Here is a 571,031-nt window from a genome sequence, read left to right as displayed (position 1 = left end):
ATAGGATTGAGGTCAGGGCTTTGATGGCCACTCCAATACCTTGACTTTGTTGTCCTTAAGCTATTTTGCCACAACTTTGAAAGCATGTTTGGGGTCATTGTCCATTTGGAAGACCCATTTGCGACCAAGCTTTAACTTCCTGACTGATGTATTGAGATGTTGCTACAATATATCCACATAATTTTCCCACCTCATGATGGCATCTATTTTGTGATGTGCACCAGTCCCTCCTGCAGCAAAGTACCCCCACAACATGATGCTGCCACCCCCGTGCTTCACGGTTGGGATGGTGTTCTTCGGCTTGCAAGCCTCCCCCTTTTTCCTCCAAACATACCGATGGTCATTATGGCCAAACAGTTCTATTTTTGTTTCATCAGACCAGAGGACATTTCTCCAAAAAGTACGATCTTTGTCCCCATGTGCAGTTGCAAACCATAGTCTGGCTTTTTTAAAGGTGGGTTTGGAGCAGTGGCTTCTCCCTTGCTGAGCGGTCTTTCAGTTTATGCCGATTATTGGACTCATTTTACTGTAGATACTTTTGTACCTGTTTCCTCCAGTATCTTCACAAGGTCATTTTCTGTTCTGAGATTGATTTGCACTTTTCGCACCAAAGTGCGTTCATCTCTAGGAGACAGAACGTGTCTCCTTGTAACAGTCCTGACCTATTTATGTTAGTTTTTATGTGTTTATGGTCAGGGCGTTAGTTTTGGGTGGGCAGTCTATGTTATCTGTTTCTATGTTGGTTTTGTTTGCCTGGTATGGCTCTTGATTAGAGGCAGGTGGTTTGCGTTTGCCTCTAATTAAGAGTCATATTTAGGTAGGGCATTCTCACTGTTTGTTTGTGGGTGATTGTCTCCTGTGATGTCTTTCGTCGTTGTCGATGTGTTTTTTCACTTACGGGACTGTTTGGCTGTTCGTGTGTTTCGATGTAACGTTCCTGTCCGTGAGTTTACGTTTGTGATGTGAGTTTATGTTCAGGTTCCGTTCTACGTCGTTTTGTTATTTTGTAGTTTTGAAAGTGTTTTGTTTTGTTTCGTGGCTGTCAAATATATAATAAAGATGGCATATTTCCCTGAACCCGCATTTTGGTCAGAAGATCCTTCTCTCCTCACCTCATCCGAGGATGAGGAAAGCGACAGCCGTAACAGAATCACCCACCTACAAACAGAGACCAAGCGGTATGGGAATGCTCGACGGAGCAACAAGAACTTCTGGACTTGGGAGGAGATCTTGGACGGTAGAGGACCTTGGGCTCAACCAGGGGAATATCGCCGTCCAAAGGAGGAATTGGAAGCAGCGAAGGCTGAGCGGCGCTGGTATGAGGAGGCAGCGCGACGACGCGGTTGGGAGCCCGTGAGTCAGACCAAGAAATTTCTTGGGGGGGGGCACACGAGGAGTGTGGCAAAGCCGGGTAAGATACCCGAGCAAACTCCCCGTGCTTACCGTGGAGGTAGAAGGCGTCGTACTGGTAAGACACCGTGTTATGCGGTAAAGCGCACGGTGTCCCCAGTACGCGTGCTTAGCCCAGTGCGGGCTATTCCACCTTGCCGCACTGGGAGGGCTAGGTTGGGCATCGAGCCGGGTGCCATGAAGCCGGCCCAACGTAGCTGGTCTCCAGTACGTCTCCTCGGGCCGGTGTACATGGCACCAGCCTTACAGGTGGTGTCCCCGGTTCGCCTGCATAGCCCAGTGCGGGCTATTCCACCTCGCCGCACTGGCAGGGCTACGGGGTTCATTCAACCTGGTAGGGTTGGGGAGGCTCGGTGCTCAAGAGCACGTGTCCTCCTTCACGGTCCGGTAGACCCGGTGCCACCTCCATGTACCAGTCCTCCGGTGGCAGCCCCCCGTACCAGGCTGTCTCTCCGGGTTCTCTCTCCTGCTGTTTCCTCCTCTCCAGCGCAGCCGGTGCCTAGACCACGCACCAGGCTGTCTCTCCTTCTCCTCCCTACAGAGCTATCTGTCTCCCCAGCGCCATCTGAGCCATCCGTCTCCCCAGCGCCATCTGAGCCATCCGTCTCCCCAGCGCCATCTGAGCCATCCGTCTCCCCAGCGCCATCTGAGCCATCCGTCTCTCCAGCGCCATCTGAGTCATCCGTCTCCCCAGCGCCGTCTGAGCCATCCGTCTGCCATGAGCCTGCAAAGCCGCCCGTCTGCCATGAGCCTGCAAAGCCGCCCGTCTGCCATGAGCCTACAGAGCCATCCGCCAGACAGGAGCCGCTAGAGCCGTCAGCCAGACAGGAGCCGCTAGAGCCGTCAGCCAGACAGGATCTGCCAGAGCCGCCAACCAGACAGGATCTGCCAGAGCCGCCAGCGAGCCATGAGCAGCCAGAGCCGTCAGAGAGCCATGAGCAGCCAGAGCCGTCAGAGAGCCATGAGCAGCCAGAGCCGTCAGAGAGCCATGAGCGTCGAGAGCCGTCAGCCTGCCATGAGCGTCGAGAGCCGTCAGCCTGCCATGAGCGTCGAGAGCCGTCAGCCTGCCATGAGCGTCGAGAGCCGTCAGTCTGCCATGAGCGTCGAGAGCCGTCAGCCTGCCATGAGCGTAGAGAGCCGTCAGCCTGCCATGAGCGTCGAGAGCCGTCAGCCTGCATGGACCTGCCAGAGCCGTCCAGCCAGGACCTGCCAGAGCCGTCCAAACAGGACCTGCCAGAGTCCTTCAGCCGGGATCTGCCCCTTGTCCCGGTGTTGCCCCTTGTCCCGGTGCTGCCCCTTGTCCCGGTGCTGCCCCTTGTCCCGGTGCTGCCCCTTGTCCCGGTGCTGCCCCTTGTCCCGGTGCTGCCCCTTGTCCCGGTGCTGCCCCTTGTCCCGGTGCTGCCCCTTGTCCCGGTGCTGCCCCTTATTCCGGTGCTGCCCCTTATTCCGGTGCTGGTCCTTATCCTGGTGCTGCCCCTTGTTCCGGTGCTGCCCCTTGTCCCGGTGCTACCCCTTGTCCCGGTGCTGCCCCTTGTCCCGGTGCTGGCTGTTTATTTTGGGGAAAGTAGTTTTAGGGTGGTCAGTGGAGGGGGTAGACAGAAGAGGGGAGTGACTATGGTGGTGTGGGGACAGCGTCCTGAGCCGGAACCACCACCGTGGTCAACTGCCCACCCGGACCCTCCCCTGGACTTTGTGCTGGTGCGCCCGGCGTTCGCACCTTGAGGGGGGGGTACTGTAACAGTCCTGACCTATTTATGTTAGTTTTTATGTGTTTATGGTCAGGGCGTTAGTTTTGGGTGGGCAGTCTATGTTATCTGTTTCTATGTTGGTTTTGTTTGCCTGGTATGGCTCTTGATTAGAGGCAGGTGGTTTGCGTTTGCCTCTAATTAAGAGTCATATTTAGGTAGGGCATTCTCACTGTTTGTTTGTGGGTGATTGTCTCCTGTGATGTCTTTCGTCGTTGTCGATGTGTTTTTTCACTTACGGGACTGTTTGGCTGTTCGTGTGTTTCGATGTAACGTTCCTGTCCGTGAGTTTACGTTTGTGATGTGAGTTTATGTTCAGGTTCCGTTCTACGTCGTTTTGTTATTTTGTAGTTTTGAAAGTGTTTTGTTTTGTTTCGTGGCTGTCAAATATATAATAAAGATGGCATATTTCCCTGAACCCGCATTTTGGTCAGAAGATCCTTCTCTCCTCACCTCATCCGAGGATGAGGAAAGCGACAGCCGTAACACTCCTTCCTGAGTGGTATGACGGCTGCGTGGTCCCATGGCTTTTTCTTTGTAACTCTGTCTAGAAGGCCAGCATCCCAGAGTTGCCTCTTCACCATATTTATACACACACGTATGTATGTGCATATCTCGGACTGGCCAATAAAAGGAAAAGATTAAGTTGGGCTAAAGAACACAGACACTGGACAGAGGAACTCCCTAAAATGCCAGCATCCCGGAGTCGCCTCTTCATTGTTGACGTTGAGACTGATGTTTTGTGGGTACTATTAAATGAAGCTGCCAGTTCAGGAATTGTGAGGCATCTGTTTCTCAAACTAGACGCTAATGTACTTGTCCTCTTGCTCAGTTGTGCACCGGGACCTCTCACTCCTCTTTCTATTCTGATTAGAGCAAGTTTGCACTGTTCTGTGAAGGGAGTAGTACACAGCGTTGTATGAGATCTTCAGTTTCTTGGCAATTTCTCCCATGGAGTAGCCTTCTTTTCTCAAAACAAGAATAGACTGACGAGTTTCAGAAGAAAGTTATTTGTTTCTGACCATATATATGTGTGTGTATATATGTGTGTGTATATATATATATATACGTATATCTATGTGTGTGTTCGGAAAGTATTCAGACACTTTGCTATGAGACTCGAAATTGGGCTCAGGTGCATCCTGTTTTCATTGATCATCCTTGATGTTACTACAACTTGACTGAAGTCCACATGTGGTAAATTCAATTGATTGGATATGATTTGGAAAGGCACACACCTGTCTACATGAGGTCACACAGTTGACAGTGCATGTCAGAGAAAAAACCAAGCCATGAAGTCGAAGGAATTGTCCGTAGAGCTCCGAGACAGTATTGTGTCGAGGCACAGATCTGGGGAAGGGTACCAAAGCATTTCTGAAGCATTGAAGGTCCCCAAGAACACAGTGGCCTCCATCATTCTTAAATGGAAGAAGTTTGGCACCACCAATACTCTTCCTAGAGCTGGCTGCCCAGCCAAACTGAGCAATTGGGGGAGAAGGGGGGGCTCAGGGAGTTGAACAAGAGTCCGATGGTCACTCTGACAGAGCTCTAGAGTTCCTCTGGGCAGATGGGAGAACCTTCCAGAAGGACAAACATCTCTGCAGCACTCCACCAATCAGACCTTTATGGTGGAGTGGCCAGACAGAAGCCACTCTTCAGTCAAAAGGCACCTAAAGAACTCTCAGACCATGAGAAACAAGTTTTTCTGGTCTGATGAAACCAAGATTTACTCTTTGGCCTGATTGCCAAGTGTCATGTCTGGAGGAAATCTGGCACCATCCCTATGGTGCAGCATGGTGTTGGCAGCATCATGCTGTGTGGGTGTTTTTCAGCGGGAAGAACTGGGAGACTAGTCAGGATCAAGGGAAAGATAAACGGTGCAAAGTACAGAGAGATCCTTGATGAAAACCTGCTCTAGAGCGCTCAGGACCTCAGACTGGGGAGAAGGTTCACCTTCCATCAGGACAACGAACCTAAGCACACAGCCAAGACAACGCAGGAGTGGCTTCGGGACAAGTCTCTGAATGTTCTTGGGTGGCCCAGCCAGAGCCCGGACTTGAACCCCGATCAAACATCTCTGGAGAGACCTGAAAATAGCTGTGCAGCGACTCTCCCCATCCAACCATACAGAGCTTGAGAGGATCTGCAGTGAGGAATGGGAGAAACTCTCCAAATACAGGTGAGCCAAGCTTGTAGCATCATACCCAAGAAGACTTGAGGCTGTAAACGCTGCCAAAGGTTCTTCAACAAAGTACTGAGTAAAGGGTCTGAATAGTTCTGTAAATGTGATCAGTTTTTTATTTTTAATACGTTGGTAAAAAATATTTGCTTTGTCATTATGGGGTATTGTGTATAGATTGATTAGGAAAAAACAAATGTACTCCTCTTTAGAATAAGGCTGCAATGTAAAAGAAATTGGAACATTTTCCCGAGATGATGTATGTGTTTGTATATATACACACACATCTCTACATGACCAAAAGTATGTGGACACCTGCTCGTCACATCTCATTCCAAAATAGTGGGCATTAATATGGAGTTGGTCCCCCTTTTGCTGCTATAACAGCCTCCACTCTTCTAGGAAGGCTTTCCACTAGATGTTGAAACATTGTTGCGGGGACTTGCTTCCATTCAGCCACTGGAACATTAGTTAGGTCGGCCACTGATGTTGGCCGATTAGGCCTGGCTCACAGTTGGAGTTCCAATTCATCCCAAAGGTGTTTGATGGGGTTGAGGTCAGGGCTCTCTGCAGGCCACTCAAGTTCTTCCTCACTGATCTCGACAAACCATTTCTGTATGGGCCTCGCATTGGGGCATTGTCATGCTAAAACCGGAAAGGGCCTTCCCCAAAATGTCGCCACAAATTTGGAAGCATGGAATCATCATTGTATGCTGTAGGGTTAAGATTTTGCTTTACTAGAACTAAGCTCGAACCATGAAAACCAGCCCCAGACCATTATTCCTCATCCACCAAACTTTACAGTTGGCACTATGCATTGGACAGGTAGTGTTCTCCTGGTATCTGCCAAACCCAGATTTGTCTGCCAGATGATGAAGTGTGATTCATCACTCCAGAGAACGTGTTTCCACTGCTCCAGAGTCCAATGGAGGCAAGCTTTAAACCACTCCAGCCGACGCTTGGTATTGCGCATGGTGATCTTATGCTTGTGTGTGGCTGCTCGGCCATGGAAACCCATTTCATGAAGCTCCTGACGAACAGTTATTATGCTTCGAGAGGCAGTTTGGAACTCGGTACACAATATGGGCTTCAGCACCCAGCGGTCCCATTCTGTGAGCTTGTGTGGCCTACCACTTCTCGGCTGAGCAATTTTTGCTCCTAGACGCTTCCACTTCACAATAACAGCACTTATAGTTGACTGGGGCAGCTCCAGCAGGGTAGAAATTTTACACACTGACATGTTGGAAAGGTGGCATCCTATGACGGTTCCACGTTGAAAATCACTGAGTTCTTCAGTAAGACCATTCTACTGTCAATGTTTGTCTATGGAGATTGCATGGCTATGTGCTCAATTTTATACATCTGTCAACAACGGGTGTGGCTGAAATAGCCTAATCCACTAATTTGGATGGGTGTCCACATCCATCTACCTGACAGGTGTGGCATATCAAGAATCTGATTAAACAGCATGATCCTTACACAGGTGTCCCTTGTGCTGGGGACAATAAAAGGCCTCTCTAAAATGTGCAGTTTTATCACACAACACAATGCCATAGATGTCTCAAGTTTTGTGGGAGTGTTCAATTGGCATGCTGACTGCAGGAATGTCCATCAGAGCTGTAGCCAGAGAATGTAATGTTCATTTCTCTACCATAAGCCGCATCCAATGTTGTTTTAGAGATTTTGGCAGTATGTCCAATCAGCATCACAACCGCCGACCATGTGTAACCACACCAGCCCAGGACCTCCACATCCAGCTAATTCACCTGCGGAATCGTCTGAGACCAGCCACCCGGACAGCTGATGAAACTGACAAGTATTTCTGTAGGTAATAAATCAGTTTTGTGGCGAAAAACTCAACGCCTATGCCCTCCCAGGGCCACCCATGGCTGTGCCCCTGCCCAGTCTTGTGAAATATATAGATCAGAGCCTAATTTATTTATTTAAATTGAGTGATTTCCTCAAGTAAAATCATTGAAATTGTTGCATTTTGCGTTTATATTTTTTTACATAAATACTGTAAAATCAACAGGAATTCACCTCAAAAGAATTTTTATTCAGGAAATCTATTCAAGTATTTCCACTCATAGAGAGATGTAATCATTTACCAATGTAATCAATATTTGAAATTATCATGTTTTTGTCCAATGCAATATCTATTTGGGCTTCTTCTGTCAATTTGCAGAGTACAAATTATTTATAATTATGTTCAGGTGGCCGGAACATAATTATGAAAAAATGTGTTCCACCGCTGAATCTAGTTGATGACCCCTGTACTACGGGTACATAGAATATGCTACAGTGACTAGCCTATGTTGAGAGACCCATTACATTGGTGAGTAGAGATGACATCCTGTGAATGCCACCTCCACTCTACACCTCTGGCAGAGTGTTCTGCACCTCTGTGCTGTAGACTCGCACTTTCCATGCCGTTAAACAACTCACTCACTCGATCTCTGGAGTGGAATGGTATATATGACAGCAGGGCTGTGTGGAGTTTCAACCTTTGTACTGCACTTACCATTTTTTTTTATACACACAATAGTCATTGAATAGATGTTACTTTACACAGTAGCTTACCGTCAGTGTTAAGATCTCATATTGTTGTCAAAGCATCATCATGTTATGGTCTGGTGAAGAACCTCTTACACACTGCACAGATCTATTTCCAGTCTGTGGTTTTCCTGCACAGATCTTCTTGCTGTGGTGCATAGGTCTGGAAGGTCACTGTATTACATTTGATGTGAGGGGATGCAAAAGGATGCAGAAGGTTTGAGTGCAAGGCTGCAACTTGGTTTCATAAACTTTGTTGCTCTGTGGGGCACCATAATGCCTCCTTACAAAGTGCATGACCTTTGATATGTCTGTGGTGATGTCTCATGCTCTTGATCAGCCTATTTGGGGGTGTTCTTGAGCCAAACAACCAACCATTGGTTTGATCATTACACTTAGCAACCCACAAAACTGCAGGGAGATGAGGGGGCTTGTGAGGTTTCACAGGCTGCATCAGTTCCAACCACCAAGCGCTGAGACGATACTGTATGTGATAAACCAAGTGGAAACTTAGCACAGAGATACTTACTGTATGTGATAAACCAAGTGGAAACTTAGCACAGAGATATACGATTATATTTCATTAAATAATCAAGAACGTTTTCAATAAAAAATAATTTATTATCTATACAGACACCATACGTCACAATAAATACAGTCATTGCCATATTCCTAGTAATTAATATTAATATCTAACATCGTAGGGCTGGGATACTAAGTTATCCAATCAACAGAAATATGTTCCAGTTCCAGGGAATTGTGGGTTTCACCGTGGGCTTGGTAAAAAGGTTCTAAGTTTTAAATTGATCTAGTCCAGATATTCCCAAACTGGGGGGTACGCCAAATAAAAATGTGATTCACTTTTTTTTTTTTTTTTTTTAATATAAAAAAATCTTCCCATTTTCAAACAGTCCATTTATATTTTCCAATGGGGCTATACATTTGGGTGCGTTTTTTCTCTCTCGCCTGAGTAGCCTCATTTCACTGCCAAAAATTAAATTAAACCATCTAGTGTTCAGCGAAATAACAACACAATGTCAAATACAGGTAGCCTAGTCAAATAATTAACATCCAATCGGGAACTCTTACGGGAATTCCACTAACGGTCCGTATGTAGCCAAACGTAGCTGCTGTTCATGTTGGTATCTGTACTGTTGGCGCAAAAGCCATGACACGGAGACATAGTGGAGTGGCAGTTGCCCCCGACACCGCTTGGGTACACTGCAGCATCCACCGAGAGGCACTTGCTACCAAGGGAATGCCTGACAGCTTGAAAGATGTTTTGGACACTACAGTGAAAATGGTTAACTTTGTTAAAGCAAGGCCCCTGAACTCTTGTGTATTTTCTGCACTATGCAGTGATATGGGCAGCGACCAAGTAACGCTTTTACAACATACATAAGTGTGTTGGTTATCAAGGGGTAAAGTATTGATGCGTTTTCTTGAATTGAGAGACGAGCTTAAAGTTTTCTTTACTGACCATAATTTTCACTTGTTTGACCGCTTGCATGATGACGAGATTCTCATACGACTGGCCTATCTGGGTAATGTTTTTTCCTCACCTGAATGATCTGAATCTAGGATTACAGGGACTCTGCAACTATATTCAATGTGCGAGACAAAGTTGAGGCTATGATTAAGAAGTTGGAGCTCTTCTCGGTCTGCATTAACAAGGACAGCACACAGGTCTTTCCATCATTGTATGATTTTTTTGTGTGCAAATAAACTCAAGCTTCTGGACAATGTCAAATGTGATTATAGCTGAGTGAGTGCGCAATTACGCAGGTACTTTCCCGAAACGGATGACACAAACAACTAGATTCGTTATTCCTTTCATGCCCTGCCTCCAGTCCACTTACCGATATCTGAACAAGAGAGCCTCATCGAAATTGCAACAAGCGGTTCTGTGAAAATGTAATTTAATCAGAAGCCACTGCCAGATTTCTGGATTGGGCTGCGCTCAAAGTATCCTGCCTTGGCAAGTCGCGCTGTTAAGACACTGACGCCCTTTGCAACCACGCACCTATGTGAGAGTGGATTCTCGGCCCTCACTAGCATGAAAACTAAATACAGGCACATACTGTGTGTGGAAAATGATTTAAGACTGAGGCTCTCTCCAATACAACCCAACATTGCAAAGTTATGTGCATCCTTTCAAGCACACCCTTCTCATTAACTTCTTATGGCTGCAGGGACAGTATTGAGTAGCTTGGATGAAAGGTGCCCAGAGTAAACGGCCTGTTACTCAGTCCCAGTTGCTAATATATGCATATTATTATTTGTATTGGATGGAAAACACTCTGAAGTTTCTAAAACTGTTTGAATGATGTCTGTGAGTATAACAGAACTCATATGGAAGGCAAAAACCTGAGAAGAAATCCAAACAGGAAGTGGGAAATCTGAGGTTGGTCGATTTTCAACTCATCGCCTATCGAATACACAGTGGGATATGGATCAGTTTGCACTTCCTACGGCTTCCGCTAGATGTCAACAGTCTGTAGAACCTTGTCTGATGCCTCTACTGTGAAGTGGGGCCGAAGGAGACAGGAATGAGTCAGGTCTGCCATGAGCTGACCATGCTCTGACCATGTGCGTTCACATGAGAGGGAGCTCTGTTCCATCGCACATCTGAAGTCAATGGAATTCTCCGGTTGGAACGCTATTGAAGATTTATGTTAAAACATCCTAAAGATTGATTCAATACATCGTTTGACATGTTTCTACTGACTGTTACAGAACTTTTTGACATTTCGTCTGCTTTTAGTAAATGCGCTTCCTGACTTTGGATTTGTTTACCAAACACGCTAACAAAAATAGCTATTTGGACATAAATGATGGACAATACCGAACAAAACAAACATTTCTTCTGGGAGTGCATTCCAACGAAGATCAGCAAAGTAAAGTGAATATTTATAATGCTATTTATGAGTTTTGTTGACTGCACAATTTGGTGGGGAACTGTATGGCTTCCTTTTGTGGCTGAACGCTGTTCTCAGATTATTGAATATTGTGCTTTTGCCGTAAAGATTTTTGAAATCTGACACAGCGGTTGCATTACCCTTTTCTCAATAGGGGGTGCTGTTTGCACTTTGTAATAATTTCGTTCCCAAATTAAACTGCCTCGTACTCAATTCTTGCTCGTACAATATGCATATTATTATTACTATTGGATAGAAAACACTCTCTAGTTTCTAAAACCGTTTGATTTATATCTGTGAGTAAAACAGAACTCGAGTTGGAGCAATTTTCCTATGAGGAAGTGAGAAATCTGAAATCTGCAGGCTGTTCTGAGGTCGGTTTATTAATTTGCATGTATTCTATTGGTTGAGATGCACTGCATACGCCTTCCCCTGGATGTCAGTGAATAGTGAGAATTGAAATGGAGTTGCTAGGCAGATCTGAGGCCTTATAAATGGGCTGGCAATGTGGTGTACTCTCTTTTTTCCCTTCGCCATGGCGCAAGACAGACCTCAGGATGTCGTTCTAGAAAGCTCCCGTTATAGCCCTTAGATATATCCGGCTCTGATTTTATTCGATATAGGTGTTAAAGACATCATAATGTTGTTATTTTAAACCGAGTTATATCAGTTTATATCAGTATATTGCGATTTTCGGGTATTTATTTGTGCTGCGTTCTAGGGAGTTGGACACGTCTGGCCCACATGGCTAATGTTTACTGCTAATTCCAATGTTGAAGGCGACAATCTACAACCGAACAACGATTCTTTTGGAAAAAGGACAACTTGCCCAATATTCTGATGGGAGCTCATCAAAAAGTAAGAACTATTTATGATGTTAATTCGTTGTTCTGTTGAAAAATGTAAAACTCATATTCCGCCATTAATTTCGGTGCGGTCTCGCTTTAACGCACGCTGTATGTCGTAGTAACGTTAATTTTTAACATCTAACACAGCGATTGCATTAAAAACGAATGTATCTTTCATTTGCTGTCCAACCTGTATTTTTTAGTCAAGTTTAGGATTAGTTACTGATTAGATTAGGTGCTTCTCCCAAGATTTCTCCCGACATATTGTTCGCAGCTTGGCTACTTTTCTCATTGTATAACCACGATTTGTGCTGCTAAATATGCACATTTTCGAACAAACTCGATATGTATTGTGTAATATGATGTTATAGGACTGTCATCTGAAGAAGTTTGAGAAGGTTAGTGAAAAAATGTATATCTTTTGCTGGTTTATTCGTTATCGCTATTGTTGGCCTGAATCAATGCTATTGTGTGGTTGGCTATTGTAGTAAGCTAATATAATGCTATATTGTGTTTTCGCTGTAAAACACTTAAAAAATCTGAAATATTGGCTGGATTCACAAGATCTTTGTCTTTCATTTGCTGTACACTGTGTATTTGTCAGAAATCTTTTATGATGAGTATTTAGTTAATTCACGTTGGTCTCTGTAGTTATTCTAGTTGCTTTGGTGAGAGTTGTGATGGTGGCTGCAATGGTAAACTATGATTTATACCTGAAATATGCACATTTTTCTAACAAAACATATGCGATACAATAAATATGTTATCAGACTGTCATCTGATGAAGTTGTTTCTTGGTTAGTGGCTATTTATATCTTTATTTGGTCGAAATTGTGATAGCTACCTATGCAAGAAAACAATTGTGGAAAAAAAAAGTTGTGTCTTTTGCTATCGTGGTTAGCTAATAGATTTACATATTGTGTCTTCCCTGTAAAACATTTTAAAAATCAGAAATGATGGCTGGATTCAGAAGATGTGTATCTTTCATCTGGTGTCTTGGACTTGTGATTTAATGATATTTAGATGCTAGTATTTACTTGTGACGCTATGCTAGGCTATGCTAGTCAGCTTTTTTACTGATGGGGGTGCTCCCGGATCCGGGATTGTGTGCAAGTAGTTGCATTAAGAACAAGTGTATCTTTAATTCTATGTAAAACATGTATCTTTCATCAAAGTGTATGATGAGTATTTATGTTATTTGACGTGGCTCTGCAATTTCTCAGGATATTTTGGAGGCATTTCTGAACATGGCGCCAATGTAAACTAAGGTTTTTGGATATAAATATGAACTTTATCGAACAAAACATATATGTATTGTGTAACATGAAGTCCTATGAGTGTCATCTGATGAAGATCATCAAAGGTTAGTGATTCATTTTATCTCTTTCTGCTTTTTGTGAAAAATGGCGGTGTTTTTCTGTGATTTTGCGGTGACCTAAAATAATAGTTTGTGGCGCTTTCGTGTAAAGCCTATTTGAAATCGGACATTTTGGTGGGATTAACAACAAGATTACCTTTAAAATGCTATAAAATACATGTATGCTTGAGGAATTTTAATTATGAGATTTCTGTTGTTTGAATTTGGCGCCCTGCACTTTCACTGGCTGTTGTCATATCGATCGTTAACGGGATTGCAGCCATAAGAATTAACCTGTGGTGAGTTATTCACAATTTCCGATTAACAAATACGGTTTTATATGTAAGATGGTTAAATAAAGAGCAAAATGATTGATTGTTATTATTTATGCTCTGGTCCTATCAGAGCTTTTTGTTACTTCCCATGAGCTGGGTTGTGACACAAACTCACACTCATTCTTATGTTTAATAAATGTATCGTATACTGTGTGTGGCAGGCTTACAATGATGGCAAAAAACAACATTTGAGAGTGTGCTGACCCTGGTGCTAGAGGGGGGTATGCAGCTGGAGGTTGAATGTTTGAAGGGGTATGGGACTATAAAAAAAATTGGGAACCACTGGTCTAGTCCATGTTTAGATCCATTTAGCAGATTTGTTTTCAGTTCTGTCCCACTCCAACCACTTACATGGCCTTGATTCCATTCATCGCTCCAAAAACAGGCATAATCCAAAGTAACGCAGTCCATCATCTCCATACTGTAGGCAATGTCCATTGTGATGACCAGCCTACAGCTTGTACAATCCAAAAGTGGTAGTCCCCTCCTCATAGTTGACTAGGCTGGGGTCCGTCACCCACACACTAAGCTGATCGTCTGGCTCCAGACTGAACACTCCTCCCTGGAAAGCTGTACACACGTCTGTATGATCCTGGTCCCCCAGGCTGCAGTAGGCTGTCATCAGGTCTTTCTCCTCTCCCGTCTCCCCCTTCCTTAGCTTCACCCGGCTGGCCAGAGGGGTTTTGGGGTGCCATTTGGAGAAGGCCACCTGGGAGTAGATGTTGTAGTCTCCAGGCTGCAGCACCTTCAGCCAGCTGGACATGTAGTACTGGACGTTCCTCCGCACTGAGTGGCCTATGTTCCACTCCAGATACTTTGCTGTTCAAGCAGACAATTTACATGTTTAAGTGCATTTTAAAACCTTATACTGAAACTCTTATATCTTGTAGGAACACAGCTACAAAACAAACCTAGAATTATAGGGGTATGTAACATCTCTTACTTGGAGGCGCACCAGAAACAGGTTGCTTGACGATCATGCGTGCCATGGCTCCATACGAGGGCCCACCCCCAGTGAGTTTAGCAGCTGAAACAGAACAGACAAACAGTTAGTCTTCACCCTCTCCCAAGAGAAGGTTCTCTGCTGACAGAAGGTGAGCTTGGTAGAGTAGCAAGTAAAAAAATATATATATACATACGTAGATGCTATAAAAGATTTGAACATACCTCTTCCTTCCTTTTGTGAGACCTTGAGAGGAGAGACAGGAGAGCACAGCATTGCTTAATCATATGTTAATACTGCATGTTTATTCTTCTACAAAATGTACTCACGAAACCTCAGATATCTTCATTTGAGTCTCGGCAACCTCGGCCTACCTTTGCCAGGATGCTTTTGTATTTCTCCACAAGCGTCTTACAGTCCAACACTGACTGGATGTCTTTCTCACACTCTTCCAGTCTCTTCAGGACGATCATATCATCCAGGTACTTGCGCTCAAGGTCCTCGTGATACTGAGCCCCAACAAAGCAGGAATAAACGTTAACTCTATTCTAGCCAAATGCTTCTTAATAGCAGCACTGCTTAAGGATGATCATATTTCAGTCTTTCAAGTTCACATCAGGACAAACTCATGAAACGTTAGGACTAGGTGGTTGTTGTGCACGTGCTGTTTCTAAATGTATCTGTTGGAAGTTTTATTGGGATCCTGGGAAGTTTCCTGATAGACCCCCTGTGCTTGAAGAATAGGCCTAGGTTGTCACTGACGTTTTTTTTTTATGTTGAAAAGATGCTCTTCATTAAACCTCATCGCTCTTTGAAGAGTGATCCAAGAGGTCGTTCTCACGTGTAGTCAAACTATATCCCACTCTGTAAGACACCCCAGGATAGATTTTCGCTATAACACTGTTATTATACAGAACTAAATTAATAAATTTATATCATTCCCACTTACACGCACATTCTTGAGAATATTTTCTTAAATGAAACTTTAGGAAAATAGGCCTACTGTCTTTATAATTGATTATTTTTTAAGTAACTACAGTGAAACATGTTATTCTCAAATAGGCTGCATAACAAAAATAGACTTGTATCCAAGATCTATGATAGTTCTGAATTTGGCACTAAGAAACTTTGCCCAACACCAATGAACCTGAAAGTCAGACCCACTCTTAGACATATAACTGTGTCTATATATTTAAAGAAAGGTGAGTTCTTACCTTGTTGTCCGTGTGGTACAGGTAGGCGAATCCCCCCAGTAGCAGAACCATTTGAAGCACTATCATACCAATGAGGAACCTGAGGAGAGGTTTGCTGTGGCCTGGTCCTGGTGCCGACATGACAGAGCCTAGCCGTGGGGGAATAGGTGGTGGAGGCATGCTGGTCTGGTAAGTGTTGATCATGGTGGTGCAGAGGGAGAGGAGAGATCTGACTGCCTTCACACACCATACACATCTGAACAGCTACTGTCAGTTGTCACTAGCTAGTGTATTTCTCTGAGTTCACTTCCTGGAATCTCTGAACTTTATGATGGGTGTGTGTGTGTGTGTGAATGAATTAATGTGTGTGTCTGTACAGTGTATATGACTTGAAGGCGTCAACCCCTCCAAAAAAATCGACTTTTATTCTTCACATGCTTCGTAAACAACAGGTGTAGACAAACAGTGAAATGCTTACTTACCAACAATGCAGAGAGAGAGAAAAACAACCCCAGACAACCCCCTTTTACATTTAGTGTTCATTCCTTGACCTTTCACCTGTTGGTTTCTCAAGTCCAGGTTTCCCCAAGGATTAATTCCAAACAGTTCATTTCTTGAAGTAGTTGGTGTGTGATATGATAACAGCATATCAGAAATGCCCATGAAAATCTCCCGAAAAATTGTTTGAATGTTGCGCAATCAATGAATTTGCTGAGCAAGGTATTGCGAAATTTGTCCATGTAACCGAAGAAAAATGCAACCAGGGCAACAGCACCTAAAGACACATCTACCCAGCAAACAGGGTAGATGTTTCCCTGAGGAATAGACGTTTCCCTGAACAATTTCCCTGAGGAAATTCGGCGACGTCCTAAAAACGTCCTAGGGACAAACTGGGAACTAGACAAAACCTCCAGGGAACCATGAGACAACGTCCTGAAGACTTTAGGCGACCATCATGATTCACAGTGGACAACATAACAAGCTGAAACTTTACACCACTGAATCAGTTGATCGGATGCAATCCAAAATAATAGACAAAAGCAGTGTCTATGCACATTTTAACTGTGTCATCAAATTGGTGTTAAGTGGAAATCAGCCCCTCTTTCAGGTGCTCCAAAACCCACACTGTTTGCCCTGGTTACAGAAAGCGGTTTCATAATTGAAACGTCAACGTACACTCATTTAATAGTCTACTTATTTGATGCATAGCTTTCTTTCTACCTACCTTAGCTCTATCTGTCCATGAGATTTCCACTGAGGTTGCAGAATTAGTCAGTATCAACCACACCAATGCTTGTGTGGCCAATGTTGGCACACCCCAAAAAAAGCTGGATGGTTGGTTTTCTTCAGAATGATGAATGTTGCTTTAAGAGCCACCCCCAGCCTCTCTTTTCACAGTTAAGTATTTATTTGGACTAGCGAGAATGGAAAGACTGCTAGCTTGAAGACAACGTGTTATTATACATAGGGTTTTACGGGTGTCACTGAAAATGCAACAGTGGTCTGCATTCCCATGCAAGATTTCAAAGAGGGGCTGTGTGCACAAAGTCATCCCCTGTGGCCTGCCTTGAAACAGACCTCAAAGAGGTGACAACAACCTTTTAGATCCTGATGGCTTGATGGCCTGCAGTTGTTGTGAAGCTTTCTTTTTACATGACAGATGTTTGTTCTTCACCCATATAATTAAACATATTTAAATTATGCAAATACAAAGACACTTTCTTTCTCTCATATCTCTATTCGCACACACACACACACACACACACACACACACACACACACACACACACACACACACACACACACACACACACACACACACACACACACACACACACACACACACACCCTAACCTTAGACCCTAAACCTAACCCCTGACCCTAATTCTAACCCTAACCCTTGAACCTAAAATAAACGTTATCCTTGTGGGGTCAGACAAAATGTATAGTCCTTGTTTTACTATTCTTGTGAGGACTTCTGGTCCCCACAAGGACGGTAAAACCAAAAACACAAACACAGACGCTCTCGCTCTCTCTCTATCTTCTTACTTTATGAATCTTGTACTGTATGTCTATGCAGCACCTGTGTCATCATTGGCAGGATAAGCCAATTAGAGACTAATTTAATGAATCTACCTGTTAAAATGTATTTTACACCAGCGCTCGGAATGAGCATCTTTTTACATTTGCGCTAATTCAAACCTTAATTATGTCATTCAATTTGGGGAAAACATTTAGCTGCCTTTTGCTAAATATTTAGCAGCCATTTGTTTGGCCCAGCTGCAGTAGTTAAATCAGGAGAGAAAATGACTGTGCTTGTATTACAGGCACCTTAATGAGAGGTAGGCTACTTGAAACACACTCAAGTCTTCATTTCCTTCTCTAAAAGCCAATACAAGCAGGATGCTAACAGCTGGATCAGGATCTGACATCCCCCATGGAACCAAGGTTATAGAGAAATAATTTACATTTTCTACTTGGTTCTCCCAGAAATTGTACCCCTGGGTGCAAATGACACTTCTCTCCATCAGCGTGAGGGGGCAGGACTTCTAAAGTGCATCAGCAGGTATCATGACTCATACATCACATTTTTTAAATGTAACCTTTATTTAACTAGGCAAATCAGTTAAGAACAAATTCTTATTTACAATGACGGCCTACCGGGTTAACTGCCTTGTTCAGAGGCAGAACGACAGATTTTTACCATGTCAGCTAGGGGATTCGATCCAGCAACCTTTCAGTTATTGGCCCAACACTCTAACCACTAGACTACCTGCCACCCCAGGCTGGCATACATGACTATTTCTCTCTCACTCCCTTTCTCACTTACAGACACACGAGGTGCAAGCGTGCACACACAGACACATACACACACGTGCACACTCCTACACACTCTTACAGGGTACAGAAATCACGATGTGGAACTTCGAGAAGGGGAAGACTATGGTCAAGTTGGGAGTTTCTCAGACAAGAATCTTTCCATTTACTAATTCTATTGAGTCAAGCAGTTTCCATAGAATGTCAACACATGTCATCTGCCGGCTCATTTGGAGTGTTAGTCTGCGTCCTAAATGGCAACCTATTCCCTTTTATAGTGCACTCGCGTTGACTAGTGCCTTTGTCAAAAGTAGAGCACTATGAAAAGAATAGGGTGCCATTTGAGAGGCAGACATAGAGAATGTCTTGGGTTGACATTCACTCTGCACTATCAGTAACAGAGGACTTTAGACAAACTAGAAATAAACTCAACTTTTATTTTCATAATGCACATTGCTAAGCAGAGAAATGACACACCATTTGGAGTGTCCCATTACTGAATGCAGCATTGGCAACAGGTTACAAAAGAACTGTCTTGGCGTCAGCTTGGTTATGTGAAAACTTTAATTAAAATAATATCTGAACAATGCCATGTACTTCAACAATACTGAGACTAATATTAAAGCATATTTACAAGCAGACTGGCAAGCTGTCCTGCAATACACAACTGCCCAAGCAATACATTCTACAGTATAGGCATCCGACCGTTAGTTACTTCAGAAGGTAGTGCGTACGGTCCAGTACATCACTGGGGCCAAGCTTCCTGCCATCCAGGACCTATATACTAGGCGGTTTCAAATGGCCACCGGGACTATTTACATTGACCCCCCCCTGTTGTTTGTACACTGCTGCTACTCACTGTTAATTATCTATGCATAGTCACTTTACCCCTACCTACGTGTACAAATTACGTCAACTAACCTGTAACCCCACACATTGACTCGGTACCACCTTTATATAGCCTCATTATTGTTATTTTATTGTGTTACTTTTTATTAATTTTTTTTTTTAATTTAGTAAATATTTTCTTAACTTTATTTCTTGAACTGCATTGTTGTTAAGGGCTTGTAAGTAAGCATTTCACGGTAAGCTCTACACCTGTTGTATTCGGTGCATGTAACAAATACATTTGGATTTGATTTGATTTTGAGAGTTATAAAAAAACAAAAAAACACTTAAATGTTATGTGGCTATCAGTAATATGACGTAGGGCTTCCCCTAGTGGTGTAAGTATTCATCTCTCTGGTGGCATGCCACTCTTAAGTGAGGGCCGCATTCTAACTTGAAATCCATGTGCTTACCTTAGGCTGGCATTAAAAGCAAAAGATGCGAGTCTGACATAAGGCTAGGTTGAGGATGAAGATACAAGGCTAGAGCTACATTTAAGGTTAAAGTTCAAGTTAGGTTGAAATTAAGGTAAGAGCTAGAGCTACAGTGGATGTAAGATTGGAAATGTTTGAATAGAAAAATCCTCACTACTGGCAAAGCCTCACAGTTTAATTAACCCAGAGTGTCATGTAATTCCAACGTGATTCCGGGTAGAACAGTCCCAGTGCTGCCTTCAGTTCAAGTGAACATGAGCCTGTATACTGTACAGTATTCACACCCCTTGACTTTTTCCACATTTTGTTGTGTTAAAACGGATTTGTCATTTTTTGTCAACCACCTACACAAAATACTCTGTCAAAGTGAAAGAACACTTCAACATTTGAAAAAAAAAAGAACAAAAAAACACTATCTTGATTAGAGAAGTATTCAAACCCCTGAGTCAATACATGTTTGAATCACCTTTGGTAGCAATTACGGCTGTGAGCCTTTCTGGGTAATTCAAAGAGCTTTGCACACCTGGATTTTACAATATATGCACACTTTTTACAATTCTTCAAGCTCTGTCATATCTGTTATTGATCATTGCTAGACAACCATTTTCAGGTCTTGCCATAGATCTTCAAGCAGATTTAAGTCAAAACTGTATCTCGGCCAATCAGGAACATTCACTGTCTTCTTGGTAACAACTCCAGTGTAGATTTGGCCTTGTGTTTTAGGTTACTGTCCTGCAGACTCATCTCTGCAGGACAATCTCCCAGTGTCTGGTGGAAAGCAGACTGAACCAGGTTTTCCTCTACGATATTGCCTGTGCTTAGCTTCATTCCGTTTATTTTTTATCCTGAAAAACTCCCCAGTCCTTAACAATTACAAGCATAACTGTAACGTTCGTCTTGTGGTGAATGAACGGACCAAGGCGCAGCAGGTGAGGAATATATACTAATTTATTGAATGGAAGACGAAAACACTGACAAAACACTAGAACAAACTACAAAACAATAAACGAAGGCAACAGACCTGAAACAAACGAACTTACATATAGACGAAGAACGCACGAACAGGAACAGACTACCTAAAACGAACGAACAAACGAAACAGTCCAATGTGGTATACACTGACACAGGAACAATCACCCACAAACAAACAGTGAGAACAACCTACCTTAATATGGCTCTCAATCAGAGGAAACGACACACACCTGCCTCTAATTGAGAACCATACCAGGCAAACCATTAACCCAACATAGAAAACACATAACATAGACTACCCACCCCAACTTACGCCCTGACCAATTAAACACATACAAAACAACAGAAAAGAGGTCAGGAACGTGACAATAACACAATGCAGCCACCACTATGCTTGAAAATATGAGTGGTACTCAGTAATGTGTTATATTGGATTTGACCCAAACATAACACTTTGTATTCAGAACAAAAAGTTAATTGCTTTACCACCTTTTTTTGCAGTATTACTTTCATCCTGTTTGCAACAAGGCACTAATGTTTTGGAATATTTTTATTCTGTACAGGCTTCCTTCTTTTCATTCAGTCAATTAGGTTAGTATTGTGGTGTAACTACAATGTTTTGATCCAGCCTCAGTTTTCTCCTATCCCAGCCATTAAACTCTGTAAATGTTTTAAAGTCACCATTGGCCTCATGATAAAATCCCTGAGCGGTTTCCTTTCTCTCCAGCAACCAAGTTAGGAAGGACGCCTGTGCTTTTGTAGTCACTGGTTGTATTGATACACCATCCAAAGTGTCATTAATAACTTCACCATGCTCAAAGCGATATTCAATGTCTTTTTTGTATTTTTACCAATCTACCAATATGTGCCCTTTGCGAGGCATTGGAAAACGGGTCTTTGTGGTTGAATCTGTGTTGTAAATTCACTGCTTGACTGTGGGACCTTACAATTATCTGTATGTGTGGGGTACAAATTGAACCTTTATTTAACTAGGCAAGCCAGTTAAGAACAAATTCTTACTTACAATGATGGCCTAACTGCCTTGTTCAGGGGCAGAGCGAAAGATTTTTACCTTGTAAGCTTGGGGATTCGATCCAGCAACCTTTCTACCTCAAAGATGAGGTAGTCATTCAAAAATCATGTTGAACACTTATTGCAGAGTGTATCCATGCAACTTATGTGACTTGTTAAGCACATTTTAGTCCTGAACATATTTAGTCTTGCCGTAACAAAGGGGTTGAATACTTGTTGACTCAAGACATTTCAGCATTTAATTTTTTAATAATTTGTACCATTTCGAAAAACATAATTCCACTTTTACATTATGGGGTTTCGTGTGTAGATCAGTGACAAAAACTCTCAATTTAATCCATTTTAAATTCAGGCTGTAACACAACAACATGTGAATAAAGTCAAGAGGTGTGAATACTTTCTGAAGGTACTGTAGCTACATAACACCAGGCTCATCAATCTGACTGAATTAGAATATAGGTAAGACACTGCACTGGTGTTGAGATATCAAAAGAGAGGAGGAAACATCATGGCACTGACAGAACATTCAGGTAGCCTAAGGCGTCTAGCTGAACGAGTGTGCTCGTATTCTCCTTTAAAAGACCTTCGCTTGAAATAAGAGAAAAAAGCGGCAATGGTATACGCTTCCTCAAAATAGTCTGAATGAATCTAAAATAACTCAAGAAATCTGTCAACTTTTTATGTTTTTGCCGAGGAGATCTTAGTTGCGCAATTTTACATCTAACTAAGATGCTTGGTGCAGTATTTCTCAATGAAAACATCTGCATGAAAACGAGTCGTCTATCGTTGAATGACAGACTCTATTGAAGAATTCCTTCTGTTGACCAATCACCGACGATGGGGCGTAGACTTCGGCTCCGAACTTCGGCTTGCCTCTAGAAAGAAATGTGTGCTCAAACAGCCGGAAAAACTCGAAGTCCAAAACATCACAAAATGTCATCATAATATATGTACAAACTCTTCCGAACTATTTCGCCTGGGTAGCATGTGGACGCCTTAAGAGATAATTTAAATGCTACAGGTCAGGGTGGGCTGAGTCTGACATTAAAGTGTTAATGTTGTTGGATTTTGCACAATGAGAACGGTAAAGGCAGGAGCTGGAGCTGGAGATTGAGGACCCAGTTGGTATACATCTTGTAGAATCCAAGGCAGAGTTTCCTAGATGGCTGGGGAACAACTGATGGGTCGCGACCAGTTCCTTTTGGTTAAGGGCTTAAGACTGGGTTGACTTTGCTCATCTAGTGGATCACAAAGAAATTCAGAAGGTTCCACAGGAGAATGCAGGTGGCTATCTTTTCTCTGAGCCTCTCCCACCTCAAGAGTGTGGTTCCCCCAGCCCAGTAGAGGAGGTTCTCAGGGGGTGTAGTGGACCACCAGAGACATGGTGCGCCATTCCCGCCGCAGGCCACACAGGGGGGCATTGCTGGGGCTCCTGTAGCTCTTGGTGTGTGGGGAGCAAAGAGAGGGCTGTTTTTGGGCCAGGGAGGGGCGTGAAAGCGGTTTCCCGGGTGTAGCGTTCTCCTCTCTGCTGCTCTGCTGGGTGTTAAAGCCGTACACAGACTGGGGCTCCCCTCTGCATCTCACAAAGGCAACGAAGCATCTGTAAAACTGACACACACACACACGTCACTCTGAGTATCAATCTCCCTCACACACACTGAGGCGATAGCATTTGACACATCAACAGTTAGATGGCACCGACAGATATGGCAGCTCTGCTTCTAGCTCCTAAGCAACTGTGTTATTTCTTACATTATTATCCCAGAATTTTTGGGGGTGTTTTTACATACATCCGGAAATAACTTTTGGATATCAGAGCGGCGGTAACTCAGCATTACGACCAAGAATACGACTTTCCCGAATTGGATCCTTTTTTTGTACCCCCAGGGCAATTTAACTTATTCCAGAGGCTACTTCAAAACACCGCCAGCGGAGAAGAGGTATTCGGATTGGACTTCTAGTCAGACTCCGGAGGCGTGCACACCATCCACCTCTTCAGAGTATATTACTAATATTCAGTCTCTGGATAATAAAAGTAGACAAGCTCAGGATGAGGATCTCCTTCCAGAGAGACATCAGGGATTGTAACATACGCTGCTTCACAGAAACATGGCTCTCTCGGGATATACTGTCCCTGTCCATTCAGCCATCTGGGTTCTTAGTACATCGCGCAGAAAGGAATAAAAACAAAAACTCTCCCGGAAGAAGAAAGGCAGGGGTGTATGTTTCATTATTAACCCTCCCTTCTGCAAATCTGATCACGACTCCATTTTGCTCCTCCCTTCCTATAGGCAGAAACTCAAACTGGAAGTACCCATGCTAAGGTCTATCCAAAGCTGGTTCGACCAATCGCAATCCATGCTTCAAGATTGTTTTGATCACACGGGCTGGGATATGTTCCTGGTAGACTGAGAATAACATTGACGAATACACAGATACGGTGACTGAGTTCATCAGGAAGTGCATAGGAGATGTTGTACCCACTGTGACTATTAAAACCTACCCAAACCAGAAACTGTGGATAGATGGCAGCATTCGCGCAAAACTGAAAGCGCGAACCACCGTATTTAACCATGGCAAGATGACTGGGAATATGGCTGAATACTAACAGTGTAAGTATTCCCTCTGTAAGGCAATCAAACAGGCAAAACGTCAGTACAGAGACAGTGGAGTCGCAATTCAACGGCTCAGAAACGAGACATATGTGGCATGGTCTACAGACAATCACGGACTACAAAGGGTACACCAGCCACGTTGCCGACACCGACGTCTTGCTTCCGGACTAGCTAAACACCTTCGCCCGCTTTGAGGATAACACAGTGCCACCGATGTGGCCCACTCCCAAGGACTGTGGGTTCTCCTTCTCCGTGGCTCAAGTGAGTAAGACATTTAAGCGTGTTAACCTTCGGAAGGCTGCCAGCCCATACGGCATCCCTAGCCGCGTCCTCAGAGCATGAGCAGACCAGCTGGCTGGAGTGCTTACGGACATATTCAATTTCTCCCTATCCCAGTCTGCTGTCCCCACTTGCTTCAAGATGTCCACCATTGTTCCTGTACCTAAGAAAGCAAAGGTAACTGAACTAAAGGACTATCGCCCCGAGGCACTCACTTCTGTCATCATGAAGTGCTTTGAGAGGCTAGTTAAGGTTTATATCACCTCTACCTTACCTGACTCCCTAGACCCACTTCAATTTGCTTATTGCACAATAGATCCACAGACAATGCAATCGTCATTGCACTGCACACTGCCCTATCCCATCTGGACTAGAGGACTACCTATGTAAGAATGCTGTTCATTGAGTATAGCTCAGCATTCAAAACCATAGTACCCTCCAAGCTCATCATTAAGCTCGGAGCCCTGGGTCTGAACCCCACCCTGTGCAACTGGGTCCTGGACTTCTAGACGGCCCGCCCCCCTGGGTGGTGAAGGTAGGAAACAACACCTCCACTTTGCTGATCCTCGACACAGGGGGCCCCATAAGGGTGCGTGCTCAGCCCCCTCCTATACTCCCTGTTCTCCCATGACTGCGTGGCCAATAATCAAGTTTGCTGACGACACAACAGTAGTAGACCTGAGAGACAGCCTACAGGGACGAGACAGCCTACAGAGGGCCCTGGGTGAGGGCCCTGGGAGAGAGGTGCCAGGAAAATAACCTCTCACTCAACGTCAACAAAACAGAAGGAGCTGATCGTGGACTTCAGGGAAATAGCAGAGGGAGCACGCCCCTATCCACATAGACGGAACCACAGTGGAGAAGGTGGAAAGCTTCAAGTTCCTTGGCGTACACATCACTGACAATCTGAAATGGTCCACTCACACAGACAGTGTGGTGAAGAAGGCGCAACAGCGTGGCCCCCAAAAACCCTCAAACTTTTACAGATGTACAATTGAGAGCATTCTGTCGGGCTGTATCACAGCCTGTTAGAGCAACTGCACCGCTCGCAACTGCAGAGTGGTGCAATCTGCCAAACGCATCCCCGGGGGCAAACTACCTGCCCTCCAAGACACCTACAGTACCCGATGTCACAGGAAGGCCAAAAAAATCATCAAGGACATCAACCACCCAAGCCATGGCCTGTTCACCCCACTATCATCCAGAAGGTGAGGTCAGTACAGTTGCATCAAAGATGGGACCGAGAGACTGAAAAACAGCTTCTATCTTAAGGTCATTAAATAGCTATCACTAGAGCTTCCACCCGGTTCCGCAAACCTGCACCTTAGAGGCTGCTGCCCTATATACATAGACTTGGAATCACTGGCCACTTTAATAATGGAACACTAGTCACTAATAATGTTTAAATAATATTTACATACTGCTTTACTCATCTCATATGTATATATACTGTATTCTATTCTACTGTATTTTAGTCAATGCCACTCCAACATTGCTCAATCTAATGTTTATACATTTCTTAATTCCATTCTTTTACTTTTAGATGTGTGTATTGTTGTGAATTATTTTTTAGATACTACTGCACTGTTAGATACTACTGCGCTGTTGGAGCTAGAAACACAAGCATTTCGCTACACCCGCAATAACTGCTAAATAGGTGTATTTGGCCAATAAAATTTGATTTGATCAAACTCATCCAAAGAAAGCTACCTGGTCTCAGAGCATTTCATATTATTCTGTACGTAAATCAGAGACACACCATTTAGCATGATAGGTTTCATGTGTTCATTTGTGGATGTCCATCATCCATTTCGTATTATATGTTAAGAATTTGCTAAATGTGCAATATGTTACGAATTGGAAAAACATGACGAATTCCAATTTGTTGTGGATAACATTAGCTAGGTGGCTAACGTTAGCTAGACTAGGGGTTTGGGTTAGGAGTTGGGTAAAGGTTAGAGTTAGGGTTAGCTAACATGCTAAGTACTTGCAAAGGAGCTAAAACGTAGTAAGTAGTAAAAGTCGCTAATTAGCTAAAATGATCAAGTTTTCCATGATGAGATTCGAACAGTAACCTTCTGTCTTATGTCACCATACCAAACATAGCATCATACTAATTTGAGTGTTCCAGATTTACATGTTATGTCTAGTCTATGAGACCAGGCTGCATAAAGAGAGCACAGAGTGACCTAGTTTGCTAGTATGTGTTCTCTATTAAAATGTTCAAAATAAGTCTTTGTAGTAGTGGAGGCTGCTGAGGGGAGAACGGCTCATTATAATGCCTGGAACGGAGCAAATGGAATGGCATCGTATTTGATACCATTCCACTAACTCCGGTCCAACCACTATCACAAGTTCGTCCTCCCCAATTAAGGTGCCACCAAGGTCCTGTGGTGTGTTGATACTTGACACTTCTTCTTGGTTCAAGTGCCCCGAGCGAGGACAGACGGGATGTAAGGTAGCTGCCAAACTAAGTATGTCAGCTGGTCTGTTCTTACTGTAAGTATCATAGGTAGTATCTATGAGGCAGAGGGCAATGAGAGGTACAAAGTAATTACTGGGAGTCTGTGTCCTCACAATACTGTGTCCCCACAATGACAGGAGTTAGGGTGTCACTGTCAGTAGTCCTTGTGGGGATGTTAGCAGTGTCCCTCCATCCAGTCCCTCTCTGCTCCTCACTGACAGGTGGGCTGTCACAAGCACATGAACCCCCATTTATTAATTTTATCAACTGAGCTCTCATAACAAGAGACATGATTCGCCTGTCAAGCTAAAGTAATCATGTCCATGTCCATGAACATGAAATAGAGTATTTAGCAAAAACATCATGTCAACATGTTAGGACATACCTCAATCATATCCATAGTATGGACTCTGGAGGCTGTGTGTGATTTGTCTTTCTGGCCTCACGTGCCAGGCTTGAAAAAATAAAGGAGAGCCGCACACTCTAGGAACTCAGATGCAATAATTTAATAACCTAATTACCAACGTTGACAGACAAGCTGTCAGGGTATAATGACAAACACTGCGGGGTGACTAGTTTATATAGTGTCAAAGGACACACACAGGTGTCTGTAATCATGGCCAGGTGTGGCCTGGTATCATTGGTTCATTCTCAGATATAGAAATAACATACCAAAAACGTGAATGGATAGCATACGATCATAGATACAATATGGCTACATAGGCCTACAAACATTTACAATAACAAAATCACAAGAATGGCTTCAGATCAAAGTCTACGTTAAGACCGAAGGGAGCAAGGGTCTTTAAAATAAAGATCCAGGCAGCCTCTCGTTTTAACAATAAATTGTCGAGATCACCCCCTCTCCTAGGGAGGGTGACATGTTCGATGCCGATATAACATCCATTTAAGTGTCACGACTTCCACCGAAGGTGGTTCCTCTCCTTGTTCGGGCGGTGGTCGGCGTCGCGTAGCCATCACCGATCCATTTTTATTTTTTCCGTTTGTTTTGTCTTTGGTTCATTCACACCTGGTTTTTATAGGCTTTAATTTCTGTATGTATATTTACCCCTGTTTCCCCGCTTAGGTTTGTGCAGGATTATTTTCATGTTGCTCGTTGAAAGTTTCCTCAGTTTATTCTCGTGTGTTAAGTATAGTAAGAAGCGTTGTTTTTCTCCTTCCGTGAGTAACTGTGTGTTGTATTGTCTTTGGGCGTTTATGGACATTGTACCTGTACCGTTTTTGGGACTTGCCTATTAAAGACGCTACATTGACATCTCTGCTTTCCTGCGCTTGACTCCTTAACTACCTTCAGTACGAGATCGCAACATTAAGGAATAGATTTGCTCCCCTAATAGTGATATTTCTACTGAACATGTAGGTTTCTCACCTGCATATACTTTGACTCCTTTTAGAAGTAAGAGTTATTTTGTACCTCCATCCAATCGCAATCACTCTATTGAGACGTATTGCAGACTCGTTGAAAAATGTCTCCTTAAGAACAAACAGGAGTACATATCTTTCCATAATTTACCTAAGGATGAAAAACAAGCTTTGCTTGATTTACCATTCGACACGTCAGTACTTACCCGCCCTGCTGATAAGGGTGGGTTGGTTGTACTCATGGATAGGACAGTTTATGTAAATGAGTGTAATAGACAACTGCTTGACACTTTTTACAACAAACTCAGAAGTGACCCCACTGCCCAATTTCAGAACAATATCTTTACTGTCCTACATGGGTATTTAAGTTCTGGTCAGATAACCAAAAAATAACACGACTTTTTGGCTATTCAACACCCTAAAATTGCTACTTTTTATACTTTGCCGAAATTACACAAGAACGTTACAAAACCTTCTGGCCGCCCTATTGTAGCGGCCATTGATGCAGTAACGGCCCCTCTATCGACTTTTGTTGACTTTTTTTCTAGACCACTCGCAGAACAGCTCCCCTCCTTTGTAAAGGACACCAGCAGTGTGATCTCTATTACTGAATCTCTTGATTCTCTCCCTGATAATAGTTTGTTAGTTACTTTTGATGTCGAGTCGTTATACACGAATATTCCACACGAGGGCAGTATTGCAGCTATGTTACATTTTCTTCTGCAACGTGACCCTAATGAACCATCTTCCAGTGCAGGCATTATAACATTGGCTGAAGTAGTACTCTCACACACAATTACTTCATGATACTAAATTATTTCTTTATTCAGACGAAGGGTATTGCTATGGGATCCCCCATGGCTCCTAACTATGCTAATTTGTATGTGGGTTACATGGAGAAACAGTCCTTTTTCAATCCTCTCAACAAAAAAAATCTTGCCTGACATCATTATTTGGAAACGGTATATTGATACAATTTCCGTTCTATGGAGGGGTGATGCTCCAGGCGTTTCATGCTTTTCTTAACTCTTGTTCTGAGCATCTGAGATTTACTATGCAATCTGACACACGTCAAATCAGTTTCCTTGATCTTCTGATCTTGTGTGAGGATAATGTTCTATACACTGATCTTTACAGGAAACCTACTGATCGTAACAGTTTGTAGAGGGCTGAAAGTTGTCACCCGCATCGCTTGAAAAACAGTTTGCCCTACAGCCAATTCAGTCGAATCAAAAGACTTTGCAAAAAACAAAATCAGACTTCGACAGAAATATGGCTGAGACACAAAGAAAATGCAAGGTGAGGGGGTACAAAAATGGTCCCATTAATATTGCTATTGAGAAAATTCAAAACAAAACAAACAAACAAACCTCTGATTTACCACCCCAGGATATCCCTGCACAACGTCTATTTGTGCCCCTACTGGGTGGAAACTACAAGTGTAATGGCTGTGCTACATGCAATGGCACTTATAAATGTAGATCCTTCAAACACCCCCAAACAGGGAAACAGATCCCAATCAAAGGTGTTACCACCTGCTCCACTAAGGCAGTTATTTATCTTATAACTTGTCCTTGTGGTAAAAATGATGTGGGTAAAACAAAGCGCGAATTAAAAGTAGGAATCTCAGAACATGATAGCACCATTAGGTGCAAAAACTCGACTTACCCAGTTGCGGCCCACTTGGAAGTAAACCACTCGATTCTGTCCCTACGTTATATCGGCATTGAACATGTCACCCTCCCTAGGAGAGAGGGTGACCGACAATTGTTAAACGAGAGGCTGCCTGGATATTTAATTTAAAGACCCTTGCTCCCTCGGTCTTAACGTAGACTTTGATCTGAAGCCATTCTTGTGATTATTGTGATTTTGCTATTGTAAATGTTTGTAGGCCTATGTAGCCAAATTGTATCTATGATCGTATGCTATCCATTCTAGTTTTTGGTATGTTATTTTTACATCTGACAATTAACCAATGATATCAGGCCACACAGACACCTGTGTGTGTCCTTTGACACTATATAACTAGTGACCCGCAGTGTTTGTCATTATACCCTGATGAAGACAGCTTGTCTGTCGAAACGTTGGTTATTAGGTTATTAAATTATTGCATCTGAGAGTGTGCGGCTCTCCATTAATTTGTCAAGTGTTCTACTCCGCTAGCCAGCACCTCGCCTAAATAGGTGTGCGTTTCCTTCGCCTCTATATTACTCACATGCCAGGCTGTCATAAGGCTGTCTAAGCTGCATATAAGTTTCTCCCCGCCGCTGTAAAGGCTACACGACAGGTGAACAACACCATTGTCCCTCTGGTCCGTCCTTTAGTGCCCCCTCTCACCTGGTTGTTGAACAGCACATAGATGACAGGGTTGATTACGGTGCTGCTCTTGGCCAGGACGGCGGGCACCACGCTGGCCACGGGGGTGACCAGGCCTGACCGGCCGAAGGTAGCCGCCAGGGCCATGACGCCGTAGGGCATCCAGCACAGCAGGTAGCAGGACACCATGGACAGCACCATGAGCAGGATGTGCTGCTCTCGCCTCTGGGCCGACAGCAGGTAGCAGGACACCATGGACAGCACCATGAGCAGGATGTGCTGCTCTCGCCTCTGGGCCGACAGCAGGTAGCAGGACACCATGGACAGCACCACGAGCAGGATGTGCTGCTCTCGCCTCTGGGCTGACAGCAGGTAGCAGGACACCATGGACAGCACCATGAGCAGGATGTGCTGCTCTCGCCTCTGGGCCGACAGCAGGTAGCAGGACACCATGGACAGCACCATGAGCAGGATGTGCTGCTCTCGCTTCTGGGCCGACAGCAGGTAGCAGGACACCATGGACAGCATCATGAGCAGGATGTGCTGCTCTCGCCTCTGGGCCGACAGCAGGTAGCAGGACACCATGGAGAGCACCATGAGCAGGATGTGCTGCTCTCGCCTCTGGGCCGACAGCAGGTAGCAGGACGCCATGGACAGCACCATGAGCAGGATGTGCTGTTCTCGCCTCTGGGCCGACAGCAGGTAGCAGGACACCATGGACAGCACCATGAGCAGGATGTGCTGCTCTCGCCTCTGGGCCGACAGCAGGACACCATGGACAGCACCATGAGCAGGATGTGCTGCTCTCGCCTCTGGGCTGACAGCAGGTTGGTTTTAGCCACCTGGGAACAGGAGGGGGAGTTTTGCGTTGATTATACTGTTGTATTCTTTTTGCTATTACCAATGTAATGTGTAGCACCCCACTCGTAATGCTGTAGTGCTGGTCATGTATGTTAAGGGTTCAAAGACAATGGATTTTATGTCATGTAAGACAGATCCAAATGATCAGCTGTGTTGCAGTCTATTTTTTACTTTATCTGAGAATAAAGTTTTTCTGTGTCATGTCTTTGTGTCAAAAGTAGCTCGTTTCTGGCATGAGAACCAACAGTATCTTTGCGTAAGCCAGAGAGGCGTGTTTTCCACCTCCCCAGAGTTGATTTCATGCTCCCTCAGGTGCGTCGTTCTGTAATGTCCACTCTGACGCCTGTCGCAGCACCCCGACCAATGAGCATGGCCGACTGAGGATATCAGCCAATCAGGAGGAATAACAGGATGTCAGCTCCTGTGTCTCTGTCAGCGCCACAAACCTTTTACATGCTCAACAGTGGAGGCTCCTTGGAGGAGGAAGGGGAGGACCATTGCCATCAGTAAATTATGATTTTTTAAATTTAAATAGTGAAAAAAAACTATACTAAATATATTCACATCACCAAATAATTTATTAAAACACACTGTGTTGCAATGAAGGTCTACAGTAGGGTTGACTATTTTACCAGTATTTTACAAGTGTTCCCTCCTAAGAATAAATCCCTTTTCTCCAAGGTAACCCGGTATTTTCCACGAAAACCGGAAGTGTCATTCAAAAGCATTATAAAGCATATAAATAGGCCCAGGGGCGAAAATCTGAGATCAACCTTGGAGGGGACAATTACATTAAATTTTCTCAAGAGCAATTCCTGAGGGGGACACCAAAAGTAGTGCTGTAACACATAGCATACGTTGTTAAATGTATATTGAGGAACCATAATTCCTACAACTGGATAATTGATAGGTACAGTAGTTAACTGAAGGGTTTTCCCAACTTGTTCAAATGTTTAAATCATTATAATTCTACTACTAATAATAGTTATAGCAGTGCTCCTTACCAGTCCAGTATGTATGCAGGTATTCGTACTTACAACCAGCAATATCAAGAAAGGTCAGTAGGTGACAATGGTACTGTACACTGTATGGGTGTAGTTTTCATAAATACAATGAACATGGTGTGATCACATCTAAAAGAATCTCCATTGAGAACCATCACAAAGTTGGTCTCCGTATTGAATTGACCTTTTAATTTGACTTTTTCTGATACATTTATATAGTCATTAAATATGTGCACCTGGCCTGAGTCTACAATATCTTTGCAAGAACAAAAAGCTTAAAATAAGTACAGTTCTAAAAGCAAAATAACTACTTCAATGAAAAACCCAAATAAATCAAACAAAATATCCTTCAGTGTCTCAACTCTTCAAACAGCAGCTATGGACAAGTATGTCGCACAAAGTATGCCATTTTAAATAAAATAACATGAAATAAATCATTTGTAAGTGTACTGAAAACTACTAAACAAAAGAACAACTATCAATTACACCATGGGTTCTCAAACAGGGATCCATGGACTAATTGCAAGGGGTCCGTGAAATAAAAAAGTGTAATGAATGTAGTCAGTACCACAAGGTTTCCAGTAAGTTTACATATAATATAGAGGGGGTGGAGGTCCCTGAGGACCGCTCAAAACCTTTCCTGCCTTGCCTCAAAATATGCAGGGGTTCCAGTACCCCAAAAAGGTTGAGAACCACTGCTATACACACTACTGAACAAAAGAACCGAGCATATGTTTGCGGGTTTCCTCAACAACACATCAGTTGGCACTTTCGCAATGCCCTCGCCTGTTGTCTCCGACACCCTGTATAGCCCAATAAACTCCTTGTGAGGGACAAGGTCATGGTCAACATAACGCAGACAGACATTCTCCTGTTCAGCACCAGAGACATCTTGAGTACCATCAACAATTAATGAAAATTGTACAATCGGAAGAGACCTAATCTCAGCTGCAATGCCTCGAATGACTATTGGCCATGATGTTCAGAATTTCATTCTGTGCTTTTGGGCCTGTGTACATTGTGGTACGCTCTGTTAACCACTTCAGTAAAATGGGATCATCCTCTTCTGCCCTAAGTTTCAAAATCTGGTATAAATTCCCACTGTCATCCGTGTGGCCTCTAAAGGCTTGTCCCTGTCTTACTACATGCCGCACCGAACTAACAATTTTCATCAAGCAATGCCTTGCGTCATCCTGCTGTTTACCCCACGCGCTGGACATAACTGGACACTGATTGGATTTAGCTGGTGTGCTGTTACAATTACAAAGTGGCGGTGGGTTTGGCAATTTTGATGTGCTGTGAATTTTTCAATGCCTTTTCTCCAGTTCCTAAATCCTGCACTAATGAAGGCAGCATCAGCTCTTTGGCCAAAAGATGGCTGGCTTGAAAACCCTTGGCTACAGTGAAAACACAACACTCCTTTTATTGATGGATTATAATGTAGCCAGGGGAAATCGCGAAACCATCTCTCTTGAAACGTCAACACTCTGTTGGCAAGAGTTTGCGGTTCTATAAATTGTGGGTGTGGCTGATATGGTTTTGTGCCATCACTGTGGTAACTGGACAATGCTGTGCCACTGTCCCCTATACTGGTGCTGCTGGCAACAAGGGTGACACTTGGTCCTGCCGTGGCTGTGACACTGTCCTCTGAAGTCTCTCTCCCTGGCTCTTTCCCTTTCACCACCCTAACTGACTCAGTCTGTCTCCTAGAAAATAAATAAGGTGTTTGCCGTACTCCTAACTACCGGTACCCAAAACTACACAATTAATCACAACAGCAATACCATTGCCGTAAACAAATCTTAGTTTAGTCACCAGTTTAAGTTGAGAGTGGGGGTATCCATGGCATTTTCCAATTATGTCCCTATTTTACAAGTCAAAAAAATTGAGAACCTTTCATAATGTTGCCAAACAAAGACTCAACAAACTTACCTGAGACTCCCTGTCTGCCAATCTGTCCCTGCATATCTGTCCCCAACTCTGCTGTCTGTGTGCCATCTGTTGCCTGCTCTGCCTAATGACATCATTGTGAAACATTTCCATTAGCATTTCACTTCTTTCTTATGAACATTTTATCAACTAGTCTTTGAGATATTAGGATACTAGAGTTCTTACTATGCGTTTTGGTGTACTGACAAATACTCTGATGTCCGTCTTCTTACTTTTTTCTGCCATTTTTCTACCTGGCTGGCTGGCTGGCCTAGCTGCACACACACACATTTACACAACACATGCTGCAACCTTTTGTAATTTAAATAGTTTGTTTCATATTGGCTGGCTTCCAACAATAGCTGAATTTGTAAAGCTAGCGAGCACCAATTCCGTTTCTGTGTGTTTGCTATAATCTTTGCTACCTGGTTAAATAAAGGTGAAATAAAATAAAATAAAAAAAGTTCACTAGCGACAATTTATCTTTTGCAACGAGACCATTATATATATTTAAGACAATGGTAGAAGAGAGTGTAGTTCTGTTCTGTTCAGTTTGGACTTCAGTTTATTGCTAACCTTATCACAGGGACGTCGAAGCACTACAGCTGCATGCTGATCTTGGAATAAACTGACGATAGCAAAGATTCCATCTTTGACGACGCCACATAAATGGAATAGGTACTAGCTAGCTTGATAGTTAATGTTTGCTTTAGTTTGCGCGCTAGCTCTGCAAATTCCCCTAGTGTGTGAACCCTGCCAACATAAAAATAAATAAATAACATTGCTATGGACCTGCTATGGATTGACTGGATTAACCTCACGTCAGTTACGTACATGTCCCTTTCGGACAGTAGATACGAACTCTCTATTACCTTGCCAGCTTAAGAACTGGCAGTGGATCAAACCATTGTGCGGCAAAGGGCGGGGGGGGTCGCAATCTTTTGAAATTTAAATGCGCTATTAAGTGTCTATAATCAGCACAAGTGCTTTCATTGCGTATTATTAATATTATTGAAATTACATAGTTATGTTTACAGTGATATATTGGGGGGGACAAATCATATTTTTCCCAAGATGGGGGGGTCGTGTCCCCCCCGTCCCCCCTGGGATTTCCGCCTATGAATAGGCCTATCTCTGGATTTGATTAGAGCTTTGATCGAAAATTGACGCCTGATGCTACCTGAGTCTGATGAGTCATACATTAATGGGGCGGCAGGTAGCCTAGTTGTTAGAGGGTTGGGCCAGTATCCGAAAGGGGTAGGCTGTCATTGTAAATAAGAATTTGTTCTTAACTGACTTGCCTAGTTAAATAAAGTAAATACCTTTAATGAGCCCAAAAACTCCCAAATGACTGTGCTGTTATCCAATACATATACAGTACCAGTCAAAAGTTTGGACACACATACTCATTCAAGGGTTTTTCTTTATTTGACTATTTTCTACATCAAAACTATGAAATAACACATATTGAATCATGTAGTAACCCAAAAAAAAGTGTTAAATCAAAATATATTTTAGATTTTAGATTCTTCAAAGTAGCCACCCTTTGCCTTCATGACAGATTTGCATACCCTTGGCATTCTCTCAACCAGCTTCACCTGGAATGCTTTTCCAACAATCTTGAAGGAGTTCCCATATGATGATCACTTGTTGGCTGCTTTTCCTTCACTCTGCGGTCCAACTCATCCCAAACCATCTCATTTGGGTTGAGGTCGGGTGATATCGGAAGCCAGGTCATCTGATGCAGCACCATCACTCTCCTTGGTCAAATAGCCCTTACACAGCCTGGAGGTGTGTTTTGGGTCATTGTCCTGTTGAAAACCAGATGATAGTCCCACTAAGCGCAAACCAGATCGGATGGCGTATCACTGCAGAATGCTGTGGTTGCCATGCTGGTTTTAAGGTGTGCCTTGAATTCTAAATAAATCCCTGACAGTGTCACCAGCAAAGCACCCCCAAACCATCACACCTCCTCCATGCTTCACGGTGGGAACCACACATGCGGAGATTATCCGTTCACCTACTCTGCGTCTCACAAAAACACGGCGGTGAAAAAAATAAATATCTAATTTGAACTCATCAGACCAAAGGACAGGTTTCCACCGGTCTAGTGTCCGTTGCTCGTGTTTCTTGGCCCAAGCAAGTCTCCTCTTCTTATTGCTGTCCTTTAGTAGTTTTTTTGTTGCAGAAATTCTACCATGTATGCCTGATTCACTCATTCTCCTCTGAACAGTTGATGTTGAGATGTGTCTGTTACTTGAACTCTGTGAACCATTTATTTTTGGCTGCAATTTCTGAGGTTGGTAACTCTGCAGCTGAGGTAACTCTGGGTCTTCCTTTCCTGTGGTGGTCCTCATGAGAGCCAGTTTCATCATAGCGCTTGATGGTTTTTGGGACTGCACTTGAAGAAACGTTCAAAGTTCTTGAAATTTTCCACATTGACTGACAGTCATGTCTTAAAGTAATGATGGACTGTCGTATCTCTTTGCTTATTTGAGCTGTTCTTGCCATAATATGGACTTGGTCTTTTACCAAATAGGGCTTCTTCTGTATACGCCCCCCTCCTACCTTGTCACAGCACAACTGATTGGCTCCTCTGCATTAAGGAAAGAAATTCCACAAATGAACTTTTAACAAGGCACACCTGTTAATTGAAATGCATTCCAGGAGACAACCCCATGAAGCTGGTTGAGAGAATGCCAAGAGTGTGCAAAGCTGTCATCAAGGCGTGGCTACTTTGAAGAATCTCAAATATATAAAATAGATTTTGATTTGTTTAACACTTTTTTTGTTACTACATGATTCCGTATGTGTTATTTCATAGTTGACATCTTCACTATTATTCTACAATGTAGAAAATAGTAAAAATAAAGAAAAACCCTTGAATAAGTCGGTGTGTCAACTTTTGACTGTGTCGTAACGTGAATGTTGTTAAATGTGAAGACTTTTATCAAATCAATTCTGTGTAATTATTACATAATTATTGGTTACTAACACAATGCATTGATAAGTCCCTAGTGGGCTAAACCGGTATGACGGCTTGGTAGACAATGGAAAGGGGTGGGGATAGATAAAAAGCGGGAAAGACAAAATGGATTCACTACAAACAGTTGATAATTATATTAATTGAAATGCTAATCCTTTGCACATGAACAACCGCTCATTCGAAAATAATTGCAATGTATATATTTACGCCCATATGTCGTTGTTGTCTTCTCTTTTGGAATCGCCGGTCCGTCTGCTGGAAAGTCAGTTCATCAGAAAGTCTCTGGTTAACTTCCCCAGATGTCACAATGTCTTTCGTAGTTGTCGCTTTCTCAGCGGCTCTGGATAGTTTCTGTTGTAATGGATACGTCAGGTGTACAGATGGTCGTTGCATAGAATAGATATTTCCGCGGTTGTCGGTATTCTCGTACTAGACTTACATAATTTCAAGCTGCAGACTAGTAATTCTACGTCTTGGATTTGCTCTTATTCTGTAGTGATCGATATTCTCAGAGTTTAACCATTTCCATCCGTGGGTGAATGGCATATGACTGACAGTCATCTAATATGCTGTAATAGAAATAAGGCCATGTTCATAAGAAAAGTAATCATCCTCCCTCATCTTAAAAGGCACCGACCACCACTGATGCTCAATTAGACACAGCCTTGTTGCCGGCCGAGTAGGCCATAACCTCTGTCACATACGCAATTTTCTTAAACATGTCATAGGAATTCTACTGCTGCCAAGCCATCACAAAGGGTATTTCCGGTGTATTGCCTGGATTTCTCGATTCCAGACCCACAAAGGAAGCAGGCACTTCTATCTTGGAGGCTCAGGCTGTTCTTTTCAGGAAATGGATAAAAAAGGTACATTTGTGACACCTGGAGATTTGGCCATGCATTGGAGTAACACATTAGGATGCAGTCGTATCGATATGTATTCTGAGGCACAGTTATGGCATGATAAATCTCACAGTGTGCCTGGAATTAAGATGTGCAGTGAGGCCCAACCATAAAATCCCACCCTTGATACATACTGATTCTCTTCCTATGAATGTCATTTCTCTGTGTGATGTGTCACTGCATGGTGAATTGTAATTCACCTTTCAGATGACGGTACTGCTCCACAAGCTGGCGCTTGGTTTCTAAGAAAAGCCTGAGGGGGGGCGGCTTCAGAAGGAAGGTGACTGGTGGATCAGCGAAGCGGGAATTCACAAGTAATCAGGCCTGCAGCGCTGGTCCCCTCAGCTGAACAGGGTTAAACAAACCCAGGGAAAATGAGCATGAGGGCTGCCGATTCCACAGCCCAAAAATAGCTCCTAGATGATTCATTCATGGAGTAGCGCTGGCGGGTAGCATAAGGCGAGGGCACTCTGAGCAGGGCAGGCAGCCACAGCAACCAATTGGAACCCTTTAATTACAAATTGGTTGTGTGAGCCAGATGCCCAGGGTTTATAAAAGCCCCTCAAAGGCAAGGATGATTCACAAAAACCTGAGGAGGGTTGAACACAACCAGGTCCAATACTCCCCAGAGAGCCTGCGTCCAATACTCCCCAGAGAGCCTGCGTCCATTACTCCCCAGAGAGCCTGCCTCCATTACTCCCCAGAGAGCCTGCCTCCATGACTCCCCAGAGAGCCTGCCTCCATGACTCCCCAGAGAGCCTGCCTCCATGACTCCCCAGAGAGCCTGCCTCCATGACTCCCCAGAGAGCCTGCCTCCATGACTCCCCAGAGAGCCTGCCTCCATGACTCCCCAGAGAGCCTGCCTCCATGACTCCCCAGAGAGCCTGCCTCCATTACTTAAATAGCCATGAAAACACTGGGCTACATGTTAATTGGACACTGCCCATGAGCCAATGTCTAGCTGCTTCTCCTAATAGACATGAACTATTTTCTTCCATGCTACGTGTTACCATAGATCTTTATAGCATGGTCACAGCAGTGGTAAAAAATACATTGAGGAAATGATCTAGATTGTGTCTCCGTATGTGTTTTTGAAACATCTTGTTTGTACTGTGTAGTGCTATCTGGTTTTGGCCTCCAGTCATTAAATGAGGGAAATACTTCCGTATAAATGTAATAATATCTCCCAATCATCCAGCCAGACAGATATATACCCAGATGCCCTGTTTGTCAAAGGGATAATGGGTCCAGAAGCACAAAGGCTGAGTAGGGCCCATAATTGTGTATAACGGTGAATCATGGTCTGGCTTGAACCATTATGCCGGCAGCCACAGAGCCTGCCGGCATAATGCCTGCAGACATTTTGATTTCTGTCAACATCAAAAACAAAGCTATTTTGGTATGCATTCTACAATTACCCGTATGAACTACCAATATCATTGGTATAAAATGTTTTGCAGTTACCCAACAGTAGCTCGATGTGCTGTTGATGATTTTGACCAGGATACACTACATGACCTGCTTGTCGAACATATCATTCCAAAATCATGGCCATTAATATGGAGTTGGTCCACCATTTGCTACTATAACAGCCTCCACTCTTCTGGGAAGGCTTTCCAATAGATGTTGGAACATTGCTGCGAGGACTTGCTTCTATTCAGCCACAAGATCAAGAGTAAGATTGGGCACTGATGTTGGGCGATTAGGCCTGGCTCGCAGTCAGCATTCCAATTCATCCCAAGGATTTTCGTTGGGATTGAGGTCAGGGCTCTGTGCAGGCCAGTCAAGTTCTTCCACACAGATCTCGACAAACCATTAGTATGGACCTCGCTTTGTGCATGGGGGCAAACAGTTGCCACAAAGTTGGAAGCACAGAATCGTCTAGAATGTCATTGTATGCTGTAGCGTTAAGATTTCCCTTCATTGGCGCTAAGGGGCCTAGCCCAATCCATGAAAAATAGTCCAATGGCAGCGAGCTTTACACTACTCCAGCCAACGCTTGGCATTGCGCATGGTGATCATAGGCTTGTGTGTGGCTGCTCGGCCATGGAAACCCATGACGTTGCTTCCAAAGGCAGTTTGGAACTCGGTAGTGAGTGTTGCAACCGAGGACAATTTTTCCACACCGCACGCTTCAGCACTCGGCGGCCCCGTTTTGTGAGCTTGTGTGTCCTACCACTTCGCGGCTGAGCCGTTGTTGCTCCTAGACGTTTCCACTCCACTATCACATGACTTACAGTTGACCGGGATAGCTCTAGCGGGGCAGAAATTTGACGAACTGACCTGTTGGAAAGGTAGCATCCTATGACGGTGCCACGTTGAAGGTCACTGAGCACTTCAGTAAAGCCATTCTATTGCCAATGTAAGTCTTTAGAAATTGCATGGCTCTCTGCTCAATTTTATACATCCGTCACCAACCGATGTGGTTGAAATAGCCAAATCGACTCATTTGAAGGGGTGTCCGCATACTTTTGTATATATAGTGTATATTTCAATGCAGACTCTCTGTCTTGGCATGTCAAAATCTTTCATGTCATGTAAAGCACAGATCTGACAGGTAGAGTTACTATGTCACCAGCTGCAGAGTACACACTTCATTAGCACCGGAGTGCACACTTCATCACAATCTCATGATCTTCATCACGAGTCTCAATAAGGCACCAGACACCATGTAGCCAACCACCAATGAGAGACAGCACCACTCTAGGGTTGGAGTCCATTTAGGAAGAAGAACAAGAGCATTTGAAATTCAGTTCATGAATGAATGGAAATGGGAACATTTTCAATTCATACAATTCAATTCACTTCCGGTATTGACTGCTTTCAAAAAGTACCTTCCCCCACCTGAGTCCCACTCACTAGAGGTCGACCGATTATGATTTTTCAAAGCCGATACCGATTATTGGAGGACCAAAAAAGCCGATACCGATTAAATCGGCCAATTTTTATATATTTGTAATAATGACAATTACAGCAATACTTCTATTTTAGTTAATATAATACATAAATAAAATCTATTTAGTCTCAAATAAATAATGAAACATGTTCAATTTGGTTTAAATAATGCAAAAACACAGTGTTGGAGAAGAAAGTAAAAGTGCAATATGTGTCACGTAAAAAAGCTAAAGTTTATGTTCCTTGCTCAGAACATGAGAACAAATGAAAGCTGGGGGTTCCTTTTAACATGAGTCTTCAATATTCCCAGTTAATAAGTTTTAGGTTGTAGTTATTATAGGACTATTTCTCTCTATACCATTTGTATTTCATATACCTTTGACTATTGGATGTTCTTATAGGCACTATAGTATTGCCAACCTAATCTCGGGAGTTGAGATTCATAAAGTCATAAACAGCGCTGTTCTTCAAGCATTGCAAAGAGCTGCTGGCAAACGCAGGAAAGTGCTGTTTGAATGAATGCTTACGAGCCTGCTGCTGCCTACCACCGCTCAGTCAGACTGCCCTATCAAATTTCAAATCATAGACTTAATTATAATATAATAAACACACATAAATAAGAGCCTTAGGCCATTAATATGGTCAAATCTGGAAACTATAATTTCGAAAACAAAACGTTTATTCTTTCAGTGAAATACGGAACCGTTCCGTATTTTATCGAACGGGTGGCAACCCTAAGTCTAAATATTGATGTTACATTGCACAACCTTCAATGTTTTGTCATAATTATGTAAAAATCTGGCAAATGAATTACGATCTTTGTTAGGAAAAATGGTCTTCACACAGTTCGCAACGAGCCAGGCGGCCTAAACGGCTGCATATACCCTGACTCTGCTTGCACTGAACGCAAGAGAAGTGACAATTTCCCTAGTTAATATTGCCTGCTAACATTAATTTCTTTTAACTAAATATGCAGGTTTAAAAAAATATACTTGTGTATTGATTTTAAGAAAGGCATTGATGTTTATGGTTAGGTACATTGGTGCAACGATTGTGCTTTTTTCGCGAATGCGCTTTTGTTAAATCATCACCCGTTTGGCGAAGTTGAAGTAGCCTGTGATTCGATGATAAATTAACAGACACCGCATCGATTATATGCAACGCAGGACAAGCTAGTTAAACTAGTAATATCATCAACCATGTGTAGTTAACTAGTGATTATGTTAAGATTGATTGTTTTTTATAAGATAGGTTTAATGCTAGCTAGCAACTTACCTTGGCCCCTTGCTGCACTCGCGTAACAGGTGGTCAGCCTGCCACGCAGTCTCCTCGTGGATGTAAATGTAATCGGCCATAATCGGCGTCCAAAAATGCCGATTAGCGATTCTTATGAAAACTTGAAATCGTCCCTAATTAAAATCGGCCATGCCGATTTAAAACGGTCGACCTCTACCACTCACCCCCCCGATGGCAACCAGTATCCCGCCGTAGGAGTAGACCATGATCATGAGGGGCAGCAGCAGGCAGAAGATGAACAGGCAGACCACGTAGGAGACACTGGCCGGAGAGCGCTGGGTCCACTGGACAGAGCAGGAGGTCCCGGCCCCCTCCGGGCCGTAGCTGCTCCAGCCCATGAAGGGGGGCAGGGTCCATAGCAGGGAATAGAGCCAGGAGCCCCACACACACAGCCAGGCCTTTCTGAAGTCAGACACGTCAGCCTTGGTGGAGCGCTGCACTGTGGCGTAGCGCTCATAGGACAGAATGGACAGAGACACCAGGGACACGATCCCTAGGAGGGACAGAGAGAGGGAGGGAGAGCGAGGAAAAGAGAGAGAGAGAGAGAGATGAGGGGGAGGTTATCAGGGTGTCATGGGGCGCCTGGTGTTGTTATAACAGATGCCAGTTATCACCGTTGTTTTTCACCAGTTTGAGAATTCAGATGCTAAGGAGAATGGGAGAAGGTTAGATAACAATCATTAGCTCTGTTTTGCCCTATTTTGGTAACATTTAGCTAAATGTTAAAAGTAATATTTAGTAAACCCAAGAGAGAGCTGGCATGCCATGCCACACAGGACAGTAAGAAAATGTATGGTGCAGTATTATATTCCTACATGAAGTCAGACCACTGCAAGTTGGCTTTTAGTGCTGTTGTTTCCAAAGAGAACTGGGTGATTTAAGAGACTTGTCTTTTATTATTTTCAGCAGAGGTTGAGGATAAGAACTTTTCATCAGATAAGCACTAAGTGGAGTGAGATAAAACATGAGGCACTTGAAGGACGTGCTGTACAAATCTATACTGTGTGTGTGCACGTGCATGTTTGCCTGTCTTTCTGCCTGTCTGTAAGTGTGTGATTGGGACGTGTGTGTGTATGTGTGTGTTTGTCTATAGCTGAGGGAAAAATAGGTTTATGTCTTTATTATGCTAGTCTGTCTCAGAGTACTAGCCTGACATTCTAGGAAGTGTGACTTGTTATTGAATTGACAGTGTGTCCTCTCAGGAGGTGAGAACTTGCTAAAAGTTTTCGTCCTGTGCAACAACTGAAAGGCAATGAATGAAACAGTTTGCCCAACTTAATTTAGTCGACCTAAGTGCTCAGAGTACTTTGAGACTTTGTTAGTTGTGAAAGGATGTTATCCTTAATTAGTGGTTGCTGGCTGTTATGAAGAATGACAGCAAATAGAGCCTTCAGGAAGCAGACAGAGTAAAATATGGCATTGATTAGAGAAATTGTTCAGGGCGGGCGTGATGTGCCCACTCCTCCCCTCCAGGAGTGTTTACAGGTTTGGTTGAGCTTTCTGTGGAGTGGGGGTTTGCATGTGTGTGCGCTTATGCGGTTGTGAGTCATGCATGCGTGTGTGTCACTGCCCTCCTGTGTGGTTTCAAAGGGAAGGGGAACAGGGGAGTCCAGTCTGCCCTATCGCTCCCATCGGGATAATTACTGAGCTTTAAAGATATCCAACAGCCAAATGTCACAGCATTGGACCAATAAACTGCTTTGACAATTTATTTATTTGCCAAGCTCATTAAAAACGATAGCCATTTTTGTACACTTTAATCAGAAACATGAATGACGCCAACATTTTTTTATCTAACCTTTATTTAACATAATGAACTGCATTTGTCAAACACCCACAGATTATAATTCTATCAATTTTGGTTATCCAATTTTGGATCCAGAGACATGCAAGGAGAGATGACAGATGAGAAGTGTACATGTATAAGATCAGCTACAGTTTGTATGAGTGGCTGATCTAAAAGGGTGCTGTAGGCTTGGTTCTACTCTGTGTTGAATGGGCGGTCTCATTATGGGGTTATACATTAGAATAGTCGACATGCTTTATATTTTCAAGGTCCTATGCAAAGTCCCTAAATTTACTGTCAAGCTTCCCAGTCAAGTGCACATTGAAACTTATTCACACACAGAAACGAATCCATTTTGGCATAAAGGTTGAATGCAAATGTCTCTTGCTCTTGCTAAAGCTTTATGCAACCGTTTTTCATTAATGTTCCACTGTTTCCATATTCAAATGTAGGTTAATGAAAATGTTACAAGCACAGGGAGGAATAAAATACCATTCATTTATTAATTAGATTGGAGATACTGTCATAAATTGATGATGAATTGTGCTCTGAGACTTTTCATAATGAGCCTGGAGGACTTTTTTAAAGAATTGATCGAGCAGTAATGATGTGATGGATTTGCATGCCCTTTTGCCAGTAAAGTTGCTTAGGCTAAGAAACTTCTATATGCAAAATATTTGTTTTACTTGTCACATGGGGGTTAGCCTAAAGTGTAGGCTACATGGCTTTCGCTGCCTGTTGAAATATTTAAAAAACTCACCGAAAAGCGAATTGGCGAAGCCGTACCACTTGCAACCATTGTGTCCAATGAGCCATCTCCCCTGTAGACTTGCCGCAAAACTGAATGGAGTTCCACAAATACACACGAGGATATCGCTCACGCTGATGTTCAGAAGGATGAGGTTGATGGGCATCCAAAGCGACCGAAACTTTGCGAAGATAAGCAGGACAAGAAGGTTGTTGAAGAATCCCAGGACCAAAATGAGCCCAAGGCATACTGCCACCACCGTGTGGCCTTGCCTGCTCAGGTCGAGGGGGTCCTGGGGAACCAAGGTGTCCCGAACACTGACATTGGTGCTTAGGTTGGGAGCAGAGCTTTCGTTGCTGCTGAAATTCAGAGCTCGTATGTGGACAACCATCAGCACCCTCAGCGCACGCGGGGGTGACTTACAACAGAGGAGTGAACGCTCTCTCACTCATTCAAACTCGCTCACAGCGCAGAACACATGCTCAACAGTCTCGGTGACAAAGAAAGACATACAGAACCCCTATTTATTATATCACCTTTACAACCCAGCTAGCACATAACGTTCTGACAACCATATTGGTATGAAACAGACAGGGACCAGGTCTCGAACCCTCGACCTTCTAGCCCAAAGTCCAGCGCGCTATCGACTATGCCCCAAAAGCAGGCAGTCGATATCTGCCCTTATAAACACAGGGTCGTTACACTACTCCCTCCTTTCAAAGAGTGCGTCCTCGCGCTAGCTTGAGACTCATCGTCTGATAGAAACGCGCTCAACGGCCAATGTAATGAAACGGCAGGGAGCAGGCCTCGAACCCTCGACCTTCTAGCCCGAAGTCAAGCGCGCAATCGACTGTGCCCCAAAAGCACGCTCAAGCGGCACAGTCGATATCCGAGCTTATAAACCCAGGGTCTTTACAATATGTTTCTTAGTTTGGTGAGAGCGTGGTGGTCCTATGATTATTTTGCATACAACCTTCCAACAACTTCCTGGGAATGGTGCAGGATAGTTACTTGACTTTGTAACATTCTCAGCACATTTAAGAATCTTAACAAAAAAAACTACGTTATTTCTTGGCATTTCATTACTTTAACAGAACGATTCCTACAAGTTAAAACATGGTTACATTTCATTTACATTTTGGTAATGTTCTAGGAACGTTCTCCAACTGGTTTGACATTGGGAATGTCCTCAAACGGTTCAGAGAACGTTAAGAAACAACGTTATTTTGTGGGAATTTCAGTACTTCAGCATGGTTCTATTCAAATTCATATTCTCAAATTGTTCTGAGCATGTTAAGACTTTCCACAAAAAACACATGAAAAATTTAGTAACATTTAGAATACATTCTAAAATGTTTATTTAAAAACACATTCCTTTCTCAGATTTTTTATTTTTTTTAAATTAACCTTCTAAGAATGTTATTTAAAAGGCCTGTGGTTGCGAATACAGAGTTTTTGTCTCTGCCCCGCCCCCTCCGGAAACCTATTTCTCAAAGCTAAGAATATGGATCACGTTCTGCGCTGTGTTAATTTACGCACACAACTTAGTTACTGCTCATGCTCCCCCTCCTTTAATGTTTATCTCTTTACTCACCTTCTTCTGAACCATGATGATGTAGCCTATGTCTGCTTCATATTTCTGAATAAAAAACTCTGCAGCGATTTGAACAAACAAAATATATATTGAAAGCTAGCCTTCTCTGTCTGTTGTAACGCATATTGCAGTTACACAAGAGGTACAGAGACCCTGTATTATGTGTATGTGAATAACTCACGTCAGAGAGTTTTGTAAAATGCAAGCATAATCCTTTACTCAGGTATCACATGTTACAGGTCATGACATCCCACTCAGACATTCATAATGACCCAGTTTATATATCCTAGATAGGTGCCCGACTAGCGCCATCTCTGAGTTGGCATTATGCCCACTATCTTCCTTTTCATATATAATTAGCTCGAGCACTTCATACCATTTCAATATCACAGTGAAAATACCTATTTACATTATCAACACCTTTAAAAAAAAAAGTTTGAATATAAAACAATTCATTGTCCATCTCTTAAGGGACATAGTCTCCCGTACCGCATGGGCGGTCTTATTTTAGCCCTTGTGCTAGTGTGTCACACTGATAGCATATTGAGCAGCTCTGGGACGTTGGGCACATCTGGGAGCCTCAGGGCCTCTCCTTCCTCTTCCACAGCCTCCTGAAATTGTGGAGGTACGGTCGGCAGAGATAACTGCTCTGGTGGGGTCTTCCCAGTCTCCTCTATGTGTACTGCCCACACCATCCAGAGGATATTCACAGTCTTCCCATGTGTCTTCCTCCTGTGCCATATGCTCTCCTGAACTGGGGGTATGTCCTTCCGGTTCCTTCGATACTTTCAGCCCTTTACTTCCACTTCATATGACCTTGCGCTAATGTGCCGTATGTATGTGCCAAGATGTATGTGGCATCCCTGGCGTGAGGTGACAGGAGCACTCTGACAGCTTGGCCTTGTTTTATTACAGGTAGATTTTTTGCATACTGGTCAATGTAATGTTTTGACTTATCCTGACGTGCACGCTTGTGTGCCTGAACATCCCTAATGACCTTTAGTGCGAGGAGCTTGGGAGTTGTTGGCAACAGAGAGCGAGTGCATCTAGACAATAGGCGCTGTACAGAACTGCAGTCGAAGCCGTCTGTGGGAGTTTTTCTTCACACAAAAATGGCTTGCCACACATCTGTGCCTTTCTGTATAGCATTTGTGATGAATCTTTGCTATTTTCACTGCTGACTCTGCGTTACCAGTACTCTGGCTGTGATAGGGTGGGGAGGTCACATGATGGAACTCCCAGTCTAATGCAAACAAAGCAAAGTCTTGGCTCGTGAACTGGGACCCATCATCCGTAACTACACCACTGTGAGGTATGCCATATCTGGTAAACTGCTGCTTACAACAGTCGATAATGCAAGCGGCTGTTGTGTCAATCACTTTCTCCACTTCCCAAAAATCGAAATAGTGGTCCTCTATAATCAGAAAAGGAACGTTCTTGACTGTGAACAGATCCATTCCCACTTTAGACCAAGGATGTGCTGGTACGTCATGTGGGTGCAACGTTTTCTTTTGTTGCTTCGGTAGTTAGCATTACGTATGCTTCACACAGCCACAAAGTTTATTCAGTCATGTTAGGCCAGTCTGGCTTTCCTGAGACTGGCTTCGACCCCTGAGTGCCCTGCATCGATATGAGAGAGAATCATCAGGCGTAGAGTTTCTGGCACTACTACCCTGTCGCCTTTGTAGATGACCTCTTCCTGCATTGTGCGTTTGTCTCTGTATGTCCAGTAGTCCCTCAACAGGATGGGCGTACTCTTTGAGTCCGGCCAGCCTCTTAGGATAAAAGACTGAAGCATTCGAGAAGTCTTGTCCTCTGCTGAATGAGCTTTGATAGTATCCCGTGTCTGCAGGCAGATGTTTTGACCTGTAGCATGGTTCACATCTTCAACCTCAGCCTGTAGAGCAAAAACAGTCTCATTTGTCCGATATTGCGGGTGACTAGTTGTTGGTAGTGCTGCCCTAGACAATAAATCTGCAATGTGAAGCTCTACTCCTTCTTGTATACTACCTGTAGTTGATAACGCTGAAGCTTTAGCATCATTCTTTGAAGTCGCCTCGGGGCAGACAAAATAGGTTTTTGAAGATAACCTCAAGCGGCTTGTGATCAGTGTGCACCGTGATAAAGTCCCTACCATCAGGGTATTGATCAAAACGTTCACAGGCAAATGGACACTTGCTCCGTGGGTGTCAATGTCCTTGAAGCAAATGCAATGGGCTGCACCTTCTGCAGGAGCACTGCCCCTGGGGCTTTGTCACTTGCATCACATCGTAGGGTCACTTCCCCAGAGAGGTCATAGTACCTCAGTATTGGTTGGTTGCTTATCAATTTCTTGATTTGCTCCAATGCAGCATCATGTTGAGGAAGCCATGCCCACAGCACATTTTTATTAGTCAGCCGACGCAATGGCTCACATACGTCAGAATTTGGCTAAGTCATTTACAAAACCAACCAGTCGCTGCACTGCTTTTGCGTCTGTAGGTGGCGGCATTTGCTGTACTGCCTCCACCTTCTTGGGGCCTGGCTTCAGGCCTTCAGCTGTCAAAATATGTCCCATGTATGGAATACTTGTGAGCCTGAGCTTAACTTTGTCTTTATTCGGCTTTAGATCCATCTCCCTTGCTATTTGTAAGAGCGGAGTCAGGTTGTGGCCATGGCCCTGCACTGCTTCTTCCATTGTAGCACCACAGACTTATGCCAGGATGTCATCAGCTATGACGCTTATTCCTTGAGGTCCCTGAAGTGCATCATGTTGCCTTCGCTGTCATTCCTCTGCAGCTGGTGTCACTCCAAAAGGTAACCTTGTCCACCGATATCTACCTTTGGGGGTCCAAAATGTGGTGAGGTAACTACTCTCTTCATCCAACCTTTCCTGCCACTACCCATTTTTTGCATCCATAACCAAAAAGATTTTCGCTTATCCCAGGCTTGGCAGTACTTCTTCAATAGTAGGTATTTGGTAATGTGCCCTACGTAAGGCCTTGTCCAGGGCATTTGGATCGAGGCAGACTCTTATTTTGCCAGGCTTTTCCACCACAACCATGTTGCTTATACACTTAGTAGGTTTGGTGACCTTTGTAATGACACCCTGTTCCTCCATTGAATCAACGGCCGTTAGTGTCTTTTCCTTCAGTGGAACGGGGATTCGGTGGGGAATCTGTTGAACTGGTCTAACAGACTCCTCCACCACTAGGTGGAGCTCCCTGGCAGAGCCCCCATCCCTTCAAAAACATCATCAAACTGTTTCAGTATTGCCTCTGAGGTGTTGAAGTCTGATGGGACATTTTGTTTTTCTTGAGTGCTGAATGTGATGAATGACATGTTGGTGGTTGAGCTGTAGCAACTTAAGCGTTTCACACATTTCTGCTGAAAGGAGAGACTTTTGCAAGGTTTTCACCACTTGGAACTTTAGAAAATATGTTTCCCCATCATGATTGGCTTGTAGTTCACACTCCTCTTTTGGTGCCATGCACATTGCATTGGAGCAAAAACGGTCAGCGTTTGTGTGTTGATGTAGGTTGGCTAATCTTTATAGTTGCTGAGATGTCGTAGCCACTAGCCAGAGCTCCTGAAAAAAAGCACACTACTACCTTGACTGCCTGTCTGCCTCCTGCTTAGCCAATGTTTGGAATTATGATGGAAAAATAACAGTAAATCGCTAATAACACTGCATGTCTGTGTCTTGCTAGCAGTTCCACCTCTGGGCAGCCTGAATTTTATAGGCAGCCGAGCATCTGTATCCTGACTGGTAACCAGAGTCTGACAATAGGCGAGTTTGTTTTGTGTGTTCATAATAATGCTGCCATATTGTAGCAAGAGATGCTGAAAAAAGAACTAGCCAATTTTTGTAATGAAAATTATCTATATTTTGACTGCCTGTCTGTGTCTTGCTTGTGTTTGATATGCTTGCCTAAATAGCTGCATGTAACTCATCAGCTAATAACATGAGATATACTGCCTTTGTGTCATGTTCATGCACAACAAAGTTTGTACGAACACGTCGATCAAGGCCTTTTGTATACAACATGATAGCTGCATGTAGCCTAACATCCCTCCTGAAAAAAGTACATGACATCGCGCTTGAGGAATGGAATGAATATTTAGAACATGTCAACCGTATATTTAGTGTACAACATTAAATTTCCCCTTCCATCCCCTTGGGTCGTCACTAGTTACCACAGCCAAAAAGTCCCAACAGAAGGGCGGCGGAAAAGTGGGAGCACTGAGTGAAGCTACGTAGGCAGCCGAGTGGGCAGCAGCTACAAAATTTTTTTAATGATGCACAGAAATCTCTATCAATAGCCACTGCAAGTCGTGTTCCAGAAAATCCGTAACTGCAGCCACTCCGTATTTAAAAACATACAGTACAAAATCTGTTCTCAACATCAACAAAACTCGATCCTCTATCTTGTTAAGTGTGTTCAGGTGTGTTGGCTGCACCCACTACTTGGCCACACCTGATCTTAATGAGTGCTTGTTTCCTTTGAAATGAGGTCCATTTAAATAGACGAAGATGAACAGCTTTGTATGCGTAAACAAACAGGGCATACTAGCTCCATCCTGGTGGTGCAGTGGACTTATTTCATGGATAGAGAGAAGTTTATAGGTTTGAATCTCACTTATACTGTGTCACAATAAATAAATAAATGTATTTGCATGATTAACGCCTAAGGAAATTCCTTTCCATGTGTCCTATCTGTGCTTGGAGTTAACCCAAAAATACGCTAGCAGTGTAATTGATCCGTTTCTGTGTGTGAATATGTTTCAAGTTTTAAGGAAGTTATTCAAAAACCTCCAAATAACTTATAATTTCCGTTCTCAGAGCATTATTAAAACCTCCCAGGAAAACTTTTAAGGAACTAGAATAAAACGTTCTCACAACCTCCCTGCAACCTAAACATTTATTTTCATTTCCGTTCTCAGAAAACTTTATTCCACTCATTCATTAAATTCTTGATAGATGACTGTGCCATTCCAACTGTTAATTAAGCAGCAGAAACATGGCAACAATGCACCCCTGTAAAATTCCTATAGAGAATGGCAGGTACTGTAAGTGTGTCAGCAGCAGAGAAAAGGTTACACTCTTCCCAGCCTCGTCCATCCATCAGACACTACCTCCTGCAATGCAACCCATCCTCAATGTGTTTTATTAACGACCACCCCATATACAATGTAGGCAGCAGCCTCTCTGAGTTAGTGAATGCTATTTAGCAGTCTGATGGCCTTGAGATTGAAGCTGTTTTTAAATCTTTCGGTCCCAGCTTTGTACTGTACTGACCTCGCCTTCTGGATGATAGCGGTGTGAACAGGCAGTGGCTCGGGTGGTTATTGTCCTTGATGATCTTTTTGGCCTTCCTGTGACATCGTATGCTGTAGGTGTCATGGAGAGCAGGTAGTTTACCCCCGGTGATGCATTGTCCAGACCGCACCACCCTCTGGAGAGCCTTGCGGCTGAGGGTGGTGCAGTTGCCGTACCAGACTGTGATACAGTCCGACAGGATGCTCTCAATTGTGCATCTGTAAAAGTTTGTCAGGGTTTTGGGTGACAAGCCTCCTGTTGCGCCTTCTTCACCACACTGTCTGTGTGGGTGGACCATTTCAGTTTGTCTGTGATGTGTACGGCCAGGAACTTAAAACTTTCCACCTTCTCCACTGCTGTCCCTTCAATGTGGATATGGGGGTGCTCCCTCTGCTGTTTCCTGAAGTCCACGATCATCTCCTTTGTTTTGTTGACGTTGAGTGAGAGGTTATTTTCCTGACACTACACTCCGAGTGCCCTCACCTCCTCCCTGTAGGCTGTCTCATCGTTGTTGGTGCTCAGTCCCACTACTGCTGTGTCGTCTGCAAACTTGATGATTGAGTTGGAGGCGTGCATGGCTACGCAGTCGTGGGTGAACAGGGAGTACAGGAGAGGGCTGAGCACACACTCTTGTGGGGCCCCAGTGTTGAGGGTCAGCAAAGTGGAGATGTTGTTTCCTACCTTCACCACTTTTGGGCGGCCGTCAGAAAGTCCAGGACCCAGTTGCACAGGGCGGGGTTGAGACCCTGGGCCTCCAGCTTGATGATGAGCTTGGAGGGTACTATGGTACATTGTTATCATCAGGGGAGATCCCTGTAAATCTCAGAGGCTTTCTGGTCAATAGTGTCACTGTGCGATTGATTCTCTGCCTCTCGCTGCAGGTATGACTCTTCTTCCTCCATCCCTTTTCAATCAGCTTCATTGGCGTCACTGACTTCCTCAGAATCTAAAAGCCTATGAGTCAGTGGTCTTTCTGCCTTAGAATACACGCTGAAAACACACTTAAGTTCTATCAAACTAATTGTTTGCATAATTTCTAATCCCCATATTGTTATATATTTTTTCAATCATACCACTACTCCTCTGATTGGAGTAAAGAAATGGACAACAATATGTCATCTAGTGCTACTTACAGCTATTTTTGCTCACATAAACAATACACTCAAATTTTGTCCACAGACTAACGCATCTTTCCCAGTACACTACCGTTTTACTATTTCCTTTTGCAATACATCCTTCTATTTTGAGCCTCTCTATTTTTACAATTTCTTCTGAGATTGCCCTAAAAATAAATACTTTACCGAAGAGTATAATCTTATTTACCAATGATTGATAATGTTTTTTCAGAACCCATCTGAACACCGGAAATGTGACTTTTTGTACAACGGGTGGGTCTAATCCTGAATGCCGATAGATTAAAATCGTATTCCAGCCAGTGTCTATTCCACAAGTTACTACCAGCTAAATTGATGATGTTAAAATGCCTATTTACTCTGTTCCATCTGACTGCGCAATCCACTGTCTTATCAGCCCAGCCAGGCAATTTATAAACTTGATCTCCACTATAAAAACCATCTAGACATTATCTACCATTTCTTTTAGACTAAAATGTAGTTTTCAACAGCAGAGATTTGTATTAACCTTGCTGTCTGTCTCTCTGACATTTGCAACATTGTTTCATTATTCAAATTTGATCTCCAGCTGTCCCGTAGTAATGAATGTGTCGGGAGTCGGGATGAGACAGACAGGCAGGCAGCGTTTCTCAGCCAGTCGAAGTCATGTATCAGCTGGCATCATATTTTTTGATATATATAAAGAAATGTAAATTGAAAAAAGCTAGTTTGCAGCCTTTCCAGCTTCAGTTTGAAGTGATTGTGTTAGCTGTGTTGTTGGCTAGCTCCTCTGAACAACAATGTCGTGACGAGTGAGCACATTTTCTATGCCAGGCGAAATCGCGCCTCATTAGCTCATTGTTATGGGTGTATCCAAATAAATGTCACTAGAAAACAGCGTAAACAAATGCAAATGCACCTACTTTGCTGTTATTCTTGCTACACTTTTTCACATGACTGTAAGTTAGCTGTAGTTGGCTATCTAGCAAGCAAAGGATAAGAACATTGCCAGTGAGTATGGCAATGGAACATTTAAAACAAATGACTGCGTCGTGCCCATAGATACAGAACAAAAGACTGAATGACTGGGTCCCGTCTCTGGCAACCGAACCGATAGAACAAATGACCAGCCGGCTTGGGTAGCAACTCTAGATTTGTGTCGGGACTATATCTTGTGAAAGGATAAAATATTATGAATAAATTCATCAAAATAACATTTTTTATGAAAATATGTAAATCATTATTTGAATATGTTGGTAACCCGTTGTATAAATGTGATAATGCCCTCGAAGCCGGTGTTTGGAGGATATATTGGCACGATTTACCGGCCCTCGTCTTTGTTTCTGGCCTAACAACACCCGTACCAATATATCCTCCAAACACCGGCTTCTCTGGCTTTATCACTTAAACAACCACTCCTGGACATGACTCCAAAAGCAAGCCACTGAAGGACAGTACCAAAGGAAGTAATCTATTGATTCTGTTTCCATGTGGCAGTCTTCACAGGGATGACTGTTCAATGCCCCATATATTGAGCATTCTTTTTGTGGCGAGTATTTTACATAATAGTTTAAATTAAAAGAATGGATTGATGCACTTTAAGATTTATACTAGCCATTTTACAGGGGCAATTCTTTTTGGATTTGCTTCATCCATTTTCGGACTCATGAAGTAATATGTTCCTATTGATTCTTTAAGAATTTTACTTAGAAATGCCGAATGAGCTGACTCCAAATGCCGTACGCCATCAGAACCCAAATCACTGCTCCAATGTTCGTAAACAAAGTAAAAGTAAATAGCCTCAAAACATGGTTAAACCTATAATGTTGATATCATGGATGGTCAGTCCTTGCATCCATACTGTCTGTGAATTTGAGTGTGGTTACATTTATCCAGCCCCATCCCTCGGCTTTGTTATTGTTTCAACTGCCGATTGTCACTTTAAGAAATAAACAGGTTATCATTTGGAGGCAGACAAACCAATGAATTCCTTTCTCTTTGGAGTAATTGCCTCTTCCATTTTCGGACATATATCAGGGATTTCACCATGAGGTGAATGGTCACTTTAAAACAGTTACTGAGTTAATGGCTGTGATAACAGAAAACTGAGGATGGATCGACAGCATTGTATTTATTCCACAATACTAATCTGATTGACAGAGTGAAAAGAAAGAAGCATGTACAGAATAAGCATATTCCAAAACATGCATCATGTTTGCAATAAGGCACTGAAGTTAAGCAAAGCAATTTCCTTTTTGTCCTGAATACAAAGTGTTATGTTGGGGGCAAATCCAATACAACACATTGCTGAGTACCACGCTCCATATTTTCAAGCATAGTGGTGGCTGCATCATGTTACAGGTATGCTTGCAATAGTTAAGGACTGGGGAGTTTTTCAGGATCAAAATAAACGTAATGGAGCTAAGCACAGGAAAAGTCCTAGAGAAAAACCTGGTTCAGTCTGCTATCCACGAGACACTGGGAGATGAATTCACCTTTCAGCAGGACAATAACCCAATACACAAGGCCATATCTACACTGGAGTTGCTTACCAAGAAGACAGTGAATGTTCCTTAGTGGGCGAGTTACAGTTTTGACTTAAATCAGCTTGAAGATCTTTGGCAAGACCTGAAAATGATTGTCTAGCAAGGATTAACAACCAATTTGACAGAGCTGGAAGAATTTTGAAAATAATAATAAGCAAATGTTTCACAATCCAGGTGTGGAAAATTCTTACAAACATACCCAGATAGACTCACCGCTCTAATCACTGCCAAAGGTGATTATAATGTATTAACTCAGGGGGTTGAATACTTATCTAATCAAGATATATTAGTGTTTTATTTTTATTCCACTTTAGAATTTGACAGAGTATTTTGTGTAGATCGTTGACAGCAAAATGACAATTAAATCCATTTGAATCCCACTTTGTAGCACAACAAAATGTGGAAACGAAATAGTGGCGGCAGGTAGCTTAGCGGTTAAGAGCGTTGGGCTAGTAACCACGAGGTGAAAAATCTGTCGATATACCCTTCAGCAAGGCACTAAACCCTAATCGCTCCTTTAAGTCATTCTGAATAAGAGCGTCTGCTGAATTACTTAAATAGAGAAGTTAAGGGGTGTGAATACTTTCTGAAGGCACTGTAAATATGCCTGTTTAACCTTATCTGCTTTGCCATTCCAAATAGAATGTCATATTTGTTTATCTCACATGACTTGACAAAGTATTCTCCTTGGGTCGATAGAGCCATGAATAAATATGTAAGCTGCGATATCACTAGAGAATTAATCAGTGTAACTTTCCATTTAATCAGGAGACCACATGGCAATTTCAAGTTTGTATCTTTTAGGGACCCAATCCGTAACATAGTACACTTGGGTTTTAAGGGTGGCAGGTAGTCTAGTGGTTTAAGGGCCAATAACCTAAAGGTCGCTGGTTTGAATCTCCAAGCCTGGAAATTAAAAAAAAAGCTGCTATTCTGTCCTTGAACAAGGCAGTTAACCCCCAATAACAACTGTTCCCTGGGTGCTGATGATGTGGATGTCGATTTAAAGCACCTCTCTGATTCAGAGGGGTTGAATGCATTCAGTTGTGCAACTGACTAGGTATCCCCTTTCCAGAGAAATGATCCAAGTCCTCAATAAGGCCTTTGAAGATTGAGGACTCAAGAGAAACCTTTAATCATCAGCGTACATTATTACTTTTGTCTCTAATCCTTGCATTTTTTTGCCCCTTAATTAGATAATTTGATTTTTAGAGCTAACAGTTCAATGGCCATAATAAATAAGTATGGTGACAGAGAGAAACCTTTTTACGCCTCTTGACAATTCAAAGTTCTCAGAGAAGTAACCATTATTTATTATTTTATATAAAGAATTGTTGTACATTATTTAATAGTTATTTAAAAAATCCAGGCACTTATAAACTGATTCTAGACACGCTGGTTCGAAGGCTTTCTCAAATACTGCTATAAAGATTAGAACTGGTTTCCCTGCTTTCTCATAGTTTTCAATTATTTCTAGTAGTCTAATGTTTTCTCCAATATATCTTCCTTTGAGGAATGTCCGGTATTGGAAATGAGAAATTACGCAAGTAATGTTATTTGATAGTCTAAAAAACAACAAAGTAGTGCCTTTTTAATTCTATGAGAAAAACATTCTGCCAATATTTTTGTGTGTAAGGGTTATGGGCCTCCAATTTTTCCTTTGTATTGCCCCCTGGCTCCTGCTTCAGTAGGAGAGAGATCAGTCCCTATTTTTGTGTGTCTTTTTGTGCGTATTTACCAGTAATTAAAACATAGTAGTAATGGATCTTTCAGTAGTTCCTAAATTGGAATGCCATCAAGGCCCGGGGTTTCTCCCGTCTGAAAGGAAACAATTTTCAACCATAGTTTGTCCTGTGTAATTAGGCCTCGCAGCTAGTTTAACATTATTTTTGGGGGAGAAGGATGTCACAAAACTCTGATTCATCCAGATGGCTGATTCATCCAGATCAACGCTTGCAGCGTTTTCATCTCATTAAACTAGATTGTGAGGCCACAAAAATTATTCCACCCAACGGGCAAACCAGAATACATTTTTCCTCTTCAATCTGAGCCAGAATGACAGCACTCTGACCCAGTGAGAATGGGGGGAACCAAAGGTGGCCAACCATACATCAGTGGTGGCTAGTGCTCCCCCCCACCCCCTCGTACCGCCGCTGCTTCCTAAGGCCGTCATGACCAATATTGCTCCTCCAAACTATTCCCTTTATTGGCACTGACTAATGCAACTGATTACGTGTTTTGACAATGGATTGGAAATGGATTGGTAATTCAATGTGGATATAGTGGTGCTGGCTGAAACTGAGTTAAAGGTTAGAGACTGATAGAGATTAAGACAGAGACAAGAAAGAGCAGACAGTGGAATCCATTATTTTGGCCAAATGCCACCTGAAAAGTCACAGGTCAGTTTATAGTTAGATGGAGTGGAAAAAAAGGCATCGTCAACATGGTTTGAAGTGAATTTGGAAGTGTGTGTGTGTGTGTGTGTGTGTGTGTGGGGGGGGGGGGGGGGGGGGGGGGGTCCTTCCACACACTGTTTTGCACTCAACAATGCTAACTGGCCAATAAAACAAACCCTTGGGATACTAACACACTCGTCCATTAACTTTTAAGGTATCAATACGAGGTCAATCTGTAACTTGGACAAACTATTAGGTTCTAAATGTGTTTGTGAAACTGAAATAACACATTACCATGGGAAAAATCTAGATTATAATGTCACCTGTAAGTTTCTTATTGTTACACATTGACATCCCTGTTTCTCTGTAACTAATTAGCTAATTAGTCATGTGTAGCGCTGCACTGCTACTGTGGTGGCACACCTGGCTTCTACTCTCGCCAGGCAGTTGACATTTTCAGACGGGAGAGGATTTAAGTCTACAAAAAGTAGAAAACTCAAAGTTTAAGTAAAAGTAAAGGCTTTAAGTAGCCTACATCAAAAAACCAGAGTTCAAATTTGATTGAGGATGTTTTTTCTTGGTCTAGTTTTTTGGAAAACAGAACAAAGCCAACATTTAATCTTCATTTTATAACATCCTCAAAGTCAGTGGCCAAATCCCAGAGCCAACCAGCAGAAATATCTGTCGCTGTGCCCTTGAGCAAGGCACTTAACCCCAATTGCTCCAGAGGCCAGGTGACCCTAGCCATAACCCCACTCCCTGTTAGTGTCTCTGCTAGAGTTTTTAATCACCTCATGCTTCCTGCTTTTCTTCTTTGCTTTTTCTTCTGATTTTCAGACTCTTTTCAGTCCAGTTATTCAACATAAGTTGCAAAGGAGTGTTATAATGTAGGACGGGGCTGAGAAGAAAGGAACAGCCATTAGGCATGGTACAGTATGCCGTCAAATGGTACCTCTGAGAAAGGACGTATGAGCTCAGCGGAAAGCTGAAATGGGCAACTCACAGAATAAGTGACACGCTAGAGTAGCTAGAGTAGCTTTTAACGGCCACCCCCTATTAGCCTTCTCCCATATCTGTTTGCACTCTACCTATGCTACTGCAGAAACACAATGCAAACACAATGCAAACTCAACAACTTAAAGTTTTCATTGCTCTCTTTTTAGTGGCACTGAATAAGGAATATGGCAGTGAGGTTTGAGACCTCTTAGCAGAGTGCTTGTAATTGTATTTTGTCATGTACAGGACGGTCATTGTCACTTATAACCAAACATTTTACATAAATCATCAGTCCCAAATTCTAAAACAAAAAATTGTATTATTGAAGATAATCCACTATACACTCATGTGGAATTCCCCGGGTCACTGGCAGCATTTGGAACAGTCGATCTGTGGTCAAGAACGCAGAGTTCATCTCAGCCTATGCTGCCTTTCAGTCCCTTTACTTTCTGGCCCTGACGGAGACATGGATCACCCCAGAGAACACTGGTACTCCAGCTGCTCTCTCTTCATCTGACTACGTTTTCTCTCATAGTCCAAGATCATCTGGTTATCGCGGTGGTGGCACAGGGCTACTAATTTCTCCTAACTGGAGATTTTCTCTTTTCTCCCTCGCTCATCTCCTCATTTGAATTCCATTATGTCACTGTCACTTGTACACTCAAGCTTAGCGTTGTTGTCATCTATCGCCCACCAGGTGCCCTTGGGACAATGAGCTTGACACCTTGATAAGCTCATTTCCTGACTACGTCTCACCGCTCTTCATACTTGGCGACTTCAACCTCCCTTCTATTATTTTTTTAAACTCTCTCTTTCCCCTCCTTGCTTTTTTTGGCCTCACCCTTTCCCAATCCCCAACTAACAAGACAGGCAATACGATGTACATCAACTTTACCAGAAGCTGTTAGCCTTCTCATTTCACTGCAACCCCCCTCCACGTTTCTGATACACCACTTTGTTTCCTTTTCTGTCTCCCTTTCCTCCAACCCTAGCCACTCAGCCCCTACCCGGTCTTGCGCCGTTGCAATCTTTGCTCTTTCTCTCTCCCACTACTCTCTCCTCTTCTATCCTATCATCTCTCCCTTCTGCTTAATTCTTCTCCCTCCTGTCTCCTGATTTTGCCTCTTCGACTCTAGTCTCCTCCCTTTCTGCATCCTATGACTCGCACTGTCCCCTTTCCTCCCGGGTGGCTTGGCCCTCCCCTCCTGCTCCGTGCCTGAGTGACTCATTGCGAGCTCCCCACTGCCTTCTCTTCCTCAGTATCTGCGGCGAAATCCACCTTCTATCACTATACATTTGAAGCTTCTGCCTCTAACCCTAGGAAACTCTTTCCCACCTTTTCCCTGCTCCTTAATCCTCCTCCCCCCCACTCCTCCCTCTCTGAAGCTTTGTCAACCACTTTGAAAAGAAGGTTGACGACATCCGCTCCTCATTCACTCAGCCTATTTAGTCCACTGGTCCCACTCACACAGAACTACCCCATGCCTTGACCTCTGTCTCTCCTCTCTTTCCAGAAGAAATCATGCGACTAGTGAGGTCTGGTCGCCTGACAACCTGCCCGCTCGACCCCATCCTCTACTCCCTTCTCCAGACCATCTCTGGAGATCTTCTCCCAATCCACATTTCCCCGATCAACTCATCCCTGACCACTGGCTGCGTCCCCTCTTGACTTTAAAATGGCCCGAGTCACTCCCCTTCTCAAAAAACTAACACTCAACTAATCTGACATCAAAGACTATAAACCTGTATCCCTTCTTTCTTTTCTTTCCAAAACACTTGAGTGTGCTGTCTCTGATCAACTCTCTCGTTATCTCAGAATGAACTTCTTGACCCCAACCAGTCAGGCTTCAAGACGTATCACTCAGCCGAGATTTCTCTTCTCTGTGTCACGGAGGCTCTCTGCACTGTCAAAGCTGACTCTCTCTCATCCTCCTAGATCTATCCGCTGCCTTTGACACTGTGAACCATCAGATCCTCCTCTCCACCCTTCAGGGCTGGGTGTCTCAGGCTCTGCACACTCTTGGATTGCATCATACCTGGCAAGCCGCCCCTACCAGGTGACGTGGAGAGGATCTGTGTCTGCACCACGTACCCAAGCTCTTCTCTGTCCTGGCACCCCAATGGTGGAACCAGCTTCCCCCTGAAGCTAGGAAAGCAGAGTCCCTGCCCATCTTCCAAAAGTACCTGAAAGAGGTAGGGACCTCTTCAAAGAGTATCTTGAATAATCCTCCTCCTCACCTCAACCCCCCCCCCCCTTTCTAGCTCTGACTTTGCTGCTGTTAGCTACTTTATTGAGGAAAAGTGTACTTACTATGCCTGTGATATGTGGTTGTCCCACCCAGCTATCTTAAGATGAATGCATTAACTGTATGTTGTTCTGGATAAGAGCATCTGCTAAATTACTGAAATTTAAATGTAAATACACATAATGAACATGAAAAAATGAATGCAAAAACATATTTAGTAGTCTAGTATTTATTTCTTAACATTTTCAATTTGAAAATAAAATACATTTGGCACCTTTTCCCTCTTCTTATTTTCAGCCACGGGATGGCAGTATTGTCACACTTGTTCTAAATGGCTTGAGGTCTGTTCCTGTGAAAGTAATGTACACTATGTGAACTTGCCAGGCGAGAGATATCTCATCTGATCCAGTTCATCATGTATTTCCACTTCATTGAAGGTAGACTCAGCGATATGACGTAGATGCACAAAGTAAACAGCAAGGCTCAACTTCTCCCGTTTTGGTCCTGTGGCTACCACCCTCTAACAGCGTGAAGTGAACCCATGCACAGATACTGTGTGTGACTGTGTGGGAGCAAAGTCTTGCATCTTGCTCATCTCAATATCTGTGATGCTGCTCGTGGCAATGTCATTTCCCTGAGTCTACTTTTAAGATGGAGCAGATTATTTTTTAAATGTTTAATCACGAATCACAACTCAATTATTACAGTAAAAGAGGTTTGTGTCAATTCCTACAATGCAATGCAGATTGTCTACTTGGTATTCTCAGCAGACATCTCTGAATAACAAAAAGCTCTTCATAAACATCTTTCATTTTCATGGTTACTTGGGCAATCATTTATTAGGATATCAACTGCATTTCATTAATTTGTTATGTGCAGAAAAATTAAAAAACAGTTTCTGTTTCCATATCACAATTGAAAATCACATCAAAACCCCCTCCTTTAGAAGTCCACACATCAGAGGAAACAGATATTCCTAAACACCAACATTTCAATAAAATACTCTTAAAAAACATTGTAAAGTTCCTCCACAGTCGATACAGGCTAATTTTGACATAACACTGTTTTTCTTACACATGCAAAACAACCCCCTTCTCCCTCTCCCTCCCCCTCTCTCTGTCCTTCTGTATAAATGCTTAAAGTTATTGAGTTGTAGGCAGCATACTGGCAGTGGTTGTTACCTTGGTCTTTGATGTGAATTATGATCCGGTTTGCAAACTGGTTAGTCAGTAAGTGATTTGTTTCTGAGGAAGCAGTTCCAGCTGTTGCATTGCAAGGAACTGAAGTCATCCTTTGAAGAGGAACAGAGGGGAGAGTTACCGGCGCTTCCTTCTTCTAGTGGCTGTGGAGGAGGCCTGTCTGATAACCAGAGGAGTGAACACAGCATGCACATGTTGCAGACTCCTCTCTTCCCTGCGCGGTCATGCTTCATTTAATACCAATAGAGTTCCTTTTTCTGCAGACCTGTTCCCAAAAGAGGGTAGAATAGGTGTTGAATAACTCAAAAGAGACCCTTGGAAAACCAAGCAAACCACCAAATTAAATTAAGTTAAAAAAAATACACTGTGGCACAGATACTGTAAAACCTCCCTAATCTTTACAAAATCCAATGGATTTGGAATTATAGATTTATTTGTCAGTTCACTATCTAATCTATGTGAAAGAAAGAAGTCTCCCTACACATGCATAGTGATAAGGTATCTGGGTAGAGGCAGCCATACCTGAATCAGGATTCATGGGGTCTCTGAAGCCAGGTTGACCCGTCCAGCTAGGGAGGAGCTCTGGTTTGGAGCCCGAGGCCACGCCTGCAGCCCCCTCTGACCGGTCACTGTGGAGGAGATTGAGCAGGGAGTTGGTGTAAGGCTGTCCAGTGACCCCCAGGCCCTCATGGGACATGGAGTGGGGATAGGCCATGGCAGGCAGGCCCAGACCACCATGTTGCCTAGGAGTGAAGGCTAAGGGGTTGGTGCTCTCATCTGGGGAGCTGAGAGCCTGACGGTGGCTGGAGAGAGACTCATTGGTGCTGCTCAGATGAAGGCGACCAGACACAGGGGGAAAATGGTCTTCAGACCAAGATGGGGTTGGAACAACCCACTGGCAAGATGTTGAGTCAGACTCTGAAACAGATGTGGATTGAGAAAAATACATCCACAAAGTAAGTGTCTCGAAATGTGTTAATTTTGTACATTTCACATCAGTGAGCACACGTTTACTTGTTTGGTGCACACAGCATCATGATGATAGCATACAAAGTTCATTGCAAAATAATGTAATGCCTTTTTTTATATTTATTTTTTTAGGGGATAGACAAGCTATGAAATTAGCAGATAAAATGTAAGTCCATAAAAGAACATTCCCTACATCATTTCAACAAGAAAAATCTCATATATATACTGTATATACATACATATTTATGTACATACATACAGTTGAAGTCGGAAGTTTACATACACCTTAGCCAAATACATTTAAACGCAGTTTTTAACAATTCCTGACATTTAATCCTAGTAAAAATTCCCTGTCTTAGGTCAGTTAGGATCACCACTTTGTTTTCAGAATGTGAAATGTCAGAATAATAGTAGAGAGCATGATTTATTTCAGCTTTTATTTCTTTCATCACATTCCCAATGGGTCAGAAGTTTACATACCCTCAGTTAGTATTTGGTAGCATTTCCTTTAAACTGTTTAACTTGGGTCAAACGTTTCGGGTAGCCTTCCACAAGCTTCCCACAATTAGTTGGGAGGAATTTTTGCCCATTCCTCCTGACAGAGCTGGTGTAACTGAGTCAGGTTTGTAGGCCTCCTTGCTCGCACACGCTTTTTCAGTTCTGCCCACCAATTTTCTATGGGATTGAGGTCAGGGCTTTGTGATGGCCACTCCAATACCTTGACTTTGTTGTCCTTTAGCCATTTTGCAACAACTTTGGAAGTATGCTTTGGGTCATTGTCTATTTGGAAGACCCATTTGCGACCAAGCTTTAACTTCCTGACTGATGTCTTGAGAATTTGCTTCAATATATCCACATAATTTTCCATCCTCATGATGCCATCTATTTTGTGAAGTGCACCAGTCCCTCCTGCAGCAAAGCACCCCCACAACATGATGCTGCCAACCCCGTGCTTCACGGTTGGGATGGTGTTCTTCGGCTTGCAAGTCTCCCCCTTTGTCCACCAGACATAATGATGGTCATTATGATCAAACAGTTCTATTTTTGTTTCATCAGACCAGAGGACATTTCTCCAAAAAGAACGATCTTTGTCCCCATGTGCAGTTGCAAACCGTAGTCTGGCTTTTTTATAGCGGCTTTGGAGCAGTGGCTTCTTCCTTGCTGAGCGGCCTTTCAGGTTATGTCGATATAGGACTCATTTTAATGTGGCTAGAGATACTTTTGTACCTGTTTCCTCCAGCATCTTCACAATGTCCTTTGCTGTTTTTCCGGGATTGATTTGCACTTTTCGCACCAAAGTACGTTCATCTCTAGGAGACAGAATGTGTCTCCTTCCTGAGCGGTACGACGGCTGCGTGGTCCCATGGTGTTTATACTTGCATACTATTGTTTGTACAGATGAACGTGGCACCTTCCGACGTTTGGAAATTGCTCCCAAGGATGAACCAAACTTGTGGAGGTCTACCATTTTTTTCTGAGGTCTTGACTGATTTATTTTGATTTTCCCATGATGTCAAGCAGAGGCACTGATTTTGAAGGTAGGCCTTAAAATACATCCACATGTACACCTCCAATTGACTCGAATGATGTCAATTAGCCTATCAGAAGGTTTTAAAGCATGACATAATTTTCTGGAATTTTCCAAGCTGTTTGAAGGCACAGTTAACTTAGTCTATGTAAACTTCTGACCCACTGGAATTGTGATACAGGGAATTATCAGTGAAATAATGTGTCTGTAAACAATTGTTTGAAAAATTACTTGCGTCAGGCACAAAGTAGATGTCCTAACCGACTTGCCAAAACTATAGTTTGTTTACAATACATTTTTTGAGTGGTCGAAAAACGAGTTTTAATGACTCCAACATAAGTGTATGTAAACGTCCACCTTTAACTGTATACAGTGGATTATTGTCACGACTTCCGCCGAAGTTGGTCCCTCTCCTTGTTCGGGCGGCGTTCGGCGGTCGACATCACCGTATTCATTGTACACACCTGGTTTCCATTCCATAATCATGTTCCTTATTTAACCCTCTGGCCTCCCCTTTTGTTTTGTGCGTTATTGTGTTTTGTCAAGTGGTTCCGTGTACGTGTTCTGGATTGTTTATGTTTATCCTTGTTAGATTATTGTTGATATTGAGTAAAGATCGTGGCTTTACTCATACCTGTGTTCTTCGCCTGACTCCGCTTCATTCCATTCACCTGGAACACTGACAGAATCACGCACCTAAAGAATGGAGTCAGCAGGTGCACCCAGCCATCCTCTACCAGTGGAGGAGCGCATCCAGCAGCACGTGACTATGTTACAGAGTCTCGGTACTGTCATGGATCGCGTGCTGCAAACTATGGAGAGATGGGAGAGAGGGGTTTTTCCGGCAACCCCATCATCATCACCCCCGCTCCCACAACAACCTCCCTCGACTCCACCCCTTCTTCACCAGCACCCAGTGGAATTCAGCTATCGCTCCCGGGGGTATATGACGGAACGGCTGCCGGGTGCCAGGGGTTTCTTCTCCAGCTCTCCAGCTCTACCTGGCAACAGTTCGGCCGGCTCCTTCCGGACGCGAGAGTGTGAACGCCCTCATCTCCTGTCTGACGGGTAAAGCACTGGAATGGGCCAACGCCATCTGGGGAAGAGAAGGACCGGCGTTGGACGATTACGAAGATTTCACCCGCCGCTTCCGGGCGGTTTTTGATCATCAACCTGAAGGGAGAGCGGCGGGGGAAAGACTATATCATCTCAGACAGGGGATGAGGAGCGCACAAGAGTTAGCGCTGGACTTTCGCACTCTGGCCGCCGGCGCGGGATGGAATGAGCAGCCCTGATCGACCACTACAGGTGTAGTTTACGCGAGGATGTTCGCAGGGAGCTAGTCTGCAGGGACACCACCCTTAAACTTGACCAGCTGGTGGACCCTATCCATCCGGCTGGATAACTTGTTGGTCTCTCGCGGACGTCCGGATCGGGGTCCGTCAGTTCCATCCCCCAGGACTTCCGATCCAACACCGATGGAGCTGGGAGGTGCTGCTATGAGGGGGACCGGAGGGGGTTCCATTCCCTGCACCACCTGTGGCCGCAGAGGGCACACTGCTGGTCGGTGCTGGGGAGGTTCCCCAGGGAGTCGAGTTAGCAGGCGGAGCGCTGGTGGATCATCCCAGGTGAGTAGGCACCCGACTCACTCAGAGCTCCCTGTTGCGCACATGTGGTTGTTTATAGAATTTCCTGAGTTTTCCCCACATTCCCAGCATAAGGCGCTTAGTCGATTCAGGCGCGGCTGGGAACTTTATTGACCGTTCCTTTGCACGTAGATTAGGGATCCCTATTGTTCCCGTTGATGTTCCCTTCCCTGTACATGCCTAGTGAGGTCTGTGAGATAGTCGTCCTTTGGGGTCGGGGCTAAGTAGGGAGGTCACAGCTCCACTCTGTATGATAACGCAGGAGGGTCATGAGGAGAGAATTAGACTCTTTCTGATCAACTCTCCTGCGTTTCCTGTTGTGTTGGGCCTTCCCTGGTTGGCCTCACATGACCCCACTATTTCATGGCAACAGAGGGCTGTCAAGGGATGGTACCGTCAGTGCTCAGGGAGGTGTGTAGATGTTTCCTTAGGTACAACTACGGTGGAGAGTCCAAACCAGATCTCCACCATGCACATTCTCCCCGAATATGCCGATTTGGCACTCGCCTTCTGTAAAAAGAAGGTGACTCAATTACCACCCCATCGACGGGGGGATTGCGAATTAAATCTCTTGGTAGACGCAGCACCTCCCAGGAGTCACGTGTATCCTCTGTCACAGGAGGAGACGGCGGCTATGGAAACATATGTCACTGAATCTCTGGGACAGGGATACATTCGGCCTTCCATTTCACCTGCCTCCTCAAGTTTATTTTTTGTGAAGAAGAAGGATGGAGGGTACGCCCGTGTATTGACTATCGAGATCACGGTAAAGTACAGTTACCCGTTACCTCTCATAGCCAGTGTGACAGAGTCATTGCACGGGGCGCGCTTCTTCACAAAATTGGATCTCAGGAGGCTTACAACCTGGAACGTATCCGGGCGGGGGATGAGTGGAAGACGGCATTTAGTACCACTTCTGGGCATTATAAGTACCTCGTCATGCCGTACGGGTTGATGAATGCTCCATCAGTCTTCCAATCCTTTGTAGATGAGATTTTCAGGGACCTGCACGGGCAGGGTGTGGTGGTGTATATAGATGACATTCTAATATACTCCGCCACACGCGCCGAGCATGTGTCCCTGGTACGCAGGGTGCTTGCTCGATTGTTGGAGGATGACCTGTACGTCAAGGCGGAGAAATGTCTGTTCTTCCAACAGTCCGTCTCCTTCCTAGGGTACCGCCTTTCCCCGTCAGGGGTGGAGATGGAGAATGACCGCATTTCAGCCGTGCGTAATTGGCCGACTCCAACCACGGTAAAGGAGGTGCAGCGGTTCTTAGGGTTTGCCAACTACTACCGGAGATTTATCCGGGGGTTTGGTCAGGTAGCGGCTCCCATTACCTCCTTGCTGAAGGAGGGACCGGTGCGACTGCAGTGGTCAACTCGGGCGGACAGGGCTTTTAGTCACCTGAAGGCTCTGTTTACCTCGGCTCCCGTGCTGGCTCATCCTGATCCCTCCTTGGCATTCATAGTAGACGTGGACGCATCCGAGGCTGGGATAGGAGCTGTGCTGTCTCAGCGCTCGGTTACGCCACGAAACTATGATGTGGGGGACCGGGAGCTGTTGGCTGTTGTCAGGGCTCTGAAGGCGTGGAGACATTGGCTTGAGGGGGCTAGACACCCTTTCCTCATTTGGACTGACCACCGCAATCTGGAGTACATCCGGGTGGCGAGGAGACTGGACCCTCGCCAGGCGAGGTGGGCCATGTTTTTCACCCGCTTTGTTTTCACCCTATCATACAGACCAGGTTCCCAGAACGTGAAGGCAGACGCGCTGTCCCGGACGATTTAATCCATTTAAGAATAAGTAACGTAACAAAATGTGGAAAAAGTCAAGGGGTCTCAATACTTTCCGAATGCACTGTATACTGGCTCTGGCAGCCAAAACAGCCAATTACTCCATCTAAACGTGAATCGATTCTCAATTGCGATACGGTTCTAGAAACATGAAGCCCTTTTCCTTCATATCACATCAAAATCATTGTCAGACTGATAGTACCTGCATTCATAATTCAACCCTGATTTAGATCAATGTACACTATATGGCCAAGAGTATGTGGACACTTGCTTGTCAAACCTCTCATTCCAAAATGATAGGCATTAATTAATGGAGTTGGTTCCCCCTTTGCTGCTTTAACAGCCTCCACTCTTCTGGGAAGGCTTTTTCCACTAGACGCTGGAACATTGCTGCGGGGAATTGCTTCCCTTCAGCCACAATAATATATATATTATTATAAAAATATATATATAAAGTTTATTTCCTAATCGCACTGGACTCCAAGTGTATCGGCCAATCACTCAATCAATCACTCGAGTCTTAATTCCAACCTTCATTGCATAGTTAGGTATCAGTCTGCTCACCAGATTTGACAGTCTTTCGGCTCTTTTTGCCCTTCCCGCTGGTGGCCTTGGTCTTACTGGCCTTGCTGAGGGCACGGTTGAAGTGTTGGTCCACCATGCTACCGATGTCACCCTGGAAGTAGGTGAAGATGAGTCTATTGGACTGCTCCTCTGTCTTTACAACTACCTGGGGGCTACCTGAACGTCCTGCCATCGCTGACTCAACTTAGATCCTGGGGGAACATAATAGAGTACAATGGTTGGTAGGTAGAGAACCGTAATATATTGCCTAACAAGTCCATGCATCATCTGTAGGCTAGGCTACCCATTCAGTATGTGCTTGCTGAGTCACTTGAGTTATGGCTTTTGTACGTCCATAATTAAGGGATATGGATATAACATTATAATGCACAGTTCAGATGCTGAACTTATGGTGAGTCAAACTGAATAGAAATGAAAAGTGGGCTGGCACGGACGGTTAAGAGCTTTGCTTGGCATACCAATTGTTTTCATTCAACCGCTCTCAACACTGCAGCAGACTTCCTTGTTGGTTTTGGGTTGAATTCAGGCATAACAGTAGCCGACTAAACTCAACTCCATGACATTGTTCTTTGTAAATGCGGCCTATTCTTTGGGTGTGGAAATCCATCGTTTTTGATTTAAAAAAAAGGTTATTTTATGTGACGTCGGAACTCCAGTCCGCCCACACTTGTCACCTCTCAACTCCATCATGAATGTGGAGTTGAGTTTAGTGGAGTTGAGTTTAGTCGGCTGGCATAACAGTGACCTCTCACAGAAGTCCACCTGAGAATCCGAGACCATGATTGTGCTTCCGCGGTGGGTGTGGCCAAGCAACCTTTATTTGCATACAATGAACATATTTTAACATACATTACCATTTCTCCCGACAGTGGAAGAACTGCTCTGGCGCGCTGCCTGAAACAGAGGCCTGTTTCACTTGCATAGCACCGAAACAGCGGAAGAGGCTGCCGAACTATTGTCAGAAGTTTGACGAGGCGTATTGCATGGTTTCAGAAGGCACTCTATCCCCACTCTTCCAAAGACAAAGATACGTGTTCTTTAGTTTGGTACGGCGATAGAGAGGTTACTGAACTAGGGCTTACTCTCTCCATTTTTGTTTTATTTACTGACCTGGGTGGCTATTGTAGCATCCAGAGGAATTCACAGATCATCTCACCATGAAGTAGTAAAAGGGTTATAACCTAACATTCATTTGTGATTTTGTTTTCCACTCCGCCGGGATAATAATTCAATAATGAAAGGTATCCAGGTGATCTTATTTGATTCATCGAACACATGTTGAGAAATCGCCTTCATCTGTGCATGTATCAACATAAAATAATGGGCAGATTAAGCTATTCAAAACCTGACTGAAATGTCATCTTTTATTGGTCTTTATCTGTTATTTGCAAACAATGTCTACTTGTCATTACACAAATTGAAGGTTCAAAGTAAATCAATGCTTATTCATGTCAGCACATTACAGGCTGTTCACTACATCCTTTTTATGCAGTTTGCATTTATTGAGATGACTCATGTACTGGAGGCAGCTCTGCAGAGTGGTCAATACGCTCTAAAAATGAGGGTTCCTCAAGGGTTCTTTGGGAAGGGTAATGGTTCTGTGGGGAACCATAATGGCTCAAAAAACCCTTTGAACTCTTCAATGGTTCTTTACAGTTCACAAAAGGGTTCTTTGCTCTTTTAGTGATAATTAAAAGGATGGGGACCGGCTCATTAGAATATTTTGGGCCGTGGTTTGCTCACAGCTCTTTTTGTCAATTAAAAATGGTTGACTAAATCAGTCAGTGGTTCTCAATTCTCTCCTCAGGGACCCCCCAGCTGTTCCAGAGGTAGCTCACTTGATTCAACTTGTCAATTAACTCAATAATAACACCTATAGCATTTTAACAGTATAATATGGCTCACCAGAATAAAGAACCCTGTATGGTTCTTCAAAAGGATCTACAAAGAAACTTTCAGATTGAAAAAGGTTCTTTATAGAACCGTTCTCCATAAAGTATCTAGAAAGAAACATAAAAAAGGGTTCTATATAGCCCCAATTAGGGTTGTAACCACAGCTGAACCCTTTTTCCCAGTGCTATATAGATCCTTTTTTAACGGTTCTTTATAGAACCATTCTCCATAAAGGTTCTATAAAGAACCATTAAAAGGGGTCCTATATAAAAGGTGACCAAATAGGGTTGTAACTACAGCACCAAAAAGGGTTCCGTTATGGTTACAAGCCAAATAACCCTTATCTGGGTCTATTTAGAACCATTATATTTTCGTGTGTAGCTGGAGCAGCCACAAAGTCATAAAATCTGATTTTAAACCTAACCTTAAACTTAACCACAGTACTAACCCTAATGCCTAACCCTAACCTTAATTTAAGACCAAAAAAGTGAATGTTTTTACAATATAGACAATGTTGACTTTGCAGCTGGCCAATCTAGAGGAAACGCTCAGTTTTGCCTCCAGGGCAAGATTCATAACAATAAAGGTTATGCCTGCCTTTTGCATCACAACTTTTATCTCTGTATATAAATCGGCCTACCTTTTTTCAGTTAAATTACGTCAACAACCATGTAATATTGAATAAAAAAGTTCCCAAGTGAAATAAGTACACCATAAATTGGGGAATTATAATAATCAGACACGTATCTGCAAATATTGATAAAACCATACATTATGTATGCAGTCTTGTAAGATTATATTACAAAGAAATGCATGCCATGTACTCTCTCTTACCTGAGCAGGTGAGCTCCTCTGATCAAGGACCAAGTCCCAGGTTTGATTGAAGTAACCCTTGATGCTGCCTGTTTTCAATTGCCCACAATTACTCAAAAAGAACGTTATTTTGACAACAGCACTGGCATGCCTCGAATGCTGCTAAATAAAACACAACCTGTTAAGTCTATTGTCCTCTCAAATGTCCAGATTGATGGAGAAAACATCGAACTCTTCGTTTATTGGAGTTTGTTCGTCAGAAACCCGCATTCATTCAACACATCCTGCGCTCGAGCTGCCTGCTGTGTGGAGATATCGCGATGGAGGGTGTGATGCGCTATGACGGTATGAAGAGAATGTAACTTAACAACTTCCTCCACACACCTGCAGCACCTTATCAAAACATTCCTTAGTGAACTACACTGTCAAAAAATCGCGTTCACGTTTAGAAATGTTTTTTGAGAACACATGCTATATGGAAAGAGTTGGTCAATTATAAAGTGTGGAAATATCTACTGTGTGATACTGAAAGGATTAAAATGAATATCATCGTTATAGAATGGCTGTTACGCCGAGAACACCATTATCATACTTTTTGTGCACTGTGCAAATAATAATTCTAATGTTAAACTAAGACAAGCTTTGTATGCTTGGTATAGATGTTTTCCTATAGGCAGAATGCAGACAGCTGAGCATTTCACACAGTAATGTCAGACAATAATGTAATAAAATGTTTTATATTTCATTTTTTAAGGGTGTAATAAAATGTTAATATTATATTTGAAATTCTTATTATAAATAGCTCTCTTACAAAAACGAGAGCCGTATTCGTGATTGATATTATGACAAATGATGATAGATTTCAGAAAGTACACTGACAATACAAAAGATACCACTGAGGTTTTCCTGTTACACATGCAGAGAACCACAATGATAGTTACAGCCACCAATGGTGATGTGGTGTGACATCTGTTCACTAGTCAATATAAGACACATTGAGAAATGTGAAGTTATGCTATCATGTACTTGACCAATAGCCTTATTGTCAGATGTGTTGAGAACGGACATTTTGAATGGACTACACTGTTGAACATGCTCACAATGTGTCCTCCAAAAACTATGTATACTGTCTGGAAGACACATGAGCCAAACAAATGATGTGTATTTTCCAAAATAAGACTCAGCTTTGACTTGGTTTATTCAATGTCATTTGAAAGAGAATAAATACTCCCATCATACAACAAAGTGAGCAAAGTGATAACGTACCAGAACAGGCCCAAAAATTGGAGTACACTGTATACCAGGGCAGGGCCTGTATTCATGAAACATAGTAGTGCTGATCTAGGATCCGTTTAGCCTTTTCATAATAATTAATATGGTTACATGGACAGATGGTACCTGGTCTTAGAACAGCACTCCTATGAGACACTTTAGGAAATGGGACCCATAACTGTAAAGAAGTGCATTAGTCCACATTTCAGCTCTAGGCCTCACCCTGCGGTAATCCTACAAAACCAGGAGATGTATTAGACCCCAGAGGTCTGTCACATACAGTACACGAAGCTCTTCTTACAGACAAGATATTGGAAGCACCCCAACTTGTTCGTTTTTTACCCTGTAGTGTAGAACATATACTTTATGTGTTTTGCTGCAGGGGCTGCTGTGGATATTGTTTGATGACTCTCACTGTCGTTGGATCGTCATTATCTATGATGCACTGTACTGAAGTTGTTTACATTTGTCTTCAATTAGAGCTTTTTGGCCACACATACCAGTGGTGGGTTTGGCTTCGAAATGAGAATGCATAAGCAGTAAAGAAGCCTATATCTACTGTAAAATGTGTTGGTGGATCTTTGATATTATCGGACTCTTTTGCTTCCATTGGTCCTGGGGCCCTTGTTAAGGTCAACGGCATCTTTAACTTCACCCAGTACGAGGACATTTTAGCCAGAATACCTGGTTGCCTCTGTCAGGAGGCTGAAACTTAGTCACAAGTGGATCTTCCAGCAAGATCTTCCACATGGAAATGGTTAATCGGCCACAAAATCAACGTTTTGCAAAGGCCATCTCAGTCTCTGGACTTGAAACCCATTGAAATCTTGTAGTTTGAATTGAAGAGGGCAGTCCATAAGCGCAGACAAAGGATATCAAGGATATGGACATTTTAGAAAAAGGCTCAGTGCCGTTATCCTTGCAAGGTGAAGTATTGAAAGGTATTGAAAACAGGGTTGTCAATCATTTTGACCATACCTTTAAAAACAATAAGTATTGTGTTAAACAAAAGTATAGTGTTAAACAAAATCTCTCCCACTGGGCACAGACGTCAATTAAATGTCTAGTTTTGATTTACATTTGGTTGAGTTGTCAACTCACGTGAATTCAATGTGAAATCAACCAACAATGTCACCCTGTCATTGGATTTAGGTTATAAGTTGGGTGAAACAAACTTTCCCTTACATGTAGGACTTTTTGCAAATCCAATTCGTTTTCCAAGTTGATTCAACATCATCACATAGATATATATTTTTTAATGACGTGGAAACAGCATTGACTTCACCGGTTTTTGCCATGGGCTTTCTCTGAGCAATTGTATTAGAATAAAATAGTATAATTTCCCAATTTGTTTGAGCATACAATATAGCTCAGTATTTTTATTATTTATTTTATACATTCATTTTTGCTCATCTTTATCAAGGCTGTCAATAATTTCAGACCCCACTGTATATACAGAAGGTTATTGTTACTTAGTAGCCCTATCTTTGTGTCAAAAGGCGAGCGTGGGAAGAGCGCCATTCATACAGTAAGCTGCATTTGAGATGGAGAAATGGAGAAAAGACTGAACATAAAATATCTCTATTGCATTATCCCCTATGCTAAACAATCCACATTCATCAACCTTCAAGTCTTTTAGAGATGGCGGTGAACATAACGTGTGTCATGAATTGTCCTGGATTTTTTTCTCAGTTAAAATGGTGACAGATCCACGGATCAAGGGTAGGCCTACAGTACATTGCATTACAGCAAGGAGGCTTTGTACATTTGTTTGAAAAGATCTGTTCTTTCTATGAAGTCAAGAAAAGTCATTAAGTGTCCTTGACTCTTTAAACTTCACTATGTGTATGTTTTATTTATTTAACATCGTGAAAAGAACAGAAACACATTTTGAGGAAGAGAAATGTCATTTAACAAAGAGAATGCATAAAGTACCAAAATATTGATCATACTCTACAACAATAGTCTGACATTAAGTCAACTTTTTTTTGTTGTCATTTGGCAGATGCTCTTATCCAGAGCGACTTACAGTAGCAATTAGGGTTACGTGCTTTGCTCAAAGGTACATAAAACAGATTTTCCACCTAGTTTTGGGTATTGGGGATTCGAACCAGCGACCTTTCGGTTACTGGCCCAAAAAGCTTAACCACTAGGCTACTTGCCTCCCTGTCCTATAATACACATTATTCATAGAGCTTATGTCCTTTTTAAAGCACAGAACAGGCTAACACTTGCACATAGAGTATGAATGTATATCTCCCGAGGAGATATACATTAGTGGGAAGGATACTGGTCATTTAGATATGATCAGTAGAGTATCTGGACTTTTCACAGTGTAATTCAGAATGGACTGAACTTAGGTGTCTGCTATGGTGTCATGAGCTCAAGTGTTTCTCATTGTTCCAGGTGAGGGGTATTATGGCACTATGTTGTGAGCCTGGCTAAGCCCCCTGGTGGAGCCAAGTTAATACCCTTTGTGGAACTAGACTAGGCCCCCTGGTGGAGCGACAGTAGACTATGCCCCCTGGTGGAGCTACAGTCGACTAGGCCCACTGGTGGTAGGGTGGGGCAGAGCTACAGCTAGCTGTAGTGGAGTCATCAGAGATCTTCCTAGAGGACGTGTTGACAGACTTGACAGACGGAAAGCGGTGCACCAGATGGTTTTGCTTGGTCTTGCCACCCATCATCACAGAGCGGCTCCAATCTAAACAGGGTCAAAGGTAAAAATGAAGCAACCTCAGGAACACTCTCTATGAACCACCTGGGGCTTATGCAATATCAGACTGCTTGGAGGTCCCTCGACTGTACCTGAGAAGTCATTGCGCCTGAATCGGCCACAGCACAGGTGGATCCTCCACTGCTTCCTTACATTCTCTTTCATCAGGCAGTGAAACACAAAGATAAAGAACCCTGAAACACAGCCGGAGAAAAGATAATGGGTTCTCTCTCTCTCTCTCTCTCTCTCTCTCTCTCTCTCTCTCTCTCTCTCTCTCTCTCTCTCTCTCTCTCTCTCTCTCTATTGTACAGTAGACAACGTATATTGGTCCCTTTACCTTGCAGACTGTTGAGGACTGAGAAGAGGTGGAGCATAGGTACCCTGGCCGGTCCCCAGGTAAAAAAGGCTATTGGCCAGGTAAGACCCAATAGGAAGGTGAGACTGGCCACAGCCCTCAGATCATGCATGACACTGCGCTTGTTTACTGTAGCTGCAGGATTATTGGTCTGCGTGTGTCGGATCTGGATCAGAACCATGATGAACACGACCATGTTAAAGACCAGGACCAGTAGCACGAATGCCACGATAGTGATGTAGAAGAAAACGTTACTCTGCATCCAACAGCTGAGAACAGGAGGAAGAGGAGGGAGAGAGAGTGTGAAAGAGAAATGTGATTAATCACATGTATCAGTAACAGTGGTCAACTGGCCATGCTGCATACTCACAATGGCTCATAGCCCTGTAGAGAGTCAAGGGAGTCTTCAGATAGAACATTGCCATAGGCATCCTTCTCAATGGCCAGGACCAGGCTGACAATCACCAGAGGAATGCCTGTGTGGAGACAGAGAACTTTACTTCTTCATTCTTTTCCCTTGGTCAAACAGGATCAGTGTGAAGGATTCAATCGCTGACTACAATATAAAAACACTCAAAAGGAAATTAAATAACTTAATTTATCTTGATTTGATTGATAGACTGATGTTCAGTTTTTGCAGATTTCTATTAATTCATTACAATATGATTGACAATATGGGTTGCACCATTCGATTTGTCTAGTTCTTCTACATCCATTAATACCAACCATTAATCTGTGTGATTAACGGGGGCTGAGCTAGAGTGGTGTTTGTAAGAGCTGATCCCGAAATGGGCTGGGGCCAGGTCTTTTTACAAAAACATCTGTAGAGTCCGAATCATTTGAGATACAAACTATTAAAAGATATCTATGAAAAGCTGAGACTCTCATGAACATGCCCAAATTCTGTGACGCTCACAAGCTACACAAGAGTCGTAAGAAGGTAAGGTACATAGAAGATCATACTAAATCTCAGGACATAGTGTCTATAACACTGCAATAAGCTCACATAGTTGCTGTCACAAACTCCAAACTCCACACAGTTGTCACTGACAAGTTGATTATTCATTTCCCAATGAGCAAACCATTTCTATACTTAAAGCATTCATATAAATTCATTTTTATCAGGTATTTTCTTTGGCCAACCTATTTCCTTTTCCATGTGGAATCATGTTTTAACCAAAAAAGTGTTAAAAATAAATAAATATATATATATATATATATATGTAAACATATACAGCATATCAACAATGAAGACACAGAGAGGCAGTCAGTAGCGATTTAATGTGCAAACATTGCTATTGGGAGGCAGAGTTCTTTTTTCAGCAACTCTGGCTATATGGCAGCATAACTATAACGATTGCATCATCACACAAAACTCTGATAGTTTTGCCCCAATGCAATGTGTAGATTGCGTCTTGCTTGTGCTACGGCAATATCCGTAACAACAGACAGATAGCCTTTAGAAGTAATTCATAACCCTTGACTTATTACAATTTTTTGTTGTTACAGCCTGAATTCAAAATGGCAAAACAAACAAAACAATCTCACCCATCTACACACAATACCCCATAATGACAAAGTGAAAACCTGTTTTTAGAAATGTTTGCAAACTTATTGACAATGAAATACTGAAATATCTTATTTACATAAGTATTCACAACCCTGAGTCAACATATGTTAGAATCACTTTTGTCAGGAATTACAGCTGCGAATCTTTCTGGGTAAGTCTCTAAGAGCTTTGCACACCAGCATTGTACAATATTTGCACATTATTCTTTTTTTAATTCTTCAAGCTCTGTCAAGTTGGTTGTTGATCATTGCTAGACAGCCATTTTCCAGTCTTGCCATAGATTTTCAAGCCGATTTATGTCAAAACTGTAACTCGGCCACTCAGGAACATTCAATGTTGTCTTTGTAAGCAACTTCAGAATATATTTGTGTTTTAGGTTATTGTACTTCTGATATGTGAATTTGTATCCCAGTGTCTGTTGGAAAGCAGACTGAACCAGGTTTTCCTCTAGGATTTCGCCTTTGCTTAGCTCTATTCCGTTTATTTTTATCCCAAAGAACTCCATTGTTCTTGCTGATGACAAGCATACCCCTAACACGATGAAGCCACCACCATGCTTGAAAATATAAAGAGTGGTACTCAGTGATGTGTTGTGTTGGATTGGCCCCAAACATAACGCGTTGTATTCAGGACATAAAGTTAATTTCTTTGTCAAATGTTTCGCAGTTTAACTTTAGCCTTATTGCAAACAGGACGCATGTTTTGGAATATTTTTATTCTGTAAAGGCTTCCTACTTTTCACTCTGTCATTTAGGTTAGTATTGTGGAGTAACTACAATGTTGTTCATCCATCCTCAGTTTTCTCCTATCACAGCCATTAAACTCTGTAATTGTTTTAAAGTCACCATTGGCCTCATGGTAAAATCCCTGAGCAGTTTCCTTCCTCTCCGGCAACTGAGTTAGGTATGACGCTTGTATCTTTGTAGTGAATGGGTGTATTGATACACCATCCAAAGCGTAATTAATACCTTCACCATGCTCAAAGGGATATTCAATGTCTGCTTTTTTATTTTTACCCATCTACCAATAGATACCCTTATTTACAAGGTATTGGAAAACCTTCCTGGTCTTTATGGTTGAATCTGTGTTTGAAATCACTGCTTGACTGAGGGATCTTATAGATAATTGTATGTGTGGGGTACAGAGATGAGGAAGTCATAAAACATCCTGTTAAACACTATTATTGCACACAAGAGTCCATGAACTTATGTTAGTTGTTAAGCAAATTGTTTCTCCTAAACTTATTTTGGCTTGCCATAACAAAGGGATTGAATACTTATTGACTGAAGACATTTCAGCTTTTCATTTTTTATTCATTTGTACCATTTCTAAAGACATAATTCCACTTTGACATTATGGGGTATTGAGTGACAAAAGAAAATCTAAATGTAATCAATTTTAAATTCAAGCTGTAACACAACAGAATGTGAAAAAAGTCAAGGGGTATGAATACTTTCTGAAGATAATGTATATATTTTTGGAACGTTCGTTCAAATCATCACCAAGTTTTTATTTCAGCTGTTCAGAAATATGAGGCTTCATTATCATCTCGCTCAAATTGGTTGACGGTTCAGAAGAGGCTGAGTAAAGCATAGTGTAAATAGAGAAACTTGAATGTGTGTGTAAAATCACACATGCGCAGAACGTTATTCGGATCCTTAGTTTTGAGAAAGACATTTCCAGAGGGGCGGGGGCGAAAACTCTGTGTTCGTAGCCTCAACCATAAAAATATGAATGTCAAGTTAACAGCTGATTGGCCAGCTCAGCCAATGAGCCAATGAGACGTCTCAGCCAAAAACATGGCGTCATCCTCTATGAGGAAATAGAAAGCATTTTTTAAACGGTTTGAGTTGGGGTTTTTAAGAGTTTTTTCTCTAATTTATGACTTGGCCACAAATACAAGTATTGGACGAGTCAACAACATTATTTGGGTATGAGTTAATAGCTTTTAAAATATTTTCATTGGACAGTTACTTTAAAGATGTTTTTACAAGTATCCTTATTTTGCCTCAGACTGCCTTGGCTTACCCCAGCCGAGGGTGCAGAACTTGAGGATGTAGGAGGGGATGTAAACGTTGAAGACCTTGACCAGAGCGAAGTACATGTGGACAGCCTCCAGGCCCATCCAGGTGAATGAGGCTAACAGGAAGTAGTGCAGCGTGGCTGCCGTGGTGATGCAGAGGCTGTAGAAGCCGAAGGAGGACAGCCAAGAGTCCATCAGGAAAACCAGGTTGAGGCCCAGCAGAGCCACAGAGAGGTTGATGAGGATCTTAGACGGATAGTCTCGACGCAGCTTCCTGTGACAGAGTGGAAAGGAGTGTGTGAGAGATAGAGAGAGAGGCACAGGGTGAGAAATTGGGAGATGAGTGGAAAGAGATTGAGAAGGAGAGGAATAGTGAGAGTGGCAGATGAAGTACAGGAGGAGATTAGATAATACAGAGAGAAAAGTGGGAGAGATGCCACAGAAAAATAGAGAACAATATTCTATCTGTCTATCTGTCTGGTTGCTGACTTACTCAAAGACCATGTAGGTGAGCAGGCTGATGCTCAGGAAGATGGAGGACACACCACAGCCCAAGTAGGAGATGACCATCAGTATCTCCTGGTCAGCCTCACTGATAGGAGCCCTGGACACATCCTGTAGGACACCAGAGGTCAAAGGTCAATAGGAACATAATATATCAGTCCAGATGCACTGCACTAATGCAGTTGTGTGATTTGAACCAAGGTGACTCACCAGGAGCACGGCAAAATGGGTCAGGTGGTAACAGTGGCAGGTGGTCTGATAAGCGGAGGTGGTTGGAAGTGTCTCACAGCCGTTGCTGTCCCACCCACCACTCCCATTGTTCTTCTGGAAGTCCCAATACACGCACTCCACCTTGTCGTTTTTCTGTTGGGGAAGAAAGGATGTAGCTAGTCAGGCTCTGAAGCAGAAACATCGCTATGCTCAGTGGTAAGATAAAGCTATTTTTTCATTCCTCACCTCTTTGGGCTTGAGGTGAGTAAGTGTCACCACCACGGGTTTCCCGAGGTTGCTGACATTGCTGTTGTTGACACTGGCAGACACCACGTAACTATTCAGCGTCCAGTTGGTCTCTGGATCCTGTGAATGATCATACAACTTTAACACTGAATTACTGTACATTTGCTGCAAGCTTTCATTTGAAATAAGAAAACCATGAAACACCCGAGTATCCTTCCTCATTAATGAACAATTAACCCTGAATAATTAGACTTTGTTGATGGCATCACCTTGAAGAGCTCCTGTGTGCCATAGAAGTGGAACTGAACTCTCTTTTTTTTGTTTCCCTCGGGGAAGAAGTTCTGAATGGCACGGGGTAGAGAGATGGACGCCACTGTGCCGTCGCAGGGCTGACTCAGGAATGTCTGGTTGACAAAGATCTACAACAGAAAGAGGTGTACATATACTTACCAGGTGATGCACACTCACACACACAAGCTACCACACACACCTCATACTCACAAACACATGCACATGCACAAACACACGCTCACATATACACCGACAGACTCACACACACACACACAGCCAACGCTGCTGTCTCATGCTACAGAGACATTGAACCACTGGTCACTTCCCATTTCACACTGTGTACTTAAATACTGTCTCCCCGACGTAGCTCATTGTAATATTTCTACTACTGTACATTGTATTTTAGTTACACTGTTTATCCACACCACATATTTATATATACACTGGATTCTTGACATAACATACTCTAATATATCTACTTCTGTACATATCTTACTAAGCTGATCTTGTGTAAATTCTCCCGGTGTATATACAGTATGTATAGATTGCATTTGGCTACTGCTACACCGTTATTTGGATTTTTAATCAGATTTATCCCACCATTCTTGATTTCTTGTCTTTTTTTCCCCCTTACATTTGAATTGTTTGACATTCTACTGCATTGTTAAGCGGTAGTAACATAAGCATTTCACTGCACCCACTATAACACCTGCTAAACTGTCAACTTTGATTTGATTTGAAGTGATCAAAACATGTGTTTTATTCAAGTCGTCATATATAACTCCATTCCATCATGGAATTAAATGTAATAGGTCATTACACCACAGTGACAACACTGGACAAGTGTTGGAATAAACCTTGTTATTGTAAGGCAATGTTCTTGTTCCTTTAAATCGTTGTAGTTTCATTACCATTCAGTGTTTCGGCACAGTTTAAATCGTGTGCTGTTTTTCCACATTGAAGGTTAACTAGAAATGAATGCTAGAGGCTAGAGTCAGTTCCGAGAAACCTTTAACTGTTTCACAATAACCTCTGCATGCGTCCTACATTTTCTCTGTTCATTCAAGGGCATGCCCTCATTTGAATGGAGTAAAAACAGTCTAGTGTTTCATGCCATTGACTTTATAATGACAGGACAGGTATTTGACTGCTGGAGCATAGACAGTGTATCTCTGTCAGCTGTGATAGCCACTGCTTGTCAAATCCAGTACGTGTCTGACCAGAAAATAGAGTGTTATTACTGTCTTACCTCTGGAGCAAGGCCAGTTGAAAAGGAGGACACGCCAAACGTGAGGCCCTGGAACTGCTCTGGATCTACGTTGATCATGGAGAGAGCCAGGGAGGGGACGGTCACATCTTGTGACTCCTCAGGGAAATCCATCTGGTCCCCAACGCTGCCTGTAATACCCAGTATGCTGTTGGGAACATGATGGGAAATGTGCGTGACAGATTTGCCATAAAGGACAGCAGTGAAGAAAAAAATGAGACAAGGCTGGAGTCAAATGTACTCTTGTAATGCAACCATATTCCCTCTCCCCGTTGTCCCTTTCCCTTACTCGTTGGCGACCGCTGATAGGTTAGAACTGGACCCCAGGATGTCAGCGATTATGCTGACAATGTCCTCGCCGAGTGCAGGGGTCACTGTGCTGACCCCCAGAACCTCATCCAGCTTCTGGACCACGGTGGCCAGCTGGGAGTCACTCAGGTCCCCCTCGACACCCAGGAGGTCCTCAATCATGTCCACCACATCAGCTGAGTTGTCTGGGAGGAAAAGACACAAAGTCCAATGTTATGTAATACATCATTGTAATATTTGAATTTACTACTACAGACAAACAAAGGGAAAGAGATAGGCTAGGGAAGCACATGCACGCCATTGGTACAGTATAATACATGACAAATTACTTTTATTTCACTAGAACCTGGTATTTAGACTGCACAAGGGACTTACTTGCTGTGACGGTGACATTGTCCAGATCAGAGATGGTGATCATTGGCTTGCATGCCTTCAGGTTTGGCTCAGCCCATTTGGCCTTCTCAGTCACTCCATCCAACTCACTAATGTGAAGAAGGGAACCAAGAGAAAAGGAGATTAAGGTGAAATGAGCAGAAGACGAGAGGACCAGTCTTGTCTTGTTCTGACCTGTAGTCATTAAGCAATATGTTGCTATTTTGCATAATTGCACATCTATTTTTACAATGATAAAAAACAATTATTTCAAGGATGGTGGGCTAAGAAGTCATCATGGAGAACATAAGTAAAATACAAATGTTGTGTTCGGCGAATATGACAAATACAATTTGATTTGATGTCATGTTCCTGAATGGCTGAGTTACAGTTTTAACTTAAATCTACTTGAAAATCGATGGCAAGAGCTGAAAATTGTTGTCTAGCAATGATCAACAAACAATTTGACTGAGCTTGAAGAATTTTCAAAAGAATAATGGGAAAATGTTGCACAATCCAGGTGTGGAAAGCTCTTAGAGACTTACCCAGAAAGACACGCAGCTGTAATCGCTGCCATAGGTGCTTCTACAAAGTATTGCCAGGGGTGTGAATACTTGTTTAAATGAGATATTTCTGTATTTAATTTTCAATACATTTGCAAACATTTCTAAAGATGTGTTTTCACTTTGTCATTATGGGGTGTTGTATGTAGATTGGTGAGAAAATTCAGACTGTAACACAACAAAATGTAGAGTTTGTCAAGGCGTATGAATACTTTCTGAAGGCACTGGAGCTACGTTGTTGGTTGCATGGGATTGGCTGTGGTCTTGGGGGTGCCATACAGCCTGGGAGACAGGCTGCCTGTCAGGCATGTTCAGGTCTTAAATGCCCCATGAGGGCTGAGATGCCCCAAGAGGTCGTAGCTGAAGGTAAGGACATTTAGCTTGGTAACATTCTAACTTATAAACTGAAAATGAGCTCCAAACACAAACGAAGGCATGATATTAGCATGAAATGTACCATCCCTTAGTGTAGTAATAAAAAAAAACATATGTGTTGATACAACGTGGGCTCTGCTGCCCCAGCCATACTGTCAATCTATGCGTCGACTCCTATTTATAGAGTTTATCTTGTGATCTCAACAATACAACTTCTGTTATGGCATAATCATGAGGAAATTATATTGTGATCCTGACTAAACAACTTTTGTTATGTCGTGATAATGAGATAAATAAGTTGTGATCTCGTTTTTGATTTATTCATAATGATGTACCCTCTGGACTTCCATAAATTAGAGAGAGATCTCTAATGCACAGGTACTGGAGCAGGAGTCAACCTGTGCTCAGCATATGCCCCTTTGGACTCTCACTTGCCAAGTACCCTTTTGGGTGGTGGTATATATATATATATATATATATATATATATATATATATACACTGCTCAAAAAAATAAAGGGAACACTTAAAAAACACAATGTAACTCCAAGTCAATCACACTTCTGTGAAATCAAACTGTCCACTTAGGAAGCAACACTGATTGACAATAAATGTCACATGCTGTTGTGCAAATGGAATAGACTAAAGGTGGAAATTATAGGCACATGCACATTTGTGGCCTGCTGGAGGTCATTTTGCAGGGCGCTGGCAGTGCACCTCCTTGCACAAAGGCGGAGGTAGCGGTCCTGCTGCTGGGTTGTTGCCCTCCTACGGCCTCCTCCACGTCTCCTGATGTACTGGCCTGTCTCCTGGTAGCGCCTGCATGCTCTGGACACTACGCTGACAGACACAGCAAACCTTTTTGCCACAGTTCGCATTGATGTGCCATCCTGGATGAACTGCACTACCTGAGCCACTTGTGTGGGTTGTAGACTCCGTCTCATGCTACCACTAGAGTGAGAGCACCGCCAGCATTCAAAAGTGACCAAAACATCAGCCAGGAAGCATAGGAACTGAGAAGTGGTCTGTGGTCACCACCTGCAGAATCACTCCTGTTTTGGGGGGTGTCTTGCTAATTGCCTATAATTTCCACCTTTTGTCTATTCCATTTGCACAACAGCATGTGAAATTTATTGTCAATCAGTGTTGCTTCCTAAGTGGACAGTTTGATTTCACAGAAGTGTGATTGACTTGGAGTTACATTGTGTTGTTTAAGTGTTCCCTTTATTTTTTTGAGCAGTGTATATATATATATATATATATACCACCATATATTTACATTTACATATATATACCACCATATATTTACATTTATATATATATATATATATAAATGTAAATACATTTTTGTCGTTGTTGTTCTGAACCCATTGCCTTTAGGTCGTTGTGACGTCGTCAAGTTCGCCGCCCCCACCCCCCACCCAACGTGCCAGGGTTCAGGTCTAAGAACAGCTGTTTCGACTAGTTATACGGTCTTGCTTCGGGTACTACAGTTTAACTGACACCTGGCCCAGAAAGACAATTTCCAAAAACGTCCACATACAAAAGTCAGATTAGAAAATTCCTAATAAGACACTTTAGACATCAACTTTGTGCACAAAACATCCATTGAATTATTCAAATAATTGTTGCTGATTTTATTTTCCATCACTCACAGGAGTGAAGTTGAGGGAGGTGCATCTGCCACACGTGATAGTCAAACTCTAATGTGGTTTTCCAACAGCATGGCACATATCAACATGGCAGTGTTGTCACTCTTTATAAAACATATATATATATATAATGTCGAAATAAACACGCACTGCTTCTTGTGTGCACTGAGGGCTAGTGTACATGTGATGTTGGTCCATGTAAACCGGATGCAACCCAGATATAGATGGGCCATGAATTGGTGTATAGGAACATAAGTAAATTACCTTGAACACAATGTTCCGACATCTTGAACGCAGTCTCCAGGGGACTCATTTATAAACCGTGTGTGCATACAAAATATACCCCGAAATGTGAATGCGCCAGTTTTCACGCAAAAGTTGACATTTATAAAAAAAAATGTACAATATGCTCACCTCCTGGCAAACTTTAGACCATGTGTATGCACATCTGTTAGTGGTGGAAATATTGTATTGCAAGCTGGCAAGTAGGCCTAAGTATTTTGTGCAAATGGAGGATATGATGAAAAGCATATTTATTAAGAAAACAACTGGACAACATATTAACAAGAATGTAGCCATTTGCCTTGAGAAAAAAAATCTGTTTTATATGATTACTTTATCATCTAAAATAATTAGACATAAAACTTGATCGTTTTTATTTTATTTTCATAACCAATGCAGAACAAATTCCTTACCTTTTCTAGCCGTAATGGGTTTATATTCCCGAAGGAGCCATACGACAAATTACCATGTGCATCTCTCATTTAATTGGACCAATAGCCTAATTAATAAATAGGCTATGTATTTCAATAGGCAGCACTGTTTATAATACCGGTATACAGTCGAATTTAGCGGCTGAACAGTTTACCTTTTACATTGAACTGGCCTATTTATGCTACTGTAAGTACTGTGATAGTAGCCTATTAGTGTAAATAGTAGCCTGCCCGAGACAATGTTTCAGAATTTGGAGGCAGGCCATCAATGAGGTTGGGGGAAGTAACTAATTCAACTCAACACAATTTCCGATGTATTTGAGCTTCGACTAGTGTGGGCGGACTGGAGCTCCGACAACATTGTTCGGTGTAATTGGTGACTATTCTTAGGGTGCTGAAATCAGTAGTTGTTTTATAAAAACGTTGTCAATCGTTGAGTTAAGTTTAGCCAGCTAGGGGAAATGCAAAACGTTGTGGAATTCAAACGTTCTGCTGACAGGTCCAGAACAATTTGCCATTAAAACATTCTGCCAACACAGTACACAGACTGGTAGCTTATGTAAAATATTTGACAGTAAGGGTAACGTTAGGCTACAGTATTGTTGTGTAATAGGAGCACAACATCACTGCCTATTTAATCTCAGAGCCTATACCATGGCAGGACATAGTTAAGTGATCATGCCCTCAAAGCCGGTGTTTGGAGGATATATTGGCACGCACTGCTACAGCTTGACCTATACCTGGGCACCGTTTACCCGGCTCCCTAGGGAAGGGAGAGGGTGTCCACCCTCGTCTCATGCCTCTCAGGGAGAGCTTTGGAGTGGGCTAACGCCGTGTGGGGAGAAGGAGATGCGGCGTTGGATGATTTCACGGAGTTCACCTGCTGCTTCCGGGCGGTCCTCGACCACCCGCCCGAGGGTCGAGCGGCGAGTGAACGTCTTTTCCACCTGAGGCAGGGGACAAGGAGCGCCCAGGAGTTCGCCCTGGAATTTCGGACCCTGGCCGCAGGACCGGGATGTAACGACAGGGCCCTTATCGACCACTACCGTTGCAGCCTGCGCGAGGATGTCCATCGGGAGTTGGCCTGCAGGGATACCACCCTCACCTCCGACCAGCTGGTGGACCTGTCCATTCGGTTGGATAACCTGCTGGTCACCCGCGGACGTCCAGAGAGGGCTCTGTCGAATCCCTCTCCCAGCACCACCGCTCTGGTGCCTATGGAGCTGGGAGGTGCTGCGCTCAGGGAGGCCGGAGGAGGGGCTTTCACTTATACCATCTGTGGCCGCAGAGGTCACACTGCTGGTCGATGCCGGGTTGGTTCCTCTAGGGGTCGAGGCAGCAGGCAGGGCACTCTGGCGTCGTCCCAGGTGAGCATGCACCACTCTCATCCAGAGCCCTCTGTTGTACTTGATTCAGGCTCGGCTGGGAATTTTATCGACAGAGCATTCGCCCATAGGTTAGGGATCCCTACTGTTGGTTAGGCTTTTCCCAGTTCACGCTCTGGACAGTCGACCATTAGGGTCCGGGGTAATTAGGGAAGCTACCATCCCCCTGGGCATGGTGACGCAGGGGGGTCACGAGGAGAGAATCAGTCTCTTCCTCATTGACTCTCCTGCGTTTCCCGTAGTACTAGGCCTTCCCTGGTTAGCTCGTCATGACCCCACCATTTCATGGCAACAGAGGGCTCTCACGGGGAGGTCGCGAGAGTGCTCAGGGAGGTGTTTAGGGGTTTCCGTTGGTGCTACTATGATGGAAAGTCCAGACCAGGTCTCCACCGTGCACATTCCCCCCGAATATGCCAATTTGGCTCTCGCCTTCTCCAAAAAGAAGGCAACTCAATTACCACCCCATCGACGGGGGGATTGTGCGATAAATCTCTGGTAGATGCTGCACTTCCCAGGAGTCACGTGTATCCCCTGTCACCGGCGGAGACGGCGGCTATGGAAACATATGCCTCTGAATCCCTGCATCAGGGGTGCATTCGGTCCTCCACCTGAACCGCCTCCTCGAGTTTCTTTTTTGTGAAGGAGGGAGGTCTGCACCCGTGTATCGACTACCAAGGCCTAAATCAGATGACGTTGAGATACAGTTACCCGCTACCTCTTTTCGCCACGGCGATTGAGTCAATGCACGGGGCACGCTTCTTCACATTTACATTTAAGTCATTTAGCAGACGCTCTTATCCAGAGCGACTTACAAATTGGAAAGTTCATACATATTCATCCTGGTCCCCCCGTGGGGAATGAACCCACAACCCTGGCGTTGCAAGCGCCATGCTCTACCAACTGAGCCACACGGAACCACGGGACTTCACCAAACTAGATCCCAGGAGCGCTTACAACCTGGTGCGTATCCGGGAGGGAGACGAGTGGAAGATGGCGTTCAGTATGACCTCAGGGCATTATGAGTACCTCGTCATGCCGTACGGGTTGATGAATGCTCCATCAGTCTTCCAAGCCTTTGTAGACAAGATTTTCAGGGACCTGCACGGGCAGGGTGTAGTGGTGTATATTGATGACATTCTGATATACTTCGCTACACGCGCCGAGCATGTGTCCCTGGTGCGCAGGGTGCTTGGTCGACTGTTGGAGCATGACCTGTACGTCAAGGCTGAGAAATGCCTGTTCTTCAAACAGCCTGTCTCCTTCCTAGGGTACCGCCTTTCCACTTCAGGGGTGGAGATGGAGAGTGACCGCATTTCAGCCGTGCGTAATTGGCCGACTCCCACCACGGTAAATGAGGTGCAGCAGTTTCTAGGGTTTGCCAATTACTACCGGAGGTTTATCCGGGGCTTTGGTCAGGTAGCGGTTCCCATTACCTCACTGCTGAAGGGGGGACCGGTACGTTTGCAGTGGTCGGCTGAGGCGGACAGGGCTTTTGGTCACCTGAGGGCTCTGTTTACCTCGGCTCCCGTGTTGGCTCATCCGGATCCCTCTTTGGCGTTCATAGTGGAGGTGGAGCCGTGCTCTGAGGAGCGCTGAGGCGCCGTGCTCTCTCAGCGCTCGGGTACGCCACCGAAGCGCCGCCCCTGTGCCTTCTTCTCGAGGAAGCTCAGCCCGGCGGAGCGAAACTATGACGTGGGGGACCGGGAGCTGTTGGCTGTTTTCAAGGCTCTGAAGGCGTGGAGAAATTCGCTTGAGGGGGCTAAACACCCTTTTCTCATCTGGACTGACCACCGCAATTTGGAGTACATCCGGGCAGCGAGGAGACTGAACCCTTGCCAGGCAAGGTGGGCCATGTTTTTCACCCGTTCTGTTTTCTCACTTTCTTACAGACCAGGTTCCCAGAACGTGAAGGCAGATGCACTGTTCCGGCTGTATGACACAGAGGAGCGGCCCATGGATCCCACCCCCATACTCCCGACCTCCTGCCTGGTGGCACCGGTAGTATGGGAGCTGGACGTGGACATTGAGCATGCGTTACATGCAGAGCCCGCTCCCCTCCAGTGTCCCGCTGGGTGTCTGTACGTTCCGTCTGCTGTCCGTGATCGGCTGATCTATTGGGCCCACACGTCACCTTCCTCTGGTCATCCAGGCATCGGTCGGACGGTGCGCTGTCTGAGTGGGAAGTACTGGTGGCCCACTTTGGCCAAAGACATGAGGGTTTATGTTTCCTCTTGCTCGGTGTGTGCTCAGTGTAAGGCTCCTAGGCACCTGCCTAGAGGTAAGCTACAACCCTTACCCGACCACAACGGCCATGGTTGCACCTGTCAATCAATTTCCTGACCGATCTCCCCCATCATAGGGAAACACCACGATCCTGGTTGTTGTGGATCGTTTCTCTAAGTCCTGCCGTCTCCTTCCTCTGCCCGGTCTCCCTAAGGCCCTAGAGACTGCGGAGGCCTTGTTAACGCATGTCTTCCGGCACTACGGGGTGCCTGAGAGTATAGTGTCTGATCGGGGTTCCCAGTTCACTTCGAGGGTCTGGGGGTCTCGATCAGCCTTACCTCGGGTTTTCACCCCGAGAGTAACGGGCAGGTGGAGAGAGTTAACCAGGATGTGGGTAGGTTTCTGAGGTCTTATTGCCAGGACAGGCCGGGGGAGAGGGCGGCGTTTGTGCCCTGGGCAGAGATGGCCCAGAAATCGCTCCGCCACTCCTCCACTAACCTCTCCCCCTTCCAGTGCGTACTGGGGTATCAGCCAGTTCTGGCTCCTTGGCATCAGAGTCAGACCGAGGCTCCTGCGGTGGACGACTGGTTCCGGCACGCGGAGGAGACATGGGACACCGCTCATGTTCACCTTCAGCGCAACGTGCTGCACCAGAAAGCCAGCGCAGACCATCACCGCAGTGAGGCCGGTCTGGCTCTCGACGTGAAACCTGCCCCTCCGCCTGCCCTGCCGGAAGCTGGGTCCGCGGTTTGTGGGGCCATTTAAAGTCCTGGGGAGACTGAACGAGGTGAGTTACAGGTTAAAGCTTCCCCCGATTACCGTATTAACCCCTCGTTCCATGTGTCTCTCCTCAGGCCGGTGGTGGCTGGCCCGCTCCAGGAGTCTGAGGTGCGGGAGGTTCCTCCGCCACCTCTGGACATCGAGGGGGCCCCGGCGTACTCCGTTCGACCCATACTCGAGTCAAGGCACCGGGCGAGGGGCCTTCAGTACCTCGTGGACTGGGAGGGGTACGGTCCGGAGGAGAGATGCTGGGTTCCGGTGGAGGACGTGTTGGACCCTTCAATGCTGCGGGAGTTCCACCGTCTCCGTACGGATCGCCCTGCACCTCGCCCTCAGGGTCGTCCTCGAGGCCAGTGTCGGCACGCTGCTGGAGACCCGCGTCAAGGGGGGGGGGGGTTATTGCCACGACTTCCACCGAAGTCGGTTCCTCTCCATGTTCGGGCGGCGTTCGTCGGTCGGCGTCACCGGTCTTCTAGCCATCATCGATCAACTTTTCATTTTCCATTTGTTTTGTCTTGGTTTCCTACACACCTGGTTCTCATTTCCCTCATTAAGTGTTGTGTATTTAACCTTCTGTCCCCCCCCCCCCCCCCCCCATGTCTTTGTGTGGAATTGTTTGTTGTTTGTGCTTGGGCACATGTTTACTGGTGCGCGTCAGATTTTGTACCCATGTTGGTTAATTATTTTTGCCGTTGGTTTTGAAATTAAACTGCTCCGGCTATTACCTAGTTCTGTTCTCCTGCGTCTGACTTCACTGCCACCAGTTACGCATCCCATTACGTCGGTTTTGTTGCTAAACATCTAACCCAAACCAACCCGTCTATTGTATAACTCTGATAAGACAAGACATGAAAAAATGTATTTGCTCCTGCCCCCTAAAAGGTCTGTGTACGGCCTGCCCTTCAATGTTTATTACCTAGAGTAAACCTTCCTGTAGGAGCCTTAACCACTGGGCACAGACGTCAGTTTTGATTTATATTTGTTTGAGTTGTCAACTACTGTGTATTTAACGTGAAATCAAGAAAACATTTCACTGTGTCCTTGGATTTAAGTTAAAAGTTGGGTGAAAAAAACACGAAGTGTCCTTATGTTGACTTTTTGCAAATCCAATCAGTTTTCCACGTTGATTCAATGTCATCACATAGTTTATTATATTGTTTTAATGGCGTGGAAACAACGTGGGACAATGTTTCACTGCTTGCATAAGAAACATTAGGACAATGTTTCACTGTTTGCATAATAAACATTAGGACAATGTTTTACTGCTTGCATAATAAACATGAGGACAATGTTTCACTCTGACAGCAGAGGCGTTCCATTCACGGCCCCATAAAACTGATTATCCTCATCATTCAGTTATTGGACTTGTCTGGTTATCTTCACGGAGTATTAATATCTGTGTTGTCAGACATCGGTAGCCTAATAATTCAGTTGAAGGAAATTGATTCTTGCTTGATTGCTAGCAGTCAGAGATCCACAAGTGTCATATCTGTGAGTAGGTGATTGTGTGCACATATGGAAGAGCGCATAGAACAGGTTTGTATTGTGTGTTGAAGTTAATTGAAGGATAACCTCACTGAGCCGTCGCTATGGCAACATGTGTTTTTTCCTCTGACCGTTTTCACAGCTCTGGCATTGAACAGGTTAAAAGCTGAATATTGTCATAATAGTAAGAGTACACATTCTCAGAAACACAAATTCTCAGAAAGACTTAAAGGGCTAAGAGGACTCGGCCACTGTTTGTTTTGAATAAAGCTTTTTTTATCTTTTTTTTTGCCTGGCTTAACAAGGTCTACTGTACTGTCGGATATAATACACATAGTTTTACTTTACAGTATCATACATGGTGCTCTCACCATAATCCATACAGCCTTGAGAATTTCTGACCACGTGGCCTGACCATACAATGCATTCGGAAAGTATTCAGACCCCTTGACTTTTTCCACATTTTGTTACGTTACAGCCTTATTCTAAAATTGATTCAATTGTTTTAATTCCCCCCATCAGTCTACACACAATACCCCATAATGACGAAGCAAAAACAAGTTTTTACACATATTTATTTATTTAAAAATCACGTTTACATAAGTATTCAGACCCTTTACTCAGTACTTTGTTGAAGTCCCTTTGGCAGTGATTACACCCTCAATTCTTCTTGGGTATGATGCTACAAGCTTGGCACACCTTTATTTGGGGAGTTTCTCCCATTCTTCTCTGCAGATCCTCTCAAGCTCTGTCAGGTTGGATGGTGAGCGTCGCTGCACAGCTATTTTCAGGTCTCTCCAGATATGTTCGATCAGGTTCAAGTCCGGGCTCTGAGTGGGACACTCAAGGACATCCATAGATTTGTCCCCAAGCCACTCCTGCGTTGTCTTTGATGTGTGCTCTGGGTTGTTGTCCTGTTGGAAGGTGAACCTTCGCTCCAGTCTGAGGTCCTGAGCGCTCTGGAGCAGGTTTTCATCATGGATCTCTCTGTACTTTTCTCCGTTCATCTTTCCCTCGATACTGACCAGTCCCTGCCGCTGAAAAACATCCACACAGCATGATGCTGCCACCAACATGCTTCACCGTAGGGATGGTGTCATGTTTCCTCCAGATGTGACGTCGGCATTCAGGTCAAAGAGTTCAATCTTGGTTTCATCAGACCAGAGAATCTTGTTTCTTATGGTCTGAGAGTCTTTTAGGTGCCTTTTGGCAAACTCTAAGCAGGCTGTCATGTTCCTTTCACTGGAGTGGTTTCTGTATGGCCACTCTACCATAAAGGCCTGATTGGTGGAGTGCTGCAGAGATGGTTGTCCTTCTGGAAGGTTCTCCCATCTCCACAGAAGAACTCTGGAGCTCTGTCAGAGTTACCATCAGTTCCTTGGTCACCTCCCTGAGCAAGGCCCTTCTCCCTGATTGCTCAGTTTGTCCAGGCGGCCAGCTCTAGGAAGAGTCTTGGTGGTTCCAAACTTCTTCCATTTAAGAATGATGGAGGCCACTGTGTTCTTTGGGACCTTCGATGCTACAGAAATGTTTTGGTACCCTTCCCCAGATCTGTGCCTCGACACAATCCTGTCTCAGAGCTCTATGGACAATTCCTTTGACCTCATGGCTTGGTTTTCACCCTGACATGCACTGTCAACTGTGGGACCTTATGTAGACAGGTGTGTGCCTTTCCAAATCATGTCCAATCAATTGAATTTACCACAGGTGGACTCCAATCAAGTTGTTGAAACATCTCAAGGATGATGAATGGAGCTCAATTTCAATTTTCATAGCAAAAGATCTGAATACTTATGTAAATGTGATATTTCTGTTTTAAATGTTTTTGTAAAAATTGATAAAACCTGTTTTTGCTTTGTCGTTTTGGGGTATTATGTGTAGATTGATGTGGAAAACAATGAATTGTATTATTTTATAATAAGGCTGCAATGTAACAAGATGTGGAAAAGGGAAGGGGTCTGAATACTTTCCAAATGCACTGATGGCACATATGTTTACCAATCAACAAGCATTTTGTTGCAAACGTAATGTTAGCTGGGCCCCTCACCATTTCCTGGAAGCCCTCGCACCACTGTTCTTCTCACAGATCATAGTTTCTGTCTCCTGGGCGTCTTTGATTGGCCATATATACACACCCCTGATACTCTCATGGGTGTTCTCAGGACAGCTCCCTGGATCTGTAGAGGGGGAAAGAAGTCAGGCACCGTCCTTCTTTCCTGAAGTAATCACAGATCTGAGAAAGTATGATTGGTGACAGCAGTGGGCACCATTCATTCACTTATCAAGTCTAATATGGACTGAGTGCACAAAACATTAGGAACAACTGCTCTTTCCATGACATAGACTGACCAGGTTCATCTAGAGGAAAGCTATGATCCCTTATTGATGTCACTTCAATCAGTGTAGATGAAGGTGAAGAGAATGGTTAAACAAAGATTTTTAAGCCTTGAGACAATTGAGACATGGATTGTGTGTGTACCATTGAGAGGTTGAATTGGTAAGACAAAATATTTAAGTGCCTTTGAACGGGGTATGGTAGTAGGTGCCAGGCACACCGGTTTGAGTGTGTCAAGAACTGCAATGCTGCTGGGTTTTTCACGCTGAACAGTTGTGTATCAAGAATGATCCACCACCCAAAGGACATCCAGCCAACTTGACACAACTATGGGGAGCTTTAGAGTCAACATGGGCCAGCATCCCTGTGGAACGCTTTCGACACCTTGTAAAAATGCCCCGATGAGTTGAGGCTGTTCTGTGGGCAAAAGGGGGGGTGCAATTCAATATTAGGAAGGTGTTCATAATGTTTTGTACACTCAGTGTAGATCAGCAAATCTAATACAGATCGAGGAAAGCCGTACTGTACCTATATGTGAGACGTGAACGTCTCTGCTGTCTACCTGGATCTCTCCACCAAAATGGATCCTGGACAGAAGGTCATTGATGAGTCTCTGAGTGGTCATGACGTTCCGTGCATCAGCATCCTGAACATGGAAGGTACATCTAAACCTATACAGACAACATGGGATGAGTACCCGAAACCATAGGCAGCTGCTAATAGACCAGGGTCCATACGTATCAAGCGTCTCAGAGTAGGACTGCTGATCTAGGATCAGGTCTTCCGTATCCATGTTATCTTTTTCCTTGTGATCTAAAAGGCAAAACTGATCCTAAATTAACATTGTGAGATGCATGATACATACCTCCCATGATTATCATGATACATACCTCCCATGATTCAGTAAAATATCAAATAATAGTTACTGTAATTTCAACTGCATACTAAATCAAGATGTAGTTTTCAATATCTATCAAGGCGTCTCTGAATTGTCAGACATGGTTTGTTTCATCATCACTTACCTTTTCTGATTTCTCAGCTCAGTAGTCTAACAGAGAAGACACCATAAGGAAGTATTTACTGTTCGCTGTTCATCAAACACACACACAATTCATTGCTACTGGGAAACCATTTGTTTACTCATATTGAACGTTATTTGAAGACAAGGCCATAGACTTACAGTGTGGTAATAAAGATCATGGTTATTAATTGTTGCAGTAGTATAACTGGTTCCTTATTGCTGCGATGATGCTTTGTTTACCCAAATTACATTTTACATTTAATTATACCCTAATCAATTTGCATGTTTGATAAAAGCCAAAATGTTTAAAGCATACTCACCATCTCCACTCTTTGAGTCTCTTTTTTATCATTGTCCCTACAAAAAACACATGGACAGTGGTGTAAAAGTAACAAATTACAACTACTCTAGTTACTGTAATTGAGTAGCTTTTCCGAGAACCTGTTTTTTTAGTATTTTTCAGTCAGTAATTTTACTTCTACTTGAGTAAAATGTAATGTAAGTAACTGTACTTCGACTTCAGTAGGATATTTCAGAAGCCTACTCTTTCCACCCCTGATTTTAGTTGCTTTGAATGTTACATTTATTTTGAATATGTTCATAGTATAATAGTATTTTTACATACAGATGTTGCAAGCATAAAATAAATTAACTTAGTTCCTGTTTATTTCCATTTCCATGTATTTCCTCTCTTGCTTTTTCAATTGAACGCATGGAAAAGATCACGTGTAACAACGTTCAGGTAACCTTAGCAAAGTTAGCTAATTATTATCAAGGTCAATGTTTTTATTTTAAAAGTAACTCAATTACTTTTACTCTGAGTACTTTTTAAATTATCTACTTTTTACTTTTACCTGAGTAGCTTTTTTTTACACCAGTAATTTTACTTCTACTTGAGTACAATGTCATTGAAGTAACTGTACTTCAACTTGGGTAGGATATTTCAGTACTCTTTCCACCCCTGCACATCGAATGCAGTCTTGCTTTTCTTATGCTATTTTACATGTAGCCATATACATTCATGTAGGTAGGTGATGCCATTTGTGAATGATGAGGACTTACTTATAAGTCGATTGAAATATTTGGAAATGTAATGTGTTCATCCTGACTTCCCCAAGCTTTCTCTGAACCTGTAGCCAATACATAAAGACGCTGTATAAAAAGTTATATCAAAGAGAATGTTATTGTATGTTTATCATCTTCCAGTTTCAGTGCTGTCATTGTTGTGTTTCTTACCCACTTCTGAATGGTCTCCCCTGGGTCGCTGCCAGTTACAGTCGTTGTCATGTTCATCTTCATTTGAACTCTGTAGAAGGTGGATGCAATGCCTAATAACAGCATAACAGTGGAAATCATTGTACATTTGAACAGTCTTCATCTCTAACCTTGAATATTGCACCCATGGAGACGGAAAGAACTTCAGAGCCACTGATATTTTTCTATGAAAATTAAGCATATTTTTTGCGATAGCAGACTCTAATCAAATGTGTCTTACTGGCTGACCTGTTCCTGTTGAGTTGAGGTCTGAAGGTTCTTTGGTTGTAGACAGGCCAGTGGGACTTACAGGCAATCCAAGGGATGGTTGCTGTGTCTCTGTAGGGGTTACAGGGTCTACAGACAAGAAATTAACCAGTTTCTTTTGAATAGATTTATGAAAATGTAATGGAAGCCAATTTCAGGTCCTCCTTAGTGCATAGCAGTCAGCATTTTTATTTTATGAAATAACTTTGTCACCTGATGTATTAGTGCTGGCTGGTGAACCAGGAGTGGTGTTGGTGACAGTGGGAGGAGAGGCTGTCACATTGGGGAAAGCCCCTGTGAAGAAGAGAGATATTACAAATAGGTATGCATAGCAGCGTGAAAAATGTGAATGTGCATTACATTTGCATCCATGTGTATGCTTTGTGCATGCTATTTGTATGTGTTTGAATATGTACAGTTGAAGTCTAAAGTTTACATACACCTTAGCCAAATACACTTAAACTCAGTTTTTCCACAATTCCTGACATTTAATCCAAGGAAAAATTCCCTGTCTTAGGTCAGTTAGGATCCCCACTTTATTTTAAGAATGTGAAATGGCTGAATAATAGTAGAGAGAGTTATTTATTTCAGCTCTTATATCTTTCATCACATTCCTAGTGGGTCAGAAGTTTACGTACACTCAATTAGTAATTGGTAGCATTTCCTTTAAATTGTTTAACTTGGGTCAAACATTTTGGGTAGCCTTCCACAAGCTTCCCACAATAAGTTGGGTGAATTTTGGCCCATTCCTCCTGACAGCGCTGGTGTAACTGAGTCAGGTCTCGCACACGCTTTCTCAGTTTCTATAGGATGAGGTCAGGGCTTTGTGATGGCCACTCCAATACCTTGACTTTGTTGTACTTAAGCCATTTTCCACAACTTCGGAAGTATCCTTGGGGTCATTGTCCATTTGGAAGACCCATTTGCGGCCAAGCTTTAACTTCCTGACTGATGTCTGAGATGTTGCTTCAATATATCCACATACATTTCCATCCTCATGATGCCATCTATTTTGTGAAGTGCACCAGTCCCTCCTGCAGCTAAGCACCCCCACCTAATGATGCTGCCACCCCCATGCTTCACGGTTGGGATGGTGTTCTTCGGCTTGCAAACGTCCCCCTTTTTCCTCCAAACATAACGATGGTCATTATGGCCAAACAGTTCTATTTTTGTTTCATCAGACCAGAGGAAATTTCTCCAAAAAGTACAATCTTTGTCCCTATGTGCAGTTGCAAACCATAGTCTGTCTTTTTTATGGCGGTTTTGGAGCAGTGGCTTCTTCCTTGCTGAGCGGCCTTTCAGGTTAATTGGACATAGGTCTCGTTTTACTGTGGATATAGATACTTTTCTACCTGTTTCCTCCAGCATCTTCACAAGGTCCTTTGTTGTTGTTCTGGGATTGATTTTCACTTTTCGCACCAAGGTACGCTAATCTCTAGGGGACAGAACGCATATCCTTCCTGATCGGTATGACGGCGGGTGGTCCCATGGTGTTAATACGTGCGTACCATTGTTTATATAGATGAACGTGGTACCTTCAGGCATTTGGAAATTGCTCCCAAGGATGAACCTTGTGGAGGTCTACACTTGGCTGATTTCCTTTGATTTTCCCATGATGTCAAGCAAAGAGGCACTGAGTTTGAAGGTAGGCCTTGAAATACATTCACAGATACACCTCCAATTGACTCAAATTATGTTAATTAGCCTCTCAGAAGCTTCTAAAGCCATGACATCGTTTTCTGGAATTCTCCAAGCTGCTTAAAGGTACAGTCAATTTAGTGTATGTAAACTTCTGACCCACTGGAATTGTGATACAGTGAATTTCTTGTGTCATGCACAAAGTAGATATCCTAACAGACTTGCCAAAACTATAGTTTGTTAACAAGAAATTTGTGGAGTGGTTGAAAAAAGACTTTTAATGACTCCAACCTAAGTGTATGTAAACTTCAGACTTCATCTGTACATTGTGTACAAAACATTAAGATCACTTGTTTTTCCATTACAGACTGACCAGGTGAATCCAGGGGAAAGCTATGATCCCTTATTGATGTCACTTGTTAAATCCACTTCAATCAGTGTAGATGAAGGGGAGAAGAAAAATCTGCCGATGTGCCCTTGAGCAAGGCACTTAACCCTAATTTCTCTTGTAATAATGCTCCTTTAATAATGCCAATTCAATAATGTTTACACATCTTGCATTACTCATCTCATATGTATATACTGTATTTTATACCATCTATTGCATCTTGCCTATACCGCTGAGTCATTGCTCATCCATATATTTATATGTATATATTATTCCATTCCTTTACTTAGATTTGTGTGTATTAGGTAGTTGTGGAATTATTAGATTGCTTGTTAGATATTGCTGCTCTGTCGGATTTGGAAGCACAAGCATTTCGCTATACTCGCAATAACATCTGCTAACCATGTGTATGTGACCAATAATATTTGATTGGATTTGATTTTAAGTCACTCTGAATAAGAGTGTCTGTAAATGACAAAAATTTAAATGTATAACTTTTGCCCTTTATTGTACATTCGTTCAATGGGGCCCTTTTAATAGGACTCAAAAATCACCCACAATAGAATACAGTAGAACACAATAAGTATGGAAACTAACCACACTGGATGTTAGTGTCATCTTCAGGTAGGCAAATCTGGTAATCCCAGTCGTTGTTGTCCCATCTCACCACGTTCCCATCAATACAGCTATGGGCCCTCAGCTCCTCAGCTGTCTGCTCATGCCCCCACATCCTGAACAGGCTGATGGCCCCCAGGAAATTCTTCCCATTCTCAAACTCCATCACCCCACCCACTATGTTATGGGACACCCCCAAGGTCAGGGTGCCATTGTGGGCCAGTCGCCGGGGCAGGGTGGCGTTAACATGAGCGTCCAGGCGACTGCTCCCATTGATGTAGAGCCGGAGCCTCTCGGAGTGGCTGGACCAGGTGAGGCAGACATTGTGCCAGCATTTCAGGGGCAGATCCTCTGGTACGGACCACTGATGCCCAAACAGCCATGCCACCAGGAACCCTCCTCGGCCTGCTAGCCCCAGCTCTACCTGTCTCTCGCCAGGCGCCTTGTATACGAAGCCTGTCCACTCAGATGTTGCGATCTTTCGGTGCAGGTGCACACACACACTGAGCTCTTCCAGGGGGGGCACTACGCACCCCTTATCCAGCTGCCACACACATTGACGACCCATGAACACCACTTTCTTACCCCACAGGCTGGGGCCTGGGGAGCCTGGTACAGACACAGAACCAATATCACACATTATTGGAAAATTTCCCAAAACTCCTCCAGTCTTCAGTCAAAGCCATAATGCATTTTATTGATACTATTGTAACACTAATGCTTCATAATTACATTATTATACAGTATATTTATGACCATACCGGAGCATGGAAGACAAGTGGCTGCCAGTACTGATAAACACACAGTTATAAAACACGGTCTCCTGGCAGAATCCATCACGAGTCTAAAGACAAAAGAGAAACAATATCTCTCATGTCAGAAAAGGGGAACAATGACTATCTGCAAATAGAACCGTTATCAGTACAGTGCCCTCCATAATTATTAGGACAGGGCAGCATTTTCTCTTCTTTTGGCTCTATTCTCCAAAAGTTTGGATTTGAAATATAGCAATGACTATGAGGTTAAAGTGCAGTATGTCAGCTTAAATTTGAGGGTATTTTCATCCATATCAGTTGAACCGTTTAGAAATTTGTACATTGTCCCCCCACTTTAGGGGAGTAAAACTATTGGGAAAAACTCACTTATGTGTATTAAAGTAGACAGAAGGCACTGTACATGCAAACAAAACTATGACTTACCTGTGTCATTCCCCAGTCCAAACAGCACTCTCCTTTGCCAGAAAACACAAGCAAATGAGAGTTTAATTAATAAACTGTCTCTTATTTGTCTATAATATTTAATGGAAGGTAAAGAGAACCTCCTGGGACAATAGTCTTTGTTGAAGGAGGGAGACTTTAGTGTATTTATCTTTAAGAAGACCTCCACGCCCTCTCCTTTAGTACCCTAGGTTACTTATTAATTAGCAATAAACGTAACTAACACAACAGAGGGCAGCTGGACAATGCTATCTAAAACTTGAGTTCTTCAAATATGGAAATAAATACAAATTCTACCCAACTTAGATGTACTGTATGTGCCCTATCTACAGTTGAAGTCGGAAGTTTACATACACTTAGGTTGGAGTCATTAAAACTTGTTTTTCAACCACTCCACACATTTATTGTTAACAAACTATAGTTTTGGCAAGTCTGTTAGGACATCTACTTTGTGCATGACACAAGTAATTTTTCCAACAATTGTTTACTTACAGATTGTTTCACAGATTGTTCCTACAGATTGTTTCACAGATTGTTTCACTTCACAATGTATCACAATTCCAGTGGGTCAGAAGTTTGCATACACTAAGTTGACTGTGCCTTTAAACAGCTTGGAAAATTCCAGAAAATGATGTCATGGCTTTAGAAGCTTCGGATAGGCTAATTGACATCATTTGAGTCAATTGGAGGTGTACCTGTGGATGTATTTCAAGACCTACCTTCAAACTCAGTGCCTCTTTGCTTGACATCATGGGAAAATCAAAAGAAATCAGCCAAGACCTCAGAAAAATAATTGTAGACCTCCACAATTCTGGTTCATCCTTGGGAGCAATTTCCAAACGTCTGAAGGTACCACGTTTATCTGTACAAACAATAGTACTCAAGTATAAACACCATGGGACCACGCAGCTGTCGTACCGCTCAGGAAGGAGACGCGTTTTGTCTCCTAGAGATGAACGTACCTTGGTGCAAAAAGTGCAAATCAATCCCAGAACAACAACAAAGGACCTTGTGAAGATGCTAGAGGAAACAGGTACAAAAGTATCTATATCCACAGTAAAAACAAGTCCTATATCGGCATAACCTGAAAGGTCACTCAGCAAGGAAGAAGTCACTGCTCCAAAACCGCCATAAAAAAGCCAGACTACAGTTTGCAACTGCACATGGGGACAAAGATTGTACTTTTTGGAGAAATGTCCTCTGGTCTGATGAAACAAAAATAGAACTGTTTGGCCATAATGACCATCGTTATGTTTGGAGGAAAAAGGGGGAGGCTTGTAAGCTGAAGAACACCATCCCAACCGTGAAGCATGGGGTTGGCAGCATCATGTTGTGGGGGTGCTTTGCTGCAGGAGGGTCTGGTGCACTTCACAAAATAGATGGCATCATGAGGATGGAAATGTACATGGATATATTGAAGCAACATCTCAGACATCAGTCAGGAAGTTAAAGCTTGGTCGCAAATGGGTCTTCCAAATGGACAATGACTCCAAGCATACTTCCAAAGTTGTGGCAAAATGGCTTAAGGACAACAAAGTCAAGGTATTGGAGTGGCCATCACAAAGCCCTGACCTCAATCCCATAGAATATTTGTGGGCAGAAATGAAAAAGTGTGTGCGAGCAAGGAGGCCTACAAATCTGACCCAGTTACACTAGCTCTGTCAGGAGGAATGGGCCAAAATTCACCCAACTTATTGTGCGAAGCTTGTGGAAGGCTACCCAAAACGTTTGACCCAAGTTAAACAATTTAAAGGAAATGCTACCAAATACTAATTGAGTGTATGTAAACTTCTGACCCACTGGGAATGTGATGAAAGAAATAAGAGCTGAAATAAATCATTCTCTCTACTATTATTCTAACATTTCACATTCTTAAAACAAAGTGGTGATCCTACTTGACCTAAAACAGGGAACTTTTTACTTGGATTAAATGTCAGGAATTGTGAAAAACTGATTTTAAATGTATTTGCTTAAGGTGTATTTAAACTTCCGACTTCAACTGTATGTTAAAGGCCTTGATTTGAGTCTTTTCACTATTTGGTGTGCAGCTAACAGACAGACATGTCTAGAGAATGAGTCAGGGGTGATGGGAAACCACCTGGTGTCTATACATCATAAGCTATGCCCTCATTAGCACAGTTAAATAAAGGTTCAATTTAAAAAAATAACAATAATAAAAAAATTAATGCAAAGATATGCACACAGATGCCATGCAGCAATGCATAGCGAAAACACGCAGTTATACTCAGAAAATACTGTAACATTTAGATTCGCATTAATATTTAGGCTAATCCTTCTGGTAATAGTGACTTAATTTGAATGCAAATGTAAGATATACTTGCTGACATGGCATATGAACTGAAATTGGAGACGGTTTACTATAATTGAGGAGAATAACAGTTGAATCAATCCTGTTGTACGGTAGTACAGCATGTGCTTAGTCTGAGAACAAGAGAGGCAATGTAAAATAAATATATAGGCTATAGAGTGTGTGTGTTTGTGCATATGTGTGCCCACATGTAGTATGTGTGAGCGTAGCCCAAGATGTACACTTAAGGAGTCTACTGTTACTCCTTAAGATCGAAGGCCCTTACAGAATATGTTAATTTCAGAAGTACAGTGCATGCGGAAGGTATTTGGACCCTTTGACTTTTTCCACATTATGTTATGTTACAGCCTTATTATAAAATTGATTAAATAAATATCAAATCTCATCAATCTACACTCAATACCCCATAATGACAAAGCTAAAACAGGTTCTTAGAAATGTTTGGAAATGTATTAAAAATAAAAATAAAGAAATACCTTATTTAAATAAGTATTCATACCCTTTGCTATGAGACTTGAAATTGAGCTCAGGAGCATCCTATTTCCATTGATCATCCTTGAGATGTTTCTACAACTTGATTGGAGTCCACCTGTGGTAAATTCAATTGATTGGTCATGATTTGGAAAGGCACACACCTGTCTACATAAGGTACCACAGTTGACAGTGCATGTCAGAGCAAAAACTAAACCATGAGGACGAAGGAATTGTCCTTAGAGCTCTGAGACAGGATTGTGTCGAGGCACAGATCTGCGGAAGGGTACCAAAAAAATGTCTGCACCATTAAAAGTCCCCAAGAACACAGTGGCCCCCATCATTCTTAAATGTAAGAAGTTTGGCACCACCAAGACTCTTCCTAGAGCTGTCCGCCTTGCCAAACTGAGCAACCAGGGGAGAAGGGCCTATGTCAGACAGAAGCCACTCCTCAGTAAAATGCACATGATAGGCTGCTTGGAGTTTGCCAAAAGGCACCTAAAGGACTCTCAGACCATGAGAAATAAGATTCTCTGGTCTGATGAAACCAAGATTGAACTTTTTGGCCTGAATGCCAAGCGTCATGTCTTGAGGAAACTTGGCACCATCCCTACGGTGAAGCATAGTGATGGCAGCATCATACTGTGTGGATGTTTTTCAGCGGCTGGTACTGGGAGACTGGTCAGGATCGAGGGAAAGGACGGAGGAAAGTACAGAGAGATCCTTGATGAAAACCAATCCATAGCGCTCAGGACCTCAGACTGGGGCGAAGGTATACCTCCCAACAGGTCAATGACCCTAAGCATACAGCCAAGACAATGCAAGAGTGTTTTCCGGACAAGTCTCTGAATGTCCTTGAGTGGCCCAGCCAGAGCTCGGACTTGAATCCGATCAAACATGTCTGGAGAAACCTGAAAATAGCTGTGCAGTGACACTCCCCATCCAACCTGACAGAGCTTGAGAGGATATGCAGAGAAGAATGGGAGAAACTCCCCAAATACAGGTGTGTCAAGCTTGTAGCGTCATACCCAAGAAGACACAAGACTCTAATTGCTTCCAAAGTTGATTCAACAAAGTACTGAGTAAAGGGTCTGAAAACTTATGTAAATATGATATTTCAGTTTTAGATTTGTTTTATGAAGTTGCAAACATTTCTAAAAGCCTGTTTTTGCTTTGTCATTACGGGGTATTGTGTGTAGATTGATGAGCGAAAAAAAAACATTTTTAATACGTTTTAGAAAAAGGCTGTAATGTAACAAAATGTGGAAAAAATCAAGTGGTCTGAATACTTTCCGAATGCTCTGACAGCCAAAACAGCCAAATACTCCCTCTAAACGTGAATCGATTCTCAATTGCGATACGGTTCTAGAAACATAAAGCCCTTTGCCTTCATATCACATCAAAATTATTTCACAAATGCAAGATATACACTTACTGTACACAGTTTTAACCGGCTTTATCACAGTTGCAGCCGACAGTCTTTTTCAGTGACAACACGTTTCCTGCGGCCTTTTTCCATTACACACTGGTGTTCAGCACTTGCTAGATTAGCTAACTAACACTGGTGGTCCCTCTGTCTTCTGTAAACACCCGCTGTAACATGGAGATATGGCAGTGTGGGAACCCTAACCCTATAAGGGTGTGTATCAATTTAACCTTTAGGTTTTTTGAAAAATATTTATTGCTGATATGAAAGATAAGGTCCTTAAACTTCCAAAACCGTACCGCAAGCGATGCGTGTTAATGTTCAGGCCAAGAGTCGTGGCGCTTGACAAACAGAATACACTTTGTCCAATGACTCTTATGTGTAGTGTCATGTAATTGATGTAGTTCTGTCCTTGAGCTGCTCTTGTCTGCTAATGTTCTGTATTATGTTGTGTTTCATGTTTTCTGTGGACCCCAGGAAGAGTTGCTGCTGCTTTCGCAACATCTAATGGCAATCTATAATAAAATACCAATACCGAACTGTAATGTTGTGCAAATAGCGGCGGCAACGTTCACCTTTAGGTTTTCAGTTCAGATAACAAATGTAATAGTTTTCCTGAGAGTCTGCTGTTTTGATTTAAGGTCATTACTTTATTCTCCTGAGCCTGCCACCTATTGGGCATTTAGTGTGCTGTAACCTTCAAGGTGCATCACTATTCAGTAGTTGAGTCTTTTTCTTTATATAACTGGCATTTCTGTATACAGTTTATAATCTGCAATACACTACATGAGGAGTAAGGCCCATGGAGGCACACACACAGCCTACATACACAAGGTTATTCCTTTGTATGAAACAGAGGACTGTATTCATCCACTTTCAAGGCTCACCTGCTCCCCCCTCCCTTCCTTGACCTTATAGAACAGAGCCCAGCCCCTGGAAAGGGCTTCCCAGCCAGGACCAGACCAGGGGGAACCTGAGAAGGCCAGCCGTTACGTAGGCTCCAGGTGGGCATCAGCATCCCCAGTGTTCCCTTGCCTTCTATTGGCCTGGGAGGGAATCTCTCCTGTGTCACAGAGCAGGAATGCTGGGTGGTGAGAGGGGGATTCCCATGAAGCTTTCCCACCACTGTGAGCCACCCTGTGGAGAGAGAGGGAGGGGCCTGAAGGTTAAAGGAGGTAAGCACCCTCTCCTTCTCTTCTGCTGTGCTGAGTGAGGGTCTGCCATGTAGAATAGCAGGCAGTTCCGAATACATGTTGGATGAGTTCCCCAGACCCTGGACACCCATAAAGTTTACCCATAAAGTTTGAGTGAGAACACACTGGGAAGAAGCATTACAGGTATGGTAATTAAGGACTATGTCTATGTAATATAGCATGATTGTTGCTGTTTTTCTCAATATTGGCTCTTCTTCTTTGGTGTTTTATGGCAGTGTGCAATGTTAAGGTGCATTACTGCTACCTACTGGGCATATGGACATATTCAAAATTCTGAAATGTATTCAATATTGGCAACAATTTAGAATTTTTCTGAAATCAGCTATCATTGACAGAATGTTTGTCGCATTTTGTAAAAATATGACTTGGAACCCCTAGAGGGCAGTCTACTCTTTTTGCAAAATGATGGAGAAATGAATGATTTCCTGACTTCAGTTGATTACTATAATTTGAATGTCTCCCACATTGAGCAGCCCAGACTACAGGACCATGGAGGGTCTTTCTATGGAGGCCAGTGTTTCTGCAGCTCTGCTGATGGTAGGTCCTTCTACATTCTGTGTTATGTTGTGGGGGAGTTTCACCATAGAGTTATGCCAATAAGTGTTTATTTGTGGCTTGTGCTTCTCCACAGGCATCCTGTCTGCTGGCACTGTCTCAGCCCAGCTGTGATCAGACCCAGTTTCTGCACTCTAATGGCAGTTGTGTTGACTGTCCTGTCTGTGGACCTGGGGAGCAGCTAACAGACGTAACACATAGAGTTACTGTGTGTGTGTGTGCGTGCGTGCGTGCGTGTGCGTCCGTCCGTCCGTCCGTCCGTTAGTTCGTCCATCCATATGCCTGTGTGTGTGTGTGTGTGTGTGTGTGTGTGTGTGTGTGTGTGCGTGCGTGCGTGCGTGCGTGCGTGCGTGCGTGCGCGTCTGTCTGTCTGTCTGTGTGTGTGTGTGTGTGTGTGTGTGTGTGTGTGTGTGTGTGTGTGTGTGTGTGTGTGTGTGTGTGTGTGTGGGGGGCTGTGTGTCTATGTGTCTGTTTGTCTGGGTGTATCTGTTTAACTGCCTCTGGCTCTACACCTGTCTGATTCCTGTCCCAGGACTGTGGTTATGGGGATGGGGGAGAGGGCGGCCGCTGTGTGGCGTGTGCAGAGGGGCAGTTCAGTACTGAGACTGGGTTGGCCCCCTGCTGGCAGTGCACTCGTTGTATTCTGCTAAACCGCCAGGAGAGAGCAGTGTGCTCACCCACCAACAACGCCCAGTGTGGCAACTGCCTCCCAGGGTAAGTCCTATATCTATGGGGTGAGTAAAGTGCAGTGCAGACAAAAGGAAACACGTAACATTTCACTTCAGGGGGTCACTGAAGGGGGTCATACTGATTACAATTCCATTGTATTGTATTCCAATAACGCTCAAGAGAGGCCAAAAAACATTGTAGTCTTAGAGAGCATGAAGGAAACTTAGGATCAGTCACCATCCCCATGGGCCATGCTGCGTATGTCTTTATGTCTGGTGTTTATGTCTGGTGTTTATGTCTGTACTCAGGTATTATAAGCTCAGAAGTAGGAGTGGGGAGGTGGACCTGTCGTGCATGCCCTGTTACAGCCCCACAGGCAAGATCCGGAAAGAGTGTTTACCTTTGCAGTGGAAACACACCTCCACAGCAGGTAAGGTAAACATGAATCTAACAGCCAGCAAATAAGTGAATGTTGTTAGCAAACAATTATAGCATCACTGTAAGCCTTCCACTGGTAGCGCCCATTGATTTTCAAATGATCTTCCTCAGAGTGAGAATTTCATTGGCAATCACTATTTCCAGGAGAAGTTTCAAAGGAGTTACAGAGAACAGTGAGTAATAGTACATTGACTCTTAAAACTAGTTGTGTAGATGATGGTTATGTGTGTATTGTTCATCTAGTGACGCTGGATACGGTCCAAGTCTCCATGGCTCTTATTGGTTCAGTGACTTCCGCCTCAATCTTCCTACTGCTTCTGTTGCTTTGGGCCTTACTACTGATCATTGAGAGATTCAGTGAGTTTTGTGTTCACGTTCAAACCATGGCTAAAAACTGTACTCGATCTCCCATTTGTTTTCTATATTCACACAAGGTGGGAATGGAATGTGGATTATATGTGTTTTTTTTTGTGGGGTGTTCAGAACAGGTTCCAAAGTATTGTCCTGAAGGTCTACATTCTGAAGTAGACACAGCCTTCCCACGGAATACACTCCTCTCTAACACCACAGAGACTGGAGAGAAACCACCAGTTACCCCATCAGAGAGTCCTGGACCAACACAGAACGCCCAACACAGGTACCTATCCTCCTGGCCAGAGGTTCTGCTTTGGGGATTAACTGTAATCGGGGCAATTGAACAATCTTCTCTGCATTTCTCCGTCTACCGGTCATGTTGGCTTGTGGATGAATAGATGTCAAACAATAGATCCTCTTTCTTTCCACCAATAAGATGCCTAAGCTCACTGAGCCATGAGGGTGAAGTGCATCCCACCTCCATTGTCATCAATGTCACCACCAACATTAAGCCATCCCTTCAACATGGAGGTGAAGACGGCCCCTGGGAGGGTCAGAGAGGACACTGTCACACACCAGAGGAGGTATTGCATGTGCTTTGTGTTTTCATTTTCATTTTCTAATGAATTATGATCTATTATAAATTATGAGACACTAGGAAATTCTTATAACTAGTCTAACTCACTCCACTTTTCATTTGTAGATGGAACAAAAACTGTTGGAAATCTGCACAGTTTCTCAAGGTACGGTAGGCTCTCCCATGTTGATCAAGTGATGTTGAGGGTGAGATTGATCAATTCAATCAATTCATGCTCTTGTATTTTCATATGAATATACAACCAAATGTTTTCAGAAACTGATATCAGGTTGACTTTTTGTGTTTCCACGGTTTGGGTGTTGACTGACAAGTCTCTATTACAGTGCTTACACCAATATTTATGTCATTGACTGACACTGAACTCCTAGTCTTCTTGTGCTGGTCCAGGTCAGAGTCTGGAGGAGCTAAACTATGACACAGTCCAGGACCTGTCTCTGCTGCTGGACTCAGGGGGCTGTGGCCGGGGCAGTGGGGTGAGAAGGCTGGGCTATTCCCTGGGTGTCACCCCGGAGGTCCTTTCTAACCTCCATGGCTTCCAGGATCTCTTCCAGTACCTGCGCACCTCCACCTACATCCTACTGCCCCAACTGGCCCAGGCCGCCGCCCTCCTGCCCCGCCCTGACGTTGTTGCTAGGATACACCGTGGTCTGGTGACCAATCACACAGAGACATCCAGGCCCTAGGGACATGTTGCCAATCCCACCTTGGCCTGTGTGACATACAGTGCATTTGGAAAGTATTCAGACCCCTTGACTTTTTCCACATTTTGTTACGTTACAGCCTTATTCTAAAATGGATTCAATTGTTTTCTCCCCTCATCAATCTAAACACAATACCCCATAATGACAAAGCAAAAACAGGCATTTCGATTTTTTCCCCAAAAAACATAAAATAATAATAACTGAAATAGCACATTTACATAAGTTCAGACCCTTTACTCAGTACTTTGTTGAAGCAGCTTTGGCAGCAATTACAGCCTCAAGTCTTCTTGGGTTTGACGCTACAAGCTTGGTACACCTGTATTTGGGGAGTTTCTTCCATTCTTCTCTACAGATCCTCTCAAGCTCTGTCAAGTTGGATTGGGAGTGTCGCTGCACAGCTATTTTCAGGTCTCTCCAGATATGTTCAATCGGGTTCAAGACCGGGCTCTGGCTGGGCCATTCAAGGATATTCAGAGACTTGTCCCCAAGCCACTCCTGGGTTGTCTTGGCTGTGTGCTTTTGGTCATTGTCCTGTTGGAAGGTGAACCTTTGCCCCAGGTCCTGAGGTCGTGGGGCAAAGGTCATGAGCGCTGACGTCCTGAACGTTTTGGAGCAGGTTTTCATCAAGGATCTCTCTGCACTTTGCTCCGTTCATCTTTCCCTCGATCCTGATTAGTCTCCCAGTCCCTGCCGCTGAGAAACATCCCCACAGCGTGATGCTGTGGAGCTCTGTCAGAGTGACCATCACCTCACTGACCAAGGCCCTTCTCCCCAGATTGATCAGTTTGACCATGCAGCCAGCTCTAGAAAGAGTCTTGGTGAATCCAAACTTCTTACATTTAAGAATGATGTCCACTGTGTTCTTGGGGACCTTCAATGCTGCATAAATGTTTTGGTACCCTTCCCCAGATCTGTGCCTCGACACAATCTTGTCTCGCTCTACGGACAATTCCTTCGACCTCGTGGCTTGGTTTTTTCACCTGTGGGACCTTGTATAGACAGGTATGTGCCTTTCTAAATCACGTCCATTCAATTGAATTTACCACAGGTGGACTCCAATCAAGTTGTAGAAACATCTCACTGATGATCAATGGAAACAGGATGCACCTGAGCTCAATTTCGAGTCTCATAGCAAAGGGTCTGAAAACGTATTTATTTTATGAATTTTCAAACATTTCTAAAAACCTGTTTTTGCTTTGTCATTATGTCAATGTTGGTTTAATCAAGCGAAACAGAGCAGAACTTGACAGTTTGAAACGTGATTTCTTTTGGGCTATAAACTGCCATTGCTTGTACACATTTGGTTAAATTAACCCATTGAATGTATAGCCATTACATATGTAATACCGTTGAACTCCTTTCTGTTGCATAAGACAGTCTGGAATCATTTGTTTGCATATGGTGTGAATAGTCAGCATTGTAATGTGACCTAGATAGATGACTTGTCATCCGAATCACAGGAGGCAAAGCACAGAGACGTCATCATTAACCATCAAATAGTATGTAAACGGCAGGCTGTGAACCCATGACAAATATACCATTGTGGGGTTTATAGTATCTCATAGGTATACTGGCCCAACATCTCACTACCACTTCCATTATTTGTGATGGTGGTTAGAGTGTTAAATAACATGGGGCTCTTCTGTATCATTCAGGGCAGTGTAACTGAACCCACAGTGTCATGTTTCTCCCTGTTTTCCATTCAAATTAATGAGGGCCCGCTGGCTAAGGCATGTGAGATGGGGTAGGACAGAAGCATTAGTGTTGGATGGAAATAGGGAGAACATGTTGTTTTCTTTATGGGAGGGGTTGGTTCACCATTGCAGCAAAGCAGTTTCTCCTGAAACTATCTCCTCAGACTCTCCAGCTTTCTCCATAAGGTAAGTCCTCAAGGAGACTTTGTATTTATGCTATGACAGCAATACATATAATGTTTATACAAAACAATAAATGTAACCTTTATTTAACTAGACAAGTCAGTTAAGAACCAATTCTTATTTACAATGACGGCCTACTCCAGCCAAATCCGGACGACGCCGGGTGAATTGTGCACTGCCCTATGGAACTCCCAATCACGGCCAGATGTGATACAGCCTGGATTCAAACCAGGGACTGTAGTGACGTATCCTGCACTGCGATGCAGTGCCTTAGACCGTGGCGCCACTCGGGAGGCCTAATATTACTTGTGTTCTAATTAAACTTCCATTGTAATAAAACATACATACATTATCATTCCATAATCTGTGTTTTGAAAGGATTTCACCATCAACACGTCAAAATACATGATAAGCAACAGTTGCCTACTGTCATCCATAAATTCTCACGCTAGGTGACGCTATTGCCTATTATTGGCTCGTTCCCTTGTTTTACTTGGATGTCCACGTACCCGCGGATTATGCGCGTCTCTGGGTAATGTGCCATAAAAAATAGAGAAGGAAAACTTCATAGAAATGGCGGAGGGTGCAACGTCTCTGAAAGAGTTGCGAGCTCAAATGGGTAAGAAATACACATAGCGTAACTAAATATTGATGTGCCAAATGTATTTTATTAAGTCGAAGTTGCTCTTGGTTGTTTGCTAAGTAACCCTGCTACCGGTAACCTAGCTACACATTTTGAACATGTTTTGTGGCTAGTAAGCCGTAGCTATCCGTTGACAATGTGCTGGGGTTGGTAGTCTGATCCCCCCGGTGCTACTTTGATAGCTAACGTTATCTGTCAAAGCTACTACTAGCTAGCGAAATGGCTACATCAAAATGATAGTTTACCGGGTCATTTATTTTGCACTGTAATGTAACTTGGCTAGCTATCATAACCACGCCATTATATTTGGTACAACGTTCGGCATGTTTCAATTAAAGTTAGTTTATTTATTGTGAACTGCAATTAAACACCTAAACTAACAGAGTTACTGTAGTAGCAGAACGACAACCAATCGTTGGATCCGAAATTGATTTCATGACCGTTTGACACATCTGCGCGCTGATGTCTGGCGCCATACATACATTGTTAACTTTTTAAAAAAAATATTTGGCTAACTAGTTAGCTTTTACCTAACTAACTCATTTGGCCATTTAACATAGTTGGCTCGTTTGTGTATACACTTAGCTAGCCAGCCTCACAAGTGTTTACTTTCTGACTAACGTCATGCCCATCTTTGACTCGTAGTCCTACCGTTAACTAATAAGCCAACTTTAGGTACCTAGCCATTTTGTATGAAAAGTAGTAAACGGTGGTTTCTGGCTGGCTAACTAACTAGTTTACTAGCCAACGTTAGGTAGATATCTTGGCTAATAAGATTGATTTTGGGAAGGCCAGCAAGTGATACTTTTTAAAATTAAATTAGCAGGGTAGCTGAGCAAAGAGCTTTACGTTAGTTAGCTAACCATATTTATTTGTCTATGCAGCAGTTTTCCTACTTGGCTGTATGTAACTGTTAGCTAATTTTAGCTAGCTAACGTTAAAACATCAATTGTCTTGGCCTGTTAGCTAGCTAGCATTCAAGCGGGATTCAAGCAGTGAACATTATCTCAAAGTAAAAAATATTTCAGTCTACTGTACTAACCTTGTTTACATGTCACAGGTTCCAAGGTGTTCACCCATAAAATTAAAATGTAATTCAAGTTTTATAAAGATATGTCCATTCAATAGAGAATTGCAATAATCCAAACCCTATGTTAGATGAGTGACTGAAAGTTTAGCATGATTAGAGTGACTAGAATAGTGTAATCATGTCCGTGGTCAAAAATTGTCTTGACAATGTAGCTAGCTAGCTACATAACTTCTAACGTGGTTTTGCACTGAGTTCCACACAGGCACTGAACAACAAGCCCACATAGCTGCTGATGGAGTATAAGACTGTCCAGTTACAGCTAGTTTTCATGGATGCAGTCAGTGATAAAGGGTTGTTTCTTGAGTGGTTGAAAATTGCTGTATAAACCAACACTTTTTCTGTCTTTTACTCCTCCTATAACGGCAGTAATTTTATTTACACACTTCCTTTCAATGTCCCTCGTTCATTCCTTTTATCTCTTCTGCGGGCCACTTCCTGAGTGGCAGCCAAGTGCTCACTGGGTCTACGTCAGAAGGTCTGAATGCCCAGTTTGTTTTGACTCAAACTGTAAGATTTGGCTGAAATGCTAGTGTTACCCCCCCCCCCCCCCAACATAACACGGCTTGGGTGTGCATTTGTCCTTGTGGAGAAGGGGTTTCTGAAAGTAGACCATAAATTTTCTTCATCCAGTTTCCCATTCACTATTTTCACTCTGATGTGGCTTTGTGGAAGTTTTTTTCCAGTGAAATGCAATCTAGCCTAGAGGGTGATGAGGGGATGTTTGAAAATCCCAACTGCACTGACTTTGTAGAGGTTCCCTCAACATTTGGACATAGGAAGGCTAACAAAATAATGGCTGGAATCTAGTCCAGCCTTAAAATCTCCACAAGAATGTGAGCTTGTGTATCAAACTGGGCATTCAGACCTTGAGTGCAGATCAGATGCCTGGGACTCAAATCCAGGCAAGGCTATCTGAATCCTGGCTCTGCCTGGGCTGTAGAATCAAAAGCTTGATCAATATTTCTGAATCGCTGTGACTGAATCAAAGGAGGAAATTGACAGGCCTTATTTGGTGCAGTCGCTTGTAGCAGTGAAACGGCTAGGAGGAGATCCTGTCATCTCTGCATTCTGCAGGAGGTTAACCCTGAGTTGAGGTCATGACCCGCTAGTCAGTGAGATGGCAGAGCCCCAGTCAAGAACACAGTTTGGTTCCTCACCAGGCATTAAAACACAGAGAAACGTGCCCCCAGGCAGGTCAACTCTTTTTTTATAAGGTGAATAAGAACTGATTGTGTTGCAGTTAACGATCATGGATGTGCTTACTCATGCAAAAGGCCCTCTCCTTTCGGCACAGTGGAAAGATTTGAGAAGCAAATGTAGACTACATTATTTGAATAAGAGGCCAGTCCATCGCCCTCTCATTTTGACGGTATGGAGTAGTAAATGACATACTAAAAAGGAAAGATGGGCCTAGTTCATAGATTTTGCTTTGAATCAGTGGACTGTATAAGCATTGAGCCTACTAGCCTATCCACTCAATTGCACTTGTTAGCCTACCATGAGTGATGTGTGGACATACATCACATCAACCTGGGACAGTCCTTGTGTGCACCCTAAGGAGCCAAGCTCTGGTCAGGGCATTCTCTCATTAGCCAGTGAGAATGGCGTACGACCTGCTGTCGCTGACGTATCATCCCGGTGGCTCTGGAAATAGCCCAGGCTTAGCTCTTGAGTGAATGTGTCCCCAGTTCTCATGGACAAGATCTGCTGTCTGTGTGTGTGCGCACCCTCATCACAGTTGTGCCCGGTGAAGGCAGTCATTGTTAGACCGTGCGGACACATTACACTCCAGGCATCTGCAGTACTGCACTTCCTGCCAACCAAGTAACACCCAGCCTGTTACTGCTGCAGCCGGGGTCCTGGAGAGAGAGAGAGAGAGAGAGGGAGCGCGAGTGTTGGAACAACTTCACTGACCCACTGAACTTACTCGTCGTCTGACTGGTATGTGTGTGTGTGGTGGGTGACGCTTTGAACAGGAGGCACCAGTGCAACGGTCAGTCAGCATGGGTCTTCTTTAGCAGTGAACCAATGTTCTCAGTTTATTGTGAAGAATAAGGGGTTATGAAGTCGGGTGGATATCTGAGTACCCTTATGCCTCATACTGTTATACAAGCTCATTGGTGTGCATTACCCATAGTGCCTTGAAGTTAGACATTTGCTGGTTGGATACTGGTGGTTTTGGCCGTCTGTGAACATAACTGCAGCTGCATGTTAGTGCAGGCTGGCCTGCTTCCTGTTTATGACCATTGACTGGCCTCTTCCAAGACAGGAGCCCCGTGGAGAGTGGTCTCTTACTGCCTCCCCTAACAGCTCTGCCTGGGGCTGTTCCCTAGCCTAGCTAGCCTAAACCAATATAGATGGGTTAGCTGACAACGTCAAATTATGTGCACGCTTCAATGGGGAAGAAGTCTGTATTGCTGTGATTCTGGATGGACAGATAGCAACAATGACAAGAAACTGCCATGTGGGGAATTGTAAGTGACTTGTTTAATCTTGTTCTTGATACCATGTCTTGTTTTGAGGTATTTTGACAGATTTCATGTCAATGCTATTATGGCAAAAAAAAATGCTTGCTAGCTAACCAACAACTGTCACCTACAATGTTTTTTAAAGACAAGTGATCATTGTGCAAATGTGTTTGTCTCCAATGTTTATTGAAAATAGATTGTTGACATGTAACCCATTATAAGCCAACCTTGTATGATTTTGCCCAATAGTTATCGGTTTTGTTGCTAAACAACCAACCCGTCTATAGCCAGTCTATTTACTATGTTGCGTGTGATTTATAGAGAGCTCTGTTCAAAGCTGTTCCTGTACTATATCCTAACTGCCTAATAGGATAAGTTCAGGTACTTCAGACTAATCGGTTAAGGAGTTTCCCCCTATCGCAGCAATGTGGTGCCTCCGCAGCTAGCAAGCAAATGCTATATAAAATGGAATGTCCTCTATGGTCTGATGCAGGAAAAAGTAGGTTGTTTTCAAAGGATAGTGTTTTAGTTGTGGACATAGGCTAGGCAGGCAAATCTGTTGTGTATCCTAATGGTTTTCCATAATACAGTCACCATTGACTTCTGGTTTAAAAAACACTACCCACGTTCTGGCCCGGCTTTGTGCTGCGTCAGTCTGTCTGATTTTCTGCAGCCAGCCCATTCAGGTCTAATGTATGCTTATCGACGCAAATCTCCATAGTGATGGAGAGATGGATGCAGGTGCCTTCTTCCTCCCCTCGTCAGCTCTTCTCTGTGTTCACAAGGACACAGGGCTCTATGTTGACCTTTTTACAAGGATGATGTGTGCACACAAAGAAATGTAGAATCCTTAATTTTTCTAGCCGCACTGGTGCTCCTACATTTTAAAATGGTCGCACTGTAGAGCCCTGGGACACCTGGCTCTTTCAGTTCTACATTACGTTGACATGTATGGAGAGAAAGACCTGGATCAATACATAGTTTGACAATTTTTTTCAAATTGGCTTTGAAAAATGTATGGTATCAACATTCTCATGGGGTAGTAGTAGGGTTAATGGGTATGGACTGAAGCATAGTTGGGTGTAACCAGGGACTCAGTCATTAATGTTGATATGGTGGACTGTAATTTGCATCCATCGTAATGGAGCGTGCCCACTATTTGCCCACTGCCCTCCTTTTTTGAGTGGATAGAAGGATGGTGACTCTGACTCGGTCTCCTTTTTCACATTCTGTGATGATATCCTCAGCCTGCTCTTTACTGTGTCTGCTAGGGCAGACTACACCAAGGCCTAATCACGCTATCACACACAGGTGATCATTAAGGATGGTTCACTAATACATTACTGAGATATTGCTGCAGCTTTGTTTGCCGTGTTAGGTTTGTCCTCTTGACTAGCTCCTATTGAGATACTCTGTAAAGAACAATGGCTAAAGATGCACATCTATTCCAGTAATATTGGGAGTGGAGGAGCATTATTTGGGTAAAATAAAAAATGTCCCCATGATTTAACTTCTAAGTGGTCCGTCAGGAAATAATGTAGGAACGTGTCATAGCTATAAAATTCTTGTCTCTGGTGATTGTGTACCACACACTCACATTTTATAACACTTTTAAAACAGTTACCTGAATTCCAGATCGTCAAATCAGCCAATAGCTGGTATGGGCATAGTTGTCGAGAACACATCCATCCATTTTATATCGTCATGACAAAGTGTATATTTTGCTTAGATGTGCTTAAAGATAAACTTGTTGTTAATCCCACCACAGTGTTCGATTTCAAAAATACTTTGCGACGAAGCACACCAAACGATTGTTAGGTCAGCACCTAGTCACAGCCAAAGAGAGGAGTCACAAAAAGCAGAAATAGATAAATGTATCACTAACCTTTGATGATCTGCATCAGATGACACTCATAGGACTTCATGTTACACAATACATGTATGTTTTGTTCGATAAAGTTCATATTTATATCCAAAAATCTTAGTTTACATTGGCGTGTTATGTTCAGTAATGTTTTGCCTCCAAAACATCTGGTGATTTTGCAGAGCCACATCAATTTACAGAAATACTCATAATAAACATTGATAAAAGATACAAGTATTATACATGGAACTTTAGATAAACTTCTCCTTAATGCAACCGCTGTCAGATTTAAAAAAAAAAATATATATATATATATATATATATATATGGAAAAAGCACACCATGCTATAATCTGAGTACAGCGCTCCGAGCCCAAATAAGCCATACAGATATCCGCCATGTTTGAGTCAACAGAAGTCAGAAATAGCATTATAAATATTCATTTACCTTTGATCTTCATCAGAATGCACTCCCAGGAATCCCAGTTCCACCATAAATGTTTGTTTTGTTCGATATAGTCCATCATTTATGTCCAAATACCTCCATTTTGTTTGCGCTTTCAGTCCAGTAATCCAAATTCATGACGAGCAGGTCAGACAATTTCATTACAGTTCGTAGAAACATGTCAGATGACGTATAGAATCAATCTTTAGGATGTTTTTAACAAATCTTCAATGTTTCAACCGGAGAATTCCTTTGTCTTCAGAAATGCAATGGAAAGCAGGTCGCTCTCACGCGAGCGCGCATGTTCAGCTTATGCCAGACACCTGACTCAAAGCGCTCTCCTTCCCTCATTCTTCACAGTAGAAGCATCAAACAAGGTTCTAAAGACTGTTGACATCTAGTGGAAGCCTTAGGAAGTGCAATATGGCCAATATCCCACTGTATATTGGATAGACAAACCTCAGATTTCCCACTTCCTGGTTGGATTTCTTTCTCAGGTTTTTGCCTGCCATATGAGTTCTGTTATACTCACAGACATCATTCAAACAGTTTTAGAAACTTCAGAGTATTTTCTATCCAAATCTACTAATAATATGCATGTCTTAGCCTCTGAGCTTGGGTAGCAAGCAGTTTACTCTGGGCACCTTATTCATCCAAGCTACTCAATACTGCCACCCAGCCATAAATTAACCTAAACAGTGTACCAAATTATTGAACTACGTTTCTCTAAGTACTATGTCGCAATGCGCTGTGTCTGTGGGAAATGAAGATGTAACAGAAAGGAGATGGGTATCCCATTGGGCAATATAAGGAAAATCGCCCCACCAAAACTGACTGTCAACTCATCACATTCACCTAATGCGGTTGCTAAGCTAATTGTCACGCAATCGCTTCTGAAAGTCAGGATATGAGTCTATTTTGCAATGTTGTACTTGTTCATGAAATGCATGCCAATGTTTGTTTTTTGAGCTAGCACCAAATTGATTCCCATTCACTCATTGGAGGGCTCTCCTTGTCCCAGAATGCACTGCGCATCCCATTGACGATGCATGGGCAACGTACACAATGGGTGTTAATACAATACTAATGGAGTTTCCCATCTCTTCAAAAGTTACTCTGTGGGAAAGAAATGTGCTCTGAGCAGAGATGAAATGCAAGTTGAACTCGGTGAGAGACTTCTAAATTAATAGTGCAGATTTTTACAGTAGGTAGCTACTTCCCATGCTTTGACTTTGGTATTATTGTGTGTAGCTATGTTGTCTAGCTAGCCAGCCCAGAGAGAGCATTGCATTGTGGGTTTTGTAGTAGACTTGAGCTGCAACAGATTTCCAAAAACGATTTTCACATGTTTCTACCAATCATGCTATAATGCCAAAATGGATCATTTGTTAACAAAAATAGTTTTCAATGTAACACTAACACTGTTAATCATAGGAATTAGTGGTTCGTGGTGGATTATCCCTTAATATTTTTTCAGTTCTCTTTGGCACTGCGCTTGGAATTAGTGTGAATTTTGAGGCTTTGGTCCACAGTGAGCCAGATATAAACCCTTGTCTGGTCTCTCAAGCTGTACTCTGCCTCGCTCAGCAACAGTTGCCATGCGACAGAGCTGCCTAAGCCTTGGCAGGGCGAGGAGGACACCAGATGAATAGTGTTGTAAGAGTCACTTTAAGCCGATGTGAGGGTAACTTCATTTTGTGGATGATTCATAAATATCTGCACAGACTTGGATTATATCTTTTCTCCCCTATTTGGTACATCCAAGAGCTGTGTATTTGCGAAAGTTAATCTAATTTCCCTCCACCTGTGTTTCTCTCCCCTGTCTATTCCCCTGATGGAAAGGTGGATGTTTATATTGTCGGCAGCTCATGAGACACTACTTAATTGTTAACCCTAAATGTGTATTCGAATACTGAGCATGAATTAAACTACCCCTCAGTTTCTAGAGGCAGTGGGTTGGCTAACTAGTGCATAAGCTTATGAATGCTATCGTCATTCATTAACTCCTTTTCATCTACTTTTTTAATCACTTAACCTGGGATTCCCACCCAGTGACGTGTTACCTTGTACCCCTGGACATCGACTTGGTATTGGTACCCCTGCTATATACCTAATTTATCGTTACTCATTGTATATCTATTATGACTTTTATTACGTGTTTTTACTTCATATTTGTCTTTTCTCTCTGCATTGTTGGGATGGGCCCATAAGTAAGCATTTCAGTATTAGTCCAGACCTGTTGTTTACGAAACATGTGGCGGGGGGGAAAACATTTATTAGAGGAAAAGTAAACTGCCCTCCATTTCCTGTGGGATTAGCAGGAGACATTCATTCATTCATCCATGATGACCTGCATGAAAAATATTGATACTGTTTCAGGGCTCAACATTAATGCTTGTTCTCTTGTCAGTGTCAAGTAAAAAATAAAATGTCGGACAAGAAGAATTTAGATATAAAGGCATACTTTATCTACTTCTGAGTCAGATGAACTTGTGGATACCATCTTTATACCTCTGTGTCCAGTATGAAGGAAGTTGGAGGTAGTTTCACGAGCCAATGCTAACTAGAGTTAGCGCAATGTATTGGTATCTGCTAGCAAATGGTATCCACAAGTTCATCAGACTCTGGGGAAGTAGATAAAGGGCCCCATTGCCAAAATCCCGAAGTATCCCTTTAAGTTGTCCAAATGGACAAGTTTTAATAAATAACACAAATCGCCATATCAAACGATTAATCTGTTCAGAATTGGATCAGAGGCCAACATTGAAATAATATTTAAATGAATAAAGAAGCCTACATGTCAGTGTATGTGATATGCATATTGACTACAGCCTCATGTACAAACTGATGCTCACTTGAGGGATGGGCCAGAAAATGTTGCCAAACTATGAGACTTTAAATTACAGAAATATAGGCTAAATGTCAGTCATGTTTGACAAGTATAATGAATGATAACTAACATTAACGTCTATGGGTTTGATTCTGTCGCCATACTCGGCACAGTTCATTCAGATCAAATTGTCACAAGATCAGAGAGTGAAGAACAGTGCCTGTTGCACATCGCCCACCTTGAATCTGATTGGAGGTGGTCAGCATTTTGAAACTATTTAACCATTAACCTGTCTGGCACCGGCGTTCCGCTAGCGGAACTCCTCCCACATTCCACTGAAAAGGCAGAGCGCGAAATTCAAAAGATATTTATTGGAATATTTAACTTTCACACATTAACAAGTCCAATACGGCAATGAAAGATACACATCTTGTGAATCCAGTCAACATGTCCGATTTTTAAAATGTTTTACAGCAAAAACACCACATTTATGTTAGCTCACCACCGAATACAAAAAAGGACAGACATTTTTCACAGCACAGGTAGCATGCACAAAGCCAACCTAACTAACCAAGAACCAACCAAACTAACCAAGAAACAACTTCATCAGATGACAGTCTTATAACATGTTATACAATAAATCTATGTTTTGTTCGAAAAATGTCCATATTTGAGGTATACATCAGTTTTACATTGCAGCTACCATCACAGCTACCGTCAGAAATAGAACCGAAGCAGCCAGAGTAATTACAGACACCAACATCAAATACCTAAATACTCATCAAAACATTTCTGAAAAATCGATGGTGTACAGCAAATTAAAGACACACATCTTGTGATTCCAGACAATTTTTCTGATTTAAAAAAAAAAAAAAAAGTGTTTTACAGAAAACACAATATAGCATTATATTAGCTTACTACAATAGCCTACCACACTGCCGCATTCATTCATCAAGGCACGTTAGCGATAGCAATAGGCACGTTAGCGATAGGGAATAAACCAGCAAAAGATATTAATTTTCACTAACCTTCATAAACCTTCATCAGATGACAGTCCAATAACATCAGGTTATACATACACTTTTGTTTTGTTCGAAAATGTGCATATTTAGAGCTGAAATCAGTGGTTATACATTGTGCTAACGTAGCATCTTTTTCCCAGAATGTGCGGATATTTTTACAACACTCAACTATTCTGACCAAATAACTATTCATAAACATTACTAGAAAATACATGTTGTATAGGAAATGATAGATACACTAGTTCTTAACCTGTTGAGGACAGAGGGCGCTGTTTTCACTTGGGGAAAATCGTGCCCAATTTAAACGGCCTCGTACAATATGCATATTATTATTGGATAGAAAACACTCTAGTTTCTAAAACCGTTTGAATTATATCTGTGTGTAAAACAGAACTCAAGTTGGAGCAAACTTCATGACAGGAAGTGGAAAATCTGAAATCGATGCTCTGTTCTAGGGCCTGCCTATAAATGGGCTTCATATATATCAGTATACATGCACTTCATACGTCTTCCACTAGATGTCGACAGGCAGTGAGAGAAGAAATGGAGTGTATAACTTGATCTGGGGTCGAATAAAAGCTCTCGGCATGACGTGTCACCAGTTTCCTGTTTTCTGGAGAGCGCGTGAAGGGACCTGGTTTTGCCTTCTGAAAAGCGGCCGTTATAGACGACTAATATCTCCGGCTTTGATTTTATTTGATACATGTGACAATATCATCGTAAAGTATGTTTTTACAATATAGTTTTATTAGATTGAAATTTATTCGGGACGTTAGGCGTGTTGCGTTGTGTGCCTTTGTTCAGGAAGGAGAGCTTCGCGCTACTTTGCTAGCTTTCCGTGCTAATTGACTGGAGAAGAGGACATTCTAAATCCAAACAACGATTGTTCTGGACAAAGGACCCCTTGCACAACATTCTGATGAAAGATCAAAAGTTGGACCCATTTTATGATGCTATTTCATATATCTGTCGAACATGTGAAATAGTCGTTTGCGCCCAGATTTTGGGTACTCTCTCGCTATAACTAAGCTGTATGTCGTAATGAAGTTATTTTTAGAATTCTAACACGGCGATTGCATTAACTTAATTGTTTAAAACCTTGATGTTTTTGTCATTTTATGAACCATGTCTTGTTTCAAAGTAGACTAGCCAGAAAACGACCATGGAAATGTTGAGGGAATGCGTTTAGAAACACTTCATGCCTTTGAAACTAGCATTTCTCTCATGTTCTATGTTTCAAATCAACATTATTTTATTGTCCAGCAGCCAAAGGCACAATCCTACTCATATTAGTAACCCATGCTAGTTGCTGCATCTTTAGAGCTCCCCTTTTTTCTTAATTTCTAACTTGTATTTTCAGCTCTGTCACATGAAACTGCTCGCTCGTGCGGTGTGATTTTGACAAGTGTTTTTGGCTAATTGCAGTTTGGAACCTTCACGTGTAGCCTACAGCCATGTACACATTTCTGAGCTTATAATATGAAGAAATACAACTTCATCAACATTTTAAGCTAAACTGTCTGATCTGTTGCATCAGCCTCATTGCTTTTGAAAATGTTTTGTTGTGCAGTGGTTGTATGAATTTTGGATCTGTTGTCCCTGTACCTAGCATCGAATATGGTGGCGACACAGTACAGAGGCTCAGAGAGAATTCCACCGAATCACTTTTTTTACAGCCTCTTGTAGAGTACTTTTGAAAGTTAACCCCACGGTATGTCGACAGTTTTGACAGAGGGTATCACATCTGCTGCAGACGCAGTTGAGCTTATTTCTCGAGTCGGTTGTTTGAATGGAGCTAGGAGTGTTCATGTTTCCAAAAAAATTCTCCAATGGCAGCAGCGGTATGAGAACCAGCACATTCTTGAACATGCGGTACGGCTTTCCTTAGTACTAAATCCTCGTCGACTCACTGTGCAGTCAGACTCAGCATGCTCATGGGGCTGACATCGCTGGTCCAAATGTCAGTTGTGAAGCTAATAGCAGTGACACCCATAACAAGTAGCTCATAGATGTGCGTTACAACAATACTATGTAACTCCGGTAGGGCAAAATCTGAAAAATGGCGCATACTTGGTAGTGTGTACCGGTGCTCGACAAGTCGGTGCAAGCCAACATCATCCACGAGAGCGAGCGGTTGATTTTCAAGGGCAGTGAATTCCATTATCTTGGTGTTAATGGATTTCGCCTTTGAGTTGTCTCGCTTAAATTTTCTTACCCTTTCAAATGAATGCTCGACTTGAACTTGTTTAGTTATTGGAAGTGTACGCTTAGTATTTTTCAGCTTTTTTTCTGTGTAGCGCTGTATTTTTCATGGTGCCACTACGTCATCTACCTACGTTATATAGGTATGCACGTCAGCTTTGACATCGGTTTTGCACATTGGCGTTAAACTATACATCGGGCCGATGTTGGCTTTTTTTAGCTAATATCGTCCGATTCCGATGGGCTTACCGATATATCGTGCATCCCTAGGATTTGGGCCCATCTGGGAGCAACATTATAGCCTTAGCGTCCGTCTCATTAAAGAAAAAAAATCTTTGAGGTGAGTAATCGCTGTTTTGATATCCAGAAGCTCTTTTCGGTCATAAGAGACGTTCACAACAACATTATGTACAAAATAAGTTACAAAAAATGCGGATAAGCACAGAAAATAGCACAATTGGTTAGGAGCCCATAAAACGGCAGCCGTCCCCCTCTGGCGTCATTCTGTTGAGTTTAGTTTTTTGTCCTATTGACTACATCCTATTGCTCTAGTCTGTGAAGACCAATGGCTAAAGATACACATCTATTCCAGTAATATTGGGAGTGGAGGAGCATTGAACGTTGAGCTCCATTGTCTGTCACTGTTTGAGGTGTTCTCTCCAGAACCACACTGATATGGGCTAATGTAATGCTAAAGGGATGTAACATAATCCTCTTCTATAGTCCCCTTTATGTTCCTGATTGAGTTTCCACTCGCTGTTAACCTGCCTTTGTTTTGTTCATATCCGGCTGATTTTTTTTTTTCTCCTGCAGATTCTCTTCCTCCTTATGAGCTTTTCTGTAATATGCACTCCCGCTCCCGGTCATCCCACTCAGCAGAAAACAACAGTATGAAACAAAGCATGGCAGTGAACACAGTGTACTGTCAGTGTCACTTCTTGTAAGGAGAGCCATCGTCACCACCACTCCCCTATTGTCACCTACTGTCTCAATGCAGACGGGTAGGGAGAGGCAGAGGTGCTGTGGGAAGTAAGGATCACGGTTCCTTTCTGTTGCACTAACATTATTGTTTGCATGTGACATCATAAAGAGCAGTGAGAGGGGACCGGTTTTGTGTTGACTTTGTTCTCCAACAGTCTGAAAGGTCCTTTTTTGTGGTCTCCTTTCCTGTATTCTTCCCTTCACAATCTCTAATCTAACCAGATAGAGCATCACCGAAGCAGCAGTTGAAAATTCCAACCTGTCCTTCATGACCGCCACTGATAAGTGGAAGGACAGGTTGGAGTCAGGAGGCTATTTCAGACTATTGGCTTGAGCTTGATCAGCAGCCAGAGTGCTATCACATGATGACCCCTCTGTCAGCAGTCTCACAATACTCCTAACACAGCGGTGTAATCTACTTAGGTAGCACTTTGAAATATTTGTATTTAAGGAGTTTTTGGGGTATCTGTACTTCACTACATTCCTAAAGAAAATAATGTACTTTTTACTCCATACATTTTACTTGACACCCAAAAGTTACATTTTAAATGCTTAGGGGGACAGAAAATGGCCCAATTCACACACTTATCAAGAGAACATCCCTGGTCATCCCTACTACCGCTGATCTGGCAGACTCACTAAACACAAAGGCTTTGTTTGTAAATGATATCTGAGTGTTGACGTGTGCCCCTGGCTATCTGTAAATTTAAAAAAGCAAGTAAATGTTGTCTGGTTTGCTTAAGTCATTTTCTATTAAGGTATCTTTTTACTTTTACTCAAGTATGACAATTGGGTACTTTTTCACCACTGCTGACACACACATGCGCACACACATTTTTACGTACTGGGGACGAGGAAAGAGCTGCTACCAGGGCTCAGAGCTGTTGATCACGTTCTCTCCACCTCTTCCCTCTCTCCGTTTCCTCCCTGCCGGCCTAGTGCCTTGGCTGCCGTGATAGGCTTAATATAGAGGCCCCGCTAGCAATAGGTTACAACTTTGAATGGAGCCATTTTGGCCATGCTGAGTGGGGCTCTCTGATGTGCCCTATGGAGGTCTAGGCCTCAATGTTTTTTAGTCATTTGCCCAAGTCTGAAACCAACATTTAACCCTTACCCCTACACTAAAGTGTTCCTCATCTGACTGATCCTTTAAAATCCAGGGATGTCTGCATAGGGTGGTCACTTGAATGCTGGGAACTGGGTGTTTCGAGAGTTTCACAGAGCCCAGTGCACAGCAGCCTGGCTGACCGTTGATGAGAGGGGGCAGGGGGAGGCTGAATAGCTGGATTGTTCTGTAGCTTTAATTCCTCTGGATCTCTCTAGAACATGCATTCCTATGGAGGACAAACAGAGCACAGAGAACCACCTGCTCTAGACTGCTCAGCAGCTTGTTATTCCAAAGGCATTTTCATTTCATTAGACATTTCATCATGCTATTCTAGACAGCGTGACCTGACTTTCTCTCTGTGTGTCTTTAGCTGCATCTGCGCAGGCGCAGGCAGAGGAGCGGCGCAGCCTAGCAGGGAACAGCCCAGTGCCTGTATCCCCTGCAACAGCAAACACACCATCCAACACCACTGCAGCGAAGTCTCCCCGGCCAGGTAACAAAATATCCCCAGCCTGCTGCATCTGCATTGTCACACACAAACAAACAAACAGGGTACATTCATATGCATATATTATGCATACCTATAGCTTAGGCCTACACAAACGAATACACACCCACCACCAAAACAACTCGTATGTCTCTCCCATAGCCTCTGCCAGAGTTCCAGTGTGGAGGCTTAGCTAATATTTGATGTCATTAACCATGTGGTAAACATGACGATGGCTCAGTAGTCATAAATTAGGCCTACCTGTAATTCATTGCCAAGTAGCCACAGGCTTTTATTTATATATATTCCTTATTTCATACAGGCTTTTAACTACACATCTGTGTCTTGTTACCTGGGTTATAATGAGTGACACTTATCACTCACACGTCACACCGCCATGTCATTGTGGCTTAATGCCGCATAAACAGTGCTGTCAACTGTTGCAGTAATAAGGTGATGACTCAAAGGGCATTAATGTCATTCATGATGAGCACATCTGCCTGTCAAGTGATTAACTCACGGTGACCCTGCAGCACATCATAATCCACCGCTGATTTTCTGCCCATGCCCACACTATTTCCACTGTGTGTGTGTACACACTTATGTGCATCTCTGTGTGCATGCAGTCATTGATGGTGCTGCACTAAGGATAGACGACCGGCTTCGAGTGGCAAAAGAGAGACGAGAGGAGGCCGATAGGCAGCAAGGTAAGAGCTCAGTCTGAATGGTGGGTCCATTTCTATGGGTTGGTCTTAGTCCATCAACACGTTCTACTAGCTATTAGCTAAGGTCTCAGGAGTCCGGCCTGTACGCCATTCTCTTTAATGGGCCCAGTCTCTGACCATTTCATTCCTTATCTACTCATTGGATTAGCAACATACACAAGTGTATACACTACAAGTTCCTGTTAAGACAGGAAATGCCTTCTATATAGTGGGACTTTACTGGGAGATTTAATTGGGTGGTGATTTTGACCACTGGGCTGGTCACAAAGTAAACAAACCAATGTGTTTTCCCTTTTTCTCTTCACACTGCGCGCGCACACATGCCACACCTAAACACACACACGCCTATCCAGCTGCGAAGGACTCTCAGATCCTGGAGAGAGAGCATAAGGCCAAGCTGCAGGTGGCGCGTCAGATGGAGGAGCGCCAGAAGAAGCTGGACGAGCAGCGCAGGAAGGAGGAGCAGAGACGCTCGGCTGTGGAGGAGAAAAGGAAGCAGAAACAGGAGGAAGAGAAGGTACGGGTCCCTGGGGTCCTCAACACCAGGGTGGCGCTACAGATACAGCTCTTGTTTTGTGGACTTTCTGTTGTCAATGGCGTAAATGTGTGCACTAAACTGGAGCATGTCGACCTCCACAGTAAGCGAAAATAATGTATTTGAATTGGGGCGGATGAACTGCAGCGACTAATCAGATGTGCAGCTATCACGAGTTGACTATTTTCACTGCTCAGGTTCATGGGATTTTATGGTGTAGCCTAATTGGCAGAGTTAATGCTATGTCTCTGTTAGAGCATGAGTGAACAACTTGTTATGAATGAAACCATCTCCTGTTTTTGCTTCTTTTAATTGGCGTCTGCTGCAGGAAACTCATTCCCTCAGTGTTCTTATTCCAGCCTGATTGGCACTAGTGACCTGTTGCTTTGCACCACTGCTAAGCAGACAAATGCAACTCTACCACCCCAGAACAATGTAGTGTTGGTATTCAATATGAAAGACTGAATCGTTTAAAACATTACAGGGGTATTATTCTTTGCTTCATCTAATATCACATTATCTAACGTTGTCATCATCCCCTCTTGTTTCACTATGATCATATTGTAGTGATCTGTTATTGTCAGACTGAAAACAGCATTTCTCTTTGAGTTACCGACTCACCTCATTCTGGGACGTAGGCTCATATTGTCACCATTATCCCTTTGACCCTGTTTATTTGGGTTTGGGAGACCCAGAGTATTACTTTGTCATGTGAATGACTTTGCATTCCTCCCCCCCCCCCCCCCCCCCCCTCTTCTCCTTTCCCCCTCTCTCTCCCCTTCTCTCTCTCCCTCTGTGTGCTGCAGGAGCACTATGAGGCGGTGATGCGGCGGACCCTGGAGCGCAGCCAGAGAGTGGAGCAGAGGCAGAAGAGGTGGTCTTGGGGAGGACTCTCAGAATCAGACAACCGATCCGGTAAGGAATCCTCCTCCGTACCATTCCACTCTGCTATATACCATATGGATAGGACTGCTAAGTGTATAGGACTCATGCATGTAAGGATTTATGGTTTCCTGTTTGTCTGACAGCGGACGCTGAAAAACACAGGTCGGTTAAAACTTGCTGACTCATCCTCAGAGTGACTGGCTCGTTATTGGTTTGCTGTCAGCTGGAGTTATGTTGATTACGCATCGGTATATGTTCTGCGTATGTCCAAGGCTCGCTTAATGACATTTCTCAACATTTTCAATGTTTTTCTTTTGAAGTCTGAATGCCTTTAAAAATAATTATGTATGTATGGAGCATACTCTTAATGTGCAGTGAGCAGTAGCATAGCTGCTATACTATATCTCAAACCATGTTTTTCTTTAATTTATTGTTCATAATCATATAGGGGCCGTTTCCCACACACAGATTAACCCTAGTCCTGGACATAAAGTATAATCCAAGAGAATCTCAATTTGAAAGCTCTTAGTCGAGGATTAGGCTTAATCTGTGTAAGGGAATCCGGACCATACTTCATAAAACCAATGTTCATATTATAGGTCAAAAAAATATGTCTGTTATCAGGCCATTTGACCCTTATGTGGTCTGATCCCAAAGAGCCTCATCCGAGTCTTATGTGAGCTTGTTTCCTAGCAGCTGTGTTGTGGGCGCTGACTGTCAGAGATGGAAATCTACTGATTGTCAGCTAGCCCTTTTCCTCCTCCTCAACACTGCCCCTGTGGGCGGTATGTGTCTGCTCCTGTCTCCCCGCTGAGAGCCTCTTTCCCCCCCCCCCCCCCCCCCCCCCCCCACAGGAGACCCTGACGCAGGCGCCGCCTCTCCAGTAGCTATAGTAATCTCCCCCGCGTCTCCAGAAAAGCCCCCCAGGACACAAAGTGCAGGTTAAACTGGTTGATACCTGTCCTGTACCCACAGCAAAGCAGCATGGACTGGCACTGTTATGTTAACCACCAGCCCTTATCTTACTCACTCACTGCCTCACTAATATCTTCCTTGTTCTCCCAGGGATGGGTTGATGTTGCTTGTATGCACAGGTCTAGGATCATCTTACGCTCCCCCAATCCTGACATTAACCATTAGTGGGGAAAATGCAAGGCTTACCTTAGATCAGCATGTATGGGCAACTTCACTGTCACTTCTGTCCCACAAGCCTTTGGACTTCCTCGTTTTCTTTACTCACTCACTTTGAAGCACTTCCAGATGAGGGGTCACATGGAGGTTCAGCTCTCTGAGCAGCACTGCTGTTGACTGTTTAACACCTGTGCCAGCTAATGTTGATCTCTTGACTGTTCACCTGTGGTATCTATTCCGTGGATTTTTTTCCCTTCTGGCTTTTCAACTCTTATCACTAACTGCTGTGCCTGCCTATGAACTGAAATGGCTTTGGTCTGCTACTTGTTCTGTTATGAAAATGTATTATATGCAGTAGTGCCTTAGTTCATTGTTTGTTTTATACATGGACCCCACCGGTGTAGTATGCCCAAGAATTGAGACTAAATGAGTGAATGTTGGTTGCAGGTCATTAGGACTCTGTAGAACCCTGTCCTCCACCCCCTCCCTCCATGTCCTTTCCCCTTCTCCCAGTCTCCCATTGGTCAGTCTCCTGTATAACCCCCTCCCTCCCTTCCTGTCTCTCCCTCCACCCCTTAGTTGACAAGCGCTCCACTTCCACCATGAACCTGAAACAGCTGTCTGAGGCTGGCATTAACAAGCGCCTGTCCTCCTCCTCCGCCACCCTCATCAACTCTCCCGACAAAAGTAAGTCCCCTTCTAACCCACCTGCTTTCCATCCTACCCTCCACCCAGCCACCGTCTCAGCCCACTGTCACTGTTATTGTCACTGCGTTGACCCTCTCCTTCCCGTGTCCAGGAGCTGAGTGACAAGCCAATCAGCGGAACATTAAGAGACTGGTAAACCAATGCCTTGGCTCGCTGTCTCTGACCTCAACCAATGATCAACCCAGCATGAACTTGTGATTCCATTGCATCCATTTACTGTTCACCTTCAGTTTTGTAGTGCATTTTGTGACACAGTGAAGTGTCAATGAATCATAAGGAGTGCCCCAAAGCATCAGTGACTCATTTGTGAACTCTTCTATCCTCTTCGGTAGTCTTTGTACTGTACCTTCCTAATGCTAATGCAATTCATCCTGGTTTGATTCACAGGGAATTGCATTGTTTCTGACCACCTCAGAGAAGAAGAATCATTCTAGGTCCAATCGTTCTCTCTCCACAGCTTCCTTTTCCTCCACCGTTGCCAAGGGCCACTCACAATGTTGTCTGTCCTCTCTCGCTCTCTGATATTGTTGATTTCTCTCCTCCTTAACCTGTCTCTGTGTCAAATTCCACTAGCCTGTTTCCTTTTTCACCAGGGTTAGGAACACATTCTGAGAATGTCGGCACATTTATTTTGTAATAGCAATCCCTGTGACCTTGGGCCTTCCTGTGGTAGGATGATGGGAATTGTAAGACCAACTGCAGCAATATTTCAGTGTTTATGTCCCTCTTAAGTAGAAGGGACAAATTGCTAAGACCAACTACAACAATGTTCCTATGACTGTTATTGTGAAGGAGACGGAAAGAGAAATGGCTGTGTCACTGTTTCACCCTGGGTGTCTACTCGTTGTCTCTCAGGTGCTCGTGTGAGGAGTTCATCATTGAACCGGTTGCCTAGAAACGACAAAATCGACCTATACACTCAGCCCAATAAGGAAGGCAGGAAAAAGCTTCAGGTGGAACAGACAGGTGCATATTAAGGCCCTCCTTTACATGCTCTACACTCCCTCTAATAGGTCTGAGCAACCATTGCCTGGTGTGGCTCTGAGGCTCCTTCCAACCCACTGGGCAAAGACGGCAATCCGGCGCCTATTCCACGTTGATTCAACCTGTGCCCACTGGGAGGCCCTCTTTCAGCACAGTAAACGAGTGCTGAAGATATTTAAGATAATTGACCTAGTCTTTGCAAGTGTTTTAGTTTTTTTGCATGTTTCTCAGATCTAGATGAATGTTTTCTTGGGACTGATTAGTTGATCGATGCAGGCTAACACCATGGACTACTGTGGTGCTAGACGACATGAAGCTCTCTACCAAGAGCGCGCCAGTAACCAGATTATGACCAGTGCAATGGCTGTGTTCCTTCTGCTCACATGGAACATACAGTGCAATTTAGCCACAGTCCTACTAACATGGACTTTAAGGCCAATTGATTTGTACTGTAATGAGAACAAAATAATGCTAAATAACATTCATGTGGTTCTTGAGGACTTTTAGGGGAGCTTGACCCGCCCCCTCTGTCCCTGATAGGCTGTAACCCCACTCTCCTGTCTGTAGGACCCTCCCTGAAGAAGAGAAGCTCCTCCCTTACACGAGCGGGAGGGGGCAGAATGCAAACCCCCTCCAAGCTCGACAAGGGGACGACGGACGACCAAGGTGGCTAGCATGTACCTATTTTATATTCTCGTCGTTGTCTGCATCGCTCGGGCCTCCTCTTTTTGTAATAACAAGCACGCATCTCCGCAGACATTTTGTCTTAACTCAGTTCGCTAATGTTCAGCTCCTAGCGGTGATTTGTATGCGCCAGCTGGGGAGGTGTACCCAGTTGCCGCTACTGTTGTCGTGCTGTGATTGTGAAGTGCAGCAGCCTAGTGCTTCTAAACTTCCAAACCAGCCTTCTCCCATTTTCCTCCACTCTTTGCCCCTCTCTACACGTGTGCTCTTTTCCAGCCAACACCGCACACACTTGTCTGTCTGCCCCTCGACAGCCTCTAACCTACCGCCCAACTCCTGTGTCTCCGTCTATCCCTGGTCTCGTCCAGGGGCTCTCTCTGGTCCTCGTGTCGCTAACTCACCCACTCCTTTGTCTTTCTCGAACAGATCCCTCTTATATTGTTGATCACCGCTGTGTTTCGCTCACAGATAATCTTGTCTTAACCTCTCTCTCTCATCGGAGCTGCTATAAACCAGAAATACCTCCTTTGTGCTCCTGACTAACACAATGTTTTGTTTGTCACAATGGGTTTGTTGTTTTCCCTGCAGATGACGTATGTAAGCAAAGGATTTGACACGTGTGGTCTTGTGCCCCAGCGGTGTATGTCAGTGCCATACCACTGTAGCTAGTGTGTCGAGCACTGGCATGGCCACTGACCCGTTGGAATGCTGTGCTACTACTATTAAATGTGTTGTATGCCTATGTGTTAACCATATCTCACTCCATCCGACCATACTGTATATCAATTGAGGTCGTTCTTCAAAGTAACTATCTCATTTGCGTTCTTTCTTTTCCCCCAACGCATTTAAGCCAAAACCATGCCCCGTTATTCAGAGGGGCGTTCAACAACGCTTTGAGCGCTCTCCAAGTCCGGAAGTGAATATCTTTGTATTGCAAAATTTCAGTCACTGATTAATAACGTTTGCCCTTGTATTTTCAAGATTGAAAAATATACTAAAATAATGTTGTGGACCGAGCTAGCCGTTTGCGTCCCTTAACGCTCAGACCGATTCAATAGCTGTAGCATAGCGTATTCGACTAATTGTTAAATTACACTTTCCATCCTTAACTTGGAAGGTCACTGTCTCTGCGCTGGTCGCTTGTGAGTGAGACACCGCTAGCTAGCCAATGGGAGCGTAGTAGAACGCTCCTCTGAATAACGGGACGTGGTTTTGGCTTAACTGCGTTGGGGAGAAATAAAATACGCATCTCATTTACAGGGCAAATTGTTTCTCAGTGATTTGACGTTTTGTGAGACTTAATGTACTGTTCAAATATCCTTCAGCCTTTCAGTTTGAGTCAATAAGATCATCTTTGAATGTCTCATACTGAGTTAGAAGAATCCCACAACGAGACATCTATGTCTGTCCTTAAAAGCTGGATCCCTTCATTAACTAGACAGGGGAAAACTCACCCATCCCCAACCGTTCCTAACCATGTTCCCTGAATTATCCTGTCCTCTAATCAGTCTGGAGCTACGCGACTGACAGTTGGAAGGGGCTGGCTCCATGCTTTTACGGGCTGGCCCACTCTACCCCTCACATATTAGTCTGTCTGAAAAAGATGTCCACTCTGTTAGGGAGCCTGAAGGAGGCCTCGATGGAAGTCCCTTCATCCAAAGTGCCAAAATGGAAACAGCGCTTATAGCCCATTTTACTTTTACCTTTCTGTTTTTGTTTTTCATCCTTTTGTAACTGGGATACTGGGATTCCAATGGAACCAACAGTATTCCGTCATTGCATGAGATCAAGAGCTCTCTGTTTTTACTGTCAGACTCACTGTCTCCTGATAACGTGCATAAGTGATCGGTACACCACTGTCTTTTCAAATGCAGTGGGCAGGGCATAGAATTACTGCCTTAGTTTGGCATTTTTCGTTTGACTTTAAATTCTTGTTCTTCCCAAAACAAAGCACTGAGTCTGTACAGTAGAAACCTAAGAGTACTTGCGCACTCTTACGTTGAGCCCTTACCTCCATGTTCCCTGCCCCCCTATCTACCCCATAGCACACCCCCTTTCCTATCTGTGGACTAAGCTCACTAACACCCTTTTTACCCCCTCTTCACCAGGGACACACCTTGATTTGACCTCATTGTACCTCACTTGTTGTCCTCTTCAGTTGCTCGACAATCACTCTGGGTCTGTCTCAATACTTTTTCATGGCTTCCTTTCCTGGTCTCCTTGTCCTCATGACCACTGGGTGGAATGGGTGATAGGACTAGGTTTCCACAGGGAAGCCATTCAAGACTATTGCAACATGGGCTTGGTTTCTTATGTTTATTCTCTCCTTTTACAAGTGGAAATCACATGGTGACCCCCACCCAAAACCCCTTTCCGCCCCTTTCTTTGTGTGACCCTCACCCCCCCCCCCCCCCCCCCCCCCCCCTCCTCTCGCCTCCTTCTTTTTCTTGTTTTGGCTCCTTCATTTTGGGGGGGGGGGTTCTGCTCATTCTGGCCGTGTAGCTCGCAAGCCCCTGGCGAGCCCCGTGGACGGAGGGTTCCTCAGTCGCCTGCTCACCCCCACCCAGGCCTCACTAGCTAGGAGCAAGAGCACCGCTGCCCTGTCGGCCGAAGGAGGCGATGCCCCAGGTAACCCCCACAGAGGAGACCCCCTGTAGAGCTTGAGGGACTCAGCAACGCACAGGGACCCCCCCCCAACTCTGCTTCTGGGCTCCATTATATCACCAGCTACAGTATACGATAATAGCCCAAAATACACACCCCTGCCCTGTTACATCATTACCCAATAGCTATAAAACACCCAGATCTCCCCCCACCCCAGGACCCTATTATGTCACTAGATGTATAGAAATAGATCTCTAGCCCAGGCCCCTGCTGCTGGCTAGGCAAATCCTTTGAAGCAAACTGTGGCCCCTTGTTGTTTTTGGTGGTGGTTGATGTACAGTGGTGGCTGAAAGCTATAGTCCTGCGATTTCGATGTTGAGGGGCCCTGCTTGCTTAGTGGTACAAAACTTGCTTTACAGTAAAAGTACACTTGTGATCACAAGGTTGTGTATACATATGTAGATTGGTGCCACACACACATGCACTGCTCACATGCACTCAGCTCAGGCACAATTGTCTGAGGATGGAGCCCTGGGGAACAGGGTCCATGCTGGAGGCTTTGCACTAAGCTGCTTTCTTGTTGGCCCAGTGCTGGTTGCGTGAGAGAGAATGAGTGTTGTGGTGGTTGTGTGCTGGTAACTAGTAATGATCCCAAGGAGCTGGGGTCTTGCCTAGAGGAGCTTCTGCTCCAGTCCCAGTGTTACCACTCTATTCTATTAGTACATTGCCTGTGGAATACCTGTTACAGAATGCACAGTTCAGGTGGTCTTACTCATTTGACCTAAAGGTAGTTCAGCCCAGATCATTGACTTCCGTTGACTTGCTACACCGGTGATTTTAACTCTATTTGTTAATATCGAATGTGCTGTCATGGGAATACGTCACCATGAGGAAGTGCAGAAGCTATGAGATGTCTTCCATACTACTTAGGGATCAAATGACCCCTATCTAGAGGCTCTTCCTCCACTTACCTAATGGATTTAACCCCCTGATCACATTACCTGGGCTGAACCCATTAACCCTATCCTCGGAGATGGCTGGTTGAACATGGTTGAGTGGCTTGGTTGGCCTGCCATGTGCTGCATAGTGTCGTAACGAGGTGCTGATTTGACAGCTGTGCAGTGCGTATCGACAACCCATTGAGACACGTTAGCTGGTATGGATTCCCTCCCCGCTAATAATTATAGCCCCAGAAACATGACGCACCAGTGACAGTTTATGGACAGGGAGCGTTAATTTCAACAGCGCATCCTTTATCTCTACTGCTGCTCATTCAGTAACCTATCAGGATGAGTTACAGAGCATATCTGGGAGTAGGGATTGGCAGGTTGAGAGAGATCCCTGGGCCTCCGGATTACCACTGCTAATCCCCCAATCTGACACAGCAAGCACCCAGCTACAGTAGTAAGAACCTGTGTTCCAAACCACAGACCAGCTTACACTGGCTCTCTATGAAACAGACTCACTCAGGTTTACTCATTAGCACCCTTTTTAGAGAGGCTAGCTAGGTAAGCCAAATATACTGGAGTTCTCTATGGTGTAGCTGACAGTTGGCATACAGAATTCTTCCTGAAGGACTTCTGTCATATATTCTACTGTTTTGATTTGGATTGAATTCAAGATGGAAGGAGTAGTGGCACTGGTGTACTAGGCTAAGCACTAAAACGCTCTTTAAAACAGGAAATGCTGATAAGCCTGAAATGATCCGATTTTTTTTTTTCAACGAATGGGTACCAACCATTAACGTCATCCTCCAGCAGTTGCGGTGCTTCTAGACTAGTGTGAGCGAGGTCGGCTTGTGCTGCATTGGTGTGATGGTTGTGTGTGTGTGTGTGTGTGCACTGTTTGCTGTGGCGGTGTACTCAGTGCCGTGTTGTGTCAATGTGTTCAGCTTTGTGCAGCACCAGAGCTTTAGCACCAATCAGGGGATGTCAGTCTGCCCCCCCCCCCCTCCAGCCCTGCCACTGCCAGCCTAGCCCCGATGCTTCAACAACCAACCGTGTGCTACCAGTGCATAATCTAACAATATGCCATGTTTTGTGCTCTTATCCCCCGAACCATCCTCTTTCTACTTTTATTTTCTCATCTCTCTTTATCTCTCTCTCTCTCTCTCCATGCCTCTGCTTTGCTCACCCAACTCGGCTGCTTTTACCCATGCTCCCATTGGCTGGCTTCCCTGCGCTGCGATGACTGTGTCCTTTACCAGAGTGTCACCTGTGTCCTCGCTCAGCCTCGGCCAGCCCCCTGCACCCGGTGCAGCGAGGACCCCTGCGCAGCCGCAGTATCGACCGGCAGAAGAGCGCCGCCTCGGCAGACCAAGTGGACCCCTCACTGGTGAGACCTCGTAAATGTGGAAGACAGACTTGGCATGAATAGAATGGACGTATGGAAGACAGACTTATTAATAGAATGGACATGGGATCTGATGCATTTGTCAAGCACTAAGAATGGCAAAGCCGAGCACTTTAACACCTGATAGGGTTGGGTGTAGCTAGTGTGTTCATGTCCATGGTGGCAAACTGATCATTTTTATTTTAACTAGGCAAGTCAGTTAAGAACGTTGTCGTGTCTCCACTGTGTAAATGTATCGCCATAGTAGCCAGTGGAAATACAGTAGCTACATAGTCTCTGCACTCTCAGTAAGTACATTATACTTATTATTATCCCAGATGCCATTATTCCAGATCATCAAAAGCCGTTTCAGGTATGAAGTCCACAGTGGAAGTGTATGCCATGTAAATGTGTGTGGGGTATCTTTCCCAGAAGCCCGTATGACACCAGGATAATAAAGTTACACAAACAAGGTGCTTAAAGCCATGATAACACTATCTCTCCGACCCTGCAATGATACGGTATCAGGAAAATACATCCTGTGGACAAATGGTACTGGTTTTATATGCACACATCCTGTATGATTTGCCAGTCAAAGCAGCCCTGTGGGTTATCCATCCACGATATTGATCTGAGAGCAGTGTTCTCTCAGGATCACATTGCTATCCCACGGCTCAGACCGAGTCTGAATTGAATCCTTTTTTTATTGTCTGTTGGGGTGAAGAGCTTTGTTCACTAGAGGAGAGCGTTGCTCACTCTTGCTGCATTAGAGATGTCTACCAAACAAGTAAATAAGATGCAACTATACTGCATTCAAGATTTAGGCCTTAAGTAGAGTCATTGGGCATTAGCAGCATCATGCTGGCCTCGACGTGTTCCATGAGCCTGGGGGAAGCTCTTTGATTGGTTCAGTGTCCTCCACTGCCTGGCTCTCCCTCCCTGCCCTTCCTCCATGGTCCTTCATGCATATGAAGTAGCGCTATTGTCTCAGAAAAAGACAAAGGAGCCCGCAATAGGCGGAGTACAGTAGTGAAGTGGAGCGGCTGGGTCAGGCAATGCAAAGCAGGACAGACCGACAGAGAGCAGGCCACACCCTGAGTCTGCCCAGGGCTGTGTCTCAATAGCCTGAGGTGGCTTCCTCATCTCCTTTGCTCTTTTCCTCCACCGACTGACTATGAGCAACTGGACAGGTGAAAGCCAATTCCTGGTAGGTAGCCTCTATTGTTTTGACCCAGTCTGTGTTTTTAAGATCAGCAAGGATAAATGAGAAGATAAGGATATGAAGCTTTGGTTGTCCTTTTCAAGGAGAGATGGTTCACAGTACAGCCTACAAAAGAGATTGCAGAGAGAGACAAAGACACTTGTGTAGGTATCTCACCAAGGCTTTGCAGGGGATACCTCTAAGCTATGGAGATGGTATGTGAGGAGAAAATTGGTGATATTCAGAATGCACGTTTAAGGGAGTCATGCTGCTTCTATGATGCGGGCAGACATGCCAGTGTCTTTGCGTGTGTGCTTGTCCATACACTCATCCTCTGAGTGATTAGCTAGTGTAAATCTCCAGTGTGCGTGTGGACGGAGTGTACTCTGTGTGTGGACGGAGTGTACTCTGTGTGTGGACGGAGTGTACTCTGTGTGTGGACGGAGTGTACTCTGTGTGTGGACGGAGGGTACTCTGTGTGTGGACGGAGGGTACTCTGTGTGTGGACGGAGGGTACTCTGTGTGTGGACGGAGGGTACTCTGTGTGTGGACGGAGGGTACTCTGTGTGTGGACGGAGGGTACTCTGTGTGTGGACGGAGGGTACTCTGTGTGTGGACGGAGGGTACTCTGTGTGTGGACGGAGGGTACTCTGTGTGTGGACGGAGGGTACTCTGTGTGTGGACGGAGGGTACTCTGTGTGTGGACGGAGGGTACTCTGTGTGTGGACGGAGGGTACTCTGTGTGTGGACGGAGGGTACTCTGTGTGTGGACGGAGGGTACTCTGTGTGTGGACGGAGGGTACTCTGTGTGTGGACGGAGGGTACTCTGTGTGTGGACGGAGGGTACTCTGTGTGTGGACGGAGGGTACTCTGTGTGTGGACGGAGGGTACTCTGTGTGTGGACGGAGGGTACTCTGTGTGTGGACGGAGGGTACTCTGTGTGTGGACGGAGGGTACTCTGTGTGTGGACGGAGGGTACTCTGTGTGTGGACGGAGGGTACTCTGTGTGTGGACGGAGGGTACTCTGTGTGGTGAAATGGATAGGTGACGGCGCTTCCTCTTATGAAGCCGTCCCTCTCTTTCAGTTTCTTCTCCACACAAATCCTCTCACAGAATAATTATCATACAGTGCATGCACTTTGCCTTCTCTGCTTTTTGAAAAGCTTTAAAAGCTATTTCTATCCCACATAAAACAAATGGTCTAAAACTAAATGCACACTCCTCTCTGGCTTTTACGGTTTCTTTCTTAAGCAGTTTTCCGACGAACCAAGGATAAATACACAGACACACACACACACATCAGGGTTTCCGTTAACTGGCTTTTGGCTGATTAAAAAAATAATAATAATAATGATATAGATATATTAGAAAATAAATAACATGTACAATTGTCCGGGAGAAGAAAAAAAACATTTTGAAATAATGCTATTTAGCCTATTAATTAATTTGAAATACCAGTCGATGAAAATACATTTGACTGGTCATGCTTATTGGTCTATAGATTACTATTAATACATTTGTGGAATTAAATTGCAGCGTGTGTACAGTATATTTGTTATGCATCTTAGGCAGTATGCATTTTTAAAACATATACTTAATTGTTTGAAACGAAAACGTTTTACCACATATTATTGGGGCGGCAGGTAGCCTAGTGGTTAGAGCCTTGGGTTGCTGGATCGAATCCCAGAGCTGACAAGATAAAAATCTGTCCTGCCACTGAACAAAGCAGTTAACCCATTGTTCCCTGGCAGGCCGTCATTGTAAATAAGGATTTGTTCTTAACTGACTTGCCTAGTTAAATAAACAAAAATAAATTGAGCTATGTCTTACCTTGTGTCAAAGTAGCCTAGCCAAAGTCCACCATATCTGTGGACTCGTGGAGGCAATTCATTTATATAAACTTTCTTTCATTGTCCTGCTGCCAAAGGCAGCATCCTAGTCATATTAACAACCAATATTAGGTGTTGCATATTAGATCTCGCTTCTCCATTTTCTCCTGTCACATGTCCGGTACCCTTTTGAGGCACTTGAGGTGTTTTCCTGCTAATTGTGTTATGGAATGAAAATTTGTGTAGCCTACTAGTATTTTATCAACATTTAAAGCTAAACTTTCTGATTTGTTGCATTAACCTCATTGCTTTATAACTGTTATTTTTATGTAGCCTAGGCCAACTGGTTGTATGAATTTGGCATCTATTGTCCCACAACTGTACCAGAGTCTGTTTTGGAATAGTCCATTTCTTTCTCAACAAGCTGACCAATAGAACAGGCTAACTTGTCTACTAAGTGCGACAGTAGGTTGACATGGGCTAGTGACTTTGCTGTTCGTTTCTCATCTTGTTGGCTGAGGAAAAGTAAATGTGGATGGTTATTCTAACATCTTCAAAGTGCATATCAAAATTCAGTAAGAAGGACTGCACATCGTTGCGTCCTCGAATGTTCTGTTAATATGAATTACTGTAACCTAAATGTGATTTGCATATGGGTCTGGTAAACTTCTCAAATATCCGGTGAATTAAATTGCTGCTGGTCAAATGTCAAGCTCCACAATTTCCTAATGGAAACCCTGATATACAGTTCTGGAAAGAATTTCGAGACCACTGCAAAATTATCACTTTCTCTGGTTTTACTATTTATAGGTATGTGTTTGGGTAAGAAACACTTTTTTGTTTTATTCTATAAACTACTGACATTTCTCCCAAATTCCAAATAAAAATATTGTCATTTAGAGCATTTATTTGCAGAAAATTGTCAAAATAACAAAAAAGATGCAGTGTTGTCAGACATCGACTAATACAAAGAAAATAAATGTTAATATTCATTTTTAAACAACACAATACTATTGTTTTAACTTAGGAAGATTTCAGAAATCAATATTTGGTGGAATAACCCTGATTTTCAATCACAGCTTTCTTGGCATGCTCTCCACCAGTCTTTCACATTGATTCCAGCCTTGCTGAAGCACCCCCAGGTCATCACGGATCCTCAACCAAATTTTACAGTGGATGCGAGACACTGTGGCTGGTAGGCCTCGCCAGGTCTCGCACCCGCTGTGAAATTTGGTAGAGGATCAGTGATGATCTGGGGGTGCTTCAGCAAGGCTGGAATCGGGCAGATTTGTCTTTGTGAAGGACGCATGAATGAAGCCACGTACAAGGTTGTCCTGGAAGAAAACGTGCTTCAACAATGTTCCACAACTCTGAGGATTGTTTTTTCCAGCAGGACAATGCGCCATGCCACACAGCCAGGTCAATCAAGGTGTGGATGGAGGACCACCAGTTCAAGACCCTGTCATGGCCAGCCCAATCTCCAGACCTGAACCCCATTGAAAACCCCTGGAATGTGATCAAGAGGAAGATGGATGGTCACAAGCCATCAAACACACTGAGCTCCTTGAATTTTTGCACCAGGAGTGGCATAGTCACCCAAGATCAATGTGAAAGACTGGTGGAGAGCATGCCAAGACGCATGAAAGTGGTGGTTTGAAAATCAAGGTTATTCCACCAAATATTGATCCTAAGTTAAAATATTGATCCTAAGTTAAAATATTGATCCTAAGTTAAAACACTAGGATTAGTATTGTTTAAAAATGGAAATTAACTTTTATTTTCTTTGCATCATTCGAGGTCTGACAACATCTTTTTTGTTATTTTGACCAGTTGTCATTTTCTGCAAGTAAATGCTCTAAATGACTATTTGGTAGAAATGTTGTCAGTAGTTTATAGAATAAAACATTTTCATTTTACCCAAACACATACCTGTAAATAGTCAAACCAGAGAAACTGAAATCTTTAGTGGTTGTACTTTTCCAGAGCTGTGTGATAGAAATATATACACACACTCTCTCTGAACAAAAATATAAACAACATGCACATTTTTTTTTTACTCAGTTAGTTCATAGAAGGAAATCAGTCAATTGAAATAAATTCATTAGGCCATAATCTATGGATTTCACATGACTGGGCAGGGGCGCAGCCTCTTGGGAGCCAGGTCTACCCACTCGGGAGCCAGGCCCAGCCAATCAGAATGAGTTTTCCCCACAGAAGAGCTTTATTACAGACAGAAATACTCCTCAGCATCCCCCGTCAGACAATCCCGCAGGTGAAGAAGCCGGATGTAAAGGTCCTGGGCTGCCGGGGTTACACGTGGTTGTGAGGCTGGTTAGACGTACTTACAAACTCTCTAAAATTACGTTGGAGGGGGCTCATGGTCGAAAAAAATAAACATTACATTCTCTGGCAACCGCTCTGTTGGACATTCCTGCAGTCATCATGCAATTGCTCCCTCAAATCAGTGGCATTGTGTTGTGACAACTGAACATTTTAGTGGCCTTTTTATTGTCCCCAGCACAAGGTGCACCTGTGTAATGATCATGCTTCTTAATGTTACACCTGTCAGATGGATATCTTGGCAATGGAGAAATGCTCACTAAACAGGGATGTAAACAGTGTACACAATTTGATAGCAAAATGCTTTTTGTGTGTATGGAAAATGTCTGCTCTGTTACAGTATTTCAGCTCATGGAAAATGGGACCAACACGTTGTATTTTATAATTTTGGTTTGTGTGCAGTACCAGTCAAAAGTTTGGACACCTACTCATTCAAGGGTTTTTATTTATTTTTTAATATGCTCTACATTGTAGAATAATAGTGACGACATCAAAACTATGAAATGACACATGGAATCATGTAACCAAAAAATCTAAATATATGTTTAGCTTCAAAGTGGCAACCCTTTGTCTTGACGACAGCTTTGCACACTCTTGGCATTCTCTCAACCAGCTTCACCTGGAATGCTTTTCCAACAGTCTTTGAGTTCTCACACATGCTGAGCACTTATTGGCTGCTTTTCCTTCACTGTGGTCCGATTCATCCCAAACATCTCAATTTGGTTGAGGTCGGGGGAGTGTGGAGGCCAGGTCATCTGATGCCCTTGAATGAGTAGGTGTCAACTTTTAACTGGTACTATAGATAGGAGAGGTGTGTTGGTCATAGATAGATCTGAGTTTGGCATGTGTGTCCCTCTGTGGTGCCAGGTGGATGACCTTGCTGCACCATCAGCACGTGGGATTTTTAAAAATAGATGCATTTGAAACAGACAGGCCCACACAGTGACTGTCAGTCCTGTGACATTATTTAAAGCCTGATGTGTGCTGCAGTGGGGGTTGGAGGGAGACTGTCCATGACACAGACAACATGGGAGGGAGACTGTCTCATGGCTCAGGTGTTATCTGGTCACTCCATGTTTATTGATCCACTTCTTGTGTTCCACTGTGTTCTCATGAAGGATTTTAGTGGTGGGGCGCCATTATGCACTTAACGTGGAAACAAAATACATGACTGATTTTTCGGCCATTGAAATGCTTGGGCGGGCTGCCTAAATGTTCTGTCAAGCCGACTAATTCCAGTGTTTTTAATTGTAGAACATTTTCTGGGGATTAAATAAACACTCCGTGTAAACCGTAATGACTAAAACCAGATGGATTATGTACCCCCATGCCACACCCACCACCTAAGCCCCTTTTGATCCAGATAAAACCCTGCATGACACGAAATGAATAAAATGTTATAGCCTACAACTTTTTATCAGATAAAACATTTTTTATTTTTAAATGTGTTATTTTAAGGATGATAAAATATGACATTTGGAGGATCTGACGTAAGACTGAATGGTCCCTCTTCTCTCACTATCTTTGTGGAACGACAGAAGGAGAAAAGGTTCTCGTCGCCCGGAGGGAAACGTCCCGCCTCGCCCTCCAACATCGCAGGACGCCACCGCTCGCCCTCCCCCGCCCCCCTCTCAGCGAGCAAGAGAACCCCCTCCCCAAGTGCAAAGTAAGACACCACATTTCTCCCTGAGAAAATGTTTGAACTATATTCAATATTTCCTGTGTTTAATTGTGTACTGTTGAAATTGCTTAGCTGTTAATTTATAAAACGTCATAAATCTTGTCTCCCCTCTACAGGGCAAGCCCACGTAACCGTCCCCCGTCACCTGGGGGTATCAAACATCGCCCCTCATCTCCTCAGTTTAGCTCGGCCAAGCCCCCGTCCCCCCAGCCTACCTCGGCCAAACCTCCACCCATCCAGAGACCGGCCCTCACCCCCACTGGCCCCCCAACCCTGCGGAAGAGGGACTCCAAGCCGAAGGACCTGTGTCCCGTCCAGCCTGTGGCGCCCCAGTCCCCAGAGGCTCCCCAGACCAGCACAACACCCACCCCTACTCATATCACCTCCAGTAAGACCAAAGACAAGGACGGTGAGTGAAGAGGACCTCCAACCTCACTGAGATCACCTTTCTCTCTAAGCTGAGTTAGCCATTTCCTTCTGTCAGTACCACAGTCATGACATTGGGCTAAAATCTCTCTTGCATAAGGACCTTGCCGTGCTCCGATCAAGCAGGAAAAAACACCAACAGTCTCATAGGCTTGAGACTCACTTTCATCTGATAATGAGAGCGAGGGCCTGTACTGCGAGTCCCTGAGGCAGTGGGTTGGAAACCCTGTACTGTATGGGAACTGAGTAATAAAGAACATCCGTTTGGCTCATAGTAGCCTCTGCTCTGTCCTCCATCCTGATGATCTATAGCTTAATTCCTAAGTTTCACCACAGTGTGTTCCTCTGCGGTTAATTAGCAAGGGAAACTAACGTGGCAGCAGCAGAAAGTTGGTCTGTAGCTAGCTGTAAATTCTCTGTGGACCAGCACAGCCATTAACTCCCTCCCAGCTGTAGTTACATCCTGTTAGCCCTAGAGATGTCTCATGCCCCCTTCTGGTGAGAGTCCTGTACTACTACTGTAGAACTCATTAGGAGAGGGTTAATGGATACTGTGTGTGCTGCAGGGACTCACTGCTATCAATAGGACTGTCTGCAGTAGGACACACAGAGAGCTCTTTATGACCAGCAGCCACAGAGACTGTCATTTGAAATCGGATCCCAACCTTTGTTTCGCTCTTTTTTTTCTTCTTTTTTTATCGATCTCCCTCTCTCAACCTATAGTTCTCATTCTCCTCTCAATGTGCTATATAGTAGTAGAGTTCTGTTTGGTGCTATGGCTCCTGTATCTTGTTGGCTATGCCTTGAAAATGGGTTATTATGACTTGAAACTTGGTTATTAGTGAACCAATATATGAATATAAATATATATATATATTATATATAAACTCTTGTGTGTGTCCTCTGGCTCTCAGACAAGTCCATGGCGGGCACCAACTCGGCTGCAGAGGCTGCCATGATCCTGGCCGAGAACCGTCGTCTGGCGAGGGAGAAGAAGGAGAGGGAGGAGGCACTCCGAGTTCTGAGAGAGGAGGAGGAGAAGTGAGGAACCAGACGAGGCTACTATAATCTCTTTCTCTCTCTGGGGGGAAATTGACCGACCATATCTCGTTATCTACAGGCTCAGGAAGGAGGAGGAGAAACGCTTGGCTGAGGAGGCTCGGTTGAAATGCCTGGAGGAGGAGAAGAGGCTGGCGGAGGAGAGGAAGAAGAAAGAGGAGGAGGACGCTCTTATGGCGGAGGCAGACAGAGAAAGACTGGAGGTAGAGGAGGCCGTGAGACAGGCTGAGCTACAGAAAGAGGTACGGACAAATGTTTTTAGTCTTGTGTTGATCTAATTGATTGGTTGCTTGTGTGATTGGTAACATGTTTGTCCAATCGCAGCGTGAAGAGGCGGAGGCACAGGCTACAATTGAGGCAGAGAAGGTCCGCATTGAGAGAGAGAGGGTCATGGCCCAGAACCATAAGGAACGCATGGAGAGGAAGAAGGTGGGTGGAGAATCACCATTTCATCTTGCACACTTTATCATACACACTGTATGCATTCACTATGGTCTCAGTAACATGTTCATTATATACATTAAGTATGCACACTCAGGCCTCCCGGGTGGCGCAGTAGTCTAGGGCACTGCATCGCAGCGCTAGCTGCGCCACCAGAGACTCTGGGTTCGCCCCCAGGCTCTGTCGCAGCCGGCCGCGACCGGGAGGTCTGTGGGGCGACGCATAATTGGCCTAGCGTCGTCCGGGTTAGGGAGGGTTTGGCCGGTAGGGATATCCTTGTCTCATCGCGCACCAGCGACTCCTGTGGCGGGCCTGGCGCAGTGCTCGCTAACCAAGGTAGCCGGATGCACGGTGTTTCCTCCGACACATTGGTGTGGCTGGCTTCCGGGTTGGAGGCGCGCTGCGTTAAGAAGCAGTGCGGCTTGGTTGGGTTGGGCTTCGGAGGACGCATGGCTTTCGACCTTCGTCTCTCCTGAGCCCGTACGGGAGTTGTAGCGATGAGACAAGATAGTAATTACTAGCGATTGGATACCACGAAATTGGGGAGAAAAGGGGGTAAAAAAAAATAATAGTATGCACACTCAGTGAAAACACCCCCTACATCCACTTCCTATATACCAACACTTGAATTTTAAAGCAGTCCAATCAAATCGATCGTGTCATTAACTTGTATTACATTGAGTGTCTGCAGGGTGTAATTTTCCAGCAGTTCTTGACATGAACCTTCCTGTCGCTCTAACTTACAGCGAATTGAGGAGATCATGAAGAGAACCAGAAAAGGGGACCTAGAAAAAGTGAGTTCACATTTCTAAAGCTCTGATCTCTCCATGGCAACAGGCATTTCTACAATACTTAAGTCAGTCGCTTGGGTAAGAACACCCAGTAGTACTTGCACCTACTTGTTAATGGATATTTTAACCAGTACTCTGTTAATGTTTACTGTTTAGAGAGATTATGATGAGAAAGACATGCAGGATGAGGAGGGAGACGAGGCGGGTGACGAAGAAACCAAGGGTAACTGTCCACCATCCGTGTGTGTGTACACTGTGAATGGCCTGTCTGTTTGCACAGACACCACTCCCTCTGTGTACGTGTGCAAATTGAGTCATCTGCTTGTTTCGTCTCCGCAGATGACGAGTCAGCCCAGACCGGAGATGTCGCCATGGAGACGGACTGCATGGACGAGGGGCATGGCCTGACCCGCAGCGAGCCAATGGGAGAGCGTAGGGAGCCGCTGGGCAGCGTGAACTGGAAGCCAGAGGCGGACGACAAGGAGAACAACAACGGAACCAGCGCTGAGGAGCCCCTGGCTGTTAAGTATGACACTAACACACACACACTCCCAAATACTTGAAGCACAATGACACTGTAGGACTATTTTGGCTTTAAGTGTCTCTTTCACTTACCCACTCGACGCCTTCCTTACACTCTGACTGGCTCTCTCCCTCCCCTTCCAGTCCAGTGCCTAAGGGTCGCCTGGTAGAAGGCTCAGAGTTCCTGAACGAGGACTCTAACAAGCTGGCCCCGGGGCTCAACGGTAAGCCTGGCCCCTGGAGCTTCGAGGACCTCATTGACCTGGGTGTCAACTCCAAGGGCCGGCCCCTCATCGACGCAGAGGGCCGCAACCAGGGCCTCATCGACTGTGACGGGGGTCCCGAGGGGCCCAGGGTGGCCTTTGAGGACAAGGGGATCCCCATGGCCACCCTCCACCCCTCCAGTCAGCCTATCGAAGCACTGTCAGGTGAGAGAAGTACTTTGGCAACTAAACTGGTTGTATAGTTGATTTACTGTCACTACTGCACGTGTTGTGTAGGAAAGTAAATAGCTTTGTGGATATTCTATAATCATTACACATTTTTGTTCCCTCTTTCTCTCTCTGTAGAGATGTGAGGCTGCAGCTCTCCCTTCAGAGGCCTGTTAATATTGCACTCCTGGAGTTCCTGTCCAGCTGACCCCCCTCCACACATACACACACTTACACACACCCCGCCCAGCCTTCTTGTCTGGACAACCTCAGCCAGAGGAAGAGCATGGGGGACACATCCAGAACGCAAGCTTTGCACCCCCCACCACAAGAAAAAAAACATAACAAAGAAACGATGCTTCAGGGAAAATCTAAATTTTCCTTCAATGTGCTCGCTTTAAGGTCTCATCTTTAGCCTCCCATACTTACCATTTCACTTGGTTCTTTTTTGTTTTGTTCACACTTGATGTTTTGTAGGTGTTGGGGCAGGGGGTGTGACGTAATTTATAAATTTGGGCTTCTTTGTGATATGTAATTACTGTTATCTCATGTCTATTTTTTGGGGGTTACTCTGGTTTGAGAATATTCCAGGATGCACGTGCACTCGGCTATATGATGGTTAAGACTTCACTACTTCTCATGTCAGGAAACTTGAGTTCCCCCCCCGAGATGTGATCAAACACATTTTGATTGGTGGGGAGTGGGCTGGGTACTGTAGTCTATCAGGGTCTGCCTAAAGGGGCGTCTCCAGTGAGTAGTCTGAGACTGAGGGAGCACTTACACAAACCGGTTACGACCTACTGTGTGCCCAAGCTGTGAACAGCACTATGTAACTGTAATCCCATCCTACCCAAATTGTACTCTGACCGAGAATTCTGGATTTGTTTGGCAGGCTGCTTTTCCCAACTCTCTAGACCCTATTCTTCTATGGTTTACCCCTCTCCCTGTGCCCCGAAGGGCTGGTCAGAGCCCCTCCACCTCCCTCGCCTTCTCCCACCTCCCTCACTTCTACTCTTCTTAGGGCCACTAGGGGGCACTTATGTCTACAAATCAAACTGATTGTTTTATGAAATGACTCTTGACTATTGCTTTGTCTTTACAAACTGAAGGATATAGGAATTCCCCAAAAAGCTGGTGATTTTGTGAATATTTTTTCAGTGAAGTTTAATTGTTGCTGTTAATTTTCAGTTCCTGGTTTTTAGGTTTATCCTAATATTTTGACATGTCGTTACGGTTTTACATGTATGTATATAGACTTAATTGTTAGCTAACTCGTATCAAATTCTAATTTAATTGCATCCTGAGCGCTGAGGTATAACTTGACCCCCAGCAATGACTGCATGAATCTATACTCTTACCATATGAATGACTATAGCCCATAACGGATTAACTCGTCTGACTGCAATTAACCAACATACACAAGGTCCATCAGCTTCATTTTAGAATTTCATCAGAGTTTTCTCTGAAGGGGTTGTGTGTACAGTACTAGTCCAGAAACTGAACTTGAAAGGTTTGAAGTTCTCACAACGCCCAAAGTATAGGGCTGAAACAACAGTTCTGTCAGGCATCTCAGAGCAGTTTTGACCCGGCAGTAGATGTACGCAGTCTGTGTAGCTCGTTCCGTTCTAATTCCATTTCTTCTCTACTAAGGCCCTATGATCTCCAACACACTAGCTAATGCTTTTATACTTCATCCCGGCAAAAAAAAAACACATTTCAGTTATTTTTTTATAGTGTATAATTTGGATGTCTGTTTATATGAAAATATATTTCTACATATTTAAGTGTTATTGTACTGTGTGTGTATATAATCAGTGTTAGGCCGATGTGGGTGGGGTGGTGTAGTGGGAATGGATGTTAATAGTCTCGTTATCTGTTACTGTATTTTAGTTTGGGTTCTGTTTGACTCGTGCCCTTTGGCAGGGTAGTCAGTGCTGTTGCCCTACGCACTGTTCCAAGTCAAGCCCTAGTCCCTACCCTCTAGATACTAGATTGGATCGGTGTAAGCAATCTGGCAACAATTCTACAAGGTGACGCTATTATATTGCTTATACCTATCAAGTACTTACAGATCACCTCAAGTACAAAGGGATAGGGGCTAAGGGTTTGTGTGGAATTGAGTTAGGTTTGTTTGGGGGGGTTACCCTGGGCGCTAATAGGAAACCCTCTTCTCCAGTACTCTACAAGCCCTAGGGGACGGAACATGGGTGTGTATGTTGATTGGGAGCATTTTTGTGAGGGTTTGAAAGGTTCTGCTTTTCATCCCCCACCCACCTCAGACAATTGCCTTTGTTCCCAACTGAGGAGTGGGAGAATGTTTCAGGGCTTTTTAACATGGTGTGAAAGGTTGCAGGGATGGTGTTTTTGAAGGTTGTAATAGAAAAGTTAACATGGACTCTGACCACTGCGCCACACACCTCTTTGTAACAGCAGTGTGACTGAGTCTACCACTGAAGGATGGAGACGGGAACAATGTGATTTGGTCAGTCTTGTGCGTGTCTCGTTTGTTTATTTTTTTAAAAGCTGTATCGAGAAGCTTTAATTCCCTATGCTTGAATCGTCCAAACAGAGGTTTGGGGACCTTATTTTTTGCCTCATAAGCCTGTTGGCTGATTGTTGTGCTAATAAACCAGAAGGTTTCTCTGAAATGGCTTTATATTAAACAGTATGTCTAGAGTTGGAGGGCCATGAGCTTAGCTTTGACTTATAGGCTTAAAGAATGTAACTTTGACTAAACAAACAATCCCTTAATCGTTTAACATGCATCTCTCTGTCAGGAGAAACTGTTTTTAGTTATTATTCTTCACAATATGATACGCTTTGCACTGGGAGGTTTTCCACTTTTTAAAAGGCTTGAAAAGCTTTCTGAAATGAATTACATTTGTAGATTGGGGTGACTTAACTTCACTGTATAGTCCTGAGGAGGGTTTGGTATTCTTGAAGGAAATACATTTTCTCTATCCTCTCCTGTCTCTTCCCATCCAGGCTTTTTATGAACTTCCCTCCTTGACTTGGCAAACCTTCATCTATTCAAAGTGCAGGGTATTGCTGTAGATGTGTTCAATATGAAACCCATGGTGGTTCCGTGGTCAGCGCTACATGTGCTTAGGTAATGGCAGTGGCACATCCAGTCAAAGAGCCAATACATGGCAGTCCTGATCTATTACTAATAAACAGGACTTGGACATTTATAAAAAAAATGTAATCCCTTTCTGCATCTGTGGTCTTGAATACGGAGCTAACTGTTCTTAACGATTTCATGACAGTCAGTTGCAATGACGGTAGGATAGAATGGTGCCTTATTATAGCAAATCTAACTAATAAAACGCGTCACATGTCCTTACCTTGGCCATGACAATCATTCTACCTGACCAGGGCTACAGTGAATATGAATTGGTTTCTGGAGGCTTTTCAGACCCTAACCCAAGCCCTGTCCACAAATTATATTTGTAAATATATCTAAAATGTACTGAGAGGATATGAACTGTTAAATAAAGTTTTGCAAAATAAGAGGGGTTTCATTTGTCGAGCAGAGGGAAATAAACACAATTTTGGAGCTTACCTTTATTGATCAATAATGTGCATTCACATCTTAAACTTCACTTCAAAAAGCTGAGTACATGATTAGACTTTCTGAGCATAACACTTTGATACCTACGAAGACCTAGTTTGTCCATACTGATTATTGAAGCACTATACACAAAACCCTCAACAGCTCTTCAAACGCATCACTTCAGAGACACCATGACTGATTACTTAGCTAGTATATGATTCAAGAAGCAACAGGAAGCATGTAACAGTAAGGCGCTGAAAAGGGCATTCCCTAATGATTATGCAGAGTTCTGAATTTGACCCAAGCGTGTTAGTATTACATATTGTAGGCCAAAAAAACAAACCACTTGGTGTGTTAGTATTAAACAATGACAGAAAACAGTGGAACAAGATTCATATTCAACTGCTGTTAGATTTCATTCAGGTGATTAACCTAATACATGCTTTCTCTTTTAAACTCTTGATTGGCCACTTAATTTGAGTTAGTTGGCTTATCCCGTTTATGTTCTGCCCCCAACATGAATGAGACAGGGCACTTATTTGGCCCCGTTGCTGGCTATGCTCACAGCTTCTTAGCACAGTCAGGGCAGTAGATGTCCTCTCCGTTGATGACAAAGCGCTTGTTGGCCAGGGAGAGGGAGCATTTCTTGCAATTGAAGCAGTTCTCGTGCCAGGAGTGACCCTCGTAGTTCACCACATTGGTCCCATGGCCAAACCCTGTATTATGGGAGATAGAATGCAGCATAGTAATGGGCCAGATATATTATAACCAGTTTACAGCCATAACATCTTAATGCCACTGAATCTCACTAAAAACATTCCATCCTACACAATGAAATCCTTCATTTATTATAAAAAGTGTCCATACAATAAATATAAAGCATAAATGTAAAGTGTGGGTGTCTGACCTGTGATGGGATTCTTGCAGCCGTTGCACTGCTTGGCCACGGAGGTCTTGTAGCAGTCCACACAGTAGACATGCTCCTCATGGGAGGTGAAGCGGGTTCCGGCCAGGCCCTTACGGCATGTATGACACACAAAGCACTCGGAGTGCCAGGGCTGGTCCTGGTAGCTTATACCACCTGTGGTGATGGGCTGAGGGGAGAAAAACCATGTTAGTTGCATTGGAAGACCATGTACTTATTCTGTATGAATAACAAAGCATTTTCTTTTAACTTGTACCTTCTGTTGGTATACTTGAGTATAATAATGCTATAATTAGGCCTGTAATTACACTTACATGGCAGGAAATAATTAAACAAAATTCAGACAGAATGACAATGATTTTGTTCTGTTTGTGGGTGTGTGAAGGGGCAGGTCTTATGCACCTGCTTGCAGTGGAAGCATTTCTTGGCAAATTTCTTCTCGTGGCACGGGCCGCAGAATATGTCGTCGCCCTTGTTCAGGAAGCTCTGCGAGCGGATTGGTTGCTTGCACTCGAAGCAGGTGAAGCACTCCTCATGCCACACCTTGTTCTTATACTCCACATTCTGCGTGCCTGGCAGTCAAAGATATAATAGATGAGAAAACAGACCCTTGTTTCACACAGTGGGTGAGTTCGTAAATTCACTGTCTATCTACTCGATTTCAGAGTACTCTTGTCTGAGTGTCCCAGAGTGCCGAATAACGGATTAATTTACGAATGCGCAACACCTGTTGCATATGACTGGTATCAGTAAGCTTCGGAAAATACACGTAATTCATTTGTTGCCAGCAGCTCAGTTAGTCACTAACGCTCTAGATAACATAAACAGTCATGCTAGGGCGAGTAAAGTGGCCAGTGAGATGTTCTCTCATTTGTGTCTGAAAGTAGCTAGCAAGATGGCTTGGGTGCTTGAGTGTGAGGTCAGAACAGTCGGATAAACCGTACTCCTCGGACAGAGCGTCCAATGTGCGTTCTGAACGCTCCGAGACAGAGCTAAAAGCTCTGAATTTACAAACGGGCCATCTGACAACGCTCTGAATTTACGAACGCACAGTGTCGGAATTTGCCCTGGGCTTCACAAGAACAACATAAATGTAAACAGCGGCCATCTGCACACTGCTAGGTCACTTAAGAAAGAAGTGTATTATGGGTATGGTTAAGCCCACCTGGCATGACCACCTTGTAGCAGGCCTGGCACCGGTTGCCATCCTCGCGGGAGCCACACTTGCCACACATGATCTTTCCGTCGTCCCTGGCGCCGAAGGGCTCGTTAGCCAGGGGCTTGTAGCACTTGGCACAGCGGAAGCAGTCCTCGTGCCAGTGACGGTTCTTATGGTTCAGCTCCTGGACAGAGAGGAGGGAGGGAAAGGCATGAGAGGCATTCGTTCACATGGGCTTCCTACACACCTCATCAAACTGAGGCTCTTTCCCCAATCATTTGTTGGCGATGGTATTCAGAGGTGTTAGCCAGAAAAAAAGAGTATGTCCTTCTGGAAAGCTTTAGGGTAGATTACGTGAATTTGAGTGCAGCATTCCATGAAGGGACTGACAGCCAAATGGACACCCTGGGGTAGACACTAGTCATGGTGAAACAATGTGAATGGTATAATATTTCAGGGTTCGTTAGCAATGATACTGGCTATAACACAAGTAAGTATCTGTGAATGTTATGTTGTGGAGGCGGCTGCCCCGGGATCAGGTCGCCACCTGTCCATATAATCATATTCGTTATTATCTAAACGGCTAAATTGATCTTATATCAGCACTCCTACTCTGAAAGGCTTTGTGGATACTGGCACAGATATGTAACACTGGCCTTAATCTGGACAAATGAACTGAAGCCAATCAGCTTTATGAACACACATTTAAGGGTACACACACACTCACAAGGACATACACAATACCCACCTTGGCATCAGCCCCAATGGGGCGACGGCATTCGGCGCATGTGTTGGCACAGAGTTTGTCGAAGCACTTTGTACACACGTGCTTCTCATCCTTCATCACATACTTCTTCCCATGCAGGTTGTCACGGCAATAGTAACAGTCAAAGCGTTCAGTCATGGTGGAAGTAGAGTAGCTCCTCGGCCCTGTACAAACAACAATCATATTTACCTTGGGGAACAAGTCATATATACAGTACCAGTTAAAAGTTTGGACACACCGACTCATTCCAGGGTTTTTCTTTATTTTTACTATTTTCTACATTGTAGAATAATAGTGAAGATGTCAAAACTATGAAATAACACATATGGAATCATGTAGTAACCAAAAAAAAAGTGTTACTTGTGCACATGACATTAAAGCTTGAACTTGAAACTTGTTCCTCAGCCATCTACAATGCATGCAGCCAGACCTGAATAATGACTCAGGGCTCTCCAAACGTCCTCACACTGCCATTAACCAGTGGTGTAAAGTACTTAAGTAGTTTTTTGTGGTATCTGTACTTTACTATTTATATTTTTGACTACTTTTATTTCACAACATTCCTAAAGAAAAGAATGTACTTTTTACTCCATACATTTTCCCTGACAACCGAAAGTACTCGTTACATTTTGAATGGCTAGCAGGGCAGGAAAATGTTCAAATTCATGCACTTATAAAGATAAACACAAATGCTTCGTTTGTAAATTATGCTTGAGTGTTGGAGTGTGCCCCTGGCTAGCCGTAAATTTAAAAAAACAAGAAAATGGTGCTGTCTGGTTTGCTTAATATAGGGAATTTTAAATTATTTATACTTTTGATACTTAAGTATATTTAAAACCAAATACTTTTAGACTTTTACTCAAGTAGTATTTTACTGGGGGACTTTTACTTGAGTCATTTTCTATTAAGGTATGACAATTGGGTACTTTTTCCACCACTGCCATTAACACACACTGTCATGTTGACAAAACATGGCCCTGTCTAGCAGGCACCCAGCCACACAAAATCTATCCATCATCCAAGCTAAGAAAAATACATGTTCAAGCTGGCATCCTAGTACGAGTTCTGTCCTCTAATCAGACCCAACCAGGCAAGGTGCTTAGCACCGGCATGCCAAACATCTGAGGGAAGTGTGTGGAAAATGGCTGCCTCAAAATGACCCACAGATGTCTGGCTGTGAACAGAGCTTTAGCATGTAGTCATCACGCTGTGTCTAACTCGGCCCTGCGGGGGTTGGCTGACTTTATCAAGGCTTTGTTGGAAAGTTTAAGTCATATTTTTAGAGTGCCTGGCTCATTCAGTCCATCACATCCCATCCAACCTCTCTGCCGTTGTCTTCTTTTTGGCAGCGCCATTTCATTGGCTGTAAACAAAACCGTCCTCTGCTCCTCTCATTAACATTCCGATCACAATGGGCAGCACAGGCGGGTCATCCGTCAGGATAAGACCAACAGTGTTGGAGAAGATACTCTGAAAATATAGTTTACCAAGCTACCAATTATTTCACACTGGAAGAAGGTTAAGCTACACTAAAGCTACCCTTAAGAAACATATAGTTTACCAAGCTACCAATTATTTCACACTGGAAGAAGGTTAAGCTACACTAAAGCTACCCTTAAGAAACATATAGTTTACCAAGCTACCAATTATTTCACACTGGAAGAAGGTTAAGCTACACTAAAGCTACCCTTAAGAAACATATAGTTTACCAAGCTACCAATTATTTCACACTGGAAGAAGGGTAAGCTGCACTAAAGCTACCCTTAAGAAACATATAGTTTACCAAGCTACCAATTATTTCACACTGGAAGAAGGTTAAGCTACACTAAAGCTACCCTTAAGAAACATATAGTTTACCAAGCTACCAATTATTTCACACTGGAAGAAGGTTAAGCTGCACTAAAGCTACCCTTAAGAAACATATAGTTTACGTAACTAAAGTTACCTTGAAAAAGTAGTTCACTACATCCAAACTACTTCGTGAAAGATTATCATATGTAGATCTGAAATGTCATAGAATACAAATTGCAAGACTGATACCTTTGGGGTCATATGTTTATAGAATGTAAATTAATGCCCACTTCACCCATATTTTCTCAGCTTTTTGCATTAAAAGTAGTGTGTAGTTCCAGTAGTAAGCAGTTAACTAGTGAAAACACTACCTAGATTTTATTTAGTTCAACTACCACCAAGCTACTGCAGAAATGAGTTAAATTACTAGTTGAACTACATGTAGTTCACTACTCCCCAACACTGCCCTTGGGAAAAATATTGCAGTCAGAGTGCAGTATAACTGCAGTACACTGCAATATAACTGTAGTTATAAACTTGGTGCTTCAAGCCCTGAATACTGATTGGCTGACAGCCATGGTATATTAGACAGTATACCACGGGTATGACAAAACATGTATTTTTACTGCATGTATTATAACCAGTTTATAATAGCAATAAGGCACCTCTGGGGTTGTGCAGTGCCTAAGAACATCCCTTAGCCGTGGTTTATTGGCCATATACCACACCCCCTCGTGTCTTATTACTTAATTAGAGTGCAGTATAACTGCAGTATGCTGCAAATACTGCATCCAAAATAACAGTTTTTCTGCAATTACTGCCTCCAAAATAGCAGTCAACTACAGTTACTGTACTTTTACTGCAGTTTCAAAACTTCAATCTTTTTTGTAAGGGTGAAGACCCAGCTGTGTCCTGGAAGAGATTGGTTGTGTTCTATGGCCTCCCTGGAATGAACAATGCTCTTTCAGCCTGTCAGTGACCTACAGTATGTGTCATCGTGATCATCTTGATTGTCAATGTCATGCACTTGCAAGCCTCCTACATGTCTCATAGATGGGTTAGCTGACAATGTCACGAAAACAAAGAGCTTCCATGGGGCAGAAGTCACTGTGTTGTGATTCTGGATGGCCAGATTACTTGCAAGAATGACAAGAAACTGCCACGTGGAGAATCGTAATTGGCTCAAATATGCTAGCTACCTAACCAACTGTAACAATGTATTTCAAGTCAAATCGTATATGTCACATGTGCCAAATACTTAACAAATAAAGGAGAGCCGCACACTCTAGGAGCTCAGATGCAAAAATATACCCTTCATCAGGGTATCAAATGTTATTTATCACGTGCGCCGAATACAACAGGTGTAGACCTTACAGTGAAATGCTTACTTACAAGCCCTTAACCAACATTGCAGTTAAGAAAAATACAAAAAATAAAATAAAAGTAACAAATAATTTTAAAGAGTAGCAGTAAAATAACAATAGCGAGGCTATATACTGGGGGTACCGGTACAGAGTCAATGTGCGGGGGCACCGGTTTATTGAGGTAATATGTACATGTAGGTAGCGTTATTAAAGAAGCCTCTTGGACCTAGACTTGGCGCTCCGGTACCGCTTGCCGTGCGGTAGCAGAGAGAACAGTCTATGACTAGGGTGGCTGGAGTCTTTGACAATTTTTAGGGCCTTCCTCTGACCCCGCCTGGTATAGAGGCCCTGGATGGCAGGAAGCTTGGCCCCAGTGATGTACTGGGCCGTACGCACTACCCTCTGTAGTGACATGCGGTCGGAGGCTGAGCAGTTGCCATACCAGGCAGTGATGCAACCCGTCAGGATGCTCTCGATGGTGCAGCTGTATAACCTTTTGAGGATCTGAGGACCCATGCCAAATCTTTTCAGTCTCCTGAGAGGGAATAGGTTTTGTTGTGCCCTCTTCACGACTGTCTTGCTGTGCGTGGACCATGTTAGTTTGTTAGTGATGAAGACGCCAAGGAACTAGAAGCTCTCAACCTGCTCCAATGCAGCCCCATCGATGAGAATGGGGGCGTGCTCGGTCCTCCTTTTCCTGTAGTCCACGATCATCTCCTTATTTGAGAGACAAGTGCTGATTGTGCAAATGTATTTATGTTTTCAATAAACATTGGAGAGACAATACAGTCTACATGTTGTCAACAATCTAAGCCAACCCTGTCTGTTTTGCCCCATAGTTGTGCATGCGTTGGTTTTGTTGCTAAACAACCAACCCGTCTTCATGAAAATATCTCTGATTAATGAGACAACAGATGTGATATTATTGTGAGCGCTCAAGTATCTTAAACCTTTTTAATACAATGAGAGCAATGGGGGGAAATACTAATGATGGAATGACAATATATCCTGGTAGCCGTGGGAACACTGCAAATATTGACGAGTGCCAATTGGTGCTCTTCGAGTGGCCTGGGGATGTGGTCAACAGTGAGTGTGGTGAACTGAACGGGATGAGTTAGAGCCGTTGTGGTATGTGTTCTCTCCCAGCTGTAGTGTACAGTGAGGATGGATGGATTCGTAGAAGAGGGGAAAGAGAGAGGCCCGTCTTCACTGTGCCAGAGGGATAAAGGAGGCAGCCTGGCTTGAGCCCCTATACAGAGCCACCGGTGAGTCATCCCCATTCTTATCTGAGTGGTACGAGCCAGTCGGGATCAGTTCAATAGAATCCAATTGGCAGGACCGGATCAATGGCTTAGAGGTAGGGTATCAAGGTATCACAGTCTCAGAAGCCCAAATCCATCTCAAACTGAGTTAACCATGCATTCCATTCTGAGTGTGTAAGCACTGTGCCCGTATGTCAGGGACACCTAGGCCCACAAAGTCAGATGATTGACTTTTGAGGACACTGTGGATGCCACTGTGCCACCGTGACCATTGTGGGTCTAGATGTGCCTAATAAAAGAGCACTGTGATTAAGCGCTAAGCCTTTCAGCTACTGCCAATCACACAGCTGCTTCCACAGAAACAGCCATGGTATGCACCAGCACTCTTTGTAGGGGGGGGTTGGAGTACACCACTTTGGTCCCTGGGGTGGGAGAAACACTTTACAGTGGAAAGGTCAGAGTAAGAGCACAGTGAGTGGTGAACCAGGATGGTGCCAGGGATAGCCTCACAGAGCCTGGCTCTCATTAACATTGATCACGGATGGCTTAGATCAAAGCCAAACGGACCCCAGAAAGAGGGTTATCGAGGTAAGATCAGCTGCTACAGTGCCTTCAGAAAGTATTCACACCCCTTGACTTTTTTCCACATTTTGTTTGCGTGACAGCCTGGATATAAATGTATTAAATTGATCTAAACATAATACCCCATAATGTCAAAGTGGAATTTTGATTTTAGAAATTTGTACAAATGAAAAGCAGAAATGTCTTGAGTCAATAACTATTCAAACCTTTTGTTATGACAAGCCTAAATAACTTCAGGAGTAAACATTTGCTTAACAAATCGCACAAGTTGCACGGACTCTGTGTGCAATAATAGTGGTTAACATGATTTTTGAATGACTACCCCATCTCTGTACCCCACACATACAATTATCTGTAAGGTCCCTCAGTTGAGTAGCAAATTTCAAGCACAGATTCAAACGGATTCAATGCCTCAGAAAGAAGGGCACCAAATGATAGATTGGTAAAAAAAATAAATGATATCCCTTTGAGCATGGACGGTGAAGTTATTTACTGGGCATTGGATGTTGTATCAATACACACAGACAATACAAAGATTTAGGCATCCTTCCTAATGCAGTTGCCAGAGAGGAAGAAAAAATGCTCAGGGATTTCACCATGAGGCCAATGATGATTTTAAAAAGGTTGCAGAGAATTATGGCCGTGGTAGGAGAAAACTGAGGACGGATCAATAACATTGTAGTTACTCCACAATACTAACCTGCATGACAGAGTGAAAATAAGGAAGCCTGTACAGAATACAAAGTATTCCAAAACATGCATCCTGTTTGCAACAAGGTACTAAAGTAATAATGCAAAAAAAATGAGGCAAAGGAATTCACTTTTTGTTCTGAATACAGTGTTTGGGGCAAATGCAACACAACACTGGGTACCACTCTACAAATGATCAAGCATGGAGGTGGCTGCATTGTTATTTTGTAAATGTTATTTAACTAGGTTCTTATTTACAATGACGGCCAAACCCTAACCTGGACGACGCTGGGCCAATTGTGCGCCGCCCTAAGGGACTCCCAATCACGCCCGGTTATGAGACAGCCTGGAATCAAACCAGGGTCTGTAGTGACACCTCTAGCACTGAGATGCATTGCCTTAGACCGATGCGCCACTCGGCAGTTATGAGTATGCTTGTCATCAAGAATTTCAGAGTTTTGCAGGATAAAAATAAACTGAATGTAGCTAAGAACCAGTCAAATCCTAGAGGGAAAACCTGGTTCAGTCTGATTTCCAACAGACTCTCTTGAGATTAATTCACCTTTAAGCAGGACAATAACCCTAAAACACAAGGTCAAGTCTACACTACAGTTTCTTACCAAACAACCTTGAATGTACCTGAGTGGCCTAGTTTTGACTTAAATCTGCTTGAAAATCACTGGCAAGACTTGAAAATGCCTGTCTAGCAATGATCAACAACCAACTTGACAGAGCTTAAAAATAATAAATAGGCAAATATTGCACAATCCTAGGTGTGTAAAGCGCTTAGAGACATACCCCAAAAGACTCACAGCTTTAATCGCTGCTAAAGGTGATTCTAACATGTATTGACTTAGGGGGGTGAATTCTTATCTAATCAAGATATATTAGTTACATTTTTCCTTCCACTTTGACATTATAAAGTATTTTATGTAGATTGTTGCAAAAAAATTACAATTAAATACATTTTAATAATACTTTGTAGCACAACAAAATGTGGGGAAAAATCAGGGGGTCTGAGTACTTTCTGAAGGCACTGAATGTATAGTATCTACCATGTGATATCTCTGTCTGACTTGAAATGTACCCAATAAAAAAATATTGAATGAATCATCTTTGATCCACTACTTACAGCCTGAATGATGCTGTCCCAAGGACTTAATTTCCACGATACAGATGCATCAATCCAGCTGTAAATAGCATTGCCTTGAAAAAGATCAAACCATCACTTTTCTCCAGAATTATTTTTCAACTTACTCGAGGGACCTCTTTGCTCCCTCTGTGGTGTCATAAGACCTTAGCTTCCTTTCCACCAAAAATGCAACAATTACAAAATGAACTCCGGAGTAGTGGTTCCTGACAAAATGTCCTTTCTGACGCACCAAACAAACCCATATTTCTAGCCAAGGCCCAAGAGGAACTTTCCACAACCTACCAGCCAGTGTCTTTGACCAAACTTGAGAAAATCTCACCAAACCACCACCACTAGTCCAGCACCAGGTATCAGTAATGGATTGAACCCATATGAACAAGACACGCATCCATCACAATGCAACCCCACACTCCATCAGCCTATTTCTTTAGCTACCTGAAAGTCTGTAAGCCATGTTTTGGTCCAGGTAAGAGAGGTAAGGAGAGGAGAAAGACAAATCCAAGGACCGGAGGCGAGAGTAGCATCCACACAGGGAGAAAGGAGAAGACCACACACCCTACCAAGGTATGGGTTATATATACACCCCCTCTGACCCACAGCCTGACGCCCACAGCCGCCCCCTCACCCCTTAACCCCACACCCAAACCCAACCATGAACTATCCATTCCATTTTAGGATATGTATCAGAAGAATAGAATGTTGGGGGGGAGATGGACAGAGAAAGCCAATACCATGGCTGGGACATCAGAGTCAACATATACCCACACTGCCCCCTATGTTATTTTCATATATAATATATACATTATATTAACATTGAGACAGTGGCTGAGTGCAACACTGTGAGCAACCAGCAAGCTGATATCATTACTCAGTGAAAGTGCTGAAAGACATGGTGCAAACAGTGTATTAATCAAGCCATAATTTATGGTTAGTTTGTTTAGTAATACTGTTTATATTACCATCAACACTTAGTGTGTGTGTCTGTCTGTCTGCGTGCATATGTGTGCATGTTGCGTCTGTATTTACACAACCAGATTATGTGTTCTAGAAACTATGCTCTGAAGTGCTCGCAGACAAGGTTCTTCAAGGCACAAACACAAGATGCATTTAAGATCCAAAGGAGGAAAAAAAAGACACATTTTCAAACACTTTTTTTCCAATGTTGAATACCTCTCTGTGACTTTGGTGTCTCAGTGAAAATATTTCCTTGAAAGGAGCGAAGCTGTTCACAGTAAGAGGGATGTATTTTGTAACTCAAAAGGAACTATACACCATAGACCCGGGATGGGCCACTTTGATGGGGGTGGGGGCCACAAAAAATATGAACTCATCATGAGGGACCGCAGTGGCTCGCGGGTCTGCGTACCCACACATGCAGACAACGGATTTGTGCAATCAATATATTTGTGCAGTTAAACTACTTAACTCTCTTAACTAAATGCATTATACCAGTAGCCAGGGCTTGCCTTCACTTTGTCATGGGGTGGAGAGAGGTTGTTGCAGCTTAAAAGCGAATTTCCTGCAATTCTACACATTTTGCCACAACTTATGCCATGTTAATATTAGGGCTGGGAATTGCCAGGGAAGTGTGGTTCTAGACACACACACACAATGAACAGAAAAGTATGGGAGGTAATGACGGAAACTGGATTAAATAATCAAGGCATCATCAAGTCAATGACCCGAGTAAAGACCCATGATCCCCATTGTTTACTTACCCTGATGAGTCTACCATGTCTCAGCACTTCTCCCTGTGTTTCTCCCAAATGGCATCCGATCTCCTGCGCAGTGCACTACACTTGACTAGAGCCCCATGGACAATGGTCAAAAGCAGTGCACTATATAGGGAATAGGGTGCCATTTGGGATGAAACCCATGTCAACCAGGAGAATAAGCCAGAGGACAACAGATCCTGTGGAGAGAATTCAAAGTAGTGGAGGCTTGTTTAAGGCATTTGGTTGTAGTCACAGAATTTGTTTTCTCCCATTATTGAGGTTTGAACTTATTGTTTGTTCTTTTGTTGCCTGTCTGTGTAAATCACCTGTCCCTCAGTTAAACTAAACCCACACAGTAGCATTTATGATCAGGTAGGTATCATGGACACCACAACACACCACTTAAAGGGGCAATCTGTAGATCAGTGACTCCCTGCCACTGTTTTAATAAAAAGCTGAGGGATGGGTTTGGAAAAATGTAACCACTCAAATTCATATACAAAGCTATGGACGCAAGAGCTGACCATGCCATATTTGAAGTCTATTCAGTGCTTGTTTACATTTTACATTATTTACAAACATTAAAGTAAGCTTATATTTGGGGTTTTGGTGGGGTAGGACAGTTGAACTAAGCTAATGAGGCATGTATAAATCATATCATACATTTAAAAATCCCAAAATTGATGTGGCAATCACAGATTGCCCTTTTAAGCCCCCTGAGTAAGATCCCTGTCTTCTGTCCTCTGTTTAGTACACTCATCCCCCCATTATTGTCATCCCTGTCCCTTTCACCCTTGTACGGCCTCCCTTAGTTGTTATTTTTCTTGATCCTTTCTCAATATCTCTCTCCTCTCTCCCTCCATCTCCCCCTCCCTCTGTAACAGGCAGTTGTTGTGTTGACAATATAAATCAGTGTTTGTGGGTTTGTGCGTGTGTGTGAACGTGCGTGCGTGCGTCTGTGCATGTCCCTGTATGCATGCGCGATTGGAATGCTGACAGCGGTGTGACAGGCTCATTTGTGGGTACTGCTATTGAGACTGTGTCTATTCCCCTAGTAGACAATAGCAGAGGAATGCACACCCGCCCGCCAGTCCCTTAGGTACTGCCTTCAAACAGGACAGAAATAGCACCACACACTCACCCTGGCTCCATCAGCAACAACAAACCACACAAGAACCACAAATACCTTTTCCAATCTAAAGATGGAAACTGATAGGAGGTAGTCAGCCAATAGCCATAAACACCGACGTGTTAAAATGTTGACAATACATGTGACGTACTGTAGGAGAATATGTTGACCACGTTCAGTTGTATCTACCTATCCAACCGGGACACAGATATCGGGACTCTACAATCTCTGCACCGCATATTTGCTCTCCCTCAATGCTTCCTAGCACTCCACTACATGAAACGCTATTGGTCTCGGCCTTTATGCTCCCTGGCAGAGATTAAAAGAACTGTTCAGAGGATAACCCGGCAGCCGTTCAGTAGCAGTGGTGGTAGATAATGACATCATTTGAAATCCTCTGTGCATTAACATCATATATCTAACCAGACAGTCGTATTGCACATGTTACCAGTGGGATTAGAGAGGTAAGAAAAAATAGGATGTCTGGAGTGGACTTCCTGACCAGATGCAGGAGTAGGTCCTGATTGGGTCATTAGAACATGCCGACACCCCTTCTACTGTACAGTCTAGTGTACAGTGGGTACAGACACAACCTACGATCACCATAGCCCTGTGAGACAGCTATATCACTGGTACATTGTCTGTGGTTTTATCACAGTTCGTAGATCTGTTAATAACCTACCCTACAGCACAAATGATCCCTTACCATGTGTTACAGTAACACTGACGTCCACTGGCAACATGCATTGTTCATCTTGTGCGGCTGTGTTTAAGTTGTCATTATAAACTGGGTGGTTCAAGCCCTGAATGCTGATTGGCTGACAGCCGTGGTATATCAGACCATATACCACGGGTATGACAAAACATTTATTTTTACTGCTCTAATTATGTCGGTAACCAGTTTATAATAGCAATTAGGCACCTCTGTGTTTGTGGTATATGGCCAATATACCACAGCTACGGGCTGTATCCAGGCACTCAGTGTTGTGTGGTGCCTAAGAACAGCCCTGGGCCGTGGTATGTTGGCCATATAACACACCCCATCGGGCCGTATTGCTTAAATAACACATTCTCAATGACCAGCTCTCTGGCAAAAAATGTCAGCCTCTAATCGTGATAATTTAGTTAATGTATGGTTGAAATATCCCCGACAGAAACAAAAGGACACCCTATCCAAAGGGTAATTTCTCAGAATGTTCCCTCTGTCTGTCTCTCTGAGTTCTGTTGTGACTCTGTCACCATCTGGTCCTGGTCAGTGGAAAGGGCAGTGATAAGGCCGTCTAATCTCAGGGGAGTACTATTGTATTACTGACTCACCACCACACACACAAACACAGACACACAGACACAGTGACAGACACAGAACTATATCAACACATGTTCCCTAGCAACAACAGAGGTGAAGGTGGAGACAGACCTGGGTCAAATATGTGTGATTTCTGAGTGGACACAAGGAGCCATTTTGTCAACAAGTCTGACGTGATCACATGCCCACATCATCATCATCTTGCTACCGGACATGACACTGACATGATATCCACGTCACACTTGCACACACTTGCACACCCCTTAGACAACCACACATTTATTCTCGGTCTTATGTGTCAATCGAGGGCAACAGTGTTTCCAAACAAGAGGGGGTGTGGGGGGGATATGTGTTTTTCCATTCACCACCCCCCAAACCCTCCCTTCCATGACATTGAGCTCCACACACAAACACAAGCGCACACGCACACACACACTGATAAGGATTTCACAGTGGGCCCGGCCAACACTTCGAGCTCCCATTTCTTCTGCATGACTCACAGCTCTCAGAATCTCTCCAAAAGTAAACTGCTCCAATAGCCCAGTCTGCTCTGTTCATAAAGATAGATTGAGGAGTCTATCCCCAGTATATGTCAAGTAGGACGATGGAAAGAGCTCTTAAAAGAAACAGACTCACTTCATCCCTCCCTATAAGCCTGCAGACCGCCCTTAAAAAGTGGTGAGCCCCAGTTGCAAAATATGGTCAATAGTCATTTGGAGAGTCACACAGTACTTCTGCCAATTGGAAAGAGGGTCTGGGAGAGGGTAATGAGCTCTCTCTCGCTCTCTTTCTCTGTAACAACACAATGAGGTGTGGATGTGGAGATGGGTGATAGGTACCCTAGCAGTTAAGAGCGTTGGGCCAGTAACTGAAACATCGCTGGTTTGAATCCCCAAAATCTGGTTCGAAATATGTTGATGTGCCCTTGAGCAAGGCACTTACCACTAATTGCTCTTGTAAGTCGCTCTGGATAGATGACCAAAATGTAAAATGTGTAAGGCAGGGAGGTACAGTTCTGCCTCCACTGGAGACAATGTTGCTTCCCTCACAGCCAGCCGGTCAGTCAGACACACTACATTGCCTAATTAGGATCTACTCAGCAGTCAGCTGGAAGGCTAGTGAGCGTGCTGTATCATTATTTCACATGCTCCACTCATCTACACACACTTCAAATCAAATGTTATTTGTCACATGCACCAAATACAACAGGTGTAGACCTTACAGTGAAATGCTTACTTACAAGCCCCTTAACCAACAAGTACACATAGGTGCAAGCCTACACACACACACACACACACACACACACACACACACACACACACACACACACACACACACACACACACACACACACACACACACACACACAGTGAGAGTAAACAGAGGACACTAATGCTCCAGAGGCTGTCTTCCTGGGCAGAAGGCCAGGTGTCCCCCTGGGACTGATGTGGACCATACAGGAAACACGAGGCCCTCCAGTAGCTGAGCCCTCTGATCTAACATAATCAATGTCACAATGTCTTCCAATGGGCATTATGTCTGCAAACATTGGGTCCTGCTGCTATTGCTGGTGTGCCACGCTGGTATATCATTATATGACTGGTTGATCAGATTAAACTTTGCATGAACACATTCTTCACAAAGGCACAAATGCTCACATGGACTGAAACAGGACTGAATCAATCAGTCTGGTTAGAGACAAGGAGTGTACTGTAAAGTACCATATAATTAATGTACCATATTATGAAAAGTTATGGGCGCTGAAGCCAATCCAAACAAAAAATAGTTTCGGCTTTTATTGCCTAAAATGGTGATGTCATTGGCACAATGAGAGCCAGTCACACTAGAGGAGGTGGGGCCTCCCCAGGTGTTCTGAAGCTGCTGCTGGGAGAAAATGACATCATACATTTGGCTTGGCAGCTGGATTAACCAGTAAAGTGTAGCAGGACTGAGGGCAACCTATTGTACTGTGTGTTTTGTAAAGAGTTTTTGGGCTGACCTTGAATAACCCGCTGGTGGGAGGTAGGCTAGTGTTATTATGGTATTCTTGAGCACTGTTGATGTAGACATGGGGTCAGGTCCCTATTCAATTAATACTGGATACCACATTTTGACTATTTGGATATGTCCAAAACAACATTATATACAGTACAGTTTTTTGTGAGTCCCATTGTACACAATATTTTGCTTGAGGAAGACAAATGCTGCTTTTGACTTATGCCAGAAAGCTGGTTTCAGGGTTTGATTGAATAGATTACATCATCTGTGTACAGAACACAATAAAATGTAAATAAAATGGTTTTCAGTTACTTATTTTTTCCATATGTCAGTAAACTATAAAACTTGAAATTAAAAGCACTAGTAAATGTACCAAACGGCTCATTTTAAACCATTAAAACTGACCACATAGGCTTCAATAATTTACCAAGCCACACAATAACCATATGTATACAGACACTCACAGATCTTTGGTTTTATCTGAAAATCTATACATTTTCAGTCCACAAAATGTACTGCAACAGCTTCTTTAAAAAATATACTTGAGATAAATAATTGCCAATAGGCTAAAATGCACTAAGAATAAAGACACCACATGCCTCCAGGGATGGAACTTTACTTCATATCACTGACTATTAAAATTTCAGCCTTCCTTATCAGACCTCTTTAAACCTACTGGTGCCAACTACGTGGAATTTAATTATGTACACCAGCATTCAATGTGCCCAAATGCACATGCACCTTGTGTCCATTTTTTGTTGTTGCTTGGACCCAAAGTCAGAATTGAACAAAAACACAACAAATGTGATTTAAACATGTACTCATCTCATAGACATAAAGGGGAGTAAAGAAATATATAACAAAAAAAGTTTAACTTTTTCGCTTAAACAGTCTGGTCCGCTGGAATTTTCCCAGTCAAAGATAAACGTTATCCCAACACTAAAAACGAATATTACTAGGTTTGAAGTCGTTTTTTAATTCTCAAAATGTCATTTGACTCACCTATCTCCAAGCGTAAAATATGCACCCTCCTCTCTCCACAGTGATGCGCCCAACAGTAAGTTTTTAGCCGAGGTACCAGACGTGCCGTTGACGCTCCTTAAAAAGCAAGTGGAGCTCAGAAGAAAAAAACCCAGCAGGATATGATCCAAACCTCTATGTTAATATCAACAATGACCTCATCCAGGAATTTATAAGATGTAGCTGTTAGGATCTCAACTTCTCACTGGTTAATACTGGAGGTCATGGAAGCAATACTGTAGAATTCAAAAGCATCAAGACAGGGCTGCTGCTTAACAACAGGCTGCTCTTTGAGATCAGGTATATGCATCAAGCAATCGCAATATAAGTGTGTAATGTTTTAGTGTGGTGTGCAACTCTTAGCGTAGCCTAAGCTATTTTCATGACATATATCGATGTCTTTGCATTCAGAGGAGGATGTAAGGTGCAATCCAGAAAATGTATTTAGGATGGAGATGTTTGACGTGACATTTATATGTCATCTATATTATCCATATGTATGCAAAGTATTCCCCAGTGCATGCTCACCTCCTTCTTTGGTAATGAATATCGTTTGCTGAGAGAGATTGCAACAAGATGAGTCACACTAAGCCAAAAGTAAATAGAGTACTTGTATCCTTACTCACCCTCCTTAAGCCTGCAACTGTTACTACAAAGGAATAACACAGGTAAATAATATTGTTGATACAATTAGAACCACAGACGTTGTATCTTATCAAACTGTAAGGTGTCAATGACATAAGAATAACCGTATTCTCTTATTTTATATCAAAAGCACAATTCTAGCAACAAAGATCGAAATGGCTTGGCTTTACTATTGGCATCACTAACAGTACATGGATGGGAAATCCCTAGGAGCAGACACCCCTCTCCCAGTGGTCCAATTTAGGATGACCACATGTCCCGGATTTTGCGGGCTGTCCCGCATTTTGTCCCTTTGTTCCGAAAACAAACAAACATGTCCCGCATTATATCAACAAATTCCAACACCACTCATTTAGAAAAATAGGTCGATTTGTCCCGTATTTCAGTCAGACAACCAACCTGTCTCTTGCGGTCAAGTTTCGCGAATGAAAACATATATATCATAAGGATGTGGTAGTTTCTCATTCAACATCTTTGCTGCTACTTCACTCAAACGCCTTCCTGTTCGAAAAGTCTCCCTTCCTAACTATTTTACATTCCCTGAGACCAACCAGAAATGTTTCCTTGGCCAAATATTCCCAGATTTTCATAAAACGGCCACACCTGTGGTCCCTCGTTTCTGCATCACCAAATGGTGTGCGAGGCAACAATAGTGTAGACTAATTGCGCTTCAACTGCTTGTTTGGTGCAGCAGGTGTAGGCTAGTGCTGCACCTCTCACAATGGTGCTCGTTTAGAAAAGTTAGATCCAAGCTAAATCAGTGTCTTGGAAGATCACATAATGATTCATTAGTATTCCACATAACCAAATATTAGCATAATATAACGTTGCTGTAACATCAAAAACACCACCTCATTTCTTCTGAGATTTTAGGATGGTTAGCTGAATAGTCCCAACAAAAATCTCACGCGCCCAAAAATCAAAACAGAGTGCAACTAAGCAGAATGTGCTTTGATTGAATCAAAATACAGGAAGGCTCTATCTACCGTTTTTAATACCGTCTGCTCTAATTTGCTCACGAAACAGTAATTCAAGAAGATCTAAATGCATATTCCCATGAAAGTGATTGAGATCAAATGTTCACCACACCCGTGTGTGATAATTGCACCATGACATACAGGCCTAAAGGCCCGAGACAATAAGACACAGTGGCAGAATAAATTCAACCACACCTTTCTTTTAACACAAAACCGAATAGCAACCTCTGTCCAGTGAAGTCCACAAAGGATATACAGTTGAAGTTGGAAGTTTACATACACCTTAGCCAAATTCATTTAAATTCAGTTTTTTACAATTCCTGACATTTAATCCTAGTAAAAATTCCCTGTTTTAGGTCAGTTAGTATCACCACTTTATTTTAAGAATGTGAAATGTCAGAATAATAGTAGAGAGCATGATAGTAGAGAGCATGATTTATTTCAGCTTTTATTTCTTTCATCACATTCCCAGTGGGACAGAAGTTAGTATTCAATTAGTATTTGGTAGCATTGCTTTTAAATTGTTTAACTTGGGTCAAACGTTTCGGGTAGTCTTCCACAAACTTCCCACAATAAATTGGGTGAATTTTGTCCCATTCCTCCTGACAGAGCTGGTGTAACGGAGTCAGGTTTGTAGGCCTCCTTGCTCACACATGCGTTTTCAGTTCTGCCCACACATTTTCTATGGGATTGAGGTCAGGGCTTTGTGATGGTGTCGTGGAAAATCATCTCAGAAATATAACGCTTTATCAGAACTTGTGAAATCAAAACATGCTTTTATTTACAATAGTATAACCATCTCGAATGTCCCACCGAACACACTCACTCCCAGAGCACTGGTTCGCTCTTTATACCCAAATAGCATATGAGTCCACCCCATATGCAAATAAACATACTTCCCCTAATTCTTCAACATCATTATCTTTTTAGTTCAGGCTTCCTGCTTGTTCACACATACTAACGCCCATCATCTGCTTTCAGTTAAATTATAATAGTGGTCAGACTCTCTATCTTAGTGTGTCAACAAACTCCTTTTCCTTCCCCTCACCACTAAATCAATGCACTCTTTGTTCTGTCCCCGCTATCCCTAGGGTATCCAATTGCTTATAGGCATATTTCTCTGGTATGTATGTTTTTCTTTAGTGGAATGAATAGACTATAAATCTAGTGTGTCAAAGCGCCTAGTAAGCGCTTTGTCTGGTCTATCTGTCAGCACAATGGAGAATATACAAGGGTCAAAGGGCCAGAACGTCCCCCAGTAGACCTCCATCACCACGGTCCCATGACCCATGTCAACATGTGGTTCGTCACTCCAATGCTCAACCATCCTCCATCTCCATATGTTATCCATGTATCTTATGTTACCACCACACCACTACATCTACTGTCCAACAGTGTGATATCTACCTACATATGTCACCTACTCCTACAATGGCCACTCCAATACCTTGACTTTGTTGTCCTTAAGCCATTTTGCCACAACTTTGGAAGTATGCTTGGGGTCATTGTGCATTTGGAAGACCCATTTGCGACCAAGCTTTAACTTCCTGACTGATGTCTTGAGATGTTGCTTCAATATATCCACGTAATTTTCCATCCTCAGGGTGCCATCTATTTTGTGAAGTGCACCAGTCCCTCCTGCAAAGCACCCCTACAACATGATGCTGCCAACCCCCGTGCTTCACGGTTGGGATGGTGTTCTTCGTCTTGGAAGCATCCCACTTTTTCCTCCAAACATAGCAATGGTCATTATGGCCAAACAGTTCTATTTTTGTTTCATCAGACCAGAGGACATTTCTCCAAAAAGTATAATCTTTGTCCCCATGTGCAGTTGCAAACCGTAGTCTGGATTTTTTTATGGCGGTTTTGGAGCAGTGGCTTCTTCCTTGCTGAGCGGCCTTTCAGATTAAGTCTATATAGGACTCGTTTTGCTGTGGATATAGATACTTTTGTAGCTGTTTCCTCCAGCATCTTCACAATGTCCTTTGCCGTTGTTCTGGGACTGATTTGCACTTTTCACACCAAAGTACGTTCATCTCTAGGAGACAGAACGCGTCTCCTTCCTGAGTGGTATGACGGCTGCGTGGTCTCATGGTGTTTATACTTGCGTACTATTGTTTGTACAGATGAACGTGGTACCTTCCGGCGTTTGGAAATTTCTCCCAAGGATGAACCAAACTTGTGGAGGTCTACAATTTTTTTCTGAGGTCTTGGCTGATTTCTTTTGATTTTCCCATGATGTCAAGCAAAGAGGCACTGAGTTTGAAGGTAGGCCTTGAAAAACATCCATAGGTACACCTCCAATTGACTCAAATGATGTCAATTAGCCTCTCAGAAGCTTCTAAAGCCATGACATAATTTTTTGGAATTTTCTAAGCTGTTTAAAGGCACAGTCGACTTAGTGTATGTAAACTTCTGACCCACTGGAATTGTGATACAGTGAATATATGTGAAATAATCTGTCTGTAAACAATTGTTGGAAAAATGACTTGTGTCATGCACAAAGTAGATGTCCTAACCGACTTGCTAAAACTATAGTTTGTTAACAAGAAATGTGTGGAGTGGTTGAAAAACGAGTTTTAATGACTCCAACCTAAGTGTATGTAAACTTCTGACTTCAACTGTATAGTAACAGACCTAGAGCATGGTCAAGCAAGTTAATGTTTCCAACATTTTCAGACCACTAAACAGCTATTGATTTAGAACCACAGTAGATATGGGAGTTTATTCAAATTGGGTTTGTGGATCTGTGTAATCTGAGGGAAATATGTCTCTAATAGTCATACATTTGGAAGCTCAGTTTCCACCTCATTTGATGGGCAGCGTGCACATAGCCTGTAAGCTGAGCTTCTCAGTCATTTTTTGTTCGCCTCACAAAAGTCAACTAATTCTGTTTTTTGAATATCCATTGCGAATGATAGTTCCTCAGTATTTAAAAAATCTTTCCAACACTCTTGGCCTCGATAATAACCAAGCCTCGATGTGAAAGAGCAAAATATCATGATCTGATGATCCTATATATCCAGTGGAAACGTGATAATAAAACAGTTGTCTGTCCTGAGCTCACTGGCCCAGGAAACTCGGAGGGTCCGAAATAGGCTAGTTGATACAATGATGCAAGTTCGCTAGCTATAGCTTCAGGCTGGAACCAGTGATGATTTAATACAATGTTTCACTTCACTAGCAATAGCTTAAGTCAAAACAGATAGAAGGCGGAGTAGAGAGATTAAGGCGGAGTAGAGAGGCGGAGTAGAGAGATTAATGTGGAACCAGAATTTTCAGCAGGATATTTTCTACTGTTTTTATTTGTCAGCTTTAGGCCTATGTATTTTACTTAGTTGATGGTGGAAGTTATAGGCCTACTGCTGCATTGGCCAATAGGCTATCTCTGAGTTCTATGCTCTCATTTCTTTAGCTGCCAATGGGTCACAGAATATTAATGTGTCCATATGGCAGAGGCTAGTGCTCTTGCCATAGTTGATTTTTAACTTTTAGACTTGTACCATTTTACTTCCGATTTGTATGATTAACAACCTGACAATGATTTTGAGAAACTAAAATATAATTATTGAAATGAAACTGTTCCACAAAAATGTGTATATCAAAATAATCATAACTGGCACACAGATCGGTAGAAATGGTAAATTGCAAGCTTCCCCAAACTTGAAACTCACGAGCAGCCTATGGTCTTTGCTATTACACCCATAAAAACACATCTAAACGCAAGCATTTCTGGTTGCACACATAGGAGGTCCCGTGCAAAAACGTGCCCCGCCTATGGAAATCAAAGGCCCGTTCAACTGATTCATTCTTCCGCCGGCCCTGGAACCTTGTAGTTCCAAGCACTCGTTTTGTCAGGCTTTACTAATACTAAAGCCCTTTCTCTCTGGAATAACTAAAGTATCCAGAGAGACAATCATGAAATGTTCTGTCAAACAATTGTTTCATTTTTATGTATAGCTCTACACTTAAATCACTCATCTAACCCTCTTTACATTTGTGATTGACCCTTCTGAAATGTTTGAGAGAGAGAGAGAGAGAGAGAGAGAGAGAGAGAGAGAGAGAGAGAGAGAGAGAGAGAGAGAGAGAGAGAGAGAGAGAGAGAGAGAGGAAGAGAGAGAGAGAGAGAGAGAGAGAGAGAGAGAGAGAGAGAGAGAGAGAGAGAGAGAGAGAGAGAGGAGAGAGAGAGAGAGAGAGAGAGAGAGAGAGAGAGAGAGAGAGAGAGAGAGAGAGAGATGAGAGAGAGAGAGAGGAGAGAGAGAGAGAGAGGAAGAGAGGAGAGAGAGAGAGAGAGAGAGAGAGAGAGAGAGAGAGGAGAGAGAGAGAGTAGAGAGAGAGAGAGAGAGAGAGAGAGAGAGAGAGAGAGAGAGAGGAAAAAAAATGTGTGTGGCTCTAGGTGCTGACAGAGGAGAGGTTTATTGAAGTGCACACACAGGCCTGTAGTCAACATCTCTCCTCCCTTCACCCCTCCCTCTTGCTCTGCCACTCATTGAATGTTTATTGACAGGATTGCGTCCAAATGTCTGTGTTTTTTAGGCAGAGTGTATGTTTAGCTCACTCCAAACCCCCTCTGAGCTTGGGTGTCTGACAGAGCTGGCTAGAGCAATGTCACCTCATTCGACCAACCTGTTCCTGTGAAACGAAACGAGGGCGCAGCGGATCAGGCCATGTGCACTGAGACACATGGCCTCACTCTTCAATTGAGCTTTCCTGGTGGGGGATAATGTGTTGGAGTCTACGTCTACGTCTACTTTAGTCTGCAATGTTTTATAGGTGTCTGGGTCTTTCAAACCTCAGGCCAGAAGTATGTGAGCTGAGCTTTTGATGAGCTGGTGTTCATTTCTACTGAAGGGGAGGGTGAAGGCTGCCACACTGATCTGGTTACTGTCTCTCACACACACACACAAGCACACTCCCTCTTTCTTTCTGTCTCTCTCTCGTAAGCAGACACATTAAACACACTATATAATGGAGAGAATGCTCCCGTCCTCTAGCCTTAGAGAGAATAACATCTGAATGAATTAGTTCTAAACCAGCACCTACAGTAGTAACACAGTACATGAGAGTAAACACATATCTCCCACTTGGCAATGCTAAGAAACCATGACACGTTCCTTTCATAAACTGATGATGAGACCAATTCATTTAGCCTCCTCTGTATGCTAATGAGGATGATGAAGGTGAGTGTATTGTCTTCCTGTATACCAAGGGCATCTGTATTGAGATTCTATAACCTTTATAGCCCAAAGCATGACAGCTGTTCCTGCCATACTGCCAATGAATCCCACAATTCAGGGGAATCTTAGACAGGTGTGCTATGTCTTCCATTTAGGATGACACATTTAAAATACCCAAATGCAGGACAAAGGGATGATTTGGCGGGACGTTCGCGGGATAATTTTTTGGGACAGTACCGCCTCGGTTTAATTACCTTATATATACTTTCAGTCCAATACGGCTATATATCTTGTCAAAAGAGCAACGTGACTGTAAACAGAGATCTGTATACAATGACGAGATGCTCATGTCTCCGTCCTAACAATGGGTAGTCGTTGTCCCAAAGGTGGGAAGGCAGACGAAAAGCTTAGGTCCAAAATAAGCCCATATAAACGCATCGGGCTTATTTTGGACAAATTTTGGCGAGTGAAACCTCTCTCTCCGCTGAATGCCTAACAAATACGGAACAAATCTACCTTTTTTTGTAAATTAGTGGTGTCAGAATCTTTTGATAAAATACGGGACATGATTTTTTGGGTTGCGGGACGTGGGACAAAGGGCCAGAATGTGGCACTGTCCTACACAAACCGGGACATGTGGTCACCCTACTTTCATTGTCATATGAGGGTCTGGCTGGATAAAGGAGTTGGCTAGCTATGACATTTAGCTTTCCTGTCCCCGGTTCAATCTGGTAGGTGATGAGTAGTTGCTAAACCACTGCTCACTTTGAACACACTATTAGAGGTGTATGTTTTTAAAGAATTTTTACATTTAATTTCACCTTTATTTTACCAGGTAGGCCAGTTGAGAACAAGTTCTAATTTACAACTGCGACCTGGCCAAGATAAAGCAAAACATTGCGACAAAAAACAGAGTTACACATGGGATAAACAAAAGTACAGTAATAACACAATCGGAAAATCTATATACAGTGTGTGCAAATGGAGTAAGGAGGTAAGGTAATAAATAGGCCATAGTAGCGAAGTAATTACAATTTAGCAAATTAAGACTGGAGCGATAGATGTGCAGATGATGATGTGCAAGTAGAAATACTGGTGTGCAAAAGAGCAAAAAAAGTCAATAAAAACAATATGGGGATGAGGTAGGTGGTTGGATGGGCTATTTATAGATAGGCTGTGTACAGCTGCAGCGATCGGTAAGCTGCTCAGATAGCTGATGCTTAAAGATAAGTCTCCAACTTCAGCGATTTTTGCAATTCGTCTCCAGTCATTGGCAGCAGAGAACTGGAAGGAAAGGCGGCCAAAGGAGGAGTTGGCTTTGGGGATGACCAGTGAGATATACCTGCTGGAGCGTGTGCTATGGGTGGGTGCTGCTATGGTGACCAGTGAGCTGAGATAAGGCGGAGCCTTACCTAGCAAAGACTTATAGATGACCTGGAGCCAGTGGGTCTGGCGACGAGAGCATACAGGTTGCAGTGGTGGGTGGTATATGGGGCTTTGGTGACAAAACAGATGGCACTGTGATAGACTGCATCCAGTTTGCTGAGTAGAGTGTTGGAGGCTATTTTGTAAATGACATCGCCGAAGTCTCTGATCTGGAGAGGTAGGTTTGAGACTCAGGCTGTCCATCCTAAAGGGTATTGTGATACGGTACTAAAGGGGATGAGGGCCAAGGCTGGTGGATAAATGACCGGCATGATTTAAGAGTTTTTTTTGTTCTGTTCTTATTCCAGCCAAATCTTAGGGGAAGGTCTGGACTGGAGAAGTCTGCATCAGAGACTTGATCTGGTTAGCTATTAGCTAACGTTACATTCTCAGAGGCCAACTAGATCGTGGCTACATCATGATGTGTAATCAGCAAGTCAATGAGGATACGATTACAGAGGGGTTTAATCCAAAGCAGGATTCTGTTTATTGAACATTTTGCACGCGACTTGGAACAGGTGAGGAATATTTACAGAAATGTAAACAGTCAGTACCTGCAACACTGAGGGAGCACAGTGTGGCACACACACGCATTACAGCAGACACACACACACGCGTAGGTGTAGACGACATGCACACACACACACACACACACACACACACACACACACACACACACACACACACACAGCGAAGTAGCAGTATAAACACAGAGTGGACAGTCTGAAAACACAGAGTACAACAAGCCCCTTTGGTCAGCTACTTCAGACTAGTGTTAATTACAAGTTACCATTGACAGTTCAAATAAAAAAAAATGGAACACATACTGTAAGAACAGTACTGGCAAATATAAGTAGACCTACAAGGGGCTTTTTTGACCTACAACATTAGATCTGTCAGTGGTAGACTGGTACACACTCCTGATTTTTGACCTTTTTGTTGTTGTGAAGACAGTCAATGGCATGGAAAAGGAATGAGGCAATGAGGCCAATCTTGTTTCTCTTGGTAACATAGATCATAATAACCTGTACATAAATGGATCATATTTCACTGTATTCCTTTTCATTTCATTATAAACCCAACATGTAATTCAAAGCCAGTTAAAAGCAGCTCAAAGGTATGACAAATGTCACATGCAAGACAATCGAAGCAGAATGAAACAAACGATTCTCAAAAGACAAGTGCAAATGCTGCAACATCCTCAATGCTTTCGCCTTATTTCCCTTCTTCATCAAGAATAAAAATAAAAAAATAGGAGGGAAACAAACAGAAAATAGAGGGGAAAAATAATTAACTGCACGTTGCGATGTCAAGAGGATTGCCTGATAAAAACGAAGAGAGAAGACACGTGCCGTCAGAGGTTCCTGCACAGCAGGAGGTAACACTGCTCTTCCTTCCTTCCTTCCCCCCCTCCCTTTACCTTCCCCTCCCTTTGACTCTCCTCAACCCCAGGTGCAAAGTTAATAGCTTGGACTATAGGAAAAATGTACACTATTCATCTCCACCTCTCTTTCCTCAGCTCCTACCCTGCCTCATTCGCTCTCCTACTCCCTCCCTCGTCTGTAGTGTTGTCTGGCACAGTGCCTGATTCCATCCATATCAACAGTGCGTTGCCAAGCAGGTGTCCTGTCAACAGTTCCTGCTGCACTACATTAACAGCCACCGCTGATCCCAGAACAGTCACAAGGGTAGAGCACATGAAGCCAAGCAGCTCAGAGGAGCTACTCACTCTGCTCGCAGAGCCCATATAGACAAGAAGCTTAGAAGAGCTACTCAGAGGCCAGGCATCAGCTATAAATCAGGCCAAACCCCATACAATATACAGCGAGGTATATAGGATACATTAGACTAGTGTTATTTTACACAAAAAGATTCGCACAAATTCCTTTTGTACAACCATTCTGTTTTCTTCTCGAAATATCTATTCGGAATCATTTAATCCGAAATGTTACCCCAACTCGCCTATCCAAATTGTGAGTGATTTCTACATACTATCCGAGACATCACAACGTCATACAGTATCAGGGACAACGTAGCCAATAGACCAGTAACTCAGGCCAGTTCACAGTTGAACTGCGGTCCAGTACATACAGTAGCAGCCCATCAATCTTTTGACATGGACATTCCCATAAACAATCCCAATCTGAAATAGAATTGGATAAGAAGTGATGAATAGATTAAACATTGTTGATCCACAAAATGTCAATTCCAGACAAATTTGACAAAAACAAAGCAAATTTGATCCTTGATCAAGAGCTACTGTAGCATGTTCCCTGTATACTACTTCAACGCAGTGAATAACCAGATACATCTTAGCCAGTAGGAAGCAAGAGCTTAGCACAGATAGAAAGTCCACAGTAGGTTTGATAATAGTAACATTGCAGTCCCTAATATCAAATATTCACCATGTTACACACACAGTATAGTATAATTACAGTGACAATTAGTTATGTAGCTAAAGTACTTCTAGTATGTTGCAAAATACATACAAAGTATTTTGAGGCTGTCTGCACTCTTTTCATAAAATGTCAATGCAGGGGAAATGGCACTAGCTTTCACCGTACGGGAGATTTGGATCTGGTATTCAAAACGACAGCCCTTCTTTCTGCATCTGTGGTGAGTGACATCAGCTTCTAAAATAAGGTGTCAAACCCTCCCAAAGTCACAGTCTAAGGTCGTTGTGGGAAGTCCAAGACGTGCGCCAGGTTACACTGTTAGCCTGGTTAAACCACACTGAACTCTGTCCTTCCATTGTCATTCAACCAGGCTTTAACATTGTAACAGTCCACAGCCCAACGGCTCAAAACGCAGACAGCCTGTCACCCATAGAAAACGTCGCCACCCTGTGGACGGAGGAGTGTGTTACTTCTAAAAGGGAAAATAAACTACAGTGGTCACTGAGGCACTTGATTGTAACCGTATTCACATAGCAACAAAATGCAACGCAGAGCCATTAAATCAAGTCAGCATGCCTTGGATCACACAGAGAAGGCAGTAACATTCAGGATCAGACCCAAAAACAAGGCTACAAACTCAATCAGCCCCGCAACCTTCTCACTCCCCACGCATAGAAAAAGGGATGCACAATTTAGCATGCACAGTTAGCATGTCACCGTTATTATACACCTTGTGATACAGAGACAAACTAGCTGTTGTACTGTGACCTCCACATAGACTAATGCATGCGCATAGACTCGTATTGAGTCCTCTATAACGCTACTGTGACAAGATTGCCACGTGATTTCAGTGTGGTCCTATTAGAAGACAAACTGAGAAAAGCTATCGGTTTAACCAAATCAAAAGAAAACATGAATAAATACTTCATATTACAGTGATGGCGAAAGGAGTAAAAAATTAGCAAACAAGAATGAGGTAGAGACATGGATTAGCCATTTGAGAAACTCAAAAGAGGAACGAGAGTGAGGGAGAGTGAGAAAGAGATGATGAGCGGTATGAGAGAAAAAGAAAGACAGTCAGAGAAAGACAGACTGGCACAGTCAGAGAGACAGACAGAGAGAGACCAGTCTCTTGCTGATCTTAGTTAATCTCATTCCTGCAGATTAAGGTGAGCAGGACGTAGAGTGAATTGGTCATCTGGCCTCTCTTTCGCCTCACATCCGCATACGGTGTCGGGGGTCCGCGAGGGGGGGCTCGGAGTCGTCCATGGGCAGGACCAGGCGGGTGCCCCTCATCACCAGCTCGTTGTCAACGTACGTCAGCTCGCGGTCCAGGTCGTCAGCGGAGATGACGGCGGAGGTGGTGCCCGCGGGCCCGGCGCTGGTGTGGGCGCCGCTGGCGTCCGTGCTCACCGTGATGTCACCGTAGGTCAGGCTGATGTCCCCGTCCGTCAGGATGAGGTCCGAATCGTCGTCCTTCAGCTGGCACTCGTTCTGGTGGCAGGAAAGAGAGAAAGGAACATTTAAGAATATGTCATCACCAGTTCTAACTGATCAAACACTCCTATTATAACTGAACTAATTCTTTAGCTTTTATGAAACAGGCAACTCTTCATTTGAGTACATTCATTGATACGTGATCCATTGTGATACTCATTAAGACAAAGAAGAAAACACGACATGTCATCGCTATTACCATAATCCCCCTAACAGGGTCACAGGGTTAATAGGAACACATGGTTTGTGGCGACTGACCTCGTAGGCCTGTGGGCTGGTGAGACATCTGGCCAGTGGTCCACAGCAGGCAGGCATGGTGACGGTGAGAGGAGGGCCGCTGTGGGTCAGGATGGGCTTCAGGTAGCTGGAGGGGTTATAGTCAAGGCCTCAACTGTGTCACAGAGAATCAAAACAAACTGCTCAAATACGTAATGAACCATACTCCTCTTCCTCAATACACCAGCCTCCACTGCTGTAGGCTAGTATGTTATTGCAGTAATTGCGCACACATACTGTATACAGTGCATTTGGAAAGTATTCAGACTCCTTTACTTTTTCCACATTGTTACATTACAGCACTACTCCAAAATTGATTGAATTGTTTCCCCCCCTAATCAATCCACAAATAACACCCCATAATGGGGGTCAAAATAATACCCCATACCAGTCAAAAGTTGACACACCTACTCATTCAAAAGTTTTTATTTTGACCATTTTCTACATTGTATAATAGTGAAAACATCACCCAAAAAAATCAATTGTGTTAAACAAATCAAAATAGATTTTATATTTGAGATTCTTCAAAGTAGCCACCCTTTGCCTTGATGACAGCTTTGCACACTCTTGGCATTCTCTCAACCAGCTTTATGAGGTAGTCACCTGGAATGCATTTCAATTAACAGGTGTGCCTTGTGTTGTGACATGGTAGGGGTGGTATACAGAAGATAGGGCTATTTGGTAAAAGACCAAGTCCATATTATGGCAAGAACAGCTCAAATAACCAAAGAGAAACGACAGTCCATCATTACTTTAAGACATGAAGGTCAGTCAATCAGGGAAAATGTCAAGAACTTTGAAAGTTTATTCCAAGTGTAGCCGCAAAAACCATCAAGTGCTATGAAACTAGCTCTCATGAGGACTACCAGAGGAAAGGAAGACCCAGATCTACCTCTGCTGCAGAGGATAAGTTCATAAGAGTTACCAGCCTCAGAAATAGACAATTAACTGCACCTCAGATTGCAGCCCAAATAAATGCGTCACAGAATTCAAGTAACAGACACATCTCAACATCAACTGTTCAAAGGAGACTGCGTGAATCAGGCCTTCATGGTCAAATTGCTGCAAAGAAACCACTACTAAAGGACACCAATAATAAGAAGAGACCTGCTTTGGCCAAGAAACACGAGCAATGGAAATTAGACCGATGAGTCCAAATTCGAGATTTTGCGGTCCAATCGCTGTGTCTCTGTGACGCAGAGTAGGTGAAGCAATGATCTCTGCATGTGGGATTCTCACCTTTTCCAAATAGCCCTATCTTCTGTATACCACCCCTGCCATGTCACAACACAAGGCACACCTGTTAATTGAAATGCATTCCAGGTGACTACCTCATGAAGCTGGTTTAGAGAATGCCAAGTGTGCAAAGCTGTTTTGAAGAAAAAAGGGTGCCTAATATAAAATATATTTTGCTGTTTAACACTTTTTTTGGTTTATACATGATTCCATATGTGTTATTTCATAGTTTGTAGAATAATAGTGAAGACATCAATGCAGAAAATATAAAAAATAAAGAACGAGTAGGTGTGTCAACTTTTGACTGGTACTGTAAGTATTCAGCCCCTTTACTCAGTACTTTGTTGAAGCACCTTTGGCAGTGATTACAGCCTTGAGTCTTCTTGGGTATGACGCTACAAGCTTGGCACACCTGTATTTTGCGAGTTTCTCCCATTCTTCTCTGCAGATCCTCTCAAGCTCTGTCAGGTTGGATGGGGAGCGTCGCTGCACAGCCATTTTCAGGTCTCTCCAGAGATGTTCGATCGGGTTCTAGTCCGGGCCACTCAAGAACATTCAGAGACTTGTTTCGAAGCCACTCCTGCATTGTCTTGGCTGTGTGCTTAGGGCCATTTTCCTGTTGGAAGATGAACCTTCACCCCAGTCTGGGGTCCTAAGTGCTCTGGAGCAGGGTTTCATCAAGGATGTCGCTGTACTTTGCTCCATTCATCTTTCCCTCGATCCTGACTAGTCTCCCAGTCCCTGCAACTGAAAAACATCCCCACAGCATGCTGCTGCCACCACGCTTCACCATAGGGATGGTGCCATGTTTCCAGATGTGGCGCTTGGCATTCAGGTCAACGAGTTCAATCTTGGTTTCATCAGAACAGAGAATCTTATTTGTCATGGTCCTTTAGGTGTCTTTTGGCAAACTCCAAGCAGGTGTTGATGTGCCTTTTACTGAGGAGTGGCTTCCGTCTGGCCACTTTACCATAAAGGCCTGATTGGAGGAGTGCTGCATAGATGGCTGTCCTTCTGGAAGGTTCTCCCTTCTCCACAGAGATACTCTGGAGCTCTGTCAGAGTGACCATCGGGTCCTTGGTCACCTCCCTGACCAAGGCCCTTCTCCCCCGATTGCTCAGTTTGGCCTGGCAGCCAGCTCTAGGAAGAGTCTTGGTGGTTCTAAACTTCTTCCATGTAATAATTATGGAGGCTACTGTGTACTTGGGGACCTTCAATGCTGCAGAAATGTTTTGGTACCCTTCCCCAGATCTGTGCCTTGACACAATCCTGTCTCAGAGCTCTATGGACAATTCCTTCGACCTCATGGATTGGTTTTGCTCTGACATGCACTGTCAACTGTGGGACCTTATATAGACAGGTGTGTGTCTTTCAAATCATGTCCAATCAATTGGATTTACCACATGTGGACTCCAGTCAAGTTGTAGAAACATCAAGGATGATCAATGGAAACAGGATGCACCTGAGCTCAATTTTGAGTCTCATAGCAAAGGGTTTGAATACTTATGTAAATAAGGTATCTTGGGAATGTTGGGAATGTAAATGTAATGTAAATGTAATGTATCTGTTTTTTTATTTTTAGTACATTTGCAAACATTTCTAAAAACCTGTTTCACTTCATCATTATGGGGTATTTTGTGTAGATTGATGAGGGACATTTTTTTATTTAACCCATTTCAGAAAAGGCTGTAACGTAACAAAATGTGGAAAAAGTTAAGGGGTCTGAATACTTTCCGAATGCACTGTATCCATGATCATTTTGGTTATGCAGGACAAATCGTGGTTTTATACTCACACATTAATTTACTGGATAGAGAACAAAAATGCTTTCTCTGTGAAATGAATCTGTCACTGGAGTGCCATCTGCTGTGCGCTGATGGGAGTGACACCAAAGGATACTTGTGGTCAAAGTTGTACCAGATCCTGAAGAGCCAGGCGCTCTCGTGTTTGGTGCTCCGCCGCTCTGATCCCTCTGTAATGCTCATCTGAGGAGACAGAGTCACAGAAAAGACAGATACAGAGATCCACTCAAAACAACAGCACTACATTAAAATCAGATGATTACAGCATTCAAGTCAATAACGCCATTTTCATAGGCTTAATACTCACTGAGTTATCTGCGTCCGAATCTACACCCACACTGTTAGAAATGCAGAAACGCTTAAATGAGTCTACCAGATCAGTGTTCACAGACGATCATACTGAAACTGGACAGACAACTCTACGTGCTGCGTATATCCTAAATTAGAATAAACATCAAAACAACAAAAGGTTGTTTGAAGGCAAAAAAAAAGACATACACCAACAACCCCAAACTTTGACTTTCGACCCCCACGGTGGACCTACCGTATGTGCTGGCAGGAAAGCATCTGGGTGGTTCCGCCTCCACAGACCCATACAGTGAAGAAGACGATGAGGAGGGTGGTTGTGAACATCATCTGACGGGCGTAGGTAGCCGTGTCCCGGATGGAAAGGGCAAAGGTCATCGCCCCACGCAACCCTAGGGAGGACAAGGAGGGGTTATTTAAGCAATAAGGCACGAGAGGGTGTGGTATATGCGGGGGTAGTGCCGGGGTAGTGGATGAAATAGAGTAGGATGCTTTAAAACTTCTTTGGGCTAGGGGGCGGTGCTTTCACTCTAGTGGTAGCATGAGACGGAGTCTACAACCCACACAAGTGGCTCAGGTAGTGCAGCTCATCCAGGATGGCACATCAATGCGAGCTGTGGCAAGAAGGTTTGCTGTGTCTGTCAGCGTAGTGTCTAGAGCATGGAGGCGCTACCAGGAGCCAGTACATCAGGAGACGTGGAGGAGGCCGTAGGAGGGCAACAACCCAGCAGCAGGATCGCTACCTCCGCCTTTGTGTAAGGAGGATTAGGAGGAGCACTGCCAGAGCCCTGCAAAATGACCTCCAGCAGGCCACAAATGTGCATGTGTCTGCTCAAACGGTCAGAAACAGACTCCATGAGGGTGGTATGAGGGCCCGATGTCCACAGGTGGGGGTTGTGCTTACAGCCCAACACCGTGCAGGACGTTTGGCATTTGCCAGAGAACACCAAGATTGGCAAATTCGCCACTGGCGCCCTGTGCTCTTCACAGATGAAAGCAGGTTCACACTGAGCACATGTGACAGACGTGACAGAGTCTGGAGACGTCGTGGAGAACGTTCTGCTGCCTGCAACATCCTCCAGCATGACCGGTTTGGCGGTGGGTCAGTCATGGTGTGGGGTGGCATTTCTTTGGGGGGGCCGCACAGCCCTCCATGTGCTCGCCAGAGAAGGCCTGACTGCCATTAGGTACCGAGATGAGATCCTCAGACCCCTTGTGAGACCATATGCTGGTGCGGTTGGCCCTGGGTTCCTCCTAATGCAAGACAATGCTAGACCTCATGTGGCTGGAGTGTGTCAGCAGTTCCTGCAAGAGGAAGGCATTGATGCTATGGACTTTTTGTGTGATTTTGTTGTCAGCACATTCAACTATGTAAAGAAAAAAGTATTTAATAAGAATATTTCATTCATTCAGATCTAGGATGTGTTATTTTAGTGTTCCCTTTATTTTTTTGAGCAGTGTATATGGTGTAGGGTTGGTTCTTTAGGTCCCAAGTGGAGGTTTTAGTATTGGTTCTAACACAAGGTATTAAGTGCCATGACCAATTAATAGGCACAAATACCAAACCATTCTCCGGGGAAGTGGGTAGCGCTACCTTGGAAAATAGTTAATAGAAGGTGTGTATTAGAGACGGGAGTGAAGAAATCTAAACACCCTGGACACCGTCGGGAGAGGTTTGGGAATAATAATTATTGATATGGCGACAGATGGCCTTCGATTCTCCCTGCAAAGCTGAGCTAGAGGATTTTAATGAAGCCATGGAGGCGCTGAAAGAAGCGCACCAGCATTCTACCAATTAGGCTTGAATATGGGAAAAATTGCGTAAACTGGATAAAATTGGGCAGCACTTCTCTGTTTACGGAAAATTCTAATCAAATGAAGAACTCAGAGGCTGTTGTGGTATGGCACAATGACAATGAGAAATCGCAAGCTCAATATGCAAGTGTTTTGATGTCAGCGTTTTATCAACAGAAGAGTATAACCGATAAAAATGAAATTAGTAGATGCTCAGCCACAGAAAGACTGGGTACGGGAGTACATTTATAGAACTTGCACTTCGGCTTTGATGGCAGGTTTGAAGCCTGTGATCAAAACGGCAATTGCGGGGGTAGTGGATGAAATAGAGTAGGATGCTTTAAAACTTCTTTGGGCTAGGGGGCGGTATTTTCACATCTGGATGAAAAGCCCAAAGTAAACTGCCTGCTACTCAGGCCCAGAAGCTAGGATATCCATATTATTAGTAGATTTGGATAGAAACTCTGAAGTTTCTAAAACTGTTTGAATAATGTCTGTGTATAACAGAACTGATTTGGCAGGCGAAACCCCGAGCCCAATCCATCCAGGGGATTTCATTTTTGAGGTCAATCTGTTTTATATTGGTTTTCTATGGCAAGCCCGTTTTAATAGAAATATGCTTGCATTTCCTATCGCTTCCACTAAATGTCAAGTCTTTTGAAATTGGTTGATGTTTTTTCTTTGAGTAATGAAGAAGTAGCCATTTCCTATCTGGGTGGATAGCCAAGTGTACTGTTGTGGTTGGGGAGTGCGACCTGAAGCTCGCTCCACTTTCATTTTATCCGCTATTGAACGCAGTTTATCCCGTCTTAAATTTGATTGATTATTTACGTAAAAAAATACCTAAAGTTGGATTAGGACAGTTGTTTGAAATGTTTGGACAAAGTTTACAGGTAACTTATTAGATAATGTGTAGTCATGTCGGGCGAGTTGGAATCGGTGTTTTTCTGAATCAAACACGCCAAATAAATTGACATTTTGGAGATATAACGACAGAATTTATCGAACAAAAGGACCATTTGTGATGTTTATGGGACATATTGGAGTGCCAACAGAAGAAGCTCTTCAAAAGGTAAGGCATGAATTATATCGTTATTTCGGAGTTTTGTGTCGCGCCTGGGGGGCCTGGGGGGTTGAAATATGATTGTCAGTACGATCGATAGTGGTTCATAGAGATTACATCTTACACAACTTTTTAATAGATGCCAGGGATCAAATATCATGGATTCCTTATGATGAGATATTGGCTAAATTTGCCAAAGGAAAAAGTATTTTGGGTTTAAGAATCTAGGCGAAATGCCAGGACGATGTATTCTAAAGATGTAACAAATAAAAATGATCTGGCCAAAACCTAGGGGGGGGGGGGGGGGGGGGGGGTTAATCTCATGAGACATTTTATGTCGCCTTATTCTGAAATAGATTTCTAGAATGGACGAAAGGGTGGAGGGGTCATGAGGAATTAGGATAGGGGTACCAAACCTAAAATGAAAATGGTGGTGCGGTGGTTATGGAGAATCATGGGGAAGAGAGACCAGTGAATCCTCGGTGGCAAGAAATAAAAGATTAACGCTAGGGTGGATTAAAACAAACGTTTAATGATTGGAGTAAGGACAGTGGACTTACCATTATCATCTTTGGTTTATAATTAATCATTTAGGATTGCTGATTTTTTAAAATTTAAATGTTACCTTTATTTAAATAGGCAAGTCAGTTAAGAACAAATTCATATTTTCAATGACAGCCTAGGAACAGTGGGTTAACTGCCTTGTTCAGTGGCAGAACAACATATTTTTACCTTGTCAGCTCAGGGATTCAATCTTGTAACCTTTCGGTTACTAGTCCAACGCTCTAACCACTAGGCTACCTGCCGCCCCGCTAAGATGTAGCATTGTGAATGCTAACGAAATGTATACTTTCTTTTCCAGAAGAGGGGGTTTCATTGTCTCTCGGAGGGGCTTTCATTGACTGTGGTCTTGGGGAGAGCAGTTAAGTATAAAAGTATATGGAATAGGCCATAAACAGAGTTCACAGATAAGTAAGGCCTGTTCATGTGTGTTTTTGACCTACGGTTTACCACACACAATTTACTGGTTATGAATATGCGTTAGTGGTGTTAATACTGTGGGATTTATTTTGTGTGTGGTCTTTACAATTTGGTTTTAAATTGGGTATGCAGAATGATGGAAATGTTTGACATGTTTTAAAGGGTTTCTGAAGGACAGGGAAAGAAAGGGGAGAGGAAATATTTAATGGTGTTGGATGCCCTGTACCCTGACTTTCTGGTGAGGCCTGATCAATCTCACTAGAAATAATCAAAACAGGTGGGATTTAATTATAAAATGAATGAGAAACACCAGTCTCTATTCTATTTTACCATTACTTCATGAGATATCATTATTTCCTTATGGAGTTATCAAGAGTTGTAATTCTAAGTTGATGGGTTATTCGAATTTGTTTATTTTAGATTTAACACGATTTTGAATCACAATGTGTTCAAAAGGGGAAACTACCAGTTCCCCAGGGCTTCTGGTCTTTGGGTAAATACACAAATGTATTTTGTTTACTCTGCATATAGAAGGAAAAAGATATGTTAATGAGGGTTGACAGTTACTCCAAACGGATTGTGATGTGTATTGCTGATTTCATGAAATGGATTGGGATATGTGAATTGCTGATTTAATTTCTTGACATTGTTTCGATACAACATTTCACAAGATCTGCTGGATGGTTGGGATTCTCCCATGGGTTATGGTGCTACCTCCCTGATCTGGTAACTCTTCCGAGAGGTCGCCAGTAAAATAAGGGAGTATGAACTAATTTTGAAAATGGTTTCAACAGTAACAGTATGTTGTTATGCTCTTTGACATTGGTCGTAGAGATAATGTTAATAAGGAAATTGGGAATGTAATAGTTGTCATATAGTCGATGCTTGTCTGGATTTCCTGAATCAGAAAAGAATTGAACTAAACTGTTGTTCTGATCTGTCCTCTCGAGGTTATCATGGAAGGTGACGTCAGATTGTGTCTTAATGCATGGTAGAAATAATGTGACCACAAACCGGCTGAAGAAAGAGCAACAAAAGGCGTTCAATGGGACAGTGACTTTTAACACACCAATCTGAGTCCGAGCCATTAACCTGGGTACGGGCGGCAGGAGTGCGCCATGAGTCCTGAGACCGCGCATGTGGAGTGAGCGTGGAGAGAGTTAACATACAAACTACTCTCATGCTCCTGGTGTACTGATGGGAGAAATGGACCAGACAGAATGGTGAGAGAATTGTGTACGTGGGAAAAACTGATTACTTTATATTGAAAAATCGGGACATTACCAAGGGCCATCAAATCTGACAGGCAAGAGTTACATACAGTTGAAGTAGGAAGTTTGCATACACATTACTCAAATAAATTTAAACTTAGTTTTTCACAATTCCCTGTCTTAAGTCAGTTAGGATGACCACTTTATTTTAAGAATGTGAAATGTCTGAATAATAGTAGAGAGAATTATTTATTTCAGCTTTTACTTCTTTCATCACATTCCCAGTGGTTCAGAAGTTTACATACACTCAATTAATATTTGGTAGCATTGCCTTTAAATTGTTTAACTTGGGTCAAACGTTTTGGGTAGCCTTCCACAAGCTTCCCACAATAAGTTGGGTGAATTTTGGCCCATTCCTCCTGACAGCGCTGATGTAACGGAGTCAGGTTTGTAGGCCTCCTTGCTCACACGCTTTTTCAGTTATGCGCACAAATTGTCTAAAGGATTGAGGTCAGGGCTTTGTGATGGCCACTCTAATACCTTGACTTTGTTGTCCATAAGCCATTTGGCCACAACTTTGGAAGTATGCTTGGGGTCATTGTCCATTTGGAAGACCCATTTGCGTCCAAGCTTTAACTTCCTGACTGATGTCTTGAGATGTTGCTTCAATATATCCACGTACATTTCCATCTATTTTGTGAAGTGCACCAGTCCCTCCTGCAGCAAAGCACCCGCACAACATGATGCTGCCACCCCCGTGAGTCACGGTTGGGATGGTGTTCTTCGGCTTGCAAGCCTCCCCCCTTTTTCCGCCAAACATAACAATAGTCATTATGGCCAAACAATTCTATTTTTGTTTCATCAGACCAGAGGACATTTCTCCAAAAAGTAAAATCTTTGTCCCCATGTGCAGTTGCAAACTGTAGTCTGGATTTATTGCGGTTTTGGAGCAGTGGCTTCTTCTAGGCTGAGCGGCCTTTCAGGTTATGTTGATATAGGACTCGTTTTACTGTGGATATAGATACTTTTGTACCCGTTTCCTCCAGCATCTTCACAAGGTCCTTTGCCGTTGTTCTGGGATTGATTTGCACTTTTCGCACCAAAATACGTTCATCTCTAGGAGACAGAACGCGTCTCCTTCCTGAGCGGTATGATGGCAGCGTGGTCCCATGGTGTTTATACTTGTGTACTATTGTTTGTACAGATGAACGTGGTGCCTTCAGCCATTTGGAAATTGCTCCCAAGGATGAACCAGACTTGTGGAGATCTACAATTTATTTTCTGAGGTCTGATTTCTTTAGATTTTCCCATGCCATGATGTCAAGCAAAGAGGCACTGAGTTTGAAGGTAGGCCTTGAAATACATCCACAGGTACACCTCCAGTTGACTCAAATTATGTCAATTAGCCTATCAGAAGCTTCTAAAGCCATGACATAATTTTCTGGAATTTTCCAAGCTGTTTAAAGGCACAGTCAACTTAGTGTATGTAAACTTCTGACCCACTGGAATTGTGATACAGTGAATTATAAGTGAAATAATGTCTGTAAACAATTGTTGGAAAAATGACTTGTGTCATGCACAAAGTAGATGTCCTAACTGACTTGCCAAAACTATAGTTTGTTAACAAGAAATTTGTGGAGTGGTTGAAAAACGAGTTTTAATGACTCCAACCTAAGTGTATGTAAACTTCTGCCTTCAACTGTATGTGTCATTGGGAAGGAGGAAGTGCCGGGAGGAGGGGAGTGGTATTGAGGAAGGTCTACACACTGCGAACAATCTAGACTAAGAATGCAGTGAGATACCAATCTTTCATTACCATGCCACTCGTAACAGGAAAACGGGGACAAGGGGGGGGGGAGGGGGTTGTAATGAGAAGAGTTATTTCCAGCAATAAAAGTTCCCGCTTATAAACGTACATTCTAACCGTGATGTGTGATAGGTTGAGAAGCTTGAATTCGAGTGATAGACTCAAAGTAAAGCACGGAGGACAGTCATTCTAAATTTGGGTTGGATAATTTATCAAATGTTTTAGTTATAATTCGGATACAACGGGAGAGAATTGTTCTCAAACTGTGAGAGGTGGGTGCACTACTCAAATGTATTATGCCTAGGGAGCCTCTAGAAACCTTATCTTTAAGTGTCCTCCGACAGGGAGGTTATTAGAAAACTCACTGGATGATAGCTTGGTTCAAACATTACGTTTTTATTTTTTTATTACCATGTGATCATAATTTTATGTTAAATCGGAATTAATATATAGATTAGATTGCTTATATACGGTACAATTAATTGCATACAAGGCCCATAGTCTTGCATTAACACCCAAGGATGAAAACGAAGGAGACGGGCATGGAGACCAGCATCACACGGGCTTGGAACGTAACGGATGGATGGTTCTTTCCCCAGTTTTAGTCGCATCAAGGGTGGTGTGAAATTATTAAACATGTACTTTTTCCTCTTTCCTTTTCAAGTCAATACGTTTTTAGGTTTCGTGCAACATAAGTGTGATCATTGTTCCAGTAGGGACTGATGTACATTGACTAATTGATTTAAGAACGTTTTAGTATGTTTATAACTGTAGAAGTGCATTAGGGGTAGTGACTAGTGTGTTATGGTTTAGATGGAATGATATATGTGCAAATGTATCTGTAGCAGGAAGTGAGGTACACATGAGCTCTGTGTTTGAGACATAATGTTTACATAAGGCTGTTAACTTCTCTAGGGTAGGGGGCAGCATTTTCACGTTTGGATGAAAAGCATACCCAAATTCAACTGCCAGATACTCATCCCCAGAAGATAAAATATGCATATTGTTAGTAGATTTGGATAGAAAACACTCGGAAGTTTCTAAAACAGTTTGAATCATGTCTGTGAGTATAACAGGACTTATTTAGCAGGAGAAAACCCGAGGACAAACCATTCAGATTTTTTGTTGTTGTTGAGGTCACTCTCTTTTCAATGAGTTTATTGGGAAACCAGATTTCTAAGCGAAATGCTTGCAGTTCCTACGGCTTCCACTGGATGTCAACAGTCCTGAGAAATTGATTGAGGTTATTCCTTTGTGTAATGAAGTACGGCCATTTTGAAAAAGTGTCACTTCATGTGTACTGTTTGATAGAGGCGCAAGACCAGAAAGCATGCTTGAGTTTGTTTGTCCTGTATTGAACACAGATAATCCGGTCTTCAGTTGTATCGATTATTAACGTTAAAAAATACCTAAAGTTGTATTACAAAAGTAGTTTGACATTTTTTGGCAAAGTTTACAGGTAACCTTTGAGATATTTTGTCGTCACGTTTGAGCAAGTTGGAACCTGTGTTTTTCTGGATCAAACGCGCCAAATAAAATTGACATTTTGGATATATATCGACGGAATTAATCGAACAAAAAGGACCATTTGTGATGTTTATGGGACATATTGGAGTGCCAAAAACATTAGCTCGTCAAAGGTAAGGCATGAATTATTTTTATTTCTGCGTTTTGTGTCGCGCCTGCAGGTTTGAAATATGCTTATCTCTCTTTGTTTACAATGGTGCTATCCTCAGATAATAGCATCGTATGCTTTCGCCGAAAAGCCTATTCGAATTCTGACATGTTGGCTGGATTCACAACCAGTGTAGCTTTAATTTGGTATCATTCATGTGTGATTTAATGAAAGTTTGATTTTATAGTAATCTTCATAGTAATTAATTTTAATTTGACGCGCTGCATTTTCTCAGGCTTTTTGCGAAGTGAGACAGTAGCGTCCCGCCTAAACTCAGATTTTCGGATATAAATATGAACTTTACCGAACAAAACATACATGTATTGTGTAACATGAAGTCCTATGAGTGTCATCTGATGAAGATCATCAAAGGTTAGTGATTCATTTTATCTCTATTTCTGCTTTTTGTTACTTTTCTCTTTGGCTGGAAAAATGGCTGTCTTTTTCTGTGACTTGGCTCATATCTAACATAATCGTTTGGTGTGCTTTCGTCGTAAAACCTTTTTGAAATCGGACACTGGCTGGATTTACAACAAGTGTATCTTTAAAATGGTGTATGTTTGAGGAATTTAAATGATGGGATTTCGGTTGTTTTGAATTTGGCGCCCTGCAGTTTCACTGGCTGTTGACGAGGTGGGACGTTAACTTCTCTAGGGTATGTGGGAGGCTAAGTGAGATGGAATGTGACTGGGGTGGAGATCTGTGGGGCTCATATATTAAGGTTGTGGTGATAGAGTGGTATCATCCCCAGACTATGTATATTGTTACACGAGATAGCTGTCCTCACTCTCCTGCGAGCTAACTGCGCACAATATAGGGACTACTATGAAGTTAAACTGAACGTTACACATACCCAGATCATGGTGCGAGTAGCAGAGATAGTGTTGGCATTTCAGACACTATTGTCAACTTTCAAGAAACCTGTGACTCAAGAGTTTTTTTTAGGTTGTTTCACGTTCCTGACCTTATTTTCCTTTGTTTAACTTTGTTTAGTTGGTCAGGACGTGAGCTGGGTGGGTAGTCTATGTTATGTGTTTCTATGTGGGGTTAAATGTGTTGCCTGATATGGTTCTCAATTAGAGGCAGGTGTTTGACGTTTCCTCTGATTGAGAACCATATTAATGTAGGCTGTTCTCACTGTTTGTTTGTGGGTGATGTTCCTGTGTCTGTTGCACCACACGGGACTGTTTCGTTTGTTCGTTCGTTTGGCTAGTCTTTCCTGTTCGTGCATTCTTCGTGTCTATATGTAAGTTCTCAAGTTCAGGTCTGTCTACGTTGTTTGTTGTTTTGTAGTTTGTGTAAGAGTTTTCGTGTTTCGTCTTTCTTTAATAAATTCCATTATGTCTGCATACAATGCTGCGTTTTGGTCCGACCCTTACTCCTCCTCCTCATCCGAGGAGGAGGCATTAGACAGCCGTTACAGGTTGGATATCCTTCCAACTTCATTCATATTTTCCCTATTCATAACAGCCAGCTTGACAGATTCCATGCAGTAGCTACTCACGGCAGTCGCTGTAGGGACAGTAATTAAAGGAGGCTATAGTAACAGCATGGAATTGGACTACGGCGCAAATGAGGGAGTTTGAGGTATGCGTCACGGGCAGTGTCAGTAGTAGCCAGGGTTATTTTAGTAGCATTGTTGGGATATCATTTTATGAGGACTCATGCCACATGGCTTGGTAACTGGGAGACCGATGGGAGTACCGGGGGCTGTTATACATGTCACAGATTAATGATCTGGGCTAAGGGGAGTCTGTGTTGTCAGGAAATGACCAATGCATTGCATTGTGTATATTCCCAGGTGGAAGCAGCACATGAGGAGCAGCAGATAACCGAGGGCACGAGCTGAATTCTGGAGATCAAGATACACCAGGGGGGAGTGTTGGAACAGCGTTGGTCTGGTCTACACGCAGTACTCCTTACTGCAGCGGTAAAGATCGTCATGTCTCTCCTCGGTGGGTTCACAGTTCTCACGTGAAGTGAGGTCCAGCTGCATAATGGGCGAGCTTGAAGACGCCATGACAGAGGAAGCGGAGCTAATGAGAGAGAGAAAGACTAGATTCCACTGTAGACATACAGATGGTTTGGGTCTGGGAGCTACTTTAACCTCCATAGTTGGGTTTAGTTGCCTTTTTGGTTAATGCATCAGATGAAAGGATATATGTTGGGGTTATTGTACTCTGGACAACATTCTGGAGGCATTCAAGAGTAGCGTTGATTAGGGCTATGCACTTGCCCATCAGGTGGCAAAGAAGGAGATGGGGAACAAAGTGAAAATGATATGGCTTGGGAACACCCTCTCGGAGCCTGTGGCAGGAAAGGGGAAGACTGGGTGAAAGCATGAGGAGGTTCTCTAGGGCCTTCATTTTTGTGGAATCCAGCAGAAAAGTATCCTGGGGGCATAGAGTCAGGCGAAGAGAGAGTGGGAATTGTCATGTTATCAGACTTTGGGTTTTCATGCATATATAATTATGCATAGCTTACCACACTGTGAATACTGTTATGTTTTGTGTTTCTTTTTGCTTTTCAAGTCTTATGCTCTCACTCTCTTAGGAACCAGAAGGAGAACGTTGAAATGGAAGAAGTCAACAGCTCCAGCGGACACGTTATTATCAGTGTTCTATGAGAAATGAGTGTGCTTGGTGTGATCATAGAACAGAGGCCATAAGCCTCTGAGTTTGTAAACCTCACGGTGAATGTTAATCATGTTTATTTTTTTGTTTGTTCGTGTTTTATTATCATTGTTTGTCCATTTATAAAGTGATTTCCAAGTTTATGTAATGTTGAACAGTATGATGTCAAATGTTCAAAAAGGGGGGACTGATGGGTTTGGATTTCTGAACTTTAAATGTTATTATTCATTAGTTATAAGAGAGACCTGAGGGGTGCCATAGCCGAGGGGCCACGCCAGTGGTTAATGGTTATCTGTAGGGGGAAGGTATATGGTGGGTGCAATTAAGCTTGGAATGTACTGAGTATGGAAACGATCACGTGGCAGGCATTGATAAGGGAAGAGAACCATAGATTAGAGATGAAGGGGGTTGAGGTCAGGTCATGTTAAGGGAGAAGGAACTGTTTATTGCCCGTATCACTTAGTTTCCTGCCTAGCAATAAAGATACAATGTTTAGTGAGAAGGAGGAGACTCCGCCCAAAGTGGGGTACAAATACCAGCACTATTGTAAACATGTTTTTGTCAATTCAGCTGTCCGATCCTTTGGGAAGAATACACTTGGTTTAAGCTTTCACAGTGTCCTTCAAGTTCTTACTCTAATATTTTAGAACCTAACACAGCCAATCAGCATTCAGGGCTCGAACCACCCAGTTCGTATGTGTGTGTGCACAAGCGACAAGCAGTGTGTGTCTCTCCACAAGTCATATCACTTAAAATAGCTTTTTGTTAGATAACGTCGCTGGTGTGGGAACTCTGTAAACAGTTTCAATAATCGTCATCACATGACAATCAGTTAGTACAGTTACATAGTGGTCAATGTAACAACACGTTCTGGTATGACTAGTTTTTTCTATATTTATAATAATAATATTATTATTAATAATGAATCAAACTTGCATTCCAAGTGCTTCTCTATCAACTGAGCTTCAGAAGACTAAGGATGTAAATGGCAGAACAGTGACTCCTAAAATCACTGGACACAAGAAATCAGACTCATAAATCAACATGGTTCAAAAAGTGGCAGGATATCCCAGCCTCTGCACTTTTTTAAATTTCCCCAAAAATGTTTTAAAGTAATAATAAATACAAAAATTGTGGCAGATATTTCATCACTTGAAACCTAGAAACTGGACAGAAAGCGCTATATTATCATCACATTTTCTCTTCAAGTAAATACAATGCTATTTAATCTAAAAAGGAAAATGAAAAATGGTGGCGCCAGATCTCCGCCTGGCCACATTCCGATCTTTATTTCCACTAATTAGTCTTTTGACAATAATTGGGCAAATGATCAGAATTGCGCTGCCTGTGTAAATGCAGTACCTGCAAACATCATCATGTGCTGGAAGTTGGAGCTGATCTTGTTCCTGCGCCCAAGGTTGAGCAGGAAGGACAGGGGGTAGATGTTGGCTGCTCTGCCCAGGAACACTGCCAGCTGGGAGTGATTGTTGTCAAGGAGAGGTCCATAGAGGGGAAAGAAACTAGCAATGTCCTGAAAACTTTTCAGTCTAGTGCCTTCCCAGCATTACAAACAAAATTCTGTACTTAGATGCCCAGTAATGCTACTTACTCTACTATGACTACAGTGGTTAAATAACAGTTAAATAATGCCCGGTTTGTCATTGCTTATGCCATTCCCACCCAGTCTTACAGTTTAACCCCTATACACTACTCTTAGACTAGGGTTGCGTGCTGTACTCCCATCATCTCATTGTATTATGAGTGAGGATACAAAAGCGCCCATGATGAAGGTGGGGTTGAAGATGTGGTTCTGGAAGGTGAACAGGGCCAGACCCATGTAGGAGAAGATGAAATTCTCTGCCAGGAAGTTCAGCAGCTCAAACAACTACAGGACAACACAAAAACAACCTTTCAGGGACCATTTTGGAATGTCAATATTTAGCAGATGACATTGCTGTCCAGCGTAGCTCGCAGTAAATAAATGCAATGGTAAACGTGGTCCTCACCTGTTTGGTCCTGTCCTGTGATTCAGGGGACAGGTTGTTGAAGGTGTAATGAGCCTGAGTGATCCCGCAGAAAAGCACTGCCACCACACCTGCAGAAACAAACAACAACAAGACACACCATAAGAAAGTGGGTCATGAAAAAATAACCTGTGGGGGGTGGGGCCATGACCGGTTCAGTAAGATGATTGGTTACCTGTGAAGCCACAGGCCTCTGCCATTAAGAAGGTGCTCCAGGACATGAGGAAGAAGAGAGCAGTCTCCAGTAGCTGGAAGTCCCTCAGCTTAGTGAACTTAGTGACGTGAGGATAACAGTCAAGGAGAAAATGCGCCATGAAAACGACCACACTACACAACTCTCCAAACACTGAAAGAACAGCTTAGACTCCCGAGCATTGAGGTCAATATATAGCAACTAGCAAGTTGACAATACCAAGAGCACTTTTACATTTTAGCCATTTAGCAGACGCTCTTATCCAGAGCGATTAGTGCCAAGCTCAAGGGCACGTCGATAGATTATTTCCCTGGTCGGCTCGGGGATTCAAACCAGCGACCTTTCGGCTACTGGCCCAACACTCTACCCGCTAGGCTAAGAATCTACTTCATCCATTGGAATACAAGAACAAAAGCATTTCCATCTGTTTGTAACCTGGCCGTTACTGTAATATACATTTTTGCATTTCTAGACCCTCAAATCACACAAAGTACATAATTGACTAAAGGATATGAGCGCCGTCATGACCCCGGTGGCCACTCCCAGGGCGAAGGATCCACTGAAGACACCCAGGAACACCCCAAAGGACTTCAACATGGCCATCACCTCAAAGGTGTGACTGTTGTCCCCCTCCGGCTGGTACGACACGATGGACCTGGTACACACACACAGTCAATCCCAGAAAAGGTGCAAAATAATAGAGTAGCTCAAGCGGCCTATGTGGATGGATGAAGTGTTACGAGGGTGGAAATGGAAATTAAATACCGGTATTTACTGCATCATTTCTGGGCATGAGAAATGAACGAACCATAGATCATTAGTACGGTTAGACCTAGAGAGCTGGTTAACAAAATGTGCTTCCATCCTGAAAAGGTTGAACGTCTTGAAAAGTCCCCAATGATATTAGAACTACGTAAGGTATATCCCTACAGACCAGGGGAGGCCTCTATACAAATGACTCTGATGATCCTAATGACCCAAGAGCACTGTATAGTACTAGTACTAACATTTGCATGCCCAGTCTGTTTGAAGTGCAGATGACTCTCTTATGCAAATATATAGTGGCTCGCTGTGTCAATATCTACAATGACTATCGTAGTTTCACATGGAAAACCCATTAAGAAATTATGAGATTATACTACAGTATGCACACATCAGTGGGGGCTGGTGGGAGCAGCTATAGGAGGTTGGGCTCATTGTAACGGCTGGACTGGAATACATGGAACGGAATACGGTTTCCATGTCTGATACCGTTCCATTTATGCCACTCCAGCCGTTACAATGAGCCCGTCCTCCCACAGCTCCCCCTAACAGCCTCCACTGGTGCACATACTCGTGTATAGACATCTGCTAGTAAGTACGGTCCTGTGTATGAAGTGATACCATCCTCTGAGAAGCAATGTTCTACACTGGAGGGTTCTATGGGACTACTAGCTACCCAGTCTTAAGGTATCTCTCAGCACTGACTGTAGCAGAAATACATCAACAGCTTTCCATTCAAGTCAGACCAGAGGAACTATTGGGCATGGGTTTTTCAACTCGTAGCTACGGGGAACCTCTCGTGAAAGATTAGCTGAAGCTTGGAATTAGTGATTCTAGATAACATGGTTAAATCCAAATTGCAATAAATCCAACCTCATTACACAATTCTGGCTCATGCGGCAGCAAAAGAAATCTGTGTTAAACTGATGAAATAAGAGGTTTATCACTATTCCCTAAAAAAATGTAACAATTCTCTTACATAACATCATTACCAGGGCATACGTACATGGCTGAGAGAAAAGCAGTGAGTGAGAGAGCGGTTTGACCGAGAAGACAGAGAGAGGAAGGGCAAAGGGGTTATAGCCGAGCAGCAGGACCATGCAAATTGGGGACGTAATAAAACGCCTGTCACCCAAACAGCAAATCACCAGGATTCTACACCACAAGAACTGGCTTACATTTTGAATTGAGGACTCAAGAGTTGACCTAATGCATACCTCAAGATCCACAAAACGGATGCCATGAAATATAGGCTCAGCACGCTAGCTTTTTGGTTACGCAAACATCTGACACGCTTTTGATGTCGGCGTGAACTATCCGTTTAAGGGTTGCACTTGTGCTGCATAGCTGCTATCTGGGGTGTAACGGCTGGTCATTTGCCATGCATGTTCTCACAATGCAAAAAGAAGCCACCGCAAAAGCACTCTGAGCTAGCACACCCGTTCAGGGGAGTGTCTCGCGTCGCCGCCACGCCCTCTACCCAATGATTGGCTGATTGATTGGCTCCAGGGGCGTGCTGCACCCCCGCGCTGAGCCGACCATAATACATTAGAATTCTGAAAATAATCAGAGTTCCCGGCAGAGGGAAGGTACTGGTTAGGGTTACCAAAGGGTCAATCTCACACATTCCACAGCATTAATAATAGTTATTGGTTTAGTACAACCAGGTCACACACTGGATAATCAATACCAAAGAACATTTGGTTGAGGGTGTGTTTGTGTGTGCGTGTCCATGTGCTTGTGCTTGTGCGTGTGTGAGAGAGAGAGAGAGAGAGACTAGGACAAACCTCCCCCTTATCCAGCCCAAAATATCTATAACAGTTCCAAAGCACAGCTGTTTGAAGATGAGGTTTGTCAGCCAAAGCTTCACAACAATCGATCACAAAGACAAATACCAAACTTCACAATGTGAGTGTGTCAAGGAGACCGACAGACGGTAGACAGGTGTGTCAGGTCAAGACGGAGGACTCACGAGGACAGCACCACGGCCACGGCATCGTTGAGAACGCTCTCTCCAAACAGCAGAGCGTACAGATCCACGTCCACCTGCAGCTCGTTGAAGATGGCCAGCACCGTCACTGCAGGACAGGAGACAGTAAAGTAAAGGCTTCAGCTCGGCTGCCTACTCCCTTAACAGACCTTTGCTTGAAAAACTAGAAAAAAGCAGCAATAGTACTGTTTGTTCATTTTGAGACACCGTAGCCTCAAATAGTTTTTGCAGCTTGTGAATCAGGAAAAAAAACCTTTGGATAACAATATATGGACTAGGCTTATTACTGCTGAAGCAAGCGGTTGAACCGTTACCGTGTGGTCCATTATTGAGTGTCCTAAAGAGGTGACTGAGATGAACAGGGTCTGTACCTGGGTCAGTTGCAGAGACAATGGCTCCAAACAACAGACAGTCTGTGAAGAAAAAGTCCCCGTGAAGCTGTCCCACCTGCTTCATCAGCGTGACACAGCCGTACATCAGCAACCTGCACAGAGGTAGAGATCATATTACCTCAGTTCAGCATTTCTCTGACAGGTCACACAAAGGACTAAAGGTGTATGAACACACAAAGATGTAACGCATACATAATACAGTATAGCTGTGTGTAAACTTGCAGGTTGGCATTTGTTGTCATGAATCTTGCCCTGGAGGCAGCTCCGCAGAGCGGTCACTAGCTGGCACAGCCACAAAGTCATAATATCAGATTTTAAACCTAAACCTAACTCTAACCTTAACCATACAGCTAACCCTAATGCCTAACCTTAAATTAAGATCAAAATGCTAATTTTTATTTGAATGAATTTTGACTTTGCAGCTGGCCCATCTAGCGGAAATCTTTCCGGTCAGCCTCCATGGCAAGATTCATGACAATAAAAGTCCAGCAGCTATAAACTCACCCAATGATGAAACATGATATGACTGTTCCCAGAAAGGCATAAGCCAGGATGGACCCCATGTTCCTGAAGAAGTGTCTCTGAGAGATAGAGTTACGTGAAGGATTAGGCCTAAATATTACCGACGAACAAATCAGCACTGTGATATTTTACTATTGATTCAACTTTTAAACTAACCAACCACATGCCTTACCCTCTTCAGACTGTAGCCGGCATGGAAGATTATAGGGGGCAGGAGGATGTTGAAGAACACCTCAGGGTCAAAGGTCACCTGAGAAAAGACGAAAAACTCAGAAGGGTTGTATTACGTCACTGTACAGTGCAGTGTCCCACTGACTATAATAAAATGGGATTTTTGTTGTTGTTGTTATAACCCAATTATAAATGCACGTAACAATAACTAACTAGGGTCCATTTTCATTTTCCATCATTTTTGTTGCCTTAAGAAAACTCATGAGACCATAGGCCTACTGGTAAAAGCCACATAAGGGAGCACTCTGGGCAGCGCAAAAAAAATCAATTGCTGGTACAGTAAGCAAAACAGGTTGGGAACCACTGTCACATAGCCACAGGAAGTATGGATGTTGGGGGGTCCTGCAGCACCCTCTGAAAAATCTTAAGATTTATATTATTTGTTTACATTTTCACAAAAGTAGTTGCATTGAATAACAGTGCTCTGTAGGCTACCTCAGGACAAGACTGATGACCTATGTTATGCACCGAGTTACACACAGTGTGCATGTGTCTGTGTATTAGACAGTGAGTGCGTGTGGAAAATGCCTAGGGAACGATAGAAAGGGAATATGTAAAGAAAGGCAACCAATTTGTCTGAGTTGTACAAAGCCTCCCAAACAGCGGTTTAGATTTGAAGAAAAAAAACACGTTTAGACAATAACCACGACTTATGTGGAAGCAGCCACTTTTCTGGTCAGTCAAGCCATAATTTCATGTTTCAAAATGAATAATGACCACGTGTTTGGGACTCTACCTTGCGAAGCATCTCGTTGTCTTGCACGTCACTGATCTCAGAGGCGCTGATCTCGCCCTTCAGCGTGTACTCGTAGAACTTGCCGCTGACGTTGACGAGCAGTGTGGGTGGGCTGGCATTGACATGGCAACTGAGGGTGACGTTACTAATGTCACGGGGTACGTGGATACCATAGCGCAGGACCACCCCAACCAGCACGCCTGGAGGGAGAGCGAGGGAACAGAGTGAATGAACTTGGGTTAACAAATACCGAATTGCGTCTATCAGTTGTCCTCTGTGCCCTTCATGCCGGAACAGCACCATGCGCAATGTACATAAATAACCAGCTAACATTCCATTGAAGAATGCAAGGTGACCTATGGGACTTCAGGAAGTGCATGAAGTGGTCAGAGCAACTAAAGAAAAATACTGCTAAGTAAGTTGAACCTTGCTGGGTGTGTGACATTGAACGGTATGGGTTTAGTACCTGCACACAGTAGCATAACTGATAAGGTATAAATATTATTCCAAACACCAACAACAGAGATCTAATTTAGAGATATGGCCATTGTAGGCCTCATTATTGCCGGAGCCTTGTGTTGTCTCGACAGCATCCCTATTTGAATGACAACAATGTTACCAGATGTCCAGTAAATGTCAATAAACATACTGTGCGTGACCTGTAGCTACATAAACAGTATGACGTAGCTTCCATGCAACCAAGAGACTTTTGACATTGTGTTGGACTAGTCAGAGACTATCGAAAGTCCAGCATTATGGCAGAAGTATCTTGGTTGCATCGAAGCTAAGTATGACGATAAGTAATGACGACATCATGCAGTCTCCTGACAAGGAGGCCTCTCACCCATACTCACCATAGATCATAGCCAGTCCCGTTTCATGCAAAAACCTGAAACGACGGTGCTTGAATAACCATATGGTTAAAATCGTGAGGGTTAGGAGCATGATGAAAATCAGCAGGTCGGCACTGTCTTGTCTGTGGTTATCCTCAACCTTCCTCTCTGTTACCATGTTCTCCATGGCACTATCCTCTGCCCTGCAAACACAGATGCAGAATGACAAACAGGCTAGAACAGTCAGAGCTAACGTCTTCGACATCTTCCGAGTAGCGTTGACTCGGAATTTATTGTAACCCATTTTGACGATTCAATCTTCAAAGAAAGTACGTCGTCGTTATTCGAGGTTTCTAGAAAGATATTTCATGCAAGCTAGCTAAGCGGAGACAGCAACAGTAGATGGATGATTCCGGAAGGAAAAGTGATTGTTTTTATTTCAAAGTAAAAGTCCTTTTGGATATTGGTATGATAAAAAATGTGTTACCGTATTAACGACTAATGTGCCAAACTATATATAGATTTAGGAACGAACTCAATATGCTTTAAAACGACTAAAACCAGATCTAACGTAAACACGGCAAAAGACAACTCAGAACTCGGACATTCCGACTTGGAAACTCCCTGTGGAAAGGTGCGCCGCGTTAAGGTCCTGACGGAAACTCGGCAATTTTGACTTGCTTACTCGTTATAGAAATAAATTCATAACAAAAAAGAAACGTTCCTTTTTCAGGACCCTGTCTTTCAAAGATAATTCGTAAAAATCCAAATAACTTCACAGATCTTCATTGTAAAGGGTTTAAACACTGTTTCCCATGCTTGTTCAATGAACCATAAACAATTAATGAAAATGCACCTGTGGAACGGTTGTTAAGACACTAACAGCTTACAGACAGTAGGCAATTAAGGTCACAGTTATGAAAACTTAGGACACTAAAGAGGCCTTTCTACTGACTCTGAAAAACACCAAAAGAAAGATGCCCAGGGTCCCTGCTCATCTGCTTGAACGTGCCTTAGGCATGCTGCAAGGAGGCATGAGGACTGCAGATGTGGCCAGGGCAATAAATTGCAATATCCGTACTGTGAGACAGCGCTACAGGGAGACAGGACGGACAACTGATCATCCTCACAGTGGCAGACCACGTGTAACAACACCTGCACAGGATCAACATCCTCACCAGACATCACCGGCAACAACATCGCCTATGGGTACAAACCCACCGTCGCTGGACCAGACAGTACTGGCAAAAAGTGCTCTTCACTGACGTGTCGCGGTTATGTCTCACCAGAGGTGATGGTCGGATTCGCGTTTATCGTTGAAGGAATGAGCGTTACACCGAGGCCTGTACTCTGGAGCGGGATCGATTTGGAGGTGGAAGGTCCGTCATGGTCTGGGGCGGTGTGTCATAGCATCATCGGACTGAGCTTGTTGTCATTGCAGGCATTACAGGGAAGACATCCTCCTCCCTCATGTGGTACCCTTCCAACAGGCTCATCCTGACATGACCCTCCAGCATGACAATGCCACCAGCCATACTGCTTGTTCTGTGCGTGATTTCCTACAATACAGGAATGTCAGTGTTCTGCCATGGCCAGCGAAGAGCCCGGATCTCAATCCCATTGAGCACGTCTGGGACCTGTTGAATCGGAAGGTTAGGGCTAGTGCCATTCCCCCCAGAAATATCTGGGAACTTGCAGGTGCCTTGGTGGAAGAGTGGGGTATCATCTCACAAAAATAACTGGCAAATCTGGTGCAGTCCATGAGGAGGAGATGCACTGCAGTACTTAATGCAGCTGGTAGTTAATGCAGCAGATACTGACTTGTTACTTTTTATTTTGCCCCCCCCCCCCCCCCCTGTTCAGGGACACATTATTCAATTTCTGTTAGTCACATGTCTGTGGAACTTGTTCAGTTTATGTCTCAGTTGTTGAATCTTATGTTCATACAAATATTTACACATGTTAAGTTTGCTGAAAATAAACGCAGTTGACAGTGAGAGGACATTTCCTTTTTTGTTGAGTTTATGATACCTGAGTTTCCCACTAGTGTCAGAATCAACCAATCGGAAGATCTACCAATAGGAAGATCTACGCAAATATTTTACGTTCATTTAAATTCGTATGTCCCGAGTTTCCGACATAACGTAAACGCGCCATTCAGCTCAGACTCGGAGGTTCCGAGTTTCCAAGTTGTCGTGAACGCACCATGAAGCTTCGTTCCAGCACAATAAACTGCACCTATCTTTTCCTTCCTTTGCAAAAAAATAAATACATTACATTTTAGAGTCTACACATGTGTCCACAAATTAGGAGCTGGTTATTGCTTTCATTATATGATTTCGTGAGGATTCTATCAACTATATATTTCTGATTCACTAAAGGACGTAAGAAAGGGGCTAGGGGTCGGGTTGGGATGTGCGCCGTCCTGCTCCCATTCCGGCCAGTAGGTGGCGGAATGTGCCGTTTGAATTTTAAGTAAGACCTAATTAAATAAGACTTTTCCTGTTTGCTGTGCGCATCAGTCTATGTGTGCATCGATAAGGCTCTTTATTTTTCATTTCAAAGTAGTCACCATGCAGAACAAAAATACAAAAAATGTACCTCCAAAATAAAATGCACGTTTTGTTAGCATGGAATATTAGAAGTTTGTCTTCGGTGAAGCTAACTGAAATCAGTTAAAGTTACTAGAAATTGTCAGACAGCTACAGCAACTAGCCAGCTAACTACACTGAAAAATATATTGATTATATTATATATTAATTTCAAAGAAATTACATTTAAGTTATTTTCATATAAGGACAACAGTCAATTGAAATAAATAAATAAATTCCTAATCTATGGATTTCACAACTGGGCAGGGGCACAGCCATAGGTGGGCCTGAGAGGGCTTAGACCCACCCACTTGGGAGCCAGGCCCACTCACTGGGGAGCCAGGCCCACTCACTGGGGAGCCAGGCCCAGCCAAACAGTATGAGTTTATAACACACATCTGGGGTTTTGTGTTGTTGGACAAAATGGCAGATATTAGTGGCCTTTTCTGGTCCCCAGCCTAAGGTGCATCTGTGTTCTTGAGACGCCAGACCTGTTAGGTGGATGGAATATCTAGGCAAATGAGAAAAACTCACTAACTGGGATGTAAACAAATTTGTGCACAAAATTTGAGAGCAATAAGCTTTGTGCGTATGAAACATTTCTGGGAGATTTTATTTCAGCCCAGGAAACCGACAATTTACATGTTGCATTTATATTTTTGTTCAGTATAGATAGCTACCATTAAAGATGAATATTAATCTGTTATTATGCACTGATTTGCAGTGGGGAAGGTTAGCTCGAAAATAAAACACACGATGACGCACCACATGAGCTGGAGAGTGAATTTGTTCTGCGGCTGCCCACAATAAGGATGGAGTACAGCAGTGATTCCCAACTTTGGTCCTCAAGTACCCAAAACAGTACCCATTTTTATTGTAGTTTTGGACAAGCACACCTGATTCAATTTATCACCTAATCATCAGGCCCTCAATGAATTGAATCAGGCATGTTTGTCCTGGGCTACAACGAAAATGTGTGCAGTTGGGAGTACTCGAGGACAGGAATGACTTTTCATAAGAGGTTAAGAGAGCATTTAAGTGAACTCTTTTCCTAACCTGGGTCATGGCTAGAAGGGATCTAGCCCTTGATCATGAAGGCATCTCTGTGGAAGGGGAGTTTTGTTAAGATCCCTGATGCTGTCTGAACATTAACATGCATCGCCTGTGGTACGGACCATAGCTTTCATATCAGCGAGAAATCATGAAGAAAAAAAAGGTTAAATTAATACACACCTTGATAGAGTTAGTGTTCCCACAGGGCCATATCTCCATGTTACAGCTCCTGTTTATGGAAAACAGACTGTAGACAAGAGGTGACCACCTGTGATAATTAGCTGTATAGCATCCTCCAAACAGCGTAAACGTAACTCGGGAAGTGTAGTTTTGTCAGATGAAGGCACCCATACCTGTACGATCTATGCAAAACTGCTACAATAAGTGTACACTATATACACAAAAGTATGTGGACACCCCTTCAAATTAGTGGATTTTACTATTTTAGCCACACCTGTTGCTGACAGGTGTATAAAATTGAGCACACAGTCAGGCAATCTCCATAGACTAACATTAGCAGTAGAATGGCCTTACTGAAGAGCTCAGTGACGTTCAACGTGACACTGTCCACAGGAGGCTGCTGAGGGGAGAACGGTTCATAATAATGGCTGGAACGGCGCAAATAGAATGGCATCAAACACCTGGAAACCTTGTGTTTGATGTATTTGTTACCATTCCAGTCATTACCACAAGCCCGTCCTCCTCAATTAATAAGGTGCCACCAACCTCCTGTAGTACCGTCATAGCATGCCACCTTTCCAAAAAGTCAGTTGATAAAATTTCTGCCCTGCTAAAGCTGTCCTGGTCAACTGTAAGTGCTGTTATTGTGAAGTGGAAACATCTAGGGGCAACAACGGCTCAGCCACGAAGTGGTAGGTCACACAAGCTCACTAAACGAGACCGACGAGTGCTGAAGCGTGTCATCTGTCCTTGGTTGCAACATTCACTACCAAGTTCAAAACTGCCTCTGGAAGCAACATCAGCAAAATAACTGTTCGTCGGGAGCTTCATGAAATGGACGAGCAGCCGCACACAAGCCTAAGATCACCATGCGCAACGCAAAGTGTCGGCTGGAGTGGTGTAAAGCTTGCAGCCATTGGACTGGATCAGTGGAAACGCTTTCTCGGGTGATGAATCACACTTCACCATCTGGCTGTCCAACGGACAAATCTGGGTTTGGATGATGCCAGGAGAACGCTTCCTGCCCCAATGCATAGTGCCAACTGTAAAGTTTGGTGTAGGAGGAATAATGGTCTGGGGCTGTTTTCCATGCCCCTTAGTTCCAGTGAAGGAAAATCGTTGCGCTGGCTACAGCATACAATGACATTCTAGATGATTATGCGCTTCCAATTTTGTGGGAACAGTTGGGGAAGGCCCTTTCCTGTTTCAGCATGACAATGTCCCTGTGCACAAATCGAAGTCCATACAGAAATGCCTTGTAGAGATTGGTGTGGAAGAACATGACTGGCCTGCACAGAAACCTGACTTCAACCCCATGGAACACCTTTGCGATGAATTGGAGCTGACTGCAAGCCAAGCCTAATCGCCCAACCTCACGAATGCTATTGTGGCTGAATGGAAGCAAGTCCCCGCAGCAATGTTCCAACATATGGTGGAAAGCCTTACCATTAGAGTGGAAGCTGTTATAGCAGCAAAGGGGCGACTAACTCCATATTAATGCCCATGATTTTCGAATTAGATGTTCGACGAGCAGGCGTCCACATACTTTTGGTCATGTAATGTATCTTTTTTTATTTGAAGGATTCTTTATTGCTGAAGAAAGATAAGGCCCATATGTTTCGAAATGATAGCGCAAGTGATGATTATTATAGTTTCTAAATGTCAAAACGCAGCTTCGGGATTGTAGTTGACATGAGGCAGTCATGGGCGAAGCTAATGGCTCAGAACTGTAAAGGCGTTTTTGTAAAATTAATGTCAAAATTTTTTGCATTTTCACTAACCTAACCCCTTTATCTAACCTAACCCTTGCCATGCCAGGAACCAAGTCGGTAATGGATGTCTTTCTAATTTGCATTATCTCTGTCAAAAGAATAGGCCTCAACGATAAAACGGATTACCCAATCTAGCAGCATGAACCTCAAAGACAGATTCTCCATAGAACTGCATGGTAGGTCAAGCTCTATTCAACTCATTCAATTCATGTGTTGCCTAGTGGTTAGAGCGTTGGACTTGTAACCGAAAGGTTGCAAGTTCAACTCCCTGAGCTGACAAGGTACAAATCTGTCGTTCTACCCCTGAACAGGCAGTTAACCCACTGTTCCTAGGCCATCATTGAAAATAAGAATTTGAGGTAGAAGTTAAATAAAGGTAGAAGTTCAAGTGTACCTTGTTGTCCTAGCTGTTCACTCACCATTACCCCACTTGATGTAGAAAGTTAGGCTTTGTAATTTGCATAATTCAAATCAAGGATACTGTAAAGTGGCCTCATTAATCATGCTGATTAAGCCATTTGAAACTAAAGTTGGAAGAACCTTGTTTAACCCTAAAGCCTATTTGAACATTTTGGTCCATATGAGGTTATTCAATTAAACCTCCCAGCATCACATCAGAGAATGTCCATTCCTTACCAGGCATGTAGGACATATAGCATATGCATCTATAGTATAATATCAATAGACATAGCTAATAGGCATAGACAATGACATAAGCGTGAAATGACATGCTTCTCCCTCTCCAGGTGATGGTCACCATGGCGTCGTGAGAATGGACCGCATCCCCTACTGGTGGATCTGTCCTGCATCCTGGAGTTTCTGAAAACAGTCCTTCTAGAAGACAGGAAGGATGCGCTCATAGAAGTGAGTAGGATTGTGTATAGACCAGTTGTCAACAGCTGCCGTGTCTGCTCTATGACTCAGACCGTTTTATTCTGTATTGATAATGACCTCGCATATTATCGTTTTTTTTTTGTAGACGTTTCAAGCATTCTAAAAGGTAGATTTTTCTTTGCTCTTTGGTCTATAATGAACTGATATTCATTGACCCTGTTCTGTGTGCGGCAGATGCTGGTGTGCACTTTGGATGAAGACCTCTACGCTCCCCTGGAGGAGCCCACTGGTACTGTAGACCCTAAGAAGAAGAAGGTCAAAGACAAGGTCAAGATCTTTGTGTGGAACCATGGCAGTAAGTAGAACTATATCCCCTCTGTATTGAAATCTGCTGAGTTTAGCACGATGTAGCCCGGCTGCCGAGACTTAACTTCAAGCCTCAGCAGGTCTAGAAGTTTGCTTTTTGATTGAGCTGTTAACTTTAAATCGTAATGTTTTGGTCTCCCACCTGTCCTCTGAAGAACACAAGGAAGAGAAGATTCAAGAAGATATTTAAAAATTTAAAAAAAGAGCTACTGACATTCGTTTCCCCTTGAGCGCTCTCTCCCTTCTTCTCGTGAATATTCTCTTAAGATGATGCTGGGATCTCGTCCCAGGCCCTTTATTATAAAACAACATAAAAATAGCAACAGCAGCGGAAGTAAACTACGATTTACATATATGCTGAACAAAAATATAAACACAACATGCAACAATTTCAAAGATTTTACTGAGTTACAGTTCATATAAGGAAATCAGTCAAATTTTATCTATGGATTTCACATGACTGGGAACACAGATATGTATCTGTTGGTCACAGATACCTTAAAAAAAAGTAGGGGCATGGATTGGAAAACCAGTCAGTATCTGGTGTGACCACCATTTGCCTCATGCAGCGCGACACATCTCCTTCACGTAGTGTTGATCAGGCTGTCTGTGGAATGTTGTCCACTCTTCTTCAATGGCGAAGTTGATGGATATTGGTGGGAACTGGAACACGCTGTCGATCCAGAGCATCCCAAACATGTTCCATGGGTGACATGTCTGAGTATGAAGACCATGGAAGAACTGGGATATTTTCAGCGTCTAGGAATTGTGTACCGATCCTTAAGACATGGGGCTGTGCATTATCATGCTGAAACGTGAGGTGAAGGCAGCAAATGAATGGCACAACAATGGGCCTCAGGACCTCGATACGGTATCTCTGTGCATTCAAATTGCTATCGATAAAATGCAATTGTATTTATTATCCATAGCTTATGCCTGCCCATACCATAACCCCACCGCCACCATGGGGCATTCTGTTCACAACGTTGGCATCAGCAACCCACTTTCACACATGACGCCATACACGTGGTCTGCGGTTGTGAGGCCAGTTGGACGTACTGCCACATACTCTTGGAGGTGGCTTATGGTAGAGAAATGAACATTAAATTATCTGGCAACAGGTCTGATGGACATTCCTACAGTCAGCATGCCAATTGCACGTTCCCTCAACTTGAGACATCTGTGGCATTGTGTTGTGACAAAACGGCACATTTTAGTGGCCTTTTGTTGTCCCCAGCACAAGGTACACCTGTGTAATGATCACGCTGTTTAAACAGCTTCTTGATATGCCATACCTGTTAGATTTGATGGACTATCTTTGCAAAGGAGAAATGCTCACTAACAGGGATGTTAAGATTTGTGTACAAAATTTGAGAGAAAAAGGCTTTTTGTCCGTATGAAACATTTCTGGGATCTTTTACTTCAGCTCATGAAACATGGGACCAACACTCTACCTGTTGAGTTTATATTCTTCTTCAGTGTAAATAAAGGCCTATCTTCATTTGCCTCAAAGATATGCATAAAAGCAATCTAACTACGCTTTGATCCAAGTGACTGAGCGAATGAGAGAAAAGATTCCTACTTTGTCTTTTGAATAAATCATCTTTAAGGTGCAGGGCCATATCGATTTGGCTCCCTGTTTTATTCTAAATGTGTTTGCTGGCACATGGCCAGATGTTCGCTCTGAAGGCAGTGTGTGTGTGTGTGTGTGCAGTAGTGTTGTGTGCCGAGGCGGTGTGCAGTAGTCTGGGGGCCAGAAGTAAATGTAATCTGATTTCCTCTGCAGTACATCGAGTCTCCCGACATGGAGAAGGTAAAGAGATTGCTAAGCACTGACGCAGAGGCCGTTAGTGTCCGTGTCCTTTTATCTCACGCACTGGGGCAAACACGCGCACACACACACTCGCTCACCCTCACATCCCACACTCACTCTCTCTAATGCTGTATCTAAGTATCAGTATCTCTTGGATCAGGGCTGTCAAACTCATTCCATGGATGGTGTAGTGTCTCCGGGTTTTTGGTTTTTCCTTTCAATTAAGACCTAGACAACCAGGTGAGGGGAGTTCTTTGCTAATTAGTGACCTTAATTCATCAATCAAGTACAAGGGTGGAGGAAAAACCCACAGACACTCGGCCCGCCGTAGAATGAGTTTGACACGTGCCTAAGGCATACACCGTAAATGAAACACAACAGCCTGTAGCTGTTCTGGAGTCAGTTCGGGCCTCACCCGAACTGACTCCTGCTAATGTCTTAATGTCACCTGCACCAACACCTTCTCGTGTTAGCACTGCAATGAAACGATACAGCAGCAGGACAGAATAAGAGCACAGAACAGAGTACCGAAGGGGTAGGCAACACTGTTCCTGGCATGCCGCAGGATTTTGTTCCAACTAGGCACCACACCTGACCAACTGAGCTAATTGATCAGTTCATTGGTCATCTAAATTGAAGACAACCTGGTCTTCAAGGTTGGTTAACTCAAAGACATGAAGTGCCTGTGGCACTCCAGGACCAGCGTTGCCTACCCCTGGGGTACAGCATCAACAGCTCCCTGAGTGTTGATTTAAAGGGACTCTGGAACTTTAATATATCATTGTTGGCCCATAGTGAAGCCAGTATGTTTGTAATAGTTGGAACATCACATAACTTAATGAAAGCAGCGAGGTAGTGTTTGGTGTACAATGTTTCCCTAACCTGGTGTTCAGGCTGGGAGGTGATAGCTGAGGATGAGACCAAGGAGGCAGAAAACAAAGGCTGTCTGGTCAACCTGGACTCATCAGATGGGGCATGGCTCCTCTGGTAAGCACCATGGACGTGGGCACAACAAGCTCCTCTCACATAATACTTTGATGTTGTCATATAGCAGATGCTTTGGTTCCATACGGAGTGGCTCACAGTTAACGTAATACATGTATTCAATATGTGGCTGATGTTTGAAATGAGAGCCATAACACGTTCCACTCTCCCACCACCTGAGAGCCACCCCACTGTTGAGGAAAACTCGTTCCAAGGATCAGGCAGAGCTCATTATCCAGTTAATAAGAGTTTATTCAAGCAATTGCAAGGGAGATCACACAGGATAAACCGGAGAGGAACTCAAAGGTTACGGATTCACAGTCATTATATACCTCTACACAAAGAGCTGCTTGCCTCACCTGACGGGAGGCAAGGTTACACGAGAGATAGCGGGACTTGGCTCCACTTCTTTAAAGCATTGTCAAACAAGACCAGGTTCTAATCCGTTCTCACGGCCTACGCAACTAAGTTAAACAAGTGTTTTTCCACTCCAGTACGTACCGTAAGTATAGTACTTAGGCATTTATAAAGAATTAGACTGTAACATAACCATTTTCCCCAAACAACACCCATACAGAAGTTGGAACAAACGGTATGTCACATAGCCTTACACTGTCCCACTCCCAGCACAGTACAGTAGGCCCTAGTGGGTCCATAACTGTCCTACAGGGAAGACTGTGTTTTGTTGGTGGAGAGTCGTAAGAACACTGAAAACAGAAAAAAGGATAATTTAAACAGATGGAAGGGGGAGAGAGAGAGGGGATTGCAGTCGTACATATTCAGACGTTGGCATCCTGTCTCCATTTTGGCAACAAAATGTTCCTTGGCAATAACATTTTCATATCTATTCTAACAGGAGAGTGATTGTCTTGTAATTGGTATCAACGTGGCACCTATCAGAATTATCTGTCTACGTTATTGGAATAGCAGCCAACGTGAGAAGAGGATGGGGGGGGGGGGGGGGGCTGATACGTGGGCGTAATTTCAGAACAGAAGCACCGCCTGAGGACAGACAAAAAGATCGGACATCAAATCACATGAACCACTCTATATGTCCCCTTGTCAAAATGGAGGACGGCAATACCCAACCCTACACAAATGAGCATAAGTTAGAGTAAGACTGAGTTTTCTAGGTCAGACAGACGTCTCCATCTCTTCATCTCCAGTTATCGCCACACTCAGAAGACTGACAGGTGCTCTCTCTCTCCTCCTGCAGCCTGGTTCAGTCACAGCTGGGCTAGCTCTCTGTCAGCTCGGTGCACCTTCACTGGCTCACGTGGAGCTGTCCGTCACACAGCTAATGCTGCATCCCAGTCCTGCAGCTTTCCGTTAATCTCTTGTAGGGCTGCCTCTTTTAATGGGTCAAAGTCTGGCTGTGGCTGTCCACACACATGCCTGTGAAACTAGTGCCTTTAATGAGGAGCCCATGACATCTGTCGCACGTTTTTTTTAGAATCAATACTCTTTGATTGAATTCAACGGATTCCACATAACGTGTTTTCAGGCCATCTCCCTACTAATGAGAGCCAATGTGCGCCAGAGAATGGACAGTTAACATTAACCTCAGCCTGGTTCTGGTGTTGGATTCACTTTAAATTGGCCTATTGCTGGATATACAGTGCCTTTGTAAAGTATTCAGACCCCTGGACTTTTTCCCCAATTTGTTATATTACAGCCTTATTAAAAAAAATCCTCAGCAATCTACACACAATACCCCATAATGACAAAATGAAAACAGGTTTTTAGACATTTTTTCAAATGTATTAAACTGAGCAATCGTGGAGAAAGGCCTTGGTCATGGCGGTAACCAAGAACCCGATGGTCAATCTGACTGATAGAGCTCTAGAGATCCTCTGTGGAGATGGGAGAACCTTCCAGAAGGACAACCATCTCTGCAGCACTCCGCCAATCAGGCCTTTATTGTAGAGTGGCCAGACGGAAGCCATTCCTCAATAAAAGGCACATGACAGCCCACTTGGAGTTTGCCAAAAGCGACCTAAAGACTCTTAGACCACGATAAACAAGCTTTTCTGGTCTGATGAAACCAAGATTGAACTCTTTGGCCTGAATGCCAGGCTCCACATCTGGAGGAAACCTAGCACCATCCCTATGTGAAGTATGGTGGTGGCAGCATCATGCTGTGGGGATGTTTTTCAGCGACAGGGACTGGGAGACTAGTCAGGATCGAGGCAAAGATGAACGGAGAAAAGTACAGAGAACCTGCTCAGGACCTCAGATTGGGCCGAAGGTTCACCTTCCAACAGGACAACGACCCTAAGCACACAGCCAAGACAACGCAGGAGTGGCTTCGGGACAAGTCTCTGAATGTCCTTGAGTGGCTCAGCTAGAGCCCGTTCTTGAACCCGATCAAACATCTCTGGAGAGACCTGAAAATGGCTGTGTAGCAACGCTCCCCATCCAACCTACAGAGCTTGAGAGGATCCGCAGAGAAGAATGGGAGAAACTCCCCAAATACAGATGTGCCAAGCTTGTAGCGTCATACCCAAGAAGTTAAGGCTGTAATTGCTGCCAAAGGTGCTTCAACAAAGTACTGAGTAAAGGGTCTGAATACTTATTTAAATGTGATACTTACATTTTTTATAACTTAGCAACAATTTCAAAAAACATATATTTTAGCTTTGTCATTATGGGGTATTGTGTGTAGATTGAGGGGGGGAGGGCAACGATGATAAGGCTGTAACATAACAAAATGTAAAAAAAAATGTAAGCGGTCTGAATACTTTCTGAAGGCGCTGTATTCTTGAAGAATATCACTGATAAATGAGCTTAGTTCAACTGGCATACCCCACTGGAACCCAAAATATGAGCTTGTTTTACTCCAATGTTTGTAAACAAAGTAAATGTGACCAAACACTATGTAGCCCCAAAACATGTTTATGTTGATAACATGGATGGTCAGTCCTTGCATCCATAGCTCCATGAGTTAGAGCGTGGCCACATTTCTCCAGCCCTATCCCTCAGCTTTTCACCGAAACAGGGGCGGGGGCTATGCTTTGTTATTGTTCATACTGCTGATTCCTGGAGGCAAACTACCTGATTGCCACAGTTTTTGATGGAAGAAGGAAGCATGTCCTTTGTGTGTTCTGATTTGTGCAAATCAGAGGCCCTTGTCGGTTTATTCAATTTCAGTTGCCGTGTAGCAAATGGCCGTGTCTTGGTGCTGCTGTGTGTGGAAGTCAGTGGGTTGAATCTCCATACACGTTGTCACCTTTTAATGTTTCCTTTCCCTGCTTCATGCGCATCTTAAAGAGGATCAAAATGACACATGTCCAGCTTATTGCTTTCACTCAATGTAGATTTTAGGAGTGGAGATGAGAAATACACTCGGTTCCATTAAGCTATTGAGAAACCTGTGTGTTTTGAGGAAACCCGACGCTGTAAATGGTTCTTCTGTCCCTCCTCCTGTAGTGATGGAGTACCAGGTGCAGGTAGACGGTGTGAAGGCCAAGCTGAAGGAGGAAACAACAGGAGGACCTCATCATGAAGGTGGAGAACCAGGTGCTGAAAGTGAGCTATGGACACAACTTTTACATGACATTTGAGTCATTTATAGCAGAGTGAGATGACCACAGACTGATTTCATATAGGCCTTCAAAAATAAGTCTTGTACTCTTTCACTCAAACGCGCACACACACATATATATATATATATATATATATATATATATATATATATATATATATATATATATATATATATATACATATACACACTGATGCAACCTTGGAGGGATAAGTATTTTTGTGGAATATAACCACTCTAAACTACTGCATGTCAAACTTCCCAAACTCTGACCGCAGGGCAACTTGAAGATGTAATTTTTTTTAGAAGGCATAAATATTACATTTCTGCCATCAGCCCTTTGTGCGTTCCTCACGGGGGGGAAAAAAACATAAAAATTCATAGTTCCACCAACAGCTCTTCGGGGCAGATTTAAAACGTGTGAGACACGGGCAGCCTCGGCTTGTTTTACCAAGACTTTTCAGCTCTCTGCTCGGCTGGCTGAGTTCTCTATCTTTCACCATTATTATCCCAGCCACAGGAAAAGGTCACGGGCATCTGACTGGCATTCCAAATGGCCTTTCTGTCAGGTGAAAGATACGCTCACTACGAGCAACGGCACAACGGCAGGCTCCAATTTCAAACATCAAAACAAGCTAAGGGAACTGTCTAATGCTGAGACAGACTAAACTCTGCTCTTATTTAGCAGAACCGCTATCAGGCTCTGCTCAATTAAATCATTCATCAGGAGGAGAGATGGAGCAGGTAAGGTTGGCTGGGCAAGACGGGAAGGTGCATTTAAAATCGCATCAGTTCATATGCTGTTGTTGGTTATGATTGATCATTTCATTTGGTATTAAGCAGAATTTTCTATAAAGGAATGCAAACGGGAAAGTATACTGTCGCTACATTACAGTGCAATTAAGATGCTTGAATTGAATAGACAAACAAGCACACCAAAACACGTTTAAAAAAAAAATAAGAAGCACTTTATTGAACTGCCATTGTCTTCATCTAGCAACTGAACATCCTTACACATCCAATGGCGAGGGTTTTCTTTATTTCTAAGTCAATTCTTTGACTCAATCTAAATCGATCTTAATTGGTATTGTCAAGAACTCTTAACACCAATCCAAGGATCTGTATTCAAGTTGTGTCTGTCTTCACATCAGCTTGTTTTGCTGTTTGTATTGACAAATGAATGGAAAAGGAATAATGTTGGAAGACGTGTTAATCATTATCCACTTAGCCTACTAATTACACCCGGGCATTAGGCATCAATCAACCCTCCCAATCTCTGCTCCAACAGCTGGCCTCGCTTCAGGAGCAGCTGGACTCACTGATCGAGACGTGACCCAAGTGACCACCAGGGGGCAGCCAAGTGTCAAATGGGTCCTGTGAGACCGACTGGGGAATAGAGAAGAAGCATCTGCCACCACTGAAAGAGCCCTCCTCCTTTACATACTGTTTCATTCCATTATATATTTTCCCTTTTGCCTCCAAACATCATGGACTCGTTGGAGGATTCAGTGTTTCCTGTTTTTGTATTCTTCCTATTTTATTTAATAGGTTGGTAGATCTCTGTAAATAAACTCTTTGTTAAGCCATTGAATCGTTTGTGTTTGACATTTCCTAGTGACAGATCAACACTGTCTCACCTCATTTGACCTAGCAATGGAAACCACTGAGTCTGACCATATCAATTACAGAGGCAGAGTAGTTAGTCATCAACCCCTGTTGAGTAGACAATGGTCTCCCACGTTCTCGAGGATTACCTTCCTACCGTCTAGAAAGATTTTCTAACACAGTGATCTCTCTCTGCTTCGCCCTCACATGTTCCTCTGGTCACCCACCTCTTCAACTTCTTACAGGGGATTATTCTGAGGATTTTGGGGGGGCAGGGGAGGGATTAGCATGCCCAGATTAAAGTGGCCATCTTCAAACCCTGGTAATCTAGCCATCTGTCAGAGAGCAGGAGGACTGCACCGGGCTGCCTCAGGACGCTAACACACTCCCTCCTCACTAGACTAATTAGGGAGAGCAGGAGAGAGAGTCTAAAGACACACACTGCTGCTTCTTCCCCATAGCCTGCAGTGTAGCCCCAGGGTTTAAAACACACCTTTTTACCTACCCAAAGTTTAGAGAAAAGGAAGTTTGGTAGCTAACATGGAGGAGACGTACCTGCTGAACTACCCAGGGGTCAAGAAGAAGATTCTGGCCGGAGGGAATGGCCCAATGCCCCACTTTCCACCGGGGACCAAGGTAAGACATAACACCCTCAGACATGACCGTGGGTGTCTGTGATTGCATCCTATTTCTTATATAGGGCAATACTTTTGACCAGGGCCTGTGTAGGGTTGTGGTTCAAAAGTAGTCTCCTATATAGGGAACAGGTTGCCATTTCAGAAACCGCTGAACTCTAGATATGCATAGGGTTTAATGTGTGGAGGAAATTATGCAATGTATAATTAGCGTTGTGTAGCAATTAATACTTTACAGGGCGATGTACATTTTTAGATTATCTCTGCCCACCTCGATTAGAATAATTCATGCGAGGGAGTAAAATATTCTCTATCTGGGTGTAACACACCGCGAACATTGGGTCAACACAACTGCTACACGGCGTATTGCCATCTGTGGGGATTGAACAGTCACGGATCAGTGTGTTCATGCATAGGCTTTGTGGTGCTGATGACGTCTCCTAACCACACACACACACACACACACACACACACACACACACACACACACACACACACACACACACACACACATCACCTGATCATGTCCAGCCATAAGTCCCCAGGCTTGGAGTCCAACGATGACTAACATTTTCCTGAGCAATGACATGAATATCTGTCCCATTCAACAGCTGTGTTCTGTGTTGCTCCCGTTCTGTCGCAAGCCTCAAACAAAAGACTCCAATTAACGAGAGCAAAATAAGGTTAGGGCCATAGCGTACCAAACACACACAGAGTGGAGCAGAGGGTCAGCCAGAGTCCAGACACCCCCCAACACACACACTCCAAATGGCACTATGTATGTGTAGGTGCAAGTGCATACGTGTGTGTGTGTGTGTGTTGACAATGGAAAGCTCTGGAACATATGACCACAGTTAATCCCCACTCTTTCTATATCCCTTCCCTCCTCTCCATCCAAGCTGGTGTTCCACTTCCAGACGCTGTTGGACAACTTTGAGCGCACGGTGATTGACGACAGTCGTAAAGCCAAAGCCAAAGTGCCAATGGAGATCTTTGTGGGGAAGATGTTCAAGATGGAGGTGTGGGAGACGCTGCTGACCTCCATGAGGATCGGAGAGGTGGCCGAGTTCTGGTGCGATGCCGTTGTGAGTCCAGGGACCAATTAAACACACACACACATACAGACATCTTCACCTCCCGATGCGAAACAGAGGCGAGAGTCAGGAGATTTAGGGACCCCAAATTGTCTGGTAATTAGTGTTCACTGGGGTGGCGGAGGAAGCTTTGCTCTCCTCATACTTCTGCAGATTAACCTACCTCTGTTGGCCTCCTACGTACACAATTAAAAACTAAAACAGAGAAATCTTTTTGTCTGCAACAATTTCTCTATTTCTCCTTCTGGGAAAAGCAAAGAGTAGCAAAGATTTGCAAGTCAAATGGTGCTTGTGATTCGTTAGTTTAGGGCCGCTAGTTCAGCAACCAGCAGGGGTGAGGTGAAAAAGTACCTCGGAGTCTATTTTAGTCAGATCGATATTGTGTGCGTTTGTTTCTCAAATGGACTCCATTTGTGTCACAACGGAGTTGTTGTTTATGTGTGTGTGTGTTTGTGCCGCCTCGTCTCATAGACTAGACATAACATAATAAACGTAAATCCGGGACACTCAAATTAGTACGATACTGTATGTTACGTTTGGTATGGTTACGTATGATAGAAGGTTACCTAAAGCAAAAACGAAAGAAGGGTGGTTGGTCGGGTTGGAGGGGTGGGCGTATAATGCGAACATTTAGCAACCCGAAGGTTGTGTGTTTGAATCATCACAGACAACTGCAGTGTTTTAGCAACGTTGAAACTACCTAGCATGTTAGCTTCCCCTAACCTTAACCCTTTTAACGAACCCTTCCTCTAACCTTAACCCTTTTAACTAAGCCTTCCCCTAACCTAACCCTTAGAGCAGGGCTCCTCAACCCTGTTCCTATAGAGCTGCCGTCCTGTAGGTTTTGCTCCAACCCTAATCTAGCACACCCGATTCTAATAATTAGAGCAAATTGGAATTCGTGACATATCATCCGTTTTGCAAATTCGTAACATATTGTACTAATTGCAATTCGTAACATATTGTACTAATTGCAATTCCTAACATATCATACAAGATGGATGATGGACATCCACAAATTAACACATACCATACAGTATGAATACAGTGTAACATATCATACTAGAGTGTCTCGGATTTACATACAGAATAATATGAAATGCTCTGAGGCCACTTTGGTTTGTCTCTCTGACTCTATTTGAGTCATAGTGGTGTCTTTTCCAATCTCAGCACACAGGCTTGTACCCTATCGTGTCCAAGGGGATGAGGCTGATTGCCCAGGGCAAGGACCCCCTAGAGGGCCAGAGGCACACGTGTGGCATGGGGAACATGTTCCACTACAACACTACTGGCTGGCCTGAGCTGGATGAACTGATGAGGACACCTCAGGCACTGATCTTCATCATGGAGCTAATTCAGGTAACAAGCTGTTACACTATCATCATCATTTTAGTTATTACCCCTTCATTGACCTGGTAAGTTGACAGTGACATTTACATGAAGGACCTGGGGAGGAGTTGCAGGGAGAGGAGAGGGGTTAAATGTGTTACACACAACACACACGTTAAGTTGGCACAGAGGGAATACACATGCACCAGTGGTTATGCACCTACACCATTAGAAGTACACACCCCTTAGTTTATGAAAACATCTCCCAATGTGAACAGCAACACACCTCTGTCACTCACACACATCTGTCCAAACAAACACATCTCGGCGCCCACAAACAAACCTCCAGACAATCATTTCCACCCGTTACATTGCAAGCCGACTCCAAACACAGCCTTCTCTCTCTCTGTCTCCAACAAACAACAGCTCATCCTACCTCAACCACTCAATTCACAAACAAAACAGTTTATGTAACCAGCCGCTAATCACCAGGGGGACTAGCGGAGTTAAAGGCAACACATTCAATCCTCAGCCAAGTGGAGGTGGGTTGTGTTCAGTTGGCACCAAACAGAAGAAAACAGGGAGGGACTAACAGGTCTTGTCCAATTTCCGTTGCAGAAGATGTTGTTACCGTGTGTCTGAATGAACCAGACCCTGGATTACTTTTTTACATTTGTTCTGCCTGTCGCCCCTGATCTCCCCAGGTGGGAGACCCCTTCTCGTACAAGCGGGAGTCGTGGATAATGGACAAGGATGAGAAGATGAAGGAAGTGCCCTCGCTCCACCTGCAGGGCAATGCGCTAGTCAGACAGGGGCACTTCAGAGAGGCTGCCCAGAAGTACCAGGAAGCTGTGGTGCTACTCCGGATTGTACTGTCCAAGGTGAGAGGAGGGAGGGAAGGGAATAAGGAGACGAGTAAGGATATGGTCGGGATGGAGGGAGAGAAAATAACAGGAGAGAAGGTTATGACTAGTAAAAGAAAGGGGCATGGAGGGAGGGATTGGAAAAGATAAGTGTAGGGAGCGAAGGGGGATGTGATGGGAAGGAAATGAAGAGAGGAGGAGGGAGAGCATCCATGACATACAACATGAGGAGGGAGGGAGGGATATTGTCACCATGATAAAGAAACGGGTCACAGACACTCATTTCCCACCTGTAGGAGATGCCAGGTGATGAGGACTACATAGCTGTGGACAGGCTCATCACTCCCCTAGTGTTGAACTACTGCCAGTGCATGTTGGAGCTGGAGGAGTACTATGAGGTTCTGGAGCATACCAGTGACCTGATACACAAACACAAAGGTAACACACACACACACATGCAGGCACAAATACAAACAAACAATCATGCAATCCCGGGTTTTGTATCCAAAAATGACGTATTGAGTAAATCTTTTTTTTAACGGGAGTCGGAGTTGGAGCATGATGGACAACAGTGATGATTGTCCCAAAAAATGTAGAATAATACTTGTCTGTCTTTTTACGTTTACTGCCTATATTATTTGCATAGCCCTTTTTGCGTGTACAAGCCAGCTGTTTCTTCAGCAACATTACTGACACCGTCACTTCCTGTCCTGTAGTCTGATTTGGTGTGCACGGCAGTTGACATATGTTTCTGCTTGATGCAGGGATTAGCGCTGTGCTGCCTTCTATGTGTGTCTCCCCAATCCTCAAGGAGTCCCCATTCTGACATGTACGTAGCTCAGTGCCTTATCACTGAACCCTGAGACACTGTCCATAGGCTGTTTTTGGTCTTCACTCGCTGTTCTTTTCCTCTGCCTTAACTTATAGCGATGGCTGCCTTATGTGAGCGAGAGAGAGACTGACTTCCTCTCATCTCATTCGATGAGAGCATCTCCTCTCCTCTTTGTCCTTTCATCTGCTCTCCTGTCGGTCCTTCTCTCCTCTTCTCTTTATTTTTATTTATTATATTTAACCTTTATTTAACTAGGCAAGTCAGTTAAGAACACATTGTTATCTACAATGACTGCCTACTCCGGCTAAACCCGGATGATGCTGGGCCAATAGTGCACTGCCCTAAGGGACTCCCAATTACGGCCGGATGTGATTTAGCCTTGATTTGAACCAGGGACTGCAGTGACACCTCTTGCACTGAGATGCAGTGCCTTAGACCACGCCACCCCTCGCCACTCTCTCCTATTCTACACTCTCTTCTCCCCTCCTTTTCCTTTTCTCACTCTCTCCCGAGCCTCTTTACTCTTGTCATTGTTATCTTGTCGTCTCTATCACTTCCAACCTTGCATTCAACCTTTCATTAGCATCTCCTTCGTCCCTCCTTCCTTCCACCTGGGAGACATCTTCTTTCTGAGAGGGACTCTGAGTCGGTGAAGGTTCTCTGTGGCGCACCGGCTCGGTTATTCCCAGAGGCTATGAAGAAATCAATTTAAATGTTGGCAGAATGAAAGATTTTGAGGGGAGTGGGGATGAAATGGAGAGGAAATGAGAGGAGGAGAGGAAAGCCATCAATGGGGATCTAAAGCAGTCACTGCAGCCCACTCATCTCCGCTCCTCAGAGAAACAGGATTAGGTGGTGTGTGTGTTCTGAGACAGGGGGCTTCTCATTTTTTATTTAAATGTTATTCTTTCTCTTACACTCTCACTCACTCTCTCACTCTCTCACTCACTCACTCACTCTCTCACTCACTCTCTCACTCACTCACTCACTCACTCACTCACTCACTCACTCACACACATCTTTCCTCTCTATGCCGTGTTCTCCGCTGATAAGAAAATACAGTGATTGGAGATGTGTCATTTTCAAGCATGCACAGCCCTAGATGAGTAAAAATGTGAATCTTAGCTACTGTGTATCGGTTAGTGTCACTACACTAGTGCTTCCAGTCTAATGAAGCCTTACTTTCAAAGATGGTAGTGAATATTGATGAATATCGCTCTCTCTGTGTCTCTGTTTCTCCACCCTTTCCACCTCCCTCCCTCTCTCCTACAGACTGTGTCAAGGCGTACTACAAGAGGGCCAAGGCCCATGCTGCAGTGTGGAACGAGAAGGAGGCCAAGAGAGACTTCAACATGGTGGCCAACCTGGACATCACTCTGGCCCCTCTGGTGCACAAAGAGCTGAGGTTCCTCGCTGATAGACTGAAGGAGAAATACTGGGAGGAGAAGGAGAAATACTGGAACTGCCTGGAGCAAGAGGAGATAGAGGGGAAGAAAGAGGAAGATGAGGAGAAGGAAGATGAAGAGGGCAAGAAAGAGAAGGATGGTGAGAGCACAGTGACCAAGGTGAAAGATAAGGAGAAAAGCAAAGATAACTCAGCCTCTTCCAAAGAGGAAGTGAAAGAGGTCAAGGATGACAAGCAGAATGAGACAGGGTGGAAAAAGGCTATCGAGAAGGATGGAACAACCATTACTGCTACAGTGAAGGATAAGGCAAAAGTGAAGGATAGAACTGCCAATCAGGCTACAATGAAGGATGAAACAGCCAATAAGAGGACAGAGAGCACCCCGGAAACCCAGCCAGAGACCAATCAGAGTGCTCTGTCTGTGATAGAGGGGATGGACTGGCAGCAGAAGTTACGACACATCATGTTCCTGGAAAAGGAGGGTAACTTCCTGCTTACAGAACAGAAATACAGCGAGGCCACAACAAAGTTCAAGGAGGCTCTGGAGTACGTGGACTTCATTCAAAACAAGGTTAGTGTCCATTAATTGGCAGCTTCATTCAATGGTGTTATTTTGTTCAGTTGTCAGTTCATTCAATGGTGTTTTCTTTCAATAGTGTGTTCATTCCAATAGTGGAATGTTCATTCATTCATGGGTGTGTTCATTCGGTGTTAGGTCTTCATTCAGTGTGAAACAACCAATTAATCTAGCGGTCACAGCTGTTGAACGTCAGAGATACAGAGATAAAATAATGATTTATTGGAATGACAGGCTAAAAATAAAACGTTGTTATGAAATAGCTAAGAATGAAAATACATGAAGGCAATAGGACATTTGTTGGGTAATGTTTGTGTTTTGGATAATCTTTTGAACATACAACTGCCAACTTTGGAATGTTGGAGTTTGTTGGTCATTGTTCGAGCAGTGTGCAAGCGCCTCAAGAAGACTCCTCTATGATACCTGTTACATAAGAGCCATTGGTTCTTGGCCTCTCACAGGCTCTATTCATTTTGCATTGTTGCCACTCCACTGAAGAGAGAAGAGCAAGGCTATAGGATTGAAAGTACACTGGCAGAATAGAACAGGAACATGAAGAGGGGAGCTAAAAATAACAGAGCGAGACCCTCGGAGATCTTAGAGTGACAGCGCTCACCCAAGCATCTCTTTCTCTAACTCTTACTCTTTGTCATTCCCCTCTATCCCACTTTCCTCCGTGTATCTCTCTTCTTCTCTTCCTATTCCTCTCTCTCCCCTCCATCTACCGCTCTCTTTCCCCCTTCCTCTCTTTCTCCCTTCCCCGATCTCTCCCTTCCTGTCCCTTTCTCCACTCCCTCTGGCTATTCCCCCCCCCCCCTCTTTCTCCCTCCATCTCCCTGTGCAGGAGGTGTGCTATAAAGACAGGAGGGAGGACTGGGACTCTCTGGAGAAGGTGCGTGTGCCGATCACTCTCAACCTCAGCCAGTGTCTGCTGGAGCTCAGGGACTACCAGGAAGTGGTGGCGCTCAACACCAAGCTGCTCAAGAAACACCGAGGTTCTTTCTCACACACACTACCTTTCTTTTTCTCTGTCTGCCTTTCTCTTCCTTTGTCTCTGTCTCTTTGTTTCTTACCTCCTTACCTCTTACCTCTCTCTCGCTCTTCCTCTCTCTTCTCCCAGGACCTGTCTCCTCCATGTCTTTTTTTCTCTCTCATTCATTTCCCCCTCACCCGCTTTATACATTTTTATCCCACTCTGCATCTCTCTTCCCTACATCTCTTATTCTCATGGTTGAGAAGCAGCTGCCATTGCTCTCGAGAATCCAAGGCCTTCTGCCTTATCCCAAGGGTTCTCAGAGCACCGCTTACAGGTGGGACAATGTAAACTACAATCAAGACACTCTGTTTTAAAGTTTAGAAACGTCAATAATCATTGCATGCAAAACGGTTTTCGAGACGTATGGAACTTATCTTTCATATCAGTGAGAAAGAATGTTTCAAATAAAAAAGATACTTACCCCAGCTAGCACATTTGATTCCTTGGAAGTTGTGGGAACATATGTTTTTGGTTTCACATTGGTTGTGGGAACGAAGCCATACATTTCCTGACCTGTAAAACGGAACGTTTTTTAAACGTTCTGAGATCAGAAGTGAATATTTCACCTGTTCTGGGAATGTTTATTTTTAGGTTGCAGGGAGATTCTGATAATGTTTTCTCTGGTTCCTTGAAAGTTTACCAGGGAGGTTTTATTAATGCTCTGAGAACAGAAATTATTGGTTATTTTGAGGTTTTTTAATAACTTCCTTAAAATTTTCACTGAACGTTTCAATAAGACTTTTACTAACACTGCTATCTTATTTTGGGTTAACTTTTTTGATCTCCAAGCACAGATAGGCATTATTCATGGGAAAACACATTTTTTATTGTAACACAGCATCAGTGAGATTCAAACCTATAATCTTACATTTACATTTACATTTAAGTCATTTAGCAGACGCTCTTATCCAGAGCGACTTACAAATTGGTGCATTCACCTTATGACATCCAGTGGAACAGCCACTTTACAATAGTGCATCTAAATCTTTTAAGGGGGGGGGGGGGGGGGGTGAGAAGGATTACTTTATCCTATCCTAGGTATTCCTTAAAGAGGTGGGGTTTCAGTTGTCTCCGGAAGGTGGTGATTGACTCTGCTGTCCTGGCGTCGTGAGGGAGTTTGTTCCACCATTGGGGGGCCAGAGCAGCGAACAGTTTTGACTGGGCTGAGCGGGAACTGTACTTCCTCAGTGGTAGGGAGGCGAGCAGGCCAGAGGTGGATGAACGCAGTGCCCTTGTTTGGGTGTAGGGCCTGATCAGAGCCTGGAGGTACTGAGGTGCCGTTCCCCTCACAGCTCCGTAGGCAAGCACCATGGTCTTGTAGCGGATGTGAGCTTCAACTGGAAGCCAGTGGAGAGAGCGGAGGAGCGGGGTGACGTGAGAGAACTTGGGAAGGTTGAACACCAGACGGGCTGCGGCGTTCTGGATGAGTTGTAGGGGTTTAATGGCACAGGCAGGGAGCCCAGCCAACAGCGAGTTGCAGTAATCCAGACGGGAGATGACAAGTGCCTGGATTAGGACCTGCGCCGCTTCCTGTGTGAGGCAGGGTCGTACTCTGCGGATGTTGTAGAGCATGAACCTACAGGAACGGGCCACCGCCTTGATGTTAGTTGAGAACGACAGGGTGTTGTCCAGGATCACGCCAAGGTTCTTAGCGCTCTGGGAGGAGGACACAATGGAGTTGTCAACCGTGATGGCGAGATCATGGAACGGGCAGTCCTTCCCCGGGAGGAAGAGCAGCTCCGTCTTGCCGAGGTTCAGCTTGAGGTGGTGATCCGTCATCCACACTGATATGTCTGCCAAACATGCAGAGATGCGATTCGCCACCTGGTCATCAGAAGGGGGAAAGGAGAAGATTAATTGTGTGTCGTCTGCATAGCAATGATAGGAGAGACCATGTGAGGTTATGACAGAGCCAAGTGACTTGGTGTATAGCGAGAATAGTAGAGGGCCTAGAACAGAGCCCTGGGGGACGCCAGTGGTGAGAGCACGTGGTGAGGAGACAGATTCTCGCCACGCCACCTGGTAGGAGCGACCTGTCAGGTAGGACGCAATCCAAGCGTGGGCCGCGCCGGAGATGCCCAACTCGGAGAGGGTGGAGAGGAGGATCTGATGGTTCACAGTATCGAAGGCAGCCGATAGGTCTAGAAGGATGAGAGCAGAGGAGAGAGAGTTAGCTTTAGCAGTGCGGAGCGCCTCCGTGATACAGAGAAGAGCAGTCTCAGTTGAATGACTAGTCTTGAAACCTGACTGATTTGGATCGAGAAGGTCATCTTCTGCTCTCTATCCATGAAATTAGTCCACTGCGCCACCAGAATGGAGCTAAAATGCCATGTTTTTTTATGCATACAAAGCTGTTCATTTTCATCTATTCAAATAGACCCCATTTCAAAGGAATCAAGCACTCATTAAGATCAGGTGTGGCCAACTAGTGGGCACACCTGAACATACTTAACAAGATAGAGGATGGAGAGTTTTGTTGAAGCTGAGAACGGAATGTGTATGTTTTTAAATAACATTCTTATAACGTTCTCTGAACGTAACAACTATTTTCTTTATGGAACGTTTTAACGTTCTCGGGGAAACAATGAAAACATGACTTTAAATAGAAGCATGAGGAAACCTATAAGAAACGTTGTGCTGAAATTCCCACCGAAAAATGTTGTTTCCTAACATTCTGGAACAATTTGAGAACATGACTTTAAATAGAACCATGAGGAATCATTATGCTGAAGTACTGAAATTCCCACAGAAGAACGTTGTTTCTTAATGATCTTGGAACTATTTGCGAACATTCCCAATGTCAAACCAGTTGGAGAACGTTTCTAGAACATTATTGAAATGTAACCATGTTTGAACTTTTAGGAAATATTCTGTTAAAGTAATGAAATACCAAGAAAATAACTATCCTGCACCATTCCCAGAAAGTTGTGGGAAGGTTGTATGCAAAGTAACCATAGGACAACCACGCTCTCAGTTGGAGAGCTCTAAGAAACATATGGTTCTCAGAACGTTATGTGCTAGCTGGGCTCTGTTTTGAAGTTGAATGCTCGACATCTGAAGTACAAATGCTTGTCCTTATGCGGACCTCGCCCTTGTGTTGCTCCCCGACCTGATTTTTCAATCTTTCGCTCTCCCTTTTTTCTAGAAGTTTCAAAACCCACTTGCATCATTCTCCATTATTGTGGTTCTTCGTTGGTACTGTGCTCTTAACACAACAGTCAGGAGTGAAATTCGTTGTTTTCTTTAATACCTGAATTATTTATCGCAGAGTAGATATGAGTGAGTGATATGCTACTGATCATAGCCTTCTCCTTAACTCTCTCTTTTCTCTCACTCCCTTTGTATTTTTCATGTTCTCTCCATTTCTCTTACCCACTTTTTTGGTCTATCTCCTCTCACTCACTGTCTAACTGCACATATTTTACTGTCTCTGTCTCCCTCTCCCTGTCTCTTCTTCTAATCTCCCTCTCTCTAATTCATTTCTCTCTTTTGTTCTCCCTGCTTCTTCTCCTCTCTCAATGTCCCTCCTTACTTCTTTCTATGTCTCTCTTCCATCTATTTCCCTCTACAAATATATTAATCTACCGTACCCTGCTTCTCTCCCTCCTCCACCTCCCTCCCTCCCTTTATCTCTCTGTAGATAACTTCAAGGCAGTGTACCAGCGGGCCAGAGCCCACTCGGCTCTGTGCAACGAGGAGGAGGCCAGGAATGACTTCCAGAAGGTGGAGCGTCTGGAGCCCAGGTTCAAGCCCATCGTCAATCAGGAGATGAAGAGGCTGGGCGAGAACCTCCGGAACAAGCACATCATCAACAAGAAGAACTACTGGGAAGCTACAGAGGAAAAGTGGGGCCTCGAGGGCACCAAGGCCAAGGCCAAAGCCAGGAAAGTAAAGAAGACAGTGAAGTTTCAAGAGGAGAAAAAAGTAGAGGGGAGCGTTCAGAAAGAAGGGGAAGCAGGGAAGACTGTAAAAGAGGGAGGTAGTGATGGAGTGAGAGAGGAGAAGAAGCCAGAGGGAAAAGGAGAGGAGGAGAGTGCGGAGAAAGCAGCCATTGCTGAGAAAGAGGGAGGTAGTGGGGGAGTGGAGAAGGATAGTGGGAAAAGAAGAGAGAGTGTAGAGGTAGAGAGAGATGGACAGGCGGGGGTAGTTAACAGAGCAGGAGATAAAGAGACCGATATGGCACAGACCAATGAAGGCAGAGATAATGTAGCCACAGAGAGATCAGGGAAGGATAAGGCTGTGAAAAAGGGCAAATGTCACTTAACTGCCGCCCAGGAAGTAACCAAGGGAAGCACAGGGAACAAAGGCACCAATGAGAGTACAAGAAGCAGAGCCATTCAATCCGAATCGACCAATAGGAGTCCATTAGCCACCGCTGACCTCCCTAACCCACCGGCCACAGAGGTACTTTCAGAGGTAGCTGAGGAGAGAGTCAGGTTAGACACACAGATCAACAGACCTAACAAAGGAGAGGCAGGGGAAAGCAAAATTAATGAAGGGAGTAAATCAGAGGGAAAGAGTTCTGACGAACAGCTGTGTCCATCGGAGGGGGCGAGCCACACCAAATCTGGGGTCTCGACTGGAAATCCGTCTTTCAAGTCCAAGCGTAAACACAAGAAAAAGAAATAAAGGATACTCTGGCATTGATATGATCATTAAGTATCATGTGATGATTCTCATAATTAAATTCAGGATCATCGCTTGAGGCATACACACAACACAAGCAGACGTTCTGTGTAACAAATACACATTTTATTTATCCTTTTGTACACAAAGAGTAGAAAGCAGCCAGTAACCCACTCGTTATTAAAAAGGCATTTCTTTCACAAACGTTTTATACAGATTAAAAACCGACCGGGAGGACAGCAATAGGGAGGAATGTTAGTACAGTACATAAACAATGAAATAAATGGCATTGACACATTAGTCAAAGAAATCATCACGTAATGAGGCGTGGTAATGTTAATTTAAAAAAAAATGACTTCAGATCGACATTAAAATAGAGACGATGAGTGTGTTTTTTTTGTTTTGGTATTTGGCTGTGTCTTAGCATAGGGTAGTGTATGTTGTCATAGCTCTGATTCCCGTAAGAGTTCAGGAGATTCATGGCCCTGCCGTGTTACAGAGCGCCAAACATCCCTCGCTGTGTCTCGTAAATGATGCCAGAGTGCACGGAACTCAAACATGGAAGGTCTCGGAAGCTTACATGTTGGGGAAAATGAGCGTGCTCGTTAACGGGTTGACCGCACCATATATAGCAGGGGCACCACCCGTTGGCTATGTTCTCTAAACTCTCTGCCTCGCTCTGTCTCCAAAGAAGAGCGCTTCTCTTCAATCCCACTGATGATGGTGGGACTGGTTCGCGCTACGGGTCGCGCTACGGTTCGCGCTACGGGGAGTTACTGGTTGTATTTTATTTTAGAACATTAGTTGCCTCAGATGGATAATCACATGACTACAGAGAGACGTGGTGTGGGCAGTATAATTCATTGTTAACAAAAAAGCCTTTTGATGGGTTAGTCTTCAGAGGGCCACTACATAGACAGTATTGGCTTCTGGGAGTTTGAGTAAGAGGGGCACAGAAGAGCTACAGCTCTGCTGCATTACAAACAGACCATAGGAATATACAGTGGCAAGAAAAAGTATGTGAACCTTTTGGAAATACCTGGATTTCTGCATAAATTGGTCATAAAATTTGATCTGATCGTCATCTAGGTCACAACAATAGACAAACACAGTCTGCTTAAACTAACACACAAACAATTATGTCTTTACTGAACACACCGTGTAAACATTCACAGTGCAGGGTGGGAAAAGTATGTGAATCCTTGGCTTTAATAACTGGTTGGTCAACCTCCTTTGGCAGCAATAACCTCAACCAAACGTTTTCTGTAGTTGCGCATTAGACCTGCACAACGGTCAGGAAGAATTTTGGACCATTCCTCTTTACAAAACTGCAAAAGTTCAGCAATATTCTTGGGATGTCTGGTGTGAACTGCTCTCTTGAGGTCCTGCCACAGCATCTCAATTGGGTTGAGGTCAAAACTCTGACTGGGCCACTCCAGAAGGTGTATTTTCTTCTGTTGAAGCTTTTCTGTTGTTGGTTTACTTCTGTGTTTTGGGTCGTTGTCCTGTTGCATCACCCAACTTCTGTTGAGCTTAAATCGGCGGACAGATAGCCTAACATTCTCCTGCAAATTGTCTTGATAAACTTTGGAATTCATTTTTCTGTCGATGATAGCAAGCTGTCAAGGTCCTGAGGCAGCAAAGCAGCCCCACACCATGACGCTCCCTCCACCATACTTTACAGTGGGGATGAGGTTTTGATGTTGGTGTGCTGTGCCTTTTTTTCTCCACACATAGTGTTGTGCGTTCCTTCCAAACAGCTCAACTGTAGCTTCATCTGTCCACAGAAAATGGAACATCCAGGTGCACGTTTGCAAACTTCAGACGTGCAGCAATGGTTTTTTTCAACAGCAGTGGCTTCTTCTGTGGTGTCCTCCCATGAACACCATTCTTGTTTAGTGTTTTACGTATTGTAGACTCGTCAACAGAGATGTTAGCATGTTCCAGAGATTTCTGTAAGTCTTTAGCTGACACTCTAGGATTCTTCTTAACCTCATTTAGGTTAAGAAGAACTAGACTACCTGGGGCGGCAGGTAGCCTAGTGGTTAGAGCGTTTTGCCAGTAACCGAAGGTTGCTAGAATGAATCCCCGAGCTGACAAGGTAAAACGCTGTCGTTCTGCCCCTGAACAAGGCAGTTAACCCACTGTTCCACTGTTCCGTCATTGTAAATAAGAATTTGTTCTTAACTGACTTGTCTACTTAAATAAAATAAAACGTTTGTCTATTGTTGCGACTTAGATGAAGATCAGATCAAATTTGATGACCAATTTATGCAAAAATGCAGGTCATTCCAAAGGATTCACATACTTTGTCTTGCCACTGTATATACAGTTGAAGTCGGAAGTTTAAATACACCTTAGCCAAATACATTTAAACTCAGTTTTTCACAATTCCTGACATTTAATCCAAGTAAAAATTACCTGTCTAGGTCAGTTTGAATCACCACTTTATTTTAGGATTGTGAAATAATAATAGTAGAGTGAATGATTTATTTCAGCTTTTATTTCTTTCATCACATTCCCAGTAGGTCAGAAGTTTACATACACTCAATTAGTATTTGGTATCATTGCCTTTAAATTGTTTAACTTGGGTCAAACGTTCCAGGTAGCCTTCCACAAGCTTCCCACAATAAGTTGGGTGAATTTTGGCCCATTCCTCCTGACAGAGCTGGAGTCAGGTTTGTAGGCCTCCTTGCTCGCACACGCTTTTTCAGTTCCCTACTGCAGCAAAGCACCCCCACAACATGATGCTGCCACCCCCGTGCTTCACAGTTGAGATGGTGTTCTTCGGCTTGCAAGCATCCCCCTTTTTCCTCCAAACATAACGATGGTCATTAAGGCCAAACAGTTTTATTTTTGTTTCATCAGACCAGAGAACATTTCTCCAAAAAGTACGATCTTTGTCCCCATGTGCAATTGCAAACTGTAGTCTGGATTTTTTTGGAGCAGTGGCTTCTTCCTTGCTGAGCGGCCTTTCAGGTTATGTCGATATAGGACTCGTTTGACTGTGGATAAAGATACTTTTGTACCTGTGTCCTCTAGCATCTTCACAAGGTCCTTTGCTGTTGTTTTGGGATTGAGTTGCACTTTTTGCACCAAAGTACGTTCATCTCTAGGAGACAACACGTCTCCTTCCTGAGCGGTATGACGGCTGCGTGGTCCCATGGTGTTTATACTTGCGTACTATTGTTTGTACAGATGAACGCCGTACCTTCAGGCGTTTGGAAATTGCTCCCAAGGATGAACCAGACTTGTGGAGGTCTACAATTTTTTTCTGAGGTCTTGACTGATTTCTTTTGATTTTCCCATGATGTCAAGCCTAGAGACACTGAGTTTGAAGGTAGGCCTTGAAGTACATCCACAGGTACACCTCCAATTGACTCAAATGATGTCAATTAGCCTATCAGAAGCTTCTAAGGCCATGACATAATTTTCTGGAATTTTCCAAGCTGTTTAAAGGCACAGTCAACTTAGTGTATGTAAACTTCTGACCCACTGGAATTGTGATACAGTGAATTACAAGTGAAATAATCTGTCTGTAAACAACTGTTTGAAAAATTACTTGTCATGCACAAATTAGATGTCCTAACCGACTTTCCAAAACTATAGTTTGTTAACAAGAAATGTGTGGAGTGGTTGAAAAACGAGTTCTAACGACTCCAACCTAAGTGTATGTAAACTTCCGACTTCAACTGTAGTTCTGTCTGACAAACTGCATGCTATAGTGGTGTAATCATTCATTCCACCTAGCCTCTACCTACCTCAATATTGTCCAAAACACACAAAACATTTCTATAGGTCTACAGGACCTATGGGTAGTACCTTTTGGTTTCCAGGCCTAGCCTCTTCCCCCAGCTATAGTTCAATAGATGCATTGTTTCACACACACAGAGAGAGATGCGATGCTGCTGCGTATATTCATAGCCTCAAGTACTCTATGTTCAGGGTGGCTCATCAATGTGTAATGAGATGTATAACATTAAAGAGTTTCCAAAGAGTTAACATTCTTTGTGTTGGATGTTTTTTTTTTCACTGGAACATTTCTTTGTTCCTGGATCCTGACATGTTAAGAAAGGATGCCGGTGCATGTCAGCGCTTGGCAAAGGTAGAACAGATGATAATGACTATCTACTGTATGCCAGCTAAACACTAAACAGTGGCAGGCCTCATTAAGGTGGGGGAGGACAGGGGGAGGTATGGAAACGAGGCACTCTCTCTTCCCCATATGGTTATTAGCATTTCCATTATGGACGGCGCCCCACCTTGCCGACTCACATCCTGCAGCGCCGTGTCCTTGGGGACAGTTCCCTAGCAACGGCATCAAAACAAACAAGACAGGCACAGCGGCGCTCAACGATGTCAAATGTGAACGTTGGCGCCTGGAGGGGATAAAGTCTAACGAATACCGAGATGGGATTCAAACAAATCTTGTTCTTGGCAATAAGGTCAGAACGTTCTCTGAATTATTCGAAACCATTCGCATCATGGTTCCCTGCGAATGTGGGTGTAATAACTTTATGGTTATGGGAGTGGTATGCTACATAATAAACCCAGAGCATCTTTCCTCTTTTCCAGGAAATGACTCACCTCCTGTCTGTCTCTTTCTGGAGATTTGCTGTGGCAAGCACATCATAGTAGATCGCTCCTTTCAGCTCAGCCCAGGACTGCTAAATGAACCATTTCTTCCTCTTTCCTCTTGTCTCTCAGATCTCCACCCCCTCCGAGTCTCCCTTCCACCTTCCATCCATCCTCCCTCCACGCCTCCAAAACCCTATTTGACCCCAGCCTTTTCTAACTAGTCTCTCAGGTGCTAGGTCGCTCTAGTGCTGTGAATTCTCACCGTCTTCCCTTTCCATACTCATAAAGCCTCTCTAAATCCACAAATACAATTCAAAATGCCACAGAACCCAGACCCCTAAACCGAATCTCACCTTGTATGAAATCCACATCCACCCACAACACCCCACTGATCCAATCTCGTCCTCTGATTGTGAAAACGCTGAGTGAACACACTGAGCCAGTACTTTAACATCTGGCCACAAGCATAAAACGAGAAAAGAAGAGAGGGAAAGCGGGAGCCAGGGCCAGGGAACTCCGCTCAATAATGTTTCAGGTAGCAGCATGAAAACACACTTATTAGTCCGTGATGGGCTCTGTTTGGGTTTAAGGCAAATAGACTGTCCTCTGCCTGGATTGTCACATGATCCTGGTGTGATGGTAGCCCAACCCCATATCAGACTCTAGCTCCTACTATCCTAGGCATTTGTGTACGCCTGAAATGTTTATATAAGAAATATGGTGAACCTTCCACACGGCAGAGGGAAAAGTGAAGTTATTAGCATATTGCTTATCTGATCATTTCAGATGACGTGCCATGTGTAAAAGGCTAAGAGTTTATTTGGAATTGGGCCGCTGGGTTAATGTGGTCAATCCTTCCTAGTGTCCTTGGAGATGTTAGGGGGGGGCTGGGGCACCCTGCCTCCCCCTCTGTGCACAGTGGGAGCGAGGAGCCAGAGTCCACAGTGGAGGGCCCGGCATTTAACGCTAGACGCTTTCTCAGATAAATACACTTAGCCATGATAGAAATTGGCCTCGACTCGAGACCCTTTGTCTGAACACTACGAGGCATATTCACAGCCTATCTCGCTCCACTGCTTGTGGATGTGGGTGGAAGCGTGTGTGTGGATGTGTGTGGATCTGTTTTTTTGTATTCCTGTGTGATACGAACGTTGATATGAATGTGTGTTAGTACAGAATGAGCGTTCATCTGAAACAATGTGTACGTGTGTATGTGTGCCGCGTGTGATGGAAGCAGTGAAACTCACAGTGCACAGAAGCAGCGCTGCCTGGCCAGACGGGCACATTGGCTGTCTTAAATAAATCATTGGGTTTTACCGATGATGTGTCAGTCCCACAGTGTCAATAAGCTTGTTGTGGGTCCCGCTGGCTACCCGGCAATCTGCTCTGTTCTGCTCTGGGTACGGCTGCCGCAGCCACCCAATCACAGCCGCATGAAATGCAGCCAGCCTGGCCCAAATCAACAGTGATGCGCATGAACGCCCCATAAAAAAAGAGAAGTTTGAAACGCATTGGGGGGAGAAAAGGAAAACATACATACATACCGAGATACGCACACAGTTACTGGCACGACAGAACAAAACATGGGGAAAATCCCCAACCGTTTTTGCATTGTGTCAAAGTCATTTTCGTGGAATGTCCTTGTGCTGTACAGATATAAGGCTTCACACCTTCGGGCGACTACACAGACGCTGGTTAGCACAGTGTCTTGGCTGGGCTGCTAGCGTTAGCCATAGCTAACACAGTTTCTGCCTGGCTGGGCTGCTAACATTAGCCGTTAGCTTCCTTAGCTGGTTAACACAGTGTCTGGCTGCACCGCTAACATTATCCATTAGCCTTAGCTTGTTAGCATAGTGCGTGGCTGGGCCTGGATGTTGGCATTAGCCGTTAGCCTTTGGCTCCCACAGGGTTGAGAGAGAGGGGTTAGCTCTCTGACGGCAGCTATATGGGGCACGGGCCATCAAGCATCCCATCAGGCATCACTCTGCGCTCCAGGCCCCGCCCTGGGTTAGATGAGTGACGTTGCTCCTGGAAGAGGAGAGAGGGGAAAAAGGGTCCATTAAGAGTGAAAATGATGTGTTTTAGAACACATGCAGAATAGCTAAATCTGTACTAACAGATGAGGGTTTGGCTGTAGAAACATTGGATTGACCTTTACGCTGGTAGCCTTGAGGCCCAGTAGGGATTAAAGGCAATGAACCAGGCACCTATATTGTAGTTCCCCACTGAGATAAGAACTGGTGTAGCTTATCTTTCTAGACACTCCTCGGACATTCCTTATCTTGTTTCCACCTCTGTTCAGGGTCATTTTGTATCACTGCCTTCATAGTTCATTTCAAAGTTGTATCAGTCTCATTTTACTTTAAAAAACAACAACATTTGAGCCATTTGGCAGATGCTCTTATCCAGATCAACTTACAGTAGTGAGTTCATACATTTTCATGCTTTTTTTCATACTGGTCCCCAATGGGAATCGAACCCACAACCCTGACGTTGCAAGCGCCATGCTCTACCAACTGGGGCATGTATACAGTATATCATTCAGAATGACTATATAACCCTGAGACCCCCCCGGCAAAAATCGATGTGTGTCTTCATCAGGTTAATGGTTCTGTCTCTGTTGTATCTGTCTAAGGTCTGTATGGTAAGAGGCTCACCAGGTTCTGACGGGAAGACGTTTCTCAGCTGCTCTATGACCTCCTGCAGCTGCTGCACTGTGTCCTGTTCATGATCCTCATCTCCATCTCCTGGCACATACAGCACCACACAGAGGGAGAGAAGAGCGACAACGGAACACTCAATCATTCCATTCTGTCTGAACTAATGTTGTTGTGGCCCACAGAAGGAACAAAACAATGTTTGTTCAGTCATTAATCCAGTAGGAATTTCTTGGAACTTGCACCCCACCAGTGAGACCTGACCTACTATTTGGGAATGTTCGCCTTAGTAGCTCACCCGCTGCCTCTGTGTCTGTGGTCTCTCTACTGGGTCCGTCCCCCTGACGGCCTCCCCCTGACACCGGAGATGACAGGGATGAAGGTTCCGATCCGTTGGCCTCCGAGTCATCTTTGGGCTGTTGGAAAAGAAATAGTGTCATCAATCCCAACAGAGTTCTCCTTTTGACAGCTACTTCAGAAAAGCACAAACGTTTCTTGGAACGTGTTGGGGTTGAAGGATAAAGTAAACATGTACTGTAGATGCAATAAATAAGTCAAAGTGTTCCAGTGAAACCGAAGGCTGCGTTGGCTGGGGATTCAGACCTAGTTCCATGATGAACAAACGAAGATCTACTCTACAGAGATGAAAACAGAGGTTGATGGTTGACACCGAGTCGACTACCCACCCCCACTCCACCACTTTCCCTGTTCCATCGCTTCATATTGGAACGATAAACAGACTCATATAAAGAGCGTATGTGCATGATTATTTCTGAGGAAGAGATTGAAATGCATTATATGGTTGGGAGGTTCATAGAAGTGTACAGGAAGTTAAAATCTATCATTTTAGAATGTTTGGTATTCTGTCCCTCTCTTCCCATTCCCCTCTTTCCACTAAATCAGTCTCTCTTTCAATCTCCTCTCTCTATTCCCAATTTCCAAAGTCTTTTCACATGAGGAAATGTCTTTCTGTCACTCTCTCTTTCTCTCTCTCCCCTAGTGCAGCAGTACAAATTAGCTTTCATTCCTTCCTCTCCCTCTCTCTATTCCCCATTTGCACATTCATATTCTTCTACAGCAGTGTCATATTTTCTCTCAATCCAGCCACTATCTTTGCTATTCCCCTTTCTCTCTTCCGTTTAGTGTCAGTCCCATATCATTCTGCTTCTTAATCCCTCTTGAGTCTATCCCCCTCTCTCTTTCTCTCCTTACCATAGGTATTTCCCTCTCTCTCGTGGTATCTATCCCCCTACCTTCCTGTCTCTGTACCTGCAGTTTAAGTCATTAGTCTTTTTCTATTTACTAGAGATGTTCTCTACCCCACCCCTCCCTCCCCTCTTTTCCAACCCATCTTTTCTTTCTTTCCCTCATCTTTCTTACCACTTTCCAATTGTTTCTACTTCCTCCCTCCCTACCTGCAGCAGTAACTCTCGTAGCCTCTGCAGCTGGGACTCCAACTGTTTGTTGTGGTCCTCCAGGATCTGCATTCGTGTCTCTAGGCGAGTCTTGTGCTGCCGAAGGACCCTTGCCTCGGCCAGGAGCTCCTCATCCTGCTGGCCCCCAGTGGGCGATCCCGGACACCCCTCGCCCCCCTCCGTCAGCTGGGGCGCCGCCGCCGCCTCCTCATGCCTCCACTTCAGTCGCCGCCACTCCCCCTGCAGCACCCTGGGAATAGGAGGGAGGACAGAGAGGACATCAGCAAACAACATTTTAAAGAGCTGGGAGTTTCACTGACACACACACTGGCCACAATAAGCTATGATAGTAAATGCTGTGAGATGTTCACTGTCTGCTCATAGTCCATATGCTCATAGTCCATATGTTCACTGTCTGCTCATAGTCCATATGCTCATAGTCCATATGCTCATAGTCCATATGTTCACTGTCTGCTCAAAGTCCATATGCTCATAGTCCATATACTCATATTCTATATGTTCACTGTCTGCTCATAGTCCATATGTTCACTGTCTGCTCATAGTTCATATGCTCATAGTCCATATGCTCATAGTCAATATGCTCATAGTCCATATGTTCACTGTCTGCTCATAGTCCATATGCTTTTGGTCCATATGTTCACTGTCTGGTCATAGTCGATATGCTTACTGTCTGCTCATAGTCCATATGCTTACGGTCTGCGCATAGTCCATATGTTCACTGTCTGCTCATAGTCCATATGATCACTGTCTGCTCATAGTCCATATGTTCACTGTCTGCTCATTGTGCATATGCTCACTGTCTGCTCATAGTCCATATGTTCACAGTCTGCTCATTGTGCATATGTTCACTGTCTGCTTATTGTGCATATGTTCACTGTCTGCTCATTGTGCATATGTTCACTGTCTGCTAATTGTGCATATGTCCACTGTCTGCTCATAGTCCATATGTTCACAGTCTGCTCATTGTGCATATGTTCACTCTCTGCTTATTGTGCATATGTTCACTGTCTGCTCATTGTGCATATGTTCACTGTCTGCTCATAGTCCATATGTTCACAGTCTGCTAATTGTGCATATGTTCACTGTCTGCTCATAGTCCTTATGTTCACTGTCTGCTCATTGTGCATCTGTTCATTGTCAACTCAAATAATGAGCACATAATTATAATGGTAATAATAATGGTACGAATTTGTGTTAACAATCACTAAACATAATATACACTGTATCCAAACAGATATTTAATTGGGTTGCGATTTCATTGAACTGTTGGTCGAAGTTAACTACATTTTGACAAAAAGACGAACCCTGTGGATTAACTTGCACAGCTCATAATCTATGTCTGTCTCTATGGAGACAGACTGCCTGTCTCTATAAAATTCACACAGACAATAACAAATCCATTTTCGGAGCAGCGGTATTGTGTGGTATTCTATGTCCTTACCAATTCTCCCAGAGCAAAGAAAGTTGAGGCATGGGATGACGGTACTAATTCCACCACAGGAGCATTCTTACAAAGTAGACAGTGACGACCTCCACACTCATGGTGAGCAAACATGTTTTTGTCTGATTTTTGGGGGTCAAACCCAGTTCACAACATATGACCTGGGGTCCTATAGGCCAATTAGAATAATGGAGGACAACTCCTAGTGCTAGATGAGGAACACACAGGATATACCTCATCATAAAATGGGAAATACAGAAATAATACCAAACCGGGTCAAGGTTTCAGACATCCAAGGGCTGTGTGTGCATATGTTATTAATCTAGCATTATTAACGTATTATTCACCAGGGACAAACGGAAAGCAAATGAACGTGTGTGTGTGTGCGCGCATGTGTGTGTTGGCCAAAAGGTCAGGGACATGCAGAAAATACAAAAAGATAATCATTCAGATGAATCATACATATGAAGGTTGCCTCTGATGTCAAATTAAGTGGATGGGAAAAGGCAATATTCTATCTAATTTTGGCTTTGTTTACATACTACTTAATATAGTACACTTATCAGAATTTGGTTGTAATTCAGAGAGGTTAGAACAAGTATCTAGATCTTCGATGAGGCTGTGCTGGGATCCAAATTGTGGATTTAAAAGAAGACATGAATCATCAACGTACAATGACACTTTGTTTTTAAGCCCTGGGTTTCTAGCCCCTTGATATTACTGTTGGATCTAATTTTAACAGCTAACATGGCAATAATGGCAATAAAACATAGATATCCGGATAATGGACAACCTTGTTTTACTCCTCTTGACAGTTTTCTACTATCTAAGAAGTAGCCATTATTTACTATTTTAGACATAGGTTTACTATTACCTAACTTTAACCCATTGAGATTACAAGAGGTTCTCCAAAATGTTATGTATAAATGTATAAACAATTCCTTCCGACCTCATGGCTTGGTTTTTGCTCCGACATGCACTTTCAACTGTGGGACCTTATATAGACAGGTGTGTGTCTTTCCGAATCATGTCCAGTCAATTGAATTTACCACAGGTGAAGTTGTAGAAACATTTCAAGGATGATCAATGGAAACAGGATGCACCTGATCTCAATTTCATGTCTCACAGCAAAGGGTCTGAATACTTATGTAAATAAGGCTTTTGTTTTGTTTGATCCATTTTAGAATACGGCTGTAACGTTACAAAATGTGGAAAAAGTCAAGGGTCAAGGGTCAAGTCAAGGGTCAAGTCAAGTCAATAAATAATTTATTGACTTTAGCAAGTCAGTTTCTGCACTTACCATTCCCGGTGGTGAAAAGCATAAAATGTCTATGTGCATCGAGGAGTCTCGTTTTCTTCTGGGGGTTGGTTCTCCATGCTTACTCTCTGACATGTTTGGGTGTTGATTGTATTGGTGATATTGGACGATAAACCCCCAGCAGTGTTCCGTTTGTATTGTGATTGTGTGGACGCTTTGAGGACATGAAAAAGCCGGGCCTTTTATGGGCCACTGCTTTAACAGGTGCACTTTGTAGTCTGTGTGTGTGTAGTGTGTTCATGACTTGGGAAGGGCATTGTAAACTATGATCATAATAACAATGGTTACATTTACATAGGACTTTTAACTAGGTCTCAAGGCACTCAAGGCACATTGTCTGGCGGCACTCATGTCATCCACTACCAATGTCTAGTCCTGACATTTGGTGCCAGAAGCAGAAGATGATTGATTATGATGGCCTTGGTAGTGGCCCTGTAAGCTTCCAAGACCTAACAGCTCTAAGTCCTAAAGGTTCTACGACCAAAAGGTTATAGGTCCTAAAGGTTCTACGACCAAAAGGTTATAGGTCCTAAAGGTTCTATGACCAAACGGTTATTGGTCCTAAAGGTTCTATGACCAAAAGATTATAGGTCCTAAAGGTTCTTCGACCAAAAGGTTATAGGACTGAAATGAGGCCGAAAGGTTCCAGTTCTAAAGATTATAAGACCAAACGGTTCTAAAACCTAAAGTTTATGTTTTCTCACCGGTTCTCATTCTCCAGGCGGGCCAGCGTTCTCTGCAGCTCGTCCTTGTCCTGACAGTCCAGGTGGATCAGCAGCATCTGCTGTCCGCTGGGGGAGTCCTGGTCCAGGGCGCCGGGGCTGGAGTGACGCAGGAGGTACTGATCTTCATCCCTGAGTCCCCCACATAACACAGCAAAGGAGACACTCAGCACACTGAGCCGCAGCACAGCCACAGACAAGACGACACAGGACAGGACAGGAAAAGCACAGAGCAGCACCGAGCCATTGACACACTAGTACAGAGCAGACAGACAGCACAGCCACACAGCAGCACAGGCAGCAAAGCAGTAGCAAAGTGCCACAGACACATGGGTATAGAAGAGCAGTACTGACACACTGACAGCAACAGGCACACGGACAGCATGCACCAGATACACGGACAGCACCAGGCACACTGACAGCACCAGACACACTGACAGCACCAGACACAATGACAGCAACAGACACACTGACAGCAACCGACACACATACAGCAACAGACACACAGGCAGGATAGACGCACATCAGCACAAGCACACCGGCAGTCTTAAGAAATCCAAGACAGTCTTAAGAAACAACGAAGCCAGACATACAGCAGTACAGGGCAGCAAGCTAACATGGTGACATAAGAAAGAGGGGACTCAGCAGCAGAGACAGAGTCGTAGCCCTACTCATAAGAACAAAGCACCCAAAACACTTGCAACACACACATACTGCGGTGGCAAAGAGAACAGTCTTCCAACAGCACAGAGACACACAGAGCCAAGAACTCGCAGGCAGCAGCACACTGAGCAACTATACAAACAGTCATATTAAACTGGCAGCCTCACACACCATGCCATTACCCTCTCTATTTAGCAAATACACATGTGCACACACACACACACACACACACACACACACACACACACACACACACACACACACACACACACACACACACACACACACACACACACACATACACACACACACACACGCAGACAGGAACACACCCACACATATTCACAGAAATGAATACACACACTGATTTGAAAAAAGACACACAGATGAATACACACACACGTAAATACAAACACTCTCTCGCTCTTTCTATAGACACGAAAACACACACAGTAAACCCTTTGATCAAGGCCACTACCTTGGTTGGAAAATGCATTTTTTTACAGCAGTAAGTGAGTGCGCATCATGAAAACACACACACGCTTGTCTCACCCCCAAAACCCCCTCTCTCTCTCTCTCTCGCTCAGCCAAATCCTTTGATCAGGGCCAACACCTCAGCGACCAGGCCCTTTCATGAATTGAGTTGGTTTATAGCATTCCTTCGTGAGGGGTTCACCTGATTGACTCAACCATTCATTTCAAAGCTACCTCTCTCCCCCCCTTCTTCCCCCACCCTACAGTTTTTGTTTCAGCCAGCCTCTGGCTCTTAACATCATGTTCTGTGGTATTTCAATGGGCCTCCCTCCGTTCTCCTCTTCCTCTGTTCTCCTGTGCAGCAGCCCTTTCTATTTGTTCCCACTGCCACAGTCTTTAATCACAAAGACTTTTATATGATGAAGGGGGAGTATGCATTGCCATGGGTCATTTTCATTAACTTACTGATTTCTTTATGTGATTGCCCAGCCTCCCCTGAATGCGTGTGCACACACTCAGGGGCATACACACAGGTACACACATGCCGACACACACATACACACACACACACTCATTCATAAACACACACACACACACACTACATATTTCAGCGCAAGGCCTCGGCTGTAATGAAAGGGTTCAGTGTGTGGGGGAGGTGGCAGTGTACTCACAGACTCTCATCAGGCGACAGACTATCCGTGAAGAAGGAGCAATTCTGGTTCTCCATCTCCGCCAACCTGGACCACAGGAAAACACACACACACACACACACACACACACACATACACACACAGAGAGAGAGAGAGATCTTTTGAAAGAGGAGAGGTTTTTCCTTCCAAGAAAAGCTATTCAGTACAGAGCTGTAGTGCGGTATTTTAGCACCATGAACAGCTACCACACTGCTCTTCTCCTTCTACCCTGTTTAAATGGGGTTTAGACGATTGGCAGTTCAGCACCATGGATAGGGTCTGTAACTTTTCAGCACCGTGGACAGCTCCCACACTGACCTTCTCCCCTACCCTGTTGCAATGTGGTTGACGACTGGCAGTGTAGCACCATGGATAGGGACTAACTTTTTCAGCACTATGGACAGCTCCCACACTGCTACAAACTGTTGTCTCCTCCTCCCGTTTTACCAGGCAGCTGAACAGGGAGAAGTTTGCTTTTAGCGCACTTCACTCTCTCAGCAGTGGGAATGGCCTTCTGAGGGAGCTGCCAGGAGGGCTGTGTTGGAACCATCAGACACGTACAGACTCCGCCAGAGATACTAATGAAATGTGCTAAGTGCCTCATGCTACTCCAGCTCCCCAAACACACACACACATACACACAAACCACCACCACCAAAATGAATCTACTAATGGACGGCTGGAGGGACAGGAAAGAAGGATGAGAATGGAGTGTCGCTTGTCAGAGGGATCCATATTGCATCCTTATGCCCCTCCCACCAAGAAAGAGAGAGTACAGGACATCCACTCTCACTGTGGCCAGACCTGGCCTCAATGGCTGACAGCCCTTTATTCAATCAGTCAGGTCATTCATTCATAGGAACAGAAGGCAGGGTAGAGAGGAGAGAGATCCGCACCCCAGCTAGGGACTACGGCAGGGGGGTGGAGAAGGTCACTAACCCCCAAGGGGACCGGAGGGTGGAAGGTGGGCATGGTGGGGTCGCATGGTTGTAAATGTGTGTGTGTGTGTGTGTGTGTGTGTGTGTGTGTGTGTGTGTGTGTGTGTGTGTGTGTGTGTGTGTGTGTGTGTGTGTGTGTGTGTGTGTGTGTGTGTGTGTGTGTGTGTGTGTGTGTGTGTGTGTGTGTGAGTTGTGAGTGTGAAACTGTGAGAATGAGACTGTGTGTATGTACGTGCGCATGTGTGTATTCCGTGTGAGAGCTGTAGACTTGGCTCCTGTCCTCAGGACAGTCATGAAGATGAGGGAATTTGTGAGTGAGTCAATTCCTATAAGAGTCCTATGTGGAGCGTTCTCTCTCGCTCCCTCCCTCGCTTCCCCCGGCCATCTCTCTCCCTCCACTTGCCTCTCCCTCAACCCCTCCCTCTCTCCATCCCTCTCTCAGAACTGGAGTCTGTACTGATGATGAAAGGAGAGCTATCCTTTACTGGCTCCTCGGTGCTTGTGTGGGGCACGCCAGAAAATCTGTCCCTTAAGAGACAACCAAAACATCAAATACCCACAATCCTCCTCTGGGACACAATATTATTAACCTGGATTAACATGAACACCCCCTCATTTGACTGAATGGACAGACAAACACTCTTCTATGAGGACAGCCTCCGGGTCCTTTAATAAAGCTGTATGGCAGTTCTGACAGTTATGAGATTTTTCATTACTTTGTGACGGGATAATAATGGGGGGTAGGGTAAATATATATATATATATATATATATATATATATATAGTCCCTCATTTGATGTGTTTTTGAAGAGTGAGGGGGAGAGAGAGCTAGAGGGAGTATGAGAGAGAGAGAGCGTGAGAGAGTGAGAGAGTGCGAGAGAGAGAGAGAGAGAGAGAGAGAGAGAAAGAGAGAGAGAGAACTTTAATGATTCTAATTGTCAGAAGACTAATACAGTGTTCGGAAAGTATTCAGACCCCTTGACTTTTTCCACATTTTGTTACATTACAGCCTTATTCTAAAATGTATTAAACAGTTTTTATCTCTCATCAATCTACACACAATACCCCATAGTGGAGCGGCAGGTAGCCTAGTGGTTAGAGCATTGGGCTAGTAACCGAAAAGTTGCTAGATCGAATCCCCGAGGTGACAAGGCAGTTAACCCGCTGTTCGGAGGCCATCATTGTAAATAAGAATTTGTTCTTAACTGACTTGTCTGGTTAAATAAGACAAAGCAAAAACAGGTTTTTAGAAATTTTTGCAAATGTATTACAAAACACCCCCCTGAAATATCACATTTACATAAGTATTCAGACCCTTTACTCAGTACTTTGTTGAAGCACCTTTGGCAGTGATTATAGCCTTGAGTCTTCTTGAGTATGACGCTACAAGCTTGACACACCTGTATTTGTGGAGACTCCCATTCTGCTCTACAGATTCTCTCAAGCTCTGTTAGGTTGGATGGAGAGCGTCACTACACAGCTATTTTCAGATTTCTCCAGAGATGTTCGATTGGGTTCAAATCCTGGCTCTGGCAGGGCCACTCAAGGACATTCAGAGACTTGTCCTCAAGCTACTACTGCGTTGTCTTGGCTATGTGCTTAGGGTCGTTATCCTGTTGGAAGGTGAACCTTCACTCCAGTCTGAGGTCCTGAGCGCTCTGGAGCAGGTTTTTATCTCGCTGTACTTTGCTCCGTTCATCTTTCCCTCGATCCTGACTAGTCTCCCAGTCCCTGCCGCTGAAAAACATCCCACAGCATGATGCTGCCACCACGCTTCACCATAGGGATGGTGCCAGGTTTCCTCCAGATGTGACACTTGACATTCAGGCCAAAGTGTTCAATCTTGGCTTCATCAGACTAGATAATCTTGTTTCTCTTGGTCTGAGAGTGCTTTAGGAGCCATTTGCTAGAATGATGGAGGGCACTGTGTTCTTGGGGACCTTCAATGGTGCAGAAATTTTTTGGTACCCTTCACCAGATCTGTGCCTCGACACAATCCTGTCTCTGAGCTCTACAGACAATTCCTTTGACATCATGTCTTGTTTTTTTCTCTGACATGCACTGTCAACTGTGGGACATTATATAGACAGGTGTGTGCCTTTCCCAATCATATCCAATCACAAATGGACACCAATCAAGTTGTTGAAACATCTCAAGGATGATCTATGGAAGCAAGATGCACCGGAGCTCAATTTCGATTCTCATAGCAAAGGGTCTGAATACTTATGTAAATAAGGTATTTCAGTTTTTTCTATAAACCTGTTTTTCTTTGTTATTATGGGGTCTTGTGTGTAGATTGATGAGGATTTTTTTTAAATCCATTGTAAGATTGAGGTTTTAACGTAACAAAATGTGGAAAAAGTAAAAGGATCTGAATATTTTCCAAATGCACTGCAAATGTGAGAGGACTTGGGAACAGAAGCATTTCAGTCAATAGAAATAATGGATACGATTGACTAGGAGAGAAGAAAGAGAGTGAATACAATGACTAAACAAAATGTGTGAGAGAGACTGAAAGGGAAGTTCAGAGAGAGAGAGGATCAATACTGAGGAGCACTCTCACACACACAAGAAGGTGATCTGTGCCCTGTGGTATTCTCTCTCTCTCCCCCCCCCCCCCCACACACACACAGAAAACATACTGTACACACAGAGTGCAGTGATCTATCCCCTGCTCTGCTCTGCTATTGGCATGACTGCCGTGGGTGAGGGACTGCTCTGCCATGCCCTGGCTGTGCCCTCTCTGTAACCCTGTCAGACAGACGCTGATCTGCCCTGGCATCCACCAGGTGCCCAATGGACCCAGTGCCCTGTCACAATGCTCTACCATGCCACCAGGCATCCACAGACAGGTGACCCCTGCTCACCCCAGACCAAACATGCTGCACCCTTTTCAATGTGTGTGTGTGTGTGTGTGTGTGTGTGTGTGTGTGTGTGTGTGTGTGTGTGTGTGTGTGTGTGTGTGTGTGTGTGTGTGTGTGTGTGTGTGTGTGTGTGTGTGTGTGTGTGTGTGTGTGTGTGTGTGTGTGTGTGTGTGTGTGTGTGTGTGTGTGTGTGTGTAATAAAGAGAGAAAGAGAGAGAGGATACCAGTTGGGCACAACAGTCTCCACTCAAGTCAAAGCTCAGACCAAGATGCAGCCAGATCAATATCTTAATCAGATTGAGGAGAGAGAACTGGGGAGTGTGAGGAGAACGGAAGGAGGCAGATGGTTCAGGACTGGAGTAGGCAGAGGAGTTAAGTAAGGTGGTAGGGTAGGATGGGAGTATTTATTTTGGGCTGTGTGTGTGTGTGTGTGTCTGTGTGTGTGTGTGTGTGTGTGTGTGTGTGTGTGTGTGTGCGTGTGCGTATAACACCCGACCTGCTAGCGAAGTGCTCGATTCTGCTGTGTGTGTCTGCATGGGGCAGCTTGGGAGAGGAGCACGGCCTGGTAAAACACAGAAAAACATCATTAATACCTCTACTACTGGTACTTCGTGGTGTCTACTTCTTAAAAACGTATTGAATCCCACTCATGTACAACCAACCACATCAAAACAGAAGTGCTCCCTTCCCCTCAACATCATAGATTATTGCCAACAAAGCTTACATCGTAACATTATTGGAAAATGTATTGCTGTCACATACTGTATATAAGCAGTCTCCCTCTGTCTGTCAAATCATGTTTCCTGTCTTCTCTGTGCCAGTCTGTCTAGCCATCTGTGTCTATAGGGGTATGACTCACGTCTCAGAGTTCTCGGCCTCCAGCACCGACTGGACAGGCAGGTAGCCCCGTTGAGGGTGCTTGCTAAAGTACTGCTTCGACCGGAACTTGTTCTTCAACGTTTTGGCAAAGTCCCGCATCTTTTCTCCTGAGGTGGTCTGCCACATGATTTAGATGAGGGGACCGGAATGGAGGAGAGGAGAATGGTAGTGAGAGGACAAGAAGACAAAGTGCAGCACTTTAGAATTCTTTACACTACACACGCACGCAAGCACACACACGCACACACACCCGCACACACACGCACGCGTGCACGCAAGAGAGAGAGAGCGAGCCTTTCCTGCTGCTAGTCCAGTTGTCCTGCCCCCCTCTATCTCCGTCTGACCTCACTGGACTACAGTCTTACAGTCTTGTACCCACCCCCACTCCATCATAGAACCCAGCACCATAGGAGTCAGAGCACTGAAGAAAAAAAACTCCAGCCTAGCTCCACTTAAAGCTTCCCCTGGTTGAAATACTGCCCTGTGAGAAATCATTTGACACATAGCTCCCTGCCATATCCTACAGCCACGCATTGATTAGAGCTGAAATAGTGAGCTAGTGTGACATCCACACTCTCTTAAAGGGGCAACCAGCGATTGCTAAATCCATATTTGGACTTTTAAATTAATGAAATATACACATTGATTCTTGAAGAATCTAACTTAAAAATGCCTCTTGGGCTTAGTTCAACTGTCGTAACCCCATCAGAACCTGAAATATAAGCTTGTTTTAGTCCATTGCTTGTAACCAATGCAACTCTTAACAAACACTGTATGGGAGAGTGGGGTATGTTGAGCCAATTTTTACATTCCGCATTACTATGCCAAGGGAAATATAAACTCAGCAAAAAAAGAAATGTACCTTTTTCAGGACCCTGTCTTTCAAAGATAATTCGTAAAAATCCAAATAACTTCACAGATCTTCATTGTAAAGGGTTTTAACACTGTTTCCCATGCTTGTTCAATGAACCATGAACAATTAATGAACATGCACCTGTGGAACGGTCGTTAAAACACTAACAGCTTACAGACAGTAGGCAATTAAGGTCACAGTTATGAAAACTTAGGACACTAAAGAGGCCTTTCTACGGACTCTGAAAAACACCAAAGAAAGATGCCCAGGGTCCCTGCTCATCTGCTTGAACGTGCCGTAGGCATGCTGCAAGGAGGCATGAGGACTGCAGATGTGGCCAGGAAAATAAATTGCAATATCCGTACTGTGAGACAGCGCTACAGGGAGACAGGACGGACAACTGATCATCCTCACAGTTGCAGACCACGTGTAACAACACCTGCACAGGATTGGTACATCCGAACATCACACCTGCGGGACAGGTACAGGATGGCAACAACTGCCCGAGTTACACCAGGAATGCACAATCCCTCCATCAGTGCTCAGACTGTCCGCAATAGGTTGAGAGAGGCTGGACTGAGGGCTTGTAGGCCTGTTGTAAGGCAGGTCCTCACCAGACATCACGTCGCCTATGGGCACAAACCCACCGTTGCTGGACCAGACAGACAAAAGTGCACTTCACTGACGAGTCACGGTTTTGTCTCACCAGGGGTGATGGTCGGATTCGCTTTTATCGTTGAAGGAATGAGCGTTACACCGAGGCCTGTACTCTGGAGCGTGATCGATTTGGAGGTGGAGGGTCCGTCATGGTCTGGGGCGGTGTGTCACAGCATCATCGGACTGCTTGTTGTCATTGCAGGCAATCTCAACGCTGTGCGTTACAGGGAAGACATCCTCCTCCCTCATGTGGTACCCTTCTTGCAGGCTCATCCTGACATGACCCTCCAGCATGACAATGCCACCAGCCATACTGCTTGTTCTGTGTGTGATTTCCTGCAAGACAGGAATGTCAGTGTTCTGCCATGGCCAGCAAAGAGCCCGGATCTCAATCCCATTGAGCACGTCTGGGACCTGTTGGATCAGAGGGTGAGGGCTAGGGCCATTCCCCCCAGAAATGTCCAGGAACTTGTTGGTGCCTTGGTGGAAGAGTGGGGTATCATCTCAAAGCAAGAACTGGCAAATCTGGTGCAGTCCATGAGGAGGAGAAGCACTGCAGTACTTAATGCAGCTGGTGGCCACACCAGATGCTGACTGTTACTTTTGATTTTGACCCCCCCATTGTTCAGGGACACATTATTCCATTTCTGTTAGTCACATGTCTGTGGAACTTGTTCAGTTTATGTCTCAGTTGTTGAATCTTGTTATGTTCATACAAACATTTACACATGTTAAGTTTGCTGAAAATTAAACCAGTTGACAGTGAGAGGACATTTTTTTGCTGAGTTTAGTATTCTTTCAAACAAAGATCCCTGCATATATTTCAGGATGTTGTGTATCCCTCGAAATAATCAGAATTCATGTAAACATAACAGATTGGAAAGCATATCTTGTCCAAAAAAATGTATGCCGTGGGTGACGGTGTCCTGTGACAGCGGGTGACGGTGTCCTGTGACAGTGGGTGACGGCGTCCTGTGACAGTGGGTGATAGTGCTGGTAGGTAAAGTTTAATTCATGGAATGGGGGTGTGGTGTATTGTATATCTTAAATGTATGCCTACATTCAGATATAAAGCTCTCTGTTCAGTATCACTTACCCTTCTATTTCTTGACCAGTTGTCTGGGACGGGGATGTTGTTTTCGATGTACCAATTCGTAGGCATTTGAGGCTACTAAGGCCATGAAACTGGTCCTCAAGATTCTTCATATGTTTAGCAAGCTCAGACATCATGTCATCAGATAAGACCTTGTGTGCCTCTGCTACTCTATCATTCCCTCTCTCAAGAACCTCAAGGGGGGCTAGACCCCTGCTTGTTTTACGTTTATATACATACAGTGCCTTGCAAAAGTATTCATCCCCCTTGATGTTTTTCCTATTTTGTTGCATTACAACCTGTAGTTTAAATAGATTTTAATTTGGATTTCATGTAATGGACATACACAAAATAGTCCAAATTGGCGAAGTGAAAGGTAAAAAATTACTTGTTTCAAAAAATGTAAAACGGAAAAGTGGTGCGTGCATATGTATTCACCCCCTTTGCTATGAAGCCCCTAAAAAAGATGGTGCAACCAATTACCTTCAGAAGTCACAGAATTAGTTAGATTGCACACAGGTGGACTTTATTTAAGTGTCACATGATCTCAGTATATATACACCTGTTCTGAAAGGCCCCACAGTCTGCAACACCACTCTGCAAGGGGCACCACAAAGCAAGAGGCACCATGAAGACCAAGGAGCTCTCCAAACAGGTCAGGGACAAAGTTTTGGAGAAGTACAGATCAGGGTTGAGTTATAAAAAAATATCAGAAACTTTGAACATCCCCCGGAGCGCAATTAAATCCATTATTAAAAAATGGAAAGAATATGGTACCATAACAAACCTGCCAAGAGAGGGCCGCCCACCAAAACTCACGGACCAGGCAAGGAGAGCATTAATCAGAGAGGCAACAAAGAGACCAAGATAACCCTGAAGGAGCTGCAAAGCTCCACAGTGGAGATTGGAGTATCTGTCCATAGGACCACTTTAAGCCGTACACGCCACAGAGCTGGCCTTTACAGAAGAGTGGCCAGAAAAAAGCCATGCTTAAGGAAAAAATAAGTAATCACACCAAAAAGCATGTGGGAGACACCCCAAACATATGGAAGAAGGTATTCTGGTCAGATGAGACAAAAATGTTGCTTTTTGGCCATAAAGGAAAGCGCTATGTCTGGCGCAAACCCAGCACCTCTTATCACCCCAAGAACAACATCCCCACAGTGAAGCATGGTGGTGGCAGCATCATGCTGTGAGGATGTTTTTCATCGGCAGGGACCGGGAAACGTGTCAGAATGGAATGAATGATGGATGGTGCTAAATACAGGGAAATTCTCGAGGGAAACCTGTTTCAGTCTTCCAGAGATTTGAGACTAGGACAGAGGTTCACCTTCCAGCAGGACAATGCCCCTAAGCATACTGCTAAAGCAACACTCGAGTGGTTTAAGGGGAAACATTTAAATGTCTTGGAATGGCCTAGTCAAAGCCCAGACCTCAATCCAATTGAGAATCTGTGGTATGACTTAAAGATCGCTGTACAGCAGCGGAACCCCTCCAACAAAAAGGAGCTGGAGCAGTTTTTCCTTGAAGAATGGGCAAAAATCCCAGTGGCTCGATGTGCCAAGCTTATAGAGTCATACCCCAAGAGACTTGCAGCTGTAACTGCAGCAAAAGGTGGCTCTACAAAGTATTGACTTTGGGGTGTGAATAGTTATGCACACTCAAGTTTTCTATTTTTTTTCTTATTTCTTGTTTGTTTCACAATAAAACATATTTTGCATCTTTAAAGTGGTAGGCATGTTGTGCAAATCAAATGATACAAACCCCCCCAAAAATATATTTTAATTCCAGTTTGTAAGACAACAAAATAGGAAAAATGCCAAGGGGGGTGAATACTTTCGCAAGCCACTGTAGGGCATGATGATGTCTGCTCTGTAACAATACAAATTCACTATCTTGAGTTCATATGCACGACACATTGCAAAAATACTGTTCATATTATTCATAGTGGCCATTGGCTCAACTTAACTCAACTCAACTCAAAACATTTTGACTATATTAGCCACACAGCTACAAGGATGCACTTTCATGATAGGTTTAAAACCTCATATTGTATCTTTGGAGACCCCAACTAATGTATAAAACAATCGTAAAATGATCTACTTTGGTTTAGATACAAACATCATGAAACCTATAATCCAATAAATTCATTAGAGACTTTTTGAAAATATTTTTTATTTTTTCCTGACATCCATGTGGTTTCAACCTTCAGACTCCATAAAATGATGACTTCTCCCTAAATATTTGGTCATATAATTAACTTTATCTATGGTCTCCTAGAAAAAGGGGTGGCTCAATTTACCCCACTCTCCGCTACAATCATATCAGATGCCAATGTGGATATAGGCCTAACCTGTAAATCCATTCCTTTGTTGCACACGGTTTATCATCAACATGTTCAATTTGTTGGATAATGAGTGTGAATAGGCATATCATATAGGATTAGTCTATACTTTTTAAATAAATTAGTTAACAAGCAAAAGATACAATTCATGTAGGAATTCATAGGTCTACACATTTTATTGACAAAGTATAAGCTTCATTAAGGTTTTTGAAATCATTCATTTCCAGACAATTAATTTTACAATAGTTTGGGGGTCAGAATATTCAAAAACAGAAAAGCATTAGATTAAATTAAATAATTTAAATATGATATACTTGAATTAGTCATATTCTTGTTTTGAATGTGACTTGACAAACTGAATAAAACGCTTGAATATGAAACCGACTCATACACAGAAAAGGTTTCCTTCAGGTTTCTGCTTAGTTTTTGCTGCTATTAGGAAGTAAAATACTTAAAGAAGGGATTCGGATGTAATTCCTTACTCCTTATAACGCACGCACGCACACACACACACACACACACACACACACACACACACACACACACACACACACACACACACAAACACACACACACACACACACACACACACACACACACACACACACACACACACACACACACACACACACACACACACACACACACACATACATACATACATACACACACACACACACACACACACACACACACACACAACAATCTATTATGCAAAACCATTCCAGTCAGTTCAATTATGAGTTTGTCTGAGACCTTGCTTCTTGGCATCCCAGCACACTCCCTCTGTCCAACACAATTACAGCAGAGCTATGGAGCAAGCAGGCAGGTCTATACTGGTGCAAAGCACCCTGGGATAGGCCACCCTGGCCACCAAGAGGGCCGGAGCGTTGGCTGTCCCGCTGGCCTTCCCACACTCCCTGTGGGATTTGATCCACAGCTCAGCAAAGTGGCCTGGATTAGCCCCACGCACCTTTGTGGAGGGAAAGATTATCCAGACCTCCCTGCATTCACTGAAACGGTCTTAAATCACTCTAGTGCGCTAGCGGCCGCCCGTCAGCTAATCACCCTCTCCAAGTAATTTTTTTGCAATTTTTCCCTCCCCAGTCGGCCATGTCGGAGGTGTTTGCACTGGGCCGGAGTCAGAGAGAATGGTGGTTCTGTGCCATCTGTCAAAATGTGCTAGATCAGTCAGTTGGTATGTGATCCACGAGCGGAGCGGCTTCCAGCCCTCATAGTTTTGTTTGATAACTGGGTAGGGTTCAGTTCTGTTGTACTTTTCCATTAGGATAGCAAGGCCCTACAGGAAACATGATGCAAGTGTTATCAATGTGTTACTGTTGTATTTGGGTGTATTGCTTTGTTTTCCAATATTAGGTGTAACTTTCTATATCACACTTCCTATGATCTGTATTGCTTCTCCTCAGGACACTTATAACATGGCTAATCCTGATTTAGTTCTGAAATGAGATCTTGGAAAACCGTATACAGTACATGTAGCTAATTAGCCAAACTATTATCCGTGTTGTTTTTCCTGAGGACGCTTATAACATGGCTAATCCTGATTTAGTTCTGAAATGAGATCTTGGAAAACCGTATACAGTACATGTAGCTAAGTAGCCAAACCCTGATCTATTGATTGGGTGTGAATGTTCTGGCAGTGAGAACATCGGTGGTGTGCTGTTGGCCACCGTCAGCCCTGGCTAACCTCTTCCTAAATATTTGGTCACATTACATTTGGTGCATAGTTTCCTTGAAACATGTGGCTCAAGTAACCCCTTGTCTCAACTTACCCCACTTTCCCCTATAGCCTCAAACCATTGTTAAAACTATAATTGTTTATATCTTGGATGGTCAGTCCTTGCATCAATAGCTCTGTCTATGGATTTGAGAGTGGTTACGTTTCCCCAACCCCATCCCTCAGCTTTTTACCGAAACAGCGGAGGGGTGGCGCTTTGTTATTGTTTGAACTGCAGATTGTCCCTTTAAGATGGTAGTTTAGAGCGTAGTATAGGCTGCGTCGGAAATGGCACCCTATTCCCTGTACAGTGCACTACTATGCAGTACTAGGTGCACCCTATTCCCTGCATAGTGCACTACTTTTTTAATATTAATAGGGTGCCATTCGTGAGGCAGCCTGGGTGTAGTACTCCTTCTTACTGGGGTATAGTACTCCATGATGGGGTAGTGGAGCTTCTTTCCCTTGGTGGTGCGTCCTGTGAGGAAGCACGTCTGGCAGATGTCCACATTGAATTGTTTAAGACTGCGGTACCTGTCAGGACAGATCAGCAGAACGGAAGACCATGTCACAGTCAGTAACATTAGAGAGGTCTTAGCAAAAGCTCTATCCTCAACCTAGATGGGTTTTTTTTGTGTGTGTGCATACAGTATTGTGTGTCACACATCCACCTTTATTCATCTCTGATAGAGGTACAATAGACCCACCTGAATCCCTTGATGGGGCACTGTTTACAGATGTAACACTTGGCCTGGTGCTTGGCGGACTCGGCCACAGCCACACGCTGCAGAACAGCCAGCCACACTACAGACTGGGGCTCCAGACTCATCCACTCCAGGAAGTGCGATACCTCGATGGCTAGCTTACCTGGGGCCTACGGGAGGAAGAACATAGGAAACATCATACCAGAGTAACTTATGTTTGTTTGTTCTCCTGTTTGTTTGTCTGTAAAATGCTATTATCTAGTATAGGTATGCAGTACAATTTACCACAACATCAAATTGCCTGTATTTACATACTGTAGGCTACTTATTACAAGGTAATGGCATATTCACTTAAAATGACCCTTGAAGAAGTCGTATATAAACTGCTGCAGAAAGCACAAATAGAGAAAGAGGAAGTTGATAGGGGCCAGTGAGCGTGGTGACTTTGTCAGAGGACCTGTTGCGGTTCTAACGTTCCAAAGCCATTCCGGCATTCCAGAGACGTACAGAAAAGATGGGATAAAAAGTCAGGCTAATAAAGGAGAATTGGTAATGTGTAAAATTCTCATTAAGTGTGCATCAGAGATGCATTAAAACGTTGATTTCCCTGGAGTCTCGTCCTGGCTCAGCCAAAGCAGCGTAATTAATGTGTGAGTGTGTGTGTCTATCATGGCCGAGGAGGCGTGCTGGATTGAGAGTTCTCCAGGGGAACGAGGCTCCTCTCCTCACTGCTCTTTTCTCTGCCCTGCTCACATCTCCTCGACTCTCGTCTCTGCTTTATGGTTCAGTAGCCAGCTCTGATTGTGGGAGGACAAATGTTTCAGCATACTGAACCCACTGAGTACACTGAACACCGCAAAGTATATATTGATTCAAATAATCATCAAATCAAAGCATTTGTAGATTATTCTGGCCACATCAAAACTTAGCAAACACACTGACTACACAAAGCAAGAACACACAGAGAAAACACACTCTCCATCACTTCACAGGGCACAACAGGCTGGTCTCTCTATACACACAGACCACGGAGGGCCACCGCATTTCATGACTACTGTAGTGTAACTCCCTCCTCTCTGGTCCTCTGTCCTCCATGTAGAGCCAAACCCATCTGCCCCTGTGTCATCAATGACTCCACTATACCTCTCCGCCCACAACAAGTGCCAGCGCGTGTCATCCCCTCACTTTGACTTTATTACCACGCCAACGTGATAAATGGTCACTACGCTGATAATTCAGGCTGCTCATAAAAGACTTGACATAGAGCAAATGGTGAAATGAAGGGGTTTAAATCACCCCAAGTTGATATCAGAAGTATGGATGGGAATAGAGCGAGATTTAATTGAGGATTGGCTGTAAAAAAAAAAAAAAAAAGGGAAGAATTAAGGGTTTCAGAATGGTTTTAAAAAGGCCACCTCCCAAAAACCTGGTCCCCGCTCGTCCCAAGTCTATAATTAGTTTCTCTCCTGAGCTAAATGCCACGAGGCGGGATTCCAAAAATGTGAACCCCCATATATGAGAGTGGAAATGACAATGTCCTCAGCAACAGCAGTGGAATGGGCGGAAAGAGTTGTTTACAGTTCTTCATTGCCTCCATCTTGCAATGGCAAAACTTTCAAATCATGCTATGGTATATTCCATATGGTTCCACCTACACAAGTCTTTTGAACCAGGTTCATTTCATTAAAGTCCTTAGAGGGTGACTGCGCTTCCTGATTTGGCCTCGTTTTGAAGATTGCTTATTAAGAAATTCTAGCGGCTAGGACTGAAGTCAAACGAGAGTTGTCTTGGGGGTGTGGTTTGATGTGGATGTGCTATGTTCGCATATCGTACCCTGGCAGGTACTGTTGTTTGTCCCTCCTGAGTCACCGTAGCAAACTTCCTCAAAATAGTAACAGCCTTTTAAAATAGTCAGAATGAATTAAGATTAATCAAGAAATCTGTAATTAACCCATAAGAGTCCAAGCCCTGTCTAAGCCGGGAATGGTGGGGGGGGCACTAAGCTATATGGAAATGTTTTAAGATAGTAAGGATCATTTAGATATTTTTTCAATATTTTTTTAAATAATAATATTAGATTTAAAAAAATGTTTGGCCTTACTGCTATTAGCCCTTACAAACGCATTGAATAACAGATTCACTACATGGAACAACAGATAGTCCCCCAAATTGTTTCAAAAGGAAGTTTGTTCTGAAATGTCTGTCCTATATCTGAGAGATATAATAAAGATCAGGAAACATTTTATTTTTTATTTTTTACATGTATTTAACCCCTTATTTTTGTCACTAAACAGTCTCAATACAGTATATACTTCCATTCATTCCTTCAACTGTTACCGGGGGACCTTCAGAGGGGTCTTGTCAAGTTTGTGGGCGTCCTAGAGCAAGTTTGTGGGCATCCTACCGACAGTTCCAGTCAAAAGTTTAGACACATCTACTCATTCAAGGGTTTTTCTTTATTTTTACTATTTTCTACGTGGTAAAATAATAGTGAAGAAATCAAAACTATGAAATAACACATATGGAATCATGTTGAAACCAAAAAAGTGTTAAACAAATCAAAATGTTTTTAATATTTTAGATTTTTCAAAGTAGCCACCCTTTGCCTTGATGACAGCTTTGCACACTCTCTCAACCAGCTTCATGAGGTAGTCAATTTTAATTAACAGGTGTGCCTTGTTAAAAGTACATTTTATGTGTTTGAGCAAATCAGTTGTGTTTTGACATGATAGTGGTGGTATATACAGAGGATTGCCCTATTTGGAAAAAGACCAAATCCATATTATGGCAAGAAAAGCTCAAATAAGTAAAGAGAAACGACAAGCCATCATTACTTTAAGACATGAAGGTCAGTCAATGCAGAAAATTGCAAGAACTTTTGAAGTTTTTTCAAGTGCAGTCGCAAAAACCATCAAGCGCTATGATGAAACTGGCTCTCGTGAGGACCGCCACAGGAAAGGAAGACCAAGAGTTACCTCTACTGCAGAAGATAAGTTGATTAGAGTTAACTGCAAATCATATTGCAGCCCAAATAAATGCTTCACAGAGTTCAAGTAACAGACATCTCAACATCAATTATTCAGAGGAGACGGCGTGAATCAGACAGTCATGATCAAATTGCTGCAAAAAAAAACACTACTAAAAGGACACTGCTGCCAACGTGAGTAAAACATTTAAACGTGTTAACCCTCGCAAGACTGCCGGCCCAGATGGCATCCCTAGCCGCGTCCAGAGAGCATGCGAAGACCAGCTGGTTGGTGTGTTTATGGACATATTCAATCAATCCCTCTCCCAGTCTGCTGTTCCAACATGCTTCAAGAGGGCCACCATTGTTCCTGTTCCCAAGAAAGCTAAGGTAGCTGAGCTAAATGACTATCGCCCCATAGCACTCACTTCCGTCATCATGAAGTGCTTTGAGAGACTAGTCAAGGACCATATCACCTCCACCCTACCTGACACCCTAGACCCACTCCAATTTGCTTACCGCCCCAATAGGTCCACAGACGACGCAATCGCAGTCACACTGCACACTGCCCTAACCCATCTGGACAAGAGGAATACCTATGTAAGAATGGTATTCATCGACTACAGCTCAGCATTTAACATAGTACCCTCCAAACTAGTACATAGTACCCTCATTAAGCTCGAGACCCTGGGTCTCAACCCCGCCCTGTGCAATTGGGTCCTGGACTTTCTGACGGGCCGCCCCCAAGTGGTGAGGGTAGGAAACAACATCTCCACCCCGCTGATCCTCAAAATTGGGGCCCCACAAGGGTGCGTTCTCAGCCCTCTCCTGTACTCCCTGTTCACCCATGACTGCGTGGCCATGCACGCCTCCAACTCAATCCTAAAGTTTGCAGACGACACTACACTGGTAGGCTTGATTACCAACAATGACGAGACGGCCTACAGGGAGGAGGTGAGGGCCCTCGGAGTGTGGTGTCAGGAAAAAAACTCACACTCAACGTCAACAAAACAAAGGAGATGATTGTGGACTTCAGGAAACAGCAGAGGGAGCACCCCCCTATCCACATCGACGGGACAGTAGTGGGGAAGGTGGAAAGTTTTAAGTTCCTCGGCGTACACATCACGGACAAACTGAAATGGTCCACCACTTTACCACAGACCGCGTGGTAAAGAAGGCGCAACAAGAAATTTGGCTTGTCACCAAAAACACTCACAAACTTTTACAGATGCACAATCGAGAGCATCCTGTCGGGCTGTATCACCACCTGGTACGGCAACTGCTCCACCCACAACCGTAAGGCTCTCCAGAGGGTAGTGAGTTCTGCACAACGCATCACCGAGGGCAAACTACCTGCCCTCCAGGACACCTACACCACCCGATGTCACAGGAAGTCTTAAAAGATCATCAAGGACAACAACCACCCAAGTCACTGCCTGTTCACCCCGGCATCATCCAGAAGGCGAGGTCAGTACAGGTGCATCCAAGCTGAGAGACTGAAAAACAGCTTCTATCTCAAGGCCATCAGACTATTAAACAGCCATCACTAACATTGAGTGGCTGCTGCCAACATACTGACTCAAATCTCTAGCCACTTTAATAATTACAAATTTGATGTAATAAATGTATCACTAGTCAATTTAAACAATGCCACTTTATATAATGTTTACATACCCTACATTACTCATCTCATATGTATATACTGTACTCTATACCATCTACTGCATCTTTCCTATGCCGTTCGGCCATCACTCATCCATATATTTATATGTACATATTGTTATTCATTCCTTACACCTGTGTGTTTAAGGTAGTTGTTGTGAAATTGTTAGATTACTTGATAGATATTACTGCATGGTCGGAACTAGAAGCACAAGCATTTCGCTACACTCGCATTAACATCTGCTAACCATGTGTATGTGACCAATAAAATTGGATTTGATTGGATTTGAATAAGAAGAAGAGACTTGCTAGGGGCAAGAAACACGAGCAATGGTCATTAGACCAGTGGAAATCTGTCCTTTGGTCTGATTAGTCCAAATTTGAGATTTTTGTTTCCAACCGCCGTGTCTTTGTGAGACGCAGAGTAGGTGAACGGATGTCCGCCGTATTTGTGGTTCCCACTGTGAAGCATGGAGGGGGGGGGGGGGGGGGGGGGGGGGGGGGTGATGGTGCAGGGGTGCTTTGCTGGTGACAGTGTCTGTGATTTATTTAGAATTCAAGGCACACTTAACCAGTATGGCTACCACAGCATTCTGCTGCAATACGCCATCCCATCTGGTTTGGGCTTAGTGGAATTTGCTTTCATCAGGACAATGACCCAACAAACCTCCAGGCTGTGTAAGGGCTATTTGACCAAGAAGGAGAGTGATGGAGTGCTGCATCAGATGACCTGGCCTCCAGAATCACCCGACCTCAAACCAATTGAGATGGTTTGGGATGAGTTGGACCACAGAGTGAAGGAAAAGCAGCCAACAAGTGCTCAGCATATGTGGGAACTCCTTCAAGACTGTTGGAAAAACATTCCAGGTGAAGCTGGTTGAGAGAATGCCAAGAGTGTGCAAAGCTGTCATCAAGGCAAAGGGTGGCTACTTGGAAGAATCTCATATATACAATATATTTGGATTTGTTTAACACTTTTTTGGTTACTAGATGATTCCATATGTGTTATTTCATAGTTTTGATATTTTATATCATTATTCTACAATGTAGAAAACAGTAAAATAAAGAAAAACCCTTGAATGAGTAGGTGTGTCCAAACTCTTGACTGGTACTGTATGTAAGTAGATTGTTGTCTGTTTTCACCTCGGACTTTGCTCCATATAGGCAATCGTGCAGTTTATCAACGACGGCCCACTTTAATGCTAGATATTGTAACTCATGTGCAGAGTAATTACACTCAGACAGGGATAAACTTTGGCTGATGAATGCAACTGGACGCAGATGTTGATCCTTGTCTTCTTGATACAATACTCCACCTAACCCTTCACCGCTTGCATCAACATGTAGTACATATTGCCAGAAACAAGTCTCTCACCGTTGCCGCTTGCTATAGACCACCCTCTGCCCCCAGCTGTGCCCTGGACACCATATGTGAATTGATTTCCCCCCATCTATCTTCAGAGCTCGTGCTGCTAGGTGACCTAAACTGGGACATGCTTAACACCCCGGCCATCCTACAATCTAAGCTTGATGCCCTCAATCTCACACAAATTATCAATGAACCTACCAGGTACAACCCCAAATCCGTAAACACGGGCACCCTCATAGATGTCATCCTAACCAACTTGCCCTCCAAGTACACCTCTGCTGTTTTCAACCAAGATCTCAGCGATCACTGCGATCACTGCCTCATTGCCTGCATTCGTAATGGGTCTGAGGTCAAACGACCACCCCTCATCACTGTCAAACGCTCCCATTTCGAATCCCACGTATCTTCTCCGCTATGCAATCTGGTTTCAGAGCTGGTCATGGGTGCACCTCAGCCACGCTCAAGGTCCTAAACGATATCATAACCGCCATCAATAAGAGACATTACTGTGCAGCCGTATTCATCGACCTGGCCAAGGCTTTCGACTCTGTCAATCACCACATTCTTATCGGCAGACTAAACAGCCTTGGTTTCTCAAATGATTGCCTCGCCTGGTTCAGCAACTACTTCTCTGATAGAGTTCAGTGTGTCAAATCGGAGGGCCTGTTGTCTGGACCTCTGGCAGTCTCTATGGGGGTGCCACAGGGTTCAATTCCCGAGCCGACTCTCTTCTCTGTATACATCAATGATGTCGCTCTTGCTGCTGGTGATTCTCTGATCCACCTCTACGCAGACGACACCATTCTGTATACTTCTGGCCCTTCTTTGGACACTGTATTAACTAACCTCCAGACGAGCTTCAATGCCATACAACTCTCCTTCCATTGCCTCCAACTGCTCTTAAATGCAATTAAAACTAAATACATGCTCTTCAACCGATCGCTGCCCGCAACTGCCCGCCCGTCCAGCATCACTACTCTGGACGGTTCTGACTTAGAATATGTGGACAACTACAAATACCTAGGTGTCTGGTTAGGCTGTAAACTCTCCTTCCAGACTCAAATTAAGCATCTCCAATCCAAAATTAAATCTAGAATCGGCTTCCTATTTCACAACAAAGCATTCTTCACTTATGTTGCCAAACAGACCCTTGTAAAACTGACCATCCTACCGATCCTCGACTTCGGCGATGTCATTTACAAAATAGCCTCCAACACTCTACTCAACAAACTGGATGCAGTCTATCACAGTGCCATCCGTTTTGTCACCAAAGCCCCATATACTACCCACCATTGCGACCTGTATGCTCTTGTTGGCTGGCCCTCGCTTCATACTCGTCGCCAAACCCACTGGCTCCAGGTCATCTACAAGTCTCTGCCAGGTAAAGCCCCGCCTTATCTCAGCTCACTGGTCACCATAGCAGCACCCACCCGTAGCACACGCTCCAGCAGGTATATCTCACTAGTCAACCCCAAAGCCAATTCCTCCTTTGGCCGCCTTTCCTTACAGTTCTCTGCTGCCAATGACTGGAACAAAATGCAAAAATCACTGAAGCTGGAGACTCATATCTCCCTCACTAGCTTTAAGCATCAGCTGTCAGAGCAGCTCACAGATCACTGCACCTGTACATAGCCCATCTGTAAATAGCCCACCCAACTACCTCATCCCCATACTGTATTTATTCCTTTGCACCCCAGTATCTCTACTTGCACATTCATCTTCTGCACATCAATCACTCCAGTGTTTAATTGGTATATTGTAATTACTTCGCCACCATGGCCTATGTATTGCCTTACCTCCCTTATCTTACCTCATTTGCACACACTGTATATAGTATTTTTCTACTGTATTATTGACTGTATGTTTGTTTATTCCATGTGAAACTCTGTGTTGTTGTATGTGTCGAACTGCTTTGCCTTATTCTTGGCCAGGTCGCAGTTGTAAATGAGAACTTGTTCTCAACTAGCCTACCTGGTTAAATATAGGTGAAATAAAAAAAATATATATATAAAAAATATTGCTGTTGAGGGTTTGCAAAAGCCAGCACCGGAGCTTTAGTGAGGCGTTTCTTCAGATCTCAAAGGCCATTTCACATTTCTCATCCCATTTAGATCTGAAGGGTTCAGAGGGTTTGAAGTACACATTGTCTGTTCTTTCCTTGGGATTTCTTCCTTTCTTGGCTGAGGGAAGGTAACCATGCAGGAGTTGGTTCAAAGTGTAACTCAATTTTGAGTAATCTTTCACAAATCTTCTATAATACCCACAGAATCTGAGAAAAGAACGCGGAGTGTCTGGTCTCGGCCATGTGGTTACTGCTTCGATCTTCAATGGACCTGTACCCTCTCCATCCTGGGATACTATGTGTCCCACACAGTTGACTGACGTTCGGCAGAATTGACAATTGTCCAAAGACAACTTCAGTCCTCCTTCTTTCAAGCGATCCAACACTTTGAGAAGCCTCTCTTTGTGTTATTTCAGTGTCTTTCCGAACACTATCAGGTCGTCTAAGTACACTAGAACTTTGAGCAGGTTTATGTCCCCAACGGTCTGTTCCATAATACTTTGAAAAGTTGCTGGTGCTCCTGACAACCCTGCGGCATCCTCTCAAACTGATAGAATACCAGCCGGGCATATGAAAGCAGTCTTCTCTTTGTCAGCTTCACTCATCAGAATTGATTAATATCCACTTCTGAGATCCAACATGCTGAGCCATTTGCCTCCATTCAAATACAATTTGCGGTTCGGTGTATTGGTCAGGAACTGTACGCCTGTTGAGCGTTCTGTAGTCTACACACATCCATATGGTTCCGTTCTTCTTCCTCACCACTACAATCAGCGATGACACAGGGGTCTCGACGGAAAGAGGATTTCAGCATCTTTCAGGTTCTTCAGATGTTTCCTTACATCTTCCACATCAGCTGGGGACAGCCGTCGAGACCTCTCCCTAAACAGTGTGTCATCAGGGACTCGAATGGTATGGAGAGTACTCTTGGAACAACCAACGTCCAACTCATGAGTTGAGAAAACATATTTTTGTTCCATCATCTTGTTAGTTAGTTAGTTGCGCTTCCCCTCAGTGGCAGCAGGAACAGGAGCTACATCTACAGGAAACAGGGAAGCAATGGGCATGCCACATTGTAAGGTTATCTCTCTTGATGATACATCCCTGACTACACCCATTATTCTTCTAGACGACACAACCATAGACATCTGAATTTCAGATCTCACAAGAAGTTCTTCTGGAAACCGGGAAACCTCTGGACACTGAGATTCTTCAGGTCTATCTACCAAAATGGTGATCCAGGAAACTTCGGGAATCCCGGTGACTCTTGCTAGTCCACCAGGTGGCAATAGTACAGGTTTTGTCTGTGAAAACCATACTGTTCCTCTTTTCTGGTCCTCAACATCAGTTGGGATCACTTTCATCTTCTCATAAGCCTCTTTGATAACAGGATGAACACGTAGAGTGCTCAGGAAACCTTCACCTCCTTTCTCTTGACAGGCCATCATCAGCCTTCTAACCACAGAAGTGTTTGTACCAACCAGGATAGAGACTTCCCCGGGTCTGTACAAACCAACACAAGTGCTTCTATGATCTCCGTTACACCTACTACTGATCGTGAAAACTCCAACTTCAAAGACAAATAGCCATCATCTGGGTATTGCTCTGAGCTAAGACCTCAAATCTCCAAGTGTCCAATGAGCTTTAATGGCAGATGCGTCAAGTACTTGTTTAAAAAGGATCTGTAGAGTAGGGTAATCTGAGACCCACTATCTAGTAAAGCTTTAGCATAGATGCCTTCAATCTGTACAGGAACAACAGCGCTAGGTCTTACTAAGCCGGTAGGTAGCATGTCTTTTGCTTCTTCACGTTTCTTGTTGCACTTGGTGGAACGTATCTTCACCGGGACGTCAGGTCGCTCCTTTTCTGGGTCCCGCTGTAGTTTCCCGTTGACCGTTTCTGGCTGATGAGACGCTTGTTGACTTTCCTCAGATTTTCTCCGCCCTCACAGTCTCATTTTAAGTGTCCATCCTCTCCACATGTATAGCAGAAGATACCAGGTTGGCCTTCATCTTCACTCAGCGTAAAACACCACAGCTACTCACGGTTTTGTAGAAACCCCTTGAAACCAACAGTTCCAAGGCCGTTGCCTATTTATAATCCAATTGGCAGAAATTGCCCTGCATGCATCCGACGTGTCCAGAATCAACGAAGCCATCAAATTTCCTCAGACCAAGCCGTCCTCTTCAGCTCCCGATCCGACAAATCCAAGCTAGCTCCCGAAGCGTCTAGAATCTAGCCGAGCAGCAATTAAAACCAATTCGGGGAAAAAAATATTTTAGTACACAACATGTTATTTTTCACTCCACAAGAGCATCTCTCCCCCTTTCTTTCTCTCCTCAGCAACAATGGAGAAACCTGCAAAGCCCTCTGCACACCACCCATAGTGCATCTTGATTGTTCCAAACCGAGCATGCACCCTTCGCATGAACAGAAACCATAGTTCTAAATACATGATTTAACAGGGCATTACAATAGGATGCCGCCTTTCCAACAAGTCAGTTCATCAAATTTCTGCCCTTCTAGAGCTTCCCTGGTCAACTGTAAGTGCTGTTATTGTGAAGTGGAAACGTCATGGAGCAACAACGGCTCAGTGGAAAGTCTTCCCAGAAGAGTGGTATAGGTTGTTATAGCAGCCTCCATAGCAAGGGGAAACCAACTCCATATTAATGCCCGTGATTTTGGAATGAGATGTTCGACGAGCAGGTGTCCACATACTTTTGGTCATGTAGTGCATCTAATTGTGCTCTTTCCCCTGAAGGAATTCATGAAAATGTATGTAATTTAACTCAATTGAATTTAGGTAATTCCTAGCCTGTGTTACCATAGTATCCTTAACCAGTGTATTGTGAGGTTTTAAGGAGTGTGTGTGTGTGTGCTTGTATTTGTGCGTGTGTCTGTCTGTGTGTGTGTGTGTGTGTGTGTGTGTGTGTGTGTGTGTGTGTGGTCTCACCATGCGGAAGCAGCTGCGTACACTGGGCTCCACGTTGCTCCCTCCAAAGGCGGCCACCTCTCCCAGCTGTCGCGGGATCTGGATGGCTTCATAAAGCAGCATGGTGAGGTGACGCTGGTCTGTCAGACCCCCTGGACCAGACACCTGCCTGAACAAGTCTGATGAAACACAGAGGGTTAATGAAACGTGTGTGTGTTTGTGAGTTCGCACACAAGATTGTTTATGTTTGCGAATCTATTCACTTCTTTACGCGTGGATGTGAATCTATTCACTTCTTTATGCGTGGATGTGAATCTATTCACTTCTTTATGCGTGGATGTGAATCTATTCACTTCTTTATGTGTGTTTGCGAATCTATTCACCTCTATATGTGTAGATGTGTTCCAGATTATGTTTACCAGAGCTGGAGTCAATTCGAATTGAAGGCTGTCAATTCAGGAAGTGATTTTAATTTAAAATTCTAAAAATTGAAAAACTTTTGAAATAAATAGCTTCTACTCATTGAAAAGTCATTGAAAGTAATTTTCACATTTTGAATTGTTATTTAGGTTAACCTCCTGATTTGACTGCCCTCAATTAAAATTTACCTCAGCCCTGATGTTTACCCTAGTGTAATGTGTAGTATCTAAGCCTGTGTGTGTTTACATTATATCTGCTTGTGTGTACACGAGCATATTGGCGCTACTATTCACACCTACACATATGTACCAACATCCATGTTCTCAGCGTTTCTCTAAGTGAGACTGTGTGTGGACGATATTTCCCTAAGCCTGTTTCTAGGTTTTTGAGAGAAAGAAAGAGAAAGAAAGAGAAAGAGAGAAAGAGAGAAAGAGAGAGAGAAAGAGAAAGAGGAAGAGAAAGAGAGAGAGGAAGGGCAGTCGTGCTGATCTAATTGCAGACAAAAGGGCTGCATTAGCGCTCGCTACCTCGTCAGGCTCTGAATGGAGCCTTCATCTGCGAGTCGTGATTCCGCCTGTCACTGAGGAGATGGATACTGACAGGTGTTTGAAGGTGCTGCACAATGCCAGTATAAATAGCACCAGCACCAGCCACAGCCAGAACCCTGACAGCCAGCCTGCCTGCCTCTACCCTGCACACGGCTCAAGCTCTGGGGGGGCAGGGGGACAAAAGACAAACACACACACACACACACACACACACACACACACACACACACACACACACACACACACACACACACACTGTGTCTGCCACACTGCCACACTCACTCACTCACTGCCACCAGATGCGCCCCCTTGTTTACTAGCATAATCAGGGGTCATCTCTCCCCTGAGCTCAGGAGAAAAAATGTGTGATCAATCACTGGGACAAATTGGCATGGTTTGCATCACTGCCCCCCTCCCCCCCGCCTGCCCGCCTCTACCCTCACAATCCTCTAGGGCCAGGCCTTCTGTGCTTCGTCTGCCATAAAAAATACTCCAAATCTGTTGCCATTCAATTTTTACAAGCTGTCACAGATGGTGTGCCAACTGACAGTGGGCCTGCCCTGACCCGCCGGGACTGTCTAAAATCTCATACCGATGAGCTCATTCTCTCTCCTCTCCCCCCTTCTCTACATATTTACAAGGCTGTGTTGTAAAATGCGGTTAAGATGCTGTAAAAGGGTTTTTACTTTCCCTGAGCTGGGCACCAGTGAAATATTAGCGCATAATTGGACATCGAAAAGGGAAGCCAGAGGGGCCGGAGCCCAGAGAGAGAGAGCTAAGTGTAGTGTGTGTGTGTGTGTGTGTGTGTGTGTGTGTGTGTGTGTGTGTGTGTGTGTGTGTGTGTGTGTGTGTGTGTGTGTGTGTGTGTGTGTGTGTGTGTGTGTGTGTGTGTGTGTGTTCTCTCTACCATAGTGTATTCTCTCTGCCTAAAAGCCCAATGTACTTTGGAGAAATAAAGAGAGAGAGAGCCTTTCCCCATTATTGTGCAGCAGAGTAATTCCCTCCATTAGGCTAAGTGGTTGTCTTTATGTAATGCTTGCAATCAGGCTGGTTTTGTTTTGGCCCTTTGTTAGGGGGCTGCAGGGCTGTGGTGTCTACATGAGAGGGTCTCATACTTACATTTATACTTCTCCTGAACATCCGCATTGCACAGGCTCACCAGTCCCGTCTTGAAGGAGAGAACACGCATCTTTCCATTGCGACCACTAGGGAGAAAGCAGGGCAGGGCAGGGCAGGGCAGGGCAGGGCAGGGCAGGGCAGGGCAGGGCAGGGCAGGGAGAGGGAGAGGGAGAGGGAGAGGGAGAGGGAGAGGGAGAGGGAGAGGGAGAGGGAGAGGGAGAGGGAGAGGGAGCTATAAAAAGTAGAATATGCCAGAACAAATACATTTACATAAGCAAACAGACACATAAACTAAGCCTTTACACTGAAAAAACAAGGTGGATTAGATGCAAGAACAGATACATAAACAGTGTTCTCTGGCCAATGGCAAGGCCACACAGTTGGGTTGGGACTGGGAGAGCTGTGTCCTGACTTAAATGGGTCACATTATATCTGTGTGTCTGGGAGGCACAGGGACACTGCCACGAGAGTCAGAGAGAGGGAAGGACAGGGCTGCTGTTACTGGCTTTAGTTGGGAGCTTTGCTGCTTTTCTTTTCTCTGCCTTGACTGTCAGGAGGGGATTACAGTCATTTAAAGAACATTAGAGGCAGTGGGAGTCAATGTCAGTGGGAGAGACACATAGAAGCACTGCCTTTAATGTGTGACAAAACAGGAGTCAGGAGACTGAGTCCATTAGGCAGTAGGAGGCAGTAGGAGTACATTAGAGGCAGTGCGAGTCTATGTGAGAATATAAGAGATGTTAAAGTCACTGGGGGAACATTAGAGGCAGTGTGAGAACAATAGTCAGTGTGAGAACAGAGACAGTGTGAGAACATTAGAATCAGTGTGAGAACATTAGTGACAGTGTGAGAACATTAGAGACAGTGTGAGAATATTTGTGTCAATGTGAGAACATTAGTCAGTGTGAAGACAGCATGGTCAGTGTGAGAACATTAGTCAGTGTGAGAACATTAGAGACAGTGTGGGAACACTGGAGACAGTGTGAGAACATTAGAGACAGTGTGAAAATATTAGTCTGTGTGAGAACATTAGAGACATTGTGAGAACATTAGAGTCAGTGTGAGAACATTAGAGTCAGTGTGAGAACATTAGCGTCAGTGTGAGAACATTATGGTCAGCGTGAGAACAGTAGAGACCGTGTGAGAACATTACAGACTGTGTGGGAACATTAGAGTCAGTGAGAAAATATTAGAGTCAGTGTGAGAACATGAGAGTCAGTGTGAGAACATTAGAGTCAGTGTGAGATTATTAGAGACAATGTGAGATTATTAGAGTCAGTGTGAGAACATTAGAGTCAGTGTGAGAACATGAGAGTCAGTGTGAGAACATTAGAGTCAGTGTGAAATTATTAGCGACAATGTGAGATTATTAGAGTCAGTGTGAGAACATTAGAGTCAGTGTGAGAACATTAGAGTCAGTGTGAGATTATTAAAGACAATGTGAGATTTTTAGAGTCAGTGTGAGAACATTAGAGACAGTGTGAGAACATGAAAGTCAGTGTGAGAACATTAGAGTCAGTGTGAGATTATTAGCGACAATGTGAGATTATTAGAGTCAGTGTGAGAACATTAGAGTCAGTGTGAGAACATTAGAGTCAGTGTGAGATTATTAAAGACAATGTGAGATTTTTAGAGTCAGTGTGAGAACATTAGAGACAGTGTGAGAACATGAAAGTCAGTGTGAGAACATTAGAGTCAGTGTGAGATTATTAGAGACAATGTGAGATTTTTAGAGTCAGTGTGAGAACATTAGAGTCAGTGTGAGATTATTAGAGACAATGTGAGATTTCTAGAGTCAGTGTGAGGACATTAGAGTCAGTGTGAGAACATGCGAGACAGTGTGAGAACATGAGAGACAGTGTGAGAACATTAGATTCAGTGTGAGATTATTAGAGACAATGCGAGATTATTAGAGTCAGTGTGAGAACATTAGAGGCAGCGTGAGAACATTCGAGCCAGTCTGAGAACATTAGAGTCAGTGTGAGATTATTAGAGACAATGTGAGATTATTAGAGAACGTGTGAGAACATTAGAGTCAGTGTGAGATTGTTAGAGTCAATGCAAGATTATTACAGTCAGACCTAGGGGGAGGCAGGGGGAGACCTAGGGGGAGGCAGGGGAGACCTAGGGGGAGGCAGGGGAGACCTAGGGGGAGGCAGGGGGAGACCTAGGGAAGGCAGGGGAGACCTAGGGGAGGCAGGGGGAGGCAGGGGGAGACCTAGGGGAGGCAGGGGGGGACCTATGGGGAGGCAGGGGGAGACCTAGGGGAGGCAGGGGGAGACCTAGGGAAGGCATGGGGAGACCTAGGGGGAGGCAGGGGGAGACCTAGGGGGAGGCAGGAGGAGACCTAGGGGGAGACAGGGGGAGACCTAGGGGGAGGCAGGGGGAGACCTAGGGGGAGGCAGGAGGAGACCTAGGGGGAGACAGGGGGAGACCTAGGGGGAGACAGGGGGAGACCTAGGGGGAGACAGGGGGAGACCTAGGGGGAGGCAGGGGGAGACCTAGGGGGAGACAGGGGGAGACCTAGGGGGAGACAGGGGGAGACCTAGGGGGAGACAGGGGGAGACCTAGGGGGAGGCAGGGGGAGACCTAGGGGGAGACAGGGGGAGACCTAGGGGGAGGCAGGGGGAGACCTAGGGGGAGACAGGGGGAGACCTAGGGGGAGACAGGAGGAGACCTAGGGGGAGACCTAGGGGGAGACAGGGGGAGACCTAGGGGGAGACAGGGGGAGACCTAGGGGGAGACAGGGGAAGACCTAGGGGGAGGCAGGGGGAGACCTAGGGGGAGGCAGGGGGAGACCTAGGGAGAGGCAGGAGGATACCTAGGGGGAGACAGGGGGAGACCTAGGGGGAGACAGGGGGAGACCTAGGGGGAGACAGGGGGAGACCTAGGGGGAGGCAGGGGGAGACCTAGGGAGAGGCAGGAGGAGACCTAGGGGGAGACAGGGGGAGACCTAGGGGGAGACAGGGGGAGACCTAGGGGGAGGCAGGGGGAGACCTAGGGGGAGGCAGGGGGAGACCTAGGGGGAGACAGGGGGAGACCTAGGGGGAGGCAGGGGGAGACCTAGGGGGAGGCAGGAGGAGACCTACACACACATTTCTCCAAATCACTCTGACCCACCCACTCTCCAAAATTACCAGAGAAAAGACTGAGAAAAAATCTGCTTTTCTCTTTCGTAATACTGAGAATACAACACTCAGTCTGTGGGTAGACCTCATGATGATTACAGCTCACAGACAGACAGACAGACAGACAGACAGACAGACAGACAGACAGACAGACAGACAGACAGACAGACAGACAGACAGACAGACAGACAGACAGACAGACAGACAGATCCCACTGCATGCTCAGCTCATTCGCATTCACAGCCTGCGTTTATCGGAAAACAAAAAAGCAATTACAGGGAATGCATGTAAAGGGTAAAATGCTGATTTCCACTCATTAGCAGCAGGTAGTTAAGGGCTGCAAAACAAATGTTTAGTGTTTAGAAAAAAATTGGGCTGTTTTTTATATTCGCCGGGAATTGTGCCTCTCAGATTTTCCGCGGAGGGCTTGGCAGTTGGCAGAGAGAGATGGGGTCAGGGCAATCAGAATCAAACAGAGGAGGCTTTCTGCTGGGTCTCAGTGGCCCTGATTGGACACCTGCCCGCTTGATTGAGCTCCAGCCTCTCTGTGATCCTACTCACGACACAGCCTCCCAGGCACAGAGCGTACTTCACCAATGAGACGCCACACTGAGAGGGCTCTCGGCCAATCACAGCATTGGACTAGCAGAGAGTGATGGACCTTGATTATGGGAAAACGGTGAATTTGGCCAAGGATGTGTGAGAGGTTATATTAGCAGCAACGCTAACTGCAGGGGTTACGAGTGTCACGCATAGAACAGTGCTGCATATGAAACAGAGATGACAAAAACAGAGTTCTTTGGTTCATTAGAACATAGTAGCTCAAAGGGCCACTGACAAGCAGCTAACACAACCAGTGGAATGAACGGTCACAAATTAGATGAAGAATAAACTGTATATCTGAACACAAATGAATGCATAACTCAAGGTCATGAAATAGGTTCTTGACTGACACCGGCTAAATAACCTTGGCGAGGGGCCTCCCGGGTGGCGCAGTGGTCTAGGGCACTGCATCGCAGTGCTAACTGCGCCACCAGAGACTCTGGGTTCGCGCCCAGGCTCTGTCGCAGCCGGCCGCGACCGGGAGGTCCGTGGGGCGACGCACAATTGGCATAGCGTCGTCCGGGGTAGGGAGGGTTTGGCCGGTAGGGATATCCTTGTCTCATCGCGCTCCAGCGACTCCTGTGGCGGGCCGGGCGCAGTGCGCGCCAACCAAGGGGGCCAGGTACACGGTGTTTCCTCCACACATTGGTGCGGCTGGCTTCCGGGTTGGAGGCGCGCTGTGTTAAGAAGCAGTATGGCTGGTTGGGTTGTGCTTCGGAGGACGCATGGCTTTCGACCTTCGTCTCTCCCGAGCCCGTACGGGAGTTGTAGCGATGAGACAAGGTAGTAATTACTAGCGATTGGATACCAAGAAAATTGGGGAGAAAATGGGATAAAAAAAAAATATATAAAAAAAACCTTGGCGAAAGTAGTTGTGTTGTATGCGGGAGTAATCTTCATCTTACTGGCTAATTAGTGTTTATTTTCTATTTCCAACCCCTTAAAGGTGATATAAGATCAAGTACCTGTCAGACATTGTCGCACTGAGCAGCCAGTTAGAACACATGACCTGGTCTGGTTGATGTCATGTAAGGTTCAGGGTCAAGGGTCAAGGTTAAAGGTCAGTGGTCAGTAGTACCTGTCGTAGACATTGAGCAGCCAGTTGAGGCACATGTCGACACAGAGAGGGATGTTGACCACGATGGCCCTCCTCTCCTCCTCCAGTCTCTCATACAGGCCGGTCAGGGCATGAATCATCTCCACCACATCCATCACATGTTCCCCGTGCTGCAGATCCTGCTCCCTGAACACGTCCACCACACTCACCAGCGTCAGCAGGTCCACTGGACGGGCGCACGCACGCACGCACGCGCACACACACACACACACACACACACACACACACACACACACACAGACCACCAGGGACAGCAGAGTGAAGGAGAGAACACTTATTCAACTTTTCTCCCACTTAAGTGCTGACAGATTGTGAGAGCGTCGACCCAAATGTGATTTTGTTCCTCTAAACTAATTTGAATGGCCATCCCAGGCTGGGCAGAGAACTGGATATAAAAGTGTGTCCTCTAATGACAGGTGGAATTGAACAGGGAGATAAAAGGGTGGCAGAGGAGAGGACATGGCTGGAGTGGGTTAGGAGAGGAGAGGAGAGGACATGGCTGTAGTGGGTTAGGGTTGGGAGAGGAGAGGACATGGCTGTAGTGGGTTAGGGTTGGGAGAGTAGAGGACATGGCTGGAGTGGGTTAGGGTTGGGAGAGGAGAGGACATGGCTATAGTGGGTTAGGGTTGGGAGAGTAGAAGACATGGCTGTAGTGGGTTAGGGTTGGGAGAGGAGAGGACATGGCTGGAGTGGGTTAGGGTTGGGAGAGGAGAGGACATGGCTGTAGTGGGTTAGGGTTGGGAGAGGAGAGGACATGGCTGTAGTGGGTTAGGGTTGGGAGAGGAGAGGACATGGCTATAGTGGGTTAGGGTTGGGAGAGTAGAGGACATGGCTGTAGTGGGTTAGGGTTGGGAGAGGAGAGGACATGGCTGGAGTGGGTTAGGGTTGGGAGAGGAGAGGACATGGCTGGAGTGGGTTAGGGTTGGGAGAGGAGAGGACATGGCTGGAGTGGGTTAGGGTTGGGAGAGGAGAGGACATGGCTGGAGTGGGTTAGGGTTGGGAGAGGAGAGGACATGGCTATAGTGGGTTAGGGTTGGGAGAGTAGAAGACATGGCTGTAGTGGGTTAGGGTTGGGAGAGTAGAGGACATGGCTGGAGTGGGTTAGGGTTGGGAGAGGAGAGGACATGGCTGGAGTGGGTTAGGGTTGGGAGAGGAGAGGACATGGCTATAGTGGGTTAGGGTTGGGAGAGTAGAGGACATGGCTGTAGTGGGTTAGGAGAGGAGAGGACATGGCTGTAGTGGGTTAGGGTTGGGAGAGGAGAGGACATGGCTGGAGTGGGTTAGGGTTGGGAGAGGAGAGGACATGGCTATAGTGGGTTAGGGATGGGAGAGTAAAGGACATGGCTGTAGTGGGTTAGGAGAGGAGAGGAGAGGACATGGTTGTAGTGGGTTAGGGTTGGGAGAGGAGAGGACATGGCTGGAGTGGGTTAGGGTTGGGAGAGTAGAGGACATGGCTATAGTGGGTTAGGGTTGGGAGAGTAGAGGACATGGCTGTAGTGGGTTAGGGTTGGGAGAGGAGAGGACATGGTTGTAGTGGGTTAGGAGAGGAGAGGAGAGGACATGGTTGTAGTGGGTTAGGAGAGGAGAGGAGAGGAGAGGACATGGCTGGAGTGGGTTAGGGTTGGGAGAGTAGAGGACATGGCTATAGTGGGTTAGGGTTGGGAGAGTAGAGGACATGGCTATAGTGGGTTAGGGTTGGGAGAGTAGAGGACATGGATGTAGTGGGTTAGGAGAGGAGAGGAGAGGACATGGCTGGAGTGGGTTAGGGTTGGGAGAGTAGAGGACATGGCTATAGTGGGTTAGGGTTGGGAGAGTAGAGGACATGGCTGTAGTGGGTTAGGGTTGGGAGAGGAGAGGACATGGTTGTAGTGGGTTAGGGTTGGGAGAGGAGAGGACATGGCTGTAGTGGGTTAGGGTTGGGAGAGGAGAGGACATGGCTGGAGTGGGTTAGGGTTGGGAGAGGAGAGGACATGGCTGTAGTGGGTTAGGGTTGGGAGAGGAGAGGACATGGCTGTAGTGGGTTAGGGTTGGGAGAGGAGAGGTCATGGCTGTAGTGGGTTAGGAGAGGAGAGGAGAGGACATGGTTGTAGTGGGTTAGGAGAGGAGAGGAGAGGACATGGCTGTAGTGGGTTAGGGTTGGGAGAGGAGAGGACATGGCTGTAGTGGGTTAGGGTTGGGAGAGGAGAGGACATGGCTGGAGTGGGTTAGGGTTGGGAGAGGAGAGGATATGGATATAGTGGGTTAGGGTTGGGAGAGTAGAGGACATGGCTGTAGTGGGTTAGGAGAGGAGAGGAGAGGACATGGTTGTAGTGGGTTAGGAGAGGAGAGGAGAGGACATGACTGGAGTGGGTTAGGGTTGGGAGAGTAGAGGACATGGCTATAGTGGGTTAGGGTTGGGAGAGTAGAGGACATGGCTGTAGTGGGTTAGGGTTGGGAGAGGAGAGGACATGGTTGTAGTGTGTTAGGAGAGGAGAGGAGAGGACATGGTTGTAGTGGGTTAGGAGAGGAGAGGAGAGGAGAGGACATGGCTGGAGTGGGTTAGGGTTGGGAGAGTAGAGGACATGGCTATCGTGGGTTAGGGTTGGGAGAGTAGAGGACATGGCTATAGTGGGTTAGGGTTGGGAGAGTAGAGGACATGGCTGTAGTGGGTTAGGAGCGGAGAGGAGAGGACATGGCTGGAGTGGGTTAGGGTTGAGAGAGTGGAGGACATGGCTATAGTGAGTTAGGGTTGGTAGAGTAGAGGACATGGCTGTAGTGGGTTAGGGTTGGGAGAGGAGAGGACATGGTTGTAGTGGGTTAGGGTTGGGAGAGGAGAGGACATGGCTGTAGTGGGTTAGGGTTGGGAGAGGAGAGGACATGGCTGGAGTGGGTTAGGGTTGGGAGAGGAGAGGACATGGCTGTAGTGGGTTAGGGTTGGGAGAGGAGAGGACATGGCTGTAGTGGGTTAGGGTTGGGAGAGGAGAGGACATGGCTGGAGTGGGTTAGGGTTGGGAGAGGAGAGGACATAGTTCTAGTGGGTTAGGAGAGGAGAGGAGAGGACATGGCTGTAGTGGGTTAGGGTTGGGAGAGTAGAGGACATGGCTGCAGTGGGTTAGGGTTGGGAGAGTAGAGGACATGGCTGTAGTGGGTTAGGGTTGGGAGAGGAGAGGACATGGCTGGAGTGGGTTAGGGTTGGGAGAGGAGAGGACATGGCTGTAGTGGGTTAGGGTTGGGAGAGGAGAGGACATGGCTGTAGTGGGTTAGGAGAGGAGAGGAGAGGACATGGCTGTAGTGGGTTAGGGTTGGGAGAGTAGAGGACATGGCTATAGTGGGTTAGGGTTGGGAGAGGAGAGGACATGGCTGTAGTGGGCTAGGGTTGGGAGAGGAGAGGACATGGCTGTAGTGGGTTAGGAGAGGAGAGGAGAGGACATGGTTGTAGTGGGTTAGGAGAGGAGAGGAGAGGAGAGGACATGGCTGGAGTGGGTTAGGGTTGGGAGAGTAGAGGACATGGCTATAGTGGGTTAGGGTTGGGAGAGTAGAAGACATGGCTGTAGTGGGTTAGGGTTGGGAGAGGAGAGGACATGGCTGGAGTGGGTTAGGGTTGGGAGAGGAGAGGACATGGCTGTAGTGGGTTAGGGTTGGGAGAGGAGAGGACATGGCTGTAGTGGGTTAGGGTTGGGAGAGGAGAGGACATGGCTATAGTGGGTTAGGGTTGGGAGAGTAGAGGACATGGCTGTAGTGGGTTAGGGTTGGGAGAGGAGAGGACATGGCTGGAGTGGGTTAGGGTTGGGAGAGGAGAGGACATGGCTGGAGTGGGTTAGGGTTGGGAGAGGAGAGGACATGGCTGGAGTGGGTTAGGGTTGGGAGAGGAGAGGACATGGCTGGAGTGGGTTAGGGTTGGGAGAGGAGAGGACATGGCTATAGTGGGTTAGGGTTGGGAGAGTAGAAGACATGGCTGTAGTGGGTTAGGGTTGGGAGAGTAGAGGACATGGCTGGAGTGGGTTAGGGTTGGGAGAGGAGAGGACATGGCTGGAGTGGGTTAGGGTTGGGAGAGGAGAGGACATGGCTATAGTGGGTTAGGGTTGGGAGAGTAGAGGACATGGCTGTAGTGGGTTAGGAGAGGAGAGGACATGGCTGTAGTGGGTTAGGGTTGGGAGAGGAGAGGACATGGCTGGAGTGGGTTAGGGTTGGGAGAGGAGAGGACATGGCTATAGTGGGTTAGGGATGGGAGAGTAAAGGACATGGCTGTAGTGGGTTAGGAGAGGAGAGGAGAGGACATGGTTGTAGTGGGTTAGGGTTGGGAGAGGAGAGGACATGGCTGGAGTGGGTTAGGGTTGGGAGAGTAGAGGACATGGCTATAGTGGGTTAGGGTTGGGAGAGTAGAGGACATGGCTGTAGTGGGTTAGGGTTGGGAGAGGAGAGGACATGGTTGTAGTGGGTTAGGAGAGGAGAGGAGAGGACATGGTTGTAGTGGGTTAGGAGAGGAGAGGAGAGGAGAGGACATGGCTGGAGTGGGTTAGGGTTGGGAGAGTAGAGGACATGGCTATAGTGGGTTAGGGTTGGGAGAGTAGAGGACATGGCTATAGTGGGTTAGGGTTGGGAGAGTAGAGGACATGGATGTAGTGGGTTAGGAGAGGAGAGGAGAGGACATGGCTGGAGTGGGTTAGGGTTGGGAGAGTAGAGGACATGGCTATAGTGGGTTAGGGTTGGGAGAGTAGAGGACATGGCTGTAGTGGGTTAGGGTTGGGAGAGGAGAGGACATGGTTGTAGTGGGTTAGGGTTGGGAGAGGAGAGGACATGGCTGTAGTGGGTTAGGGTTGGGAGAGGAGAGGACATGGCTGGAGTGGGTTAGGGTTGGGAGAGGAGAGGACATGGCTGTAGTGGGTTAGGGTTGGGAGAGGAGAGGACATGGCTGTAGTGGGTTAGGGTTGGGAGAGGAGAGGACATGGCTGTAGTGGGTTAGGAGAGGAGAGGAGAGGACATGGTTGTAGTGGGTTAGGAGAGGAGAGGAGAGGACATGGCTGTAGTGGGTTAGGGTTGGGAGAGGAGAGGACATGGCTGTAGTGGGTTAGGGTTGGGAGAGGAGAGGACATGGCTGGAGTGGGTTAGGGTTGGGAGAGGAGAGGATATGGATATAGTGGGTTAGGGTTGGGAGAGTAGAGGACATGGCTGTAGTGGGTTAGGAGAGGAGAGGAGAGGACATGGTTGTAGTGGGTTAGGAGAGGAGAGGAGAGGACATGACTGGAGTGGGTTAGGGTTGGGAGAGTAGAGGACATGGCTATAGTGGGTTAGGGTTGGGAGAGTAGAGGACATGGCTGTAGTGGGTTAGGGTTGGGAGAGGAGAGGACATGGTTGTAGTGTGTTAGGAGAGGAGAGGAGAGGACATGGTTGTAGTGGGTTAGGAGAGGAGAGGAGAGGAGAGGACATGGCTGGAGTGGGTTAGGGTTGGGAGAGTAGAGGACATGGCTATCGTGGGTTAGGGTTGGGAGAGTAGAGGACATGGCTATAGTGGGTTAGGGTTGGGAGAGTAGAGGACATGGCTGTAGTGGGTTAGGAGCGGAGAGGAGAGGACATGGCTGGAGTGGGTTAGGGTTGAGAGAGTGGAGGACATGGCTATAGTGAGTTAGGGTTGGTAGAGTAGAGGACATGGCTGTAGTGGGTTAGGGTTGGGAGAGGAGAGGACATGGTTGTAGTGGGTTAGGGTTGGGAGAGGAGAGGACATGGCTGTAGTGGGTTAGGGTTGGGAGAGGAGAGGACATGGCTGGAGTGGGTTAGGGTTGGGAGAGGAGAGGACATGGCTGTAGTGGGTTAGGGTTGGGAGAGGAGAGGACATGGCTGTAGTGGGTTAGGGTTGGGAGAGGAGAGGACATGGCTGGAGTGGGTTAGGGTTGGGAGAGGAGAGGACATAGTTCTAGTGGGTTAGGAGAGGAGAGGAGAGGACATGGCTGTAGTGGGTTAGGGTTGGGAGAGTAGAGGACATGGCTGCAGTGGGTTAGGGTTGGGAGAGTAGAGGACATGGCTGTAGTGGGTTAGGGTTGGGAGAGGAGAGGACATGGCTGGAGTGGGTTAGGGTTGGGAGAGGAGAGGACATGGCTGTAGTGGGTTAGGGTTGGGAGAGGAGAGGACATGGCTGTAGTGGGTTAGGAGAGGAGAGGAGAGGACATGGCTGTAGTGGGTTAGGGTTGGGAGAGTAGAGGACATGGCTATAGTGGGTTAGGGTTGGGAGAGGAGAGGACATGGCTGTAGTGGGCTAGGGTTGGGAGAGGAGAGGACATGGCTGTAGTGGGTTAGGAGAGGAGAGGAGAGGACATGGTTGTAGTGGGTTAGGAGAGGAGAGGAGAGGAGAGGACATGGCTGGAGTGGGTTAGGGTTGGGAGAGTAGAGGACATGGCTATAGTGGGTTAGGGTTGGGAGAGTAGAGGACATGGCTGTAGTGGGTTAGGAGAGGAGAGGAGAGGACATGGCTGGAGTGGGTTAGGGTTGGGAGAGGAGAGGACATGGCTATAGTGGGTTAGGGTTGGGAGAGTAGAGGACATGGCTGTAGTTGGTTAGGGTTGGGAGAGGAGAGGACATGGTTGTAGTGGGTTAGGGTTGGCTGTAGTGGGTTAGGGTTGGGAGAGTAGAGGACATGGCTGTAGTTGGTTAGGGTTGGGAGAGGAGAGTAGAGGACATGGCTGGAGTGGGTTAGGAGAGGAGAGGACATGGCTATAGTGGGTTAGGGTTGGGAGAGGCGAGGACATGGCTGTAGTGGGTTAGGAGAGGAGAGGAGAGGACATGGCTGTAGTGGGTTAGGGTTGGGAGAGGAGAGGACATGGCTGTAGTGGGTTAGGGTTGGGAGAGGAGAGGACATGGCTGTAGTGGGTTAGGGTTGGGAGAGGAGAGGACATGGCTGGGGTGGGTTAGGGTTGGGAGAGGAGAGGACATAGTTCTAGTGGGTTAGGAGAGGAGAGGAGAGGACATGGCTGTAGTGGGTTAGGGTTGGGAGAGTAGAGGACATGGCTGCAGTGGGTTAGGGTTGGGAGAGTAGAGGACATGGCTGTAGTGGGTTAGGGTTGGGAGAGGAGAGGACATGGCTGGAGTGGGTTAGGGTTGGGAGAGGAGAGGACATGGCTGTAGTGGGTTAGGGTTGGGAGAGGCGAGGACATGGCTGTAGTGGGTTAGGAGAGGAGAGGAGAGGACATGGCTGTAGTGGGTTAGGGTTGGGAGAGTAGAGGACATGGCTATAGTGGGTTAGGGTTGGGAGAGGAGAGGACATGGCTGTAGTGGGCTAGGGTTGGGAGAGGAGAGGACATGGCTGTAGTGGGTTAGGAGAGGAGAGGAGAGGACATGGCTGTAGTGGGTTAGGGTTGGGAGAGGAGAGGACATGGCTGTAGTGGGTTAGGGTTGGGAGAGGAGAGGACATGGCTGGAGTGGGTTAGGGTTGGGAGAGGAGAGGACATGGCTGTAGTGGGTTAGGGTTGGGAGAGGAGAGGAGAGGACATGGCTGTAGTGGGTTAGGGTTGGGAGAGGAGAGGACATGGCTGGAGTGGGTTAGGGTTGGGAGAGGAGAGGACATGGTTCTAGTGGGTTAGGAGAGGAGAGGAGAGGACATGGCTGTAGTGGGTTAGGGTTGGGAGAGTAGAGGACATGGCTGCAGTGGGTTAGGGTTGGAAGAGTAGAGGACATGGCTGTAGTGGGTTAGGGTTGGGAGAGTAGAGGACATGGCTGTAGTGGGTTGGGGTTGGGAGAGGAGAGGACATGGCTATAGTGGGTTAGGGTTGGGAGAGTAGAGGACATGGCTGCAGTGGGTTAGGGTTGGGAGAGGAGAGGACATGGCTGGAGTGGGTTAGGGTTGGGAGAGGAGAGGACATGGCTGTAGTGGGTTAGGGTTGGGAGAGTAGAGGACATGGCTGTAGTGGGTTAGGAGAGGAGAGGAGAGGACATGGCTGTAGTGGGTTAGGGTTGGGAGAGTAGAGGACATGGCTATAGTGGGTTAGGGTTGGGAGAGGAGAGGACATGGCTGTAGTGGGTTAGGGTTGGGAGAGGAGAGGACATGGCTGTAGTGGGTTAGGAGAGGAGAGGAGAGGACATGGCTGGAGTGGGTTAGGGTTGGAAGAGTAGAGGACATTGCTGTAGTCGGTTAGGGTTGGAAGAGTAGAGGACATGGCTGTAGTGGGTTAGGGTTGGGAGAGCAGAGGACATGGCTGTAGTGGGTTAGGAGAGGAGAGGACATGGCTGGAGTGGGTTAGGGTTGGGAGAGTAGAGGACATGGCTATAGTGGGTTAGGGTTGGGAGAGTAGAGGACATGGCTGTAGTGGGTTAGGGTTGGGAGAGGAGAGGACATGGCTGTAGTGGGTTAGGGTTGGGAGAGTAGAGGACATGGCTGCAGTGGGTTAGGGTTGGGAGAGGAGAGGACATGGCTGGAGTGGGTTAGGGTTGGGAGAGGAGAGGACATGGCTGTAGTGGGTTAGGGTTGGGAGAGGAGAGGACATGGCTGTAGTGGGTTAGGGTTGGGAGAGGAGAGGACATGGCTGTAGTGGGTTAGGAGAGGAGAGGAGAGGACATGGCTGTAGTGGGTTAGGGTTGAGAGAGGAGAGGGCATGGCTGTAGTGGGTTAGGGTTGGGAGAGGAGAGGACATGGCTGGAGTGGGTTAGGGTTGGGAGAGTAGAGGACATGGCTGTAGTGGGTTAGGGTTGGGAGAGTAGAGGACATGGCTGTAGTGGGTTAGGGCTGGGAGAGGAGAGGACATGGCTGGAGTGGGTTAGGAGAGGAGAGGACATGGCTGTAGTGGGTTAGGAGAGGAGAGGAGAGGACATGGCTGTAGTGGGTTAGGGTTGGGAGAGTAGAGTAGAGAACATGGCTGTAGTGGGTTAGGGTTGGGAGAGGAGTGGACATGGCTGTAGTGGGTTAGGGTTGGGAGAGTAGAGAACATGGCTGTAGTGGGTTAGGGTTGGGAGAGGAGAGGACATGGCTGTAGTGGGTTAGGGTTGGGAGAGGAGAGGACATGGCTGTAGTGGGTTAGGGTTGGGAGAGCAGAGGACATGGCTGTAGTGGGTTAGGGTTGGGAGAGGAGAGGACATGGCTGTAGTGGGTTAGGGTTGGGAGAGGAGAGGACATGGCTGGAGTGGGTTAGGGTTGGGAGAGGAGAGGAGACACTAAAATACATTTTAGATGTGCTTTTGTAGAGCCTTCCTCAATCATCCATACCAAGAGGGAGTGAGGGAGTGAGTGAGGGAGGGAGCGAGGGAGGGAGGGAGGGAGCGAGGTGAGAAACTCAGTAGTTACTATGGCAGCCTGGCAATTAATTCTCCTAACGACACGAACTAGCAGACCAGCACACGATGAGGCGTGCTAGAGAGAGAAAAATAGAGAGAGAGGGAGAGAGAGAAAGCAATAGGAGGGTATCGTTTTCAGCGGTCCATTTATGCTGTGCTTTCGCAGGCCATTTCCCTGTGTCGGAGAGAGAGGGTTGGGGTGGAGAGGGGGGTGGAGGGATGGACAACGGAGAGAGAGAGTGTGTGAATGGAGAGAGCGTGGAAAGGGATGTGAGCGGCCAACCATGGCGAAGCATGGCCGCAGGGCTGACTCAGGGTCAGGTGGAGCCAGGGAAGGAGGGAGGGATGGAGGCGAGGAGGAGAGGGGGGATGTCTGGAAAGTGAAAGATAAGGCTACTACGCTTAGTCCTGGAGGACACACACACACGTTTATGCCTCACTCATCCACATGGCCTTGGCTAATTACCTCCCCTCATGTAACTTAACTGGGCCAATTAATGAGTTTAATTAGCATGTATGACAGTGATTTAGACCTAACGATGGATAGAAAGGGTTGTAGCTGGTTGGATGAGGAGTTGTAGCTAGCTAGTTAGCGCTAGGCTAATCAATGACTTCGATTGGTAGTGGTGACCTTGGTGGCAGATATACCCTAGGAGTTAAGGAAGGGAATGGGCAACTCCTGATTTCACTAATCATGGTCTAAAATGTAAGACCTTATCTGGCTGAATTAGGTGTGCTATAGCCGGGCTGGAACAAAAGCCTACACACACTGCTCTGGAGCTCCAGCTTTCTCACCCAATGAATGAGGTTTTAAAACACAATACGTACATCTCAGAGCCTTCTGCACCCGCCGCAGCTTCATGGCCGTCCGGTACGCTGAGAACTTGATGTTGTTTAGATCCGCTAATGAGGGAGGGAGGGAGGGAGGGAGGGAGGGAGGGAGGGAGGGAGGGAGGGAGGGAGGGAGGGAGGGAGGGAGGGAGGGAGGGAGGGAGGGGAAAAATGAAAAAGAGAAGATCAGAGGATGAGGACAAGAGAGAAAACAAACCCCCTTCTACTCTCCCTTCCCCTCTCTCTCTCTCTCGCTCCCCTATCTCTCCATCTATCTCTCTCACTCTCTCTGTCTCTCTCTCTCCCTCTCTCCATCCTTCCCCCCTCCCACTGTCTTCCTCCAGATGAGACACACCACCCTTTGTGTGCCCTCATTCTCCCCGCATTTATCAGTCCATCAGTGAGTCATTAGCAGGGGCCATGTTGCTACATAATTCCTCTCCCTCCATCCCTGATAGCATCTCAACGTGTGTGTGTGTGTGTGTGTGTGTGTGTGTGTGTGTGTGTGTGTGTGTGTGTGTGTGTGTGTGTGTGTGTGTGTGTGTGTGTGTGTGTGTGTGTGTGTGTGTGTGTGTGTGTGTGTGTGTGTGTGTGTGTGTGTGTGTGTGTGTGGACAAACCCCCTGTCAGATCCCATTAATAAAAGGAATCCGATGCCATTTAATCACAATTAATTTAAATGCAGGAAATAGCTAATCACAGAGCCGGCAAATTGGTCCCGCAGGTTGAGGAGACCAGTGTCGTCCATCTCGGGGGTGTCTGAAATACGGGGCCTTAATGAGGTACAGGGTGACGGTGACGAGGCCCCTGCGGAGGTGGCCGGTGAGGGCCTAAGTGGAAAAAGCTCAGAGAGGGGAACTCTTTAATTGTCTCTGTCTTACCCAGTGCCTGGTACAGCTCCGTCATTTTTGGATGATCCCAGCATGTCGTCTGGCCCTGATGGCTGAGGGAGTTGAGAAAGGGAGAGGGGAGAGGGGAGAGGTGGAGAGGGGAGAGGTGGAGAGGGGAGAGGGGAGAGCAAAGGGGGACAGAGTTACAGGAGGAAAGAGTAAAGTAGTTAGAGAAGAGGAAAAAGAAACAGAGAAAAAGAGCAAAGACAAAGATGAAGAATTTAGAGAGAGGGTGGGGAGGAGCAGAGGACAGTGTAGAGAGGAGGAGGAAGAGAGAGACAGGTACAGTGTAACAAGGGAGAAAGTAGACAGAGTTGTTTCCAATTATGAGGTTATGAACCTGCAAAGTTCAGACACACAGCAACAACAAGGCAATAGGAACAATGTTCCACTACGGTCACTCCTCACCCTTCACTGTGTACCAGCTGCTACTACTGCTTCACCCTACCGCTCTGACGGAGCTACGGCAACCATGTAAGAGGCTTCACACAGAGAGCTGCTACTGTCTCCACACTTCATTAAACAGACAACCTATCTGAGCAGTCAACCCAAATCCCTGCCAGCAACTGCTACATGGAGCAGTGCAGCGCAGGAAAGGGAAAATATATAGGGGAGAAAAAGATAGCCAATAAATAAATGACGAGCACAGTTAAATAAATGAGCGAGCCCCGAGCAGGAAGTTTGCCAGGACCCCGGGGCCACTTCACTCCAGCGCTCGTTATTACCTGTGTGAGACTGTTGGAATCGATTAGATGCCCGACAGAGGGCCCATCAGATATTCCCCTCCAGTGGCACAATTACACAGCCCATAAGGAATTATCAGGCAGCACAGGGAGGGGGGGCTACTGGGGCTGGGAGGGGGGGGGTGAAAACGGGGGCAGCAGAGAGGCCAAACGGGGCCCAGGGCTAACAGCAGTGATTAAGAAAATAAATACACTCATTTGTAAAAGAGATACGCTGACAAAACACACTCACGTGTACAAGGCACACACACACACACACACACACACACACACACACACACACACACACACACACACACACACACACACACACACACACACAGTACACATGTGCGCACACGTGTATGGATGGATGCACACACACCGACAACCCCCCACACACACACCTCAGAGCTGAAAGATAAACTCAGCCCAACCAGGGAGGATGGAGATTTGATGAATAAATAAGAGGTCAGGGAAGGGTCTTAACTCAATACTGTTCTCTGAGGGATACCTTAGTATGAATGTGTTCTCTCCAGGTAACTCAACACTGCCATCTCAAGCAAAGTGAATGTCTTTTTTCAACAACGACCTAAAGACCTTTTTTCTTCACACACTTTTGGACTGTCTGCACTCATGTCCCCCAGTTGGACTTAATGTACTACACATACACACACAGACCCCCTAGCCCCCCCCCCCCCCCCCCCCCACACACACACACAGTTGAACTTACTTGATGTAGTAGGGCACTTTGTTTGGAGAGATGGCGCGTTCCCAGGGTATCTGCACTGAACCTGAAAGTGAGGGGGAAATCAATTGCTGAGGCACATCAAGCATGAAAAGCCATTTGCACATAACCACTGACCATGTTCATGTCCCAAATGGCACCCTATTCCCTAGTTAGTGCATTTAGTGGACAACTTTTGACCAGGGCCCTATGGGTATAGTGCACTGAATAGGGAAAAGGGTGCCATTTAGGGCATGACCCGGATCTACCCAGACCGTCTGTGAACATTCAGGCACCACAGAGGGAGAGCTGCGTCACACAACAGGTGAGCTAAAGTTGAATGAAGGGAAAAGCAGCCTTTTGTGTCCAGTCTCAGAGAGGATTAGGTTGTTTGCAAAGGCTAATGGGATATATGGGAGACGGAGGAGGAATATTGACAAGACCCGTTCAATGTAGCATTTTAGCAGTAAGCTACAGGGGTAAGCTAGCTCGGACTGGAATAGGCTAGACTGGAATGGCTGGGAAGTTAAGGGAGACACACGCACACACAAGTACACTGTCACAATGAACACAGTGAGGCAGCTACACACACACACACACACACACACACACACACACACACACACACACACACACACACACACACACACACACACACACACACACACACACACACACACACACACACACACACACACACACATTCCTGGCAGGGATAAAGAGATCAGCCCCAGAAGCATGACAGTGCTGACACAGCAGAGCTGGATGGGGGGGAACCGAGGACAGTAGGGGTTCCCTTTAACCACCACCACCATCACAGAGCAGCACGCACACACACACGTGACTGAGCACAGACACACAATACTGCTGCTGTGACTCAGTGGGGGCTCAAGGTACAAAGCCTGCCCCTTCGTCACCCGACCCAGACAACACAGTCACACACGCAGCCTCACACTGTGACCAACCATGTTCTTATCCCCTTCCCCCCCTACAAACCCCCCCCCCCCCCCCCCCCCTCCCCATCCGCATTTTCAACATCCCACCCCCATCCTGCCCCCAGTCACTATACAGGCATAGCACAGTGTGGCACAACGTGGCACAGAGCGTCACAGCACCCGGCGCCAGCCGCTTCTAATGAATGTGGAGGAGCATTTACTGGAGAGGAAGTGCTGGGATCCAGGACCAAAGTCTCTATGGGCATCCTGCAGCTGCTTCAGACGCTCTTCAATGGAGCCCTGCGAGGAGACATACATTTACATTACATTACACACACATACACACATTTACATGACATTGAATTATACACGCAAACACACACACATTTACATGATACACACACACACACACACACACACACACACACACACACACACACACACACACACACACACACACACACACACACACACACACACACACACACACACACACACACACACACACACACACACAGAGCACGGGCAAAACTCAATTACATTTGATCAAAAGAATCAAAGAGAATAACGGAACCGGCTTTATCTCATCTCACACCCGCTACAAACACACACAAACACCTCCCTCCCTCCTCCTCTCCTCATCCTTCGTTTGGCAGTTAGATAGGGCTATGGAAAAATGTAAACATTGACACACCTCCCCTGCCACCTTGCCATAGCCCTTTGAAGAGCACCGAGTAGGGAAAGACGACACTGAATCCACTCCGATCTGTTAGGCTCTTTTCAAACGCTGACAGTCATTTCACAGTAAGCTGTGCATCGGAATAGAGGTGTGGGGGTGTGTGTCAACAAGCGAGAGGGATTTGAGTTCGTGAAAATAAGGTGTGCCATTCATTGTCTCTGTACGGTGTGTTTTTGTCGATGTGGCTGTCCCAAAAGGGATTTGCTGAGGACTAATCCTGGTTTATTTACGAGGTATTCGATTCAGCATGTAAATCATTGTCAGAGGATGTCGAAACAGCTCCACAAACAAAGGGCGCTAAATCCACTCACCAAGACCGGCCCTGGCCTTTTGGGGCCCTACGCGAGAATTGGTTGGGGGGGCTCCCCTACCTCGTGGGCAAAACATTTTAGTGGCCCTCTTGACGGCGGAGAGAAAAATGTATGTATTAAAGCTACAATTCTACACATTTTGCCAAGACTTACCATGTTAATGATATCGGAGTGAGACTAACAAAATCAATAGGGGACCCCTGGATACCTGCCCTGCGTGATTACTACAAATATAGATTGCTGGCTAGACTAACTTACAAATCTAAAAAAATTTAGCTGACATGCTAATTGAGTGACTGTCAGTGACTGACATAATAAGACAAAAACTACTGCACAGCCAAATAAAAAACCTTGCACTGTGCGTATTCTACTATTCTAACTCTCAACAGTAAGTTGAGACCCAGACTGAATTCCCCCAAAAATGTGTATATACACTGAATGTACAAAACATTAGGATCACCTTGCTAATATTGACTTGCACCCCCCTTTTGACATCAGAACAGCATGAATTCATCGGGCATGGACTCTACAAGATATCGAAAATGTTGCAACAGGGATGCTGGCCCATGTTGACTCCAATGCTTCCCTCAATGCTGGCCCATGTTGACTCCAATGCTTCCCTCAGTTGTGTCAAGTTGACTGGATGTCCTTTGGGTGTTTGGACCATTCTTGATACACATGGGAAACTGTTGAGCATGAAAAACCCAGCAGCGTTGCATTTCTTGACACACTCAAACCGTTGCGCCAGGCACCTACTAGCATATCCTGTTCAAAGGCACTTTAATATTTTGTCTTCCCCATTCACCCTCTGAATGGCACATAGACATAGTCCATCTCTGAATTGTCTCAAGGCTTAAAAATCATTCTTTAACCTGTCTCCTCCCCTTCATCTACACTGTTTGAAGGTAACATCAATAAGGGATCACAGCTTTCAACTGGATTCACCTGGTCAGTCTATGTCATGGAAAGAGCAGGTGTTTCTAATGTTTTGTACACTCAGTATATATACTGTATATACACTACATGACCAAAAGTATGTGGACACCTGCTCGTTGAACATCTCGTTCCAAAATCATGGGGATTAATATGGTGTTGGTCCCCCCTTTGCTGCTATTGTCATGTTTTGTCATTTGATTATCATGTCTTGTCCCTGTGCTTCCCTTCCATTTGTCTCCCTCTGCTGGTCTTAGTAGGTTCTTTCCCTCTTTCTATCCCTCTCTCTTCCCCTCCCTCTCTTCCTCTCTCGCTCTCTCTCTATCGTTCCGTTCCTGCTCCCAGCTGTTCCTCATTCTCCTAACTACCTCATTTAATCTTTCACACCTGTCCCCTATTTTGCCCTCTGATTAGAGTTCCTATTTCTCCCTCTGTTTTCCGCTTCTGTCCTTGTCGGATCTTTGTTTGATGTTTGCTGTTCTGTGTCCTGGTTCCGCCCTGTCGTGTTTTTGCCTTCAACAGATGCTGCGTGTGAGCAGGTGTCATCTAAGATATATCCTGGAGTACCGTTTTGTTTAAGACTGGAATAAAGACTCTGTTTTTGTTAAGTCGCTTTTGGGTCCTCATTCATCAGCATAACAGAAAGATCCGACCACAATGGACCCAGCGACTACGGATTCTCGCAACACTGCCATCGAGATCCAGGGAGCAATGCTCGGCAGACACGAGCAGGAATTGTCTGCTGCTCGTCATGCCGTTGAGACCCTGGCCGCTCAGGTTTCCAACCTCTCAGGACAGTTTCAGAGTCTTCGTCTCGTGCCACCTGTTACTTCCTGGTCTTCCGAGTCTTCGGAACCTAGGGTTAATAACCCACCATGTTACTCTGGGCAACCCACTGAGTGCCGCTCCTTTCTCACCCAGTGTGATATTGTGTTTTCTCTCCAGCCCAACACATACTCACGAGAGAGAGCTCGGATCGCCTACGTCATATCACTCCTTACTGGTCGGGCTCGGGAGTGGGGCACAGCTATCTGGGAGGCAAGGGCTGAGTGTACTAACGATTATCAGAGCTTTAAAGAGGAGATGATACGGGTTTTTGATCGTTCAGTTTTTGGGAAGGAGGCTTCCAGGGTCCTGGCTTCCCTATGTCAAGGTGATCGATCCATAACGGATTACTCTATAGAGTTTCGCACTCTTGCTGCATCCAGTGACTGGAACGAGCCGGCGTTGCTCGCTCGTTTTCTGGAGGGACTTCACGCTGAGGTTAAGGATGAGATTCTCTCCCGGGAGGTTCCTTCCAGCGTGGACTCTTTGATTGCACTCGCCATCCGCATAGAACGACGGGTAGATCTTCGTCACCGAGCTCGTGGAAGAGAGCTCGCGTTAACGGTGTTTCCCCTCTCCGCATCTCAACCATCTTCTCCCATCAGCTCAGAGACTGAGCCCATGCAGCTGGGAGGTATTCGCATCTCGACTAAGGAGAGGGAACGGAGAATCACCAACCGCCTTTGTCTCTATTGCGGTTCTGCTGGACATTTTGTCATGTCATGTCCAGTAAAAGCCAGAGCTCATCAGTAAGCGGAGGGCTACTGGTGAGCGCTACTACTCAGGTCTCTCCATCAAGATCCTGTACTACCTTGTCGGTCCATCTACGCTGGACCGGTTCGGCTGCTTCCTGCAGTGCCTTGATAGACTCTGGGGCTGAGGGTTGTTTTATGGACGAAGCATGGGCTCGGAAACATGACATTCCTCTCAGACAGTTAGGGAGGCCCACGCCCATGTTCGCCTTAGATGGTAGTTCTCTCCCCAGTATCAGATGTGAGACACTACCTTTAACCCTCACAGTATCTGGTAACCACAGTGAGACCATTTCCTTTTTGATTTTTCGTTCACCTTTTACACCTGTTGTTTTGGGTCATCCCTGGCTAGTATGTCATAATCCTTCTATTAATTGGTCTAGTAATTCTATCCTATCCTGGAACGTTTCTTGTCATGTGAAGTGTTTAATGTCTGCTATCCCTCCTGTTTCTTGTGTCCCCTCTACTCAGGAGGAACCTGGGGATTTGACAGGAGTGCCGGAGGAATATCATGATCTACGCACGGTCTTCAGTCGGTCCAGAGCCAACTCTCTTCCTCCTCACCGGTCGTATGATTGTTGTATTGATCTCCTTCCGGGGACCACTCCCCCTCGGGGTAGACTATACTCTCTGTCGGCTCCCGAACGTAAGGCTCTCGAGGATTATCTGTCTGTTTCTCTCGACGCCGGTACCGTGGTGCCTTCTTCCTCTCCCGCCGGTGCGGGGTTTTTCTTTGTTAAGAAGAAGGACGGTACTCTGCGCCCCTGCGTGGATTATCGAGGGCTGAATGACATAACGGTTAAGAATCGTTATCCGCTTCCCCTTATGTCGTCAGCCTTTGAGATGCTGCAGGGAGCCAGGTTCTTTACTAAGTTGGACCTTCGTAACGCTTACCATCTCGTACGCATCAGAGAGGGGGACGAGTGGAAAACGGCGTTTAACACTCCGTTAGGGCATTTTGAATACCGGGTTCTGCCGTTCGGTCTCTCTAATGCTCCAGCTGTCTTTCAGGCATTAGTTAATGATGTACTGAGAGACATGCTGAACATCTTTGTTTTCGTTTACCTTGACGATATCCTGATTTTTTCATCGTCACTCGAGATTCATGTTCAGCACGTTCGACGTGTACTCCAGCGCCTTTTAGAGAATTGTCTCTACGTGAAGGCTGAGAAGTGCGCCTTTCATGTCTCCTCTGTCACTTTTCTTGGTTCTGTTATTTCCGCTGAAGGCATTCAGATGGATCCCGCTAAGGTCCAGGCTGTCAGCGATTGGCCCGTTCCTAAGTCACGTGTCGAGTTGCAGCGTTTTCTCGGTTTCGCTAATTTCTATCGGCGTTTCATTCGTAATTTCGGTCAAGTGGCTGCCCCTCTCACAGCTCTGACTTCTGTCAAGACTTGCTTTAAGTGGTCCGGTTCCGCCCAGGGAGCTTTTGATCTCCTCAAGAAGCGTTTTACATCCGCTCCTATCCTTGTTACTCCTGACGTCACTAAACAATTTATTGTCGAGGTTGACGCTTCAGAGGTGGGCGTGGGAGCCATTCTGTCCCAGCGCTTCCAGTCTGACGATAAGGTTCATCCTTGCGCTTACTTTTCTCATCGCCTGTCGCCATCGGAACGCAACTATGATGTGGGTAACCGCGAACTGCTCGCTATCCGCTTAGCCATAGGCGAATGGCGACAGTGGTTGGAGGGGGCGACCGTTCCTTTTGTCGTTTGGACTGACCATAAGAACCTTGAGTACATCCGTTCTGCCAAACGACTTAATGCACGTCAAGCTCGTTGGGCGTTGTTTTTCGCTCGTTTTGAGTTCGTGATTTCCTATCGCCCGGGAGATAAGAACACCAAGCCTGATGCCTTATCCCGTCTCTTTAGTTCTTCTGTGGTTTCTACCGACCCCGAGGGGATTCTCCCTGAAGGGCGTGTTGTCGGGTTGACTGTCTGGGGAATTGAGAGACAGGTAAAGCAAGCGCTCACTCACACTGCGTCGCCGCGCGCTTGTCCTAGTAACCTTCTGTTTGTTCCTGTCTCTACTCGTCTGGCTGTTCTTCAGTGGGCTCATTCTGCCAAGTTAGCTGGCCACCCCGGTGTTCGGGGTACGCTTGCTTCTATTCGCCAGCGGTTTTGGTGGCCTACTCAGGAGCGGGACACGCGCCGTTTCGTGGCTGCTTGTTCGGACTGCGCGCAGACTAAGTCAGGTAACTCTCCTCCTGCCGGTCGTCTCAGACCGCTTCCCATTCCTTCTCGACCATGGTCTCACATCGCCTTAGACTTTATTACCGGTCTGCCTTCGTCTGCGGGGAAGACTGTGATTCTTACGGTTATCGATAGGTTCTCTAAGGCGGCACATTTCATTCCCCTCGCTAAGCTTCCTTCCGCTAAGGAGACGGCACAAATCATCATTGAGAATGTGTTCAGAATTCATGGCCTCCCGTTAGACGCCGTTTCAGACAGAGGTCCGCAATTCACGTCACAGTTTTGGAGGGAGTTCTGTCGTTTGATCGGTGCTTCCGTCAGTCTCTCTTCCGGGTTTCATCCCCAGTCTAACGGTCAAGCAGAAAGGGCCAATCAGTCGATTGGTCGCATTTTACGCAGCCTTTCGTTTCGAAACCCTGCGTCTTGGGCAGAACAGCTCCCCTGGGCTGAGTACGCTCACAACTCGCTTCCTTCGTCTGCTACCGGGCTATCTCCGTTTCAGAGTAGTCTTGGTTACCAGCCTCCTCTGTTCTCGTCCCAGCTCGCCGAGTCCAGCGTTCCCTCCGCTCAGGCTTTTGTCCAACGTTGTGAGCGCACTTGGAGGAGGGTCAGGTCTGCACTTTGCCGTTACAGGGCGCAGACTGTGAGAGCCGCCAATAAACGTAGGATTAAGAGTCCTAGGTATTGTCGCGGTCAGAGAGTGTGGCTTTCCACTCGTAACCTTCCCCTTACGACAGCTTCTCGCAAGTTGACTCCGCGGTTCATTGGTCCGTTCCGTGTCTCTCAGGTCGTCAATCCTGTCGCTGTGCGACTGCTTCTTCCGCGACATCTTCGTCGCGTCCACCCTGTCTTCCATGTCTCTTGTGTCAAGCCTTTTCTTCGCGCTCCCGTTCGTCTTCCCTCCCCCCCTCCCGTCCTTGTCGAGGGCGCACCTATTTACAAGGTACGGAAGATCATGGACATGCGTTCTCGGGGACGTGGTCACCAGTACTTAGTGGATTGGGAGGGTTACGGTCCTGAGGAGAGGAGTTGGGTTCCATCTCGGGACGTTCTGGACCGTTCGTTGATTGATGATTTCCTCCGTTGCCGCCAGGGTTCCTCCTCGAGTGCGCCAGGAGGCGCTCGGTGAGTGGGGGGGTACTGTCATGTTTTGTCATTTGATTATCATGTCTTGTCCCTGTGCTTCCCTTCCATTTGTCTCCCTCTGCTGGTCTTAGTAGGTTCTTTCCCTCTTTCTATCCCTCTCTCTTCCCCTCCCTCTCTTCCTCTCTCGCTCTCTCTCTATCGTTCCGTTCCTGCTCCCAGCTGTTCCTCATTCTCCTAACTACCTCATTTAATCTTTCACACCTGTCCCCTATTTTGCCCTCTGATTAGAGTTCCTATTTCTCCCTCTGTTTTCCGCTTCTGTCCTTGTCGGATCTTTGTTTGATGTTTGCTGTTCTGTGTCCTGGTTCCGCCCTGTCGTGTTTTTGCCTTCAACAGATGCTGCGTGTGAGCAGGTGTCATCTAAGATATATCCTGGAGTACCGTTTTGTTTAAGACTGGAATAAAGACTCTGTTTTTGTTAAGTCGCTTTTGGGTCCTCATTCATCAGCATAACAGCTATAACAGCCTCCACTCTTCTGGGAAGGCTTTCCACTACTAGATGTTGGAACATTGCTGCGGGGACTTGCTTCCTTTCAGCAACAAGAGCATTAGTGAGGTCGGGCACTTATGTTGGGCGATTAGGCCTGGCTTGCAGTCGGCGTTGCAATTTATCCCAAAGGTGTTCGATGGGGTTGAGGTCAGGGCTCTGTGCAGGCCAGTCAAGTTCTTCCACACCGATCTCGACAAACCAATTATGTACCTCGCTTTGTACACAGGGGCATTGTCATGTCGAAACAGGAAAGGGCCTTCCCCAAACTGTTACCACAAAGTTGGATGCACAGAATCATCGAGAATGTCATTGTATACTGTAGCGTTTAGATTTCCCTTCATTGGAACTAAGGGGCCTAGCCTGAACCATGAAAAATAGCCACAGACCATTATTCCTCGTCCACCAAACTTTACAGTTGGCACTATGCATTCGGGCAGGTAGTGTTCTCCTGGCATCCGCCAAACCAAGATTGTCCGTCAGACTGCCAGATGGTGAAGCGTGATCCATCACTCCAGAGAACCCGTTTCCACTGCTCCAGAATCCAATGGCAGCGAGCTTTACACTACTACAGCCGACGCTTGGCATTGCACATGGAGATCTTAGCCTTGTGTGTGGCTGCTCGGCCATGGAAACTCATTTCATGAAGCTCCAGATGAACAGTTCTTGTGCTGACGTTGCTTCCAGAGGCAGTTTGGAACTTGGTAGTGAGTGTTGCAACTGAGGACAGACAATTTTTATGCGCTTCAGCACTCAGCAGTCCCATTCTGTGAGCTTGTGTGGCCTTCCACTTCGCGGCTGAGCCGTTGTTGCTCCTAGACGTTTCCACTTCACAATAACAGCACTTACAGTTGACCGGGGCAGCTCTAGCAGGGCTGGAATTTGACGAATTGACTTGATGCAAAGGTGGCATCCTATGATGATGCCACGTTGAAAGTCACTGAGCTCTTCGGTAAGGAGATTGGATGGCTATGTACTCGATTTTATACACCTGTCAGCAACGGGTGTGGCTGAAATAGCCGAATCCACTAATTTTAAGGGTTGTCCACATACTTTTGTATATACAATTCCAGTCAAAAGCAGCCAACAAGCCCTATTTGGTAAAAGACCAAGTCCATATTATGGCAAGAACAGCTCAAATAAGCAAAGAGAAACGACAGTCCATCATTACTTTAAGACATGAAGGTCAGTCAATATGGAAAATGTCAAGAACTTTGAAAGTTTCTTCAAGTGCAGTTGCAAAAACCCTTGAGCGCTATGATGAAACAGGCTCTCATGAGGACCGCCACAGGGAAGGAAGACCCAGAGTTACCTCTGCTGCAGAGGATAAGTTCATTAGGGTTACCAGCCTCCGAAATTGCAGCTCAAATCAATGCTTCACAGAGTTCAAGTAACCGACGCATCTCAACATCAACTGTTCAGAGTTGACTGCGTGAATCAGGCTGTCACGGTCCAATTGCTGCAAAGAAACCATTACTAAAGGACAACAATAAGAAGAGACTTGCTTGGGCCAAGAAACATGAGCAATGGACTTTAAACAGGTGAAAATTTGTCCTTTGGTCTGGAGTCCAAATTAGAGATTTTGTCACGACTTCCGCCGAAGTCGGCCCTTCTCCTTGTTCGGGTGGTGTTCGGCGGTCGACGTCACCGGCTTTCTAGTCGCCATCGATCCACTTTTCAGTTTCGTTTTGTTTTGTCTGTATTATCCACACCTGTTTTCAATTTCTCCATCATGTTCCCTATTTAACCCTCTTGCTTTCATTTCTGTTTGTCCGTGATTGGTTGTGCGTTAGGTGTTGTATTTTGATACGTGTTCGTATCTGTTTATGTTCCATTTGTGGAATTGTGCATTTATCGTGAGTAAATCTCTGTGGTTTCGCTCAACACCTGTGTCCTGCGTTTGACTCCAAGTATTCTCCGCACACAACCCCTGACAGATTTTTGGTTCCAACCACTGTGTCTTTGTGAGACGCGGTGTGCGTGAATGGATTATCTCCGCATGTGTGGTACCCACTGTAAAGCATGGAGATATGAGTTAAGGAGTTATAGTGTTGGGTTGCTTTGCTGGTGACACTGTCTGTGATTTATTTAGAGTTCAAGGCACTCTTAACCAGCATGGCTACCACAGCATTCTGCAGAGAAAAGCCATCCCATCTGGTTTGAGCTTAGTGGGACTATCATATGTTTTTCAACAGGACACTGACCCAACACACCTCCAGGCTGTGTAAGGGCTATTTTACCAAGAAGGAGAGTGATGGAGTGCTGCATCAGATGACCTGGCTTCCACACTCCCCCGACCTCAACCAAATTGAGATGGTTTGGGATGAGTCGGACCGCAGAGTGAAGGAAAAGCAGCCGACAAGTGCTCAGCATGTGTGGGAACTCCTTCAAGACTGTTGGAAAAGCATTCCAGGTGAAGCTGGTTCAGAGAATGCCAAGAGTGTGCAAAGCTGTCATTAAGGCAAAGGGGGGCTATTTGAAGAATATCAAATATGAAATATATTTTGATTTGTTTACCACTTTTTTGGTTACTACATGATTCCATATGTGCTTTTTGATAGCTTTGATGTCTTCACTATTATTCTACAATGTAGAAAATAGTCAAAATCAAGAAAAACCCTTGAACGAGTGGGTGTTCTAAGACTTTTAACAGTAGTATATATATATATATTTATCGTTTTTTGGGTCGGGGGCCCCTTAGTGCTGGGGGCACTAAGCGGCCACTTATGTCACTTATGCCTGGAGCTGGCCCTGCCAATCACACTGAGAAAGAGAGTAAGATAGAGTAAGATAGAACAAGGCACATTTATCCCGAGGCACTTCAAGGACAAGCAAGCCCAACGAGCTGAGATGAGAAGTTAGCATTATGGAGAGGAAAACATCACCATTGCTCAAGATACACACGGCTATGCACACTGGCTCGCCCAAATGAACAAGGCAGGATGCACTCAAGCCTACGCAGATTGCTTCAGACTAATTTGGAGCAGTTGGAATGCTGCAAGGAGATGTCGGTGCCAACTCAGCAGCGTACTACCATCTATCTCTACTACTGCTAGACTACTAGGCTAACGGAGGTTTGCAGCAGAATTACTAAATTATTCAAGACCAAAAATATTAGAGTATCAGCCTTAAAAAAAATGCATTACGTCTGTGTCACAGCAGAGAGAGCAGCAGCAGCATATGATGTTATTCAAATGACAGGGATTTAGCATCACATTATTCAACAGGAGAATGAGGGGAGGAGGAGAGCGAGAGGGAGAGGGGGGGGGGGGCGTTCAATAGGTTTCTGTGTTCTTACTTTGGCAACGGAAGACAGACTAATCACTGAATAGAACTATTGAATTGAGAGAGACAGCAAGAGAAAGTACAAGAGAGACAGACAGAGCAAGACAGAAAAGAGCAACACAGGGAGGGAGCGGGGGAGAAAGAGCAACACACAAGGAGCAGGAGAGAAAGAGCAACACACAAGGAGCAGGGGAGAAAGAGCAACACACAGGGAGCAGGAGAGAAAGAGCAACACACAAGGAGCAGGGGAGAAAGAGCAACACACAGGGAGCAGGAGAGAAAGAGCAACACACAAGGAGCAAGAGAGAAAAGAGCAACACACAGGGAGCAGGAGAGAAAGAGCAACACACAAGGAGCAGGGGAGAAAGAGCAACACACAGGGAGCAGGAGAGAAAGAGCAACACACATGGAGCAGGAGAGAAAGAGCAACACACAAGGAGCAGGGGAGAAAGAGCAACACACAGGGAGCAGGAGAGAAAGAGCAACACACATGGAGCAGGAGAGAAAAAGCAACACACAGAGAGCAGGAGAGAAAGAGCAACACACAGGGAGCAGGGGAGAAAGAGCAACACACAAGGAGCAGGAGAGAAAGAGCAACACACAGGGAGCAGGAGAGAAAGAGCAACACACAGGGAGCAGGGGAGAAAGAGCAACACACAGGGAGCAGGAGAGAAAAAGCAACACACAGGGAGCAGGAGAGAAAGAGCAACACACAGGGAGCAGGGGAGAGAGAGCAACACACATGGAGCAGGGGAGAAAGAGCAACACACAAGGAGCAGGGGAGAAAGAGCAACACACAGGGAGCAGGGGAGAAAGAGCAACACACAGGGAGCAGGGGAGAAAGAGCAACACACAGGGAACAGAGGAGAAAGAGAAAAGCCTTCTTTTCTTATCTGAGCCCTTGCCTTATTTGCTGATTCCTGGCATCCTCACCACTTTCCCCTCAGAACAATCCAATAGGTTTCACTCTGGAGACAAAAGGCATCATTTGTTGCATCCTCTCTATAATGATGCAATCACAAGAGAGGCCAAGGCAAAGCTGCAGATAAGCCTAAACTCAGAGACTGTTGTAGCCTCTCACTTTACGACTGAGCCATACTGCAAGAAACTCGGTCAGAAACTCGATCAGATGGTATTATTTGATTTTTGATTATTTTGATATAGATATTTGTACTGCACTGTTGAGGAGAGCTTGCAAGTAAGCATTTCTTTTTTGCAAGATTTTATTTTTCTTCCAATACAAAAGCATAAATAGACAAAGACAATAGACAACTTAACACTTACGTACATTCATTTCTACAGACGTTAATGACTTCACACTTGCTCAGACACACATGTTCCCACATGTACACTTTGATTTGAGATGTCTTGTGAGATGACCACAGAGGAAGTGAGCCATGGAAGACCAGGTTGTTAAAGGAGGAGTGGTTGTATGGAGGTTGAAGAGATGTTGTGGGAAGGTTGAGGATGTGCAATTACCACAGATGTGAAGTGAAGTCAATCAAATAAAACTTTAACAGAAAGGGTATTATGGGGAGGTTGAAGGGATTCTGAGGCAATGTTGAGGTGATGTTGTGGGGAGGTTGCGGGGAGGTTTATGGGAAGTTGTGAGGGTAGTTTGAAGAAAGATTGAGGATAAAGTTAAGGTTTTCAGTTGAGATAATGTTATCGACTGGTTGAGTGGAAGTCAAGGTGATGTTGTGGAGAGGTTGTATGGACGGAAGGTGGTTGTGGGGAGATTGTGTTAAGGTTATGGGGAGGTTGAGGGAGGGGAGGTTGAGGGAGGTGGTTGTGGGGAGGTTGTGGGAAAGTTATGGGGAGGTTGAGGGAAGTGGTTGTGGGGAGGTTCAGGTCCAGTTACCAGCAGTAGTTTCCAGCGACTGTTGAGGTGCTCCAGGGAGTGGGCGTTGTCCATGGACAAATGGACGTCAGAAATGGCCAGCTCATGAGCCAGGTCATTGATGTGCTTCATGCCTTCCTTCACCTGAGTTAGCTCCTCCTTAAACAACTGGAGGTGAGAGGGAGGGAGAGAGGGAGAGAGGGAGGGAGGAGGAATGGAGTGAGATGTAGAAGGTGAAAAGAGAGGAAGGGGAAATGAGAGAAAGGAAGGCGAGGGAGAAAGAGAGCAAATAAGAAAGAGGAAAAGGGAGGAAATGGAGAGAAAATTAGAGAGGGAGAGGGAGAAAATAGAGAACGAATTAGAGAGGGAGAGGGATGAATTAGAGAGAAAATTAGAGAGGGAGAGGAAGGAAATAGAGTGAATTAGAGAGGGAGAGGGAGAGGGAGGAAATAGAGTGAATTAGAGAGGGAGAGGGAGAAAATAGAGAGAATTAGAGAGGGAGAGGGAGAGGGAGGAAATAGAGTGAATTAGAGAGGGAGAGGGAGAAAATAGAGAGAATTAGAGAGGGAGAGGGAGAGGGAGGAAATAGAGTGAATTAGAGAGGGAGAGGGAGAAAATAGAGAGAATTAGAGAGGGAGAGGGAGAGGGAGGAAATAGAGTGAATTAGAGAGGGAGAGGGAGGAAATAGAGTGAATTAGAGAGCGAGAAGAAGGAAATAGAGAGAATTAGAGAGGGAGAGGCACATAGACAGACACACACACACACACCCCCCCCCCCCCCCCCCCTCCACATGGTACTGGCAGGGTTTTCAACTCGGTAAATTATAGAAATCAATTGAAATTTGGTTCATAACATTCATCAAATAATAAAAAATTCACAATGCATGCCCAATTCCTTTCCCCAAGTTGACTGAGTTTAATGGCATTAGACTCACTCTGTTATGTGGCTGTGTGGACTGTGGACCTAGTATTGGAGCTGCTGCCCGCACAAACACCCATCACCATGGGAGAGATACAACAGGGACCCTTCATGGCTTACGCAACTTAAGAGTCAGATCAACCCAGCCAAAACAGCACTAATGATCTAAGGGATGTGTGAGTGTGTGTGTGTGTGTGTGTGTGTGTGTGTGTGTGTGTGTGTGTGTGTGTGTGTGTGTGTGTGTGTGTGTGTGTGTGTGTGTGTGTGTGTGTGTGTGTGTGTGTGTGTGTGTGTGTGCGCACAGTGCTGCAGTTATATCAAGCTAATGGCGTCTGTGCTGCAGCCTCATGACAAAAACATGAGATAAGAGAGAGAGAGAGAAAGAGAGCGAGAGACAGAGAAGCGAGAGAGTGTGTGTGTGTGTGTGTGTGTGTGTGTGTGTGTGTGTGTGTGTGTGTGTGTGTGTGTGTGTGTGTGTGTGTGTGTGTGTGTGTGTGTGTGTGTGTGTGTGTGTGTGTGTGTGTGTGTGTTTGTGTGTGTGTGTGTGTGTGAGAGAGAGAGAGTGTATGTGTGTGTACACCACAGACAGACAGAGGCTGCTGGAAAGCCTGCCCTGGAGACATAGAAAAATGAGGAACATGTGCTGGCACTGACAGCAAGGCAAACATTGACATGATCATTGTGACTTAACAACTAAACAAATGACTGGCTGGGGATTCAACATCAGCCAACGAACTGAGGGACCTCCGTCATATCAACATGTCACTGGCTATTGACTCAATGCACAGCCTGCTGTCGTCAGGCTTAATTGGCTGTCCGTTTGGGAGAATGAACGTAGGAGAAAGATAGAAACTAACACTTTCTCTGAAACAAATGAATTGTGTACATAAACACACTGAAACCCACTGAGTGTGACATTTATGGTGGCAAAGGAGCACAGATTTGTGGGTAGGAAAGGCTACCATAAACCTCATAACAATCAGGCAAGGTAATTAAATTTGAAACTTTTCTGAAAAAATGTGTTATAAGGAGGTTAATATTTAACGCTAGTTTATTCAACTGAATGATGCACAGTTATCTCCTTACAACACACGTCGTTGGGAAGAAACGTTTCTATTTAGGGTTCATACTGCTAAATTATAATGAGGTTTACAGTATATATTGCACAGGTCTGTGCCCTTTCAAATCAAATCACAATTTATTTAAAGTGCATTTAACCAAACAGCAAACCAGTAAACAGTAAAACATGATATATTTAGGCCACGGGGGGGGGGGTGTTGTATATGGCCAATACACCACGACTAAGGGCTGTTCTTATGCAAGACGCAATGTGGAATGCCTGGATACAGCCCTACAGCCCTACAGCCCTTTTTCAGCCCTTGTTCAGCCCTTTGTTTTTATTTTTTACTATTTTCTATATTGTAGAATAATAGTGAAGATATCAACACTATGAAATAACACATATAATCGTGCAGTAACCCAAAAAGTGTTAAACAAATCAAAATACATATTATATTTGACATTCTTCAAAGTAACCACCCTTTGCCTTGATGACAGCTTTGCACACTCTTGGCATTCTCTCAACCAGCTTCATGAGGTTGTCACCTGGAATGCATTGCAATTAACAGGTGTGTCTTGTTAAAAGTTAATTTGTAGAATTTCTTTCCTTCTTAATGCATTTGAGCCAATCAGTTGTGTTGTGACAAGGTAGGGGTGGTTTACAGAAGATAGCCCTATCTGGTAAAAGACCAAGTCCATATTATGGCATGAACAGCTCAAATAAGCAAAGAGAAATGACAGTCCATCATTACTTTAAGACATGAAGGTCAGTCAATCCGGAACATTTGCGACTGCACTTGAAGAAACTTTCATCAAGCGCTATGATGAAACTGGCTTTCATGAGGACAGCCACAGCAAAGGAAGACCCAGAGTTACCTCTGCTGCAGAGGATAATTTCATTACAGTTACCAGCCTCAGAAATTGCAGCCCAAATAAATGCTTTACAGAGTTCAAGTAACAGACACATCTCAACATCAACTGTTCAGAGGAGACTGCGTGAATCAGGCCTTCATGGTCGAATTGCTGCAAAGAAACCATTACTAAAGGACAACAATAAGAAGAAGAGACTTGCTTTAAACAAGAAACATGAGCAATGGACATTAGACCAGTGGAAATCTGTCCTTTGGTCTGATGAGTCCAATTTTTTAGTTCCAATCTTTGTGAGATGCAGAGTAGATGAATGGTTGAACTCCGCATGTGTGATTCCCACCGTGAAGCATGGAGGAGGAGGTGTGATGGTGTGGGAGTGCTTTGCTGGTGACACAGTCAGGATTTATTTAGAATTCAAGGAACACTTAACCAGCATGCCTACCACAGCATTCTGCAGCAATATGCAATCTCATCTGGTTTGGGCTTAGTGGGACTGTCATTTGTTTTTCAACAGGACAGTGACCAAAAACACATCTCCAGGCTGTGTAAAGGCCTCCAATCACCTGACCTCAACCCAATTGAGAGGGTTTGGGATGAGTTGGACCGCAGAGTGAAGGAAAGCAGCCAACAAGTGCTCAGCATATGTGGGAACTCCTTCAAGACTGTTGGAAAAGCATTCCTCATGAAGCTGGTTGAGAGAATGCCAAGAGTGTGTAAAACTGTCATCAAGGCAAAGGGTGGCTACTTTGAAGAATATCAAATATAAAATATATTTTGATTTGTTAAACACTTTTTTGGTTACTAGATGATTCCATATGTGTTATTTCATAGTTTTGATGTCTTCACTACTTTTCTACAATGTAGAAAATAGTAAAAAAATAAATGAGTAGGTGTGTCCAAACCTTTGATTGGTACTGTATATATTATAATTACATTTTGCTACTGCAAATACAGTGTCTTATAAGCCCATGTGGCCCACACGTCCTGAAGACGCAAGACTTAAACACTAATAAGATCATAATAAATAAATAAATAAAAAATCAAATCAAATCATGTCGCCCAGGAACACTTAAACCACACTGAGACAATACTAACAGAAACAAAGCTAAGAGAGCAGAGGGATAGAGAGACTGATCTTCCATAATTACAGTGAAATAACAGCCATCTAGCTAGCAGAGTGGAGGAGCCTCTTCACAGCTAACAGATTAGCGAGCGTAGCTAGAGGGAATCTTTTAGACAGTTTTCTTATCAATATCTTCACAGCATTGTCTTCATATCTAAGCAATAAAGATGGATCTGTTCATGTTTCAGGCACCATTTCATCTGTGTCGATTCCACAGGTATTTTATATTTCAAATCACTTTGATGTGAAATCTGATATCTGCAGATTCTGTCTGGCCCTGGTGGTGAGGAGCACAGTACACACATACACACTCGCACACACACACACGCGCGCGCGCACACGCACACGCACACACACACACACAAACAAGCCCAGCTTTTTATTTGAAGCAGACAGGTTGCTTAATATTTGAGACGCACACATACATGCTTACCTTGGTGGCATCGATGTGGTCCTGCAGTGAGTCGATGAAGAGGTCCCCTACAGGCTCCCATGCATCCCGGACCCCCTCAGCCTGTTCTAGAGCCACCGCCAGCTCCTCCATGGCTGCCTGGGTCTGCATCAGGCGCTCCAGGGTCCGCTCCATGTGCCTTGGACACAGACAGAATACTTTAACTTCTACAGTTGTTTTATACATTGTCGTATGCAGTTTTACCACTAACGCAAGACATCACCCTAATACCTGAGCAATACACCAACCCTAACCTTATTCCGCCCATAGCATTTTCCTTGATGCTGTCAAAATAAAGACCCAATGATATTTGAGTACAGGCAGGGTAAAAACATTTCTAGCCAATCGAAAACCCAGAATCATGGGTGTATTGTAGCCCAGTGGAGTGGGCCTGTGCCGCATATCTGACCTGTGTTTGTCCACGCAGCGGGCAGTCAGCTTCTCCCACAGGTCACTGGCCACGTTGGCCTGCTTCCACACTGAGCGACTCACGTTCAGGATCCGCTTCCTCGGAGACACTTCTGGAGGGGGAGGAGGGGATGAAGAGGGGGGAGAAGGATAACAGGGTGAGGGATTGGGCAGCCAGGCAAAGAGAGTGTTAGCCCCAATTGGTGCAAACATCAGTAGAAAGAAACAGTTGGATAGGAGAAACTGTGCGAAATATCTTGTTGGGGGCAGAGAAACAGGGAGAGTTCACCCCCATCTTTTCCCCATGCGTGCCACCAGTGGTGGAGCAAGAGGACGCTGGTTGGGGGAGGGCGAGGAAGGGAGGGAAGGAGAGTGGGGGGCAGAAACAGCCTAGCATGCTGCATTATTGATTTGACCAGATGGTGTGAACTGGGCTAATTGGTCCCGACCCAACTGCTCTCCCCAAACATACATTCTCTGATCCACTCTGATACAGCAGGACAGGTAGCTGCTAATCAGACCTAATGGTAGATACACACCTGCTGGAGATCAACTTACTGAACTCCCTATCTCGCTCTGTTCTCACTGTTCAGGTCTGGTTTTGGTGCGTGTGGCAATGTGGCAGGGTAGTATGGGGAGGAATGGCACCTACAGATGTAGGATCTTAATTTGATCACTCTTTTGTTGGTGACTCTTTTGTTGCAAACTTGGAGTGTATTCAGGTTTAAAAAGGCTTCTAAAGTTTGTACTTTCCCCTTTAAAATATCCGACTTGATTTACCCTAACAAAAAATGTATCAACCGCTACAAAACATTTCCATTAATTATAATTCACATAATAATTAACATTTCCTGTTGCTGCAGGATTATTTTCCTCCTGTAGCAAACTAGCTCAAATTAAGATCCTACATATGTAGGTTGTCATTTGGCACGGTTTTGGGGTCGGTGGGCAGACCTTTTCCGTCGGGCAGCGTCTCCTCAGGCTCCTGGAAGGGGTGCTGTGCCAAGAAGGCCTGAGCAGACTCCAACACAGAGTAGATGAACGGCCCCCGAGACTTGACATCCTCCATGAATACCTGGAGACAGACAGAACAGGAGCCCACACAGAGATGAAAGCATGGTTCAATCACATACAAACAACATGCATGGGCTCATTATAACACATACTGTACATTATACACACATACACACACACACACACATCAATTTGCATACATGAACACACACAGTGAGGAGCAACTGGCAGGGCCACATAGGACTGCCTAGCTGTCAGTCTGTACTATATCGTCTCTGTGCTGAACTGCCTGAGTACATGCAAATTATTCTGCTGCAGACCTAGAAACCAACCCAGCCGCCCAGTGGAATTAATGACTCATAGGCTGTCCCATAGGGCTCTGGTCAAAAGTAATACACTTTATAGGGAATAAGGTGCCATTTAGGACACAGTCACAGAGAATCCTGTGGGCCCTATGGACAGGCAGTGTCAACCAGACTCTCTCGTCCTCAACAGCTAATCTCCATTCACCACTCAACTTATGCTAGGTAAAAACTTTTGCCTATGTATTAGTACGTTATTAAACTAAAGTGAAATACACTGACTGTGCAACACTTTAAGAACATGACATAGACTGACCAGGTGAATACAGGTGAAAGCTTTGATCCCTTATTGATGTCACCTGTTAAATCCGCACATGAATTGTGTATGTGTGCCATTCAGAGGGTGAATGGACAAGACAAAATATTAAAGTGCCTTTGAACGGGATATGGTAGTAGGTGCCAGGCGCACCGGCTTGAGTGTGTCAAGAACTGCAACGCTGCTGGGGTTTTCACACTCAACAGTTTCCCGTGTGTATCAACAATGGTCCACCACCCAAAGGACATCCAGCCAACTTGACACAACTTTGAAAAGCATTGGAGTCAACATGGACCAGCAGCCCTGTGGAACGCATTCGACACCTTGTAGAGTCTAAGCCCCGACAAAATGTGGCTGCTCTGATGGCAAAAGGGGGTGCAAATTTTTATAAAATATAAAAAATATTTTATATAATTAGGCTAGTTACATTAACAGTAAGAAACGCAGGAAAACAAAAAGGCGAATGGAGATCTAAATAGCCTACAGCCTACTACAGTGAGATGCAGCCATGCACAGCTGTCTGTGTAAATGGACCTATAGGCCAGCATCAAACATGGAAAACCTCTCCTGAGTAGAGCAACACGTTGTGATATGGCCCAATGCAATTCTGTGGATGGAATTCGACCCACCTAATCATTTAAGCAACGCCAGCCTACCATAAACACGTTCCCGATGTTTACAGCAACGAAAACCAATAGGCTACCAAGAAAACCATAATAGAATGTATTTATTTCTATGATGAAACATATTGATATGTAGCTAGACCCAGGGACATCATTTGGGTTCTTACATTGGAATTATATTGAATTCTGCAGTCATTGAGTATTCCAGACACTCTCTTCCTATGAACCAGTTGCTATTAAATGAACATTTTTGGACAGAAAAACTGCGTCTAGGGTAGGATTCTAGGCTAACCTGGGCTGGCTTCTCTGTTCAGATATTGTCAGGAAGAGTCGGAGGTGGAGGAAGCTGTGGAGCCATTATCCTGGCGACGCTTGTGGAAGGGTAGGTAGGCTCTGCACGCGGAGCTAGCTGGAGCTCGACATCATCATCGCTGCTGGGCTTGGCGGTGGCCTCGGTGGTTTGATACTGCTGTTGCTGCCAATCGCTCGCTTTCTCCTTTTGGTTTTGTTTGGTTACCTTGGCGAAGCCAATTTTTGATATCCATCGTAGCAGTGGCAGATTAGCTGGTTCGAGCTAGTTAAATAGACTAAGGCTAATAACACTAACAATTTTTATAGCTAGCTAAGAAGCTAACTCAACTCTGTAGTCGTGGGGCATGAGGCAGAGTTGAGCATAGCAGCTTCAACTGTAAACTTGACCCCACCCTTATAAATCAAAATAGAATATTACAGACAGAGGCATATCACGTTATTCACTTAGCCTACCACAGGAGTCATATCTAGGGCTATGGCGGACATGCTATTTTGTCAGCTGGTGATTGTCAGGCAAATAACTGCGTTCTCACGGTAATAGACCGTTAATTAACATAAACACATATAGCATCTCCTGGCTACCAAGCATAGCCTACAAGCTACTGATGCAGACCTTTGGAACATCTACATTTTAAAAAGTCCAATAAATCCATTTAATATAGCCAGTGGTGGAAAAAGTACCCAACTGTCATACTTGAGTAAAAGTAAAGATATCTCAATGAAAAATTACTCAAGTAAAAGTGAAAGTCACACAGCAAAATAATACTTGAGTAAAAGTTTTAAAGTATTTGGTTTTAAATATACTTAAGTATAAAAAGAAAATATAATTGCAAAAATATATTTAAGTATCAAAAGTAAAAGTATAAATCATTTCAAATTGCTTATATTAAGCAAACCAGACGGCACAATCATGATTATTTATTTTATGCACGGATAGCCAGGGGCAAACATAATTTACAAATGAAGCATTTGTGTTTAGTGAGTCCACCAGATCAGAGGCAGTAGCAATAACCATGTTGTCTTGACAAGTGCGTGAATTGGACCATTTTCCTTATGTGCTAAGCATTCGAAATGTAATGAATACTTTTGGGTGTCAGGGAAAATGTATGGAGTAAAAAGTACATAATTTTCTTCAGGAACGTAGTGAAGTAAATGAAAAGTTGTCAAACATATAAATAGTAAAGTACAGATACCCCCCAAAAAACTAGTTAAGTAGTACTTTAAAGTATTTTTACTTACAGTTGAAGTCGGAAGTTTACATACACCTTAGCCAAATACATTTAAACTCAGTTTTTTTCCACAATTCCTGACATTTAGTCCTAGTAAAAATTCCCTGTCTTAGGTCAGTTAGGATCACCACTTTATTTTAAGAATGTGAAATGTCAGAATAATAGTAAAGATAATTATTTATTTCAGCTTTTATTTCTTTCATCAAATTCCCAGTGGGTCAGAGTTTACATTCACTCTTTAAATTGTTTAATCTGGGTCAAATGTTTCGGTTAGCCTTCCACAAGCTTCCCACAATAAATAGTGTGAATTTTGGCCCATTCCTCCTGACAGAGCTGGTGTAACTGAGTCAGGTTTGTAGGCCTCCTTGCTCGCACACACATTTTCAGTTCTGCCCACAAATTTTCTAAAGGATTGAGGTCAGGGCTTTGTGATGGCCACTCCAATACCTTGACTTTGTTGTCCTTAAGCCATTTTGCCACAACTTTGGAAGTATGCTTGGGGTCATTGGAAGACCCATTTGCGACCAAGCTTTAATTTCCTGACTGATGTCTTGAGATTGTTGCTTCAATATATCCACATAATTTTCCTACCTCATGATGCCATCTATTTTGTGAAGTGCATCAGTCCCTCCTGTAGCAAAGCACCCCCACAACATTATGCTGCCACCCCGTGCTTCACGGTCGGGATGGTGTTCTTCGGCTTGAAAGCCTCCTCCTTTTTTCTCCAAATATAACGATGGTCATTATGGCCAAACAGTTCTATTTTTGTTTCATCAGACCAGAGGACATTTCTCCAAAAAGTACGATCTTTGTCCCCATATGCAGTTGCAAACCGTAGTCTGGCTTTTTTATGGCGGTTTTGGAGCAGTGGCTTCTTCCTTGCTGAGCGGACTTTCAGGTTATGTCGATATAGGACTCGTTTGACTGTGGATATAGATCATTTTGTACCTGTTTCCTCCAGCATCTTCACAAGGTCCTTTGCTATTGTTCTGGGATTGATTTGCACTTTTCGCACCAAAGTGCGTTCATCTCTAGGAGACCGAACGTGTCTCCTTCCTGAGCGGTATGACGGCTGTGTGGTTCCATGGTGTTTGGTAAGATAAGGGGAGGCAGACTATGTATTTTTGTAAAAAACAGCTGGTGAACAGTATGTAAGGAAGTCTCGATCTATTGCTCACCTGAGGTAGAATATGTCATAATAAGCTGTAGACCACACTATCTACCTGGAGAGTTTTCATCTGTATTTTTCTAAGACAGCATTGAACGAGCTGTATTTCGTCATAAGCAAACAAGAAAACGCTCACCCAGAGGCGGCACTCCTAGTAGCCGGGGAATTTAACGCAGGGAAACTTAAATCCGTTTGACCAAATTTCTATCAGCATATTAAATGTGCAACCAGAGGGGAAAAAACCCTGGACATTTTTATTGGTTACTACATGATTCCATATGTGTTATTTCATGGTTTTGATGACTTCACTATTATTCTACAATGTAGAAAAAGGCAAAAATAAAGAAAAACCATGGATTGAGTAGGTGTGTTCAAACTTTTGACTGGTACTGTATGTCTAGATGTTTAATGCATTCTAAGATTGCATGATGCAACTCTGATGATGATTTGAAAAGAGTTGAATGAAAGGCTTGAGCTTTGATTTGTTTCTTGTGCAGGCTGCACACACTTTATCAGTCTCTCATTCATAGTAAGATAAGCACTTGATAATATTCTCACCAGACCTAGAATTTCTCAGCAGCTTCCCCCTTGTGTGGCTGTAATGCTCCCTAAAAAATCCATGCCTTTTGCAGCCAAAGTGGCCGTTGTGCCCTTGGAATTAATATAATAATTACAATTCCCTTCTCTTTGTCATGCTCCAAAGCACCTCTCACTCACATGGCGCTCTCAGATATCTCAATTCTTATTAGCCAATGCCCGTCACATGATCGGGCCCTTCTCAGCGGTATCTCAGCTAAGATGTAGGCTACAAGTGAAGACAGACGCAATTGCGCGCGTCCCTCTCATTGAAATCCCGAGGCGCATATTGAAGATGTTAGAAGAACTGTCTACATTTAGCCTACTTTTCATCAGCCAACAAGATGAGTAGGCCCAACGAACAGCAAAAGCACTAGCCTATGTCAATCTACTATCCCCCATAGTACAAAAGTTGACCTATTATATTGGTCAACTTGTCCTTCTGTGCAATAAATAAATATTCCAAACATACTCTTGGACAGTTGTGGGATGCTTTAGATCCCAAATTAATACAACCACTCGCATATTTATTTATTTTTTTAAGCAATGAGGCTGATGCAACAGGTCAGAACGTTTAGCTTAAAATGTTGATCAACTATTAGGCTGTTTCTTCACATTATAAGCGCAGAAATCACACACGGCAGTAGGCTGTGAGCGTGAATGTTCCAAAATGCAATAAATTAGTGTGAAAACACCGTTCTCAAAAGGTAACACAAATGTGATTATGCATGTAATGCTCTATTATGAAGGTGCATTTTTTGGGTGAAAATTATCTTCCCCAAATTTGAAATTTGCATGCCAGTGAGAGGCGCTGCATGGTCAATCCAACGTCTGCATTGGCATGTGGCATTTACGGTGATACGGCCTCTGCAGAAGACTGGGAAATCATACTTTTTTCGCTTTACAGAGTAGCGCAGAGCTGTTGTGAAGGAGGTTGTCAAGGAAGTGAGTTTGTGTTTATACAGGACCTAGCGCCCTCACCTACCATCAACCAATCATGTCAGTGCGGAGCAATACTGAGCCCTACGCATTGTTACAACATTTGAGAGGCACACGACAATGCCGTACGGAGCTCAATTTGTCCTCTGCGTGCGTCCGGGTGCTCCGCAATTACATCACACCATCCATACACCGCTTCCGACCACATTTTCGGATCAAGCATAAACTGTCTCTTAGGCACCTACACCGGTTGTAAAGCAGATTAATGTGCTTCATTTTAAGAAGTTATTTGTCCACTTTAGTTGTGACACAAACCTTATCAAAACATATATGCTTATGGGCAAGGCTACATGAGGTGTGCGACTAGGATTTGAAAAAGTTTTTTTGTAAAGGCATTCTCTGTTTCTTGCCTTACTGAACACGCTGGGCATTATTATTGATAATAAATCATTGATGCCCATCGTTGATAGGCTAATATAATCACCCATCAGACTACTCTTAATTTAATGTTATCTTACATATACTAAATCATATGTTTGAAATTAGTTTTGATTTAGAATGGACCATTATCATGTACCTATCTCAGAACAGGGGCACGGGGGGAAAAATACATGTCATTTATGCACTTAAATAGCGAATGGAAGACGCTTTTCCTGTGGTTCATTTTCATACCAGCCAGGTAGGCTATACTCCGGTTGTAAAAGCGAAGAAATGTACTTAATATTAGGAAAGCTGATAAGTAAATATAATAGGCTTAGGCTATAGAAAGCTGATGGGATCCTCCTCTTTTTAGTAGAGTCCATCAAAACTCTGTTTTCTCACACAATTGCATAGCCTATAGAAATGTTGCTCAACATCAGCTCATTGGCTCTCATGAAGTGATTGATTTAATTTTTTGAAAACATTTGCATCGATGTCAGAGTGATTAAAGGGACAATCGAGTGCTGAGTACCAGGCAGTTAGCAAGTTTGGTAAGCTACTAATGACCATCAGCAGCATCAGAGCTTGAAGTCTAATTACGCAACTAAACGATCACGTGGAATTTGAATGTGGTCATGACTGCCGGTGTTGTGGTAATATGGTCACCGTAACAGCCCTATTCATAGCTAACCACCTCAGTGGCCTTCCATAGCTCCCCTACACACATCGCAGCTAGCGCTGTCCATTGTGCTGACACAGTGCAGAGAAGATACAGATTTTGCGCCAACGTGTCACCTAATAATTTTAACTTTTTTTGCGATTTTTATAAAGGGACAAAAAACTAAAACTGAGGGGGCACACTTTTCAACTGAGCCCCCTTTTGCTCCCTCAAGGAGCCGGGACAGGGTTTCCCCTGTGGCGAGCGGCGCAGTGGCGACTGTCTTTCAGTGGCTATTAAACCCCATGACTGCAGCCAGTCACTGCCTGATAACACCAGCCTCCTTCCTCACTGACGGGTTTAAATACGGAGCCCCACTGAACTGGCATATACCACTGATGCTGAGCAAACATGCAGAAATGTGTTCTGCGCAGGAGCTGTGGTTTATGATAAGATTTCCTGCTGAGGTTACTAAGGAAACTCAGATTTTAACCCGCTTGTTTCGTTTTTTTCTGAGTGAGCGGTTGGTACCCAAGGTGGGATTGCGGGTTTACTTCCCTCCCTTAGGTCTCCGCTGCGTTAAAACTTTAATTTCAGCTAAATTTCACACCGAGGGGTGCCGTCTTTGGCTGAAGGAACATTAAATATAAAGACTTCAGATCCAATTAGGCTACATTATGCATGATGGAGGAGGAAGAGTCATAGAAGGAAATGGTTTCATTGCCCCCTCCAAACATGTTGACGGTCCCCCATTTATGTCTGGGGCCCCCAGAGACACCATTACATTGAGCTTTCTCAGAACACATGGCGCTTATAACGTCAGGGAAGGGGGTTTGACTCCAGGGACCACCCATTCGTAAAATGTATGTACGTACGAATGACTGTAAGTCGCTTCGATAAAAGCGTTTGCTAAATGGCATATATTATTATAATTATTTTTAGTTTCAGTATTACTTCATCCTTCTCTCTTTTCTCTGGATGAATAGATTATGCACTACACACACACACACTTATAGAACACTACACACACACTTATAGAACACTACACACACACTTATAGAACACTACACACACACTTATAGAACACTACACACACACACACACACACACACACACTTATAGAACACTAAACACACACACACACACTTATAGAACACTACACACACACACACACACTTATAGAACACTACACACACACTTATAGAACACTACACACACACTTATAGAACACTACACACACACACACACACACACACTTATAGAACACTACACACACACTTATAGAACACTACACACACACACACACACACACACACACACACACACACACACACACACACACACACACACACACACACACACACACACACACACACACATTTATAGAACACCACACATACCTATAGAACACTACACACACACACACACTTATAGAACACTACACACACACACACACACACACACACTTATAGAACACTCACACACACTTATAGAACAATGCCTTTCTTAAAATCAATACACAGAAGTATATATTTTTAAACCTGCATATTCAGCTAAAAGAAATCCAGGTTAGAAGGCAATATTAACCAGGTGAAATTGTGTCACTTCTCTTGCGCTCATTGCACGCAGAGTCAGGGTATATGCAACAGTTTGGGCCGCCTGGCTCATTGCGAACTAATTTGCCATAATTTTACGTAATTATGACATAACATTGAAGGTTGTGCAACGTAACAGGAATATTTAAACCGATGGATGCCACCCGTTAGATAAAATATGTAACGGTTCCCTATTTCACTGAAAGAATAAATGTTTTGTTTTCGAGATGATAGTTTCCGGATTCGACCATATTAATGACCTAAGGCTCGTATTTCTGTGTGTTATTATATTATAATTAAGTCTATGATTTGATAGAGCAGTCTGACTGAGCGATGGTGGACACCAGCAGGCTCGTAAGCATTCATTCAAACAGCACTTTCGTGCGTTTTGCCAGCAGCTCTGCTGATAATGAATTCAAGCCTATCAACTCCCGAGATTAGGCTGGTGTAACCGATGTGAAATGGCTAGCTAGTTAGCGGGGTGCGCACTAATAGCGTTTCAAACGTCACTCGCTCTGAGACTTGGAGTAGTTGTTCCCCTTGCTCTGCATGGGTAATGCTGCTTCGAGGGTGGCTGTTGTCGTTGTGTTCCTGGTTCGAGCCCAGGTAGGAGCGAGGAGAGGGATGGAAACTATACTGTTACACTGGCAATACTAAAGTGCCTAAAAGAACATCCAATAGTCAAACGTATACGAAATACAAATCGTATAGAGAGAAATAGTCCTATAATTCCTATAATAACTACAACCTAAAACTTCTTACCTGGGAATATTGAAGACTCATGTTAAAAGGAACCACCTGCTTTCATATGTTCTCATGTTCTGAGCAAGGAACTTAAACGTTAGCTTTCTTACATGGCACATATTGCACTTTTACTTTCTTCCCCAAAACTTTGTTTTTGCATTATTTAAACAAAATTGAACATGTTTCATTATTTATTTGAGGCTAAATTGATTTTATTGATGTATTATATGAAGTTAAAATAAGTGTTCATTTAGTATTGTTGTAATTGTCATTATTACAAATAAATGTAAAAAATCGGCCGATTAATCGGTATCGGCTTCCTTTGGTCCTCCAACAATCGGTATTGGTATCGGCGTTGAAAAATCATAATCGGTCGACCTCCACTACACACACTTATAGAACACTACCCACACACACACACACACTCACACGTATAGAACACTACACACACAAACTTATAGAGCACTACACACACACACTTATAGAACACTACACACACACTCACACCTATAGAACACTACACACACACTCACACTTATAGAACACTACACACACACATTTATAGAACACTACACACACACTTACATTACACTACACACACACACACTTATAGAACACTACACACACACACTTATAGAACACTACACACACACACTTATAGAACACTACACACACACACTTATAGAACACTAAACACACACACTTATAGAACACTAAACACACACACTTATAGAACACTACACACACACACACTTATAGAACACTAAACACACACACTTATAGAACACTACACATGCACATACTTATAGAGCGATGCGCACGCACTCAAGCACACGCACACACACACACACACAAACTGAAAGGGACACTTCCCCACGCAATGAAACACTGCAGAATAAATCCACTTAAGATCAATAACTCACATTTCTCAAACCCTGAAATTCTCCACAGAAAACTCCATACAATTTCCCTCTCCGCTTTGTCTGAAAAGTTTTAGAGCAACGTCACACTTGGGGAGTGGGAGCTCCTTAGATAGATTATAAAGGAATATTGCATAAAAATGGGGGCATAGAGAAAAGAAATGGGATGGTGGGAGGAAAGGGGTGAGGAAGGAGGAGGGTGGAGCTTAGAGGAGGGGAGGGGAGCTATTGTGATTTTAGCAGGTACATACTAAGTAACAAAATCTGTAGTATGGGTGGGAGGGAGGGAGGAAACAGCACAGTGGGCTATAATCTCTTAGCAGGAGATAGAGAGATAGAGAGATTAGCAGGATAGAGAGAGAGAGAGAGAGAGAGAGAGAGAGAGAGAGAGAGAGAGAGAGAGAGATGGTGTGTGACTGTATGGTTTTTGTCCTGTTAATTGGGAAGCTGATTTCACAGCGGCAGTCTGTGTTAGTGGAGGGGGGAAGAGGGGGAGGTGAGGACCACTCTCACTGTCAATATGGCTCTCTCCCCTCAGAGACACACTGCACAAACTGACAGCACAGAAAATTGGAACGTAGGTGGAAAGAGCATTCTGCTGTAGTACAGGACCAATTATGGTGTGTTTGTGTGTGTGTGTGTGTGTGTGTGTGTGTGTGTGTGTGTGTGTGTGTGTGTGTGTGTGTGTGTGTGTGTGTGTGTGTGTGTGTGTGTGTGTGTGTGTGTGTGTGTGTGTGTGTGTGTGTGTGTGTGTACAGTACGTATCTGCCTTCCTGCCTGCCTGTTTGTGTTTGGGGGACATATCATACCAAATGGAGATGTTTTTACCGGGAAATTGATTTTTTTTAAACTGAAACCATTGCAAGGAAGGATTTTCTCAATGTTCAACTACAGAATAAGGAGGGGTGCAGAACAAGCCCCTGAATGTGAGAGACTCGATCTGTCCTCTTATATTCTGCACCCGGCATCTGCTTGCTTGGCTCCACAAGTCTCAGCTTTCAACTAGTTGAATTCCCCTATCCATCAACACAGAGCAGCTGGGGCTTTTTAACATGTCAAATAAAAAGATTTCAGCTGAATCACTCTTATTTAACGACAGTTCAGGGTATCTTTTATAGATTCACCACTGGGTGGTTTTAACCAGTGGTGTAAAGTACTTAAGTAAAAATACTTTAAAGTACTACTTAAGTAGTGTTTTGGGATATCTGTACTTTACTTTACTATATATATTTTTGACAACTTTTTCTTCACTACATTCCTAAAGAAAATAATGTACTTTTTACTCCATACGTTTTCCCTGACACCCAAAAGTACTCGTTACATTTTGAATGCTTAGCAGGACAGGAAAATGGTCTAATTCACACACTTATCAGGTGAACATCCCTGGTCATCCCTACTACCTCTGATCTGACGAACTCACTAAACACATGCTTCATTTGTAAATTATGTCTCAGTGTTGGATATAGTCAGGGGCTATCCGTAAATTTAAAAAACAAGAAAATAGTGCCGTCTCGTTTGCTTAATATAAGGAATTTGAAATGATATTTTAGAAATTACATTTACTTTTGATACTTAAGTATATTTAAAACCAAATACTTTTTTACTTTTAATAAAGTCGTATTTTACTGGGTGACTTTCACTTTTACTTAAGTCATTTTCTATTAAGGTATCTTTACCTTTAAGTATGACAATACAGTGCTTTTTCCACCACTAGTTTTAACACACACCACTGCCATTTTGTTGGTCCCGATCTGTCCTGCAGATAACAGCCAGAGTCTTAAATCCTGAAATAGAGTCGTTATTTTGATAGATGGCCAAATTAAGAGAGCCTCAAATCGAAGAGGTTGCTAATTGAAAGTAGGTAAATCCTTTTGGAGGAAGGGATTAGGTATGTACTGCTCTCAAAGTGCTTACTTCCCTCTATCCGTAATGTTACCGATGGGCTAACCTTAAACTAAGGTTAGTGTCAAAGCACTGAAACATAAAATAGTGGCCCTATTAATTCCAAACAGGTAACTAACGAGTTTCTAGGGAGAGACAAAGTGATACTGGTTTGTGCTGTGAAGGCGCCTTTGAATTTGTTTGATCAATACGAGTCAACTGGATGGTAACTCAAACACACATTCCTGCAGCTCGGCATGAATGATGGTTTCCACTCAAGCAATTTGTAACTATAGTTCACTGTAATTACTGTGTATCTGCCTATAGTAAATTAATTAAATCACACTTTCTATAGAAGCCATGGAATGAGTTGATTGTTCCTTAGTGCAACAGAAAAAACTTGGAATAAAATGGGGGGGTAGCTCTCCAGGAACAGGGTTGGAGAGCCCTGCCCTGTAAGAACATTCTAAGTATTACCTACCATTTTGGCTTGTTTCAGTGTTTGTGATGTAGCTTTTGAAAGGGGCCCAACACAGTACCTGGTGGAACTCCCTCTGGTGTTGGACGGCCCCCACGTCACCCCCTATGGGCAGCTGCTCTGACAGCTCCTCGTCCTTGGCCGTCAGCCATTCTATGATCTCCTGCAGGGAGAGCTGCAGCTTCCCACTGTTGTCTGAGAACGCCTCAAGCCGCACCCTGCAGACACATGGACAGACAGACAGACAGACAGACACAGACAAATAACAACCACAGTTAGGCGATGGCTGCTCATGATCCCCAATACATCTCCCACCATTTGTGACATTTGTAAACTGCCTTCCCACAATCCACAGTGTCAAATGAGTATCACTTAATGTTACAGATGCCCCTTTAAAAACATGACAACAGACAAAGTGTATGAGATGATGAAGGAACGTATGGGATATTCAATCAGTACTGTATAAGTACAAATTATGTGTCGTTGCTGGATGAGTTTCTTTGACATTAATCAATATGATGCAATTTAATATCCTTTCCTGTGCTGCGGCGTTTACATACAATTTTTCTAAATTCCGCATATATCAACACATATGCAAGCTAAAACATTAAATCAATCATACACGGTGTATATTACCACACATGCAAGACAATGTGAGACACTACCCCGGACAGCTACCTCTTGCAGAGGGGGTTGGGAGGAATAAACTCTGAATAAATAAATCCCAGAATGTATCTCTTTGCCACCTGCCAGAAGTGTGAGGGATTGTCTGGGCGAATCAGGGGAGCTCCATCAGGAGCACAGCTGGGTTTGGGGAGGACGGGGGGAGGCAGAGTGTGAAAGTGCCCCAGTGTTTCAATTACACACTAGATCCCCAGCTTGCAGCTACCACTCAAAATATCATTATTTCTGCAGGATGTCATTCCCCACCAGTGTCAAAACACGAACGGGGAGTGGGAGGGAGGGAGGGAGAGAGAGAGAGAGAGAGGGAGGGAGGGAGGGAGGGAGGGAGAGGGGGAGAGAGGGAGAGAGAGAGAGAGAGAGAGAGAGAGAGAGGGAGAGAGAGAGAGAAAGAGAGAGAGAATGTGTGCCACCCGCCACAGCTCTGACTGCAACAAAGCTGCCGATATGTGAGAGGAGGGAGGCACATTGCAGAAATGCTAGTCAAGGTGATGTGGTGGCGGGCACTCTGGAGAAAGACTTTGGTACTAATAGAACACTACTGTCACTGCCGATACGTCGACCAGGTCAACAAGTGAACAAGAGGTAAGTGCTCTAGCAGAACACACAGGCACAAAATAAAAGGAGACAAATACCCAGCAGTCTGAAGCAATCACAGCACTTGTGTATTGGGTTTGTCGTTTCCTGCGGAGACAATGGCACTCTGGCTTTTTATTTCCTGTGACATCTCCTAGACACTGATTAGTTGACAAAGAAGAGAGTTGGAGTGTCTCTTAAAAGCCCTCAAGGAAGGAAGTTTGTGATTGTGTGCAGATGAATTGGGCGGGATAGCATGTGTGTGTGCATGCACGCGTGCGTGTGTGTGTGTGTGTGCTTGTGCGAGGGCGTGTGTGTGGTTGAAAGAAAGAGACAGATAGAATCTGTCTGTATGTGTATGTGTACAGTACCATATGTCCGAGGTTAAACCTGTGTGTATTTGAGCGTACTGTCCCCAATCCTCTCTGCCTACCCTCCAGCTCAGTGGTAAATGAATCAGAGCAAAGGTTATGGTGTCATGTGTGGACCCAGCAGAGCAGGCTCTAGATCAGATCCATTGGTTCAGAGGGACACATGTGGCCTATACCCCCTGGGGATCCTCTGTCCTCTGCCCAGAACATTACCACTGACCCGCAGCCAGCACAGGGCAGTAGCACACACCTGTGTGTGTGTGTGTGTGTGTGTGTGTGTGTGTGTGTGTGTGTGTGTGTGTGTGTGTGTGTGTTCACTGAGCAGTAGAACAAACAGCTCTCTGCCCTGTCACACTGACACACACATGCTGAGTTTCTCTTCACACACACAAATGCAGACACACATACCTGCATGCTAAATGTCTCCACACACACACACGCACGCACGCACACACACACACACACACACACACACACACACACACACACACACACACACACACACACACACACACACACACACACACACACACACACACACACACACACACACACACACACACACACACACACACACACACACACTTTGAGTACTTCCACACACCAAGGCACAGCACTCAGCTTGGATGGAAGCGTGGCTGATTCGCATCAGAGAGAGCCGGCGCTCTAATACCTCTTAGTTAGTACGTCCATCATCAGAGAGCTTTATTGGGGCGCTTCAAACGGCCACAAATCAAGCCTCAGCGCCCGGCCTCTCCTCTCACAGACACCCATCACATCACATCCCCAACTTCCATTTCACAGTGAAGGCGAGAAAAATAGAGAGCCGCGCTGCTGTAATGGAATCATTGCCACGCGCCAGGAGCTGTCTGCTACAGCTCCAGACCAGCTAGACCCAGGCTGGGATAAGCTGAGCTGGGCTGTCAGTAGAGAAGGTATGGCGACCGACGAGGCCTGGAGGTATTTCATCCCCGTTGAGCACACTAGGATTAGTTATGGACGCTTTCTGCTGCATTGAGATGGCAGATGCCAAGGAGGGAGACAAGTAAAGGGGGAGGAAGAGAGAGAGAAGAGAGAAAATGTGTATGTACCTGTGTGTGTATGCGTGTCTGTTTATGTAGACCTAAGTGTGTGCGCGTGCACCCGCGCATACGTATACGCGTAACTGTGGGCACGTATCAGCCCATCGGCTCAATATGAGCCATCAGGTTTCATGACAGGGCTAAAGGTCATCAATAACAATGGCCTAATGAGACGTGTAGCTGGTATGTGTAGTCACTTGGGCCGTGAGGTAGACAGACTGGCTTGTTTCCTCCACACAGGACAAATAGAACCCGCTCCATCAGGATCAAAAACAACACATGATCACAAAAAAAGAAAACGAAAGGAAGTGATTCGCCTCTGTACAACATGGGCTGCGGCGGCAGACACTAAACGTCACATTTCTTCCTTGCTTCAGTGTCACCAAGGATGGAAATAAAGGACAAATAGAAATAGAAATCAGGTTGGGGGATTATCGTGAGGAGGTCGCATTGTGGTTCAGCGATTCATTAATGCATAAGTATTTTTTTTAGGAAGGAGGGAGAGGGAGGGAGAGGGAGAGAGAGAGAGGGGGAGAGATAGAGAGAGAGATAGATAGAGAGAGAGAGGGAGAGAGAGAGAGGGGGAGAGATAGAGAGATAGAGAGAGAGAGAGAGAGAGAGAGAGAGAGAGAGAGAGAGAGAGAGGGAGAGAGAGAGAGAGAGAGAGGGGGGAAGAGAGAGAGAGGGGGGGAGAGATAGAGAGAGAGAGAGAGAGAGATAGAGAGGGAGAGAGGGAGAGCTAGAGAGAGAGAGAGAGAGAGAGAGAGAGAGAGAGAGAGAGAGAGAGAGAGAGAGAGAGAGAGAGAGAGAGAGGGAGAGAGAGAGAGAGGGATAGAGAGAGAGAGAGAGAGAGAGAGAGAGAGGAGGAAAGCGTGCCTGCGGTTTGTGTCAGGAGCATTGTCTTTGAGACTTGTGTCTTTTCTCCTCCTCCCCATTACCCTTGCAGATATTTCATAACAGGCAAGGGTGTTGACCTCAGTTGCACTTGGAGGCTTTCAACTAAATGTTTTTAAAAAACAGACAGAGACTGAGGTAAAAGCAAAGACAGAGGCAGTCAGAGATTGGGGCAGAGACAGAGACAGAGACAGCGATTGGGGCAGAGGCAAAGACAGAGATTAGAGCAGAGACTGGGGCAGAAACTGGGGCAGAGACGGGCAGAGGCAGAGGCAGAGGCAGAGGCAGAGGCAGAGGCAGAGGCAGAGGCAGAGACTAGGGACTATGGGGAGCGGGGCTGGGGAGCCCAAAGTCTTAAAATATGTAGACAGCCTCTCTCTTCTCCATAGTGCTCCAGTGACTCACCTCCCTCCTTAACCTGCATTCACTGGCTCTCTGTGTGAATCACACTCTTGTTGAGTACAAACTGGCACACACACTGAGGCGTGCGCACACACGCACGTGCATGCGCACACGCACACACGCACGTGTAGGTTATGCAAAAATGCACAGAGGTGCACATGCTTGATGACACACACATTGAAACATGCTATTATACCGTATACAGTATGTAGTATTAAATGACATGCTCGCTGAGTGTAGGCTCAGGTGCACACGTATGGAGCAGGCACACACAGATGTGGAGGATGTCAAGGACAACTTGTAGGCAATAGATGAAAAGGCTGTGCAGGGTCTTCTGGGAATGAGAGACACTTGAAGGTAACACAGTCTGGCAGGTAGATGTGAGGGCTCTATTGCTGGTTAAATTGACACAGAGACAAGCTGAGACTAGCCCCCTCTCCCAACACACATGCATTCAGTGGGGGGGGGGGGGGGGGGGCTGTGTGTGTGCTTGCCTGTGTGTCTGCCTGTGTGTGTGCTTGCCTGTGTGTCTGCTTCCTGGTACAGGTGTAGGATCTTATTTTGATCATCCTGTTGCAGGAGAACTTTCCATGTTATACTTCTAGAGTATTTGAGGATTAAAAGGCTTCTGAAGTTTGTAATTTCCACTTCGAAATTTCAGACTTGATTTTCCCTAACAAAATCAACCCGTACCAAAATAAAAAATGAATGGTATGAGGCCGAAACGTATGCTCTGTTCCTTTTTGATTTTCATTAGCACGTTTCACTTTCACTCTTTGTATTCTTTTGAGCATGGATTCAATTAATTATAGTATTTTTGCATTTCGGCCTCCTTGGATTATTCCTTTTCATGGTTTTGAGTGCGAATACTTCTTGAACTCTACAGAGCTGTACAGTTTCTCTCTCACACACTGGCCACTTTTCTTTCTAGCCTGTGCACAAACCCTCACACTGGCTTTCTAATTAATTATAATCCACATAATAATTCACATTTCTTGTTGCTGCAGGCCTCGTTTCCTGCTGTAGCAAACTGGCTCAAATTAAGATGCTACATTACTGTGCACATCAGTGAATTCCCGGCAATTCACAGAGACGCTGTGGTCGTCCAAAACCTAACCTCCTCCACTTTGTTTCTAATCTCACCAAGAGCGTGTGATTTGTTTTGCACCACCCGACGAAGAGCGCTCCTACACAGCTCTGTCCAGTTTCATTCCTAGAATCTACACAACGAACAGCGAGTGGCCTGGTGTTTTTAAGCAATAAGACCCATGGGGTTGTTGTATATGGCCAATATACCACAGCTAAGGGCTGTTCTAATGCACGACGCAATGCAGAGTGCCTGGATACAGCCCTTAGCCGTGTTATATTGGCCATATAGCACAAACCCCAGAGTTGCCTTATTTCTATTATAAACTAGTTACCAACATAATTAGAACAGTAAACAATTTGTTTTGTGTCATACCCGTGGTATATGGCCAATATACCACGACTAAGGGCTGTTCTGAGGCACGACGCAACACGGTGTGCCTGGACACAGCCCTTAGCTGTGGTATATTGGCCATAAATCACAAACCCACAAGGAGCCTTATTGCTATTATAAACTGGTTACCAATGTAATTAGAGCAGTATAACTAAATGTTTTGTCATATCCGTGGTATACAGTCTGATATACTACGTCTTACAGCCAATCAGCATCCAGGGATCGCAAGTCCCGGTTTATAATATTAAATAATGAATGGCTCCCTAATTCCCTGTTGAGTGTTCCACCCCGCTACGAGCCTGCATGGCACCATTCCCAAAAGATGCTTTTGTGTCCCCTCCGTTTCTCTTAAACTTCATCTCCCGTCCCCTCCACTACCCGTATGACGCCAATGATACTCTCCCAAGCAGTAACAGGAATTATGTACAGTTACACACTCTAGTTTGCCCGAGTAGAACGAGACAGGCGAATCGACAAACATGGTTAAGCGAGGCAACTCATTAGGGAACCAATAAGAACATTTAAACACAACCCCCTGAGGCTACCAAAAACCTAATTCTGACACTAAAGAAACTATATTTACTGACAATGACATCCCACCCACACCAACTGACTAGATGATTGATGTCTGAATGATCCAATAATATTTAAATTCTTCCCACTTCTACTATCCCATTGGCCCGAGGGCTATTTTCACACTTGACCCTGAACTAATGTTGGATAGAAGGTCTATTCAGGAATCATTATCATTATCATGTAATTGGAGCGCAACAGAGCCTGTAGGGGCTAGGCCAAGCCAGGAGATACTGCAGGGAAGAGCTGGTGGAGGATAAAGTGGGGCACAACACTGACTGTAGTTAACACTGACTGACTATAGAGGGCACTGCCAGGATATGAGAGAGGAGGGAGGGAGGGACATACAAAGAGAGGGGGGAAGAGAGAGAACTACAGAGAGAAAGAGAGAGAGAACTACAGAGAGAAAGAAAGAGAGAGAGAGAACTACAGAGAGAGAGAGAGAGAGAGAGAGAGAGAGAGAGAGAGAGAGAGAGAGAGAGAGAGAGAGAGAGAGAGAGAGCGAGGATGATGGAAAGGGACAAGAGTGAGAAAAAAACTACTGAGAGGCCTGCTAGAACCCTGCTATAACCCAGCCAGATCCCTGCTATAACCCAGACAGAACCCTGCTATAACCCAGCCAGAACCCTGCTATAACCCAGCAAGAGGCCTGCTATAACCCAGCCAGAACCCTGCTATAACCCAGCCAGAGAACTGCTATAACCCAGCCAGAGGCCTGCTATAACCCAGCCAGAGGCCTGCTATAACCCAGCCAGAGAACTGCTATAACCCAGCCAGAACCCTGCTATAACCCAGCCAGAGGCCTGCTATAACCCAGACAGAACCCTGCTATAACCCAGCCAGAGAACTGCTATAACCCAGCCAGAACCCTGCTATAACCCAGACAGAACCCTGCTATAACCCAGCAAGAGGCCTGCTATAACCCAGCCAGAACCCTGCTATAACCCAGCCAGAGAACTGCTATAACCCAGCCAGAGAACTGCTATAACCCAGCCAGAGGCCTGCTATAACCCAGCCAGAGGCCTGCTATAACCCAGCCAGAACCCTGCTATAACCCAGCCAGAACCCTGCTATAACCCAGACAGAACCCTGCTATAACCCAGACAGAGGCCTGCTATAACCCAGCCAGAGGCCTACTATAACCCAGCCAGAGGCCTGCTATAACCCAGCCAGAGGCCTGCTATAACCCAGCCAGAGGCCTGCTATAACCCAGCCAGAGGCCTGCTATAACCCAGCCAGAGGCCTGCTATAACCCAGCCAGAGGCCTGCTATAACCCAGCCAGAACCCTGCTATAACCCAGCCAGAACCCTGCTATAACCCAGCCAGAACCCTGCTATACCCCAGACAGAACCCTGCTATAACCCAGACAGAGGCCTGCTATAACCCAGCCAGAGGCCTGCTATAACCAAGCCAGAGGACCTGCTATAACCCAGCCAGAGGCCTGCTATAACCCAGCCAGAACCCTGCTATAACCCAGCCAGAACCCTGCTATAACCCAGCCAGAACCCTGCTATAACCCAGCCAGAACCCTGCTATAACCCAGCCAGAACCCTGCTATAACCCAGCCAGAACCCTGCTATAACCCAGCCAGAACCCTGCTATAACCCAGCCAGAACCCTGCTATAACCCAGACAGAACCCTGCTATAACCCAGACAGAGGCCTGCTATAACCCAGCCAGAACCCTGCTATAACCCAGACAGAGGCCTGCTATAACCCAGACAGAACCCTGCTATAACCCAGACAGAGGCCTGCTATAACCCAGCCAGAACCCTGCTATAACCCAGACAGAACCCTGCTATAACCCAGACAGAACAGAGAATACAGAGACTTGCTCAGACACAGTGGATCAGAGCACAGGAGGGTGGCACTCTGAAATCATCCCAGCCATGCCATGTCTCCCTCCCTCCACGGGTACACACATTCCCAGCGTGCCAGTCTGCCACCCACGTCACCCCCAGAGGGCATTCTCCACAGGCCACAGTACGTCAGTGTTACACACACCACCAGAACAATAGCCCACTGTTGCAAGGGCGTAACAAAGACAACCTCTATAAACTTTTGCATCCTGATGATGAAGAGGATGATCAATAAGGTGGGCCTGACTGAAAGGCTTGGAACCATTCGGCCATCAATTCAGTTAGTAATTCGGATTGCATTGTTCACACACATTAAAATGGTCTCGTTCAAACGAGTAGCACTTTCCTCAAGCTCTCGGCACTTTACGTTGTAAGAAGGGTTCATGTGTCGCATCCTCCTGCAGTAGTAGTTCATCTGATCACCACGCCTGAGGAAATCAAGTTTTTCCCATTCACATCCGTAATCATCTAGAGTGCACTATGACAGATATGTATACAGAATACCTACCAAATGGAGCTGTGGCTTCATTGATTTGAGTCTTAATCATAACAAAGCTCAAGCAACCAACCATTGCCTCAGCAACTGTATACAGTTTTTAACAATCACTTTTGGCACTAATTTCCGAACCTTGTGGTCATTTTTCAAAACTCTAGACACAAAACTCAAAACGGTCATCACTTGTAACACAGCCTGTCCAATGTTCAAAACATTGCATTGTGCATTCATGTCTAATTAATTTCTCATGAATAACTAATTTCTCATGAAATACCATAGGAACATTCATTTTGATCACCCACACACAAGATACCGATAGTTTCACTGTGTAGTTGTTCCTACAATCATGAAATATTGTATTACAAAATATGTGATACATGTTTCATTATGCTACTACATGTAAATACATCACTGTAAAAGGACTAGTAGAGAGAATACTACAGACACAGTGGAATCATTGAACAAAATATGAAGTTTATTGATGAAATACAATAAAATCACAACATAGGTTTCTTTGAATCAAAGCAAAAATAATTAGTAAAAAAAGAAAGAAAAGACAGTTAAAGGTCAACTGCAGTGTTCCTCATCTGGCTTACTGTAAAACATCAACTGCAGTGTTCCTCACCTTGCTTACTGTAAAAAGCAAAACAAAAGACTGATTACTGTACTTCTATATTTCCAACAACTCTGTCTTGTTGATTTGGCAACAGGTTCTCATCCACATCACAATGGATGTTTTTATCAGCCAAACATTTTGGGAAGAATCTTCGGGCATGGCGAATCCAGGCCTGACACTGGTCTGCCATGATGTCATTGCATGCGTCATCCATGGCCTGGAGAAGGGTGGCTTGTTCGTGAGGGCGCCTGTCATAAACCTTCCACCTCCATGTGGAGAAAAATTCCTCAATCGGGTTAAGGAAAAGAGAGTATGGGGGTAAGCACAGGGTGGAAAATTGTGGATGGGCCTGAAACCATGCTTGCACCATTTGAGCATGGTGGAACCTGGCATTATCCCACACAATGACATAGGTCATGCCATCAGCTCTACAGACCTGATTTAGCTCATCAAGGAAGGTTACATTCGAACAGCGAATCACGTGGCTGCCTGCAACTCAATATATAGAGTATATAGAGTAGAGAGCTTTAGATGTTGTTCGACCAAACATTACAACGGGCAAGATGCGTAATCTAAGCAATTTTGACCGTGGTATGATTGTTGATGGTGATTCCAGCATCTCAGAAACAGCTGCCTTCCTGGGATTTTTACGCACTACAGTCTCTAGAGTTTACAGAGAATGGTGCGATAAACAAAACACATTCAGTGAGCGGCAGTTCTGTGGGCAAAACACCTTGTTAATGAGAGAGATCAGAGGAGAATGTCCAGACTCATTCAAGCTAACAGAAAGGTCACAAATGCTCAAATAACAGCTGTTTAAAACAGTGGTGTGCAGAAGGGCATCTCTTAACGTTCAACACCGTGAATAATTCAGGCTGTTGTGGAGGCAAAAGGTGGTCCTACCCAGTACTAGATAGGTGTACCTAATAAAGTGGCCGGTGACTGTACAGTAATGTCAAATCTGAAAACATGGTCTGGAAAAGTTGTACACGGGACCATAGAAACATTGTCTGATAAAGAATGATGATGAAATATTACATCCATAGATAATGTAGTCCATTTGGTTCATGTTCCACGGTAATTGGTGTCAATGGATCTCGTTAAACTTTCATGATCTAAACATTGAATATTGTTTGTCAGTTTCCATAAAACTATGCATTAAGAGTAATGCAACAGTTACTTATCATTTTGAGCAGTTCTATCAATTGATAGTTCGATCATTGTAATGAAATGAATAGACAGTCATCTCAGAACTAATGTGTGAATTGCATTTTGAAATGGTAATACTTTGATGTTAAGTTGTGTCAATTTGAACAGGTGATTTTAGTTCAATGAAGAAATGATCTTAGCTTGATGTGTATTGTATCCAAGCAATTGGAAAAAGTGTTAGTTTAGAAAAATTTGCATTTTGATCATTGGTTGAGAGTTTTGTGTCTAGAGTTTTGAAAAATGACATCAAGGTCCCGAAATTAGTGCCAAAGTGATTGTAAAAAAAACTGTAATAAACACAACATAAATGACAGACTGCACTCCGTCTAGTCATTAGACTTTTTTTGTTGAAGAAAATATAATTACCTCTACTGGTGCGACTCACTGAGAGAAGAAGACGCCGCTCTTAATGTCGACCTTCAGATTCTGTGAATTACCAAGCTTGGTGACGAGGGACTGAAGCTTGTCCACGTGTTTCAACACACAGAGCATTCAAACGTAGGTGAGTAATAATCATTCAGCATTATGCCTTACAGATACTCTTGATGCACAGTGCCTACACACACAAAGAATGCTGATCGCCACAAAGAAGCTACTGTAGTCTACACAGGACCATGGTTGCAGTATGGTTTCTATGGTGACAGGCAGAAGCAGGAGAAGCAGGAAAGGCCTTGGCCAGTTAGTCATCAGGAGGACTTTAACTCCATAATTTCTCCCCCTCCGCCTCCTCTTTCTATATCTGCCATTGGAACAGAGGCTCCAACACCACATATCCATCAAACCCTGACAACCCATTATAAAAACCAACCTCCACTTGTCCAGGAGTTGGCACTCAGTCCTGTACACATCTCTCGGGGACATCTCTTGGCTTTCACGCTCCACTCGCTCTCCACTCATGACTGTTGTTGTAGCGATCTGTCTCTCTCTCGCTGTGGGCCAAATGATGTCAGAAGGGGTTGAGTGTGTGTGTGTGTGTGTGTGTGTGTGTGTGTGTGTGTGTGTGTGTGTGTGTATATGTGTGTGTGTGTGTGTGTGTGTGTGTGTTGTGTGTGTGTGTGTGTGTGTGTGTGTGTGTGTGTGTGTGTGTGTGTGTGTGTGTGTGTGTGTGTGTGTGTGTGTGTGTGTGTGTGTGTGTGTGTGTGTGTGTGTGTGTGTGTGTGTGTGTGTGCGTCTGTGCAAGCGTACGTGTGTGCTAACACTGCAGGACATCCATAGAGATCTCATTACAATACGCTGCAGGGAGAACTGTCTTAACCAATATCCCCACTAATATATTCCTTCCTATGTCCCCTCTGGATGAATTGGGATGTTCGGGGTCAAGCTAGTAATTAAGGGATGCCAGCTGAATTGAAGACATACCAATGATATGCCAGGCATGGGCGCCTTCCAATTAAGCATCAAAGCAGTACTACAGTTGTTCCTAATTGTTTTGCCTATGCAGACCTCTCAAGTGTAACTGGGGGTGTGGGGGGGGGGGGGGGATCAGTATTAACCCACATATTATCCATAATGGCTAGGCCCACTCGGCGTTGGAAGAGAATATTTCATTTCGTGACAGCACATTATAGAGACAATGTTTTTTTAATTGTGGGAAGAGCAGTGAACAAATTAGATTAACAGGTTAGAGACGCTAGTACAGAGAGGATATTAGAAATATCAACACTCCAAAAACATCGACGCATGAAGGACTCACTGGAAGACGCATGTTTGCACAGCATGTTGTGAGAGCATGGTTTTGAAATATGTTTTCTTTAAGTTATTTTGTTGATTCTCTCCCACTGCCTAATGTAAATGGCATTTTATTTGCATTGAAACCCAATGTAAAACGCATCCTACACCCATTGAAAACACAATGTAAAACGCATCCTACACCCATTGAAAACACAATGTAAAACGCATCCTACACCCATTGAAAACACAATGTAAAACGCATCCTACACCCATTGAAACCCAATGTAAAACGCATCCTACACCCATTGAAAACACAATGTAAAACGCATCCTACACCCATTGAAAACACAATGTAAAACGCATCCTACACCCATTGAAACCCAATGTAAAACGCATCCTACACCCATTGAAAACACAATGTAAAACGCATCCTACACCCATTGAAAACACAATGTAAAACGCATCCTACACCCATTGAAACCCAATGTAAAACGCATCCTACACCCATTGAAAACACAATGTAAAACGCATCCTACACCCATTGAAAACACAATGTAAAACACATTCTTCACCCATTGAAACACAATGTAAAACGCATCCTACACCCATTGAAAACACAATGTAAAACGCATCCTACACCCATTGAAAACACAATGTAAAACGCATCCTACACCCATTGAAACCCAATGTGAAACACATCCTTCACCAATTGAAACCCAATGTGAAACACATCCTACACCCATTGAAAACACAATGTAAAACACATTCTTCACCCATTGAAACCCAGTGCACAACACACTCCCATTGAAACCCAATGTAAAACAGAATCCTAACCCCATTGAACCCCATTGTAAGTAGCCTCTTACCGGATGTTGAGGGACTTGCGTTTGATCTCGTTCCAGCAGAGGTTCATGTCTCCAGACGCGTGGTGCCCTCCCAGCCTGCTACACTCCGTCCCCACCACTCCGTCCTCCTGCCCTTCAGGATCCACCGTGGACTGGCAGGGCACACAGTGGCATCCCGGCCACCCAGGCCGTCCCGCAGCTACACACACACACACACACACAACACAGAATAAACCCACATTAGCACACAAGCCTTTATCATTGTAACGTACGGTATCATATCATATCGTTTCATATGTGCACTCATGAATAGGGCACTGCGTTTTACCCGAACATTGTAACATCACCAGGATAAAGTCAGAGCCCTACTCTTATACATGTCTACACTTGGATGTGTTGGCAAATACACGTGCATACAGCCAAACCTGTGACGCATGAAAGATTTATAACAGCGATTCCGTTCGGTACATTATTCCATTGCATTAAGCAACAGCAGCACAGCCGGAAACCTTTCTCTCAGACTGGAGAGGCTCTGAGAGGGACCTGGCCCTGCTGCTGGAAGTGAAAGGCAACAGGGATTCAGTTCACACTACACCCACTCACACACAGACATGCACACACACACACACAAACACACACACACAGCTGCTTCTCTAGCTCTATAGACTGCTGCAACCGGGATGCTTTGCCAAAAACTACTTTCGCCTGAAATGTGTCATGGGAGAACTTTGGTTGCAATGTCAACATTTTAAGCAAAATACACTCCCTCTTGAGAGAGAGGGGGGAGAGAGAAAGAGAGAGAGAGAGAGAGAGAGAGAGAGAGAGAGAGAGAGAGAGAGAGAGAGAGAGAGAGAGAGAGAGAGAGAGAGAGAGAGAGAGAGCATTAGACTCGCAGGAGGCTCATCACCTATCCACAGGCATACAGTATGTCGCTCCTCTCTCTCCCTTTCTGTCTGCCTCTCATTGTTGAGACAGCCCTCTGTTTGTTCAAGGGTAATTTCTCCATCTTGTATTAATCACCATCTCGCTCTCTCTCCTCCTCTTCCTCTGTATAATCCACTGATGGCATGATTAATCCTCTCTGTCTCTCTTCATGGTTCATCAGACATGTGGATAGGAGTTCAGATACAGTTAATACCTAAAATACACACAGGCTCACTGGAACTCCAGTGATTGAACCTTATTAAAATCACCAGCAACGTGAGCAGCCAACAGGACCTTTTCCCCGGCTTAGCCTAATATTGCTGAGCAATTATGACTGTACACAGACGGACCATAATAACACACCACATGGCGATACAGAGTGATATGGAGCGGGATGACCATGTTTTGTTTGTTTACTTGATGGCAAATTGAGCTGAATCAACAGAAAGCTCATCAACAACAGCAGTAGCGGATGAACTGCGCTCCTGGCTACGGCTTATAGGAAGGCGTTTCTCCAGGCAATGTGAAGCGGAGCCTTGTGTTAGTCATGCCGGAACACTGGGCTGGCCTGGGCTCTCCGCCTTCCTCTCCTTTCTCTGTGTCCAGACCGGTGGCCAAAGAACGGACACAGAGACAGGCACTGGCATGGTCACTGGCAAATGCGTCAGGCAGGAGCACCAGCACCAGACCAACATACGCACGCATGCACTCACAACACACAGATACACACACACACAACTAACACACAACTAACTCACTTGATTTGATTTGACACACAAACCACTGAAAATCATGGACAAACTTGCTCCCTTTCGTACACACAGACTCACACACACATACACACACACACACTATATTCCCCAAAACAATTACATAGTATAAATTCAGTAAGGTAACTTACATGAACTCATGTTACACAAATGGACACATGGGTATGATTTTCTGTCTGCTTCAAAACACAGGTATATCTCTAGACATATACTATTGGCGGTCTTGACTCAGTGTTGTATCTGATGATCGCTGAAGCACTCTTCTGTTTTCCCAAGAGGGCTGAGCCTGTGTGGGGAGCACTGAGGTTTACCGGTAAGCTCTTCGCCTCATGCTGCAGCACTAGGCTGTATTCCTTTTGTTGCTTTGGCAAGGATTCTCACCTAGACCGTATTGAATAAAAACAGTTTCGCACCGATTCCTAAAATCACCACCATTTCAAAACGCAGCTCATCAATGTACTTCAACAGATTTTGCATCCATTGGCCAGGGTTTATCCAAATTGTACTCAAAAGCTTCTGCGTATTTGCCCAAGATGAGAAATAAACCAGATCAAATGCATTCCAAGACGAGACACCGTTTTTTCCTCATCTCCCAGACAGAAGACAACTAACTGTTTAACTACGCAGATGAAACTGCCGGCTGATCAAAGGACTGACAGTAGCTCTAACTCTTGTCTACACACGTACGTACAACACCTTGATAATACACTCCAGGTATGAACGCCACCACTTCTCTCAGATCTGCTTATCTGAGAAGCAGCAGGGCAATATCTCCAGACGCTAGCGCTACAACAGTGTTCCTATTCGCTATAATACCATTACTATTACACCACCGTATTTCTTGTTACACTGTTTATACACACCGCCTGCATTTATATACTGGGTTCTTGACATGTTTCACTGTTATATATCTACTTCTGTACACATCATTCTTAATATATCTTTTTTGATATACAGTATACACGCATTGACTGCTTTTGGATTACTGATAAAGTGTTATTTGGCTTGTGGATTCGTTCTGACATTCTTGATTTCTTGTTTCTATTTTTTTTTCTATTCATGGTGTCATGTCATCATTTCAATGGTGAAAGGGGAAATGCCCAAGTCATTATGTTGTCGGCTATCGATAACATTACACAACTTCCTCATGCAGCGAAGCTACGGTTATAAGGTTACCTGCACTTATATTTTCCTAATAGCACTGGATGCACTGATAACTCCTTTATTGAGGGAAAAATGGACCTACTACGACTGTGTTATATGTCAGTCTCTCTGGATAAGAGCATCTGCTAAATTACTCAAATGTCAACTCACGTTGAGCCCAAGTGTATACCTTTTTTTAATATAAGCCTACACACGCAGCGCTGTAGTGTATACATGATCAGATTATTAGGGGCGTTTGAAGATGTTTTGGAGCAGGAGCAAGAAAAAGGCTGTCTCCAGCTGTTGAGGGTTTAGTTTGGGAGGCCATCATTCAGCTCCATATCCAGGGGCCTTCTCAATGCTCTGACATCAAAAGATGCTCCAGGGAATGCTGCTTCGCATTCTTCTTCCTGGCAGTATAGTAGTTAGGTCATTTCCAGCAAGTCGACCCGGGAAAGAAACACACTGGGAGAATTTTTCTTTGGTGCATTTGGGAACAGAGTGGAAAAAGTCAAGAGGAAAGGATTGAAAACGCATGCTGCTCTGCTGCGCACACACACAAACACCCACTCATTGTGGTGGCTTAGCATTATGGTTCTTGTGGTCCTTTGTAGCTCAGTTGGTAGAGCATGGCGCTTGTAAATCCAGGGTAGTGGGTTTGATTCCTGGGAACACCCCTATGTCAACTGTATACACGCATGCATGTCAGTTGATTTACATGAAAGCGTCTGTTAAACGGCATAAATTATCATATTCGTTTTTGATTATTATGTGTGTACTTGTTTGACATTTATACTGGACTATTGAGCTAGTAACGCAAGCATTTCGCTGCACCCGCTGTAACAACTGTGTACGCGACCAATAAACTTTGATTCCATTTTAAGAGGGATTCCACACTATTCTCAAAGTGACATTTGTCCTGTCTATAGCCTGCAGAGAATGGAGGGAATGCAGTAATGGCTTTGGTGAAGAGAGTGTGAGGAGGGTGCAGTGGGGACACAGAGACAGAGGCTCCCTCTCCGGTCAAGGAACTTATTGTCGCTGCACATCCCTCATCCCACCAACCTGGTCCTCTACTCCTACAAACTAGGCCTAGGAAAAGGCCATCTGGCCAGTGGCTTCAATCACCCACCTTCAGTGACGTACAGGCTACAGTTTCGTGCGGTGGTCTATCGAAAGCATTTTGGAATTTCCCTATGGTCCCCTCAAGATTAACGGGGAAGGGAGCCTTGTGACCTCTCTGCCGAAACAACGCACTCATCTTTGGAGAAGAAACAACGTGCTGGAGCTCTCACATGGGTTAAACTGCATTGCTGCTAGAGATTAGGTATATACTCTCCTCCTTCCTCTCCATCCAGACCAGAGAAAGTTACTGGCCAAAGCTCTATCAGAAGACTAATGCCATAGTCCAGTCTTAAACCAATGATGAGTCCTGATCCCCCATCTAGGAATCACTGTACTGAAATGACCACGATGCAACGGTACACACAGTGACACCCTGAATAGATCTGCCACGCACCACAGGCAGTATCCACCGGGACACGGCTTAAGACTCTGTGGCTGCGAATTGTGTTATGCCACAGCCTAACACAGCCTTATAACACAACCTTGGCTAGAACAACTAAATACCAGGCCAACACAGACTTAGATAGAGAATGGGCAGCCAGTTTGTGTGGGGGGTCTAGTTTGTGTGTGTGTGCTTGCGTGCATGTGCGTGCGTGTGTGCGTGCGTGCGTGCGTGCGTGCGTGCGTGCGTGCGTGTGTGTGTGTGTGTGTGTGTCACATGTCTATCTATTCACAGAGAACTGAGTTGGAGCCTCCTCCTGTAGCAGCTGCCTGATGGGGGTTAGTGGTGCCTCTATCTCCATGCTCCACTGCCCCGTATCCCATATCCCCCCAATGGGCACCAGTTTGAGCTGACCAAGCCGCCAGAAACCCAGCAGCCCTAGAGTTTGCTCACGCTCACGCAGGACAGAGGAAAGAGAGAGCATAGGAGAAAAAAAGTGTGAGAGAGGGGAGAGAAAGAGAAGAGAGAGAAATAGGAGAGAGATGAGAGTCAAGCCACCCCCCCCCTTCAACCTCACAGCTGCAACTGTCACACACTACTGGAGTGAGTGAAGGAGCTCCCGTGACAGGCTCGCAAAGGCTGACACAACACACACACACACACGAATGCACACACGCACGCCCACTGCATGTCCATGTGCACACACACGTACAGTAGGGGCCACAAACTAGCTCTCACAGTCTCATGTCAGAATGAAACGTTCATCCATGTTTCTCAAAAGTCACATTTTTAAGTTGTTCCAAACATCAGATTTTGAAGTGTTGAAGGTTACGATAACTCTGAATTGTTAAGGTTAGGGTTAAGTTTAGGCATTAACTCTGAATTATTAAGGTCAGGGTTATGTTTAAGTATTAACTCCAAAATGTTAAGGTTAGGCATTAACTCCGAATAGTTAAGGTAAGGGTTAAGGTTTGGGATAGGCTTAAAACTAAATGATTAAAAACAACTTTCTATCACTGGATTCAAACTAGCAACCTTATGATCCAGAGGCAGATGCTTACACTCATCCACCATGCCCAAATGAAACCGAAACCTACTTGAAGGTAACAGCGCTTACTGTTGCCCCTAGTGTCTGCTTTCCACGTCATCTCCCGACCTCCTCAGACATGGATGGACGTCAAATACTGACTTGTATCACGGGTGACCTGGCTGGGGCAACAACCTGTCAAAATGGAGATATTCCCCCTGAAAGTGGCAGCAGCCCTCCCAGCTCTGACTGGTCCTTCTCTCCAGAGGAACACAGACGTGATGTGGACCACCGAGAAAAGCAGACAGGAGAAAGGAAGCGTTTAAATTCACCGCCCCCCCCCCTTCCCGGCCTCCCCCTCTTCCACCGAATGATTTTGACCTCCAGTCTCACATCATTATCCTTCCAACACTATTATACTTTCAATGACAAACAGTCTTTTGTAACTTTCCCCGTTGCTCAAACATACCACACAACATACTAGTTTATGGGTGCTCTGCCCTTGCTGCGTTGGTTTCTGAAGAGCTCAGCGTTTTGAAATTAGACCCTCATTAGCATGAGCAGTCATTATCCCGTGTAGAAGGCACAGGAGCAGATACAGTATGTTATTGGAGCACTCTAGCCCTGCGCTCTTCTCGATGCGTCGTTCACATCAGGTGAACAATTGCTCATGTTTTATTCATGCGTCTGTGAGCTAAGCTCCATGAAGTGCTTGAGGGGCAACAGTCAAACTTCCACTGACTACATGATGTGTGTGTGTGTGTCCTTTGCCTGGCCCCTGCCCTCTCCCCACAGGTGCTGACTTCAGAGGTGACATACCATAAAACTTCAATTAAACGCTGAGTCTCAAATAGCTGCCTGTACCTTTTAATAGCCAGGCAAGGGCACACATTTCAACAAATAAATGCCTGTTTCAAATAAACGCTGGGTCTAAATTAATTGTTTACGAGGTCACCATGAATTACCATAAATTGTTTTCAAGGTTTAATGTTTGATTTGATGCCTTAAATAATTCAGTAATGACAAAAAAAATATATATATATATTTTTATCGCCGGGAAGAAACTGCTAGCCATAGAGAGCAATAGTAGTGTCGTCTTTTTGTAGGCACTAACTCATCACTAACTCCGCCATGGTTCGTTGGACAAAGCCTATGGAGGATGAAGGCCAAAAAAACGGTCTGTGGTAAACACAGGTTCAGGAGATCTTATACGTTGTGTTGTATGAGACAATCTTCATCAGCTAATGTATTTTTTTGTGAATTTTGAAGCATTTATGTAATCAGAAAAGGCAAACAAACAAACAAAACAAACATAAAGGCTTCATAATTCATAAAGTTCATGTTAACTGATATTATCTCATAGAACAAAAGGTATACATCTCCTAAGCTTGTGTTAACCTTAGGCTTTATTTTTGGCGCTTATTCCAAAACCCTATTATTTTCCCGATTCATTTTCCCTATAGGAATGGCTGAATGAAGGTTACGTACAGTGCATTCAAAAAGTATTCAGACCCCTTCCCTTTTTCCACATTTTGTAATATTACAGCCTTATGCTAAAATGGATTTAAAAAATGTTTTCCCTCATCAATCTACCCACAATACTCCATAATGACAAAGCGAAAAACATGTTTTTGGAATTGTTTGCAAATGTAAAAAAAAAAAAAAAAAAAAAACAGAAATACCTTTTTTACATAAGTATTCAGACCCTTTGCTATAATACTCTAAATTGAGCTCAGGTGCCTCCTGTTTCCATTGATCATCCTTGGGATGTCAATTTGATTGGACAAGATACACACCCATATAAGGTAACACAGTTGACAGTGCATGTCAGAGCAAAAGCCAAGCCATGAGGTCGAAGGAATTACGGCGAGACAGGATTGTGTCGAGGCACAGATCTGCGGAAGGGTACCAAAACATTTCTGCAGCATTGAAGATCCCAAAGAACACAGTGGCTTCGATCATTCTTTTTTGTTGTTGTAATTTTGACTTCCTTTTTCTTCCCAATTTGGTGATTATGATCTTGTCTCATCGCTGCAACTCCCCAGCCTGCATGCGCCTGGCCCGCCACAAGGAGTCACTAGAGCGCAATGAGCCAAGTAAAGCCCCCGCTGCCAAACCCTCCTTTAACCCGGACGACACTGGGCCAATTGTGCACCGCCCTATGGGACTCCGGTAATGAACCCCAGGCTGTGGTGACGCCATAACACTGTAATACAGTGCCTTAGAACGCTGTGCCACTCGGAAGGATGGCCTCCATCATTCTTAAATGGAAGAATTTTGGAACCACCAAGACTCTTCCTAGAGCTGGCTGCCAGCCAAACTGAGCAATCAGGGGAAGGATCTTGGTCAGGGAGGTGACCAAGAACCCAATTGTCAGGCTGACAAAGTTACTCTGTGGAGATAGGAGAATCTTCCAGAAGGGCAACCATCTCTGCAGCACTCCAACAATCCGTCCTTTATGATAGAGTGGCCAGACGGAAGCCACTCCTCAGTAAAAAAGGCTGACACATGACAGCCCGCTTGGAGTTTGCCAAAAGGTACCTAAAGGACTCTCATACCATGAAAAACAAGATTGTCTGGTCTGATGAAACCATCATTGCACTCTTTGGCATGAATGCCAAGCGTCACGTCTGGAGGAAACCTGGCACCATCCCTACGGTGAAGCATGGTGGTGGTAGTATCATGCTGAGGGGACGATACATCCCCCAGAGGGGGGAATATGGTCATCAGATAGGGAGGACAGTACTGTGGCCTTCATCCCCTCCAGGCGTGCTAAGCACATGCGTTCGCCAAAGGCGGCGCAGGCTAAACAACCATTGGGTTCTCTAACCGCTGTCTGTACGTGATCTAACCCAAGACAGGTCATGCAGGCAGAGTGTGCCTGCATGATTCCCAATCTTGCGGGGAAGATCGGGGCAGGCAGACAGTCGGAACCGTGCACATTAGCTATATCTTGGTAATCTGTATCTCGTAATGTCTTGTAAATTCACCAAAAGTATATTAGGTTATCAATGAGTATGGTTAAGCTATTCTTCATAGTGCCAGTGAATTGAAGTTGAATATCACCAAATTCATCAGTTTAATTAGGCCAAAATGTGCAATAAAAAGTATTGTGCCTATAGCTTATTTTATGGAACCCTGGCTGGCTGTTGATGTCCTAAGTCAGGACACTCCAAGCCTGTTCCTGGAAAACTACCTTCTTGTAGGTTTTCGCTACAACCCCAGTTGTAACTACATTAGGGTTGGAGTTAAAACCTATAGGATGGTAGCTCTCCACAAACAAAGCAGAGCATCCCCGCTAAACTTTTTGGAAATGGCAAGTTCACTTTCTCATCCATAAACGCATCTCAAGTGCATATACGGTTCAGCAGCTCAAATCAGCAGGATGGGAGGCATTGTTAATAGGAAGGACGTCTACCATGGATTGCTAGAATAATTATTATGATCACACTTCATCAATTTAAATATTATGGTGATATCTATACATTTGGTATCCAAACACAAGTTATCAGTGTAGCCTATAGACGTGACGTGGAAATATCTTCACGTCTAAAATAAAAACCTCCAGGCGTCTGTCATAAGAATCAATTCAATTAGAAAAAAATAAGAATTACAGGGGTCAGTTTGGAAAAACTAATCCTGTGTGAATCGTCCTCTGGAATAAGGCAAATGCTTGGACAATAATTTCATAACCAACGTCTCTAGTAATACCCACCCGAATAGGGCTATAACATAGCAAAGAATAGGCTTATCAGCGTTGTCACACCCTGGCCTTAGTTTTCTTTGTTTTCTTAATTATTTTAGTTAGGTCAGGGTGTGACATGGGGAATGTATGTGTTTTTGTAGTGTCTAGGGTGGTTGTAAGGTTTAGGGGGTTTATTAGAGTAGTTGGGTTTATATTTAGTATAGAAGTCTAGCTGTGTCTATGGTTGAGTGTAGGTATCTAGGAAAGTCTATGGTTGCCTGAATTGGGTCTCAATTAGAGACAGATGGTTATTGTTGTCTCTGATTGTTGTCTCTGACTGCACCTTGGTCCTATGCTTCATATCAAGACGATCGTGACAGAATTCCCCACCAACATCGGACCAAGCAGCGTAAATCAAGGCAGAGTGGCTGGAAGCCCGAGAGGCTCCCACAAACATTTCTTGGGGGAGGGCACACAGGGAGTGTGGCTGGGCCAAGTGGGAGAATTGAGCCAGTTCCCTGTGCTTACCATCAGGAGCAGTTGGCTAAATTAAGGTATGAGTCGGAGAATGTGGAGGAGTTATTGGACAGATTGGAGGAAAGTGAAAGGATGGAAGATTATGAGACATTTGAGGAGTTGTTGGTGTTATTGGAGGAGAGCGAAGAGAGAGAGATGTTGATATGGGGGAGCATACAACCAGGTAAGGTTGGGAAGCCTCCTGTGCGTCTCCTGAGCCCTGTACGCACTGTTCCTTCTCCCCGCACTCTTCCTGAGGTGCGTGCGCTCACCACCAGTACCGGTACCACGCACCAGGCCTATAGTGCGCCTCGAGAGTCCAGTGTGCCCTGTTCCTCCTCCACGTACTAGCCCTATGGTGCGTGTCTCCAGTCCGGTACCACGCACCAAGCTTCCTGTGTGTCAACAGAGCCCTGTTCCTCCTCCACGCACTAACCCTATCGCACTAACCCTATGGTGCGTGTCTCCAGTCCGGTACCACGCACCAAGCCTCCTGTGTGTCCCCAGAGTCCTGTGCGTCCTGTTGCTGCTCCCCGCACTAGCCCTGAGATGCGTGTCCCCAGCCTGGTACCACCAGTTCCGGCACCACGCACTAGGCCTAATGTGCGTCTCCAGGGTCCAGTATGCCCTGTTCCTTCTCCCCGCACTAGCCTGAAGGTGCGTGTCCCCAGCCCGGTAACACCAGTTCGGGCACCACGCACCAGGCCTACAGTGAGCCTCAGCCGGCCAGAGTCTGTCGTCTGCACAGCGGTGCCTGAACTGCCCGTCTGCCAAGCGCCATCTGAGCCATCAGTCTGCCCAGCGCCATCTGAGCCATCCGTCTGCCCAGCGCCATCTGAGCCATCCGTCTGCCCAGCGCCATCTGAGCCATCCGTCTGCCCAGCGCCATCTGAGCCATCCGTCTACCCAGCGCCATCTGAGCCATCCGTCTACCCAGCGCCATCTGAGCCATCCGTCTGCCCCGAGCCGTCAGAGCCGCCCGTCTGTCCTGAGCCGTTCGTCAGTCAGGAGCCGCTAGAGCCATTCGTCAGTCAGGATCTGCCAGAGCCGCCAAACAGACAGGATCTGCCAGAGCCGCCAACCAGACAGGATCTGCCAGAGCCGCCAACCAGACAGGATCTGCCAGAGCCGCCAACCAGACAGGATCTGCCAGAGCCGCCAACCAGCCAGGATCTGCCAGAGCCGCCAACCAGCCAGGATCTGCCAGAGCCGCCAACCAGCCATGAGCAGCCAGAGCCGCCAGCCAGCCATGAGCAGCCACAGCCGCCAGCCAGGCATGAGCAGCCAGAGCCGCCAGCCAGCCATGAGCAGCCAGATCCGCCAGCCAGCCATGAGCAGCCAGATCCGCCAGCCAGCCATGAGCAGCCAGATCCGCCAGCCAGCCATGAGCAGCCAGATCCGCCAGCCAGCCATGAGCAGCCAGATCCGTCAGCCAGCCATGAGCAGCCAGATCCGTCAGCCAGCCATGAGCAGCCAGATCCGTCAGCCAGCCATGAGCAGCCAGATCCGTCAGCCAGCCATGAGCAGCCAGATCCGTCAGCCAGCCATGAGCAGCCAGATCCGTCAGCCAGCCATGAGCCATCCAGCCAGGATCCGCCAGAGCCGTCATCCAGCCAGGATCCGCCAGAGCCGTCATCCAGCCAGGATCCGCCAGAGCCAGCCAGCCAGGATCCGCCATCCAGCCAGGATCCGTCCCTCAGTCCGGAGCTGCCGTCCCTCAGTCCGGAGCTGCCCCTTATCCTGGTGCTGCCCCTTATCCTGGTGCTGCCCCTTATCCTGGTGCTGCCCCTTATCCCGGTGCTGCCCCTTATCCCGGTGCTGCCCCTTAGTCCGGTGCTGCCCCTTAGTCCGGTGCTGCCCCTTAGTCCGGTGCTGCCCCTTAGTCCGGTGCCGCCCCTTAGTCCGGTGCTGCCCCTTAGTCCGGTGCTGCCCCTTAATCCAGTGGGGTTAATGTGGAGGGTGGCTATTTGGAGGAGGCTACGAAAGCGGGTAGTGACTATGGTGGGGTGGGGACCACGACCAGTGCCAGAGCCGCCACCGTGGACAGACGCCCACCCAGACCCTCCCCTAGACTTTATGCTGGTGCGCCCGGAGTTCGCACCTTAAGGGGGGGGTTATGTCACACCCTGGCCTTAGTTTTCTTTGTTTTCTTAATTATTTTAGTTAGGTCAGGGTGTGACATGGGGAATGTATGTGTTTTTGTAGTGTCTAGGGTGGTTGTAAGGTTTAGGGGGTTTATTAGAGTAGTTGGGTTTATGTTTAGTATAGAAGTCTAGCTGTGTCTATGGTTGAGTGTAGATATCTAGGAAAGTCTATGGTTGCCTGAATTGGGTCTCAATTAGAGACAGATGGTTATTGTTGTCTCTGATTGGGAGCCATATTTAAGGCAACCATAGGCTTTAGCTGTTTGTGGGGAATTGTCTATGTTGAACGTAAGTAGCTTGTGTGTGCACTTTCGTTTGTAGCTTCACGGTTGTTTGTTGGTTTGTATAGTTTGTATAAGTGTTTCGTTTCGTGTCCATCTTCTAAATAAAGAGAAGATGTATTTTCCACACGCTGCGCCTTGGTCCTATGCTTCATATCAAGACAATCGTGACAAGCGTAGAGTGCGCCTCAACATTCCATGGGATCCGTCAAGGCTGTGCAGAGCCGAAATATCACAGAAATCTTCCAGTTCTTACACATCACCTTCTATAGTCCTATAGAACGCAAATGTATTCTTCCTAGTAGGATTCTGCAATAATGTGGTGGTGTGTGTGTATGTGTGTTTGTATGTGTGTGCACGCATCTGTTTCAGCGTCCACTCCAAAAGTCCTAGATTCGTGCACCACCACTATGGACATGTCTGTAGCAGAGGTCGGCATGGCCGATTAATCATGGCCGATTTCAAGTTTTTATAACAATCAGTAATCGGCCTTTGTGGACGCCGATTACATTGCAATCCACGTGGAGACTGCGTGGCAGGCTGACCACCTGTTACACGAGTGCAGCATCAAAAGGACCTTGTGGCTGCAAAGAGCCAAGGTAAGTTGCTAGCTAGCATTAAACTTATCTTATGAAAAACAATCAATCTTCACAATCACTAGTTAACTACACATGGTTGATGATATTACTAGGTGAACTAGCTTGTCCTACGTTGCATATAATCAATGCGGTGTCAGTTAATTTACCATCGAATCACAGCCTACTTCAACTTCGCCAAACGGGTGATGATTTAACAAAAACGTATTTGCGAAAAAAGCACAATCGTTGCACAAATGTACCTAACCATGAACATCAATGCCTTTCTTAAAATCAATACACAGAAGTATATATTTTTAAACCTGTATATTTAGTTAAATTAAATGCTTGTTAGCAGGCAATATTAACTAGGGAAATTGTGTCACTTCTCTTACATTCAGTGCAAGAAGAGTCAGGGTATATGCAGCATTTTAGGCCACGTAGCAAACTGTGTGAAGACCATTTCTTCCTAACAAAGACGATAATTAATTTGCCAGTATTTTACATAATTATGACATAACATTGAATGTTGTGCAATGTAACAGCAATATTTAGACTTAGGGATGCCACCCGTTAGATAAAATACGTAACGGTTCCGTATTTCACTGAAAAAATTAAGTTTTGTTTTCGAAATTATAGTTTCCGTATTTGACCATATTAACGACCAAAGGCTCATATTTCTGTGTGTTTATTATAATTAAGTCTATGATTTGATAGAGCAGTCTGACTGGTGGTAAGCAGCAGCAGGCTCGTAAGCATTCATTCAAACAGCACTTTCCTGCGTTTGCCAGCAGCTCTTCGCTGTGCTTCAAGCATTGCGCTGTTAATGACTTCAAGCCTATCAACTCTCGAGATTAGGCTGGCAATGCTATAGTGCCTATAAGAACATTCAATAGTCAAAGGTATATGAAATACAAATGGCATAGAGAGAAATAGTCCTATAATTCCTATAATAACTACAACCTAAAACTTCTTAACTGGGAATATTGAACACTCATGTTAAAAGGAACCACCAGCTTTCATATATTCTGAGCAAGGAACTTAAACTTTAGCTTTTTTACATGGCACATATTGCACTTTTACTTACTTCTCCAAAACTGTTTTTGCATTATTTAAACCAAATTGAACCTGTTTCATTATTGATTTGAGACTAAATAGATTTTATGTATTATATTAAGTAAAAATAAAAGTTTTCATTGCTCATTCAGTATTGTTGTAATTGTCATTATCACAAATATATATAAAAATCGGGCTGATTAACCGGTATCGGCTTTTTTGGTCATACAATAATCGGTATCGGCGTTGAAAAATCACAATCGGTCGACCTCTAGTCTGTAGACAGTTTTCGTAGTGACATCATGAACATTCTATTGTCGTCCGACATCAAACTTGTCGTTGTCGTTATGAAAAAGTATAAACACAAAACAGCCACTGCATGACATCAGCAACCCGGTTCTCCCAATAGCATATTTGCTCTATTTAAACCCCAATAAGCCCATCCATTAAAAAATGAATTCAGTAAGTGTAAACCTAGCAAGCCAGGCAACTAAAATAAACGTTCTAAACAATGTTTTGGTTTATTGCTAGCTTGTTAGCCAGTTAAAATAATGACCAAAGTATAGCTGACAACATCTTCACTTTAGCTACTTTTTATTTACTATTACAGGAAAATAAACCCACCGCAACAACATTATTTACAAGGTAAAATAGCTTACGGTTGTGAGTGTGACAAAATAAAAAGTAGGTAATTCTAGCTGAGAAGTTTTTAACTCCTGCGCCGTCTTGTCACTGATGGATTTGCTTGTTTCTGTAGCAGTAACCACGACAACAGATGTTGCGACCATTGCAGAGCCAGGAACTTTTTCCATGTTTGTGCAACAAGGAATCTGACGCAGTGACATCTACAGACATTCCAATGGAGTATAAATTAAATGCTGTTTTGACCAGCGACAATTGTCGCATTCTTATTGTCTACAGACATGTTGTTAGACCATGTATAAACTACCCTTTACAGTTAGTGCATTCAGCTTAAGATGGCTAGGTGGGACTATGCCTGTTACAGTGACCCTATTACCGCCACACCGGCAGCCATGAGTCATGATGGCAGTCAAATTCCACCTGACCGTTTAGTCACAATAATTAGTCTTTTCCAAACTCTGATGCTGCTGATGGTTATTAGTAGCTTACCAAACTTGCTAACTGCCTTGTACTCAGCACTCTATTGTCCCTCTAATCACTCTTACATCAATGTCTTACATCAATGCAAATGTAATTGAAAATCGAATCAAACACTTCATGAGAGCCCATGAGCTCATGTTGCGCAACATTTCCATAGGCTATGCAATTGCGTGAGAAAACAGAGTTTTGATGGACTCTACTAAAAAGAGGAGGATCCCATCAGCTTTCTATAGGCTAAGCCTACTATTTATCAACTTTCCTAATATCAAGGACATTGCTTCGCTTTACAACAGGAGTAGGCCTATAGCTTACCTGGCTGGCATGAAAATGAACCACGGGAAAAGCATCTTCCATTCGCTAATTAAGTACATAGATAACACATTTTTCCCCCTATGCATGATAATGGTCCATTCCAAATCAAAACTAATTTCACTCATATTATTTAGTATATGTAAAGACAACATTAAAATTAAGAATATCTGATGGGTGACAATATTAGCCTATCACTTGTGGATCATGTATTATCACTTGTGAATGATGCCCAGTTTGTGCATTATGGCAAGGAACAGCACATGCCTTTAAATAAATTGAGCACATTAACTAAGCACATTAATCAGCTTTATAACTGGTGTACAGCCTAACAGGCTGCACGTGAGTTTCAAGTTTGGGGAAGATCATATTCACCATAAAAATGTACTTTTTTAATAAGCTTTACATGCATAATCACATTTGTTTTCACTTTCGAGAACAGTGTTTTCAGCTAATTGATTGCATTTTGGAACATTCACGCTTATAGCCTACTGCTGTGTGCACATTGCTGTGCTTATAAATAGCCTAATAGTTTATCAACATTTTAAGCGAAACGTTCTGATCTGTTGCATCAGCCTCATTGCTTTTAAAAGTTTTTTTGATTCGAGTGGTTGTATTAATTTGGGATCTAAAGCATCCCACAACTGTCCAAGAGTATGTTTGGAATATTTATTTATTGCACATAAGGACAAGTTGACCAATATAATAGGTCAACTTTTGTACTATGGGGGATAGTAGATTGACAGAGGCTAGTGCTTTTGCTGTTCGTTGGGCCCACACATCTTGTTGGCTGATGAAAAGTAGACTAAATGTAAACAGTACTAATATCTTCAATATGCGCCTCGGAATTCGATAACAACGAGTGTAGTTCCATTCCCGATCTGTCTGTCTTCACTTGTAGCCTACTTCTTAGCTGAAATGTCTGTAAGATGGACACAATCATGTGATAGGAATTGGTTGAGCGAGTCAAATGAATTAGAGGTGCTTCCGAGCACCGCAGCCGGGAGAAAAAAATGTGCATTATTATAATCAGCCCAAGGGCACAACGGCCACTTTGGCCGCAAAAGGCTTGGATTTTTTTTAGAGGGAATTACAGCCACACAAGGGTGATGCCGCTGGAAAATTTGAGGCCTGATGAGAATATTATCAAGAGCTTGTCAAATTGTGAAGGAGAGTCTGATGAAGTGTACACAACTTGTGACTTTTTTCAAATCACCATTAAAAAAACTCTTAAGGATCGGCCCCTTTTTTTAAATTTTCGCCTAAAATGACATACCCAAATCTAACTGACTGTAGCTCAGGCCCTAAAGCAAGGATATGCATATTCTTGGTACCATTTGAAACAAAACACTTTGAAGTTTGAGGAAATGTGAAACGAATGTAGGAGAATATAACACATTAGATCTGGTAAAAGATAATACAAAGAAAAAAACAACCGTTTTTTTGTATTTTCTTTTTGTACCATCATCTTTGAAATGCAAGAAAAAGGCCATAATGTATTATTAGATTTTGGCCATTAGAATTTGGCCACTAGATGGCAGCAGTGTATGTGCAAAGTTTCAGACTGATCCAATGAACCATTGCATTTCTGTTAAAAATGTTGTATCTAGACTGCCCAAATGTGCCTAATTTGTTTATTAATAACATTTCATGTTCAAAACTGTGCACTCTTCTCAAACAATAGCATGGTATTCTTTCACTGTAATAACTACTGTAAATTGGACAGTGCAGTTAAATTAACAAGAATTTAAGCTTTCGCCAATATCAGATGTCCTGGGAAATGTTTTTGTTACATACAACCTCATGCTAATCGCATTAACCTATGTTAGCTCAACCGTCCCGCAGGGGACCCACCAATCCTGAAGAAGTTTTAAAGTCCCATCATGCAGCCTTAGAATGTATTAAAAATCAAATATATAGCTACTACTTAAGATACTCTTTGAAGAGGTAGGGTTTCAGATGTTTTCAGAAGATGTGAAGGGACTCTGTTGTCCTAGCTTCAGGGGGAAGCTGGTTCCTCCATTGGGTTGCCAGGTCAAAGAAGAGCTTGAACTGGGCTGAGCAGGAGCTGCCCTCTCGTAGCGGACCAAGAGGCAAGAGATGACAGAACAGAGTCCTCAGGTTGGGATGTGGTTAGCCTGAAGGTAGGGAGGGGCAGTTCCTATTGTTGCTCCGTAGGCAAGTACCATGGTCTTCCATTGTCAAGGAAAAGTTATTTAACTTTTTTTTTTAAATAGAGGCATATTAAGACAAAAGAAATGTGACACGGTGTGTAAATGGTAACCCATTAGTAAATTAAGAAACTAGCTGGAAGTGAATGCTGGAATTAAACAATTAACTATGCAAATAAGCAAAAGCTGTGGCATTAAGGAAATAGACGCCTGGCTCAACCAGAAGCCTGTCTCTAATAAGCGCCTGTGATTTAAGCAAATTCACTGAACAAAAATATAAATGCAACATGTAGTGTTGGTCCCATGTTTCCTGGCCTGAAATAAAATATCCCAGAAATTTTCCAGACGCACAAAAAATTTATTTCTCTCAAATTCTGTGCACAAATATCTTTACATCCCTGTTTTTGAGCACTTCTCCTTTGCCAAAATAATCCATCCACCTGACAGGTGTGGCATATCAAGAAGCTGATTAAACAGCATGATCATTACAGAGGTGCACCTTGTGCTGGGGAAAATAAGAGGCCAAAACCCAATACCACAGATGTGTCAAGTTTTGAAGGAGTGTGCAATTGGCATGCTGACTGCAGGAATGTCCACCAGAGCTGTTGCCAGAGAATGTAATGTTAATTTCTCTACCATAAGCCACCTTCAATGTCGTTTTAGAGAATTTGGCAGTACGTCCAACTGGGCTCACAACTGCAGACCACGTATAACCATGCCAGCCCAGGACCTCCACATCTGGCTTTTTCACCTGCAAGATTGTCTGGGACCAGCCCGCCGGACAGCTGAGAAAACTGTGGGTTTGCACAACCGAAGAATGTCTGCACAAACTATCAGAAACCACCTCAGTCAGGGAAGCTCATCTGCGTGCTCACCAGGGTCTTGACCTGACTGCCATTTGCCATCATAACCGACTTCAGTGAGCAAATGTTCATCTTTGATGGCCACTGGAACGTTGGAGAAATATGGTCTTCACAGATGAATCCCGGTTTCAACTGTACCGGCAAATTGGACGTTGTGTGGGCTTGTGGTTTGTTGATTTCATCATTGTGAACAGAGTGCCCCATGGTGGCGGTGGGGTTATGGTATGGGCAGGCATTAGCTACGGACAACGAACACAATTGCATTTTATCGATGGCAATTTGAATGCACAGAGATTCCGTGACGAGATCCTGAGGCCCATTGTCATGCCATTCATCCTCCCCCATTACCTTATCTTTCCGCATGATAATGCATGGCCCCATGTTGCAGAAATGTGTATACAATTCCTGTAAGCTGAAAATGACCCAGTTCTTCCATGGCCTGCATACTCACCAGACATCTCACCCATTGAGAATACATGGGATGCTCTGGATCGACGTGTATGACAGCGTGTTCCAAGTCCTGCCAATGTCCAGCAACTTCCCACAGCCATGGAAGAGGAGTGGGACATCCTTCCACAGGCCACAATTAACAGCCTGATCAACTCTATGCGAAGGAGATGTGTCACACTGCATGAGGCAAATGGTGTTCAAACCAGATAGTGACTGGTTTTCTGATCCACACCCCTACCTTTTTTTTATGTATCTGTGACCAACAGATGCATATCTGTATTCCCAGTCAGGTGAAATCCATTGATTAGGGCCAAATGAATTTATTTCAATTGACTGATTTCCTTATATGAACTGTAACTCAGTAAAATCTTTGAAATTGTTGCATATTTTTGTTCAGTGTAAATGCCTGGGCTATTAATTGAAGTTTTACGGTACAGGGATCGGGAGGTGCTGGAGGGCCCTTGATTTTGACCGAGCTCCACAAAGGCCCACAGTGTGGATAGTCTCTCCATTGAAGAGCCCCTTTGGCCTCCCTCCTCTACTCTAGGCACCCTAAAAAAAAAGCCATGTTAGCTTTAGAAGGCTGAGCTAATACTGTGACTCTCACTGGTACAGGCTAAGTCCCAATGGACTCCAATAAGAGATTCATGCATTCACTCTGTAAAGATATTGAGCTCTATCCCAACGGAGATGAAATATGTGATCTATGCATTCACTCTGTTAAGGTATTGAGGTCTATCTCATAATGACTCAACATCACCATATGAACCAAATGGAAAAGAGCCTCAGTAAGCTCCACGACACATGATAGCGATCATCACAATATCCACATACGCATTACATTTTTACAACAAGGGCTCACATGCATATCACACCGTGAAGAACCATAGCACAATACACAGCTTAATGATGTTGCTATTGATTTGGAATGCAATGTGTGAAAGAGAGTCAATGAGTGTGCGTGTGAGTGTGTCATAGCCCGTGACGTTATAGTCCATGTGTGTGCCTACATGCAAGTATGCTCCTTTTCTACTTGGAGATTTTGATTTATAGTGACGCCATACACTCGGCAGTATAACACTGGGTGCTTATGCAACTGTCAGTGTGTGGGCCTGGGGAGATTCATGTAGTCTTCCGTTCAATTATATTTATGACTAATGAAGTGAGCTGTCATGAGTCTCATTGCTGTCAAGCTGTGGAGATCTAAGCTTCAGAAATGAAGAAGGCTGAGGAGGCGCCGCAATAAATGCACCCGTCTGATGAAACTTTGTCTGTTAGGGATTAGACGACAGCTCAAGTTTTATGTTATATCAAAGAGGAAAGGTTGTTCCTCCTCCAGGATTCTTGTCTGATTAAAATGCACTTCCTCCTTCACGACATGTACAATTCTTGTACAATTATTTACTGAGAGTAATTTGATGATGTGATTCCTTGATGTCAAATTGAAATGCAGTGGAGAAAAATAAAATCACAAAACAAATCATATTTGTTAGTTTGGGATATTTAAAATGCGCTGCTCAAGTACAAGTGGAAAAGTAATTAATTTGGTGGATTAAAGTGCCTTTCTTAATTAAAATGCAGATTGCTTCCTGAGGAAACGAGTTACAGTGCACCGGCTTGTGCACATTCAAATGAGCACTGAGTGAAACACTGACGTGGTGGAACTGAGTGTTGGAATCTGGGAGCGACGGAATGCAGAAAAGCAATCCAATTCTAATGAGGGTTCAATGTGTCACACTGAGGGCAATATCTAATCTGCTATGGCTGAGAACAAGGTGCCCCATACCTGTGGGAAGTATGGCTGCTGAGGGTGCTGCAGCACCCCCTGAAAAATCTGAATACAATTTTTTAAATATCATAATCAACAAGTAGTGCACTGGGACTTTACTAGTCCTGTGGTTAGCAGACCGATAAAGCCGTCTGTAGTGCGGGCAAAAAAATTATAATCTCGTTGGAGTTGATTTTGTGGGCTTAAGTCTCACTGTTGAAGTGTACATATTCGCATTACAAGCCGTACTCTTTGAAACATCACAATGCACCAGATGAAAAGAAGCTTTGAAGTGAGAACCATTGGTTCTCTGGGAATGTGGAAACTACTCAAAAGTCACCCAGTAAATGAATGCACTCCCTCTCATCTGAAATAACTGTTTTCCCACAACAGGAGAGCACTCTATGTTTAGACTTAATTAAAAGGAAATGAATATAAAGAAATGCATGCACCGCTGCTGCTTTCTAAGAGCCAGCCACGTGTGCAGAGAGGTAACACTTGTTTCGGAAAAGAGCTCATTTGCCAAACCCCAATTGAGATGCCGGCTAATTAAGATGAGTTTCTCAACAAAGGCTGCGAAGTGAAATGTTCCATCAACACTGTACAAAGCAAGCACTGCACATCCGAAAGACTTCCATTTCACAGCCTCAGCCCACCAACGCTGACCTAGCACTCCTTCTGCTTTTCTATGGAAGGTCCCTGCGGTGTTTAGGCAAACGGCATATGGTGGTAACGCACCTAAAGAGCTGGTTTGCACACCGCCATTCATCTCAGACGAAGAAGAAGAAGAAGGCTTAATGTTGAGGCTGTTGTAGCACACTATAGTGACTCCATTCACAGGGGCACACGTGCTAATGATGGACACCATCACCCACAGAAAAAAAAGTACCGGCTGCCAACAGCCCTAATCAGAGAGGAAGTGCTTTTAATGGCTCACACACACAGAAGTTGGTCTAATTTGAAAGCTGGGAATCTCATTAAAGGGGAGAGAAAGGGATTGTGACAGGGTCTGGTATAACATTTGGCTCTCTGCTCGCCCGTCCTCACTGGCAGGCCTGTCAGCCTTGTCACTTCCTATTTGCTGAGCCGGCCATAGAGATTGTGAGAGACGGGAGTCCGGGTGACAGCTTGTTGTTAAGTAAAAAGCCAGCCAAGAATTATGAAATGGGCGAGAATATCTAGCTGCCCAGTCCACCGTTAACTGACAAACAGTTATGGACGGTAGGATAAGTGGCACAGTATGCGCAGCACATCTGTAATGTACTGCACCTTGTACTGCAATGTACTGCATGTTGTGGTGTAATGTACTACACCTTACTGAGCAATTTTACTGTATGTTGTCACGCCCTGACCATAGTAAGCCTCCAGCGACGGTCGGCGGTCCAGAGCCTCCAGCAACGGTCGGTGGTCCAGAGCCTCCAGCAACGATCTGCAGTCCAGAGCCTTCAGCAGGGTTCTCAGTCTGGAGCCTCTGGTGACGATCCACGGTCCGGTGCCTCCAGTGACGACCCACAGTCCGGAGCTTCCGGCAATGATCCCCGCACCAGAGCCGCCATGGAGGAAGACGTATCTGTGAGCGGAGTGGGTACTTCGTCCCGCACCGGAGCCGCCCCGACGCCCTGCGTCATCCATCATAGATGCCCACCCGGACCCTCCCCTAATTGAGTCAGGTTTTGCGGTCGGAGTCCACACCTTTGGGGGAGTACTGTCACGCACTGACCATAGTAAGCTGTTTTTTCTCTGTGTTGGATTTGTCACTCCCTGGCCTTAGTTATCTTTGTTTTCTGTATTATTTTAGTTAGGTCAGGGTGTGACATGGGGGATGTTTGTGTGACATGGGGGATGTTTGTGTGTATTTGTCTCGTATTGGGTGGTTGTATTGTATTAGGGAGTTTTGGTAGAGTTTATGGGGTTGTGTTCAGTGTAGGTGTCTAGGTATGTCTATGGTTGCCTGAGTGGTTCTCAATCAGAGACAGCTGTCTTTCATTGTCTCTGATTGGGAGCCATATTTAAGGCAGCCATGGGCATTAGGCTGTTGTGGGTAATTGTCTATGTCTGTGTTGCATGTTAACACTTAGTCTGTATAGCTTCACGGTCGTCAGTTTGTTGTTTTGTTCGTTTGTATAAGTATTTGTTTCGTCTTCATTTTATTAAAGAAGATGTATTCACTTCACGCTGCGCCTTGGTCCACTCTTTCACCTCAAGACGATCGTGACAGGTTCGGGGCGTGATATTGACTTGGGTGGGTCATCTAGGTGTTTTTGTATTTCTATGGTGGCCGGTTCCCAATCAGAGGCAGCTGTTTATCGTTGTCTCTGATTGGGGATCATATTTAGGTAGCCATCTCCTCATTTGTGTTTGTGTGATCTGTGTAGCTGCCTGTCAGCACTATTTTGTATAGCTTCACGTTTCGTTTGTTCATTTTGTCTGTTTGTTCGGTGTTCATTCATTAAAAGAGAATGTACGCATACCACACTGCGCCTTGGTCTCATTTTAACGACAGCCGTGACATATGTTCTGTTACTAAAGAGGAAACACGAACCAGAGATGCAGAAACATGAGTGAAGGACACAGAATTCTCCTAGCTGGGTCAGATGAAGAAAAACAACTTCAGGCTTTAATCATGATAGAAGCTAACTACAATTGGAAAAGAAGACATGAAGAAGACAAATGTGCTTTGCTGGTAGCATAAGACATAACAGACTCATTGCCTTACAAACTCAATCTAATTAAGACTCATACTAATCTGATGTATGAACAGCTGTTCAAGAAAACAGGGCCGTCCGTGTCTGTTTTCCTCTCATTACAAGAAACGAGTGCAGTCACACAGAAAAAAACTGTTACTGTAATTATTTATGTGAGTCATGACAGGACAAACAAAAAGGGAAAGAAAACAAGATGAGGCCTCCCGAGTGGCACAGTGGTCTAAGTACTGTCTCGCTGTGCCACTAGAGATCCTGGTTCAAGTCCAGGCTCTGTCCTATCATGCTCTAGCGACTCCTGTGGCAGGCTGAGCGCTGTGCACACTGACACGGTCGCCAGGTGTACGGTGTTTCCTCCGACACATTAGGGCGACTGGCTTCCGGGTTAAGCAGGTGTTGTGTCAAGAAGTAATGCAGCTTGGCTGGGTTGTGTTTCGGAGGACTCTCGACCTTCACCTCTCCCGAGTTCGTACAGGAGTTGCAGCGATGAGACAAGACTGTAACTACAAATTGGATACCACAAAAAGGGGTAAAAAGGTTAAGAAATAAATAAGAAAACAATATGCAGTCACAGAATGACTAAGTACCAATCACTTGAAATCATCAGTAACCCCAATGAAAAATCACACTCCATCATAATTTTCAAGGCCCTGCTTGGGGTTGATTTAAGAAAAAGGTGAAAGAAAATAAAGGTAAAAGGGTGGGAGAGAGAAAGAAATTGTAATATGTTTCTATTACATGCATCTAGGTCTGTGTTTCAATACACTAATGATGTGCTAATGATGGAGGAGAGATTAAAATATTCAGACAATGTTAATTCTCAGCACGTCTTTGAGACCACATTAACATGCTCTGACTTTCTGTTACACTCAGTTCAAAGTCTGGCAATTTGGAGATTTTGGAGATTATTTCTGGAATTTTTCACAAAGGACCCCCAGACCCCCCTATGCCTCCTCCCTCTACTTGGCATGCGGCTACATTCCCCAAAACTCTGCCCTTTAGCACAGGGAGAGTAGGCAGCAAGAATGGACAGAAAGTTACATTTAAGAACAACAATTTGACATAGCATCAAACCAGGTCTTTTGAAATGACATTCACTGTTTCCAGGGTTGAAGACACAGCTGTTTTTGCTCTTTGCAACATGGAGGACTGTATTCATGCCAGACTATTGTTAGGCAGAAGGAAAGACAATAAACGCCAAAGCCTCTGAATATAAACTGTTAAGAGCACATGAGAGAAGGGGTAGACAAGTGCTTATAATTATGCATATACACCATGGAAGAGTTTACTGGAAAGAGCCCACAGCCTGAACACTATGTTGTTACAACAAAGGTAGTCAGATGAACGATGGCAGTATTTTGTCTGGGGAAAAAAGAGCTTTATGTAACCTCAAAGAAAGAAGAAGTGGCAGAGAAAAAGAAGAAGAAGAACTGAAAATGTATTCTAGCTCGTTAGAATGTGAGAACGACAAGACAGTTACTATGGCTACAGTGTCGTTATCTCATCAGCTCCCTGTCATTGTCCAACTCTGTATCGGCCTGTGTGAAAATCACACAGCTTATCCGCATCATTTGATGCACTGCACATAATAATATAAAGCTCATTGAGACATCACTAATGGTTATTGTATGAGGCTAACATTTACCTCCCACCAGTCTATGGTGGGGTCGCAATGGGAGGCCTTTGGAACTGCTTTCTAACTATGGGAATACAGTGGCCTATCAAGCTTTCTGGGTGCATTTACTGGCTTCCTCTGAGCGGCCTATACTGCTCTGCCCTTTCTGTCCCCCTTAATGCCAACTCATCCTGAAGTCAGAACACACACAGAGCAATGGGGTTAACGCGAGAGGAGACATCATAGAATAATTATGGCCTGCTTTTCCACCAAAACCTACAGAGGAAACCAAAGGGACATGTTATTCACCCAGCTACTTTAATATTAATATATTCAAGCCTATTATGTAATACAACACTACAATACATTCCTGTTAGGAAGGTTAGTTCAGAGGCACTTGATCTCTCTGATGGCCTGAAAACAGAGGTTTTGGAATAAAGTGTTTGGTAAAGCTTTGCTGTTGTGAATTAAAGGCAGCTGGAGCTAAAGTTAGTTAAAGCTGCTGTTACTGCTTGGGCTCCTGGCTCCAGGGGAGTCAGGTCTTTGTGGGAGAGATAAAGAGGAGCTGATGAGTTTGATTAATGGCTCTTTGGCTATGGAACGCAACAGGCAATGCCCTTCACTGCAGATCTTTAATTTGGAAAACCAGAAAGTGTTCCTGTCAGTCTGGCTCACTGTTGATTGCTACAGAGAAACAACCAAATAATCAAGAGAACAAATTCCTCTTCATTCCTTTTCATTGGCCGATATCAATCCTTTTCATTGGCCGATAGAGCTCTTTGGCCACGCACACCAGTGGTGGGTTTCACGTCATAATAAAGATGCATAGGCAGAAAAGAACCCCATATCTACTGTAAAATATGGTGGTGGATCTGTGATGTTATGGGGCTATTTTGCTTCCACTGGTCCTAGGGCCCTTGTTAAGGTAAATGGGATCATGAACATTACCCAGAAACAGGACATTTTAGCCAGAATACCTGGTTGCCTCTGCCAGAAGGCTGAAACTTGGCAGCAAGTGGACAATAACCCACAGCACACAATCCACAAAATCAACAAAGAAATTGTTAATTGGGGACCTCCCGAGTGGCGCAGCGGTCTAAGGCACTGCATTGCAGTACTAGAGGTGTCACTACAGATCCGGGTTTGAGACCGTGCTGTGTCGCAGCCGGCCGTGACCGGGAAGCCCATGAGGCAACGCAGCGTCGTCCGGGTTAGGGTTTGGCCGGTCGTGCTATAGCAACTCCTTTTGGCGGGCCGGACGCATGCACGCTGACTACGGCCACCAGCTGTACGGTGTTTCCTCCGACACATTGTTGCGGCTGGCTTCAAGCCACACTTAACCAGCATGGCTACCACAGCATTCTGCAGCGATACGCCATCCCATCTGGTTTGCGCTTAGTGGGACTATCATTTGTTTTTCCACAGGACAATTACCCAAAACACACCTCCAGGCTGTGTAAAGGCTATTTGACCAAGAAGGAAAGTGATGGTGTGTTGCATCAGGTGACCTGGCATCCACAATCACCCGACCTCAACCCGATTGAGATGGTTTGGGATGAGTTGGACCGCAGAGTGAAGGAAAAGCAGTCGACAAGTGCTCAGCAAATGTGGGAACTCATTCAAGACTGTTGGAAAAGCATTCCTCATGATGCTGGTTGAGAGAATGCCAAGAGTGTAAAAAGCTGTCATCAAGGCAAAGGGAGGCTACTTTGAAGAATCTGAAATATAAAATATATTTAGATTTGTTTAACAATTTTTTGGTTACTACATGATTCCATATGAGTTATTTCTTAGTTTTGTATTGAAGTATTGATAGGTATTGAAAACCCAGATGGTGTCACGCCCTGGCCTTAGTATTATTTGTTTTCTTTATTATTTTAGTTAGGTCAGGGTGTGACATGGGGTATGTGTGTGTTTGGGGTATTATATGGTAGAGGTGGTGTTGGTTGTAGTGTATGGGTTTGTGTTGAGTGTATGTATCTAGCTGTGTCTATGGGTGTGTGTAGTTTTCTAGGAAAGTCTATGGTTGCCTGAATGGGTTCTCAATTAGAGACAGCTGGTTTCTGTTGTCTCTAATTGGGAACCATATTTAAGGCTGCCATAGGCTTTAGCTGTTTGTGGGTCATTGCATATGTATATGTCGACGTAAGTAGTTTGTGTGTGCACTTGCGTTTGAAGTTTCACGATCGTTTGTTGTTTTTGTTAGTGTGGTTTAAGTGTTTCGTGATCATCTTCGTCGTTATAAATAAAGAAGATGTATTCATATCATGTTGCACCTTGGTCCTCTCATTCATGTCAACACGATCGTGACAGAATGACCCACCAATCTACGACCAAGCAACATGACCAGCGGCAACAGGATCAAGGCATTAAGGATTCATGGACATGGGAGGAGATTTTAGATGGTAAGGGACCTTGGGCAAAACCGGGAGAATATCGCCTCCCTCGTGAAGAGCTGGAGGCAGCGAAAGCCGAGAGGAGGCGATATGAGGAGGCAGCACGGAGGCAAGGCTGGAGACCCGCGAGTACTACCCAAAAATTTATTGGGGGGGGGCTAAGAGGTAGTGGGCCGAGGGCAGGTAGGAGACCTGCACCCACTTTCCAGGCTAACCGTGGAGAGCGGGAGTACGGGCGGACACCGTGTTACGCAGTAGAGCGCACGGTGTCTACTGTACGTGTTCATAGCCCGGTGCGGGTTATTCCACCTCCCCGCACTGGTAGGGCTAGATTGGGCATTGAGCCAGGTGCCATGATACCGGCTCAACGCGTCTGGTCTCCAGTGCGTCTCCTCGGGCCGGTATACATGGCACCAGCCTTACGCATGGTGTCCCCGGTTCGCCTACATAGCCCGGTGCGGGTTATTCCACCTTCCCGCACTGGTCGGGCGACGGGGAGCATTCAACCAGGTAAGGTTGGGCAGGCTCGGTGTTCAAGGGAACCAGTACGCCTGCACGGTCCGGTATTTCCGGCGCCACCTCCCCGCCCCAGTTCAGTTCCACCAGTGCCTACACCATGTAACAGGCTTCCGGTGTGTCTCCAGAGCCCTGTTCCTCCTCCACGCACTCGTCCTATGGTGCGTGTCTCCAGCCCAGTGCCTCCAGTTCCGGCACCCCGCACTAAGCCTCCTGTGCGTCTCCAGAGTCCTGTGCATCCTGTTGCTGCTCCCCGCACTAGCCCTGAGATGCGTGTCCCCAGTCCGGTACCACCAGTTCCGGCCCCACGCACTAGGCCTAATGTGCATCCCCAGGGTCCAGTATGCCCTGTTCCTTCTCCCCGCACTAGCCTGAAAGTGCGTGCCTTTAGCCCGGTGCCTCCAGTTCCGGCACCACGCACCAGGCCTACAGTGTGCCTCATCCGGCCAGAGCCATCCGTCTCCCCAGCGCCGTCTGAGCCATCCGTCTCCCCAGCGCCGTCTGAGCCATCCGTCTCCCCAGCGCCGTCTGAGCCATCCGTCTCCCCAGCGCCGTCTGAGCCATCCGTCTCCCCAGCGCCGTCTGAGCCATCCGTCTCCCCAGCGCCGTCTGAGCCATCCGTCTCCCCAGCGCCGTCTGAGCCATCCGTCTCCCCAGCGCCGTCTGAGCCATCCGTCTCCCCAGCGCCGTCTGAGCCATCCGTCTCCCCAGCGCCGACTGAGCCATCCGTCTCCCCAGCGTCATCTGAGCCATCCGTCTGTCCAGAGCCATTAGAGCCGCCCGTCTGTCCCGAGCCGTCAGAGCCGATAGTCAGTCAGGAGCCGCTAGAGCCATTCGTAAGTCAGGATCTGCCAGAGCCGCCAACCAGACAGGATCTGCCAGAGCCGCCAACCAGACAGGATCTGCCAGAGCCGCCAACCAGACAGGATCTGCCAGAGCCGCCAACCAGACAGGATCTGCCAGAGCCGCCAACCAGACAGGATCTGCCAGAGCCGCCAACCAGACAGGATCTGCCAGATCCGTCAGCCAGACAGGATCTGCCAGATCCGTCAGCCAGACAGGATCTGCCAGATCCGTCAGCCAGACAGGATCTGCCAGATCCGTCAGCCAGACATGAGCGTCCAGATCCGTCAGCCAGCCATGAGAAGCCGGATCCGTCAGCCAGCCATGAGCCGTCATCCAGCCAGGATCTGCCCATTATCCTGGTGCTGCCCCTTATCCTGGTGCTGCCCCTTATCCTGGTGCTGCCCCTTATCCTGGTGCTGCCCCTTATCCCGGTGCTGCCCCTTAGTCCGGTACTGCCCCTTAGTCCGGTACTGCCCCTTAGTCCGGTACTGCCCCTTGGTCCGGTGCTGCCCCTTAATCCAGTGGGGTTAATGTGGAGGGTGGTCATTTGGGGGAGGCTACGGAAGCGGGTAGGGACTAAGGTGGGGTGGGGACCACGACCAGTGCCGGAGCCGCCGCCGTGGAAGGACGCCCACCCAGACCCTCCCCTAGACTATGTGCTGGTGCGCCCGGAGTTCGCACCTTAAGGGGGGGGTTATGTCACGCCCTGGCCTTAGTATTATTTGTTTTCTTTATTATTTTATTTAGGTCAGGGTGTGACATGGGGTATGTGTGTGTTTGGGGTATTATATGGTAGAGGTGGTGTTGTTTGTAGTGTATGGGTTTGTGTTGAGTGTATGTATCTAGCTGTGTCTATGGGTGTGTGTAGTTTTCTAGGAAAGTCTATGGTTGCCTGAATGGGTTCTCAATTAGAGACAGCTGGTTTCTGTTGTCTCTAATTGGGAACCATATTTAAGGCTGCCATAGGCTTTAGCTGTTTGTGGGTCATTGTATATGTCGACATAAGTAGTTTGTGTGTGCACTTGCGTTTGAAGTTTCACGATCGTTTGTTGTTTTTGTTAGTGTGGTTTAAGTGTTTCGTGATCATCTTCGTCGTTATAAATAAAGAAGATGTATTCATATCATGTTGCGCCTTGGTCCTCTCATTCATGTCAACACGATCGTGACAGATGGCAATAATTGTTATACCTATTCTTTTGAGAAAAAGTATTATTATTTCTCTGGGCAATTGTATTAGTATAACAATATAGCTCAGCATTTGTATTATGTATTTTATATAGTATTTTTTGCGTATCTTTATCAAGGTTTACAATCATTTTGGACCTGATCAATAAGCCTACATAGGCTACAGAGTATAAACTGAACCTAATAACACTATGCGCAAGCACAGCTCAAAACGTTTGTGCAAATCTTCCATTGACATCCATGGCATCCTTGCGTGATTTAAGCCAAACCCTGGGTTCCGTTGTGTGTTTCTAGGCCTAAGAGCCCTGAGCCTTGGGAGAAAAGTCCTTAATCATGTCTCTAAGCAGACTCATAAAGCATGGAGCAGACCTCCCCAAGGAGCCGCACTGGGTAAACAATACCCTCGCTCTGTCATGCTGTTGAATTAGAGGATTGCTACACGCATGTAATTAACATTTGTATTTGAGAGAGGACAATAATTAATCTTGATTAAATGGAAATCGAGCAATCCGCTGTGAAATTGAGAAATGGAGATAAACGCGGAGTCATTTCACCCAATATGGAGTTAGTACAAAAATATCACTAAGCAAAACTAGGGACACAGCTAGTGTTACACATTCGGTACTAGTGTTTCTTTAGGAGCAGGCTGACACTGGCAGTGTCTCTGTGTCCCTGGGAAAAGGAAGGAGGAGAGATATCTGTCGGATAGAGAGAGCTGGCTGGTTGGGATCAGTCCTTCCTTCTCTTTCCAGGGAAAATGCTGCAGAAGACGAGGGTGTGCTGGTGTAAAAGTGACAGAGTGATGTATTGTGACTGCAGTGGTGGAAATTTTAATTATCTGTCCTAACCTTTTAGGGAGGTGTCGGAGCCATGCATCCATCCATTCCACCCTTGAACAAAGCAACGTACGTCTGAGAGTTTCCTGGCTAAACTAAATACAAGAGACAAAGTCATTTAAATATAGGGGAAAGAGGTAGAGAGTGGGAGAGGGGAAGACAGAGACAGATTTGATTTATTGATGAGGTTTATTTGACAGGGACTACGCACAAGAAAACAGAAATCTCAGAGCACTGAGAAAACATGTCGCACCAGATTTAGCTAATTGCTCATTTCCATCTGGGGTTCCTAAAACATAGTGAGGTTTGAAATGATTGACAATAAGCAATAATGACTGTATACAATAAATAATTCAAATACTGAGCTATATTGTATGCTCCCCAAAAATTGGGAAATTATATTAATACAATTGCTCAGAATTTGCTTAACAAGATATACTTTTTGAGGAAAAAAGTAAGGGGTCAAAAGAATCCCTAAAGATTCTTCTAAATAAAGTAGTCAAAAGTTTAGTATTTGGCCCCATTTTCCTTGCATGCAATGATTACACCAAGTTTGTGACTCTACAAACTTGTTGCTGTCACAGATGTCGTAAGAACGGGACCAAGGCGCAGCAGATGTTGAGTTCCACATATTTAATACAAAGAGAAACTTATACAAAATATTTCAATAAGTGAACAACTACACGTGACTACATGGTGCACAACCACAAAACAATATCCCACAAATACAGGTGGGGAAAAAGCCTACCTAAATATGATCCCCAATTAGAGGCAACGATTACCAGCTGCTTCCAATTGGGAACCACACAAATCACCAACCTAGAAATCTATAAACTAGATAACCCCCCCAGTCACGCTCTGACCTAAACACCATAGAAAACCGAGGGCTCTCTATGGTCAGGGCGTGACAGTTGCATGCATTTTCAGTTCGTTTCAGGTTGTTTTTCCAGATTATTTTGTGGCCAAAAGAAATTAATGCTAAATAACGTGTTGTGTCATTTTGGAGTCACTTTTACTATAAATAACAATAGAATATGTTTCTAAACACATATACATTCATGTGGACGCTACCATGATTACAGTTAATCCTGAATAATGATGACTCTTTCAAAATGTTGTTATGTTACAGCCTTATTCTAAAATGTATTACATAGTTTTTTCCCTCATCAATCTATACTCAATACCCCATAATTACAAAGCGAAAATAGGTTTTTAGAAATGTTTGCAAATTTACAAAACACAAATACATTATTTACATAAGTACTCAGACCATTTGCTATGAGACTCGAAATTGAGCTCAGGTGCATCCTGTTTCCATTGATCACCCTTGAGATGTTTCTACAACTTGATTGGAGTCCACCTGTGGTAAATTCAATTTATTGGACATGATTTGGAATGGCACACACCTGTCTAAATAAGGTCCCACAGTTTACAGTGCATGTCAGAGCAAAAACCAAGTCATGAGGTCGAAGGAATTGTCCATAGAGCTCCGAGACAGGATTGTGTCAAGGCAGGTGTGGCATATCAAGAAGCTGATTAAACAGCATGATCATTACACAGGTGCACCTGGTGCTGGGGACAATAAAAGGCCACTCTAAAATGTGAAGTTTTGTCACACAACACAATGCCACAGATGTCTCAAGTTTTGAGGGAGCGTGCAATTGACATGCAGACTACACGAATGTCCACCAGAGCTATTGCCAGATAATTTAATGTTAATTTCTCTACCATAATCCGCCTCCAATGTCATTTTAGAGAATTTGGCAGTACGTCCATCTGGCCTCACAACTGCAAACCAAGTTTAACTACACCAGCCCAGGACCTCCACATCCAGCTTCTTCACCTGCGTGATCGTCTGAGACGAGCCACCCAGATAGCTGATGAAACTGAGGGGTATTTCTGTCCGTAATACATCCCATTTGTAAGGAAAAACTCATTCTGATTGGTAGGGCCGGGCGCCCCTGCCCAGTCATGTGAAATCCATAGATTAGGGCCTAATGATTTTATTTCAATTGTCTGATTTCCTTACATGAACTGTAACTCAGTATAATCGTTGAAATTATTGCATGTTACGTTTATATTTTTGTTCAGTATATATATAAAATTAAATATATAGATAGGGAGCGAGTGAGAGTGAGAAAGCGAGAGGAGGGGGCTAAAAACTTTGAAGCATCAATGTCTTCCTCTCTGAAGGTAGCCAGTGCGCTAACTCTCCCATTCTCTGTCTCTCCTGAGCAAGGGGCTGAGTTTGAGAGGCTTTGAAGATCACAGTGATGCCAAGGCAGTCTGCATTCACCACGCTACCAGTGGCCCAGAACAAGACACAATCTCTCTCTCTCTCTCTATCTTTCTCTCAGTGGCACTTTCTTTCTCCTCCCTCATATCTTCATGCTCTCTTTATCCCTCCCTCCCTCCCCATTTCTTGATAGCCCTCAACGCTGGGGAAGGAAGAGAGGTGGGAGTTAGGTTCATCTCCCTCATATAATCTTTCTATATCCCTGAGACTATGGTGTCCGCCAGCAACATACCACCCTGCATCCCACTTCTGGCTTGCCTCTGAAGCTAAGCAGGGTCGGTCCTGGATGGGAGACCAGATGCTGCTGGAAGTGGTGTTGGAGGGCAAATAGGAGGCACTCTTTCCTCTGGTCCCCCCCAAAATATCCCAATCCCCCAGGGCAGTGAAAGGGACATTGCCCTGTGTAGGGTGCTGTCTTTCAGATGGGATGTTAAACTGGTGTCCTGACTCTCTGTGGTCACTAAAGATCCCATGGCACTTATTGTAAGAGTAGGGGTGTTAACCCAGATATCTGCTTCACTGATTTCTGCTCTTGTAAAAGCCTGAGTTCTCTGCACGTTAACACTAAGAGCTTATTACCTATAATGGATCAATTGAAAGTGTTGGTTCACAGCTCCAATCCAGATGTGTTGGTCATTGCTGAGATGTGGTTAAGGAAGAGTGTCTTGAATACTAATGTTAACCTTCCTGGTTATAACCTTTTTCGACAAGACAGATCTCCCAAAGGTGGGGGAGTGGCAATCTTTACCAAGGATCACCTTCAGTGCTCGTTTGTCTCCACCAAGTCTGTCCCCAAACAATTAGATTTGTTGGTTTTAAGTATTAAACTTCAAAATGGCTCTTTGTTGACTGTTGCTGGGTGCTATCATCCTCCATCAGCACCGGGCCTGTACCCTACCTGCCCTAAGCTCTCTCCTGGCCCCTTACACTAAGTCTGAATTTGTCCTGCTAGGTGACCTAAACTGGGACATAATTAAACCACTTGACCAAGTCCTAAAGCAATGGGACTCCCTAAATCGTTCTCAGATTATTGCCAATTCCACAAGGTATGACTCCAAACACCCAGAAAAGGCTACTCTTCTTGATGTTATCCTCACAAATAATCCTGATAGGTATCAGTCTGGTGTTTTCTGTAATGACCTTAGTGATCACTGTTTTACAGCTTGTGTTCGTAATGGATGCTCAGTGAAACAGCCTGTCCTGATTTGTCATAGACGTTTGCAAAAAAACTTTCATGATCAAGCCTTCCTTCATGAACTGGCTTCTGTAAAATGGTATAGAATCAGCTTGATCCCCTCTGTCGAAGACGCTTGGACATTCGTTTTTGATATTTTCAGTGGTATTGTTAACAAAAACGCCCCCATAAAGAAAATGAGAATTAAAAACAGGTTTGACCATGATCTTGCAGAGTTACTCCACCTCAAGAATTGCATTTGGCGAAAGGCTCGGCACACACATACTCAGGCTGACTGGCTCTCGTTCAGGCTAATGAGTAATAAGTGCACTCAGGCTATCCGGAAGGCCGAAATTAGTTACTTTAAGGAGCAGTTCTCTCTCTGTGGGTCTAACCCCAAGAAGTTCTGGAGAATAAATCCTCCTCCTCATAGGTGGCCCTGTCCCTTAAAGTTGATTATGTGGTTGACTCAGCCATGCCTCCTTGCCTGTCCAACATTTCCTCATCTCCCATCCCTTCTAATGCAACTATCCCCGATGCTTCTCCTTCTTTTTCCCCTGCCCCGGTACAAAGCTTCTCCCTGCAGGCAGTCACTGAGTCCGAGGTGCTAAAGGAGCTCCTGAAACTTGACCCCCAAAGAACATCTGGATCAGATGGTTTTGACCCTTTCTTCTTTAATGTTTCTGATTTCACTTCTTTAAAGTGCAGTGTATAAAGTCAGAAAATCTGCTGTTTCAGCCACTGCCTGTCACCAAGGGAGTACTCCAAGGCTTAATCCTAGGCTCCACGCTCTTCTCAATTTACATCAACAACATAGCTCAGGCAGTAGGAAGCTCTCTCTTCCATTTATATGCAGATGATACAGTCTTATACTCAGCTGGGCCCTCCCCGGATTTTGTGCTAAATGCTCTACAACAAAGCTTTCTTAGTGTCCAACAAGCTTTCTCTACCCTTAATCTTGTTCTGAACACCTCCAAAACAAAGATCATGTGGTTTGGTAAAAAGAATACCCCTCTTCCCACAGGTGTGATTACTACCTCTGAGGGTTTAGAGCTTGAGGTAGTCACCTCATACAAGTACTTGGGAGTATGGCTAGACGGTACACTGTCCTTTTCTCAGAACATTTCAAAGCTGCAGGCTAAAGTTACATCTAGACTTGATTTCCTCTATCGTAATTGCTCCTCTTTCACCCCAGCTGCCAAACTAACCCTAATTCAGATGACCATCCTACCCATGCTAGATTACGGAGACATACTTTATAGATTGGCAGGTAAGGGTGCTCTCGAATGGCTAGATGTTTTTTACCATTCAGCCATCAGATTTGTCACCAATGCTCCTTATAGGACACATTACTCCTCTGTAAACTGGTCATCTCTGTATACCCGTCGCAAGACGGGTATACACTGGTTGATGTTTATTTATAAAACCCTCTTAGGCTTCACACCCCCTTATCTGAGATATCTACTGCAGCCCTCATCCTCCCCATACAACACCCGTTCTGCCAGTCACATTCTGTTAAAGGTCCCCAAAGCACACACAGCTAGCGACTGGAAAGAGCTGCAACAAACACTCAAACTGGACAGTTTTATCTCAATCTCTTAATTCGAAGACTCAATCATGGACACTCTTACTGACAGTTGTGGCTGCTTTGCGTGATGTATTATTGTCTCTACCTTCTTGCCCTTTGTGCTGTTGTCTGTGCCCAATAATGTTTGAACTATGTTTTGTGCTGCTGCCATGTTGTGTTGTTACCATGTTGTTGTCATGTTGTGTTGCTACCATGCTGTGTTATCATGTATTGCTGCCTTGCGATGTTGATGTCTTAGATCTCTCTTTAAAAAAAAGTATTATTTACCTCAAATCTGAAATCCACAATAGAAGCTAGCCAGAAGCTATCCAGAAGCTAACCAGAAGCTAGCCAGAAGCTAACCAGAAGCTAGCCAGAAGCTACCCAGAAGCTAGCCAGTTTACTGGCTAACGTTAGTATTTCAATCTAACCACGGTTTGTGGTCATCAGCTATTCCTTTAGCTCGAAAAATCTATCACCTCTTTTGTGCGACTCAGACCAGCACATACCGGACCTATTTTTCTCCATATCCCCGGATTTCAACCGCAAGCTCTGGACATTTACACCTAGATTTCGCAGCTAGCTAGCTGCTACCCGTGTGACTATTGGCTTACGTCGATCCCGGAGCAAACATAAATTATTCGGAGCTAGCCAACTGAAGAGTTCCATCAGCCACTCCTGGGCTACAATAACCTATCCGGACCCGTTTTACTGCCAATGCGGAGCCCCACCGGGCCTTCACGACTGGACTACCGACGTTATCTGCCCGAGGGAGTTATCCAACTGGCCCCTCCGTCGCGACGTTACCTGAACGCCCATCTAAGGCCCGCTAATCGTTAGCTGTCTTATCGGCTGCTATCTGAATAAGTCTATCGGACAATTTTTCTTGGGTCACTATAACTATATCTATTTTGCCAATTGGATTGATCCCCTCTACAACACGGAACCCCACTAATCTACCGACGGAAACGCACGAGGTGGCTAAAAACAGACCTCCATCCTATGCTAGCTTGCTACCGATGGCCCGGCTAGCTGTCTGAATCGCCGTGACCCCAACCAACCTCTACTCACTGGACCCTTATGATCACTCGACTAAGCATGCCTCTCCTTAATGTAAATATGGCTTGTCCATTGCTGTTCTGGTTAGTGTTTATTGGCTTATTTCACTGTAGAGCCTCTAGCCCTGCTCACTATACCTTATCCAACCTTTCAGTTCCACCACCCACACATGTGATGACATCACCTGGTTTCAATGATGTTTCTAGAGACAATATCTCTCTCATCATCACTCAATACCTAGGTTTACCTCTGCTGTATTCACATCCTACCATACCTTTGTCTGTACATTATACCTTGAAACGTTTTTATCGCCCCCAAAAACATCCTTTTACTCTCTGTTCTAGACGTTCTAGACGACCAATTCTCATAGCTTTTAGCCGTACCCTTATCCTACTCCTCCTCTGTACCTCTGGTGATGTAGAGGTGAATCCAGGCCCTGCAGTGCCTAGCTCCACTCCTATTTCCCAGGCGCTCTCTTTTGATGACTTCTGTAACCGTAATAGCCTTGGTTTCATGCATGTTAACATTAGAAGCCTCCTGCCTAAGTTTGTTTTATTCACTGCGTTAGCACACTCTGCCAACCCGGATGTTCTAGCCGTGTCTGAATCCTGGCTTAGGAAGACCACCAAAAATTCTGAAATTTTCATCCCTAACTACAACATTTTCAGACAAGATAGAACGGCCAAAGGGGGCGGTGTTGCAATCTACTGCAAAGATAACCGGCAGAGTTCTGTCCTACTATCCAGGTCTGTACCCAAACAATTTGAACTTCTACTTTTAAAAAGTAGAAGGTTCTCTCCTTGGTTCTCTCCAGACCTGACTGCCCTTAACCAACACAAAAACATCCTATGGCGTTCTGCATTAGCATCGAACAGCCCCTATGATATGCAACTTTCAGGGAAGCTAGAAACCAATATACACAGGCAGTTAGAAAAGTCAAGGCTAGCTTTTTCAAGCAGCAATTTGCTTCCTGCAACACAAACTCAAAAAAGTTCTGGGACACTGTAAAGTCTATGGAGATTAAGAACATCTCCTCTCAGCTGCCCACTGCACTGAAGATAGGAAACACTGTCAACACTGATAAAACCACTATAATTGAGAATTTCAATAAGCATTTTTCTACGGCTGGCCATGCTACCGTATTATTGACTGTATGTTTGTTTTACTCCATGTGTAACTCTGTGTTGTTGTATGTGTCGAACTGCTTTGCTTTATCTTGGCCAGGTCGCAATTGTAAATGAGAACTTGTTCTCAACTTGCCTACCTGGTTAAATAAAGGTTAAATAAAAATATCCTGACTAAACTCACAATCTGGCCCTCATACCATCATGGCCACCTAATCATCCCCAACTTCCAATTGGCTCATTCATCACCCCTCCTCTCCCCTGTAACTATTGGTAAAATAAGGGTAAAAAAAGAACGACCATCATTACGATGCACTCAAAGACAAGGGAGAGAGGCAGAGCAGATAGTGCATTGCCCTAATCAGGCAGGCCAAACCCCACAGGAGGGTGCACAACAAGGGTACCCTGGATAAAGCAATCATTAGTTCCTGGAAACATCATGCTCTAAGTGAGAGAGAGAGAGCGAGGGTGAGGGCGAGGGAGAGAGAGAGAGGGCAACAGAGAGAAAGAGGGCGAGAGAGACGCCCACACTCGGAAGGCTAGGCATGAGAGCCTGAGTGATGCTCGTGACCTCTGTGCGTACAGAGAGAGAGGCGAGAGCTATTTCTGAATGCACCATGAATCTTTCACAATTAGTCAGCCTGATTGACAGTCCTCTAGTGCTACATGATGACAACTTGCAAGAGTGCATGCATACCTTCACAACGCAGACATGTATCTGTTTCTCAACAGCTCTTTAATTAACAAAGCAGACCGAAACTTAAGACTTCATTTTTGCCACAGATTTTGTCGAAAGTGAAGAAACCCCCCAAAAAATGTTTGAGTTGAACAGATAATTGACAATTTGGTGCTTGAATTACTTTAATTGTCCGTTTTGTGCTACGGAGGAGATTTCCTTGATCTAAACTGCGAGCTCTACCTCTATGTGACTTTACTGACAAACCAGCCATGTATGAAAACCACTACGGTAATGCAGAGCTTTGAGACAACGCTGTAATGAAAAGTGCTATACAAATTAAATGTATTACTTGTGTTACGATTACTGTGCACAGCTACCATGACGCCTACAGTTCTTTCCCTAACGCTCAAACTGCACTCAGCTCAGCGCTTCACTCTTGCAGGCAGTGGTGTGACCACTGGAGCAGGCTGTTACATCTCCACCCTCCGGTATGTGCATGGTTGAGACTCCCGTCCGTCCGTCTGTCAGTCCAGGGCACTGGTCACGCCATGCTGCGTGGCACCATTACAGCAGCCATCACTCAGGCACAGAGCGAGCACTGTTCATGGTCCTGGAGGAGTTTGTCAGGAGCCACTCCCACTAACCCCACCAAGATGGCAGCCCACGTCCCAGCCGTCCTCCCTGCCCCCCAGCCCCAGTTGAATGGGAATCGACATCCTTCCATGAGCTACATCCATACATAAACACGGCAGTGAATACCTTCATTTGGAATCTATGTGTTTCTGATGAAAGCCCACGGGGCGCCTGGCGTCTGTCCGCATCACAAATAACGGCCAGTGACACACATTTCAGCACCTTAGCCTGTCAACGTCGACACGCTACCGGATAAAAGATTGCCAGGGGATTGTATTAACTTGTTTGTTCAATTTCACAGAGCCACATAACTCCTAGCGCCATCGGGAGCTCTCCCCCCAAACACATCGCCACTGGCGTGCGAGCCATTACTTTCTCCCGGTGCTGCCTAGCTAGCGTACGATACACTACACCAGGTGGGCCCGGGAACATAATTTATACGCAACCATTCAGGTGTGTCATCCTTCACGGCAGACAGGAAATATCCCTCCTCCTGTCACCTTCTTCTTTCTGCTGACAAAGTGAGGAGGGATACGTGGGGCATATTCACCTAATAATTCTGCACTTAATACATTTACATGGAATCTATCACCGCTGTCCTCACACCCGGCATCTCAGCTCAATCACAGACATTAGAGAGACTGAAGGTGAGTTGTCGGCGCGGGTGTTATTTACGACTCCCTCCCTCCGACGACGTGCATAAGTTCAGTCGCATTACGGGAGCTATATTCCAACGCTCGACTTCCGCTCAAATCCATGATTAACTCTCCCTAAGGAGTGTGGATTTATATGTATTACTCTGCAGTCCTGTATTTATGTTTTACCACAGCGCCGTGCATCCCAAGTTCTTTGAAGGATGAATAAGACTTGGTTCCGTGGCTTTAGCGAGATAACAGAATGCTATATGTAGCCTTTCCAAACAGAGAGGATGGGGAGGGAGGGTGGATAGAACAGTTGAGCACTTCTTCAAGCTCATTTCTAATTTATCATTTATCCAGGCAATATAGAATAACATTGAGTTGGATCTGTGTTCCGAGACCCTCGCTAAACACTAAGTAAACACACTACATGTCCAAAAGTATGTGGACACCTGCTCGTCAGGGTAGCCTAGTGGTTAGAGCGTTGGACTAGTAACCGGAAGGTTGCAAGTTCAAATCCCCGAGCTGACAAGGTACAAATCTGTCGTTCTGCCAATTAACAGGCAGTTAACCCACTGTTCCTAGGCCGTCATTGAAAATAAGAATTTGTTCTTAACTGACTTGCCTAGTTAAATAAAGGTTTAAAAAAAAAAAAAAAAAAAAAAAATAACATCTAATTCCAAAATCACGGGCATTAAATGCTGCTATAACATCCTCCACTCTTCTGGGAAAGCTTTCCACTAGATGTTGGAACATTGCTGAGGGGACTTGCTTCCATTCAGCCACAAGAGCATTAGTGAGGTCAGGCACTGATGTTGGGTAATTAGGCCTGGCTCGCAGTCAGCGTTCCAATTCATGCCAAAGGAGTGCGATGGGGTTGAGATCAGAGCTCTGTGCAGGCTGGTTAAGTTCTTTCCCACCGATATCGACAAACAATTTCTGTATGGTGATCTCACTCTGTGCACAAGAGGCATTGTCATATAGAAACAGGAATGGGCCTTCCCCAAAACTGTTGCCACAAAGTTGGAAGCACAGAATCGTCTAGAATGTCATTGTATGCTGTAGTGTTGATTTCCCTTCACTGGAACTAAGGGGCTTAGTCCGAATCATGAAAAACAGCCCCAGACCATTATTCCTCCTCCACCAAACTTTACAGTTGACACTATGCATTCGGGTAGGTAGCGTTCTCCTGGCATCCGACAAACCCAGATTCATCCGTCGGACTGTCAGATGGTGAAGTGTGATTCATCACTCCAGAGAACGCGTTTCCACTGCTCCATAGTCCAATGGTGGCAAGCTTTACACCACTCCAGACGACGCTTGGCATTGCACATGTTGATCTTAGGCTTGTTTGTGGCTGCTCAGGGCCATGGAAACCCATTTCATGAAGCACCCGACGAACAGTTATTGTGCTGACGTTGCTTCCAGACGCAGTTTGGAACTCGGCAGTGGGTGTTGCAACCGAGGAAAGATGATTTTTACGCACTACCCACTTCTGGACTCAGCGGTCCCGTTCTGTGAGCTTGTGTGGCCTACCACTTCATGGCTGAGCCATTGTTGCTCCTAGACGTTTCCACTTCAGAATAACGGCACGTACATTTGACCAGGGCATCTCTAGCAGGGCAGAAATATGACGAACTGACTTGTTGGGAAGGTGGCATCCTATGACCGTGCTGATTTGAAAGTGACTGAGCTCTTAGGTAAGCCCATTCTACTGCCAGTGTTTGACTATGAAGATTTGATGGCTGTGTGCATGATTTAATACACCTGTCAGCAATGGGTGTGGCTGAAAATAGCCGAATCCACTAATTTGAAGGGGTATCCACATACTTTTGTATATATAATGCACTTAGCATTACTAAAAACAGTGTGGCTAATAGTCAAGTACTAATCAAGTGTGGAGCAGATGATGTGTACCAAAACAGTAGCAGGTTCAATCCAGCGGATAATTGCATTAATTGATTAGTTCAACCCCGGAGGATCGAGACGCGTCGGGCAGCAACCGCCTCACAAATCACATCCTAAAATACTGATGAGGAGCTTCATAAAAATGACAAGCTGTATAATACACACACACATGATGTTGGATCTTAATTTGTGTCAGTTTGCTTCAGGAGGAAAATAGTCCTGCAGTAACAGGAAATGTTCATTATTATGTGGATTATAATTCATGGACAATAATAAACTTCAGAAGCCTTTATAAACATCAAGCACACTACGAGTTATCCTGCAACAGGATGATCAAATTAAGATCCTACATCTGTAGCCAATCACACTCACACAAGAAACCTTGGTCTCTCACATTGAGAAACACATGCAATGATCCTCATCGACAGCTAGCAACGCCCTTTACTGCAAAGACCCCCTCCGGCAATGAAGTCTTCTTCCGAGCAATATCTGCCATCATAAATAGGGATTAGCTCCTTGCTAATGAAGGGCAATTTGGTGGTGGTCTTAGAGAGCGCCAAAAGGAAGGACCCTGTTTCCCATCCCTCCCTGACAATTACTCAGCGCTGCCTGCGATTTGGACTGCTGGGAAATGCCTGGAGAATGCTGAAAGGTGCGTCCGTTTCTATCTCAGGTTGATACAGAGCTTTTTTAGTACAGGCAGGCTTGACTACTGTAATGCTTTCCTGTCTGGTCTACCCAAGAAAGCCATTGGTCAACTGCAAAACATACAGAATGCTGCAGCATGGGTACTGGCCAAGACCAGACAGAGCGCACACATTACACCAGTTTGAAAGTCAATCAATCAATCACATTTGTTTATAAAGCTCTTTTTACATCAGCCGAAGTCACAAAGTGCTATACAGAAACCCAGCCTAAAACCCCAAACAGCAAGCAATGCAGATATAGAAGCATGGTGGCTAGAAAAAACTCCCTGGAAAGGCAGGAATCTAGTAAGAAACCTAGAGAGGAACCAGGCTCTGAGGGGTGGCCAGTCCTCTTCCGGATGTGCCGGATTGAGATTATAACAGTACATGGCCAAGATGTTCAAACGTTCATAGATGACCAGCAGGGTCAAACAACAATAATAATGGCTGCCTGTGAGTTTTAGAATACATTTCAAGTTTCTTCTATTGGCTTTAAATCAATCCATGATTGTGCATCAAATCAAATCAAATTGTATTTGTCACACGTGCTGAATACAACAGGCAGTGGCGGTTCTAGCTTGTATGGCTCCCTGGGCGAACCACCCCTTCAGCCCCTATACTATTGCACTTCAAACAAGAAACACACAAACTAAATTTACATTTAACATTTACATTTAAGTCATTTAGCAGACGTTCTTATCCAGAGCGACTTACAAATTGGTGCATTCACCTAATGACATCGCACAATGACATCGTAAATTGCACAATTGCCATCCAAAGTCTCTCAAATGAGGAGCTGGCAGAACAATGTGAGTCCCTTAGTATGACACTGCACTATAAAGAACACTAAGACTTGGATGGCAGAGAGCTTGCAGAGGAACTGAAGAACTTGCCTGACTTTCCATCGAAGACCATGACCCTGCTTGAGCTGCTGATATTTATACACGAAAGGGAGCTCTCAGAAATGTATCCACATTTGTGGACTGCTCTCAGAATTTGTCTTACTCTTCCTGTGATGGTAGCTGAAGCAGAGAGGAGCTTTCCAAAGCTGAAGCTCATCAAATCCTACCTGAGCTCCACCATGTAACAGGAACACCTTAGTGGCCTTGCTGTCATCAGTATTAACCATACAATTGGTGGGCAGATTTCTTATGATGATGTAATTGATGACTTTGCATCAAGGAAGGCAAGAAAAGTCAGGGTTTAGATGGCATGACAGCACTCCAAACTTCTCTCCTACATTTTCCAATGTGGAAAATCTTTCCTAAAGGGCTGAGGTTGTAGCATCAACAACGACATTAAAGAATGTCACCTCCAGCTTCTTCAGGCATCACTCAAAGGCTCATCAAATGATTCGTATGAAAAGTGCCGTTTTGTGGACCTCCGCTTTTTTTGTTGTAGAACGGACTCTACATTCATACCCTCGCAAATATCCTTGCCTGTTGTTTGTGCAGTCATAAAGCCTGTTGCTCTGTAGTTGCTAAGACCTCTCTATAGAGGTGTGGACTCGAGTCACATGACTTCGACTTGAGTCAGATTCGAGTCACAAATATGATGACTTGCAACTCGACTTTAACACCAATGACTCATGACTTAACTTGGACTTGAGCCTTTTGACTCGAACTGACTTGATGTCCTCCCCAAGCCCAAATATGAAAAATAATCCTATTTAAAAAAGTGTGCAGCGGATCAACTCTTCATTTAACAGATTACAGTTTGAATCGGACAACAGCCAATCAAATTGTGCCAGCGGAGAAAATGTTGCCCGTGGTGCAGAGGAACGTCGGCGGGTGAATTCAGATGGAGCCCTTGGAAAGATGATACCCAAAATTATTATTTTAGGAAATAAAGACTATGCTGTAGTCAACAAAAAAACGGATTGCAACTTGCAAAACATGCGGGAAGAAAATAACAGAAGGAGGAGCAACTTCCAACTTTGTTCGACATTTGAAGCTGCACAAAAAACGGTAAGTCGTGGCCAATATAGCCAACAGCTATATATAACTTTGCTAGTGTAGCATGTAGGCTAACACAACGTTAAATCAATGAGCCTCCACACAGTCAGCCAGTACGGGAATGGGATCATTGCACCCAAGATTGAACTACAATTGGCTAGGCAGTTGGTAGCCTAAATCCTGCCTGATGTTACTGCTGTTTCTAAAAACCATTGACATATGTTAGCATACTGTAACCTACTTTTTGTGTGTGTGTGTGTGTGTGTGTGTGTGTGTGTGTGTGTGTGTGTGTGTGTGTGTGTGTGTGTGTGTGTGTGTGTGTGTGTGTGTGTGTGTGTGTGTGTGTGTGTGTGTGTGTGTGTGTGTGTGTGTGTGTGTGTGTGTGTTGGGCGATTGTGTACACGCCTACATCGCCCTATTGCGATCCTCGATACTCGATCGCAATGGGAGGGGGGGTGCTACTGCCGCCGCTCAATTATTTTTTTCATATGTTTACCTCTTACAGATTTCAACAATACCAGATGAACAAAAGTGCCACAAGTGAACCACAACAGTCTCCAATCTCACAGTTCATGGAGACCCATGTAGAGCAGTACAGCATGAATCATCCACAGCAGACAGCTATCAACAATGCAATACTGTCCGACCTGGTTATCGATTGCAACTTGCCTCTGTCTATTGTGAAAAACAAGAGTTTGTCACTTTCTGTAACTGGTTGACAGTAAGTACAGCCCAGTGTGTCGTAGACCATTGGCATCAAAAGTAGAGAACCTCGCTACAGAGAGACGTTCAAAACTGAAAACTCAGTTGAGCAGCACAGACAATGTTTCAGTCACAGTGGACATTTGGTTCGACCGAAAGATGAGGGGTTTCCTTGGCGTCACTGTGCACTGTATGGAGAAAGATGGAGAGAGGATTCAGCTCAAGTCCAATCTCTTGGCCTGTGACCGCTTCAAAGGCCCACACATGGACGAAAGAATCTGTGAGAAATTTGAGGCCATATGTGGTGGGTACAGCATTAAAGATGAATTGGACTATATCATTAGTGACAATGCTGCCAACATGAGAAAAGCATTCACGGTGTGCGACCCCCATTGAACCAGAAGAGCAAGTACATGACGTACAGTAGATCACCTTGATGACCCAGAGCTCTGGAATGACCTAAAACTGGAAGACCAGCAAACAGTGGATGTGCTTGCAGTGTCCACACTCTCCAGCTGGTGGTGGGAGACGGCTTGAAAGAAACAAAGGTGATGACTCCTTCTCTTTCAGAGTTATCAAAAATCAGCCCACTGCTGCATACAAGCAGAACATTCAAAGAGGTGTTTGAGGCTGAGTTTGGGGAAAGAGGCATCCCTGCTGCTGTCAACACAAGATGGAACTCAACACTGAGACAAGTGAAGGCAGTTATCCAATGTGACCATCTAAAGCTCAGTCGTGTTCTAGAAAAGGCTGGGCACAAGGAGTTGTTCACAGTATGGGAGAGGAATAAATTGAAGGAGTTGGTAGACATCCTGAAGCCATTTGGAGAAGCAACAGATTTGACACAGTGGGAGAAGATAGTCACAATCAGTTCTGTTGTTCCCTCGGTCCTGTCCCCGAATCACCACCTGGAGCAGCGGAAGCCTGAAGTCCATTTCCTGAGCGGCCTGGTCAGAAGTCTTCAGGCATCCCTGAACAAAATATTTATTGGAATCTTCATCAATGTGAAGATGGCCAGAACACAAGATGGAATCACTGCCCGGTTTTCAGATCCAGTCTACCTGAAAGCAGCTGCCTTGGATCCGGATTTTTCTCTGATGTGGGTGGAGCAACATGTGCTGATCAAGGAGGAGGTCAAGGAGGAGGTGGCACAAAGAGTGAAAGGTAAATATTATCGAGTTTAATGTAACTTTTTCTCATAATTTAATCCAATTGACTGCAACAATAATATTTTTTCAGTTTAACCCACTGCATCACCAATACTCTAATACCGGCCTTTTTGTTTCTGCTATGCTTTTACATGTTTTGCCAGAACTGATTCTGAAAGATGCTACAGGGACTGAGCAAGCTGTGCCTCTTGTTGATGAGGAAGAGTATGAGGACCATAGTCTTGGACAAGAAGAAGGGCTGTTTGCAGCATACTGTAAGAAGCAGAAGAAAGCTGTTGGCACCACTCCAGAACTACAGCTAAGTCACTACCTTGACATATGCGATGGACAGAATGCCCTCTTGTTCTGAGCAATGAACATGAAGGCTCTTCCTTCACTGTCCCGAGCGGCCATCAGGGTCTTGGCAGTGCCTGCCTCCAGTGCTCCGGTGGAGATTGCCTTCAGCCAGGGTGGCATCATACTGCGGCCTCATCGTGCACAAATGACTGACAGACTTTTTTATCGAATTTGGTCTTTTGCAAATGCAATGCATCATAGGGCCCTGAGATAAGAGAAAAAATGAAACTGTTTATGCATTACACACACACACACACACACACACACACACACACACACACACATACTTAGTCTCCATGTTTAGGTTTTATCTCCCATCTTTGGGATCTGTATTTCTTTCTCAGACATTCAGGCCAGTGTTCAAATTGTAGACCTACTTGAAGTTCAGTAGCAGTTGTTTTGATGTACCTTTTAATAAATTATTGTAACTTTATGGCAGGATTGATTTAGGTGTCTAGAGTATATCTGGAGAGAGAGCACTACAATATTTTGTTTTTGTTGTCATATTGATGTGTCTTTCTCATGGCTACCCATGTATTTCCATGGAAATATAAAGTTTATTTGGAGTAATAAAAAAATATATTTTTAAAAGCATTCATGATTTGCGTAAATGTAATATACTAACACTTACTCTTGTTAAAAATATGAAATGGTATTACATTTGGTGAAGAGCACATTTTGACTTGTTTAGGACTCGAAACTCAAAGTTTAGGACTTGAGACTTGACTTGAGACTTGAGACTTGACTTGGGACTTGACTTGAGACTTGACTTGGGACTTGAGTGATAAGACTTGAGACTTACTTGTGACTTGTAAAACAATGACTTGGTCCCACCTCTGCCTCTCTGTCTTTCTGAGAAGACTGACTGCAACATCCACATGCATACTGGGAGACTGCATCAGCTTGTTCACATGTTGGATCTGGCTCAAGATGTCATACCACACCGCTGTACAGATGCTGAAGCGGTATGATCCCACCTCCTCTGACAAGGACTGGACCTCAATCTTTATCACAGGGTCTTTGGTTTGATCCCTCACCTCTATCAGTGCCTCTCTCACCTCTGCTGCCTGATACCTCAGTGGTTCGACACTCTTAACTTTACTCTCCCACCTTGTCTCAGTCCACATCTTCAAAGTGATGTCCACATGTTTCTTCAGGATGGCTCATCGCTGTGTGTAGGCTGAGAACAAGGTGTACTGTTTGTATAAGATGCCAAAGTAACCTGTGGCATCGACAGAACTTTTAGCAGCATCAGCCACAACCAGGTTCAATGTGGGAGCACAACATGGCACAAATAGAGCTCTTGGATTCCTTTCCAGGAGTCTGGCTTGGACACCTATGTTTTTGCCTCTCATGTTGGGGTCATTATCATAAGACTGTCCTCTGCAGTCCTTAAAAGGAATTTTTAGCTCCTCTAATCTTTTGAGAATCAGGGATGCCAAATGTTGGCCCGTGGACTCCTCTGCCCTCCAAAAAAACCCATAAAATGTTCCTTTATGTTGGGATCCTCCTTCGGTGACACAATTCTAATCACAACTGACAACTGTTCAATGTGGCTGACATCTGAGGTGCAATCTAGAATGATAGAGAATAATTTTGCCAGCTTGATGTCACCCGCCATTATTGAAATGACCTTGCTGGTCCACAAATCAATGAGTTCATTCTGTATTTGGTGGCCAAGGTGGTATGACTCCAGGTCCCTTTTGGGCACGGTTAAGGTGCTCTTTCATGACTGGATTAAACTGTGCCATCAGTTCAACCTCTTTGAGGAAATGTCCATTTGATGGAGAGTACAGTGTTTCTGTGTGTCCCCTTAGTGCCAGATTTCTAATTGCCAGAGACTGCACAATAGCTGTCAGATGTATCAGCATCTCTCTCCATCTTATCCTCTCAGCCTCCATAAGTGCCATCTCATGTTAATCAATTGTTTCCCCTTTTATTTATCCTCATTGCCAGTTCTTTCCATGTTTTCATGCAGTTTTTGTGTTCTGGACTGCTGTCGTGTGAATTCAGCACAGAACTTGCATGTTTCCAGTCTGCCAGTCCTGAGTTTGCTAAATTAATTTTCTTCTTCTAGATATCTTAAAACATACCTTTTATCTTTGCTTTTCCTTAGGATGCTTTTTATTCTTTACGTTTTTATTGTTATTCTTTTGTTTTTATCCACTTTTACGTTTTTTGTGAAGTAAATATTTCAGTTTTTATTTTCATCGTTTTTATTCGTTTATCCTGCAAAGCGCTTTGCATTGCATTCTTGTCTGAAATGTGCTACATAAATAAAGTGTGATTTGAATAAACTCCCTTCCTTCGGCTGTGACATACAGCAACACTCTGAACATACACACACACACACACGCATACACACGCAATATGGATCCCAAACATAAAGACACACACACAAATACATATACACACACATACACACACACTCTCACAATACACACACCACTGATCAATGGGTTCACCCTTCCCCTAATCTCCATCACACACACACTCCACAGCAACCCTACGATGTGTCAGTGTGTCACCAAAGACAGGCACCATACACTGAACAACACAGAACAATTTTACACTTCCCCTACTGCCCCACCCCACTCAACATACTCTCTCCTTCACACTCTCTCACACACACAACGGTTCGCCCGCCACAATGCCGCCAGTATTTCACATGAAAGCTCCTCTCACATCACACAAAGCTGCTGAGAAAGCATCATTCACCCTGGCTAGTCGAGCTCTAATGATGATGGGCCTCCCAATTTGGTTCAGCAACATCAACTTAGATTAACCAACGGCGCCTCGCACACGTTTGAAGGTTGCCCGCGCCCGTTTCAGGGCAAGCGTTCCATTTGAAACGGGAAAAAGCTCTAGCCGCCTCAGCAGGCAGAACAGAAAGCCTTATTACTTTTCAGTGATGTCACACTACACTACATCCACTGTACTTATGCATAAATCATCATCACATTTATTTTAATGCTATTCAAGGCTCTTCTCCATTTTCTTGATGCTCTATTTCAAAATAACGTTTTCGCTCTATAATGATCAATTTACTCTGATTATACAAGACAGGGGTGGGCCCAGAGCAGTAGAAAATAGAATATGTGCTTTCATTGACAACCCCGTGCGCAATCACACAGGCCATCCTCACTCGTAAGCAAGAAAAATGTCTTGCTGCCCCCATCTTCCATACAACAGGACACTTAAGGAGTCCATTGTTCAGTACGACATCCATATTCTCACTGATATGATCAGTGTAAATGAGCTTCCCCGGGGGTTTGAGTGGAACACGTTGCAGTAGGGAGAGGAGGGAAGAGACCCAGAATCACAATGAGGCTAATATTACTGGTTTATGGGCCGTCTGCTGAGGTAAATCGATACAGATAATCTAATTGGCTAACGCTTTAGACACTTCAGATTGGATAAAACAACTGAATTGATCTAACCCAAGCCTCCCTGATCATGGCTCTGGGATCTAACCCAAGCCTCCCTGATCATGGCTCTGAGATCTAACCCAAGCCTCCCTGATCATGGCTCTGTGATCTAACCCAAGCCTCCCTGATCATGGTTCTGGGATCTAACCCAAGCCTCCCTGATCATGGCTCTGGGATCTAACCCAAGCCTCCCTGATCATGGCTCTGGGATCTAACCCAAGCCTCCCTGATCATGGCTCTGGGATCTAACCCAAGCCTCCCTGATCATGGCTCTGGGATCTAACCCAAGCCTCCCTGATCATGGTTCTGGGATCTAACCCAAGCCTCCCTGATCATGGCTCTGTGATCTAACCCAAGCCTCCCTGATCATGGCTCTGTGATCTAACCCAAGCCTCCCTGATCATGGCTCTGGGATCTAACCCAAGCCTCCCTGATCATGGCTCTGTGTCAGAACACAGTTTTGATGTTATTTAATGGTGAAAAATGAACACTTTTGATGACTGTATTGGCTCAGTGAGAGAGATATCCTCGGTATAAAATGAAGTAAGGTGAAATTCTTCTGATGGAGGAATTGGAGCAAGCATCGGTCTCTAACATACAAAATGTCAAGTCCTGTTAGCCTTAACTGACTGCCTGCCTGCTGACGTAGATTTCATTTCAAACAGGCGTACGCAGGCTGACGTGCGTGAAGGAACATGAGAGCGCCCACATGCACACGGGGAACGTTTCTCAGCTCAAAACAAAAGTTCTGTGGTTGTTAACATAACATAACAGACACACATACACCTATCAACACCCTCCAACACCCCCCCCCCCCCCCCCCCCCACACCTACACACAAACACACAGTGGTGTAATAAAGTACTTAAGTAAAAAAATACTTGAAAGTACTACTTAAGTCGTTTTTGGTGTATCTATACTTTACTATACTATTTTTTATTTTTGACAACTTCTACTTTTACTTCACTACATTCCTAAAGAAAATGTTGTACTTTTTACTCCATTCATTTTTCCTGGCGCCCAAAAGTACTCGTTACATTTTGAATGCTTAGCAGGACAGGTAAATGGTCTAATTCACACACTTATCAAGAGAACATCCCTGGTCATCCCTACTGCCTCTGATCTGACGGACTCACTAAACACATGTATATCTCTCTTTCTCTCTCTTTCACAATATCTCTCTCTTTCTCTCTCACACACACACACAGACACAAACAGACACACAGTGAACGCTCCATTGAGAGCTCAACATACAAAGTCTGCTCCCTGCCACCCTATCCCCATCCCTATCCTCTGCATTAGCCACAGCCTCTGGAGCGGCTGAGACAATCGAGATAGTGCTTCTTCTTTCAGTTAGCATCGAGCACTGAGAGGAAAGAGGGGCGGGCCAATAGGAACCAGGGAGAACACTGGTGGGGAGAGGATGCCACATTAGCGCATCCTTAGACCCACTGCGCTCCAAGAGCCGTCCAGAGGAGAACCCATACACTGCGGTCGCTGGCTCCTCCAAGAGGGAGAGAGAGAGAGGGGGGGGGGAGAGGAGGAGTAGAGGGGAGAGGATTGTGAAGCAGAAAGACATTCTGGTGTAGGGTCGTAGTGTGTGACATAGTGGACGTAGAGAGTGGTGATCGGCCGTTTAAGTTGGTGGGTGTGATTTACAGATCAGGCGGTGAGTGTGTGGGGTCTATAGACGTTATGGACAATCAGAGACTATGTGGTGTGAAGTTTTCTATGTTCTCTACAAAGTGAATTTGCATGATCTCCTTTGATTGTCCTGTGTATAACCATAGCTCGCTGCCCTCCTAGCCATGTGTCCCTCAGAAAAGAGAATTTTACATCAATGTAAATGGACTTCCTGGTTTGAATATATGGCTTAATAAAAAAGAACATCATGTCAAATCAGTATGTCTAGGATACTCAAAATGTCCCAAGAAAATACTACTGTAGATAATTCCACAGTTAGACATGGATTATTATGGTAAGAGTATTAGTTTTAGTAAAATGTCTTGATTGTAGCTTGGAGGTGACAGGAAAGGCGTGGTAAGAGTAAGAAGCATTATGTATATTTTAAGAGATGAGCATGGGAATACTTAGAGGGAGGTTTTCCATATTAGCTCCCTCTAAAGTAAACAGTTGGCTCTGAACGTTCTGTGACACACAGGAGCATAGTGACATTAAGAAAGGGTAATTTCAGCTGTCGGCTACGTGAAGGAATTAAGCCATCACCTTATGGCACACATCTGAGGAGAAATTTAGTTTTTTACACCAATCTGTATCAACAAAATGGAAGCGCAAGGAACTAAACTTCCATCTTCCAACCTAAAAAGGAAATCGTCCATCTCCAGTCCAGAGTTCTAATGCATAGATAATGGAGAGGAGAGAAAACAGGAGATAAAATCTCACTCTTGTGTACTTCCTGGTAAAGTAAAGTAAGCTTTCCTCAAATGTCTCAGAGCAAGATAAGATTCTAAAAGTCTCCAGAGGCAGATCTGTTATGGCTGCTGGAGCGTCGAGGCAGCATCCCTGCGCACGGCCAGTCCGACAAAGTGTGCCAGAGCCAGAGTCTGTGAAGCTAAGACTGCGCTGTGCTGCCAGCCTGCCAGTCCCGGGCATAGAGGGGCATGGGCTGCTACCCCAGCCGCGAAGCTGTGGCAAAGTCCCCACCAGTTCATTGTCTCTTACACATTACCACACAACCTAGCTACAGTTGAAGTCGGAAGTTTACATACACCTTAGCCAATTATATTTAAACTCAGTTTCACAATTCCTGACATTTAATCCTAGTAAAAAAAAACAGTCTTAGGTCAGTTAGGACTTTATTTTAAGAATTTTAAGAATGTGAAATGTCAGAATAATAGTAGATAGAATGATTTATTTCAGCTTTTATTTCTTTCATCACATTCCCAGTGGGTCAGAAGTTTACTAACACTCAATTAGTATTTGGTAGCATTGCCTTTTAAATTGTTTAACTTGGGTCAAACATTTAGGGTAGCCTTCCACAAGCTTCCCACAATAAGTTGGGTGAATTTTGGCCCATTCCTCCTGACAGAGCTGGTGTAACTGAGTCAGGTTTCTTGGCCTCCTTGCTCGCACACGCTTTTTCAGTTCTCCCCAAAAAAATTATATGGGATTGAGGTCAGGGCTTTGTGATGGCCACTCCAATACCTTGACTTTGTTGTCCTTAAGCCATTTTGACACAACTTTGGAGGTATGCTTGGTGTCATTGTCCATTTGGAAGACCCATTTGCGACCAAGCATTAACTTCCTGACTGATGTCTTGAGATGTTGCTTCAATATATCCACATCATTTTCCATCCTTATGATGACATCTATTTTGTGAAGTGTACCAGTCCCTCCTGCAGCAAAGCACCCCCACAACATGATGATGCCACCCTCGTGCTTCACGGTTGGGATGGTGTTCTTCGGCTTGCAAGCCTCCCCTTTTTCCTCCAAACATAATGATGGTCATTATGGCCAAACAGTTCTATTTTTGTTTCATCAGACCAAAGGACATTTCTCCAAAACGTACGATCTTTGTACCCATGTGCAGTTGCAAACCGTAGTCTGGCTTTTTTATGGCGGGTTTGGAGCAGTGGCTTCTTCCTTGCTGAGCGGCCTTTCAGGGTATGTCGATATAGGACTCGTTTTACTGTGGATATAGTGTCACGCCCTGGCCTTATTATTCTTTGTTTTCTTTATTATTTTAGTTAGGTCAGGGTGTGACATGGGGAATGTTTTTGTTTTGTTGGTTTTGGGTGTTGTTTATGGTAAAGGGGTTGTGTATAGTATATGGGTTTGTGTGGAGTACAGGTTTCTAGTATTGTCTATGTATGTTTAGTTGTCTAGGAGAGTCTATGGTTACCTGAATGAGTTCCCAATTAGAGACAGCTGATTTCGGTTGTCTCTGATTGGGAGCCTTATTTAGGGTAGCCATAGGCTCTCATTGGTTGTGGGTAATTGTCTATGTAAGAACGTTTGTAGCCTGTTTGTATGTGCACAACGTTTGTAGCTTCACGGTCGTTTTGTTGTTTTCGTTAGTGTTGTTTTTGTGTCTTGTTCATCTTCGTGGTATAATAAAAGAAGATGGCTTATTTTCCAACTGCTGCATTTTGGTCCGTTAATCCGCCACACGATCGTGACAGAATTACCCACCATAGGACCAAGCGGCATGGAAGGCGGCAACAGGACCTACCCACAAAGGATTTCTGGACATGGGAGGAGATACTGGATGGTAAGGGGCCGTGGGATCAACCTGGAGAATATCGCCTCCCTCGTGAAGAGCTGGAGGCAGCGAAAGCCGAGAGGAGGCGATATGAGGAGGCAGCACGGAGACAAGGCTGGAGACCCGTGAGTACAACCCAAAAATTTCTTGGGGGGGGCCTTAAAGGGAGTGTGGCGAAGTCAGGTAGGAAACCTGCGCCTACTCCCTGTACTTACCGTGGAGAGCGGGAGTACGGGCAGACACCGTGTTACGCAGTAGAGCGCACGGTGTCTCCTGTACGCGTGCATAGCCCGGTTCGGTACATATCAGCTCCACGTATCGGCCGGGCTAGACTGAGCGTTGAGCCGAATGTCATGAAGCCGGCCCAACGCATCTGGTCACCAGTGCGTCTCCTCGGGCCGGCGTACATGGCACCAGCCTTACGCATGGTGTCCCCGGTTCGCCTACATAGGCCGGTGCGGGTTATTCCACCTCCCCGCACTGGTCAGGCGACGGGGAGCATACAACCAGGTAAGGTTGGGCAGGCTCGGCGTTCAAGGGAGCCAGTACGCCTGCACGGTCCGGTATTTCCGGCGCCACCTCCCCGCCCCAATCCAGTACCACCAGTGCCTCCTCCACGCACTAGCTATATGGTGCGTGTCTCCAGCCCTTTACCACCAGTGTCTAAACCACGCACCAAGCCTCCTGTGTGTCCCCAGAGTCCTGTGCGTCCTGTTGCTGCTCCCCGCACTAGCCCTGAGATGCGTGTCCCCAGCCCGGTGCCACCAGTCCCGGCACCACGCACCAGGCCTACAGTGCGCCTCAGCCGGCAGGAGTCTGCCGTCTGCACAGCGTTGACTGTACTGCTCGTCTCCCCAGCGCCATCTGAGCCATCCGTCTCCCCAGCGCCATCTGAGCCATCCGTCTCCCCAGCGCCATCTGAGCCATCCGTCTCCCCAGCGCCATCTGAGCCATCCGTCTGCCATGAGCCTGCAAAGCCGCCCGTCTGCCATGAGCCTGCAAAGCCGCCCGTCTGCCATGAGCCCACTGAGCCGTCCGCCAGACAGGAGCCGCTAGAGCCGCCAGCCAGACAGGAGCCGCTAGAGCCGTCCGTCAGACAGGATCTGCCAGAGCCGCCAACCAGACAGGATCTGCCAGAGCCGCCAACCAGACAGGATCTGCCAGAGCCGCCAACCAGACAGGAGCAGCCAGAGCCGCCAACCAGACAGGAGCAGCCAGATCAGTCAGCCAGCCATGAGCAGCCAGATCCGTCAGCTAGCCATGAGCAGCCAGATCCGTCAGCTAGCCATGAGCAGCCAGATCCGTCAGCTAGCCATGAGCAGCCAGATCCGTCAGCTAGCCATGAGCAGCCAGATCCGTCAGCTAGCCATGAGCAGCCAGATCCGTCAGCTAGCCATGAGCAGCCAGATCCGTCAGCTAGCCATGAGCAGCCAGATCCGTCAGCTAGCCATGAGCAGCCAGATCCGTCAGCTAGCCATGAGCAGCCAGATCCGTCAGCTAGCCATGAGCAGCCAGATCCGTCAGCTAGCCATGAGCAGCCAGATCCGTCAGCTAGCCATGAGCAGCCAGATCCGTCAGCTAGCCATGAGCAGCCAGATCCGTCAGCCAGCCATGAGCAGCCAGATCCGTCAGCCAGCCATGAGCAGCCAGATCCGTCAGCCAGCCATGAGCAGCCAGATCAGTTAGCCAGCCATGAGCAGCCAGATCCGTTAGCCAGCCATGAGCAGCCAGATCTGTCAGCCAGCCATGGGCCGTCCCTCAGTCCGGAGCTGCAGTCCCTCAGTCCGGAGCTGCAGTCCCTCAGTCCGGAGCTGCAGTCCCTCAGTCCGGAGCTGCCCCTTACCCTGGAGCTGCCCCTTACCCTGGAGCTGCCCCTTACCCTGGTGCTGCCCCTTACCCTGGTGCTGCCCCTTACCCTGGTACTGCCCCTTATCCTGGTACTGCCCCTGACCCTGGTACTGCCCCTTACCCTGGTACTGGTCCTTAGTCCGGAGCTGTCCCTTAGTCCGGAACCCCCCCTTAATGCAATGGGGTTAATGTGGAGGGGGGTCGGTTGGAGGAAGCCTAGGAGGTGGTTAGGTACTGTGGTGACGTGGGGACTACGACCAGAGCCGGAGCCGCCACCGTAGAGGGGAGCCCACCCAGACCCTCCCCTAGACTGTGTATGGTGCGCCCGGAGTTCGCGCCTCAAGGGGGGGGTTATGTCACGCCCTGGCCTTATTATTCTTTGTTTTCTTTATTATTTTAGTTAGGTCAGGGTGTGACATGGGGAATGTTTTTGTTTTGTTGGTTTTGGGTGTTGTTTATGGTAAAGGGGTTGTGTATAGTATATGGGTTTGTGTGGAGTACAGGTTTCTAGTATTGTCTATGTATGTATAGTTGTCTAGGAGAGTCTATGGTTACCTGAATGAGTTCCCAATTAGAGACAGCTGATTTCGGTTGTCTCTGATTGGGAGCCTTATTTAGGGTAGCCATAGGCTCTCATTGGTTGTGGGTAATTGTCTATGTAAGAACGTTTGTAGCCTGTTTGTATGTGCACAACGTTTGTAGCTTCACGGTCGTTTTGTTGTTTTCGTTAGTGTTGTTTTTGTGTCTTGTTCATCTTCGTGGTATAATAAAAGAAGATGGCTTATTTTCCAACTGCTGCATTTTGGTCCGTTAATCCGCCACACGATCGTGACATATAGATACTTTTGTACCTGTTTCCTACAGCAAGGTCGTTTGCTGTTGTTCCGGGATTGATTTGCACTTTTCACACTAAAATACACTAATCTCTAGGAGACAGAACGCATCTCCTTCCTGAGCGGTATGACAGCTGTGTGTTCCCATGGTGTTTATACTTGCGTACTATTGTTTGTACAGATAAACGTGGTACCTTCATGCATTTGTAAATTACTTCCAAGGATGAACCAGACTTGTGTAGGCCCACAATTTTTTTCTGAGGTCTTGGCTGATTTCTTTTGATTTTCCCATGACGTCAAGCAAAGAGGCACTGAGTTTGAAGGTAGGCCTTGAAATACATCCACAGGTACACCTCCAATTGACTCAAATTATGTCAATTAGCCTACCAGAAGCTTCTAAAGCCATGACACCATTTTCTGGAATTTTCCAAGTTGTTTAAAGGCACAGTCAACTTAGTGTATGCAAACTTCTGACCGACTGGAATTGTGATCCAGTGAATTATAAGTGAAATAATCTGTCTGTAAACAATTGTTGGAAGAACTACATGTGTCATGCACAAACTGACTTGCCAAAACAAAAGTTGGTTAACATGAAATTTGTGTAGTGGTTGAAAAACGAGTTTTAATGACTCCAACCTGAGTGTGTGTAAACTTCCGACTTCAACTGTAACACCCTATATTTCCCGTTCTCCCTACCTCTGCAAATAGGTCCGCTTCCCTGCTCTACACGCTGGGGCTGGTGCTCTTTAATTTAGAGCCAGAGATAAGGGTAGGCGAGAGGATATTACTTGTGGGGAGACACTAACTGAATTGGCTCCAGCGGGTCAAACGCACCTAAATGACAGCTCACCCAGGACCCAGCAGGCATTTATCTAACTCGGAGGAGAAGCCATGGCTTGTCTGATGGGGTCGGGAAGTGTAGGGAAGACTGACTGACTGCTGGCTGGGTGTGTGTGGGGGCGGATGAAAACGATTAAATACATTGTGTGTTGCAGGGCTAGGGGCAGAAGCAGGGTTGCAAAACAAAGCATGCTCTCGTATTTCGCCACGATCATGCGAGCCCATAGGGGAGGGGAGTAAACAAATCAACACGGATATGACCCACTGCTGGGGCATTCAGAGGGCCTGCGATGGAAGGAAGGAGGAGGCGGAGAGAGAGCGAGAGAGCAAAAAAAGAGAAAGAGAGAAAGAGTGTAGGGAGAGAGAGAGGTACACAGAGTGGTCTTCTTATATCTTATTTTCATCGAACACTTTACTTACTTTTTTCATTTCAGTCTCAGCTCTGGAGAAACAACATGGGGTTAGCGGTGCTAGCGCCTGGTTAATAGCCGTTAGCAAACCATTGGCACACAAAGAACACACTAAAAACCCTGCAGACCTGAACATAAGACCTATGAAGGGCTGTCATAAGCCCTGCGGTCACCCCCTACATTGACTGGCACGTGTGCTACGGTGGTTGCTATTCTTCTCAGTTGATCTAGCATTTCATCCCAAACAATTGGTTTAGCCTCCACTTTTCTATCCATCTGAAAGAGGCCAGATTCGAAATGTTATTGGTGAGTTTGCCACACTTCTCAGATGACTCCAGGAGACTGAATGAAATGCATTTGTAGTCGATTGACTGAAAAAAAGACCACCGCTTTGATCGGGCCTCTGGAGAACCCAGCAACCCAGGTCCCAGGTCGCATGCTTGGCTTGAGAAATCACCTCCCGCTCCCTCTCTCTTCCCCTCTCCTCCACTCTCCCTCTCTCTCCCTCTCTCTCGCTTAACATCGCACCCTTTGAGAGGTTAGGACTTCGCACCCCTCACTATGGAGGGGAAAACAACATAAAACTTCCTCATCTTTGAAGCTAGATCTGCAATCTCTCCACACACCAAAAATCTGAAATCGGTCACAAGTGATTAATTACCCAGTGGTGAAGACGTGATTGACGTGGCTGCAGATTCGGCGTCTCCGTGGAATCAGGCCAACGCGTCTCTTCCCAGGGGAGGGCCAGTCGCTGGCACGCGGGGGTCCGATGGCGCTCTCCTTCTCTCCTCAGAGGGTGGACCTATGAGGGGAAGTGAGGAGGGTCAGAGAGGCACATCAAACATCTGTCATTTTGGCATTTTTAATTATTGGATTTGGGCAGCGTGCCAATAGAGCAGCCCTCCTATCAAAACCAATGACATACAGACATGCAAACGCATGCTTTACTATGGGTTCAGTCCTTAATCGTACGAGAGAGAGAGAGAGAGAGAGAGAGAGAGAGAGAGAGAGAGAGAGAGAGAGAGAGAGAACGGATAGGTGCAGTGAAATGTGTTGTTTTACAGGGTCAGCTATAGTAGTACGGTGCCCCAGGAGTAAAAATGATGGTTAAGTGCCTTGCTCAAGGGAGAGAGAGAGACTGGCTCCACCAGTCCCATCATCCCGTTACAGGGTGTTTCTTATCAGCAGCCAGCACGCGCCCCCCTCCTCATACTGGCTGCTGGGGAGCTGAACACTGAGCCCTGGCTGTCAATAGGAAACAGAGAAACAGAGAGCCGGTTAGGGGAAGAATGCCAATGAGCGTAGTCCCCTGGCCGAGCCAGCTCTGAGATTTCATTACTCCCCCAGACGGGGATATAGCGCTGGCCTGTGGAGCACTTCGACCCGTTCCAAGTCTGATAGCCATGTTAACATGCAACAGGAGCCCTCTCCTTACTCGCCTTAACACACGCCCACCGGCCCAGACGACCGACCTTTACAAACATCGATAACTGCACAAATCCCATTTGATTTGGCCCCTACTTGAAGGTTTGGGGGTAAAATGCCTGGAAACGACGGCTAAGAGGGAGATAAGAGATATATTTTGGGGAGGTTAGGCAGTTACCAGATCTGTGTTAAGGTGTGTCGAGCTCTCTAATAAATCTGTCTGGGGAAGAAAGGTTAGAGGTGACCAAAATTGAGTGCACTCCAAAAGAGTTCAAACAGAGCCATAAAAGTTTAATGCACGGCTAGCAGCCCGGCAGAAAAAGGTGAGTGAGATGAGCTATTTTCAAAGCTGTATTAAAGTTTTAGGTGGAAGAAAAAAGGTGTTTCTGTTCAGAATCCTTGTCTTCCTCTCCAACTTCGCACATTCTATCTTCTATTATCTGCCGTGTTTGGAGACCACACTGGTGTTACATGTCATAATGTTTCATACCTCAGACTTGGCAAAATGCGAACTAGCAGCAGAGACCCTCTCAAGAGTCAGAGAGAGAAATCAAGAAGATAGCTCCCACACACTGGTTGTCACTTAACTCTCAGTGACAAGCAGTAAGGAAGCTTTCATTTTCCAATCTCCCCCAAAGAATCACCCCCAGAACATCAATTTTTTACTTCGTTCATTGGAACAAATTAAATCTCTCTTTAATAACACAGGTATTATACATATTTAATCAAGGAATCATGATCCGATTATAAATCTTTAAAAAACAAATCCATGGCTGATATCGATGAACTGCTACACACGCCCACAGTAATAATGACCAGAGGTGGGAAGTGAAGGAAAGAGGGAATGACAGGGAGAGAAAAAGACAGGGAGGGAACATGAGAGAGAGAAGCAAGAGTAGAGTAAGGCAATACACTTCAAACGTCCCTCTACATATTCTCTCCCCAGTCCCCTACATGACTGGATGTCAATTTTCTCTTTACCCTCATATCTCCACTCCCCCACCACTCACCATCAATCCATCCATCACCCAGTGCCCCTGAGCGTTTAGCTGACTAAAATCGGCATAACATGTTTTAAAAGATACCATCTGGGCACCCGTTCAAAGAGCAGGAGGAGGAGGGCTGAGGACGTCAACGCATCCATCAACTAGTTGGACCAAAGAACATGTGGCTGAGAGAGGCGCAACAGTAAAAAACACTCAGGCAGCCCACCGGACGCCCCTATTCCCTCCACCAGGAAGAGGCCTCAGAGTTTAGTCACCAACCGAGGAGACAGAGTCACTAGTCACTTTGGATAGGACACCACGCTGAAGTGGCTTCCTTCACAACACAACGCCAATTCATCATCCACACTGTTAACACCCTGTCACTTCCCCTCCGCCTGGATAATGAAGTATTTTGTCACTGGAAATTGGTGTGCGTTCATTCAGATAAGCTTCAACAATGTTCCGGGAGCATGAAATAGCTTGTGTTGGGGGTCGGGGGGACATGGAGGGTTGACTTGATTGAATCAGTCCTTTTGGGAGTGTTGGTATGGGGCAAATTCATTGGAATTCAATCACTTTTTGACAGCATCCTTTTTGATTTAAACAAAACGTTCCATACATGTTTGTCCATGGAAGAAGGGTGAAGTGACTTTTTGGACAATAATGTCCCCCCCCAAAAAATGTAACCAGGCAAGTCAGTTAAGAACACATTCTTATTGACAATGACGGCCTACACCGGCCAAAAGACGCTGGGCCAATTATGCGCCGCTCTATTAGACTCCAATCACGGCCGGTTGTTATTTATTTATTTATTTCACCTTTATTTCACCTTTATTTAACCAGGTAGGCTAGTTGAGAACAAGTTCTCATTTATAACTGCAACCTGGCCAAGAATAAAGCAAAGCAGCTCGACACATACAACACAAAGTTACACACGGAATAAACAAACATACAGTCAATAATACAGTAGAACAAGTCTATATACAGTGTGTGTAAATGAGGTAAGATAAGGGAGGTAAAGCAATAAATAGGCCATGATGGCAAAGTAATTACAATATACCAATTAAACACTGGAGTGATTGACGTGTAGAAGAAGAATGTGCAAGTAGAGCTACTGGGGTGCAAAGGAGCAAGATAAATAAATAAAGACAGTATGGGGATGAGGTAGTTGGATGGGCTATTCACAGATGGGCTATGTACAGGTGCAGTGATCTGTGAGCTGCTCTGACAGCTGGTGCTTAAAGCTAGTGAGGGAGATATGAGTCTCCAGCTTCAGGGATTTCTGCAGTTCGTTCCAGTCATCGTTCCAGTTATACCACCTGGATTCGAATCAGAGTGTCTGTAGCGATGCCTCAAGCACTGAGACACAGTGCCTTAGACCGCTGCGTCACTCGGGAGCCCAAATATTTTACATTCAAGAGATAAAGGTGCTTAAAGTTGACCCATCTTACATACCTCTCCATACCATGAGACAAACATGTCTTTATCACTGGAAAATATAATAGGTTTGCGTTTAATGTCATTTAAAATATTTCATTTTGAATAATTTTGATGTAATTTTGAAAGCTTCAATTGTCAAAACAATCTCCACATTTTTTTCATATTCACATACAGTATGTTGTAGCTTAAACAACTTCGCATAATCTGAGGTTTTGTGTTGTGCCCGTCATCAGTTGAGACACAACATGCTCTTGTAAAATAAGGTCTAAGTTACAACATATGTGAATATGAAAAAAATTACAGTTAATGAGCTTTTAGATAACTGAAGTTAAATGTTTTTAAAAAGTAATACTTTAAAAAAAGAAATGGTAAAAAACTGTTTGTAAACTTATTTTCAACTGTTTATCTTTTCCAGTGATGACGACATGGATGGCTCATGGTATGGTGGGGTATGTAAAATAGGTAAGCCTAGAGCACCTTTATCTCTTGAATGTTTTGGCATTCAAGAGAAAAAAGTCCCTCTGTAACAAGTACGCTGAGAGTCGGGAAGCAAATTCAGGGAGTGAGTGTTTTAATAAATAAACTAAACCAAAAACATGAAACACAAACAACGCACCGACATGAAAACAGGGTCAATAACACCTGAGGAAAGAACCAAGGTGTAACGATCGTCGTCTGAAGATGAGGAATCATCGGACCAAAGCGCAGCGTGGTAAGTGTTCATGTTAATTTATTAAAACAAAACACTAAACAAAATAACATAGAGAATGAACGAAACGAAACAGTCCTGTCTGGTACAGACACAAAGACAGAAAACAACTACCCACAAAACACAGGTGGGAAAAGGCTACCTAAATATGGTTCCCAATCAGAGACAACGAAAGACAGCTGCCTCTGATTGAGAACCACACCCGGCCAAACACACAGAAATAAAAAAACATAGAACACAAAACATAGAATGCCCACCCCAACCCACGCCCTGACCAAACCAAAATAGAGACATAAAAAGGATCTCTAAGGTCAGGGCGTGACACAAGGGGAGTGACAGATATAGAGAAGATAATCAAGGAGGTGATGGAGTCCAGGTGAGTGTCATGATGGTGACAGGTGTGCGGGATAATCAGCAGCCTGATGACCTAGAGGCCGGAGAGAGAGTATACGTGACAGTACCCCCTCCCCTCCAGCCGCAGGACGCCATCAAAGGGGACGAACCCGGGGATCAGGAGTGGACAGGTCACCCCTGCTGATGTGCGGGAACCTGTCACGCCAGCTGAGGCACGGGAACCTGTCGAGTCAGCTGGGGGCGCGGGAACCTGACAGACCGGTTGAGGCAGGGGAGTCTGGCAATACGGCTGAGGCATGAGAACCTGACCAGCCGGTGGAAGCAGGGGAGCCTGGCAATCCGGTGGAGGCATGAAAGCCTGGCGATCCGGCTGAGGCATGAAAGCCTGACGAGTCGGCTGAGGCAGGGGAGCCTGGCGATCCGGCTGAGGCATGAGAGCCTGTAGCGGTTCCCGGACCCGACGTCATTTACTCTGACACAAAAAAAGGCACTCCCTGATGCTCCCCTTAGGTGAGGTGTTATCCTGTAACGAGTGCACTGAGAGTAGGGAAGCAAGTTCAGGGAGTGAGTGTTTTAATAAATAAACGAAACACAAACAACGCACCAACAGGAAAACGGTCAATAACACCTGAGGAAAGAACCAAGGGGAGTGACAGATATAGGGAAGATAATCAAGGAGGTGATGGAGTCCAGGTGAGTGTCATGAGGTGCTGGTGCGCGAGACGATGGTGACAGGTGTGCGGGATAATCAGCAGCCTGGTGACCTAAAGGCCGGAGAGGGAGTATACGTGACACTCTGAGCACTTCTTCCACGGGCAAATATGGATGAAAGGTTTATTCAAATCAAAAAGAGTGCTGTCAAAAAGTGATTGAATTCAAATTAATTTAGTGGGCTATTACATAGAGGCAACAACAATAACAACAACTAAAAAACTGACCAGCACACAGACAGCAGGGAGACATGAGCACCTGGCCTGATGTAGGAGAGGGATCACTCTCTCTCTCTCTCTCTCTCACACACACACACACACACACACACACACACACACACACACACACACACACACACACACACACACACACACACACACACACACACACACACACACACACACACACACACACACACACACACACACACACACACACACACACACACACACACACACACACACACACACACACACACACACACACACAAACCGAGTGTGCTCCAATGCTCTTTTTGACAGTGAGAGAGCCTGTGATTTCTGATCATACAGCAGAATTTATGTAAACAGAGCAGCCTCGCTTCAGAGAAAAAGATAGAAAAAGATAGAAAGAAGAAACAGAGATTAGGAATAGAGAGAGAAAGAAGCAGCAGGCTGTCAAGCTGCAGCAGCTCTGGCCCAGCACTTCCCATTAAGACGGGCTGTGTGAAATGAGAGCTGAAGAACCGGGAGAGCCTGCTGTCAGTCTCACTTAGTCCAGCCCACGTCAATGGTCCCATGGCAGGCCCCAGCCTCACAGCAGTGGTCCCGTGGCAGGCCCCAGCCTCACAGCAGTGTGCTAACATAATAATACACACCTTAGTCACAGCTACTACTAGCTACTACTAGCTAGGCCTGGATGAGCCATAAGTATACACACACTAGTGTTACAGCACTATGTGACAAGTGTTTATTTTAAAATCACTTCATCAGTACATTTGTTCGATTGATTTGGCTGATATTACAACAAGGAATCAATACTTCATCCAACATTTATGATGGCAGAGTCTATCGTTACCTAATTGCAGGTATACGCCGGGCAATTTAGGTTATAAAGGAATGGGGTCCTTATTGTAGGGTCAAGAGGTAGAGCGTAATGATATAATATATATATTTGGTTGTGGTCTGTAGACATGGGGAATGCTAAGTTCCCTATCTTTATCTACTTACTTCGTTAGCCAACTTGTTGTCATGCCAAACAACTTGATGAATGTACTTTGTAAACACTCAGGCTACAATTTATGCACCCACACAACTATATATCTAACACATAATTCAAAAACGTATGCTCTAAACAAAAAGTGACTACAACTACATGCACCAGTATTAAGTCCATAGAGAACCGGAGGGAGCATCTGACCCTGTGTCTTAACCTTTCTTATCCACAGCAGTCAGAGAAGAGAGGGAGATAATGCCAAAGAAAGAAATGGCCCCTCTAGCGTAACGGGCAGTATTGTGCCCAGCAAGGTGGCATCTCAGGAAGCCATCTTCATTACTGTGTCCTTGCTTCCCTCTCGCCAACCTCATCACCACGGTTACATTATTCATGCTCACACATGGCAGGGACCCTGCCCAAGGAGGTTAAGTGAGGATTCTTCAGCCGCTCAGTGGGTAGGTGTGTGTGTGTGTCTGCCCTTATTCCTTATGCGTGCTGTGTTGCATCTTTCTTCGCCACATGCCTCCAGGATCACCTTGAGTGGGCACGGTGCCGGGTGTGTCAGGGTCTGCTGTTGAAGCTACTGCCACACAGCACAACAAGCCAGCAGGACACTTTGCCTGAACCCTGGGCAGTTCAACTTCCAAATGGGAAGGAGACACTTTGAATGCTGTACATGAACCCAGTCAAACGTGAATGCTTTGGCCTCACACCTCCAAGAGCTGTGGGGGGGGGGGGGGTCTTTGGGGGGTTAAGTGTTTTGGTGGCTTGTCATCTTATCTGGCAATGAACCCAGGCTGTAGTGTACATGCACACCCAGGCTGTAGTGTATATAACCCAGGCTGTAGTGTATATAACCCAGGCTGTAGTGTATATAACACAGACTGTAGTGTATATAACCCAGGCTGTAGTGTATATAACCCAGGCTGTAGTGTATATAACCCAGGCTGTAGTGTATATAACCCAGGCTGTAGTGTATATAACCCAGGCTGTAGTGTATATAACCCAGGCTGTAGTGTACATGCACACCCAGGCTGTAGTGTATATAACCCAGGCTGTAGTGTATATAACCCAGGCTGTAGTGTATATAACACAGACTGTAGTGTATATAACCCAGATCGTCGTGTATATAACCCAGACTGTAGTGTACATAACCCAGGCTGTAGTGTATATAACCCAGGCTGTAGTGTATATAACCCAGACTGTCGTGTATATAACCCAGACTGTAGTGTATATAACCCAGGCTGTAGTGTATATAACCCAGGCTGTAGTGTATATAACCCAGGCTGTAGTGTACATAACCCAGGCTGTAGTGTATCTAACCCAGGCTTTAGTGTATATAACCCAGGCTGTAGTGTATATAACCCAGGCTGTAGTGTATATAACCCAGGCTGTAGTTGCAACGATCCCTCCGGAACTGTGTCATTACTCACACCCGGTCCCCATTCCCATTGATTAGTAATTGAATGAGTGTGCCCTTTGTTCACCATTGTCGTGTCGATTATTGTTACAATGTCCGTTGGTCGTGTGAGTACCTGTGCTGTGTTGTTTTGGCTTTCGTGCCACTGGTATTGTGCAGATGATTACGGGTTTGGTCCCGTGTCGTATCGTTGTGTGCCCCGTGTATTTATTCGAGGTACTTCTAGCTATTTTGTTTGGGTTTCAATCCTGTGTGTTGTATACGTGTTTGTTTGGTCTTCGTCCCCGTGCCTTTACATGGCACGCTGTAATTTGGGTCAATTAAAACCCTTATTGTGCATTCCTGCGCCTGTCCTCCGATCCATTATACCAGCGTGACAGTAGTGCATATAACCCAGGCTGTAGTGTATATAACCCAGGCTGTAGTGTATATATACACCTGTTCTGAAAGAGCCCAGGCTGTAGTGTATATGCACACCCAGGGTGATGCAGAGAGATACTGGCAGTGTCCCAAACGGCACACTATTCCCATAGTGCACCCACGGGGCTCTGGTCAAAAGTAGCACACTATGTAGGGAATAGGGTGTCATTTGGGACACACTAGCTGTATCTAGCTGCATGTACTCAGCAGCTCCTGCTGATATCTCATCTTTAAGCTCCAGAAGCCACAAAACGTTATGGCTATTCATGAATAATTATGATGACACCCTGTGTCATTTCTCCTTAAGATCATCCATCTTTGATTCCAATGCCCATAAACACCACCATTAAATCTGCTTTAAACTACTTTTAAAGTGCTTCTTTGACACAGCAGGAGATTGAGCACCGTTTTAACTGAGCATCAGCAACCCATTTAGCTTGCAAGCCATGCGCCACACTGCCTACGATTTGGTCAACCCTCGTCGCTTCGTTTTATTTCCTTGGCCCATTGATTCCTCAAAGAGGCTGTGGTGCATATGTGTTTACTTCAGAGCAAGTTTGGGAGCCGTGGGAAGAAATAAACTCTCTTTCCTCACTCTCTGTGCAAAGCATCCTTACGCTTCCTTTAAAGATAAAGTGCATACAGTGCCTTGCAAAAGTATTCATCCCCCCTTGGCTTTTTTAATATTTTGTTGCATTACAACCTGTAGTTTACATTTATTTTTATTTGTATTTCATGTAATGGACATACACAAAATAGTCCAAATTGGTCAAGTGAAATTTTTAAAATTACTTGTTTCAAAAAATTCAACAACAAAAAAACGGACAAGTGGTGCATGCATATGTGCTCACCCCCTTTGCTATGAGGCCCCTAAATAAGATCTGGTGCAACCAACTACCTTCAGAAGTCACAGAATTAGTTAAATAAAATCCACCTGTGTGCAATCTAAGTGTCACGTGATCTGTCACATGATCTCAGTATATCTAGTTGAAGTCGGATGTTTACATACACTTAGGTTGGAGTCATTAAAACTCGTTTTTCAACCTCTCCACAAATTTCTTGTTAACAAACTATAGTTTTGGAAAGTCGGTTAGGACATCTACTTTGTGCATGACACAAGTAATTTTTCCAACAATTGTTTACAGACAGATTATTTCACTTATAATTCACTGTATCACAATTCCAGTGTGTCAAAGTTTACATACACTAAGTTGACTGTGCCTTTAAACAGCTTGGAAAATTCCAGAAAATTATGTAATGGCTTTAGAAGCTTCTGATAGGCTAATTGACATAATTTGAGTCAATTGGAGGTGTACCTGTGGATGTATTTCAAGGCCTACTTTCAAACTCAGTGGCTCTTTTCTTGACATCATGGGAAAATCAAAAGAAATCAGCCAAGACCTCAGAAAAATAATTGTAGACCTCCACAAGTTTGGTTCATCCTTGGGAGCAATTTCCAAATGCCTGAAGGTACCACTTTCATCTGTACAAACAATAGTACGCAAGTATAAACACCATGGGACCACGCAGCTGTCATACCGCTCAGGAAGGAGATGCGTTCTGTCTCCTAGAGAAGAACGTACTTTGGTGCGAAAAGTGAAAATCAATCCCAGAACAACAGCAAAATACCTTGTAAAGATGCTGGAGGAAACAGGTACAAAACTATCTATATCCACAGTAAAACGAGTCCTATATCGACATAACCTGAAAGGCCACTCAGCAAGGAAGAAGACACCGCTCCAAAACCGCCATAAAAACGCCAGACTACGGTTTGCAACTGCACATGGGGACAAAGATCGTACTTTTTGGAGAAATGTCCTCTGGCCTGATGAAACAAAAATAGAACTGTTTGGCCATAACGACCATCGTTATGCAATAAGAAGGAAAGAAATTCCACAAATTAACTTTTAAGAAGGCACACCTGTTAATTGAAATGCATTCCAGGTGACTACCTCATGAAGCTGGTTGAGAGATTGCTGGTTGAGAAGTTGAGAAGAATCTCAAATACAAAATATATTTTGATTTGTTTAACACTTTTTTGTTTACTACATGATTCCATATGTGTTATTTCATAGTGTTGATGTCTTCACTATTATTCTACAATGTAGAAAATAGTAAAAATAAAGAAAAACCTTTGAATGAGTAAGTGTTCTAAAACTAGTCCTGTATTAGTGGACCGATATAGCTGTCTGTAGCGCGGGCAAAAAACTGTTTTCTTATATTTCCAGTTTAGCTAGGCTGTCTGAACAATTACATGATTATTTCGTTGTTTTGATGTCTTCACTATTATTCTATTATGAAAAACGCTTGAATGAGTAGGTGTTCTAAAACTTTTGACCGGTAGTGTATATTTTTTAAAGAGCTGCAGCACCCTCAGAACCCCTACATCCCATGGCTATGCCTAGAGTAATGTTTGATACTCTCAGCATAAATTCCATTAACTGGGAAATGTACAAATATTTTATTTCAATTCATTTGAAAAGATGAAATGTTTTTAAAATTCCAATTCAATTCAACTTAAATTCTCCACGTTACGAGTGAATTCAAAAATGGCATTGGAATTGACCCCAACCCTGATGCCAATACAAGTGGGGGAGCTGAGGTGGCGAGTTTGGAGGTCAGAAGTTTGAGACAGGGGTCTATATATCCGGACTGGCGCTTGGCTAAATGGCGTGGTGCATCGATGCATGGACATTGGCCATGACCCCTGACTTGGTGTAGACGACGGTCATTCTTCTCGGCGGTTAGCAGGACTGGCACGATGAACCAGTGATACTAGTGGTTTGAAAGAGACTTACTGTAGCTCACTGCTGGGCTGACTCATATTCATGTCAAATCAAATCAAATTGTATTAGTCTGGCCCTCAAACCATCATGGTCACCTAATAATCCCCAGTTTACAATTGGCTCATTCATCCCCCTCCTCTCCCCTGTAACTATTCCCCAGGTCTTTGCTGCAAATGAGAACGTGTTCTCAGTCAACTTACCTGGTAAAATAACGGTAAAATAAAAAATAAATAAATAAACAAAACATGTGCCGAATACAACAGGTGTAGACCTTACCGTGAAATGCTTACTTACGAGCCCATAACCAATAATGCAGTTTACATCTTTAAAAAAAAAAAAAGTAATATATAGATAAAGAAAACGAATAACAAATCAAAGTAACAAGTAAATAAAGAGCAGCAGTAAAATAACAATAGCGAGACTATATACAGGAGGGTACCAGTACAGAGTCAATGTAGGGGGGCACTGGTCCTAATGCTATGATGGAATAGCCCTATTCTTCCAAATGGACTGATATTGTATGGAGAAAAACTAAATGGCAGGCCTACTGTATATTATCCATAATCTCCATTAAATTATGGTCACCGTGGAGAAGTGTTTCTTTTCATATAACTAGCACCAGTACTTTTTCATTTGTTGTCCTCTGCTTAACACAAAACAGCACAACGATATTGTTATCATATAATAGCAATGCAAGACTTCAATATACGACTGTGTTGGTGTGGAGACGATGACATTAGGCTGAAAATAGAAGTAGTCATGAGAAACGTCTGCAAACATTTTTCTTCTTCCCTTGGCTGGCGAAACGTACTGAAAAATGGTCTGTCAGCCCCACATCTATCAAGCAGAATAGTACGCCTTCACAGGAGAGACTATTACCACCATTGAAAGACTGTCTTAATAAACGTTTCGCACACACGCTCACATTTACAGTTTCTTTCTTCTGTTTCCTTTCATGAGTCTTATCCAATCATGGCTGTCAAGTCAAATTTAAATAGAGCCCAGCTCAGTTATCATGAGAGCCTACCCACACTGCTGGATTAGCTGTGGACAAGAGGAGACAGAGAGGAGGATCTTGTCCTTGCTGTGAAGTGTATGGCATTCTGCTGGGTGCCACTAAAGGCTTGATGTTCACAAATTTCATGGCCACTATTCTCTCCACAAATCACAGATTATCTGTCCCTTCCTCCTCCTTCCCCCCCTCCTACCCCTCGTATGTTCCCTGCTCGGAGCCTTCTGCTTTTACATTGAGGTCCTTGAGGTGCCTGTGTTAAATGTTCGGAGGCCGTAGCAGAGGGCTAAGTGTGCGCTGAGTTATGTTGACAGAAACATTGCTTCACGGGAGCGACCACTGCCCACCAGCTCCTTCCTCCTGCACCACCCCCATCCCTTTCATAGTGACATTTCGGGAATGAATGATACTGTATTTAGGGGCCAGATGGAATTTCACTTGAGCAATGAAATTACCCATTGTTAAAAGAAAGAAAAACGAATGCAATCAAGCCATTGATTTTCAGACAGAAAATGTCCATGCGGTGATCCATTGGAGGCAATAAATCCAGTGTATAAATAAGAAGGCTCTGCATTTGTGGTAAGCCTATAACAGTACAGAGAAACAGATTTTCTACTCCTTTGAATTGTGATACACTATTGGGGGAATGCTATATTGGAATACTGTTCATCAGAAATATAGCATACAGGAAAGTGGAATTTGCCCTCATATTATGCAAGTGTTTCCCCTAGCTTATTTTTACCTAAGAGCGCAAGACCCATGAAGCAAAATACAGGTCTACGTACACAAAAATGTCCAATGGAAACCAATTAAATGTATTTACATTGATTTAGATGGGGTACAACACTGTTTCATGAAGGGGCCTGACCCGCTACAGCAATTGTAGTGGAAACACTGCTTAACACTGCAGGTTTTTGTCTTGCACATTTCCCATTTGTCGTAGATCAGAAATGAAAGAGGCATTTTCCACATGTGTTATTCATACCAAAACTATTAGTGACTGAGGTACTATCAGACCTTTTTCTCTGGTGCTTAAGTCATAATTCTCTTCCCAAGTGAATATGCTTGGCACAGCACTGCTCCACAGTTGACAGTTACTGTCACCTGGTGAAACGCAAACTCTCGCTCGCAGTCCAACACTACTCCATCTCTCACCCACTGACAGCTAGGCCTATACCTATTCTTTTACTTGGTTGAATTCATATTTTTTTGTGGCAGTAGTGTCGAATTGATTTACAACGTCAACAAGTACAAAGCTAGTTTTCTTTTCTAGTCTTATGTTAGCCCTATGCTATGGTATGTAACCTAGGTTTGTGTATGTAGCCTTCATAAACCAGTTTAATGCAGGCAGAGAAGAAAATAGTAGAAGTGACATCTGCTCTGTACTTCTGTTTATGAAAATCCCATCAATGTCAGTGAAAGGAGGAAAGGCATTGCATTATACATGGGATACTAGTACTTACAGTACACAATACCGGAAAGAGTTTAACTTCAAAGTCTCGTCATATCAGTAGGACGTTAAATTGACGGAGAGCCATGAAATAACCCTTCCAGGATTGAAGCCCCAAAAGATCCACATCAATAGGCTTCTTTAATTTTAATGAGAAATACATAGCAAGCAAGTACAAGTTTTGTTTTATCCTACGCCCGAGCCAGACATCTTGAGAAGAATAGAGTTTTTCCGATGTCAATTCCATAAAGCATGCACAGCAAATTTCACACAGCCATTTTGCGCTCTGCTGATAAAACACATTGAAAGCCCAATGACACAGACAATGCCTTCAGATGAGGGAAGAGCGACGTTCCTTTTCTCTCGCTCCTTTTTCATCAATGTCCCAAAAAACCTAGTGAACAGTAGTATTGGAAAAGGAAAACGTCATAAGAATGGACTATGGCATTCACAGATCCACTTCAAAAGAGCAGGACAAATCATTTGGCTGAAGATGAAGCCATCAAACAAAACATGTTCAGTTGAAAAAACGCAGCAGCTGATAGCACTCCTTTCGCAAATGATTAAAGCATCTCTTTCTCTGGCATGGATGTCATTGTTTCAAGTGCTATTTGTGATAACACTTATTAGAGCCAATCGGTAAGGTCCAACACAATGACACTAGAACTGTGCACCTGCCAGCCACTCTCTCTCCCAGCCAGTGTTTTCAGCTCAGCTCATCTCATCTGCATACTGGAACTCGCAGCTCTTTAATTAATCAAATCCAAAATCAAATCTAATTTTATTTGTCACCTGCACCAAATACAACAGGTGTAGACCTTACAGTGAAATGCCCTTAACCAACAATGCAGTATTAAGAAAATCACAAAAAAAAACAAGAGATAAGAATAACAAATAATTAAAGAGCAGCAGAAAATAACAATAGTGGGGCTATATACAAAGGGTACCGGTACAGAGTCAATGTGTCAATGTGCGGGGGGCACCGGTGTCGAGGTAATTATGTACATGTAGGTAGAGTTATGAAAGTGGCTATGCATAGATAATAACAGAGAGTAGCAGCGGGGGGGGGCAATGCAAATAGTCTGGGTAGCCATTTGATTAGCTGTTCAGGAGTTTGATGGCTTGGGGGTACAAGCTGTTTAGAAGCCTCTTGGACCTAGACTTGGCGCTCCGATACCGCTTGCCGTGCGGTAGCAGAGAGAACTGTCTATGACTGGGGTGGCTGGAGTCTTTGACAATTTTTAGGGCCTTCCTCTGACACCGCCTGGTATAGAGGTCTTGGATGGCAGGAAGCTTGACCCCAGTGATATACTGGGCCTTACACACTACCCTCTATATTGCCTTGCGGTCGGAGGCCGAGCAGTTGCCATACCAGGCAGTGATGCAACCTGTCAGGATGCTCTCGGTCGTGTAGCTGTAAAACCTTTTGAGGATCTGAGGACCCATGCCAAATCTTTTCAGTCTCGTGAGGGGGAATAGATTTTGTTGTGCCCTCTTCACAACTGTCTTGGTGTGCTTGGACCATGTTAGTTTGTTGGTGATGTGGATGCCAAGGAACTTGAAGCTCTCAACCTGCTCCACTACAGCCCCGTCGATGAGAATGGAGGCATGCTCGGTTCTCCTTTTCCTGTAGTCCACAATCACCTCCTTTGCCTTGATCACGTTGAGGGAGAGGTTGTCCTGGCACCACACGGCCAGGTCTCTGACCTCCTCCCTATAGGCTGTCTTATCGTTGTCGGTGATCAGGCCTAACACTGTTGTGTCATCAGCAAACTTAATGATGGTGTTGGAGTCGTGCCTGGCCATGCAGTCACGAGTGAACATGAAGTACAGGAGGGGACTAAGCACGCCCCCGTGTTGACGATCAGCGTGGCGGATGTGTTGTTACCTACCCTTACCATCTGGGGGCGGCCTGTCAGGAAGTCCAGAATCCAGTTGCAGAGGGAGGTGTTTACTCCCAGGGTCCTTAGCTTAGTGATGAGCTTTGAGGGCACTATGGTGTTGAACGCTGAGCTATAGTCAATGAATAGCATTCTCACATAGGTGTTCCTTTTGTCCAGGTGGGAAAGGGCAGTGTGGAGTACAATAGAGATTGCATCATCTGTGGATCTGTTGGTGCGGTATGCAAATTGAGTGGGTCTAGGGTTTCTGGGATAATGGTGTTGATGTGAGCCATGACCAGCCTTTCAAAGCACTTCATGACAAAAGACATGAGTGCTACGGGTCTGTAGTCATTTAGGCAGGTTACCTTAGTCCCTGTGCTTAAGAACAAACACTATGGTGGTCTGCTTGAAACATGTTGGTATTGGACTCGGACAGAGGGAGGTTGACAATGTCAGTGAAGACACTAGCCAGTTGGCCAGCGCATGCTCGGAGTACACGTCCTGGTAATCCATCTGACCCAGCGGCCTTGTGAATGTTGACCTGTTTAAAGGTCTTACTCACATTGGCTGCGGAGAGCGTGATCACACAGTCGTCCAGAACAGCTGATGCTCTCATGCATGATTCAATGTTACTTGCCTCGAAGCGATGCATAGAAGTTATTTAGCTCGTCTGGTAGGCTCGTGTCACTGGGCAGCTATCGGCTGTGCTTCCCTTTGGAGTCTGTAATAGTTTGCCAGCCCTGCCACATCCGACAAGCGTCGGAGCCAGTGTAGTACGATTCGATCTTAGTCCTGTATTGACGCTTGCCTGTTTGATGGTTAGTTGGAGGGCATAGCGGATTTCTTATAAGCTTCCGGGTTAGAGTCCCGCTCCTTGAAAGCAGCAGCTCTACTCTTTAGCTCAGTGTAAATGTTGCCTGTAATCCATGGCTTCTGGTTGGGGTATGTACGTACACTCATTTGTCATTTATTAACAAATAAAAGGACATGGCTGAAGAAGGGGCCTGCTTTAAAAGCTTTATGTGAGGGAAAATGAAATGGATTATGGAGTCAGGTCCCTGTAAATCAAGTCAGCACTTCCGTCTCAATGCCTTTTATTAATCTCCGGAGGTAACTGCGTTGCCTAATGAAGATTTTTCATCTGGACCTCTACTGGAAGCATTTATATTTTACCTCAGCTCCTCACATCATCTTCCAAACCAGTGGAGCGTGCAGTAAACATCTATTTGGAGGTGGCCATACCTTTTCCCCCTGCGGTCCGTCTGGGGAGTTTTTGGAAGAGAACGTTCAATTACAGAGCGCTTAAAGAAGTCATATCTCTCCCCTGACCGGCTCTCAGAGCACCATTATGCATTTCATGGTGCTTTGTCAACTTGCTATCCATTGGCTGATTAAAAGTTGCTGGCGAATAAAATTAAATAAAAAAGTACTGAGACCGTTTCTCTTTTTTTGCCGGTGTCCTTCTGTTCACTTCTCTAATCCATTTGGCACAGTCACATCTGATGATGTTACGTGTTATTAACTGAGTATGGGGAGACATGTGGGTTTGAATCTCAGGCCTATGCTAGGAAGCCACTGTAGTTTCCCAGCATGTCCACAATCGAGTTCTTCAAATGGCTCTAGCTTGAGCTCACCTTTAAATTCTGTCCCCACTATTGACCATTTAGGGGTTTATGTTGGAGTTTCGTGAGGACGGTGGGGGCATTGGCGCACGGCCTCCCACAGCGAAGGAGAATGGGGCGCAGGGCAGTGACGGGCGGACCACATGCGTTTGATCACCGCAGTCAGCCTCCATCCCTCTTAATCCATCCGAGGCGTCTCCCCATGTCCCTTTTTCACAAGTTCAGAGCTAGCGCTTTGCCCATTACCACCTCGGGCTGAGGCTGCCCTTCTCTGGACTAACCTGACATTCAGACGCTATTTAGAGCCATTAGGCCACCAAGGTCAGAAATTAACTTACATTTTCACAGCTTCGGGCTGCACTGTTCTTTTTCTGTCTCTAGTTGTTTTGTCAGCAGACTCCACACAGAGCATTAAATTGCTTATTAGCCTGGGCGTGTGGTCCATTATAAAGCTGGAAAGGGAAAGTAGGGACGAAAGCAGGGACATTCAAGTCGGCATTTCAGTTATCGTTTGTGTAGCAGCTTTTAATGAGGAATTTTCTGGGAAACCTTCGGGAAACGAATGGAGGCAAACCTGTTTTACTGAGGTAGAGATGGGTGAAAGAGCCTAGAGATGCCATTTTAATCTAAGATCAATTTTTATAGGATAACGACTTGGGATAGCCAATGACAACTGCCAGCAGATTATTAACCAGCAGTGAGAATCTCAGAGGCTCCACCGGTGTTAATTTGATAGAAGTGTCCAGGCTCATACATTTCCTGATGGAGTTGAAGTGGAGGAAATCAGAATGAGCGGGGCAAAGACAGGCGGGTGAGCTGAGAGGCCAAACTGCTCTAAACAAGCCTTCAAAACATCAAAGGAAAATCACACATCTTCAATTTTAACAACACTTAGAAGCAGCATCGCTGTGGAAAACCAAGTGTAATTATCAAGAGATTGTCTGTGTGAAAATACATTACGAAAGGTGGAAAAGACAGAGGAACAATTGAATGGTTACAAATTGAAGATGATAACTAAGCATCTTGGGGTTAAAGCTGGAATCCGTAGCAGTGAAACTGCCACGTCCGATTGTGATATTACAACAACAACAGAAGACATTACTTCAAACAGTGAACACTGTTTTTCTTCCTCTGACATCATTGCACATCATTGCACGTGCGATAGAAGAGCAGGTACTAGGATTTTATTTGTACCACGATGCGAGATGCTATTTTCCGAAAAACAAAAACAATAACAAATGTGCCTGGGAGGCGGCCAGTGGCGGTCAATAACTTAATACCACTTTCTTCAACAGAAGCTTGCTGTCTCCAAGTAATGTTTTTAATGGGTATTTGTCTTTTGTCCATTGATTGGATTTATAAAGCACTTTTTATAGATGCTTAACATTGTATGGGGGGATATGCCATGGGGCAATGCCACGTTGGGATTTGCCTCAACCAGAGGAAAGAGTGCCCCTACTGGCCATCCAACACCACTTTCAGAAGTATCTGGTTTTCCACCCCGGTGAGGTACCAACCAGGATCAAACCTGCTTAGCTGCAGAGGCAAGCCAGCAGTGGGACATGCATTTCTGTTAGATACATACTTCAATATCAATAAAACAAGCCTGCTTTATCCTTTTCTTCTTGCGTTTTTTGTTTCCATCTTGTTAGTCTATCGACAGACCGAGAGAACATTATGTACTTAATGAAACAGAGACAAACTCAGGGAGGTAAAGTACATGGAATTCCTGGGGGGATCTTCAATTGGCGGTAGAGAGATACAAGACATGTCTGATAAAGACAGGAAAGAAGACACTCATAGACAGCCTTCACCAAAAATATAGTAGCTGGGGTCTGATTTGTCAAGAGAAAATCAGAGCCGTGTTTCATAGTCTTTTACTGTGGAACCTTTCTTACATAATGTGATACAATTTTAGCGTCACAGTCTGTTTCATGCGGGGTTCATTATGCTGTTTTTGTTGGTTCATTAACAATAATGCCTGAAAATGAACTGGAATTTAACTGTACTTGAAATGAACTCCTGGCACAAGTGTTGCTCCTACAGAGAGCCCTTAGAGTATAACACTCAGACAGAGTAGAACACATAGTCCCTCACAATGAATTTTACAGTAAAATCATTGTCCTTCGATCAATACCCGTGGAACTAAGTCCAAATGTCACTTTCCAGGGAGCTAGGCTCCAGCTGTAAATTAATTTAAATTTTCCACTCACAAATCCAATTCTAGAGCAGGCTATAGCTCAAATCAAAGCCCCCCCCGCCCCCACCCCCCCCCCCCCCCCCCCTCCACCCCAATAAAGCTAGACATCTTTAACTTGACCAAATTTTTATCTGTGTTATTTTTTGTTGTTGGGGAGGTTACAGGTGTATTATGCATTTCAAATTCGAAGTTTATGAAACATGTACACAGTAGGCTGCCACACAAAAGAAGAAGAAAAACTGTAAGAAATACATAGAGTTGAAGTAATAATACATTCAGTATAAACAGGAAAAGAAAACAAAAAAGAAGTGGGCTTCCACCCCCGACCTCCCATCCAATTTCCCCAACCCCGCCAACTTATCTTCAATGTGCTGTAGCCACACAAGAAAGTAGTCCCAGTACATATAACACCACCGTACATTGTCCATTGTTCAGTAATTGCTGTGTCATCACTGTGTAAATGACCTTGACCATAGGCAATATAATTAGAACAATGTCAATGCTCAGCAATAATAGTAATATTGTTGCTGGTACCCAAACATGAGGAGATGTCCTCATCATTGTCTTATGCTGAAGCCAGCATCATATTGGCGGTAACTGGAAGGTTGCAAGATTGAATCCCCGAGCTAACAAGGTACAAATCTGTTGTTCTACCCCTGAACAAGACAGTTAACCCACTGTTCCTAGGCTGTCATTGAAAATAAGAATGTATTCTTAACTGACTTGCCTAGTTAAAAATAAAATGAATACCCATAGGCTAGGCTGCAGGATTGTGCATACCTGAATAATGAACCAGTCATGGTGTACCATCTGCTGGCTTGTCCCCTTGTGTGTTGGGTTTGATGTGCTTCTCAAAGAAGTCTTGTGCTACCTTGGCAGTGGAAAATGTGCATGTTCTGTTCAGGAAGGTCAAGATGAGTTTTGCCAGGTGGATGAAGCCGCCGCTCAGGTTTAGCTTGGGTAGCGGGGATCTCACCTCGCTCTAGGTCTCCCTCTGTTTTAGCAGTTCAGCACTCAGGTCTGGGTAGATGCTGATCCTCTTCCCTGCATAGGTCAGACCCCCGGATTCCGTTGCAAGGCGAACAATTCACTACTTGACTTTAAAGCTGTGGCTCTGTACAATCATACAGCGAGAGCCGTAAGCCAGCCAGCTTTTCTCTGACTAAAGATCAGAGCAATGAGCAGTAGAGAGGCTGCGGCCCACTAGTATATAGCCAGCTCCCTAGCCCCTACTCCTCATTCACATATCCGTGAAATGTCAGCCTTTTCAGCACGCTCGTGAAAATTGAGCTGTAAACTCGCCTTGACCTCAGGCAGAAAAATGACAAAAATGCCTTGTCATTTCCACGCTGTGAAGAACAAACTAATCTGTGGCGTGTGGCTGCACCACAAGCCTTTGCCTCAGCCACAACCTAGAGAGAGAGGGAGAAATACAGAGAGAGGGAGAGAAAGGAGAGAAAGACAGAAAGAGGGAGAAAGAGGCAGAGAAATGGGACAAACGAGAGGGAGACAGGATGAAAGAGAGAGAGAGAGAGAAAGAGAAAAAGAGAAAGAGGGAGAGAGGATGAAAGAGAGAGGGAGTGTGGCGGTCCTTATTAAATTCGACCAACATTTATTCCAAATGTTAATTTCATTGCGCTATCAGGGCAGTTCCAGGGGTGAGAAATGAAGGCATAGCAGGAACAAATTGCTTTCATGTACAGAGAGCATTCCCCCTGGATGGCAGCGTACAGGACGCGTCTCCTCTAATTAAATTCCTCTCATTGTATTTAAAACCATATGATGTAATTAGAACATTTAGTTCCATTTAATACATCCACATTTTTTCCCCTCCCCTCCTCAATTCCAAAATGCAATTACATTTGGGTTTGATGCGGTGTCCCTGAGTCCTTGTCAAGAGAGTTGCTATAGAGATGACCATCAGGATAGAGCCTGTGCCAGGCAATCCTTCTATGTTGCACACACACACCCACGCTCTCCCTCGCTAACTGTTTTTACTGCTCTCACCTGCACACACACACACTTTCCATCGGTCTCTACCACAATATCTGCACAAATGCAGACATACGCACACATTTTTTTCAATCATGCACTGGCCAATAGGGTCTGAGCTTAGACGGTCACCTTTATCATCATCATGAGCAGTATGTACCTGAATAAAGGTAACTTCCCTCTGCACATGAATAAAGACGTCAGCATGCTTCAGTTCGGCAGGTGCCTAGCCAAACACGGCTAGGCAAACCCAACGAGGGTCCTTGCATAATCCCTTAAAACAAATTTGCTTGAAAAACAAGAAAAACGCGGCAATAGTACTGTTTGTCCATTTTGAGCCGCCGTAGCCAGTATACACTTCCTCAAAATAGTCAGAATTAATCTAAAATAACTCAATAAATCTGTCATTAATTTTAGACTTTTTTTGCAGAGGAGATCTTAGTCACGCAATTTTACATCAAAGATGTTTGGTTCAGTACTTCTCAATGAAAAAATTTGCATGAAAACGAGTCGTCTCTCGTTGAATGACAACCAACATTTTATTGAAGAATCTCTATTGTTGACCAATCACCAATTTCGGCTTGCCTCGAGAAAAAACGTCACAAAATGTCTTCATAATATATGCAGAAACGGTTTTGGCTGGGAAGCATGCGGACGCCTTAACACTTCCCTCTCGACAACTCCCTACCTCCCTCTCCACCTCCCTACCTCTCTCTCCACCTCCCTCTTCCCTCTTCACCACCCCTCACCACCTCCCCATCTCCCTCTCCACCTCCCTACCTCCCACTCCCTACCTCCCTCTCCACCTCCCTCTTCCCTCTCCACCTCCCTACCCCCCTCTCCACCTCCCTAACTCCCTCTCCACCTCCCTAACCCCCTCTCCACCTCCCTACCTCCCTCTCCACCTCCCTCTTCATCTACTCAAAGGAACTCTGGAGCCCTGTCAGAGTGACCACTGGGTTCTTGGTCACCTCCCTGACCAAGGCCCTTCTCCCCCGATTGCTCAGTTTGGCCGGGTGGCCAGCTCTAGGAAGAGTCTTGGTAGTTCCAAATTGCCACTGTGTTCTTGGGGACCTTCAGTGCTGTAGAAATGTGTTGGTACCCTTCCCCAGATCTATGCCTCGACACAATCCTGTCTCGGAGCTCTAGGGACAATTCCTTTGACCTCATGGCTTGGTTTTTGCTCTGACATGCACTGTCAACTGTAGGACCTTACATAGACAGGTGTGTGCCTTTCCAAATCATGTCCAATCAATTACCATAGATGAACTCCAATCAAGTTGTAGAAATATCGAGGATAATCAATGGAAACAGGATGCACCTGAGCTAAATTTCAAACAAACAAAGGGTCTGAATACTTATGTAAATAGGTATTTCTGTTATTTAATTTGAATAAATATGCAAAAAAAAAAAAAGAAACTGTTTTCAATTTGTCATTATGGGGTATTGTATGTAGATTGATTAAGAAATATTTTTATTTAAACCATTTTAGAATAAGCCTGTAACATAACAAAATGTGGAAAAAGTCAAGGGGTCTGAATACTTTCCGAATGTGCTGTACCTGCCCTACCTCCCTCTCCTCTCTCTTTAATATCCTCTCCACTTCCCTCCCTCCTCACCTCTCTCTGCACCCTCCCCACCTACCTCCCTCTCCGCATCTCTCTCAACACCTCTAGCTGAGCTGCTGCCATAGGTGCCATTTTGAGCTGACTCCTTTATATGGCTTTCTGAGGACATGCCAACAGAAATCAATGCCAATGTGATGGCTCCTACTGTATCACCGTTGTTAAGTCTCTTTTCTCTTTGGCTGAATGGAGTGCATCCCACCTTAGTCAATTACCTTGGCCTGGGCAAAGAACAACAACATTAGAAGACCTCATTCCTTGGTATCCATCGCCATACTAATGTTAACCCCAAATCACACCCATGTCAACAATAACCACCCACTGCATATACAATACAACAATGCAACCCTTAATTTACGGTAGGAAATTCGGTTTTATATCTGGAACAGGCAACCTAAAGCTGAAATGTGAGGGGATTTTAAATATTAAAGATAATTTCACAATTCCAATTATTTTGTACTTTTCTTTATTCATGCTTTCCCAATCAATAGCAAAGATGATCCCTGCAGTCACTGACAGTCTGTGTGGTATCGAGGTCACAGATTTGAGCTAGGCTGGTCTTTGTATCATGCCAAATGTATGCATTGGTTTTATATAATGCTGGGATAAGCCATGGGTTCTCAGTGTGTGTGAGTACACAGCTGTCTTAGTCTAAGCACGGCCTCCCAATGCATCCGGGGCTCTATTCAAATTCACAGCGTGTTGCTAGCAAAGTAAAATAACAAAGACCATTACAAACATCACTATAACGACGCAACACTGGGGCCTTCAGAACACCTTATTTGCTTGTAAGTGAAGCAAAGAATTCAAAGGTTTATACCGCCGTGGCGCCCGCACTTCAACATCTTCCAGTCGATCTAATATTCATAAATCCTAAAGAGGCCTTGGGTTGAAACAATTGCCTTTTTCACTCTGCGTGTTAAATTGATGAATAGAGAAATAGCATTAAGAAAGCCTTGCAAATGTAATGACCTTGGAGATGGCTGCTAATAAATGGTATGTTAACAAAGCTAACAAAGCCGTTGACGCTGGGCCTACTGACTAGCCTTTGTTTGAAGCTGTTCTGTGTTCCTGTGAAGGAAGGCTGTATACCTGTGAATTTTAGGAGACAACGCCAGGGCTTTTTCTCACTCAATCTGGGTGCTATGCAGGCTAACAACAGGGAGTGTGACATGCCAATGTGAGCCTGACGACGCATCTCATTAGTGGGCCACATTGTGTGTGGGGTGGGAGGGGTTTTGTGTGTGTGTGTGTGTGTGTGCGTGCGTGCGTGCGTGCGTGCGTGCGTGCGTGCGTGCGTGCGTGCGTGCGTGCGTGCGTGCGTGCGTGCGTGCGTGCGTGCGTGCGTGCGTGCGTGCGTGCGTGCGTGCGTGCGTGCGTGCGTGCGTGCGTGCGTGCGTGCGTGCGTGCGTGTGTGTGTGTGTGTTGTTTGTTAATAATCTGTCATGTGTGGGCAATGTTCTACCTTCCAACAGATTACTTATGGTGATTCTCTTCTTTGCTGTCAAGACTGGCCCAGAAATATACATTTAATGTCATTATTTTCTCCCCCTTCAACTATCAGCCCACAGACCAGACAAGCCAGGGAAGGCTGCACTGGCATGGCTGACATGAAAGGCCTCATTCCCTCGAGAGACCGGTCAACACAACAGCCCTCTCTCTGACTAGATGCACCTATTCCCTGACCCTGCAGGACGCTGAACTTCTAAAGCGCCGCGCGCCAAGGACAGTGGGGCACGGCTCACTCGCTTTCATTTTGACACACAAAGCTGACTCTTTTCTGTCACCAAAGAGACCTTTCCAAGTTACGCCAGAGCCCATACGGCGATCATCTGCAACCCCCCCCCCGGAGTCAGCCTATTCCACTTCTGACCAGAGGCGAGCGCCCAACTACACCTCCTGCTGTCGGCCCATTGAAATTGTGGCAGTCGCAACACCCACACACGATGGCACTTCTGTGGAAACAGTCACAGGGAAATTACACCTCCACTGTTAACACTCTTATTTTCCTCCTGAAACCCCTCTGTGTTGTGGTTCCACAAGCAGGACAGCAATGGCACATCACTGCATACCAAGGGAAGGCCACAATTCAAATGGGGAGAGCATTCTCCATTGGATGAGCAGGCATGTGGCCATACTCATAGGCAAGGAAGGTGGGGGGGGGGGGGGGGTTAAAAGCAGGCCAGCTATGAGATTGGCTGTTGTAATCTGGGCAGAGAAAATGGCTGACATTTCAATATCTTGGCTGACATTTCAAAGGTGTACATGAGTATTGGGTTTGGTATTTTAATCCACCAGGACACATGCAGACTCCCTATCAACTTGACGGCTCTCAAGATCAAAATATCTATTAGAAATGGTAGAAAAAGATCAAAGGTTGACATCATTACAAAGGATGTGCTTTCCATAGTCTTCCTAGACGTTCGGGTTTCCTCCCACAATGTTCCGACTCAACAATTCTGTACGTAATAAAGCGACAGTTTGGCATTGAGGAACTACGTCACTCACTGCCTCATGGAGCAAAACGGAGATCACTGAGGTACTTTTAATGACGGCAAGTAGCTAGTTTACATCAATTACCTTCACTAAAACCAACGCAACGGTTTTGACTGCAAACTTTGGTTTCGAAACGCGACTTTCTGGTTTGTCTGCTAGGTGACTTGTCAGGAGCTGTCTGCCTGAAGAGGACCCTATGTACTATTCTGTTTCCCTTTTCCAAGTCACCAAGAGAGTCCATCCTTGATCCCAGACCCTAGTCACTGTTGCCAAGGGTTGGGTTTCCAAGACTATGCTCCCCATAGAACATATATCAATAAAACATACAGTGCATTCAGAAAGTATTCAGACCCCTTGACTTTATCCACATTTTGTTGCGGTACAGACTTAATTTAAATTCCCGTCATCAATCTACACACAATACCCCATAATGACAAAGCAAAAACAGGTTTGTAGAAATTTCTGCACATTTATAAAAAATTAAAAATAAACTGAAATATCACATTTACATGTATTCAGACCCTTTACTCAGTACTTTGTTGAAGCACCTTTGGCAGCGATTATAGCCTTGAGTCTCCATGGGTATGATACTTGAAGCTTGGCACACCTGTATTTGGGGAGTTTCTCCCATTCTTCTCTGCAGATCCTCTCAAGCTCTGTCAGGTTGGATGGGAAGCATCACTGCACAGCTGTTTTCAGGTCTCTCCAGATATGTTTGATCGAGTTCAAGTCCGGGCTCTGGCTGGGCCGCTCATAGACATTCAGAGACTTGTCCCAAAGCCACTCCTGCGTTGTCTTGGCTGTGTGCTTAGGGTCGTTGTCCTGTTGGAAGGTGAAGCTTCGGCCCAGTCAGAGGTCCTGAGCGCTCTGGAGCAGGTTTTCATAAGGATCTCTCTGTACTTTGCTCCGTTAATCTTTCTCTCCATCCTGACTAGTCTCCCAGTCCCTGCCGCTGAAAAACATCCCCACAGCATGATACTGCCACCACGCTTCACCATAAGGATGGTGCCAGGTTTCCTCCAGATGCGACGCTTGGCATTCAGGCCAAAGAGTTCAATCTTGGTTTCATCAGACCAGATAATCTTGGTTCTCCTTTAGGGGCCTTTGGCAAACTTCAAGCGGGCTGACATGTACCTTTTACTGAGGACTGGCTTCCGTCTGGCCACCCTACCATAAAGGCCTAATTGGTGGAATGCTGCGGAGAGGGTTATCTTTCTGGAAGGTTCTTCCATCTACTCAAAGGAACTCTGGAGCTCTGTCAGAGTGACCACTGGGTTCTTGGTCACCTCCCTGATCAAGGCCCTTCTCCCCCAATTGCTCAGTTTGACCGGGTGTCCAGTTCTAGGAAGAGTCTTGGGGGTTCCAACCTTCTTCCATTTAAGAATGATGGAAGCCACTGTGTTTTTGGGGACCTTCAATGCTGCAGAAATGTTTGGGTACCCTTCCCCAGATCTGTGCCTCGACACAACCCTGTCTCGGCGCTCTACGGACAATTCCTTCGACCTCATGTTTTGGTTTCTGCTCTGACATGCGCTGTCAACAGTGGGACCTTATATAGACAAGTGTGTGCCTTTCCAAATCATTTCCAATCAATTGAATTTACCACAGGTGGACTCCAATCAAGTTGTAGAAACATCTCAAGGATGATCAATGGAAACAGGATGCACCTGAGCTCAATTTCGAGTCTCATAGCAAGGGTCTGAATACTTATGTAAATAAGGTATTTGGTTTTTTATTTTTAAAACATTTGCAAACAGTCCCTAAAAACCTGTTTTTGCTTTCTCATTATGGGGTGTTGTGTGTAAATTGATGAAGGAGGAAAAAATATATAATCCATTTTAGATTAAGGCTGTAACGTAACAAAATGTGGATAAAGTCAACAGGTCTGAATACTTTTCAAATGCACTGTTATGCTTTCTGTGTGAACACACATTGATTTGCTCAACACAGCAAAAGAAGTGGCATACAGCGTGACAAGACAAGAAAAGCCCGTGGTAAACCCAGCCTTGGGAGAGCCCTCTGGTCTCATCTAATCCAGAATAATGACAGTGGTGTAAAGAACTTAAGTAAAATTACTTTAAAGTACTACTTAAGTAGTTTTTGGGGGAATCTGTACTTTACTTTTTATATTTTTGACAACTTTTACTTTTACTTCACTATATTCCACAACACAACACTAAATTTTCCCTGACACCCAAAATACTTGTTACATTTTGAATGCTTAGCAGGAGAGGAAACTGGTCCAATTCACACACGTATCAAGAGAACACCCCTGGTAATCCCTACTGCCTCTGATCTGGTGGACTCACTAAACACAAATTCTTTGTTTGTAAATTATGCCTGAGCCTTGGAGTGTGTCCCTAGCTATCAGTAAATTTAAGGAATTTAACATGATTTATGCTTTTACTTTTGATTCTTAAGTATATTTTAGCAATTACATTTGTTACCTAAGTATATTTAAAATAAAATTATTTAAGACTTTTACTCAAGTACTATTTTACTGGGTGACTTTCACTTGAGTCATTTTCTATTAAGGTATCTTTACTTTTACTCAAGTATGACAATTGGGTACTTTTTCCACCACTGAATACTGATGCTCCCAGCCTCCATGCCCTCACTCTGTCTAAGAGGTTCTGGAGGGGTTTGTGTGTGTGTGTGTTCATTTGTGACCCCACCACTGTCTCTAGTCCTTTCTGCAGTCCCATAGTCTCAAACCGCTCCAGCATCCCCATTCAGCCACTGCTGCTGTTACTCCTCACCTCTCCTGTCCCTCCGCACCCAAAGCACTGGAGTCTCCACCTGGACAGCCTAAGGGTCCGGCGTGATGCAGATGAGCTTTCTCATGCTAGAGTGGGTGTCACACACACATATTTTATGGCTACTCTATAACCCCAGCCGAACCTGACTCACACTGTTAAATATTTTTCTCAGACACACAAATGGGCGCAAGCACACAAGCACACATACACACTAATAATAACCTCAGTCCAACCTGAAGTACACACAACTCACTTCTATAATTACTATATCTGGACCATATTAGAGTGGTAGTGTGAAACAAGTCCTGCCATATCTCTGTTCTGTACTAGTGTATGCAAGGCAATGGATAAGGGCTGCTAGTCTGAATTTGTGAGGTTTTGATGTTAAGGCTACTAGCTATGGCAGACGTGATCCGAGTAGAGGAGAAGGGAATAAAAACAAGGCTGGCATTCAGATACTGGCAGCCATGACAGAGTTAGATAAACACTCAGGTGCTATTGAGGTCACCGTTCTCCCTACCTGCGTCTGGGCCATCAATTTCAGTTCAGCTCTGTGGTCCTCTACTGATTAAACAGACGTGATTGGGGCCACGGATCAATACCAAGTTTGGGCTATTGTTAATGGAAATAACTTCCTCTAAGGCAACAGACGAGATCTAAGGATACCAGAGCTGTTTGAAGCTTTTCCCACTCCATAGGAGATCTAAGATGAACAACATTTTAACAAGGCATGGTTTGTTGACCCATAAATGCAAGGCATTCTCTGTGTGTTATTCAACCAAAAGTTGTTATTTATTTATTTAATTTTTATTTAACCTTTATTTAACTAGACAAGTCAGTTAAGAACAAATTCTTATTTACAATAACGGCCTAGGTTAACGAAGCTAATTCACGTTGGCTATGTTAGTCACTGTTGTTGCTGGAGGACAGTTCCATGTGGTTGGAATTCCCTAGAGATTAGCACTCAATTAGCAGTTCCTCCCAACAACTGCTTGTAAATACCATTAATAACGATAAGCAGGCAGCCTACCGGATGGGGATGAATAAATTAATCATCACAATCTGATTGAAAGGAGTCCTTGTGGGTGTTATGCTTAGACAGAGCATATCCTAAATATTCACCACAGTAGATTTTACAAACATACTCATATCGGTTACAGTTTTTATAGAGTCGTATCTGTCAGATGAACACAATTATTGGATGTTATTAAGGATGTTCAAAAACTTTCACTTTGAAATGTATTCCTAAAGAACACCTTCAGTTGCAGGGATTTTTTTGCCATTGAAAGTCCAAACACTGAAAAAAATATATATATGTTTTAAATATAATCTTTGAGAGCTAACCATCATCAAAATAAAAGATAGACAGTCAGGCAGAATTGAAAATCCCCAAAACAATTCATTTAGTAGTATTGATTTAGTTTATATGCTTAAAAAAAAAAATCTGCATTAGCCATGGCAAGATGCATAGAATTTCAGGAAATTAGCTTTTAAACTGCAAAAACATTCTCAGATCCATGGCAGAATATATATGCAATCATGTAATGTGCATTAAAAATGTTCTAGAAAATTCAGCCGCACAGACGGGCCGACTGCGCCTATTGCCACACCTCCCTGCCCCCCCTTTAAACGCTCACATTGCCACGCCCCCTGCCCCCCCTTTGCTTTTACATAGATGCATCACAAACAATGAAAAACATATTCTTCTTAGAGACAAACGAACTAACTTATGTTCATTGATGGCTGAGTAGGTGGATGGAGAGGTCAGCTATAGATTTGTTTCCCTCTGACGATTTAGCTGTGATACATAAAACGTCTGGATACCAGTAAATGTAATCCTGCAGTACACCAATACAAAATAAACTGCTATACTGCCACAAATACTCCTAATTGACGTTTGCCAGAGACAATGTCTATTTTGATGAAGAGATAATGGTTGTTTTAATACAAATACACCAAGAATCCCTAGCACAATGAGGATGGAGAGCTTCCTACCACTGCGGGCTTTGTCAAGTTCATATTCATTGGTTTAAACATGACTCACTGCCTCCACACTGAGACAGATAGAGAGAGCGAGAGAGCACTCGGAGGAGATGGGCTCTAAAAATAAAGACCAGGCATGATTAGCATTCCCTCACATACTGTACATCTACATGGCTGCTACTGACGCAGCCAGCCACAGCCACAGCACCAAGTAGAATTAGGCAGATTGTTCCATATTAGCCCCTCTCAGGAGGGAGCTTTGCTGTGCACAACACAGACAACCCATTAGGCGGATCACATCCCCAATGTCACTCACGTCGGGTTTTTAGGTGTGAAACTCTGTGACAGGGAAAAAGGATTTGTTCTGTGTTTTACGGAGATTGATTTTGTTGGGAGCCGAGGCCTAGCATCCGCTTCCTTTCTCAAAGGTCAAAGTGATTGTGACGATCTCGCAAAGGTCAGGCCATTGCAATAATCATCCAGCTGAATTGTTGGGATTTGCTCCAGCACATTTCTCCCAGGCCTGCAGTCCCCAATTCCGATCGAAAGACCCAAACTGAAACGGTTGGCAGAAGCACAGAAGGTCAGAGCCCTACAAAAAAGGAGGGTTTAACATCAAGAGTGCAATCTGTCAGTGTAAAACTTTATTGGAAAGGCCTGAATAAAGATCAGCTTGAACTCACTCACATCACTGTTTCCATAGGAACAATAACTAAGAAGGCAACCCTCTCTCACTCAAGCTAAATTGATGAGGAGGTAGTTAGAAGAAAACGCTGAAAAAGTGCATCTATGCCGACAAAGTGATTTAGAGAAAACTACTATGACACATGCCTGGGTACTAGAATCTATTAAACTTGTAAATATGAGTGCAAACGTTCCATTATTTTAGTATTGCCCTGGGCACTCTGCCAAGTTTGAAATGTAACAAATGACCTACATCTTAATCATAAAAAAACTAATCCAAATCTAACGATAAGACATGCGAGTATAATCCTAGATTTGCTGGGTTTAACTCTATGTAAATGTATTTGACTTACATTTATGCAAATGAGCTTGATTCAAGTATCTCCAGAAAGACCTTACTAAATATATAATAAGAAGACACTTCTATTTAACTTCACATGCTATGGCAATTAGGCTGTTCTGTCACGAGCAGCAGCAGCAAGAGCACTCAACAAGCCCTATACACACACTAACTACACAGCAGGCCCTCATTGGTCCCCAGGAACTGACCTAGACCTAGTCTGCCTGCACTAGACACACTACCCAGCAGTCAGGCATATCACCTCTCCCCTGCTATGTGAGTTACAACAACCTCCCACCCTGCCCCTGATAAGAGAGCATCATGATTTAAATGAAAACTGCCCCTTTCCTGCGCCGCTGTCCCCGAGACAAACCATGTAATGAGATATGCCACTAATGGAGAAAGCGCTCCCATGCAGCACCAAATAAAAGCAGACAGATTTAATTACAGCCTGCCAGACTGACCTTTTCCCTTTGATAAATCATACAGCCGGGGAGGCTAGGGAGGCTGCCATTAGGGCCTGTGGACGTGGGACGCCCAGGCTTGAAAAACAATCTCTTCCTGGGATCTGGGGCTGTTGTATCGACCAACCGGCCTGGTCTCCGGCACACAGGCAGTCAGGCAGTGCCACAGAACAGCCACATTACAACTCCACCTGTTTAGCTAAAACAAACTAGAAATAATTGTCTTTATTGGGGAGGTTGCCGATTTTGCATATTATTTGTCACATATCAGTTTGAAAACAATGTAAAAAAAACTATTTCTGTTAATAAAGCCACATATAAACATGGTCTCTTTTTTGCTTTCTTGAGTAAGACAGCTCCAAAATGCAGGTCTTTCAGCCTAGCTGTAACGAGGGCACTGAGAGTCTTGAAGCAAGTTAAGGGAGTGAGTGTTTTAATAAATAAACACAAGTAAATAAAAAACAAGAAAGACAAACAACTCCTGGGGAAGGAACCAAAGGGAGTGACATATATAGGGAAGGTAATCAGGGAGGTGATAGAGTCCAGGTGAGTCTGATGATGTGCAGGTGCGCGTAACGATGGTGACAGGTGTGTGCCATAACGAGCAGCCTGGTGACCTAGAGGCCGGAGAGGGAGCACACGTGACAGTACCCTCTCCCCGACGCGCCGCTCCAGCCGCAGGATGCCGGCCAGAATGATGATCTCGGGGATCAGGAGCGAACCGGTCACCTCTGCTGAGGCGCGGGAAACCTGTCAGTCCGGCTGAGACGGGAGAGCAAGTCTGATGACATGCAGGTGCACGTAACGATGGTGACAGGTGCGCGCCATAACGAGCAGCCTGGTGACCTAGAGGCCAGAGAGGGAGCACACAGGACACTAGCTCAGTGGTTTCTGTGATCGTGGGGCAGCCAGCAGAAAATACGGAGTGTAGGGGTTGGTAATGTTCTCTAGTTGCGCCGTGATTGGCTCAGTGTTCTGTCACTCATGGGGAAACTACGTCACCGCAAAATCTACAGGTAGAGGTGGAAAATTCAAGCCCCTTGGGAGCTGCCATAGATTTACATTAGAAATGCCCATCCAAAAAGGCTCAAGGTCATTGGCCACAGAAAAACTGATGTCAAATCACATTATATCTATCGTAGCTTTGGTTAGACTGATCATGTCAACATCATACTTTCAACATCTTAGCTAGCATGCTAGACAAGGAGTCATCATTAAGCATCAAGTAGGCAATCTACTGGAAAATCCTTTTCAATCCTTGTCATACTGTATGAAGCGAAATTATAGATAAAATGTATCAGTGCTCATCGGCCATTGGACATAAACATTACACAACAAGTTGGAAATCTCATATTCAAAAATGAGTGCTGCAGCCCCGGGTTCGATCCCAGGCTGTGTCACAGCCGGCAGTGCCAGGGAGACCCATGAGGTGGCGCAAAATTGACCCAATGTGTCAAGAAGCAGTGCAGCTTGGCTCTCAACCTTCGCCGAGTCCGTAGGGGAGTTGCATTGATGAGACAAGATCTTAACTACCAATTGGATATCACGAAAAAGGGGGTAACCCCATGGGCCAGAAAGGTTTGAATACATTGGCCATGCTGTCAATCCAGCATGACTTCTGCAGTGTTCAAAACATCTGGATACTATGATAAAACTAGCTCTGACTGGGAAAATATGGAAAATAATTTTGAACGGTCATCCAACTCGGAATTCCAAGTCGGGATTTTGGGCCTCTTCTAGAGCCTACAAGAAGGACCACCGCGCCACCTTCCTGTTCAAGTGAGAACAGCACAACAAGGTGAGTCCACAAACGTCTTGTATGCTGCTGCATAAATGATGGAATATGCCAGGGAGATATGTCTACTGTAGCTAAGAAAGTAATACTAAGTGTTTGTTGTAATGTAAGCTGTTAGTATCCCATGTGCCTCACCCTAATAATTTGGTCCCTTTTCCCCTCATAATTTAGCCTACTGTTCTGACTTGGTGGTGCACATGTAGCCTATAGCCTGTTTTAGAGAAATGTAATCATTGAATATTGTAAGAGCTTTCATTGTCTGCTTATATGGCCCCTTTATTTATCCTACGGTTCTGACTTGGTGTACAGGGAGAATTCTGTAAGAACGGCCCATATTCTGAATTCTGTCGCAATACCTTTCAAAGTGCTGAACAAATAGTTATATTGACTGCGTCCAACCTAGCTCGCTCATTAACGTCTTAATCGAAATTACTGATTGCCTCTTATCCGCCTGTCGTCCACTTATGCCATAGTTTGTACATCTCAATTGTCAGTAGAAACCACATTTGTTTAAGCAAGTCAGCAATATCAGCTATGTTTTTTTAAGGCAATAAATGAGGCTGAATTTCGCTGCCAGACAAGGCTCCACTGATAGCCAGGTGTAGCAGTGGTAAAGATTCACTCCATGGTTCTGAAAATAAATCTCTGCTGTCAGGACAGCTTTATGTAGGCCCTTACAGTTTGTGGGCACCGTTTGTCACCGTTATAGTGCAATTAATGTATCGTTTAGTGCTGTGTTGTGTAGTGGCTTTGCTGGCATGCATCTACACATTTTGGGGTTTTTGTTTGCCCCAACAAGATTTACATGCTAAAATCGCCACTGATTAAAACAAAAATTATTCCGATGGAAAACTCACACAGTATCTATTTCAAACTTGCAGTGGGAGAGTGGGACACTGGCGCGTTCCCTCTCTTTAGGGAGGTTAAACATTATCATTCAGCACACAGGATCGGTCCCTTGAGACTCAAGCCATTGCTCCTTCAGTAACTACTAAGGAGTCTGTAGTCTGTCTGCTAGGAGCTAATGTAGTCATAGTGCTCTTTTTTGGGATATACCTTTCATAGGCTCTCTGAAGAGGCCTTCAAAAGCAGGCTTTTTCAACTGCCATCTTCAAGGGATGGTGAGCCTTTCATGCTCACTTCATTATCTGCCGTCTTTGAATGGTGAGGTTCAATTCGGGAACCGATTCACTGAGCAAATGAAAGGCTGAAGTATCCTGGGAATCCCACACACTTATCCCTTCCCCAACCAGAAGCCCAACAATAGAACTTCCGGTCCTAACTCTACTCATCAGGCTTCAGTCTTATGCAAGATCTAGGCTCATACAAAGACTGTGGATGACGAAATTGACCAACACCGCCAATTCAAATCTTGAAGATTTCAATCAGATTAACTCATTTCCATAGGCAGATTTCGCCAATCATGCATGTAGATAGGGAGAGCATTACATAGCCTACTGTACCATCTGCCAGAGAACAATGGATGAAACTGCTTTATCAATTTCTGGAGAGACAGTAGCTCCTTTGAAGACATGCCAGAGATGGTTTCCTATAGCTCTCGCTCTCTCTCCGTCTCAAAACACACACACACAGAGACACAGACCAGCACACTCAGTGTTTCACCTCCAAATTTCAGATTATTTATTTATTTATGATTTCTGATGAGTTCATCACCTTGTATGTGGAAAAGCACAAATTTCACATTGCCATAAACACTCCATCATGTCTCTAAAATGAAATGAAACCATAGGACTCAAGGCAATTATCCAAATCAGTCCCCTCCCACCTTCCGATCGCAAATGTTCAAAACAGTGCATGTAGGCCTCAGTTTCCCTCATGAAAACAAATCATGCAACAAAATTGCCCCCATGTGAAGACAATGCATATTCAGATGTTGACACACATCTCTTCGACTCGGTGCATAGCCTACCATCTGCATATTACCAATAGAATGCTCCATGAATATTAAGAAGTGGAGAGGAGAGAGGCAAGCCTCTACATAATAATGCAAGAGAGAGAGGGGGGGGAGCAGAACAGAGCAGCGGACCAAACCCAACTTCAGGTCACGCCGCTAACCGTCAGACAAGATGAGCCACTTTGAAAAGGCAGTTTTAATTAGACCACATTAGCACATTACAAGATGTAAAGTGACCAACGCAGACACTAGTACTGACTGCCCTGACACAAGAAAGACTGCTAGTCACAGATTAAACAAAGCTGATAGAAACAGTCACAAGGCTTTAAATATTCAGCAGGGTTTTGCCGACTAATAGGTCCCGGGAAACAAACGCAGAGAGAGACCATTAGGGCCTGGATAGACGTTGCTAGACGCAGAACTGGAGCTATTAAGACAAATTACAATGGGGCCACTGCAGTAGCCTAGCCTGGTAAAACCAGACTGCACTCACTTGTTTTAAACTTTAACCAGGCTAGCCGTAGTCTACTCTAATGTTAATGACAATAGGTCTTGGGACTCCACACTGAATACCAAAAACAAGAGGATTCATTATACAGCCCTTCTTTACATATAGATTCGCGTTAGATGCACTTTTATAAACCGGAGGCAAAAAATGCAGCATTAAATTAGTTTAAGCATTCCTGTTTTTGCTGATTAACAACTAATTTATACAACCTCTGTAGTGGAAATGACAAGGCCCAAGGCCAAAAATGGATTGGAGATAATAAATTATTAATAACCGATGAAAGCCTAAATAATCATGCATTTATTTTAACCTTTACTCAACGCTTATGAAGTAATTGGGACTTATTTCTTTGGGTTATTTTTAAAGCAGAATGAAAGAGAAACGTTTATCCAGGAAGGTAAGACATATGTTCACCCCCTCTGTGTATTTACGCCATGGTAGAGACGAAAGGAAGGAAACCAAAGGCATGTGCATCAATATTGCTCAGGATGACAGGATTAAGAAATACATCACCTTGCTGTGTGAAGCTTAAACAGCACAGCAGAGCACAGCAGCCCGACAATCTAGACAGAACGTATGACCTTTTTTGGAGCATGGCTCACAACGTCTGTGACAACTCCCCCCACCCCCCCCTCCCCGTCACACCACGAAATATAAAAATCACACACACCACCCACACACAAACACCCTGTTCCTCCATAATAAGTAGGAGTGGTAGCCACCACACACTGAGCTTGGCTCTGTCAGCGGCTCAGAGAGCAAGGCCTGCAGCGCCAGGAAGTAAATAACAGGCATAAAGGTGTCGCCGGAGACAACCGGCAGACGCCAAGCCATTCAATGTTAATAGGAGAGCATCGGTTACCAGATTCAAAAGAATAGCTCCCAGTCACCATGGTCGGGGTTAGGTACCCAAGGTGCATTAGATTTATAGAGTTAGCAAATTACTTTTCGTTCCATTCATTTCATCTCCTTTCAGGCTGGGGTGAGGATGATGAACAAGAGGCCGGGGTGATGGCTGATTGGGCTTCTCTTAACAGCTTTAGTGCATACACCATGTCTGGAGGCCAAGGGAGCGTGAGGCCAAGGGAGCGTGAGGCCAAGGGAGCGTGAGGCCAAGGGAGCGTGAGGTCAAGGGAGCGTGAGGCCAAGGGAGCGTGAGGCCAAGGGAGCGTGAGGCCAAGGGAGCGTGAGGCCAAGGGAGCGTGAGGCCAAGGGAGCGTGAGGCCAAGGGAGCGTGCTCCGAGCTACAACACCACCAAATCAAATCACATTTTATTTGTCACGTGCCGATTACAACAGGTGTAGTAGACCTTACCGTGGATTGCTTACTTACAAGCCCTTAATTACTAAACTAGAATGGTCCAAACACACCAAGACAGTCGTGAAGAGGGCACGACAAAGCCTATTCCGCCTCAGGAAACTAAAAAGATTTGGCATGGGTCCCGAGATCCTCAAAAGGTTCTACAGCTGCAACATCAAGAGCATCCTGACCGGTTGCATCACTGCCTGGTACGGCAATTGCTCGGCCTCTGACCACAAGGCACTTCAGAGGGTAGTGCGTACGGCCCAATACATCACTGGGGCCAAGCTGCCTGCCATCCAGGACCTCTACACCAGGCGGTGTCAGAGGAAGGCCCTAAAAATTGTCAAAGACCCAAGCCACCCCAGTCATAGACTGTTCTCTCTACTATCACATGGCAAGCTGTACCGGAGTGCCAAATCTAAGACAAAAAGGCTTCTCAACAGTTTTTACCCCCAAGCCATAAGACTTCTGAACAGGTAACCAATGGTTACCCGGACTATTTACATTTACAACCCCTCTTTTACGCTGCTGCTACTCTCTGTTTATCTTATATGCGTAGTCACTTTAACCATACATCCATGTACATACTACCTCAATTGGCCCGACCAACCAGTGCTCCCGCACATTGGCTAACTGGGCTATCTGCATTGTGTCCCACCTCCCGCCAACCTCTCCTTTTACGCTACTGCTACTCTCTGTTCATCCTATATGCATAGTCACTTTAACCATACCTACATATACATACTACCTCAATAAGCCTGACTAACCGGTGTCTGTATATAGCCTTGCTACTCTTATTTTCAAATGTATTTTTACTGTTGTTTTATTTCTTTACTTACCTACACACACATATACCTTTTTTTTTTCTCGCACTATTGGTTAGAGCCTGTAAGTAAGCATTTCACTGTAAGGTTTACACCTGTTGTATTCGGCGCACGTGACAAATAAACTTTGATTTGATTTGAGATACTCTGTATATGTAGGTAGGGGTAAAGTGACTAAACAGCAAGTAGCAGTGTAAAAACAAAAAGGGGGGTGGGGGTCAATGTAAACCATCCCCTACAATCTGTGATTCTTCTGAGGGACTCACTTAACACAGGGATGGGAGCAGTTGGTATGGCTGCCTGGTGGCTCTTCTGTTTGATAGAGTGATTGTGATGACAGAAGACGTGACTCTGTGCCTTTGTCTCCAGTCCCCAGGCACTATAGGGTTTCCTGTACATTACTATGTGTAGGCTACATGCTGAGCCAGAGCCACAAACAATAATTACTGGTAAATCACAGCCAACCTATAGGAGAGTAGCAGCGTGACTTCAATAGGTCGAGGGCAGTGTCATGTGTAATTACATCACAATGACACTTTGACCTCTTGACTCCATTAGATACTTCTTAATCATGACTGCTGTAGCCTATAAAAGGCATTTGGGCAGGAAGGAGAAAATGACAGAGGAAAATGATTGGGAAAATGATTTTTCACAGAAGCACTACAGTATTCGACTCAGGTAGAACAGAGACATCAAGCAAGAATATATAATGTCAGAGAGTAACAGTTGGTAGATTGCTCGTTCTTAAAGCTCGGCTAGAGTTCCTGAAGACCCTGGAAAGACTAAGGGGAACTGACATTTTCAGAACACTCTCCTGAATTAAAAGAGGGGAAAATAAAAGCTGGCGCCTCAGACACTCGTTGGCTCAGGCTGTGCCTACTACTACACCACCATATAAATATTGCAATACAAAAATACATGTTTAGGAAAAGAAAGCAGCCATACCTCAGGAGCACTGTGCATTGGGGTTGATTTAAAGATTACACACACTCTTACACTTGTCAAAACGCACTATCACCATCGATAGGGCTGACAGTTTGTGTTTTATAAAGACAAATAGGAGCCATTGGAGGAATGATCAGGGTAATTTGGAGATATTCTGTAGAGAGCAATCTAAACACAGGTACCCTAACAGTGTGGAGAAAGTGTATAGCATGTAAGTGAGAGGCAATGACAATGAAACAAGATTCTAATCCCTTTAACATGTTTCCCATGGATACTGAGCCCCTTCAGCCAACATGAAAGTCTTTGCAGCGCTACTCGCTACACTAAATGCAGATAAATTAACTATAGAATCAGAAAACCAGTTGTATTTTGTTGATCACACACACTATTCACAACCATTCCCTCCCAGGAAGGATATATAATGTTTATTTATTTATGGTCATTATTCTGTTATTTCGAAAGCATCACATGGAGCTCCCAGACACTTTTATATGTTCATCTCACTGACTGAACTACACTGCCATAATCACGGAGAGCTGTGGGGCAGTAAGGAATATCAAATAATTCTTCACAATGCAGCTTCATAAGAACCTTCAAATTCCCATTTAAGTACTGTCATCTATAGTGGGGTAAAAATCGTTGAATACAAATGGAGACAATACTATATTTTCCCTTTGAAATAATTTCCCCGGAGTCACTGTCAACTTATCCTTCTTCACACTACAGTAAGACAGACTTCTTTACCTGTATCGTGAACCAAATGGTCTGCCTTTATATCTGGCTCAACCTGTATCACTCAGCATCGGGAAGCCAATATCCCGATACCCAAGTAAGAATTCATACTCAATTTAGACTACAAATAACGAAACTGCAACATGCCATGCAACGCTGCAATTCCGAATGACATGACAAAACTGATCTTTGCATGCATTGGTACAGTGTTCACACATTTTGGCTTCTGGATGAGTCGTCCGCTGCGCCGGTTGCCAAAATCTTTAGTTGCGCACATAAAACCTTTTGTATTATCTCACGTAGAACCATGCCGAACAGAAAGCACGGTAAGTGTATTTAATATTATTTTAATCTATGAAACATTGTAGCCTACAATATCCCAATATATCGACTATATTGTAGCGTTTTATTCTGTCTGTTATTAAAAGCCTGGCAGCTCATCTAACCGGGACATCATCGCAAAACATCGGTCATTACAGCATGACGCCCCATTAAAACATTGATTTGATTTCCACCAAAATACACAACACAAGGAGCGAATATGTGGTGTTATGTCAGTGACTCAAAGATAATATAATACAAAACACATTACTTGCGTTCATGGTCTAATTAAACACATGACAGAAATGCATACTTAGGATGCATTGACTCTTACCTTTTTCTTGTCAGAGATTTGGCACAGGTCGTCTCTCAAAGTGCCATGCAACAGCCTAATAGACTTGTATTGCAGACTGAAATACCCATCAACAGGGGGAAAGACGAAAAGTGCAGAGAGACTGGTGCGAGGATGAACATTTCAAACGGCAAACCATACTCCGGTCAGAGTAGCGCTGTAAAGCTGGAGAGTCTCGCTCTCATACACGTTGACATCAGAGACCTGCTTAAGGTGGTCCTCTCGGCTATTCAAATACTCTTAGGTGCATCAAAAAAAATTCTAGAAACTATGTAATTTGTTGAAAATCCATATCCACAAACAGTCATCAACCATGAAAGGCTACTGTATTTGGAGTTTCCTTAGTCTAATTAGGATGCTGTATAAAGGATCTTATGCATCCAGGCAATGTTTTCAACCATTCAAAACAAGAGCCAAACAAAACAGACGCAGGATAGTTCCAGACACCCATGGAGACTATGAGGTGACAAGGGACTCTTTAAATCAGCCGATTAATACTGCATTCATTTTCAAATATTCATCCCCTGTGAGTTGCCATCACTGCATGATAATAACTGTATTTGTTGAAGGGAATTCTAATATTAAAAGCACACAATTAAAAACAGGTTACAGGAGCTAATGCAAACTTTCACCTTTGAAATTGAGGTACTTAGTATAAACAGCAGATAATGAGAGCCTGACACAGCAATGGTCCAATTATGATGGATTGGTGGACAGTCAGCAATGTATGTGAAATTGACCATTACATTGACATGAGTCTACTACTACGTTGAAAAAGAAAATAAGCAATGGGCTGAAATAATTGACTCAATAAATTGACATGAATACAGCTATAATACATGCAGTGTAAACACAGCAGACCTGTTAACCCCATTGTCAGTAATGGTGGTGCTCAGAGGGAAAGTCTGTGGTGGCACAGTGAGAATGGAGGGTGTGTCTGGTTTCCCTGCACCCAGCATGTTCCAAGGTACTGTAGCTGGAGAGAGTATTAAATATCTAGATGGATCCCTCAATTAAGGGTAAATGTTGTTTTCCAGATGGTGGAGCCAATAACTGCAATAGACACTGATGGTTTCACCCTTAATGAATTCTACAAATGGTTTTTAATAGAAAGGATATTCACATTTTCAATTTAGTAACAGATCAGGGGTGTGCTTTTGTCCCAAAAAATAAAAAGAAGATAAAATGCTTTCTTATTAATGTACAAGTTGCACCGAAATTATAGATAGATAGGTAAGCTATACAAGAAAACAGACAACACCAAGCATAATTAAAATATGGACAAAACTAAATAAAATGCAGTCAGGATTAAAAATAGTGGCTATTTACAGAGAAAAAGACACTCAAGTCTCATGTGAATCTTTCCTTGGAGAATATGGCAAGAGATAAAATATGTTCAAGTATTTTACAACACGGAGAAGTGTCAGAGTCTTTTGTCTTTTCTGTTTCATCCTCTCGTTAGGCATGTCGTTTACCTGCTTGTGGGCTGGCTGCCTCTTTGGCCACTGATTCCAGCCACAGAGCGCCGGTTTATGCTACTTTGGACAAACTGTTGGAGGCCCTGAAAGCCCTGAGAGAAGAGGAACTCCATGTACCAGTTCCACTGCTTCGCCGCCTACAGACAGAAAGACAGACAGCTTTACAGACCATCAACTACATACAGGCCATCCAGGCTGTGGCTCGCTGATCAATAGAAATGATCATGAAAAATGAATGGCACACTTCAAACGCACATCAGTGCACGTACATGAAAAAAAATGGAAGTAGTAATAAGACTGTGGTACCTTTATGGAATTGAAGTCTATGTCCTTCCTCTCTGGCCAACACTGATAAAGAGAGAATTATTCATATTCAACAGTTACCCCCCTCAGTAGAACAGTATACTGGGTGTTGAAGCAGTTTCGGACCAAAAGGTACTTGGATTATTTAACATGATGAAAACTCAAGTCTCGTGCAACACCCATGAATAATAAACTGTGATTCTGATCTTCTATGAAATATACATTAATACCACATTCATCCCCTTGTCCGACCTTAAACTTGATTAACTCAACTGGAGAGGATGGCTGCTCTCTTGAAGTTTGGAAATTAGACTTCATATATAAACTGAGCACAGGTAGCCTAGTGGTCAAAGCGTTGGGCCACTAACCGAGAGGTTGCTAGATCGAAACCCCGAGATGACGAGGTAAAAATCTGTCGTTCTGCCCCTGAACAAGGCAGTTAACCCACTGTTCTTAGGCCGTCATTGTAAATAAGTATTAGTTCTTAACTGACTTGCCTAGTTAAATAAAGGTGAAATAAAATACATTTAAAAAACAGTTATGTGGACATTTATGGAAATTCTTTACAATATATATATTAGTTTCACAGATGTGAACATTATAAAATGCCTGGCAAATTTCAATATGTAAATCACAATACAAATCAAATGATCACGAAAATGAATTAAATCTAAACTCACCTTGTGGTGAAAGTCGAGGGCACAGCCCAGGAAGGCAGGGTGGTGAATGAGGTCAAAGCTGGTCCAGGGCTCAGGCACTTTGCTGAGAGCCAAGAGCTCCTGGTCCACCTCGATGGCCATGCCTGGCAGGAACATCTTGGAGTTCCACAGGCAGCTCACCATGAAGAGCAGGTAGTGGTTAAACTCCTGGCACGCCTGCCTGCTGATGTGAAACGCCTGCTGCAATCGGGGGATGACAAGAAAGAAGAGAGGAAAAAGGGAGCAATGGAGAAATAGTTTAAACACTCAATCAGCTTGTGGCACATGCTAAATGAATAGCCCATCTCGTGGAATTTCACAGGGTCGGGTTTAGCGTGGTTAAATCTCGGGGTCCATTATCTCCAATGTTTGCACGCAATGACCAATCTGCATGCCGTTTACCAGACCCATTTTTCTTGTTAAGTCTGACATTTGGGATAAACATATTGGGTGTCTCAACCCAGAGCCATATATACACACACCGAACAAAAATATAAACGCAACATGCAACAATTTCAAAGATTTTACTGAGCTACAGTTCATATAAGGAAATCAGTTAATATAAATAAATTACTTAGGCCCTAATCTATGGATTGCACATGACTGGGAATACAGATATGCATCTGTTGGTCACAGATACATAAAAAAGGTAAGAGCGTGGATCAGAAAACCAGTCAGTATCTGGTGTGACCACCATTTGCCTCACGCAGCGCAACATCTCCTTCGCATAGAGTTGATCAGGCTGTTGATTGTGTCCTGTGGAATGTTATCCCACTCCTCTTCAAAGGCTATTAAAAAATGCTGGAAATTGACGGGAACTGGAACACGCCGTTGTACACATCGATCCAGAGCATTCCAAAACATGCTCAATGGGTGACATGTCTGGTGACTACGCAGGCCATGGAACAACTGGGACATTTTCAGCTTCTAGGAATTGAGTACAGATCCTTGCGACATGGGGCCGTGCATTATCATTCTGAAACATGCAGTGATGGCGGAGGATGAATAAATCAAATCTAATCAAAGTTTATTTGCCACGTGCGCTGAATACAACAGGTGTAGACCTTACAGTGAAATGCTTACTTACAGGCTCTAACCAATAGTGCAAGAAAGGTATTAGGTGAACAATAGGTTGGTAAAGAAATAAAACAACAGTAAAAAACAGGCTATATACAGTAGCGAGGCTACATACAGACACCGGTTAGTCAGGCTGATTGAGGTAGTATGTACATGTAGATATGGTTAAAGTGACTATGCATATATGATGAACAGAGAGTAGCAGTAGCTTAAAAAAGGGGTTGGTGGGGTGCACACAATGCAAATTGTCCGGGTAGCCATTTGATTACCTGTTCAGGAGTCTTATGGCTTGGGGGTAAAAACTGTTGAGAAGCCTTTGTGTCCTAGACTTACTTGGCACTCCGGTACCGCTTGCCATGCGGTAGTAGAGAGAACAATAGCACAACAATAGGCCTCAGGATCTTGTCACGATATCGCAGTGCATTCAAATTGCCATACATAAAATGCAATTGCGTTCATTGCCCTTAGCTTATGCATGCCCATACCATAACCCTACCACCACCATGAGGCACTTTGTTCACAACGTTGCCATCAGCCAAAACCGCTTGCCCACACACCACCATACACGCTGTCTGCCATCTGCCCAATACAGTTGAAACCGGGATTCATCCGTGAAGAGCACACTTCATTGTGCCAGTGGCCATCGAAGGTGAGCATTTGCCCACTTAAGGCGGTTACGACGCCAAACTGCAGTCAGGTCAAGACCCTGGTGAGGACGACAAGCATGCAAATGAGCTTCCCAGAGATGGTTTCTGACAGTTTGTGCAGAAATCCTTCGGTTGTGCAAACCTAGTTTCATCAGCTGTCTGGTTGGCTGGTCTCAGATGATCCCGCAGGTGAAGATACCGGATGTGGAAGTCCTGGGCTGGCGTAGTTACACGTGGTCTGCGGTTGGTAAGACGATCGGACGTACTGCCAAATTCTCTAAAATGACGTTGGAGGCGGCTTATGGTAGAGACATTAACATTCAATTATCTGGTAATAGCTCTGGTGGACATTCCTGCAATCAGCATGCCAATAGCATGTTCCCCAAAGCTTAAGACATCTGTGGCATTGTGCTGCGTGACAAAACTGCACATTTTAGAGTGGTCTTTTGTCCCCAGCACAAGGTGCACCTGTGTAATGATTTACATTTACATTTAAGTCATTTAGCAGACGCTCTTATCCAGAGCGACTTACAAATTGGTGCATTCACCTTATGACATCCAGTGGAACAGCCACTTTAATGATAATGCTGTTAATCAGCTTCTTGATATGCCACACTTGTCAGGTGGATGGATTATCTTGGCAAAAGAGAAATGCTCACTAACAGGGATGTAAACAAATTTGCGCACAAAATTTAAGAGAAATAAGCTTTTTATGCCCCATAATGACAAAGCAAAAACAGGTTTAGACATTTTTTCAAATATATTCAAAATAAAAAACTGAAATATCACATTTACATAGTGTATATTTTTGTTCAGTGTAATTGGCAGCACGTACTTGAAAATAAAATTTCCTTCATACACTAGAACTGGCATGAAAAATGTAATTTGTGTGTTTTTTGGTTTAAACAAGTAACCACCTAAATTGCCTTTTCTTTATCAGCACTTCATTCTAATAGTTTTGTTCATCATGTGGACGGGTAGAAGTGGCCACTTGAGGAGCCTTGAATGGCTTGATTATGCAAAAACACTTAAATATACAAAGCAGAAAATGTATCTTAAAGGGAGAACCTTTCATTACCTTGGTCTCCTGTTGTTGACACTTAGCAGAGGTCAGGTTCTTCTTGTACCTGAAAAAACAGCAATGACCTTAGTTGTCTGTTTAAGTGTAGAAAAACCACCACATTGCTTTCCATGTTATGTAAACAACATCTATCCTAAAGGCCATTTATTGCGAGCAGAATATTTTACGATAAATAAAACAACAACCATAGTCGCAGTAAATGTATATCAGACCAGATCTTTGGCCCGTTTTTAATAAAAGCAGTGCTCTCTTGTCACGCTATAGAGGTATGTTTTATGTGTAACACTTGGTTGAACTGTTATACTCAGTATACAGAGGATACAAGCAATTTGTGCGACAAGATATTCGTGCTTCAGTAATGCATGCCGTTTGCATTCTTCATGGCCTTAAAACACTTTCTCCAGGAAAATGGATCTTAGTGCAATTCTGCATCCTGGGCCCTTCATTATCATGAATCATAAATGCAATGGTCTCGCGTGCTGCATCAAGACTGCTTACCATTCACTTCAAATATATATATATAGGAGAAAGTTTGACATCCATGTCGATGCTTTGCACACGACATGGCAGTGATGGTTTGTGAGTGAAAGATGACACGCTAACGTGACTGTGTCGAGTCCCGGTGTCAACGCCGTCAGACCTGGTGTTGACATGATCGTAACGGGGTTGACGTCACCCCTCCTCCCCACCTGTACATGATGTAGCTGAGGCGGTCCACGCTGACGGGGTCGGTGGCGAACAGGGCCGGGTAGAACACTCCCGCAGGTGGCATGACCACGAGGGGGAGCCCGTACTTCAGGAACATGTCACACACCTGCACGGCACGCACCGAGGCACAGGGACACATACGTCAACACCACAGAACGAATATCGTAGTCTCTTTTTCTAAATGGAGCATGAATATATAAAAACTGACATAGTGCATTCTGCTTATAATGAATGTCATTACGATGATCAACTGCTTATAAAGACCAAACATTTTCCTTTGTGATCACTAGAAGAGTGCACTGTATTTGTATTTTCTTTATGTATTAATTTAAATGTATTGGCTTAATCTGGATTGATTACCGTCTCGTAGAAGTCCAGGATGAAGCTGAGGAGCAGGCAGTGGCAGCCCTCTAGCTGCAGCCCCACCGTGGCCAGGCGGCCCACGAAACGCACCAGCTCCATGACAGAGTCCATGAAGCCAGACAGAGTCATGTTCCTGGGGAGGCAGAGTATTCACATACTGTAAACCTTTACACAACACAAAACACTGGCCATAATATGAGGGAAGCACATGAATCACAATGATGCATGGGACTACTGAGACGGTCAAAAAGGGGTCTTTGCCCTTGGATCATATGAATTTCTCCTTCAGAAGACCCGTCCATCTTGGTTAATGCAATAAAAGACAATAACCAAATCAGCGCTGAGTGTGAAGCAATGTAGCCGGGCGTTATGAGATGCACACACTGCAGTTCATTCCGATGCTGCGTTCCAAAGGACAGTGCTGAGGATATACCGAGGAGGATGAGAGGAGGCGGCCAACCACACACCACAGCCATTGATTTAAGCATCGCGTTTCATTGAGTTTCCCTCCAGAGATTAAGTTGAAAATGGGAAGGGAATAAAAATGTATTGGAGACCTCTTTAACCTTGATGGGTTCGGATTGGGCGTTTGTGAAGAATTAGAATTCTGGAGAGGAAGACAATGAAATAAAGTGCATTCCGAAAGTATTCAGACCCTTTGACTTTTTCTACATTACAGCCTAATTCTAAAATGGATTACATACATTTTTTCCCCTCATCAATGTACACACAATACCACGTAATGACAAAAAGGTTTTTATACATTTTTGCAAATGGATAAAAAAAATAAAAAAATGGAAATATCACATTTAATAAGTATTCAGACCCTTTACTCAGTACTTCGTTGAAGCACCTTTGGCAGTGATTACAGCCTTGAGTCTTCTTGGGTCTGACACTACAAGCTTGGCACACCTGTATTTCGTGAGTTTCTCCCATTCTTCTCTGCAGATCCTCTCAAGCTCTGTCAGGTTGGATGGGGAGTGTTGCTGCACAGTTATTTTCAGGTCCAACCAGAGATGTTCGATCGGGTTCAAGTCCGTGAGTGGCTGGGCCAACTGTGGGACCTTATATACAGGTGTGTGCCTTTCCAAATCATGTCCAATCAACTGTATTTACCACAGGTGGACTCCAATCAAGTTGTAGAAAAATCTTTAAAGATGATCAATTGAAACAGGATGCACCTGAGCTCAATTCAGAGTCTCATAGCAGAGGGTCTGAATACTTATGTAAATAAGGTATTTCTGTTTTTTTTATTTTATACATTTGCAAACATTTCTAAAAACCTGTTTTCGCTTTTTCATTATGGGATATTGTGTGTAGATTGATGAGGAACATTTTGTATTTCATTCATTTGAGAATAAGGCTGTAACATAACAAAATGTGGAACAAGGGAAGGGATCTGAATATTTTTCGAATGCACTGTATGTCTTTAACTCAAAGAAGTTACGGGGCTGAGGTGCTGGAAGTGTGAGTGAGTGAGTGACAGTGAGTGACAGTGAGTGAATGACAGTGGGTGAATGACAGTGGGTGAGTGACAGTGAGTGAGTGACAGTGAATGACTGAGTGGGACAGAGACATATCTGAGCGAATGAGTGGGACAGGGACGTGTTTGAGTAAGTGGGACAGGTACAGTGAGACTCACATGGGTGTGTGGCTGTTTAGACTGATGTCCAGGCCATCCTCCAGGGCATACACAGAGTGCCAGGTCAGCCACTTCAACAGCATGTTGTTCAGACAGTCAATCACACTGCACTAGAGAGGACAGACAACAGAGGGGTGTTGGAGTTTAAACATATTCAAAGTGGAAAAAAACAAGAGGGATAGTTAGAACTACGACAGGGTTGTGTTCATTAAGGCACACTGTAGCAAAACTTTGTCAAACGTAGTTGCTCCCTGTTTCAGTAAGTTTTCTTCTGTTTGGTACGAAATTAATACGACCCGGGATTAGACTGCTGACAACTGGACTGTACATGGATATGGTGGTATGATGCAATCTTCTTAAGTTTGATTCGAAGCAGGATCTATTTCGAGGGATTCTGTTTACTATTACCTTGAAGAAGAGCGTGGAGGTGAAGAATAGCTGCATGAGGGGCTCAAACAGAAGTTGGCTGATACCTGGGAGAGATGGGGAGAGCAATGAATTCAACATTCCTAACCATGCAATCCCCAGCACATTGCAAACTGGCAGCATATGCCAGGGAGCCTGGGAAACGTAGTCACGTGCCCCCCCCCCCCCCCCCCCCCCATTACAGTTCATCTGTTTAATTAGGGGAGAGAGAAACTGGAGGAAAGGAGCGTGAGGCAGCCAAGCAAACAGGGCCTACTCACAGGAACTGGGGACCACAGGGATGTCACTCAGCAAGCCTAGGATCTGGGGGCGGAGGAGTGAACCATCCCAAACGTTCAGGAACTTGTAGAGGAAGCCCTCTGTGCTGGAAAAGCCCTCCTGAGGTGGGGGGAGACAAAACATATGCATCTCAAATTAGCGTTTAACTGTGGCATAATTTATTAATGAACAGAAGGGGAGAAGTGAGAGCAGAGAAGAGAGAGTTTAACCCACTCTTACAGATACAGATCTGGCAAAGAGGGGAGGGGCAGGGAGGAGAACGGGAGGCGAGAGGGGCCTGGATGGCGGCGATGAGGGGGCTGAGGCTCACCTGGAGGAAGTGCTGTGTGGAGAGCAACCTGTTGAGGAAGTGGAGTGCCTCGGACGAACTCCCAGAGCCCCCGTCCCCGCTGCAGAACAGAAACTCTGAAACACCCCCCCCCCCAAAAAAAAATGTTTATTATTTCTTCTTCTTCTTCTTATTATTATTATGATGATACAGATTTGTTAGTTCTACAACACTGACACCAAAACTCTTCCTTTTCATAAAAGCTATTCAGACTATTGCTTTGAAATGCCTACTGGGAATTGATGAGGGTCCATTTGGAGGGTACGGAGATTTTAGTGTTTTGGGCTTTTTTCTTTATACTTCCCTCTTTCACGATGTAAGAGAGATAATGGAGGGAAGACGTAGTGGTTGGTGAATGGTTAGTTCATAGTTTTACCCTCATGGAGGGCGTGGCCCAGCCAGAAGTTGAGTCGGAGGAAGGCGGAGTCATCCTGTACGTAGTCCAGGTAACAGAGGGCCAGACTGGAGCCCAGCAGAGAACCCATCTGGGATGGGAGCTGTGGAAGAGGGGGAGATTATTATTAAACCAGTCAATACACACACACACACACACTATGAACCCCATCAAACCCCACCACCCTTAAAAACACACACTTATACTCATGAACCCCACCACTTAACCACAGAGACCATCAAACTCCAAAGTTCCATCATGTTCTGAACAGCTTTATGTCAGGAGATTAGCATTATATTATTGAAGATTCTTCATGTTATTGAATAAGAGGATCTCTGTTGCCAGTGTCCTTGTTTTCATTGAGTGAGCAATCTTTCTGTCACTGACTGGACTAAATCTGTCACATCTACTAATCCTCATACTACGGCCATCATGGATATGTCTGTTGCAAGTAGCATTCAGACATTTCTCCACACGGAATGGTCTGTCTGTCTATTGTGTGAACAGCTGCCTGGTAATATGGGAACTTAAGCATAATAATTAAATAAAGAAAAAATAGACAGATTGTCAACAGACATGGCTGAGTCTTCCCATAACTAAGGAGCAACGGCATCGTTCGTCTGAGAAACGACTGCTTTTGGGGGGGGGGGGGGGGCTAACATAAGGAATCAGTGATCCCTCAACGATTGCGCCGCTGATTTGTTTGCACTGCGTGATCCGACAGTACTAGCTGATCTATCTTGTCCAACGTCCTGCCCAGCGTTAGTAGCCGTGATGCCATAAAAAGTAGCAAGTGTTGCACACGTTGGCTCCTCGGGGTAGAGCTGGGACGATAAACAGCAAATGATCGACACCGACCACACTAACCACTCGTCGCTGACATTTTGCTGATATCATTCATTACGATAAGTAGCCTATAGTAGAAGAATGTGAAGTTTGAAATGAAATAAGTTTTCTTATATGGGTGATTTTTAATGGGACAACTGATGGCTACAACCATCAAACTAGTAGTAGTTTAAAATGGGGCTGGGCGATATATCGAATTAAATCGATTAATGTATGTTTTTGTGCGATATTCCAATTGCATATATTTTTTTTTATAAAGTGTTTATGTCCACATGTTTTCATGTTCTTTTTGGTTCCTTCACTCCTGTGCTGTGTTCAATGACTGTAGGCTGTGTGTACCTTCCAAGCACCTTCTCAAGACCACTTCTTCTTCTATGACAAGCAGTTTCAACTCACAATTTTTATTTGTATTTATTCATTTTATTTTTGGGGGCCCATTCCCCCCTTCAGAGGACAAAAATAAACCGCTTTTACAGCTTTTTTGTTGTTTGTTGTTACATGTACATTTTACACACATGGCACTTAATTTTGTTTTACAGTAGTTACATAAACAAAGTAATTTGATAGACAGTACATCTATACTGAACAAAAATATAAATGCAACAATTTAACAATTTTACTGAGTTATAGTTCATACAAGTCAGTCAATTGAAATAAATAAATTAGGCCCTAATTAGGCATCACATGACTGGACAGGGGCGCAGACTTTGGTGGGCACAGTCCCATCCACTTTGGAGCCAGGTCCAGACAATCATTACGAGTTTTTCCCACAAAAGGGCTTTATTACAGATTGAAATACTCCTCAATTTCATCAGCTGTCCGGGTAGATGGTCTCAGACGATCCCGCAGATGAAGTAGCCGGATGTGTAAGTCCTGGGCTGGAGTGGTTACACTTGGTCTGTGGTTGTTCAGTATACAGTTGAAGTCGGAAGTTCACATAAACTGAGTATAGATGGATTTGGCTAAGGTGTATCACAATTCCTGACATTTAATCCTAGTAAAAATTCCCTGTCTTAGGTCAGTTAGGATCGCCACTTTATTTTAAGTATGTGAAATGTCAGAATAAGAGAGACAATGATTTTTTTCCAGCTTTTTTTCTTTCATCACATTCCCAGTGAGTCAGAAGTTTACATACACTCAATTAGTATTTGGTAGCATTGCTTTAAAATTGTTTAACTTGGGTCAAATGTTTCAGGTAGCCTTCCACAAGCTTCCAACAATAAGTTGGGTGAATTTCGGCCCATTCCTCCTGACAGAGCTGGTGTAACGTAGTCAGGTTTGTAGGCCTCCTTGCTCGCACACGCCTTTTCAGTTCTGCCCACACTTTTACTATGGGATTGAGGTCAGGGCTTTGTGATGGCCACTCCAATGCCTTGACTTTGTTATCCTTAAGCCATTTTGCCACAACTTTGGAAGTATACTTGGGGTCATTGTCCATTTGGAAGACCCATTTGCGACCAAGCTTTAACTTCCTGACTGATGGCTTGAGATGTTGCTTCAATATATCCACATAATTTTCCATCCTCATGATGCCATCTATTTTGTGAAGTGCACCAGTCCCTCCTGCAGCAAAGCACCCCCACAACATGATGCTGCCACCCCCGTGCTTCACGGTTGGGATGGTGTTCTTCAGCTTGCAAGCATCCCCCTTTTTCCTCCAAATATAAAAATGGTCATTATGGCCAAACAGCTCTATTTTTGTTTCACCAGACCAGAGGACATTTCTCCAAAAAATACGATCTTTGTCCCCATGTGCAGTTGCAAACCGTAGTCTGGCTTTTTTTAATGGCGGTTTTGGAGCAGTGGCTTCTTCCTTGCTGAGCGGCCTTTCAGTTTATATCGATATAGGACTTGTTTTACTGTGGATATAGATCCTTTTGTACCCATTTCCTCCAGCATCTTCACAGAGTCCATTGCTGTTGTTCTGGGATTGATTTGCACTTTTCGCACCAAAATAAATTTGTGGAGTGGATGAAAAACGAGTTAATGACTCCAACCTACGTGTATGTAAACTTCTGACTTCAACTGTAGATATAGTTTCAGTCATAACTATTATAGAACACAAGCTTTTAAACCCAACCCCTCAGCTACTCTCAGTCCATCCCACCTATTTCCGTAAACTGTTCCCTAATGATTTCCAGGATCCATATATTTTTCAAATGTGCTTTAATGTTTCACATAAATTCGGAACATGTCTAATTGCATAGTATCTACAGATTGTAAGTTAGAGATAAATATTTTTACAAAAAGTACAATATTATTATATTGTTGATTGATTGACTATGGTTGTCCAAATCTCCAAACCGTGCTATTTGTAGGGTTAGATTTTTCAGCCATTCCTGAACCAGTGACCATAAACAAAGGGTAATACCAAAATAAGTAATCTAATGATGCTGTCTCTTTGTGGCTAAATCTGATGAGATGTTTGGATGCCCAATATACATAACATTCTGTTTGTGGAATTCTTTTTGTATAAATCATTTAAATTGAAAAACTACATTTTGAATCAAGCGGTGTTTTGTGTATCAGTTCATAAACCACATGCCACGGAATCTCTTCCCAACTATTTTGAAACCTGTATGGTGCTGCGGTCGACATTTTGGTCCTCAAGTAACACTGATATATTTTTGTATTTATGCCTAGGTTTTTGCCCGTTTTGGTCTTTAGTAAAAGGGCAGACAAGTTCCCTACCTTAACCATCTTCCCTCCATTTTTCCAGTAATGCTGCAATCAGTTCGTTGTAATTTTGGAGAGCAAACATTTCTATATACACTGCTCAAAAAAATAAAAGGAACACTTAAACAACACAATGTAACTCCAAGTCAATCGCACTTCTGTGAAATCAAACTGTCCACTTCGGAAGCAACACTGACAATACATTTCACATGCTGTTGTGCAAATGGAATAGACAACAGGTGGAAATTATAGGCAATTAGCAAGACACCCCCAATAAAGGAGTGGTTCTGCAGGTGGTGACCACAGACCACTTCTCAGTTCCTATGCTTCCTGGCTGATGTTTTGGTCACTTTTGAATGCTGGCTGGCGGTGCTTTCACTCTAGTGGTAGCATGAGACGGAGTCTACAACCCACACAAGTGGCTCAGGTAGTGCAGCTCATCCAGGATGGCACATCAATACGAGCTGTGGCAAGAAGGTTTGCTGTGTCTGTCAGCGTAGTGTCCAGAGCATGGAGGCGCTACCAGGAGACAGGCCAGTACATCAGGAGACGTGGAGGAGGCCGTAGGAGGGCAACAACCCAGCAGCAGGACCGCTACCTCCGCCTTTGTGCAAGGAGGAGCACTGCCAGAGCCCTGCAAAATGACCTCCAGCAGGCCACAAATGTGCATGTGTCAGCATATGGTCTCACAAGGGGTCTGAGGATCTCATCTCGGTACCTAATGGCAGTCAGGCTACCTCTGGCGAGCACATGGAGGGCTGTGCGGCCCCACAAAGAAATGCCACCCCACACCATGACTGACCCACCGCCAAACCGGTCATGCTGGAGGATGTTGCAGGCAGCAGAACGTTCTCCACGGCGTCTCCAGACTCTGTCACATGTGCTCAGTGTGAACCTGCTTTCATCTGTGAAGAGCACAAAGCACCAGTGGCGAATTTGCCAATCTTGGTGTTCTCTGGCAAATGCCAAACGTCCTGCAAGGTGTTGGGCTGTAAGCACAACCCCCACCTGTGGACGTCAGGCCCTCATACCACCCTCATGGAGTCTGTTTCTGACCATTTGAGCAGACACATGCACATTTGTGGCCTGCTGGAGGTCATTTTGCAGGGCTCTGGCAGTGCTCCTCCTTGCACAAAGGCGGAGGTAGCGGTCCTGCTGCTGGGTTGTTGCCCTCCTATGGCCTCCTCCACGTCTCCTGATGTACTGGCCTGTCTCCTGGTAGCGCCTCCATGCTCTGGACACTACGCTGACAGACACAGCAAACCTTCTTGCCACAGCTCGCATTGATGTGCCATCCTGGATGAGCTGCACTAACTGAGCCACTTGTGTGGGTTGTAGACTCCGTCTCATGCTACCACTAGAGTGAAAGCACCGCCAGCATTCAAAAGTGACCAAAACATCAGCCAGGAAGCATAGGAACTGAGAAGTGGTCTGTGGTCACCACCTACAGAACCACTCCTTTATTGGGGGTGTCTTGCTAATTGCCTATAATTTCCACCTTTTGTCTATTCCATTTGCACAACAGCATGTGAAATTTATTGTCAATCAGTGTTGCTTCCGAAGTGGACAGTTTGATTTCACAGAAGTGTGATTGACTTGGAGTTACATTGTGTTGTTTAAGTGTTCCCTTTATTTTTTTGAGCAGTGTATATGTTTAACTGCATGTGACATAACTCCACAATTCCTATTCATAATATCATTAACAAAGATACAGTTAAAAAAAAAATATTCCATAAATATTTTTATTTAAATCAATTGGTATATTTGAATTTAACCATATTATTTGCTGTAAAATTTGTTCTGTCTTTTCTGGAGGATGAAACTAGAATTGCAACCAGCTTTGTATGACTGGTTTAAGAATGGGCGATATTTTAATCCCGCTATGCCCTCCGACAAACCATCAAACAGGCAAAGCGTCAATACAGGACTAAGATCGAATTGTACTACACCGGCACCGACGCTCGTCGGATGTGGCAGGGCTTGCAAACTATTACAAACTACAAAGGGAAGCACAGCCGAGAGTGACACGAGCCTACCAGACAAGCTAAATTACTTATGCTCGCTGAGGCAAGTAACAGACGGATTACCAGGACATGTACTCCGAGCATGCTCTGACCAACTGGCAAGGGTCTTCACTGACATAGTCAACCTCCCCCTGTCCGAGTCTAATACCAACCTGTTTCAAGCAGACCACCATAGTGTTTGTTCTTAAGCACAGGGACTAAGGTAACCTGCCTAAATGACTACCGACCCGTAGCACTCACGTCTGTAGCCATGAAGTGCTTTGAAAGGCTGGTCATGGCTCACATCAACACCATTATCCCAGAAACCCTAAACCCACTCCAATTTGCATACCGCCCCAACAGATCCAGAAGACGCAATCTCTATTGCACTCCACACTGCCCTTTCCCACCTGGACAAAAGGACAACCTTTGTGAGAATGCTATTCATTGACTACAGCTCAGCGTTCAACACCATAGTGCCCTCAAAGCACATCACTAAGCTAAGGACCCTGGGACTAAACACCTCCCTCTGCAACTGGATCCTGGACTTCCTGATGGGCCGCCCCAAGGGGGTAAGGGTAGGTAACAACACATTCGCCACGCTGCTCCTCAACACGAGGGCCCTTCAGGGGTGTGTGCTCAGTCCCCTCCTGTACTCCCTGTTCACTCATGACTGTACGTCCAGGCATTAAGTTTGAACGATGACACAACAGTGGTAGGCCTGATCACCGACAAGACAGCCTATAGGGAGGTTAGAGACTTGGCCGTGTGGTGCCAGGACAACCTCTCCCTCAACGTGATCAAGACAAAGGAGATGATTGTGGACTACAGGAAAAGGAGGACCGAGCACGCCCCCATTCTCATCGACGGGGATGTAGTGGAGCAGGTTGAGAGCTTCAAGTTCCTTGGCGTTCACATCAACAAACTATCATGGTCCATGCACACCAAGACAGTCGTGAGGAGGGCACGACGAAACCTATTCCCCCCTCAGGAGACTGAAAAGACTTGGCATGGGTCCTCAGATCCTCAAAAGGTTCTACAGCTGCACCATCGAGAGTATCCTGACAGGTTGCATCCCTGCCTGGTATGACAAACTGCTCGGAATCCGACCACAAGGCACTACAGAGGGTAGTGCGTACGGTCCAGTACATCACTGGGGCCAAGTTTCCTGCCTTCCGGGACCTCTATACCAGGTGGTGTCAGAGGAAGGCCTCCAGCCATCCTAGTCATAGACTGTTCTCTCTGCTACGGCACGGCATGCGGTACAGGAGCGCCAAGTCTAGGTCCAAGAGGCTTCTAAACAGCTTCTATCCCCAAGCATCTAATCAAATGGCTACACAGACTATTTGCATTTGTTTTTAAGTCCAGGATTTCAAGCCAATCTATATTGTTGTTGGATCTGATTTTAATAGCTACCATTTTGATGGCCATAATAGATAGATATGCCGACAGTGGGCAACCTTGTTTTACTCCTTGACAGTTTAGAAGTAGCCATTATTTACTATTTTACACCTGGGATTACTATACATAACTTTAACCCATTGTAGAAGACATTCTCCAAAATTAAAATGGTCTAGGCATTTATATATTAGTTCTAGTCTTACTTGATCAAAAGCCTTTTCAAAATCTGCTATGAATACCAGACCTGTTTCCCTAGATTTTTCATAGCGTTTTATTGATTAAAATACTTGTCTTATATCCAATGTATCTTCCATGTAAAAACCTGTCTGATCAGGATGAATAATATCCGACAACTCACTATTTGCATTTGAGGTTTGGTCCAACAGAATCGGTCATCAGGACAACGAAAACACATTGAGACATTATTTTACTGGAATAGAGGAAAAGTTCATCTTTTTTTATTTTATAAATAATACAAGACATACTTACCACCGACAACTACATCACACCTGCCCAGACCCACCATCTCCAGCATCAGTTGACGCCACATGGTATCAAACTGCACCATTTTGTTTCTCTCCGTAGTCCACGGACCCAAATTCTTGAAAAATCTTTTAACCTTTCCATTGCGTTAACCTTTCTAACGATACCCTTTTATTGTTTTAACTCCTCAAATTGTGCACAAAGCAGGCAGTACTAAAACAGGAGTATCAAGGAACATTGATTCTGGAAATGTAATACTCAGTTTGTGTCGCACAGCATTGCGGCACCACGTACCGCTAACAGCATTTTAGCCAAAGACTGTTATACAAGCTGTCTAGTCTGTATTTTATAAAAGCGCAATAAGCACAAAACACAATTAGATAAGGAATTGGCGACGTGTTCTGAGAAATAATGTATGCCACTTGATTTAAACATCTGAACAAAGTGGGCAGGCTAGCATGCGTTCAAGCAGTTGGAGACAGACAAAAGTGTGTGTTTATAACAATTCAACTGTTCTACCTTGTTAACTAGCAAATAGATCCAAGTTGGCTGAAATAGCTGGCTACTCACTAGCACGTGGGCTTGTGCTTGAGAGATTGTTTATGAGACCTGTGTTCATTTTCTATACCTGTGTTCATTTTCTGTCATGCCTACTACAAGAAGTTAGTCATTATTAGTGAATGTGCATTATGCATGGCTGTGGTTAAATTTCAAACAAAAAGGGAATTTCCAGACCGACTTCAAAGCCTGGTTAAACTATTTTGATAAAATAATTACATTAATTGGGTCTTATGGTTGTTGAAGGCTTATAAATCAAATCAAACTTTATTTGCCACATGCGCCGAATACAACAAGTGTAGACTTTACCGTGAAATGCTTACTTACAAGCCCTTAACCAACAGTGCGTTCAAGAAGAAGAAAATATTTAACAAGGTCGGCTAAAATAAAAAGTAACACAATAAGAATAACAATAACAAGGGGGGGGGGGGTCAATGTAAATTGTACGGTGGTGGTTTTTATGAATTGTTCAGCAGTCTAATGGCTTGGGGGTAGAAGCTGTTGAGGAGCCTTTTGGTCCTAGACTTGGCACTCTGGTACCGCTTGCCGTGCGGTAGCAGGGAAAACAATCTATAACTTGGGTGACAGGAGTATCTGACAATTTTATGGGCTTTCCTCTGACACCGCCTATTATATAGGTCCTGGATGGCAGGAAGCTTGGCCCCAGTGATGTACTGGGCCGTTCACACTACTGTCTGTAGCACCTTACGGTCACATGCCGAGCAGTTGCATTACCAATTTCACAAGCCTTAATTCATTAGATTATTGCTGACTGTCTGAAATGCAGGGTATTTTACCTTTAGTTGTACAACAAATCTTAAAAAAGGCTAAGATTTTAAGCCATGTCACCCAGTTCTAGTTTAAAGGATTTAAAAAAAATGTGGTACACATTGTTATAAACTTATCGTTCCATTTATCGTTATCGAATCAATTTAGGCAACTTATTGCAATATGGATTTGTCCTTATTGCCCAGCTCAACAGTGAGGGGAATTTATTTATCGTGAACCGTAAATGTCCTTAAATGTCCCTTTGAAAACGATACGAGTCAGAAACTGTCAAAATTGACTACAAATTGTAAATAGAATAATTTTGGTCATAAAGTCAGTCTTGTCTAAAGCCGAGTTTGGAACATCCGTGCATCACAATGTGTACATGAAGGTTGGGTTTTGATTTGAAAATGTACATGTGGCTACTAACATGGGGTGAACAGCTGCGGTGATTGCTCACTTTCCAAAGTAAGAACCTTATACCAACGGTCAAGCATGGTGTTGGTAGTGTGATGGTTTGGGGATGTTTTGCTGCATCAGGACCTGGATGACTTGCCTTAACACAAGGAACCATGAATTCTGCTCTGTATCAGAATTCTACAGGAGAATGTCAGGCCATCCGTCTGTGTGCTGAAGCGCAGCTGGGTCATGCAGCAAGACACTTGTCAAAAAACACAAATCAAGTCTAAAAAGCAACACATTTGAAGTTTTGGAATGGCCTAGCCCAGGGGTGTCAAACTCATTTCGCATCGTGGGCCACATACGGCCTAGGGAGATGTCAAGTGGGCCGGACCATTAAAATTATACCATACTCTGCTATAAATAACCAAAATATCATGTCTTTCCTTTGTTTTGGTGTAAAGAAGCACAAGAACATTAGGAAAATATTGAAATTTAATGAACTATCCTTTTACAAAACATTTCATGAAACACCTCATATTTCCTTAGACAAATGTGCAATTTACTTTTATCATTCACAAATATGCATTGCAACTGATCCCACTGATTGTACAAAGGCACAAAACTTTAATTGGTACTGAAAAATATAGTAATGCACTTTAAGATTAAATGAGACTTTTAAAGAAAGGAATTTTTAAACCACTTACACATACGCATATAAAATCTAAATGTAATCCCTGCGTACACCTTACAAACTAAGGAGAGTGATTTTAAATGTGTAATGAAGAAAGTGTTCGCCTGTCCTGTAAATCTAGCAGCAATTAGGTAGCTGGCTTTTACCGCTGCTTCACTGACTTCTCGGCTCTGGATGAAAGTTGACTGCTGTTTCCTCAGACCCGCCAGCAATTCGTTAATCTTATCTCTTCTCAGTTGTCCTTGCAAGCCGTCATATTTTTCGCTGTGATGAGTCTCGTAGTGGCGTCGAATATTATATTCCTTCAATACCGAAACTTGTTGCAAACACACCAAGCACGAAGGTTTTCCGTGCATCTCTGTAAATAAATAGGACGTGGTCAATTTTTCTTTGAAAATTCTACACTCCTTATCTACTTTTCTCCGTTTGGATAACGACATTTTGGCTAATGAGGGTGTAGCGGAGAGGTAGAGACCAAGGTATTAACAACGTCGTAACAAGCAGCAGATGGCGCATTGATACCGTCTGCTGTTTTCAGTCTGTCTCAGTGATGCGGCTTGTCTTCTACTCTGATGGAAAGAGTGCGCCCCTTAGCGGATAATCCATGAATTGCAGCGAATTAAAAATATTAATTCCATGTCTTTTATGCATTTTTTCCACTTTCAAATTATCCTGCGGGCCTGATCGAACCTCCTTGGGGGCCGGATCCGGCCCGCGGGCCGTATGTTTGACACCCCTGGCCTAGCCAATGTCCAGACCTAATCCCAATTGAGATGTGGCAGGACTTGAAACGAGTTATAGCAGTTCTGCATGGAAGTGGGACAAAATTCCTCCACAGCGATGTGAGAGACTGATCAACAACTACAGGAAGCGTTTGCTTGGAGTCATTGCAGCTTAAGGTGGTACAACCAGTTATTGCGTGTAAGGGGGAAATTACTTTTCCCACAGAGGGACATTGGGTGTTGCAAAACTTTGTTTATGAAATATGTAATTGTTATGTTATTTGTTCACTCATGGTTTTGGTTGAAGATCTGATAATTCAGTATAAAAAAATACACAAAAGCAAAGAAAATTTGAAAATGGCCAAAAATTTTCACAGCAGTGTATCTGTTTCGATCAGGTCAATGTATCTGACAAGCAAACAGTATTTGCGAGCGACCATTTTGTAATTGTCAACACTTTATAACCTTTTCAATGTGGCTCCATGTGATACATCTTTGTTGGCCAGTTAATTAATAACTCGTCGGGACAAACAAACCCTGATAAAGTCTGTAAACAGAGCAATGACAAATTTAGAAAACAAAACGACATGGACAGAGCTCATGAATCTGTTTATGGCTCTGGATAATAACAAACAAATTGCACTGACAACGCTAGCCGTCATATTGAGTGGGATACAAGGTTGAGCTGAGCCCTTGTTCAGTTCTAATACAACCAACACTGTGCTGGTGACATAGCTCCCCCATGTGGCCCTAAAAAGACATTACAAGTGAAATGGGCAGTGCTGGACACCTTCAATAATTGATTTTTACAGCTAAGAAAAGGAGTAGGGTCGGGCGATATTACTATAGCATCGTCTATCAGCAATGATTGACAGCCATTGCCAATGGTGACGACATTGTGATGTGACAGATGATGGTTTAGCATATTTAAACGTGACTGGAGCTCTGTAGATGTTATATACAGAGCACAAGAAGGGAATGTAGGCTAGACAAAGCAGATAATTCCACCAAAGCAGAGCAAAATGTCCAGTCAGAATATTTTCTCGCTCTCTCTCTGTCAGATGTGTGGGCCTTATAGCCTAAACCTATTCAAAAGTGTATACACAGTGCCTTCAGAAAGTATTCATACCCCTTGACTTTTTGCACATTTTGTTGTTACAAAATAGTATTAAAATGTATTTAATTGTCATGTTTTGACAACAATCTACACAAAATACTCTAATGTCGAAGTTGAAAAGCATTCAACCCCGATTCAATACATGTTAGTCTCTAAGAGCTTTACAAACCTGGATTGTGCAACATTTTCCCATTAATCTTTTCAAAACTCTCCACTCTATCAAGTTAGTTGTTGATCATTGCTAGACAGCCATTTTCAAGTCTTGTCATAGATTTTCAAGCCAATTTAAGTCAAAACTGTAAGTAGGCCATTAAGGAACATTCAATGTCATCTTGTAAGTAACTCCAGTATAGAATTGGCCTTGCGTTTTAGGTTACTGACCCGCTGAAAGGTGAATTTGTCTCCCAGTGTCTCTTGGGGAAAAAAAGACAACCAGGTTTCCCTCTAGGTCTTTGCCGGTGCTTAGCTCTATTCCTTTTCTTTTTATCTTAAAAAACTACCATGCCAATGACAAACATACCCATAACATGATGCAGCCACCACCATGCTTGAAAATATGAAGAGTGGTACTCAGTGATGTGTTGGATTTGCCACAAACACAACACTTTGCATTCAGAACAAAAAGTTAATTGCTTTGCAACATTTTTTTTCAGTATTACTTTAGAGCCCTGTTGCAAACAGGATGCATGTTTTGGAATATTTGTATTCTGTACAGGCTCCCTTCTTTTCACTCTGTCATTTAGGTTAGTATTGTGGAGTAACTGCAATGTTGTTGATCCATCCTCCATTTTCTCCTATCACAGCCATAAAACTAAGTGGTTTAAACATCTCTATTGGCCTCATGGTGAAATCCTTGAGCGGTTTCCTTCCTCTCTGTCAACAGAGTTAGGAAGGACACCTGAATCTTTGTAGTGACTGGGTGTATTGGTACACCATCTAATTAATAACTTCACAATGCTCAAAAGGATATTCAATATATGCTTTTTTTTGTTTGTTTTACCCATCTACCAATAGGTGCCCTTCTTTGCAAGGCATTGGAAAACACCCCTGGTCTTTGTCATTGAATCTGTGCTTGCACAGAGTTAGTCCCTGCAATTTGTTAAGCAAATGTTTACTCCTGAAGTTATTTAGGCTTGTCATAACAAAGGGGTTGAATAGTTAGACTCAAGACATTTCTGCTTTTCACTTTTTATACATTTGTAAAAAATATCTACAAACAGAATTCCACTTTTATATTATCGCATAGTGTGTGTAGATCGGTTACAAATTCAGGCTGTAAGAACAAAATATGGAAAAAGTCAAGGGGTGTGAATACTTTCTGAAGGCACTTTATATAAACGGACACTCCTTAACTATCTTGTGACTAACTCTTTAATTCGGTATGAATATGACTTTGGGCTACTGGTAGGCTACGCTTTCATCATTTTATGCCTGCATGGCTTTCTCCTGATGAAACAAATCTATCTAACGGAGTTCCATCTCAAAAAGTTGTTTGAATAGCCTAAAAGCCTATGGTAGCCAGGGGACTAATAATGATAGAGTACAAACCACATCAAAAGCCTTTTTTTTTTTTAGTAATACGTTTAATCAAGTTTAAGCTTATTAAGAAATAAATGATCCGTGCAGGGCGTAAAAATCACTCCATGCGAGGTTGAAAACCAAATGGCCAATTTCCTACTAGGCCTATCATAAAAGCTTCAAGACAAGTTAAAGTTTTATCAAATAACCTAAGGCATCGTAAAGTTGCCCCTTTCATAAAGGACAAGAACGAGTCGGAGTCTACAGGCCTAGGCTATTCTCTTTCACAGCTTTATGAGTGCCCAAACATACAATATTAAGAGAGGAGGATGAGGCAAATAAAGCAATTATTATCCAGTTCTGAAGACGGTACATTTTGTTTCTATCCAGCCCATGATTTATAACCTAACTCACTACGGCAAGACAGCCCCGTTCATCATCAGTTGACTGTCACTTTGTTCCGTCATGTGCAAGCCATGCAGACACACACAAACCTGTTCCACACACAAACCTGTTTTCAAGCTCCACCAGAAAGGAATACATACATATATATAAAAATGTGTGTGTGTGTGTGTATAATATATATATATACACACACACACATTATAAATATATATACACACACACATTATAAATATATATACACTGTGTGTATTATATATAGAGCACTCAGCCTCTGTCCAAGGTTTCAACAACATTATATTTTGTCCAGTTGTAGCATGCAATTTCGCACTATAGCTAGGCCTGGGAATTGCCAGGGACCTCACGATACAATATTACGACGATACTTATGTGCCGATTCGCATGTACTGCGATTTTCCCGATTCTATATGTATTGCGATTCAATACTGCGATTTGATGTTCCAAACATATTGCTCACTATACAAAGAGACAAGAGAGAGCATGAGAAACAGAGTTGAGTGTTGAAAACATGTTGGCTGACTATTTAAAAAGGTGGGAGAACAGGCAACAGGATGAGGCGCAGGTACAGCCAACTAGTGCTAGCTTACGCTACCTATAACAAAGTATTTTGGGAGGGGTTGGCCAAAAGGGGGGCGATACCATTGCATATTACAATGTTTTATGAGTACATAATCACGATTGGGGAAAAAATTGACATCTTCCAACCTTAAAACACAGTATATCCATCCTACTTAAATCCTCATCTTCCATCTGTCTCAAAACAAGGTACTGCAAGGCCATACCATTGTGTGAATAATCAGGATTATGTGAGTGAGTGAGAGATAAAAAGATGGAAAGAGATCAAAGAGCGAGAGACAGAACGATATAGTGAGAAAGCGAGACAGAGAGAGACAGAGATAGAAAGAGAGAGAGAAGAGAGAGTTACCTCTATGCAGTGGAGGTTGTCCAGCAGCTGTGGAAAGGAGTGGAGCTGCTCCAGGGAGAAGACTTTCCTGCTTCGGCTGGAGGAGGAGTTGCTCTGGATAGACGAGCGCAACGATGGTAACTCCAGGTGATTCAATTTCTGATAGGAATGTCAGTATATTGTAAGTATATTGTAAACAGTTCATTAGGTTATGACAGTGCCACAAAGTGTCTATATCCAGATAGATCCTCCAAAAAGCAAGGTCAGTTGACTCAATGAGTCTCATGGTCTATGGAGGACAAAATGTCCTGACCCCAAAAAAAAATTTAAGTATTTTTTTGTGTGCTATACATTAGCAATAAGACCCTTTATAAAGACTGTTTAAGGTCATCTGTCTCCTTGTCAATGGTGTGCCATAGCTCATGGCCTTACCCTCTTTCTGGAGTTGGTCTTGTCTTTGAGCCTGAGGGTCAGGCTGATGTCAGAGGACACCTGGACCTTGTTCCTCTTCTGGACAGCACTGAGCGCCACCTTCCACGTGGAATTGTGGTTCTTAAACCCACTCTGAACGACAGCCGAAAAGATACATGTTGACATTACGGATGTTTGTCAGGGTTTCAATGAAGAGAATTGGATTGGAATTTCAGTTCACTTCCAGATCGGATATGGATGAAATCGATCCCAAACCTGGTGAACAACAAGGTGAACAACAAAGTGTGGTTTGTGCAATGGAAAGAGGTCACTAGGTGTGATCCGTGTACTAACCCTCATTCGTGATGGAGGAGCAAGCGTCACCAACTCGGGGTAAAACACTTTGTACAATGACAGCAAGTGCAACAGGAACGGCTGCCTGCCCTGGGGAGACAGAAGATGAGAGGAAATGAATGAAACTCTCAGTGCAACATGCTCACAGCGTGGACTCCGCTCTCAGGTTGATGGATGTAGCAATCATTTACAGAGTGCAACTACAGATAAATGGTACAGAGGATTAACTATTTATGGGAATTATGTAGACAAACAAACAGTGTGCAAGTATTTTCTCCTCCTGCCATTTATCACAACTATTTCATAATGGTAATACAATTGTTAGATGTCTCCCATGCATTCACTTGACAATACCTTAAAAAACAACATAAAAAAACATTCTTTGTTTTACCATTTTTGTTTGGAGGTCCAACAGTTTTCTTACTCTGAATGGCCGAACTGTGACAGAAATAAAATAAAAAATGAAGCGATGTTGTGCTGCAGGAACAATTTGGACCTTATGGTAATGGTTCATTGAGTAACAAGAAGTCACTTACCACTTTCTCTCCTTGTCAAAAGGTAAAGCAAATGGCAGATGTAAGGAGACTGAAACACAACAACTCAATCATGATTTAAATAGCAATGCCAAAGTAAAAACTCAAGACATTCATTGATATCATCAGAGCGTGGGGGGGGGGGGATACGACTCCTGCACATACCAAATTCTCTTCAGTCACAAAGCTGAAGATGAAGCCATAGATGGCTCGAAGATGGTCCTTGGAGTCGATCATGTCGAAAACAGTCAGCACCCACCGAAGGAAAAGAACCTGGAACACACCCCATAACACCAGTTTCAAGCACGTATAGGGAAAGAGTACACAGAGCAATTCTGATGAAACGAGTACTATAATGTTACGTTACGTCTTCAGTGTCAACCTTTAAATCTGTGAGTGTGACTTATAGACCTTTGAGACAGAGGAGCTCTTTACCTGTGTGCTGATTGCTATCTTGCCGACACATAACCACGACACTGCTCGAACAACAGCCTCCTGTGGCACCACGGTTGCGGGGATTAGAAACTTCAGGACCCGAACACACGTCCCACCTCCTGTTCAGGGAAGAGAAAGCGCTGATATGTTAAGTATGGTCAAATTAATTCAGCATAGTGTAAATCTATACTTCATGTCAGTCTGTAGTTGCAGTGGCTGCGGGTTGTTCGTACCCATACGTAAGCTCATAGCGTAGTCCAACATGACAGAGATGGCCTCAGGAGGGAGTCCTCGACTGAGCCCCACTCTCTCCACCAGCACCAGGTTCCTCTCCAGTACATCGTTCCCCAAGCATGGGGTACCTGCCTCCACTAGGAAACAAACAACTCATGTGAAGTCACGGACATTCTGTGACTGGATGCGCTTTAGTTACTGTAGCTAGCTAGTTAGCTATTGAATTCCAATGTACTTATTAATAACAATGTTAGTAGGTAACATCCAGCTGTAACATTTCCAATCACATGATTGTATTTATTTTGTACGTTACATGTAAGGTTAGCTAGATATCCTCTTATTGTTTATGTGTGATTAACCTTAGCATTAAATAAATATCTGATGAATAATAAATTAAGTTATATGCAATTGTTGTACTTCGTAACTAAATGATGACTTGCAAATTGTGCATACTACATACCTTCCTTTCCTTGTTCAGTCTAACCATACCCCACCCACACTTGTTATGCATTAGCTAACTAACGTCAGCAACATAAGTTACAGTAAAAGGTAACTTTGGAACACAACATCGGCAGTCTCTGTAATGGTTGTTTCTATGTTGTGTCCAAGATAAGTAAAAGGGTGTTTCCAAAACAACACTGGGCGGGGTCTAGTAAGATCACATAGCAATAAGCTGGGCTGCCATACGGTCAAATAGCTATTTCACTTTGGTTAAAAGGTAGCTACAACATTAACGTTAGCTACGCTTGCCTTCTGCAAGCAATATTATACTAGCAGGCTAGCAAACGTTAACTTATCTTGCTACCTTCTGAGAAGTACTTCAGCGCAAGTACAAATGGATCCCCGGTCTGGTTCTTTCTTCTTTCCTTCTCTGCCACTCGCAAACTTCTGTTAGAAGTTCGGCTTGAAACTGACAACTGGCTTTCAAATGAAGAGTCCAAATCTGTCCTCGTCAGGTTGGAAGCTTTTGCCATTGCTAGCTACATAGTTAAAAATGCACGTATTATCTTTTCCCCAGGCACGATGTCATCCAAACAAAACTAAAATCTTGCGCGCGACCGTTTATTGTACGCATGCGCACTAACTACTTCCGAAAATGTCTTGCGCATTAGTATAGTGTGAATAGTGGTTCACGTTTCTTCGATGAGGTTTAACGGCGGTTGGCATCTAATCTATGTTGCATTACCGCCACCTACTAGACTGGAGTACAACTCACCTATACTTTGCTTAAACATTTAAAAAAAATACTATACAATCTAACACTACACTCACAAAACAAATAAAATAATAATTATAAAAAATAACACCACCCTACTCCACTATTTAAATATATTTAATCCTACCTCAGGCCAACAAGCTGAAAGGATGAGACACCACCACTTAACACACTACTGATGTCAAGTCACACCCACATACCTCTATGCAGCTGCCACCACAACCTCCATTTCTGCAAGACAGTTGATAACCATTACTATAAATGCTAAAAATCCAATCTTACTGAAACATAAATCACTTGTTGGCCTATCCCTCGGTACTGGTACAGATCTACTACACAAACAACTCCTCTCAGGATCCCACCCCCTTTACCCATCTTCCTGTACTTTCTTCACTGCCTCAGCATATGCCGACTTCTGCACTACTCTAACTCTGGAAACTTCAACCTGCCTCTCTCCCACAGGACATTTCTGATCCCCAGCCCCATGGGCACCCCTACAATTAACACATACCACTACTTTCCCCAATGCTACACATTCCTTTGTCTCATGCCCTTCTGCACACTTCTCACACCTAGGAACCTCCCTTCTACACACTGCTGCCACATGCCCATAAGCTTGACACCTGTAACAACGTAATGAATTCGGCAAAAGACTTTGTCGGGAAAAGACTCAACATCAAAACTCAAAAGAACAGACAATGACTCTTCTGTTTCACCACTCACGCCACCCTGTCTGTGTCGCACCAAACGACGAGCATCACAAACACAGAGAATCTTACCCTTCAGTTGGTCAACTTTTACATTTACTGCTACCCCAGTAATCACTCCTTTCAATGGCGCCCTTTCCTTTAAAGCCTTCTCCCTCTGACCGGCAGAAACACCAACAATTATCACAAGACCACTTCTGGTCACCTTCACCGTTTCCACAGTATGTAATCCAATGCACTCTCAGCAGGACTACATAAACGGATCTTCTGCTTCTTCAGGTAGGTTTAATGGCGTTTGGCATCCAATATTTGCATTACCGATCCCCCAACTGAACTATAGTATATAGATCCACTACACTTTGTGATAAAAAAAAATGGGAAAGGGGAACTGGGAATTTTTAATATTTTTAATATATACATATACTTGAATTACCCTACCAACGAACCCTATACTCATTATAACCGATCACCTTATTCCATTACTTTAACCCGATCTGATCCTACCCCAGGCCAACACCTGAGAGGACGGGACACTACCACTCAACACATGCTATAACTCTTCTGAAGTCAAATATCGTACCCCGAAGCACTTCTCTGCAGCTGCCACCACAACATCTATTTTCTGTGATTTACTTTCCATTTCAGCGGTGCAGTTGATAACCATTGCTTTGAACGTTAAGAAGCCAACCTTACTGAAGCATATACAGTGCATTCGGAAAGTATTCAGACCCCTTGACTTTTTCCACATTTTGTTACGTTACAACCTTATTCTAAAATTGATTAAATAAAAACATTTCCTCATCAATCTACACACAATACCCCATTATGACAAAGCAAAAACAGGTGGAAAAAAAACAAAACAAAAATACCTTATTTACATAAGTATTCATACCCTTTGCTATGAGACGTGAAATTGAGCTCAGGTGCATCTTGTTTCCATTGATCATCCTTGAGATGTTTCTACAACTTGATTGGAGTCCACCTGTGGTAAATTCAATTGATTGGACATGATTTGGAAAGGGGCACACTTGTCTATATAAGGGCCCACAGTTGACAGTGCATGTCAGAGGAAAAACCAAAACATGAGGTCGAAGGAATTGTCCATAGAACTCCGAGACAGGATTTTGTCGAGGCACAGATCTGGGGAAGGGTACCAAAACATTTCTGCAGCATCGAAGGTCCCCAAGAACACAGTGGCCCCCATCATTCTTAAATGGAAGAAGTTTGGAACCACCAAGACTCTTCCTAGAGCTGGCCACCCGGCCAAACTGAGCAACTGGTGAAGGGCCTTGGTCAGGGAGTTGACCAAGAACCCGATGGTCACTCTGACAGAGTCCCAGAATTCCTATGTGGAGATGGGAGAACCTTCCAGAAGGACAACTATCTCTGCAGCACTCCACCAATCAGGCCTTTTTGGTAGAGTGGCCAGACGGAAGCAACTCCTCAGTAAAAGGCACGTGACAGCCCGCTTGGAGTTTGCCAAAAGGCAACTAAAGGACTCTCAGACTATGAGAAAAAGATTCTCTGGTCTGATGAAACCAAGATTGAACTCTTTGGCAGGAATGCCAAGAGTCACGTCTGGATGAAACCTGGCGCCACCCGTGCGGTGAAGCATGGTGGTGGCAGCATCATTCTGTGGAGATGTTTTTCAGCGGCAGGGACTGGGAGACTAGTAAGGATCGAGGGAAAGATGATCAGAGAAAAGTACAGAGAGATCCTTGATGAAAGCCTGCTCCAATGTGCTCAGGACATCAGACTGGGGCTAAGGTTCACCTTCCAACAGGCCAACAACCTTAAGCACACAGCCAAGACAATGCAGGACAAGTCTTTACATGCCCTTGAGTGGCCCATCCAAAGCTCAGACTTGAACCCGATCGAACATCTCTGGAGATACCTGAAAATAGCTGTGCAGCGACACTCCCCATCCAACCTGACAGAGCTGGAGAAGATCTGCAGAGAAGAATTGGGGAAAGCCCCAAATACACGTGTGCCAAGCTTGTAGCGTCATACCCATGAAGACTCGAGGCTGTAATCACTGCCAAAGGTGCTTTAGCAAAGCACTGAGTAAAGTGTCTGAATACTTTTGTAAATGTGATGTTTCAGTTTATTTTTAATACATTTGCAAAGATGTCTAAAAACCTGTTTTTGCTTCGTCATTATGGGGAATTGTGTGTAGATTGATGAGGGGGGAAAACAATTTAATATAGTTTAGAATAAGGCTGTAATGTAGCAAAATGTGGAAAAAGTCCAGGGGTCTGAATACTTTCCGAATGCATTATATCACTCAGATGGCCTATCCCTCTGTGCTGAAACAGATCTACTATTCACAGGGATCCTCTCAGAATCCTTCACCCTTGACTCAGAATCCTTCATCCTCCTCTACTTTCTTCACTGCCTCAGCATACCACACCTACTGCTCTAATCGGACTCTAGCCACCTCAAACTGCCTCTCTTTCATCGGACACTTCCGATCCCCAGCAACACGTGCACCCCTACAGTTGACACAAACAAGATTATCCACCAAAACTACACAATCCTCTATCCCAGCCCTCCTGCACACTTTTCACATCTTGGAATCTCCCTCCTAAACACTTATGCGACATGAACATAAACGTTGCACAAGAAATAATGGAGTGGATTCATCACAAAAGCTCTAACAAGATAACTGATATAACCTAACATGGCCTTGTCAGGTAAAGACTCCGACTCAAAACTCAGAAGGGCTGATAGTGACTCCTATGTTTCACTAGCCCTTACACAGCCTAGAGGTGTGTTATGGGTCATTGTCGTGTTGAAAACAAATGATAGTCCCACTAAGCCCAAACCAGATGGGATGCCGTATCGCTGCAGAATGCTGTGGTAGCCATGCTGGTTAAGTGTGCCTTGAATTCTAAATAAATCACTGACAGTGTCACCAGCAAAGCACCCCCACACCATCACACCACCTCCTTCATGCTTCACTGTGGGAATCACACATGCAGAGATCATCCGTTCACCTACTCTGCATCACACAAAGACATGTTGGTTGGACCCAAAAATCTCAGATTTGGACTCATCAGACCAAAGGACAAATTTCCACCGGTCTAATGTACATTGCTCATGTTTCTTGGCCCAAGCAAGTCTCTTCTTATTATTGGTGTTCTTTGGTAGTGGTTTCTTTGCAGAAATTTGACCATGAAGGCCTGATTCACACAGTCTCCTATGAACAGTTGATGTTGAGATGTATCTGTTACTTGAACTCTGTGAAGCATTTATTTGGGCTGCAATTTCTGAGTCTGATAACTCTAATGAACTAATCTTCTGCAGCAGAGGTAACTCTGGGTCTTCCTTTCCTGTGGCGGTCCTCATGAGAGCCAGTTTCATCATAGCGCTTGATGGTTTTTGCGACAGCACTTGAATACATTTGAAAAGTTCTTAACATTTTCCGGATTGACTCACATTCATGTCTTAAATTAATGATGGACTGTCATTTCTCTTTGCTTATTGGAGCTGTTCTTGCCATAATATGGACTTGGTCTTTTACCAAATAGGGTTATTTTCTGTTTACCACCCCTACCTTGTCACAACACAACTGATTGCCTCAAACACATTAAGAATGAAAGAAGTTCCACAAATTAACTTTTAACAAGGTGCACATGTTAATTGAAATGCATTCCAGGTGACTACTTAATTAAGCTGGTTGAGAGAATGCCAAGAGTGTGCCAAACTGTGTTGTGGAACATTCTAATCAACTGAGAGAGACTTTGTCATTTCTTCAAACAATAATCTTTATTTAATATCGATTTAATTGCAATAATGAAGCTGGTCAATCCAACAGTCTGAAGTGTGATAACAAGAGCTCAACAAGCAGAACTGAGCCACAGTACTTTATAGTTAAGACACATCCTCCTGAATACGTGACAAACAACAGATGTCTGGAATAAGTCAAAAGGTTAGGATTTATATGTGAGAAAGGAGTATCCCCCAGCCAGATAACATTTCCTGTGAAGACTGTTCCAATTGTATAGAGCCCCGAAGACAAGGTTCCTCCCATCAGTCGTCCACACCAGAGACATCTCCTCCCTGGTATCTCACCATATACAAATACCAACTCATTCTATGGAATGCAGAATGTAGGTTGTCACCAAGCCATCATAAATCTATTGCTAGCGCCAAGCCACAGAGGCCCAACTCAGCTCCACAGACACAGATGAGTGAGTGCTCATCAAATCTTATTTGATGCATAAACAGTATTAAAACATAATAATGTAATTTTTCTACCATAGCTGTCATCAAGGCAAATTGTGAAGAATCTCAAATATAAAATATATGTTGATTTGTTTAACACTTTTTTGGTTACTACTTGATTCCATATGTATTATTTCATCATTTTGTTAAATAAAGAAAAACCCTGGAATGAGTAGGTGTGTCCAAACTTTTGACTGGTACTGTATGTAAACAAGGTATCTGTTTTTTATTTTTAATATATTTGCAGAAATGTCTAAAAACTAGTTTTTGCTTTGTCATTGTGGGGCATTATTTGTAGATTGATGAGTACATTTTTTATTTCATCAATTTTAGAATAAGGCTGTAACTTTAAAAAATGTAGAAAATGTCAAGGGGTCTGAATACTTTCCGAGTGCACTGTATACAAAGAAATGTCAATAGAAAAACAGGTGAAACCAAATGAAATGCAGCTAGTTTGCTGTTTTTCTAGCTCCAGGGTTTGACGTGACTGTGTTAACCGTAGTTGGCTAGCTAACAAGCAAGGGATAAGAGCGTTGCCAGCCAGCATTGCAGCGGAACATTTAAAACGAACGACTGGGACATAGAATAAAGCCGTAACGACTGGGTTGCATCTCTGGCAGCCTAACCGATAGAATGAACGGTCAGCCGGCTTGGCTAGCAACCATAGATGCGTCGGGACTAGCCTATATTTTTGTTGAGGGATGAAATAGTAGCCTATGAATAGATTTATCAAAATAAAGTTTTTTATTTAATTGGCAACTCGTTGTATAAAAACAGTTGTACACTCGAGGTTGTGTAAAACTAAAAAAGTAGTTTAGCTCGCCCTCTCATGTACAATTGCTTTACTAAATTGTAGCCTAGTGAGGTTTTTATACTGCAGTCTTGCTGCTCTCTCAGTGTTGTGTGTTCTCACTTTTTAGTATAAGCAGAACCCAGAGATGTTCAAACAGACGGCCAGACTCTGGTCTCACGTGTATGCCAGCGCCCCCTCCTCCAGTCCAGAGTACACCCACAAAATAGACAAACTCTGTGCCATGGGCTTTGACAAAGTGAGTGGGCCCCACGTGACTAGCTCTGATGCTGTCTCAGCGCTCGATACCTTCATAACTCATTTACATTTTATTATGGTTCACCAATGAATCTGTTTTGTGTTTGAATACTGTAGCATAGTTATGACTGTGTTATAAACTTCCATCTCTACTGTTTGTCCCGTCTCCACAGAATGCAGTAATAGTGGCGTTGTCGTCAAACTCCTGGACGTGGCGACTGCGACATAGCTACTGCTCAGTAACTGAGTCTCAACGGCACTCTGGTCCCAAACCACCCATCACACCACCTCACCCGGCCCCGATCTGACTCCTCTATACACACCCTCTCCTTCAGTCTCCCTCCATCTGAAGCCCTCCTCTGTTCCTCTGACTCCTCACCTCCACATCTGTTGAATACCCACTCTCAACCTCCTGGCACTTCTCCCCTTAGTCATAATCACCATCGTCTCTGCTCTGTACCACGCTCCAGCTTTCCTGACATCTTCACATTGGCACTATACCCTTCCATTTCACATACCTCAATCAAATTTATTTGGTTCTGGCCTCCTACAGGAAGACATTTGGATTCCCATTTTTTGAAAGAAAGAAAACAAAAAGCGGAAAACACTCATCTCATCGTTTACCGATAACGTTACTCAAGCAAATTGGGATTGGAAGTTAAAAATGTAAAAGTTTGAAACATATGGCATCCACTGAACTACGCCAACAGAGAATTTTGGGGGGGAAATAATTCATCTGTAAATAAAGCTATTAAAGTCTGTGTAAATGAATCCAAAACGTGTGTAATTTTATTATGTACTTTTAAGACATGCATAATATTGTTTAATTATCTTTATGATTTTGTGTGTTTGCATTTGCGTGTGCGATTAGTAGTCCTCCCTGTGTGTGTGTGTGTGTGTGTGTGTGTGTAACGTTTGTCGTCTGAAGTTGAGGAATCATCGGACCAAAGTGTAGCGTGGTAAGTGTTCATGTTATATTTTTATTAAAACAGAACACTAAACAAAAATAACAAAGAGAATGAATGAAAATGAAACAGTCCTGTAAGGTGCAGCAACACAAAACAACACAAAAACAACAAATGCACATTTGTGGCCTGCTGGAGGTCATTTTGCAGGGCTCTGGTAGTGCTCCTCCTTGCACAAAGGCGGAGGTAGCGTTCCTGCTGCTGGGTTGTTGCCCTCCTACGGCCTCCTCCACGTCTCCTGATGTACTGGCCTGTCTCCTGGTAGCGCCTCCATGCTCTGAACACTACGCTGACAGACAGAGCAAACCTTCTTGCCACAGCTCGCATTGATGTGCCATCCTGGATGAGCTGCACTACCTGAGCCACTTGTGTGGGTTGTAGACTCCGTCTCATGCTACCACTAGAGTGAGAGCACCGCCAGCATTCAAAAGTGACCAAAACATCAGCCAGGAAGCATAGGAACTGAGAAGTGGTCTGTGGTCACCACCTGCAGAATCACTCCTTTATTGGGGGTGTCTTGCTAATTGCCTATAATTTCCACCTTTTGTCTATTCCATTTGCACAACAGCATGTGAGATTTATTGTCAATCAGTGTTGCTTCCGAAGTGGACAGTTTGATTTCACAGAAGTGTTATTGACTTGGAGTTACATTGTGTTGTTTAAGTGTTCCCTTTATTTTTTTGAGCAGTGTATTAAAGAAAAACAAAGACCCCTTGTAATGTGGATCCTATCGCCCAATCTCGCTTTTAAACTGTGATTACAAAATCCTAGCCAAGCTTTTAGCCATCCGTATGGAAGGCTCGCTGCACCAAGTAATACACTCTGACCAGACTGGCTTTGTGAGAAATAGGCATTTGTTTTTCAATATTTGGCGCCTTATGAATATACTGTACTCCCCAGCGTCGGAGGACCCAGAGGTGGTGGTCTCACTTGATGCAGAAAAAGCGTTTGACCGCGTTGAGTGGGATTACCTAACAGCTACCCTTTATAGATTTGGCTTTGGCCCCAAATTCATTGCGTGGATAAAGATTCTTTATTTTTCCCCCATGGCTTCGGTACGGACAAACAACTTGTCCTCTGACTATTTTCCCTTGCACCGCGGATCCAGACAGGGCTGTCCACTCTCCCCCTTGTTGTTTGCTTTGGCAATCGAACCTCTCGCCATTGCACTACGCTCTAATGATGCCATTCAAGGAATAATCAGGACGGGCTCAGAGCAGAAAGTCTCGCTATATGCGGATGACCTCCTTTTGTTTATCTCTAACCCTGATACCTCATTGCCACGCGCCTTATCTGTTCTTAAAAGGTTTGGATCAATCTCAGGGTACAAGCTGAATCTAGGCAAGAGTGAGCTTTTTCCTGTAAACAAGGCTGCTTTAAAGTGCTCTTTTACAAGTTCTCAGTTTAGGATTGTCCGGGATCAATTCACCTACTTGGGAGTTAAAGTGACAAGGAAATATTCAAATCTGTTTCAGGAAAACTTGGTTGCTCTAGCAGACAGTTTGAAACAATCTTTTACTTTTTGGAATTCGCTACCTCTTTCTCTTATCGGAAGGATTAATGTCATTAAAATGAGTGTGTTGCCCAAATTTCTATATTTATTTCAATGTTTACCCATTTTTATTCCAAAATCTTTTTTTATTTCACTGGATCAAACATTCATGCATTTTATTTGGGATGGCAAGGTACCACAGATTGGTAGAAAACATTTACAGAAGCCTAAGTCATTGGGGGGTTTAGCTCTACCAAATTTTCAGACATTCTATTGGGCTGCAAATTTCAGAGCACTTCTGTACTGGCTGCAGACTGATCCTACTGGCCCTAGACCACTCTGGGTCCAGATGGAGTCTGAATCGTGTAAACCTGCTGCACTTTCTTCTGTGTTGTGCTCGTCTCTCCCAGTGTCCCTAGGCAAAAGGTGTGTCAACTCAATTGTAAAGCAGTCTCTTAAAATTTGGAATCAGTTCCGTTTAGCCTCTGGCCTCCGAGGCTTTTCTCTATCAGGCCCAATCAATCAGAACATTTTATTTCCTCCATCTTTGAATGATGGGGCTTTTGGCATCTGGAACTCACTAGGCCTCTCCTCCCTAGCCCAATTATTCTTTGATGATACATTTGCCTCTTTTGCTCAGCTACAGAAAAGGTTCAACCTCCCCCAATCCCACTTTTTCCACTATCTCCAGACTAGGAACTTTGTCAGAGCTAACACACCTGAATTTCCCCATAGGCCTGCGAATACAGCTATAGAGAGCATCCTGGAGCTGAACAAGCTTCCTAGGGGCGCAATTTCAGATGTATATGCCATCATTCATGACTTACAGAACCCTTCTTTGGTGCCTTTAAAGACTCGATGGGAAAAGGATTTGGGGGAGGAACTTGGGGAAGACACCTGGGAATCTGTGCTGCGCAGGGTGCATTCGTCCTCTTTTAGCACTAGACACAGCCTCATTCAATTCAAGGTGGTTCACCGTATCCACTGGTCTGGGGCCAGACTTGGAAGAATATTCTCTGATTTTGATCCTACCTGTGTCAGATGTAAAATTGAACCAGCCACACTGTTGCATATGTTCTGGGGCTGTCATAAACTGTCAGGTTTCTGGGAATTAATATTTAAATGTTTCTCTGATATATATGACACTGTTATAGATCCCTCTCCCCTTACAGCCCCTTTTGGAGTACTGCCCATAGGTACCCCCCTGTCAAGAATCCAGTCGGACACTGTTGCTTATACAACTACAGAACTGGAAGATGGCAGCTCCCCCATCTTATAAATATTGGGTGAGAGATGTGTTGTGCTCTCTGAAACTAGAAAAAAATCAATTCAATTCACGTGGGAACCCCAAACTGTCTAATGAGGCTTGGGCTCCATTCCGGTCTTACTTTAAACAGTCCTTCCTCTGATGGCATTCCTATTAAAACCAAAATAAGTCTGTATTTGACCCCCCTGTGACTTAGGGGTTGGATGAGCATTTCTCTGTGTTTTTTCTGGGGTGGGGGTGGGGGGCATTAAGGTTGATGTGCTTATTGATTGTGACCTGCGGATGCCTCGTTCATCTTGCCCGGGCAGAGACTAAGGTGTGAGCTTGTTTTTCCCAGTTATTTTTATTTTTAAATTTTGTTCACGCCTACATAAAATTATTATTATTCATTTTTGATTTTAAAGCATTGTAAACTTTTTATTTTTGGTCCAGTAGATGGTTGGTCTGTGGCCTTGACTGTCTGTGAGTGGTTACATTTCTCCACCCCATCCCTTGACTGTTTACAGGAACAATGGTGAGGTGTTTGCTCTGTCCCTATACTATAGATTGCCCTTTAACCTTTGTAGCCTTCTGCCTGGTGTGTTTAACTTGTCTAAAGTATGGTATCTTTAAAGCAATTATTTTTTTTTTTTTTATGTATGTATTATTTGTATTTTTTCTAGTTGAGTATATTATTTATATTGCTTTGTCTTGTCTGTGTGTGTAGAACTTAATAAACAGAGTTTTCAAAAAAGAAACAGATCTTGACCCAAGTTGTGTGACACGGAGCACCTGCTCCCTCTGTTCAGAAGAAACACAAACAAATATCACAAGTCCACTATAGGTTACCTTCACTGATTCAATTGCACCCAACTCCTTTCCCAACCGCCCTTAAACCACAAATGGATCCACATAAAAGGCAAGGATCCACTTTCTCCAAAAATGTCACTCCTACTGGACCAAACTTATCTTTATCATAACCATGTCCATCAATGCAAGGCTCGGGCTCCGAGCTCCTCACAACACCTTCTACCCCTTCCATTTCACCTCCAGAACTTGAACTGGCGTCCGGCTCACTCTGTTTGAACTTGACACCAATCTTCCTCGACATACCCTCTCCCTTGTTATTGCGAGCTTCAACAGATTCAAATCCCTTAGTCTTTTCAACCTCCTCTCTCTTTCCCTAAAACTCACCTCACATAGCCTATTACCCGACTCCTGAAAATATTAATCTTTTCTAAGCCAAAATCTCTTTTTAGCCTCCTCGAGAGACACGCTAAGCCCTAATACTTCCTCCACTTCAAACTCAACTCATCTGCCAGTTCGCTTTCCTTCTAACATGCATAAACTGATGATGTGAAGGTAATGATTTATATACATAATTGTGTGTAGTAGGCTCATTCACTTCAAGAATCCAAGTTCAGGTACTCTAAATTTGCAATAAACGGAATGCAAATCCAAGCGTTCATTCTTCTTTTTTACACACTTTATGTTTGGAATGTTTTGTAAATAACTGCTGACTTGAACTGAATTAAAACGATACACAATGAACACATAGCTTGGAGATCGGCCTGTACATTTTTTTATTTAGCTCATCTTGTTTTACAGAAGTATTGTGAATGTTAAAGACCAACTGAACAACTGCTCATCTGACTAAAACTTCCCTTTATCTACTCATCATTACTGAAGGTAGCACCACTTATATATTAATCAAATACATTTACATTACAAGAAGGATCCAGTGGTAATGTTAATACTCATACGAATACTTATCTAATATAGTAATTCAACAGAATAATGTTATAAAATCCAAGCACAAAATAGACTCACAGATAAACATAAGCCTTTGTTGTCACTGGATGTAAAGAGAGACAGTCCTTTATTAAGAGACAAATATCAAGTCCTTTATTGGACATGTCATTTGACAGCATTTGACAAAGTAGCTGGACTATTGACTATGTTCCAGAGACATAGAGACAGCACTAGGCTAGCAACAATAGACATATTATGTATGAACATAATTGCTAACAAAATGCCTTCCTATATGTCTCTCCTCCATATGAGTTCTTGAACAAAAGTGTTGGGTTCAACAAAGTGATTCATCAATTTGTGATGAGCGAAAGACTTGTCATTTGACCGTTCAATTTTTCTTTGGCGAAAAGGGGTACATTTTCATGCATAGGAATACTTACAAGAAAATCGAATCAACAGGTAAAAGCTTTAACGAAAGTAATCTGAATTCACTGAAATTATTCTTGTTTTACTAATACCAATAGAAATATGTGATACTGTGTATTATATTTGAATAAATGTGAGTCAATGTTCACCAACAATATATCTTGAACAGTGGTGGTAGGATATGAGTTCGTTTTAAACCATTTAATATGAACCATGCTTAATTGTTGTAAAATAACAATTGAATTCAAGGGATATCATTAGCTTCCTAGCTAAGATGTAAAAAATAGAAAAGTACCAATCTTCAATAGCGGAAAACATTAGCAGTCTCAAAGCCAACAAAGTCACTCAAATTAGTATTTGTGTCAAAAAGAAACATAAAAATATCACTTGTTAATAGCGACTGTTTCTTTTGAATCAGAATTGCTACAATCCAAAGAAACGCACAAGGTTCCATTTAGCTGTTGCTCTGCCCAGACTAGACGATTGGGCTGGATTAGGACTGCTTGACTTTGTTCTTTTCCTGGACATTGATGTGTTCTTCCCTGCTCTCCTCCCTCTCAGGCCGGTCCTCACTCTGGCGGGCAATGAGCAGTCGGCAGGTGAGCAGAATGCCAAAGACCAGAGCATGAGCGTATCGTTTCAGGGGGTCTCCTACTAGCTGGTGGAAGAAAAGGACCGCCAGCATGACCAGCAAGAGCAGGAAGTTAGCCACATCCTTGGGTCTCCCTGGCACCAACGTCAGAACCACACCACAGCCCACCTCTAGTGAGCCAATGATCTTACGGAGCAGCACCGAACTGATACCCATCTTCTTTAGACCTGGCAAGGCCTTTGCGTAGCTTTTGTATGCCCTTTTCTAAAGAAAAAACGTGAGAGAGAACAATTCAGCATTCATTTTCATAGATATCAAAGAGAGAACTTGCTCATTACTAGTGGTATACTATAGGCCACAGTATATACTTTCTCCGATTTGTAGAACATGTAAGGAAGTTCCAGTTCTACATCAAAAGTTGGAGTGAGACGATACATTTAATGTCTTAATAGAAATTACGCATTGCCTCTTATCCGCTCGTCGTCCCCTTATGCCATAGTTTGTACATCTCAATTGTCAGTAGAAACCACATTTGTTTAAGCAACTCAGCCATATCAGCTATGTTTTTTTAAAGAAAGCAAATGAGGCTGAATGAACTGTTTCGCTGCCAGACGAAGCTCCGCTGATAGCCAGGTGTAGCAGTGGTAAGGATTTACTCCATGGTGCTGAAAAGAAAGCTCTGCTGTTGGGACAGATTTATCTAGGCCCTAACAGTTTGTGGGCACCGTTTGTTACGTTATAGTGCAATTCATGTTTTAAGTGTTGTGTAGTGGCTTTGCTGGCATGCATCTAAACATTGTTTTGTTGTTGTTGAGGTTGCCCCACCAAGATGTACATGCTAAAATCGTCACTGACACTGACAGATGTTTTTCTGTTGTTTTTCACAAAATAGTCTAACTATAGGGTTTAAGAGTTATACTTGTAAGTAGCCTATGCAAGCACCACCAAAACCACTGTCCTTGATATCGGCCTATTACTTAAAATATTCAATCGTTGGGGCCTCGGTCTAAGGTCTAAGGCACTGCATCGCAGTGCTAGAGGTATCACTACAGATCCGGGGTCGATCCCGGGCTGTTTCGCAGCCGGCCACGACCGGGAGACCCATGAGGCGGCACACAATTGGCCCGGCTTCGTCCGGGTTAGGGGAGCGTTTGGCTGGCCGGGATATCGCGCTCTAGCGACTCCTGTGGCGGGCCGGGCACATGCACGCTGACAAGGTTGCCAGATCGGATGCGCATTTGTTGCGGCTGGCTTCCTGGTTAAGCGAGCAGTGTGTCAAGAAGCCGTGCGGGTTGGCGGCGTCAGGTTTTGGAGGACACATGGCTCTCGACCTTCGTCTCTCCCTAGTCCGTACTGGGACAAGACTGTAACTACCAATTGGATATCACTAAATTGGGGAGAAAATGGGGTAAAAAGTACAAAAATAAATAAATAATAATAATACTCAATGACCAAAATATAGGCTAATGAAGGGGCCTATTCGCCATAGAATAAGAATTATATTAGAACATATATGAATGACGAGAAGAGCACAGATGAGCATTAACATCATTGGTAGGGAGGGACTCAACATCAGCCCCACACCGGCAGGTGCACCCCTAGCTGATTTAACTCAACTCCACGATTTGCAATGGAGTTGAGTGGGGGCTACTGTCGGCGGGCTGGAGCTCCGACAACACGTAAAAGGATGTTTTTAACAAAAACGACTGATTTCAGCACCCAAAGAATAGCTCGCAATTACACAGAACAATGTCATGATGTCGGAGCTCCAGACCGCCCACAGTAGTCGCCGCTCAACTCCATCGTAAAGAGTTTAATCGACTGGTCGGCTAGTGAATCTCATAATTTGACTGTAGAATTTGTTCGAATGCGCTGAATAGGCTAAAATGTACCTTCAAATGCCGTTTTTAAGTCATATTTGGCTAATAATAACAAATAATTCGCCATAAAACACTACTGAACATATGTGTAGGCTACTGTTAGCCCATATCCTAGTCTTATTTTATTTCAAACAAACAGGCCTATTTACTGTAGCCTGTAGGCAATTCATTCGATTTCAATTATGTGGACTTATCTGAAATCCCGAATGGTAATATTTTGTTTTCTGTCACAAAAGTCATGTTTTTCTATCGTCAGACTTCAATAAATAATTTAGCCTATTATAGGCTATATAATAATGCAGCTGTTCTTGCTTGCTTTCTTAAATTCATTCCCACGATTGAAACAAAATATACAATCAAATCATATGTATCAGTTAGATATAATATGCTATTTTATGTCATGATCCAAATGTGGGTCAGCAGCGCACAGCACATTAGAGCCTGAGAGCGTATATATAGCCAGAACAATGGCTTTCGCTTCCAGCTGCAGATGCGGTTTGTTGCTAAAGGTTTACTTACCATCTCACTGTAAGCATCCTTGCTTAATCTTGGTGTGAGCTTTATAGTGCCCATGAAGACGAAAAAAAGGCCAAGAGCAAAAGAGAGGGCCACAATTGTTATCGTCCTCGGTGAAGCCATCTTCAGTGTTGTGTGTCCCGGTCCCCCCACCAACCTGTGTGTCTACGCGCGGCCGCTATTTAGTGCAGGCCTATTCACTGAAACAACTGGCTGTAATGTATTCTCTCCTGTGAAGATGCTGAGGGGGGTGGGCTTCTCGAAGAGCGACAAAAATGGCGAAAGTTAATTTGTATACAGGATCCAAGGTCCAAATGCCCAACTATGGAGCCCATACCAAGATATATTATCAGTTTATATGTAAAAAAAAAAAAATACAAAAATTACGAATGGATATTATTTGAACATAGTCCAACAAGAAAACCTTTTTTTAATCAGAGTTTCTTTTCCAGCATGCATAAGTAAATAATAGCTAACACCGAATGAAATAGGAAACATGGTTACATATGGCTGACTATTAGTTCGGCGCTTGACCTATTGTTTGGGCCGTTTTGAATCTGGGTCAAGCAACAGAGCATTATCATCTGGGTCAAGCAACAGAGCATTATCATTTGGGTCAAGCAACAGAGCATTATCATCTGGGTCAAGCAACAGAGCATTATCATCTTCAAGGTGAACAAACACAAGCACACTTCAAGGCATATGGTACATTGTAAAGGAAGCACGTGATTGTTTATTGTACATCTCAGTTTTGTATTTGTTCTTTCTTCAAAAATTGACCTGGTGGTGTTATCTCTTAAAATTCTATTTTCCTTTCACTGACCATTTTGCTGTTGTTGAAAAACAGGGTCTGTGAGACATTTTTCAAACAGTCATATAAAAAGCAAACGAACATTACAAAAGCATGTCACTTTGTCCATCAAAATTACAATATAAACAGATAAACTCTATTCATATTTATGAAGAGGGATTTAAATATTTCGGCCAGTACATTGATCATGTTTGTAAACAACTGTTTACTTTTACTGCACATAATTAAATAACCACTAATAAATACATCTTTCATATAACATATTTTGGTGAGATAAAATAAACACACATTTCTCAGGGGGTGCATTGGCTTTGCAGTTCCTACACAGTAGCAGCTAAGAAAAACATCTATCAAGCAGTTTGAAATTGTCCTTCAAAAGCAGTTGAAAACTCCAGTTGTAATCCACACGTTAGCAATGTGAGGTAATAGAATGGACAAGGAGGTTGTGGAGGAGTTGCAGGCAGGGCATGTCTCCCTCTGTCAATCAGTCAGTCAGTCAGGTAGCGGTCTGGGTGGTTTGTAGGGAAGAGGCTGGGGGTGAGTCACTAAGGTGTCTCAGCGTGTTCCTAAATCACTGGAGTGCTGCCCTTGACAGGATAGCAGACTGCGTCGTCACACACTGGACACAGGACTCTAGCTCAGCCTTCTCCTCTCACTGGCCCTGATTATGTCGCTCTTTCAGAGCCAAAATGGCTTTTCGGTAAAGATCTATCAGGAAACAGGGAAATCACATATCTCAGACAGAGTCTCATTTTTTGGCGTTGCATTTCAGTGTGAGTTAAAAAGGAGAGACTGGGGGCTCACCAAAGGTCGCGGAGAGGTCAACTGGCTGGGAGTATGCTCCTGGCATCTTCTCAGAGTTTATCCTGTTCTTTTTCACTTTCACCACTTTCTTCTTCTTCTTCTTCTTGTCCCCTTTATCAACAGATGAAAATGTGAACGTTATCAACTCAGATGCACATTTCAATATTCAAAAGTACTAATAACATGTTGTAACCTCTTAATAAATCATAAAACATGCTCCAAGACATTGGAGACAGATTGAAGTGTTGTTTGAGGAGCACAGCTACCTTTATTTGAGTTGTCTTTGTCTTCGTTGTCAACTGATTCTGGGAGGTCTTGGGTCTCTTCCTTCACTTTGGCTTTACGTTTCAGCTTCCTTCGTTTCGGAGGTATTAGGGGACTGTTGGCCTTCTCTTTCCGCACACTGGGTTCTGGGTCTGCCTCTGTGCTACCTTCCTCCCCCTCCTCCTCCTCCGCATTCTCTCCTTCGCTTTTCTCGTCTGTGTCCTTAATCTTCACCTGTTGTTTCTTCTTTTTATGAAGCCTCTTTTTCAGAGTGCTCTCCTACAATAAACAAGGCTTTTCAGTTCACATATTCCAGCAATGAAAATGAAAGTGCATCTCCAGATGTACTCAAACGAGTAGATTGTTTCACTACAAATAATCAATTGGAATCTTATCAAGATCAAGTGGATCTACAACTAAAGATTATCAGTTGATTTGTACATTTCAATGTTTTTACCTTTTTCAATATGTTTCGAATGGGTTGTAGTGAGGGGGTCTTGGGTCTTAGGTCCTTTTCTTGAGGGCTTTGTACTTTACGAAGGTCATTTTTGCTGGCACGGATTCTACACATAGACATTTCACATGAGAAAGGGTCCATGCCATGATGCTTTAGCTAACATGGGCCATGTCTTTGAAGTAGTTCATGGATACATATTCTGTGAATGCAATATTAACACATTGGCCAAGACAGATGATATTCTGTCTAACTGAAGGCACATCCCACTGGGCACACCATGTCATTTCAACGTGGAAATGTGGATAATAATTGGTTGAGAAGTTGATCGATGAGATTTCAACCTTTATTCACCGACTCAAATAGACAGACAGAAGTTTGTTGAATTCCCAATGTGTTATCACTATGCTTTCAACCATCTAAAAGAACAACAAAGTTCAAATGGAAATACAATGTCATTGGGTTATCACTGTGCTTCATCTAATAGCAGAACCAAATGGATGGCAGTTGAGATGACATTAAAAGTACATACTGCAAGTGATCAATGCTGTTCAAGATTCTGCGCAGATTATTACAGCAATTGTGAAGATCTCCACAGACCAGCGAGCTTTGCATGCTATCTTGAACATGCACGCTTTCTATGATTACATAAGAAGACATTTATAGTTCCAGTAACCTCAAAGTTTGTCCATGGAAGTGTTACTCATTTTAAGGTTGAATAAATAAGGTTACATTAGTTTGTAAGATAGCCTTTACTTTAGGCTATTTACTGTACTACAAAAAGATTATTGAATTGTGTTTGGTTGACATTGCAACCAAATGTCAACATTTAAAGGATATGCTTGGATAATTTCATTTGAGCCACTGGCTTAATCCTATTATTTAACTTGTATTTTTGGTTTATTTAGAGATGTGAATCCAACATATAATTTGTTTACTTGTCTGGAAATCTATCAATCGTCCATCGTTAACACAATGGAAAGGTCAAATGCTTTATTATCTAGATGTTGAAAGTGCGGGGGCGACGGAGAGAAACAAAATGGTGCAGTTTGAGGCCATGTGGCAGAGAGTGATACGGCCACTGGAGATGGTGATGTGAGCAGGTGGGTCTGGGCAGGGGGGATGTTGTGGATGTTTGTGTAAGTCTGTATGTTGTCATTTGTATGTATATGTTTTGTATTGTAAAACAAAAAAATCATCAATAAAATCTTTGACCTATTGTTTAATAAAATATTTAAAAATAGCTGTTGATGACTTTGCAAATGCTATATAGGCTTAAATAGTATAATTGATGATATTTTACCTAATAAGTATGGTTTCATTTAATTTGCTCTGTTAAACCTACCCTTTGGAATGACTTCAATAGCAACAGTGAATATATTTAGTTATTAAGGGATCTCTCAAAAATCATTCTCACGATAGCACATTGGTAGTAGTCAGTGACAAATATCAAAGCTGGGCTTAGTTAAAATCCTGGGTGGGAAACCAAATGAATAGCTTTAGATCAACTCTCCAGTAGGAGGTGCTGCTATTTTCTTTAAATAGTGTATATGACGTTGAAGTTCTGAAATTGTTTCAACGGTACAAATTCAACATATTTTATACAGGGTGTGTCTATCTTGAAAATTGTATTGTAACCTGAAATTTCACACTCAAAGCAACAGTTTCGATTGATTACTTTTTTTTAAATCCACGTCACAATACGTTGACAAATTACATTGAAACAACGTTGATTCAACCAGTTTGTGCCAATTGGGATAGTTATGGTCGCTCTTACCTTTCCTCTTTTGGCTTGCTGCTCCTCTCTATCTTCCCACGCCTGTCCCTCTCGTCTGGTGCTAGAGGTCTCCTGTCCCTGATGTCCCTGATTATGCGAGAACAGAGTTCTGGGTAATCCAGATTGACAGCACGCAAAAGCCAGCGAAGACCCCGCAGCGTCTTCCTGTCTGTCCACCTCCGCAGGTCTATTAAGGCTGAGCAAGGCTCCTAGAGCGAAACGGCACAACATAATCAAATCTATGTAGCCTACATGGATTTCTGTTTGTCTATGTATCTGTCTCTTGAACATAATAAACATAATCTGGCTGTCTGTTTGCCTGGCTGTCAGTTTGTCTGGCTGTCTGGATCTTATGTCTGGCTGTCTGTCTGGATCTTATGTCTGGCTCCTCTGTCTGGATCTTATGTCTAGCTCTTCTGTCTGGCTGTGTGGAGAGTGGTGTGTGTGAGAACTAGACTCACAATGTGGCACAGAGAACGGCTCTGGTTCACCAGTCTCTCCAGAGACAGGAGCTCAATTATCTCACTTCCCAGCAGGGCATTCATCTTGTCTTGCTTGTTGGCCAGCCTAAAACACAACACAGTTTATTCAGTGGATTCAAAAAAGGAAAAAACTACACTGAAAGCACTAATCAGTTTCGTTACTGTCCTTCCTTGCCCACTGTACCATGGCAACACTAAGGTTTTAAAGTAGGTAGTATAGATTATCTGTCACTTTGTCATATACATCTCATAGAATATTGTATAACATACTTATAAACTATAAATATAACAAATATAGCTTTACTTTTTTTTTAAGGTTAATCAAGAATTCTATTCACATGAACTCAAACTTGATTTAAGAATTAGTCCTTACACCAGTAGTGGTTTTCCCGCCACTCTAGGCTGCTTCAGCAGGTCCGTCAGAAGTTCCTTGACCTCTTTAATCCTCTGCCGGTCACTGGAGTCCACCACAAAGATGAACCCATGGACCTCCCCATAGAGATCTCTCCAGGACCCCCGCACCTCCGGGGCCCCACTAATGTCCAGCAGGGTGACCAGGAAGTTCTCCACTCTCAGCTCCGTGCGGACACACCCATGTGTTGGACCCACGTCCACCGGGGGCACTGCAGACAGCGAGAATAGTTACAAGAGGACCTCAGTCAGCCATACGCAGATTTATGTGTAATGTCTACTGCATGGTTCCTGTTAATTCTTTTGTATTGAAGTCACTGTTACATTACCTCTTAACATCCCCCTGACAGTGGAGGTTTTTCCTGCTTTATCAAGACCGACCACGAGTACATTGACTTTCCTGTGTGAAAATATAAGATATGGGGCTGGAGTTAGCATATGGAGCAATTTAAGTCAGAGTACTTGTAATCGCAAGTGACTGAGGGATTGTGTTAATCCATTTGAAAGAAAGTAATTCTTACCTGATGGGTTGCTGGATCTTGGAGACCCAGCTGCAGCAGTTGGTCATCAGGTTGAACATGTTCAGTTGTGGTGAAACAGAACAAGGGGAGCACAGCGGCAACCATCTTCTCCTCAGTCCCCACCTGAAAGAAGAGCTCATTATGACACAGGGTCGACGTGCAAATTATAGACTTACAGAACGACCGGTGCTAAGTCAGCTGAGGTAACAAAGGCTACTGTCAGGTGATCAGGGTCAGGGCCAATAAACCCCTGAAGACTTCAGAGCCATTTAGATCTTAATGTAAAAGTCGATAATTTCTTTACTGTTTGAAATATTTTTGACAAAGGTTAGTATTATCTGTGTGACTATTTAAACTGCACTTTTAGAAAAAAATACTCTTCGTAGAACGTAAAATGGTTCTTCAGCTGTCCCCATAGGGGAACCCCTTGAAAAGCTATTTTTGGTTCTGGGTAGAACCATTTTGAGTTCCATTAGGACCCTCTCCACAGAGGGTTCTACATGGAACCCAAAAGGGTTCTACATGGAACCAAAAAGGATTCTCCCTGGAACCAAAAAGGATTCTCCCTGGAAACAAAAAGGGTTCTTCTATGGGGACAGCCAAAGAACCCTTTTGGAACCCTTTTTTCTAAGAGCATGGGTTATAGTACCTGGTTAAACTAGGTAACATAGTTTGTACCCACAGTGCATTCCTATCCCTTTCGGGATACACTATTCATTGGGTCTGTGTATTACCTGCTTACTGTATATCCTTTTTGCTATCCCCATAAACTATCCATAAACTAGTCCATCGGTTTCCACCATGGGGTTTGTTTTATTGTTTTACAATGAACAGCATATATAGTATATAGACTCTCAACTACGTGTTATGGAACTATGTGGCTGACCTGGCTGGCACAGTCTGATTACATTAAGACACGGTAGCGTACCAGTTGTCTGACAAATATTTGTACCTGTGTGTAGTCTGCCACAGTTTGGTTCTACACAAACAGCAGGTGTGTGAGTGTCTGTCCATCTGAGGAGTGCTAAGTAAATCCAGCAGGCCTCAGCTCTCTGCATCTGCTCAATCTCCATAAGCTGCCTAAACCCAGACTAGTCAGGTAGAGCATAAACTAGCAACAAGACTTCAAACTACAGCAGGGTTATCCAACTGTCGGAATGCGGGCCGAATTTGATTTTTTTTTAAACAAACACACACATATATATATATATATATATATATATATATACACACAGTTGAAGTCGGAGGTTTACATACACCTTAGCCAAATACATTTAAACTCAGTTTTTCACAATTCCTGACATTTAATCTGGCCCTCAAACCATCATGGTCACCAAATAATCCCCAGTTTACAATTGGCTCATTCATCCCCCTCCTCTCCCCTGTAACTATTCCCCAGGTCGTTGCTGCAAATGAGAACGTGTTCTCAGTCAACTTACCTGGTAAAATAACGGTAAAATAAAATAAAAATAATCCTAGTAAAAATTCCCTGTTTTAGGTCAGTTAGGATCACCACTTTATTTTAAGAATGTGAAATGTCAGAATAATAGTAGAGAGAATGATTTCAGCTTTTATTTCTTTCATCACATTCCCAATGGGTCAGAAGTTTACATACACTCAATTAGTATTTGGTAGCATTGCTTTTAAATTGTTTAACTTGGGTCAAACGTTTTGGGTAGCCTTCCACAAGCTTCCAACAATAAGTTGGGTGAATTTTGGCCCATTCCTCCTGACAGAGCTGGTGTAACTGAGTCAGGTTTGTAGGCCTCCTTGCTCTCACACACTTTTTCCAATTCTGCCCACAAATCTTCTATAGGATTTAGGTCAGAGCTTTGTGATGGCCACTCCAATACCTTGACTTTGTGGTCCTTAAGCCATTTTGCCACAACTTTGGAAGTATGCTTGGGGTCATTGTCCATTTGGAAGACCCATTTGCAACCAAACTTTAACTTCCTGACTGATGTCTTGAGATGTTGCTTCAATATATCCACATCATTTTCTTTCCTCATGGTGCCATCTATTTTGTGAAGTGCACTAGTCCCTCCTGCAGCAAAGCACCCCCACAACAAGATGCTGCCACCCCCGTCCTTCACCGTTGGGATGGTGTTCTTCGGCTTGCAAGCCCCCCTTTTTCCTCCAAACATATCGATGGTCATTATGGCCAAACAGTTCTATTTTTGTTTCATTAGACCAGAGGACATTTCTCCAAAAAGTACGATCTTTGTTCCCATGTGCAGTTGCAAACCGTAGTCTGGCTTTTTTTAATGGTGGTTTTGAAGCAGTGCGTTCTTCTTTGCTGAGCGGCATTCCAGGTTATGTCAATATAGGACTAGTTTTACTGTGGATATAAATACTTTTGTACCTGTTTCCTCCAGTATGTTCACAAGGTCCTTTGCTGTTGTTCTGGGATTGATTTGCACTTTTCACACCAAAGTACGTTCATCTCTAGGAGACAGAACGCGTCTCCTTCCTGAGCGGTGTGACGGCTGCGTGGTCCCATGGTGTTTATACTTGCGTATTATTGTTTGTACAGATGAACGTGGTACCTTCAGGCGTTTGGAAATTGCTCCCAAGGATGAACCAGACTCTACACATTTTTTTCTGAGGTCTTGGCTGATTTCTTTTGATTTTCCCCATGCTGTCAAGCAAAGAGGCACTGAGTTTGAAGGTAGGCCTTGAAATACATCCACAGGTACACCTCCAATTGACTCAAATGATGTCAATTAGCCTACCAGAAGCTTCTAAAGCCATTACATCATTTTCTGGAATTTTCCAAGCTGTTTAAAGGCACAGTCAACTTAGTGTATGTAAACTTCTGACCCACTGAAATTGTGATACTTTGATTTATAAGCGAAATAATCTCTGTAATTAATTGTTGGAAAAATTACTTGTGTCATGCACAAAGTAGATGTCCTAACCGACTTGCCAAAACTTTAGTTTGTAACAAGAAATTTGTGGAGTGGTTGAAAAATGAGTTTTAATGACTCCTACCTAAGTGTATGTAAACTTCCGACTTCAACTGTATATCCAATCTAATTTTGGAAATCTGTTCCCAAGTATTCCCACGCATAATAGAGAGATGTGATTGTACACAAATGTGAGCATGGTTTGAAGTTATGTTTTAGTTAAGTATTATATCTGTGGTCAATTTGCAGTCTACAAATTATGTGTAATTGTGGGTGTGTTCATAAATTCAGTGCACTCTGGCGTTCGTAGATTCAGAGCGCTGTCAGATTGTCCGTTCTTAAATTCAGAGCGTTTCACTCTCGAGGCGTTCAGAGTCACAGTAGGTTTGCTCCAAGCGTTTGGTCACAACTGCAGTCTAGCACCCAAGCTAACTGGCTAAAGTTGGCTAGCTACTTCCAGTCACAAATGAAAGAACAACTCACTCTGTCATTTTACTCGCCCTAGCAGAACTGGTTAGGCTGATTTCATGATATCTAGAGCGTTGTGGTGACTGTAGCTGTGCTGCTGGCAACAATTGAATAAAACAAATTGGCCGACGTTTTACTGACACCGGTCATATTCAACGGGTGTTGCACATTCGGAAATTCATCAGTTATTCTGTACTCTGGCTCATTCAAACAGAGTCCTCTGAAATCGGAGTAGATAGCCAGAGTGAATTTATGTTTCTCGGCCCCTCGACCATCCGCGCAAGAAAAAAATCGTCCCAAAGTTGATGATCCCTGACCTACAGAATATATTTTCAATATTCATATTTCTTATTGATACGGTTTCGGGTGTCAGGTGAATTATTTATATAATAAATATTTTTGTCTGTATACAAATTCCAATGTAGCAATAAAAGGCTATTTAAGTTCAGACATTTAGACCATAAAAGTGCAAATTAAGCACGTTGTCAGATTAAAGTAAAAAGTAAACTCTGACGGCAATAAAAACACGTCACTGACGAATATTGATATGGTTGAATCTAAAGACAACAGCTTTATTAGTTAACAGTAATAACCATGTGTACAACCTTTTAATGTAAACAATGTGCAACAGCCTAAATGCATTGCCCATCATATAAATTATGTAAAGCTGTATTAGTCCATGACAAAATATCCAATTCACACACAGCATTGTTCACTCAAAAAGTCGTTCATATTACTTGTTTAATCCCACAAATAGATCACTTTCACCACTGTTCTCAGGGGTAAATCTATGAAAATAGAAGCCACGTGAAATGATAGATAGAAAATAAATAAAATAAAATCTCAGCATACTTACAGTAGGATGTCAGTGTCCATGCGTTTGTTTGAGTGTGTTTCTCTTGTGGCATCTTGTATGTACCAGATAACTAATCAGGGCTCAATAATTCCACTAATCCTGTGGTCACCTCATGTAGGTGGTGCAACCTGGGAAACACAGTGGTAACCTGTCCACCAATCATTCGGGTGTTTGTTAGATCTGCCTTCAACCGGATAGGTTGCGCTACAGTAAAGGTCCAATGCAGACGTTTTTTTATCTAAATATCAAATCATTTCTGGGTAACAATTAAGCACCTTACTGTGATTGTTTTCAATTAAAAGAGTTAAAATGAACAAAAATAGATTCTTAGTAAAGATACATTTCTCAAGCAAGAATTTTACTACTTTATTTATTCTGAGTGGGTAGGGGAAATCTGTGAACTAGCTGTAAGTGGCAGAGAGGTTTGGAACTCTCTTTCTTATTGGTCTATTAACACATTTACGCCATTGGTGATCTCACCTGGCATGCCAAAACTCCATCCCAGCAAAACATGCTGGAAATTCAGGCTGTCTTTTCAAACAGCTCTTATGCTAAAAGGGTATTATGATAATTTTCACAATTTCACAATATTATTCCAACCACATAGTGTGGAAATATTTATAAAATTAATCAAGTTTTTGACTGCATTGTGATTTAGCTTGGCCAGATCAGGAAACTTGCTCATGGCCAATTTTAACAAAGATGTCTCTTGATGTGATTTTTTTTTTACATCTAGTAGTGATACATGCCCCTCCTTTAACAATGGAAGAGAGAAATCCAGATTACTGGTACTACCAGAATCCCCTCACATTTAATTGAGTTCAATTTGACCTATGATCTCTTGTGATGTCCATAGTGAGTGGATAGAGAGGTGGTATCTTTACACTGATGGAAATCAAACAGGATAAACATGCAGTATGAGGCAAATGTAAGTATGTTTCATTTTTTTGTATGGCTATTATTGCTGCCTTGTAACATTATAACATCTTTACAAGTTAATACATTATTACAATGGCCACTAGATGGCCTCAATTTCTATGGAACCATTCACATAATGGGGCTGTGATTACGTCACGGTGTGTGGTTTTGCTAAACAAGAGCTGACATAGGGAGGAAAGAATTTGCCCTGCAGTCTGTCTACTCATGACAAAAAAAAAATCCCCAAGCGAACCTTCTTAACGACCCACAACAATACTAACGTATAAAAGAAAACGGTAATTTTATAAACAGTTAGTCCCAGTACAGTCAGTATGGAAAATACAAAGTAAAATCTGAGAGATTTGCTTACTTTAACTGTTTCCCATAACAAGGATAACATATCCTGGAACTGCCCTTTGTGTACATCCTTCATCTCGTTAAGTCATTACCCCAGTGTCCAATCAGGCATGGGCTTCATCTGCTGACTAGACTCATCCGAGGCTCTGACCACTGCGTCAGCTGGCAATGACACACACATAGACACACATACACACACACACACACATGCACATACACACGCACAACACACACACACACACACACATACACAGCAGCAGAAGCAGCAGCAAAGGCTTAGCACAACGTCCTTATGCCCTGCCTCATATACCCATGGCCCCACGTACCAAACATTTCTGAGAGACCTGACAGCTGAATTTATGTCTGAGGGTTATGTTCCCTCTGAAGTCGCTCTGCTTTCGTTTAGAATTATCTATTAACTAGGGCTACAGAATGTTACTACGGAATAGTACACAATTGAACATCTATATGCCTCTGATGACTGTTGGACTTACTGTTTCAAACTGATTTAATTCGTTTGAATCCGAGCAAAAAATGTATTCAGCTTTTTGTTCAATGACGGAATAGGGAGTATGTGTGTACATACAGGGTGGGGTCCTAAAGACCTGCTAGGCCACTAACGACAGGGCCTTAGTTCTACATTGCCGCCTTCCTTCCAGAAAGTAAACAACCCACTACGGTTTGCAGCCACTGATCCGCAGCGCTGTCTCGCCACTCACATTAATTAATAATAGAAGGGCCTCCAGCAGACATTCACAATGCAGCGCCCACATCACTGCCTGTCTGGGACCCATCTGGTTACACCGGGGGAGTGATTTTCATTTTGGGCTGAGCTATGGTTAACATTGTGCCTTTGAGCTATTATTGTACTGCTCTGGAAAAACATGAATGTTTAATCTGGGTTAGGGCTTTCATATGGAAAACAGAGCCCTGGGATCATAATACGAATTCAAAAATGAGATAGATTAATCATCCAAACGAATGTTTTTAACACAATCTACATAACAGTCTGTATTTTAAGTACTCTGTTGATGGGCACAACATCTTATTTCAAGCTTAGCGACAGTTTGAAATGACTGGCCAGATTGAAGTCAACATTAAATTAAAGGAACCACATTTGCACTGAGCAAAAGCAAAAGGAAGCAGATGGGATCCCTCTCATAGGCCTAGCACCAATTCTAATAATCCCTGTTTGCACAGTCGCCCGAGCAAACAGAAAACCGTTTCACTAGGTTCCATTCATTCTAAAGGATGTGATGTAGTTGGTCATTTGTTTACTAAAATGCAGTACCAAATGTAAATGTAAACCAAATGCAACACTGTGTCAAGTCACAGAAATACAAATCCTCAATTTTGGGGTATGAGCTAGCCTGGCCTTCCCACAGCACATGTTGACATAGCAGCGTTCCACATAGCTCTGGTGCTGTAACAGGGCCAAGTCTGTCCTAGTGGTGGTGTGATAGCCTAAAAAGGGAAACAGGACAACTGATCTATCTGTGCTCCTGTCCTACACAACACACAGGCACTGAGAGAGAGAGAAGGTTGAGATGTACTGTATATAGCTGGCTGTAGTAGTGTTCCTAAGCTGTCATGATTTGTAGTAGCCCCACCTGCTTCAATAACCTTCTGAAAGTAATTGCCCAAGATTTCTACTTTTTTCTATTCTGTGCTTTTGTGATATCCCCACATTACCATTGGGGCTTTCGTTTTGGTTTTTTGGATCCAAAACAGTGATGGCACTCTTATTGAAAATAATCAAGTATAAATAGGTTACAAGTATGTACTCTCGATGACATGCACACAGCTGCACGCAGTACGCGTAGAAAAGGGCTCAGGACCCAGGAGCAGTGGGAGGTAGCGTTCACCCTCCAAGACCTATGTGAAGCTAGCCACAATAACGGTTAACCACAACCGTGGCATTTGCGGTTCGCCTTCAAATTAAAAGTTCCCAATTGAACGTGATCCATTGAAAGTGATGCCATTTGTACTAGATCAAGGTTGGGATGTTGTTATATAAATTCAACAAAATACAATAGTTAGCTAATTTGACCCACCAAAATAAATAAAAGACAGCTGAAATTGCACTGTGTATTTATTTGACTTCAGAATTTCTTTGGATGCATACTTATATTTCACTGTACAGCCTTACCTATGCATTGCGTCTCCATGAAATGGCGTATCAGCATACTCAGTGACACACACAGAACATAACTGTGAAGAGTTTACCAAAATATTAGTGTCGTAGCTCTTATTAGGTTCGCTGTTGCAATTGGCGTCGGCTAATGGGGATCCTAATTAAATCTATTAGGGGACTTTGTGGTAAATCACCTCCCCAGTCTGCCTATTGTGCATTTTTGGCATTCATATTTCACTGTAGAGCCTTACATATGGATTGTGGATCCATGAAATTGTGTATCAGTCTACTCAACACAACTATGAAGAGTTTACACAAATATTAGCCTCGTAGATCTTATTGCAGGTCTTTGACACCAGTGTGAACTGAGACACGCTAGTTCACCAGTCAACCTACAATGTGCATTGAACATTCATATTGCAATGTTCAGCTTTACCTATGGATTGTGGATCCATGGAATTGGGGTATCAGTCTACTCAGTGACACCCACAGAACATAACTGTGAAGAGTTGACACAAATATTAGCATTGTAGCTCTAATTAGGGAACTTTAACTGTGGCAATTGCCCTCACTATTCAGCCTATTTACGCATATTGATATTAATATTTCATGGATCCACAATCCATACGTAAGGCTGTACAGTGAAACATTAATGTAAATACGCACAATAGGCTGACTGGGAGGTGATTTACCACAAAGTCCCCTAATAAGAGTATCAAGGCTAACATTTGTGTTAACTCTTCACATGTGTGTTCTATGGGTGTCACTGAGTAAGCTGATACACAGTGGTGTAAAGCACTTAAGTAAAAATGCTTTGAAGTACTAAATAAGTAGGTTTTTGGGGTATCTGTACTGTACTTTATTTTTGACTACTTTTACTTTTACTTCACTACATTCCTGAAGAAAATAATTTACTTTTTACTCCATACATTTTCCCTGGTACCCAAAAGTATTCATTACATTTCGAATGCTTAGCAGGACAGGAAAATGGTCCAATTTACACACTTATCAAGAGAACATCCCTGGTCATCCCTACTGCCTCTGATCTGACGAACTCACTAAACACAAATGCTTTGTTTGTAAATGATGTCTGAGTGTTGGAGTGTGCCTCTGGCTATCATTAAAAAATGTTAAATAAAAATATGGTGCCATCTGGTTTGCTTAATATATGGAATTTGAAATTATTTATACTTTTACTTTTGATACTTAAGTGTATTTTAGCAATTACATTTACTTTTGATACTTAAGTATATTTAAAACCAAATACTTTTAGACTTTTACTCAAGTATTTTACTAGGTAACTTTCACCTGAGTCATTTTCTATTAAGATATCTTTACTTTTACTCAAGTATGACAATTGGGTACTTTTTCCATCACTGCTGACACACCATTTCATGGATCCACAATCCATAGGTAAGATTGTACAGTGAAATATAACTTTGACCCCAAAGCAATTCTGAATTCTAACACATCCACAGTGCAATTTCAACTGACCTTTTTTGTTGTTGGTCAAATTAACTAATTATTGTATTTTGTTGAATTTATATAACAACGTTGGAACATTATCTAGTCCAAATATGTAATAATTCCACAATTTTTATCCATTTGCACCACTTTCAATTGTGAACTTTTATTTTGAAGGCAGATTCCATTAGTGTGGCTAATCGTTATTGCTGCTAGCTTCGCAAAGGTGTGAAGTTAGCAGCAATAGCATGTTCAGACACACCTGCTTTCTTGTTCAGTGGAGGAGCTAACAAAAACATTCTCTTTTGCATTTCCTTAAATTTTCAATGGGACTCTACAGCGAATGGATTGTTTCAATTTTGATTATGGTACAACAGTCGACGTTGCTTTGCAACAAGTAAATGTGGGTACTTAGCCCATCATTTGCAGGCAGACATCAGCGGCATGACTTGATTTGCGCTGGAAAATGTATTTGCCGATCTTTGAGATTGTGGGAGTATGACTCGTATTCGACAACCACTGGATTCGATTTGGAAGACTACCATAGAAATACTATATGGGTGGTGTTTTTTAAAAGTTTTTTTGTATTGTGGCCACGGGTGGCAATGCCACGTAATATAGGCTATTGATACACAAAGGAGTTATTCTTGTTGTGTGTGGAAAGTGGGCGAAAGGACAGGACCTACCGCAACAAACATTGAAGACGTTGTCTAACAAACTTGATACATTCATTAATGATAACAAACTGAACTGCTTTGTTTGAAGCAGTCGATACACTGTTGCTGGATAAGGATACAATCGGACACTTGGCAAACACTTGGAAACTACACTTTTCTTTGAGCCGTTCGTCAGCCCTGTAGGTCTCCATTGTCTGACGTTGTTTTAGTCATTGAGCCATGGAAGAAGAGGGCGAGCCAGTCGTAAACATCTCGGACGTCGAGCAATTCCACCAGGAATCCCCCTCTGAAAACGGAGTCATGTTGGTTGTAAACCACAGTAACATTCAACCCCCTTTCAGCGTGGTGTTGGCCACTTTGTTGTATTGCGCTGAGTTTGTCTGCGCAGCTGTGCTTTGCAACATGTACCACAAGAGCGATGACGACACCTGGCTGGGGTTGACCATCACCTTCATGTTGGTGCCCGCTGTATTGACTCAATTGGCGCTGACATTCATTCATAGAGACTTGGGAAGAGACCGCCCCCTGGTCCTCTTCTTGCATCTACTACTCCTGGGCCCACTCATTAGGTAGGTAAGGTGCCAAGTCATCACAGTACTGAGTAGTAGCCTAATGTAATGGGTGTTGTACTGCCTTTACCCAAGGCCCAGGCTTTCCTGATACAGGGAATAGAGCTCTCACCTCTGGCCCCCAATCAGCTGTTCTCTCTCCCTACATTGGTGGGATCATTCTGGTGCTCTCTCGGGTAGGATGCTGGGGAAGTGTACCAGTTGACAGGTGGAACTGTGAGTGAGGAAGCTTTTCGAAGGAGAGGGTAATATGTAAAATGGCTTATATAGGACTGTTCTACTGCCTCACAGGGACTAGAGCACTTGACTGCACTGCAGGTTCATATACTTTAGTCCCCAGTGAACTCCGCTGCAGGCCTACTAAGAAATGCCTTTGTGGAGAGTAAAATGCTCTACAATGTTAACTCACTTATCCTAGAATCAGGGCAGTATTTTCCCGTCTCTTCAAACCTGTTTGACCAGATGCGAAGTGGGTCATGGTTAAGATAGACCCTCTCATTTACACCTCTGTCAGACATGTATCTACAGTAGGCTGCATGAGTCACAACTGCTAATTTGTCAGCCCACTTCTAAATGGGTTTGAACTGCCACTGCCAGAGGTGTATTTATTACGCCAAACGGAACAAAACGGGAAAGGCCCTACCTGAATTTGTCCAATAGAAACTCAAATGTTGCTCTGTTTGGTCCCTAAACGGTTTCCGTAATGAGTATACCCCAGGCACATGTAACAATTCACAATGAGATCAACCTCAATTTTGAGGTCATTGGTATTCTGAAATTAATCTTAGTTTAAATCAGACACATTTTTCATTCGTTTCACGTACAGCTGAAGTCGGACGTTAACATACACCGTAGCCAAACACATTTAAACTCTTAAACTCAGTTTTTCACAATTCCTGACATTTAATCCAAGTAAAGTAAAGTAAAGTTGCCCTGTCTTGGGTCACCACTTTATTTTAAGTAGAGTGTAGAGTGATTTATTTCAGCTTTTATTTCTTTCATCTCATTTCCAGTGGTTCAGAAGTTTACATACACTCAAATACATTAGTATTTGGTAGAATTCCCTTTAAATTGTTTAACTTTGGTCAAATGTTTCAGGTAGCCTTTCACAAGCTTCCCACAATAAGTTGGGTAAATTTTGGACCATTCCTCCTGACAAAGCTGGTGTAACTGAGTCAGGTTTGTAGGCCTCCTTGCTCACATGCTTTTTCAGTTCTGCCCACAAATTTTCTATAGGATTGAGGTCAGGGCTTTGTGATGGCCACTCCAATACCTTGACTTTGTTGTCCTTCAGCCATTTTGCCACAACTTTGGAAGTACGCTTTGGGTCATTGTCGATTTGGAAGACCCATTTGCTACCGAGCTTTAACTTCCCGACTGATGTCTTGAGATGTTGCTTCAATATATCCACATTTTTCTTTCCTCATGGTGCCATCTATTTTGTGAAGTGCACTAGTCCCTCCTGCAGCAAATCACCCCCACAACATGATGCTGCCACCTCGTGCTTCACGGTTGGGATGGTGTTCTTCGGCTTGCAAGCCTCCCCCTTTTCCCCCCAAACATAACAATGGTCATTATGGCCAAACAGTTCTATTTTTGTTTCATCAGACCAGAGGACATTTCTCCAAAAAGTACGATCTTTGTCCCCATGTGCAGTTGCAAACCGTAGTCTGGCTTTTTTATGGCGGTTTTGGACCAGTGGCTTCTTCCTTGTTGAGCGGCCTTTCAGGTTATGTCAATAGAGGACTAGTTTTACTGTGGATATAGATACTTTTGTACCCGTTTCCTCCAGTATGTTCACAAGGTCCTTTGCTGTTGTTCTGGGATTGATTTGCACTTTTCGCACCAAAGTGCGTTCATCTCTAGGAGACAGAGCGTGTCTCCTTCCTGAGCAGTATGACGGTTGCGTGGTCCCATTGTGTTTATGCTTGCGTATTATTGTTTGTACAGATGACCGTGGTACCTTCAGTCGTTTGGAAATTGCTTCCAAGAATGAACCAGACTTGTGGAGGTCTACAATTTTTACTCTGAGGTCTTGGCTGATTTCTTTTGATTTTCCCATGATGTCAAGCAAAGAGGCACTGAGTTTGAAGGTAGGCCTTGAAATACATCCACAGGTACACCTCCAATTGACTCAAATGATGTCAATTAGCCTATTAGACGCTTCTAAAGCCATGACATCATTTTCTGGAATTTTCCAAGCTGTTTAAAGGCACAGTCAATTTAGTGAATGTAAACTTCAGACCCACTGGAATTTATACAGGGAATTATAAGTTAAATAATCTGTCTAAACAATTGTTGGAAAAATGACTTGTCATGCACAAAGTATCTGTCCTAACTGACTTGCCAAAACTATAGTTTGTTAACAATACATTTGTGGAGTGGTTGAAAATGAGCTTTAATGACTCCAACCTAAGTGTATGTAAACTTCTGACTTCAACTGTATCTAATTGGCTGAAATGACACCAATCATAGCTCTCATTTTGTTTTGTTGTGAAATGCACAAGCTTTGAAGGCTCTAATACTGACATTTCTGTAAAGCACTCTTTTACCCCATGACAGTTAAGGTTTCTCTTTGTGTCTAGACTTGTTGAACAAACCGTGAGTCATTTGTCACTGGTGAGTTAAGGTGGTGTCTGGTTGCTGTTTCAAAACTGAGCATATCTGAGTGATACTGTTGGTTAACTTTGGTGTGTCAACAGAACCTTGGATTTTACAATTTGATCACTGTCGGCCTAGTAGATAGCTGCGGGTGTGGCCCATAACACTGTATGAAGTAGGCCTTCAGCATGTTGACTTTACCTCTTCATTGCTTACCATTCCATAGTACAGATTTTAAAAAAGACCCAGAAAAGCAGAATAACGCTGTTTCCTATTTCATTTTAGGTGTTCTGCGTTCAATCTTTTCATTTCCGCAACCAGGACTGCCTTGAATCTGCGAGGTGAATGTGCTCAATTAGAAGTGAAGCGTGATTATCAGCTATGTGTGTCAAGTATTCAAATATCTAGAAGAGCCTAGGACTGGAATGTGGAAGCAGTGCCCCGTGTCATATCACTTGAGATTTCTCTAAATGTTGTATATTGTAAGACAATAGATGGTTCTATTCTAATAAACACCGTATATCTACATACAGTGCCTTTTGGAAAGAATACAGACCCCATTACTTTTCCCACATTTTGTTATCAAATCTAATCAAATTTTATTTGTCACATACACATGGGTAGCAGATGTTAATGCAAGTGTAGCGAAATGCTTGTGCTTCTAGTTCCAACGGTGCAGTAATATCTAACAAGTAATCTAACAATTCCCCAACAACTAATACACACCTAATACACACAAATCTAAAGGAGTGAATGAGAATATGTACATGTAAGTATATGGATGAGCGATGACCGAGCGGCATAGGCAAGGTGCAATAGATGGTATAAAATACAGTATATACATGTGACATGAGTAATGTAAGATATGTAAACATTATTTAAAGTGGCATTGTATAAAGTGACTAGTGATCCATTTTATTAAAGTGGCCAGTGATTGGGTCTCAATGTAGGCAGCAGCCTCTCTGAGTTAGTGATTGCTGTTTAGCAGTATGATGGCCTTGAGATAGAAGCTGTTTTTCAGTCTCTCGGTCCAGCTGTGGTGCACCTGTACTGACCTCGCCTTCAGGATGATAGTGGTGTGAACAGGCAGTGGCTCGGGTGGTTATTGTCCTTAATGATCTTTTTGGCCTTCTTGTGACATCGGGTGCTGTAGGTGTCATGGAGAGCAGGTAGTTTACCCCCGGTGATGCGTTGTGCAGACCGCACCACCCTCTGGAGAGCCTTGCGGTTGAGGGCAGTGCAGTTGCTGTACCAAGCTGTGATACAGCCCGACAGGATTCTCTCGATTGTGCATCTGTAAAAGTTTGTCAGGGTTTTGAGTGACAAGCCAAATTTCTTCAGCCTCCTGAGGTTGAAGTGGCGCTGTTGTGCCTTCTTCACCACACTGTCTGTGTGGGTGGACGAATTCAGTTTGTCTGTGATGTGTACGCTGACACTTTTATTTTATTAACTTAATATAATACATAAATAAAATCAATTTAGTCTCAAATAAATAATGAAACATGTTCAATTTGGTTAAAATAATGCAAAAACACAGCATTGGAGAAGAAAGTAAAAGTGCAATATGTGCCGTGTAAAAAGCTAACGTTTAAGTCCCTTGCTCAGAACATGAGAACATATGAAAGCTGGTGGTTCCTTTTAACACGAGTCTTCAATATTCCCAGTTAAGAAGTTTTAAGTTGTAGTTATTATAGGAATTATAAGACTATTTCTCTCTATACCGTTTGTATTTCATATACCATTGACTATTGGATGTTCTTATAGGCACTTTAGTATTGCCAGTTTAATCTCAGGAGTTGATAGGCTTGAAGTCATAAACAGCGCTGTGCATCCCAGCATTGCTTAGAGCTGCTGTTTGAATGAATGCTTACGATCCTTTTGTGGCTTACCACCGCTCAGTCAGTGCTATATCAAATCATATACTTAATTATAATATAATAAACCGACAGAAATATGAGCCTTTGGTCATTAATATGGTCAAATATTGTAATTTCGAAAACAAAAAATGTATTCTTTCAGTGAAATACAGAACCGTTCCGTATTTTATCGAACATGTGGAAACCCTAAATCTAAATATTGCTGTTACATTGCACAACCTTCAATGTTATGTCATAATTATGTAAAATTCTGGGAAATTAATTACGGTCTTTGTTAGGAAGAAATGGTCTTCACACAGTTCGCAACGAGCCAGGCAGCCCAAACTGCTGCATATACCCTAACTCTGCTTGCACTGAACGTAAGAGAAGTGACACAATTTTCATAGTTAATATTGCCTGCTAGTATGAATTCCTTTGAACTACATATGCAGGTTTAAAAATATATACTTGTATATTGATTTTAAGAAAGGCATTGATGTTCATGGTTAGGTACATTATTGCAACAATTGCCCAAATACAAGTGTGCCAAACTTGTAGCGTCATACCCAAAAAGACTCGGATGTAATCACTGCCAAAGGTGCTTCAACAAAGTACTGAGTAAAGGGTATGAATACTTATGTAAATGTGACATTTCAGTTTTTCTTTTTAATACTTTTGCAAAATTGTCTAAACCTGTTTTTGCTTTGTCATGGGGTATTGTGTGTAGATTGAGGGAGGGGACTATTTAATCCATTTCACTACATACACCCTGGTTTGAATCCACGCTGTATCACAATCGGCCGTGATTGGGAGTCCCATAGGGCGGCGCACAATTGGCCCAGCGTCGTCTGGGTTTGGTCGGTATAGGCTGTTATTGTAAATAAGAATTTGTTCTTAACTGATTTGCATAGTAAAATTTAAAAAAAAATACAATAAAATACCCATGAGGACTCAAGGCTGTAATCGCTGCCAAAGGTGCTTCAACAAAGTACTGAGTAAAGGCTCTGAATACTTATGTAAATGTGGTATTTAATTTAAAAAAAATATTAATTTGCAAAAACATTTTTACTTGTTTTTGCTTTGTCATTATGGGGTATTGTGTGTAGATTTATGAGGGGAAAAACTATTCAATCAATATCATAATAGGGCTGTAAAGTAACAAAATGTGGAAAACGTCAAGGGGTCTGAATACTTTCCGAAGGCACTGTGTATGTTCAATTCAAAGGGCAGGTTTGGCGTGATCTCTGACTGTACTAGCTCCACCTTTTATGACAAATCAAGTGACTGACTAGCAGGCATTTTCCAAGCCCACACAAGGCACGACATTGGCACACTGTTTACAGCCATGCTCCCCCACTCCCTCACTGTAGCAGTGCTGATCAGTGAGAATCAGACCTTTGGATTTGTTTGTTTTCAGAAGAAATAGAACAAGGTTCGGTCTCAGGGTTTTTCTGCTACAGCTACACAGTTCTATAATTATACTCTGGAGGGTGGCTTGTTTGGGGATGTGGTTCCCTCCGTAGAGGAAGCTACATATCATTCCCGACCTGACATTTTCCTGCCTTAAACCATATTTTGTTTCTAAGTGAACGGTTAACTGTGTCAAAAACAGATGCACTAGATAAACAGCTGTGCGTTAGTTCCAGTTCCTTCCACAGACCACATCTCCGCTCTGGCCTGATCTGTTGTGCACTTCCTGCGGAGCATGGTGGATGATGTCGTCATCATCATCAGATCATCTGCTGTGTGGGCGCAATTCAATATTGCATGTTGCCTAGCAACTCCGCCCAAGGGTTTGAATGTTGTTGACTGCACGGCTTGCTTTACCAAGTAACAGGCAAGGACTCTAGCTCACAGGGTTGTATCCGTCTTGTAACTCACATGCTCACATGTCAATGATTGAACACACAGTAAAGTTTCACAAGCAATTTAGCTTTTCTAAGATAATACTGTATGTTGACAAGATGTCACATGGCCAACTGGGAATCTCTGTATAGTGTCAGGTTGGTTCCCTGCTTGAGTGACCCTTGTCACAGCTTGTCTAAGAGAATATAATTATCCTCTGAGGCAGAGGAGGCTACATACTTAGTCACTCCTGTCCCTGTCCCATCATGCAACTCTGAAAGTGTTTACTCACAGTGAAGGACGGTTGGTGTCTTGATGTCCTGTATTCTGAAATGCTAACTTAGTGCAAACACTCAAAGAAATTGAATTTGTCCGAAGGTCAAAATTGATCTTTTTTTTGGGGGCACCACTGTCTCTTGTGGGTGTTATGTCAAAGCACTGTTAAGCATAACAGGGTGAGAAATCTCTACTGGACCTTAAGGAGCATGTTGAAAGTATTTCCTGATGATGAAACCGCCCTTGTGACATTTTCAATGTATACAAAAGCCGCAGTTGCTTGAACTGCAGCCCATGCCTTAAAGCAGGGTTTCTCAAATCCTGCCCACAACTGGCAGCACCCAAGTGATCATAAATTCGAAGCACAGGTGCACCTGACCCGTTCGTAATGCACATGGTCAATTTGGTTTGACATTTGATATCCCTATGGGGCTAGTTGGGGACCATCATTAAATAACATGGGACAATATATGAAAATGTCAATAGCTCCAAATTTCAGTGACAAACCTCAAACCAACTATAAATTGTAGAAATTCATATACAAATATTGAAAGTATTAAAATACACTATTTACAAAAGTATGTGGACACCCCTTCAAATGAGTGAATTTGGCTATTTCAGTGACACCCGTTGCTGACAGGTGTATAAAATTGAGCACACAGCTATGCAATCTCCATAGACAAACCTTGACAGTAGAAGGGAGTACTGAAGAGCTCTGACTTTCAACGTGGTACTGTCCTAGAATGCCACCTTTCCAACAAGTCAGTTTGTTTATGCACTGCTAGAGCTGCCCTTGTAACTGTAAGTGCTGCTATTGTTAAGTGGAAACGTCTAGGAGCAACAACGGCTCAGCCGCAAAGTGGTAGGCCACCATCTCACAGAACGGGACCGCCGAGTGCTGAAGCGCGTTGCGTGTAAAAATAGTCTGTCCTCGGTTGCAACACTCATTACCGAGTTCCAAACTGCCTCTGGAACCATGCACAATGCCGAGTGTCGGCTGGAGTGGTGTGAAGCTCACCACCATTGTACTCTTTGAGCAGTGGAAACGCGTTCTCTGGAGTGATGAATCACGCTTCACCATCTGGCTGTCCAATGGACGAATCTGGGTTTGGAGGACGCCAGGAGAACGCTACCTGCCTGAATGCATAGTGCCAACTGTAAAGTTTGGTGGAGAAGCAATAATGGTCTGGGGCTGTTTTTCATGGTTTGGTCTAGGCCCCTTAGTTCCAGTGAAGGGAAATCTTAACGCTACAGTATACAATGACATTCTAGACGATTCTGTTCTTCCAACTTTGTGGCAACAGTTTGGGGAAGGCCCTTTCCTGTTTCAGCATGACAATGCCCCCGTCCACAAAGGGAGGTCCATACAGAAATGGTTTGTCAAGATCGGTGTGGAAGAACTTGACTGGCCTGCACAGAGCCCTGACCTCAACTCCATAAAACACCTTTGGGATGAATTGGAACGCCGACTGCGAGCCAGACCTAATCGCCCAACATCAGTGCCAGACCTCACTAATGCTCTTGTGGTTGAATGGAAGCAAGTCCCCACAGCAATGTTCCAACATCTAGTGGAAAGCCTTCTCAGAAGAGTGGAGGCTGTTATAGCAGCAAAGGGGGGACCAACTCCGTATTAGTGGCCATGATTTTGGCATGAGATGTTTGAGCACATGTCCACGTACTTTTGGACGTGTACTGTATGTGCTTCATGAAAATATTGTCCCATTTACATAGTGTAATGTATTGAAATGGGCTATACAATGTCAAACCACACCAGCCAGCTGAAGCTAGCACTATCTAGCCTAGGCGACTTCAAGACACACAACTTAAACAGTGTAACCGGGTCATCTAGAAGGGTGAGTGACTAACTGTGAACTGTTTTGACAGAGTGATTGTACAAACGCTTGCCACTTGCGAACACACACACGAGACACCCACATTACCCCCCCCCCCCCCCCCCCACACACACACACACACACACACACACACAGACAACTAATTTGGCTTCAGTCATGGCCACTGCATTTCTTAATAACCAAGCTGAAAAACAAGACCAAACCAGGAAGTTCAGTCCCCCCTTTTTATAAGGTATTTCCTTATTGCATGTGTGTTTTACTTTGCTCTTTTTACAAGAACTTGTACTATAAGCTGAGAGCAAAGTGATTTTTATGGCCTGGGAGTGATTACCTGGCAGTAGGCACTTTGCTTCAGCCAATGGTACCATTAGATGCTGCTGTGGACATCGGGCATATTGATTCTGCCAGCCAACCTTTTTCTCAGCCATGCTTTTTCCTGTAAGTGAAATGCATTTAGTCTCTTAGTCGTTTTTTCAGTGCTGGCTGGCTGGCTAGCTAGACTGACTCAGCACTCATTCTCAGCTGCATTAGGATGCCAAATTTCCCTGGAAGTAAATCAGTCTTGTGCATGCTACTGCTCTCCATCTGTAGACCTTAGTTTCATGATTGTGCAATCAGACAAGATAGCCTCGATTCTTATGCATAGGCTACCAGAATAGTAGTACCACTAGAGCGATGAGGCAGCTTGTGGATGGCACAGAGCGCCTTCCTTACCCCTCCTTTAAATGTCTCTCAGTTCAGCGAGAGTTGAAGTCAAAGACGAGGGGCTGCATGTTTGGTTATGCGCCGCAAGGTCACAGCCAACGTGATTCAACCAGCACCACAACAGCTGAAAAAACACAGCGGCTGAAAATGGCTGTCGGACTGTATGCCAGAGGGCTCTCGTAGCAGCACACAGCTGAGCTGCCAGGAAGTGAATCCTAGTAGTAGCTAGCCTATCTGTGTGTTCTCTCCCCTAAAGCCCATGTCCAAATTAGGAGCTGTTTTGGTCTGAAAGACAACATTCCAGCAACGTGCTGTGATTTACTAGTTGAGTGTGGATACATTGGATGCTATTAAGTGCCTTGTGTACAGCTAACCCTTGCACTGGTACTATTCAACATAAACAGACGTAAAGGAGAGCTACACCTCATGTTTCACAGTGAACAGTGAAAGCATTTACCTCTGGGAAGGGAACAAACACACCCTTCTTAGATTTCAGTGCTTTGTCAGTCATGCAAAGGCTGCCACATAGACTGCCCTCTGGTGGAGTCATATATAAATGTCACATTTCAGTCTCAAATTTAAATGTGAAGCAAAATATGATATTTATTGAATGATAATACAAACCCTTGACTGAAAATAAACAAGACAATGTTTTTTTGTTAACCTGTATTGCCCTTTGGTGGTTATGTGGAATTGCTCAATTGTCAATGGCCCTCTTCTCTCCTCAGGTGTTTCGAGGCTCTGATGGTTTATTTTAAGGCAGGTAAAGAGGAGGAGCCGTACGTGACCATCTCCAGGAAGATCAAGCTGAAGAAAGACCAGGGCACGCCCATGGAGTGGGAGATTGGCCACTCAGAGCGCAAGCTGGCCACCCACCGGAACGCCTTCAAACGCACCGCCGTCATCCAGGCCTTCCTGGGCTCCACCCCCCAGCTCACCCTGCAGCTGTACGCCACCATCCAGGAGAAGTACTTACTCCCCACCAGAAGTAAGAGTTCTCTTGATGGCATTAATGGTGAATGCTGTATGTCTTGTTTTGGAGGGTCTAACAAGTGCTTTGTCTCTGTGTTCATCCCAGTGACTCTGATGATTATCTGCCTCATCTCCGTCACCTACGGGGCCCTGGTGTGCAGCGTGCTGGCCATCAACATCCGTTACGACGACTACAAGGTGCGGCTGCGCCCGGCCGCCTACCTCTGCATGATCCTGTGGCGGGTCCTGGAGATCGCCACGCGTGTCACCTCCCTGGTACTGTTCAGCACGGCGCTCACCTACTGGGTGATCCCCGTTGGCCTAGGCAACCTTCTCTTCTTCTTCCTGCTGCCCTGGGTCGAATTCTGGGCGCGACGCGCCTCGCTGCCCGACAACGTAGAGAAGAACTTCAGCAAGCTGGGCACCACAGTGGTGCTGTCGCTGGTTACCTTCCTGTACGCCTGCATCAACATCTTCTGCTGGTCGGCCGTGCAGCTGGACCTGGGCCACCGCGACCTCATCGAGAAGAAGCAGCGCTGGGGCCGCCTGGCCGCCTACTACGGCGGACGCTTCCTCGAGAACGGCGCGCTCATCACCCTCTGGTACTTCCACAAGTCGGACTTCTACGAGTACGTGTGTGCCCCGTTGCTGGTGGCTCAGCTGCTCATCTGCTACAGCCTGGCCGTGCTCTTCATGCTACTCTTCTACCAGTTCTGCCACCCGTGTCGGCGCCTCTTCAGGCACAACGTGCACGACTGCCTGGCCTGCGTCTGCTGCTGTATCTGCTGCCGCAGGGGTGGGGGGAGAGAGGGGCAGGCGCAACCCAATTCCTATTCCACCACTGCCACCATGGTGCTGGTGCCATTGGAGCCGCCAGAACTGCAGCCCCCCGACCTAACCAGCCAGCTGGTGGAGCGGGAGACAGCCATCATTGAAGACATCATGGAGGCGGCTTGAGAAGGCCCCATGTGATGATTTGATGATGTGGGGTCATTGCGTGGTGCAGCTACTGAACTAATAGCTATGTACACTCAGGACTGTTATACTGTGAGTGGTGCAGATGAGACGGACAGAGCTGCTTGTTCTGCACTGCGGTGCACAGAGGACAAGTTGGTCCCAAGTGGTTAGCTAAGCGCATTTGAAATTGGTACCATGATTTTATCGATTCTCCTCATTTTAGAATAACACGTGCATGCAGAGCTTTGGGCTCAAAAAGATCAGCTGTGATATAGACAATGTTGCATCACTGTTGTTGAATGGGCATACTGTACAGGTAGAGAGGCAGTGGGCCGCGGGCCGCGGGAGACCAAAGAATGTACTCTGATAAGATATGCCGCCGTGATGCACAAAGGCATACTTGAGAAAAGCAGCACGGGGGTCAGATACAGTGGGGCCAGGTGTGTGGAAACATGCGGCCTCGGGCCAACTTGCCCTTTACACTGGGACTTCCCCTGCTTACCTTCAAAGGGGTTTACTTAATGAATAAACCCAACATGTTGCATTAGGTCTCTTTTATCCACACGTCAAAGCCCATATGTAACATGAAGGAAATGAAAGGTCAGTTGAAATCCGAGCTACCCTCCTCAAACCCCACTCCACCCACTGTGTATTTAATGAATGGTTTGTATTATTAGTACCTGGCCTTTTTTTTATTTTGCATTTTGCGTACCGTGTTTAAAAGTCAAGCTCAGTGAGTCATGCCGTGTTCACATGCTAGTCGGGAACTAGGAAACTCAAATGTCCAACTTGCTAAGTGGTTGAACGCGGCACAACTTACAAGTTGGACATTTCATAGTTTTGCGGTTCCAACTATCATGTGAACGTGGCAATAGACATTGATCATTTTAAAGAACAAATGGGTTAAAGAGACAATGAAGATTTTATGTAATCACACACATTGTAATTGAGATGCAATTTTACGTGCTGTTTACGTTCAATGGAAGCCAGGTAACTGTTTACGTTCAATGATGCCTTACCGGTAGTCTGAGTACCAGTCTCTTTACCTAATGTTCCACTCCTTGCCACTCCTTGTCATTGCCAATTGGGATTAGCTAAAGAGACTGGTACCCAGGCTACCTTAATGGTACCTTATGTCTGAAATATTAAAGTCCATTATTAGTCTGCTTTTTAAGTGAATGGTCTGTTCAATAGCATGTTAAGTGCCTTAACTACTGCATTATTACTTGAATAAAAAAGTTATTGAATACTAAATGCTGTAATATAAAGAAAACATATTTTAATTTTACCAGTAGTAGCCTGTATGGACTTTCCAAAAACCATATACAGTGCATTCTGAAAGTATTCAGACCACTCGACTTTCTCCACATTGTTACATTACAGCCTTATTCTATAATTGATTAATTTGTTTTTTCCCCCCTCAATCTGCACACAATACCCCATAATGACAAAGCAGAAACAGGTTTTTAGAAAACAGTGTACTTAGGGTCGTTGTCCTGTTGAAAGGTTAATCTTGACCCCAGTGTGAGGTCCTGAGTGCTCTGCAGCAGGTTTTCATCAAGGATCTCCCTGTACTTTGCTCCGTTCATCTATGCCTCGATCCTGACTAGTCTCCCAGTCCCTGCCGTGGAAAAACATCCCCACATCATTATGCTGCTTCCACCACCATGTTTCACCGTAGGGTTGGTGCCAGGTTTCCTCCAGATGTGACACTTGGCATTCAGGCCAAAGAGTTCAATCTTGGTTTCATTAGACCAGAGAATCTTGTTTCTCATGAGAGTCCTTTAGGGGCCTTTTGGTGAACTCCAAGCGGGCTATCGTGCATTTCATTGAGGAGTGGCTTCGGTCTGGCTACTATACCATAAAGGCCTGATTGGTGGATTGCTGCAAAGATAGTTGTCATGTTAGGTTCTCCCATCTCCAGAGAGGAACTCTGGAGCTCTGTCAGTGTGATCATCGGGTTCTTTGTCACCTCCCTGACCAAGACCCTTCTCCCCCGATTGCTCAGTTTGGCCGGGTGGCCAGCTCTAGGAAGAGTCTAGGTGGTTCCAAACATCTTCCATTTAAGAATGATGGAGGCCACTGTGTTCTTGGGGATATTCAATGCTGCAGAAATGTTTTGGTACCCTTCCCCAGATCTGTGCCTCGACACAATCCTGTCTCGGAGCTCTATGGACAATTCCTTCGACCTCATGTTTTGGTTTTTGCTCTGACTTGCACTGTCAACTGTGAGACCTCATATAGACAGGTGTGTGCCTTTCCAAATCATGTCCAATCAATTGAATTTACCACAGGTAGAATCCTATCAAATTGTAAAAACATCTCAAGGACGATCAATGGAAACAGGATGCATCTGAGCTCAATTTCGAATATCATAGCAACGGGTATGAATACCTATGTAAATAAGGTATTTCTGTTTTGTTTTTTTATACATTTGCAAAAAAATATATAAAAATCTGTTTTCGCTTTGTCATTATGGGGTATTGTGTGTAAATTGATGAGGGGGGGAATACTTGAATCCATTTTCGAATAACACTAAAGTAACAATGTGGAAAAAGTCAAGGTGTCTGAATACTTTCCGAATGCACTCTAGATCCATAGGAAAGTAACCTGAGCTGTTCTATAGGTGCAGGCATGGATAGACATAATCGGGTGGCGGTATACCCGAATATGGCTCAAAATTGTCTAAAGAAAAAGGCCTCTCCTCAATTCCTCTGCGTGGAGCCCAAGAGCCAGTCAAAAAAAGGTCTTCCTCATTCCAAAGGCGTGGGAAAGGGGATTCTGACACACTCAACAAATACAAACGATTACCTCCTCCCTGAGGAAATGCAATTTTATGGACTGTATTTCCTTGGCAAAACTTTGACTACTGACCTTAACTGGGTGGAGTTTGAACAGGTGCACTGTATAAAAACGACAGGTAACGGCTTAAAGACCAGTAGTGGTGGATGGCGAAAGTCATTCAAAATGGGCAACTGGATCATTAACCATGGACTGACATACTTCATACTGGTAAGAATATGATGTATTACCTTAATCATATTGGACAATGTAGGCTATAGTCAATGTATCATTTAAAGCGCATTTGAGTGATGCCCCAGATGCGTAATATCTCTCCAAATGCGCAAAATAGGATAACTTGGTTAGCTTTACTGAAACCCCAAAAGGTCGTGTCTACACTTGACACTTACATGGGACTTCTACTACCAGAATATGAAGATTGCATTGAAAATACGGGTCTATTCGCTTCGTGGTCTGATATTGTACCGATCTGGCAGGATGCATTGTGTGCAGATTTCTCCTTAGTCTGAACCAATCAGGCTACCGAAAGGGCATTCATTGGGCGAGCTCATCACCTATCCTCTCGCAAGTCTCCAGAAAGCTTGTGTTTTGGACCGAGGCAGCTTTTTATTATAAATTTGTAGGAAAAACGTTCCTAGCGTGTGAAGGCACGTATCTACTGGCCTCATACACGCTAGGTAATATGTTTGGTTTGGCTAGAGTTACGCTAACCCGTTTGAAATCGCTATAGCGTTGCTGGCTGGCCACCAGTTGTTGTTGTGTTGTCGTATTTAGCCTATTCCACTGTTCGTAGAACGCATACTGTCATTTGAAAATAGCGTGGGAATCCGGACACACTGTGGACAGGATAGACGTAATTTAAAATGTAGTGTCCGTGCATGACTCGTTCGGGAATTCCATGATCACCCTTACAAAAAAAGATTACAGTTTTGAAACTGCAGTCGACTGTGGTATTTTGGACGCAGTAATTGCAGCGGTCTAAAGGCACTGCATCTCAGTGCAAGAGGCGTCACTGTAGTCCCTGATTCGAATCCAGGCTGCATCACATCCGGCCATGATTGGGAGTCACATAGGGCGGCGCACAATTAGCCCAGAGTCGTCCGGGGTAGGCCGTCATTGTAAATAAGAATTTGATCTTAACTGACTTCCCTAGTTAAATAAAGGTAAAATAAATACATTGCAGAACAACTGAAATGGAACTGCAGTTACTCTGCAAAATTACTGTATTAAAAAAAAGTGTTATTTTGGACGCAGTATTTGGAACATACTACAGTTAGACTGCACTTTAACTGCAATCTTTTTTTGTAAAGGCAGAACTATGATCAGAATACTAATGCTGCATGAACTGTCAAGTCTAGACAACGGCAAGATATGTTATTTTGAGAGGAATGCATGTTATTTTAAGAGTAATAAATAGAAGACTACAATATTCCCAATCCTGCTGTTTTGCTCATCTTTTCCTGGCTGGATTTACAGGTGGTCTGGATGGCCATCAACATATTCATCTTCGTCTGGTTCTACTTCTTGTACGACTTGGGGGATCAGTTTTTCTACACGCGACACCTTTTAGGGGTGAGTCTTACCATATTATTTAGGCCTTGGGTAGTATAAACATAGTATACTGTAAATGCTCAATTAATAATGCATTCATATGATTTAAATAGGACAAGTATGAAGTATCGGACTTTGTCTGTTGAATTTGTTTCTATTTAGTTACAAAGTTTTAACTGAGTTTTACCCATAGTTTACACCATTCCTTGTGATAGGACAGATGTCACAGAGGGTATGTATAGGATAACACACTGCAGAGGTTGACATGGGTGTCTTTGGGCTTTCAGTCTGCATTGGCCTGGGCCAGAGCCCCTGCAGCCGTCCTCAACTTCAACTGCCTGCTGATTCTGCTGCCTGTGTGTCGGAACCTGCTGTCTCTTGTCCGCGGCTCCTTCGTGGTAAAACTAATCCTAAGGGTTTAGCCAAGGGGTCTTGCAATTATTGCCTAATTTGTCATCACAGCATCTTGTAGCAAACATTCCTCTGTACATTACTGTATACTTATATTGTCTGATGATAACTATAACGGAATGGACTTGTATGGTTGAAGTGCTTTGCCAATATATTAAAAGTTCATGGCTTTTAATTGACTTTCATTGTCGTCTTCCTAATTTGTCTTGAACTTCCTTGTGTGGCTGTTTCAGTGCTGTGGGCGAACTATGAGGAAACAGCTGGACAAAAATATCAGTTTCCACAAGCTGGTGGCCTACATGATTGGCCTGATGACAGGTATGCGACGCTTGCTTCCTGGTCAGATAACCAGCTGAAAACCCTAAAGCCTTTACTTTCTCATGCACTGATAAGTAATCTACTCGTAAACAAAGTTTGATTTTAGGTGACAATGGTGATGAAACATTTAAGATTTATTTGAAATTGTTACCAGTATTATTTGGTCAACACAAAATATGACACTTTCTTATTGTGGTGAAGGCACAATAAGGTCAAGGGGTGAAAAAGACCAGGAGACTGAAGCTGGAAATGGACTTACTAGGGTTGTTGGAGGGGGAGATCCTGACCTCAGAGAGACTAAAGGCCTTACAAAGTATTTCTCAAGAAGAACAGAGTAAACAGATCTGTCACATTCGATAGAACATTTGAACATTCATCCAGTATCTTTTGATATCGCCTGATGGACTATTCACGCTATATTGAAGATGTCATTGAAAACCTCAGCATCTGTTTAAATACCAGTACATGGTTCAACGTAGATCGAAATGGAGAACAACATTCAGACATGGCTTCTTTTATGTTATTATCCCTGTGCCATTATCCCTGTGCCATACCTGTACATGGTTCAAAGTAGATTAAACCATTTCAACATAGATTGTGCCATTATCTTTGTGCCAATTTCTACACTTTTCTATTCTTAAATAATAGTTTTTCTATAGAATGGAGTAGTGGTATCCAATCAAGGCAGTGACTCAGATCCAAAGTTCAACTAATTTACCTGCGCTGCCCTGAATGGATGTCAAATTTGGGGGTGGTTTATTCAGATCCCCATTAGATTTTGCAAAAGCAGCAGCTATTCTTCCTGGGTTGGAATGATCCTGTTGAACACATAGGAATCTCGATTCTATTCCCAATGATAAATTAAAAGTTAAACTGTCTATTTCCTCTTGTTTTGTGGCAGCGGTTCACATCATTGCCCATTTGCTGAACGTGGAGCGGTACTACAACAGCTGGCATGGAGAGAATGATACCCTCAGCATGGCCCTGTCCAGACTTAACGACTCGGGCAACACCACCTACCTGAACCCAATCCGCTCTACAACCACTGTACGGCTTGCAAGCCATTGGAGTTTTAATCACTTGTTTAGTATTGTATTATAATTCTTTGTATGTTATTGTAATTAGGGAACCAAGTTTTTCCTAGTCAGGTCTGGTATACTAAACAAACTCCTGGCACAAGTCCTTGTAGAAGTGTTATATAGGCCTAGAGGTCATGTGAATGACTTGGGTGCATTCTGATTGGCTCCTTCTGCCTCAGACTCCGAACCTCCTGGTGTTCACCACCATCGCTGGGATCACGGGCGTAATCATCACGCTGGCATTCATCCTTATGATCACCTCGTCCATGGAGGTCATCAGGCGCAGCTACTTCGAGGTCTTCTGGTTCACACACCACCTCTTCATTGTCTTCTTTGCTGGGCTGGTCATCCATGGAGCCGGGTAAGGCGCCTTCAGTCCCAGCTCCCAGTAATTTTAAAGCTACAATATCTGACCAAATTCACATAGAAATGGCAGTTAGAAATCTCATTCTCATTGAAAGCAAAGCTAAGAAGCAGTAGATCTGTTCTATATGCACTATTTCTATGTTTACTGTTTTTAAGTTTTGTTTTTGCGTCTTTTACTTTCAGTTTAGTACACCAGCTTCAAACTGCTGACAATACAATATTTTTGGTTATGGAAAAGGTATTTCACAGAGGTTTAGATGGTGCAATGATTCTCTACACTATACTTGCTTGTTTTGTCACATAAACAGAAATTATGCAAACTACTGTATTAGAATTTTTGCAACCAGGAAATGGTGGAGTGATTTCTGCATAGTGCACCTTTTTAAGAGTAAAGGTTTGTTTTGGATTAGAAGTCAATGGTTTTGTCCTTTGTCCCTACAGACGCATAGTTCGAAGTCAAACAAACGCCAATCCACCATATAATATCACCTTCTGTAAAGATCATATAGAAGACTGGGGGAAGGAAACAATGTGTCCCGTCCCTCAGTTTGCAGGGGGGTTCCCACAGGTAAGAGGTTCCTCAATGACACGCAATAATATCACCTACAATCAAAAATAACTTAAGCGAATCGTCTTAGATACAGTATGTCCTGTTCCCATGTCCTTATAGACCTGGATGTGGGTGATCGGTCCCATGGTCCTCTATGTGTGTGAGCGCTTGCTGCGCTTCATCCGTTACATTCAGGCTGTCAAATACAGAAAGGTAAGTGTGCACTGCAGTAACTACTAACTATTCTGTGTAATTGACAATAATTGTACTTTCCTTTCCATGACCAGATAATCAATATCCGTTTCTCTAACGCTCCCCTCTTAGATAGTGATTCGGCCGTCCAAAGTACTGGAACTGCAGCTGGTGAAGAATGGTTTCAAAATGGACGTGGGCCAGTACGTCTTCCTCAACTGCCCAGCCATCTCCCAGCTGGAGTGGCACCCCTTCACCATGACCTCTGCCCCCGAGGAGGATTTCTTCAGCGTGCACATTCGCTCTGTAGGTGACTGGACCCAGAAACTCATCAGCATCGTGGAGCAGCTCCCTGAGGGGGCTCAGGGACCGAAGTAAGTTATCTTTATAGAAAAGCAGACAATGGCTTATAATGTAGCAGCAAGCTCCTCATCTTCGTTGATGGGGAGGATAAGGGGCATCAATGCATGATTTCTGGGAAAGGTCCAAGTTACATGCCCAGATTAAGTTGGAAACCATTCCTGAATGCATAGGAATTAGGTTTAGCTGGTCAAATCTTTCTTCCCTCCTATCCTGTTTGCGATGGCTTGACCTTTGACCTGTTCCTCAGAATGGGTGTGGATGGACCATTTGGTACGGCCAGTGAGGATGTGTTTGACTACGAAGTCGCCATGCTGGTTGGCGCTGGAATTGGAGTCACCCCCTTCGCCTCAATCCTCAAGTCCATCTGGTACAAATTCAAGGACTCCAACCCCGAGCTACGCACCAGAAAGGTAGGGAACATATTGATACTCTCTGGCTTTCCATTGAAGCTACTAACCAGACAGCTTTAGTCCTGCATACCAGTCTAATTCCATGATGCACCTGAATGTCTCTGTGAACATTAGTATTTTTCATGGACTTTTGACAGCATAGCATGTTATAGCTTCAGGATTTTAAATTGTTTGAAATCACATCCTCATATTTACTTCCTGGTTGCAGATCTACTTCTATTGGCTGTGCAGGGAGACGCATGCATTCGAGTGGTTTGCAGATCTGCTGCAGGTGCTGGAGAGGGAGATGGAGGAGAGAGGCATGGGAGACTTCCTCACCTACAAACTCTTCCTCACTGGATGGGATCAGAGCCATGTACGTAAGGCAGCATACATACACCCACCAACAATCTGTATTACCATATTCCACTGTGAGACATGCAGTAGTTGTGGTAGCGTCTGTTCACTATCTTTCTTCCCCATAGGCAACTCATGTGATGGTTCATGCGGATGCGGACACGGATGTGGTCACTGGTCTGAAGCAGAAAACCAACTACGGCAGGCCCAACTGGGATAACGAGTTTGAACAAGTGTGCAAAGAGAATCCGACGTACGTTTGTTTACAACACGTCTTGACATGACAATATTCCCTTTATAAATCAGTTCTGGACAGTAGTTAAAGCTGCAATATGTAACTTTTTGGGGCGACTCTACCAAATTCACAAGTCCAAGAAGCTGTACATCTGTTCTATGGGCGCAATTTTTATGCTTCCCTTTCTTATGTGCACAAAATGAGAGAAATAAGCTTTTTAGAATTTTAGCGACCAAGAAATGGCAGAGCGATTTCTGCATTGTGCATCTTTAAAAACAGGGGTATTACATATAGCTTGGACTGTACCCTTCATTGACTAAACTACTATATATCTCTCTCTTATCAATGTCTACAGGTCAGTGGTGGGCACGTTCTTGTGTGGCCCTGTGGTTTTAGCTACCGTCTTGTCAAAGAAATGTGTCAAATACACGGACGTCGATCCCCGAAAGACCAAATTCTACTTCAACAAGGAGAACTTCTGAGCAAAACAATGTCTAATCTGCCCCCCTACCAAAGCTTGCTCTTTGGTCTTCCAAAATGTTTGCAAAGATATGTTTTTAAAACCATTAATCAGCTTCCCAAGTGGTGCAGCGGTACTGCCGGCCAGGATTTCCTTGTTCCATCGCACTCTAGCGACTCCTTGTGGCGGGCCGGGCACCTGCAAGCTGACTTCGGTCGCCAGCTGGACGGTGTTTCCTCCTACACATTGGTGCAGCTGACTTCCGGGTTAAGTGAGCAGTGCGGCTTGGCAGGGTCATGTTTCGGGGGATGCATGGCTTTCGACTTCGCCTCTCCTGAGTCCGTAGAGGAGTTGCAGCGATGGGACAAGACTATAACCAATTGGATCTCAAGAAATTGAGGGGGGGGGGAATATATTTTTTACAAGAATCTGAACATGACAGATCCTGACATGCTGTAGAATATATCAGCCCTTAATACATTTTTGGATTCTGCTTCCTCCACAGAAAACTGACCAGCCTTGCACAGAGACAAAAGTTAAACAAATCAGAAAAATAAGCTTTGTGTATATGAAATATTTCTGGGATATTTTATTTCAACTCAAACATGCACCCAACACCTTAAATATGTTTTATTCAGTGTAGAATAAGGAATCAACCATGGATCTTCAATCTGAACATGACACTGGGGCCTTTGAGTTTCACGCTTTCAAGGTGTAGCTACAGAGAAGGAAATGATAGCAATGTTTTTACAAAAGCCCTATTGTATATCCATTTCCTTGTATACAATACAGGTGCACTGAAGTGTTAAATGAGGGCGAAGCATTGCCAGTCAAAGCCACAGAATCTATTCTAGAACAAATGAGTCACAATCCTATGAAGCATGTATACGAAAGTACTTTCCTTGGAATTATTTTGTAAATGTGAGGACTCTTCCACTCCGTGTACCCCCTCAACCTACACAATTGTTTCACTTCATTTGTATGTCCTTTTTCTGATGAGCAAATAGTTTATTTTAATCTACAATGACACTTCAAATCCTCTCCGGTACATACCAACATCCCATCTGAATAAAATACAGTACTGAAAAATTGTTCATCTATTTTTATTGATAGACAATATAAAAACCCATAACATCCAGCAATACTTCCGTTGAAGTATTGCCATTTGAAGATGAACTGACATTCTTCAAACCACAAGCACTCACTTCAATCTTCCATTAAAAAAAGACAATATAATACAAAACAATCTACAAAATGTTTGAAATTAGGATGAGGTGACGTCGACATTATAGGGGACAGGGAGTTGGTTGTTCTTTAGGGCGCCCCGGCGGTCTTCTGGATCTGCTCTTTGAGGATGAGGATGCTCTGCCTCTGCTCTGGGGGCAGCATAGCAATCTGTTCTGGGGTCAGCTGCAGCACCTGCATGATCAAGGCAGCCTGGAAAATAATAGACAATCTGGTGAACCACACTGCTCTCAGATCAGATATTGACAGGCAGTAATGTTAAAACCAAAATACCTCCAAAAGCACAGCATTTGGATACAGAAGGAAAGTCAGATCTTTCAAAATAGTTTAAACAGAACATGTTCAAATTTTTCCATCGAATAACTACATCATGTAGTGTATTCCATTGGTTGTTATTGCATTGAAATAAATGGCTTTTCATTGAGTGCTAATGCATTGGTTCTTTTGTTGCCCTGACTCGTTACTCTTTAGGTAGCCAAAGAAAGCACTGAGCCCCAAGTTGTCTCCACAAACCCAAGTGCTTGAGATGTCATCCTCTTCTCATCCCATCCCTCAACTTCCTTCCCAGACTGCTGACAGGTTAGGACAGACATAGAACTTTCATTTAAAAGTTGGGGTTTAAGCTTCTTGTCAGTTAGCATCTTTTTTATTTGACCTTTATTTAACCAGGTAGGCCAGTTGAGAACAGGTTCTCAATTACAACTGCGACCTGGCCAAGATATAGCAACGCAGTGCAACAAAAACAGTTACAAAGGTTCAATCAATAACACAATAGAAAAATCTATGTACAGTGTGTGCAAAGAGTAAAGGTGTGATGTAGAAGAGTAGGGAGGTAGGCCATAGAGGCAAAATAATTACAATTTAGCATTAACACTGGAGTGATAGATGTGCAATTAGAGATACTGGGGTGCAAAAGAGCAAGAGGGTAAGTAATACTATGGGGATGAGGTAATTGGGTGTGCCATTTACAGACTGGCTGTGTACAGGTACAGTGATCGGTAAGTTGCTCTGACAGCTGATGCTTAAAGTTAGAGGGAGAGATAAGACTCCAGCTTCAGTGATTTTTGTAATTCGTTCCAGTCATTGGCAGCAGAGAACTGGAAGGCGGCCAAAGGAAGTGTTGGCTTTGGGGATGACCAGTGAAATATACCTGCTAGAGCGCATGCTATGGGTGGGTGTTGCTATGGTGACCAGTGAGCTGAGATAATGCGGGGCTTTACCTAGAAAAAAGACTTAGATGACCTGGAGCCAGTGGGTTTGGTGACGAATATGTAGTGAGGGCCAGACAACGAGAGCATACAGGTCGCAGTAGTGGGTAGTATATGGGGCTTTGGTGACAAAACGGATGGGACTGTGATAGACTACATCCAGTTTGCTAAGTAGTGTTGGGGGCTATTTTGTAAATGACGCTGCCAAAGTCAAGGATCTTTAGGATAGTCCGTTTTACAAGGGTATGTTTGGCAGCATGAGTGAAGTAGGGTTTGTTGCGAAATAGGAAGCAGATTCTAGATTTAATTTTGGATTGGAGATGCTTAATGTGAGTCTGGAAGGAGAGTTTACAGTCTAGCCAGACACCTAGGTATTTGTAGTTATCCACATATTCTAGGTCAGAATCGTCCAGTGTAGTGATGCTAGTCGGGCGGGAGGGTGCGGGCAGCAATTGGTTGAAGAGCATGCATTTAGTTTTACTAGCATTTAAAAGCTGTTGGGAGGCCACAGATGGAGAGTAGTATGGCGTTGAAGCTTATTTGGAGGTTTGTTAGCACAGTGTCCAAAGAAGAGCCAGATGTACACAGAATGGTGTCATCTGCGTAGAAGTGGATGAGAGAATCACCAGCAGCAAGAGTGACATTGATATATACAGAGAAAAGAGTCAGCCCGAGAATTGAACCCTGTGGCACCCCCATAGAGACTGCCAGAGGTCCAGACAACAGGCCCTCCGATTTGACACATTGAACTATCTGAGAAGTAGTTGGTGAACCAGGCGAGGCAGTCATTTGAGAAGCCAAGGCTATTGAGTCTGTCAATAAGAATGTGGTGATTGACAGAGTCGAAAGCCTTGGCCAGGTCGATGAAGACAGCTGCACAGTACATTGCCGTCAGAAAGTATTCACACCCCTTGACTTCTCACATTTTGTTGTGTTACAGCCAGAATTTAAAATTGTAATTTGTCACTGGCCTACACACAACAACCCATGATGTCAAAGTGGAATTGTGTTTTTTTTTTACAAATCAATAAAAGTGGAAAAGCTGAAAGGTCTTGAGGCAATAAGTATTCAAACCCTTTGTTATGGCAAGCCTAAATAAGTTCAAGGGTATAAATGTGCTTTACAAGTCACATAATAAGTTGCATGGACTCTGAATACAAGAGTGTTTAAACATTATTTTTGAATGACTACTTCATGTCTGTACCCCACACATAATTTTAAAGGTCCCTCAGTCGAGCAGTAAATTTCAAACAGATTCAACCGCAAACAATGGAGGTTTTCCAATGCCTCACAAAGGGCACCCATTGGTACATGGGTAAAAAAAAAAGCAGACATTGAATATCCCCTTGAGCATGGTGAAGTTATTACACTTTGGATGGTATATCAATACACCCAGTCACTGCAAAGATACAGGCATCCTTACTAACTCAGTTGCCGGAGTGGAAGAAAACCGCTCAGGGATTTCAACATGAGGCCAATGGTGACTTTAAAACAGTTAGAGTTGAATGGCTGTGATGGGAGAAAACTGAGGATGGATCAACATTGTAGTTATTGCCTTCGGAAAAAGTGTTCACACCCCTCGACTTTTTCCACATTCTGTTATGTTACAGCCTTACTCTAAAATTGATTAAATTGTTTTTCCCCATAATGACAAAGCAAAAACAGGTTTAGAAATGTTTGCGAAAGTATTAAAAATAAACTGAAATGTCACATTTACATAAGTATTTAGACCCTTAAAAATCAGTACTTTGTTGAAGCACCTTTGGCAGCATCGAGTTTTCTTGGGTATGACGCTACAAGCTTGGCACACCTGTATTTAGGGAGTTTCTCCCAGTCTTCTCTGCAGATCCTCTCAAGCTCGGTCAGGTTGGATGGGGAGCGTTGCTGCACAGCTATTTTCAGGTCTCTCCAGAGATGATCGACCGGGTTCTAGTCCAGGCTCTGGCTGGGCCACTCAAGGACATTCAGAGACTTGTCCCAAAGCCAGTCCTGCGTTGTCTTAGCTGTGTGCTTAGGGTGGTTGTCCTGTTGGAAGGTGAATCTTCTCCCCAGTCGGAGGTCCTGAGCGCTCTGGAGCAGGTTGTCATCAAGGATCTTTGTACTTCATCTTTGCCTCGATCCTAACTAGTCTCCCAGTCCCTGCTGATGAAAAACATCCCCACAACCATGCTTCACCGTAGGGAAGTGCTGCAGAGATGGTTCTCCTTCTGGAAGGTTCTCCCATCTCCACAGAGGAACTCTGTCAGAGTGACCATCGGGTTCTTGGTCACCTCCCTGACCAATGCCCCTCTCCCCCGATTGCTCAGTTTGGCCGAGCGGCCAGCTCTAGGAAGTCTTGGTGGTTCCAAACTTCTTCCATTTAAGAATGATGGAGGCCACTGTGTTCTTGGGAACCTTCAATGCAGCAAAAGAAATGTGGTACCCTTCCCCAGATCTGTGCCTTGACACAATCCTGTCCCAGAGCTCCAGGGACAATTCCTTCAACCTCATGTTTTGGTTTTTGCTCTGTCTTGCACCGTCAACTGTGAGACCTCATATAGACAGGTGTGTGCCTTTCCAAATCATGTCCAATCAAGTTGTAGAAACATCTCAAGAATGATCAGTGGAAACCAAGGTGCACTTGAACTCAATTTCAAGTCTCATAGCAAAAGGTCTGAATGGTTATGTAAATAAGGCATCGGTTTAATTTGTATAAATTTGCAGACATTTCTAAAAACCTGTTTTTGCCTTGTCATTATGGGGTTGTGTGTGTAGATTTCTGAGGACTTCTATCCCTTTTAGAATAAGGCTGTAACGTAACAAAATGTTGAAAAAGTAAAGGGGTCTGAATACTTTCCAAAGGTTATGTATGCCACAATACTAGCCTGCTGAACAGAGTGAAAAGGAAGCAAGCCTGTACAGAATAACATTTTCCTAAACATGCATTGTTTGAACAATGCACTAAAGTAATACTGCAAAAAATGTGGCAAAGCAATTAACTTTTTGTCCTGAATACAAAGTGTTATGTTTGTGGCAAATCAAATACAACATGACCGAGTACCACTCTCCATACTTTCAAGCATAGGGTGGCTGCATCATGTTATGGGCATGATTGTAATTGTTAAGGACTGGGGAGCTTTTTAGGATAAAACAATAAAGACAGAATGGAGATAAGCACAGGCAAAATTCTAGAGGAACTCCTGGTTCAGTCTGCTTTCCAACAGACACTAGGCAACAAATTTACCTTTCAAAAGGACAAAAACCTAAAGTACAGGGCCAAATCTACACTGGAGTTGCTTATCAAGAAGACCGTGAAGGTTCCTGAGTGGCTGTTTTTACTTAAAGCGACATGAAAATCTATGGCAAGACCTGAAAACAATTGTTTAGCAATTATCAACAACCAATTTGACAGAGCTTGAAGGATTTTGAAAATAATAAAAAAATGGGCAAATGTTGCACAATCCAGGTGTGCAAAGCTCTTCGAGACGTACAGTTGTAATCGTTCCCAAAGGTTATTCTAACATGCATTGACTTAGGAGGTTGAATACTTATGTAATCAAGACAGTGTTTATTTTTTCATTACAAATGTTAGAATTTTTCTTCCACTTTGACATTAGGGTATTTTGTGCAGATCTGTGACCAAAATAATTCACAAGTAAATAGATTTCAATCCCACTTTAACACAACAAAATGTGGAAAAAGTCAATAGATGAATACTTTCTGAAGGCACTTGATGCTCCAGTTTCTCTAGACAGCCAACACTAATCTGAGCCAATATCTTCTAGCACTAGCCAGGCATTTTAAGTTGAAACTGAAAGTTAATCGTGACACAATGGTGACATGACAAACCCACCTTCTCATGGTCCTGTGAGGTCACCTGGCTTTGCCCTGGGCTGAAGCTACCTCCGGACTGTGGTACACCAGGACCCTGAAAAAAACAATTAGAACTGTTTTCATTGACAAAAAAAACCTAATGTAGTGAAGACATTTGCTGTAGGTAGGCAGTACCGGTCTGGCAGTTGTAGGGGCATTAGGATTCATGGAGTGGGGGGGGGCCTGCATTCCTTGGGCCATGGGAACCCTCTGGCCTGACACTGGTCCACGGGTGTCCACCGCTCTGGGGTCACGACCTTTAGAAACAACAGCCACTCCTCACATGATTACTCATTACAGATCTGATCTAACTAGTCTAAGCACAGGAGCTTTCCCACCCGTTTTCCACACAGTTCTAAATTATGGCAATAATGCTTCTTATAAAATGTCTGCTAATAAAAGAGACTTAATTGGACTTGATGTTAATACTGTGATGTGGATACCTCTCGTCTCCATGGGGGGTCCCCTGGGCTCCATCATGGGTGGTCCCCGGGGCTCTCCCATCATGCCTCTGGGTTCACCCATGGGGGGTCCCCGGGGCTCTCCCATCATGACTCTGGGTTCACCCATGGGGGGTCCCCGGGGCTCTCCCATCATGCCTCTGGGTTCACCCATGGGGGGTCCCCGGGGCTCTCCCATCATGCCTCTGGGTTCACCCATGGGGGGTCCCCGGGGCTCTCCCATCATGCCTCTGGGTTCACCCATGGGGGGTCCCCGGGGCTCTCCCATCATGCCTCTGGGTTCACCCATGGGGGGTCCTCTCATGTCGTGAGGCGGCCTCATGTCCGGAGGATGCCCGCCAACCATCTGGTTCATGTGTATGGGGGGCCCCTGGTGTGGTGGGGGGGCGCCAATGAAGCCTCCTCCACGACTGGACACAAAGAGAACACAGAATAAGCCAGTCGTTCACAGAAATTCAAAAGGTGCTATAAGAATGCAATTGATTAACTCAATGACGGTAAAAGTACACTAACAACGATGGCTCCTCTTTCACCTGGGTTCGATGACCTCTCCTGTGACTGAGAGCAGGGTTCCTCCTCGGGGGTCGTTGGGGCCGTCGCCAAGCAGGCCTCTGGGGGGGATACCACCTGGTCCTGAGGGGGGTATACATCAGTCAGCTATAGACATGTCGGAGGGACACCACCTATCACAGAACACAACATCACTCACTACACCGTAATGCATCCAAAGAACTACAGTTCTAATTCTATGGTCATGTCACTCATCAGACCATGGTGATTTAATTTCATAATGACTCCCATAGATCACACAGACAGACACACTAACCACAGTACAGTAATGACACAGCTCACCATCACACCACAGACAGGGAGAGGACCGAGGTAAAAACAACAAGGAAGTACCACAGCGGGAGTTTTATACAAAAGGAGCACGGCATATCTTTGAAAATGTTCTGTTTTCAAGTCGTTTGCCTACTTGCGTCTTGCACGTCTGGTATTGTTGGACGGGTCACGTCAATAGAAGAGGCATGTGTTAGTGACATGAAAAAAGGCCATGGGTGTTAACATGAAATTGCTAAAACAGCATTCGTCAACAAAATAGATTTGTGCTACAATAAATGTATTAACCCCATTCCTCGTCATGGAATTTTCTAACAGGTGATTACAATTGAGGTTATTTGTTCATGCGGCCGCCTTTGGCAATCACTCAAATCATTCATCACACTTGTATCTTGGGACTATTATTCAGATTTGCAGTTGCACCACACCATCCCTATGACATGATATGGTTTTAGGGCAATGTGTATTTTTAGCCTGAAGTAAACACCTGCACTTCCTTGTATGCAATCCTGCATGACCAGTCAGATTAATGATACATTTCTAAATGACCAAAATTTATTTATTCTAACAGGACATCATTTATGGTCTCATGGTCAAAAGAGTCCATATTAACAAATGAAACAGAAGGACTAACAGTACAGTTAGATATTAATAAAAATAACTGTACCATAGAGGCACTAAATAAGTTAGAGGGGGAAAAAAAGAAATGGAAGAACTTATTCAAGAGCAAGTGTAATATATTATATAAATAAAGTGAAATGGAGAAGATTTACAATCTTCAACATAGAAATGCTACCAAAAAAATGTTATTGAAACTTGTTACAAATGGAGTAACGCATGATTCACCGAACAATATTTGAAGAGTAAGTAAAGTACTTTAAGAATATGTTTTCGTTTCACCGAAGCCAATTGTATGGATTTCTTCCCTATTAATAATGTAAAATTAACATCTGTACAGAAAGACTCATGTGAAGGCCAAATTGCAGAGGAGGAACTTCTTGATGCAATTAAACGCTTTATGTCCGGGAAAACTCCAGGGCTGGATGGCATACCAGTGGAAGTATACTCCGTAGACTCCGTCTCATGCTACCACTAGAGTGAAAGCACCGCCAGCATTCAAAAGTGACCAAAACATCAGCCAGGAAGCATAGGAACTGAGAAGTGGTCTGTGGTCACCACCTGCAGAACCACTCCTTTATTGGGGGTGTCTTGCTAATTGCCTATAATTTCCACCTTTTGTCTATTCCATTTGCACAGCAGCATGTGAAATTTTATTGTCAATCAGTGTTGCTTCCTAAGTGGACAGTTTGATTTCACAGAAGTGTGATTGACTTGGAGTTACATTGTGTTGTTTAAGTGTTCCCTTTATTTTTTTGAGCAGTGTATCTATATATATATATAAAGATCCAGTCCATTAAAAAAAAATTGGAGGCCTTTTACACTTCAGTGTAGTGATGTAAAAATTGTAGCTAAATGCTTGGCACATACAATAAAAAAAAAGGTTGTGTCAGATATTATTCATCCTAATCAGACAGTTTTTTTTTTTTACATGGACGATATATTGGAGATAAGAGAGGTACTTGATACAATAGAAAACCAGGCCTGGTATTCATAGCGGACTTTGAAAAGGCTCTTGATAAAGTACGACTGGAGTTTATAAATGCTTGGAATATTTCAAATTTCAGAGAATCTCTTATAAAATGGGTTTAAAGTTATTTATAGTAACTCTAGGTGTAAATTAGTAAATAATGGCTACATCTCAGAAAGTTTTAAACTGTCAAGAGGAGTAAAACAAGGTTGTCCATTATCCGGATATCTATTTATTATTGCCATTGAAATGTTAGCTGTTAAAATTAGATCCAACAATTATATTAAGGGATTAGAAATCCGTACACTGACGATTCATGTTTTCTTTTATAACCACAATTAGAATCCCTCCACAGCCTCAGAGGATCTAGATAGTTTTTATAACCTCTCTGGATTAAAACCACATTATGTGGTGTGTACTATATTACATGTGTACTATATTACATATTGGATCAATAAAAAATTGCAACTTTTACATTACTGTGTAGTTTAACAATAAAATGGTCTGACGGTGATGTGGACATACTCGTTATACATATCCTGAAAGAAAGAATCTCACTCCAATAACTTTTAATAGAAAGTTGGCAAAAATAGATTAGATGTTGCTACCATTGAAAGGAAAATACCTGTCTATGTGGAAAAATCCCCGATTAACTCTTTAGTCATATCACAGTTTACCTATTTGCTTATGGTTTTGCCTACACCTAGTGACCTGCTTTTTAAATTATATGAACAAAAAAAAGATTCACTTTTATTTGGAATGGCAAGGCAGACAAAATTAAAAGGGCCGATTTATATAACGAAAATGAATTCGGAGGGCAGAAATGAAATATTAAAGCATTAGCCCTCTCACTAAAGGCATCAGTCATACAAAAGTTATACTTAGTAATTTAATAGAGAAATCCGAAATGGTTAAGACTGTCTCACCCCATGTTCAAGAATGGCCTTTTTCCCTTTAATCAGATTACAACAGCTCGCTTTCGGGTTATTTGAAAACAAAATAATCTCCAAAATATCATTGTTTTTTTTAAACAAGCCTTAGAAAGTTGGTTGCAATTTCAGTTTAATCTACCTGAAAAGACAGAACAAATAATACAACAAATATTGTGGTCAAACTCAAATATACTAATTGATCAAACTTTCCCCCCCCTTTTCTACATTTATCGAAAAATAAAACTACAATCTTTGTAAATTATATCATAAATAGGATATATGGAGTTGTCACACATGCAGCTAACATATGGAAATGTCTGCTCTACCCAAAATTACAACCAACTAAATTGCAGCATTACCATAAAAATGGAAGAGGCAAAAGTAAGGAACTTGTCTGTTGGCCCTGCATTAAATAACAAAAATGGTTAAAGAAAATTGTGATAAATATATACCAATTTCATTTAAGGACCCCCAAAAAATGACAGCTGTGCCATATAAATGTCTAAATAGTTGGGAAGAGATTTGCGATATACCGATTCTATGGCACATGGTTTATGAATTGACAAGCAAAACGATGCCGGATTCAAAAAGTCAAATTTTTCAATTTAAATTATACGAAATTCTTGCGACAGACACAGTTGAAGTCGGAAGTTTACAAATACCTTAACCAAATACATTTAAACTCAATATCACAATTCCTGACATTTAATCCTAGTAAAAATTCCCTGTCTTAGGTCAGTTAGGATCACCACTTTATTTTAAGAATGTGAAATGTCAGAATAATAGTAGAGAGAATGATTTATTTCAGCTTTTATTTCTTTCATCACATTCCCAGTGGGTCAGAAGTTAACATGCACTCAATTAGTATTTGGTAGCATTGCCAACAATGGTCATTATGGCCAAACAGTTCTATTTTTGCTGTTTCATCCGACCGGGTCTCCTTCCTGAGCGGTATGATGGCTGCGTGGTCCCATGGTGTTTATACTTGCGTACTATTGTTTTTACAGATGAACGTGGTACCTTCAGGCATTTGGAAATTGCTCCCAAGGATGAACCAGACTTGCGGAAGTCTACAATTTCTTTTCTGAGGTCTTGGCTGATTTCTTTTGATTTTCCCATGATGTCAAGCAAAGAGGCACTGAGTTTGAAGGTAGGCCTTGAAATACATCCTCAGGTATACCTCCAATTGACTCAAATGATGTCAATTAGCCTATCAGAAGCTTCTAAAGCCATGACATAATTAAAGTCACAGTCAACTTAGTGTATGTAAACTTCTGACCCACTGGAATTGTGATACAGTGAATTATAAGTGAAATAGTCCGTTTGTAAACAATTGTTGGAAAAATTACTTGTGTCATGCACAAAGTAGATGTCCTAACCGACTTGCCAAAACTATAGTTAACAAGACATTTGTGGAGTGGTTGAAAGACGAGTTTTAATGACTCCAACCTAAGTGTATGTAAACTTCCGACTTCAACTGTATGTATGTATGTATGTGCTGGGCGATATGGACAAAATATCATATCACGGTATAAAAACGTTATTTGACAGTATTTTGTCTTTAAATTATAAAATGTCTAAATTTGCTTTATAAGTAGTGCATGACCTCAGGGTGTCAACACATACATTCTAAGTGATTTAAATGGGTCTTTCTCCATTCTTATTGTTTTATAAAATGTTCAATTCAACACCAATTTTTTTTTTTTTTTTGCATTTTCATACATTTCTGAATTTCATGCACACATTTGAGAATTTCCACACTGCCATGTAGGGCTGCACGATACGGGAAAACAATCTAAACCTTATTTTGAACCAAATGTTGCAATAGCGATTTGACTTATGATTTAGAGCTAAACACTTGGGTGAAATGTTGGCATCATGGAAATAGAATGACTATTCTAATTCTATAGTTAGAATATGATAGTGGGCACTTTGAATAGTGTTGTTTGACATGAAAATGAATGAAAATGCCAGGGAGGAGTTAGTGATAGGAACCAAAGTGTTGATAATCGTTTCCTAGGGGACCCTATAATCTTTGGCTACATTGTCTGTTCTCTCTTAGCCACTTCATGTAGCTAACCTATTAATGCTTTTTGTATTCCTCTTTGATTTAGAAGGTACTGTTGTACAAACAGCATGCTGATTTAGGTGTACACCGTCACTGGTATTATCAGGCTGTATAACTAATTATGTTTGCTCTAACTCAGTACATTATCTAGCTACCTAGCGGCTTTAGGCCCAACTTGCTAAGAAAAACTAGCAGATGTAAGCAACAAACTAATAGTGTAATTATAGAACGCTACTGGAAGAATATATGAAGAAGCAAAGTGAAAACAGCATTGTTGCATTGACCATGCAGACTGAATACAAGTGTCTTGTGGTCGAGGAACAACAAATGCGCTCCTTGAGTGACAGGGGGCAGGGCTAGGTCTGTGTGGAAAGCGGCATTGAGAGAGTGAGGACTCAAGAAGCAAACTATAAAAATGGACGTTAAAACACGACATATCACATTTAACAAACCAAACATTCAAATACCATTATAGAAGGTGAAGTAAAAACCCCAAAATCGGTCCATGAAACAATACCGGTATATCGTAAAATACGGTATACTGCCCAGCCCTAACATACATACTTTACCCAAAAAATATATGGGGGATTGGAAATGATGCAGACAATTACATTAATGGGAGCAACAATCTGCAATATTAAAGCCGATCCACCACCTGAAATTAAAAAATATTAAAAATAATGTATGCGCTCATGAGCCAGCCTTTAACAGCCCTGTTGGCTTGGCTGGAGTCTGGGGGAGACAGGCCAGAGCCTGGGGTTAGGGTGTGAGTGATACCTTGAGGCCGCTCGATAGCAGCTTGCCCAGACGATCCTACGGGAGAGTGCTGGAGGTTTCCTGAGCCAGCATTAAGTGAGAAAAAAAAACAGGAGACAACTCAGAGAGCAAAGCAGCAACACATAGGAGCGCACCCATCGCATGCCACACTGACAGAGAAGCCCACAGACTTCATAGCAGGAGCTCAGAACACACACAGAAAGTAGCACTACTGACATGGATGGCTGAAGTGGATGAGGTGGCAGAGGTGCGTTTAGTGGTTAAAATGTACAAATATATGTGATAGAAATGTACTTAAGCATCCCCCACAGAAAATAGTCTCGCTAATCTTTACATAGTTGGACAATCCTCAGGCTCCCGAGTGGAGCAGCGGTCTAAGGCACTGCATCTCAGTCCTAAAGGCGTCATGGGAGACACCTCAAATCCAGGCTGTATCACAACCGGACGTGATTGGGAGTCCCATAGGGCGGCGCACAATTGGCCCAGCGTCGTCCGGGTTTGGCCGGTGTAGGCCGTCATTGTAAATAAGAATTTGTTCTTAACTGACTTGCCTAGTTAAATAAAGGTTAAATAAATAAAATCATGTCTGATCTATTACTTTAACTGCAATGCTATGATCTCAGCCAACTGAGTTGGCCCCAAGTCCTGAGGCACTTAAACCACTAGTTTCCTCTGCCACCAAGTGTCAACAAAGAGTAATGACATGCACAGGAAGAAAGGAAGACATGAACAAGTAATGCGAAGACTTAACTGGTAAATACTTAAATTGAAGCCCCGGCTAGGAATGGATGGATTGTAATGCCATTAAAACTAGTTTCATTGGAGACACAGGCATGTTAGATTACCTTGTCCCCTATCGATAGGAACGGGACCTCCCTGAGGCATTCCTATCGGTGGCTGTATCCCACCTGGGGTGAGATGGCAAGGTGAAGCACAACAGGGGTTCCCCTTTGACTTTTGGATACCGAGAGGCTGTCTATGGGTGTGTGTGTGTGTGTGTGTGTGTTGGTTCTTCTATTCTTGTGGAGACCTAAAATCCCCACAAGGATAGTAAAACAAGGAAAATTCTCCATTGTGGGGACATTCCCCACATCCCCATTAGGACAAAAGCTATTTTAAGCTTAGGGGTTAGGTTTAGGTTTAAAAACATATATTTTAGGTCCCCACGAGGATAGAACATAAACATGTGTATGTGAGACAGACAGGGTCTCTCTTTACCTGGTGGTCCCACCAGTCCCTGCCCTGGCATGGGCCCAGGTCCTCCACCTATGGGAGGGGGCTGCATCATCTGGGGGGCTCCGTTCATGTGCATGCCCGGCTGACAACCACACACAACCAGACATTAGGACAGGGAACAGCACACATGAATCATGTAACAATTATTAAAATGTACAGTACCAGTCAAAAGTTGACACCTACTCATTCCAGGGTTACTTTATTTGTACTATTTTCTACATTGTTATTCTACAGTGAAGACATCAAAACTATGAAATACCACATATGGAATCATGTAGTAACCAAAATAGTTTGTGTCCTGACTATTATTCCACAATGTAGAAAATAGTAAAAATAAAGAAAAACTCTGGAATGAGAAGTTCCAAACTTTTAACTGGTACTGTAGATCCTAGATTTAGCGTTAGAGATTGTGTAGTTTGATCTCAGATGTAGGAAACTGACAGATGGTCTTCAGTTGATCTAAATCCTGATAACTAATCGTTTAATTTATGTGTCTGCCAAAGTGGATTCACCATTGGCTGTGACTGGGAGACTGGAGCATTGGGCGGTGGAATAGGCTGGTTGGCCACCGGCACTGGTCCAGCTTGACTGTTGGGAACCAATGGCTGCACTGGGATTTGACGGTGAAGCATTTTCTACAGCAGAGGTCAGACGAGCAGAGGAACATCCAAGTTAAACGTTGACGATTCTCTTGACGACAACATGTGCAACAATATCTCTGAATGAGTTCATGCTAAAGGTCTATGAAGAATACAATCTTAACCATTATGCTCTAAAGTCAGTAAGACACCTAACCACATATCACTGGAGTGCATTTGCACTGACCCAAGTTGCGAGTAACCAGGTCTCACCAAGGCGATCTCAGGGTCTACGATCCTCATGACCACCTGGGCCTGGAGCAAGGCAAAGGCCAGCTGGGGGTTCTGCAACAGCATGTTCCTGGCCTCCTGGGGACTATTTTGCACACACAGCTGGAGGGGATAATTACACCACAATGGGAGTCCAATGAATTTGTCTTTGGATTATCCACAAGTGACTGTCTATGCATGGATGTGATGATATACAATCTCAAAACAAGGAAACTTGGAGTCTAAAGAGAGAAAACTCACCTTCATCTGTTTCATGAGCTCAAACATCTGCTCTGGGGGCAGACTGGCCACAGCTCTGCTTATAGACTCTGGAGCCTCATCTGGTATTATGTTGTCCCCGTAGGGGGATTCAATGATAGGGGCCCCCGTCCCCAAACCTGGGGGAGACAACAGGAGTTATGTCCAAAGAGTCATGCTGAAAGCTTCACTCTACCAATTATTGAGAAGCAGCAAAACATGTCCCAACCCCTTTTCAGATGTTTGTTGTGGTGAATAGTGCACTGCACGCGTTCCATTGTGGTTAATCGTGCACTGCAGTGTAGCGGGCCAATAGACCTGCGGGTTCCGACAGAGATCATTACGGTGAGGTCTGCATTTTTTATGCTGCGGTTGGGAGCGGGTGGTCACAGACAGACAACTTTGGGATGAAAATATTTGTTGTCATGCCGCAGATTATTTCGAAACTGACATCGATCTACTTTGCATGTGTTAGCCTACCTATTGTATTAAAAGCACATCTGTCGCATTATTCACACACTCAGAATTCGCTGCTTCAAGTTAGGTAGTATATCTCCTAGTTGGGCGTGCTAGATCAAGTGCGCCTAGAATGTTTAGTCTCAATGAAATAGAGAGTAGACTGCCTATGCATGGACGGAGATTGACGTGGCAGTTAACTTTCCAAGGAAATTAAATATGATTTGACTATAGTTTCCTACAGTAGCTGGGTTGCCCTCCAATTTGCGACAGATTATCATGAGAATATTTTAAAATCTGCAGAAAACAATATGCACGGTTTCCCACCAGAGAGGTTTCCATCAAACATACCTTTTGCGGATAAAAAGGCTGTGCATGATGATGTAGAGCACATAAAAACACTTTTGCTGTTAAAATCCATCGCATTTTCAACTTTTTAAATGTTTTAATTGAACCTTTATTTAACTACGCAAGTCCAGTTAAGAACAAATTCTTATTTAAAAATGATGGCCTACCCCGGCCAATGCTGGGCAAATTGTACGCAGCCCTATGGGACTCCCAATCACGGCCGGATGTGATACAGTCTTGATACGAACAAGGGACTGTAGTGACACCTCTTGCACGGAGATGCAGTGCCTTGCACCACTCGGAAACTCTGGTTGTCACAAAAACAGTTGCATTATACAGCGCATTCGGAAAGTATTCAGAACCCTTGACTTTTAGCACATTTTATGTTACCGCCTTATTCTAAAATTGATTAAATAGTATTCCCCTCTCAATCTACGATTAACTCTATTAAAAATGTAAAATAAACTGAAATATCACATTTACATAAGTATTCAGACCCTTTACACAGTACTTTGTAGAAGCACCTTTCGCAGCGATTACATCCGAGTCTTCTTGGGTATGACGCTACAAGTTTGGCACACCTGTATTTGGGGAGTGTCTAAGGACAATCTCGGAACTCATTACACGTGATGGCGCCGACAGAGGGGTCTGCCTCGCTTCTCGTTCTTAGCAAACTTTGCAGTATTTTGTTGTTGTGTATTATTTTTTACATTGTTAGCCCAGAAAATGTTGTGTCATTACATACAGCCGGGTAGAACTATTGCATATCAGAGCGGCGGTAACTCACCAACACTACCAGTATTGCAACTTTCCCGAAGCGGATCATTTGTTCGCGCCATCCAGGGCAATTGAACTGATTCCAGAGGCCAACCCAAAACAACGCTGGTGGAGAAGAAGAATTCGGAACAGTCTTCTAGTCAGACTTAGGAGGAGCACACACCACCCACCGCTTCCGAGTACATTACTCGTTAATGTTCAGTCCATGTATAACAAAGTTGACGAGATCAGGAAACGGTTTCTTTCCAGAGAGACATCAGGGATTGTAACATACTCCGTTTCACGGAAACATGGCTCTCTCGGGATATTCTGTCGGAGTCAGTCTAGCCATCTGGATTCTCAATTCAACGCGCCGACAGGAATGAACATACCTCCAGGAAGAAGAGCGGGTGTATGTTTCATGATTAACAACTCATGGTGTAATTGTAATAACATACAGGAACTCAATTCCTTTTGTTCACCCGACCAAGAATACCTCAATCAAATGCTGATCAAATTCTCTTCGGTTATCGTCACAGCCGTGTATATCCCCCCTCAAGCTGATACCATGAGGGCCCTCAAACTTCACTGGACTTTATGCAAACCATATATACTGAGGCTGCATTTATTGTAGCTGGGGATTTTAAAGAAAATTAGGAAAAGGCTACCTAAATTCTATCAGCATATGGACTGTAGTACTCTGGAAAAACACCTTGACCATTGCTATTCCAACTTCCGGGATGCATACAAGGCCCTCCCCCCGCCCTCCTTTCGGCAAATCTGACCACGACTTCATTTTGCTCCTCCCCTCCTATAGGCAGAAATTCAAACAGGATGTACCCGTGCTAAGGACTAATCAACGCTGGTCTGACCAATCGAAATCCACGCTTCAAGATTATTTTGGTGACGAGGACTGGGATATGTTCCGGGTAGCTTCCGAGAATAGACAGCCAGTTACTGATTTCATCAATAAGTGTATAGGGGATGTTGTACCCACTGACTATTAAAACCTACCCTAACCAGAAACCGTGGAGAGAAGGCAGCATTCGCGCAAAACTGAAAGTGCGAACCACCGCATTTAACCACGGCAAGGTGACTGGGAATATAGCAGAACACAAACGTAGTAGTCTTTCCCTCCGCAAGGCAATCAAACGAAATGTCAGTATAGAGAAAGTGGAGTAGCAATTCAACGACTTAGACACGAGACGTATGTTGCAGGGTCTACAGACAACCACGGACAACCAAAGGAAAACCAGCCACGTTGTGGACACCGACGCCTTGCTTCCGGACAAGATAAACACGTTCTTTGCCCGCTTTGAGGATAACAGTGCCACCGACATGGCCAGCTACCAAGGACTGTGGGCTCTTCTCCGTAGCCGACGTGAGCAAGACATTTTAACGTGTTAACCCTCACAAGGCTGCTGGCCCAGACTGCATCCCTAGCCGCATCCTCAGAGCATGCGCAGACCAGCTGGATAATGTGATTAGACAGTCAATCTCTCCATATCCCAGTCTGCTGTCCCCACATGCTTCAAGATGGCCACCATTGCTTTTTTGGGTACAGGAACAAAGGTAACTGAACTAAATGACTATCGCCCCGTAGCACTCAATTCTGCCATCATGAAGTGTTTTGAGAGGCTAGTTACGGATCATACCACCTCACCTGTCACCCTAGACCCACTTCAATTTGCTTACCGCCCCAATAGGTCCACAGACGATGCAATCGCCATCACACTGCCCTATCCCATCTGGACAAGAGGAATACCCATGTAAGAATGCTGTTCATTGACTACAGCTCAGCATTCAACACCATAGTACCATCCAAGCTCATTATTAAGCTCGAGGCCCTGGGTCTGAGCCTTGCCCTGTGCAATTGGGTCCTGGACTTCCTGACAGGCCACCCCCAGGTGGGGAAAGGTAGGAAACAACACCCCCACTTCGCTGATCCTCAACACTGGGGCCCCACAAGGGTGCGTGCTAAGCCCCCTCCTGTACTCCCTGTTCACTCTTGACTGCGTGGCCATGCACGCCTCCAAGTCAATCATCAAGTTTGCAGACGACACAACAGTAGTAGGCTTGGTTACCAACAATGACGAGACAGCATACAGGGAAGAGGCGAGAGGCTCTGGGAGTGGGGTGTCAGGAAAATAAACTCTCAACGTCAACAAAATAAAGGAGATGATTGTGACCTTCATGAAACAGCAGAGAGAGCACCCCCCATCCACATCGACGGGACAGCAGTGGAGAAGGTGGAAAGCTTCAAGTTCCTCGGTGTACACATCACTGACGATCTGAAATGGTCCACCCACACAGACTGCGCAACAGCACCTCTTCAACCTCAGGAGGCTGAAGAAATTTGGCTTGTCACCTAAAACTTTTACATATGCACAATTTAGAGAATCCTGTCGGGCTGTATCACCGCCTGGTATGGCAACTGCACCGGCCACAACTGCAGGGCTCTCCAGAGGGTGGTGCGGTCTGCAAAACGCATCACCGGGGGCAAACTACATGCCCTCCAGGACACCTACAGCACCCGATGTCGCAGGAAGGCCAAAAAGATCATCAAGAACAACAACCATCCGAGCCACAGCCTGTTCACCCCGCTGTCATCAGAAGGCGAGTACAGGTGCATCAAAGCTGGGACCAAGAGGCACTAGCAGAGCGGCTGCTGCCTACATCCAGACTTGAAATCATTGGCCACTTTAAGAAATGTAACACTAGTCACTTTAATAATGTTCACATACAGTTGAAGTCAGAAGTTAACATAAACAAGTTTTAATGACTCCAACATAAGTGTTTCAACCACTCCACAAATTTATTGTTAAACTATAGTTTTGGCAAGTCGGTTAGGACATCTACTTTGTGCATGACAAGTAATTTTTCCAACAATTGTTTACAGACAGATTATTTCACTGTATCACAGTGGGTCAGAAGTTTACATACACAAGTTGACTGACTTTAAACAGTTTGGAAAATTCCAGAAAATTATGTCATGGCTTTAGAAGCTTCTGATAACTGATGTCAATTAGCCTGAGTCAATTGGAGGTGTACCTGTGGATGTATTTCAAGGCCTACCTTCAAACTCAGTGCCTCTTTGCTTGACATCATGGGAAAATCAAAAGAAATCAGCCAAGACCTCAGAAAGACAATTGTAGACCTCCACAAGTCTGGTTCATCCTTGGGAGCAATTTCCAAATGCCTGAAGGTACAACATTCATCTTTACAAACAATAGTACGCAAGTATAAACACCATGGGACCACGCAGCCGTCATACCGCTCAGGAAGGAGACGCGTTCTGTCTCCTAGAGATGAACGTACCTTGGTGTGAAAAGTGCAACTCAATCCCAAAACAACAGCAAAGGACCTTGTGAAGATGCTGGAGGAAACAGGCACAAAAGTATCTATATCCACAGTAAAATGAATCCTATATTGACATAACCTGAAAGGTCGCTCAGCAAGGAAAGAGCCCCTTCTCCAAAACCGCCATAAAAAAGCAAGACTCCGGTTGGCAACTGCACATGGGGACAAAGATCGTACTTTTTGGCGAAATGTCCTCTGGTCTGATCAAACAAAAATAGAACTGTTCGGCCTTAATGACCGTTGTAATATTTGGAGGAAAAAGAGGGAGGCTTGCGAGCCGAAGAACACCATCCCAACCGTGAAGCACGGGGATGGCAGCAACATGTTGTGGGGCTGCTTTGCTGCAAGAGGGACTTGTGCACTTCACAAAATAGATGACATCATGAAGTAGGAAAATTATGTGGATATATTGAAGCAACATTAAGACATCAGTCAGGAAGTTAAAGCTCCGGTTGCAAATGGGTCTTCCAAATGGACAATGACCCAAAGCATACTTCCAAAGTTGTGGCAAAATGGCTTAAGGACAACAAAGTCAAGGTATTGGAATGGCCATCACAAAGCCCTGACCTCAATCCTATAGAACATTTGTGGGCAGAACTGAAAAAGCGTGTGCGGGCAAGGATGCCTACAAAACTGACACAGTTACACCAGCTCTGTCAGGAAGAAAGGGCCAAAATTCACCCAACTTATTGTGGGAAGCTTGTGAAAGGCTACCCGAAACGTTTGATCCAAGTTTAAATTGTTTAAGGCAATTCCACCAAATACTAATTGAGTGTATGTAAACTTCTGACCCACTGGGAATGTGATGAAAAAAATAAAAGCTGAAATAAATCATTGTCTACTATTATTCTGACATTTCACATTCTTAAAGTAAAGTGGTGATCCTAACTGACCTAAAACAGGGATTTTTACTTGGATTAAATGTCAGGAATTGTGAAAAACTGAGTTTAAATATATTTGGCTACGGTGTATGTAAACTTCTGACTTCAACTGTATCTTGGATTACTCTTCTCATATGTATATACTGTTTTCTATACCATCTACTGTGTCTCTGTCGATGCTGCTCAGACATTGCTCATCCATATATTTATATATTCTTAATTCCATTACTTAGGTGTGTGCAATAGATATTTGTTGTGAAATTGTTAGATATTACTTATTAGATATTGCGGCACTGTCGGAACTAAAAGCACAAGCATTTCGCTACACCCGCAATAACATCTCTAAACACGTGTATGTGACCAATAAAATGTTATTTGACATCCTTCGACCTCATGGCTTGGTTTTTGCTCTGACATGCACGGTCAACTGTGTGACCTTATATAGACAGGTGTGTGCCTTTCTAAATTTACCACAGGTGGACTTTAAGCAAGTTGTAGAAACATCAAGGATGATCAATGTAAACAGGATGCACCCGAGCTCAATTTCAAATCTCATAGCAAAGTGTCTGAATACTTACAGTACCAGTCAAAAGTTTGGACACACTTACTCATTCAAGGGTTTCTTTATTTTTACTATTTTCTACATTGTAGAAACTATGAAATAACATATGGAATCATGTAACCAAAGGGTGGCTACTTCTCAAATATAATATATAATAAGAACCTCAAATATAATATTTGTTTAACACTTTTGGTTACTACATGATCCCATATGTGTTATTGCACAGTTTATGTCTACACAATTATTCTACAATGTAGAAAAACATTTAAATAAAAAAATCCCTTGAATGAGTAGTGGTTAACTTTTGACTGGTACTGTACATTTAATAATTGTTACATGATGCATGTATGCTGTTCTGTCCTAATGTCTGGTTGTGTGTGTGTGTGTGTGTGTGTGTGTGTGTGTGTGTGTGTGTGTGTGTGTGTGTGTGTGTGTGTGTGTGTGTGTGTGTGTGTGTGTGTGTGTGTGTGTGTGTGTGTGTGTGTGTGTGTGTGTGTGTGTGTGTGTGTGTGTGTGTGTGTGTGTGTGTGTGTGTGTCAGTTGGGCATGCCCATGAACGGAGCCCCCCAGGTGATGCAGCCCCCATAGGTGGAGGACCTGGGCCCATGCCAGGGATCGTTGGGACCACCAGGTAAAGAGACGCTCATTTTCTCTCTCTCTCTCACACACACACACACACACACTCACACGTTATGTTCTAGCCTCGTGGGTACCTAAAATTTATTTTCATAAACCTAACCCCTCAGCTTAAAATAGCCTTTGTCCTAATGAGGATGTGGGAAATGTCTCACGAGGCAGAATTTTCCTCGTTTTACTATCCTTGTGGGGACTTTAGATCCCCACAAGGATAGAAGAACCAACCCACACATAGAAAAACCCTTGAATGAGTTGGTGTGTCCAAACTCTTGACTGGTACTGTAAAATAAGGTATGTTTATTTGTAATATATATTTGCAAAAATGTCTAAAAACCAGTTTTCACTTTGTCATTATGGGGTATTGTGTGTAGATTGATTAAATTACATATTTCCCTCAATTTTAGAATATGGCTGTAAAGTAACAAAATGTAGAAAAAGGTCAAGGGGTCTGAATTCTTTCTGAATGCACAGTATATCAAATGTGCCCACTAGTCTTGGCACATGCGCTCTAGCCAACAGCTTGCAGGTACAGTGCGGGTAGGCTACCTACATATTATGGATAAGAGCGATATTATTTATATTTGTCAAACGGCAGCCAAGCATTGATGATCATGTCACCAAAACAAGACCCTCGATATTTATTGGAAAGCAACATCAAGCTCGTCACCATGCACTTACTCGCCTGTGAAGTTCATCATAACTTATTTAATCTGTAGCCTCAAACTGCATGCTTTCCAGTCGTAGTGGGAGGACCACACAACATATCATCACGTGACTCCAAGTTTACTTCGATATGTTATGCCACCGCCATTTCTCACATAATTTGGGTCTCCCGAGTGGCGCAGCGGTCTCAGACACTGCATCTCAGTGCAAGAGGTGTCACTACAGTTCCTGGTTCGTATCAAGGCTGCATCACATCCGGTCGTGATTGGGAGTCCCATAGGGCAGCGCATAATTGGCACAGCATCGTCCGGGTTTGGCCGGAGTAGGCCATCATTGTAAATAAGAATTTGTTCTTAACCGACTTGCCTAGTTAAATAAATTTAAAAAATATTATAATAATTCATTTTACAGATTCTTTATAAAAAAGAATGTCGAACCAACAAATTGTCTGTTGGCATTTATAAAATTGTAATTGTCCATCAGCCCGGTCGTGACTTTTTCCATGCATCAGGCAATTCATCCGCATGAAAATGGTTGGATGGAAACGTGGTTAGTGTCTGTAAATAAATATTGATGAATGGAAATAAGAGGGCACTCAACCAACGTGAGTTGAAGTGCAATCAAATAATTTGAGAACCAGTGAAAAGGCGTGTCATGACGTTGGCCTGGGGGTAGGTTTATGACAGTCATAAATACACTGCTCAAAAAAATAAAGGGAACACTTAAACAACACAATGTAACTCCAAGTCAATCATACTTCTGTGAAATCAAACTGTACACTTAGGAAGCAACACTGATTGACAATACATTTCACATGCTGTTGTGCAAATGGAATAGACAAAAGGTGGAAATTATAGGCAATTAGCAAGACACCCCCAATAAAGGACTGATTCTACAGGTGGTGACCACAGACCACTTCTCAGTTCCTATGCTTCCTGGCTGATGTTTTGGTCACTTTTGAATGCTGGCGGTGCTCTCACTCTAGTGGTAGCACGAGACGGAGTCTACAACCCACACAAGTGGCTCAGGTAGTGCAGTTCATCCAGGATGGCACATCAATGCGAGCTGTGGCAAAAAGGTTTGCTGTGTCTGTCAGCGTAGTGTCCAGAGCATGGAGGCGCTACCAGGAGACAGGCCAGTACATAAGGAGACGTGGAGGAGGCCGTAGGAGGGCAACAACCCAGCAGCAGGACCGCTACCTCCGCCTTTGTGCAAGGTGGATCACTGCCTGAGCCCTGCAAAATGACCTCCAGCAGGCCACAAATGTGCATGTGTCAGCATATGGTCTCACAAGGGCTCTGAGGATCTCATCTCGGTACCTAATGGCAGTCAGGCTACCTCTGGCGAGCACATGGAGGGCTGTGCGGCCCCACAAAGAAATGCCACCCCACACCATGACTGACCCACCGCCAAACCGGTCATGCTGGAGGATGTTGCAGGCAGCAGAACGTTCTCCACAGCGTCTCCAGACTCTGTCACGTCTGTCACATGTGCTCATGTGCTCAGTGTGAACCTGCTTTCATCTGTGAAGAGCATAGGGCGCCAGTGGCGAATTTGCCAATCTTGGTGTTCTTTGGCAAATGCCAAGCGTCCTGCACGGTGTTGGGCTGTAAGCACAACCCCCACCTGTGGACGTCGGGCCCTCATACCACCCTCATGGAGTCTGTTTCTGACTGTTTGAGCAGACACTTGCACATTTGTGCCCTGCTGGAGGTCATTTTGCAGGGCTCAGGCAGTGATCCACCTTGCACAAAGGCGGAGGTAGCGGTCCTGCTGCTGGGTTGTTGCCCTCCTACGGCCTCCTCCACGTCTCCTGATGTACTGGCCTGTCTCCTGGTAGCGCCTCCATGCTCTGGACACTACGCTGACAGACACAGCAAACCTTCTTGCCACAGCTCGCATTGATGTGCCATCCTGGATGATCTGCACTACCTGAGCCACTTGTGGTGGTTGTAGACTCCGTCTCATGCTACCACTAGAGTGAGAGCACCGCCAGCATTCAAAAATGACCTAAACATCAGCCAGGAAGCAAAGGAACTGAGAAGTGGTCTGTGGTCACCACCTGTAGAATCAGTCCTTTATTGGGGGTGTCTTGCTAATTGCCTATAATTTCCACCTTTTGTCTATTCCATTTGCACAACAGCATGTGAAATTTATTGTCAATCAGTGTTGCTTCCTAAGTGGACAGTTTGATTTCACAGAAGTGTGATTGACTTGGAGTTACATTGTGTTGTTTAAGTGTTCCTTTTATTTTTTTGAGCAGTGTACCTCTTTCCCCCTTTTCCCCTCTCCCTACTATAACTGATGTGACATAAGAAAACCCATTGGTTAACATAGAGATTCTGGGAACATCAGAAGTTGGGGGGGAATGAACTATATTCTGGTAATCCGACCAACTGAACATATGCGGTGGTACTTAAGGTATATTATGTCAGTTCGGTTGCCCTCTGACACATTCTCATCAATGATAGCATGACATAAACTCTACTGTGGAAAGTCTAAACGTCAGAGGTATCGGATTCACATGGAATTGTTGTTTAATTCAAATGTTTGAATATGAAATTATTTGTGAAGAGATGAAATGTAATTTTAGCTTCCAAATGAGAGATTTGGGTTTTCATAAGTTTGGCTTCTGCTCAACCAGGGGCCCACCCCTGTGAAGAGACATGGGTTACAAACTTTTCAGACACACCCCTCTCCCTCCACTATAAAAGCCATTGACAAAAATATAACTTCCTGTTCCGGGTACATTTAGGATGACGATCCGATGTCTGAATGGTTCAGATAATAACTACAGAACTAAGCCAACATCAGCATGGACTTTGGTTGTAAATGGTATGAACTTTGAACTCGTATTCACTACAGAAGTGATACCTCCTAGCCGTTGAGTTAGCAACAGCTGCTACAAACGCAGGTTAGGAAGGACAGTCAGAGTATCCCGTCTACTACACATCGACGTTACTCCAACGTATCCAGTGACCACCAGAGACATTCTTCAAAGGACAGAGGACTCGGTTTGGCAAGACGGTCTTCCATCTACCACCAACCTACTGAAGCGCAGTTCAGAGTAAATATTTATTGCATTTTCCTTTTCTAAATGGGCGGTAATTTAGAATGCATAAGATACTGTATTTACGATGGTACAGCTTCGCCTCTGTTCCAGTCTCCCGCGCTTTCACTACAACTCAGCCCCTTCCCTTTGTGTAACAAGCTGTCATATCTATTCCGCCCGCTAGGGACGTTTTTCTTTATGACGGCAATTTGTGATCAAGTTAAGATTTAATTGTGCATGTGTGATTCTGTGTAATTAGTTAGGTATTTAGTAAATAAATAATTAAAACCAATTTTGTATTGCTGATTCAACTTGTTAGCCAGAATTCTTGCAGATAACCAAGGATTTACCACTTTCAGATGAGACTGAATAAAATGACGATTAATGTGACTGCTATTGATGTAAAATATTGCTAAATCTTTAAGAGTTTATTTGGAAGATAACAGCTCTATAAATATTATTTTGTGGTGTCCCTCTCGTTAATTACATTTACATGATTAGGCTATAGTTTACTACATTACCTATAAATAAATATTGATCACCCACATTTCTCTCCATCTGAAAATCGTCCCACTCCTAAAAAGGTAGGCTACCCTCAACACGGAGGCCCCTCAGGGATGCGTGGTAAGCCCCTCCTGTATTCTCTGTTCACCCACGACCGTGTGGACGCGCATGAGTCTAACACCATCATTAAGTTTGCAGATGACACCGCAGTGGTAGGCATGATCACCGACGACGAGACAGCCTATAGGGAGGAGGTCAGAGACCTGGCAGTGTGGTGCCAGAACAACAACCTCCTCCCTCAACGTCAGCAAGACAAAGGAGCTGATCATGGACAACAGGAGGGGGGCCCGAGCAGGCCCCCAATTCACATCATGGTAGTGGAGCGGGGCGAGAGCTTCAAGTTCCTGTGTTCACATCACTAAGGACCTATTCATGGTCCAAACACACCAACAGTCGTGAAGATGATACGACAGTACCTCTTACCCCTCAGGAGGCTGAAAAGATGTGTCATGGGCCCTCGGATTCTCAAAAAGTTCTACAGCCGCACCAATGAAAGCATCTTGACTGGATGCATTACCGCTTGCTATGGCAACTGCTTGATATCCAACCACAAGGACGTGTTCTCAATTTGCCTACCTGGTTAAATAAAGGTGAAATAAACAAGGCACTACAGAGGATAGCGCGTACAACCCAGTACATCACTGAGTCCCGAGCTCCGTGCCATCCAGGACCTCGATACCAGGCGGTGTCAGAAGATGGCCCTAAAAGCGTTCTAACAGCCACTGAAGTCAGACTGTTCTCTCTGCTACCGCATGGTAAGCAGTACCGGAGCGCCAAGTCTGGGACCAAAAGGCTCCTGTACAGCTTCTACCCAAAGCCATACGATTGCTGAACAGTCACTCAAGTGGCTACCTGGACCATTCGCATTGACCCCCTTTTTATTTTAGCACTGACTCTTGCCCTGGCTCTATGCACACTCACTGGACTCTACTCACACACACTGCTACTGTTTATTATATATCCTGATTGCCTAGTCACTTTTACCCCTGCACATAGACTCGGTACTTGTATATAGCCTCATTGTTGTTATATTGTGTTACTCTTTCCTTTGTATTTCATGAATTACTTTTTATATATATATATATTTTTTAATTGGCACTCTTGGGAAATGGCTCGTAAGTAAGCATTTCACGATAAAGTCTACACCTGTTGTGTTCGGTGCATGTGACAAATAAAACTTGATTAGATTTTGATTTGTAAAAAAAATGTAGCTCAAGAGAAAGTGCAAGTTTCTCCACCTCTGCTCTCTTCAAACCACATCTAGCCTATTGGCTAATATAGTCTAGTAATACCGATAGCCTTATATAAAATAGGCCATGTGAGAATCTCCAGATTTAACCCATTCCATCAGTTATTTTTTCTCATTTTGAGATTGAATATAGGGTGAACAATTCCTGGGACCATGGCTGGCAAGTCAGTTGTGTCACATACTCCTAAAATAACATTGCGAGACTGCGGTTGGGTTAGGGACCAGTTCTTGCGGTAGCGGGTATGAGTCGGACATAAAGCCAGCGGGTGTGGTATGAAAAGTTGCGGGTGCGGGCAGGATGAATAAAGCAGTCCCACGTACTTCTGCATACTTTCCATTGTGATTAATAGTGCACTGTAGTGCATACTTTACATTGAGTACGGTTACATGCACACACTAATGCAATTGTGGATAGTTAGATTGATAATACACTGAAAAAATATATAAAAACGCAAAAAATATAGACAATGTGTTTGTCCCACGTTTCATGAGCTGATATAAAAGACTCCAGAAATTTTCCATATGCACAAAAAGCTTATTTCTCAAATATTGTGCACAAATTTGTTTAAATCCTTGTTATTATCTTTGCCAAGATAATCCATCTACCTGACAGGTGTGGCATATCAGGAAGCTGATTAAAACAGCATGAACATTGCACAGGTGCACCTTGTGCTGGGGACAATAAAAGGCCACTAAAATGTGCAGTTATGTCATAACACAAGTTGAGGGAGTGCGCAATTGGCATGCTGACTGCAGGAATGTCCTCCAGAGCCATTGCCAGAGAATTTCATGTTAATTTCTCTACCATAAGCCATCTCCAAAGCTGTTTTAGAGAATTAGGCCCAACTGCCCTCACAACCGCCACGTGTATGCAATGTTCCCTCTAAGCTGCGAGCGTGCGGCCGTGCACTTACTCCAGAACTGCCACGCAGGTGAAATGCCATGCAGCGCAGAGATAGGATTTAACTTGGTTCGCCCCATTATTTTGCACTATATAGATTAACATTGTTTTCTGTGATCGAATCAACATTATTACAGCCCCTTTTCAATGCAACAAACCAAAACAAATTTTACTTTGCAAGATAGTCTGGTTTTGTTGTAGCGCAAAGGAGTAGAATTCTATTGGCGTGGGTAGCCCACGAGCGGGCTTTCAATGACCCGCGAGTGAACGCGCTTATCAGAGCAGAGTGCAGAGCCGTGTGTTCCCATTTGTTGATATTCCTTGCTAGCTAGCGAGTTATTAGCTCAGTTATTGATAAGTATTGGTCATAAATGGGGAGTTAAGGCTTCCTACAAGAGCACAAAACGTGTAGGCTACTTTTCAAGCTGTCTTTGGAAAGCCAGTCAGGTAAAAAGCTTATGTCTTAAAGGGGCAGTGCTGTATTTCGAGACAGGCTTGAAAATGCTAATATCCCAATAAGCAGAGGAGTAGCCTACATTGTCTAATTCTCTGTATGGTAATAATAATAAATTGAATTTTGAAAGTGGTTTCTTGCAGTCACCTATTTGACCCATGATGTTACAGACCAAGTAAAAAAATTATGAATTAATGTCAAGCCCTTCATAATATAAAAGTATCATGCAATGTAGGCTTGCATTGAACACCACAGTCTACTGTAGGCTATATCATAGAAATCAAAAGCTATTTCCATGTGAAAATGTTATGGGATTTTTGCCATTGGTTTTGTTGGTAGGCCTACACTATGCTCAAATAGTCTATTGGCTACTGTCTAAAACTGTAAGGGTACATCCTCAGTGTAGTTGCACAAAATTCTCACAATGTTTAAGTTTCTGCTCACAAGACCTAAAAATTTGCTCAGTGCCCCAATTTTTTTAGGTAACATTGCGTGTATTGCGAAGCTACGGACAACGAACATAATTGCATTTTACCGAAGGGCAATTTGAATGTACAGAGAACGTGAAAAGTTGAGGTTCATTGTCGTGCGATTCATCCGCCGCCATCACCTCATGTTTCAGCATAAAAATGCACGGCCCCATGTCGCTAGGATCTGTACACAATTCCTGGAATCTGAAAATGTCAGTTCTTCCATGGCCTGCATATTCACCAGACATAACCCATTGAGCATGTTTGGGATGCTCTGTATCGACAGCGTGTTCCAGTTCCTGCCAATATCCATTAACTTCGCACAGCCATTGAAAAGGAGTGGGACAAGATTCCACAATCAACAGCCTGATCAACTCTATGCGAAGGAGACGTGTCGCACTGCATGAGGCAAATGGTGGTCACACTGGTTCTGATCCACGCCCCTACTTTTTTTTGGTACCTGTGACCAACAGATGCATATCTGTATTCCCAGTCATGTGAAATCCATAGATTATGGCCTATTGAATTTATTTAAATTGACTGATTTCCTTTTATGATCTGTAAAACCCGGGAAAATCTTTGAAAATGTTGCGTTTATATTTTTGTTCAATATAGTTCAATTAAAATGGTGTAATGCTTTGGAAGAAGAACGATTTCCCTAAGAATCCTGTTTACATGGACACCTGATGGCACTGATAAATACAGAACATCGCCAATAAAAATACATTTTCTAAGACAGCGACCATGTTATTTTTCGGAAGCATATTTTATTCTGAGTTCAGGTATATAAAGTTTGTATGTGAGAACTACTTCTAAGAAGCATACATTCAGTTGTTCCGAACTCACTTCACTCTAGATAAAGAGGGATGCTCGCTCAGCTGGTGCTAGCACATGCGCAGATCAAATACACCGCTGTAATGCCAATTAAGGTGTTTACATGTCCTAATAATTCAAAAGTTCACTCAGAAAACAGGGTTTAAGATAAACAGACCAAAGTGTTTACATGACTATTACATAATATGCCTACTGCCATAATCAGGTTAATATCGAATTATTACTGTGCATGTAAACCTAATCAATGTAGTTAATAGTGCATTGCAGTAGATACTTTCCATTGTGGATAATACTGCACTGCAGTGCATACTTTCCATTGTGGTTAATAGTGCACTGCAGTGCATACTTACTCTTGAGCTCTTCTTTATTCTTCTCACTAGCAGCATTGTCGACACGGAGAGCTCGGCCGCTGAACTCTCTTCCGTTCAGGTTCCGCATGGCACTGAGGGCCGTCTCCTGGTCTTGATACTCACAGAAGCCATATCCTTTTGGCTTGCCTGTCTCCCTATCATACACTAACCTGAAAAATATTGTAGGGTTACAAAACAATTTTCAAAATCTAACCAAAAAGCCATATTAGCATGTAATTACTTGAAGAATAGCCTAGTGCACAGCAGCAATTGTTTTAGGCAGGTGAAACGGTTAACGTTGCCTTAAGACTGCTTACGTACCTAAAACTGACAACAAGCCCGACTTCTGAAAAAATGTCTTTTAGTTGCTCCTCTGTAGCCTCATATGGAATGTTTCCCACTGTTAAATTGAGTTAAGAGTTCAAGACAGCAACTTGACTGAGTTGTGGAAAAACTTACAGAATACAAGATTCCTAAACAACAACATGCAAAAGACATGAGCGGCAGAGTTCTTAGTTAACGTTCCTGTTGTCTACGGCTGAACCACCTGTTGCTAGTAGCAATATGTGATGGTAATTCAGACACCATTAGCAAACTAACGTTAGCTAGTTAACTATAAACCTTGTTAACGCAGGTATACACTTAGCTAACTTGCCACATACTTATGTGATACTGACAGATGAATAATTTGGCTAATTAACGTGAGGCATACTTTCTAGCTATAAAAATGCGTTTGATACAAATCCTGCACACATTAACGTTAGTTAGTTATCTGCTGCTGTGCTATGTCTAGCGCGGTTTGTAAGCTATCCAGCTCGCTAGCTGTGAGTACAAACTTATTCTCCGACATACACTTTTGAATCAACTAGTATTCCCCAATCAATAAATTTACCAAAAACAGAGCGCAATGAACGGTCAACAGCGGGATCTCTACCAGCGGCAGCAACAACAGCAGCTGCTAAATTCGCCATTTTAGGGAATGACAAGTGTAACAACAGGAAATGTTCAACTTTAAAGTGTAACACCATCCGGTTGACGAGGGGTCCTCGTTCAGTGTTTCAATGAATCGGCGTTTCATCACAGATTCTCCATTAGGTTGCATATTGACCAGAAACTCTAATGGCCGTTCTAACAATGAAAATAAATCATAAAATAAAAGGCAGTTGGGAGGAGGCAAGATCAGGTGGGACCATTCGCGCCAATGAGAGGGCAGATAAGCGTGTGAACAACAGACACAAGGGTTTCCATTAGTTACCACAGCCACAAAGTCCAAATTGGCTATATCGTAACAATTTGTTTTTGGTCTTCATTTAAGAATAGGGTTATGCATAAGGTTACGGTTAAGTTTAAAATCACAGTTTAAGAAGATAAAGTAAAAAAATAGGTGAGGTGTATGACTTTGTGGCTGTGGTAACTAGTAACGACCAGACAACTCCGGTATTGTATTTTTTCTCAATGTTTGGCTGCTACGTGTCCTATTTATATCAGTACACTCGTAACAACCTACTCGTTACGAAATTTATATTTGATAAAGTAAGCCACACGTAGCATATAAGCCCTTCAATGTTTTGTTAACAAAATTCGATATTCTGCCATTAGCCTCCATACAAAAACTCCTGGCTTGAGCGAATATATCCCTCCCGCTTCGCCTCTTCCTCTCTGGTTTCATACTAAACGATCATTGAATCGTCCATTCCGTCCTCCTTGAAGTGATGAGTCATTGATTCAATTAATGAAAGTAGCTAAATGTTTCCGCTGTTTTCCACTGAAAATGTACAATTTCAATTAAATAACAGCACTACTATTAATATATTTGCATACGTAACGTTCACATTTGGCGGGAAAAACACACCAGTTTCTTTGTCCAATAGGGGGCATCGTTTCTTGCAGCAAGTAACATGCATGCGCCCTAACTAACGTTTTAGTTTAGGAGCCTCTGGGTGCCAACTTCATAAACGCTTTTATATAGCTTGCTAAACAAATGGGTCAAGTCAAGTGTGCGAACACAGAACATATACATTTAATTATTTGGTAAGTAGCTAATGTGAAAGCTGAGATGAATGAATGATAAGTGTAGGCATATTGCTAACATTAGCCTAGCCCTGGCTAACTAACGTTTGCCATTCTACCGTAGTTAACTTCCTTGACTACAACGCGCTTGAATTGATATCTAGCAATAAGCTAGCAACATACTGTATATCTATCCGAATTTTGCGAACAAGCTAGCTAGATTAGTTTACCTAACTAGCAAGATTGAATTATTAGACAGTTCCTCCGTGTGGACCTAGATAACTAACTAGCTAGTATGCCAGTCTAAGGTTATCATATGTGTCAGTGCTGTTATCAGACACAGTCAAATATTTTCTTATCAGTTAGGTAACGTTAGCTAGTTTAAGTCATTGTGTTTCATTTTCAAAACGGGCAAACATGTCAATTTAGGTTGAGTTTAGTTTATGAATGGAAGGCTTTTTAAAATGATGTCCTCATAGTGTCTATTTATTGCCCATAGTGTGTATTTATTTTGGAAAAGCCACCATTGTAAGTCAATTGATAATTGGTCATAACTATCTGCTGTATATGTTTATGCAGAGTAGCATCAGTCACAATACCCAGCAAGATGTATCACATTGAAACGATTTAATCTGAAATCAGTGTTTAGTCATGATTCTTCTAGGAGAATACTCATTATGGAATAAAATGCATTATGAGAGAGTGGAGAAAGTCTTTGAGAAAGTGATAGGCCCAATCACAAATGGACTCCATAACCCGCCTATACCCTATGCACTTGTGGAGATCTGAGAGGATTTTTGACAGACGTAAGCAATATGGTAATAGCGCCACTTTGCCCTCTGATATGCAAGGTGGAAGTTTCACCATGTTGCTTATATGAATCAATTGAAAAACAAAAGGCGAGCCACACTCTAGGAGCTCAGATGCAATAATTGTATAACCAACGTTTATATGTCCATTTGGGATTGGGCCACAATGCAGAGGACATGGGCATGGTGGCAGCACAATTGGCAAAGATATCAGCCTGGATCAGCTAGAAGGGGTTTTTCAAATATCCAGTCACCACTATCCGTTTTACAAGGCTGGCCTGAGAGAGTGCTGTATCCTTAACTCACCAATGCTCTTGGAAGGCCTTGGGACCCTGTAAAGAACAGATTTAACAGTAGGGGGTGCTAACTTACAAGATGAAAAACAAACAGCTTGATCGTTGGTAATTTATTTTAGTCCACAAGGATTCAATTATTGTAATTACTGGTACTTGCTATCTATTAGAAAAACACTATGACAATACAACCACAATGTAAAGAAATTGCTTTGGATATGTAGTTATTGTTGCTGAGACTTTATAATAGGGTATTTTGTAGGGCTGGGAATTGCCAGGGACCTCACGATACGATTTAATACAGTGCATTCAAAAAGTATTCAGACCCCTTGACTTTTTCCACATTTTGTTACATTGCAGTCGTATTCTTAAATGTATTAAATAACAAAAAAACGTCATCAATCTACACACAATACCACATAATCACGAAGCAAAAACAGGTTTTTAGACATTTTTGCAAATGTATTAAAAATAAAAAATATTGAAAAGTATTCAGACCCTTTGCTATGAGACTCAAAATTGAACGGAGCAAAGTAAAGAGAGATCCTTGATGAAAACCTGCTCCAAAGCGCTCAGGACCCCAGACTGGGGTGAAGGTTCACCTTCCAACAGGACAACAACCCTAAGCGCATAGCCAAGACAACACAGGAGTGGCTTTGGGACAATCTCTGAATGTCCTTGAGTGGCGAAGCCAGAGTCCGGACTTGAACCCAATCGAACATCTCTGGAGAGACCTGAAAATGTCTGCAGCGACGCTCCCCATCCAACCTGAAAGTTTCCGAGTATCTGCAGAGAAGAATGGGATAAAATCCCCAAATACAGCTGTGCCAAGCTTGTAGTGTCATACCCAAGAAGACTCGAGGCTGTAATCGCTGCTAAAGGCGCTTAAATTCTGTTTTCAATAGAAGTATGGCATAATGATTATTATGAAGTCAAGTTTGGACCTTGTAATATTTTAAAACAAACTGATAGCCTACTCATGTTACATTCAGAAATATTTCACCTGCCTGGATATCGTAGGTGTGAATTATCAGCTAAATTACTATGATTACCAATGTCATCATGAATCAAGAGTCTTCAGGTATTCCCAAACTGGGGTACGCGCAATGGCTGTCGGGGGTACGCCAAATAAAAATGTGTTTCACATTTAAAAAAGGGTTTTACATTTTTTCCCCTTCACATTTTCAAACAGTCCGTTTATATTTTCCAATGGTGCTATACATTTGGGTGAGGTTTTTTCTCTCGCCTGAGTAGCCTCGTTTCAATGCCAAAAATAAAATTAAACCATCTAGTGTTCAGCGAAATAACAACACAATGTCAAATACAGCTAGCCTAGTCAAACAATTAACATCCAATCACATTAACCGTTACTCTCTTGCGAGAATTCCACTAACGGTCCGAATGTAGCCAAACGTAGCTGCTGCTCATGTTGGTATCTGTACTGATGGTGCAAAAGCCATGACAGGGAGACATAGTGGAGTGGTAACGCACGTGCAAGCAGTTGTTCCCGACGCCACTTGGGTACACTGCAGCATCCACGAGAGGCTCTTACTGCCAAGGGAATGCCTGACAGCTTGAAAGATGTTTTGGACACTGCAGTGAAAATGGTTAACTTTGTTAAAGCAAGGCCCCTGAACTCTTGTGTATTTTCTGGACTATGCAAGGATATGGGCAGCGACCATTTAACGCTTTTACAACATACAGAAGTGCGCTGGTTATCAAGGGGCAAAGTATTGACACGTTTTTTTTAATTGAGAGACGAGCTTAACTTTTTCTGACCATAATTTTCACTTGACTGACCGCTTGCATGATGACGAGTTTCTCACACGACTGGCCTATCTGGGTGATGTTTTTTCTCGCCTGAATGATCTAAATCTAGGATTACAGGGACTCTCCGCAACTATATTCAATGTGCGAGACAAACTTGAGGCTATGATTAAGAAGTTGGAGCTCTTCTCTGTCTGCATTAACAAGGACAACACACAGGTCTTTCCATCATTGTATAATTTTTTTGTGTGCAAATGAACTCAAGCTTACAGACAATGTTAAATGTGATACAGCGAAGCACCTGAGTGAGTTGGGTGCGCAATTACGCAGGTACTTTCCCGAAACGGACGACACAAACAACTGGATTCGTTATCCCTTTCATGCCCTGTCTCCAGTCCACTTACCGATATCTGAACAAGAGAGCCTCATCGAAATTGCAACAAGCGGTTCAGTGAAAATGTAATTTAATCAGAAGCCACTGTCTGATTTCTGGATTATCCTGTCTTGGCAAATCACACTTAAGACACTGATGTCCTTTGCTACCACGTACCTATGTGAGAGTGGATTCTCGGCCCTCACTAGCATGAAAACTAAATACAGGCACAGACTGTGTGTGGAAAATTATTTAAGACTGAGACTCCTATACAACCCAACATTGCAGAGTTATGTGCATCCTTTCAAGCACACCCTTCTCATTAACCTGTGGTGAGTTATTCACAATCTTCGATGAACAAATAAGGTTTTATATGTAAGATGGTTAAAAAATTATTGATTATTATTATATTATTATTTGTGCCCTGGTCCTATAAGCTCTTTGTCACTTCCCACGAGCCGGGTTGTGACAAAAACTCACACTCATTCTTATGTTTAATAGATGTATCCTATAGTGTGTGTGTGGCAGGCTTACAGTGATGGCAAAAAACAACATTTGAGTGCGTTGACCCTGGTGCTAGAGGGGGTACACAGCTGGAGGTTGAATGTTTGAAGGGGTATGGGACTATAAAAAGTTTGGGAACCACTGGCAACAATGCAGTTTACAATAGGCAGCTTGTTTGTTATTGAGATGATACATAGGAAGTTTGGTACCATACTGGTGGCATGTACTGTAGACCAGTGACCACTAAATCTGTGATTATCTGAGAACAAATATTGTTCTCATATGTCTACAATATTCGTTAGATAACAGATCTTAGATATTGATTTGTGATGTGTGTATTAGCTTACATTTAGCTATCAGTATGGAGCGTTGAATGTTTTATCTAGGTCATCAAAAAGTGGTGGTTCCACTGGGGCTCGAACCCAGGACCTTCTGCGTGTAAAGCAGACGTGATAACCACTACACTATGGAACCAGGTGGTAACGTTGGTCAAATACACTGTTCTTGTAGATGACGACGCCACGGTAGTTCTGAATGTTTTTCATTAATTTGTATTGTTTGACCTATATTAACTGTATTTGACTACTTGAAATATTATGAGATGATAATATCTTCATTTTTGAGACACGCATGGAATTGCAGTCTTGTTGGAATTGATTAGCTGTATAGGCCTATATTAATGCCGGGGAGTGCAGTCGTGTGTACAACTGCATTTGCAATGACAAGATATTTGGTTTAGTGCTGAGTTGTGGCATGTTAGTATTATAGCTTTCTGCTTTGATTCAGCACCATCTGCGGCATAAAACCTGCGCCATAAATAGTCACCAAATACGAACTTGATCTAGAAATTTCAAAATGTACACGTTGCATGAACATTAAAATACTGGCCTATAATAAACTGTATTTAATCTGTACCGGCGCTGACATGCCTCTCGTTGAGTTGGATCCATAGGTTTTTAGCGCACAATGTTGTGCAAAACCGAAACTTTTACCAGGCTCAACTGACACCATGTTTCTTTCCCCTTGTGAAATGTCCGGAATGCATTGGTTATGACGGAGTGTGTATTTGAGCCACATGGTTATTTATTTAAAGTGAATTGACCAATAATAACGTTTTTATAAATTTGAGAACATTTGAAAGGCTCTCCAGTCACTACTCTCTGTACAGCACGTTCGTCGGACCAACTCATGCTGGTACAGTATGACAAACTGTTATCCATTTCCGTCGCCTGTTTTGTACAAATGAGGAAAGCAGGGCACGGTGAGACACCCTCGTGACCACCACACGGGCTATCGACAGGGTTCTCGTTTATGGGGAGGTAAAACTGGTTGCCTAATGCTTACATTATACTTGACTGGCTTCTTGGATTGCCACTCTAGTCACCCGTATAGTGTGGAAGGTTGAGGTCTATAATCTACCTATGTGAAGCTAGCCACAATAAGGATTAGTCACAATAAGGCGCCATAGGCAAGGCTGTGCAGTGCATAAATGTTTGCCCAACCTGGTCTCAGAGCAGTTCGTAATATTCTGTAAATAAATCTCCATTTAGTATGATGGCATGTATTAATTTGTGGATGTCCATCACCTATTTCGTAATATATGTTACGAATTACAATTCGTATTATATGTTACGAATTTGCAAAACGTACAACATGTTACCAATTTGAAAAACATACAATATGTTACGAATTTGCTAACGTATGATATATGTTACCAATGTTAGCTAGGCTAGGGGTTAGGATTAAGTCTAGGAGTTAGGTTAAATGGTTATGGTTAGGGGAATGGTTAGCTAAAAGGGTCAAGGTTAGGGAAAGGGTTAGCTAACATGCTAAGTAGTTGCAAAGTAGCTAAAAAAAGTAGTAAGTAGTTGAAAGTTGCTAATTAGCTAAAATGCTAAAGTTGTCTGTGATGGGATTTGAACTCGCAACCTTTGAGTTGCTAGAAGTTCGTGTTAACTACACTCCTTTCGTTTTTGCCTTAATAAGTAACCATCTGTCTAATGTAACTATACCAAACGTAACATATACTAAATGGAGTGTCCTCGGATTTATGTACAGAATATGTTGCAGCACACCCAATGCAATTATGCAGTTTAATAAATCCACAATGTTTTTTCTGTTTATTGTCAAATAAATAAATTATTGTATTTATTTTTACGTTATATAACAACATACCTTGTTTAACATTATCTAGTCCAAATATGGCCTTATTCCACTATTTGTATCCGTTTGGATGTTTCAACAGGGGACTTTTATTTTGATGGTGAAATGCAAATCCCACTATTGTTGCTAATCCTTATTGTGGCTAGCTTCACTCAAGTCTCTAAACCTCAGTAACTAAACGAAGTGTCTGTTTGTCCTCTCTTCACATCGCATATGTAATAACGCAATTTTGGGAAATTTTTGTGCAAACAGGACAGCTACGTTGAGACACGAATTCTGCCGAAGTTATTTGTGTCTTGGGTGTAATTATAGGGCACTAGAATGCGACGTAAAGGAAATGTGCATTCTTATTGAATGGCAATAATAACTTTACAGTAATATGAAGATGGACACTCCTGTCCAAACCCTCATGATAACAATGTAAGCTTTTACACAACACGTATTTTATGTCATCATAGTGATCATGTGTTATGCATTGCAGAAAAAAATCCCAAATTAGTGCCACAATTGTTTTATTCTTATAGTTTAGTATCTTTCCTTACATTCATATCATTGTCAGGAAGAAATATCCAGTAGCCAAATAGTATGATGTGCCTATGCTTAATAACTATACCATTCTGTCAGCTATCTAATGATGGTTCATAAACACACACTTGCAGCCATAACATCACTTGGGTCATCAGAGTTTGGCTGTTGTGGTAGACCTATTTCCATATTAGAAGGGATGGTTGTAATTTCCAAAGATGATTCCAAAAATGTCCATGTTTTGAATAGGAATTTACAATTATATAAGGGCTCGACTACAATCACCACCTGTTATTCACCTGTAGGCCTCTGTCGGCGCTAGGACCCAGGGTGCGCGATTTTCATCTCCAGCTGCTGCGGTCTGAAAACGGGCGATGAGAGAAGATCGCGAGGAGAAGCCGACATGTCACACTGGAATTATTCTACCACAAAATCACATTCCTGACCTTTAACAGAAGTCACCAAGTCTCAAACAATCACTTGTCGTGGTGTGAAAAGCTCAATTTGCGAGCTTTGAAAGGGCAGTTTGGAGCGCAAGGTAAGGCGGTGCGATACCATGCGATTACTAATAACAAAGGCGTACTGGAGAGCAGGGGGCAATAAGGGGGGCATTGCACAACGGCATAGAGGGCAACAGTCAACTCTCCCAAACTTTTGCTGTGAATAATTGTGTACAGTAAAGTTTGTAAATCCACGTACAGGCCATAACAAACCTGTCTAACGGTATTCAAGGTATGCATTTTGGTAACGTAAAGTCTTCAAGTGAGGATAAACGTGTCACATGTTTCTTGGGGTGAATTCCTGTCTCAGTCGGCAGTGGCACACATTATATTTTGCTAAGGCTACTACAACCAAAAAAGGTCGTGAATTCTAGTTTCACTGTATTTCATTATAACATTAATCTTCCATCTGCCATGAGTTTACACATCGTGGCATCCTCAACCTGCCAACTCAGAGCATCGTCTCCAACTTGTTCTCTGCCTCCATGGTATAGCCTACATCAGGTCCAATCCTTTTACGCACATATGAACAAAAGTCATCGTCTTTTTACATAGTTGGTGGTGGCATATTTCATGCTTTGCATGATTTACTACGTTCTCAACGTAAACATTATGTCAGGTAATGGCAACCGCGAACTCAGACGGGACATGCCATGCTGTAGCTACTACTCTATAGCAGCCGTATCCCAGGCCTAGGTTGTTTGGACGAGGCGTTCGAATATTCCATAAATCGACCAAATTTACTCTCGGTAGCCTAAGCCCCATTTTGAAAGGGAACGACAGTAATTTTGACGAGGCCTCAAACAAAACATTGTGGCTTCATTCACTGTAAGCTTGCTGTTTTAAGTGTGATTGTTTTGATCACCAGTCAAATGTGCACAGGAGTGTGCAAATGTATATTCACTGTATTTACGTTTTTTGAGCCTATGGCTTCAAACGTTCATTGCTAGTGGCAGTGACCAAAACTAGTCGATAGCTAAAGACCGGAGCAGCCGGCCACAACCGGGATTGCTTTCGCTCTGTCGTTGAGGTCTCTGGGTAACCCCGCTCTGACACAATGCAATGTGGAGACAACCTGGTTCCTCTTGTGCTCGATAGGAAGGCACAACAATCAGTCGTGTTTTTCTGTAGCTCGTGTAGTGTGGTGTGTATATTGGTTCTATTTTGATATTTGGCAATATGTCAACAACTAGTCTGTCAGCCGACATGCAACACTCAGTGCTGTTCGCGAGTGAATGGTGTTGGGCAATGGGCAAATGATCCTACACTCCAATAGCTAGCTATCTTCACCGAGATGAAGGCTGCGAAATAGTAGAAAGACGAAAATGTATCCGGTGGGGTGCATCACTGTGCAGCAACGGCCGGGAGACAGGAAAGAAATAGGTCATTGTTAAACAACAAACTTGTTTACTTCCATTATCATTTAGACTACCAGACATTTAGACATTTGCTATAACCGGGTGTATATATCACAGTTATGTCATTCACAAGCCTGTGATATTGTATTCCATAAGCTACTTAGTGTATACCTGCGTATGATTTAGGTAAGAATCCTGCGCTGGCCTGATTAAAGGTATCCGAAATTGGGAAAGCCAGATGTGCCAAAGGCTTTTTTTTCTAGATGTCAACTGTATGAACGCGTGGCCTGCTGAATGTTTTGGCGTACGCTATTGTGTCTATTCTGCATTAAGCAGATAACACAGGCTTCGAGACCAGTCTTTAGGCGGTTTGACCTTGCAAGGTAATATAACTTATAGGTTCTCAGCTCGCATATTATAGCCTCATTATATCGAGTGGCGAAACATTCCAGTGTATTTTTAGGACAAGCCTGTTCAAGTTAACTGTAAGATGTATCCACCTGACACTCGTTGACACTTGCAATCAGTGTTAAATTGGTGGAAAGGTTGATCCTCTAACCTTGATCATTCACGCCTATTTTACCTCAGCATTTACAACTCTATGAAAACAATTAATCAATGCTCCAAAACGTGAAAGAGGTGTTGTTAATTGTTAATTACCACCTGTAATGGCGTATATGAGAGGAGTGATTATCAGCATCATAATTCATCATGAAAACGTGTAGGTCACTTCAAATATTGAAATGCTTATATCTCTGAACTATCAGCCAACAGGACTTGGGCTGATACACTTCTCAAACATTACTTATTGTATGCAGATATATTGGTCATCATAATAATCACTCAATAAAAAGGCGTTCATACATCACATGGTGCCAATAGTATTGAATATTATATGAGATAAAGGTTGAATTTCTGAACACATAATGCATATTTTTCAAAAATTGATTCATCTCACATTCAGTAGGGGACAGATCGAAATTTACCAGGAGGAGGGGCTGGTCCAACTTGAGGTGTCTTTAAAAAAAAATGCACTTCCCTTCCCCAACGTTACAAATGTTTTCACATGACCTTCCCCTTGTACAGTAAAATAAATTGAACGCCCTCCCTCCTCAGAAGTAACTCAAAATAATGTTTAAGACCACAAATATGAATAACTGTAGCGACCCTTTGTTTATAAACGAGGATATCGACTTTGCCACTTCAGCATGCTTTTGTGGCCCAGTTGGTGCCAAGCAGGGCTACGAGCCAGAAGGTTGGGGGTTCGCTGACCACCATAGACGAGCTCACTCTCCCTGCCTGTTTCATTACACTACAATCAGAGTCAGCTGCATACATTGATCAGCTATGGGGAAAGCAGATTTTTTACATTATGATGCCATATTTATAATTATATAAAATATATGCAAAGAATATTCCAGCGACAGGTTTCTGTGCCAATGCACCACACAACCAATAACAAAGCATACTAACTTCGGGCACTTCAATATCATGGTTTGCGTTTTCAGCACCACAATAAATAGACTATGTAAATTTCGACAAACAGAAAATACATCCCTCCCTACCTTGTAGGCTTACCAAATATAGAAGGCTTGGCTTGACAATATCTGAATGTCATTCAAGTTTTGGTGTTTTGTAACAGATGTCTCTTTCCATTCAGCCATTGGCTGCTGCATAGTTTGGATTTATATATTTTATTAGTCCGTTTTTAAAAATATATACACAAATATAAAATACACAATATATACACGATACAGTCGGGGACTTATTTCCATTGTGGTCAATATTTTTTACGTAGATACAGACACATTACAGAGATAGAGACGAAAAAATGCTCAACCTCCAGATGAGTATGAGGGAGGAGTTTAAGTATATTTCTTAAAAGCTTGTTTGGCTGGTAGCTTATTCTTTCGATGTTTGGGGCTGCTTGTGAACCATGATGTACAAGCATAATCAAAGTGACATTGGACTAGCGCACTAGCTTCGTTTTCATCCAATTGGCGACAGATTTTCGAAAATATTCATAACAATATGCCATTTCAGAGTTACCTTTTGGAAAATTTTGCGCCGGACAACATGACCGGGAAGATTTTAATTTACCAGACATTTGAGGAATTTACCAGACATCCATATGCATTCATATCCAACCTGGCGCAGCCAGCAACATCAATAAATGAGGGATATTGGCCAAATGAGCCACATTTACGCATCCTTAAAAACAGCCTATAACAAATTACAAAAACACTATTACATGTGTTTCGATGTTTAGCATATGCTAAACCTATTTTTGCTATTGGTTTTTAGGCTACTTTCCTGAAACAATAATTGTCCACCTCACGGTTCATTTGTATCAGGGCATTGTATGCATAGGCCTATAGGCTTAGGTGTCCACTGTATGATATTAACAATTTAATAAATATATACAGTAACTGTCAAAAGTTTGGACACATTTACTCATTCCATGGTTTTTCTTTATTTTTACAATTTTCTACATTGTAGAATAATAGTGAAGACATCAACACTATCAAATAACACATATGGAATCATGTGGTAACCAAAAAGTGTTAAACAAATGAAAATATATATTATATTTGAAATTCTTCAAAGTAGCCCTTTGCCTTGATGATTGCTTTGCACACTCTTGACATTCTCTCAACCAGCTTCATGAGTTAGTCACATGGGATGCATTTGAATTAACTGGTGTGCCTTGTTAAAAATTAATTTGTGGAATTTCCTCAGAAATTGCAGCACAAATAAATGCTTCACAGAGTTCAAGTAACAGACACATCTCAATATCAACTGTTCAGAGGAGAGGAGGAGAATCAGGCCTTCATGGTCGAATTGCTGAAGAAGACAAAAACACTACCGAAGACACAAATAAGAAGAAGAGACTTGCTTTGGACAAGAAACATGAGCAATGGACATTAGACCGCGAGAAATCTGTCCTTTGGTCTGATGAGTACAAATTTGAGATTTTTGGTTCCAACCGCCGTATCTTTGTGAGACACAGAGTAGGTGAACAGATGATCTCCGCATGTATGGTTCCCACCGTGAAGCATGGAGGAGGATGTGGGGGTGCTTTGCTGGTGAAATTGTTGTGATTTATTTAGAATTCAAGGCACACTTAACCAGCATGGCTACCACAGCATTCTGCAGAGATACACCATCCCGTCTGGTTTGTGCTTAGTGGGACTATCATTTGTTTCAACAGGACAATGACCCAAAACACACCTCCAGGCTGTGTAAGGCCTGTTTGACCAAGAAGGAGAGTGATAGAGTGCTGCATCAGATAACCTGGCCTTCACAATGACTGACCTCAACCCAATTGAGATAGTTTGGGATGAGTTGGACCGCAGAGTGAAGGAAAAGCAGCCAACAAGTGCTCAGCATATGTGGGAAGTCCTTAAAGACTGTTGGAAAAGCATTCCAGGTGAAGCTGGTTGAGAGAATGCCAAGAGTGTGCAAAGCTGTCATCAAGGCAAAGGGTGGCTACTTTGAAGAATCTAAATTCTAAAATATATTTGGTTACCACATGATTCCATATGTTTTATGTAATAGTTTTGATGTCTTCACTATTATTCTACAAATAGTAAAAATAAAGAAAAACCCTTGAATGAGTAGGTGTGTCCAAACTTTTGACTGGTACTGTATATATAAAGGAAGAGAAGCTTAGGCCTAACCCCAGAGAGATAGAGATATGTTGGTGGCATGCTATGGCACCGACATGCATTTTTTTATATCTGATGGCTACTGCGTCTGCTATAAAGATATATACTGAAATAAAATATAAATGCAACAATTTCAACAATTTTACTGAGTTACAGTTCATATAATGAAATCAGTCAATTTAAATAAATTCATTAGGCCCTAATCTATGGATTTCACATGACTGGGCCTGGGAGAGCATGGCCCACCCACTTGGGAGCAAGGCCCAGCCAATCAGAATTAGTTTTCCCCCACAAATTGGCTTTATTACAGACAAAAATACTCATCAGCTGTCTGGGTGGCTGGTCTCAGACTATGCAGCAGGTGAAGAAGCCGGATGTGGAGGTCCTGGGCTGGCATGGTTACACGTGGTCTGCGGTTGTGAAGCCGGTTGGACGTACTGCCAAATTCTCTAAAACAACTTATGGTAGAGACATTTTAGAGTGGCCTTTTATTGTTCCCAGCACAAGGTGCACCTGTGTAATGAGCATGCTTTTTAATCGGCTTCTTGATATGCCACACCTGTCAGGTGGGTAGATTATCTTGGCAAAGGAGAAATGCTCACTAACAGGGATATAAACAAATTTGTGCACACAATTGGAGAGAATTGCATCTGGAACATTTCTGGGATCTTTTATTTCAACTCATGAAACATAGGACCAACACTTTACATGTTGCATTTATATTTTTGTTCTGTATAGACATACATAATGAGGGTAATTCATGAATTATATTATTGGTTATTTTAACCAATGCATTGAATTGATCATTTTTTTACCCAATGCAATGGGTTATCTAATCAACCCACATTTGGGTTAACTATAACCCAATAGCTGGTTTCATAATAACCCATCTATATTCTTATTTGTATTTATTTTCTCCCTATTTTAATACTATTGTCATTAATTTAAGCAACAATACAATATTTAGATACTGAATGATGAAAGTAACGGATAATACAATGCATTGCCAAGCATAAATAATTTTTATTTCCTGCTAATAAAAGGTTTTCATACAATGTCAATGTGATTATTAATATTTAATAGTTGTATTTAATAGCTTTACACTTTAAACTCCTACCCATCAATACGCCACCCCCATTCCTTAACACATGGGATGTAAAATAAAAGTTAGAAAAAGACAAATACACTACATTTCAAAAGGTCCAGCAAGCAGTGTTTCCCCTATATTAATTTAGCATTGGCGCATCGCTGACGCTAAATTGTTGCCGTCGCTGCAACAAAAAAACTGTCAACTGGGTGGGACTTCCTATGGGTTAAGGAAGGATCACAATTCCATCCAGTTCATCGGGAGTGCTCAGACAATGAATTATATTTGTGAGCAAACATTCCATAACCGCAGGTGGCAGTAAATCGTCAACCTTGTCTTTATACCTGTTCAAACAACACACTTCAGGTGGCAGTGTGCACCCTTTCAGTTTGTTTACCAACTCATAGAAGTAGTAGGTGAAGAAAAATGTACTACTTCAAAATGGAGATGGCCTCAATGGCACTGCCCATTCTCTCAAACACCATAATGGGACAGATGGAATGTTGCGTCCTCTAAATATCTCTATGAGAAAACGCTATTAATAGATGTATGTAATAATTGTTAGCAAAGATGCAGTAACGTTACGCTAGTTAAATTATATTTGGGTTTAATATAGAATTCTCTGGTGATGTAATTGAGATCAAGAGATAATTAATGAAACTGAACATAATAAAATGTTCATGCATTTTGGAGTAGAATGTCCCCAGTAGTGACCTTCTCACAGTCATTCAACAAAAATGTAATCTCCCGGGGGGCATTTCCCCAGACCCCCCTGGGAAGACCACAGCTTGTATACTTACATGTTGTATTATTAGGGGTGAATCATTTCCCCATCCATTCTGTATGACCATGGACGCAGGATGGCAGGTCCCACCTTCAGGGCCACATCACAAAACAGGTCTATAGGGGAAAACAACATTTCAAACAAAACCCAAATTATTGATGATATCAAGAAAACATATTGGATCAGGGCATTGGTATGTCAATTTCCATAAAGAACAAGAAAAGTATGATGGCGAAAAGCATAATTATTATTGGCCTAGTATATTTTTTACATTGTCTTACCATTAGAAGGGTTTCAGCATCCTTTGCCAGGTCACTTGCCCTTTTCTCCCCCTATGGAAGACAACAACAAGTCCAATGAAACTCCACAGGTCCCCCCTGCATTTGATGAAACACAATATACAGTTGAAGTCAGAAGTTTACATACACCTTAGCCAACATTTAAACTCAGTTTCACAATTCCTGACATTTAATCCTAGTAAAAAAGTCCCTGTTTTAGGTCAGTTAGAATCACCACTTTATTTTAAGATTGTGAAATGTCAGAATAATAGTAGAGAGAATTATTTATTTCAGCTTTTATTTCTTTCATCACATTCCCAGTGGGTCAGAAGTTTACATAATTAGTATTTGGTAGCATTGCCTTTAAATTGTTTAACATGGGTCAAACGTTTCGGGTAGCATTCCACAAGCTTCCCACAATAAGTTGGGTGAATTTTGGCCCATTCCTCCTGACAGAGCTGGTGTAACTGAGTCAGGTTTGTAGGCCTCCTTGCTCACACACGCTTTTTTTTTTTTTTTTTTTTTTTATCCCCTTTTCTCCCCAATTTTCGTGGTATCCAATCGCTAGTAATTACTATCTTGTCTCATCGCTACAACTCCCGTACGGGCTCGGGAGAGACGAAGGTCGAAAGTCATGCGTCCTCCGAAGCACAACCCAACCAAGCCGCACTGCTTCTTTAACACAGCGCGCCTCCAACCCGGAAGCCAGCTGCGATGCAGTAATCTAGACCACTGCGCCACCCGGGAGGCCCTCACACACGCTTTTTCAGTTCTGCCCACACATTTTCTATAGGTTTGAGGTCAGGGCTTTGTGATGGCCACTCCAATACCTTGACTTTGTTGTCCTTAAGCCATTTTGCCACAACTTTGGAAGTATGCTTGGGGTTATTGTCCATTTGGAAGACCCATTTGCGACCAAGCTTTAACTTCCTGACTGATGGCTTGAGATGTTGCTTCAATATATCCACATATTTTTCCATCCTCATGATGGCATCTATTTTGTGAAGTGCACCAGTCCCTCCTACAGCAAAGCACCCCAACAACATGATGCTGCCACCCCCGTGCTTCACGGTTGGGATGGTGTTCTTCGGCTTGCAAGCCTCCCCCTTTTTCCTCCAAACATAACGATGTACTACAGTTCTATTTTTTTTCCATCAGACCAGAGGACATTTCTCCAAAAAGTACAATCTTTGTCCCCATGTGCAGTTGCAACCCTTAGTCTGGCTTTTTTATGTCGGTTTTGGAGCAGTGGCTTCTTCCTTGCTGAGCAGCCTTTCAGGTTTTGTCAATATAGGACTCGTTTTACTGTGGATATGGAGACTTTTGTACCTGTTTCCTCCAGCATCTTCACAAGGTCCTTTACTGTAGTTCTGGGATTGATTTGCACTTTTCGCACCAAAGTATGTTCATCTCTTGGAGACAGAACGCATCTCCTTTCTGAGCAGTATGATGGCTGCGTGGTCCCATGGTGTTTATACTTGCCTACTATTGTTTGTACAGATGAACATGGTACCTTCAGGCGTTTGGAAATTGCTCCTAATGATGAATCAGACTTGTGATAGTCTACCATTTTTCTCTGAGGTCTTGGCTGATTTCTTTAGATTTTCCCATGATGTCAAGCAAAGAGGCACTGAGTTTGAAGGTAGGCCTTGAAATACATCCACAGGCACACCTCCAATTGACTTAAATTATGTCAATTAGCCTACCAGAAGCTTTTAAAGCCATGACATAATTTTCTGGAATTTTCCAAGCTGTTTAAAGGCACAGTCAACTTAGTACGTAAACTTCTGACCCACTGGAATTGTGATCCAGTGAATTATAAGTGAAATAATCTGTCTGTAAATAATTGTTGGGAAAATTACTTGTGTCATGCGCAAAGTAGATGTCCTAACCGACTTGCCAAAACTATAGTTTGTTAACAAGAATTTTGTGGAGTGGTTGAAAAACTAGTTTTAACGACTCCAACCTAAGTGTATGTAAACTTCCGACTTCAGCTGTATATATTTATTTGAAACAATGTCTTAAACTGAAGAAATACAGTGCCTTCACAAAGTATTCATACCCCTTGACTTATTCCACATTTTGTTGTGGTACTGATAGAATTCAAGATCGATTAAATATATATTTTTCTCACCCATCTACACACGATACCCTATAATGACAAAGTGAAAACATAATATTATACATTTTTGAACATTTTATGAAAATGAAATACAGAAATATCTCATTTACTTAAGTATTCACACTCCTGCGTCAATACATGTTAGAATCACCTTTGGCAGAGATTACAGCTGTGAGTCTTTCTGAGTAAGTCTCTAAGAGCTTTGCACACCTGGGTTGTACAATATTTTGTCATTATTCTTTTCAAAATTGTTCAAGCTCTGTCTAAATGGTTGTTGATCATTGCTAGACTACCATTTTCAAATCTTGACATAGATTTTCAAGCAGATTTAAGTCAAATATGTAACTCGGCCACTCTGAGCATTCACTGTCTTCTTGGTAAGCAACTCCATTGTAGATTTTTGCCTTTTTTTAGGTTATTGTCTTGCTGAAAGGTGAATTCATCTCCCAGTGTCTGTTGGGAAGCAGACTGAACCAGGATTCAGGATTCTGAACTCTAGGATTTTGCCTGTGCTTAGCTCCATTCTGTTTATTTTTTATCCTGAAAAACTCCCCATTCGTTAACAATTACAAGCATACCCATAACCTGATGCAGCCACCACTATGCTTGAAAATATGGAGTGGTACTCAGTAATGTGTTATATTGGATTTGCCTCAAACATTTAAACTTTATTTAACCTTTATTTAACTAGGCAAGTCAGTTAAGAAAAAATTCTTATTTACAATGACGGCCTTGTGTACAGGACATTTTTTTTTTTCAGTATTACTTTAGTGCCTTGTTGGAAACAGGATGCATGTTTTGGAATATTTGTATCATGTACAGGCTTCCTTCTTTTCACTCTGTCAATTAACTGAGTTAAGTAGGACACCTGTATCTTTGTAGTGATAACTTCACCATGCTCAAAGGGATATTCAATGTCTGCTTTTTTACATTTTTACCCATCTACCAATGGGTGCCCTTCTTTGCGAGGCATTGGAAAAACTCCCTAGTTGTTGGGGTTTAATCTGTGTTTGAAATTCACTGCTCGACTGAGGGACCTTACAGATAATTATATGTATGGGGTACAGAGATGATGTAGTCATTCAAAAATCATTTTAAACACTATTATTGCACACAGAGTGAGTCAATGCAATTCATGTGACTTGTTGAGCACATTTCTACTCCTGAACTTATTTAGACATGCCATAGCAAATGGGTTGAATACTTTCGGCTTTTCAATTTTCATCCATTTGTAAAACTTTCGTAAAACATAATTCCACTTTGACATTATGAGGTATTGTGTGTAGGCCAGTGACAAAAAATATAAATTGAATCCATTTTAAATTCAGGCTGTAACACAACAAAATGTGGTAAAAGTCAGGGGTGTGAATACTTTCTTTTAACATTAGCCTAAGTTGCAGATGACAAAAGTTAAGACAAGAGAATTTTAATATCGCATAACTCTTTGCAACAATGGGACCAGCTATGCTAGTTTGCAACGGCGCTGGTCGTTAGCAACGGCACTAGTAGTTAGCAACGGCACTAGTAGTTAGCAACGGCACTAGTAGTTAGCAACGGCACTAGTAGTTAGCAACGGCGCTGGTCTCATGAATTTGTTTATTTTCGAAAAGCTTCCATATGGAATTATAACTTGTCTTAACCTTTGTTATCTTCAACCTAGACGTTAGCTGCTGTAAAGTCACCAGAATTATTTGAAATAACGATTGAGGTAGTCATGTTATCTAGCTAAACAATTAGCTCATTTAAATAACTATAAATAAAGGTTAACTTACCCGTTTGTCTCTGTCCAGTGGCACAATAAGTGGCAATGGGTTTTGCAGAGAGTTGCCGTCCCCCTGTACCCGCCTGTTTGGGTTTGATTACAAATGCCTGTCGTGAGATTAATTTACTTGTACCCAACCTGTTGAGTTACTGCTAAAACAACCCAACAAGCAGGAAATAACCCAATAAAAAGACCCAACATCAGTAACCGTTCTATCGGAATGTGGAAATAATACATTTTTTGCTGTGTAGGCCTATTGTGCCTCAATGAAAGGGCCAGGTTGTCATGTGTTTCAATTGATGAAATATACTGCATCTCTAAAATGACCCTTATCTTATATCAGTACTCTTGACTGATGTCAAAAACTTAAACATAGGTCTACAGTGCCTTCGGAAAGTATTCAGACCCCTTGACCTTTTTCCACATTTTGTTACATTACAGCCGTATCCTAAAATGTATTAAAACAACATTTTTTAAAAACAGATACCTTATTTACATAATTAATAAAATGTATTAAAACACAATACAATAAAAAACAAAACAGATACCTTATTTACATAAGTATTCAGACTATGAGGCTATGAGACTCGAAATAGAGCTCAGGTGCAACCTATTTCCATTGATCATCCTTGAGATGTTTCTACAACTTCATTGTAGTCCACCTGTGGTAAATTCAATTGATTGGACATGATTTGGAAAGTCACACACTTGTCTATATAAAGGTCCCACAGTTGACAGCGCATGTAAGAGCAAAAATCATGCCTTGAGGTCGAAGGAATTGTCCGTAGAGCTACGAAACAGGATTGTGTCGAGGCACAAATCTGGGGAAGGGTACCAAAATATTTCTGCAGCATTGAAGGTCACCAAGAACACAGTGGCCTCCATCATTCTTAAATGGAAGAAATTTGGAACCACTAAGACTCTTCCTAGAGCTGGCCGCCCGGCCAAACTGAGCAATCGGGGGAGCAGGGCCTTGGTCAGGGGGGTGACGGAGAACCCGATGGTTACTCTGACAGAGCTCTAGAGTTCCTCTGTGGAGATGGGAAAATCTTCCAGAAGGACAACCATCTCTACAGCACTCCACCAGTCAGGCCTTTATGGTAGAGTGGCCAGGCGGAAGCCACTCATCAGTAAATGGCACATGACAGCTCGCTTGGAGTTTGCCAAAAGGCAACTAAAGGACTCTCAGACCATGAGAAACAATATTCTCTGGTCTGATGAAACCAAGGTTGAACTCTTTGGCCTGATTGCCAAGCGTCACGTCAGACTTGGGCAAAGGTTTACCTTCAAAAAGGACAACAACTCTAAGCACACAGCCAAGACAACGCAGGAGTGGCTCCAGGACTGTCCTTGAGTGGCCTAGCCAGAGCCTGGACTTGAACCTGATCGGACATCTCTGAAGAGACCTGAAAATAGCTGTGCAGCGACGCTCCCCATCCAACCTGACAGAGCTTGAGAGGATCTGCAGAGAGGAATGGGAGAAACTCCCCAAATACAGGTGTCCCAAGCTTGTAGTGTCATACCCAAGAAGAGTTGAGGCTGTAGTGCTGCCAAAAGGTGCTTCAACAAAGTACTGAGTAAAGGGTCTTAATACTTATGTAAATGTGATATTTCAGTTTTTAAATTTTTTATAAATTTGCAAACATTTCTAAAAAACAGTTTTTGCTTTGTCATTGTGGGGTATTGTGTGTAGATCGATGAGGGGGGAAAAACTAAATCAATTTTAGAATAATGCTGTAACGTAACAAAATGTTGAAAAAGTCAAGGGGTCTGAATACTTTCCGAATGCACTGTATATCTAATGCATAGTTTTCATTGACTCCACACATTAATGATAAAACTGGGGAAGTTATATGAGATGTAAAGAAAGATAAGGATATGTGCAGGTCGAGTTCACCATTAATATTTGGAATTTTCCCTGAGGTTTCAGTCATGAAGCAGTGTAAATTCATTTGAACCATTCATCCTCAGAAATTGATTTTAATCAGAATATTCTAACAGATAAAACTGTCTGCACAGTGATAAGAAGATGAAGAAACGAATTACCATGCAAGAGGGGTCAAGGACGGGTTTAGGGCCTATATGCTGTCCTGTGACTATATGAATGAGTTTGAGCAGGAAGAGAGGTGGAGGAGTTGGGAGGACAGCGAAGGTCAATGTGAAGAGAATGTCAGAGAGTCCAGTTAAAATAACCATACAGAAAACAGTACCAAGTGATGTAGGGGAGACAGATGTGGGGTGTGAGGTAGAGAACGACTGATAATCGTCCGAGCCAATATATCGGGCCGATATTGGCCTTTTCTTGTCTATCGGCCCTGCAGCTATACCAGCCGCCACTCACCGCCTGAGCCACGAGCACTGCACAATGCAGTGGAATATCTAGCTCATTCTCTAACAGAAAGGTGCAGTATTAAGAAAATTATAAATTAACACAGTGACAAAAATCAAACTTCTGTTGAAAATATTAGTTTAGTTAATTCACTAATAATAAGGCTTGTGTCAACGTGCCTGAGCATGCATGCAATAAGCAAGCTAGCTAAGCATGTAGCTATGTGACCTGTTAGAAAGATTATGATAAGTCATCCTTTCATCTGTGTTGTTAGCTAGCTAGCTGTATTATCTACAATGCTAGCTAGCTGGCTAGATAAACGTGGTGCTAAAATATCAGATAGGAGCTAATAGCTGGTTATCATTTTGAACATGCAACGTTTTTGGCAACGAGCCATCTGACTTGGGGTGCAACGTTAGCTATTAACTGGTGTGCTGGTGTGCAGCTGCAATCGTACCCGTCGATTGAAAATTAATAGTCGGATTGGATGATTGTCGTAATAGAGAAAGAAGGAATTGTTTTAAAATGCCTAAATAAAGGTTGGCAATAGGTTTAGCTACCTAAGAATCTTCCTTCATGTTTATGGTCCAAGAAAGCTGTAGATCAGTGCACGTGTGTGCATTCTCACCTCTCAAACTACGGGCAGATTTGAGTCATTTAGACAGAACGTGCAACATTATTTCATCTTTTTGCCTGCCCTCGCTCTCCTTGTTAAATATTATGCAAATATATGACTTGGTAGCAAATGTCGTCGCCATTGAGCTAGTTCTCATAGTAGCCGTAAACAGCACCAAGTGATATGAGCGATGGAGAGAGATATGAAAGGGAACGGAGTTACAGCCTAGCTCTATCCAATCGTAGCAGTAGGATCAAGTTAAAACCTGTTTCTTAACAGATAGCTGAACTAGCCAATTGAGTTGTTTCAAATTTTGTCCTGGCAGCTGAGTTGTTTAGAGATGCGTCCTGACAGCTGAAAAAAAATACTTTTTCCAGATAACGGAAAATGCATCCGTGATCACAAATCATGACCTTAAGTTGAACCCATTTGTATGGGTCAGCAGTGCCTACAGTATATGATGTCCTTCCATACAGGCGTGACATGCTGGAGTGACACATTGGGGCAGCAGGTAGCCTGGCGGGTAGGAGGTTGCTGGATTGAATCCCCAAGCTGACAAGGTAAAAATCTGTCGTTCTGCCCCTGAGCAAGGAAGTCAACCCACTGTTCCCCGGGCGTGTTGATTAAGTCAGCCCCCACACCTCTCTGATTGGGTTAAATGCGGAAGACACATTTCAGTTGAATGCATTCAGTTGTACATCTGACGAGGTATCCCCCTTTCCCTTCTATGCAAATGTTGTTAATCAGTAAGCTATCAGTCCCAAATGGAAGGCAAACAGATCAAATCATATTGTATTGGTCACATACACATAATTTAACAGATGTTATTGCGGGTGTAGCGAAATGCTTGTGTTCCTATCTCCAACAGATTGTTAATCATCTAGCACAATAGACTCCACTGATCAGCCAAAACAAGCTCAATAACTCAATGCATGCACACACTTCTAATGAATATGCTTTTACCTGTATTGTGAATAGACCGAGGACATCTTAATTTACACAGTTTATCAATAGATTTACCATTCAAATACAAGTATTACCATTATGTTGTAATGTAGTTAGATTGTTTTTACCAAAGTCAAATGTATTGTTTGATTAAAATTTTAAATGTTCACATTTAATGATATTGAATATTGGCCTAAAATAACGGTCATCGTTATTAGCACAAAAAAAATCCGTATCGGTCTTTCTCTAGTGTGAGGTGGGGAAATGGTTGCCTGGCTACCCAAACTCCTTGCTTTGGCCAAACACTACTCCATGCCCACAAACATTAGTTTCTTCTCCGCAATGAGTTTGGATCTCAGTACCTCCCCAACAATTTTTAGAAACACATTCTAACCGTTCTGATTGGTCCCAGAAACCGGTGGGTTGGGCTAGAGCCAGAACACACATGGATAAAGCATTTGAATGTGTCATTGGCTTTGAACTACAGAATGGCCCCTGGAGGGGATGGCCACCATTTTACGGACTCCTGACCAATCGTGCTATTTTCGGTGTTTTTTGTGCTGATCTTAACGTTTCATATGATCGAAAATAGCTTCTGGACATCAAAACAGTGATTACTAACCTAGTTTTGGATGAGGAATGCAATTTCATCGAATCGGAGGTAATGGACATGATGCTCTTCCCAGACCAGGCCCAAATTCCTGTCACTCTGAGGAGGAGGGGCCGCTATAGGGGCCAGCGTGCGGGATATCTAACAAGAATGTGACGGTGAGTGGATAAGTCACCCTTACCCTCCATTCTATTGGTGAACGTGCAATCACTGGAAAATAAACAGGATGAGCTCCGTTCAAGACTGTCATATCAAAGTGATCTGAATAACTAATATCCTATGTTTCACTGAAACAAGGACATGGAAAACATAAATCTAGCTGTTTTTTCTGTACATCGGCAGGTCAGAACAGCTGCATCTGGTGAGGTGAGGGGAGGGGGGGGGGGGGGTGTTGTCAACAACAGTTGGTGCGCAATGTCTAATATAAAGTCTCGAGGTTCTGCTTGCCCGAGTTAGAATACCTCATTATAAACAGTAGACCACGTTATTTACCAAGAGAGTTTTCATTTATATTTTTCGTAGTGGTCTATTTACCACCACAGACCAATGCTGTTCCTAAGACCGCACTCAACGAGCTGTATGAGGCCATAAGCAAACAAGAAAATGCTCAGAAGGATTAGAAGCTCCCTAATGGCCCGGGGATTTTAATGCAGGAAAACTGAAATCCGTTTTACCTCATTTCTACCAGCATGTCTCCTGTGCAACTAGAGGCAAAAAAACTATAGATCACCTCTACTCTACACACAGAGACGCATGCAAAGCTCTCCCTTGCCCTCCATTTGGCAAATCTGACCATAACTACATCCTCTTAATTACTGCTTACAAACAAATACTCAAACAGGAAGTACCAGTGATGCGCTCAATACGGAAGTGATCCGCTGAAGTGGACTCTAAGCTACAGGACTGTTTTGCTAGCACAGATTGGAATATGTTCCGGGATTCATCCGATGGCATTGAGGAGTTTACCACATCAGTCAACGGCTTCATTAATAAGTGCATCAACAACATAGTCCCCATAGTGACTGTACCCACACCAAAAGCCATGGATTACAGTCAACATCCAAACTGAGCTAAATGCTAGAGATGCCGCTTTCAAGGACCGGGACAGAAATCCGAAAACTTACAAGAAATTCTGCTACGTCCTCCAATGAACCATCAAACAGGCAAAGTGTCAATACAGTACTAAGATCAAATCCTACTACACCGGCTCTGACACTTGTCGGATGTGGCAAGACTTGCAAACTATCACGGATTACAAAGGCAAACCCAGCTGCGAGCTGCCCAGTGACGCAAGCCTACCAGATGAGCTAAATGCCTTCTATGCTCGCTTTGAGGCATGCAACACTGAGCCATGCATGAGAGCACCAGCTGTTCAGAACGACTATGTGATCACGCTCTTCGTAGTTGAAGTGAGTAAGACCTTTAAACAGGTTAACATTCACAAGGCCGAAGGGCCAGACGGGTTAACAGGACTTGCGCTGACCAGCTGGCAAGTGTCTTCACTGACATTTTCAACCTCTCCTTGACCCTAATACCCATATGTTTCAAGCAGACCACCATAGTCGATGTGCCCAAGAGTGCCAAGGTAACCTGTCTAAATGACTATTGCCCCGTAGCAATTGAATCTGTAGCCATAAAATGCTTTGAAAGGCTGGTCATGGCTCACATCAACACCTTCCTCCCAGACACCATGGACCCACTCCAATTCGCATACTGCCCCAACAGATCCACAGATGGCTCAATCTCTATTGCACTCCACACTGCCTTTTCCCACCTGGACAAAAGTAAAATCTACGTAAGAATGCTGTTCATTCGCTACAGCTCAGCGTCCAACACCATTGTGCCCTCCAAGCTCATTACTAAGCTAAGGACCCTGGGATTAAACACCTCGCTCTGCAGTTGGATAATGGACTTTCTGACTGGTCACCCCCAGGTGGTGAGAGTAGGCAAAAACACACAGAGGGCCTAGCACGCTCCCATTCACATCGACGGAGCTGTAGTGGAGACAGTCGAGAGCTTCAAGTTCATCGGTGTCCACATCACTAAGGACCTATCAGGGTCTAAACACAAAGGGCACGACCACACCTCTTCCCCCTCAGGAGGCTGAAAAGATTTGGCATGGGCCCTCAGATCCTCAAAAAGTTATACAGATGCATAATTGAAAGCATCTTGACTGGCTGCATCACCGCTTGCTATGGCAACTCCTCGGCATCCGTCCTGCATACAGCCTTTTACATCACTGGGTCCGTTTTCCAAGTCATCCAGGACCGCTATACCAGGCGGTGTCCAGGGAAGGACCTAAAAATTGTCAAAGACTCCAGCCACCCAAGTCAGTCTGTTCTCTCTGATACCGCACGGCAAGCGGTACCGGAGCCCCAAGTCTGGGACCAAAAAGCTCCTGAACAGCTTCTACCGCAAAGCCATAAGACTGCTGAACAGTTAAACAAATGGCTACTCAGACTTTCTGCTTTTTACCCCTACCTACATGTACATAGTACTTTAATCAATCAATCACCTAACCTACATGTACATACTGTATTACCTCAATCAATCACCCCAACTACCTCGTACCCCAGTACGCTGACTTGGTCCAAGTACTCCTTGTATATAGCCTCATTATTGTTATTTTATTGTCACCACAAACGACTTCAACGATGGCAGTCTCAGACTTGAGTATGTAGCGAACATAGAGCAGCAGAATAATTCATTTGAGTAGTAAGACAAGGGAAATGGTGCATTTCTGGATATCAGTAAATTAGGATTGTGATTGGGGAGGGGATTGAAATTGAAGATGCCTGGAATAGGGCAAAAGGGGTTGAATTCAGAGCAGTGATGGAGGTCAGTGTTAAGATGTTTGAGGTACACGTTTATTGGAGGCTTGGTTGTCAAGAGTGTGTAAACTTTATTTAACTAGGCAAGTCAGTTAAGAACAAATTCTTATTTACAATGATGGTCTACCACGGCCAAACCTGGACAACACTGGGCCAATTGCGCGCCGCCCTATGGGACTCCCAATCACAGCCAGATGTGATACAGCCTGGATTCAAACCAGGGACTGTAATGACCCCTCTTGCACGGAGATGCAGTGCCTTAGACCGCTGCACCACTCAGGAGACGGGGAAAGAGAGGCATTAGGGCAATGTGTACTGTCAAGTAGTGTAAGCAGGGTATGTATAACTGGACCTCAAGGGGTGAGAATATAATGTGGTCATATCAATCTTAATTATTTTTGTGAAAATGTAATGTTTCATGCTGTTTAGGAAAGTCTGTCCAAATGCATTTCTGCCACAACCAGCAAGGCTATGCCTATTGGCCATACATCAAATCCATAAAGCCTACTGTAATTTCATATGATAATGATGGGTACACAATTAGAGCTGGGAAGATAAACCGAAAATGATCGACACTGACCAATACGAACACTTATCGCAGGCATTTTGCTGATATCATTCATTACGACATGTAGCCTATACTAGAGAAATGTGAAGTTAGAATTAAATAGGTTTGCTAATATGGGTCATTGTTAATGGGACAAGTAATTGATGGCTAAAACCATCAAAATAGTAATTGTAGTTTAAAGGATAATTAATAAAGAAAACGGAGGTGCACATTAATGTTATATACTTATCTTTCTATTTATCGTTATTGCACCTATTCAGGCAATTTATTGCGATATGGATTGTTGTCTATCGACCAGCTCTAGACTCCATAACATAACTACACAGTGAAATTTTTGTATTTTCCCTTCACAGACCAGCCAAGATCTTGGTCCCTCGTGTTAATTCGCTGCTCTAGAACTAATGCCTCACTCTTTTTTGTTGGCCTGCTTTAGTCCATAATGCAACCATCATCCGTATGGGTACTTCCATTTATTGGATTATATATTAGTGTTATTCGTGCATTCATTCAATATAACTCGGTGTCTTTATGATGAAAATGTCAATTTTCACTTTGTTAATTCGGTAAGCTTTTTCAGTTTAGCGCACCGTTGCGATCCCCCTTTCCCCTTGAGCGGCTGGTGTACTGCGTTGCATGCTGGTACCTGCAGTCCTTACTCCTCCCACTGCATGATATGTATCGTTTGGGCGTGGATAGCCAAACACTACAAGTCCCAGACTATCAGTCCACCTTCTTGCCCCTCTCTCCCACCAGACCGTAGACCGAGATACTGTACGGACTGTCTTGACGAACCCCCCCGACTTTCAGAACCGAAAACCGTCGAGATTAGTGAACAGCAACCTACAAGAACGGAAGACTTGATTCTCGCTGGAGCCGTGATATATACTGTTAATTCATACCCTGGACGAACGGGTTTGTAATTGTTTGTGCCATTTGACATCGTTATCTTGCTTGCTAATTACCTTTCGAATTATTCCGTATCAGGGACGAGAAGACTCGGTTCGGGTCGGACTCTTGCATGTCTTTGAACACAGAAGCGGTTCGGTAAGGGCTGATGAAAGAGTCAAATCAACATTTTGTGTCGCACGGCCAGAGATAAATACAGTAGCCTGTCTAAACATGCTTAGCACTGTGTAATGCAGACCAATACTGGCTTTGCGGAGACTTTGCTGCGCAGGGATCTGAAAATTGTTCGTGGTATTTTGAACATGAGTTACATTTTGTTTTCCTTATTGTGTATGGTGCACGTTACAGTAGCCAACTACAAGTTATGTGTAAATTGTTGCCCTACCCTCCGTTAGTTCTGAAATACTTTTCATAAGAAAATGAGCTTAGGAAACAGTTAAAGTGTAATATATATTCCTCATACAATCAATATTAGTCTATGCAATACAATCCAACGTTATACCATTACATCGTTTCTTCAGTCATGTTATTTAGCAGTAAAATACGTCATGGACAGTACCTCGTGGTCTATGGAATGATTAAATAATATAGTCATTGGAGTTTGGAATGTTTATTCCGCGATATTTGGCTGTTGATTGATGTTGGCTTCATTATGTGACAGTCGTTAGGCACATAATGCATGTATCATGCAAGTGCGGATGGACGATGTAAGTATTTGATAGGGCAAAGGATATTCTCGTGTCAGTCGTTTCGTTCTAGATATTGGAAATGCTTGCATTGTAGGCTATTGTGCTGGGTGCTATCGCATCATTCTCGCTTCAAAAATCAAGGGTGAATTTGGTTCCATTTTGATCATGTGTAGTCTGTCTTGGACAGGCTGATCACCTGAGAGGCAATAGTGTCGTCCTTACCGATTATCATACTACAGCTCGCCAGCTCTTTGGGCGAGTGGGATGCCCGGAGTTTTAGCATGAATATGTTGGTTTTATAGAGATTAAACCAATTTCTCAATTAGTTGAAATAGTATAATAAAACGACCCCGCTCGTCGACTGTATTTTCTGCATTTTCAAATGCATAGATTTGACACTCGAATGCGTCTCTTTTGTGCATGTGTGCTCCGGGCTGCGCAGTCAGTTGACCAGACGGACAAGTCGTCTCGAGTCAGAGGGAGATCAAGTCATCTCGAGTCAGAGGGAGATTATTTTATTCTTATTTAGACGTAGCCGAAAGACTCTATGGGATAGCCACCTCATTATAGTTGGGACAGCTGTGACTTTGTTTTACCAGCATGGTGTGCAGACTGACAGCATGAGAAATTAAACCCACAATATATGTTTCTAAAATACGTCCTAGCATTCCAATGGGCTACTCAGTGGAGGAGACGGCGTATCTGCAGCACAAAGACAAACTAGCAATATAAGCAAGTAGCAACATGAGGTTATGCGATAATGAATGCAAAAGCCTCTCATTTTCAGTTATAGATGCTTGCAACTATATTCAGCCCATGTTTAACGATTTCAGCGGAGATATGTCGCCTACCTGGGATGTCACTCACGTTTTCCGGTACGGGTATGTTTCGCCAACTACAATGATTTCAACACCCGGTACGTTCCTCTGATATTTGCTGGTGGATAGTTATACCGGACCCATTTGTAGTCATCACATTAATTGTCGGGTGGGGTGGCTGCCTCACCTTTCCTCGTAGGGTGTGTTGACGTGTGTAGGGTGGATGTCTGAAAGCTTTTAAAATGTTGCTTTCGGTCAGATATATTCATGAAGTTGCCATTCTTTAGAAATAACGTTACTGGAAGATTCAAATGATTGTGCATGCATGTGATACTTAGTGCCTTAGCCTGTCTGCTTAGATGTCACTGCTAATTGTTCTCTTTACTTTGGAATTTGGGCATCATGGTCAAGGGCTCAAGGCAAAGGGAAACAGAAGCTAGATTTGGATTTTGAGGCTTCTTTACTCCCGGTGCTTTGAGATATACCAACTTTAGAATTCATTCTTGAGTAATATAGTATCTGTAGTTAAGATTAAGAATGTGTATTACATTATATGGCATCATCCCCAGGTTCTCCTTGCCCCTCAGATTGATCTCTAACATGAGCTGGAAATGAGCTGAGGGTTAAGGCCGCATGAATGAGTTTGGTAGAGAGGGATTTCAGAATGATGTATGATGAAGGGTGGTGAGGAAACCATTACCCCTTCCCCCACCTGCCTACCATGTTTCTACTTCTCTCCATAGTCTCAGCCAGTCCACTCTGCTGCAGCGTGCATGGCTTGGTCAGCACTGACCATGTCCATCCGTGCAACAGTAAAGGAGAACTGTGAGAGAGGTCATAAAATATGGTTTCCAAGTATCAGGCAATATGTGACAATTTCCCTTGGTGAGGAGGGCAAAGCATCAATTCCTATGTTAGTATCTTTATGTCCATGCAAATAGGCCTACCCATAGTTAAATTACAAAGTATACATATGGAGTAAGTGAAAGTTATTGACACATATGCCTTGTACCGATATTGGATATTTCTTGATAATATGAATATAACATAAAATTAAAAATAATATAAAATAGAAAGTAATATAATGTCAATTTTTTTACTTAAACAATCAATTTACCTTCTTGGATTTGTGACTGAGGACAGTGTGGCATCTCACGTCATCAAGCTTCTCTTTCACACAGAAAACTATCGAACAATTTCTCAATAAAAAGCACAAAAAATGACAAAACAGTGTTGTTTATCCTAAATGTGCCAACTTAACATGAGTTAATGCTACTGTTAGGAATGTATAGTAGCGTTAGCAAAGGGCTGGCTAATTTGTTCCCTAACAAGACAAGGTAACTGATATTTTGCTAACCTCTTCTATGGCAAGACTCATGACCTAAGAATGAGGCATTTGACCAGTTTCGGGTGTATTGAGCCAATGACACCATGATGAAAAATCGAATCCAAATCAAATGTTATTGGTTGCGTACACATATTTAGTAGATATCGCAGGTGCAACGAAATACTTATGTTTCTAGCTCCAACAGTGCAGTATACCTAACAATACAACACAATACACACAGAGTCCGGAATACAAATATATATACACTATATATACAAATGTATGTGGACACCCCTTCAAGCTAGTGCATTCGGCTATTTCAGCCACACCCACTGTTGACAGGTGTATAAAATCGAGCACACAGCCATGCAATCTCAATAGACAAACATTGTTAGTAGAACAGTCTTACTGAAGAGCTCAGTGACTTTCAACGTGGCACCTTCATAGGATGCCTCCTTTCCAACAAGTCAGTTCGTAAAATATCTGCCCTGCTAGAGCTGCCCCTGGTCAACTGTAAGTGCTGTTATTGTGAAGTGGAAACGTCTAGGAGCAACAATGGCTCAGCCATGAAGTGGTGGGCCACACAAGCTCACAGAATGGGACTGCAGAGTGATGAAGAGCGTAAAATTGTCTGTCCTCGGTTGCAACACTTACTACGCGGTTCGAAACTGCCTCTGGAAGCAACGTCAGCACAATAACTTTTCATCTGGAACTTCATGAAATGGGTTTCCATGGCCGAGCAGCCGCACATAAGCCTAAGATCACCATACGCAATGCCGCATATAAGCCTAAGATCACCATACGCAATGCCAAGCGTCGGATGGAGTGGTGTAAAGCTTGCCTCCATTGGACTCTCAGTGAAAACACGTTCTCTGGAGTGATGAATCACGCTTCAACATCTGACAGTCCGACGGAAGAATCTGGATTTGGCGGATGCCAGGAGAACGCTTCCTGCCCTAATGCATAGTGCCAACTTTAAAGTTTGGTGGAGGAGGAATAATGATCTGGGGCTGTTTTTCATGGTTCAGGCCAGGCCCCTTAGTTCCAGTGAAGGGAAATCTTACTGCTACAGCATACAATGACATTCTAGACAATTCTGTGCATCCAACTTTGTGGCAACAGTTTGGGGAAGGCCCTTTCCTGTTTTAGCATGACAATGCCCCCGTGCCCAAAGCAAGGTCCGTACAGAAATGGTTTGTTGAGACCGGTGTGGATGAACTTGACTGGACTGCACAGAGCCCTGACCTCAACCCCATCAAACACCTTTGGGATGAATTGGAACGCCGACTGCGAGCCAGGCCTAATTGCCCAACATCATGGACGGGACCAACATGGGCGGGACCAACTCCATATTAATGCCCATGATTTTGGAATGAGATGTTCGACGAGTAGGTGTCCACAAACTTTTGGTCATGTAGTGTATGTACAGTACCAGTCAAAAGTTGCTTTTCC

At 43.8% G+C, this 571,031-nt stretch overlaps 18 protein-coding genes, 1 long non-coding RNA gene and 1 other non-coding gene across 37 annotated transcripts in view; 8 read left to right on the top strand and 12 right to left on the bottom strand.

The window, feature by feature from the left end:
- Nucleotides 1-8,527: 8,527 nt before the first annotated feature.
- LOC129858020 (CD40 ligand-like) lies at nt 8,528-17,317 on the bottom strand. Its single transcript, XM_055926876.1, has 5 exons — nt 15,503-17,317; nt 14,663-14,797; nt 14,513-14,534; nt 14,289-14,372; nt 8,528-14,164 (listed from the first exon to the last, which is right to left on the bottom strand). Exons 1-5 carry the CDS (start codon nt 15,683-15,685, stop codon nt 13,797-13,799), a joined length of 792 nt encoding a protein of 263 aa, XP_055782851.1. The 5' UTR covers nt 15,686-17,317; the 3' UTR covers nt 8,528-13,796.
- LOC129858021 (pinopsin-like) lies at nt 17,315-45,498 on the bottom strand. Its single transcript, XM_055926877.1, has 5 exons — nt 45,101-45,498; nt 42,719-43,047; nt 31,492-31,523; nt 30,703-30,904; nt 17,315-23,232 (listed from the first exon to the last, which is right to left on the bottom strand). Exons 1-5 carry the CDS (start codon nt 45,477-45,479, stop codon nt 22,978-22,980), a joined length of 1,197 nt encoding a protein of 398 aa, XP_055782852.1. The 5' UTR covers nt 45,480-45,498; the 3' UTR covers nt 17,315-22,977.
- A 15,992-nt stretch (nt 45,499-61,490) lies between these two features.
- Nucleotides 61,491-72,037, bottom strand: LOC129856720 (transcription cofactor vestigial-like protein 2). Its single transcript, XM_055924450.1, has 4 exons — nt 71,728-72,037; nt 68,980-69,191; nt 62,999-63,394; nt 61,491-62,741 (listed from the first exon to the last, which is right to left on the bottom strand). Exons 2-4 carry the CDS (start codon nt 69,170-69,172, stop codon nt 62,710-62,712), a joined length of 621 nt encoding a protein of 206 aa, XP_055780425.1. The 5' UTR covers nt 69,173-69,191; nt 71,728-72,037; the 3' UTR covers nt 61,491-62,709.
- Nucleotides 72,038-75,521: 3,484 nt separating this feature from the next.
- LOC129858627 (adhesion G-protein coupled receptor G2-like) lies at nt 75,522-83,681 on the bottom strand. Its single transcript, XM_055927937.1, has 13 exons — nt 83,617-83,681; nt 82,845-82,951; nt 82,450-82,654; nt 82,143-82,308; nt 80,872-81,021; nt 80,603-80,722; nt 80,357-80,509; nt 80,136-80,257; nt 79,648-79,916; nt 76,420-76,525; nt 76,032-76,318; nt 75,787-75,888; nt 75,522-75,682 (listed from the first exon to the last, which is right to left on the bottom strand). Exons 1-13 carry the CDS (start codon nt 83,679-83,681, stop codon nt 75,522-75,524), a joined length of 2,013 nt encoding a protein of 670 aa, XP_055783912.1.
- A 23,584-nt stretch (nt 83,682-107,265) lies between these two features.
- On the top strand, nt 107,266-111,716 carry LOC129858626 (tumor necrosis factor receptor superfamily member EDAR-like; the record flags this gene model as incomplete). The annotated part of the gene is made up of 7 exons (XM_055927936.1): nt 107,266-107,459; nt 107,723-107,844; nt 108,096-108,209; nt 108,336-108,489; nt 108,643-108,790; nt 108,910-108,949; nt 109,192-111,716. Coding segments are annotated over 7 exons (1,068 nt in total), but the record flags the coding sequence as incomplete, so codon positions are not given.
- Nucleotides 111,717-111,891: 175 nt separating this feature from the next.
- On the top strand, nt 111,892-151,339 carry map7d3 (MAP7 domain containing 3). Of its 6 annotated transcripts, none has more exons than XM_055926867.1 (21): nt 111,892-112,001; nt 126,405-126,527; nt 127,148-127,228; nt 127,600-127,763; nt 128,588-128,696; nt 129,521-129,607; nt 130,377-130,484; nt 131,361-131,471; nt 132,057-132,155; nt 134,676-134,801; nt 136,984-137,111; nt 144,017-144,144; nt 144,276-144,568; nt 145,500-145,626; nt 145,706-145,886; nt 145,969-146,073; nt 146,832-146,879; nt 147,033-147,099; nt 147,216-147,402; nt 147,543-147,826; nt 147,968-151,339. In XM_055926867.1, exons 1-21 carry the CDS (start codon nt 111,956-111,958, stop codon nt 147,973-147,975), a joined length of 2,610 nt encoding a protein of 869 aa, XP_055782842.1. In that variant the 5' UTR covers nt 111,892-111,955; the 3' UTR covers nt 147,976-151,339. The 6 variants fall into 6 exon arrangements, with proteins under 6 accessions (XP_055782842.1, XP_055782844.1, XP_055782845.1 ...); XM_055926868.1 differs by lacking the exon at nt 111,892-112,001 and adding an exon at nt 115,412-115,589; XM_055926869.1 differs by lacking the exon at nt 129,521-129,607 and having other exon boundaries at nt 111,893-112,001.
- A 39-nt stretch (nt 151,340-151,378) lies between these two features.
- LOC129858019 (four and a half LIM domains protein 1-like) lies at nt 151,379-168,635 on the bottom strand. Of its 2 annotated transcripts, none has more exons than XM_055926875.1 (6): nt 168,225-168,635; nt 154,215-154,396; nt 153,473-153,650; nt 152,710-152,879; nt 152,290-152,476; nt 151,379-152,098 (listed from the first exon to the last, which is right to left on the bottom strand). In XM_055926875.1, exons 2-6 carry the CDS (start codon nt 154,368-154,370, stop codon nt 151,944-151,946), a joined length of 846 nt encoding a protein of 281 aa, XP_055782850.1. In that variant the 5' UTR covers nt 154,371-154,396; nt 168,225-168,635; the 3' UTR covers nt 151,379-151,943. The 2 variants fall into 2 exon arrangements, with proteins under 2 accessions (XP_055782850.1, XP_055782848.1); XM_055926873.1 differs by lacking the exon at nt 168,225-168,635 and adding an exon at nt 161,510-161,616.
- Nucleotides 168,636-176,923: 8,288 nt separating this feature from the next.
- On the bottom strand, nt 176,924-203,434 carry LOC129858017 (sodium/hydrogen exchanger 6-like). Its single transcript, XM_055926866.1, has 16 exons — nt 202,848-203,434; nt 201,994-202,193; nt 201,199-201,276; nt 201,009-201,085; nt 200,484-200,596; nt 200,095-200,200; nt 197,874-198,015; nt 197,343-197,448; nt 197,150-197,238; nt 196,915-197,028; nt 196,506-196,617; nt 184,218-184,371; nt 183,981-184,011; nt 183,771-183,856; nt 180,618-180,723; nt 176,924-180,356 (listed from the first exon to the last, which is right to left on the bottom strand). Exons 1-16 carry the CDS (start codon nt 203,128-203,130, stop codon nt 180,078-180,080), a joined length of 2,076 nt encoding a protein of 691 aa, XP_055782841.1. The 5' UTR covers nt 203,131-203,434; the 3' UTR covers nt 176,924-180,077.
- A 5,127-nt stretch (nt 203,435-208,561) lies between these two features.
- On the top strand, nt 208,562-212,426 carry LOC129858625 (transcription initiation factor TFIID subunit 7-like). Its single transcript, XM_055927935.1, has 6 exons — nt 208,562-208,598; nt 209,169-209,188; nt 209,491-209,611; nt 209,761-209,815; nt 211,405-211,478; nt 212,329-212,426. Exons 1-6 carry the CDS (start codon nt 208,562-208,564, stop codon nt 212,424-212,426), a joined length of 405 nt encoding a protein of 134 aa, XP_055783910.1.
- A 5,655-nt stretch (nt 212,427-218,081) lies between these two features.
- Nucleotides 218,082-230,034, top strand: LOC129858014 (uncharacterized). The gene is made up of 8 exons (XM_055926861.1): nt 218,082-218,204; nt 219,103-219,288; nt 220,468-220,656; nt 221,331-221,507; nt 221,786-221,927; nt 223,594-224,297; nt 225,148-225,298; nt 228,980-230,034. The coding sequence occupies exons 1-8, from the start codon at nt 218,109-218,111 to the stop codon at nt 229,966-229,968; spliced, it is 2,634 nt and encodes an 877-aa protein (XP_055782836.1). The 5' UTR covers nt 218,082-218,108; the 3' UTR covers nt 229,969-230,034.
- Nucleotides 230,035-230,065: 31 nt separating this feature from the next.
- LOC129858013 (dystrophin-related protein 2-like) lies at nt 230,066-429,577 on the bottom strand. Of its 3 annotated transcripts, XM_055926860.1 has the most exons (25): nt 429,090-429,577; nt 389,119-389,259; nt 330,566-330,743; nt 317,852-318,008; nt 305,570-305,690; nt 304,617-304,728; nt 304,190-304,346; nt 299,808-299,954; nt 287,498-287,576; nt 286,348-286,408; nt 284,884-284,945; nt 284,001-284,075; nt 273,900-274,104; nt 269,091-269,176; nt 267,025-267,182; nt 256,017-256,183; nt 255,732-255,843; nt 248,605-248,741; nt 248,242-248,307; nt 243,926-243,991; nt 242,100-242,249; nt 238,616-238,865; nt 237,499-237,616; nt 237,201-237,290; nt 230,066-236,571 (listed from the first exon to the last, which is right to left on the bottom strand). In XM_055926860.1, the coding sequence occupies exons 3-25, from the start codon at nt 330,610-330,612 to the stop codon at nt 236,552-236,554; spliced, it is 2,643 nt and encodes an 880-aa protein (XP_055782835.1). In that variant the 5' UTR covers nt 330,613-330,743; nt 389,119-389,259; nt 429,090-429,577; the 3' UTR covers nt 230,066-236,551. The 3 variants fall into 3 exon arrangements, with proteins under 3 accessions (XP_055782835.1, XP_055782833.1, XP_055782834.1); XM_055926858.1 differs by lacking the exons at nt 330,566-330,743; nt 389,119-389,259; nt 429,090-429,577 and adding an exon at nt 328,837-329,004; XM_055926859.1 differs by lacking the exons at nt 330,566-330,743; nt 389,119-389,259; nt 429,090-429,577 and adding an exon at nt 328,837-329,004 and having other exon boundaries at nt 242,100-242,216.
- LOC129858016 (uncharacterized) lies at nt 428,589-431,425 on the top strand. Its single transcript, XR_008759973.1, has 2 exons — nt 428,589-428,760; nt 430,570-431,425. It is a non-coding gene; the product is annotated as an uncharacterized LOC129858016 (long non-coding RNA).
- On the bottom strand, nt 430,192-456,092 carry cenpi (centromere protein I). Of its 3 annotated transcripts, none has more exons than XM_055926862.1 (20): nt 455,816-456,092; nt 455,010-455,147; nt 454,777-454,895; nt 454,507-454,614; nt 454,345-454,393; nt 454,200-454,246; nt 453,809-453,898; nt 453,476-453,607; nt 453,065-453,202; nt 438,514-438,634; nt 438,120-438,214; nt 437,791-437,908; nt 437,513-437,577; nt 437,105-437,214; nt 435,460-435,595; nt 435,081-435,205; nt 434,389-434,437; nt 431,569-431,787; nt 430,892-430,933; nt 430,192-430,722 (listed from the first exon to the last, which is right to left on the bottom strand). In XM_055926862.1, the coding sequence occupies exons 1-20, from the start codon at nt 455,982-455,984 to the stop codon at nt 430,579-430,581; spliced, it is 2,214 nt and encodes a 737-aa protein (XP_055782837.1). In that variant the 5' UTR covers nt 455,985-456,092; the 3' UTR covers nt 430,192-430,578. The 3 variants fall into 3 exon arrangements, with proteins under 3 accessions (XP_055782837.1, XP_055782838.1, XP_055782839.1); XM_055926863.1 differs by having other exon boundaries at nt 431,569-431,784; XM_055926864.1 differs by lacking the exon at nt 455,816-456,092 and adding an exon at nt 455,471-455,599.
- An 11,378-nt stretch (nt 456,093-467,470) lies between these two features.
- On the bottom strand, nt 467,471-471,356 carry tmem35 (transmembrane protein 35). Its single transcript, XM_055926857.1, has 2 exons — nt 471,081-471,356; nt 467,471-468,945 (listed from the first exon to the last, which is right to left on the bottom strand). Exons 1-2 carry the CDS (start codon nt 471,198-471,200, stop codon nt 468,583-468,585), a joined length of 483 nt encoding a protein of 160 aa, XP_055782832.1. The 5' UTR covers nt 471,201-471,356; the 3' UTR covers nt 467,471-468,582.
- A 427-nt stretch (nt 471,357-471,783) lies between these two features.
- Nucleotides 471,784-486,572, bottom strand: arl13a (ADP-ribosylation factor-like 13A). 3 transcript variants are annotated; one of them, XM_055926852.1, is made up of 10 exons: nt 486,391-486,572; nt 476,602-476,724; nt 476,410-476,480; nt 476,043-476,292; nt 475,649-475,754; nt 475,188-475,396; nt 473,414-473,519; nt 472,959-473,235; nt 472,693-472,803; nt 471,784-472,596 (listed from the first exon to the last, which is right to left on the bottom strand). In XM_055926852.1, the coding sequence occupies exons 1-10, from the start codon at nt 486,570-486,572 to the stop codon at nt 472,541-472,543; spliced, it is 1,491 nt and encodes a 496-aa protein (XP_055782827.1). In that variant the 3' UTR covers nt 471,784-472,540. The 3 variants fall into 3 exon arrangements, with proteins under 3 accessions (XP_055782827.1, XP_055782828.1, XP_055782829.1); XM_055926853.1 differs by lacking the exon at nt 486,391-486,572 and adding an exon at nt 482,120-485,750; XM_055926854.1 differs by lacking the exon at nt 486,391-486,572 and adding an exon at nt 480,832-485,749.
- Nucleotides 486,573-486,600: 28 nt separating this feature from the next.
- Nucleotides 486,601-499,269, top strand: xkrx (XK related X-linked). The gene is made up of 3 exons (XM_055926855.1): nt 486,601-486,950; nt 496,815-497,074; nt 497,165-499,269. Exons 1-3 carry the CDS (start codon nt 486,601-486,603, stop codon nt 498,013-498,015), a joined length of 1,461 nt encoding a protein of 486 aa, XP_055782830.1. The 3' UTR covers nt 498,016-499,269.
- A 132-nt stretch (nt 499,270-499,401) lies between these two features.
- Nucleotides 499,402-508,757, top strand: LOC129858008 (cytochrome b-245 heavy chain-like). The gene is made up of 13 exons (XM_055926846.1): nt 499,402-501,027; nt 502,294-502,389; nt 502,656-502,766; nt 503,013-503,097; nt 503,999-504,144; nt 504,356-504,537; nt 504,984-505,110; nt 505,213-505,305; nt 505,417-505,658; nt 505,895-506,057; nt 506,266-506,412; nt 506,522-506,646; nt 506,984-508,757. The coding sequence occupies exons 1-13, from the start codon at nt 500,650-500,652 to the stop codon at nt 507,108-507,110; spliced, it is 2,022 nt and encodes a 673-aa protein (XP_055782821.1). The 5' UTR covers nt 499,402-500,649; the 3' UTR covers nt 507,111-508,757.
- LOC129858009 (cleavage stimulation factor subunit 2-like) lies at nt 508,176-539,078 on the bottom strand. Of its 4 annotated transcripts, XM_055926848.1 has the most exons (14): nt 538,830-539,078; nt 538,259-538,337; nt 537,938-538,107; nt 522,405-522,541; nt 522,147-522,266; nt 521,808-521,930; nt 521,278-521,377; nt 520,905-520,967; nt 520,060-520,119; nt 514,388-514,487; nt 513,837-514,264; nt 513,529-513,650; nt 513,374-513,448; nt 508,176-508,525 (listed from the first exon to the last, which is right to left on the bottom strand). In XM_055926848.1, the coding sequence occupies exons 1-14, from the start codon at nt 538,963-538,965 to the stop codon at nt 508,403-508,405; spliced, it is 1,836 nt and encodes a 611-aa protein (XP_055782823.1). In that variant the 5' UTR covers nt 538,966-539,078; the 3' UTR covers nt 508,176-508,402. The 4 variants fall into 4 exon arrangements, with proteins under 4 accessions (XP_055782823.1, XP_055782824.1, XP_055782826.1 ...); XM_055926849.1 differs by lacking the exon at nt 520,905-520,967; XM_055926851.1 differs by lacking the exon at nt 538,259-538,337.
- Nucleotides 539,079-544,094: 5,016 nt separating this feature from the next.
- trnav-uac (transfer RNA valine (anticodon UAC)) lies at nt 544,095-544,167 on the bottom strand. The gene has a single exon. It is a non-coding gene; the product is annotated as a tRNA-Val (tRNA).
- A 2,554-nt stretch (nt 544,168-546,721) lies between these two features.
- Nucleotides 546,722-571,031, top strand: part of bcorl1 (BCL6 corepressor-like 1) — a 36,568-nt gene continuing 12,258 nt past the window's right edge. The window contains exon 1 of one of the 3 annotated variants that reach the window (XM_055926844.1): nt 546,722-546,919. Coding sequence is in view for 1 of the 3 variants with exons in the window: in XM_055926843.1 (XP_055782818.1) it covers nt 566,858-566,883 (26 nt within the window). In the remaining 2 variants the exon portion in view is untranslated. Of the gene's footprint in view, nt 546,920-566,581; nt 566,884-571,031 lie in introns of those variants that run through there. The other 2 variants (XM_055926845.1, XM_055926843.1) reach the window with 2 other exon arrangements.

This window comes from Salvelinus fontinalis, chromosome 6, assembly GCF_029448725.1.
Source record: "Salvelinus fontinalis isolate EN_2023a chromosome 6, ASM2944872v1, whole genome shotgun sequence".
Lineage (NCBI taxonomy): Eukaryota > Metazoa > Chordata > Actinopteri > Salmoniformes > Salmonidae > Salvelinus > Salvelinus fontinalis.
Note: the sequence above shows the minus strand (reverse complement) of the source record. Positions and strands in the feature narration are given on the sequence as shown.

Coding starts and splice junctions, on each gene's coding strand:
- arl13a (XM_055926852.1), bottom strand. CDS start 486,572: ATGGAGACCTACAGGGCTGACGAACGGCTCAAAGAAAAGTGTAGTTTC. Junction 476,481..476,601: donor AAGATCCAGCAACCCATCAG/GTAAGAATTACT, acceptor ATTTTCACACAG/GAAAGTCAATGTACTCGTGG. Junction 475,755..476,042: donor GCGGGAAAACCACTACTGGT/GTAAGGACTAAT, acceptor GTTGTGTTTTAG/GCTGGCCAACAAGCAAGACA.
- LOC129858020 (XM_055926876.1), bottom strand. CDS start 15,685: ATGATCAACACTTACCAGACCAGCATGCCTCCACCACCTATTCCCCCA. Junction 14,798..15,502: donor TGTACCACACGGACAACAAG/GTAAGAACTCAC, acceptor GTTGGGGCTCAG/TATCACGAGGACCTTGAGCG. Junction 14,165..14,288: donor TGTTTCTGGTGCGCCTCCAA/GTAAGAGATGTT, acceptor CTGCTTGAACAG/CAAAGTATCTGGAGTGGAAC.
- map7d3 (XM_055926867.1), top strand. CDS start 111,956: ATGGCGGAGGGTGCAACGTCTCTGAAAGAGTTGCGAGCTCAAATGG. Junction 145,627..145,705: donor CTGAGAGAGGAGGAGGAGAA/GTGAGGAACCAG, acceptor CGTTATCTACAG/GCTCAGGAAGGAGGAGGAGA. Junction 147,403..147,542: donor GAGGAGCCCCTGGCTGTTAA/GTATGACACTAA, acceptor CTCCCCTTCCAG/TCCAGTGCCTAAGGGTCGCC.
- LOC129856720 (XM_055924450.1), bottom strand. CDS start 69,172: ATGGCAGGACGTTCAGGTAGCCCCCAGGTAGTTGTAAAGACAGAGGAG. Junction 63,395..68,979: donor CCGAAAGACTGTCAAATCTG/GTGAGCAGACTG, acceptor CATCTGTTTCAG/AGTCTGACTCAACATCTTGC. Junction 62,742..62,998: donor CCCCATGAATCCTGATTCAG/GTATGGCTGCCT, acceptor TTTTGGGAACAG/GTCTGCAGAAAAAGGAACTC.
- LOC129858017 (XM_055926866.1), bottom strand. CDS start 203,130: ATGGGTTACAATAAATTCCGAGTCAACGCTACTCGGAAGATGTCGAAG. Junction 201,277..201,993: donor ACAACGAGATGCTTCGCAAG/GTAGAGTCCCAA, acceptor GTCTTTTCTCAG/GTGACCTTTGACCCTGAGGT. Junction 197,239..197,342: donor AGAGGCCTGTGGCTTCACAG/GTAACCAATCAT, acceptor TTGTTTCTGCAG/GTGTGGTGGCAGTGCTTTTC.
- LOC129858019 (XM_055926873.1), bottom strand. Junction 152,880..153,472: donor CTACAAGGTGGTCATGCCAG/GTGGGCTTAACC, acceptor TTTGACTGCCAG/GCACGCAGAATGTGGAGTAT. Junction 152,477..152,709: donor AATGCTTCCACTGCAAGCAG/GTGCATAAGACC, acceptor TTCTCCCCTCAG/CCCATCACCACAGGTGGTAT.
- LOC129858021 (XM_055926877.1), bottom strand. CDS start 45,479: ATGGTTGTCCACATACGAGCTCTGAATTTCAGCAGCAACGAAAGCTCT. Junction 43,048..45,100: donor CTTCGCCAATTCGCTTTTCG/GTGAGTTTTTTA, acceptor TGTCCCTCCTAG/GGATCGTGTCCCTGGTGTCT. Junction 23,233..30,702: donor ATGTGCTGTTCAACAACCAG/GTGAGAGGGGGC, acceptor TGTGTGTGTCAG/TTTTACAGATGCTTCGTTGC.
- LOC129858627 (XM_055927937.1), bottom strand. CDS start 83,681: ATGGCACCCCCAAGACCACAGCCAATCCCATGCAACCAACAACGTAGC. Junction 80,723..80,871: donor GCACACAGGAGCTCTTCAAG/GTGATGCCATCA, acceptor GATCATTCACAG/GATCCAGAGACCAACTGGAC. Junction 75,683..75,786: donor CAGGCGCAATGACTTCTCAG/GTACAGTCGAGG, acceptor GACCCTGTTTAG/ATTGGAGCCGCTCTGTGATG.
- LOC129858013 (XM_055926858.1), bottom strand. CDS start 328,925: ATGAGTGGAGAGCGAGTGGAGCGTGAAAGCCAAGAGATGTCCCCGAGA. Junction 242,250..243,925: donor CTGTCGCCTGATGAGAGTCT/GTGAGTACACTG, acceptor TGGGGGACTCAG/GGATGAAGATCAGTACCTCC. Junction 236,572..237,200: donor CGTCTTCCCGTCAGAACCTG/GTGAGCCTCTTA, acceptor CTCCTCTTCCAG/GAGCAACGTCACTCATCTAA.
- LOC129858014 (XM_055926861.1), top strand. CDS start 218,109: ATGGAGGAGACGTACCTGCTGAACTACCCAGGGGTCAAGAAGAAGATT. Junction 220,657..221,330: donor TCATCATGGAGCTAATTCAG/GTAACAAGCTGT, acceptor TGATCTCCCCAG/GTGGGAGACCCCTTCTCGTA. Junction 224,298..225,147: donor TGGACTTCATTCAAAACAAG/GTTAGTGTCCAT, acceptor CTCCCTGTGCAG/GAGGTGTGCTATAAAGACAG.
- LOC129858008 (XM_055926846.1), top strand. CDS start 500,650: ATGGATAGACATAATCGGGTGGCGGTATACCCGAATATGGCTCAAAAT. Junction 502,767..503,012: donor TTGTCCGCGGCTCCTTCGTG/GTAAAACTAATC, acceptor TGGCTGTTTCAG/TGCTGTGGGCGAACTATGAG. Junction 506,058..506,265: donor CCGAGCTACGCACCAGAAAG/GTAGGGAACATA, acceptor TCCTGGTTGCAG/ATCTACTTCTATTGGCTGTG.
- tmem35 (XM_055926857.1), bottom strand. CDS start 471,200: ATGGCTTCACCGAGGACGATAACAATTGTGGCCCTCTCTTTTGCTCTT. Junction 468,946..471,080: donor AGGATGCTTACAGTGAGATG/GTAAGTAAACCT, acceptor TTTTTTCTTTAG/AAAAGGGCATACAAAAGCTA.
- LOC129858625 (XM_055927935.1), top strand. CDS start 208,562: ATGAACCTCAAAGACAGATTCTCCATAGAACTGCATG. Junction 209,612..209,760: donor CTTTGTGTGGAACCATGGCA/GTAAGTAGAACT, acceptor TGTTTTGGTCTC/CCACCTGTCCTCTGAAGAAC. Junction 211,479..212,328: donor CGCAGAGGCCGTTAGTGTCC/GTGTCCTTTTAT, acceptor CCTGGTGTTCAG/GCTGGGAGGTGATAGCTGAG.
- xkrx (XM_055926855.1), top strand. CDS start 486,601: ATGGAAGAAGAGGGCGAGCCAGTCGTAAACATCTCGGACGTCGAGCAA. Junction 486,951..496,814: donor CTCCTGGGCCCACTCATTAG/GTAGGTAAGGTG, acceptor TTCTCTCCTCAG/GTGTTTCGAGGCTCTGATGG. Junction 497,075..497,164: donor GTACTTACTCCCCACCAGAA/GTAAGAGTTCTC, acceptor TGTTCATCCCAG/TGACTCTGATGATTATCTGC.
- LOC129858009 (XM_055926848.1), bottom strand. CDS start 538,965: ATGGTGTTACACTTTAAAGTTGAACATTTCCTGTTGTTACACTTGTCA. Junction 521,931..522,146: donor TAGACCCTGAGATCGCCTTG/GTGAGACCTGGT, acceptor CCTCTGCTGTAG/AAAATGCTTCACCGTCAAAT. Junction 521,378..521,807: donor TCTCCCAGTCACAGCCAATG/GTGAATCCACTT, acceptor TGTGGTTGTCAG/CCGGGCATGCACATGAACGG.
- cenpi (XM_055926862.1), bottom strand. CDS start 455,984: ATGGCAAAAGCTTCCAACCTGACGAGGACAGATTTGGACTCTTCATTT. Junction 454,896..455,009: donor CGCTATGAGCTTACGTATGG/GTACGAACAACC, acceptor TTCCCTGAACAG/GAGGTGGGACGTGTGTTCGG. Junction 438,635..453,064: donor ACAACCTCCACTGCATAGAG/GTAACTCTCTCT, acceptor CCTCTTCCACAG/CTCCCATCCCAGATGGGTTC.